Consider the following 566,415-nt stretch of genomic DNA (forward strand, 5'->3'; position numbering starts at 1 on the left):
CTCCAGGATCATGACCTGGGCTGAAGTTGGCGCTAAACCGCTGAGCCACCCGGGCTGCCCCATCTTACCCATTCCAATGGCCTCAGCTGTTTACTATACATTCCCTTCACACAAATGTATGTCCAACCCAGACCTCTCTTCTGAGCTTCTGACTCTGTGTATGTATCTGCTTATGTGCATAGACACCTCAAATTTACCATTTCCCATACTGAGCTCATTCTTATCTTCTTTCTCTAAACCTGGGCCTCCTCTTTTTTTTTTTTTTTTTATCTTAGTGAATGGTATCACTGTCAACTTAGTTGCCCAAGCCTCAAACCTTCATATCACCCTCCCTCTAGTTACTCTATCACCAAATCCTTTCAGGACTATTTGCTAAATATGCATTGAATCCATATATTTCTCTCTATTCCTACTGCCACTACCCTAGTCCAGGCCACCATCACCTCTCACCTGAACTATTGCTCCATCTCCTAATTCATCTACCTGCCCCCATTCTTTCCTACCCTTAAACCATTCTCCATACTAATGCCAGGAAAAACTTTCTAAAACACACCTTTCAATGACTTCTAGTCCCATTAAGAGAAAGTCCAAAATTCTTTGCATAGCTTACAAGGCCCTATGTCTTGCTCCGCCTCAGCTCTGTTTACCAAAAGTCTCCATTTTAAACTCTGTATCTCAGTCATTCTAAACTATGTTATCCATTCTTAGAAAATGCTATGCTCTTTTCCTCTTGAATGCAAACCTTCATACGTGCTATTCCAATGTCTGGTTGTTCTACTTTTAGTGATGTTGTGATTGAGTGGTGAGTGCAGATTGGTGACCTCTTGATTCTTCCATTGTAAAATTCCTTCCTCATTTGTCTTTCTCCTATGGGTTTTAGCATCCATTGATGATCATCATTTGAATCAGTTGTTGCATAAGGGGTTTCAAACTGGTGATTTTTCTAGTCCTATAATTCCACCTACATCCATTAGCTGGAATTCTTTTTTTAAAAAGAATATTTTATTTATTTATAAATGAGAGACACACGCACAGAGGCAGAGACATAAGCAGAGGGAGAAGCAGGCTCCGCATGGGCAGCCTGATGTGGGACTCAATTCCAGGACTCCAGAATCATGACCTGAGCCAAAGGCAGATACTCAACCACTGAGCCACCCAGGTGCCCCCATTAGCTGGAATTCTTTTGTAAAGAATTTTCCTTATTGATTAGATGTATTTGGTATCCTAAAATACAGTTTGTACATGATTGGAAAGGTAAATATTTAATTCTTTTGTGATTGTATGTTTTAAGTTTATTTAAATTAGCAATTTGAGGTTTTGGACAATTTTATCTGAGAAACCATTTATTTATAAGTGGTAGTTATAGTTCCGGAATAGGAGATAATGGCCTAATTAACCCATAGCATAAGTGAAACATTACATTTAAGTAATGAAAAATGGAAAATATTTTTTAAAAAGAAAAATAAAATTTTTATAGTATTAGTTGTTAAAATACCATTGAATAAGTATTTAAAGTTTAACTTAGTTTCTAGTACTTGAGAGAAAGGCAATCTATTTTTATAATTTTTTTATTGGAGTTCAATTTGCCAACATTTAGCATAACACCCAGTGCTCATCCCGCCAAGTGCCCCCCTCAGTGCCCATCACCCAGTCACCCCAACCCCCAACTCACCTCCCTTTCCACTACCCCTTGTTTGTTTCCCAAAGTTAGGCGTCTCTCATATTTTGTCACACTCACTGATATTTTCACTCATTTTCTCTCCTTTCCTGAAAGATAATCTTAATTAGAGGAAAAAAGGTAGATGGATACTTACAGTGGTTTGAGGGGATCTGCTGAGTACTTTCAAGCTTTCAGGATTTGATGGTAGTGGTTCTTATGTCTAATTTCACTAAGGATTTAAGCCGTTTCCATTTCTGTGACTGGTGCAATACCAACACTGCTCTTATACTCAGCAACCAGGGCCCACAACAAGGGCAAATTTTCTACTCGCAAATAGAGAGAGGCACATTTTCCAGTATGCCAAGTATTAAAGGGGAGTTTGGTGAATGTGAGTGAAGGAAACTGAGCTGAGAGTGGTAAAAGATAAGATAAAGGACTTTAATGCTAAGACAGTAACGTCTGAGGAGGACCAGGGCCAGGACTAGGGTAAGACAAATGAGGGGCCTGTCGTGCCCATCCTCCACTTGCTTGAACCTGAGACTGTTGTGCCCTATGACAGTGACTCTGAGGTCTGTCAGTGGGAAAGAGCAGTGAGAGCCATGGAAGGACTGGATATTAAGGCTCTGGGGATCCCAGTAAAAGGGGTCTTGAGTACAGGAGTTCAAACCTAAGCAAAGACTGCAGATTGGAACCCAGACATTATGTGATAGAATAAGGCTCAAATCTCAAAGTAGACTATTGGAGGTCAAGAAAGGCGTCACAGAGGAGAACTGTGTTGGAATCAGAAAGCTCTTCTCAGGCCAGAAAGGTGTGGGAAGAAATGTGATAATAAAGACAGGTGAAAACAGTAGATACAGAGGCATGGAAGAGTGAAATAGGTTTAGTGGCTGGAATTTAGGGAGCTGTAAGTGATGAGGTTGGTGACCATGTTATGGAAGGATTTATAGACCCTGTTGTAGATTTGAACTTTGTGTCTGTGAACCTTGGGGAACCACTGAAGGGTTTTTATGCTTGGAAGTGACATGGTTAGATTTGTGAATTTAAAAAATTAAGTATTTTCAAATATACTCATAAGTAGAGCAAATAGTATAATGAACTCTCATAATACCATTAATCACATTTAGTAATTATCAAGATTTAGCAGATTGTGTTTCAGTTATCTCTTTTTTTTCTTTTTCTGTTATTTCTTTCTTTTAAAAAATTTGCTGGGGGCACCTGAGTAGTTCAGTTGGCCAGGCATCTGCCTTCAGCTCAGATTGTGATCTCAAGGTCCTGGGATCGAGCCACGAGTCAGGATCTCTGCTCAGTGGGGAGTCTGCTTATCCTTCTCCCTCTGCCTCCTCCTCCCTGTTTTCTCTCTGTCTGTCTCTCTCTCAAATAAATAAATAAGATCTTTTTAAAAATTTGCTCAAGTATTTTAAAGCTGATCCCATACATCATGCTATTTCATCCCTATTAATTTCATAAGCATGTCTCAAAGGTAGATATTTTCTTGTATAACCATGCTGGCACTATGCTATCTTGCAAAATTAATAATTCCTTAATAATCTAATCCCCAGTTCATTATAAAAGTTACCAGATTATCTTAAAACATTGTCTAATAGTTGGTTAATTCATATAAGAATCCGAACAAGGTTCACACATTACATTTGGTTATGATCTTGTTTTCTCCCCAGCTTTATTGAGGTTGCTATAGACTAAATGTATATGTCCCCCCCCCACATTCATATGTTAAAACCTAACCCCCAATGTAATGGTAATAATGTAATGGTAATAAGAGGTGGGGCTTTGGGGGAGGGATTGAATCATGAGGATGGAACCCTTATGAATGGGATTAGCACTCTTATAAAAGAGACCCCAGCGAGATCCCTCACCCATTCCACCATGTGAGAACACAGCAAGAATAGAATCATCTATGAACCAGGAAGCAGGCTTTCACCAGACACTTAATTTGCCAGTGCCCTGATCTTGGAATTCGCTGCCTTTAGAACTGTGGAACATAAATTTCTGTTGTTTATAAACCACCTAATGTGTGGTATTTTGTTATAGCAGCCCCAACAGACTAAAACAAAGTATAATTGACAATTAAAACTTGTACGTATTTAAGGTGTATAACTTGGTGATTTGATATATTTGTGAAATATTCTCCACACTCAAAGGCGAGGGAGGTAATGGGGGAAGAGTTAATCAAGGGGTATGAAGTTTATTTATGCAAGATGATTATTATCACTTAAGTCTTTCTTAATCTAAAGCAGTCTGAATCTCACCTTTTCTTTTTCAAGCCATTGGCTTATTGCAGAAAGTGGGTCAGTTGTCCTATAGAAAACCTCACATTATTGATTTGTCTGTTTGCTTTCTTATGCTGTCATTTACTTTGTTCCTCTGTACTCCATATTTGTTTATGATGGGCATTAGTTTTAGAAGCTTGATGATATTCAGATTCAACTTTTTTTTGTCAAGCATACTTCACAGAGGTTGCTATGTAATTCACTTTGAATCACATCTGGAGGCACATGTCTAAATGAACAGATGATACCTGACTCCTTCATTATGATGTTTCCCATCAATCTTTTATCTAATGGTTTAATCCATTGATGATTATTGGCAAAAGTAATTATTTTACTAGGAGTTTCAAAATGGTGATTTCCTAATTTTATCTTCTACAGTAATTAGTTTCTGAAAGTAAACTTTCTGTCATCAACTACGTCTGTTGGATTACCTTTAAAGAGAAGGTAAGAGAAATGCTTAATTCTTGATCTTGGACTTGATTGGCAATTTTCAGAATAAAAAGTTGGTGCCCTAGTTACTTATTTTCAGTGATATTTAATGAATTGTTTTTGTTCTCTCTCATTGTGAACTCATGTTTTTAAAATATGTATTCAATGGGTTTCATTGATTGGATTCATTATTCTTGTTTTTTTTAAGATTTTATTTATTTATTCATGAGAGACAGAGAGATAGAGAGAGAGAGAGAGAGAGGCAGAGACATAGGCAGAGGGAGAAGCAGGGTCCATGCAAGGAGCCTGACGTGGGACTCAATCCAGGGTCTCCAGGATCAGGCCCTGGGCTGAAGGCAGCGCCAAACCACTGAGCCACCCGGGCTGCTCATCATTATTCTTGTTAATGCTCAAATCATCCTATATTTTGCCAGAGCTTTGCCTCCTATATCCCTTTGACACTACTCATTAAGATTCCATACTTGCTTGATTTCTGGCACGAAGCTTACATGTATATTTCTTGCCCCAAACCTGCCATTTCTCCTAAGGAGCTCTAATTTGTATGTTCTTTTTTAGCAACAGCTTTATTGAGATATAATTTACATAGCATAAAGTTCATGTATTTAAAGTATACAATTCAATGAGTTTTAATAAATTTATATAATTGTGCAACCATGCCCACAATCCAATTTTAGAATATTTTCATCAGGCTACGAGATCTCTTGTACCCTTTTCAGTCATTCCCCTCTCCCACCCCTAGCTCCAAGCAACCGCTAATCTGCTTTATGTCTCTATTGGCTTGCATTTTAAAGAGATTTCATATGAGTGGAATCATACACTATATAGCCTTTTGCATCTGGATGCTTTCACTTAGCATTAGTTTTTTTTTTTTTTATTATTGAGCTGTAAATCACATACCATAAAATTCACCACTTAAAAGTATATGACTTAGTATTTTTTAGTATATTCACAAGGTTATGCAACTGTGACCATTATCTAATTTCAGAACATTTGTTTCACATCAGAAAGGAACTCTGTACTGGTTATCAATCACTTTCCACTTCTCCTTCCACCTAGCCCCCCGCCACCCCTAATCTGCTTCCTGTTTCTATAGATTTGCATACTCTGGATAGTTCATATAAATGGAATGATCCAGTGTGTGGCCTTCTGGCCTGGCTACTTTCATTAGTGTAGTGTTTTCAAGGTTCATTCATGTCATAGCATCTAGCAGTACTTTTTTCATTCCTTTTTGTATCTGAATAGTATTCCATTGTATAAATGCACTGTCAACCTTAAAAGTAAAATAGCTAGTTAATGTACCAGCAAAAAGGGTTTAGTTGGGAGTAGCAGAGGAATGGCAATTCAGGACAAGACAGCTATAGCAAAAGCCATAGACAAGTCCAGAGAAAAAAAGGAAAGGACTGCTCTTTCATAGAGAAAAGGGGGGGTGGGTGTTGGGAGGGGCTATTATAAACAAAAACTCCATTAGTGTAAACTGGGAGTTTGAAGTGTAGTGGATTTTCATTGGCTGAGTTGTAATGGTCTCTCATTGTCTGGGCTGTTGCTGGGCAAGGAGGAAATCTTCCTTCATCCTGCTGGGATAGTAAAGTAAGTTTCTTACCCTTGGGTCTGCAAAGGGTTTCAAGGAGTGGTGTGGTGTGAGATCGCCCGCCCCCTTCTGGCATCCCGATAGCACTTTATTTAATTTCTTTTTTTTTAAGATTTTATTTTATTTATTCATGAGAGATACACAGAGAGAGGCAGAGACACAGGCAGAGGAAGAAGCAGGCTCCATGCCGGAAGCCAGTCCTCCAATCCCAGGACTCCGGGATCAAACCCTGAGCCAAAGGCAGACGCTCATCCACTAAGCCACCCAGGCATCCCTTATTTCACTTTTTAAAATAAAATATGGAACGCTTCACGAATTTGTGTGTTATCCTTGCTCAGAGGCCTTGCTAATCTTCTCTGTATCCTTCCAATTTTTAGTATATACGGTGCAGAAGCAAACACATTTGACTGCATTTTATTATTTATTTATTTATTTTAATATTTTATTTATTTATCCATGAGAGACACAGAGCGGCAGAGGCATAGGCAGAGGGAGAAACAGGCTCCCCGCAGGGAGCCCGATGCGGGACTCAACTCCCCGGGACCCGGGATCACACCCTGAGCCAAAGGCAGACGCTCAACCACTGAGCCACCCAGGCGTCCCTTGACTGTATTTTATTTTATTTTATTTTATTTTATTTTATTTATTTTATTTTATTTTATTTTATTTTATTTTATTTTTTTCCTTGACTGTATTTTAAATGGGGTTTTCTTTATTCAGTTTCACAGTACCTTATCTCATTTATCAGTTGATGGACATTTTGTGTTGTTTACACTTTTTGGGTCATATATGGTTACTATATTGTTAACCTTTTGAGGAACTGTTACACTGTTTTCCAAAGCAGCCACACCATTTTACAGCTCCACCAGCAGTGTAGGAGAGTTCTAGTTTTCTCCCCATCCTTGCCAGCACTTGTTTATTGTCCTTTTTTTAAAAAAAATCATAACCATCCTAGTGGGTGCAACCAGTTTGGAAAACAGTCAACAGGTCCTTAAAAGGTGAAGCTCAGGTTCTGATACCCAGCCCCCAGAGGCTGTTATGGTTTTGTTTCTTTTTTTGTTTAATGACCTGCCTGGACTAATTCTGAAGAGTCTATCTTCACAGAATGTACATAGTGTGTAGCCCATTGATATTTCTCTTCAGTTTTTTAAAAAATGTTTTTTATTTGTAAGCCTGGATTCCTAGGTGTCCTACCTGGGGTCAGGATAGTTTAGTGGTCAGCCAATGCTTTTTTTTTAGATGTTGTCTTTAAGCACCTTGGGCTGTTATTGTCTTCTGCCGTTTTTTTTTTTTTTTTAAGGTTTTACTTATTTATGAGAGACGCACAGAGAGAGGCAGAGACATAGGCAGAGGAAGAAGCAGGCTCCTTACAGGGAGCTCAATGTGGGACTCAATCCCAGGACCCCAGGATCATGCTCTGAGCCAAAGGCAGATGCTCAACCACTGAGCGACCTGGGCATTCCATCTTCCACCATTTGTTGATTAAATAGTGTGTGGGTTAGGCAGCAAGTTGAAAGTTCGGGGAGTTTATGGATCTTACCTGATTTTTACTTTCTACTAGGCTTTCTCATGTGTTCCCTTTGCCCGTGCCAAGCTTCACATTCAGCCAGGGAAGTGTAGATAACTAGGGCCCTCTCCAGTACCCTGAGCTTGAGTTCAGCCTTGCATATATGCATAGCCTTCTAGATCACCAGGGATATGAGAGAGCTTATCAAGTCCCAGTAGAGCTGTCTTGTTTTCTGAACTTTCTACTAAACTTTTGGCAGGCTTGCCGTTCAGTTGCTTCTTGTCCCACCAATACTGTGACCTCAGGTAACTGTGATGTGTTTTTCCTTGATCTAAGGAGTTTGCTTTTGTTTTCAATACCCCTGGGCATAGGACTTTTTTGTGCTCATTCCTGAACAAGTAATTCCCCTCTAGCAGCCAAGTTGTTAGTTTTTATGGCTTGTCTTGCCCTGCCCTTGTAAAATAAGCTCCAGTGGAGCTAGCGGGGTGGGGGTGTGTGTGAACAGCCTGAGGCTGAAACACCATAGATTCCCACTGTTCTTACCCAAGATTCAGTGGGTTTTCTTGAACACTTGTCAACTTATTGTTTAATTTTTGTCTATTTCCAGAGTCCTGAAATGGTTATTTTTGACAATTTTCTACAGTTATATTGTTGTTTTGGGGGGGGGAGATTCGCTGAGCCCCTTACTCCGCCATTCCTGAAGTCTTGCCTAATTTATATTTTAAAAGATAATTCTGATAGCAGTGGAGGTGGTCAGTGGTGGGGAAACTGGTGGTCAGGAGTATAGGATTTTACTCAATAGTACTTTGTTATCTGTAAACAGGAATGGAAAATATAAATTGTTGGGTTGGTTTGTGAGTGGGGAATGGCAGAATAGGTATGGTGGAAAAATCAAGGGGGTAGGAGAATGGAGAGTGCTGGTTACTGTCTTTGAAGCCTCACTATCCCTAGAATCTCTCTTAGGTAGAGAAGGGGGTAAAGTTTAAAGGGATATGGTGGCCTCGGAGAATAGGTAGGAGGGCTGATGAATTAAAGGCACTGAAAAAGTCAAAGTATAAATTCAAGGAGTGTAAGATGTTGGAGAGGTAGGAAAACAAGTAGTTCTGAGAGTAGACGTGGCATTTGGTTTTAGAGGTAGAACCCTTCCAGGGTACACTGCAGAAACAGATGATTGAAACAGTTGAGATAAAGAAATTAGAATAGAATATATCAAGGAGTAGTGAAATTTGGTTGTTAGATCATGAAGGGGCATGATGAAGGCTTTCAGGATGAAAAGGTGAAAAGAAAGTAGTATTAAAGTCCTTGGTAAACGTAAGGGAGAGACCTGGAAGTTGACATTTAACATTCAAAGAGTGAGATAAAATTGAGTAGTATGAACTTTAAAGAAAGAAGGGTTGTGGGATCCCTGGGTGGCGCAGCGGTTTAGCGCCTGCCTTTGACCCAGGGTGCGATCCTGGAGACCCGGGATCGAATCCCACGTCAGGCTCCCGGTGCATGGAGCCTGCTTCTCTCTCTGCCTGTGTCTCTGCCTCTCTCTCTCTGTGTCTATCATGAACAAATAAATAAAATCTTTAAAAAAAAAAAAAAAAGAAAGAAGGGTTGTTGAGGGAAGGTAGTGAAATAATACTTTGGGGATCCAGTAAAGAACACATGAGAAGATGCTAACCTGGTCTTGACTTATAGGAAAGAGTGAGTAAAGGAAAATGAGCAGCCTCCTATCAAGGGCTCTGCAAAGGAAACAGTAGAACTTGGGACATCCAGAGTTAAGAAGAGGAACTGGAGGCTCAGTGAATGAGCAAGAACAAAAGCGAGAAGGTTTTAGGAACTGTTGGATAGTTTTGGTTTTTTTGTTTGGTTTTTTGTTTGTTTGTTTTGCTTAAGCATAGGGTGCAATCGGGGTATAATAGGAGATAACATTTAAATCTACGTGATTGGGAGGCCTGGGTGGCTCAGTGGGTGGGCAACTGCCTTCGGCTCAGGGCATGATCCTGGGGTCCTGGGATTGAGTCCCACATCCGGCTCCCTGCATGGAGCCTGCTTCTCCCTCTGCTTGTGTCTCTGCCTCTCTCTCTCTCCATGTTTCTCATGAATAAATAAATAAATTCTTAAAAAAAGAAATCTATATCATTAATTTGAATACAAAATATAACTGGAGTCATTATTGTCTAAAATATTATTAGTCAGATATTTTCTAAGTCAGATATTTACTAAGGAAACTTTGAAGTTATCTTGCTTAGATATTACAGAAATTTTGGAACTTGTATTGCTAGCTGGGAAGCAATTTGACAGCTTTGGAATATTTTGACTATGACAAATGGGAAATTGTTGTATATTTGATAAGTCATTAATGCCACCATTGGAATTGAAATTGACTATGGATCACAGTTTTGATAGGAATGTGTCTAGCAGATGTGATGAATTTTGGTACTTTTGTAATTAGAAACTTGGAGTTTTAAAAATGTAGTGAGGGTCTTAAAAGCCATCTACGAAAAGCCCACAGCAAATATCATTCTCAATGGGGAAGCACTGGGAGCCTTTCCCCTAAGATCAGGACCACGACAGGGGATGTCCACTCTCACCACTGCTATTCAACATAGGACTAAAAGTCCTAGCCTCAGCTATCAGACAACAAAAAGAAATAAAAGGCATTCAAATTGGCAAAGAAGAAGTCAAACTCTCCCTCTTCGCTGATGACATGATACTCTACATAGAAAACCCAAAAGACGAATTGCTAGATTCGATTGTTAGAACTCATACAGCAATTTGGCAGTGTGGCAGGATACAAAATCAATGCCCAGAAATCAGTGGCATTTCTATACACTAACAATGAGACTGAAGAAAGAGAAATTAAGGAGTCAATCCCATTTACAATTGCACCCAAAAGCATAAGATACCTAGGAATAAACCTAACCAAAGAGGTAAAGGATCTATACCCGGGATCCCTGGGTGGCGCAGCGATTTGGCGCCTGCCTTTGGCCCAGGGCGCGATCCTGGAGACCCGGGATCGAATCCCACATCGGGCTCCCGGTGCATGGAGCCTGCTTCTCCCTCTGACTGTGTCTCTGCCTCTCTCTCTCTCTCTCTCTCTCTGACTATCATAAATAAATAAAAATTAAAAAAAAAAAGGATCTATACCCTAAAAACTACAGAACACTTCTGAAAGAAATTGAGGAAGACACAAAGAGATGGAAAAATATTCCATGCTCATGGATTGGAAGAATTAATATTGTGAAAATGTCAATGTTACCCAGGGCAATTTACACGTTTAATGCAATCCCTATCAAAATACCATGGACTTTCTTCAGAGAGTTGGAACAAATTATTTTAAGATTTGTGTGGAATCAGAAAAGACCCCGAATAGCCAAGGGAATTTTAAAAAAGAAAACCATAGCTGGGGGCATCACAATGCTAGATTTCAGGTTGTACTACAAAGCTGTGGTCATCAAGACAGTGGGGTACTGGCACAAAAACAGACACATAGATCAATGGAACAGAATACGGAATCTAGAAGTGGACCCTCAACTTTATGGTCAACTAATATTTGACAAAGCAGGAAAGACTATCCACTGGAAAAAAGACAGTCTCTTCAATAAATGGTACTGGGAAAATTGGACATCCACATGCAGAAGAATGAAACTAGACCACTCTCTTGCACCATACACAAAGATAAACTCAAAATGGATGAAAGATCTTAATGTGAGACAAGATTCCATCAAAATCCTAGAGAAGAATACAGGCAACACCCTTTTTGAACTTGGCCACAGTAACTTCTTGCAAGATTCATCCACGAAGGCAAGAGAAACAAAAGCAAAAATGAAGTATTGGGACTTCATCAAGATAAGAAGCTTTTGCACAGCAAAAGATACCGTCAACAAAACTCAAAGACAATCTACAGAATGGGAGAAGATATTTGCAAATGACGTATCAGATAAAGGGCTAGTTTCCAAGATCTATAAAGAACTTATTAAACTCAACAGCAAAGAAACAAACAATCCAGTCATGAAATGGGCAAAAGACATGAACAGAAATCTCACAGAAGACATAGACATGGCCAACAAGCACATGAGGAAATGCTTCGCATCACTGGCCATCAGGGAAATACAAATCAAAACCACAATGAGATACCACCTCACCCCAGTGAGAATGGGGAAAATTAACAAAGCAGGAAACCACAAATGTTGGAGAGGATGTGGAGATAGGGGAACTGTCTTGCACTGTTGGTGGGAATGTGAACTGGTGCAGCCACTCTGGAAAACTGTGTGGAGGTTCCTCAAAGAGTTAAAAATAGATCTGCCCTATGACCCAGCAATTGCAGTGTTGGGGATTTACCCCAAAGATACAGATGCAATGAAACGCCGGGACACCTGCACCCCGATGTTTATAGCAGCAATGTCCACAATAGCCCTACTGTGGAAGGAGCCTCGGTGTCCATCGAAAGATGAATGGATAAAGAAGATGTGGTTTATGTACAGAATGGAATATTACTCAGCCATTAGAAACGACAAATACCCACCATTTGCTTCGACGTGGATGGAACTGAAGGGTATTATGCTGAGTGAAGTAAGTCAATCGGAGAAGGACAAACATTATATGGTCTCATTCATTTGGGGAATATAAAAAATAGTGAAAGGGAATAAAGGGGAAAGGAGAAAAAATGAGTGGGAAATATTAGAAAGGGAGACAGAACATGAAAGACTCCTAACTCTGGGGAACGAACTAGGGGAGGTGGGCGGGGGATGGGGGTGACTGGGTGACGGGCACTGAGGTGGGCACTTGACGGGATGAGCACTGGGTGTTATTCTATATGTTGGCAAATTGAACACCAATAAAAAATAAATTTATAAAAATAAATGTATTGAGGGCAGCCCGGGTGGCTCAGCGGTTTGGCGCCACCTTCAGCCCAGGCGTGATCCTGGGGACTGGGGATCGAGTCCCACGTTGGGCTCCCTGCATGGAGCCTGCTTCTCCCTCTGCCTGTGTCTCTTCCTCTCTCTGTGTCTCTCATGAATACATAAATAAATTCTTTAAAAATAAAAAAATAAAAATGTATTGATTTGCGGGTCACCTGGGTGGCTCAGTGGTTGAACGTCTACCTTTGGCTCAGGTCGTGATCCCGGGGTCCTGGGATCACGTTCCGCATCAGGCTCCCTGCAGGGAGCCTGCTTCTCCCTCTGCCTATGTCTCTGCCTCTCTGTGTGTGTCTCTCATGAATAAATAAATAAAATCTTCAAAAATAAATAAATATGTATTGATTTTTTTGAGTAATCTTTTTTTCCGTTCTTTTCCAGAGCCACCTGAATCTCACAATATTTAGAAGACTATGTAGGATCTGATTAGTGTGAGGGTTTTGATCTCAATTGCCCTGACTCTATTTGATATGATTGTGTCTATGTCTTAGTAAGATATTTAGCTAGAAGCATAGGAGAAGAGAAAATGTAAAGCAAAAATGAGACTGAATTGGAGACCTAGAGTTCCAGTTATGAAAACCTTAGGAAGATTAACTGCTGTGCTGGTAATCTGGCACATATTCAGTTCTATCTATCATTTGTTATGAATTGAAAGAACATTGAAATAATTGGATGCTGAGGTGCATAATTGCTGGCAATGGTATGGAGGAGGGGAGATGGTTAGCTGGCAAGGAGCCTTAGAGCTGTTTTTATATTAATACTGTATATTTGGTTTTGGTCAACAACAGCAGAAAAATTATTTATGATCATGCTGGGGACTTATTATGTTGATTTCTGCTCTGTAATAATATGAATGAGTTTAATGGTTACTCTTATCGATGTAATCTTTCTTTCTTTCTTTTTTTTTCTTTCTTTCTTTCTTCTTTCTTTTTTTGTCATTCTAGCAGCCATTAGAAAAACTATCACAAAAGGGCTATTGCAGTCCTCTTCATGATTTGTGACCTGGGTTATTGAGCTCTTGGGCTGCCAGAATTCCAGTTCATGAGGCAATCTGTGTCATTCTGGTCTAGCCAGGTGAGTAGTCCCTATGGGCTAGTTTCTTATTCTCTAGAAAAGAACAAGAAAGAAAAAAATCAAAGAAGGATAATATGGAAAAATAGAGATATGAATCTTAGGCCCTAGAGGAGAAGTTAAGGCCTGGGCTATAAAGCAGCAAAACAGGCAGAGAGGACCCTGGGGGTTATGTACAGGTTTGGTAGAGTGGTATTCATGAAATATAAACACTGAGAAAATGAAATCTGTCTGGGACCTGGCTTGGCTTCAAGAATGAGGAAACTTAGATTGAACTGCAATAAAAATATCTATGAAGGCTGGGTTAAATAGGAAGGAAGTATGCTTTGAAGTCAAAATGGATCAAAATTTAATTTTAACAAAGTGCCTTTTTCCAATGAAATATTAGCTATATAGAGATGAGAGTCATATTGTGAGGATCTCTTTAATTTTTAAGAGTTAAGAGATGCCTGGGTGGCTCAGCGGTTGAGTGTCTGCCTTTGTCTCAGGGTGTGATGCTGGAGTCCCAGGATCGAGTCCCACATCAGGCTTCCTGCATGGAGCCTGCTTCTCCCTCTGCCTATGTCTCTGCCTTTCTCTCTCTCTCTGTCTCTCATGAATAAATAAATAAAATCTTTAAAAAAATATTTAAGAGTTAAGAGAATGAATCCTGCCCCTTTGACTTACTAGCTGTGTGTTCATGGGAAAATTGATACCTTCTCCAAGGCTCCGTTTCTTTACTTATCAAATAGATGGTTGTTTTAAGAATTCAGTGAAAAATTATATAAAGTGTATCACATGATGCCTGGCACATAACTAGAGCTCAATACATAGTCACTGTTATCAGGCAGTGGAAGGGAGAGTTAATGAGATGGATGTTCAATAATGAAATGAATTATCTTTCACAGGTAGGTATGCAATTAGTTATTTCTTGTCAGAGCAGCTTGCAGCAAGTTGTTTCAGGGTCAGGCTGTCTTGGAGATCAGGCTACAGTGAGTGTTAATTAGGCCAATTTGAAGGAGAGTGATTTCCTGTTTCCTGAATTGGTAACAAATTAGATCTCCTCTACACTTTCTTTCCAGAATAGTGCTTTTAATATTAGCATTTTTTGTTAGCTTTACCGTTAATGTTTTTAATACTTTTGTTTGTTTGACTTGGATCTTGAATTTTGAGGAAGACAGCAAAATGGTGAACAGGTTAGGTAGCCAGGCCATGCTATTTGAAAACAGAGAAGATGGTAAGAGTGTAAATGGTTAAGATTTCTCCGTAGTTAGTGCAGATCACTTTCTAGACTGAATTTAGCAGCTCACTTGGCTGGATAGAGTGAAGCAGAATGCCTGAGGTTGAAGCGTCACACGGAGCCTACAACAGAGGTTCTAATGAGACTTTAAATGTTTATTTAAAGTATACAATTCAATTGTATCATTCAATGTATTGATCTTTTCAAAGAACAAGCTTTTGGTTTCATTGATTTTTTCTATTGATTTCCTGTTTTCAATTTTATGGATTTCTACTCTAATTCTTACTATTTCTTTCCTTCTGCTTGGATCTAATTTGCTCTACTCTTCTTTTTCTAGTTTTCTAAGGTGGAAACTTAGATTATCTATTTTAGGTCTTTCTTCTTTTCTTTCTTTTTTTTTTAAGTTTGTTTATTTATTTAAGTAATCTGTACCCTCAGTGTGGGGATCAGACTCACAACCCTGAGATCAAGAGTTGCATGCTCTTCCAGCTAAGCAAGATAGGTGCACCTCTTTTCTAATACATGCATTCAGTGCTATAAATTCTTCTCTAAGCACTGGTTTTGCTCTATTCCACACATTTTGATAAGTTGTGTTTTCACTTTCATTTAGTTAAAATATTTTCCTAATTTCTCTTGAGATTTCTTCTTTGACTTGTGTGTTGTTTAGAAGTGTGTTGTTTAATCTCCACATATTTTGGGATTTTACAGTTATCTTTTTGTTATTGGTTTCTGGTTTAATTCCGTAGCTACCAGGCGACAGAAATCGCATGAATCTTATTTCTTTAGATTCGGTTCTTTAAATTGTGAAGATGTGTTTTATGGCCCAGAATGTGATTTTTCCTGGTGAATGTTCCCAGTAAGCTTGAGAAGGACATGTAATCTGCTATTGTGGGATAAAGTAGTCTACAGACGTCAAATATATCCAATTGATGGCTGGTGCTGTTGAATTCAACTATATCCTTACCGATGTTCTGACTGCTGCCTCTGTCCATTTCTGATTGAGGGGTATTGAAGTCCCCAGTGAAGATCCTAGATGCATCTATTTCTTTTGAAATGCTATTAGTTTTTGCCTCATTTAATCAATCTATGCTCTGTTGTTAGCTGCATACACGTTCAAGATTGTTATACCTTCTTGGCGAAGTGACCCTTTCTATCATGATGCAGTGGTCGTCTTTATCCCTGATAACTTTCCTTGTTTTGAAGTCTGCTCTGTATGAAATTAATATAACTACTCTTGCTTTCTTTTGATTAGTGTTAGCATGGCATATTTTCCTCCATCTATTTACTTTTAATCTATATGTCTTTATATTTAAGGTGGGTTTCTTGTAGACCACACATAGCCGGATCTTGTTTTTTGATCCACTCTGACAATCTCTTTTAATTGGTACATTTAGGGCAGCCCGGTGGCGCAGCGGTTTAGCGCCGCCTGCAGCCCGGAGTGTGATCCTGGAGACCTGGGATCGAGTCCCACATCGGGTTCCCTGCATGGAGCTTGCTTCTCCCTCTGCCTGTGTCTCTGCCTCTCTCTGTGTCTCTATGAATAAATAAATAAAATCTTTTAAAAAAATAATTGGTACATTTAGACCATTAACATTAAAGTGATAATATTTAGCATATTTGTTAGTGTTTTGTGTTTGTTATCCTTTTGTTTTTTCATTATTTTTCTTCTACTCTTTTTCTGTCTTTTGTGGTTTTAATTGGACACTTTATATGATTCTATTTTTGTCTCCTTAGCGTATCAATTATACTTTTTTTAAACCTTTTTTTAGTGGTTACCTTAGAGTTTCCCATATACATTTACAAGTAATCTAAGTCCACTTTTCAACTGCTGAGCTACCCAGGCATCCCAAGTCCACTTTTCAAATAACAAAATAACAGATAATACTATACTACCTCACAGGTAGTGTGTGTACCTTATAATAACAAAATAATCTTAATTCTTTCCTCCCATCCTTTGTATCATTGCTGTCATTCATTTTACCTATGATAATCAGCATACACACAGACACGTATACATGCAGTACACACACACACAATCATACATAAATGGATACATTGTTGTTATTATAATTTTGAGCAAACTGTTGTCTATTAGATTAATTAAGAATAAGAAGAATTTCTTCTGTTACTTTTTCTCTTTCTTCTTCTGGTATTTCCATTATGAATATATTACACTTTTTTGTTTACCTACAGTTATTAGATTATCTGTCCCCTTTTCTTTTTTTTTAAGATTTTATTTATTCATTTGACAGAGAGAGAGAGCACAAGTGGGGGAAGTGGCAGGCAGAGGGAGAAGCAAGCTCCCCGCTGAGCAAGGAGCCTAAGTGGGGCTTGATTCCAGGACCCTGGGATCATGACCCAAGCTGAAGGCAGATGCTTAACCAACTGAGGCACCCAGGCACCCCTGTCCCCTTTTCTTGAGGAAGTCTTTTTCACTTTGGTTTTCATTTCCATAGGTTTCTGTTGAGTTATTATTGAGTTCAGAGATTCTTTCCTCAGCCACGTCCAGTCTACTAATGAGCCTGTCAAAGGCATTCTTCAATTATAGTGTTTTTTATCTCCAGCAATTCTTTTTGATTCTTTTTTAGAATTTCCATCTCTCTGTTAAAATTACTCATCTGTTCTTGCATGTTATCTTGCATGTTATGCCCTTAGCATATTAATCGTAATTGTTTTAAATTTGTGGTCTGATAATTCTAACATCTGGTTCTGGTTCTATGTTTACTCTATCTCTTCAAACTATATTTTTTGCCATTTGCTATGCCTTCTAATTTTTTGGTGGAAAACAGACATGATGTGCTAGGTAAAAGGAACTTTGGTAAATAGGCCTGTGGTAATACTGGTGAAGTGTGGCAGGAGGGGAAGCATTTTACAGTCCTTCAGGTTTTTAGTAGCCTGTGCCCCTGGGCTGCGAACTTGTGTCTCTCAGTTTTTTCTCCCACCCCTTAGGTGTTACAGGGTTGCTAGAGGAGCCAGGAGGTGGGTATTTCCCTTCCTCCAGGTTGGTTATGCTCTGTTTGGCTGCCATAAAATAGTTTCTCTGGAAGGCAGGCCTTTTTAGGTAGAACAGAATGGTGTGGCATATTTTAGAATAATTACTTTCCTCTCCTCTTGCTGGAATCCTGAGGAAATTTTTCATTAGTCTTCCCTGTAAGAATCTGGAAGTAAAATTCACAAAATTGTAGGGGTCCCCCATGACTGGTCTCCCTAGATTTTTAAAAAGAATAGATTTATTTGTTTGTTTGTTTGTTTGTTTGAGAGAGATCTAGAGAGAGAATTGTAGGGAGGGGCAGAGGGAAAGGAAGAGAGAATCCAAGCAGATTCTGTGCTGAGCCCAACACAGGGCTTAGTCTCATGACCCTGAGATCAAGGCCAGAGCCAAAATCAGGAGTCGGCCAGTTAACTGTGCCACCCAGGCGCTCCATCTCCCTGGATTTTTTTAAAGATTGATTGATTGATTGATTGATTGATTTATGAGAGAGAGAGAGAGAGAGAGAGAGAGGCAGAGACCTAGGTAGAGGGAGAAGCAGGCTCCATGCAAGGAGCCCGATGTGGGACTTGATCCCAGATCCCGGGATCACACCCTGAGCCAAAGACAGACACTCAACCGCTAAGCCACCCAGGCATCCCAGGATTATTATTATTTTTTATCTCTTAGGCTTGTCTACTCTGAGCCTCTAGCATTTCGTCAATTATAGTTCAGATTTTTCTATGCCAGTACTGGTTCCTGCAGAGGTTTTTGCTCTGGTAAGTTATGATTCTCTGTGTTTACCTATCTTTCCAGTTTAGGGGGCTGTGGTTTGCCTTGTGACCTTACTTTTCTGACAGATCTAGGAAGAGTTGTTAATTTTCCAGTTTATTAAGCTTTTTACTTATTAGGATGGAGTGGCAACTACTAAACTCCTTATGAGCCAGCCTGGAAATTGGAAGTCTCCTGTGTCATTTTTTGTTTTGAGATAAGGAGAAGAGAGCAGGTGAGTGGTGGTGACGGGAGGGAGGGCCAGCCAGAAGGAGAGAATCTTAAGCAGGTTCCATGCCCAGTGCAGAGCATGACGGGGCTCAATCTCACGACACTGAGATCATGACCCGAGCTGAAATCGAGTCAGAGCTTAACCGACTGAGCCACCCAGGTGCTCCTCCTTTGTCAATTTTTTAATTGGACTATTTGTCTTATTATCAAATTGTAAGAGTTTATATACTAGTCCCTTAACATATATATAATTTGCAATTTTTTTCTCTCATTCTGTGAGTTGTCTTTTTATTCTCGTTTTTTTCTGTTGCTCCCTGGAAGTTTAATACCTTCTTTCCTCATTGTCCTGGAGAAGCTCGGCCTTTGCCTCTGAATTTGAGTTATTTTTCCCCATACCTTTTTTTTAAAAAAAGATTTTACTTATTTATTTATGACAGACAGAGAGAGAGAGAGAGGCAGAGACACAGGCAGGAGAAGCAGGCTCTACACAAAGAGCCTGATGCGGGACTCGATCCTGGGACTCTGGGATCATGCCCTGAGCCGAAGGCAGATGCTCAACCGCTGAGCCACCCAGGCACCCCTTTCCCTCCATATCTTTGAACCACTTTCTATGCCAACACCTTTTGATGAGCTGTCATCTCTCAAACAAGATCTGATGGCAGGAACTAGGGAATTTTTGTCTTCCATGTTTTTGACAACCTTTTTTTTACTGTTCTGTGACATAACAGTCATTGACGTCCTTGAGTTAGGAAGCTGAGATTCAGAACACGTGGTGTGACCAGGGATTTAGAATGGAGAGGATCTAATACCTCTCAGTTTTTGACTCTTTATATCAGGGAGAGTAAAATACAACTTATTGTCTAAATAAATCATCCTCTAATTCTCCCCAGGTAAATTTTTATGCTTAAAACATAGTTTCCCTGCTGAATTGTGTGGCTCAAATTCATAACCCTAAAATCAAGAGTCACATGCTCTTCTGAGTAAGCGAGATGCCCCTGAATTGCGTTTTTACAAGTGTGGCTGAGGTACCTGTGCACTGCTTTGCCTAAGCAGTTATTCTCATAATGAAAGTAGTGTCTCAGATGTGTTTTATATTCTCCTGGAGCATTCTAAAATTTGGGCCTGTGAGATTACTTTCAAGAATAAAATTAGATAAGCTGATTACATTTGGAGAGATCTTCATAATACTGGATGTCTTAGGCTTAAAAACTATAAGAAAATTAATTTAGATGCAATTTATAGCTATGACTTCCTTATCCTTCTTGTTCAAGCTCTTCAGTTTCTGTTTATATTGAGGATTTCATTTCTTATCCTCCTGGAATCTGGCATAGACCATCTTGCCATGGATCCTTTAACTGATGAAGGAGGAGAATCTTTTTAATCTCTTGATATGTCCTTGGAAGCACCAAAGTTTTTAATTTTGGTTAAGTACAGCATATCTGTTTTTTCCTTTGGTTACTTGTAATTTGGTGTCATAACTAAGAATTCATCACCCAATTCAAGGTAATGAAGATTTATACTTATGTTACATTTAGATCTTTGATCCATTCTGAGTTAATTTTGTCTATGATGTGAGGTAAGGATCCAACTTTATCTTTTGCATATAGCTATCCTGGGTCCCTTAAATTTCCATATGAATTTTAGTTTCAGCTTATAAAATTTCTGCAAAGAAACAACCTAGAATTTTGATAGAGATTGCATTGAATCTGTGGATCAATTGGGGAATATGGACATTTTAACAATGTTATGTCTAATAATCCATGAAATGGGATGTCTTTCCATTTATTTAGGTTTTATTCCAGTTCTTTTAGCAATGTTTTATAGTTTCTAGAGTATAAGTTTTATACTGCTTTTCATAAATTTATTCACAATTCTTTTATTTTTTTAATGCTGCTATAAATGGAATTGTTTCCTTAATTTCATTTTTGGATTGTTTTTTGTAAGTGTGCAAGCATATAGAAATACCACCAATTTCTGTATATTTATCTCATATCCTGCACCCTTGCTGAGTTCATTTCTTAGTACTAATTGTTTTTTAGTGGATTTCTTAGGGTTTTCTATATATAAGACCATGTCATCTACAGAGATATTTTTACTTTTTTTTTCCAGTCTGGAGGGCTTGCATTTCTTTTTCTTGCCTAATTGCCTGGTCTAGATTCTTCAGTACAATGTTGAATACAAGTGGCAAGAGTAGACATATTTGTCTTGCTCCTGAGCTTAGGGAAAAGCATTCAGTTTTTCACCATTAAATATTATGTTAGCTGTGGGTTTTTCATACATGCCCTTTACCAAGTTGAGGAAGTTCTCTTTGCTACTACTTTATTGAGTGTTTTATCATAAAGAGGTTTTGAAGTTTATCAGTTTTCTGTGTCTATTTAGATGATCGTGTGGTTTTTGTTCTTTATTCTATTGATACAGTGTTTTGCACTAATTGATTTTTGGATGTTAAACCAACATTGCATTCTTGGGATAAATCTCACTTGGTCATGTTTTTTTGTATGTATGTGTCTATAGTCATGAGAGATTCTGGTCTGTAATTTTCTTGTCCAGCGGTGTCTTTGGTTTTGATATCAGGGTAACACTAACCTCATAGAGCAAGTTGGGAAGTATTCTCTCTTATTTATTTATTTTTTGGAAGAGTTTGTGAAAAATTGGTATTAACTCTTCTTAAGTGTTTGGTAGAATTCACTAGTGAAGCCCTCTGTGTCTGGGCTTTTCTTCATGGGAAGCATTTTGATCACAACTTCAATCTTTTTATTTATTTAGGTATATTCACATTTTTAAATTTTCCTTTGAGTCATTTCAGTAACTGTGTGTATTTCTAGGGATTTGTCCATTTCATCTAATTTGTCAATACATTTGTTCACAGTACTGCCTAGTAATCTATTTTGTATTTCGAATGTGAATAGTTATTCCCCACTTTCATCCTGATTTTAGTAATTTGAGACTTTTCCCCTTTTTTCCTTATCAGTCTAGCTAAAGGTTTGGCACTCTTGTTGGTCTTTTCAAAGAATCAACTTTTGATTTCATTGATTTTTCTCTGTCATTTTCCTAGTCTCTATTTTTTTATATTACATTCTCATCCTTATTATATTCTTTTTCTGCCTGCTTTGGGTTTGTTTGCTCTTCTTTTTTTATATATCTTCAAGTGGAAGGTTAGGTTGCTAATTTGAGATCTTTCTTTTTTAATGTAGGCATTTATATCTATACAGTACCTTGTAAGCACTGCTTTAGTGACAACCTATAAATTTTGGTATGTTGTGTTTGCATTTTTACTCATCTCTTAGTATTTTCTAATTTCTTTTTTTTAAGATTTTATTTATTTATTCATGAGAGACAGGGGGTGGGGGCAGAGGGAGAAGCAGGCTCCATGAAGGGAGCCCCATGTGGGACTCAATCCCGGGACTCCAGGATCACACCCTGAGCCGAAGGCAGACGCTTAACTGCTGAGCCACCCAGGTGTTACAATATTTTCTAATTTCTCTTGTGATTTTTTATTTGAACCCTTGTTTTTTGGGGAGTGACTTGTTTAATTTCCACATATTGGTTAATTCCCCAAACTTCTTTGTTATTAATCTCTAATTTTACTCCATTGTGATTAGAGAATATAGTTCATACAATTTCTGTCATTTTAAATTTATTGAAGCCTGGCATGTAGTCTGTTCTGGAGAATGTTCCATGTGCACTTCAGAGGAATGGGTATTCTTTCACTGTTGGATGTGGCATTCTAGAGATGTATGTTAGGTCTAATTTGTATATAGTATTGTTTAAGTCTTCAGTTTCTTTTGTTGATCATCTGTGCTGTTGTTCTATCCATTATTAAAAATGGGATATTAAAGTCTCCAACTACTATTGTTGAATTGTCTATTTCTTTCTTTAATTATGTCAATTTCTGCTTCACATATTTTGGGGTTCTTTTGTTAGGTGTATATATGTATATATATATTTTTAATTGTTATATAGTCCTGCTAGTTTTATTATTATAAAATTCCCTCTTTATCTCTAGTAACATTTTATTCTTTTTTAAAGATTTTTTTATTTTTTTATTTTTATTATTATTTTTAAATTTTATTTATTTATTCATGAGAGACACAGAGAGGCAGACACAGGCAGAGGGAGAAGCAGTCTCCATGCAGGGAGCCTGATGTGGGACTCAATCCTAGGACTGCAGGATCACGCTCTGGGCAGAAGGCAGGCACTAAACCACTGAGCCACCCAGGTGTCCCAGATTTTTTTTATTTTTAAGTGATCTCTGCACTCAACATGGGGCTCAAACTTACAACCCTGAGATTGAAAGTCGTATGCTCTACTGACTGAGCCAGCCAGATGCCCAGTAACATTTTATTCTTAAAGTCCATTTTGTCCAATATTAGTCCAGCAGTTCTGGCTTTCTTATGGTTGCTGTTTTGTGTGGTATATATTTTTCCATCCTTTTACTTTCAACCTATTTGTATCTTTTATCTAGTATTTTTCCTGAAGATAGCATATATTTGGATCTTGGTTTTTTTATCCATTCGACAATAACTGCCTTTTGATTGGTTGTTTAATTCATTCACATTTAATAATATTATTTATATAGTTGGATTATATCTGTCATTTTAGTTTCTATTTTCTCTATGGTTCATCTCTGTGTTTGTTTCTCCAGTCTTCCTTTACTACTTTGTTTTGTATTAAGTGAATATTTTCTAGTGTAATGCTTTCTTTTTTTAAGATGAATTTTTATTTTATTTTATTTTATTTATTATTAATAGTCAGAATTTCATCTTAAATAGATTGTTGTGGTGGGTGGGAGTGAAAAGTCTTGGCCAAGATCCAAGGCTGGGAGACTGGTAAGGATACATTTGTTATATCATGTACAAGATGATGAGGGCCTAAACTAGGGCAGTTGTAGGGTTGGACAGGATGGATTCTAGAGACCTTCAGGAGAGTAGAATAAAACCTTAGTGATCTCAGGGTCCTGGAATCGAGCCCCCTATCAGGCTCCCTGCTCACTGGGGAGTCTGCTTCTCCCTCTACCTGCCCTCTCCCTCTATCCCTACTCCTGCGTGCTCTCTCTCTCTCTCTCTCTCTCCTCTCTCTCAAATAAATAAGTAAATCTTAAAAAAAAAAAAACCTTAGTGGAAGGAGCACCTGCTGGCTCAGTTGGTAGAGCATGTGACTTTTGATCTTGGGGCCATGGGTTTGAGCCCCACATTGGGTATAGAGCTTACTTTAAAAAAAAACGAAAACCTGAGTGAGAAATAAGGTGTGTATGTTAGTAGCAGCACTGTTGAGTAAGAGGATGACTTGCAAGTTTCTGGCTTGACCTAGAAGGAAAGTGGTACCACAAACTGAGATAAGGAATATAGGAGGAACAGGCTTGGTGGTCAGGGTGACAATAAGTTCAGTTTCAGACATGTTTAGGGGCATTTAAGAAGAGGCATTAATCAGGTAATAGGATATGAGATTTTGAAGTTCAGGGGAGAGATGACGGCAGGAAGTAAAAATTTAAAGACTATCAGCACTTAGGTAATTATTAAAAGCATGGGAATATATGAGATTATGCTTAGGGTGATTGTAGCAGGAGGGATAAGCTAAGGTTGGTTTCCAAAGGAGTGTTTAGAGGTTGGGTTAAGGAATAGCCCAGAAAGGAGATTTCTATCCTTGATTCTTTTTTTAGTCATATTTCCACATGCTCTGTGAGAAATTTCATCTATACTCATGACTTTAAGTACCCCTTTTTTTTCAAGATCCATTTTAGTATTTCTTTCTTTTTAAAAAAATTTAATCACACAGTGCTCATCATGACAAGTGTGCTCCTTAATCCTCATCACCTATTTCATTCATCCCTCACCCACCTCTCCTCTGGAACCATTAGTTTATTCACTATAGTTAAGAGTCTGTTTCTTGGTTTTCCTCTCTCCCTTTTTTCCCCTATGTTCACTTGTTTTGTTCCTTAATTTCCACATCTGAGTGAAATCGTATGGTATTTGTCTTTTTTTGACTGACTTATTTCTCTTAGCATAATACTCTCTAGCTCCATCCACATCATTGCAAATGGCAAGATGTGACTCTTTTTATGGCTGAGTAATAATGTTCCATTGTACATATATACCACCTCTTCTTTATTCATTCATCAGTCAGTGGACACTGGGCTATTTCCATAATTTGGCTATTGTAGATAATGCTGCCATAGAGGCACCTGGGTGGCTCAGTCAGTTAAGCATGTGCCTTCAGCTCAGGTCATGATCTCGGGGTCCTGGGATCAAGCCCTGTATCAGACTCCCTGCTCAGTGGAGAGTCTGCTTCTCCCTCTCCTTCTGCCTCTCCCCACTGTTCATACTCTCTCACACACACTTTTTCTCTCAAATAAATTAACAAAATCTTTTTTAAAAGATAATGCTGCTATAAACATCAGGGTGCACATATCCCTTTGAATTAGTATTTTTGTACTCTAGGTAAATACCTAGTAGTGCAATTGCTGGATTGTAGGGTAGTTCTATTTTTAACGTTTTAAGGGACTGCCATACTGTTTTCCAGAGCAGCTGCACCAGTTCACATTCCCACCAACAGTGCAAGAGGGTTCCCCTTTCTCCACATCCTCTCCAACATCCATTGTTTCTTGTGTTGTTGATTTTAGCCATTCTGATGGGTGTAAGGTGATAGCTCATTGTATTTTTTTTCTTTTCTTTATTTTTTAAAAGATCTCTTAAAATTTATTTGACACAGAGAGAGAGAGCACAAGTGGGGCAAACTGCAGAGGGATAGGGAGAAGTAGGCTTCTTGCTGAGGGAGCTTGATCCTAGGACCCTGGGATCATGACCTGAGCTGAAGGCAGATGCTCTACCGACTGAGCCACCCAGAAGTCCCAGGACTTTATTTTTTAAAGTAATCTCCACACTCAATGTGGAGCTGGAATTCACAACCCCACAATCAAGAGTTGCACTCTCCACTGCCTGAGCCAACCAGGCACCCAAGTAGCTCATTGTAGTTTTAATTTGCATTTCCCTGATTATAAGTGATGATGAGCATCTTTTCATGTGTCTGTTGGCCATCTGTAGATCTTCTTTGGAGAAATGCCTGTTTGTGTCTTCTGCTCAGTTTTTAATTGGATTATTCATTTTTTGGGTGGTCAGTTTTATAAGTCTTTTATATATTTTGGCTACTAACCCTTTATTAAATATGTCATTTGTGAATATCTTCTCCCATTCCATAGGTTGCCCTTTAGTTTTATTGATTGCTTCCTTCACTGTGCAGAAGCTTTTTATTTTGGTGTGGTCCCAATTGTTTATTTTTGCTTTTGTTTTCCTTGCCTCAGGGAACCTATCTAGAAAAAAGTTGCTATGGCCAGTGTCAGAGAAATTATTGCTTGTGCTCTTTTCTAGGATAATTTTAGTATTTCTTATTGCCTAGTGGATTCTTCTCCCCTAAATGTTTCAGGTGTAACAGCGCAGACTTAAACTTTTTACCTCAAATAACATTAGCATCATCAACAACAATAATCAAAAATAGTAGATTATATTTATTGAGCATTTAGTATATGCTTAATATGATTCTAAGTGCTTTATATATTTTTTAAAGATTTTATTTATTTATTTATTTATTTATTTATTTATTTATTTCACAGAATGAGAGAGAGAGAGAGAGAGAGAGAGAGAACACAAGCAGGAGAAGCTACAGGCAGAGGAGAGGGAAAAGCAGATGCCCCACTGAACAGGGAGCCTCCATCCCAGGACCCTGGGATTATGAGCTGAGCCAAAGGCAGATGCTTAACCAACTGAGCCACCCAGGCGCCCAAGTGCTTTATTTATTTTAACTCATTTTCTTACAACAGCTTGATGAGGTGGTATATTATTATCTCCATTTTCTAGATGAGGATACTGACATGTGGAAAGGCAGGTATCTGCTCAAGTCTTACAGAATAGTAAGGGGCTGTGCCTGAATTCAAACCTAAGCTGCCTGGCTCCAGAGCCTACTCTTACCACTGTGCTCTACTACCTTTCTTTAAAAAAAAAATATTTATTCAGAGCGAGAGAGAGAGAGAGAGAGAGAGAGAAGCAGGCTCCAAGCAGGGAGCCCAATGTGGGACTCGATCCCGGGTCTCCAGGATCACACCCCGGGCTGCAGGCGACGCTAAACCGCTGCGCCACCGGGGCTGCCCTCTACTACCTTTCTTAAACTTCTTATCCATCATATGTCCTCAGCTTCAGTTAATGTCACCATCTCTGTAGTTCTCTAAGCTAGCAAATTCAGTGTCATCTCCTTGACTTATCCCTAGTCCTTATCCTGAACACTATATATACTGTTGTTTTATCTGTTCTCTAGACTTTCTAATTTAAACCCTTGTCTATTTTTATTTAGACTATTACAGTAGCCCCCTCTATAGTCTTCCTGCCTCCTATCTCTTTCTATCCCAGCTTTCTTCTACATTTTGCTGTAGTGGCTATTTTACTAATCATTTCTTTGCTTAAAATTCTCTGTTTGTGGGGCCCCTGAGTGGCTCAGTTGGTTAAGTGTCTCTTGATTTCAGTCTCAAGGTCTTGGGATTGAGCCCCATGTCAGGCTCCTTGCTCATTGGGGAATCTGCTCAAGGATTTTCTCTCCCTCTCCCTCTGCCCCTCCCCTACTTGTGCTTGCATGCTCATGCACGTTCTCATTCTCTCTCAAAATAAAGGTCTCTGTTCATGTTCCTAAAAAAGTTAAACACAGAATTACCATATGACTCCTAGGCATATATTCAAGAGAATTGAAAACAGGTTTTCAAATGGAAACTTGTACGTGAACGTTCATAACAGCATTATTAATCATAGTCAGGAAGTGGAAACAACATAGATGTCCATCAACTATTGGGCAGGTAGACAAAATGTGTTATATTCATACAGTGAAACAGTGTTCAGCCAAAACAGGGAATGAATGAAGAACTGATACATGATACAACACAGATGAACTAAACCTAAACTTAAGTGAAAGAAGCCAGACAGAAAAAAGCCTCATACTGTGTGATCCCATTTATATGAAATACTTACAGTAGACAAGTACTTAGAGATGAAAAGCAGATTAGTGGTTGCTCAGAGCTTAGGGCTAAGGGGGCAATGGGAAGTGACTGCTTAATGGGCACATGGTTTCTTTTTGAGTGATGATTACACAGCAAAGTGAATATACTGGAAGCTACTGAATTGTACACTTTAAAATGGTTAAAATGGTGAATTTTATGTTATGTGAATTTTACCCCAATTAAAAATACCCTCTTGTTTCTGTTACATACAGGATAACGTTTAAATTCTTTAACTTGGCACACAAAGTCTCTAGTCTCAATACAGTGTACTGAGAGGAATATGTGTTCCTTTCACAAATATTCTATATATATTGAATGTAAAACTTCCCTTTTGTATCTCTGTGTCTTTACATATACTAGTATTCTTCTATTCCACTAGGCAAATTTGTACTCATTTTGGAATATCCTTCAAAGTGTTGCAAACCAAGAAATAGACTTTTTTTTAAAAAAAATGATTATTTATTTAGAGAGAGCATACTTGAGCAGAGGGAGGGGCAGAGGAAGAGGGAGAGAAAATCTCAAGCAGACTCCCTGCTGAGCAGAGCCTGGTGTGGAAGTCCATCACATGACCCTGGGATCATGGCCTGAGCTGAAATCAAGAGTCAGATGCTTAACTGACTAAGCCACCCAGGTGCCCCAAGAAACGGACTCTTAACTGTAGAGAGCAAACTGATGCCTTCTAGGGAGGAGGTTGGTGTAGGAATGGGTTAAATAGGTGATGAGGATTAAGGGATGCACTTGTGATGAGCATCAGATATTGTATGGAAGTGTCGCATCATTATATTGTACACCTGAAACTAATATTACACTGTATAATTAACTGGAATTTAAATAAAAACTTTAAAAAGAAGTATTGCTCTAATGTGAAGCTTTTCCTAGCTACCCTAGGCATACTTAATTGTTCCCTGGTTTATGTTCCCATAGCACTTTATTTGTATTTCTGTACTAGCACTTAGCTTAATTGTTTTGTACCTTGTCAGTTAATATATTTGTTTCCCATTTGATAAGTAAGTTTCAAACTTTTTTGGAGGTTATAGATGATGGAATATAAACTGGACTCTCCCTTAAAATGCACATATATGTATATATTTACACAGTTCATGTCATGTAATATCAGGGTCCACGAACCTTCCAAAGGGCACAGACCCATGTTATCTTCATTAGAATCACCTGTAATTCTTGTTTAAAAGGTCAATTCCCAGGTCCCACGCCTAGTTACTGAATCAGGATCTTTGGAGGTGGGCCCCAAAGATTTTGAACAATCCCCGCAGTTGATACTTCTGTTTGCTAAACTTTGAGAACCCCTGTCCTGGGTTATGGGCCCCCACAGTGACAGAGTTTTTAAGGTGAAGAGTAGATCTTACTAATCTTTGCATCTTATTCATCCTAAAATCTCATGCTATAATAGAGAGGGTAACATGAAAGGGATCATTTCCAGCCATGGTGGTCAGAAAAGGTAGCAATAGAAGATGAGAATGTTCTGGCCGTTGGCAAATAGGTAGGTTTTCAGTAAGTGATGGGAAACATTGCAGGCACAGAGACTGGCAGAGGCAAGGAAGAGTGGCTAGAAAGAGCAATGTGTATTCATAGAACTGGTTGGATAGTGGGAAATACAATTAGAAAAGAGGTTTATTTAGTCATTACTTATTGCCCTCATTATAATGTACAAGACACTATGCAGCATGTTGAGATTAAAAATATGAATAGGACATGGCTTTTGCTGTTAAGGAATAAAGAAAATCTAGTAGTAGGGGAAACATAAACATAGAAAATGTAATAAAGTATAACAATGGAGAGTGAGATTAGAGACATCTTCACAGAGGTGGTAATTAAATGGAGACAGAGAATGAGTAAGCAGTTACAAAGTTTACAAGGTCAGGATGGGTATTTCAGAAGATATTAAATTACCCAGGCATGCTGTGGTAAAATAGCATGGCCCATTCTTGTAACTGAAAATAGATTGTATAGGTGAACTAAAAGTATGGAATAAGTAATTGATAGAAGATGAAATTGGATAGGTAGGTAGAGGTCAGAGCACAAAAGGGCCTTGCATGCCAAACCGTGAAGTATAATTGGTAGCCACTGAAGAGCTTTAAAGGGGAAAGTGAACTGTGTTACATTGTGAAGAATAGACGGGGTAGGGGAAAGATCAAAGGAAGACAGACAAGTTTAGAAGGCTGTTGGAATTGTTTAGAGAGAGAAATGAGGTCCTGAACAAAAGAGAGGAAGTGATAGATTCACAGAGGTATTTCTGAAGAATTGACAGGCATTTGCTGACTAAGTGAATATGGAGAGTATGAGAGGAGCTAAGAGCTTAAAAGCCATTAAAGGGTATCAGAATAGCCTTAAACAGCCCTGGTGTGGAGGCCTAGGTCAGTGGTGAGACCATTAACCTAAAATGAGACTATTGGCAGTAAAACAAGTTGGAGAGTGGTGAGTGTGTCATAGTAATATTAGGCTGACATTTACTGAGAGCCCACTGTGTGGCTGGCACTATACTAAGTGCTTAAAAAAAAGACTATTTATTTGATAGAGAAAGAAAGCAAGGAAATGAGAGGTGAGGGAGGGGCAGAGAGAGAAGAATAAGCAGACTCTCCACTAAGTGGGGAGCCGATGTTGGGCTCCATCCCAGGAGCCCAGGATCATGGCCTGAGCTGAAGGCAGACACTGAACCGATGGAGCCACCCAAGTGCCCCTATACTAAGTACTTTATGTGTACTTATATATTTAATTCTCACAACAGCCTTCAATGAAGTAGGTAGTACTATGCTAGTATTTAAGAAGTAGGCAGAGATTGAGGAGCCAGTGAAGGGGATTGAGTTTATCTTCATTAAATATGAATTTTATTCTTGTTCATTTATATACCCATCAGCTTGGGAAAATCCTTATTGGTTTCTTTATGTCCAGGGCTATGCCAGGTGCTTTGGAGCTATCTATAGTGTCAAATACCTTGTGTGCTCAAGGCTACAGTAATTTAAAAAAGCATCACGGAAGAGATGGGACTAGAGTGGGTTATGAAACAAGAGAGGGTTTAGATACAGGAAGAAGTGAAGGGAGAGTATTCCAAGAAGAGGAAACAGTTATGAAGAAAGCTACGGAGGTGGGAATGTGCCTGGTGTGATCCAGGAAGAGTGAGGAGGAAATTGGTGTAACAGTATTGGCAATTACAAGTGTGAGAGTAACAGGAAATAAGATAGTACTGTGTTAGTCAAAGGTGAGTTGATAATAGGAGACTTTCAAAATTAAGCTGAAGAGTTCTTACCTGCTGCAGTTAGCGAGCTTTTGAGGTTCCTTGAGCGAGGGCATGGCATGATGAAAGATTTTTTTTTTAAAGATTTTATTTATTTATTCATGAGAGACACAGAAAGAGAGGCAGAGACAGGCAGAGGGAGAAGCAGGCTCCTTGCAGGGAGCCTGGTGCAGGACTCGATCCCAGGATGCTGGGATCATGACCTGAGCCAAAGGCAGACAGAGACACTCAACCACTGAGCCACCCAGGCATCCCAAAGATTTTTTCAATAGCTATGTATAAGGCATACTGGAAACGGTAAAGGGATACCAGCTAGAAATCTGTCATGGTAATCATGTTAAAAAGCAATGAGATCCTGGATGGTAGTGACCCCAATAGCATTGAAGAAGACTGCATAAATGAGACACATTATGATAGAATAAATGAGAGATCTATTTTTGAACCCTGTATCCAAGATAAGGCCAGGACTTTTACCCAAAAGACTGGAAGAATTGTGGTGCTACAGACAGGAATGGGATATTTGAAAAGAGGAGCCAAATGTTAAGATAAATAATCTGTTCCAAATTATTAAAAATTCAAAGTAGCTGTGACTTGGTGTAAGATGGTGATTTTTCTGAATTTAACATCTTCCTAAGATACAACCAAGAACTAGAAAATATTTGAACTCTGTTTTTTTTGATACCTTGTTTTTTTATTTGTCTCTTTTTAAAAATATGTATATTTTTTATTAGAGATCGATTTGCCAACATATAACACCCAGTGCTCATCCTGTATTTTTTATATAATGTTATTTATTTGTTCCCTCAATACCTATTTACTTGTAGTCTGGTGAGATTAGAGTGAAAGAGTTCAGCACAGTAGGGGTTCAGTTGCAGATGGGCTAGTAAAAAAAGTTCACTAAGGAGGACATTGCATGACAGACTGAAGAATTTTAACTTTATTTTGTAAGTAATGAGGAGCCATCAAAAGGCTTTTGAGTCAAAAGGGAAACATAATCAGATCTTTTCTTTTTTTTTTTAATCAGATCTTTTCTTTAGCACTTGTGGACAGTGACCATTATTATTTATCTTTGAGCTAGTCAGTGTGGGGAGGAGGTGACATAGTGCCTTTTGTTTATTAAACAACTATTGTGGGCCAGGTACTATGCTGAAGTTTTAATGGTAAGTAATAGAATCATGTGCTACTCTCAAACAACAAATAAAAATGCACCCAGAATCTATTTCTCTCCATTTCTACTGCTACCATCCTAGTCCCAATTGATCAGTTCCATCTGGATTTTTGTAATAATACTAGTCTCCTTGCTTCTACTTTTACCCTTCTACAGTCCATTTTCTCACAGTAGATACACTAATCTTTTCAAAAGAGTAAGGACTTAAGCTTCTGGTTATGGTGGAGTAAGAAGGACCAGATTTACCCTTTGGCCTTAATTGTAAAACTGTATGAAATATATGAGACAACAGTTCAGAGAGAGGGAACCTCACTAGAGCCTAGCAGTCTCTCTGAGTTTAGAAGACAGAGTTGAGAATTCAAGAAAGTTGAAGTGGCTAACATATGCAGGGCACAGTACCAAAAAAGAAGAGACCTTCAAAGAAAGAGAGAGAGAGAGAGAGAGAGAGAGAGAGAGAGAGATGAGAGAGATGGAGACATTGAGAGAGAAAGAAAGGGGAATATTGCTTCAGTAGTGGAGACAAATTCACTCTAGACTAAAGTTTGCTCTGGTCCTGCCTAACCAAACTTAAGAGAAAGCTTGAAAGGATTAAATTGTTTCTGAGTAACTTACGTGTATCCTAGAACAAATCTCAGAAGTATTTAAAGGAGCAATAAAGGGATCCCTGGGTGGCGCAGCGGTTTGGCGCCTGCCTTTGGCCCAGGGAGCGATCCTGGAGACCCGGGATCGAATCCCACGTCGGGCTCCCGGTGCATGGAGCCTGCTTCTCCCTCTGCCTATGTCTCTGCCTCTCTCTCTCTCTGCGACTATCATAAGTAAATTTTAAAAATTAAAAAAAAATAAATAAAGGAGCAATAAAGAAAAGAATCCAGCACCCAACAATATAAAGTCCATAATTCCTTGCATCTAATAACAAATGATCAGGTATACATAGCAGGAAAATATGAGCAAAATCAGTCAACAGATACAGACCCAGAAATAACACAGATGATAAAATTAGTAGATAAGGACATTAAAACAGTTATGAATATACTGTTCAGTAATGTAGAGGAAAACATGATCATGTGATCATGTTGGGGGGGCATAGAGGATATAAAAGACTGAAATTAAACTTCTAGAAATGATTAATACAATGAGAAAAAATATACTTGATCGAATGAGATACTACTGAAGAAAAGATTAGTGAACATAATGTACCAGCATAAGAAACTATTCAAAATTAAACATACAGAGAAAAAAATGACCAGAAGAAAAAGGAAGAGAGCATCAGTGTGCTGTGGGACAACTTCCCAAAGTATGAACTTGGGAGAGATAATAGAACTAGGGATGTCCTGGTCTCAATTATAATAGGTGGTATTTGAAACCATAAGAAAGGATGCCATCCCAAAGAGGGGAAATAGTAGAGGGAAAACAGAAGAGGACCAATGATAGAACATTGGAGAATGGCTTTGTATAAGTAGGGGATCCCTTTCTAACAGTGTATGTTAGAGAGTAGGCTCCTGAATCTCTGATTTCAAAATTTGTTACTGACAACAGATTCTCAGCCTTCACAGCCAAATTCCCTTAAAAAACATTATATCTTCATTACTGCCACTCCTTGCATACTAGGTTGTCGAGATATAAAGAAGAAAAATTTGATGGTGAAGGGGCTATGTTCCAGAGGGAGCAGTATAGACAGGAACAGCAGTGTTCATGAGCATAGTATTTGGAGAGAACTTCAAGTAGTATGTTGTTAATGTATAGGGATTGTGTAGGGGAGTAGCAAGAGATGAGGCTACAAAGATTGGCATGGGGGGGAATCATGACAGGGTTTTAAATAGAGGAGTGAAATAATTACATGTACACTAGTGGCAGTGTAGAAGATGGATTGTAAGGAAGCAAGCCAAGGCAGGGAGATCAGTTAGCAGATGTATTAGCTTCCTGAGGCTGCCATAACAAATTACTGCAAATTGGGTGGCTTAAAACAATAGAAATGTATTCCAGGGGCACCTGGGTGGCTCAGTTGGTTAAGTATCTGCTTTGGCTCAGGTTGTGATCCCAGGGTCCTGGAATCAAGCCCCACGTGGCCCCCTACTCAATGGGGAGTCTGCCTCCCCCTCTCCCTCTGCCCCTCCCTCTGCTTGCTCTCTCTCATGCTCTCACTCTCTCACACACTCACATGCTCTCATGTTCTCTCTCTCTCAATAAGTGAAATCTTTTAAAAACCCAATAGAAATATATTCTGTTACAGTTCTGAAGGCTAGAAGTCCAAAATCAAAGTGTTGGCATGGCCATCCTCCCTCTGAAGACTCTAGGGAAGAATCCTTCCTTGTCTCTTCCTAACTTCAGATGCTGTCAGCTATCCTTGGCATTCCTTTCCTTGTAATTGCATCATACCGATCTCTGCCTTCTTCTTCTTGTGGTCTTCTTCCTTGCCTCTTGCCTGTAAAGGCCCATATCTTTATATGGCTTTCTTCTCTGTGTGTCTTTACATGGCATTATAGTGACACTTGAATTTAGGGCCCACCCTAATTCAGTATGACTTTTTTTTTAAGATTATTTATTTGAGAGAAAGAGTATTAGAGAGAGAGAGAGAGCATGAGCAGCGGGAGGGGCAGAGGGAGAAGGAGAAACAAACTCCCCGCTTAGCAGGGATCCCTATGTGGGACCCGATACTAGGATTCTGGGATCATGACCCGAGCCGAAGGCAGATGCCCAACCAACTACTGAGCCACCCAGGTACCCCAGTATAACTTTAACTACTTACATCTGCAAAGACTGTATTCCTAATAAGGTCGCTTTCTAAGATACCATGTGTACGTGTATTTTGGGAGACAGTACTTACCACAATACAAGAAGCTATTATGGTAAATTAGGAGAGAGATGATGGGCACCCAGACTAAGATACTACAATGGGAGTACAGTGGGAGGGACAGACTCAAAAGGTTGTTTTGGTATGGGTACTTGTAGGCATATTTGATTATATCTAACCTGTAACCATTAGTGAATTTTTTTATAAATATTGCTCCGATTCCATTAAAAGCCAGTGACACTGTTGCTTTTTATTTTGAGCTCTGCCTGTTTCAGATGACATATCATTTATGTAATAAGATTAAGTATACAAAGGTTAAAATTCATAATTCTTTTAATAGCATCCTCAAAAGTCTAAATGGACTAGACAATCAACTTGAATTCCTTGAATTACCATTATTGCCTGCAGCACTGTGTGGCCCCTTGACCATAATGAATAATTTTATTTGACAGAAATTTATTGAGTACCTATATGAACCAGGTGTTATCCTAGTCCCCAGGGATACAGAGACAAATAAGCAATGGTCGGTCCCTGTCCTTATGAAACTCACAGCTTGGTGTGAGAAATATATGGGTAAACAGATAATTATAGCACCATGTGATAAGTTCTGTGACAAAAGTAAGCATACTATACCATGAAAGAATGAAGAGATGTATTTAACCCATTTTAGAGGGGTGTTAAGGAAGACTTCCTAGAAGAGATGATGACGAACTTGTGTTTTGAAGGAAAGGTAGTAGTTAACAAAGTGAAATATTACAGGAAAAGGAATTTTAGGCAAAGGGACAAAAATGAGAGAGCCTGGCCTATTCAGGGATCTGCAAATAATTCAGAATGACAGGAGTAAAGAGTAGTTAGGGAGAAAGTAGTTAGAAATGAGTCTGGGGAGAGTCAGGGGCTAGACCAAGGAAAGTATTGTAGGTCATGTTATGCCAAGGCATTTGGACTTTATTCTGAAGCTATAGGAAACCCCTGAAGGACTTTAAGTAGAGTAGTCATGGTCAAGTTTTCACTTTAGAAAATTTAATCTTATGGCCATGTGAAAGCTGCATTAGTAGGGGAGACAAAACTGGAAGCATGAAGATCAATTACGTAGCTACTAGAATAATTCAGACAAAAAATTTCAGAGCTTGAATCTACACAATGGAAGTGAAGATAGATGGGAGCAGATTTTTTAAATTTTTATTTTTATTTTTTAAAGATTATTTATTTATTCATGAGAGACAGAGAGAGAGAGAGAGAGAGAGAGAGAGAGAGGCAGAGACACAGGCAGAGGGAGAATCAGCCTCCACGCAAGGAGCCTGACGTGGGACTCGATCCCGGGTCTCCAGGATCAGGCCCTGGGCCAAAGGTGGTGCTAAACCGCTGAGCCACCCAGGGATCCCCTAAATTTTTATTTAAAAAACATTTTTAAGCATTTAAAATTTTGTATTATTGAAGTATAGAGAATGGAGGAAGATTTGAGAGACATTCAGGACCAAGTCAAGAAGCTCCAGAAGACTGTATATGGGGATTAATTGAGACAGATGGAAAGGGTGAATTCTCTTCTCCAGACTTGAACAAGGAATTTAGGAGGACAAGATTTGAGGTTTGTGAGGGATGGAGAAGATTATAAAATCACTTTTGTATACATTAAATTTGAGAGCCTGTGGGATATCAAAGTAAAGATGTATAGTACATAGATACTTGGATATATGTGTTTAAAATTTATGAGAGTTGGAATTTGTCAGTTTATAGATATTAGTTGAAGCCATGGAAATTGGTACATTCATTCAATGAGAATTTGGATAATGAGACCAGAAAAGGATTGAGGTTAAGGCCTAGAATACAGACATTCAGACATTTAAGGGGGATGAGTCAGAGGAAATGGAACGATAAAAGAAGGATTGGCCAGAAAAGTAGGAGAAAGTCTAGGGAAGCACAGTATCCATCATTACCCAGTCTTTCAGGGCAGTGCTTCTAGGTATCTTATGTCTTACCAATCATCATCATAAAAGAACCTGGGTCTGTAAGAAGACCTTTTTTTGAAAGACAAGCATATGTTTACAGCATTCTGTTACGTTTCATTTTTATGTTAAGGATATTTATTCATTTCTTTTACTTTTCAAATTGCGAAATATACATAATGTTCATACAGTGTATATTTACAGTTTAACAAATAATTATAAAATGAATGCCTGTATAACCACTACTCAGAGTCATAATAAAAAATTATTAGCACTCCAGAAGCTCACTGTATGTTCTCCCCTCCCCCACTGAGGTAACTTCCAGTATGATTTAAAAAAAAAAACTTTATTTATATTTGCCCTGTTTTTTAATTTTTTTTTTAAAGATTTTATTTATTTATTCATAGACACACAGAGAGAGAGGGGGCAGAGACACAGACAGAGGGAGAAGCAGGCTCCATGCAGGGAGCCCGATGTGGGACTCCATCCCTTGTCTCCAGGATCACACCCCAGGCTGCAGGCAGCGCCAAACCGCTGCGCCACCGGGGCTGCCCTGCCCTGGGTTTATTGAGATAGAATTGACCTACAGCACTCTGTAAGTTTAAGGTGTACAGCATAATGATTTGATTCACCTGTATTGTGAAATTATTACCATGCTAATTTTAGTTAATGTCCATCCTTTTTAAAAAGATTTTATTTATTTATTCACGAGAGACACACACAGAGAGAGGGAGAGACAGAGGCAGAGGGAGAAGCAGGCTCCACGCAGGAAGCCCAACGTGGGACTTGATTCTGGGTCTCCAAGATCACGCAGGAAACCACAAATGTTGGAGAGGATGCGGAGAAAAGGGAACCCTCTTACACTGTTGGTGGGAATGTGAACTGGTGCAGCCACTCTGGAAAACTGTGTGGAGGTTCTTCAAAGAGTTAAAAATAGATCTGCCCTATGACCCAGCAATTGCACTGCTGGGGATTTACCCCAAAGATACAGATGCAATGAAATGCCGGGACACCTGCACCCCGATGTTTCTAGCAGCAATGTCCACAATAGCCAAACTGTGGAAGGAGCCTCGGTGTCCATCGAAAGATGAATGGATAAAGAAGATGTGGTTTATGTATACAATGGAATATTACTCAGCCATTAGAAATGACAAATACCCACCATTTGCTTCAACGTGGATGGAACTGGAGGGTATTATGCTGAGTGAAGTAAGTCAATCAGAGAAGGACAAACATTGTATGTTCTCATTCATTTGGGGAATATAAATAATAGTGAAAGGGAATATAAGGGAAGGGAGAAGAAAAAGACTCCTAACTCGGGAAACGAACTAGGGTTGGTGGAAGGGGAGGAGGGCGGGAGGTGGGGGTGAATGGGTGACGGGCACTGAGGGAGGCACTTGACGGGATGAGCACTGGGAGTTATTCTGTATGTTGGTAAATTGAACACCAATAAAAAATTAATTTATTATAAAAAAAAAGATCACTTCCTGAAGGCGGCGCTAAACCGCTGAGCCACCTGGCTGCCCAATGTCCATCCTTTCATATAGATAAAAAAGGGGGTGGGGGGTGGCACCTGGATTGCTCAGTGGTTAAGCATCTGCCCTAGGCTCAGGTCATGATCCCGGGGTCCTGGGATCAAGTCCTGCATCAAGCTCCCTGCGGGGAGGTTGCTTCTCCCTCTGCCTCTCTTTGTGTGTCTCTCATGAATAAATACATAAAATCTTTTAGAAAAAGATAGGGGAAAATATGGGTTATTTTCCTATTGTGATGAGTAAATCTTTACTCTCTTAACTTTCAGATATACCATACAGCAGTGTTAGCTATAGTCATCATGTCATATATCACATCCCTACTGCTTATTTATTCCATAACCGGAAGTTTATACCTTTTGACCACCTCCCTCCAACTCCCCCACCTGTGATAACCACAAATCTGTTATTTTTCTTTTTTAAAAAAAGATTTTATTTATTTATTCATGAGAGAGAGAGAGAGAAAGGCAGAGACACAGGCAGAGGGAGAAGCAAGCTCCATGCAGGAAGCCCGATGTGGGACTCCATCCAGAGACTCCACGATCATGCCCTGAGCTGAAGGCAGATGCTCAACCACTGGGCCACCCAGGCGTCCCCTGTTCTCTTTTTCTATGAGTTTGCTGTTTTGTTTTGTTAGATTGCACATATAAGTAAAGTCATATAGTATTTGTCTTTCTCAGTCTGACTTACATCACATAATGTAATGCCCTCAAGGTTCATCCATGTTGTTACAAATGGCTGGGTTTTCTTGGGTTTTCTATGGCTGAATAATATTCCTCTGTGTGTGTGTGTGTGTGTGTGTGTGTGTGTGTGTGTATCACATTTTCTTTATCCATTGTTTCCATGTCTTGGCTATTGCATATAATGCTTTTGTGAATATGAAATTACAAATATCTCTTTGTCACAATGAAAAACTTTGTATTTTGAAATAATTAAGACTTATGGAAAAGTTATAAAAATAGTGTATGTATTACCCTATATGTTTCACCCAGATTCCCTACATGTAAATATTTATGCACATTAGCTTTATCATTCTCCCCTCTCCCTCCTGTCTTCTCTCTCTCTCCAATGATTTCTGATTCACACAATTTACAGACATAATATCTCTCTACCCTTAAATATTTCAGAGCTTTTTTCCTAAAAAAAAAAATAGGCATTCTCTTACATAACTATAGTACAATGATCAAAATCAGGAAATTAATATCAGCACAATGCTATTATCTAACCTATAGACCTTATTTGAATTTTACCAACTGTTCCACTAATGTCCTTCATAGCAAAAGAAAAAAATGTCTAGTCCAGAATCCAATTCAGGGTAACAAGTTGCATTGAGTTGTCATGTCTCTTTTAGTTTATTTTTTTTCAAAATTCAGGGCACCTGACTGGCTCAGTCAGAAGAGCACATGACTCTGGATCTTGGGGTTGTGAGTTCGAGTCCCACATTGGGTATAGCGATCACTAAAAAAAATAATAAATAAACCTAAAAAAAAACCAAAACCCCCAAATTCAGGTGACATTCACATAATACTGTTTTAAAGGGAATGACCAATTTGCATTCAGTACATGCACTCACCACCTCTATTAAATTCCAAAACATTTTCGTTACCCCAAAATAAAATCTCATATACATTAAGTAGCATCTTTCCATTTGTCTCTCTCCTTGCCCACCCTCCTGCCCCCTGACACCCAGCCTCTGGTAATCACCAGTCTATTTTCTGTCTCTGTGGATTTAGCTATGTTGAACTCTCATACAAATGGAATCATACAATATGTGACCTTTTGTGTTTGGCTTCTTTCACTGAGCATAGTGTTTTCAAGGTTAGTCCACATTGTAGCATGTATCAGTAGTTCATTTCTTTCTATGATTGAATAATAATCCATTGTTTGGATACACTGCATTTTGTTTATCCATTTATTCATTGATAGACATTTGGATTGTTTCCTCCTTTTAGCTCCTATGAATAGTGCTGCTATGAACATATCTGTTAAAGGTTTTATTTGAGCACCTGTTTTCAGTTCTTTTGGGCATATACCTAGGAGAGAAATTGGGGGATCATATGGTCATTTTATGTTTACCTTTTTGAGGAACCATCAAATTGAGTTTCTCTTAATCTGGAGCAGTTTCTCAGTCTTTCTTTGTTATTCATGACATTGGTATTGTTTTTACAACAGACCAGTTATTTTGTAGAATTCCCCTCATTTTGAATTTATCTGATATTTCCACATTGTGAGATTCAAGTTATGCATTTTGGACAGGAATACCACAGAAGAAATTTGTGTCCTTTTCAGGATGTAATATCAGGAGGCACATGATACCTGTTTGTGCCATTACTGGTAATGTTAGCTTTGATCAGTTGGTTAAAGTCAACCAGGTTTCTCCACTGTAAAGTTACTATTCTTCCCTTTGCAATAAACAAGTAATTTATGGAGGGATATTTTGAAAATATCTTGTTTTTCATCAAACTTTCACCCACTAATTTTAACATTTATTGATGATTTTGGCCTAGAATAATTATTATTGTGATAGATGCAAAATGTTGCACAATAATATTAAACTGTGTTTCATGTTTGTATTGTGAATGCTCTGACTAAATTTACCTTCTTGGACACCTGGGTGCTTCGGTCCGTTAAGCATCTGCCTTCAGCTTAGGTCATGATCCCAGGGTTCTGGAATGGTCCCATATTGGGCTTCCTGCTCAGCAGGGAGTCTGCTTCTCCCTCTGCCCTTCCACCCTGCTCGTGATCTCTCTCTCTCTCTCTCAAATAAATAAATAAACATAAATAAATACATAAAATCTTTTAAAAAAATAAATTTACCTTCTTGAGAAGATACCCCTTAATCAGCAGCTAACTATATGCTAGTCTAAGGAAGAAATAGGGACTTGGAGAGAAAAGTACATAACAATTAGTAGAGGAGGGAAACAGATACATGATTTAATCTCCTAAATTCACTGGCATAAATGTCACATCACTCTTGTATAGAATCCATTTGCAAATTACTCATTAACATTCTTGCACACTAAGTTTTTAATGATATACCTACTATACATATCATGGTTACACAGATAAGAGAGCATGGGTTCTCAGTAATTTTTTTTTTTTGGTTCTCAGTAATTTTTATTAAGACTCTGAATCCCACTGCACACTGCCATTTCCCACGAATGGTGTACAGATTGCTGGTTGAGAGAGATTCAGAGAAACAAGATGATAGTAGTGTCAAAGACGCTAAAGGAGGTAAAATTTCTAATGTAGGAAAGGTGATTAATATAAAATACAGCAGAGGTCAACTAGTTATTCAGCCTTACTAGAACATGTCCATGAGATTTGGCCTTTTTTTTTTTAAAGATTTTATTTATTTATTCATGAGAGATACAGAGAGAGAGAGAGGCAGAGACACAGGCAGAGGGAGAAGCAGGCTCCATGCAGGGAGCCTGACATGGGACTCAATTCCAGGTCTCCAGGATCAGGCCCTGGGCTGAAGGCAGCACTAAACCGCTGAGCCACCCGGGCTGCCGAGATTTGTCTTTTAAGAGACAGTTGGTAAAAATAAATAAATAAATAAATAAATAAATAAATAAATAAATAAGAGACGGTTGGTGGCCTCATTGAGCAGTTTTATTGGACTGCTATAGTTCGGAAGCTGGTTTATAGTGGGTTGAGTTGTAAGGTAAAGTACAGCTATAAAGGAAAAGATTAATAACTTTGGTTACATTAAAATGAAAAACGTTTAAGTAATGGGAGATGCCAGAACACCATAAACAAAGGGAAAAGGCCAAATTTATGAAAAATTCTTCCAGTTTTCAGAGATTTTTGGATTTCAAAATGATAGATAAGGGATTGAGGACCTGTACAGCCTCTCTGGAAAGCAACATAGCACTATGTAGCAAAGTTTAAGGTGTTCTTAACCATGTAATTCCACATCTAGTGCAAAAGGATTGATACAAGAATGTTCATTATGATATTGCTCATAGTGAAAAACTAGAAGCACAAGTGTTCATTAGTAAGTGAATGGGTATATAAATTGTGGTATAGTCACGTGAGGAATTATTTATGGAAGTTTATTTAAAATGAATGAACTACAACTATATGTGTAAACAGGGAAAATCACATTATAAAGAAACAAAAAAGTGAATTGTGATATATGCTTGTGATATGCCATATGATTCATATGATACCACTGACAGAGCTAAACCACTTTAAAACCAGTTACTTGGGATCCCTGAGTGGCGCAGCGGTTTAGCTCCTGCCTTTGGCCCAGGGCGCGATCCTGGAGACCCGGGATCGAATCCCACATCAGGCTCCCGGTGCATGGAGCCTGCTTCTCCCTCTGCCTGTGTCTCTGCCTCTCTCTCTCTCTCTCTCTCTCTCTGTGACTATCATAAATAAATAAAAATTTAAAAAACCAGTAACTTAAAGCATCATTGTATTTGTTCAAAATTCTATAGATAGTTTAGACTAAACTTAGCTAGGCATTTCTTCTGTTGGTCTTGCCTAGGCTCATTCATGCTGTGGCAGTCAAGTTGGTGGGAGCTGGATGATTTAAGATGACCTCACCCATGCCGGGCAGTTGGCAGGCTTCCAGGCAGGGTACCTAGATTTTCTTCCATGTGATCTCTTTAGAAGGTTTGTACCTCTTCATATGATGGCAAGCTTCAATGTACAAGTGCTTTTCAAGTTCCTGTGTGTATGACATTTGCAGTTATCCCATTGGCCAAAACAAATCACATGAGCACATGTGGGAGGACACTACCCAGGGATGTGGGTTCAGGGAGACAGGATTCATTGGTGGTCATTGATTCCACATCTCCTATAATTACGTATTTTTAAGGTTATATACATATATATTATCAATAACAAAACATGTGGAAATAAGAAAGACTGAAAGTCTGAATAGTGATTACCTCTGGAGAGAAAGGGAGAGAAATAGGGAAGTGATAGCTACACATGATACTGAAACTATAACAGTAATGTTTTACTTCTTTAAAAAATAGGAAGGAAATTTGGCAAAAAGTTAATATTTAACAAACTGAGTTGTGGGTACATGGGTGTTTATTATATTATTATTTTAAAAACTTCTTAAAGATATATTTATTTAGAGAGAGAGTGGAGGGGGTGGCAGAGGGAGAGGGAGAGAGAATCTCAAGCAGACTCTCCCATGACCCTGAGATCATGACCTGAGTGGAAATCAAGAGTCAGACACTTAACCAACTAAGCCACCCAGGTGCCCCATTATATTATTTAGTTATTATATGTTTAGTTTGCTTGAAGTATTTCCCAATTTAAAAAAGTGAAGGTGAGGTGTGGAAGTGCAGACTAACCTTTGAAGATATTTGGCAAAAGGAAAGGGCAATAGGGAAAGCAGGAAATAGCTAGACAAGAAATCGTGGTTGATGGAGTATTTTTTTTTAAGATGGGCAAAATCTTGGGACACCTGGGTGGCTCAGTGGTTGAGCATCTACCTTTGGCTCAGGGCATGATCCCCGGGGTCCTGGGATTGAGTCCCACATCAGGCTCGCTGCAGGGAGCCTGCTTCTTCTTCTGCCTGTGTCTCTGCCTCTCTCTGTGTGTGTCTCATGAACAAATAAGAAAAAAAAAGAAACTTAAAAAAAATAAGATGGGCAAAGGCTCGAGAACATTAATAGGTTGTAGAGAAGGTGTCAATAGATTAGGCTGCTGAAAGAGAAAGTTAATTCAAGAAGTACTCTTGGGATGCCTGTCTAGTTCAGTCAGAAGAACATGCGACTCTTGATCTCAGGGCTGTGGGTTTGAGCCCCACATTGGGTGTAGAGATTACTTAAATAAATAAAGTAAAAAAAAAAAAAAAAGAAGAAGTACTCTTGACTTGTATCAAGAAGACCAGAGATAACAAATGTGAGAGGATGTGAAGAAAAGGAAAGTCTTGTACACTGTTGGTGGAAATGTAAGCCATTATGGAAAACATTATGAAGGTTCTTCAAAAAATTAAAAATAGGGATCCCTGGGTGGCGCAGCGGTTTGGCGCCTGCCTTTGGCCCAGGGCGCAATCCTGGAGACCCAGGATCGAATCCCACATCGGGCTCCCGGTGCATGGAGCCTGCTTCTCCCTCTGCCTGTGTCTCTGCCTCTCTCTCTCTCTCTGCGACTATCATAAATAAAAAAAAAATTAAAAATAAAACAATGATATGATCCAGCAATTTCACTCCTGGTTATAACGCCAAAGGAAATGAAATCAAGATCTCAAAGAGATATGTGCTCTCCCATGTTCACTGTTGCATTATTCATAGTAGCCAAGATATAGAAGTAATCTAAGTATCCATCAACAGGTAAAATGGATAAAGCAGATGTGGTATAGATATACAATGAAATGTTTAGCTACGTGAAGGAAGGAAATCCTGCCATTTGCAACATTATACTAAGTATAAGCCAGATAGAAAAAAGGACAAGTCCTGTATAATTTCATTTATATGTAGAATCTAAAAAAAACCTTAACTCCTAGAAACAGAGATTAGAATATGGTTATCAGGGGCTGAGAGGTGGGAGAGATAGGGAGATGTTCGTCAAAGGGTACAAGCATTCAGTTAAAAAATGAGTACGTTCTGGAGATCTAACATATAGCATGATGACTATAGTTAATGATACTGTGTTGTACACTTGAAATTTGGTAAGAGAGTAGATCTTAAGTCTTTTCACTTCACCAAAAAAAAAGAAAAGGTAACTATACGAAGTGATAGATGCATTAAATAGCCTGATTATGCTAATCATTTCACAAAGTATATATGTATCAAATCATCATGTTGTATACCTTAAATGCATACAGTTTTCTTTGTCACGCTTCAATAAAGCCAGATTTAAAAAGGATAATTTAGGGGTACCTGGCTGGCTAAGTCAGAAGAGCATGCAACTCTTGATCTCAAGGTCGTGAATTTGAGCCCCATGTTGAGTACAGAGATTACTAAAAACAAACAAACAAACAAACTTTAAAAAAGAATAATTTAGTAAGAATTCACCTTAAAATTAAAAAAACTATTTATTTTGTTAAGGGTTTTATTTATTTATTCATGAGAGACAGAGAGAGAGAGGGAGAGAGAGAGGCAGAGACATAGGCAGAGGGAGAAGCAGGCTCTCTGCAGGAGCCTGATGTGGGACTCGATCCTGGACCCCGGGATCACACCCTCAGTCAAAGACAGATGCTCAACCACTGAGCCACCCAGGCATCCCTAAAATAAAAAATCTAAATTGCTCAAACATTTCAAATTGATTACAAAGATGACACTTCACCAGAACAAACCTACCTTTCAGTGACACTTGCACTAGAAGGCTGAGAAATCTTGTTGGAGACACCAATAGGTAACACTAAATTCTATATATGAGTATGTTAATGATTCCATAACTTCGAGGGTGGGGGGGGTAATTGGGTGAAATGATAAGATATCTGGGATTTGCTTTAAAATACTCAAGTCTGGGGCACCTGGCTAGCTCAGTCAGTAGAACATGCAACTCTTGATCTTGGAACTGTAAGTTCAAGCTCCACGTTGGGTGTAGAGATTGGTTAAAAATAAAATATATTTTTTAAGATTTTATTTATTTATTCATGAGAGACACAGAGAGAGGCAGAGACATAGAGGGAGAAGTGGGCTCCTCACAAGGAGCCCGATGCAGAACTCCATCCCAGACCACGGGATCATGCTCTGAGCCAAAGGCAGACGTTCAACCGCTGAGCCACCCAGCCACCCTAAAAATAAAATCTTTAAAAAAATAAAATATTCAAGACAAAAAAGTTAATCCATAAATAAATGCCTAAATATATAAATAGGGTTCAATTTTTATGTTACATAATTTTCTCCCTATCCAAGTTTATCAATTGTTTTGAAATCATAAGATATTTTATATATGTTAACATATATAACTATCTACGTAAAATGTAAAATATGTAGAAATCGCTAGAGACTCTTAAACTTGATGTTCCATAGTAATGTCTTTGCATTTAATTTTAAGACATAAGATTGGAGGGAATTGTGCATTCTTTCATATTCATAGGACTGTATAATTCCTAAAGATCCTTAATTAGATCCAACTGGATTTTGGATATTTCACATGGCTTTGTCTGACTCAAGGTCAGAACTTATAGGTTCATTCTACTAATATTCCCCTTGAGTCAGAGGATATCTCTTGTTATCTTTAACAGTTTCTATATTTTTCATGATATCAACAAAAGAGTTAATATCAAGATGATTTACAAGCTGAATAGTAATGCTCAACAGTGTTTCTAAATTTTCTATTCTGTGATTGTACTCCCTTTTCTTTTGTACTAAAAACCTTGATTCCTAAAATAATATACATCATAACTATTATGCTTATTTGTATCTAATACAAGAACATTGTTTAAAAATACAATATCAGGGGCACCTGGGTGGTTCAGTCAATTAAGAGTTGGCCTTTAGCTTAGGTCATGATCTCAGGGTCCTGGGATTAAGCCCTGCTTCAGGCTCCCCACTCATTGGAGGAGTCTGCTTCTCCCTCTGCTCTAACCCCCTGCTCGTGCACACACACACACACACACACACACACACACTCTCTCTCTCTCTCTCTCTCCCCCTCTCCTCTCAAATAAATAAAATATTTTAAAAAAATACAAATATGTCAGTATGATCAATAATGCTACAGAATAAAGTCCAAAAATTTTAAAAAGAAATCCTGATTTATTCCTGTGTTAATCACTTCATACAAATTCACATAGTAAATGAAAGGCAATCTTTATTTTATTTTATTTTTTTAAAATATTTTTATTTATTTATTCATGAGAGACACACACAGAGAGAGAGAGAGAGAGAGAGAGAGAGAGAGAGGCAGAGACATAGGCAGAGAGAGATGCAGGCTCCATGCAGGGAGCCTGATGTGGGACTCAATTCCGGGACTCCAGGATCATGCCCTGCTGAGCCAACCAGGCGTCCCAAAAGGCAATCTTTATTAAACACTGCCAGTTTGTTGGCATTCAGTACTTAGAGTTGAATGAATAATGAAAGGATATAGCAAGAAGAAAAAAAGCAAGGCAACACAACCCAAAAGCCTGAGAGAGGTTTTAGAATTCATTTATATAGTGAACACTTACTAAGCACTTATGTGCTAAGCATCTACAAAGAGTAGAGAAATTTTGTTGCTATCACTATGGATTTTACAGTCCAGAGGATGGCAGAATAATATTCCATCATATGTATATCCCACTTCGATCCATTAATTGGACACTTAGATTGTTTCTATGTCTTGGCTATTGTGTATAGTGCTGCAGTGAACATGGGAATGCAGATATCTGTTCAATACCCTGCTCTTATTCCGTTGGATATATTCCCAGAAGTGGGATTGCTAGATCAAATAGCAGTTCCATTTTTAGTTTTTTGAGGAATCTCCATACTGTTTTCCATAATGGCTCTACCAACTTACATTCCCAACAGCAGTGTACAAAGGTTCCCTTTTCTCTACATTCTCATCAACACTTGTTATCGCTTGTCTTTTATATGATACGCATTCTAACAGATGTGAGATGATACCTCATTGTGGTTTTGATTTGCATTTTGATTAGTGATGTGAGTACCTTTTCATGTACCTGTTGGCCATTTGTATGTCTTCTATGAACACTGTTCAGTTCCTCTGCCCATTTTTATAATTGGATTTTTTTTTTTACTATTGAGTTGTAGGAGTTCTTTATATATTTTGGATATTAACCTCTTATCAGATGTATGATTTACAGATATTTTCTCGTGTTCAGTAATTTACCTTGTCATTTTGTTGATTGTTTCTCTTGCTGTGCAGAAGATTTTTAGTTTGATATAGTCCTGCTTGTTGATTTTTGCTTCTGTTGCTTATGCTTTTGGTGTCATATCAAAAAAATAATTGCAGGGATGCCTGAGTGGCCTAGTGGTTGAGCATCTGCCTTTGACTCAGGTCGTGATCCCTGGGTCCTGGGATCAAGTCCCGCATCAGGCTCCCTGCAGGGAGCCTGCTTCTCCCTCTGCCTATGTCTCTGCCTCTCTCTCTGTGTGTCTCTCATGAATAAATAAATAAAATCTTTTTTTAAAAAATCATTGCCAAGACCAATGTCAAGGAACTTTTTCTCTATATTTTTTTCTAGGGATTTTATGGTTTCAGGTTTTGTTTAAGTCTTTTTTAAAAAGATTTTATTCATTTATTTACTTTTTTGAGAGAAAGAAGGCAAGCAAGAGAAAGAAGACTTAAAGAGAGAGAGAGGGAGGGGGAGGGGGAGAAGCAGACTCCCTGCTGAGCAGAGAGCCCAACATGGGGCTCAATTCCAGGATGCTGGGATCACAACCCAAGCCAAAGGCAGGTGCTTAACTGACTGAGCCACCCAGGTGCCCCCTTGTTTAAGTCTTTAATCCATTTTGAGTTAATTTTTGTGACTGGAATAATATAGGGATTAAATTTCATTCTTCATGTTGATATCCAGTTTTCCCAGCACCATTTATTGGAGAGACTATCCTTTCCCCACTGACTATTCTTGGCTTCCTTGTCAAATATTAGTTCACTGTATGTGAGGGTTTATTGGTCTGGCTAGGATTTCCAGTACAATATTGAATAGAATTGGTGAGAGTGGGCATCATTGTCTTATTCCTTCTCTTTTTTTTAAAAAAGATTTTATCCACTTATTCATGAGAGACCAGAGAGGCAGAGACATAGGCAGAGGGAGAAGCAGGCTCCCTCCTGGGAGCCTGATGTAGGACTCGATTCCAAGACCCCAGGATCATGACCTGAGCCAAAGGCAGATGCTCAATCAATGAGCCACCCAGGTACCCCTGTTCCTGCTCTTAGATGAAAAGCTTTCAATCGTTCACCATTGGGTATGATGTTAGCTATGGGCTTGTCATATAAGGCCTTTATTACATTGAATCAATTTTTTTGTAGTTATTGAGATGATCATATGATTTTTATCTTTAATTCTATCAATGTGATGTATCACATGGATTTGCATATGCTGAAGCATCAGAGTCCCAGGGATAAATCACGGTTCATCATGGTGTATGATCCTTTTAATGCACTGTTGAATTCAGTTTACTAATATTTTGTTGAGACTTTTTGCGTCTATATTCATCAGGGATATTGGCCTATGATTTTCTTTTCTTATAGTCTCCTAATCTGGTTTTGGTATCATGGTACTGCTGGCCTCATGAAATGAATTTGGGAATGTTCTCTCCTTTTCAGTTTTTTGGAAGATTTTGAGAGGGATTGGCATTAATTCTTCTTTAAATGTCTGGTAACATCACCAGTGAAACCATCTGGTCCTGGGCTTTTCTCTGTTGGGAGATTTTTGGGTTTGTTTGTTTGTTTGTTTTTATGATAGTCACAGAGAGAGAGAGAGAGAGAGGCAGAGACATAGGCAGAGGGAGAAGCAGGCTCCATGCACCGGGAGCCCGACGTGGGATTCGATCCCGGGTCTCCAGGATCGCTCCCTGGGCCAAAGGCAGGCGCCAAACCGCTGCGCCACCCAGGGATCCCCTTGTTTTTTTTTTTTTAAGATTTTATTTATTTATTCATGAGGGACAGAGAGAGAGAATGGCAGAGACATAGGCAGAGGGAGAAGCAGGCTCCATGCAGGGCGCCCGATGCGGAACTCAATCCCGGACCCCAGGATCACGCTGTGAGCCGAAGGCAGACGCTCAACCACTGAGCCAGCCACCTAGGAGTCCCTGTTGGGAGGTTTTTGATTACTGATTCAATCTCCTTACTTGAAATTGTTCTGTTTATATTTTATATTTCTTCATGATTCAGTCTTGATAGATTGTATGTTTCTAGGAATTTATACATTTCTTCTAGCTTTTCCAGTTTATTGTCATATAATTGTTCCTAGTAGTCTGTCATGATCTTTCTGTATTTATGTAGTATTTCTTGAAATTTCTCCTCTTTCATTTCTGATTTTATTTAAGCCCTATTTCATTTTTTTCTGAGTTGGTGTAGCCAAAGTTTGTCAACTTTGTTTATATTTTTAAAAAACCAGCTCTTGACTTTATTTATCTTTTCTATTGTTTTCTGGTCTCTCTTTCATTTATTTCTGCTCTGTTTTTTGTTATTTTCTTCCTTCTGCCAACTTTGGGCTTAGTGTATTCTTTTTTTCCCTAGATCCCTGAGCTGTAAAGTTAGGTGATTTATTTAAGATCTCTCTTTGTTCTTAATGTGGGCATTTATTTCTATAAACATCTCTCCTAGAAGTCCTTTTGTAGTATTCTATAGGTTTTGATATGTTGTGCTTCCATTGTCTTTTCTTTTTCTCAAGATATTTCTTGATCACTTTTTATTTTTTCTTTGAGTCATCGGTTGTTCTAGTGTGTTTGATTCCCACATATTTGTGAATTTTCCAGCCTTTCTCCTGTTGCTGGTTTCTTATTTCATACCATTATGATCAGAAAAGATACATGGTATGATTTCAGTCTTCTTAAAAATTCGCTAAGACTTGCTTTGTGACCTATCATATGATCTGTCCTAGAGAATGTTCCATGTGCGCTTGAGAAGAATGTGTATTCTGCTTTGGAATGGAATGTTCTGTATGTGTCTGTTAGGTCTACTTGGTCTAAAGTAGCCACAAGCCCAGCATTTTCTTGTTGATTTTCTGTCTTTATAATCTATCCATTGTTGATGGTGGGATATTGAAATCTATTATTTTTGTCTATTTCTCTCTTTGGATCTGTTAGTATTTGCTTAAATTATTTAGGTGCTTTGATGTTTGGTGCATATACATTTATGATTGTTTTTTCTTGTTGATATATTGACCCCTCCTTATCATAAAATAACCATCTTTATCTCATTACTGTTTTGGGCTTTAAGTCTATTTTCTTTCTTCTTTTTTAGAGAAGGAGAGGGAGAGAGTAGGGTGGTGGGGAGACATATGGAGATGGAGAATCCCAAGCAACCTCCATGCCCAGCACAAAACCTGACTTAGGGCTCGATCTCATGACCCTGAGAAATATCCCAAGCTGAAATCAAGAGTCAGACACTCAACTGACTGAGCCACCCAGGTGCCCCTTTAAGTCTATTTTCTGATATAAGTATAGTTTCCTTTGCTCTCTTTTGGTTTCTGTTTGCATTGTATGTCTTTTTCTATCCCTTCACTATGAACCTATGTGTGTCCTTAAAGCTGAAGTGAGTGTCTTTTGGGTAGCTGTAGTTGGGTCATGATTTTTTAATCCATGTAGCCACTTTATGTCTTTTGATTGGAGATTCATATATTTACATTTAGAGTAATTGGTAATAGGTAAGGACTTACTAATGCACCTTGTTAATTGTTTTCTAGTTTCCCTTTTCCTTTCTTCTCTTTCTCCTTCCTTTGTGAATTGATGATTTTCCATAGTAATATTCTTTGATCCCCTTCTCTTTATCTTTTGTGAATACACTGTATGTTTTGCATCATGGTTACCATGGAACTTATATAAAACATCCATTTATTTATTCATATATAAATAGTCTATTTCATGTTGATAACAATGTATCACATCCAAAAATTTTGCATACAAAAACTTTATCCTTTTAGTTTCCTCTTTTTATGTCACCATTTACATATTTTTATGTTGCATATCCATTAACAAATTATTGAAGCTATAGTTCTTTTTAATACTTTTGTCCTTTAATCTTTATACTAGAGTTAAGTAGTTAACATATCACAATATTATAGTATTAGAGTATTCTGAGTCTGTCTATATGCTTACTTTTAGCAGTGTGTTATATTTTTTATGTTTTCTTATTACTAATTAGCATCCTTTTGTTTCAGCTCAAAGAACTTTAAGCATTTGTGGTGACAAATTCCCTCAACTTTAATTTATTAGAGGAAGTCTTTATCTTGCCTTAATTTCTAAAGGATAATTTTGCTCGGTAAGTATACTTGGTGTGCAGTTTATTTCTTTCAGCACTTTCAAAATATCCCATTCTCTCCTGGCCTGTATGGTCTCTGTTAAGAAACCTACTGATAGCCTAATGGGGTTTCCTTTGTATGAAAGGGTTTTTTTTTTCTCTTGATGCTTTTAAAATCCTCTCTTTTTCTTGATCTTAGACAGTTTTGTTATTATGTTTATTGGAAAAGATAATTTTGAATTGAAATTTTGGGATGGCCAATTAACTTCATGAACTTGGATGTTTAAAACTCTCCCCAGGTTTGGGAAGTTCGCAGCCATTATTTCTTTAAATTAAGTTTTCCACCCCCTTTTCCCTCTCTTTTCTTTCTGGGACTCCAATGATGCATATATACATTATTTCCCTTGTTGGTGTTCCATAACTCCTGTAGGCTTTCTTTATTTGTTTTGAAACTTTTTTCTTTTTTGCTCCTCTGATTGGATACTTGGACTTGATCTGTCTTCTATCTCATTGATTCTTCTGTTTGTTCGAGTCTACTATTAAAGGTTTCTCTTAAGTTCTTCAGCTCCAAAATTTGGGGGTTTTTATTTTTTACTTTTTTTAAGTTTATTTAGGGTGCCTGGGTAGCTCAGTCAGTTAAGCATCAGACCATCAATTTTGGTTCCGATCATGATCTCCGGGTCCTGGGATCGAGCCCCACATCAGGCTCCTCCCTCAATGGAGAGTCTACTTGAAGATTCTCTACCTCTCCTTTTGCCCCTCCTCCCACTTACATGCTCTCTCTCTAAAGTAAATAAATACATGTTTTTTTAATTTAATTTTTTAGTAATCTCTACACCCAACATGGGGTGCGAGCCCATGACCCTGAGATCTAAAGTCACATGCTCTACTGACTGAACCAGGCAGACACCTCAATATTTCTGGGTTTTAAAATATTTTCTTTTTTTAAAAAATTTTTTTCTTTTTGTTCTTTTTTTTAAAGCACGTTTTATTTTTTTAAGGTTTTATTTATTTATTCAAGAGAGACACAAAAAGAGAGGCAGAGACACAGGCAGAGGGAGAAGCAAGCTCCATGCAGGGAGCCCAATGTGGGACTTGATCCCGGAACCCCAGGATCATGCCCTGAGCCCAAGGCAGACACTCAACCACCGAGCCACCCATGTGTCCCTTCTTTTTGTTCTTGTAACATTTTCTGATACTGCTGTTTTAGAAAGATTTTATTTATTTATTTGAGATAGAGAGAATGAGAATGTGGGGAGGGATAGAGGCAGACAATCTCAAGCAGACTCTGCACTAGGCACAGAGCCAATGCAGGCCCAATCCCATAACCCTGAGATCATGACCTGAGCCGAAACCAAGAGTCAGAGCCCAACCAACTGTGCCACTCAGATGCCCCTGTTTTCTGATATTGTCAAATTGTTTATCTGTTTTCTCTTGTAATTCCCTGAGCATCTTGAGAACAATTCTTGGAATACTTTGTTGGACAATTCCTATATCTACATTTCTTTGGGGCCAGTCACTGGAGATTTACTGTATTCCTTTGTTGGAATCATGCTTTCTTGTTTGTTTGTTTTTTTTGTGATCCCTGTAGACTTGTGTAGGTACCCACACATTTAAAGAAGCAGTCACCCCTTACAAACATTATGGATTGTCTTTGGTAAGGGAATCCTTTCACCTGGGGATGGGTGCTCACTTGAGCATGCTGTGACTCCATGTCTAGTGGTGTAGGGCACCAAGTACAGGGTCATATGATGGCACTGGGTCTGGGGTGGGGGTGGGTAATGTCTCTTGGCTCAGACCAACTGAGTTCCACAGCATGGCCAGTTGTGCGATCATTGGTGATCACTGTCGGGGGTCCACAGTGGCTTGCAAGGGGGTATCAGAGTTCTCAGCAGCATCTTCTGTTACCATGGCTAGGGACCAGGACATGTGTCAGTACTGGTGGTGGTTGGAGCCATTGATTGTGTACATTTAGTTATGGAAGTCAGCTGCAGGTGCCTTTGTTGTGGCAGGGGTCAAATGCAGACACACATGTAGTGTAGAAGCCAGGGCATGCAACAAAGGCTGGGGCCAATTATGGACTCACTGACAGCTACTGAGGCCCTGGCTCTCTCATGGCTGCAGAGTCTTTCCCAGGCATGTGCACTGCAGTGGAGGCCAGGGATAGATGTCAGGCCACCAGCACGCAAGTCCACAGCTAGAGGGCCTAGACCCAAGTGCGCACATGGCAGTGGGGGTCAGCTGTGGGGGGGTCTTGGCTGGTGTCCTACACTTATGCAGCTGCAGAGGCCTGGGCTAGCTGCCAGTGTGGTTTCTGGGCTTTGGTGGAAAAGGGTAGACTCATGTCAGTAAGTATGATTACCTGTAGGGTGAAAAATGGTGAAATCTGTAGGCAGTCTCCAGCAGCTGTGTTGGCGGTTAGTTTCTGCAGTGGTGAAATCTTGTGTTTTTCTGCAAAGTAGGTCATCATTAAACCATGATTATTTCAATTGTGTGACCGTTTAGGTAGCCCCTACTTTTCTTCCTTGTTCCTAGCTATCTCTATGTCTCAGCTTTGCTGGTCTGGGTGGAGTGAAGCTAAAGTGGGACCTTGGTGCAGTGCCCAAAATGCTGGGCAAACTCATCACTCACCCCATTCTTCCTTACCTGGTGAGGGGAACTCTTTCTAGCTGGGAAGTTCTTTCTTGGTTTTGGGCAATGCTGGCTTGGGGGATGGGATGATCCAGGCAAAATGAAGCAGTCCCTTTTCCCTTTCTGTGTGATTATTCTCAAGTTTTTTGTTCCACCGTGTGGCTAGAGTTTAAGTGGATTCCAGAACTCTCCTAGAGCTTTTTTGTTGTTGTTGTTGTTAATGAATAGCCATTTAATTGTTAATCTTTGTTGGGGGACAGACGTCAGGATCTCCTACATTGCCATTTTGGTGACATCCTTGACAAATCTTATTGCTTGGATTTTTTTCTATTATAGCAATTGTCATGTTTATTTTAAATTTTTTAGAAAATAGAGGTAAACAAATAGAAAAGAGATAAAAACTTGGTAACCCAACTCCCCAGAGATAATCAATATTAATATTTTAGTATGTGTTCTTCTAGTGTTTTCTTCTATGTGCAGTGGCTGTGCATATAGCCAACCTCCATCATCACTTCCAAAAGGCTTTCTTTTGTCAGATACCAAATGGTCCCACTAAGGTTTCTAATTACTTATTTGACAAGCCACACAATGCACTGATTATGGTACTGTTATTTCCTCTGGGAATCACCAGGGAGTCTCACATTTTCATTTTCTATACATTGTAGGTTTAAAAGCATATCACTAACCATCTGTTTCAGGGATTCTAATTTTTCTTTCTTGCTACTGCACATGAATATCTTATAATTCTCACTGGGAATTGATTAACAAATAGATATTGTCAGGTGAAATGATTAGTGCTATAACGAGTATGTTGGAAGCTAAGAGTTTGGAAAAAAGAATTAATCACTGAAATTTTAATAACACTTGTCACCTAAGAGATAAGATTAGCCATCTGTAGAAGTGGATTACAAGTATGTTGCTAACACAAACATAGGAAACAATCAGATTAATCAAGGTACAACTTTAGAAGTGGGAGATAACGAAAGAAAGCATTTCTGTAAACATTTTTTTTAGGCTTTCAAGATTACTGCAGTATTTCTGCGTGTCTTTAATTTTTTTCATAACAAAGTATGTAGAGGGGCACCTGGGTGGCTCAGTTGTTAAGCATCTGCCTTTTGCTCAGGTCATAATCTCAGGGTCCTAGGATGGAATCCCATATCAGGCTCTGCGCTCAACAGGGAGTCTGCTTCTCCTTCTCCCTCTTCCCCAGTTTGTGCTCTCTCTTTCGCTCTCTCTTTCTCTCAAATAAACAAATAAAATCTTTTTAAAAAACAAAGTATGTAGAAATATTTTCTTGTGTATTTGTATACCCTCTTGTCATGAGATGTACATAGCCTAATTTATCATTTTAACTATTTTTCAGTGTACAGTTCAGTGGCATTAATTATATCCACATTGTGGTACTACTATTACCACTATCGCTCTCCAGAACTTTTTCATCATCCCAAACTGACATTCTATACTCATTAAACAGTAATGAGTTTCCCCATTCATCCCTCAGCCCCTGGAAACCACTATTCTACTTTTTGTCTCTATGAATTTGACAACTCTAGGTATCTCATATAAGTGGAATCATACAATTTGTCCTCATGTCTTCACATCTCATCCATGTTGTAGCATATATCAGAATTTACTTACTTTTAAAGCTGCATAAAATTCCATTGTATATATATATGCCATATTTTGTTTATCTATTCATCTATTGATGGACATTGGAGTTGTTTCTACCTTTTGGCTATTGTGAAGAGTGCTGCTATGAACATAGGTATATAAATATCTGTCAAGTTCCTGTTTTCAGTTCTTTTGGGTATATACCTGGAAGTGGAATTGCTGGATCATATGATAACTCTTTGTTTAATTTTTTGTGGAACTGCCATAATGTACTGTTTTATATTTCTACTAGCAATGCATAAGTGTTCCAATTTCTCCACATCCTCAGTAACTGGTTATTATCTTATGTCTTTTTTTCCCAAACAATAGCCATCCTAATATCCTAATGGGTGTGAAGTGATCTCATTGTGATTCTGATTTGCATTTCCCTAATGATTAGTGATATTCAGCCTGTTTTCACATGCTGGTTGGCCATTTGTGTGTCTCCCTGGAGAAATGGCTGTTTAGTGCCTTTTTAAAATTTTGGTTGTTTTTATTGTTGATCCTCTTCACTTTTTTTTTTATCCTCTTCACTTTTGAAGGTAAATTTGCTAGATACAGAATTCTTAGTTGGTGATTTTTTGTTCTTGCAACACTTGAAATGTTTCAATCTGTTTATTACTTTTGTTTTTGCCATTTAGTATGTCTCATAATCTCTTGTTGGAAACTAGACATGATGTACTGGGTAAAAGGAACTCAGGTAAATTGGCATTTGGTGTGAAAATTTATTTTTATCTGTCTAGGAGTTAAGCCGGGTTTACTGTTTACTGTAGCTGAGTCAGAGGTGAAATTCCCACTGGTGCCCTTGTTTTTGTCACCCCTGTTGTCTTTGGATTTCCCTAGAGAATTCTTTCTAAATAAGGTCTGAGATATACAGATCTTTCTGTTGTAATCTTGTTATTATACAAGGAACCCTATTAATGTGGAGGTATGGTGTCAGAGGAGAATTCTATATTCCTGTAGTTAGGTCTCAGACTTTTAGTGAACCTGTGTTCCTAAGCTGTAACCTCTACAAGTACTTTTCATTCTACCACATCCCCCTGCTTAGGTGAGACAGGAAAGCCAGAAGAGGCTTGAATTGGGTATTTTCATTCCTCCAGACTGCTAGGCTCTAGTAAAGCCCGAGGTGGTTAGGCTCTGGTAAAGTAAATTACCTTTAGTGCAGATTTAAAAAAAAAAAAAACATTTTATTTATTTATTCATGAGAGACACAGAAAGAGAGGCAGAGACACAGGCAGAGAGAGAAGCAGGCTCCATGCAGGGTGCCCGAAGTGGGACTCCATCCTGGGACTCCAGGACCACGCCCTGGGCTGAAGGCAGGCGCTAAACCACTGAGCCATCCAGGGATCCCCAAGGCTTTTTTTTTTTAAGGAGAACAGAATATTCTGGGCATGTTTCAAAGTGATTCCCTTCCACCACCATAAAAAGTTTGAGGTAACTTTCTCCAGTCTTCACACTGAGAACTTAGTGGGGCTCAAGTACGTGACACTCATGAAAGTGTTGGGGCCTCCCTAAGATTGGGCCCTCCCTTTGGATTTTTTTTAACTCTCATGCTTATCCACACAGACTTCGCAGCAATTGGCTAATTATAGTTTAAGCTTCCTATTCTAATACTAGCTCCAGTGGTGGGCTTCTATTCTCAAAAGCTGTGATTCTCTGTATTCACCTACTTTTTTGTAGGTGAGAATACTGTGTATTCTCTCTACTTTTGGAGACAGTCATTTGCCCTGTGACCTCAATTCTCTGATGCACCTAAGAATAGTTGTTAGTTTTCAGTTTGTTCAGTATTTTTGTTGTGTATGAAAATAGGACTGATAACCTTCTGGGTTCTTTATGTGTTGGATCCGATATTTTTCAAAAAATAAATTTGTTCAGGGCAGCCCCGGTGGCGCAGCAGTTTGGCGCCGCCTGCAGCCTGGGGTGTGATCCTGGAGACCCGGGATCGAGTCCCACATCGGGCTCGCTGCATGGAGCCTGCTTCTCCCTCTGCCTGTGTCTCTGCCTCTCTCTGTGTGTGTCTATGAATAAATAAATAAAATCTTTAAAAAAATAAAAAAATAAATTTGTTCATGTTTTCTCCTTGTGTTCATCATTTTTTACTGCAGAGAAGATTAGGATGGCATCTAAGGTTCTTTCCAATACTAAGATTTTTACATGATAAAAGATTTCAATCAGTAGTTAGTCTTACAGGGTTACACTTTTGCTAAACACATTCCTATATCTCAACTGGTTAGATCTACTACACTTTTATTTTCCAAACTGTGTTGTAATGAAGCTTAAATCTCATTTATAGTTAGTTATTTCTAGTGCTTTCCTGAAGCTCTTATAGGTCTGAATTTTTCTTTTTATGGTTGCAAAATATATATACGATAAAATGTACTGTTTTAACTGTTTTAAAATGTGCAACTCAGTGGTATTAAGTATATTCATGATGTTGTGCAACCATCATCTCTATCTAACCTTGTCATCACTCCAAATGAAAACCTTGTACCCATCAGGCAGTCACTCCCCATTTCTCCCTGCCCTCAGTCCTTGGTACACTCAGGTGTATGATGTGATGTGTAGATATATGTATATATGATATTGGATGCATTGTGAGATGATTAACATGATGTCTTTAAGGCTCGTCCACACTGTGGCATGTATCAGTACTTCATTACTTTTTATGGCTGAATATTCTGTCATATAGATATTCCATAAGTTGTTTATCCATTCACTCGTTGATGGGTATTTGGGTTGTTTCCACAATTTGGCTATTGTAAATAATGCTACTATAATCATATATGCTTAAGGTTTTGTTTGAACAAATGTTTGTAATTCTCTTGAGATATACCTAGGTGTGGAATTGTTTGGTCATGTAGTAATTCTATGTTTAACTTCTTGAGGAATTGCCAAACTATTTTCCACTGTTTCCCACAGCAGCTGTACCATTTTACATTTCCACCAGCAATAAATGGGGGTTCCAATTTCTTCATATCCTCACTGACACTTGTTATTATCTCTTGTTGTAAGCATAACCATCCTTGTAGTTTTGATTTGCATTTCCCTAATGATTAATGATGGTTAACATCTTTTCACATGCTTGTTGACCATGTGTATATCTTCTCTGAAGAAATGCCTATTGAAATCTTTGCCCTTTTAAAAGTTGGGTTATCTTTTTAATGTTAAGTAGTAGGAGTTATTTATATATTCGAGGGAGAGAGAGAGAGAGAGATGCACACAGCCATATATCAGATACATGACTTGCAAATTTTTTCTTCTATTCTGAGGGTTGTGTTTTCAATCTCTAGATATCTTTTCTTTAATAACAATTTTAGAGGTACCTAGGTGGCTCAGTCAGCTGAACATCTGCCTTTGGCTCAGGTCACGATCCCAGGGATCAAGCCCCACATTGGAATCCTTGCTCAGCAAGGAGTCTGCTTCTCCCTCTCCTTCTGCCTGCCACTTCCCTTGCTTGTGCTCTCTCTCTCCCAAATAAATAAAATCTTAAAAAAAATAAAGTAACAATTTTATTGGTACATAATTCACATACTATACTAACTTACCCATTTAAGGTATAGAATTAATTGGTTTTTAGTATATTCACAGAGTTGTACAACTATTACCACAATTAATTTTCAAATATTTTTATCACTCCAAAAATAAACCCCATACCCATTTGCAATTGTTCCCCACTGTCCTTTTCTTCTTTTTTTTAAATTTTTATTTATTTATGATAGTCATACAGAGAGAGAGAGAGAGGCAGAGACATAGGCAGAGGGAGAAGCAGGCTCCATGCACCGGGAGCCTGACGTGGGATTCGATCCTGGGTCTCCAGGATCGCGCCCTGGGCTACTCTGCGCCACCCAGGGATCCCCACACTGTCCTTTTCTTCAAATAAGATTTTACTTGATATATTTGTTGTTGACCTTAAGAGCTTCTGAGCTGTGTAGTCAGCCTGAGAGCTTATGGTAAAGTTTCCTACTCTGTAATATAGAGAAAATAGCTTTCCTGGTATAAATGGGATTACAGTGTTTGGAAATTAGCTTGAATTCTGTGGCCAATAGATCAGAAATACCAATGTATTAATTTTTCTTTTTTAATGTATTAATTTTCCTTAAGTGTATTTAGCATTTTTTAAAGTTATCTCTACCCTCAACATGGGGCTTGAGCTCGTGACCCCAAGATCAAGAGTCACATGCTCTAAATTGAAAATTATCCCCTGAAATATTACTCTATAAAAACAATAGTCACCTTGAAATTATATCTTAAGAGATCCATACCCTGATTAATGCCATCAGAGACCAAATACTTACATCTAGAGTCACTTTCAGAAGGCCCATTCATTTCAAGTGGATTGTTTTATAAAGGGATTATACAAATTGACTTTTCTTAAAAAAGATTTTATTTATTTATTCATGAGAGACGCAGAGAGAGAGGCAAAGACATAGGCAAAGGGAGGAGCAGGCTCCCTGCAGGGAGCTTGATGTGGGACTCGATCCCAGAACCCTCAGGTCATGGGATCATGACCTGAGATGAAAGCAGATGCTCAACCACTGAGTGACCCAGGCACCCCATATAATGGCATCTTTAATAGAGTCCCACGTCAGGCTCTCTGCATGGAGCCTGCTTCTCCCTCTTCCTGTTTCTCTGCCTCTCTCTCTCTCTGTCTCTATGAATAAATAAATAAAATCTTTTTTTTTTAAAAAAAGGCTCAGTCTAAAGCAGCCTGCTGACTCCTTTCTGATATCTGTCTAATCTACGATGTGGGTAACTCCAACTTTAGGAACAGTGAATACTAAGTTTAGAAATAAGGAGTTTCCTACCTCATTTCCTTTCAGTACTTTCTTGAATGGATTTCAGAGTTGAAAGAAGCATGAGAAGTCAATTTGTGGGAAGCCTGAGTTGCTCAGCAGTTGAGTGCCTGCCCTTGGACCAGGGCGTGATCCTGGAGTCCTGGGATCAAGTCCCACATCGGGATTTTGTTTATTATTAAATAATACAAAACAAAATATTTTTGTTTTTTTATTCATGAGAGACAGAGAGAGAGAGGCAGAGGGAGAAGCATGCTCCATGCAGGGAGCCTGACACGGGACTTGATCCTGGGTCTCCAAGATCACGCCCCGGGCCCAAGGCGGCACTAAACTGCTGAGCCACCCGGGCTGCCCAAATAAAATCTTTTAAAAAAATGCCATTATTGTTGTGCCATTTCTAAGACCTACGTCTGATCTGTTGTTTTATAGGTCCAGTAACCTAGTTTTGCTAGGTCATCCATAGATGATCAGATTCAGAACTAGCTTGAATTCTGTGGCCAATAGATCAGAAATACCAATGTATTAATTTTTCTTTTTTTTTTAATGTATTAATTTTCCTTAAGTGTATTTAGCATTTTTTAAAGTTATCTCTACCCTCAACATGGGGCTTGAGCTCGTGACCCCAAGATCAAGAGTCACATGCTCTAAATGTATTTGGCATTTTTATCTTTCCTTTTTTAATAGCTTTTTTTCTATTAAAAGTAGCATATTTGAAGAAAAAATTGAGTTGAGAAACAAAATGTAAAATATGATTAAAAGTACAAAATAGGAATGCCTGGGTGGCTCAGTGGTTAAGCATCTGCCTTTGGCTCAGGGTGTGATCCCAGGGTTCTGGGATCAAGTCCTGCATCAGGCTTCCTGCAGGGAGCCTGCTTCTCCCTCTGCCTGTGTCTCTGCCTCTCTCTCTCTCTGTGTCTCTCATGAATAAATAAATGAAATCTTAAAAAAAAAGTACAAAATAGCAATTCCACACCTGGTATATACCCAAACAAATTGATAACAGGAACCTGAACAGATATTTGTATACTCACAGACTTGAACAGATATTTGTACACTCATGTTCATAGCAACATTATCCACAGTAGCCAGAAGGTGGAAGCAGCCCAAGTATCCATCAGTGAATGAATGGATAAAGAAAATGTAGTTCACACATACACTGACTATTGTTCAGCCTTAAAATGAAGGAAATTCTGGGGTGCCTGGGTGGCTCAGTCAGTTAAGCATCCAATCCTTGATTTTGGCTCAGGTCATGGTCTCAGGGTCATGAGATTGAGCCTGACATTGGGCTCTGCACTCAGCATGGAGTCTACTTGAGATTCTCCCCCTCTCCCTCTGCCCTCCCCAGCACATGCTCTCTCTCTCTCTCTCTCTTTCTCTCTCTCTCTCTCTCAATAAATAAAATCTTTAGAAAAAAGTTTTTATTTTTTTAAAAAAAAGGAAATTCTGACACCTACCACAACATGGATGAACTTGGAGGACTTACTGGGTGAGATAAGCTAATCATATTAGGACAAATATTGCATGATTCCACTTATATGAAGTACCTAGAGTAGTCAAATGAATACAAACAGAAAGTAGAATGTGATTGCCAGAGACTAGGGGAGAGGGAATGGGAAGTTAATTATTTAATGGGTATAGTTTCAGTTGAGTAAGGTGAAAAAAGTTCTGGAAATGGATGGTGGTGATGGTTGTACAGCAGCATGGATGTATTTAATGCCACTGAATTGTACACTTAAAAACAGTTAAAATTGTAAACTTTATATTATGTGTATATAATATGTGTATTTTACTACAGAAAAAAAAGCATCCCTCATATAGACACGATTAAGTTCTAGTATCATATCACTGAAATAAATAGCGGCAATTTAGAAACAAAACAAAGACAGGTTGTGCCTAACTCCACTAAAGGGCTATATAAGTCACATGGTCCACTGTACATGTGTTTAGTAATATTACCTACATCTTAGAATTGTGTGAATTACATTAAATCATCCATATAAAATATATAATTTAATCTTTGGAGCATAAGCAATATTCAGTAAATGTGAGATATTAGGACTTGTATCTACTAACCAGGTTCTCCCTTTCATGGCTGGCACAGGAGATACACCGATGTAGTCTTTTCCTGTTCAATTTTTTGCCTAGATGGCATATAGACCACTTCCCTTCTATTAATACCTAGTTTTTCCCAGGTAAATTACAATATACTTCACTACGTTATAGCATCCTTCAGTTGCATCATATTAACTCATTCTTTTTTTTTTAATTTTTTATTTATTTATGATAGTCACAGAGAGAGAGAGAGAGAGAGGCAGAGACACAGGCAGAGGAAGAAGCAGGCTCCATGCACTGGGAGCCCGACGTGGGATTCGATCTCGGGTCTCCAGGATCGCGCCCTGGGCCAAAGGCAGGCGCCAAACCGCTGCGCCACCCAGGGATCCCAACTCATTCTAAATCTAGTATAAATTAATATAAAAATATTAAGTTCCCAGTAGCCAAATGGTCAAAAGACATATTTTTATAAATGTATTATCTATTCATTTCTCTAATAAGGAATTCAGGGAAATGTTCTACAATATCTTCCTTTAGAGTAGACCCCCTACCTTCTCTATGAAGTCCTCCTTTAGAGTAGACCCCTTACCACCCTACCTTCTTTTTTTAAGATTTTATTTATTTATTCATGAGTAACACAGAGAGGAGAGAGAGAGAGAGGCAGAGACACAGGCAGAGGGAGAAGCAGGCTCCATGCAGGGAGCCCGACGTGGGACTCAATCCCAGGTCTCCACGCCCTGGGCTGAAGGTGGCGCTAAACGCTGAGCCACCAGGACTGCCCACCACCCTACCTTCTTTACAAAGCCTTATTGCTCTGAGATTTGTATTCCTATAATACTGTATACATATTTCTACTATAGCATGTACTCTTTTATTATGGTGTATAGCCTGTGAGCTTCTTAAAGATAAGGACTAAATTTTAATTCATTTTTTATCCCAGACCTTTAGCATGGTTTCAGGTACATAGTAAGAGGTTCACTGAATGACTAATGACTTCAGTTTTGAACATATTGAGATTGAGGCACACAGTATCTTGCAGCTAGTTATAAACTTGGTTCTGAAACTCAGAGAAGTTGAGGGTAGAAGTAAATATTCAAGAGTTGTTCATGTAAGTGAGAATGTGACTACAACAATGGATAGGTTTGCTACAGGAGGGAAAGAATAAGAAGAAATTCAGAATCATAGATTTGGATGCTAAGAATAATGTTCTACCCTTAGGCCCATGTTCTTAAAATATGGACCCTCTCCATTAGTTGGTACACTTATTTAAAATACAGAATACCAGATCTACTTAATCCATTTCTTGGGTTAGAAATCTAGGATTCTGCATTATAATAAGCTTCTCTGTTATGCTCATTAAAGCTTCCCAAGATTTTATGTACATTAATATTTGAGAGAACCTGCTTTAGAGAGTGAATATAGACAGAATCATCTGGAGGACTCCATTTTCCTTATTTTCTATAATAAACATCCATGGTTTTTTTTTTTTTTTTTTTTTAGATTTTATTTTAAGTAATCTCTACACCCAACATAGGGCTCAAACCTACAAACTTGAGATCAAGAGTCTCAGGTTCTACTGACTGTGCCAGCCAGGCTCCTCTGAAACGTGTATCATTTTAAATGGAAAATGTCTTTTAAAATATTGGATACTGATGTTTAGTGAACTCTCAGGATCACAGTTCTTATTACACCATATACCTTCACATTTGCCTTTTTTATAGTGAGGCACATTCCCCTTCTCCCTACTCCCATATCTGCCTAATCTTGTCTGGCTTTCAGAATCAAGTGGCAAAGGAAGAAAAGCTTAGTAAAGAGACTTAGTTTTTGTTTTTTTTAATCTGCTTCTTCTTTGTTGGTATCATTTCCCATCCCTCAACAGTAACTTAAAAAGCAATCACTAACTTCCAATGTAAACCCCTTTATGTTAAGTTTCTTGGAAGGTCAGTGCCATATTGTCTATTCATGGATTGTGGGGACTGTAGCCATGGGTTTCTCAAGATAAGAAACCCCTAGAGAGCTGGAAACATTCAACCTTTTTGCACTTTTTCCTTCATCAAGGTGCTCTAACCAAAGATCACTCAAGAGATTACTATTACCATAAGGATTGTATTTAGTGTAAAGAGAAAAATACACATATAGAGGAGTAGCTCCAAGTGTGTCACTTGAGGGACCTGCAGCCTTTTCCCAATTCTCTCTGCCTGTCCAGTCAGCATTCCTACAGGAAATGGGTCTATCATCAGGACCAGCCTTAAGCCACAGTTTAAATGCTTTCTATGTAAGATTTGTATGGTGAAAAGGCACTTGGGTGGTTCAGTAGATTAAACTTCTGACTTCGGCTCAGGTCATGATCTTGGGGTACTGGGATTGAGCCCCACATCAGGCTCCCAGCTCAGCAGGAGGTCTGCTTAGCCCTCTCCCTCTGCTCCTCCCCCTGCCTGTGCTCTCTCTCTCTCTCTCTCTCTCTCAATTAAATGAATAAAAACTTTTGGGGTACCTGGGTGGCTCAGTTGAGCATCTGCCTTTGGCTCAGGTCATGATCCTGGGGTACTGGGATCGAGTCCTGCATCAGGCTTCCTGCAGAGAGCCCGCTTCTGCCTCTGCCTATGTCTCTGCCTCTCTCTGTGTGTCTCTCATGAATAAATAAATAAATAAAATCTTTTAAAAAATAAAATAAAAACTTAAAAAAATATTTTTATGGTGATAGTCAATCTAGCTCGCTTTCTCTCCTCTCACCTGTATCTCTGTTCCCTACTACTATTAACAATCTTTTACAACTACTGTGCTTTATCTAGAAGGAAATACCAATCTAAAGAGTTCCAAACTTCGTCATAGAAATGAAACTTCAGCAGAGCAATGTCCATTCTGTTACCTCAAATCCAAGGCACTACCCAGAGGTAGGCAGAGGCCATAATTCTTGAGTTTATTCCCTCTAGATAGTCATTAACCAGACAGACAGGGAAGATGGGCAAGAAGGCTGGGTCCACAGAGACTGAAGTGGGTGGGCACAACAGTTAACTTAGTGCCAGTTGAAGGCAGTGTGGCCTCACCTTAAACCCTCCTAATCTGTTCTGTTCCTAGCCTTGAAACCTTCATGACTCTGGCCCTTGCATTCTTTTCCAGGTGAGCAGAGCTATGTCTAAAAGAAGACAGGAAGCTGTAGTAACACGCAAAGCAGATATGCCTTTAGGGAACACTCTCCTTGGCTCTAGATTCCAGACTTCAATCTTTTCCATTCAACTTACATTTTATGAGTACTTATGTATGCCAGGTATTTTGTGAGGCTTTGAGATAAGAAGTTGAGTAAGATTTAGGCCCTGTCCAGGAAGGGTTAATAATTTGGTGGGGAGCACAGAAATATGAACAAATAATTAGCAAGTACAAGTTGGTAGTTGGTACAATAAGTACCAAGTATAGGATACAAGTACTAGAATAGAGCTGTCTAGGAGCGCTGTTAGAAAAAAAAATCCCTTAAGCCAGAGTCTGATTTTTTTAGGTCAGATCCAGTCTAATTCTGGTCAGTTTCCTGACCCAGTCTGGAGAAAAATGCTCTGGCAGAGTTGAAAAGCTCTTAAAGCAAAAGCTATGGAGCTGGGATGGGGATGGGAGGGCTTGCCCACCCACCTCCAGAAGCAGTGAAGGGATGGTGAACTCAAGGGTCTCAGCAGATGCCTTCCACAGGTTGCTGCAATGTTGCTCCCTGAGCAACAGGAGTCTCCTTCAGTTTCCTCTTCTGGCATGAGTGCTGTTGGAAGATAAACTCAAGAATATTAAAAAATTTGGAAGTTTGAGCAAAAATCCTTTTGAATTGGGTAGCAACAAACTGGAGGTGGTTGGGGCCTGTAGCTTAAAGCCTTGGCTGTTTGTAATTGATTGTCCTTAACGTTTGGATTTGGTAACCTTGAGACATTCACAGGCTTAGATTTTGGTTTGGCATTAGAGCTGCATCAGTCTAATGGCCTCCTTATTTAATTAATTTAGCAACATATATAAAGATTTATAAATGTATCTGTATTACACTAAACATGAGCACATACTGATGTCTCCAATTTTTATCCTTTACCATATGGATCATTTTAGCCTCTTCCCTTTGCTTCTCTGTACCCTCCCACTCCCAACAGTGAGAAACCTAGCTCCCACAATCCATTGTCTGGTTATTTAATTGTTCAATTCCAGTATACATGTATAATGATTTCAGAATTGCTACCATGTAGCTTCATGGGCAACAACAGTATTAGCCAGAAGGGAGTGATTATGTATAGCCCCTTCTGCCTATAATTTTCCAGACATTATTCATTTACAGAAGTTACTTAAGTTTGTACCTCTGCCCCTACCTATTCTGTAAGATTATTTCATACATTTGTAATATAGTTAGATTCTTTTTTCATATTCTACATTCTGACCTTGTATTCCTTGATCTTCTAAGTGACATTTTGTTTTAATTGCATACATTAAGTTTTACTCGTTGTACTGTAAAGTTCTATACATTTTGAAAAATGTGTGAAGTATCCACCATTACAGTATCATGGAAAATAGTTGTACTGCACTAAAATATTCCCATGCTTCACCTAGTCAACCCCTTCCCCTTCCTCAAATTCCTGGAAACCATTGATATTTTTACTGTCACTATAGTTTTGCCTCTTCTAGAATGTCACATAAATGGAATTATACAGAATGTAGTCTTTTCAGACTGACTTCTTACACATAGAAATCTATGTTTAATAGAGAGGAAGACAAGCCATGAGAGACTTCTAACTCTGGGAAATAAACAAAGGGTTGCAGAAGGGAGGTGGGTGGGAGGATAGGGTAACTGGGTGATGGGCATTAAGGAGGGCATATGATGAGATGACTACTGGGTGTTATAACATATGTTATACATATATGTTGGCAAATTGAATTTAAATTTTAAAAAAGAATTAATAAAGAAATATATTTTGGGCAGCCCGGTGGCTCGGCGGTTTAGCACCGCCTTCGGCCCAGGGTGTGATCCTGGAGATCCGGGATCCCACGTCAGGCTCCCTGCATGGGGCCTGCTTCTCCTTCTGCCTGTGTCTCCGCCTCTCTCTGTGTGTGCGTCTCTCATGAATAAATAAATAAAATATTTAAAAAAAAGAAATATATCTTTAAGATTCATGCATGTCGGGGCACCTGGGTGGCTCAGTTGTTGAGCATCTGCCTTTGGCTTGGGTCATGATCCTGAGGTCCTGGGATCAGGTCCGCATCAGGCTCCCCACAGGGTGCCTGGTTCTCCCTCTGTTATGTCTCTGCCTCTCTGTGTCTCTCATGAATAAGTAAATAAATAAATCTTTTTTTTTAATTCAAAAAAAGATTCATGCATGACTTTGCATGGCTTAATAGCTCATTTTCTTTTATGGGAAGCATTCCATTGTTTGGATATATCACAGTTGGTTTATCCATTCACTTAACTGAAAAACATCTTGGGGCACCTGGCAGGCTCAGGCAGGAGACTGTGTGACTCTTGATCTTGGGGTTGTGGGTTTGACTCCCACACTGGGTGTAGAGATTACTAAAAAATAAATAAATAAACTTTTAAAAATCTTGGTTGCTTCTAGGGTTTCAGTAATTATGAATAAAGCTGCTATAAACATTCATGTGCAAAAAAAATTCTTCCTCACAGAAGAAATATTTGAGCTGAATATTAAAAGAAAAGGAGTTTACTAAGTAGAATGAGTGAGAACTGCATGAGGAAGGGCAGAGAAGAATGAAAGAACATGGCATGTTTGGGGGCCATTAAAAAGTTCTTTCTCTCTCTCTTTTTAAGCAATTTCTAACACCCAATATGGGGTCTAACTTATGACCCTGAGAACAAGAGTCCCATGCTCTACCAACTGAGCCAGCCAGGTGCCCCAGAAAATTCTTTTTAGTTGGAATTGTACATTTAGTTGGAATTTGTACATGATTACAAATTTGGAAAGGAAGAAGGGGACCAGATCATAAAAACTCATGGCGTTGGGCTTTATTCTTGTAGACTAATGTTTCCAACTTTACCAAATCATATTCCACCTTAACCTTTTTTATTTCTTAAATTTAGGTAATAATATCTTAGACATTTTGAGTTTAATATATTTTCTTACAAAAATTTTTAAAAGTATGCATATTAAAATAAAAATACACTTATTTGTGTACCAACAGTGGTACACTGTAACTGTTTAGAAAGATAATTCTGAGAGCACTGTGTAAAAGAGACTGGGTAGAGGAGTAAAACAGGGTCATTTTAAAAGCTATTGAAGTACTGAGAGGTGATAAAGTCCTGAACTAAAAAAAAGCCTTATTGGCAGAGGTGGTAAAGAGGGGAAGGGATTTAAAAAGACATTTAGGAACTAGAATAGATAGGATTTATGATTAATTAAAGGAAGATAGGGATATTTATGAACTAAAATCTGGATCTGGTGACTAAATGGAAGAGTGGAAGATTACAGAAAAGGATGAATCTAGAATTACTTTTAGGTCTCATGTCTTAGGAGTGAACAGTGATACCAATTCACTAGAGAACAAGAACAAAAGTAAGTTTGAGGGAAAACATTTCTCTCAAAAAAATTTTTTAATTGCAATTTTCTTTTAAATTACAAATATAGCATGTTCTCACTATAACAAGTGAAATAATCTCTAAATACAAGCAGGTGGGGTGCCTGAGTGGCTCAGTCGGTTAAGGGTCTGGCTTCGGCTCAGGTCATCATCCCGGGGTCCTGGCAAGGAGCCCCACATTCCTCCCTGCTCAGTGTGGAGTCTGCTTGTCCCTCTCCCTCTGTCCTTCCCCACCCTGCCTGTGCTTTTGCTTGCTCTCTCTTTCAAATAAATAAAATCTTTAAAACAATACAAGAAGGTAAATAAAGTTAATAATTTCTGCCTTTTTATATCACCCTCCCCCCTTGTAATATTGTTTCTTGTTCTCTTTCTCTTTTTGTGTTTTTTTTTTTGTGGTTACTTGAACATTTTTTAGGATTCAATCTTTATAGTATTTTTGAGCACACTGCTTTATGTAGTTTTCTTAGTTTTTGATCTAGGTATTACAGTGTAAATATGTAATTTATTACTGTCTACTGGTATTGGTGTTTTACCACTTCAAGTAACGTATAGATGCCTTACTTCCATTAGATTCCTTTACTGTCCCCACTTTTAAAATATATAATTGTATATATTCTTCTATATATTCTTCTATATATATTGAGCTATCACATCAGATTGTGTTATAATTTTTACTCTATCAAATATGATTTGAGAAACTTATGCAGCCTGTGTGGCTCAGTCAGTTAGGGGTCTGCCTTCAGCTCAGGTCATGATCCTACAGTCTTGGGATCAAGCCCACATTGGGGCTCGGTGGGGAGTCTGCTTCTCCCTCTCCCTCTGCCTGCTGCTCCCCCTGCTAGTGCTCTTTCTCTGTCTCTCTCTGTCAAATAAATAAAATAAAATTTTAAAAAAGAAACTCATGAAGCGGATAGTATACCCCTATTTTGCTCATTCTGATGTTCCTGACTTTCTAAAGTTCCAGGCCTTCTTCTTTTATCATTTCCTTTCTGTTTAGAAAACTTTCTTTAGTCATTCTTTAAGGGCAGATTTGCTAGCAACAAATTCTCACAATTTTCCTTTATCTGAAGGATAGTTTTACTCAACATAAAATTTGTTGTTGATAAGTTCTTCTTTTTTTCTACTACTTTGTTTTTTAGAACAGTTTTAGATTTACAGAAAAGTTGAGAAGATAGTACAGAGAGTTTCCATATACCCCACACCCAGTTTCCCCTATTGTTAACATCTTACGTTAGTATGGTACAGTTGTTATGATTAGTAAAGCAATATTGAGGGGGATCCCTGGTGGCTCAGTGGTTTAGTGCCTACCTTCAGCCGAGGGCGTGATCCTGGAGTCCCAGGATCAGGTCCCACATCAGGGTCCGTGCATGGAGTCTGCTTCTCCCTCTGCCTGTGTCTCTGCTTCTCTCTCTGTGTCTCTCATAAATAAATAAATTAAAAATCTTAAAAAGAACAATATTGATACCTAATTAAAGTCCATACTTTACTCAGATTTCCTTAGTTTTTACTTACTTAGTTTTACTAATCCCCTTTATCTGTTCCAGGACCATCTAGGATACCACATTATATTTAGTTATCACATGTCCTTAGGCTCCTCTTGACTATGACAGTTTCTCTGACTTTTCTTACTTTCGATGACCTTGATAGTTTTGTGGAGAACTGGTCTGCTATTTTGTAGGATATCTCTCTGTTGGAATTTGATGTATGATTAAACTGGGATTATGGGTTTTGAGGAAGAAGACCACAGAGGTAAAGCACCATTTTCATAGAGTATGTAATGTCACAATGACTTACCATTTTTTTTAAAGTAACCTCTACACCCAACATGGGCATGAACTCACAATCTCAAGATCAAGAGTCACATGCTCTACCAACTGAGCCAGCCAGACGTCCCTTTGACTTACCCCTTTTAATATTCACCTTGAACACTTGTCTGAGGTAGTATTTCTCAGGTTTCTTCACAAGAAAGTTATTCTTTTATCCCCCTTTCCATATTGTACTCTTGGAAGTTACTGTATACACCCAAGCTTAAGGAATAGAGTCATGCTCCACCTCCTTGAGAACAAAGTATCTACATAAGTTACTTGGAATTTTGCATGGGAGATTTGTCTCTTTACCCTGATGTATGTACATTTGTTTTTTATATATACTTATCTATCCATCTAATCAGCCAATCATTAATTTATATCAATCTAGACTCATGAATATTTATTTTATACTGTGGTTTATAACCTAATACCATGTTGCTGTGTTGCTCAAATTGTTCTAGCTTTGGCTATTGGGAGTTCTTTTTTTTAAGATTTTTAATTTATTTATTCATGAGAGACACACAGAGAGGCAGAGACACAGGCAGAGGGAGAAGTAGGCTCCATGCAGGAAGCCTGTGATGTGATCCATCCCGGGACCCCAGGATCATGCCCTGAGCCAAAGGCAGATGCTCAACCCCTAAGCCACCCAGGTGTCCAGGGAGTTCTTTTATTTGGCTCTTTGTTCCTTTGACATGCTCCATTTGTTGTGGGGGTTTTTTTTCTTTTGATCACTTCCTTACTTTCTGGCACTACAAGATGTTCCAGCCTCACATTGTATGTTTTCTGTCCTAATCTGACACTTTTCTGCACTTGAAAATTTTTGTGCAACTTTCTTCTGGCCTGTATAGTTTCAGATGAGAAATCTGCTATCATTCAAATTGATGTTTCCTATAAGTAATGCATCTTTTCTCTTTGACTTACTTCAGAATTTTTTTCTTTGTTTTCAGAAGTTTAATTATGATATGTTTTAGCATAGATCTCTCTGTAACCCAATCTTTCTAATTACTGTATACTATTCCAAATGTGGAGAGATATCACAATTAAAAATATATGCTACATAAATAGGGCTATATTGATTACCAGTATAAAACTATGTATATAAAAATATTTATTGCAGCATTATTGTTAGTGGCAAAAAAGTTGGGAATGGTCTGTAGGGTCAAAGAGAATGTGTTATTAATTGAGGGGAGCTCCTTAGTGCTGTGGGTTAAGCTATTCATATTCCTCAATTTATAGCACATTATCATCATTGCTCATGCAAGATTCCTCCCTTTTTTATTTGTATGTTCTCTTTTAGCCCTAAGCCCTCTCTACCCCACAAGCAACCATTCCTTAATGTGTTATTTTGTTTGTATTCTTATAAAATGAAATTTGTTTTTATGTGTGTGTTATTTTAATTTACATAAATCATATTGCGTTAGGCATCCCAATTTTGTTGTTGTTGCTATTCAGCACTCTGTTGTAAAAGCCACTCCTGTTGCCATGTGTATATGTCTAAGGAATTACTTCTAACTGCTGCATAGTACTCCAAGGTATATAACTACCACATTTGCCCTATCCACTTTTCTAGTGATGGGCAAGCAGATTGCTTCCAACTTCCTATTAACACAAACAACGTTTGTGCTCACATCCTTGTACATGTACTCTATGGACCTGTATTTCAATTTCTTCGATACATAAGGGACATGTATGTTTTTTATATTTTTATTTAATTTGATTTTTTAATAAGCTCTGTGCCCAATGTGTGTCTTGAACTCATGACCTTGAGATCAAAAGTCACATGTTCTGGGCAGCCCCGGTGGCGCAGCGGTTTAGCGCCGCCTGCAGCCCAGGGCGTGATCCTGGAGACCCTGGATCGAGTCCCACGTCAGGCTCTCTGCATGGAGCCTGCTTCTCCCTCTGCCTGTGTCTCTGCTACTCTCTCTCTCTCTGCATCTCTATGAATGAATAAATAAATAAAATCTTAAAAAAAAAGAAAACTATAATTAAAAAAAAGTCACACGTTCTACCAATTGGGCCAGCCAGGCACCCCTGTATTTTATTTTTTTAATAGTTAATGCCAGATTACTTTCCCAAAAGGTTATAGCAAGTCATACTTGTACCAGCAGCCTGTTTTCCTTAATCTTCACCGACATTGAATGTAATTATTCTAATTGATTAATGAGATTAATTAATCTCATTAATTAATTTGTGCCAGTCTTTGTGAGAATTATTGCATGTATTGCTTTAATTTGCATCTTCCTGTTTTCTAGGTAAGGTTGGATGTCTTTTCATGTTTTTGGCAATCTGAATTTCTTCTGTAAATTGTTTGGAATTGAATTCTGAACTTGTTGCATTTGTAGTATCTAGGAGCATCTAGATGACCTATCTAGTAGGCAACTCAAAATATGAGTCTGTTGTTCCAAAGAGAATTGGAGTAGGGATTTAGTAAATTGGCAATTGACAGTTTACAGGTGATGGCCAAAATCATCTAAATTTGATGATGTAAAAGATAGGCTCACCCTTCGAAACAGTGTAAAGTGAGAAAAGAGCTGAATAGAACCTCTGCAAATCCAACATTCAAACAGCAGATAGAAGAGGAGTCAGGAAGAATGTGAGAAGAAAAGTTACAGAGAAAGAGAAGCAACAGAGAGTGATGCCCTAGAAGCTGAAAGAGGAGAGATTTTTCAAAGAGGAGGATGTGATCAGCAGGATCAAAGGCTATAGGGAGGTCTTGTGAAGTTAGGACTGAAAAGTACCCATTAGATATGGCAATTAGGGCATTAATTGTCACCTGAAGGAGTGCAATTTCAGTAATATGGTGGGGGCAGAAACCAGAATGCAGGGGACCTGAGAAGAGACTAGGAGGTGAGGAAGTGTAGGTATAGTGAAGCATAGATGATCCTTTAAAGGAGTTTGAGACTAAAGGGAAGAAGAAAGGGCAGCAGTTAAAGGGACTTTAAAGTTTGGGGAGGACTACATTTGTTTTAAGAAAGAAGAGACTTGATCATTTATACAGGTTGAGAGAAGAGGGTAGAGAGACCAGAGGGAGAGATTAAAAAAAAAAGTCTAAAATGGAACTTCTGATTTCCCTTCGAAACTTGCTTCTCCCCAAGACTTTCCAATCTTAGTCAATGGCATTACTATCAATTAGTTGCTCAATCCCCAAACCTAGATATGACCCTCGAATCCTCCCTTTCTGTCATCTCATTTTATGAGGGAGTGAGAACTCTTGGGAAAGTATGTACATTTTCTTTCTTTTTTAAAAAAGATTTTATTTTGGAGTAATCTTTGCACCCAGCATGGGGTTTGAACTCAAAACCACAAGATCAAGAGTCACATGCTCTACCAGTGGAGCCAGCCAGGTGCCCTCAGAGAGGACCTAAATTTTCTGATACTCTAACAGCCTCACCTTGCTTACTGAAGTCCTGCCAGAGCAGGATGCAGGAGCCATGCAAGTCAAGGTCAGAAAGAGGGTGGCCTTGGCTTTTATTTCCTGACCATGTTCAAGGATAATAGTCAATTTTGAGAACAGAGTAGATGCCAGTTTTAACTAGCTAACAGAACTTTTTTGATTGTTTTTTTCTTTTGATTGTTAAAAACAATACATTGAATTCAGTGCTATATTTAGAATTAATGATTAGAAGCATTAGCAAAATGGCACAAATTGGCAATATAGCTCCTCTTTATAATAGGTATTAATTAATTTACCAGTTCTCTGGTAAAAGAAGAGAGGATTAGTACCCTTGTCTGATAATAATGAAAGGGAAGGATATGGGTGGGGGCTGAGTATGAAGGAAATTAGCCTTTGTGGGGGATCCCTGGGTGGCGCAGTGGTTTGGCGCCTGCCTTTGGCCCAGGGCACAATCCTGGAGACCCGGGATCGAATCCCACGTCGGGCTCCCAGTGCATGGAGCCTGCTTCTCCCTCTGCCTGTGTCTCTGCCTCTCTCTCTCTGTGTGACTATCATAAATAAATAAAAATTAAAAAAAATAAATAAAAATAAAAAACTTTCTTTAAAAAAAAAGAAATTAGCCTTTGTTTGAAAATCTAGGGACACCTGGATGGCTCAGTGTTTGAGCATCTGCCTTGGGCTCAGATTGTGATCCCAGGGTCCTGGGATCAAGTCCTAGATCGGGCTCCTCGCAGGGAGCCTGCTTCTCCCTCTGCCTATGTCTCTGCCTCTCTCTGTGTGTCTTTCAGGAATAAATAAAAATCTTAAAAGAAAAAGAAAATCTACTATGTGTCATTAAACTCACTAGACTTAAATCTTTACTAGCAAGAACTGTGTCTGTACCCTCAACCTCTGTCACACACTGTAGGTGTTCAATAAATATTTGAATCTAAACCATTAAATCACCTCATTTAATCCCTGCAATAATTTAGGAGGTGAATAAGTTATATCATGCGGATTAGGATATCAAAGCTTGCAGAATTTAATAGCTTGCTCAAGTTCAGATTTACAGCAATGTACATGCATAAAAGTCTCTAGCAGGCAGTGCAAATGTTTCATTCTAGAGGAGGGTCAGTGGTCTGGGGTAAGGAGTGAGACTGTGGCAAAGAGGGTGGTTCTTTCTCTTCCCTGATCTGGTTTAGAGCAGGCTTTTTTTAGGCTTGGAACACGATATATACAGCTGAATAATTCTTTGTTGTGAGGGTGCTGTCCTCTGCTTCCTAAGATGTTCATCAGTATCTCTGGCTTCTGCCCACTAGGTGTCAGTAGCACATGCTTCCCACCTAATGCATTGTGACAACCAAAACAGTCTTCAGACAATGCCAGGGGTTAAGACCACCCCTGGTTGAGAACCAGTGCTTTAGAGGCTCACAGAAGGGGTCCGGTGCTGCCCAGGGCCTCTTTGCGCCTCTTTATACTCAAAGAGCGACTCTTACCCAGTCTTTTCTCCCTACAAAGTCAGTAGTAGGGAACTTGTTAAGAGCAATAACTGACAATTCTAAATCTTAGCACTTTTCCTGTGCCTTTTGTACTACTCCTTCCTTTCGGTTATAGATTTTTGTTTCTCCCTTCCCTGTATCCCCCATTTCCTCCCTTACCCCAGCCCTTACTGCCTGTAAGGCCAAAATTGTGTTTTGTATGAGAACAGCACCCCATGGGCACTAGCATAGCAGCCCCTCAGAGCGTGCTTGAATATTCTGGTGTAATCCAGGCCCTTTCTGCTACCAAATTTTTCTCTAAGCCCCGAGGCTGTTTGGCTCTCTCCCCTATAGTCTCTCCTTTGTCATACGGAGATGCCAGTCATATTTGTGGGATTCCATCCATTGTTAAAAAAAAAAAAAAGTGGTAGAGTTAGGTCTATCTGAATCCGAGGCCCATCCTCTTTCCTTTACCCCAGTGTTTTTCAAACTTTAGCATGGATCAGAATCACTTGGAGGTCAGGTTGCCAGATTTAGGAGAAAATAAAACAAAACAAAAAAACCAAAATGACAAAATGCCCAGTTGAATATAAGCATGACCCAAATATTGCAAATGTTTATACAAAAAAACTATTCGTTGTTTATCAGAAATTCAAATTTAACTGGACCATCTAGTATTTTATCTAGCAACCTTGCCTAGAGGGTTAATTAAAACACAGATTGTTGGGCCCCACCCCCAGAGATTCTGATTCCATAGCTCTGGATGGGGCCTAAGAATTTGCAGATACTGGTCTAGAGACTACACATTGGGGGATCCCTGGCAAATAGGTTGCAGGGTACAAGGTAAGAGTGTTGCTTCTGTGAAGCCTTTCACCATTCCACCAGAGCAGGAAAGAAGAAACACGGCTAAAACTTAAAGCAGGGCTCTGCTTTTTTTTCTAAGTCCTCAAACCACCTGATCAGAATCTATGTGGAAGGGTATATGGATTTGTGTTAACAATAGCCTTCTACCCATTCAAAACTATGGATTTCAAGCAACAATATAAAAACAGTCTAAAACTCAGTTTAGGAAGCTGTTCTTGGGACTCCTGGGTGGCTCAGCGGTTGAGCATCTATCTGCTTTTGGCTCAGGGCATGATCTGGGAGTCCTGGGATTGAATCCCACATCAGGCTTCCTGCGTGGAGCCTGCTTCTCCCTCTGCCTCTGTCTCTGCCTCTCTCTGTGTGTCTCTCATAAATAAATAAATAAATAAATAAATAAATAAATAAATAAATAAATACAATTAAAAAAAAAGAAAGCTCTTCTTACTATTTATCAAAGCCGTGCACGTGTTAGTCATTGCTTAATTTTGATTAAGTCAATGAGAATGACTCCTTTTATAAACTGATTCCTCAGGGGATCCCTGGGTGGCTCAGCGGTTGAGACTCTGCCTTCAGCCCAGGCGTGATCATATAGTCACAGGATCCAGTCCCACATCGGGCCCCCTGCGTGGAGCCTGCTTCTCCCTCTGACTGTGTCTCTGTGTTTCTCATGAATAAATAAACAAAATCTTTAAAGGAAAATAAACTGATTCCTCAGAACTATGCTGTTACCACAGTTCTTTTAAATGCTTATCTTTAATTGCCGTTTTTGCTAATTACAAAAGCAATACATGCTCATTAAATTTTAAACGACCTAAAAAGTTGCAACTTTGAAAGAAAAATTCTCTATAACCCTGGTCCCAAGGGATAAACCCTGTTAACTCTTTGCTTTACTTTTATAAAGGCACTTTGCATAGTGCTAATATGTATAGTTTTATTTTTTTAACAAAATGGATTCATTATGAATGCATGGATTTGAACATTTGATATTTCAGAACTCATCTTACACACTTTCTGTCCCACATTCAACCACTTCTTTTAAAAAAAAAACACCCTGGTTTCTTTTTAGTGAGAAATGGTATTTCAAGAGCACATTCTGGATGCTAGCAGTGCTCAAAGCTACAAGGCTGGTCATTGTTTCTAAGCATTTTAAGAAAAATGCCTCCTGAGTTTACCATGATACTTTAATTCAAATTCAGGCCTACAGGGGTTTCCTTAATTTTTATCTTATATCTGAATCTCCTTTCTTTTAAGAAAGAAAGGAAGATCTTGGTTCCCAAATAGGGGATAATAGAAATAGAAAATCACAGAATTACTCATTTGCTTTATCCCACTTACATTCGCAGCTGTCTCAGAATAGCAATATTAATACTACTACCACCAATACGGTTGCAAAAACTACTTAAAAATTTTTTTTGTGGGACGCCTGGATGGCTCAGCGGTTAAGCATCTGCCTTAGGCTCAGGGCATGATCCTAGAGTCCCAAGATCGAGTCCCACATTGGGCTCCCTGCATGGAGCCTGCTTCTCCCTCTGCCTGTGTCTCTGCCTCTCTATGTCTCTCATGAATAAATAAATAAAATCCTTTAAAAAATTTTTTTTTGTGTGTATCCCCTCTCTATTTTCCTGCCTTTGCAGAAATTACATACTATAGTATTAACTAGAACTTTCACTGAATCTTAGTTCTGTGTGTGTGTGTTCTATTTATTTAGAGTTCACTACCGGTACTTAATGTCAATGTTTTTCTAGTTATTTTGGTTTTCTGAGGTTTATTCTCTATTATATTCCTCAGGAAGTGTTCATGAGAGCAGTCTTTTCTGGATGATTGCATGTTGATAATAGTTTATAGGTTCTATTTTAGAAAGTCAGTGTGTTAGTTTGCTAGGGCTGTCATAACAAAATATCACAGACTGGGTGAATTAAACAACAGAAATTCATTTTCTCAGTTCTGGAGGCTACAAGTCCAAAACCAAAATGTTGGCCGGTTTGATTTGTTCTGAGGCCTGTCTCCTTGGCTTGCAGATGATCACCTTCACGGTCTTTATTGTGTGCCTGCACATCCTTGGTATTTCTGTGAGCCCAAGTTTCCTCTTATAGGAACACCAATCAGATTGGATTATAACCTACCTTAATGGCCTCATTTTAACTTCATCACCTTTTAAAGGTCCTGTCTCCGATTATGGTCACATTCTGAGTTACTGGGAGTTAGGGCTTCAACATATGAATTTTTAGTGGACACAGTTCAACCCATATCAGTCAGTTTGGCTGGATATAAAATCTTTGGCTCACATATTTTTTTTGTGTACGTACCTTTATTTTCTTCTGGGATAAGCCATTGCTGCCAATGTACCTGATGACTGGCTGATTTTCTTTCCCTTGTTTTCTTTGCCTGCATATGTAAAATTTTTTTCTTTAAAGTCTGCTAATTTTATGATTTGGTCATTTGGGGTCAATTTTCTCAGTTACACAATCCTAAATGTTGTGTCAATCTTTATTAAGAGCTATTTCAAGAAAACTTTTTTTTTTTTAACAGATTGTATTATTTTTAAGTAATCTCTACATCCAATGAGGGGCTCAAATCTACAACCTGAAGGTCAAGAGTTTCATTCTCCACCAACCGAGTCAGCCAGGCACCTCAAGAAAACTTTCTTATATTTGTTATTATTCATTCTGTTCTCTTGCTTTGATTTTCTTCTATGTATGTTGGATTTTCTTTAACTATCTTCTAAATTTATAGCTTTTCCTCAAATCCTTTTTGTGTCTTTTTTTTTTCTGGTTTAAAAAAAGTTTCTTCTTTTCATTTTCTGATTCTCTTAGGGCAATGTGTGTTGAGTTTATTTGCTCTTATACTCCTAGTTTAGAATTTAATTCTGATATATTCCTATATTTCCAATTCTTTCCTTAGTTCTAATATCTAACTTTTGAGTTTTTCTAATTCTGATTTATGTTGTTCTTTTATATCTTGCATCTTTTTCTTAATGTCTTTTTAGTTGTTTTAAAATAGTAGCTTTCATGTTTTGTAGTGTAATATTTCTATGTTTTCATTGTCAAAGGGTGTTATTATCCTTACTCTTTTTTACTATAAATGTGACCTTTATCTTTTTCTGTTGCTAATTTTTATATGTAAAAGTCTTTAATTTTAGGAGGCTGAATTTGAAGTAGATTCTTTACCTTCATGGCTTTTGAGCTCCCTCTTCTGTTGCTTTTGTGTAATATTTTAAAAAATTATAACCTGGTGCTGCTCACCTCCCCTACTTTCATATGGGCCTTTCTTGCTATATTGTGTAGTTTGGGTTCTATTGCCAGCAGTTTCTCCTCAGTGTGGAGCTTTGTCCTGGAATGGAACTTCTGCTGATTAGTTTTGAGTGTTCAGGGGTCTCACGTTGCTCTAGGCCCAGATTATTCTACCCTCTTTAGGTTTTACCACTGCCCTAATATTGAAATATGCAAAAACTTCTCCCACTTTCACTGTTGTCCTCAAATTGGCCTTCTAAACTCTCCAAAAGTAACTTTGGCTATTTGGTGATTCTCTGGCATGTCAGATGCCCCACTGCTTCCTTCTGCTTCCTTTTGTACAATTGCTGATTCCATACATGTTTGTAGCTGTTGGTAATTTGTGCCCCTTTCTCATATTTTAGGGGTCACGAGGTTATCTTGTTACCTAGTTTTGTTGCAGATATTCTCCATAGGTTTTTGAAATTGCTATCATATTTTCTGTTTTTAAAGAAGGACTTGGGACGCCTGGGTGGCTCAGTCAGTTGAGTGTCTGACTTGATTTTGTCTCAGGTTGTGATCTCAGGGTCATGAGATGGAGCCCCAAGTCAGGCTCTGTGCTGGACATGGAGGCTACTCAATATTCTTTCTCTTGCTTCCTCTGCCCACCCTACATTTATGCTCATGCACTCTCTCTCTTAAAAAACAAAACAAAAACAAAAACAAAAAAGGACTTGGGGAATTAAAAAACTATGCCACCTTTCCACCTTCCAAGAATTATCCTGTCCATTGAGTTTTAGTTGCAATTATTATTTTCTCATATATATATATTCAAAGCAATTTAACCAACTTTTGAAGTAGTATTTACATATAATAAAATGTATATTTCTAGATGTACAGTTTGATGAGTTTTGACAAGTGAATACACCTGTGTCACCACCACCACCACCATCAAGGGAGAACATTTCTATCATCCCAGAAAATTCCTTTGTGCCCTTCCCAGTCAGTATTTCCCCTCACCACCCCCATGGCAACAGGAAGCCATTCATCATCTGCTTCCCGTCACCGTAGATGTGCTTTTTGTAGAATGTCATATAAATGGAATTGAACAGTGTGTACTTTTTGTATCTGAATTCTTTTGTTTAGCATGTTTTTCAGATTCATTCATGTTATTGCCTGTATCAATAGTCTGTCCCCTTTTAAAGCTGAGTATATTCCTTTGTGTGGATATGCCATCATTTATTCATTTATTCTCCCATTGATTGGCATTTGGATAATTTTTAATGTCATACTATTATGAATAAAGCCACTATGAATATTCTTGTACATGTTTTCTGATGAATATATGCACTAATTTCTGTTGAATTTACCCAGAAGTGGAATTGCTGGATCATAGAATAGTTACATGTTTAGCTTCATTAGGTATTGTCAAATAGTTTTCCAAAGTGGTTGTACCAATTTACTTTGCTATTAGTAATGATCAGAGTTATCAGAGTTCAGATTACTCCACATCCTTGTCAAAAAATGGTATTTTCAATATTTTTAAAGCTTTTTTAGAAAGACTTTATTTTTAAGTAATCTCTATGCCCAACATGGGGCTCAAACTTACAACCCAGGGGTCAAGAGTCTCATACTCCACCAACTGAGTCAGCCAGGCACCCCTAAAGGTTTTATTTTTTTTTTACCCCTAAAGTTTTTAATTTTAATTCCGGTATAGTGAACATACAGTGTCATATTAATTTCAGGTATATAAATACAATGATTCAACAGCAATATATTTTTTAAAATAACTTTTCTGGTTAGAGAAATGTCTATTTTACTAATTTTTGACAGCTGCTCATTTTCCTTAGAAAATTGTGATAGAGGCATGTGGGTGGCTCAGTCAGTTGAGTGCCCAACTCTTGGTTTCAGCCCAGGTCATAATCTTGTGAGTTGTAGAATTTGGGATCAAGGTCTTTGGGCTTCACAATTTGCAGGAAGTCTATTCTGAGATTCTCTCCTCTGCTCCTCTCTCTCCTCGAGATCTCTCTCGCACTCTGTCTCTCTCAAATAAATAAATAAATAAATCCTTTTTTTAAAAAAAGAAAATTCTTGGGGTGCCTGGGTGGCTCACTGGTTGAGCATCTGCCTTCAGCTCAGGGCATGATCCTGGAGTCCTGGGACCCAGTCCTGCATCAGGATCCCTATGGGGAGCCTGCTTCTCCCTCTGCCTATGTCTCTGCCTCTTTCTCTGTGTCTCTCATGAATAAATAAATAAATAAAATCTTTTTAAAAAAAGAAAAGGGGAGACACCTGGGTGGCTCAGCAGTTTGGGTGTCTGCCTTTGGCCCAGGGTGTGATCCTGGGATCTGGGATCAAGTCCCACATCAGGCTCCTTGCAGGGAGCCTGCTTCTCCCTCTGCCTATGTGCCTCTCTCTCTGTGCCTCTCAGGAATAAATAAATAAAATTGAAAAAATCTCTTTCATAAAAAAATTACTTGTGATAATGTTTTTGAGGCCTCTGGTAAAAGGTCTTACTTTCAGAAAAGTGTTTATGTTTGCTTCTGCTAGGGACTTATGGGTAATGGTCTGGGACCATGTAAACTAAATTAAGTTTTTTGAACCACCAGATGGTGCGTATTTGAGCTGTAAACTTGTGCAAGGGCCATCTTATTGTTCAGTTTCTCAAAAACATGATTCTCTCCTCTGCTCTGTTCAAAGCCAAAGCAACCTTTCTTTCAGTCCTCTGGAGCTGGGGAAGTATGGTTTGATGAGGTTACCTTCTAGTTTGCCCTTAGTTAAGGTTTAGTCCTTTCAGGATCTAGCTAAAACCCAGGGGTACAGAAAGAGGACCTTTTTAAAAAAAAAAAATTTATTAGAGTTCAATTTGCCACATATAGCATAAAACCTAGTGCTCATCTCGCCAAGTGCCCCCCTCAGTGCCCATCACCCAGTCACCCCAACCCCCCACCCACCTCCCTTTCCACTACCCCTTGTTTGTTTCCCAGAGTTAGGTGTCTCTCATGTTTTGTCACCCTCACTGATATTTTCACTCATTTTTGAAAGAGGACCTTTTTAAAGACTCTCTACCTTGGATGGACCTAGGAGTCCATGAATATTTTAGCTGAAGGTTACTGGGTTTGTCTAGGACAAAAGTAGCTTCATTGCACCATGTCTTTACAGGGTGCTTTTTAATTTTATCTTAATAATTCCTTACTATCTTACCAGTTCTTTGATGCTTTTAATAAGGTGTTCTATGTTTTATCTAGTCTCTTAAGTGGTTTTCTGTGGGAGAGGTGGTTCAGATACCCAGTCTACCATATAACCAGAAATAGAAATCTTGCTTCATATTTCTTTTTTTTATTAATTAATTAATTAATTTATGATAGTCACAGAGAGAGAGAGAGAGAGAGAGGCAGAGACACAGGCAGAGGGAGAAGCAGGCTCCATGCACCGGGAGCCCGACGTGGGATTCGATCCCGGGTCTCCAGGATCGCGCCCTGGGCCAAAGGCAGGCGCTAAACCGCTGTGCCACCCAGGGATCCTTGTTTTTTGTTTTTTAAAGAAGAGTTTTCACTTGCTATGGGGTGCAAATACCTATACTACCCTTCAGTCTTCTCCAAGTGTTTATTCTGTTTCTATTCAATTCTCTTCCTTTCTTTTTTCTCTTTTTTTTTCTTTTTTTGTTAAGTGGTAAAGATTAGGTTAACTATACTGAGTATGGGTATAATGGGTGGAGGGATCATGGTGAGCCAATGGTGGCATTTGTTTTATAGATAGACTTTCAATTCACTCCCCAGCTTTCAGATTGCCTTCTTATTTCGACCTTGAATACTTGCCAGCTCTGAAATGGGAGCCTTGCTGGGATTCTGCCAGATACATTGGCTTGTTCTGTTCTGTTTCATTAGTTGACACATTTCAAATCTTCCAGAAGTTGGTTAAGCCCATTTTTTTCACTATTAAGGGCTTATTCCTTTATTACCATTTTAATGGGGTGTCAAAATGGAAGTAAGTAAGCACATATCTTTAGTCAGGGATCTTCAATTAGAACTCTCTTATCTTTATAATGGTTTCATGGTAGACCTTTGTGTGAATGCAATATAGTTTATTCAATGCCCAGTGGATAGACATTTGGATTCTTTCCAGCTTTTCACTCTTCAAACAATGCTGCAGTGAACATCCTTTATATATACATCTTTGAGCACTTGTGTAAGTATTTCTATAGGAGAAATTCATAGAAGTAAAATTGATAGATATTGCCAAATTGCACTCTTAATACATTGACCCACCCCACACTCCAGCTAGCAGTGAATGGGAATACCTTCTTCCCCACATCTTTACAACACTGTCATTTTCTATTTTTGCCAATAAGATGGCCAGAAGCCTGGTCTGTCATTGTTTTACTTTGTATTTCTTAAATGTGAGTGAGGTTAAGCATTTTTTCAGATGCAATTTTTTTTAGGATTTTATTTATTTATTCATGGAGAGACACACACACACACAGAGGCAGAGACACAGGCAGAGGGAGATGCAGGCTCTCTGCAGGGAGCCTGATGTAGGACTTGATCCCGGGACTCCAGGATCACGCCCTGGGCTGAAGGCAGATGAGACGCTCAACTGCTGAGCCACCCAGGAGTTTCTCAGGTGTAATTTCTTCTGTGAATTGCCTGTTGGTGTCCTTTGCCCATATTGTTTATCTTTTTCCAGTTGATTTGTAGGAATTCTTTTTATAGTATGCATCACAATTCTGACTCTGGGTTTATATTATTTATAAGCTTGGAATATGCAGAGTAAAACAAAATTAAGCAAACTTTATTACCTCAGGATTTTGAAAACCCTTTAATGTGGTAATGTCCATCACAAAGAAGTAAATTTAGTATGCAACATTTCTGAAACTAATCTGGCCCCAGAGCTATTTTTTTTTTTTTACTAGAGCATCTTTTGAACTAGTTTTGAGGGACCAGTTTGGGAACTACTGTCTTATTTAGTAATTAAGCTCAATGAAAATGAAGACTATGTCTGTTTTATTCACCTTTGTATATCTAGCTTCTAGTACCTGGCATATAGTAAATTTTAAGTAAATGTTTGTTGAATAAATGAATGAATACATCTGTTAATGCCCAATAAATGACTATTATTTTGCATCTGCTGTATGGTATTCTGATAGGTACTGTCCAAGATGTGCTTGTTTTATGCAGCTGTAAGAAAGAACAAAATACTGCCAATTAAATTGTGATATAATACTATTTTATCTTTTGGAATTTATATTTTATGATTATTCAGTGTTCTTTATGACTTATTTAGAAATGTATTTTTATCATATATTACTCATGTGCTCACATGAGAAAGAACACTGAAATGAAATAAGTTGGATAAAATATTTCTAAAACTTCTTCACATTTGCTTTTATTTATTTTTTAAAAGATTTTATTTATTTATTTGAGAAAGAGTGCACACAAGAGCTCGAACAGGGGGAGCAGCAGAGGGGGAGGGAGGGAGGGAGGGAGGGGGAGAGAGAGAGAGAGAGAGAGAGAGAAACAGACTCCCTTCTGAGCATGGAGCCTGCCCCAGGGCTCAATCTTATACCTTGAGATCAGGACCTGAGCTGAAATCAACAATCGGATGCTTAATGGACTAAGCCACCCAGGCGACCCTAAACCATCTTCACATTTGGAATTTGACTCCTCTGAATTACTTTTTGGCTCAGTCCACATGTTCTGGATTTTCCACATAATGTTATTCTTTCTATCATTAAGAACACTGGTGATATACAGTTTATGGGGGTAAAAGTATTCTGTTGTCCAAGGTTTTCTTCCAAGTTGCTGACAACCATTCTACAATTTTTTCATTAATAATCTCTATACCCAGTGTGGGGCTCGAACTCACGACCCAGAGATCGAGACTGGCATGCTCTACCAACTGAGCCAGCCAGGTGCCCGCATTCTACAAATGTTGATACAGGTGCTTTCTTGATTTTACCAGAAGGTGTCAGACAGTGACAGCTGCATCACCACTGCTGCCTGGCCAACAGCACTTGTGAGATTCCTTTAATTATAAGATGCGTTCCAATTTCAGAAATTTTAAAAACATGAAGACATGTTCATCTTTGAATTGATGAAATATGCTATTAGATATTATTGTACCCTTCTGAATTCTAAATTTCTCTTTAGCTAAATGTATTTTTTGCTTTTCCTTCATAGCCCTGCTTTTGAAAAGTGGAGTCATATTTACTATCTCTTTTCTCCCCTTTCATTCATTCCTTAATCCACTGCATTCTAACACACATCATTTCAGGAGTGGGCTATTTGCAGTCCTTATAAAGATTTATTCATCAACCAGTGAATATGTATAGTCTTTTTGGGATGATAACAATAGTAAGGAACAAATCAGAGAATCTTAAAGTTAGAAAGTCTCCTAATTCTACCCTCTTTTATATGGCAAGTCATCACATATTTGACCATTGTGGCTCCATTCTCATCTGCCCCTTCTTAGATTCACTTTATTTATACTCAAAAGTTCTAGCTTTTTCAGCAAGTCCTCATGTGACGGTGTTTCTGGAAAACTTACCGTTTTTTTTTAAAGATTTTATTTATTTATTTTAGAGAATAGGGGAGGGGCAGAGGGAGAGAGAGAATCTCAAGCAGACTCCATGCTAAGTACAGAGCCCTACGTGGGGACCACAACCACTGTTAAAGGATTTCTTTTTTTTAAAGATTTATTTATTTATTCATTTAGAGAGAGCGAAGAGAGAGGCAGAGACACAGGCAGAGGGAGAAGCAGGATCCCTGCAGGAAGCCGGAAATTGGGACTCGATCCCGGGTCTCCAGGATCACATCCCGGGCTGCAGGCGGCGCTAAACCGCTGTGCCACCGGGGCTGCCCAAGGATTTCTTTTTTTTAAGATTTTTTTTTTATTTTTAAAGATTTTACTTATTTATTTGAGAGAGAGAGCACACGAGCAGGAGGAGGAGCAGAGGAAGAAACAGGCTCCCTGCTTAGCAGGGTGCCCAATATGGGGCTCAATTCCAGGACCCTGGGATTATGACCTGAGCCAAAGGCAGATGTTTAACCAACTGAGCCACCCAGGCACCCCAGTGTTACAGGATTTCTTCCCCTTTAGTGTCTGCGGTTTTTGGTCATGCCACTTTGAAGAATGAAGAGGTAGACCAGATGAAGAGTGGTGGGCAGCAAAGTTTATTGAGTGATAGTAAAGCTTACTGAGCCATAGTACAAAGCTCCCAAAGAGGGAGGAGACCAGAGAAGGTTGCCAACTTGGCATTTAGATCTAGGGGTTTTTATGGGCTTGTTGGCTGGCTGTTTTGATCTGATTAACCCTCCATGTGCCTATTATCCAATCAGGTTTTTGTCATCTACCTATCACGTGAGAAATGGTGGAGGGCTCCTTCCATGCTGGTGTAAAATCGTTTTTTAAAAAAGATTTTATTTATTTATTCTTTAAAGACACAGAAAGAGAGAGGCAGAGACACAGGCAGAGAGAGAAGCAGGCTCCATGCAGGGAGCCAGAGGCAGGACTGGATCTGGGGCCCCAGGACCACACCCTGAGCTGAAGGCAGATGCCCAACCGCTGAGCCACCCAGGTGTCCCATGGTGTAAAATCCTTTTAAGAGTGATTTCCTCTTAGGGCAGGGGGTGGGTAGGGGCTTGTCCCTGCCTTTCTTTCAACTTTTCTTCATTACTGTGAGACACAACCTGAGCTGAAATCAGGAGTCTGATGCTTAGCCAACTGAGCCACCCAGGAACCCCTCGAAAGCTTTCCATCTTGACTGCCTTGACCCAAATGTACACTGTAGCTGTGGGCAGTGGGTCTCCTGAAATGTGGAGCCCCAGGTGAAATGCACAATGCCCCAGTGAAATATAGTGGAACCACAATGACCTATCAGTGCTTTTACTGTAACCAGGCAGCTTTTGCTCCCAATCCCAATAGATGCTGTTTCAAACCTTCTCTCACCTCTCTTCTCAGGTTGCCTGCTCCGTCTCTGTTCCTTCCCTTTCTGAAGATGTTCTTGCCTCCCCTTCAAAAAGAAAATTGAAGGGATGCCTGGGTGGTTCAGTGGTTGAGCTTCTGCCTTCGGCCCAGGGCGTGATCTCGGGATCCAGGAATCCAGGATCGAGTCCCACATCAGGCTCCTTGCAGGGAGCCTGCTTCTCCTTCTCCCTATGTCTCTGCCTCTCTGTGTCTCTCATAAATAAATAAAATATTTTTAAAAAAAAGAAAATTGAAGCTAAATACCAGCTCCTCTACTTCAAAATTTAGTTATGTTTGTGCTCAGCCTTTCCTGTCTCCCTCCTTCTGTGAAAAGCTAATCCTGCTACCTGTGCTCAGAGTCTATATCCTCCCATCTCTACAGGATCCTGATTAGGCCAAAATTATTTCTCCTTTTTCTTATCTCTTCAACCTTTCTATCTCCTTCATAGAATCTTGCCCTCAGCTAGTAAACAAGCTTTAGTACCTACTTTTTAAAAAACACATGTGTGAATTATCCTTCTTTTTTTGTAGGCCTGTATCTCCCCTCTACCCTTCACCCATTTTGCCCAACCCCCTCAACCATCATGGTATCTACTGTCTTATAAGAAAAAAGTATACTTCATTAATTCTTATATCCAGCTTTAGTTTAATTTTTCTTCCTTTTTTCATAAATAAACTTCATTTAAATTCTTGTATCATTTCCTTTTTGGTTCAAAATTCAAAAGTTATAAAAGAGCATACCAGGAAATATTTCTCTCACATTCATCTCCCAGTGGCAATGAGCGTTTTCAGTTTCTTGTTTATCCTTTTGCAGCCCAGCCCTAATGCCTAAAGCATCCGTTGTATGTAATGAATAAACTTGTCTCCCCTGCAACTAGAATGGCATTAGTTTTTTTGCAGTTCTTGGGAGAATTGAGAGAATAGTCACACAAATAATTTTCAATAGGGTTTTCTTCTGTAAACCCTGGTTGAGAAAAGTAATGGAGGTAAACTGCATATATAAGCAATTGTGGATATGTATCTAATTTTTCCTCTTTTTAAGAGAACTGGTACCATCTCACTGCACCTTCATTCACTATTGGAGATCAATCGATCTATTTATCTATCTTCTCCCTTTTTTTCTATCATCTATTAGATATATATATATACAGAGAGAGAGAGATTATATTTGTATATACCTAAAGTGTCTCTCTTTAAAAAATTTCACCTCTTTGGGCACCTGTGTGGCTCAGTGGTTGAGTGTCTGCCTTTGGCTCAGGTCATGTTCCCAGGGTCCTGGGATTGAGTCCCACATCCGGCTCCCCATGGGGTGCCTACTTCTCCTTCTGCCTATGTCTCTGCCTCTCTCTGTGTGTCTCTCGTGAATAAATAAATAAAATATTTGAAAAAAATTTTTTTCATCTCTTTTTTTTTCAGAGAGAGAAAGAAAGAAAATGTGAGCACTTGCTTATGTGTGTGAGCTGGGGAAAGGGCAGAGGGTGAGGGACTCTCAAGCAAATTCCACTCTGAGTGTAGAGCCCAACTTGGGGCTTGATCTGACCACCCTGAGATCATGACCCAAGCCAAAATCAAGAGTTGGATGCCCAACTGACTGAGCTACCCGGGTGCCCCTCATCTCTATTTTTTAAGAAAGATTATTAATTCACGTGCCATACAATTTACCTACAAATAAATGGTTTTTAGTTCAAATAAATGGTTTAATTTAGTTGTAAACTATCACAATGATCCATTTTAGAATATTTTTGTTACCTCAGAAAGAAACCCTATATCCGTTAGCAGTCATTTTCCATTTTGTTTCAACCCTCCCAAGCCTCTGACAGCCACTAATCTACTTTCCATATCTATAGGTGTGCCTATTCTGGATATTTCATATAAATGGAATCATATGATATGTGGTCTTTTATGACTGGCTCCTTTTACTCAGCACAGAGTTTGCAAGGTTCATGTTATGTTATGGCATGTATTAGTACTTCATTTCTTTATATTGATGAGTAATATTTGATTGCATGAACATCCCACATTTTATTTATCCATTCATCAATTTATGGACATTAGAGTTGATTCTGTCTTTCTTTGGCTATTATTAATAATGCTGCTATCAGTATTTGTGTACACATGTTTTCATTTCTCAAATCTAGCTATAGATTTGCTGGGTCATCTGGTGATTCTGTGTTTAGCCTTTGGAGGAACTGCCATAATATTTTCCACAAAGGCTACAACGTTTTACATTCCCACCAGCAGTATATGAGGGTTCCAATTACTCCTCATCTTCATCAATGCCTGTTATTATCTGTCTTTTTTTTTTCTTCAAAGATTTTATTTTTAGGGCAGCCTGGGCTGCTCAGTTGGTTAAGCACCTGACTTTGGCTCAGGTCATAATCTCAGGGTCCTGGAATTGAGTCCATGTCAGCCTCTGTGCTCAGCAGGGGGTCTGCTTCTCCCTCTCCCTCTATGCCTCCCCTTGCTTGGGCTCCCTCTCTCTCAAATAAATAAATAAAACGTTTTTTAAAAAAAGATTTTAGTTTTAAGTAATCTCTATATCCAACATGGGGCTCAAACTGATAACCCTGAAATCAAAAGTCACATGCTCTACTGACTGAGCCAGCCAGGCACCCTTATTTATTATCTGTCTTTTTGATCATTGCAATCCTAGTAGGTATGAAATGGTATCTTATTCTGGTTTTGATTTACATTTTCCTGATGGCTAGTGATACTGAACATCTTTTCATATTCTTTTTGCCATTAGCATATTTTTACTAGAGAAATGTTTATTTAGATTCTTTGCTCATTTTTAAATTGGGTTGTCTTACTTTTTTGTTGTGGTAAAATATACAAAACATAAAGTTTACCATTTTAACCGTTTTTAAGTGTACATTTCTGTGGCATTAAATATATTCATATTATTGTGTAACCATTGCCACCATCCATTTTCAGAACTTTTCATCTTCCCCAACCAAAACCCTGTACCCATTAAATACTAACTCTGTCTTCTCTTCCCCCAGTCTCTGGCAACCACCATTCTATGTGGTCTCTATGCATTTGACTATTCTAGAAACCTCATGTAAGTGGAATCTTACAATATTTGTCCTTTTGTGACTGACTTATTTCCCCTAACATAATGACTTCAAGATTCATCTATTTTGTAGCATATGTCAAAATGACCTTCTTTTTAAGGCTGAATAATATTGTATGTATGTGCCACATTTCATTTATTCATTTGCTTGTTGATGGACATGTGAGTTATTCTACCTTTTGGTTATTGTGAAAAATACTGCTATGAACATGGTGTACAAAATAACTGCTCAAGTCCTTGCTTTCACTTCTTTTCAGTATATACTCAGAAGTAGAATTGTTGGATCATTTAGTAATTCTATGTTTTATTTTTTAGGAACAAAAATACTGTTTTCCACAGTGGCTGAAACATTTTATATTACCAACTTACAAGGGTTACAGTTTCTCATATTTTTGTTAACACTTGTTATTTTCTGTTTTTTTTTTAAATAATAGTCATCCTAGTGGATGTAAAGTTGTTATCTTGTTATTATTAGATTGTAAGAGTTCTTTATATATTCTAGATACAAACTTTTTATCAGATAAATGACTTACAAATATTTTCTCCTATAGGTTGTCTTTTCACTTTCCTGATGGTGTCATTTGAAAAACAAAAGTTAATTTTGATGGAGCTTGATTCGTGTTTGTAATTCTTTTGCTCATGCTTTTATTGTCATATTTAGGGATCCATTGCCAAATTGGGTCATAAAAATTTACACCTGTTTTATAATGAGAATTTTATATTTTATTTTTAATACTCTTTAAAAATAAATTCTACCCCAATATGGGGCTTGAACTCAGTACCCTAAGATTAAGAGTCACAAGCTATACTGACTGAGCTAGCCAGGCTGCAAGAACTTTATATTTTCAGTTCTAACATTTAGGTCTTTGACTGATTTTGAGTTAATTTTGTAACAATTAAAAATTTAAAAAAAAAATCTCTAGGGGCCCCTGGGTGGCTCAGTGGTTGAGTGTCTACCTTTGGCTCAGGTCATGATCCTGGGGTCCTGGGATGGAGTCCTGCATCAGGCTCCCCCTAACCCCCTGCAGGGAACCTACTTCTCCCTCTGCCTGTGTCTCTGCCTCTCTCTCTGTGTCTCTCATGAATAAATAAATAAAATCTTAAAAAATAAAATAATTTCTACACCCAATGTGGGGCTCAAACTCACAACTCTGAGATCAAGAATCACATGCTCTACAGACCAAGCCAATGAGATGCCCCAAGTTAATTTTTGTGCATGGTGTGAGGTGGGAGTCCAAAATCATTCTTTTGTATGTAGAATGTCTAGTTGTCCCAGCAGAAGTTGTTGAAAAGATTATTCTATCTCCCGTTGAATTATCTTGGTACCTTTGTCAAAAATCAATTGACCATAAATGTGAAGGTTTATTTCTGGACTTTTAATTCTATTCCATCGATCTATATGTCTATCCTTATGCCAATACCACACTGTCTTGATTACTGCAACTTTATGCAAGTATACCTTATTTTATTGCCCTTTGTTTTATTGCACTTCACACATATTGCATATTTGGGCAACCCTCTTGGGTCCCCTCCCTCCTTGGGGGCTCTGTACTATCACTTTGCTATGGCTCAATAAACTTTGCTTTGCTACCTACCACATATATTGAGTTTTTCTACAAACTGAAGGTTTGTACCAACCCTGCATTGAGCAAATCTATGGGCATCATTTTTCCACTGGTATTCGCTCACTTCATGTCTCTGCGTCACATTTTGGTAATTCTCTCAATTATGTTATGATGGTCTGTGGATAGTGGTCTTTGGTTTGCTGTTCTTTTTTTTTAAGATGTTATTTATATATTCATGAGAGAGAGAGAGAGAGAGAGAGAGAGAGAGGCAGAGACACAGGCAGAGGGAGAAGCAGGCTCCATGCAGGGAGCCTGATGTGGGATTCGATCCCGGGACCCTGGAATCATGCCCTGAGCCAAAGGCAGACGCTCAACCGTTGAGCTACCCAGGAATCCCTGATGTTGCTGTTTTTAATTGTTTTGGGGCTGCCATGAACTGTGCCCATATAAGGTGGCAAACTTAATTGGTAAATGTCCCATGTTCTGATTGCCCCATCCACCAACCATTCCCCATCTCTCTCCCTCCCCTCAGGCCTCCCTATTATCCAAGATACAGCAATATCAAAATTAGGCCAATTAATAACCCCATAGTGGCCTCTAAGTGTTCAAGTGAAAGGAAGAGTCATATGTCTCTCATTTTAAATCAAAAGCTAGAAATAATTAAGCTTAGTGCAGGAAGGCATGTTGAAAGCTGAGAAAGCCTGAAAGCTAGGTCTCTTGTACCAAACAGCCACGTTGTAAATGCAAAGGAAAAGTTCTTGAAGAAAATTAAAAGTGCTACTCCAGTGGACACATGAATGATAAGAAGGTGAAACAGCCTTCTTGCTTTTGTGGGGGAAAGTTTTAGTGGTCTAGGTAGAAGATTAAACCAGCCACAACATTCCCTTAGGTCAAAGCCTAATCCAGAACAAGCCTAACTCTTCAATTCTATGAAGGCTGAAAGGTGAGAAAGCTGTAGAAGAAAACTCTGAAGCTAGCAGAGGTGGGTTCATGAAGTTGAAGGAAAGAAGCCATTTCCTAACAAAAGCACAAGGTGAAGCAGCAAATGCTGATGTAGAAGCAGCAGCAGGTTATCCAGAAGATCCAGCTAAGATAATTGATACAGGTGGCTACACTAAACAACAGATGCTCAATGTAGAAGAAACAGCCTTATATTGGAGAAAGATACCATTTGGGATTTTCATAGTTAAAGAGGAGAAATCAGTGCCTGACTTCAAAGCTTCAAAGGACAGGACAGCTTTCTTGTTAGAGTTTAATGCAGCTGGTGACTTTAAGTTGAATGGCAATGGTTATTTATCATTTTGAAAATCTTAGGTCCCTTAAGAATTTTGCTAAATCGGGACACCTGGCTAGCTCAGTTGGTGGAACATGTGACTCTTGACCTTGGGTTGTGAGTTCCAGCCCCATGTTGGAGGTAGAGTTTACTAAAAAATAAAAATAAAATAAAATAGAGAACTATGATAAATCTACTCTGCGTGTGCTCTATTAATGGAACAACAAAGCCTAGATGACAGCACATCTGTTTGCAACATGGTTCACTGAATATTTTAAGGCCAATTGTTGAGGCCTGTTGCTTGCTCAGAAAAGATTCTTTTCAAATATTACTGCTCATTAACAATGCATTTTATCACCCAAGAGCTCTGATGAAGATGTAAAATGAGATTCGTTTTTTTAAAGATTTTATTTATTTATTCATGAGACACACACACACACACAGAGTGAGAGAGAGAGAGAGAGAGAGAGAGAGAGGCAGAGACATACGCAAACGGAGAAGCAGGCTCCCTGCAGGGAGCCCAATGTGGGACTCGATCCCAGGACTCCAGGATCACACCCTGAGCTGAAGGCAGACGCTTAACAGATGAGCCAGCCAGGCCTCCCTACAATGAGATTCATGTTGTTTTCATGCCTGGCAACACAACATCCATTCTGCAGCCCATGGATCCAGGAGTAATTTTGACTTTTAAGTCTTATTATTTAAGAAATATGTTTTGGAACATAACTGCCATAGATTGTGATTCCTCTGATAGATCTGGGCAGAGTAAATTGAAAACTTTTGGAAAGGACTCACCATTCTAGATGCCATTATGAACATTTGTGATTCATGGGAAGAGGACAAAATATCAACATTGAGGGGTACCTGGCTGGCTCAATTGGTAGAGCATGTGACTCTCTTTTTTTTTAGCATGTAACTCTTGATCTCAGAGTTGTTAGTTTAAGCCCCATGTTGGGTGTGGAGCCTACTTTAAAAAAATCAGCATTGACGGGAGTTTGGAAGAAACTGATTTCCAACCCTCAGGGATGTCTTGGAGGATTCCAGACATTAGTGGAGAAAGTAACTGCAGATGTGATGGAAATAGCAAGAAAACTAGATTTAGAAATAGAGCTTTTTTAAAATTTTTATCTATTTATGATAGTCACACAGAGAGAGAGAGAGACAGAGACACAGGCAGAGGGAGAAGCAGGCTCCATGCACCGGGAGCCCGACGTGGGATTCGATCCCGGGTCTCCAGGATTGCGCCCTGGGCCAAAGGCAGGCGCTAAACCGCTGCACCACCCAGGAATCCCTAGAAGTAGAGTTTGAAGATGGGACTGAATTGCTGTAATCTCATGATACAACTTTAATGGATGAGGAGTTGCTTCTCATGGATGAGCAAAGGAAGGGGTTTCTTGAGATGGAATCTACTCCTGGTGAAGATGCTGTGAAGATTGTTGAAATAACAACAAAGAACCTAAAACTTTATATAAATTTAGTTGATAAAGCAGTGGCAGGATTTGAGAGTATTGACCCCAGTTCTACTGTTGGTAAAACGTTATCAAACTGCATCACATGCTACAGAAAACTTGTTTGTGAAAGGAGGAGTCCATTGACGGGGCAAACTTCATTGTCTAATTTTAAGAAATTGCCACAGCCACCCAACCTTCAGCAGCCACCACCCTGATCAGTCAGCAGCCATTAACCTCAAGGCAACACCTTCCTCCAGCAAAAAGATTATGATTCACTGAAAGCTCAGATGATGTTTAGATATTTTTAAGCAATAATATATTTTTTAAGTAGGCTCCACACCCAACAAGGGGCTCAAGCTCATGACCCTGAGATCAAGACTTCATGTTCTATCCACTGAGCCAGCCATGCACCCCAACAATAAAATATTTTATTTTTACTTTTTGTGAATAAAGTATGTATGTTGCTTTTTTAGACATAATGCTATTGCACAATCAATAGATTACAGTATAGCATAACTTTTATATGCACTGGGAAAACAAACTCATTTGACTCACTTTATTGTGACATTTATTTGCTTTATTGCAATGGTCTGGAACCCAACCCACAGTATCTCCAAGATATGCCTATACCGAGTTTTGAAATTGGTAAGGGTGAGTCTTGTAACTTTTTTCTTTTTCAAGATTGTTTTAACTATTAGGGATCCCTTGAATTTCTATATGAACTTTAGAATCAGCTTATCAATTTCTGCAAAGAAGACAGCTGGGATTTTTTTTTGACAGCTGGAATTTTGATGGATATTACCTTATATCCACAGATCAATTTGGAGCATATTGACATCTTAACAATGCCACTTCTTCTGATTCATAAACATGGGATATCTTTCCATTTTTCAAGGTCTTTAATTTCTTTCAACAATATTCTATAGTTTTCGGAGTGAAGTTTCGTACTTTTTTTTGATAAACCTATTCCTAAATATTTTTTGATGCTGTTATAAATGGAATTTTTATTCATGAGAGACACACAGAGAGAGGCAGAGACACAGGCAGAGAGAGAAGCAGGCTCCATGCAGGGAGCCCAATGTGGGACTCGATCCCAGGACTGTGGGATCACACCCTGAGCCAAAGGCAGACGCTCTACTGCTGAGCCACCCAAGCATCTAAATGGAATTTTTAAACTTCATTTTTTGTTTAGTTTGTAAAGAAATACAATTGATTTTTGTATATTGATTTTGTATCCTGTAATCTGGCTTATTAGTTATTGGAACTCACTTATTCTGTTGTTTTTTAGTGAGCTTCCTGGGATTCTATATGCAAAATCATGTCATCTGTAAATCGAAATAGTTTCCTTCTTCCTTTCTAATATAGATGCATCTTATCTGTTTCCCTTTCCTAATTGTTCTAACTCAAACTTCCAGTGTTGAATAGAAATGGTTAGAGTAGACATCCTTGTCTTGTTTCTAATTTCAGGGAGAAAACATTCATTTTTTCACCATTCAGTATGATATTGTGGATTTTTTATAGTTCTTGAGGACTGCCTCTCTTCCTATGCTAAATTTCTGAGCTTCTACTCTGGAGATCTGGACAGGGACAGTAGCCTTTTGGAGTGATACCCCAATTTTATGACCAGGGTGCTGGAAAGGACTAGTAGCCTCTGGTCTTCTTGGTTTGCCAGTGTGAAACCTCTACCCTACTAACTAGCTGGGCAAGGGCTTTCAGGGCTCCAGTATTTTTGTCCTACTGCACCTGGCTAGAGCCTCCCCTCTATGATTCGGGGCTGGGCAGAGGAAGGGAATCCTCTATCTCTTGGCCTCAATTGCTGGGAATTTAGCCTCTGCCACTGGAGCTACGAATGGTTGAGAAATGCCCCTTCTGGGGAAGTACCATAATCCTTGACTGGGACCTGAGAGTGGAGCTTCAGTCATGCTGAAACAGGGTCAAGGAAGAGATTGTAGGTCTTACTCAAATGCCAGACTCTTACTCTTCTTACTCAGATTTAGATTTTCTTGGATAAATATGTTTTTCATTTGCTCTCTGCCCTTAGGACAATTTCCAAAGAGTTTAAATGGTTGTTTGCGTGTTTAAAAAATAATTTTTACCAGTTATCAGTGTTTCATTTGAGAGCGGATGTGCAGAATTCCTCACATTGCCATTTGGAAGTGGAATTGCCATCATTTAAAAAATAAGTACAGCCAAAAAAATAATAATTAAAAATGGATTTGAGGGATGCATGGGTGGCTCAGCAGTTGAGCATCTGCCTTTGGTTCAGGGCGTGATTCCGGAGTCCCAGGATGGAGTCCGACATGGGGCCTCCTACATGGAACCTGCTTCTCCATCTGCCTATGTCTCTGCCTCTTTCTTTCTGTGTCTCTCATGAATAAATAAATAAAATCTTTAAAAAAGGAAAAGCATCTCCCCTCCCTGCTCTAAGAAACAAAATTTTTATTCATGGGAGACACAGAAAGAAAGAGGCAGAGACATAGGCAGAGGGAGAAGTAGGCTCCCTGCGGGGAGCCTGGTGCAGAACTTGATCCTGGGACTCTGGAATCGTGCCCTGAGCCAAAAGCAAACACTCAACTGCTGAGCCACCCAGGCGTCCCCATTATCCCAATTTTAAAAGAAACAAAAGATAGAGCACAGAAAAGGAAATACATGACTCAGAAATATATGAAAAGATTCTTAACTTCACTCATAGCACAAAAAAAATTAAAACTATATTTAAAAATCTTTTATCAGGGTGCCTGGATGGCTCAGTCTGTAGAGCATGACACGCTTGATCTTGGGGTTGTAAATTTGAGCCCCACATTAGGTGTGGAGATTACTTAAAAAAAATAAAATAAGGGGATGCCTGGGTGGCTCAGCCATTGAGCCTTTGTCTTCAGCTCAGGGCAGGATCCCAGAGTCCACGGGATCGGGTCCCACATCAGGCTCCCTGCATGGAGCCTGCCTCTCCCTCTGCCTATGTCTCTGCCTCTCTCTGTGTGTCTCTCATGAATAAATAAATAAAATCTTAAAAATAAGAGCATCTTCCCTCCCTGCTCTGAGATAAGAAACAAAATTTTTCCTGTGATTCCTCCTAGTACTGTTATGGTTAGTTATGGTTTCATTGTTATATTAAAATTGGTTTTGGGGACCCCTAGGTGGCTCATTGGTTTAGCGCCTGCCTTTGGCCCAGGGCGTGATCCTGGAGTCTTGGGATCGAGTCCTGTGGCTCCCTGCATGGAGCCTGCTTCTCCCTCTGCCTGTGTCTCTGCCTCTCTCTGTGTGTCTCTCATGAATAAATAAATAAAATCTTTAAAAAATTGTTTTCATTCATATGTAATTTATTTTGGTGTATTTTGGTGTAGAATGTATGTATATATCCAACTTATTTATAGCTACCTATATGTCCTCAAGTATAGAGATGAAGTTCTTTGCCTATTGTAGATCATCTGTAAATGTTGTTTGAGTGAACAATATGGGTACTTTACCTTTCCTATCATATTTAGTACCTGCTTTACTGTGGTGGACATACCCTGAAATGACATGCAGTTTGTCACACCCTGTATAATCCCTTCCTCTTGAGTGCTGTAGAAACTGTGACTTGCTTCTAATCCATAGAATATGGCAAAGGTGATGATATAGCATCCTCATGATTACTTTAGGTTATATAGGACTCTATCTCAGCAAATAAGAGCAACATAAACTCTTTTGTTAGCCTTGAAGAAGCAAAATGCTATACCATAAACTGCCCATGTAGAGAACATTGTGAAGAGACCTGCTGGTGGCCTCTAGGAGCTGAGAGTCTCAGTCCTAACAAGTACAAGAAACCGAATTCTGCCAACAACTATGTGACCTTGGAAGAACATCCTAAACTCCTGGTTCCCGAATTATGGTGGTTTGACCTATAATTTTTTGACTTTATGATGATGCAGAAGTGATACACATTATATAGAAACCATATTTTGAATTTTGGTCTTTTCCTGGGCTATTGATATGCACTGCAATATTCTCTCTTGATGCCGGCAGTGGCAGCAAGCCACAGCTCCCAGTCAGTTGTGCAATCACAAGAGTAAACAACCAATGTACTTACAACCATTCTGAACCCATATAATCATTCCATTTTTCACTTTTAGTACACTATTTAATAAATTACAGGAGACAATCAACACCTTGTTGCAAAATAGGCTTTGTGTTAGATGATTTTGCCCAACTATAAGCTAATGTAAATGTTCCGAGCATGTTTAAGGTAGACTAGGCTAAGCTATGATGTTTAGTAGGTTAGGTGTATTAAATTCATTTTCGGGGATCCCTGGGTGGCTCAGCGGTTTAGTGCCTGCCTTTGGCTCGGGGCATGGTCCTATAGTCCCAGGATCGAGTCCCGCATCAGGCTCCCTGCATGGAGCCTGCTTCTGCCTCTCTCTGCCTGTGTGTCTCTGCCTCTCCCTGTCTGTGTCTGTCATGAATGAATAAATAAAATCTTTATTTTTTTAAATAAAATCTTTAAAAAAAATAAATTCATTCTCAACTTACACTAAGTTTATTGTGACATAACTCCATCATATGCCAAGTAAGATCTGTATCTTGATTTCAGCATAATGAGATTCTAAGCAGTGAACCCAGCTAATCTGTGCTGGCTCTCCCTACCCACAGAAACTATGAGATAAAAGGGGCAGCCGTGTGGCTCAGTTGAATAAGCAACCAACTCTTGATTTTGAATCAGGTCCTGATCTCAGGGTCATGGGACCCACTCTGCACTGGATGTAGAAACCACTTGGGAATTTCTCTCTCCTTCCCCCCTCTGCCCTCCCCATCACCACCTTATGTGCATGCATGTGCTCTCACTTTCTCTCTCTCAAATAAATAAATGAATAAATAAGAAACAATGAGATAATAAATGGGATTGTTTTAAGCTGCTAAATTTGTAATAATTTGTTACACAACAAAAGAAAACTAATATACATAAATTGTTGACCCATTTAGAGCTCAAAGAATATTTACAGGTTGGAGCACTAGAGTGGCTCAGTTAAGCATCCAACTCTTGATTTGGGTTCAGGTCATGAGCTCAGGGTCGCGAGATACAGTGCTGAGTGCAGCTCCACACTGGGCATGGAGCCTGCTTGAGATTCTCTCTCTCTCTCAAAAAAAAAAATTCTCTTTTTTTTTTTTTTTTTTAATTTTTTTCTTTATTTATTTATGATAGTCACACAGAGAGAGAGAGAGAGAGAGAGAGAGAGGCAGAGACACAGGCAGAGGGAGAAGCAGTTTCCCTGCAGGGAGCCCAATGTGGGACTCCATCCCAGGACTCCAGGATCATGCCCTGAGCCAAAGGCAGATGCTCAACCATTGAGCCGCCCAGGTGTCCTGAAACTTCATAATTCTTTTGTTGAATGAATAAAATGAAAAGAAGAGGTAATCAACAACAAGACATGCTTCAGAGAGTTTAAGCATAAGATGTCTAAGTAACATATGATTTGAGGTCTCCATTAAAAATTCAAGCCCCAGGATCCCTGGGTGGCGCAGCAGTTTGGCGCCTGCCTTTGGCCCAGGGCACGATCCTGGAGACCCGGGATCAAATCCCATGTCGGGCTCCCGGTGCATGGAGCCTGCTTCTCCCTCTGCCTGTGTCTCTGCCTCTCTCTCTCTCTCTCTCTCTCTATCATAAATAAATAAAAATTAAAAAAAAAAATTCAAGCCCCTTCCAAGGTAAGCTCTGCTCTTATTTTCTTTTAAAAAAAAATTATTTTGAAGGCGCCTGGGTCTGCAGTCAGTTGAGCATCTGACTCTTGATTTTGGCTAGGTCATGATCTCAGATTATGAGATCAAGTCAGTATTGGGGTCTGCACTCAGCATGAAGTCTGCTTGAGATTCTCTTTCACTCTGCCCCTCCCTTTCATGCTGTTTCTCTCTCAAATAAATTAATCAATTTCTAAAAATTTAAATAAATAAATAAATTTATTTTATTCATTTATTTATTTTATTGCAGAATAATTGACATACAAAGTTTCAAGGGTACAATATAGTGATTCAATATTTATATATGTTATTAAATGGTCACAATAAGTCTAGTTATCATCTCTTACCATAAAAAGTTGTTACAATATTATTGACTATATTTCCTATGCAGTACATTATATCCCCATGTCTTATTTATTTTATAACTGGAAGATTGTACTTCTTAATCCTCTTTACCTATGCTGTCTATTCCCCCCCTCTTCCCTCTGGCAACCATTAGTTTGTTCTATATTTTCTCACTTAGCTTTAGAGTTAAGATCATAGGCTTTTCTATATTAATTGCAGCTTATGGTAGCCCCTCCTCTGACCTAGCTATACTTGACAGGTACATAATTCAAGACTATGATTCTATACCCAGTTACAACATGTGTGGGTCTTCCCCCCCACACCACCAAGCAATTCTCAGACACCAGTTGGGTGTCCTACAATTCAACACAATTCAGAAACTATCTACTTGGAGATGGCCTCAGGTCCCATAGACTCTGTCCTACAAGACTGCTCTCCCTATAATTTGAGACACAAATTCCAAGTCTAAGTTGTCACCTGTGCTTCTGACCTACTAGCTCTAGATTAGAGGTTCTAATCACCCCCCTCTTGTGCCCAAGATTGCGAATCCGAGAAACCACCAAGGAGCCAACACCGATGCAAGCACAGGAGGGTTTATTAGCAAGCTCGAGCTTGGGCCCAAGTATACCCGTCACAGCACAGCTGGGACTTGGACCCCGAGGTGGGTTACAGCTGGGCTTTTATGGGCTGGTCTAGGGGATTTCCAGAAGGGGTGGAGGAATTTCTTCATTCCAATATGGGGGAAAGAGTGGGGGAGCTCTGTTTTCATTCCTATATGGGACTTTCTGTCAAGGGCGTTCTGTCAAGGGCATTCTGCGGTTTTTCCTGTAACTGAAGTAAAGTTCAGCTCTTGTTCACAGGGGCCTGAGATGGCTGCCGAAGCTAAGATGGCTGTACTTGTGCTAACGCTAAACTTGAGATGGAATGGCCTTAATTTTCTCGGCCTCCACACTCCTTGGGTTTGACTAATGTGCTAGAGTAGCTCTCAGAACTCAAAGAAACATGTTGCATACTAGATTACCAGTTTATCATAAAAGGATATAATTTAGGAACGGCCAGATGTGAAAGACACATAAAGCAAAGTACAGGGAAAGGGCTTGGAGCTTCCAAGGGTACTGAGGGTATCACTCCCCACGTATTCACCAGCTCTGAAGCTCTCTGAACCCTGTTCTTTTGGGTCTTTATGGAGGCTTCATTACATAGAATGATTGGTAAATCATCACTGGCCATTGGTGACTGATCTTCCACCCCTTTCCTCTCCCCACAAGTCAGAGGATGGAACTAAAGGTTCCAACCCTATAATCATGTGGTTGGTTTTCCTGGCAACCAGCCCCCATCCTGAGGTGTGGTCTAAAAGTCACTCATTAACATAATAAAAGACACCTTGATCCTTGATCATTCTAATCCCTTAGGAAATTCCAAGGGTTTTAAGAGCTCAGTGTCAGAGGGGTGAAGACCAAACACATATTTCTTATTATAAATTACAGTATCTCAAACTGTGGCAGGAGCTAATGGATCCTGACTACCTGAGTCACAAATGGGATAGGTTAAATATGCTTACACTAGGGAGGGAATTGTTGCCACCATCACTTCTTCCTCAAATTTATACCCATGTTTATTTCCTACTTTGTGGTAGTGATCCCCAAGAGTTGGGAACAGAGTCAAGAAATGTCACCCTCTGAGCATAGCATTATTACTTATGGGACAAGGACATTCTCCAAGTTTTTATTAAGGAAACCTGAATATCTAATGTAAGGAAGAGCCCAGACTAATTCTCATATCTAATGGAAGGGGAAGGGCTAATCCTCATATCAGGACTATAACTGATAGAAAGAAAATGAATTTACTTAATTGTATTATAAGGGGCACCCTTCATCTGTTCTTATTTGATGAAAGATATATTTAAGAGGGGGTGCCTGACTGGCTCAGTCCATAGAACATGCAATACTTGATCTCAGGGTCCTGAGTTTGAGCCACAAGTTGGGTGTAGAGATTACCTTAAAAAAAAGAAAGAAAAACATATCTAAGAATATCCAATTTCCTATTCATTGAAACATTTTTTATAATAGTGAATATGGGGATGCCTGGGTCGCTCAGTGGTTGAGCCTTTGCCTTTGGCTCAGGGTGTTATCCCAGGTCCCCGGATCAAGTCCCACATCAGGCTCCTTGCTTGGAGCCTGCTTCTCCCTCTGTCTGTCTCTGCCTCTCTCCATGTGTCTATCATGAATAAATAAATAAAATCTTTAAAAAAATAAAAAGTTTAAAATATATATATATATATAAAATGGTGAATATGTGAAAACAACACAAATTTATCATAATAGTTATTTTAGAATATTTTATTATTTTTTTAGAATACTTTAATAAAAGGATATTACAGTAGATTTTGAAGAGTGTCCAATGGCAAGTATAATAGTTTACTAGAACTGCCACAATAAAATAACACAGGTTGGGCAACTTAGACAATAGGAATTTAGTTTTTCATAGTTTTGGAATCTAGAAGTCCAAAATCAAGATGTTGGCAAGTTTGGGTTCTTCTGAGGCCTCTCTCCAGATGGGCACTCTCTCACTGTATCCTGACAGTATCTTTTTTCAGTGTGTGTCCATCCCTGATGTCTGTCTCTTTGTGTATCTAAATTTCCTCTTATAAGGACACCAGTCAGATTGGATTAGGGCCCACACTAATGGTCTTATTTTATTTTATTTTTAAAGATTGTATTTATTTATTCATGAGAGACACAGAGACATAGGCAGAGGGAGAAGCAGGCTCCCTATGGGGAGCCTGATGCTAGATTCAATCCCAGAACCCTGGGATCAAGACCCCAGCTAAAGGCAGATGCTCAGCTACTGAGCCACCCAGGCACCCTCCCCCCCCACCCCCCCACCCCCCCCCACCCCCCCCTCCCCCGGCCTCATTATAACTTCACTTCTTTAAAGACGTCTTTGAAGACTCTATCTCCAAATGCAGTCACATTCTGAGGTACTGGGAATTAGGGTGTCAACATACACAAATTTTGGAGAAACACAGTTCAGCCCATACAAACAGGAAGTTTACAATATGAGTAAAAAAAGCAAGATATAATATTTCATGTGACCCTAATTGTATAAATATATGCAGGAAAATGCTGGAAAGAAATACTTAAAAATGTTAGGAATGGTTTTCTTAGAGCTTGAGAGGTTTGAAAAATTAAAATTTGTTTTCTTCCTTATGTTTTTCCATTTTCTATAATGAACATGTACAGGTATTCTATAATGAGAAAAACGCAATAAGAATTACGTTTAAAATTCATTCCTTTTCTCACTAATTCTATGACTAAACCCACTTACCATTAAGAACAGAGAATAAGGAGAGATAAATGTGGCAGAATAGTTGGTATCAATTGTTAAATTATAAGTGGCATTCTGTTACAAGTCAAGCACTAGGGAGGTTGATTATGTTGATTGGATCTTTGAGTAAAATGATTTAAAATGATTTTTTTTATGTGTGAAGTGGGTCTAAAGAGAAAAAGTTTCCAGCTATAAAATGACTAAGTCATGAGGATATAATGAATAGCATGGTACATTAAAATTATCTATTGAGGGACATCTGGGTGGCTCAGTGATTGAGCATCGTGAGATCAAGTATCAAGTCCTGGGATCAAGTCACACATCGGCCTCCCCACAGGGACCCTGCTTCTCCCTCTGCCTATGTCTCTGCCTCTCTGTGTGTCTCTCATGAATAAATAAATAAAATCTTTAAAAAATTATCTATTGAAAATAAATATTGAAAATAGTGGGTCTTAAAAAGTTCTCATCACAAGAAAAATAATTTTATACCTACATTTGGTGATGGATGTTAGCTGGACTTATAGTGATGATCACTGCATTAAATACAAACATGAAATTATTATATTGTACATCTGAAACTAATATAATGTTATGTTGATTATACCTTCATTAAAAAATATATTTGTTTTTTAACCTGAAAACTTGAAGGTTAGATTTAAGACTTCAATAGCATCACCATCCACTACTCTATAATGGAGCCTGCATAGAACTTTTTATCTGGCCTTTCCTTTGACATCTAACTGTAAATTCTTTTTTTTTTAAAGATTTTATTTATTTATTCATAGAGACACAGAGAGAGAATGAGAGGCAGAGACACAGGCAGAGGGAGAAGCAGGCTCCATGCAGGGAGCCCAACGTGAGACTCGATCCTGGGTCTCCAGGATCACGCCCTGGGCTGCAGGCGGCGCTAAACCGCTGCGCCACCGGGGCTGCACCTAACTGTAAATTCTTATCCTGGGAATACATTTAAATGAAAACACCCATATTATGTACTTTAGACTGCTATTTTATCTTTGTATGGGACCAGATTCTAAGAGATGTCAAAGCGGGAACCTTGTATTGCTGTGGTCTGTTAGGTTCACCCTGCTTTGAAGTTATGTCTTACTAGATGAACACACAGCTAGCAAGTGACTATTTCCAGATACTTTTTATAACCACTCCCACTTCTTGCACATTAGTAAGTTTTTGTCTTCTTACTGCTGTTTTTGGTGGCTCTTCCCACATGGCTCTCAGCTCTAAAACTTGCATACTTCTATCTTCTCTTCTGAAGGAGCTGGTTCATTTTCTCTTATCTAGGTCAATGGTCCTTGGATCATACTGGCTCCTCTCCATGAGGCAATCTTGCAGAATCTGTAATTAAGGAAACCATCTAAATAAAGGGCAATGTGGCTTTCCTTAAAGAGTTAGCATTCCTAATATTAAGAATTTATTAAAAGCCTAGTAAGTAGGCATATAGATGAAAAACCAGTAAATGGAATCCAACTAAATTTCCAAAAACTTTTTGAGAAGCTTTTGTATCAAAGGTGATTAAAAAGGAAATATCTATTTTTCCTCACAAAGGCTAGAGATTTAGCAAGATACTAGGTGCTGGGGTTAGAAGAAGAATGAAATGAGAAGGCCTGCCTAGTGGGGGAAACCAAAAACATGAACACTATTATCCTTTTATGTAGGAAGTGCTATGTTAGATCTAAACAGATGAACAAGAGATTTGTTCTTTGTACCACCTGAGGAGTAGAAAGAATGGCTTCATTGAAGTGATAGGATGGGACTTTGCAGTGGATGCTAAGGTTTTACATAACGCTCCCATTTTCCCCTTCATAGTTTCTAACCAATTGGAAATAAGGTACAAGAGACAAATAAATGGGTATTAAAATGTTAATATTCTTACTGATAAAACTGTTTAGTGAACGTGGCTTTAGATCTATGGCCAAGTAAGCCTATTTAACACGTTCTGTCTTGAATTAGAGAGACTTGACTAGTCAGGCAACCAAGGCTAACCTCACAGAGAGCAAATCAGACTGTACCCTCTCTGCTGGCAGGATGGCCTCAAAAGTGGGAAGGTAGGAAGAGCTGAATCATACCTACCCAGTACCTTCTCTTAAAGTCATTAGTCATGTTAATCAATTTTCTTTCTAGAGAGGAGTAGTGAGGAGGCAGAAAGAGAAAAGAGGCTCACTTTCCTTACCCTTCCCAATTAGATGAGCCAATCTATTCCTTTTTTTGTTTATAGTACTTTGAGTTGGATTTCTTTTTTTAAGAATTTCAAAACCAGTATATTTAATATATAATGTTACATTAGTTTCAGGTGTACAATATGGTGAAGGATTTTTGTCTGTTGTAATACAAAAGAGGCCTGTGTAATACAGTCTTGAAACATAAAGTAGGCATTTTTAAGCTAAGAAAGGGGCATTTCAAATAAGAGACAGCATGGGCAAAAGCCTAGAGGTTTGAAATGTTCACTTGTGGCTAGCATAATGCCAAACAAAAGAGAGAATTGAAAATGAAAGAAAACATCTTATGTGGAACAAAGTTGTAAATATCTATTTATAATTAAATAATTTTTAAAATAGAAATAGAAGGATTTTTTTCTCTCTTTTTTTTTGAAGGATATTTTCTTAATGTGGCAGAGAATCCCAAACTAACAGTCACCATACTTACTCCCTTTTAAATTGCAAATAAAATAAGGATGCTTGTTATTGCCATTATTATTTAATATTGTCTTGGGTGTTCTAGCTAGTGCCGTAAGATTTGAAACAGAAATAAGAGGAATCAATATTTCAAAAGAAGAGACAAAAATATTACTTGCAGATGATGTGGTTTTATGCCTAAATATTCCCAAGGTAAGAAAAATATGCAAAAGTCAGTAGCAATCTTGTACATCATAAATAACTAGTTAGAAAAAAACAATCCACGATAGTAATAAATACATATGTATACAGTATTTTAAAATAAATTCAATGAGAGATATATATGGCCTAAGAAAAACGACAAAGCTCAACTGAGAAATATAATATGGCTTTAATAAAGAGACATCTTTTGTTTCTGGATAGAAAAACTAAATATAAGAATATTAGTTCTAGGGATGCCTGGGTGGCTCAGTGGTTGAGCATCTGCCTTTGGCTCAGGGCGGGATTGAGTTCCACATCTGGCTCCCTGCAGAGAGCCTGCTTCTCCCTCTGCCTGTTTCTCTACCTCTCTGTGTCTCTCACGAATAAGTAAATAAAATCTAAAAACAAAAAAAGAATATTAGTTCTGTAGGAGCACCTGGCTGGTTCAGTAGGTAAAGCATGTGACTTTTGATCTCAGGGTCGTGAGTTCAAACCTTATGTTTGGTTGGGTGGAGAGTTTACTTTTTAAAAAAATATATTAGTTCTCTTAAAATAAATTTATGAATTTATTGTGATTCCACTCAGAACCTCAACAAAATTTTTCTTTAAACTCAATACAATCAGTTCTGCAATAAGCAACATATGCATTTCTAAAAATCACCCAGCTACCCAAAACTGCAATAAAAGCCACATGGCTTATGGGTAAAATAAGATTAGAGACACAACACTAAAAATCTGTGTCAGTGACACAAAAATGATGGGAAGTTAATAAAAATGGAATCACAGTTTTACACATGTTAAAAGACAAGAAACATATGAATACTATAATAAATATAGTACTTTACCTTGAAAAATACTTACTTAAGGTGTGCTTGAGGAAGTGAGCATTGAGTGGTTTTAGCTTGTGAATTACTGTGAAATGGTAGAAAAAAAGTTATCTGAAATCTGACAGGAAGTTGTAACACCAGATGTGGATGAGTGTGACTCATAACACACATGGTAAACTGATGTAGCTGGTAGATGTCTGCAAATGTATGCATGTGTTCATTATGTGTATTCCTGCATGGCTTTGTTAATCTGGGTGCAGTTTGCTGCATTCATTTACTGTTTCCAACAGACAAAACTGCACATAAGCAAAGGCAAAATTCGCATTTTGCTTAAATCGTTGCCTGATATATCAATTGCTTTGGAACAAATTCTCATTTTCAAAATAAGCATTATAGCAGAAATGACTTAGAGTGACTGTTTCACTTGGAGAAATAAATGGCTTGAAGTCCTTTGTGAAAAGAGCAAGTCTTGCCTTCACAAATGTTAAAATATGGTAAAGCACCCATTATTTAAAATGTTGTGCTGGGAAAAGAAACTTAGAAACTACATAAATGTGCATAAATAGGGGAGTGGTTAAATAAATTATGGGCCTTCCAAACTGGAACACTAGCCATTTAAAAAGGTGAGTGAGGGGGTCTATGAGTACTGATTTGGAAATCAGTCCAAAGTATACTTTTAAGAAAAAAGGAAAGAGCAGAATATGTATATTATAATTATATTTATATTTTTAAAGGATATATGTGTTTATATTATGCATATATTTTCTTGTATAAACACAGAATCTGGAAGAAAACAAAAGAAACTTTTTTTTAATAATAAATTTATTTTTTATTGGTGTTCAATTTACCAACATACAGAATAACACCCAGTGCTCATCCCGTCAAGTGCCCCCCTCAGTGCCTGTCACCCATTCACCCCCACCCCCTGCCCTCCTCCCCTTCCACCACCCCTAGTTCGTTCAAAAGAAACTGTTAAGAGTGGTTATCACACTGGGTGGCAGTATAATTTTATTTTCTCATAAACATATTTTGCTTTTGCAATACTTTTTAATTGATTTTTAAGAAAAGTAATCTCTACACTCAACATGGGGCTTGAACTCACGACCCCCAGATCAAGAGTCCTGTGTTCTACAGACTGAGCCAGCCATATGCCCCTGCTTTGGCTCAGGTCATGATTCTGGTGTCCAGGAATCAAATCCTGCATCAGGCTCCCCAGAGGGAGCCTGCTTCTGTCTCTGCCTATGTCTCTGCCTCTCTCTCTGTATCTCTCAGGAATAAATAAAATCTTTAATAAATAAATAATAAAATTAAAAACATTAGAAATTTAAAAATTTTACTTTAGGGGCAACTGACACACAATCCACATTCAGACTTCCCCAATGGTCCCAATAATGTCCTTTATAGCTGTCTTCTTTTTTTCATTTCAATCAGAGGCACCTGGGTAGCTGAGTCAGTTGAGTGTCTGAGTCTTGATTTCAGATCAAGCGTTGATCTCAGGATCATGAGTTCAAGCCCTACATTGAATCTAGCAAGACAGTGCTGGACTTCTGACCTATATAGTATGGAATAATAAATTTGTGTTGTTTTAAGTAAGTAAATGTGTAGTGATTTGTTACAGTAGAAATAGAAAACTAATACAGGTAACTTTCCCTGTGTAATTAATTTGTAATCTGTAGGGGTGATACTTTGAGATCATGTGAATATCCTATTTCCCAACATTCAAGGATCACCTATTAATGATCCTGGTCTGAATCAGTTATTACTTTGGTCAGTGCAAAGTGGTGATTTTCTAGTGCTAGCATTTCTTATAGATTTATTACCTGGCATTCTTCTACAAAGAAGAGCTTCCACCCCTGCCTTTTTAAAGTATGTGTATGAACCTATGAAATCTTTTAAATTTCAGTGTCTTAGTACTATTAATATTCTTACAAAATTAAGATTGACAACTTTGAACATAAAACTTCAAAAATTGAATATATTCACATTTTCTGACTCAGGAAGTCCACTGCTAAGTCTATAACTAACAGGATTATGCACATGTGTTCTGCAAATAATATGTACTAGAACATTCATAGAAGCACTATTTGTAGTAGCTAAAAACTATAAGCTAACAAGTCAATCAACAAGATAGAAGGAATGAATTGTGATATATTTCCACGAAGGAATACTATACAGCTAAGAATTAATGATCGACAGTGATGCACAACAATATGGATGAATCTCAGAAAGTTAATGTTGAGTGTACTTCCTCAGTCTAGTAAAGGGTGTCTATAAAAACACACAGTTAATATCATACTTAGTGAAAAACTAAATATGTTCTCCATATGATCAGGAACAAGTCAAGGATGTTTATTTACTCTCACAGTTTCTATTCAACATTGTACTAGAAGTTTGAGCTAAAGAAATTAGGCAAGGAAAAGAAATAAAAGGCATCCATATTGGAAGAGAAGAAGTAAAATTATCTTTATTTGCAAGTGACATGATCTTTTACATAGAAAGTCCTAAGGAAGGGTGCCTGGCTGACTCAGTGGAGCATGTGATTCTTGATCTCTGGGGTGTGAGTTCAAGCCTCATCTCTGGGGTAGGGATTACTCACAGTTGTGGGTAGAGATTACTTAAATAAAATGGTTAAAGTGGCAAAGGTTATGTATACTCTACCTGAATAAAAAACTTAAAAAAAAGAGAAAGTCCTAAAGAATCTGTTAAAACACTATTTGAGACTAATAAGTGAGTTCAACGAGGCTGCAGAGTACACAATCAATTTACAAATATAAATTACATTTCTTTCTTTTTTTAAAAGTAATCTCTATGTTTGAAATCACTATTCTGAGATCAAGAGTAGCATGCTCTATTGATTGAGCCAGCCAGGCACCCCTCAATTGTATTTCTGTAAGGGCAATAAACAAACTGAAAATGAAATTAAGAAAGGAATTACACCTACAATAACATCAAAAAGAATAATATACTTAGGAATAAATTTATAAAAAGTAGTATAAAACTTACACTCTAAAAACTATGAAATACTGTAGACAGAAATTAAAGAAGACTTTAAAAGATGGAAATGTATCCCATGTTCACAGATCAGACGATTTCATATTATTAAGATGGCAGTATTCCTCAAATTGATCTATGTATTTAAGGTAATACCTGTCAAAATTCCAGCTGTCTTCTTTGCAAAATCTAACAAGCTGATCCTAAATTTCATATAGAAATTCAAGGGACAGAAAAGCTAAAACAATCTTGACAAAGAAGAACAAAGTTAAAGGATTCACATTTCCCGATTTCAGAACTTACTACAAAGCTAATAGTAACTAAGACAGTGTGGTAGTGGCATAAAAATAGACATATATGTCATTGGAACAGAATTGAATGTCCATAAGTAAGTACTCATATATGTGGTCAATTGATTTTTGACAAGGATGCAAGACAATTCAATGGGGTAAAAAATAGTCTTTTCAATAAATGGTGTTAGGACACTTGATATCCACATGCAAAAGAATGGATCTGGACCCTATGTCATACCTTGTACAAACATTAACTCAAAATGGATCAAAGACCTAAATATAAAAAATAGAACCGTAAAACTTAGCAGGAAACATAGGCATAAATCTTTGTAACCATGGATTAGGCAGTATTTTTTCATATGTGGTAATTAAAGCAAAAGCAGTCAAAGAAAAAATGAACTTCACCAAAATGAAAAACAATTGTGCATCAAAAGACATTATAAGGAAAGTAAAAAGACAGCTCATAGAATGGGCAAAAATATTAACAAGGAGTGCCTAACTATATCCCATGATGGTTGTAGAGCTTAATTAAAAAAAAATATATATATAAGCAAATCTTATATCTTTTTTTTTAAATTTTATTTGTCCATTCATGAGAGACCAGAGAGAGAGAGGCAGAGACACAGGCAGAGGAAGAAACAGGCTCCATGCAGGAAGCCCGATGTGGGACTCAATCTCAGGACCCCGGGACCACACCCTGAGCCAAAGGCAGACGCTCAACCACCAAGCAGCCCTTATATCTTTTTTTTTCTTTTTAGGATTTTAGTTTTAAGTAATCTCTACACCCAATGTAGGGCTTGAACTCAACCCTGAGACCAAGAGTCACATGATCCACTGACTGAGCCAGCCAGGTACCCTACAAATTATATCTGTTAAGGGTCTAGTGTCTAGACTATATGAAAAAAATCCTTAAAACTTAACAATAAAAAGAAAACCCAATTAAAATCGGGCAAAGGATTTGAATAGATTTTTCTCCAAATAAGACATCCAAATGCGCTCTCTCCTTTTGGCCGCCATTCTGGTTGCGTGTGGTTGACTGTGATCACCATGTCTTCTCACAAGACTTTCAGAATCAAGCGATTCCTGGCCAAGAAACAAAAGCAAAATCGTTCTATTCCCCAGTGGATTCGGATGAAAACTGGTAATAAAATCAGGTACAACTCCAAGAGGAGGCACTGGAGAACTAAGCTGGGTCTATGAGGAAGCATCGCACATCATGAAATAGCAAACATAATTGATACACATATTTAAGCCGCATGGAGATCACATGTTCCTATCCTATCAATATGGAAACATCCTTCTTACCTGGCCAATAGACATGTCTTATCAAGGAAATGATTTTCTCTGTTACTATGCCTCTATACCAGTAGGTTGGTTCAGTAATAAATGTGAGACCTTTCAGCTGAAAAAAAAAAAAAGACATCCAAATGGTAAATAAGCATATGAGAAGATACTCAACATCATTAGTCATTAGGGAAATACAAATCAAAACCACAATAAGATACCACTTCATGCTTACTAGATTGGCTCTGATTAAAAAGAAAATTTATGGGATGCCTGGGTGGCTCAGTTGGTTAATCGGCTTACTTCAGCTCAGGTCATGATCTCAGGGTCCTGGGATTAAGCCCCAAGTTGGATTCCCCACTCAGCAGGTAGTCTGCTTGTTCCTCTGCCCCTCTCCCTACTCATGCTCCTGTGCGCATGCACGCACATGCTCTCTCTCTCAAATATACAATCTTTATTTTTTTTCATGAGATTAGCATTTAAGTTTTTTTTGTATATTTTATTGGAGTTTGATTTGCCAACATATAGCATAACACCCAGTGCTCATCCTGTCTAGTGCCCCCCTCAGTGCCCATCACCCAGTCACCCCATCCCCCCCCCTCCCTTTCCACTACCCCTTGTTCGTTTCCCAGAGTTAGGAGTCTCTCATGTTCTGTCATCCTCTCTGATATTTCCCACTCATTTTCTCTCCTTTCCCCTTTATTACCTTTCACTATTTTTTATATTCCCCAAATGAATGAGACCATATAATGTTTGTCCTTTTCCGATTGACTTACTTCACTCAGCATAATACCCTTCAGTTCTATCCACATTGAAGCAAATGGTGGGTATTTGTCGTTTCTAATGGCTGAGTAATATTCCATTGTATACATAGACCACATCTTCTTTATCCATTCATCTTTCGATGGACACTGAGTCTTCTTCCATAGTTTGGCTATTGTGGACATTGCTGCTATAAACATTGGGGTGCAGGTGTCCTGCTGTTTCACTGCATCTGTATCTTTGGGGTAAATCCCCAACAGTGCAATTGCTGGGTCGTAGAGCAGTTCTATTTTTAACTCTTTGAGGAACCTCTACATAGTTTTCCAGAGTGGCTGTGCCAGTTCACATTCCCACCAACAGTGCAGGAGGGTTCCCCTTTCTCCACATCCTCTCCAACATTTGTTGTTTCCTGTCTAGTTAATTTTCATCATTCTCACTGGTGTGAGGTGGTATCTCATTGTGGTTTCATCAAGACAGTATGGTACTGGCACAAAAACAGACACATAGATCAATGGAACAGAATAGAGAAGCCAGAAATGGGCCCTCAACTCTATGGTCAACTAATATTCGAGAAAGCAGAAAAAACTATCCACTGGAAAAAGGACAGTCTCTTCAGTAAATGGTGCTGGGAAAATTGGACATCCACATGTAGAAGAATGAAACTAGACCATTCTCTTATACCATACACAAAGATAAACTCAAAATGGAGGAAAGATCTAAATGTGAAACAGAAATCAATCAAAATCCTAGAGGAGAACATAGGCAACACCCTTTTTGAACTTGGCCACGGCAACTTCTTGCAAGATACATCTATGAAGGCAAGGGAAACAAAAGCAAAAATGAATTATTGGGACTTAAGATAAAAAGCTTTTGCGCAGCAAAAGAAACAGTCAACAAAACTAAAAGACAATCTACAGAATGGGGAAGATATTTGCAAATGACATATCAGAAAAAGGGCTAGTATCCAAGATCTATAAAGAATTTATTAAACTCAACAGCAAAGAAACAAACAATCCAATCATGAAATGGGCAAAAGACATGAACAGAAATCTCACAGAGGAAGACAGAGACATGGCCAACAAGCACATGAGAAAATGCTCCGCATCACTTGCCATCAGGGAAATACAAATCAAAACCACAATAAATATAATCTTTAAAAAACATTTTAAAGATGGCTCATAACAAGTGTTGGTGAGAATGTGGAGTAATTAGAACACTCATCCACTGCTGGTGGGAATGTAAAGTGGTAAAACCCTTGTAGAAAACAGTCTGTTAGTTCTTCAAGATGCTAAATATGGAGTTACCATATGATCCATAAGTTCCACTCCTAGATATGTACTCTAAAGAATTTAAAACATGTCCACAGAAAAATGTGTACACTGATGTTCATAGCAGCATTATTCATAGAGCCAGAAAACATCGAAACAGCCCAAACATCTATTGGTTAATGAACAGATAAATAAAATGTATTTCCATACAATGAAACATTAATTGGCAATAAAAAGGGAAGTAGAATCATGGTTGCCTAGGGATCATGTGAGGGGGTTGGTAGGAAATGGGGAATGACTGGGAATAGGAAAAGGTCTTTTTTGTGGGATGACGAAAATGTTCTAAAATTGGGGAGCAGCTCTTTTTGCCCATGGGTCCCGTCCCTGTATCCTAGTAAAACCACCATTTTGCACCAAAAAAAAGAAAAAAAGAAAATGCTCCAAAATTTTTTTTAAATGTAACAAAATTGATTGTAATGACAGATGTGTGCATCTGTTTATACTAAAAACTACTGAACTGTATACTTTATTTTAAAAAAAAATTAGAGAGGGGAGGGGTAGAAGGAGAGGGAGAGAGAGAATCTTAAGGCTCCATGCCCAGCACAGAGTCTGCCATGGGACTCAATCTAATGACCCTGAGATCAAGACCTGAGCCAAAATCAAGAGTTGAACACAACCTACTGAGCCAACTGGGAGCCTCTGAATTGTGTACTTTAAAGGGGGGAATTTTATGGTATATAGATTTTATATCAACAAAAGAGTACATACTGTATGATTCCATTTACATCAGGTACTGAAACAGGTTAAAGTCTATTCTGTTAGAAGTCAGGACAGAAGTCACTCTTGTTAGAAGGGGAATAGTAACTGGAAGGAAGCAGGAAGGGGATTTCTTGGGGACTGATAATTTTTGTTTCTTTTATTTTTTTAAGGTTTTTAAAATTTATTCATGAGAGACATGGAGAGAGAGGCAGAGACATAGACATAGGGAGAGGCAGGCTCCTTGCAGGGAGCTGGATGTGGGACTTGATTCCCGGACCAAGATCATGCCCTGAGCCAAAGGCAGGTGCTCAACCACTGAACCACCCAGGTACTCCTAATGTTTTGTTTCTTGATGTGGTTGCTGCTATGTGTGTGTTCATTTTGTGAACATTTATTGAACTGTTTATTAATTATACACGATGAATTTCTACTTTGATTAGCAAATAACTTTAAACAATGATAGCTATGCTGTGGAAATTGTGGTAAAGCTGGTTTACTCTACTATGACTGATAGCACTGTAAATTGATTTAAAAATTTTCCTTTGGAACACCTGGGTGGCTCAGCAGTTGGGCATCTGCCTTCGGCTCAGGACATGGTCCTGGAGTTCCAGGATGAGTTCTGCATTGGGCTCCCTGTGGGGAGCCTGCTTCTCCCTCTGCCAATGTCTCTGTCTTCTCTCTGTGTATCTCATGAGTAAATAAATGAAAATCTTAAAAAAATTTCCTTTGGTGAAGCATTGTAACAAGTATCAAAGTTTATAAATATCTTCATTATCTTTGACTCAATAATCCCACTCCTGGGAACAAAGCCTAAGAAAGTAATTCTATTAAATAGGAACATCATGGGTTTTTTTCTTTTTGAGACATTGTGTGAATGATGTTTCGTAGAATAAAGGAAAACTGGAAACAACCTGAATAAATGTTTAAATGGTTACATAAATAATGTTGCATAATGCTATGGAATATTTTTAAAAATATTTATTTATTTGAGAGAGCACACTTGTGCATGTGTACATGCAAAAGTGGGGGGAGGGGCAGATGGAGAGTGGGAGAGAGGATCTCAAGCAGGCTCCTAGCTGAATGCAAAGCCTGAGGTGGGGCTCAATATCACTACCCCAAGATCTTGACCTGAGCCAAAACCAAGAGTTGTATGCTCAACCAAATGAGCCACTCAGCTGCCAGTGCTACGGAATATTACACAACTACCAACAATGATAATTCTGAACAGTATAATTCTGAACAATGATAATTCTGAACAGTAGTAGTAATTTGAGAAAATATTTGATCATGAAAAAAAGAGAGTGCAAAACTATATGCTAATTGAATATAGACAAAGACCATAACAGAACATGCTGAAACCTACATAGTTGGTTTGTTAGGAATTATGGGTAACTTTTTTGCAGGTTTCATTAATGTTAAGTTGTTTGATAATAAAAACAAAAACTTTAGTGTTTGGAGGCATCTGGCTGGCTCAATCAGTAGACTCTTGACCTCAGGGTGGTGAGTTTAAGTCCCACATTGGACATAGAGCTTACTTAAAAAAAATTAGTGTTTGTACGTGGCCATTGTACCACAGAAAAGAGATATTGAAAGAGGAAGTCCATAATGATTGAGGGCACTATGGAACTTCTGGAAAAATAAAAGCCGAGTGAGGAAATGTGGTTGAATCCTACAAATTTGTGAAAGGGATGAATAGGTCAATGGGGATAGTTGTTCACAAAATCTGGGAATGCTGGAATTGGAGGTCACCACCTAATGCTTCTAAGTCATTGGCCAAATTTTTATTGAATAATTGAGTACACTGTTCGACTTGAGTGTGAGTTTATGACCAAGGATAAGAATTACTATTTACATATTGGATAATTCATTTATGACACCCTTTACTCCAAGGGGGAGCCATCTATTACCCAATCTTATCTTCCATTGCTGCCTAACACTACACTTGCTAAGCTCATCTCTGTATGGGCCCCTGACTACTTCATGCCTCTTTGTAGGTCCAGAGCTCATCTACTCTTCATCCTTCAAGGCACAGCCTGAGTTCCTTGCCAACCACTTCTTAACCCCTTACAAACTAAGAAAGCTTCTTTCTATATTCCACTGTGTACTGATGTCCTTTTCCTGAATATTTAAAACATCAGTTTGTCAATCTCATAATCGAATCAGTCAGCTAATCTAAGCAACCAAATGATTATTATACCCACTAATATATTATTCTAAGTATGTGTCCAGTTTTTACTGAACACTTCCCTTGTACCAGGCAGGAAAAGTTGACTTCATAATTTCACCTAAGTATCACGACAACCCTGTGAAATATGTATATTATATCCAGAAACTGAGACTCAGATTTTAGATGATTTGTTCAAGGCCACAGTGGATGAGCTGGGAATTTAACCTGGTCTAACTCTGAAGACTGCACTCCCAACCACTATGTAATACTATTTAAAAAATATTATTTATTTTAAAGAGAAAGAGGGTAGGGGGAAGGGGGAAGGGTGAGGGAGAGGGACAAGCCAATTCTGTGCTGACTGTGGAGCCCTATGTGGAACTGGATCCTAGGACTCTGAGATCATGACCTGAGCTGAAATCAAGAGGCAGTTGCTCAACTGACTGAGCCACCTGGGTGCCCCAGTGTATTACTGTTTTAATTGAATTGTGTTTTCTTTCTCTAACTAGGTTTTTTTTTTAAGATTTTATTTTTTTAAAGTAATCTCTATGCCTTAAACGCACAACCCTGAAATCAAAAGTCACATGCTCTACTGACTAAGCCAGCCAGGTACCTACTCCCTAACTAGATTTTTAAGACTAGGAAGACAAAGATTTCATTTTGGTTCCTTTGTAATCTTGTCATTGCTATACTAGCTGCTATACACATAAACAGTGCTCAATGAATACTTACAGAATGCCAAAATGGAGCTGTAGATAGCTGAAAATACTAATTACTTTTAAAAGGATTTAGATTTTAGTTAGATACATGGGTGCCATATTCATAATATATGATTTAAAGGAAATAAGAATATTTGGGTCCATTTTTTAAATTTTATTTTTATTTATTTTTTATTTTTTTTTGGGTCCATTTTTAATACTTGAGATGTCTTGATGAAGGAGAACCACACCTTCACAACTCTTATTGCTCCATTATGATTAAGAACCGATTGAGGGCAGCCCAGGTGGCTCAGAGGTTTAGCGCTGCCTTCGGCCCTGGGCGTGATCTGGAGTCCCGGGATCGAGTCCCATGTCGGGCTCCCTGCATGGAGCCTGCTTCTCCCTCTGCCTCTCTCTCTCTCTCTGTGTGTGTGTGTGTCTGTGTGTAAGTGTGTTTGTCATGAATAAATAAATAAAATCTGGGATGCCTGGGTGGCTCAGCGGTTGGGCACCTGCTTTGGCTCAGGTAGTGATCCCCGGATCTGGGATCGAGTCCCGCATGGGGTTCCCTGCGAGGAGCCTGCTTCTCCCTCTGCCTATGTCTCTGCCTCTCCTCTCAATCTGTGTCTCTTATGAATAAATAAATCTTTTAAAAAAATGAAACTTTCGATGGACACCGAGGCTCCTTCCACAGTTTGGCTATTGTGTACATTGCTGCTATAAACACTGGGGTGCAGGTGTCCCGGCGTTTCATTGCATCTGTATCTTTGAGGTAAGATGAATGGATAAAGAAGATGTGGTTTATGTATACAATGGAATATTACTCAGCCATTAGAAATGACAAATACCCACCATTTGCTTCAACGTGGATGGAACTGGAGGGTATTATGCTGAGTGAAGTCAATCAGAGAAGGACAAACATTATATGTTCTCATTTATTTGGGGAATATAAATAATAGTGAAAGGGAATAGAAGGGAAGGGAGAAGAAATGGGTAGGAAATATCAGAAAGGGAGACAGAACACAAAGACTCCTAACTCTGGGAAACGAACTAGGGGTGGTGGAAGGGGAGGAGGGGGGAGGTGGGGGGTAATGGGTGACGGGCACTGAGGGAGGCACTTGACGGGATGAGCACTGGGTGTTATTCTGTATGTTGGCAAATTGAACACCAATAAAAAATAAATAAATAAAAAAATTAAAAAAAATAAAATCTTAAAAAAAAAAAAAGAACCGATTGAGTTGGATGGAATTATGGGTTTGACATCCAACTCTGATCATTCTTTGGTTCTAAAGCATCTTTTCTGTTTCCCAGAAATTCTCAGCCTAAAAGGGCTGGTCCCAATGCTGGTGCTTCTCCCTGTTTTGCTTGCTGTCACGCCTCCTCTTCTTGTGCATTTAATTATTTATTACTTTTATGTGTTTATTTGAGAGATTGAGAGAGATGGGGGAGGAGGAGCTGGCGGAGAGGGACAGCAGACTCCATGCTGAGTGCAGAGTCCCAGGTGGAGCTCAATCCCAGGACCCTGAGATCATGACCAGAGGGGAAACCAATAGTCCCATGCTTAACTGAGTGAGCCACCCAGATGCCCCTCTTCTTGTGCATTTAAATGAAGTAGGCCACCTATAGGAAGCAGGCATCAAAGTCCAATAGGCCAGGTTTATCAGTAAGATGGTCAACAAATTATTATGGTGTGATGTCAGGTAAGTCATGCCTGAGCCTCAGTTTACTCATCAGGAAGATGGAATTAAATACACCTCTTCCTCCAATAATTCAACATTGTTACAGTTCCAGATTTAATAGTTCAACTGGGACTAAGCTAGAGAGTCTGCGGCCTAAAATCCTAAATGGGATGAATTTTCTGTGGTGGCTGAAATCATCTCCATTCCCTTGCTGACAGCAATTGAAATACCCGCAGTTGAGGGTGAGAGCTGAGCAATCGGAGGCAGACAGCTGCCCATAATCTGGTATGGTCCTTGGGAAGGATTTCTGGGGTGAGGGAACCTCGTGTAGAAAAAACAAGCAAAGAAAGGCTGAAGGGAGAGTGAGTTGGAGACTTCCTGTGCGGTTTCCTCCTCCACTTCTCCCCCCTCCCCCACCGCCGCCAATCACAAATTCTGACCATTAAGGCACAAAGGTAGAAAATCCCATGGGGTCTCGGGCCTGGAAGCCTCTCATTGTCCGGCTCTGACTATAAGCTCGCAGAATGGGAAAAGCCTCCCCCCACCCAACCCTCGCTTTCTTGCTCCTTGCCACGCTGGGCTGGCTGTTGCAAGTGGGAAGCAGTCTCAGGCTGCACGCAATCCTTTTTGCAAAGCCGAGGAATGAGTGAATGAGAGAGGGAGCGAGAGACAGAGACAGAGACAGAGTGTGTGGTGTAGGGAGGATTGGGGGTGGGATTCCATGACGTTACCGGCTCCGCCTCCTGGTGTATATAAGGGGGCGCTTGGCGCGCAACGACCCCAAGCCGCAGCTTTGAAGCCTGAGCAGCCGAAGTCCGTACCCCCAACCCAACTCGTTTAACTCAGCCTCACCCACCCCAATCTGAGACTCTCCTCTCCTTGGGCTTCCACAGCTCTCCGGTAAGCCTTGGGGGCCGACACGTGTGTCGGAAGGGGACGGCGAGGGTCTGGGCAATACCTAGGATTCTCTGGCAACCATAGCATGCAGTTGCATCAATGCGGCCGTGACCTGTTGCTGGGCAAGACCCCGTCCCCAGGAGCCAAGGTTCCCGTCTCCACCTCAGCCCCAGACCGTTTCTAGATGAATCTGGGAGCTGAGTTGGGGGGCATAGGGTGGAACCCCTCTCTGTTGCAAGCAATTTCGGGCTGCTCTGGGGCCCCTCTCGGGGTGCATCTCCAAATCTTTAGATGCCGAAGCCCCGCCCCACTGTTGATTCTTGCTGGTCAGCCTAGCAAAGCGGGAGGAATTGGGGGAACATTTGCTCACTCCCCTAGGCGACAGTAGCCTGTTATACGCGGTGTCGGCTTGGTGAGTAGGGATGGATTTGAGTCGTTCTCACTTTTGATCTGCGGTGGAGGTCGGTTTCCCCTCCTCTCCCTCCCGGCAATCTAAGAACCTTGCCTATTAAGTAGCCCTTGGGGTAAGCACCGAAAAGGAACACGGATAGTGAGAAGGGGGTTCTGCCCAGAGTTGCTGGCCGCACCTGGGGTGAGTTCTGTTTAATTCCCAAGGAGCTACAGGCCAGGGACCGGCACAGATTAAGTTCCATGATTCCTGTGAGGGTTGGGGTCTAGGATAAACCCGAGTTTCCCCCTCACAGAAAGAGACTGATACTGACTGAGCACTCGGGAGGTGCCAGTACTGTAGGGGGCTTTCACCTGTCTCTCTGCAATTAGTCCTCCAAACCTGTGAGGTACTCTTATTCCTACTTGTTAAGGAAGAAACTGAGGTTAGGGGAAGACACTTGCCTTTGTCCCTTCAATATCCTCCCCATCCCCCCATCAATCCTTTGCTTGGTGGAGTGGGTATTGTAATGCACTCTTAAGAGCTTAGGGATAATGAGCCCTATTGAAGGGCTTTTTTTTGTCTTGTTTTCACCAGATCCTAGAATCCTCTTCAATTCCAGCTAGAATGCTGTGGCAGGCACTTCGCAGATTTGGTCAAAAGCTGGTACGCAGACGTGCACTGGAGCCAGGCATGGCTGAGACTCGCCTTGCCAGATGCCTGAGCACTCTGGATTTAGTGGCCCTGGGTGTGGGCAGCACATTGGGTGCAGGTGTGTATGTCCTGGCTGGTGAGGTGGCCAAAGATAAAGCAGGACCATCCATTGTGATCTGCTTTTTGGTGGCCGCTTTATCTTCTGTGTTGGCTGGACTGTGCTATGCTGAGTTTGGTGCCCGAGTCCCCCGTTCTGGTTCTGCATATCTCTACAGCTATGTCACAGTGGGTGAACTCTGGGCCTTCACCACTGGCTGGAACCTCATCCTCTCCTATGTTATCGGTGAGACGCTGGGGCAGGGTGGAAAATGTACAGCCAATGAAGGGGCTTTGAGTCAGGAAATCTGGACACTGTGGTGAAGTGATAAATTCGTTAACATTTACAGGACTTCAATATCCCTAAATGTGTCTGTGTGTTGGGGGGCTGGCTGGGAGGGTTGAAGATGTGGAGAAACTTTTCATTTCTCCTTATCTCTGTCCTGGTGTCCTAAGTTGACTGGTTTTGGTTTTTCAAAAGTAAGAATAGGGGCACCTGGCTGGCTCAGTTGGTGGAGCATGCAGCTCTTGATCTTCCAGTTGTGAGTTCAAGTCCCACATTTGGGTGTAAAGGCTCCTTAAAAAAAAAAAAAGTAAGAATAGGTGAAAACAGAAGGGATTATTTGTGTGACTGGTTTGGGGGAGCGAGGAGGGGAGGAGAAGGAAATTTGACCCCATGTTTCTTCCTCTGCTCCACCAGGGACAGCCAGTGTGGCCCGGGCCTGGAGCTCGGCGTTTGACAACCTGATTGGGAACCACATCTCTCAGACCCTGCAGGGGAGCATCTCATTGCATGTTCCCCATGTCCTCGCAGAATATCCAGACTTCTTTGCTATGGGGCTTGTGTTGTTGCTCACCGGTGAGGGAAGAGACAGGGCTAATGGTGGGGGCAGGGCTAGGCTAGGAAGGACCAAGGCGGTGGAGGTGATAATGGTGAGAAAGAAGAGAAGCTGGGGAGAAAAGGTGTGCTCAGAGGTGGGGAAACAATGCTTGAACTGAGGACTTTGAGTCCTGACTGCTTCTTTTCCTGCAGGATTGCTGGCTTTGGGAGCTAGTGAATCAGCCCTGGTTACCAAAGTGTTCACAGTGGTGAACCTTTTGGTTCTTGGTTTTGTCATCATCTCTGGCTTCATTAAGGGGGACCTTCACAATTGGAAACTCACAGAAGGGGACTACAAACTGACTGTGGCTGGACTCAATGACACCTATAGGTTAGGTTCACTCTGGAGATGGCAGAGCTGGGAGCGTGATGGGGAGCTCTGGGGGGGGGTGTCTGTGCTAAGGGCTTCAGGATTGGGTTGGGGAGGAATGGGTGTCGAGGTCTTGAAAGGCCTGCCTGAGTAGTTTGGCATTAGAGAAAAGACAGAGTTTGCTGAGCTCACCTTTACCTTTTCCATCCCTTTCTTCCACTTCAGCCTGGGCCCTCTGGGCTCTGGAGGATTTGTGCCTTTCGGCTTTGAGGGGATTCTCCGTGGAGCAGCTACCTGTTTCTATGCGTTTGTTGGTTTCGACTGTATTGCTACCACTGGTAACAGTCATTCTGGTTCAGTCTGGGGCTGGGGTATATAGTGTATATCCAAGTGGCATGCAGATTGAGGGTGGTGGAGGAGCAGGCCTGCTTTCCTCATTTGGAAACTTGTGCCCCTTCCTGCAGGTGAAGAAGCTCAGAATCCCCAGCATTCCATCCCTGTGGGCATTGTCGTTTCACTGTTTGTCTGCTTTTTGGCATATTTTGGTGTCTCTTCGGCCCTTACGCTTATGATGCCTTACTACCAGCTTCAACCGGAGAGCCCCCTGCCTGAAGCATTTCTCTATACGGGATGGGCCCCTGCCCGCTATGTTGTGGCTCTTGGATCCCTCTGTGCTCTTTCTACCAGGTCAGTGTCGGACTTCTGTTCTCCTCTGCTGTCAGAGTCTCAGGCTTCAGCATTCAGTACTTGAGAATACCCCTTAAAAGGACTGTGAGGAGAAGGTGGAGACTCCTTAACCTCACAGGCACAGGGACAGAGATTGCAGTGAATTCATGCCACTCTGGCCATTCCTTTCTCCAGCCTCTTAGGTTCTATGTTCCCCATGCCTCGGGTGATCTATGCAATGGCAGAGGATGGCCTCCTGTTCCGTGTCCTTGCCAGAGTCCACACGGGTACACACACCCCCATCGTGGCCACTGTGGTCTCTGGCATTATTGCAGGTAAAGGAAAAAAATCCTCTTTGCCCTTCTCTGTTTTTTTTTCATCAGTTCCCTTAACTTTGCTCTTCCCTCCTCTCATTTCTTGTTTCCCACCCATCAATTTCAGCATTCATGGCGTTCCTCTTTGAACTCACTGATCTTGTGGACCTTATGTCGATTGGGACCCTACTTGCCTACTCCCTGGTGGCTATTTGTGTTCTCATCCTCAGGTGAGACTCCCTCTGTGAACTAAGATTGGAGGTTCTCTTCTTGGATGATGAATAATGGGGATCTGCTCCTCCTCCTTCCTCTGCCTTCCTTATCCTTCCTCCGCCTTCCTTATCCTGACTCTCCTTGAGGAGCATGGCTTACCCCTCCCTGCCAAGAAGAGCTTGTACCCTTAATGACTATGAGGAAGGTTAAGGTGCATGGCAGGAGATGCTAAAGCAGTTAAGGGTTGCTCTTAATCCTGTCTTCTTCCTCATGCCTCAGGTATCAGCCTGAGCTGAAGAATGAAGAGGATGAAGTGGAGCTGCAAGAAGAGAACATGGCTGGAGCAGAAAAGCTGACCCTACAGGGGCTGTTCTGTCCACTCAGCTCCATCCCTACTCCACTCTCTGGCCAAGTTGTCTATGTCTGTTCCTCATTGGTTGGTGAGCAATGGCTTTTTTCCTCTGGGGTCACTTTGAATTGGGGTGCCTAATGTCTTCACATGTTGGTCTCAAGAGTTGGTTTTGATGTTTCTCAACTTGACCCCTGAAGCTCTGCTGCTGACTCTTCTTTGCCTGGTGCTGGCCCAGTGGCCCATTCCACTGGTTTCTGGAGACCCAGTGTGGACTGTAGTGGTTGTGCTGCTCCTGATGCTCGTTACTGGGATCACTGGGGTCATCTGGAGACAGCCACAGAGTTCTACTCCCTTGCACTTTAAGGTAAATGACCTCTTTCTCTCCACCCACCCAACCATCTCAGAAGAATAAGCTCCAGATGCTTTGTGGCCTAATAAGGTTCATAAGTGGGGATCCCTGGGTGGCCCAGCGGTTTGGTGCCTGCGTTTGGCCCAGGGCACGATCCTGGAGTCCCGGGATCGAGTCCCACGTTGGGCTCCCGGCATGGAGCCCGCTTCTCCCTTCTCCTGTGTCTCTGCCTCTCTCTCAATCTCTGTGTCTATCATGAATAAATAAATAAATAAATCTTTAAAAAAAATAAGGTTCATAAATATTCTCTAATTGACCAAGAAAGGAAAGATACAGGAGATACCTAGGCCAAAGACTTCTTTCTTCTCTCCCCTCCGTAGTTCCTTTCTTTTTTTTTTTTTAATTTTTTTAAATTTATTTATGATAGTCACAGAGAGAGAGAGAGAGGCAGAGACACAGGCAGAGGGAGAAGCAGGCTCCATGCACCGGGAGCCTGACGTGGGATTCGATCCCGGGTCTCCAGGATCGCGCCCTGGGCCAAAGGCAGGCGCCAAACTGCTGCGCCACCCAGGGATCCCTCCGTAGTTCCTTTCTAATTCAATTTCCCCCAACTGTATTCTTGGAGTCTTCCTCTATAAGGCACATTAAATGAGTGGGCCCTGAAAAATACAAGATGAGTGGGAGTTGGACCCTCCCTTTCCTGGCCTGAGTAAGTTAGGGATCTCTTTTTCCATCACTACATGGTATATACAAAGATTTTGCTTTGTTCCCAGGTACCTGCTTTGCCTCTCCTCCCTCTAATGAGCATCTTTGTGAATGTTTACCTTATGATGCAGATGACAGCTGGCACCTGGGCCCGATTTGGGGTCTGGATGCTGATTGGTAGGTATCTACTTGGGAAGAGTAGTCCTCTTGGGTTCCTGTCCCAATTCTTTTCCCTTTTCTTCTCATGTAGAGGGACCTATTAAGCCTTTACAGATCACTATTTCCCTACCTCACAGCAGCTTCTTTTCCTCACTAGGGTTTGCTATCTACTTTGGCTATGGGATCCAGCACAGCTTGGAAGAAGTTAAGAGTGACCAAGCCCCACTCAAGTGTAGGGCCAAAACTGTAGACCTTGATCTCAGCAATGCCTGTACACATTCGATTTGACGTCATCATGCCTGAATGCTGTCTGGTTCCCCTGCGCAGTAATGGAGAGTACCTTTGAGCACAGGAGAAGCTAGGGCTCCCATGGGATGTCAGTGGGGGAATGCTAATAGAGCTCTGTATTTATTGTGGAGTGAAGGATGTGTCTTTGCTGTTCCTCATCCCTTTTATTTTTTTCTTAGTGGTCTACTTTTCACTTGTGTCTGTAGCTGCTTACTGGCTTTTACAAACTTATTAAAAGAAACTATAAAAAAAAACTATGTCTTGTTCTTTGCTTGCTAGAAATGATGTGGAGCCTGACTTTCAGTGTGGAGAGCTTCAGATAAGTGTCCTGTGTTTGCTGTAGTCATGGCAAAAGTATCTGTTCTGCCTGTGTTTCTTGTTGGCTCAGGGTTTGAGGAGGGTAGGGTGACCACTGGTCAAGTCTAGTCACACTTGAACGATCTTAAGATAGGTTTCCCTCTTACTATACTGCAGGTTAGATTCTGAATAAGTAGGACAGCAACACTTGTCTTTGGGATTTGGGGGTGGACTCTGATCTCAACACTGGTATTGGTCAGAACCTACACTGAGACCATTGTCTTGTGTTCCACTCCTAGTTGGATGAGACCCAGACTCTTGTGACTGCCTGGGTAACAAATTTTGGCTAGGGTATTTAGCACTGCTGGGAGGAGGGGTGGGTAAAAGTGGGGTTTGATAAAGAACTGTATACGTTATACATATGATTGCTGTAGAAGTAGTAAGGGAACAGAGGTCAGAGGTTTGCTCAGACCAAGAATTATTCATCCATTTATTCAACAACTATGTGGAGCTCCTATTAAAATTCTAGGCCCTGTGCTGGGCGCTAGGGATACAAATGCACATAAAACATGGTCCCCCCCCACAAAAAAAACAAAACAAAAACAAACAAACAAAAAAAGACATGGTCCCTGCCCTCAAGGAACTCATAATCACGTGGAGGGGGGCGGACAAGCAGGTAACCACGAAACAATGTGACTTACACCAGGGCTGGAGTAAGTGCTAATTGCTACAGGAACACAAAGAAGGACATGTTCAACCTGAGTCTTGAATAGGTGTTCCTGAAATGGACTGAGGGGAAGGCTTGTTTGTCAGGGAAGAGTGTGCACAAAGCCATGAAGTATGAAAAAGCATTGTATTTGGAAGTATGGCCTGTAGTTGAGTGCAGCTGGAGGGTAGCCTATATAGGGTTGTGAAATACAACAGGGACCTTAATGAATGGCTCTGCACATCCTACCAAGGAAATCCAGATGTTATCTTTATAAATGTTGTATGTGTAGAGGGAAGGGAGTGGGGCAGATTTATGAAGGATTCTAAGTTAGGAAGAGGATTGGATTTGTTAGTCTGGCAGTAGCAAAGGAGGGTGGCTTGGAAGAAGCTGGGAGAAGCTAGAGCAGTGAGGTAATAGTTACCATTTAATCATTGTGTGACATTGCTAGTAGTAATTAGGAGGACATTGTGATCATTTGGGCAAAATATTTCCAGATTCTTGGTCAGTTGGATGTAGGCGGTAAGGAAGAAGTGGATGACTTAGATGTCTGCATGAAACTTCTGATTGAATGATTGCATTATTAACCAAGAGAGGAAAAGAGGAGTAGCATATTGGGGGAAAGACAAATTCAGATCCAGATATGCTAATTTGTAAACATAAATGAATTTAGCTTCATATAGGTGAAGATATGGAATTAACAACTAGAACTTTTTTTAAGATTTTATTTATTTATTCATGAGAGACACAGAGAAAGAGGCAGAGACACAGGCAGAGGGAGAAGCAAGCTCCACGCAGGGAGCCTGACCTGGGACTAGATCCTGGGTCTCCAGGATCAGGCCCTGGACTGAAGGTGGCGCTAAACCGCTGAGCCACACAGGCTGCCCAACAATTAGAACTTAGTTAGGCTAGAAGTCCAGGGTAGAGTTAAAGATTTGGGGGCCATCAACTCAGAGGACACATGTATGTGTAAGCAAATTGTGGGTGTGCCTGGCTGGCTTAGTTGGTAGAGGATGCGAATCTTGATCTTGGGGTTGTGATTTTTGAGCCCCAGGTTAGGTTTAGAGATTACTTAAGGGACACCTGGGTGGCTCAGTCAAGTGTCTGTCTTCTGTTTGAATCATAATCCCTGGGTGCTGGGATCGAGCCCATGTTGGGCTCCCTGCTCAGTGGGGAGCCTGCTTCTCTCCCTCTACCACTCCCCTAGCTCGTGCTCTCTTTTTTTCTCTCTCTCTCTGAAATAAATAAAATCTTTAAAAAACCCTATCATAAAGAATATAATTTTTTAAAAGATTTTATTTATTTATTCATGAGAGACACACACACACAGAGAGGCAGAGACACAGGCAGAGGGAGAAGCAGGCTCCATGCAGGGAGCCTGATGTGGGACTCGAGCCCAGGCCTCCAGGATCATCATGCCCTGGGCTAAAGGCGGCGCTAAACCGCTGAGCTGCCTGGGCTGCCCAAGAATATAATTTTTTTATATACAAAGAGCTCTTACAAATCAATAAGGTGAATAGCCTAATAAATGAATAAAGGATCTAAGTAGTTTTCAGAAAAAAATCTAGAACACCAACAAATATTGATACTCAACCTCAAAGAAATGCAAATCAAAACAATGAGATCTCAGTTCTTAATTTTTTTTCAGTTCTTAATTTATAGACCAGCAAAATGATTTTTTTTTTAAGATTTAAGTAATCTTTACACTCAACATGGGCCTTGAACCCATAGCCCCAAGATCAAGAGTTATGTGCTCTACTGATTGAGCCAGCCAGGTACCTCTCAGCAAAACAAATTTCAATGACTAGGTGTTGGCAAATATGAGGGGAAACAGGCAGTCTTATGTATTTTTTTCTTTTTTTTTAATTTTTATTTATTTATGACAGTCACACACACAGAGAGAGAGAGAGAGGCAGAGACACAGGCAGAGGGAGAAGCAGGCTCCATGCACCGGGAGCCTGACGTGGGATTCGATTCCAGGTCTCCAGGATCGCGCCCTGGGCCAAAGGCAGGCGCCAAACCCCTGCGCCACCCAGGGATCCCTGTATTTTCTTTTCTTTTTAAGATTTTATTTATTCACAAGAGACACAGAAAGAGAGAGGCAGAGACACAGGCAGAAGGAGAAGCAGCCTCCATGCAGGGAGCCCGATGTGGGACTTGTTCTCGGGACCCAGGGATCACGCCCTGAGCCAAAGGCAGACGCTTAACCGCTAAGCCACCCAGGCGTCCCTCCCTGGCAGTCTACTGTATGATAGGGATGTATATTTTTGTAACTTTTGTGGAGAGTAATTTGATAATAGAAGAATCAGAAACCTTCCTTTTGATCTGACAATTCCACTTCTAGGAATTTTAAAACTCACTTTTATAAGGATATTTACTGTGATATTATAATACAATAAAACTTAGAAGCTACCTGGTGTGCATCAGTAAGGAACTGGTTAAGTTACATTAATTCAGTGGAGGGGCAGCCCCGGTGGCTTAGCGGTTTAGTGCCCGCCTTTGGCCCAGGGCCTGATCCTGGAGACCGGGATCAAGTCCCACGTCGGGCTCCCTGCATGGAGCCTGCTTCTCCCTCTGCCTGTGTCTCTGCCTCTCTCTCTCTCTCTGTGTCTCTCATGCATAAATAAATAAAATCTTTAAAAAAAATTCAGTGGAATATATATAGATCCAGTAACAAAATGAGATACAATTATATGTGCCAAGAGGTGATATAGAAAACTCTCCAAAATATACTATTATGTAGGAACAAAACAAATGGAACAAAAACCCCAAGGTGCAGAACATTTATTTCGGTGAAAGAACAAAAGAGGATATATTTATACATAATTTTTTTTCCGGAAAAATATACAGGAACCTTAACCTCTGGTTTTTGTATTGTACTTTTTTCAGTTTTCTTTTTTAAAAAATATTTTATTGGGCACTTGGGTGGTTCAGTGGTTGAGTGACTGCCTTAGGCTCAGGTCGTGATTGCAGAGTCCTGGGATCGAGTCCTGCATCAGGCTCCCCGCGTGGAGCCTGCTTCTCCTTCTGCCTATGTCTCTGCCTCTCTGTGTCTCTCATGAATAAATAAATAAAATCTTTTAAAAATTAAAAAATATATTTTATTTATTTATTTGAATGAGAGAGGGTGTGTGAACACAAGTGGGGTGAGGGGCAGTGGGAGAAGCAGACTCCCCCACTGAGCAGGAAGCCTGCCCTGGGGCTTGAACCCAAGATCATGACCTGAGCTGAAGGCAGATGCTCAACCGACTGAGCCACCAAGGCGTAGCCTTTTTCAGTTTTATTAACCATGTACAAACGTTACTTTTTTCATTCCTTTTATAATCATCATAGCAGTAAAAGATTGGGGGAACTCTAATATTTAAGGGATGAAGGAAGAAGAGTGCACAAGAGATGAAGGAGGAATGAGTGAAGAGACAGGACAGTGATGTGGAAGTCCAGGGAAGAAAGAACTTTTCAGGAACAGTCAACAATGCCAAATGCTGCCTTAGAGAGCCAAGTTTAATAAGATAAGGACAGAAAAGGTTTCATTGGTTTTGTCAGTTAGTAGGTATTTGATCATTTCAAGAGTAGTTTTGATCAGATGGTGGGAGTGGAGGTTATATTGCAGTGGGTTGAGTAAATGGAGGGTGAGGAAGTGTATTACAGCATTTCAAGCCAACAGACAAAGGGAGTTGAGAGGTTTTTGGTTTTTTAAGATGGGCCATTGTATTTTTATGCTTAAAGAAGATTGTCAATGGACAAAGTGAATAAATTTTGGTATTACTGTTTAAATAAAACATTTATGAAGGATGGACTGGTTCTCTGATTTGGTTTTCTAGTCTTTCTTTACTCAGTGCAATGTTTCCCAGACTTCAGACTTTCAGGAATGTTTCTCTATTTGTGTGGTTCCTGTAATGTTAAAATAAACACGTTTTAAAGCTTAAATGCACTTGTTTTCTTTATTTATAAACTTTTATTTAAGTAATCTCTACACCTAATCCCAAAGTCAAGAGTCGCACACTCTTCTGACTTAGCCAGCCAGGTGTCCCAATACACTTTTTAAAAAATATTTTATTTATTTATTCCCCATGGGGAGCCTGATGTGAGACTAAATCCCAGGACCCTGGGATTACACCCTGAGCCAAAGGCTCACTCACTGCCACCCAGGTGCCCCCCAATATACTTATTTTAAAAGGAAAGCAGTTTTACCACTATCACATATGGAAAGCAAAGTATTTCTCTAATACACATTAAAGTAAATATCCAACTATTAAAATGTTTGGCTGTGTACCAAATAATCCTTAAATACCATTTAGCTTTCCATGGTTTCATTTAGTCTCCCCCCTGCGCCCCATCACCCACAGTCTCAAGCAAATAGTCCTCCTGAGGTATAGTCAGAAGGTCAATGGTAGCTTAACGCTACATCACAGTGCCTAGGTCATTCACCTCACTTGATTTTATGTAGGCATTTTATTTTCTCACATCACAAGAAGAAGGGAGACTTACAGTAATAAGATCTTTTGAGAGAGTCCACATTCACGTAACTTAGAGTATATTGTTATAATTGTTCTATTTTGTTATTGTTAATCTCTTACTGTGCCTAATTTATACATAAACTTTATCACAGGTATGTATGTATAGGAAAAAACAGTATATATAGTGTTCAGTACTATTTGTGGTTTCAGGCATTTACTGGGTTCTTGGAACATATCCTCTGTGGATAAGGTTGGGGGGGGACTATTCTATAATGCACTTTGGGCATAGTTAGGCAGTTAGTGAATAATGTCTTTAGGATGCTATGCTTGGGGGCACCTGGGTGGCTCAGTTAGTTAAGCGTCTGCCTTTGGCTCAGGTCATGATCCCGGGGTCCTGGATCAGTCCGCATCAGGCTCCCTGCTCAGCAGAGTTCCTGCTTCTCCCTCTGACTCTCCCCCACTGCTCATGTTCGTGCTCTCTATCTCAAATAAATACAGTTTTTTAAAGGATGCTATGCTTGAAGATGGAGTAGAAAATTGCTTTAGGCATGGTCTAATCTTAATCTCCTCAAGGAGTTAGGGATAAGATTGGCCCAAATATGTACAAAGACACAAAATAGGAAATAAGAAGTGTCCCTAAGAGAGGTATGCATGAAATACTGCGAGAATTCACATCAGGGAGTTCTGGGATGTCTTCATGGAGGGTGAGGCTCTTAAACTGGGGCATAAAGGATAGGTAAAATGTTTAATTTCAGAAATTGGGGAGAGCATTTCAGGAGAAGGGAACCTTGTACACAAAGACAAGAAGCTGAGAAAGTTTTTAAAAAATATTTTATTTACTTATTCATGAGAAACAGAGAGAGGCAGAGACATAGGCAGAAGCAGGCACCCTGCAGGAAGCCCAATGCGGGATTTGATCCCAGGACCCCGGGATCATGACCTGAGCTGAAGACAGATGCTCAACTACTGAGCCACCCAGGTGTCCCAGAAGTTGAGAAAGTTTATAGTTTGGTTGCTTACAGCCTAGGATTTTGGAGGGATGAAGTGGAAAAATAAGATAAAAGGTAGATTCCAGTCAGACTCCTGAAGACCATTAATTTCAGGGCTTCCAAGTGAAGCGCAAGGAAGGGTATAGATGAGAGCATTACTATGGGAAGGAAAGAATGGTTCTGTGATTCAATTCAATGTATTACATCTTAGCTGCCCAGTTACATGGTTATACTCTAGATCTTGCCAGAATGTGTGCCTCTAAAATCGCTAATTCAAACATCAAGCTCTCTGTCCACAACTTGCAGCTTGTTTGCTCAAGTAACCCCATTACAATAATTCTTTGACCTCATAAATCCCCTAATTCATTCTCCCTTCCCACATACACTTTGTCATATTTTATCAGCTTCTGCCAATCTTTGCTTGCTCCCTTTCCCACTTAAATTCCTGAATTTATTATCATTATGACTCTTGCAAATACCTTCACCTCCCTAGGCAGTACTCCAGAGTACTACACCCTACCCCCGGAGAAATCCAAACATCCTACCTGTGCAGATCAGGATTTGTTGGAGGCAATCAAACCTGGGCAGTTTAATGACCGTTGACCTTCACTAGGTTCTCAACACTACCTGGGAACCTTTTTTTTTCTGTCTGATTTCCCTCTCTATAACAACTGTTTCTTACCTTATTCACATCCTTCAGATCCCTCCTACTCTCTGCTGTTGACTTTGCCTCATACTTTATTGAAAAAATACATGCCCATCTGATAAAAACTCCCTCATCTTCCCGTGGATTTTTTTTTTTTAATGAAAATAGCTTCTTGGGTTGCCTGGCTGGCTCAGTTGTTAGAACATGCAACTCTTGATCTTGGGGTCATGAGTTCAAGTCCTTATTGGGCATAGAGATTACTTAAAAACAAACACAAATAAAATGACCCAAAAGATTATTGAAAAAAAAACTAAAATAGCTTCTCTTTTTTACCCCAATGATAAAAAATATATGTTCATTGTAGGACATTGAAAAACTAAAATATAAAGAAAGTAAAGATTCTCCCAGATCCTACCACTTAAAAGATAAACATTGTCAACATTTTGGTAAATACTCTTCTGGACATTTTTGTTCAAATATGCATACAATTTTGTGTAAGTGTATACCTTCTCTGTAAACTCCTTCCTTCCTCTTTTCTTCCTTTCCTTCCTTCCTTCCTTCCTTCCTTCCTTCCTTCCTTCCTTCCTTCCTTCCTTCCTTCCTTTTTCTTTCTTTCTTTCTTTCTTTCTTTCTTTCTTTCTTTCTTTCTTTCTTTCTTCTCTTTTCTTTCTTCTCTTTTCTTTCTTTCTAGATTTTTGCTATTCATACCCAGGTGGAAACCATCCCAAGAGTTGTTCAGTCCTCAAATATATAATTACATCTTTTTGAGCAGTTGCTGACTTTTTGAAGTTCAACAGTAGCATATAGGCATTTCCCTAGTTTTATACCATTAGATTGTTTCCACAGCAATATTTTTGAAGGCTGTAGAAGTAGTCCACTGTATGGCACTGATGTACCCTAAGATGTATAACTAGTCCACATTTAACTAGATGCATTTAAGTGGTTTATAGTGCTTCAGTGAACATTTCTGTTTATCTTTGCAAATTTTTCCAATTTCTTCTTTAGGAAAATTCCTAGAAGAGGAATTATTGGTAACAGGGTACACACATATAAGATTTTGATATATATTGTCAAACTGCCTTCCAGAAAAGTTGCGATAATGGGTACTCCTACCAAGAGTGCACAAAAGTTCCTGTTTTGTGTATATTGCTAATTTGATTTTTTGTTAATCTTTTGAACCTTTGCCAATCTGATAAATGAAAAAAATTACCTTGTATTAATTTTCATTTCTTTGATTACTGGAGGGGTTGAATATCTTTTCATATATTGACTGGCTGTATTTCTTTCTGTTGTCTGACCATGTCTTTTGCTGATTTATTTGCTAGACTATTTGTCTTTTTTATTTTAGGAGCTCTTTTTTTAAGAGCTCTTTTTATGTTATGTATGTTAACTCTTAAAAAAAAATATGTAGGGATGCCTGGGTAGCTCAGCGGTTGAATATTTGCCTCGATGCCTGCATCTCCCTCTGCCTATGTCTCTCTCTCTCTCTCTCTGTGTCTCTCATGAATAAATAAAGTCTTTAAAAAATATGTTGACTCTTTATCTGTTACAAATGTTGAAAAAAATCTTTCTCCAGTCTATGGTTTGTCTTTCAACCTTACTTATAGTGCCATTCAGAAGATTTTAATTTTTATATTGTAAAACTCACTATTTTTCATTTTTGATTCCAGATTTCAGATGATATTTACATCTTGTCACTGTGTTTATAAAAAATCCACCCATAATTTTTTTGAGAAATTTTCTGATTCAATTTAATCTTTGATTAATCCAATATTTATTTTGGTATATGAAGTGAGGCAGGGATCTAATTTTATTTTTAAAAATAGCAAAAATGAATAAATAAATAAATAAATAAGTAAATAAGTAAATAAATAAATAAATAAATAGCTATGTAGGGCAGCCCTGGTGGCTCAGCGGTTTGGCACCGCCTTCAGCCCAGGGCGTGATCCTGGAGACCAGGATCGAATCGGGCTCCTTGCGTGGGGCCTGCTTCTCCCTCTGCCTGTCTCTCTCTCTCTCTCTCTCTCTGTGTCTCTCATGAATAAATAAATAATTAAAAAAATAAAAATATCTATGTAGTTCAATACTATGTATGCTTCAATACTTTTTCCTGAATAACTCTTCCTTACTTACTTGAATCATTTCCATATATATTTGGGTTTGTTTCTGGACTCTATTTTGTTTCATTTATCTGTCTAGAGTATTACCATAAATTTTATTTACAGTAGTTTTAATATCTGATAGAGCAAGACCCTTTCCCTCACTCTATTATTTTTAGAATTTTCCTGGCTATAATTGCATATTTTTTCCAAAAGTTTTTTTTTTTTTAAAACAAGGTGTAATGCTCCCTTATTAACTAATTTGCATTCTTGGTTGCTTACACTCTTATTTTTTTAAGATTTTATTTATTCATGAGAGACGCAGAGAGAGGCAGAGACAAAGGCAGAGGGAGAAGCAGGCTCCATGCAGGAAGCCCGATGTGGGACTTGATCCCGGGACTCCAGAATCATGCCCTGAGCCAAAGGCAGATGCCCAACTGCTGAGCCACCCAGGCATCCTGCTTACTTTCTTTTAACCCACTCTATTAATTAGTTTTTTTTTTTTTTAAGATTTTATTTATTTGAGAGAGAGGGAGAGACTCTCAAACAGACTGCACTGAGTGCAGAGCCCGACACGGGGCTGGATCTCATGACCCTGAGATCATGGCCTGAGCTGGAATCAAGAGTGGGTTGCTCTACTGCCTGAGACACCCAGGCACCTCATATTAATGAGAGTCTTTTTTTAATAATAAATTTATTTTTTATTGGTGTTCAATTTGCCAACATACAAAATAACACCCAGTGCTCATCCTGTCAACTGCCCACCTCAGTGCCCACCACCCAGTCACTCCCACCCCCCGCCCTCCTCCCCTTCCACCACCCCTAGTTTGTTTCCCAGAGTTAGGAGTCTCTAATGTTCTGTCTCCCTTTCTGATATTTCCCACTTATTTTTTCTCCTTTCCCCTTTATTCCCTTTCACTATTATTTTTTTAATAATAAATTTATTTTTTATTGGTGTTCAATTTGCCAACATACAGAATAACACCCAATGCTCATCCCGTCAAGTGCCCCCCTCAGTGCCCGTCACCTATTCACCCACACCCCCCGCCCTCCTCCCCTTCCATCACCCCTAGTTCGTTTCCCAGAGTTTGGAGTCTTTATGTTCTGTCTCCCTTTCTGATATTTCCTACCCATTTCTTCTCCCTTCCCTTCTATTCCCTTTCACTATTATTTATATTCCCCAAATGAATGAGACCATATAATGTTTGTTCTTCTCTGATTGACTTATTTCACTCAGCATAATACCCTCCAGTTCCATCCACGTCGAAGCAAATGGTGGGTATTTGTCGTTTCTAATGGCTGAGTAATATTCCATTGTGTACATAAACCACATCTTCTTTATCCATTCATCTTTCGATGGACTCCGAGGCTCCTTCCACGGTTTAGCTATTGTGGACATTGCTGCTAGAAACATCGGGGTGCAGGTGTCCCGGCGTTTCATTGCATCTGTATCTTTGGGGTAAATCCCCAGCAGTGCAATTGCTGGGTCATAGGGCAGATGTATTTTTAACTCTTTGAGGAACCTCCACACGGTTTTCCAGAGTGGCTGCACCAGTTCACATTCCCACCAGCGGTGCAGGAGGGTTCCCCTTTCTCCACATCCTCTCCAACATTTGTAGTTTCCTGCCTTGTTAATTTTCCCCATTCTCACTGGTGTGAGATGGTATCTCATTGTGGTTTTGATTTGTATTTCCCTGATGGCCAGTGATGCAGAGCATTTCCTCATGTGCATGTTGGCCATGTCTATGTCTTCCTCTGTGAGATTTCTGTTCATGTCTTTTGCCCATTTCATGATTGGATTGTTTGTTTCTTTGGTGCTGAGTTTCATAAGTTCTTTATAGATCTTGGAAACTAGCCCTTTATCTGATAGGTCATTTGCAAATATCTTCTCCCATTCTGCAGGTTGTTTTGCAATCCCTATCAAAATACCATGGACTTTCTTCAGAGAGTTAGAACAAGTTATTTTAAGATTTGTGTGGAATCAGAAAAGACCCCGAATAGCCAGGGGAATTTTAAAAAAGAAAACCATAGCTGGGGGCATCACAATGCCAGATTTCAGGTTGTACTACAAAGCTGTGGTCATCAAGACAGTGTGGTACTGGCACAAAAACAGACACATAGATCAATGGAACAGAATAGAGAATCCAGAAGTGGACCCTCAACCTTATGGTCAACTAATATTCGACAAAGCAGGAAAGACTATCCACTGGAAGAAAGACAGTCTCTTCAACAAATGGTGCTGGGAAAATTGGACATCCACATGCAGAAGAATGAAACTAGACCACTCTCTTTCACCATACACAAAGATAAACTCAAAATGGATGAAAGATCTAAATGTGAGACAAGATTCCATCAAAATCCTAGAGAAGAACACAGGCAACACCCTTTTTGAACTCGGCCACAGTAACTTCTTGCAAGATACATCCACGAAGGCAAAAGAAACAAAAGCAAAAATGAACTATTGGGACTTCATCAAGATAAGAAGCTTTTGCACAGGAAAGGATACAGTCAACAAAACTAAAAGACAATGAGAGTCTTAATAAGCTCTCATTAGAGTCCAAGCTGTTCACCGCTGCCTTATGTGCTTTCTATCACCATTTCTGCATTAATTTGTTAAAGAACAGGAGAATAAAATTTATAGTTTATACCAGAGTAAGGGAAGATAATCTACAGCCTGTCGAGTGCCATTTAATGACATTTTACTGCTTATTTTTGCCTATCCTTCTCAGTATGCACCTGCTTCCTTTATTATCTCCTTTCCTCTTCTTTCTTTTACGTATTTTCCTGTCTTTTCTATTTATTTTTATTTTTTCAAGCATTTTGATTCTTTTTATTACTCAAAAAAATCCTCATTTTTTAAATTTAGCTTTCTGACTCTGTGCTTGTGCCTTCAACATTTTCACAACGATTTTCTGCTCCTGAATAAGGAAAGCACACTTGATCTTGTCACAAACACACTTAGCACACATGGAACCACCATAGGCCCTGCTGATGTGTTTTTTCGTTTTAGACAATCTCATAAGGACTTTAGGTCTCACAGCATGAACTCCTCGAAGTTGGCCAGGGCACATGCCACATGCCGACTTCGGCGCTTTCCCAACCTTCTTGGTATAAAGGTAAACGATTCTATTACCAGGGGTTAGGGGCAGCCTAGTTTTGTTAGAGGCTGTATTGTAGGACAGCCTACAATGGTATGTCAAACGCTGAACCATTCTGAATGCCTACGGACGCCGTCCCCGGAAGAGCTGTCTTTTCTAATTAAAATTTTTTTAAAAATATTTTATTTATTCATGAGAGACAGAGACATAGGCAGAGGGATAAGCAGGCTCCATCACTCAATCTCAGGACACCAGGATCACTTCCTGAGCCAAAGGTGGATACTCAACCACTGAGCCACCCAGGTGCCCTATTTCCAATCTCTTAATTCTTCCTTACTGGTAACATCTAGGGAGGCTATCTAGATAGAAAAAAAAAAACATTGGAGAAACCTGTATAAGGGCTTTTACCCTTTCTGCATATTTTTTATTCACTAGCCCTTTCAATGCAGTTGTAACAGTTCAGTAGCCCTGAATTTGGAGGCATATTTACAGTCCATATTAATCAAAAGAGTCATTTGATTCTTCTTTGCCTTATATAATCTGGCATATCACATCCACTCTACTACAGACATTTTTGTAAAGTAATGCGTACACCTAAGGCAGGGCTTGAGCTCACAACCCCAAGATCAAGAGTTCCATGATCTAGTGACTGAACCAGCCATGCACCCCTACTATAGACATTATTAGTCACTAAGATCTCTTAAGATATATGTGAAAGGACCACCATGGTCTGGAGAGGCAAGGTCTGATTTTTTGCCCTGTTCATTTCAATTAGAGAAGTTATGGTAGAGCCAGGGGCCTGGGCAGGATGATGGAAGTTGGGAGCCCTTAGTTTGCCAACCAGGAAATGGGGAACAATAATGGGTACAATTACATGCCAGCCAGTGTTCTAGATGCTTTATGTATACTAGTCTATTGAACCAGAAGCTTATAACTACTTTTAGTTCCATTTTATAGATGAAAAAATTGAGGCAATAAGATTCTAAGTAGCGAGCACATAGTATATGGTGCATGAGGATTCAATCAACTATGGTATATTCTACGGATCTTTTTCACCAGACTTCTTTCCCTAATTTAGCAATCTAGGATTGTAAAATGAATAGAAAATTGCAGGATGCAAAAGAAGAGTACTTAATAGCAGTACTTTCCCTGTTTTGCTTTTTTTCTTCACAGTACTATGTGGTCTAGATGCAGAAATTCTTTTTTTCTTTTTTAAATATTTTATTTATTCGAGAGAGAGAGAGAGGCAGAGACACAGGCAGAGGGAGAAGCAGGCTCCATGCAGGGAGCCCAATGTGGGACTTGATCCAGGGTCCCCAGGATCACGCCCTGGACCTAAGGTGGTGTTAAACCGCTGAGCCACCCCGGCTGCCCCAGATGCAGAAATTCTTGAAGAGGGAAAGAAATTATTTTTAGAAACCTCATCTTTTCCATGATAAGTAATGATTAACTCTGAAACTGTCAGGGTCAGGAGGAAACTCTTAATGTTCCCAGAATTGAATCCACAATCTCTTTTCTTCATCCTGCTAGCCAAGGTTCATATCTGGCTTGACTGGGGTGCACAGGACTTAAAAGAGGGGTATGTGAGGGAAGAGGTGAGAGGCTTGTTAATGTTTTGATTTGGGGTTTTTCTCCAAGAGGCATCAATGCCTTAACACTGTTGTCTTTAAACAGAAACTTCAGTAAAAGGCGAACTCCCTGGTTGCAAGCATCACTCATAAATTTAGCTGGTACCAATCATGTTTACTTCTGTATTCCACCCCCATCCCTAAAACCATTTGTTTGGAGATGGATGGGATCCCTGCCCTTACTGAGAACCTGCAAGGGAGTCACTACATAGTTTCCTTCAGATTTGACAAGGGCAGGACAGCAGAAATGTCTTGGAACTATGGGGTTTTTAATTCTCTCAACTTCTGATATTTCTGACCTTTGCCTCTCTTGAATAACCTGTAGGCAACATGGTTTATCTATCTTCCTTCCTTCCTTCCTTCCTTCCTTCCTTCCTTCCTTCCTTCCTTCCTTCCTTCCTTCTACCTTCCTTCCTTCCTTCCTTCCTTCCTTCCTTCCTTCCTTCCTTCTACCTTCCTTCCTTCCTTCCTTCCTTCCTTCCTTCCTTCCTTCCTTCCTTCCTTCTTTTCCCCTCCCTCCCTTTTCTTTTTTTCAAAGGCCTGCTTACTCCCTGTCTGTAACCCTGGTCATCTGCACCCCTCTCTCAGTAACTGTGGCATGCTTTCAGTATCGCACCATACCTCCTTACTTTATGTGATTCTCATCCTGGCCTTCTAGGCTGCAACCCCAGGATTTAAGACCTAGTAGACGCCCCACGTTGCATACGCTTGGAGAGAGGGTAAAGGCCAATTGGGCGTGGCCTTCGATGACGTCACTATGGGAGGAGGTACCTTCTGCGCGTAGACCGGCTCTGTGGATCGAGTTCGTGGAGAGGCGGCTGTGGCTGTCGTGGTCTTGCGGAGGTACGTGATTAGTAGGTAGGATGGGCCGGCTACAGGTTAGTTGAATGGTTTATAAGTAGCAAGAAGCTGTGGCCATTAGTTCAACACTTTTTAGAGTGTCGAGGCAGTGGTTTCGAACTACGGAGTTTGTAACGGACTCTCAGGTGACAGAAAATGGTCAAAAGCAGAGGTGTTTTTGTTGTTTTTTTTTGTTTTTTTTTTTTTTGACAGATTAAGTATGGGGAGCGTTGCACGGCCACTGAAAGCAGAGATGGAAATTTGATGTGAACGACCAAAGTTTCGTTGAAGCCAGATGGTTGGTGATTGTTGGGGGGTGGGGAGCTGAAGGCGCTAGTGAGTCTGAGAGAGTGGGAAAAACGACGGTGAGTGATTGGGTACTTTGATCGTGTGGGCGGTGAGGTGGGGAGATTTTGAACCAATTAGCAGAAGGCATCGAGTACCAGCCAGACCAATCACGGGGCACCTCGAGCCCTGGTTTCCGCGTTGTGGGGCAGATTAGGGTAAGAGAAGACCTGGTGAAAATTTAGGCCTACTCTGGGCCCGGTTCTTGGCACATGACAGCCTGGCCCCAGCCCTCATTAACTGCTTTTTCTGGGTTTTAACATTTCCTCAACATGTTTTCCCCTTTGGATAACAAGTAGTGGAAAGTTTGTAAAGAAATTGACTGAGAGATTGGAGGATAAAGACAGAATATTAAAATATTTTCTTATTTCATAGGCCTGAGCCAGATATTTAAAAATGGATGATATTGATTTTCGTTTCATGGATTTTAAAGGTATATAGCTTTACAGGGTAATAAAGAAAATGTCAAATTGTTTGTTGCCTTATCTAAGATCTAAATGTATTTTGTTTCTGAATTTTATCTCCTTGGAGTATCCATAGGTCCAAATTTTCTCGTTTATATACCAGAAAAACAACATAGATATTTAAGACACTGGAACCCTTTTATAAGCTAGTATAGGGAAATAGAATTCACAATTCATCGCTTGTTTTCTTGAGGATGTTTATGGCATACAAAATAACACTGGTTTAATCTGAATTAGAGATCAACTGCCTAAAAAGTACATTAAAAATTACTGCAAGATCCCGAAGTGCCTTGCCACAATTATCGGTGAAAAATAAATTATATCCTATGTAGTTTTAGATCTAAGTGCATTTTATTGTATCTTAATTATTTTAAAAACTGGTAATCCATGTATGGTATTTATAGGAAATCTTAATAAACAAAAGCAATTTAATTGATCAGGACACCAGATTCCTCAACCATGTCAGACATGGGAGAGTTTATGGTATTTCTTTTTGTCTGGGGACATGATGAGACCTGTAATGCATTCACATTCACATTCATATAATAATGAAATATGTTGTTACTGGGGTGGCTACAAATCTATTAGGCCAATGTTTTGTTAATGCTTATTTTTAAAAACTACAAGAATAAAGCCTTAAGTTTTTTAAAAAACTTTTAATGTTTTAATTTTGTTTTTTATTTTCATTTTTTAGGTAAACTCGATTATCAAATGTGGAGCTCAAACTCACAACCACAAGATCAAGAGTCACATGATCTACAGACTGAGCCAGCTGGGCACCCCTAAAGCCTTAAGTTTTAATTTAGGATATAGTATCTTATTTATTTATTTATTTATTTAATTTTATTTGTTTTTTATTTGCTTTTTTCTTTTTTAAAAATATTTTATTTATTTATTCATGAGAGACAGAGAGAGAGAGAGAGAAGCAGAGACACAGGCAGAGGGAGAAGCAGGCTCCATGCAGGGAGCCTGATGTGGGACTTGATCTCGGGACTCCAGGATCATGCCCTGCGCAGAAGGCAGGTGCTAAACCACTGAGCCACCCAGGGATTCCCAAGTCTTTTATTTTCTAAGTAATCTCTGTATCCCTCATGGGGCCCAAACCACAACTGTGAGATCAAGAATTGCATGCTCCACTGACAGCCAGCCAGGCACCCAATGGCTATAGTATTTTCAAGATATAAACATGGAATAGGGATTATGACTTTTAAGTACAGTTGACCCTCAAACAACACAGGTTTGAACTGGGCAGGCCCACTTAAATACAGATTTTTTACAGTATGATATTGTAAATATTTCTCCTTATGATTTTCTTAACATTTTCCTTTCTCTAACTTTATTGTAAGAGTACAGTATATAATAAACAACATGCAAAATATGTGTTAATCGACTGTTACAGGTAAGTCTTCTGGTCAGTCGTAGGCTATTAGTAGATAAATTTTTGGAGAGTCAAATTCATAGGGAGATTTTTGAATGTGCAGGGGTCAGTGCACCTAACCCCCTTGTTGTTCAAGGGTCAATTGGGTATTTGAAATCTTGTATTTACATAAATATTTGAAGCAAACAGAAAAGTATAGAGAATAAGGTAATGACCACACTTGTATGCCTACCACTAAGTTTTGTTGAATTCTAACAGTTTGCCATATGCTTCAGATAGTTCATTGTCTCAGAGAACTAAAAGATTACGTATACCAGTTTTTCATCTTTTAAAATTTTACGTAAATTGTATGATTTTGTATGACTTTTTTCTGCAGTTTGTCTTTTTTTGCTTAGTATTGTGTTTCTCATATGGATATTTTAGTTCTAGTTCATTTTTTTCCATTTTTGTTTAGTACTATTACTTTAAATATAAGTATGCCACAATTTATTTACCCAGTGTCCATTGTTGGGTGTATAAGTTGTTTTGAATATTTAATATTATAAACAACAACACTACAGCGAACATTGTGTTTCAGAGAGTTCAGCAGTTTTCTTTTTCTTTATTCTTGATTTTTTAAAGTAATCTCTGGGCCAATGTGGGGCTCTAACTCACGATCCAAGATCAAGAGTCACATGCTGTATGGACCTCACCAGCCAGGTGCCCCTAGCAGGAGTTTTCAAACATTTTTGATTACCATCCATGGCAAGGAAATATATTTTACATCACATCCATACATTATATCAAAAGTTTAATGAAATAACCCTTATTACATGCAGTACACTATGACATTTTTATTAAAAAATAGCGGTTATGACCCACTAAATTTGCTTATTTTTAAAAAATTTTTTAATTTATTTATGATAGTCACAGAGAGAGAGAGAGGGAGAGAGAGAGGCAGAGACATAGGCAGAGGGAGAAGCAGGCTCCATGCACCGGGAGCCTGATGTGGGATTCGATCCAGGGTCTCCAGGATCGCACCCTGGGCCAAAGGCAGGCGCCAAACCGCTGCGCCACCCAGGGATCCCCTAAATTTGCTTATTTTTTGAGCACTGGGGGTGAGGCTTTAGTGCAGTTCTGTCAAATTGAAATAGTACAAACACAAATACTTTTATATTAAAATATTTTTTATTTATTTTTAAAGATTTTATTTATTTATTCATGAGAAACAGAGAGAGAGAGGCAGAGACACAGGCAGAGGGAGAAGCAGGCTCCATGCAGGGAACCCAGGACTCAATCCCAGGTCTCCAGGATCATGCCCTGGGCTGAAGGCGGTGCTAAGCTGCTAAGCCACCCAGGCTGCCCTACTTTTATATTTCTTAGGAGCCACATTAAAAAAGGCTAAATAGATTAAATTTTAACAATACAAATTATAGGGGCCTCCTGGCTGGCTCAGTCAGAAGAGCATGCGACTTGATCTCAGGATTGAGTATGAGTCCCTCACTGAGTAGGAGTCTCCACACATGGGTGTAGAAGTTACTTAAATAAATAAACTAACTGAAAAAAATACAAATTATATAGCTCAATATATTTAAAATGTTATCATTTCATCATATAATCAATATAAAAATTATTAATGAGATATTTTATGTCCTTTTTTTGTATAAAGTCTTTGAAGTCAGATATGTATTTTATGCTTAAAAACATCTTATTTTGGACTTGCCTTGTTTCAAGTTCTCAGTAGTCACATGTGGCTAGTAGCTGTTCCGTAGTGGCAGTGCTGTTCTAGGGTATACATTTAAGAGTGGAGCTACTGGGCCAAAAGCTGTGAGTATCTTTAACTTTATAAATATTGCCAAATTGCTGTTCAGAGTAGTTTTTGCAATTTGTACTCCCTCTCCCTTTCTAAGAATTGGTATTGTTAGACTTAAGAGAAATTGCAGGTGTGAAGGGTGTTGTTTTTATTATTTTATTTTAAGATTTTATTTATTTATTCATGAGAGACAGAGAAAGGCAGAGACATAGGCAGAGGGAGCCTGATGCAGGACTCGATCCCAGGACCCTGGGATCATGCCCTGAGCAGAAGGCAGACACTCAACCACTGAACCACACAGGCATCCCAAGTGTTGTTTTTAATTACCATTTTATTTTGGAATACTTTTAGATTTACAGAAAAATTACAAAAATAGTGCAGAGTTCCCATATTACCCCCAGCCAGTTTCATTTTCATTTATGTTACCATCTTCCATGAGTGTTGTTTAAATTTCCATTTCCCTGAAAGTAGTATAAAGTTGGGTGTATTTTCATAGATTTATTGGCCATTTGTGTTTTCTCTTCTATACATGTAACCTTTTCAGTCAAGTTTTGTAAAAATAAACCACAAAAACAATGTGACAACTCTAGGTCATTTTCTTCTTAGGGAGAATTGACATTAACACCCACCTTTTTGTATCAATGGTTTAGGCAATTTCAAGACCAAGAAGAAATTGATCTAAGTTACACCAGTTGGGGCAAAATAAGTGTGACTCCTTTTCTGCAGGCCAAATCTTCAACTATTTGAAGATATTTATGTCCCTTGGGAAGTCTCTTCTTCAGATTAAGCATTTTTTTTTAGATTAAGCATTTTCTGTTCGTTTAGTCATTCTTCATATTCCATGGTTTCTAGTCCCCTTATCATCTTGTGTGCTGTTCTCTGAACATGCTCAATTTTTTCGTGTTATTCCTTAAAGTGTGGTACCCATAACAACACAATATTTTAGGTTTTGTATGATCAGCACGAAATAATCCTCTTTAGATTTAGGAGTGATCATCATTCTCTTATTATTTTAATTTTTTAAATATTTTATTTATTTATTCATGAGAGACACAGAAAGGGAGTTAGAGACACAGACAGAGGGGAAGCAGGCTCCCTGCAGGGAGCCTGATGCAGGACTCAATCCCAGGACCCTGGGATCACAACCTCAACCACTGAGCCACCCAGGTGCCCCAATGATCATTCTCTTAGATACTGATGTAGTTAAGATTGAATTTATATTTTTCTTTTTGCGGGGTGGGGCCAGTCACACTACACTAGTGATTCACTTTGAGCTTTTTGCCTCCCAAAAACCTTCAGTCTTTATTTTTTATTATTTTTAAAAAGATTTTACTTAATTATTTGACAGAGAAGGGGAGCAGCAGGCAGAGGGAGAGAATCAAGTTCCTTGCTGAGCGGGGAGCCCAATGACAACGCGGGTCTCATCCCAGGACCCTGGGATCAAGACCTGAGCCGAAGGCAGACAGACACTTAACCGACTGAGCCAACCAGGCACCCTGACTTTCAGTCTTTTTTTTTTTTTACGCTAATAATGATAGTCTACATTTATTAAGGATTTACAACTGAAATATACATATACACATTGGTATGAATTAGAATGGAAGTAGTTGTAATAGGATATCAGATTTGGGGTAATCTTTATTTTCTTGAAAATTTTCTTTTATACTATCCTAGCAATTTTTATTTTTTTTCTTTATGTATATTTTTTATTGGAGTTTGATTTGCCAGCGTATAGTATAACACCCAGTGCTCATCCTGTCAAGTGCCCCCCTCAGTGCCCATCACCCAGTCATCCCATCACCCCGCCTGACTTTCAGTCTTTTTAAGTCCTGCTGCTGTTAAGTTACATCTTGCGTGTCATATGTTGGTACAGTTAGTTTTGAAGACTTAAATGCAGGACTATAATTTTTTTTAAGTAGGCTCCATGCCCAGTGTGGGACTTGAACTCATGACCCTGAGATCAAGAGTCACATGTTCTACTGACTGAGCCAGCTAGGTGCCCCTATAGTTTTTTTCTTACATTAATCCCATTACTACAGCTAGAGATTGGATTTTTATTTCTGATTATACATCTGTCTTTTTTTAAAAAAAATATTTTATTTATTCATGAGAGACACAGAGAGTCCCGATTATATATTTATCTTATTTGTCATCTCTCAGTTTCTTCATCCACCTCATTAATAAAATTGTTAAATAGGACAAAGCCAAGAACACAATGCTGTGCCATGAAAAACTTCAGATCAACATCAATCCATTAGGTATCATGCTTTGGTATGCTTGTTTAACCTTCCTGATTTGCTCTTGTCTCTAAAGTTTGGCAGCTGTCTTATTTTGTAGTTGGTTTTGTCCCTAGATTTAGAATTTCTGGTTCATCTCTTCCAAGGAGTCTTAGAGCTCTTTGTATATGTACTTCTTTTTTTTTAAAGATTTTATTTATTTATTCATGAGAGACAGAGAGACAGAGAGACATAGAGAGAGAGAGAGAGAGGCAGAGACATAGAGGGAGAAGCAGGCTCCATGCAGGGAGCCCAATGTGGGACTTGATCCTGGGACTCCAGGATCACACCCTGGGTGGAAGGCAGACGTTAAACCACTGAGCCACCCAGGGATCCCCTGTATATGTACTTCTGTTACCAACTTTCCCATTCACCCTTTTTCCTCCCAGTTTTATTGAGATATAATTGACATACAACATTGTGTAAGTTTAAGGTATACAGTGTGGTTATTTTATATATGTATATATATATCTAAATGATTACCTCAATAAAGTTAGTTAACACATTCATCATCTCACATAGGTTACAGTGTTTCTAGGGGGTGAGGGAAATGGGTGAAGGTGGTCAGAGGGGGCCAACCTCCTGTTGTTTACCTTTGAGGATGCCTTTTTTTAAAATTTCTTTTTTCTTTTCTCCTTCCTTTCCCTCCCCTCCCACCCTTCTCTTCCCCTCCCCTTCATTCTTTTCCTTCCTTCTTAGTAATCACTATATCCAGTGTAGGGCTTGAACCCACAACCCCATGATCAAGAGTTAGACACTTTTCCAACTGATCCAGCCAGGTGCCCCTGAGGCAGCTTTCCTGATGTTGAACAAAGTTTGATGCCATACTGTGCTATCCTGCGCCTGACCTATGGCATCCAGGGATTTTAGCTCTGCAGTACTTTTTCTTTCTTTCTCCTGCCTCCCCTTCCTTCCTCCTTACTTTTCCTTTCCTTTTGTTCCTTTTCTTGTTTTTTCTTAGAAATAAGTTAGACTTAGGCATAATTTATGTACAGGAGAATTCACACACTTTATATGTACAGGTTGATACCTTTTTTGAGCATATACATATAAACGACATATATACATATAAACGACATTTCAGGCATTCTCAATAAATGTTTGGTCATTTAAGTTTTATGAGGAGAAGTGTAGACACCAGCCAAAGTAGAAAGAGTGAAGTTGTCTTGTATTCTGTTCATGCTGTGCTACTAATAGTTTTGATCTTGGGTAAGTTAATTCAGTTCTCTATGCTTTATTTTAATGAATTTTAAAATTAGAGTATGTTACTAAAATTTTAACATGACATGGCTCTAAAAAATTGGTTGATTATAAATGTGTATTCAAAAAAAAATAAATGTGTATTCATATATATCTTGTGTGGAAATGAGTCTAAGCTCCTCAAGGGAAAGAACTATGTTGTGTATAGTATCTGCGCTTAGCAAAATAACTTGATTATCATTAAACATCTATTTATTTATCTTTAAAGATTTATTTTATTTTTATTTATTTTTTTAAAAGATTTTATTTATTTATTCATGAGAGAGAGAGAGAGACAGAGGCAGAGACACAGACAGGGAGAAGCAGGCTCCATGCAGGGAGCCTGATGTGGGACTCGATCCTGGGTCCCCAGGATCACATCCTGGGCCGAAGGCAGTGCTAAACCGCTGAGCCACCCAGGCTGCTCTAGAGGTTTATTTTAAAGAGAGAGAGAGATAGAGTGAGCACCAGTAGGGGAGGGGCAGAGATAGTGGGAGAAAGAGAATCTCAAGCAGATTGCTTGCTGAGTGTGGAGCCCAACGTGAGGCTTCATCCCAGGACCAACAAAATCATTACCTGAGCTGAAATCATAAGTTGGTAGCTTAACCAAATGAGCCACCCAGGCACCCCTTATTAAATATTTATTGAATGAATAGATGAAAGAACTCTTGACTATTCCAATCATATTGCTATCACCAGGGATGACCCTGTATATTTCTGATGGAAATTTGGAAATATACATTGATACATTAGATAAAGCTTTGCTGTGTTATTTCCTCACTATTAAAAACAATTCATAAGAAAAAAATGTGAGGGGCGCCTGGGTGGCTTAGGTGGTTAAGCATCTGACTTGTGATTTCACCTCAGACCATGATCTGAGGGTTGTGAGGTTGAGCCCTGTTTTGGGCTCCAGGCTTGGAGCCTGCTTGCGATTCTCTCTCCCCTTCTCCCTCTGCACCTCCCATCTCTCTCTCCTTCTGTAAAACAAAACCAAAAAACAATTCATAGGATGCTTGTTTATGACATTTTATTTAGCATTCCTCTAGTGTATTCTGTTAGGATTGGAAAGGCTAAAGATATCTTGTATGGAAAATTAGCCATTTTTAAATTATACTTTTGATCTCTTTTGTAAGCAAATTTTATTTTATATATATTGTGTATAGTTTACAATAGTTTATTTTTTTAAAGATTTATTTATTTATTCATGAGAGACAGAGAGAGACACACAGGGAGAGAGAGAGGCAGAGACACAGGCAGAGGGAGAAGCAGGCTCTATGCAGGGAGCCCGATGTGGGACTCAATCCCGTGACTCCAGGATCATGCTCTGGGCCGAAGGCAGACACTCAACTGCTGAGTCACCTAAGCGTCCCTAGTTTACAATAGTTTAAAGATAAGAAACCACAGAGACAGTTTACTCAACTTAGACTCTTTCTTCAAATACCTCTTTTGGTGAGAGTTGCTAAAATGTACTCAGCCAGGGCACCTGGGTGGCTGAGTGGTTGAGTGTCTGCCTTCGGCCCAGGTCGTGATCCCGGGGTGCTGGGATCAAGTCCTGCATCGGGCTCCCCACAGGGAGCCTGCTTCTCCCTCTGCCTATGTTTCTGTCTCTGTGTCTCTCATGAATAAATAAATAAAATCTTAAAAAAAAATGTACTCAGCCTAGCTAATGTACTTCAGCCTTCCAAATGTGTTGCTATAGTCTGTCAACTGCATTCCCAACCTTTCCAAGTATTGTTTCTGGTCTGATTTAGATATGAATCTACTCGGCAAGTGTCTTGGATAAGTCTTTCTTCCAGTGCCTATCACATTGTTAATACTCAGTAAACAGAAATCAATAATTAAATTAAAGTTACTTAAATAGATAGAAATAGCCTTTGGTAACCATGGTAATTAAAACAAACCAGATCCTTGCTGAATAGAAGATTAATAAAAGAAAAAAACAGTGGCGCTCATATCTTGTCCATTGTAAATAATGTTGCAGTAAATATAGGTGTGCATATATCCTTTTGAATTAATTTCATTTTCTTTGGATAAATACCCAGTAGTGGAATTATTGGATCATATTTTTAATTTTTTGAGGAACCTCCATACAGTTTTCTGCAGTGGCTGTGCCAATATACATTCCCACCAATAATGTATGAGGTTTTCTTTTTCTTTTCTTTAAGAGAGAAAACACACGCATGCATGCAAGGAAGGAGGGGGGTGGGGACAGGGGTAGAGGGAGAGATAATCTTTTTTTAAGACTTATTTATTATTATTCATTTTGAGAGAGAGAATGCACACGCACATGCTTGAGCAGGGGGAGGGTTAGAGGAGGTGCTTAGAGGAAGAGGGAAAGAATCCCAAGGAGACTCTATACTTACTGGGGAGCCTAATGTGGGGCTCAGTCTCAAGATCCTGAGATCATGACCTGAACTGAAACCAAAAGTTGGAGGTTTAACCAACTGAGCCACTCAGGTGTCCTGAGGGTTTCTTTTTCTCTACATCATTGTCAACATTTGTTATTTCTTGCCTTTTTGATTTTAGCCATTCTGACAGGTGTAATGAGTCCACTAATAGATGAATAGATAAGCAAGATGTGTACACACACAGTGGAATAACACAGCCATTAAAAGGATGAGGTTGTGCCATTTGTGACAACATGGATGGATCTGGAGGAGGGTATTATGCTAAGTGAAATAAGTCAGACTGAGAAAGACAAATACTATATGATTTCACTCATATGTGGAATCTAAAAAAAAAATCACAAATGAATCAAGAAACAAAAATCAGAATCAGAATCTGCAACACAGAACAATCTGATGGTTGCCAGAGGGGAGGGTTGGAGGAGGGGGAAGGGCAAAATGGGTGAAGGGGAGTGGGAAATACAGGCTTTCAGTTACAGAATTAATAAGTCATGGGAAAAAAAGGCACAAGATAAGGGATATAATCAATGATATTGTATGGTGAGATATGTATGGTGGTATTGTATGGTGAGAGGTGGTAGTTATACTTTTTTTTTAAAGAGAATTTTTTCTTTTGTTTTTTAGATTTTATTCATGAGAGACACACAGAGAGAGGCAGAGACCTAGGCAGAGGGAGAAGCAGGTTCTCCATGGGGAGCCTGACACGGGACTTAATCCCGGACTCCAGGATCACACCCTGAGCCAAAGGCAGATGCTCAACCACTGAGTCACCCAAGCGTCCCAAGGTGGTAGCTATACTTGTGGTACATAGAATAATGTTTAAACTGATTGTACACCTGAAACTAATGTAACATTATGTTAACTACACTGAAATAAAACTTAAATCTTCCGCCAAAAACAACAACAACAACAGTAGGGCTCAGCTACAAAGGGTAGCAGTGTGTAATGAGAATAAAAGAGTAATATATATAGATACTTGGCAAATTAGATGCTTAGGGATAGGATTGGATGAGTTGGCAAGTTGAGTTTGGTTATGGGCCCTGTATTACAAGAGTGTGAAAGATATAAAATACCTAAATTAATTGCATCATTTATACAGTGTGCATTTGGTTGAGAGGACTGAGTTGTGGCTCTTTTGAGGCATTCTTCCTACTGATGTAGTTTGACCAGAATTAAGCTGGGAATTACTTTTTGGTTAGCATTATATTGTAAGCTCTTGCGCCCTCCTCCCCCCCAGCCAGTTGCCCTCCAAAACTTTATAAAGATTGGTCTCCTGTTGAGCCCAGGCTTAAGTTTGCTCCAGTTTTGGAGCAAGTTTTGTCCAGGGCTGAAAACAATAACAGTACTGTGGAGTAGGAAAGAAGTTGTTTTGAAGTGAAGTTCTATTGGCAATCAGATTTGGTATTTAACACGATATGGGCATATTCTAGATACCTGTTGAGCTTTGGAGCTAGCTGTATCATTTCTGTTTGTCATGATTTTCATGGAATTAGCCTGTTCTGTGTCCTTTTCTAGTTGCCCTCCAGGACCAAGAAATATAATACACTGTTGTGAATAGTTCTCTTTGAACTGTGGTGCATGCAGTTCCATCTGACTTCTGCATTTTGACTTGTTGCTTGGATTCTCTCACTCTCTCTCTTTTTAAAGATTTTATTTATTTGAGATAGAGGAGAAAGAGAGAGCAGAATGGGTGGGGAGGGGCAGAGGAGAAGGGAGAAGCAGATTCCTCACTGAGCAGGGATGCCAGTTTGGGGCTTCATCCCCATGCAGGGCTCGATCCCCATGTGGGGTTCTATCCCGATGCAGGGTTTGATCCTGGAACTCCAGGATCATGACCTGATCTGAGGGCAGACACTTAACTGAAGGAGCCACCCAGGCGCCCCACTGCTGCCTTTTGTATACCGTGTTTAGCAGTTGGGACCTCCTGGAATATTGTATAAAAATGATTATCTCTCTGACCATAGAAAATACTATTTACAATGTGATTTTTAATCTCTGAGTAAATCTGTTTGCCTGAGTTTACCATGCCCTTTTGACACTGTTTGGATATTTGGCTATGCCCATTCAAACTAACCTCAGCTGGAATACTTTTTCTTAGTCCACAATTAGAATTATAACGTGGTACTCTTAATGGTGTTAGCTCATTTTTTCTCTCCCTGATGTTTTTTAGTTGTCAGTCTTGGTATATCACTTGCTTCAGGCCCTTCCTGATAGAGCTAGTATAGTGGAAAGTACAGGATTTCAAATTAGAAAGCCTGAATTCAAATCCTAGTTTGCTATTCTTTTTGTATCACCTTTGAGATTTGAGAAGTCACTACACTTGTTAAATTTCAGTTTTTGCATCTTATTAAATAAAAATATCTCCCTTGCAGAGTAGACTGATGATTGAGAATGCATGTAAAAATGCTTTGAGACTGTAAAGCACTATACAAATGTTAATTTTATTTATTTATTTTTTTAATTTTATTGTTATTTTGGTTTGTTTTCTCACTAAAGAAGTTGCAGATAATCATTGTGACTTGGTAGTAAAATCTTGAATTGACCTTGACCCTGACAGGTCTTTGCTTTGGCTTTCAAATGACTGGTTGAACTGATGGAGGCTACAGGGAGAGACTCGGCAGGACTTTTGATAGATTTTTTCCTATGTTGTAATGGTGAAAACTCCCTTTCTCAAGGATAGGGAAAATGCTTATTTTTTTTTTTATTATACTGTACCTAGAATGCTGTCTACCAAATCAGAATTAATTGGTACTGGTTAACATGGCTTTCTCAATAGAGTGACCCCTTCAGGATGAATCTTATTTAAATTAAATTGACTGATATCATGCTGTAAATCATAGTTCATTTCAGTAGCTAGGAAGATAATTTAAGAATTTTCTTTCAAAATATACAATCTTGCTAGATATAACCTTAATACAGCATGTTGTCTTCAGATCTCCGGAATAGGCTGTATTTATAAAAACTCTTTCTGAGCTTCTCCCAGAAGCAAGTCTCTCCTTCATAGTGTAAGTCAACCATTTAGCTATGCGATCTCTACTACTTACTCAGCTTTGCTGATTGCATTTTATCCTAAAGGACTGCAGTGCTGTCATTGCCTCAGCTGATATCAATCAAGTTATTCAGCTAAATGACATTGAAAATATGTTTTGAAAGGACCAGGATTATAGTGACAGAGAATGAATTATATAAAACATTAAGAAAACATTCACAAATCAAAATTAATGTCTTTACAATCTCATGTATTATGTAACCACAAGTTATAATTAGTATTCTACTAAAGTATTTTTGAATTTTTTTTAAAAAAGGAACTCAGAAATTTATATTGGGTTTTCTTTTCAAAAACATTTCAAGAATGTGTTTTTAAATAATATTTGGGTTCTTAAAAATAATTTTTTAAAACATTTTATTTATTTATTCATGAGAGATACACACAGAGAGGCAGAGACACAGGCAGAGGGAGAAGCAGGCTCCTCGCAGAGAGCCCAATGTGGAACTCAATCCCAGGACTGGGATCATACTCTGAGCCAAAGGCAAGATGTTCAACCAATGAGCCACTCAGGCATCCCTTAAAATTTATTTATTTATTTATTTATTTGTTTATTTATTTATTCATTCATTCATTCATTCATGAGAGAGAGAGAGAGAGAGGCAGAGACACAGGCAGAGGGAGAAGCAGGCTCCATGCGGGGAGCCCTACATGGGATTCGATCCTGGGACTCCAGGATCACGTCCCGGGCCAAAGGCAGGCACTGAACTGCTGAGCCACCCGGGGATCCCCCCTTAAAAATAATTTTTAAACTTTCCTAATTATTTTTTATTGAGGTATATTTGATATACACCATTATATTAGTTTCAGGTGTATAGATAGCATAATGATTTGGAAATTGTACATATTGTGAAATGGTCACCACAAGTCTAGTTAACATCTGTCACCATGCATGGTTATAAATGTTTTTTCTTGTGATGAGAACTTTTATGATTTACTCTTTTGCAACTTTCAAATATGCAGTACAATATTATTAACTGTTGTTACCATGCTGTACATTACATCCCCAAGACTTATTTACTTTATGATTAGAAGCTTGTACCTTTGACTCCCTTCACCCATTCTCACCACCCCCACCCCGGGCCGCCAGCAACCACCAATTTGTTCTCTGTATCTATGAGCTTGCTTTTTTTTTTTTTTTAAAGATTCCACATATAAGAGATTATATAATATTTGTCTTTCTCTGACTTAAGTCACTTAACAAAAATGTCCTTAAGGTCCATTTATGTTGTCACAAATGGCAAAATTTCATTTACCTTTATGGTTGAGTAATATTCCATTATTGTATGTATATACAGCACACTTTGTTTATTCATCACTTAAGTTGTTTCCATATTTTGGCTATTGTAAATAATAGCCAAATGCGATGAATGTTGGCTGGGGGGGGCATACATTTTTTCAAGTTAGTGCTTTCAGTTTCTTTGAATAAATACCCAGAAGTGGAATTGCTGGATCATATGGTAGGTCTGTTTTTGATTTTTTGAGTAACTTCCATACTGTTTTCTATAGTGGCTACACCAATTTACGTTCCCACCAATAGTGTACAGGGATTCCTTTTTCTTTACATCCTTGCCAACACTTTGTATATCTTGTCTTTTTTTTTTTTAAGTATAGGCTCCACACCCAATGTGGGGCTTGAACTCATGACCCTGAGATCAAGAGTCCCATGCTCTACCAGCTGAGCCAGCCAGGTGCCCCAGTTTCTTGTCTTTTTGTTATTAGTCATTCTAACAGGTGAGAGGTGCTAACTCCTCATGATTTATATTTTCATTTCCCTGATGATTAATGATTTGTTGAGTATCTTTTTAGGCACTTGTTGGCTTCTGTAGGTCTTTGGAAAAATTTCCATTCAGATCCTCTGCTCATTTTAAAATTGGATTGTTTGTTTTTTTGCTTTTGAATTATAGGAGTTCTTTATATATTTTGGATATTAACCCCCTATCAGATATATGATTTACAGGTATTTTCTCCCATTCTTAACTTTCCTAATTCTGTTATCAATATTTTGAGGGAGGGCTATAACATATATGCTTTTCAGCCTAATACTTGCCTAATTTTATAAGAATCAAGATATTTAGTATCAGTCTTTCCATGATCTATTTTATGGGAGTAGGGAAGCTTGAGGTTTTTCTTTTTGCATATTGTCACCTGAGTTGTACAAAATATGTATGGTATATTTTCCTTAATACCTCTACTCATGCAGTGGGTACTAAAGATTCCATGAGCTATAAAAATATATTTGAGTATATTGGAGCATAATTTGCTTTGTAAAGTCTTTATTATTTTTTTATTAAGTAATCTTTATGCCCCACCTGGGGTTTGAACTCACAACCCTGAGATGAAGATTTGCATGCTCCAACTGAGCCAGCGTGGGCACCCCTTGCTTCATGAAGTCTTAATGTGAATCTATTTTCGGATGCTTAACTGAAAGTTTTTCATTTAGCAGGTTATTGTAGCATGTTAAAAATTCTTTCAGAAGGTGTTCTTATAGTATTGTTATGAATATTAACATTCTTGCTAGTTGATGCTCAGAAATATTGTAAGAAATTAGAGACATGTAGAGGTTATGGAGACCTCTGTTACACGAGTTTGGAAAAACCTCAATTTGATAATATGAAAGGCATCAATTGTGATTTTACATCATGCTTCGGTTTTAAGGAATTCTGTGGCCTAGTAAGATTCAGTTATATAGAGTCTGGAGCTCAGATTGTTTAGAAAATGGTGACATCATTTGTACAGATTCAATAACTGGTTAATATTGTTGCTAATTGGGCATGTCATTTTTTTCTCACAAAGTAAGGTCAAGACTTCAGAGCTAGCATATGTTAGTTAATATCTGTCTAATGCTTAAAAGTATTAATAAGTATTTGAGTTTTACAGGGCACATATCTAAGTTTCTTTTCAGAATTTTTACATTTTCTAGTTTTGAAGACTTTGTTAATTTCTATTTTGTAGTTTTAAGATGACCTATTTGTGAAGTGTGAGTGTATTTTATTTTCTGAGAATGAGTGATGATTAAGTTATAAACAAGTGACTCTCAAGGAATACAAATTTTATTTGAAAATTGTGCTCTACCTTTAGCTACACAAAATTTTGTCTCCAATTTAGTTTTACTCTAAGGATAATTCAAGTTTCTTCATGCCGTATTCATTTTGCCAAAGATCTAGGAACATATTTAAAAGTGATTTGCTACTTTTAGCCCATGATGATGTAGTTCATAGCCCTTTTATTATCCATTGTTATTTCAGAAATTGTTGAAAACCTAATTGTAAAAGATAATTCACCTAGCATACCCGAGGCAATTAACAGACTCTTCACTGACATAGCAAATATCAACAGGGAATCTATAGCTGAAATACAGGATGCTCAGGTTGGTATAAAATTAGTTTTGTTTGTGATAAATTTTTTGGAAACATTTTATTTTTAAGGAATCTCTACACCCAAAGTGGGTTCGATCTCACAACCCCCAGACCAAGAGTCACATGCTCCACTGACTGAGTCAGCCAGGTGCCCCTGATAAATTTTGATGATTTGCCATTTTAATTAATGTCCTATATAAGTAAAAAATAGTTTTCATGATTAACCATTATAAATACATAGAAATCTATTTTTGGATTTTCAAGTCTAATGGCTTAATAACAACTAAAACAAATAATAAATGATACAAAGCAGCATAATTAATTGCTCAATTATGTAAAACTTAATGAATATAGGAATTCAAAGAGGAGAGAAATCATTGTAGACTGTAGTAGTTGCTGAAAGCTTCATGTATGTTCCTGGTGAGACTAAACTAGATTTGAGTTACATAAAGACAATGGGAAGAGGTTTTTAGGTAAAGCCAATAATACAAATAAAAGTGCATGGATAGGAATGAACAAATTGTGTTCTTGGGACGTTCGAATAACAGTGGGTACATTTTGAGGAGGCAAGGTAGAATGGGACTAGATTATGGAGGGCATGTAAATGACCCACAATTGTCATATAAGCATAAAACATGCAAGAAAAATATCATTGGAGGTAGACGGTATTTTAACTGGCTAAGAAAATGTTTCTCTTACCCAGGTTGAAGAAATGGCAGTAAACCTGTGGAACTGGGCAGTTACCAAGAGAGTAGATTTGGTTATAAATGAAGAGCAGAAAGCTAAACGTACGTATACATTTTGTGACTTGTGTTATGAGTAGTAGTTTTATTATACATTAGTTTGTGTTCCTGAAGTTTATTTTATTTATTTTTTTTAATTTTTATTTATTTATGATACTCACACACAGAGAGAGAGAGAGAGAGAGGCAGAGACACAGGCAGAGGGAGAAGCAGGCTCCATGCACCGGGAGCCCGACGTGGGATTCGATCCCGGGTCTCCAGGATCGCACCCTGGGCCAAAGGCAGGCGCTAAACCACTGCGCCACCCAGGGATCCCAGTGTTCCTGAAGTTTAAATAATATTTTGACTAGTTCAGGATGGATATTTGTTAAAATAAAACTAAACAAAATGGTCCATACATAGAAGTTTCTTGAGCAAACATCCTGAATTTTATTTTTCTTTCAGAGATTAGCTCCTGCTTAATAACAACATCACTGCAATAAATAGTTTGATGGTAATCGACAAAGATGAGTAAAGGGTGGGAAAATGAGAACTTGAGGAAATATTAAAGGATATGGATTATTTTCCCTGAAAAAGAGATGATCAGAATCTTCATGATTCTGAAGGACTATCAAATTGTAGTTTCCTTTCTCTATTAAAAATAGAATGAGAAATATTGCTATGTGAGGGATTTAGATTTGAAAATCAGTGAAGAATAATTTCCTCATGAGATGGATTGATGAACTTTGGACTGAGTTACTGAGAAAAATTATAGAAATTTTTTCTACCTGTGAGAGCAAACAAAAAGAATAACAAAACAAAACCCCCAAACCAAAGTCATCTACTTGGATACATTATATGTCGTTTACTGTCTGGCAGAGTTCTGGCGCTTTAGCTAAATGGCTGTGTCTAGAGTGCTGACAGTTACTAATTTCCACTGGTAGCAGCAGTTGATGCATTTATGGAAAGTATATTGCCCCATTATAAAGGGTATATCAAGGCAACAAGCCAAAACGTGAATCTCTGGACTGCTTGGCTTTGTAAGGACAAATGAATTTTGTTTGTATGCAGCAAGAAGAATTCATTGCTAAGTGTTTATCTTTATGAATATAAACGAAACTATGTACAATTTAAGTGTAGGTCTAGGGTAATTAGTGGTTAATATAGTCAGTAATATTCTTTTTAGTCCACTCTTCTATTAGGATGTTTAGAGAATAGTTCTGCCTTTTTAACTTTCAGATAAATGTTGATATTACTTCTAGGAGCCTTTGATCCTGTAGTTATGGGGAGGGAAGAGTTAGAAATTTATCTGTTGGAGAAACTTAGTATATAGTCAAACTGTGTGATATTAAAATGTATTAATTCTAAATTCCTACTATTCTGTATATCAAGGAACATTGTTCTAGCTGTTTAGCAACAGTTAAATGTACCTGTTGGATGGTTAGTAGTAGATGGATGGTTCAATTTAAGAATTTTGGGAATCCCTGGGTGGCTCAGCGGTTTAGTGCCTGCCTTTGGCCCAGAGCATGATCCTGGGGTCCCAGGATCGAGTCCCACATTGGGCTCCCTCTGTGGAGCCTGCTTCTCCCTCTGCTTGTGTCTCTGCCCCCCCCCCTTTCTGTGTCTCTCATGAATAAATAAATAAAATCTTAGAAAAAAAGTTTGTCTTTGGGGACGTTTGGGTGGCTCAGTGGTTGAGTGTCTGCCTTCAGCTCAGGGTATCATCCTGGGGACCCAGGATCGAGTCCCGTGTCGGGCTCCCTGCATGGAGCCTGCTTCTCCTTTTGCCTATGTCTCTGCCTCTCTCTGCGTGTCTCCCATGAATAAATAAATACAATCTTAAAAAAAAGAAGTTTGTCTTTGAAAAAAGAGAAGTGGGATAGAAGCTTGAAGCACAGTGGGGTTAGTTGATGTTTTTCAGGGAAGAGAGATACGTTTGAAGGTAGAAGGGAAGGAGTAAATTGAGAAGGAGGTACTGAAGATATCTTTGGAGAGGGAAAATGATTGAGAGATCAGGTTCCTTGAGAATACCAAAGAATTAGTAAACCTTAGAAAAAATAAAGGAGACATTTTCAAAACTGGAAATGCAAGACAAGGTACTATGATTAGGAGTTATTTTATTGGGAGTCTTTTTCAGAAACTTTATTAAAAGATGAATAGAATTGATATTTCATGATGGGTAATAAGAATCTGATTTCAGTTATCCCATAATTTCATCTGGGCAAATCTTTTTTACAGTGGAATATTAATTGAAAACGGTATTGAATGGCTGCTGAGATCTAACATCAAAGCAACTAGTTAGGTTATTTATGAAGTCATCTTTAAAAATTGGGCATGGTTTATAATGAGAGAATTCATGAAAAAATAGGGCTTATATTATCCAAACTTTCCTATTTTCAGGGAAAATGAACTGTATAATGAAGGTAACCTAATATATATTTTCTAAGTTATACTTCAAGAACTTTTACATCATCTACAGTTAAGAATATATTTAGAAAGATTCACTATTTAGGGGAATAATTTAAAACTATTCTCATGCTCAGAAATTTTGTCATATGTTGAATTGCTTTTGATTCCAGTTTTACTTAGAATTATTTTGCTATCAGCATAATACATACAAAAGCATCACATGGAACTAGGTATCTTCAATGAGTCTTGAGAATGTAAGACCTGCAGAACTTAAAGTTTGAAAATTAAATATCTTACTGGAGCATGAAGCAAATAATGCATTTTATAATTTTCAGCTCATTTACTTTTGATAATTGATTTTTTATTTTTTATTTTTATTTTTATTTATTTTTTTTAAATACTTTATTTATTTATTCATGAGAGACACAGAGAGAGAGCGAGAGAGAGGCAGAGACACAGGCAGCGGGAGAAGCAGGCTCCATGCAGGGAGCCCAACGTGGGACTCGATCCCGGGTCTCCAGGATCATACCCCGCAGGATCACACCCCGGGCCGCAGGCGGTAGCGCTGCGCCACCCGGGCTCCCGGGCTGCCCAGAAAGAGAACTTTATTTTTTGTTTATTTTTTAAAATCTTTTTAAAATTTATTTATGATAGTCACACAGAGCGAGAGAGAGGCAGAGACATAGGCGGAGGGAGAAGCAGGCTCCATGCACCGGGAGCCCGACGTGGGATTCGATCCCGGGTCTCCAGGATCGCCCTGAGCCAAAGGCAGGCGCCAAACCTCTGCACCACCCAGGGATCCCGATAATTGATTTTTTAAAATGGAGTTTACAGTTATGTTTTAACAAGACTGGTTTCACTTTGCTCCTCTTTTCTTTTTATAAGTGTATATAAAAGGAGAATGAATGTTTTGTGTTTATGGGTATCTGATTACTGTTTTGCAGTATGGTACGTTGCTTGCAAGTTGTTGTGCATGTGTGGAGGTTCAGCTGCTTCAGAAGAAGCCATTCGAAGACAGATTTTGGTAAGTCCTTTTTTTTTTTTTTTTTTTGGTAAGTCCTAATTAAATGAGGAGAAAAGTGCAGATGCAATGAGATAGTCGTTACTCTTATGAAGATGGTTGAAATTAGTGTGAACTGAGAAGAATGTTATATCCTTTAGTGCTATCCATGTTCCTTTTATGATAATTGTACCTATTACAATTGCAGGTCTCAGCAGTACTATCATTATTGCAGTGATTCAGTAGACTAAGTTTTGAACTTAAATTCAGGAATTATGATAAGTCATAAAAAGTAATAGTTCTCTACTCCATCCTTCCCTACCCCTGTCTTGTTTCCTAGAAGCAAGTGTTTTTTTTTTTAAGTGGAAAATATTTCTCCAGTGTTCTAAAATAGTATTTTATTGAAAAACTCAAATGTGCATACAAAATAGATAAGACAGTACGATGATTTCCCCATTTACCCATTACTCAGCTACAGTAATCACCAATTCCTGATCACTCCTCTTTTCTGTATCTCCTCCAACAGCAAACTCCTGACCCCATGGATTATTTTGAAGATTTTATTTATTTATTCATGAGAGACAACAAAGAGAGAGACAGAGGCAGAGACACAGGCAGAGGGAGAAGCAGGCTCCATGCAGGGAGCCTGACATGGGACTCGATCTCAGGACTGCGGGATCACGCCCTGGGCTGAAGGCGGCACTAAACCACTGGGCCACCAGGGCTGCCCCCATGGATTATTTTGAAACAAATCCAAACTATATCATTTTGTTCATAAATACTTCAATATGTGTTTCTAAAAGACAAGGTGTCTTTTTTAAAAAAGTATTTGAGAGAGAGAGAACACGAGTGGGGTGGAGGGATAGAGGGGGAAGGCTGAGCAGGGAGCCTGTCTCTGGTTTGATCCCAGGACCCCAAGATCATGATCTGAGCCAAAAGCAGACGCTTAACCAGATGCTTAACCCACTGAGCCATCCAGGCGCCTTGACAAGGTGTCTTTTTTATTCAAACAAATCAAATGCCCATGGTCACACCTGCTAAAATTTAACAAAGATTTCCTAAAATCATCAAATATCCAGTCTTCGTCTCCTGCCTCCATGTTCCCACACTTTCAGACTCTTATACTCTCACTTTCTCTCTTGATCTTGCTTACTTATGTGCTCTCTCTTTGCTCTCCTTCCCTCTAATTGGTTCCTTAGAACCAGGATTAAAGGAAGTCTACACCTTGTATTTTATTAATATGTCTCTTTTAATTTATATGCTTCTTCCTCCTTTTTACAAATCTGTTGAACACATATTTGTTGAAGAAACAAGGTTGTTTGTCTGATAGAGTTTCCTAAATTTTCCTAATTTTCTGATAACTGCATCTTCATGGTATCATTTAATATAGTCTTCTGTCTCCTGTTTTTCCTGTAAACAGGTAGGTAGATTTAGAAACATGATCTGATTCAGGTTCAGTTTTGTCAAGAAGAATTCATAGGCAGTATGGTATACTTCCATCGTATTAGTGTTCTTTGATGATTATTAGACCTATGTCCATTACTTCTGTAGGGGTTTACACATTCTACTTCTCTATTCCTTCTTTATTAACTGGGGTAGAGAGAAACTTACCTTTATCAACTATTTGGTTACTTTGAAGTGTACCTTTATAAGAGAGTCTTGACCTCTTCTTTTTTTTAAGTTTTCAGAATGTATTGGGTCCCTAAACTCCTTAAATAGTTATCAAGTAGATACTTTTTTTTTTTAAAGTATCATTGTGAACTCTTGGATGTTAACATTTGTAATGCATAACAATGTAATGCATTTCAATCCATTTTAGTTATTATTCTTATTGAAGTACCTATCTTTGGCCAGAAGGAGCCTCTTGAAGTGATTCTGAAGCCTTTTGACACTATTCCAGTAATCTTTAATAGTGAAACTGAAACTGCAGTAAAATAAAATTTGATTTCTGATAAGATAACCAGTCTTATTTTGTATAGTTCCTGTCCTAGTCATTCCTCAAGAGAGCTCTGTTTCCTTTTAGTGGAGAATGCTATTTAGAGACCACAATCTGGAAATTACAAGTGCTCATTGCTGCTGCATTGGTCTTTGTTTCTAGGCCTTTTTACTAGACAGAGCTATGAAATGTATGTTTTTGAAAGAGAAAACATATAATGAGTAAATAGTGATTAAAAAAAGTTTAATTTTTAAAAAGATTTTAAAAATTTATTTATTCATGAGAGACACAGAGAGAGAGAGACAGACAGACAGACAGCAAGAGAGAGAAGCAGGCTCCATGCAGGGACCCCGATGTGGGACTCTATCCTGGGTCTCCAGGATAGTGCCCTGGGCTGAAGGTGGCGCTAAACCGCTGAGCCATCTGGCTGCCCTATAATAATAAAATCTTGATTTGTCAGTTTTATATGTGATCTATTTTTTTCTGCTATGGCAGATGAAGATTTATCTTCTTATTATCTCTTACGTCCCTCTATTCCCCCTTTCAGTTTTTGTTAATTATATACTATTTTTAATTTATCTGATGGCAGCCTTTTTAAACTTTATTTTTTTATTTTTTACTTTTTTTTCTTTTTCTTTTATTTTTTTTCTTTTTTCTTTTTTTATTTTTTTCTTTTTAAACTTTAAATGTAGTATATTGAAAATTTTTCTTACTCCACCAATTTTGGAGAGTATATTTTTACTTTCTACCCTATGAGGATACCTGTACCTTTACATTCTCTCAGCCTTTCCCTTAACCTTTAACCTGTTAACTTCTAGTATTTGCATTTTTGGCTTTGTTGATTTCAAAGATAGAAAATTAAAAGTATTTTACTGATTGTGACTACTCTATGATTCTGTGGGTAATGCTATTTCTCTTTGCTTCCATCTGTTCTCTTAATTCTATTTCCTTAAATATTCTGTTTGTTGAATGTGATGTCTTTTCATGGTGTTGGTTTTCTTCAATTGTTTGGTGATTTTTGCTCACATTTGAGTTCAGATTCCTTGATAGTCTTTTAATACCATATCACACTATTTACTCTAACCCGAGTTCAGTGACTGGATGTTTTGCATTGGCCTGTGTTGTCAGCCACCTGGAACTCTATTTTTCTCCAGCCTAAGTGATTGTACTCACTGTTCCTTCCTGGGGAGGAGGGAAGATACCTCTTGGTGGGGAAGCCAGTTGCCTGATATTACTCCTATTCACATCCAGGAAGGGTTCCATATTTTGCATTCTTGTGCATTTTGATATGTGCATTTTTGTTTCATCCCATTTGCTATTTTTAAGAGGTTCATAATTTCAGATCAACTGAAAATGCTCCTCATTTTCCAGGACTCTTATGAATAAGAAAAATATGTGTATATCTTCTCTTATTTCTAAGGAATATATATATATATATATATACATATATATATGTATATATATGTCCTTAAATATTATTTGTATCATTATATATATTACATAATATATATAATTTCTAGGGATTTATAGTGCATCAAATTTATACTAAAAAATTTATATAAAAGTTTGTAGTATACATATATCCTACATGTTTATTTATAGTAAAATGTACAGTATATTATATATATTTTATACATGCACATATACACACACACATACACATCATTTCTGGGGATTTGTAGTAGAACAGAGTAGAGCTATATAGTGTGTGCTCAATCCTCCATCTTGATTCAGTTCTTGTTTGCTTCCATAGCATTTGTGCATATAATATATCAACTATTTATTTAGGTGTCTGTCAGTTGTAATATTGTGAACTTCTTTAGTGTGTCTGGCTTGTAAAGTATACTTAACAAACATTTGTTGGATTAATAAAAATTTTGTTAGAGATGTGTTTTTTTTAAAGATTTTACTCATTTATTCACAAGAGCCACAGAGAGAGAGAGAGAGGCAGAGAGACACAGGCAGAAGGAGAAGCAGGCCCCCTGCAAGGAGCCCAATGTGGGACTTGATCCCAGATCCTGGGATCACGCTCTCAGCCAAAGGCAGACAATCAACAGCTGAGCCACCCAGGTGTCCTGAGATGTATTTTTTAAAAATATTTTATTTATTTATTTGAGAGACCACATGAGAGAGAAAGAGCGTGCATAAGCAGGGGGGAGGGGCAGAGGGAGAGGGAGAAGGCCCTCACACTGAGCAGGGAGCCAGATGCAAGGTTCAATCCCAGGACCCTGGGATCATGACCCAAGCCGAAGTTAGACACTTAACTAACTGAGCCACATAGGCACCTCTAGAGATGTAATTAAAAACTAGAACCAAAGTGTGTTGAGTTATAATAATGCTTATTGTAAAACTTTCTTCAAGTGTATGAAGGATTAATTTTTCAGAACTTTCTGTTCCTATCTAAATTATCTCAATATTTTCTTTTAATAATTCTTAGAAGATGTGTTTCTGAGTCTATTAAGTTTTTGTTATTGCTTTTCTTGAGATCATTTCTTTTAAATTATATAGTTCAAAGCAAAACAGAATTAATTAATAATTACTATTATTTTTTTCTGGGTATTACACTACTGAATATCAACAGAGGATTAAATTTTTTATCTAATACCCTTTTCAACCAGTTTGGAGGAGTTGTGAATTGTTAAAAATTATTTTCTAACTTCTCTCTTCCAGATGAATATGAAAACAGGAAAAGGGTGGGTGGATGTTGGAAATGCTGTGATTGCTGATGAATTTTTTCAAGCTGCCATGGCTGTAAGTTACCATTGGTTTTTAGCTGCGGCAATTATTAGTAACAATTGTGGCTATTTTCATCATGACATTGTATTATGGTTTTATTTTTCAGGGCCTGGAGCAGTTATATGTCAAATTAATGCAGAGAAGCTCCACTGAGATACACATGGCTTTGCATAAGATTGCCATGGAGAGGGACCTTTTCAAAGTGCTTTCTTACCAAGCAGAAGCAGTAGGTATCATAGTCACCATAGCCTTATAGTGGGGCATTTTGTATATGTAAATATAAAGTGATGATATAGAACTTATTAGAAGAAGGTCAAGTGTCATTGGCCTTTTATATAGGATATTATATTTGACCTTTTGTCTCCATTTTATATCTGAAAGTAACATTATTAATGGTGATTGGTATCTGTGTGGGGGTGGATGAACTCAGAAAGGCTAATATATAACTAAACATCATTTTCAATCACTGCATGTAATGTTTATCATTTATTTACAACAGTAGTCTCGACTTGAAACACCTGTCTGTGACTCTCTTACGTTAACAGTCTGTCTGAAATAGTAGCCTAAAATAGCAATCTTCTCATTGTTCCAGGTTGTTTACTGATATTTTCTAAAAGTCTGCTACTATCAGTGTTTAAAGTTGTACTTTACCCCTTTTTGGCTTGTGGGTTTCCTCCTTTGTCACCGTGCAGTTAGGTATTCATTTTTAGTTGACAAAATGTAGCCATGACAAGTTTGCTCTCTGTAATTATGTATCTCTAGAAATGAAAGAAACTATAAAAATCATATAGTATAATCTTCTTTATTTTTTAACATTAACATTTTTATTGAGATATAATTCATTTACTATAAAATTCACACATTTTAAATGTACAATTCAGTGATTTAGTATATACACAGAATTGTGCAACATTCATATTAGTCAAGTGAGCAGGAGGAAGGAAATAATAAAGATTAGGGCAAAAATAATGATATAGAAACTAAAAACATAGTAGTGTTGTGCCCAAGATTGCGAATCTGAGAAACCACCAAGGAGCTGACACCAATGCAAACACATGAGGGTTTATTTACAAGCTCAGGCTTGGGTCCAAGTACACCCAACACAGCGGAGCAGGGACTTGGACCCCGAGGCTAAAAGGCGTAGCAGCTTTATAGGGGCCAGTGGCCAATGGGATTGTAACATACGCAGAAAGTTGCACAGTCATGGCGGTCCACACGCAGGTGGCCAATTGAATTACGATTCACCTTATAGTGACCATTTGAACTGGCCTATCACTCTGGTCAGAATTGGCACGCAGTTTTGGCGGGCAGAAGGCGGGGTTACATTTTTATGAGCAGATTTCCGATAAGGGTGTGCCCAGCGGCTTGACTAGGGTGGGGCAGCGCCTTAAGCAATAAGCAGGTCATGTGGGGGTCATACAGGAGTTGGCAGGTACAGCACAAAATGGAGTTAGTCCTGCTCTGCTTGTCCAGGGGTAGGGGATTTTTGTTAAATTTCCTGGGTCCCACAGTAGAACCAATAGCGAAGCCAGGAGCTGGTTCTTTGAAAAGATTAATAATATTGATAAACTTCTAACCAGACTTATCAAAAAGAAAAGAGAAGAGCACCTGGGTGGCTTAGTGGTTGAGTGCCTTTGGCTCAGGTTGTGATCCCAGGGTCCTGGGATCGAGTTCTGCATCAGGCTCCATTGCAGGAAGCCTGCTTTTCCCTCTGCCTATGTCTCTGTCTCTCTGTGTCTCTCATGAATAAATAAATAAAATCTTTAAAAAAAAGATAAGAGAAAAGACCCAAATAAATAAAATCATAAACGAGAGGAAAATAATAACCAATACCACAAAAGTACAATTATAGGAGAATATTATGAAAAACTATATGCCAACAAATTGGACAACCTAGAAGAAATGTTGAAATGCATAGAAACCTACAAACTACCAAAATTGAAACAAGAAGAAAGAAAAATTCAACAGACTGATAACCAGTGAGGAAATTGAGTCAGTAATCGAAAAACTTCCGACAAATAAAAGTCCAGGCCCAGATAGATGCCTTCATAGGTGAATTCTACCAAACATTTAGAGAAATGTTAATCAGGGAACCTGGATGACTCAGTGAGTGGAACATGCAACTCTTAATCTCAGGGTTCTAAGGTTGAGCCTCACGTTAGGTGCAGAGATTACTACAAAATAAAATCTTTTTAAAAAAGGGAAGAGTCAACACCTATTCTTCTCAAACTATTCCAAAAAACAGAAAAAGAAGGAAAACTTCCAAATTCATTCTCTGAGGGCCCTGATACCAAAACCAGATAAAGACTACTAAAAAAGAGAACCCACAGGCCAATATCCCTGATGAACATGGTTGCAAAAATTCTCAACAGAATACAAGCAAACAAAATCCAACAATACATTAAAAAAATCATTCACCACAATCAAGTGGGATTTATTCCTGGGTTTCAGTGCTGGTCAATATTTGCAAATCAATCAACATGATACATCACATTAAGGGTAAAAGAAAGGATAAGAACTATATGATTAAAAAAAAAGAACTATATGATCATTTCAGTAGATGCAGAAAAAGCATTTGACAAGTACAACATCTATTCATGATAAAAACCCTCAACAAAGTAGGTTTAGAGGAAACATACCTCAACATAATAAAGGCCATATATGAAAATCACACAGTTATTATCATCCTCAATGGGGAAAAATTGAGGGCTTTTCCTCTATGGTCAGGAACAAGACAGGGATGTCCAAGTCTCACCACTGCTATTTAACATAGTCCTGGAAGTCCTAGCCTCAGCAATCAGACAACAAAAAGAAAGAAAAGGCATCCACATTGGTAAATAAGATGTCAGATTTTCACTATTTGCAGATGATATGATACTGTATATAGAAAACCCAAAAGACTCCTCCAAAAGACTGCCAGAACTGATACATAAATTTGGTAAAGTCACAGGATACAAAATTAACATACAGAATCTGTTGCTTTTCTATATACCAATAATGAAGCAGCAGAAAGAGAAATTAAAGAATCAGTCCCATTTAGAATTACAAAAAACTATACCTGGGAAACAACCTAACCAAAGAGGTGAAAGACCCGTACTCTGAAAACTATAAAACACTGATGAAAGAAATTGAAGATGACACAAAGAAATGGAAAGACATTCCATGCTCACAGATCGGAAGAACAAATATTGTTAAAATGTCTATACCACCAGAAGCAATTTACACATTTAATGCATTCCCTATCAAAATACCATGACCATTTTTCTCAGAGCTAGAACAAACAATCCTAAAATTTGTATAGAGCCTCAAATAGCTAAAGCAATCCTGAATAATAAATGCAAAGCTGGAGGCATCAAAATTCTGGACTTTATTATTTATTTTTAAAAATTTTTATCTATTTATTCATGAGAGATACAGAGAGAAGCAGAGACATAGGCAGAGGGAGAAGCAGGCTCCCTGCAGGGAGCCCAATGTGGGACTCTGGGACCACACCCTGAGCAAAAGGCAAACGCTCAACTGCTCAGCCACTCAGGTGTGCCAACTAATTTGATTTAAAAAAAAGGTAGAGTGCGTGAGAGCATGTGAGGTGGAGGTGTAGAGGGAGAGGTAGAGAAAATCTTAAGCAGACTCCACACTGAGTGCAGAGCCCCACATGGGTTTCAATCCCAGGACCCTGAGATCATGACCTGAGCCAACACCTAGTGGAATATGTAACTGACTGTGCCAACCTGGCACCCCTTAACTAATGTGATTTTTAAAAAAATATTCCATTTATTCATTTGAGAGAACGAGAGAGAGCATGAGTGGTATGTGTGTGGAGGGGAGCATTGGGAGAGGGAGAAGCAGACTGACATGGGGCTCAATCCCAGGACCCCAAGATTATGACCTGAGCTGAAAACAGATGCTTCACTGACTGAGCCACCTGGGGCCCCAACTAATGTGATTTTTAAAACCTTTTTATTTTGAAATAATTATAGATTAATAGAAAGTTGCACAAATATTATGAGAGTTCCGGAGTACCTTTCACCCAGTTTTCTTCAGTGGTGACATCTTGTGTTAATATAGTGCAGTGTAAAACCAGGAGATAGACGTTATTACAATCCATAGGCCTTATTCATATTTCACCAGTTTTATTTGATAAACTACATGTGTGTCTGTAGTTATTTTTTTATTAATAGATTTTTAAAATTTAAATTCAATTACTTAACATATAAAGTATTATTAGTTTCAGTGGTAGAGGTCAGTGTTTCATTAGTCTTATGTAATACTCACGTGCCCTCCTTAATGTCCATCATCCAGTTACCCTGTCCTCCTGCCCCCAGCAACCCTCAGTTTGTTTCCTATGATTAAGAGTCTCTCATGGCTTGTCTCCTGATCTGATTTTGTCTTGTTTTATTTTTTCCTCTCTTCCCCTATGATCCTCTTTTTTGTTTCTTAAATGTGTCTGTACTTTTATATAGTTTTATCACATGGGTAGATTCATGTAACTACCACTACCACAATCAAGATATAGAGCATTCTATGCTCACAGATCGGAAGAACAAATATTGTTAAAATGTCTATACCACCGGAAGCAATTGTACTTCCTCTGTGTAGTTATATCATGCCCATTCCCCCTTTCCCTATTCCAGGTAACTAACATTCTCCACCTCCATAATTTTGTCATTTGGGGATATTATATAAATAGAATCATAGTGTGTAACCTTTTGATAGTGCCTTTTTGAACTTAGCATGATTCCTTTGACTTCCATCCAAGTTTTGTGTTTTAGTAGTTTGTTCTTTATTTGGAAGTTGTATTCTATGGTATGGATGTACCACAGTTTATTTAGCCACTCACTATGGCAGGAATTTGGGTTGTTTCCACGCTCTTGGCTATTGCAAACAAAGTTGTCATGAAAATTTTTTTTTAAAGATTTTATGTATCTATTCAGAGAGAGAGAGAGAGAGAGAGAGAGAGGCAGGGACACAGGCAGAGGGAGAAGCAGGCTCCATGCAGGGAGCCCGATGTGGGACTCGATCCTGGGTCTCCAGGATCACACCCTGGGCTGAAGGTGGTACTAAACCGCTGAGCCACCAGGGCTGCCCTGCATGAACATTTGTGTAGAAGTTTTTGTGTGGACATAAATTTTCATTTCTGTGGAATAAATGCCCAGGAGTGCAATCCCTGGGTAATCATTAGTGTATGTTTAGTAGTTTGTTTGTTTTTTTTTTTTAAAGATTTTGTTTATTCATGAGAGACACACAGAGAGAGGCTGAGACATAGGCAGAGGGAGAAGCAGGCTCCACGCAGGGAGCCCCATGCGGGACTCGATCCAGGCATCCCGGGATCACCGCCCCCAGCCGAAGGCAGATGCCCAACTACTGAGTCACTGAGGAGTCTCAGTAGTTTGTTTTTTAAGAAACAACCAAACTGTTTCTAGAGTAGCTGCGCCATTTTAATCCCCACAAGCAATGTATGGGAGATCCCATTTTCTGCATCCTTGCCAGCGTTTGTATTGTGACTAATTTACTTTAGTTATTCTATTAGATGTCTAGTAATATTTCACCATGGTTTCAATTTGTACTTCCCTAATGGCTAATGATGTTGAACATTTTTTTCATGTACTTATTTGCCATCTGTGTATTCTCTTAAGGGAAATGTTAGTTTGTGCTTCTTAGCTATTTTTTATTTGGTTGTTTGATTTTTTTTTACTGTTGAATTTTGAGAATTATGTATTCTAGATTTGAGTGCCTTGTCAAATATGTATTTGTCTTTTCTTTTAATGGGTTGCAGAGCAAAAGTATTTAGTTTTGATGAAGTTTAATCAATTATTTTTAATGGATTGTGCTTCTAGTGTCATGTCTCAAAACTCTTCACCGAACTCTAGATCTGAAAGACTTTCTCCTATAAGTTCTATAGCTTTACCTTTTATGTTTAAATCTATGATTGATTTTGAGTTAATTTTCTTTTTTAAATAGGCTCCACACCCAGAACAGAGCCGGATCTCACAACCCTGAGATCATGACCTTAGCTGAAATCAAGAGTCAGATGCTTAACCAGTGGTGGTGCCCTAGCATCATTAAAAAAAAAAAAGACTATTCTTTCCTCATGGAATTGTCTTTGCACTACTATAAAAAAACAATTCGACTCTAAATGTAACGATTTATTTCTGGACTCTGTTTTATTCCATTGATTTTTATGTCCTATGTCACTGCCAGTCTCGATTACTATAGCTTTGTGGTAAATTTTGAAATGGGGAAGTGTGAGCCTTGCAACTTTGCTCTAATTTTCATAAATGTTTTTGTCTATTCTGGATCCCTTACATTTCCATATAATTTAAAATGAGCATGTCAGTTTTTGCAAAGCCTGGTAAAATTTTGATAGGAAATGCATTTGAATCGGTAGTTCAATTTAAAGGGTATTGACATCTTAAGAATATTAAGTCTTTTGATCTGTGAACATGGGATGTCTTTCCATTTTATTTAAGTCATTAATTTCAACAATGTTTTATAGATTTTAGTGTACAACTATTGCAGTTCTTTTGTTGAACTTATTCTTAATTATTTTGTATATTATTTTTCTTTAAATTTTTTTATTTATTTATGATAGTCACAGAGAGAGAGAGAGAGAGGCAGAGACACAGGCAGAGGGAGAAGCAGGCTCCATGCAGGGAGCCCGACGTGGGATTCGATCCCGGGTCTCCAGGATCGCGCCCTGGGCCAAAGGCAGGCGCTAAACCGCTGCGCCACCCAGGGATCCCATATTTTGTATATTATTTAATTGGAGTTCCATTTGCCAAAATATAATAACACCCAGTGCTCATCCCATCAAGTGCCCCCCTCAGTGCCTTTCACCCAGTCACCCCATCCCCTCGCCCACCTCCCCTTCCACTACCCCTTGTTTGTTTCCCAGAGTTAGGAGTCCTAATTATTTTTTTGATGTTAATTTAAATGGAATTAATTTTTTAAAAGACTTACTTGAGAGAAAGGAAGAGCCTGTGTGTGCATGAGTGGGGGAAGGGGCAGAGGGAAAGAATCTTCAAGCAGAGTCCCCCTTGAGCACAGAGCCTGATGTGGGGCTGTATCTTATGACTCTAAGATCATGACTTGAGCTGAAACCGAGTCAGATGTTCAGTCGACTGAGAGACCCAGGTACTCCTTAAATGGAATTTCTTTCTTCTTTTTTTAATTTTAATTTTTATTTATTTATTCATGAGATACACAGAGAGACAGAGAGAGAGGCAGAAACATAGGCAGAGGGAGAAGCAGGCTTCCTGCAGGGAGCCCGACTGAGACTCCATCCCAGGACCCCGGCCGGGATCACACCCTGAGCCAAAGGCAGACACTCAACCATTGAGCCACCCAGGCATCCTAGAATTAATATCTTAATTTCAGTTTTGGTTTAGTCATGGCTAGTGGATAGAAATACAATAGATTTTTGTATTTCATACTCTGTAACCTGGCTAAACTTGTTTATTCATTTTAATAGTTTTTTTTGTGTGTGTGTGTGTGTGTGTGGATTTCTGAGGACATTCTTTCTATACACAAGATCATATCATTTGAGAATAAGGATAATTTTATTTAGGAATTATATTTAGGAGTAAATTTAACTAAAGTGTAAGACTGTACACTGAAAAATATAAAATATTGTTGAAAGAAATTAAGAAGGTCAAAATAAATGGAAAGTTAGCTATATTCATGGAATGGAAGACCTAATATTGTTAAGATGACAGTATTCCCCAAAACTGATCTACAAACTTAATTCCATCCCTATCAAAATTCTTTTGCCTTGTCTTTTGTAGAAATTGATAAATTGATCCTAAAATTTATATGTTCATGATACCTGAAATAACTTGAAAAAGAACAAAAAGATTTTATAAAATAATAAAGTTAGGGGACTCACACTTATTAATTTCAAAACTTAACTGAGGTATCAAGACAGTGTGATACTGGCATAAGGACAGACATACAGATAAGTGAGTTGAGAGTCCAGAAATAAACCCCTGCATTTATGGTCAAATACCCAAAAGAGATGAAAGCATAGAGCTCTTTAGAAGAAAAAAATAGGTATAAATCTTTGTGCTGATTAGGCAATCATTTCTCTTTTAAAGCACATGCAAAGAAAAAAATTGCTAAATTGAACTTCATCAAAATTTAAAACTTTTGTTCATCAGAAGATACTATGAATAAAGTAAAAAACAGAAAATATTTTTATGTAATATATCTGAGAATTGTCTAGCATCTAGAATATATAACGAGCTCTTAGAATTTAACAATGAAAAGACAACCTAAATTTAAAATTAGCAGAAAACTTGAATATATATTTCTCCATTGAAGATAAACACATGGCCAGTAAGCACATGAAAAGATGCTCAACATTATTAGTCATTAGGGAAATGGAAATCAAAACCATAATGAGATGCTACTTCACACCCACTAAGGTATGTGAAATAATGAAAATGGAAAATAAGAACTTTGTAAGTAATCAATTGGAGAAGTTGGAACTCTCCTAACTGCTGATGGGAATGTAAAATGGTATAACTGTTGTGGAGAGTAGTCTAAAAGTTCTTCAAAAAATTAAACATAAATCCTACTTGATTGTGGTGACTAATCCTTTTATTTATTTTTTAAGATTTTATTTATTTGAGAGAGCCCGTGGGCACATGCACATGGTGGGGAGGGGCAGCGGAAGAGGGAGAAGCAGGTTCCCCACTAAGCAGGGAACCTGATGTGGGGCTTGATTCCAGAATCCCGAGATCATGACCTGAGTTGAAGGCAGGCGTCTTAGCCAACAGCCACCCAGGCACCCCATGAATAATCCTTTTAATGTATTGTTGGATCCTATTGGTTAGTATCTTGGTGAGAATTTTTGCATCCATGTTCTTTTTTTTTAGAGGTTTTATTTATTTATTCATGAGAGACACAGAGAGAGGCAGAGACACAAGCAGAGGGAGAAGTAGGCTCCATGCAGGGAGCCCGATATGGGACTCAATCCTGGGACTCCAGGATCATGCCTTGGGCCGAAGGCAGGTGCTAAACAGCTGAGCCACCCAGGTGTCCCTGCATCTATGTTCATCGGGGATATTGGTCTATAGTTCTCCTTTTTAGTGGGGTATTTGTCTGGTTTTGAGATCAAGGTAATGCTGGCCTCATAGAAAGAATTTGGAAGTTTTCCTTCCATTTCTGTTTTTTTGAAACAGCTTCAGAAGAATAGGTATTAATTCTTCTTTAAATGTTTGGTAGAACTTCCCTGGGAAGCCATTTGGTCCTGGACTCTTGTTTATTGGGAGATTTCTGATTACTACTTCAATGTCCCTGGTGGTTATGGGTTTGTTCAAGTTTTCTATTTCTTCCTGTTTCAGTTTTGGTAGTTTATACATCTCTAGGAATGCATCCATTTCTTCCAGTTTGCCTAATTTGTTGGCATGTAGTTGCTCGTAATATGTTCTTATAATTTTTTGTATTTCTTTGGTGTTGGTTGTGATCTCTCTTCTTTCATTCATGAGTTTATTTATTTGGGTCCTTTCTCTTTTCTTTTTGATATGTGTGGCCAGGGGTTTATTGATCTCATTAATTCTTTAAAGAAATAGTTCCTAGTTTCATTGATCTGTTCTACTGTTCTTTTGGTTTGTATTTTATTGATTTCTACTCTAATCTTTATTAATTCTCTTCTCCTGCTGGGCTTAGGCTTTATTTGCTGTTCTTTCTCCAGCTCCTTTAGGTGTAAGGTTAGGTTGTGTATTTAAGATAGTTCTTGTTTTTTGAGAAGGACTTGTACTGCTATATACTTCCCTTGTAGGACACCTTTGCTGCAAACCAAAGGTTTTGAACAGTTGTGTTTTCATTTTCATTTGTTTCCATGAATTTTTATAATTTTTCTTTAATTTCCTGGTTGACCCATTCATTCTTTAGTAGAATGCTCTTTAACCTCTATGTATTTGAGTTCTTTCCAAATTTCCTCTTATGGAGTTCAAGTTTGAAGGCATTGTAGTCTGAAAATATGCAGAGAATGATCCCAGTATTTTGGTACTGGTTGAGACCTGATTTGTGACCTAATAGGTGATGTATTCTGGAGAATGTTCCATGTGCTCTCGAGAAGAATGTGTATTGTGTTGCTTTCAGATGGAATGCTCTGAATATGTCTGTGAAGTCCATTTAGTCTGGTCCAGTGTGTCATTCAAAGCCCTTGTTTCCTTGTTGGTCTGCTTAGATAATCTGTCCATTGCAGTGAGTGTGGTGTTAAAGTCCTCTTCCATTATTATATTGTTAACATTGTGTATCTTGGTTAATTTATTGGTTTATATAATTGGACACTCCCATGTTAGGGGCATAAATATTTACAATTATTAGATCTTCTTGTTGGATAGACCCTCTAATTATGATGTAGTGTCCTTCCTTATCTCTTATTATAGTCTTTGGTTTAAAATCTAATTTGTCTGATTTTGGGCAGCCCTGGTTGCCCAGTGGTTTGGTGCTGCCTTTGGCCCGGGGTGTGATCCTGAAGACCCGGGATTGAGTCCCATGTCAGGCTCCTTGCATAGAGCCTGCTTTTCTCCCTCTCCCTCTCCCTCTGCCTGTGTCTCTGCCTTTTTCTCTCTCTGTCATGAATAAATAAATGCAATCTTTAAAAAAATCTAACTTGTCTGATATAAGGATTGCCACCCCAGCCTTCTTTTGCTGTCCATTAGCATGATAAATTGTTTTCTACCCCCTCACTTTCAATCTGGAGGTGTCTTTGATTCTAAAATGAGTCTCTTGCAGACACCTTATCAATAGGTCTTGCTGTTTATCCAATCTGATACCCTGTGTCATTTGATCAGGGCATTTAGCCCATTTACAATTAGAGTAACTATTGAAAGATAGGAATTTAGTGTCATTGTATTACCTGTAAAGTCACTATTTCTGTATATTGTCTCTGTTTCTTTCTGGTCTGTTACTTTGGGCTCTCTTCACTTAAAGGATCCCCTTTAACATTTCTTTCAGGGCTGGTTTGGTGGTCACAAATTTTTTAGTTTCTGTCTGTCCTAGAAGCTCTTTATCTCTTCTATTTTGAATGACAGCCTTGCTGGATAAAGTATTCTTGGCTGCATATTTTTCTCGCATTCTGAATGTGTGTGTGTGTGTGTGTGTGTGTGTGTGTGTGTATCTATATATCTATATATATCATGCCAGTCCTTGCTTTCCTGCCAGGTACTGATAGGTCTGCTGCCAGTCTAATGTTTCTACCCTTGTAGGTTGAGGACTTAATATTCCAAGCTGCTTTCAAGATTTTCTCTTTTTCTCTGATATTTGCAAGCTTCACTATTCTATGTTGAGTTGTTGACCTATTTTTATTGATTTTGAGGGGGGACCTCCATGCCTCCTGGATTTAAATGCCTGTTTGATTACCCAGATTAGGAAATTTCTCAGCTATAATTTGCTCAAATATACCTTCTACACCCTGCCTCCATTTCTTCTTCTGGGATCCCAATTATTCTAATATTGTTTCACTTTATGGTATCACTTATCTCTCAGAGTCTCCCCTCATGATCCAGTCGTTCTTTATCTCACTTTTTCTCAGCTTCTTTTTTCTACATGATTTTATCTTCTATATCACTAATTCTCTCTTCTGTCTCATTTATCCTAGCAGTTAGAACCTCCATTTTTTATTACATCTGATTAATTGTCTTTTTGATTTTGAATTGATTGGATTTTAGTTCTTTTATTTCTGCAGAAAGGGATTCTCTGTTGTCTTCTGTGCTTTTTTTCTTGCCCAGCTAGTATCTTTATAATCATTATTCTGAACTCTAGTTCTGACAATTTAACTTATATCCATACTGATTAGGTCCCTGGCAGTCAGTACTGCCTCTTGTTCACTTTTTTGAGGGAAGTTTTTCCATCTTTTCATTCTGTCCAGAAGAGAATAGATGAACAAGAGAGCAAAATATTAAAATAGCAACAGTGGCTCTAGAGACATATACACTAAACATAGAAGAGATGCAAAACTGAAGGAAAATTCAAAAAAGAGAGTATAATCAGACAGGTGAACAGAACAGAGCAACATACTAGATCCTGGGTATATTTTGGTCTGCTTATTAGAAAACTAGATTCCAAAATTGTAAAGTTAAATGCGATGAAAGGTTAGAATGTAACTGTAAAAATGAAAATGAAAGAAGACTTTAAAAAAGAGTTGATAAAATAAGAAATTGGTTGAAAAGGAAAAATTAAAATAAAATGGAAAGACTATAGAATCATAAGAAAGAAACCACAAATTCTATATACCATTTCCCCTAGTGCTGAAGTTTTGCAGTTCTCTATGATGGGTAATCTTGGTCTTAACTGGATATTCTTGCTGATCTTCTGGAGGAGGGGCCTGTCGTGCTGATTCTTCAGTGTTTTTGCCCCAGGTGGAATTGCATGCCATTGCCGGCGGAGTATAAGCAGCTCTGGATTGCTCTATGTGGAATTTATTCTCTGAAGGCTTTCCACACTGCTTTAGATGATGAGAACGAAAATGGCAGCCTCCCAATCTCCAGCCCTGGAGCTGAAAGATTGTGCCTCCCACTCTTCAGTGCACCCTTAGGGAAAAACAGTCAGTCACTCTTGTCTCCCTGGTTTCTATCCACACTCTGTGTTTCCCCAGCTTGTGACTAAGAGTTTTTATCTCAGGCGTGTGACCCCATTTTGGGAGACTCCTGTGGTGTGCACCTCACTGTTCTTCCTTGGGGGAAGAAAGAGGGGGCCTTGCTATGGTTCTGCTGCTTGCTGGAACTCTGCTTGGAGAGCAGTCCCCTGACCATGCCATGGTTCATGGTTTCTGGCAACATGGAGCTGAAAGTCCACTCTTGGGTTCACTGATTGAAGCCGGCTGGCTTCCCTGCTCTGATGCCTGGGAACTCTGCTGCGTTCAGGCACCCCTGTTGTTTTTGTAACCCCGGGCATCCCGAGACCACAGTGTCCCACCTAGGATTCTGCCCTTCTTCACCACCTGAGCACATATCAGCCAGGGATATCAATGGAGCAGACTTCTAAAAGTTCTGATTTAGTTCTCTGCTGCTGTATCACTTTCTGGTAGCCGGCTAATGGAGGCTCCCTCATCCCAAGGTTTATCTTCTGATATATCATCACCTCAGATTCACTTCTCTGCACCTCCTACCTTATAGAGAGTGGTCACTTTTTAATTTGTAGAATTGCTGCAATTCTTTTCTTACATCTCTGGTTGAGTTCACTGGTGTTCAGAATGATTTGATAGCTATCTAGCTGAATTCCAGGGACCAGATAAAACTAAGGTTCCCTACTCCTCCCTTATTTAAAGTCTAGTTAGTTATCATATATTGTTAAATTGGTTTCAGGTGTAGAATTTAGTGATTCATCACTTATATGTAATTGTCAGTGCTCATCACAACAAGTGTCCTCCTTAATGCCCATCACCCATTTAGCCTATCCCCCCACCTTCCCTCCAGAGAGGGAAGCTGATCAATTCTCAGCTTCCCTCTCTTTTTTTTCCATTCCCTTATGTTCATCTGTTTTGTTTCTTAGATTCTACATATGAGTGAAATCATATGGTATTTGTCCTTCTCTGGCTGACTTATTTTGCTTAGCATAATAAATATTTTAAAAATTTATTTGAGAGAGAGAGTACAAGTGAGCATGAGCATGGGGGAGGGGTAGAGGGAGAAGCAGGCTCCCTGCTCAGTCCCACATCAGCAGGGAGCCTGATGTGGGACTCAATCCCAGTACCCTGGGATCATGACCCAAGCTGAAGGCAGAAGCTTAACTGACTGAATCACCCAGGTGCCCTTTACATCTCAGATTTAAATTCAACTGAAAGCAATGAAAACACTGGCAAAAGTTGTCAAAATGAACTTTATAGCTTCTTATTGAACTTTATTAGAAATTACAACTGGCTATAACCTAGATAAAAATATCTTTGAGTCCTCAGTAGTTTTTAAGAGTTATAGGCCTCCTGAGACCAAAAACAAAATAAGGAGTATTGGTATAAGATTAGTCTGGAGCTGTGACTGGCAGCATCAATATAATCTTGGGTGAATGTCTGGGTGGATCAGCTAGTTAAGCATCTGACTCTTGGTTTCAGCATAGGTTGTGATCTCATGAATCATGGCATCAAGCCTTGTGTTGGGCTCCACACTCAGGTAGGAGTCTGCTTAAAGATTCTCTCCCTCTGCCCCTTCTCCCTAGTCTTGCACATGTGCATGCACTCTCTCAAATAAGTACATCTTAAAAAAATAAACGGTTATTTTAAAAAATCACCTGGGAACCTGTTAGAAATGCAAATTATTGGATTCCACTCTAGGCCTGAAGAATCATGAATTCTGGAGGTAGAGCTCAACAAAATGCATTTTAGCAAGCCTTTCTTATAATTCTGTTTCGTGCTGAAATTTGAGAACCATTCGTACTGCATATTGTGTCAGAATATTTGACAGAAGAAAAATTGAGTTGTAGCTACTCAGAGAAGGATGGTCAAGGGAAGGTTATGTTCAAAATAGAGTATATAATAAACATATTATAGGTTGAATATAAAAAGCCACGGAGAAGAAGATTGGAGGAGTTGGTTAATGAGGAAGGGGATTAAGTTATGGGTCATATATCAAGAGATGGAAATGAATCTGATCAATATATATATAGAGGGATAAACAAGCATTTATCTAGTGCCTGCTGTTTGTATGTATATATACATATATATGTCAATATGTATATAAGTCAATGCTCTGCAATAGAGATAAAAAGATCTATAACATTAGTGTGTAGTATCTCTTATAGGAGCCTAAGGTAAATTCTGTGGTAGATACACATGTGTAAACAGGTGCATTATAAGGTAATTGCTTTAAAAGACCTATGAATGAAGTTCCACAGTGAAATACAATATGAGCAATTAACTATGCTGTGACAATTCAGACTGTGAACTTTTTGGTAAGGAAAGGGGCATAAAGGGGATCCCTGGGTGGCTCAGCGGTTTAGCGCCTGCCTTTGGCCCGGAGCGTGACCCTGGAGTCCTGGAATCAAGTCCCATATCGGGCTTCCGGCATGGAGCCTGCTCCTCTCTCTGTCTCTGTCTCTCATGAATGGATAAAATCTTTTTTTTAAAAAAAAGGAAAGGGGCATAAGATGGGTATTTTATTATTATTATTTTAAAGATTTTATTTATTCATGAGAGACACAGAGAGAAAGAGAGGCAGAGGCACAGGCAGACGGGTATTTTAAATTGAAGAGGAGAATTAGATGTTGGATAAGGGAGCATATGAATTTTGGTTAAGGTGGAAGGTGAAAGTAATTTTTGGGAGGGTTGCAGTAGGAGGATATAGCATATTATGGGAGTACTTTTGAAGAATGTGAAAAAAAGGCTTGAATATCTGAGTGGGAAATCTCCTTAGGAAATCAACAAAGAAAATATAATTTTTTATAATAATAATTTTTAAAAAAGATTTTATTTATTTGCAAGAGAGAGATAGCAACAGAGATAGTGAGAGAGTATGAGCAGGGAGGAGAGGGAGAAGCAGGCTCCCTGAGCAGGGAGCCTGACATGGGGCTTGATCTGAGGACCCTGGGATCATGACCTGAGCTGAAGGTAGATGCTTTCCCAACTGAGCCACCCAGGTGCCCCAGAAAAATTAATTTTTACTGAGTATCCACTACGTACTTGACATGATGCTAGGAGTTGTAACATTTTTGATTGTTGAGCTGAAGTGAAGGTTTACTTGAAGTTAGCATAAATTTTTAATGGATCCATTCAGCATAATTTACTGTTGTTTGATTATTTTGTTATTATCACTTAGTAGTATATTAGGTGATGGTCAGTCTAGCATTTAATTTCTTGCATAAAAGTAATTACCCACTGATGTTTAGCAGTTCAGATTCAACCTTGTAGTTTTTCTTCTAACGAAGGGCAAACCTAAGTTCCTTGGTCCATAAAATACTTTATAGATCTGCTAGGATATGATTTCAAAGAGGCTTCCTCTCTTCAACAGTGAGTACCACATAACAGCAAATAACCTCTTTTATTACAATTCTTGGCACTAACTAATGGTAGCTTTGACTGCTAAAATTATTCACATTTTTCATATACTGTCTTTTTTAAGAAAGAGAGGAAGTGGGGGAAGAGCAGGGGGAGTGGGAAGAGAATCTTAAGCAGGCTCCAATGCAGGGCTCCATCTCATGACCCTGAGATCATGACCTGAGCCAAAATCAAGAGTCAGACACTTAACCAAGTGATCCACCAGGCATCCCTTTTGTATACTGTCTTAAAGTTTACAAAATTCTTTCACATCTGTGATCTCATTTGATTCTCATAAGTTCAATCCTATGTAGTAGATATTACTTATCCTTTCTTTACAGTTAAGGAAATTGAGACTCATAGAGGCTGTGACTTGCCTAACTTCACTGAGCAAAGTAGAATTGTCAAATAACTGTGGTATACCTGAAACTAATATAACATTGTATGTCAGCTGTATTTTGATTTAAAAAAAAGAAGAGGAGAAACTGGGGATCCAAAGCCCGTATTCTTTTTACTACATCAGTATATGCTGGGCATCATCCCAGATGTAATGAATCAATTTACAAGTGATGGGACCAGGGTATGTGATCTTTGAAGAGCTCCACTGGTGAGTCTGATGCTCGCCAGAGGTTGCTAGAGCATTACATCATGCTGCCTCTTCTTTAAGACTTCTTGTATCTGAATTCTCTATATTTTGGGTTTGAAATATTGATTTGTGGCCCAATAAAATGAATACATTTTCAAAACTAGCTTGAATTATTAGAGATTTCGTTTCCACTAAGGTAACATCTGATTAGTGATGGATACTTTATAGATTTTTTTTGCAGCATTATATTGCTTTATATAAGGACAGAAAGCATATCTGATATGGGGTTTGTCACACAGCATTTCTCTTTTTTAAAAAAGACTTTTTAAAAATATTTCTATTTACTTCTTTATTTGAGAGAAAGAGAGAGTGTGAGCAGCGGGGAGGAGCAGAGGGAGAGGGAGAAGCAGAAGGAGAGGAGAAGCAGACTTTCTGCTGAGCAGGGAGCCCAACACGGGGCTTAAGCAGTTGCTTAATGGACTGAGCCACCCAGGCGTCCCTCAGCATTTCTCTTTTATGATAAGATTTCCTCCACCTTGAGAAATGAATCAGCAAGTATTCATCAATCATCTATTTGCATAGATGTGAATATTATTTTGTAAACTCTAGATATTTGAGATTTGGCTTATTAATGCTCTAATGTTTATAATTTATTTTTCTCTTTTACACAATCTAGCATTAAAGCCTTAGATGAGGGTATCTACTCAGCAAGATGTCAGGCTTAATATTCTGCAGGTAGATAGAAGAAAAAACTAAAGAGAAGCTGTCTTTTTACATTCTTAGTCTTTTATTCTCTCTGCTCAATTGTTTTCTTACCCAAAGCATAAGAATACTTGATTCCACATAAGAAAGAAAAAAGAACACAGCAAATATAGGGATTTTCCCCCTATGAAGTACTTCATAAAATTATTTTCTTATATATGTCTGTTTTTTTTTTAATATGCCTTGTCAGCTAAATTTTTAAACGACTGAAACAAGCTTCTTCTATAAGTGCCTAAGTAACGTGTGAATGATGTTTTCATTCATTTGAGGGTGTTCAATCAGAACAATAGAGCTGACAGGAATCTTAGAGATAATCTAGTACATTGTCCTCATTTTATGGATGAGGAAACTGAAACTATGAGAGCGTAAGGTTCAAGGTTATATATAAGAAACATCAGAGTAGCTCTTCTGACTCCAAGATGGGATTGCACTTAGCTGCCTTAAATAGCAGATATTCACAGCAGTTCAGACTATGAAGTTACTGTGAGCCTGTTTTAGGACAAAAGACTCCCATTTAACATCCTTCTAATGTGGAGATAAATACTAATGTGGAGATAAATACAAGAGCTATTCAAGCTGGGGAAGCATCTGTTAGACATGGCATTATATTATAATAACACAAGATTGTACACCAATTTTGCCATTTCCAGAAAAAAGTAAATGACTCCCAACACTATCAACTCTTGTGTTACCCAAGATAATTCTTACTTTTTGTATTTTGAGCTGGCCATTATGTTTAGCCAACCAGTGTTGCTAAAAAGTTTAGAAAACAAGACTGTTTAACACAAGTTAAAAATATGTTAAAATTGACTTATAGATAAATCTTATTATTTCATTTTAACCAATTGATATATATTTTTTTCATTTTCTCAGGCAGTTGCTCAAGGGGATTTTCATAGAGCATATACATGTACGTTGCGCTGTAAGGATATGTTGATGAGGTTCCCCAAAATGGTGAGTGAAGTCTCTGCATTTATTCTCCAAGAGTTTAGAAATATGCTATATGAAGTTCTAGATAGAATCATTCCTACTTCATGCAGCACTTTAGAGATTATATCTGAGGTCAGTTCTGCCCATTTAGCTGATCTTTGAAATATTTTCTTTGTTCTCTACTGGAAAGGGTATTTATTTATTTTTTTAAAGATTTTATGTATTTATTCATGAGAGACACAGAGAGAGACAGACACATAAGCAGAGGGAGAAGCAGTCTCCCCATGGGAAGCCTGATGCGGGACTCAATCCCAGGACCCTAGGATCACGACCTGAGCCAAAGGCAGAGGCTCAACCACTGAGCCACCCAGGTGCCCCAAGAAGTTAAAAAATTTTAAAGCAATTTCATATTTATAAAAATATTACAGTAATACAAAGAAAGACTCCTTTTACCCTTTGCACAGAGACCTCATTCAAGTTTCTCCAAATCATCGTGTATACAAAATGGAATCAATCTGGGATTGTACCTAGTCTCCTTCAAACTGGAACAATTCCTCACTTTTGCTTGACTTTCATGACTTTGGCAGTTTTGAAGATTACTGACAACTCATTTTGTAGAATGTGACTTAGTTTTTTAATTAAAATTTTTATTGAGATAAAATTGGTATATTGTGTAAGTTTGAAGTATATAGCATGTTGGTTTTATACACTTATATATTGCAATATGATTACTATATAATGTTAGCTAACACCCTTATTATGTCATAAAATCATTTTGTATTGAGAACAGTTAAGGTCTAGTCTCCTAGTAATTTTGAAATTTATAATACAGTGTTGTTTACTATGATTACTGTGTTGTGCATTAGATCTCCAGAACTTATTTATCTACTAGTTGCAAGTTTCTACTCTTAACATCTCCCTAATTCCCCCACCCTTTATTTGAGTTTGTTCAGAGCTTCCTCATGATTAGAACAAGTCATGAACCTGGGCCCAGAAAATCACAGAAGTGGTTTTATATTCTCCTCATGGCTTCCTATTGGGTGGCAGACAGTATTGATTTATTCTATTATTGGTGGTGCTAGTTTTGATCTCTTGATTTAAATGGTATTTTAAGGTTTCTTTACTATAAATGTATGTAATTTTTCCTTGTGTTATTCATAAATGTTTTGTGGGTTGATACTTTGAAATTATATGAAGTCCAATTTCTCATCCTACTTTCACCATCCATTGTTATTTCTTACCTAAATTAGTATTGTGATGGTTGACAACTGGCTATTTTGCTAATTCCATCTTTTTTTCTATGTATATTAGTTGACATTCTACTATAATTAAAAAAATATTTTATTTATTTATTTGACACACACAGAGAGAGGGCACAAGCACGGGATGTGGCAGGCAGAGGGAGAGGGAGAAGCAGGCTCCCCACTGAGCAAGGAAGCCCGATGCAGGGCTCAATCCCAGGACTCTGGGGTCATGACTTGAGCCGAAGGTAGACACTTAACCAACTGAGCCACCCAAGTGCCCCTTGACATTCTACTATAAAACCTTTTTTATTGTGGAAAAATATATATAACATAAGATGTGCAATTTTAACCATTTTTAAGCATGTAATTCATTGGCATTAAGTACATTCACAGTGTTATACAACCACCACCACTATCAGTTTTCGAAATTTTTCATCATTCCAAGTAGAAACTCTGTACTCATCACATTATCACTCCCTATTACCTCTTCTCCACAGTCTCTGATGTCCTCTAATCTACTTTCTATCTATGGACTTTCATGTTCTAGATATTCCATATAAGTGGAATCATATAATATTTCTTTTATGTCTGGCCTACTTAATTTAGCATTAATTTTTTTTAAGATTCACCCATGTTATAAGATTCACCATGTTATAGTCATTAGTTCATTGTATGTACATGCCACATTTTATGTATCCATTCATTAATTGATGGATACTTGGGTTGTTTCCACCTTTTGGCTATTGCAAATGTTGCTTCTGTGAACATTGATGTATAAATGTCTGTTTGAATCCTTGTTTTTATTATTTTTGTGAACTCTTGGGATTTTTTTAAGGTTAATTTATTTATTTTAGAGAGGCAGAATGAGTGTGGGGAGGGACAGAGGGAAAGGGAGAGAAGCAGACTCCTGAGCACTGAGCCCAATATGGAGCTTGATCTCATGACCCTGAAATCATGACCTGAGCCAAAATCAAGAGTCAGATACTAAACCAACTGAGCCACTCGGGTGCCCCTTAAGCCCTTGTTTTTAATTCTCTTGGAAAAATATCTCGGACTGGAATTGTTGGGTCATATGGTAATTCTGTGTTTAACTCTGCAGAAGCAGCAAACTATTTTCTGCAGCAGCTGCACCATTTTACATTCCCGCCAGCAATGTATGAAGGTTCCAATTTTTCTATATCCTCACCAATATTTATTTTCCGGGAAATTTAAAAATTATTATAACCATCCTAGTAGGTATGCAGTGGTTTCTCATTATGCCTTTTATTTGCATTTACTTGATAACTAATTATTTTAAACATCTTTCCATGTGCTTATTGGGCATTTGTATATCTTCTTTAGAGAAATGTCTATTAAAGTCCATTGCCTATTTTTTCCTCTGCCTATTTTTTTTGCCTATTTTTATTTAAAAACTTTTTTTTAAAGATTTTATTTATTCATTTGAGAGAGAGAGAGAAGGAACATGAGCAGGGGGAGAGGGAGAGGGAGAAGCAGATGCCCTGCTGAACAGGGAGCCCTGTGCAAGGCTCAGTCCCAGGCCACTGGGATCATGACCTGAGCCAAAGGCAGACACTTAACTGACTAAGCCAATCAGGTGCCCCATCCTTTGCCTGTTTTTAAATTTGGTTGTTTGTCTTTTGGTTGTTGGATATTAAAGTCTTACATGATTTGCAAGTATTTTTGCCCATTCTGAGGGTTGTATTTCTACTCTCTTCATAGTGTCCTTTGATGCACAAAATTTTTAATTTTTTTTAAAGATTTTATTTATTTATTCATGAGAGAAACACACACACACACAGAGAGAGAGAGAGAGAGAGAGAGAGAGAGAGAGAGAGAGGCCCAGCAGAGAGAGAAGCAGGCTCCATGCAGGGAGCCTGATGTGGGACTTGATCCTGGGACTCCAGGATCACACCCCAGGCTGAAGGCAGGTGCTTAACCACTGAACCACCCAGGCATCCCAAGTTTTTAATTTTGATTAAGTCCAGTTTATCTGTTGTTTTTCTTTTGTTGCCTATGCTTTTGGTGTCATTTAGGAAACTTGCCAAATCCAGGGTCATGAAGATTTTTGTGTTCCTTTGAGAGTTTTACAGCTTTGGCTCTTAAATTCAGGATTTTGATCGATTTTGAGTTAATTTTTCTGTGTGGTGTGAGGTAAAGGTCCAAGTTCATTATTTTGCATGTGGCTATCCAGTTATTCTAATACCATTTGAAGAGATTATTCTTTCCCCATATGGTCATCCACCCTTGTCAAAAACCAATTGACCATATATTTCAAACTATATTTCTGTGCACTCAGTTTTGTTCTGTCGGTCTATATGTCTATTCATATGCCAGTACCCCACTATTCTGATTATTGTAGTTTTTGTTCTGCTGTACATTTGAAGTTAGGGAAGTGTGAGACCTCCAACTTTGTTCTTCTATTTCAAGATTATTTTGGGTCTCCTGGGTCCCTTGAGATTTAATGTGAATTTTAGGATAGATTTTTCCATTTCTTCAAAAACGGTCATTGGGATTTTGATAGAGATTACACTGAATCTATCTATTTGAATAGCATCATCATCTTGTGATACTAAGTTTTCCAGTTGTAGGTGTGCTGACAATACTGACTCCATCTTTGTCCCTTAGTCTTGTTCATGTCCATTCAGTGACCTCTCTTGGGGCTACATGTTTTTGGGCCCCTTGGAGATTAATACCTTAGAAATACCCACCAAAGCTGGAATGTGGGGAGGCTTGTTCTAGCTTCTTATGAATGTGTTAGAGATAGTATAGTCTTTTTCCCATCTTGATGAACACATACAGCTGTGACGTCTGTTAAATGTTAGTTCTTGGGAATCCCTGGGTGGCTCAGCGGTTTAAGTGCCCGCCTTCGGCCCAGGGCATGATGCTGGAGACCTGGGATCGAGTCCCACATCAGGCTCCCTGCATGGAGCCTGCTTCTTCCTCTGCCTCTGTCTCTGCCTCTCTTTCTCTTTCTCTCTTCTCTGTTTCTGTCTCTGTCTCTCATGAATAAATAAAAATCTTAAAAATATGTGAGCTCTCAGGTGCATGCAAACTCTTTGAAGTGTATACAGACCCTTTGGTCTCACTACAGTGCACGCCCTTGTGTCCCCTTGCTCAATAAAATCTGTAGACTAAGGTCTAGACTTTATGGAGAATAGCTGCAGCTGCCCTGATCATCATCTGCCCAATCCTGTCAGTTACCCACCCTAAATAAAACTGTAAACTGTATGGAGTTGCCTATTTCATTTTTCAATCTCAAAGTGCCTTCTCAATTTGGAGGACAGTCTCTCCCCACCTTCTAACACCAATCCATGAACATAGGGATGTTTTTCCATTTATTTAAGTCTTCTTTAATTTATTTCAGCTATGTTTTGTGGTTTTCAGTCTACAATTCTATACCTTTTTGGTTACATTTACTCCTAAATATTTTATTCTTTTTGATGATATTGTAAATGGAATTATTTTAATTTCCTTAATTGAACATTCATTTCTAGTATATAGAAATACAACTGATTTTTGTGTGTTTTGTGACCTTCAGATTTGCTGAATTCACTTATTATCCATAAAAAGGCTTTTTAAAAGAAGATTCTTTAGTATGTTCTATATATAAGATCATGTCACATGGGAGTAGAGAGTTTTACTACTTCATTTATAATCTGGATGCCTTCAATTACACAATTCTTGTGTAATTGCTATAACTGTTACGTCTAATGTTTTGAATAAGAATGATGAAAGCTGGCAACCTTGTATTATTATTGATCTTTTTATTATTATTATTTTTAAATTTTATTTATTTATTCATATGAGAGAGAGAGAGGCAGAGGCATGGGCAGAGGGAGAAGCAGGCTACCTGTGGGGAGCCCGATGCAGGACTCAATCCCAGGACCCTGGGATCACGCCCTGAGCTGAAGGCAGATAGTCAGCCACTGAGCCACTCAGGCATCCCTTATTCTTGATCTTAGAGGAAAAGCTTTTAGTTTTTGACCATTGAGTATGAGATTAGCTGTGGGTTTTTCATATGTAGCTTTTAAAAAAATATATTATTTATTTATTTATTTATTTGAGAGAGAGAGAGAGCATCAGCGGGGGGAGAGAGAGAAAGAGGGAGAAGCAGATTCCCCACTAAGCAGGGACCCTGGCATGGGGTTCAACCCCAGAATCCTGAGATCATGACCTGAGCTGAAGGCAGATGCTTAACCCACTGAGCCATTCAGGCACCCCCATATACAGCTGTTATCATGAGGAAGCTCCTTTCTGTTCTTAGTCTGAGTGATTTCATTGTGAGAGGTTGTAGGATTTGTGAAATACTTTTTTTAGATCGATTTAAATTTTCATGTTTTTTCTATAATTGTTGATATATCATTTTCTTTAAAAAAGTTTTTAAAATAGTATTTTCTCTGGATTTTGTTTTTTAATTTTTTTATTTTAAAGTTTCTGTTTATTTATTTGACACAGAGACAGCATGAGACAGCACAAGCAGGGAGAGAAGCAGAGGTAGAAGGAGCAGCAGACTCCCCACTGAGCAGAAAGCCTGATGCAGGGCTCGATCCCAGGACTCTGGGATCATGACCTGAGCTGAAGGTGGATGCTTAACTGGTTGAGCCACCCAGGCACCACATTATTTTCTTTTTTGAGAGAAGACTGCATACATCATATACATCATCATAAATATACTTCAGTGTATATTTATTTTTTTTAAGTAGACTCTACCTTCAACATGGGGCTCCAACTCATGGCCCTGAGATCAAGAGTCACTTTCTCTACCAACTAAGCTAGCCACATGACCTCAGTGTATATAATATGATAGAATATTTTCTCCTTTATAAACACAGAACAATGATCAAATTAAATAAATTTAACATTCATAAGCACTTTAATCTATAATCCATAGTCTAATTTGTTAATTCTCCAAATAGTTTACTTCATAGCATTTTGTTCTCCCCCCACAGCAGTCCAGGATCCAGTTCAGGATTATACTTTGCAATTAGTTGTCTCATCTCTTTACTATCCTTTAATCTGTCTTTATCTTTCACGAAATTGGCATTTTAAAAACAGCTTTATTGAGATACAGTAAATCATATACATTTAAATTTTCTAGTTTGATGACTTTTGTCGTATGTATATGCACATGAAACCATCATCACAATATAGATTATGAGCCTTTCCATAACCCCCCCAAATTTTCTTTCATCTCCTGTTCCTCCTTCCCCACTCCCACCTTTTTACCCAGGCAGCCACTGATTGGTTTTTGTCTTTATAGATTAGTTTGTATTTTTTTGAATTTTTATATAAATGGAATCATGATTTATCTCCTTTTACTTCATATAATGATTTCGAGATTCATCCATGTGCTTGTTTATGTCAGTAGTTTTTGTTTGTTTTGGTGGTGAAACAAGAAAGGAATTTATTTCAGTGAGGCCAATATTGGGAAGAGAGGGGGCTAGTATGTGAAAGACTGTCTCCCTAGTAGTTTGTTTTTTATTGCAGAGTTAAATTCCATTATATGGATAGATCACAATTAGTTTATCTATTCACCTGTAGATGGATATTTAGATTATTTCTAATTTTTAGCTCTTTTTAAAAATCTAATAAAATGAAATTGCTTTAAACATTCATGTATAAATCTTTTTGTGGACATGTGTTTTTATTTCTTCTAGGTATTCTAGGAGTGAAAAGGCTGGGGTTATATACTAACTGTATGTTAACATTTAAAAAAATTTTAATGTATATATTTATATAAATTTCAGGTATTCAACTTTACACTTTTTATATAGTAAGAAGTGATCAGCACAAGTTTAGTTACATCATCCTTCACCATATAATTGATCTCCTTTGTCTTTCTCTATCTGACTTATTTCACTTAGTATAATACAGGAGAATGGAGGGAAGAGAAAATAAAAACCAAAACAGGATTTCTTCACTGTCTAACTGAAACCAGAACTAGGATACTTTCCCTGTGTGTACCACAGAATTTATGCTTAGTTTCTGGCTGCATTTATTTAGGCTATGATGTACCAGAGGAAAAGAGTGATGAACTCACCAGCATCTTGGTATTACTTTGAATTCTGGTATTCTTCCCCAGTCTGCCTTCTACTGTTTTCTTTTCAGAGACCTCAAATAGTTTCATGCAGTTGGTTTTATAGTTACATTAAGTGGGAGAGAAACGATGGAATGTACTTATTCCATCTTATCTAGAACTAAGCTCGATTTATTTTGATGTCCTTTTCCCAGATTTTGCCACTAAAGGCCCCTATAAATTGACTTCTATGCCTTTTTTTGACATATTGCCATCACCTGGAGTAAGTACTTCTTTCCTTTCTGTCTGTGTAAAGTGTTCGAGTTCATCCTGTACTCCTCACTTAAGGCATGGAATTAGCTATTTCTCTCGGTTGTTTTGGTTCCTTTTGGTGGAAACTGTTATTTAGAAGGCAGGATCTGGGCAGTAGGTGTGCTTACTGCTTTTGGGATGTCACTGGTGTTAGACCCTCTCAGTGAACAGAATGTATGTGTTTGTTTTTATTTATTCACACATTTGTATATATAGATACATATATATTTATATACAACATATAGTACATATATATGTTATTTATATGTACACACTCACATTTCCATCCATTATTTATCTGTAACATCTCTGTATAGCTATTTATCTAACCATGTATTTAATCTGCTGAAAGCCATATGTTCAATTTCAGTCTAATGCCAAAGTATTCATCCTAATGTCTTCCCTTTCCAGATTTCTAATTTTCTTCTCCAGTAATGAGTAACCTAGCTTCTATTATCCTTATTTTGCTTATTTAATTTAGTATCCCCTGTATATAACCAACTTCCCATCTTCTCTGCCACCCTCTCCACTGTGAGGATGCCTTCCTCCACCTGCTCATGCTGTAGCTCTTCATTTCTGTGCCTCCCTGCATGGATGCACACTCTCCTTAACCTGCTCCAACACCCTATGCCTGGCTATTACTCCATGTAGATGCTTTCTTACCCTCCTCAGGCTCTGAGTCTCCATACTTGTCCCATGGGCGATGAACAACACATTCTTATACTAGCTGATCACATGGAATCTTATCAGGGAAACCACTCAGTTCCAGAGTTTTTTCTCTCTGGAAAATTATAATACTATAAAAATAAATTCCTAAAATCCTGTAATTCAAGTGGCTATTCTTACAGAGAAGAGAAAGCACACAAAAACTGGGTACCAGGAATAGCTGACGTGACATCTGGATGTCTCTAGTCCTTGGAAGAGGATTTTATGAAGCTCTAAAAAAACAAAAACCAAAAAAACCTACTCTGAAGAAAGTTAAACTTAGTTAACTTCTGTTTTTTTTTAAACTATAAATTTTATTTATTTATTTGAAACAGAGAGAGAGGGAGAGCACAAACAGGGGGAGTGGCAGGCAGAGGGAGATGGAGAAGCAGGCTTCCTGCTGAGCAGGGAGCCTGATGAAGGGCTTGATTCCAGGACCCTGGGATCATGACCTCAGCTGAAGGTAGATGCTTGACTCACTGAGCCACCCAGGCTCCCCATTTAACTTCTATTTTAAAGTAAACGTATGCCACACAACACTTACAGGAACTTGATGGAGGTGTTGTAAAATTAAAGAAAGAAATGGTTAGAAATAACTGGTTTAATGTCTAGCTTTTATAGGTGCATAGTGAAAAATCAATTGATGGGAATAATTAGGACATAGTGGTATTTTGTTTAACTGAACTTTATTTAGTGAAAGTTAGAAAATTCTTCCACTTTGAGCATTTATTTAAAAAACTTTTGCATATACTTACCTACCTTGGTAAGTAGAACATAGAGACTCTCTTTTTGTATTCGAGACTCTTGTAATTACTCAAAACAAGACTTGTGATCTATGTACAACATTGTAGAAGGAGCTACTTCCTGGTGTGGCTAGTGGTGAGATATTTACTTCTCTGAAAATTAGTGTCCACAACTGTAAAATGAGTCTATAAAAACATAATCTCAAATGTTCCTTCAGTATAAAAATTCCTAGTGCTTGATTTAGAGAAGCCCTGGGCAATAGCTGGGAGTGTGTGTATATGTATATTTTTTATAGCAAAAATTTCTTTTAGCAAATTGCTTACTTAATTCTTTTACCTATTTCTCCTCAAAGTTTGAGACTTTAGTTGGAATTTTTTTCCCATTAGTTGATTCATGTGTTCAGCTTGCTTTTATCTTTTATTTCTATTTCCAGATTGCTCTAGAATTTATTTTTAGTATAGAATTTTTAGATAATTCTAAAACTTTTCATTTACACAAGGCAAGTGGCCAGTTGGTCTCTAAAATCATTTGAAGTAATTAGTTCAAGATTCATTTATATTTCATTGCTGCTCTGTTAAGGATCAAAGTTTCTAAATGAAATGTAGGCTGCCTAGACTTTATTACCATGATTTTATTCTCTTTTGCCTTTTTAAAGTTACCATTTTGTAGCCAAATATTTGAAACATATGATTTTACATAAGATTTTGTACATATCTCTCTGTATAAAAATCTAATCTCATGGCATACAATTGCATTATGCCTCTGGAAGTAAAATTCAGATTTCTGCCAATTACAGGCTAGGTGGGATATAATTGCTTTCTCTGACCCTTTCCACCCACTGCTTTGTGTATCTGGGAGAGCATAAATCACTTAAGAGTATCAACTTTCATTCCATACTCAATAATGACTCATTGGAATCTTTGTAATGGCATGTTCCACTAAATTTTAACTGAATTTTATACTTTTTAAATAAATACCTACAGCATATGGAAAGCTTGATTGTAGTAAGGCTCTTTATTTATCCATTAGAACACTAATGCTTTTAACAAACATCAGTATTTATTTTTAGTTCTGGCTGTTACTGTTACTGTTTTTTTTTAAGTTTATTTATTCATTTTAGAGACAAAGAGAGAGGGAGAGAGAGAGAGAACAGGGGTAGTGGGGAGAGGCAGAAAGAGTCTGAAGCTGAATCTGTGCTTAGCACAGAGCTCCAGGCGGGTCTCGATTCTACAACCCTGAGACCATGACCAGAGTGAAACCAAGAGTTGGATGCTCAACTGACTATGCCACTTAGGCGCCCCAATAATTGTTATTTTTAAATATGTATGGTTTACTTTTTATTACAACTTTATATGTATAATTTTTATTTTTTATCACTGTATATATGATCATCGTTTAATGAGAAAAATAGTTCTACAATTCTTGTTAAAAAATCATCAGTCCCCTCCCCCCAAAATAAAATAAAGTCATCACACCCTCACACACCATTTTTTTAAAAAGATTATCTATTTATTCATGAAAGACACACAGAGAGAGGCAGAGACATAGGCACAGGGAGAAGCAGGCTTCCTGCAGGCAGACTGATCTGATGCGGGACTCAATCCCAAGACTCCAGGATCACGTCTGAGCTGAAGGCAGACGCTCAACTACTGAGCCACCCAGATGCCCCACCTCCCACACCAATTTTTAATCTTGCAGAACTACTTTCAGTTATTTTAGTTGGTTCTTTTGGTATTTACATTCATATCTCTGAATAGTGTTCTTATACTACTACTACTTGATGTTTTTTTACTACTTAGTTTTTTTTAGATTCAGGTATCATCTATTGACTTTCCACTTTAGAACATGAATTTAAATCCTTGTCAGCCTCCCCTCCCCTGCTACTCATATCTCTACTTCCACTCTCACTCTATCATCCTTATGTAGTTATGCCATAATTTTGGTTAGATTAATATTCAATGGTTATACTGCTATGTTTATGTAAATGTTGTTTGTAATTGAATCATATAAGGTACTATGAATAACTTTTTCTTCCCTGCACATTTTGTTTTCCCTGGAGTTAATTGGACCGGTTTTCCACATCAGTAAGTATTACATGTGCTTAATATGATCTCTTCCCAAATATTGTTTCTCCCCTAATTATGTAAACTTTTCAATATGTTAAAATATTTTAGTTACTTTATCATTTTCATTTGTTCAAGTAAATCTGTCTCATAGTTTCTGATCTGCTCTAATCTGGATAGGTTGCTGCCTAGGCATGTTACAGAATTGTTTGAGATATTCTTCCTCTATTGACTTGGGAATTCCCTTCAGTTCTCTATTAGGTTGGATCCCTATTTCTTGATTTCTGTGTCTTTTTGTGGTTTTACTCCATCATTTTTGTGGGGGCATATCCTACAGTATCTTCCTGAGAATAGTTGCATGAGATATAAAATTATTTATTTATTTATTTATTTATTTATTTATTTATTTACTTTTTTTTTTAGTGTGAATGCATGAGAGCATGAGTGGGAGGGGCAGAGGGAGAGGGAGAGAGAGAATCTTAAGTAGACTCCATTCTGAGTGCTGAGCCTGATGCAGGGCTCAAACTCAGGACCCTGATTTTATTACCTGGACCAAAACCAGGAGTCGGATGCTTAATGGACTGTGCCACCCTGGTGCCCGTGAGATATAAATTTATTTAAAGACTTTGCATGTGTAAATATATTTTATTTTACCATCACACTTAATTTATAGTTTGACTGGATGTGGAATTATGGATTAAAAATAAAATAATTTTAAAGCTTCCATTTCATTGGTTTCTAGCTTCTGATGTTACTATTAAGAAACATGGTGGGTCTTTTAGTTTTTTTCTCCAATATACTTATTTTTATTGAAGTAAAATTCATATAACAAAATTAACCATTTTAAAGTTTACAATTCAGCAGCACTTAGTATATTCACAGTGCTATGCAACCATCACCTCTGTCTAGTTCCAAAACATTTTTGTCATCCTTAAAGGAAACCCCATACCATTAAGTAGTTGATCCTCATTCCTCCTTCTTCCCCAGTTGCTAGAAACCATTAATCTGTTTTCTGTCTCTATGAAATGACCTATTACAATATTCCATGGTATACGTATGCCACATTTTGTTTATCCATTCATCTGCTGATGGACATTTGAGTTATAGCATCAACTATTATGAATAATGATGCTATAAACATTCATACATGTGTGACTTTTTAAACTTCTAAAAAAACTTTTTTGTTGAAGTGAAATTCACATGGTATAAAATTAACCATTTTAAAGTGAACAAGATCATTTAGTATATTCAAAATATTATGTAGCCATTGCTTCTATATAGTTCCAAAACATTTACGAAATTTTTTTAATAATAAATTTATTTTTTATTGGTGTCCAATTTGCCAACATATAGAATAACAACCAGTGCTCATCCCGTTAAGTGCCCCCCTCAGTGCCTGCCACCCAGTCACCCCCACCCCCACTCTCCTCCCCTTCCACCACCCCTAGTTCGTTTCCCAGAGTTAGGAGTCTTTATGTTCTGTCTCCCTTTCTGATATTTCCTACCCATTTCTTCTCTCTTTCCTTCTATTCCCTTTCACTATTATTTATATTCCCCAACTGAATGAGAACATATGTTTGTCCTTCTCCGATTGACTTATTTCACTCAGCATAATACCCTCCATCGAAAGATGAATGGATAAAGAAGATGTGGTTAATGTATACAATGGAATATTACTCAGCCATTAGAAATGACAAACGCCCACCATTTGCTTCAACGTGGATGGAACTGGAGGGTATTATGCTGAGTGAAATAAGTCAAAACATTTTTATCATCCCAATGTAAAACTCTGTAACCATTAAGCAGTCACTCCCTATTGTTTCCTCTCCCTAGATCCTGGCAGCCCCAAACTACTTTTCTATATTTATGGATTAAATTTTTTAAAAAAGATTTTATTTATTTATTCATGAGATACACACACACACACACACACACACACACACAGAGGCAGAGACACGAGCAGAAGGAGAAGCAGGCTCCATGCAGGGAGCCCAATGAGGGACTCGATCCTGGGACTCCAGGACCACGCCCTGGGTGGAAAGCAGGCACCAAACCACTAAGCCACCCAGGGATCCCCATATGGATTAAATTTTTATGGTTGAATAGCATTCCACTATATTGACATACCAGAATTTCTTTATCCATTCATTGGTTGATGGGCCTTGGGGGTTATTTCTACCTTCAGACTACTGTAAATAATATTGTTATAAACATTTGAGTACAAGTATTTAAGTACCTGTTTTCAATTCTTCTGGATATATATCTAGGACTGGAATTGCTGGGTCATATGATAATTCTATGTTCACCTTTTTAAAAAAGATTTTTTAAATTACTTTTTTTAAAAGATTTTTTATTTAACAGAGAAAGAGAATGAAAGAGAGAGAGAAAACAGGAGCAGGGGGAAGGGAGGAAGGAGAGGGAGAAGCAGACTCCCCTTTGAACAGGGAGCCCTATGTGGGACTCCATCCAGGGACTTTGGGATCATGATCCGAGCTGAAGGCAGATGCTTAACCAACTGAGCCACCCAGGTACCCCCTTTTAAATTTATTTTTAGAGAGAAAGAAAACATACACAGGGAGAGGGGCAAAAGGAGAGAGAGAAAGAGAGAGTTTTAAGAAGACTCCAAGCTGAGCACAGAGCCCCATGCTTGATATTGTGACACTTGAGCCAAAACCAAAGTCAGATGCTTAACAGATTATGCACTCAGGCACTCTTCTATGTTCAATTTTTTGATGAAGTATCTGTTTTCCACATTGGCTTACCATTTTTCATTCCCATCAGCAGTGTACAAGGGTTCCAGTTTTTTCACATCCTCATTAATGGTTGTTAATTTCCAATTTTTAAAAAAATATTTTATTTATTCATGAGATACAAAGAGACAGAGACATAGGCAGAGGGAAAAGCAGCTCCCTGTGGGGAGCATGATGTGGAATTTGATCCCAGGACCCTGAGATCATGATGACCTGAGCCGAAGCAGACGCTCAACCTCTGAGCCACCCAGGTGCCCTAATTTCCAACTTTTATTTTATTTTATTTTTTTTACAGTTTTTTTTTAAATTTTTTTTTATTTATTTATGATAGTCACAGAGAGAGAGAGAGAGAGAGAGGCAGAGACATAGGCAGAGGGAGAAGCAGGCTCCATGCACCGGGAGCCTGACGTGGGATTCGATCCCGGGTCTCCAGGATCGTGCCCTGGGCCAAAGGCAAGTGCTAAACCGCTGCGCCACCCAGGGATCCCAATTTCCAACTTTTAAAGTTTTTTTAAAAAGTTTTATTTAAATTCTAGGTAGTTAACATATAGTGTAATATTGGTTTCAGGAGTAGAATTTAATGATTCATCACTTACACGTAACACCCAATGCTCATCATAACAAGTGCCCTCCTTAATACCAATCAGCTTTTAGCCCCTCAGCCACCCACTAGCAACCCTCAGTTTGTTCTCTATAGTTAAGAGTCTCTTATGGCTTGGCTCTCTCTCTTTTTCTTTCCTTTTCTCTACGTTCATCTGTTTTGTTTCCTTTTTTTTTTTAAAAAAAGATTTATTTAAAAATTTATTTAAAATATTTATTTACTAATATTTATTTATTTATTTATTTATTTATTTATTTATTTATTATTTCAGAGAGAGAGTGCAGTGGGAAGGGGCAGAGAGAGAGGGAGAGAGAGAGAATTTCAAGCAGACTTCCCATTGAGCATGGAGCCCACATGGGGCTCAATCCCAGGACCCTGAGTTTGAGGAGATCTTTTTTTTTTTTTTGATGAGTTCTTAATATATTTTGGATACTGACCCTTTATCAGACAGGTCATTTGCAAATATCTTTTCCCATTCTGTAGGTTACCTTTTAGTTTTGTTGATTGTTTCCTTTTGCTGTGCAGAAGCTTTTTATCTTGATGAAGTCTCAATAGTTCATTTGGGCTTTTGTTTCCCTTGACTCTGCAGATTTTTCTAGTAAGAAGTTGCTATGGCCAATGTCAAAGAGGTTCCTACCCATGTTTTCCTTTAGGATTTTGATGGTTTTCTGTCTCACATTTAGGTCTGTCATCCATTTTGAGTTTATTATTGTGTATGGTATAAGAAAGTGGTCCAGTTTCATTTTTTAACATGTTGGTATCCAGTTTTCTCAGCACCATTTGTTGATGAGACTGTCTTTTTTCCATTGAATATTCTTTCCTCCTTTGCCAAAGATTAGTTGACCATATAGTTGTGACTCCATTTCTGGGTTTTCTCTTCTGTTCTATTGATCTATGTGTCTGTTTTTGTGCCAGTACCATACTGTCTTGATGACTACAGCTTTGTAATGTAGCTTGATGTCTGGAATTGTGATGTGTCCAGCTTTGCTTTTCTTTTTTGAGGATTACTTTGGCTATTTGGGGCCTTTCGTGATTGTTCCATATAAATTCTAGCATTATTTGTCCTAGCTCTGGGAAAAATGCTGGTGGTATTTTGATAGAGATTGCATTAAATGTGTAGATTTCTTTGGGTAGTGTAAACATTTTAACAGTGTTTGTTCTTCCAATCCATCAGCATGGAATTTTTCCCCATTTTTTTCTGTCCTTTTCAGTTTCTTTCTTTTAAAAAAGGTTTTATTTATTTATTTGACAGAGAGAGAGAGAGCGTGCACAAGTACGAGGTGGCAGGCAGAGGGAGAGGGAGAAACAGGCTCCTCACTAAGTAGAGAGCCTGCTACTGGACTTGATCCCAGGACCCTGGGATCCTGACTTGAGCTGAAGGCAGACACTTAACCAACGGAGTCACCCAGGTGCCCTTCCTCTTCATTTTCTGAAAGCAGGTTCCTGAACAGATATTTGCTATACTCATGTATATTGCAGCATTATTTACAATAGCTAGGAGGTGGAACTCAAATGTCCATCAACGAATGGATTTTTTAAAAGGTGGTATACACATACAATTGAATATTATTCAGCGTTAAAAAAAAAAACATTTTGTTAAATGCTGTAGCATGGATGAACCTTGAGGACAGTATGCTAACAGAAATAAGACAGTGATAAAAATCCAAATATTGTATGATTCCGTTTATATGAGGTATCTAAAGTAGTTAAACTTATAGAAACAGAAAGTAGCATGATAGTTGACAGGGCTTAGGAGAAGGGTTGGAAATGAGGAATTGATTAGCGGGTAAACAGTTTCAGTTTTGCAAGATGAAAACGTCTATAAATCTTTTGCACAACTATATGAGTATAGTTAAAACTATTAAATTTTACACTTAAAATTGATAAGATGGTGACTTTTGGTATGTGCTTTTTACAGCAATATTTTCCCTGTACTGTCATTTTATTGGAGTTTCAAAAGGGCAGAGATAATTGTGTGTACTCAGTCTGCTGTCTTTTTTAAAAATTTTTTGATTAAAAATTTTTTTTATTGGAGTTCAATTTGCCAACACATAGAATAACACCCAGTGCTCATCCCATCAAGTGCCCCCCTTATTGCCCATCACCCAGTCACCCCAGCCCCTGCCCACTTCCCCTTCCACTACCCCTTGTTCATTTCCCAGTTAGGTGTCTCTTCTGTTTTGTCACCCTCACTGATATTTTCACTCCTTTCCTTTTATTCCCTTTCACTAAGTTTTATATTCCCCAAATGAATTAGACCATATAATGTTTGTCCTTCTCTGATTGACTTATTTCACTCAGCATGATACCCTCCAGGTCCCTCCATGTCGAAGCAAATAGTGGGTATTTGTTGTTTCTAATGACTGAGTAATATTCCATTGTATACATAGACCACAGCTTCTTTATCCATTCACCTTTTGATGGACACCGAGGCTCCTTCCACAGTTTGGCTATTGTGGACATTGCTGCTATAAACATCGGGGTGCAGGTGTCCCGGTGTTTCACTACATCTGTATCTTTGGGGTAAATCCCCAGCAGTGCAATTGCTGGGTCATAGGGCAGATGTATTTTTAACTCTTTGAGAAACCTCCACACAGTTTTCGAGAGTGGCTGCACTAGTTCACATTGCCACCAACAGTGCAAGAGGGTTCCCCTTTCTCCAAATCCTCTCCAACATTTGTTGTTTCCTGTCTTGTTAACTTTCCCCATTCTCACTGGTGTGAGGTGGTATCTCATTGTGGTTTTGATTTGTATTTCCCTGATGGCAAGTAATGCAGAGCATTTTCTCATATGCATGTTGGCCATGTCTATGTCTTCCTCTGTGAGATTTCTGTTCATGTCTTTTGCCCATTTCATGATTGGATTGTTTGTTTCTTTGCTGTTGAGTTTAATAAGTTCTTACAGATCTTGGATACTAGCCCTTTATCTGATATGTCATTTGCAAACATCTTCTCCCATTCTGTCGGTTGTCTTTTAGTTTTGTTGACTGTTGCTTTTGCTGTGCAAAAGCTTCTTATCTTGATGAAGTCCCAATAATTCATTTTTGCTTTTGTTTCTCTTGCCTTCATGGATGTATCTTGCAAGAAGTTACTGTGGCCGAGTTCAAAAAGGGTGTTGCCTGTGTTCTCCTCTAGGATTTTGATGGAATCTTGTCTCACATTTAGATCTCTCATCCATTTTGAGTTTATCTTTGTGTATGGTGAAAGAGAGTGGTCTAGTTTCATTCTTCTGCATGTGGATGTCCAATTTTCCCAGCACCATTTATTGAAGAGACTGTCTTTTTTTCCAGTGGATAGTCTTTCCTGGTTTGTCGAATATTAGTTGACCATAAAGTTGAGGGTCCACTTCTGGATTCTCTGTTCTGTTCCATTGATCTATGTGTCTGTTTTTGTGCCAGTACCACACTGTCTTGATGACCACAGCTTTGTAGTATAACCTGAAATCTGGCATTGTGATGCCCTCAGCTCTGGTTTTCATTTTTTAATATTCCCCTGACTATTCTGATTCCACTCAAATCTTAAGATGATTTGTTCCAACTCTCTGAAGAAAGTCCATGGTATTTTGATAGGGATTGCATTAAATGTGTAAACTGCCCTGGGTAACATGGACATTTTCACAATATTAATTCTTCCAATCCATGAGCATGGAATATTTTTCCATCTCTTTGGGTCTTCCTCAATTTCTTTCAGAAGTATTCTGTAGTTTTTAGGGTATAGATCCTTTACCTCTTTGGTTAGGTTTATTCCTAGGTATCTTGTGCAGTTGTAAATGGGATTGACTCCTTAAGTTCTCTTTCTTCAGTCTCATGGTAAGTGTATAGAAATGCCACTGATTTCTGGGCATTGATTTTGTATCCTGCCACACTGCCAAATTGCTGTAGGAGTTCTAGCAATCTTGGGTGGAGTCTTTTGGGTTTTCTCTGTACAGTATCATGTCATCTGCAAAGAGGGAGAGTTGGACTTCTTCTTTGCCAATTTGAATGCCTTTTATTTCTTTTTGTTGCCTGATTGCTGAGGCTAGGACTTCTAGTACTATGTTGAATAGCAGTGGTGAGAGTGGACATCCCTGTCTTGTTTCTGATCTTAGGGGAAAGGCTCCCAGTGTTTCCCCATTGAGAATGATATTTGCTGTGGGCTTTTCGTAAATGGCTTTTAAGATGCTGAGGAATATTCCCTCTATCCTAACACTTTCAAGAGTTTTGATAAGGAATGGATGCTGTATTTTGGCAAATGCTTTCTCTGCATCTAATGAGAGGATCATATGGTTCTTGTTTTTTCTCTTGCTGATATGATGAATCACATTGAATGCTTTATGAGTGTTGAACCAGCCTTGCATCCCAAGGATAAATCCCACTTGGTCATGGTGATTAATCTTAATGTATTGTTGGATCCTCTTGGCTAGTATCTCTTTGAGAATTTTTGCATCTGTGTTCATCAGGGATATTGGTCTATAATTCTCCTTTTTGGTGGAGTCTTTGTCTGGTTTTGGAATTAAGGTGATGTTGGCCTCATAGAACAAGTTTGGAAATACTCCATCTCTTTCTATCTTTCGGAACAGCTTTAGTAGAATAGGTATGGTTTCTTCTTTAAAGGTTTGATAGAATTCCCCTGGGAAGCCATCTGGCCCTGGACTTTTGTGTCTTGGGAGGTTTTTGATGACTGCTTCAATTTCCTCCCTGGTTATTGGCCTGTTCAGGTTTTCTGTTTCTTCCTGTTCCAGTTTTGGTAGTTTGTGGTTTTCCAGAAATGCGTCCATTTCTTCTGGATTGCCTAATTTATTGGCGTATAGCTGCTCATAAGTTTTTAAAATTGTTTGTATTTCCTTGGTGTTGGTGGCAATCTCTCCTTTCTCATTCATGATTTTATTAATGTGAGTCTTTTATCTCTTCTTTTTAATAAGGCTGGCTAATGGTCTATCTAATAAATTCTTTCAAAAAACCAACTCCTGGTTTTGTTAATCTGTTCCACAGTTCTTCTGGTCTCTATTTCATTGAGTTCTGCTCGAATCTTTATTAACTCTCTTCTTCTGCTGGGTGTTAGATCTAGTTGTTGTTTTTTTTCCAGCTCTTTTAGGTGCAAAGTTAGGTTTTGTAATTGGGTTCTTTCCAGTTTTTGGATGGATGCTTGTATTGCAATGTATTCCCCCCTCAGGACTGCTTTTGTTGTATCCCAAAGATTTTGAATGGTTGTACCTTCATTCTCATTAGTTTCCATGAATCTTTTTAATTCTTCCCTAATTTCCTGGTTGACCCTTTCATCTTTTAGCAGGATGGTCCTTAACCTCCACGTGTTTGAAATCCTTCCAAACTTCTTCTTGTGATTTAGTTCTAGTTTCAAAGCATTATGGTCCAAAAATATGCAGGGGATGATCCCAATCTTTTGGTATTGGTTCAGACCTGATTTGTGACCCAGTATGTGGTCTATTCTGGAGAAAGTTCCATGTGTACCTGAGAAGAATGTGTATTCAGTTGAGTTTGAATGTAAAGTTCTGTAAGTATCTGAAATCCATCTGGTCCAGTGTTTCATTTAAAGCTCTTTTTCTTTGGAGGTGTTGTGCTTAGAAGACCTGTTGATTGTAGAAAGTGCTATATTCAAGTCACCAAGTATATAAGTGTATTATTATCTAAGTATGTCTTAACTTTGGTTATTAATTGATTGATATACTTGGCGGCTCCCCCATTCGGGGCATAAATATTCATGATTGTTAGGTCCTCTTGTTGGATAGATCCTTTAAGTATGATATAGTGTCCCTCTACATCTCTTACTACAGTCTTTGGGATAAACTTTATCTGATATAAGGATGGCTACCTCTGCTTTCTTTTGAGGACCATTTGAATGGTAAATGGTTCTCCAACCTTTTATTTTCAGGCTGTAGGTGTCCTTATGTCTAAAACGAGTCTCTTGAAGACAGCAAATAGATGGGTCTTGCTTTTTTATCCATTCTGAAACCCTGCGTCTTTTGATGGGATCATTAAGCCCATTCACGTTCAGTTACTATTGAAAGATATGAATTTAGTGTCATCATGATACCTATTCAGTCCCTGTTTTTGTGGATTATGTCTTTGGGTGTCCTATTTCTTTTACAGAGTCCCCCTTAATGTTTCTTGCAGAGCTGGTTTGGTGGCCACATGTTCTTTCAGTTTCTGCCTATCTTGGAAGCTGTTTATCTCTCCTTCTATTCTGAATGAGATCCTTGCTGGATAAAGTATTCTTGGCTGCATGTTTTTCTCATTTAGGACCCTGAATACATCCTGCCAGCCCTTTCTGGCCTGCCAGGTCTCTGTGGAGAGGTCTGCTGTTATCCTAATGCTTCTCCCCATAAAAGTTAGGGATTTCTTGTCTCTTGCTGTTTTAAGGATCTTCTCTTTATCTTTGGAATTTGCAAGTTTCACTATTAAATGTGGAGGTGTTCAGCGGTTTTTATTGATTTTATGGGGGGAATCTCTCTATCTCCTGGATTTGAAAGCCTGTTTCCCTTCCCAAGTTAGGGAAGTTCTCAGTTATGATTTGTTCAAATACAGTTTCTGTACCTCTGTCCCTTTCAGTGCCCTCGGGATCCCCAATTAAACGTAGATTGTTCCTTCTAAGGCTGTCATTTATTTTCTTAACCTATCCTCATGATCTTTCAATTGTTTTTCTGTCTTTTCCTCAGTTTCCCTCCTTGTCATCAACTTGTCTTCTATGTCACTCGCTCTTTCTTCTACCTCATTAACCCTTGTCATTAGGACCTCCAGTTTGGATTGCGTCTCATTTAATCAATTTTTAATTGTGGCCTGATTACATCTAAATTCTGCAGTCATGAAGTCTCTTGAGTCCTTTATGCTTTTTTCTAGAGCCACCAGTAGCTTTATAATTGTGCTTCTGAATTGGCTTTCTGACATTGAATTGTAGTTCAAATTTTGTAACTCTGTGGGAGAGAGGACTGTTTCTGATTCTTTCTTTTGAGGTGAGTTTTTCCTTCTAGTCATTTTGCTCAGTGCAGAGTGGCCAAAAGAAAGGTGTACTGGAAAAACGAGAAAAAGAGAGACAAAAAAACCAGGGGTGTGTGTGTGTGTGTGTGGAAACAAACAGAAAACAAAAAACAATGGGGAGTATCCTCTGATTCTATATACTATAAATCTCTCGACTTCCCCTGGAACTTTTCAGCGCTTCTTGGTCAATAACTTGCTTTTCCCCTGTTCTTCTAGCTGGTCTTCTGGGGGAGGGGCCTGCTGTGCTGATTCTCAGGTGTGTGCACCTGGGGGAGCTGCCCTGCCCCCTGCCAGGTGCAGGGCTCAGTGGGAGCTGTTTATCCTGGGAGGCCCCTACTCAGTCCCAGGTACAAGGTGACACCAGGAGCAACAACAGTGGTGGCGGCCAGCTATCCAGCCCTGAAGTCAGCTCCCGCAGTAACTACCGCAGCTCCCAGTCCGCAGGGGCCTGGATGCTCCTGGGGGCGGGGGGTGCCAGTCTGCACAGCTCGGGGCTGCCCGGGGGCAGGAGCGTCCTTGCTGTCCTGTGTCCTCCCGGCCTCCGCCTGTTCTAGGGGGAGCGCTGGATCTTGGGCTGTGTCCTCCAGCGCCCTGGGCTCTGGGGCCTGCGTTGTTGGAATCGCGTTCCCGGGGCCATGCAGCCCCCTCCGCTCAGAGCCCCCGCCTGAGCTGCCACTGGAACTGCTCCCGGGGCCCACTGGGCCCACGCTCCAGCCCTTTAGGGAGCTCGGCCGCAGGGTGTGGCGGGCTCTCCCCCGGGCCCAACTCCTCTGTTAGCCTGAGGGCATCCCCGCCCCTCCTGGGGTCCTGCCGGAGCTCCCTGCTAGCCCCTTTCTGTCCGGGAAGGTTGGTAAAGCTCCTGCTTCTCTGGGCCTGGCCTTAGCCCGGCTCCTCGTGGGGGCCCCTCCCCCTTGGATGCTTTTTTATTTCTTTATTATTATTTTTTTCCTTCTTCCTACCTTGATAGAAGTGCGAACTCTTCTCACTGTAGCATTCCAGGTGTTCTCTCTTTAAATCTCAGACCGAATTCATAGGTTTTCAGGATGATTTGAAAGTTATCTAGGTAAGTTGGTGGGGACGGGTGACTTGGGGACCCTATTCTTCCACCATCTTCCAGTCTGATGTCTTTAATAGGAACTTAAAGCTGGCTTATTTTGGTTTGTTTTATATTGTTTTTTTCTGTTTTGCTTCTCTGCTTTACTTTTTCCACATTCCTTTGGTTTAGATGAATCCCCTGGGGGTTTTTTAGAATTACATTTTTACTTATCTGTGTTTCCCAGTACTGTTTACTTATAAGTCCTCCAGTCCTTTTAGGGTTCATCCCAATCCAATTTTGCCTGTCTTGATTATATTGCAAATATCCTGTTTCCAAATAAGCTAACATTCACAGATAAACATTCCAGGTAAACATTAATTTTGGGAGGACATTATTATTTTTTTTTTTTTGGGAGGACATTATTAAACCTAGTATAGTCTTCTTTTTTAAAGATTTATTTATTTGAGAGAGAGTGTGTACAAGCAAGGGAAGGGGCAGAGGGAGAGATTCTCAAGCAGACTCCCTCCTGAGCATGTAGCCTGACTTGGGGCTCCATCTCTTAATCCTGAGATCATGACCTGAGCCAAAACCAAGAATTGGATGCTCAACCGACTGAGACACCCAGACACCCCTAGTCTGTTTTTTTTAGGATTTTGTTTTTAGGTAAGCTCTATACCAGATGTGAGGCTAGAACTCACAAGCCCAAGTTCAAGACTCTCATGGTCCAATGACTGAGCCAGCCAGTCACCCCTAAACCTAGTATAGTCGTGGTAGGACAGGTCCTACTTTGTTCTTCTTCACCATTGTCTTAGCTTTTTTGAGACTTTGCTTCTCCATATTCATTTTAGAGATAGTTTGGTAAAAAGCTATTGGGATGTTGATTGAAATAGCATTGAATTTCTAGATTAATTTGGAGAGCATCGCTATCTATATAGTTTTGAGTCTTCCTATCCATGAATGTGATAAATCCTAATTTATATAATTTTTAAAATGTATTTCAACATAGTTTTGTACTTTTTTGTATAAAAATATTTCATATTCATTTGCTATCATAAGCTATAGCTCAGATTATATTTTCAAATTGTTATTGATGTATAAGAATTCAGCTGCTTTTATTTATTTTTATTTTTATTTTTTTAAGATTTTATTTATTTATTCATGAGAGACATAGGCAGAAGGAGAAGCAGGTTCCCTGCATGGAGCCTGATGCAGACTCGATCCCAGGAGTCTGGGATCATGTCCTGAACCAAGGCAGACGCTCAACCACTGAGCCACCCCGGTGTCCCAAATGCAGCTGCTTTTAAATGTTCATTTAATGAACAAGGGGTAGTGGAAGGGGAAGTGGGTGGGGGGCTGGGTGACCGGGTGATGGGCAATGAGGGGGGCACTTGGCAGGATGAGCACTGGGTGTTATGCTATATGTTGGCAAATTGAACTCCAATAAAAAAAAAGTGTTCATTTAATATCCAACAACTTTTCTGAACTCTTATTAATTTAAAAAATTTTCTGTAAAATCTCTTGGATTGTTTGAGTTTTCATGTTTTTACCATTTCTTTCTTTTAGCTCTGGCTCTGTTGCTTTCTATTTCACATTGTAAATTATTAAAAGACAGACACCTTTCTTTAATGTGGTTCGGAGAATAAATGTACCTTGAATAGTATATGAAAATATATGAAAGGAGACTCTTACATAGTGTTTAGGAAAAAGAAAACTCTTGGTTTCTCACACAGAGTTAGTGCTGATAAAGGGAAAAACACATGTAGAGAGAGAGGAAAGGGCTGAATTAGAAGATTTATGATAGATAACAAATCTTTCTGGCTTAGGTAATATAAACAAAATTAATGAATGAATTTAAGAATATCATCATACAGTTAAGTTAATATTGACTATATGGTACTTTGTCAGTTTAAACATTCTCTGATTTCAAAAGCCAAAATGCTAAATTTATTGGGGAAATTGAGCCAGTTTATTTAAGTCATTAATTCCTTTTAAGTGAATGACATGTTAGCTCTTCTCTAACCTTTTGGATCATTTCTTCTCATTATATGATTTCTTGCAATATACTTTCAGATCCCCTATCTAAACCTTAAGCTCATCAAAAACACAGTAAAAAATTCTATTGACCTTTAAAATAAAAATCATGAGTGTCCTAACAATATAGTTCTATCAACCCCCTTCCACATAAAATACAAACTCTGAACTCTGGATTTAAAGGTCATTTATTAGTAGCCTCATCTGGACAAAGATATAATTAAAAAAAATAAAAATCATCCATATAATCTCATGTTGGCATTGTAAAGGAAGTATTCAGTTGGAGCTGTCTTTCTCAGGTGGTAGATTTAGCAGTGGCTGGAGGTTGTAGAGATCCCATGGGTCCTGGAGCTTCCATAAGTCCCTTTCTATATGCCAGTATAGCTACAGATTTCTAGATCTGCCTTCTTTGTATTTTTTTCCCATTGTATATTGCTTGCAAAATGAGAGGTTAGCACTCCATGGAAGGCTGGGAAGATATTTTTTTTATTTTATTTATTTTTAAAAAGACTTTATTTATTTATGAGAGACACACAGAGAGAGAGATAGGCAGAGACACAAGCAGAGGGAGAAGCAGGGAGCCAGACGTGGGAAGCGATCCTAGGTCTCCAGGATCAGGCCCTGGGCCGAAGGCAGCGCTAAACCGCTGAGCCACCCGGGCTGCCCTGGGAAGATATTTTTAAAGAGATATTTTTATGAATTTTAGTACCTCATACCTCAGACAGGGTTTTTTGTCTGTTTTATTCACTGATTTATCTGTAATAACTGAAATATAGTGCCTGAGAGTTAGGAGATTGCTTTGTAAATATTATTGAATGTAAAAATGATTGGGTGCATAGAGCAGTATTGGTGTTAAAAGATTTTTTTGGTCATCACATTGAAAATATGCTGTGGGTTTATTAAAAAGATATTTTAGTATTTTATAGCTTTGTTGTTGTAAGTTTGTTATTATTTTGTATTCTTTTCCCCTAGGAAGTAGTGTTTAATGTAAGTACACTTGAAGTATTGTGAGGGCAGAGACAAATCCTCGGGAAATTGAATAAAGACTTAATACACTTAGATGTTCATCAAAAGTTTTATTTTCCGTTTTCTTCTGTACAAGTTAGTTACAGGCCTCTCTGCAGCAAGTGGATGTGAGCTGCATTATTCCAGTATAGCTGTATAATTGATGTGGCCCTGTGTGAACCTATGGGATCTGGGGCATGTAATGAGTTAAGCTTTTTCTGCTGAAATGTCAAGAATGCATTTAAGTACTTCTGGATTCTTGCCAGACCCACATTACCAAGACTATTCTTTATGTTAGATTCAAATATACAGTAGCTCTGAAGTGCTCAGGCGTGCATATTGAATTTCTTTCTGAATGTACTATAATTCAAAAGGAAACTTTTTTTGAAGGAAGACAGGTCTTTACACATTATTTATGAATAACTGGACTCAGATCTTGGATTCTTAATTGAAGTTTTACTCAGGTAAAACTTACAAAGGACTCCATTATATGTGTATAATCAGATTCTGGATAGATGATGTTTATAAACACTGAAGGGATATTTGGATAAATTATTTAAATTATTTAAAATTTTTCTCTTAAGCCATTTCCCAGTATTTTGACAGATGAAAATTATGTAAGATATGGCACTGATGCAGAGACTGAGATGCTGACAATCCATAAAAAGTGTTTTCCTATGGCACCATTCACATACTCATTCCTACTTTTATCTCAGTTGTAATTTATGTAAAGAAAACTTTTGTCAAAGAGGGTTCATTGAACTATTTCTAATAAGCACTATGACTATACAATGTGCTGGACACATTTCAGAACTGCAAAAATTTTTAAAAGTTGTCTTGATTTTGAAAAGAAAAACCCAATCCCCTTTTATGGTGATTTTTTTTCTTTGACTATACTCATTGGTCTAATGCCTCTTATTGGATCTGGCAACCTACAAAGGAGGTTGTCCTTTTGCTGGACAATGATTAAGTTTCCCATTTCCTCTTCCAAAGTAACTTTCAAGTTCTAACAGTAATGTATTGTGTTATTTTTCCATATATAACTAATACCCCAACTGAGTGTTTTGTAGCTCCTCTTTATATAATTGGGAGGTTTTAATAAGGAATAGTGGATTATTTTGATGTACAGAATACTTTATGTATGCCTTAAAGACCCTTGACTATTACAAAGTTTTTAATGTTAAAGAAATAATAAATCTGACTTTTTTTTAATATTGCAGACCGGATATCTTCACATTCTCTGTTACAACTTTGGAGTAGAAACCCACAAGCAGAATAAATACGAAGAAAGTTCTTTCTGGCTTAGGTAATATAAACAAAATTAATGAATGTGAATTTAGGAATATCATCATGCAGTTGAGTTAATATTGACTATATGGTACTTTGTCAGTTTAAACATTCTCTGATTTCAAAAGCCAACATGCTAAATTTATTTCATTTAACATGTGATGTTCATTCTTGTATGTTGCCAGTTGATAGGAAAATGTATTCTATTCTTAATATAATGTAAGAGTATGTTCTTTCATTCCTCCTTTGTATCTCCATCAAGAATATGAAAAATTTTTTTGCTTTGTTATATATTGGTGTCTGCCAGCCTCAGAGTATAAGGGTGGGTTGGTAAAGAGTAGCATCAGGATGAGTTTGGGGGAAACCAGGAAGAACTTGAATTCTAGCTGTGGTTATTATATATGATTTTAATCTCTGCTTGATTATATTTTCCACCTCTTTTTGGGATATAAAAATAACTTGGTAATGTATTTTCAAATGCCCTGAAAAATCACATTTTAACGTATTTTAAAAGAGGCAAAAATAATTATCAATGTTATTAACAATAGGAATTTTAGCACAGTGGATAGTCTTTCTAGTATTAGATGAACTCATTCAAAATTTGAGTCATCTATGGCATCAGTGGGAAATTGGTAATACTGTGATACCTACTTTTTAGAATTATTGTACAGCTTAAATACATTGATGCATGTATTGTAGAGTGTTCAATAACTTGCTTGGGAGACAGAAACGGTCAACAAATGGTAGCTATTGCTGCTATCTCTAGGTAATATGTTTGCTCTTTACTATAAATGAACACTAATGTGGCAAGTCCACTAGTTTATTCTAATATTTATTACAGTGAAATCAAATGTGGATTACTTGTTGACTTCCCAAGTAACTATATCATAAAGAAAACAGCCACATTTTCTGTCATATACTGCTAATATTTGGAAAATTTTTTCTTTGTGCTTTAATTATCTATGTGTTAAGAAAACTATTGGGAGCAGTTGGTGATACCGTAGGAATAAATAGCTGCTAATTAAACACATTCCTCTATAAATTTTACACCAGAAGGAGGCGATGAAGAGTGAGTGTTTCTATAGGCTTAAGTCTTTTGAAAACAGTGACTAACTTAAGGTAGAGGTTATATACAATTTGAAAGTACCCATTCAGTCCTTTGCAAATCCCACATTCATAAGTGCTCATTAACATTTTACTTTATGTTCTTTTAAATTTTTTTCACGGTTTTTAAAAGATCTTTTAATATGTTAAATGACAAAAAAGACATAAGAATCATTGAAATGCATTTGAAGAATTTAAGGAATTGAGTTTTTTCAAAATTGACTGTAAATAAGAAAAATTAATGGAATGAAACAGAGCCAAAGACTATGCATAGGGCAATTCCTAATTGGTGATCTCTTGTTAGGGACAGTGGGATAAATTGGAAAAATGACAGAAGACATTTGAATTGGACAAAATCATGGAGAATTGGATAAACCCTGAAGATGTTCTATAAAAAATAATCTAGTTGATCTTAATAAGTGAAATATACCCTCCTTCTTTGACTTACAGGTCAGAGACTGCTTTAGATTCCTGAAGAGTCCTTTTGTAGGTTATATTGAGAATATTTCTTAACCTTTTGTGTGAAAGCTCTGTGCTGCTTTTTCCTTTTCAGAATCCAAAGAAAGCTTGTTTCTTCAGCATCCGTCTGAGACCATGATTACAGTTTATATTTTCTTTAAGAAACCTCACAACCTAAACTCAGTGCTGCTAGATATTTTGGATGTGAATAAATAATTGGTTAGATAGTATGTTAGAGTAGGAGTAATTTTTGAGTTCCTCTTCTAACATTACTTTTAATTTCTCTAAAATTAATCTAAAACCTGTCACAGTTGGTAGCTAATGTAACTTGCTTCCTATTAGGAATTATTTTACTCTGCATGTAGTATCCTCATGTGAAGTGTGTCTTTTTCCTGCTTGTATAATACTTCTTGTATCTCTCATTGAATCAAAAGAGGAGAATTCAGCAAAAATTATACTACTGTTTTCTAAATTCATAGTGCTTTGAGTTAGTGAACCAGATTATGTAATTTCCATGTTGGGTTTAAAAATAGCTATTATGCTTACAATAGGGACAATATTTATGAAGTATTTTTATTTATCAATGCTTAGTCTTTACTATAGTTATATAGGAATATATATCACCAGAGGTCTTTTTTAGACAATTCTATTTTTTTAAATATTTGATTTATTTATTCACGAGAGACACAGACAGAGAGGTAGAGACATATGCAGAGGGAGAAGCAGGCTCCTCACAGGGAGCCTGATGCGGGACTCAATCCTGGACCCCGGGACCACACCTGGAGCCAAAGGCAGACACTCAACTGCTGAGCCACCCAGGTGTCCCATAGAAGATTCTATTTTTTTAAGTAATCCCTACTCACAGGTGGGGCTCAAATTTACAACCCTGAGATTAGGAGTTGCATGCTTTACTGACTGAACCAGCCATGTGGCCCACCAGAAGTCTTCTAATAAGGAAATAACAAAGGAAATATGTGTGTGTTATGCACAAATGTTAATGATTCAGTAGATGAGCCCTGGAGAAATTTGTATCAGTTTGAATGCTACTTAATATTTATCCCTTTATTTTACCTTTATCCTCAGCTCAAGATCTTGAGAATTTGACAATATTATTTATAGTCAGGCAGTGTGATCTAAGGAACAATCACAGAGCTAGCAGTAGAAAATCTGTTACTAATCAGTTGTATGACCTTGGGTCATGTGCTGCAATGTCTTTATCTGAAAAATGGGTACAATGTTATCTGTATTACAGGCTTGTAATAAAAACGACGTAAGTAATATAGTAGGACTTTAAAAAGTTAAGGGTATTATATAATCCTAGACTGATAAATTATTAACTATAAAAATCTTATGCAAGACCTATTTTAATAGTAAATGGAATGTATTAGCACCATCTTGTGGAAATATAATGAATTGTATTATCAGCAATTTCTTCTTTAATAACAAGAAGATAGTTTACTAAAGCTAACACTTTAGAGCTGTAAGAATCTTTACAGATCATCTAATTCAGTAATTTTGGAACAATGTTCTCTAGTGTTCTCTGGTTCTACTGGAACGCTTTTCAGAATCTCCATTAAGAGATAAAGGAAACTTAGCCACAATTCTCTAACATACCCATCTTGATTCAGAGAAGTTAGGCATTAATCATTTTGTTAAGTAGTATGTCTATGCAAGATTTTGTTTGAAAAAAAAAGATTAGCTTGCTTACAGTTTGAAAATGATTGCCATAGGTCAATTTCATCTTGTATAGATAGGGAAATGCACAGTTAGAGAGGTTTATACAACGGCACTTAGTTGGGACACTAGATCCCTAGTCTTTTAGGAATAGTCTTTCTCCAGAAGTCGGTAATGATGTTCCCTCTTTGATTCCTGATTTTGACTGAGTCTTCTCTCTTCTTTTCTTGGTCAGTCTAGCTAAACATTTGTCAACTGTTGGCCCTTTTCAAAGCATCAACTTTTGGTTTTATTGGTTTTTCTCTATTGTTTTTCAGTTATTTAATTTAATTCCCCCTGTAATCTTTATGACTTTTCCCCTTTGTGCTTGCTTTAGATTTAGTTTGCTTTTTTCCCCCCATTTTCCTAACATGGAAAGTTGAGATCTTACTTCTCTTTTAATGTAAAATTTCCCCTAACCACTGCTTTCCATTCCATAAATTTTGGTATGTTGGGTTTTCCTGTTCACTCAGTTCAAGGTATTTTCTAATTTTCTCTTGTGATTTATTCTTTGACTTATTGGTTATTTAGGAGTGTGTTGTTTAATTTCTACATAAATTCTTGATTTCTAATTTAATTTCACGTAGATGGAGAACATACTTTCTGTGACTTTAATTCTGTTAAATCTACTGAGGATTTTTAATATGCTCTATTCTGAAGAATGTTCTATGTGCACTTGAGAAGAGGGTGTAGTCTGCTATTATTGGGTGGAGTATGATACAGATGTTGTTAGGTTAGTAGGTAGTGTTGTTCCAATCTTCTGTAATCCTTTTTGATGTTTTGCCTAGTTGTCCTGTCTTCTTGAAAGCAGGGTATTGAAATCCTCAGCTGTCATTGTTGAATTGTGTCTTTCCATTCAGTTTTGTCAACCTTTATTTATGTATTATGGGGACTCCGTTGTTAGGTTTATATAAGCTTTTAAGTGTTATATCTTATGAATGAATTAGCCCTTTTATCATTTTAAAATATCCCTCTTTATCTCTAGTAACATTTTTTGTCTTCAAGTCTGATTGATATTAGTGTAGCCATGCTAGTCTTCTTATGGTTGCTGTATACATGGTATATCTTTTTCCATCCTTTACTTTCAATCTCTTTGTGTCTTTTAATTTAAAGTATGTTTTTTGTGAGGGTGCCTGGGTGGCACAGTTGGTTAAGTGTCCTGATTCTTGGTTTCAGCTCAGGTTGTGATCTCAGGATTGTGAAATTGCTCCTTGCCTGGGGGCTCTGTGCTCAGTGCAGAGGCTACAAAGTTTCTCTACCTCTCCCTTTGCCCTCCACCCCCATGTGTGCGCTCTCTCTTTTAAATCAATCAATCTTTAATAAAAATAAAGTGTGTTTTGTGTTAGCAGCATATAGCTGGATCTTTTTTAAAAAATCCAAACTGAAAATCTCTGATATTTGATTTTATTTAATCCATTCAGCCTTTTAATGTTGATTTATTGTTGGATTTATATCTGACATTTTGCTTTTGGTTTTCTACATGTCTCATGACTACTGACCTATTCCCTCTTTTCTTCCTTTACTACTTTCTCAAGTGAATATCTTTTGAAAATTAGTAAATTTATTTTTTGTTGTGGTAATGAATATATACAACATAAAATTTGCTATTTTAATTATTTTAAGTGTACAATTCAGGGGGATTAATTACATTCCCAATGTTGTTCGACCATCATTGCAAACTATTTCAAAAACTTTTTGAAAACTTTTTCATTACCTCAAATAGAAAGTGTAACTTTTGAACACTAATTCCCCATTCTTCCTTCCCCCTTCTCCAGTCCCTGGTAATCTCTAATCTACTTTATATCTCTATGAATTTGCCTATCTTAGATATTTCATGTAAGTGGAATCATACAATATCTGTTCTTTTGTGTCTGGTATATTTTACTTAGGAGAATATTTTCAAAGATTTTTCCATGTTGTGGCATGCATGAGAACTTCATTCTTTTTTTTTTACCAATAATTTATTTTACTGTGATAAAATATACATAACATAAAGTTTACTACCGTTTTAACCATTAAAAAATTTTTTTAGAGATTTTATTTATTTATTCATGAGAGAAACAGAGAGAGAGAGACAGAGACAGAGACAGAGACACAGGCAGAGGGAGAAGCAGGCTCCCTGTAGGGAGCCCGACATGGGACTCGATCCCGGGTCTCCAGGATCACGCCCTGGGCTGAAGGCAGCGCTAAACCGCTGAGCCACCTGGCTGCCCCATTTTAACCATTTTTTTAAAAAAAGATTTTGTTTATTTATTCATGAGAGACCCACAGAGAGAGGCAGAGACATAGGCAGAGGGAGAAGCAGGCTCCCTGCAGGGAGACATACGTGGGACTCAATCCCAGGACCCCGGGATCCCCACCTAAGCTGAAGGCAGACACTCAACTGCTGAGCCACCCAGGCATCCCAATTTTAACCATTTTTAAGTGTACAATTCAGTGGTATTAAGTATACTCACAGCGTTGAATAACCATTACCACTGTATTTCTAGAATATTTTCATCATCCTAAACAAATTCTGTACCCATTAAACAATAACTCCCCACTCCTTTCACCCCTGGTAACTGGTATTCTACTTTCTATCTCTATGACTTGGCATTTTCTAGGTTCCTCATATGAGTGAAGTCATACAATATTTGTCCTTTTTTTATATTTGTCCTTTTGTGTTTGGCTTATTAACATAGTGTTTTCAAGGTTCATCCATGTTGTAGCATGTATCGGTATTTCATTTTTTGTGGGTTAATAATGTTCCATTTTATGGATTTAACACATATGTTTATCCATTCAGCAGATGATGAACACTTGGGTTTTTTCCATCATTTTTGTTATTGTGAATAATGCTACTATAAACACTGGTATATAAGTGTCTACGTGAGTCCCTGCTTTCACTTCTTTTGTGTATATACCTAGGAGTGGAGTTACTGGGTCTTATAAATGGGTATCTTATAGTATGCCATTTAAACAACAGGGGCAGCCCCAGTGGCTTAGCGGTCTAGCGCTGCCTTCAGCCCAGGGTGTGATCCTGGGGACCTGGGATCGAGTCCCATGTCGGGCTCCCTGTATGGAGCCTGCTTCTTCCTCTGCCTGTGTCTCTGCCTCTCTCTCTCTCTCTGTGTCTCTCATGGATAAATAATTAAAATCTTAAAACAAATAAATTGTTTAACAGTTTCTAAAATTATATATTCTTTGAGTTACTTTCCTTGTGGTTGTTCTAGGGCTTACAATATACCTCTTAATTTACTAGAAATTACTTCAGATTTATATTAACTTTCTTCTGAAAGAAGTTTTAATTTTTTTTTAATTTATTTTTTATTGGTGTTCAATTTACTAACATACAGAATAACCCCCAGTGCCCGTCACCCATTCACTCCCACCCCCCGCCCTTCTCCCCTTCCACCACCCCTAGTTCATTTCCCAGAGTTAGCAGTCTTTACGTTCTGTCTCCCTTTCTGATATTTCCCACACATTTCTTCTCCCTTCCCTTATATTCCCTTTCACTATTATTTATATTCCCCAAATGAATGAGAACATATAATGTTTGTCCTTCACCGACTGACTTACTTCACTCAGCATAATACCCTCCAGTTCCAAGAAGTTTTAATTCTATATAACTATTCCCTTTTCTCTTTTTTTGCTAACATAATTATATGTGTTATGTCTACATATGTTTAAAAACTCAACAATACATGGTTGTAATTATTGCTTTATATAATATATACTTTAGAGAAGGCCAGTGAAAAAAGGAGAGCATAAATATTTTTATAGAATCTGTTTATATATTAACCTTCTTACCAGTTTTGGTTATCTTCATTTATTCTAATAGATTTAAGTTACCATTTAGTGTTATTTCCTTACTCTAATTATAACTTTATTCCCACTCGCTTTTTGTGTTGTCATAGTAAAATTATCTTACATATGTAATGCCTCAACAATAAAATTTCATAGATATTTATATAGTTGCTTTTTAAATAAGGAAGGAAATGAGAAGAAATATGTAATCATATTGTCTTTTATAATTATCTAAATAAGTACTAACACTTTTTTTCATATGATTTCACATTAATGTCTGGTGTCATTTGCTTTCAACCTGAAGAATGTTCTTTCATATTTCTTGTAAGGCAGATCAGCAAGAAATTCTCTCAGTTTTTGTTTATCTAGGAATGTATTTAGTTCTTCTTCTTTTGAAAAATTGTTTCTCTAGATACAGGATTTTTAGTTGACAGTTTTTTCTCTTTAAGCACTTTAAATACGTCATCCCTGCTTTCTGGCACCCACTATTTGTGATGAAGAATTAGCTGTTAATCTGGTTTCCTTTGAAACAATGAATCATTTTTCTCTAACTGCTTTCAAGATTTTCTCTTTATCTTTGACTTTCAGTAATTGGACCATGATGTGTCTGGGTATGGATTTGTGTGTGTATGTATGTGTGAGCCTACTTGGATCCCATGAAGCTTCTTGGATGTGTAGATTATTGTTTTCCCTCAAATTTGGGAAGTTTTCAACCATCATTTTTTTAAATATATTTTCTAATTTTCTATTTCTTTCTCTTGCTTCTCCACTTCTGGTACTCTCATGCATATGTTGTTGTGTTGAATGATGTCTGATAATCTTTGAAATTCTGTTCTTTTTTCCCCACTCTTTTTTTCCTGTTTGTTCCTCAGATTTGTATAATTACCATCAATCTATCTTTAAGTTTATATATTTTTTGCCTGCTCAAGTCTACTGTTGAGCGTCTAGTGAATTTTTCTTTTCAGTTATTTTACTTTTCAACTTCAGAATTTCCATTTGGTTCTTTTTAAAAATAATTTCTGTGATTAATTATTACACTCGTATTCTCTGTGTCATTGCATCATCATACCTTCCTGTAATTTTTTTTTGAAGATTTTATTTATTCATGAGAGACTCAGAGAGAGAGGCAGAGACACAGGCAGACTAGAAGCAGGTTCCATGCAGGAAGTCCAATGCAGGACTTGATCTCGGGACCCCAGGATCACGCCCTGAGCTGAAGGCAGATGCCCAACGAATGAGCCACCTAGGCGTCCCCTTCCTTTAATTTTTTAAATATATAGTTTCCTATAGTTCTATAAACATTTATGATAGCTACTTTGAAGTATTTTTCTACCCACTGCAACATCTGGGACCTCTCAGAGGCAGTTTCTGTTGCCTTCCTTTTATCCTCTGTATAAGTCACACTTTACTGTTTTATTGCATGTGTTGTAATATTTTGTTGAAAACTAGACATTTTGGGTAATATCTTACAGCAAGTATGGATATCAGTTTCATGCCTTTCTGGAACTTACTGTTCTTTTAATTGTTTGGTCATTTGGACTAACTCTGTGAGGTAAATTTTTCTCACAGGGTATGACCTCTAATGTTCCTGCTCAGGATTTTTCCCCTTGATTTGTCTTTTTATGGCTTTCTAGGCTTCACCTCTGCATCCACATAAGCTACTTATTGGTCAAGGGTTGTGTTTAAGGTCACTTAGCCAGTTAGATATTCACTCTTTGCAATTGGATATGTATTTGTCTTAGAGATTGTTTTCACAGTTTAGTGAATTAACTATTTTACCCTGCATTCAGCCAGGCCCTGATCATGCCTGAGAGGACAGCCTTGAGCATGTGTATAATCTCTCAGACCCTCCAAATATGAGTACAGTTTGATTTTTGTAAAAGATTTTATTTATTTATTAGAGAGAGAGAGCAAGCACAAGCAAAGGGAGTGGCAGAGGGAGAGGGAGAGGAAGAAGTGGGCTCCCCACTGAGCAGGGAGCTGGATGTGGGGCTCGATCCCAGGACCTTGAGATCATGACCTGAGCCAAAGGTAGACGCTTAACTGACTGAGCCACCAGGTACCCCATACTATTTGATTTTTTAATAAAAACATGTTTTTTAGAGCAGTTTTAGGTTTACAACACAATTGAGAGGAAGGTACAGAGATTTTCCACATACTTCTGATCCCACGTATTCAAAGCCTCTCCACTAATCAACATTACTCACCAGAATGATACATTTTTTACTAAGGATGAACTTACATTGACACATCATAATCCTCTAACTCTGTAGTTTCCCTCCAGGTTCACTCTTGCTGTTGTATATTCTCTACGTTTAGACAAATGTAAAATGACATATATCTACCATTATAGCATTTTAGTGTCATACAGAGTAGTTCTACTGCCCTAAAAATCCTCTGTGTTCTGCCTATTCATCCCTCCCTTTTCCCTGAACTCTATAAACCACTGATCTTTTTGGTCTCCATTGTTTTGCCTTTTCTGGAATGTTATATAGTTGGAATCATTTATTTTTGGTGCTGAATAATATTCCATTGTCTGGAGGTACCACAACTTATTTGTCCATTTCCCTAATGAAGGACGTCTTGGTTGCTTCCAAATTTTGTCAATTATGAATAAAACTGCCATAAACATATAAACATCTACATGCAGCATTTTGTCTGGATGTAAATTTTCCATTCCTTTTGGTAAATACCAAGGAATGTGATTGCTGTATCATAGGGCAAGAGTATATTTAGTTTTGTAAGGAACTACCAAATTGCAAAGTGGCTGTACAATTTTATATTCCCACCAGCTATGTGTGAGACCTCTATTACTCCATATTCTCACCAGTATTTTAGACTCAGTGTTTTAGACTTTGGCCATTCTGATAGGTATGTACTGGTATTTAATTTTTGTTTTAATATGCATTTTCCTCATGACATATGATGTGGAATATTTTTTCATAGGCTTATTTGCCATCTGTACATCTTTTTTTGTGAGGTATTTGTTAAGAACTTTGGATCATGTTTTAATTGGGTTATTTGTTTTTTTACTGTTGAGTTGTAAGAGGCTTTTCTGGGTATATTTTGGATATCAGTCCTTTATCAGATGTGTCTTTTGCAAATATTTTCTCTGTGGCTTGTCTTCTAATTCTCTTGATATTGTCTTTCACAAAGCAGAAGTTTTTAATTTTTCATTTATTTAAAGATTTTATTTTTAAGTAATCTCTGCACGCAGCCTGAGGCTCAAACTTACAACTCTGAGATTGAGAGTTGCATGCTCTACCAACTAAGCCATCTAGGCAACCCAGAAGTTTTAAAATTTAATGAGATCTAGTTTATCACTTTTCTCCCATGTATTGTTTCCTTGATATTGTATCTAAAAAGGCATCAGAGGGGGCACGTGGCTGGATCACTCAGTAGAGCATGTGACTCTTGATTTTAGGGTTGTGAGTTCAAGTTCCACATTGGCCATGGAGCCTACTTAAGAAAATAAAAAAGAAATTAAATAAATTAAAAAAGCATCACAATACCTAAGATCATCTAGGTTTTATCCTATGTTTTCTTCTAAAATTTTTATGATTTTGCACTTTGTATCTAGTTCTATGATTCATTTTGAGTTAAGTTTTGTGAAAGATGTAAGGTCTGTGTCTATATTCTTGTATGTCCAATTATTCAAGTATCACTTGTTGAAGAGACTGTCTTTGATCCATTCTGTTGCCTTTGCTTCTTTGTCAAAGATGAGTTGAATGTATTTATGAGGGCCCTCTATTCTGTTCTACTAATCCATTTGTATTTTCTTTTTTTTAATTTTTTTTTATGATAGTCACAGAGAGAGAGAGAGAGAGAGAGAGGCAGAGACACAGGCAGAGGGAGAAGCAGGCTCCATGCACCGGGAGCCCGACGTGGGATTCGACCCTGGGTCTCCAGGATCACGCCCTGGGCCAAAGGCAGGCGCCAAACCGCTGCGCCACCCAGGGATCCCCATTTGTATTTTCTTTAGCCAATTTCTTTCTTTTTTAAAAAGATTTTATTTATTTATTCATGAGAGACAGAGAGAGAGAGAAAGGCAGAGACACAGGCAGAAGGAGAAGCAGGCTCCATGCACCGGGAGCCTGACGTGGGATTCGATCCCGGGTCTTCAGGATCGCGCCCTGGGCCAAAGGCAGGCGCCAAACCGCTGTGCCACCCAGGGATCCCTGTAGCTTTTTTAAAAAATATTTTATTTATCTACTTGAGAGGGAGAGAGAGAGATAAAGCACACAAACAGGGAGGAAAAGGGAGAGGGAAAGGCAGATTGCCTGCTGAGCAGGGGATCTATCCCAGGACCATGGGATCATAGCCTGAGCCAAAGGCAGACATTTAACTCCCTGAACTACCCAGGTGCCCCGGTTGCTGTAGCTTTATTGGAAGTCTTGAAGTTGTGCAGTGGCAGTCCTGTCCTGCAATATTCTGTTACCTATTCTCATCTCATTCTATTACATAGAAATTTTAGAATGTTGAACCAGTTTTGCATACCTGAGATAAATCTCACTTTGTCATGTTTAGTTTTTAAAAATTACTGTTTGGGTTTGACTTGCTAATATTTTATTGAGGATTTTTACATCCATGTTCATGATATATATTGGTTCATAGTTTTCTTATAATATCTGACTGGTTTGGGGTATTATTAGGGTAATGCTGGCCTCACAGAATGAGTTAGTTAGGAAGTATTCCTTCTGCTTCTATTGTAAAGAGATTGTAGAGAGTTGACAATCATTTCTTCCTTAAATATTTAGTAGAATTTATCAGTGAACACATCTGGGCTTGATGCTTTTTGTTTTGGAATGTTAATTTTTGATTCAATTTCTTTGATACCTATGGGCCTATTTAAACTATTTCTTATTGTCTTGAGTTTTGGCTGCTTGTGCCTTTCAAGTAATTGGTCCATTTAATTTAGGTTATCAAATTTGTAGGCAGAGTTATTTATAGTATTTCTTTATTACTCTTTAAATTTTCATGGTATCTGTAGTGATATCCCTCCTTTCATTTCTGATATTAATAATTTGTGTCCTCTTTTTTTCTTAGCCTGGCTAGAGGCTTATCAATTTTACTGATTATTTCAAATACTTGTGTTTGGTTTCATTGATTTTTTTCTCTATTTTTAAAAAAGATTTTATTTATTCATCTTGTGAATAAATAAGACAGGGAGAGAAAGAGAGAGAGAGAGATAGCATGAGGGGTGGGAGGGGGCAGAGAAAAGGGGCAGAGGGAGAAGCAGACTTCCTGCTGAGCAGGGAGCCTGATGTGGGACTCCATTCCAGGACCGTGAGATCATGACCCAAGCCAAAGTCAGATGCCCAACCGACTGGGCCACCCAGGTGCCCCAATTTCTTTCTCTCTCTCTCTCTTTTTTTAAAGATTTGTTTATTTGAGAGAGAGAGCATGAGAATAGAGGGATGGGCTGTACCCACATGTCTCGTTCCAGTGCTTGCTCCGTCTATTCAAATTGTGTTTTTTCTTTTTTGTATTGTTGTGCCCAAGATCGCGAATCCGAGAAACCACCACCAAGGAGCCGACACCGATGCAAACACACGAGGGTTTATTTACAAGCTCAAGCTTGGGTCCAAGTGTACCCGACACAGCGGAGCAGGGACTTGGGCCCCGAAGTGGGTTACAGCTGGGTTTTTTATAGGCTGGTCTAGGGGATTTCCAGAAGGGATGGAAGAATTCTAAGATGGGACTTTCTATCATGGGCGTGGGCTCTGTTGTCTTTCTGATACGGGATTCTCTGCCGAGGGCAATTCTGAGCTCTGTTGTCTTTCTGATATGGGATTACCCGCCGAGGACATTGAGGACGTTCTGCAGTTTTTCCCCTTAAAGTTCAGCTCTTATTCACAGGGACCTAAGATGGCTGTACTTGTGCTAATGCTAAACTTTAGGTGGGATGGCCTTAATTTTTCTCGGCCTCCACATTATGCCTTATAATTTTTTCTTGATAGCTTCACATGTACTGGGTAAAAGGAACTGCTGTAAATAGGCCTTTAGTAATGTGGTGGTTAGGTTTTGGGAGTGGGTTAAGAGTTCTTTAGTCCTGTGTTTAGTTCTTAGTCCTTTGGTGAGTATATGCCTTTGGACTGTGAACTTCACAAGTATTTCTCAGTTTTTTACTCCACCCCTAGGTGGTATAGTGTGGCTAGAGTAGTCTAGGGTTGAGTATTTCTCTTCCCCAGGTAAATTGGGTTCTGATAATACCTCCAGGAGATAGACTCTAGTTAACTAGTTTCCCCTGAGGGCAGGCCTTCTTAAGAACAGATTGGTTCCTTATCATCAACTCTGACAAAGCCCAAGAGGATTTTCTCTGATATTTACCGTGGGAATCTTGAGCTCCTGGAGGTAAATCTGACAATATGGTGGGTATGCCCCTAAGACTATATTTTCCTAGTTTTAAACTTTCAGATTTGTTCACAATGAGCCTCCAGCAACCTGTTAGTTATTGTTCACAATTTCCTGCCTCAGCACTGGTTCTCTTGGCAGTTTCCACTGGTGAGTCCCTCCTGTGGTAAGCCACAATTCCTTGTCCATCTCTGGGGGGGGGGGGGCAGTAATTTGCCTTTTGTCCTCCCTTCTCTTATGGATAGATCCAATGACAGTTGTTGATTTTTTAGTCTTTTTCAGGTTTTTATTTGTTAGGACAAAGTAATGACTTCGAAGTTCCTTACATGTGTAACTGAAAACTGGAAGTGTGATTTGATTTTTAAGCTTGGCTTCCTTACTGTTATTTTGGATCAGAGTAGCTACATTTTCAGTGTTTGGTAAGAGGTTCTGCTTAAGCCCCTTGAGCCACTCAGGCTCCGGGTTCTTTGCTGATGTATCTGTGTGTGCCTTCAGGAATGCTTTCTAGTCTGCTCCACATGTCCTTCTGATCCCTCCTGGGTGGGTGCAGCCTAGTGCATTTCGTAGCCTTCTGTATCTCCAGGGGTGAGTGTGACCTCCTGAATTATTCTTCTTGGTTGCCTCTGTCCCTGGTTCTCTGTGTTAAAATTCTTGTTAATATGCTGTTTCACTTGTTGCTACTATTACCACGAGCTACCAACTCCCTCTTAATTACTTACCACCAAGATCTCCCTTGTTTTTGACAGTGCCCTTAGGCAGGAACTTCTTGCTCCATTCCAAGTAAGTCAGTCCTCTCAGGCAGATATTCTGAGCTCTTTTTTCTTTATTGCCTATTTCTCCTCCCTGGGGAGAACCTTTGTGTCACACTACTGGAGTTGGTGGCAAGAGCATGGCTTGCTTCTCCTGGTGTAAGAGTGGATGTTGGGGATATAGCCTCTGATCTTCTGAGCATATCCTCCTGGCATGGAGCCTCTGCTTAAGGAGCCAGTCTGGGTGAAAATTATTAGGGTCCCAGTATTCTTGATCTGTCATACCTGAGGTAGAGCCTTTACCATAAGAGTGAGAACTGAGTGGGGAAAGGAATACCCAGTCCTCTAATTTTGCCTGCCCAGAATAGCACTTACACAACACAGGCCTGGGGAGGATAAGAGAGGCTGGCATGCCTGTCCTTCCTAGGTGAAACCATAGCCTAAGAGTCTAGGAGCTGGATGGAAAGGGGATTACTACCTTCTTGATAGCACCCATCTGGAGTAGTTTTCATCACAGGGAGCTGATGTGGATAGGAGCAGATTGTGACTCAAATGCCACAGACTCTCACTGTTCTCACTGAGATTTAGTTGTTTTTTTTTCTTAAATAAATGTTTTTCCATTTGCCATATGCCCTTAGGAAAATTTCCAAAGACTTTAACTGGTTGGTTGTTTTAATGATTTTTCCAGGCAAATGGTTATATAATTGGGGAGAGGGTCCAAGAGCTCCTTATACCAGCTTTGCAGAAATTTCATCCTCACTGGTTGTTTTAAAAGCTGGAAGTAGGTTTAATATACCAAAGGAGACCTCTGTGAGATAGAACTTAGAATCACTAGGCCAGTATTATATCCTTGTTAGTGATCTGAAAACTCAGTTTGGTAATTCTGTCTTTTAGTGTTTTTAAAAAGGAATATTTCAAAGTAATGTCTTCAATTTAGTTCATTTCACCAAAATTTTCTTGACATCTTTCCTTGGAATACCAATTTTATGGTGAATAATTTTTGTTTTGCTTTTTAGGTTTTAGGTTTTGAAACCCTGAGGCTCATGTTAATATATTATTTGTGGTTATCAGAATGTCCAATGGATAATATGGTTTGCTGATTAAAGCATAGACTGAAAATAAAATTTCTCTACTCCCCAACCCATCATTCTCATTTTCAGTACCAAACTAGGAAATATTAGAAATCACTTAACTGCTAAATTGGTTCATTCAGCTGCAAAATGGAACTAATAGTGCCACACAAGGGTGTTGTGAAGCTTAATAAATATTGCTAAAGCGTTTGTTTCTGTGAAAAATCCTGTATTTATTTAAAAAATATATTCATATTTCTTAGACTTTAAAATGTGCTCATTAAGAGCTCATATATACATGTAAGGTATTTTTAATGCAGTAAAATATTATATAGATAGTATACATTAAAGCACTATATACTATATATATCCAAATTGAAAAGAATAATAATATAGTGTTGATTTATTGGCTGTACATCCTAAAGAAATTATGGTTTTCTACAGTTAGAAAGAATTGCTTTATATAATTGCTTTATATAATTGATATTTATGTATTAATTGGCTAATAATCTATTGTAGTGCAAAATAGAAAATTTGGAATAAAGTATAATTATGCCATGTTTTCTTAGTGATATATAATCTTAAAAATGAAATTTGAAATGAATATATATATATCTTTTTTAATGATAGCCAAAGCTATGATATTGGGAAGATGGATAAGAATTCTGTTGGGCCAGAAATGCTGGTAAGGATCATGTTAAATATTGTAGAAGTAGGTTGAAGAAATATATTTTATGTTATTGTTATTAAACTGTAATGGTCTGTCCCCACTTTGTGAGTAAATTATCCTTTGGGCACATCATTAATATCTCAGTACATTAGTTTCTGTAAAATTGATATACTAATAGAATCTACCATACAGGTAGATTCTTATATCCAAGAGTTAATATATGTAAATGCTGGGAGCAATTTTAGCTTTTAAAATTGTATGTTAAAATTTTTAGGGTTTTCCTTAACTACCCATATAGAATATGCTTAGTATGGAAGTTAATTTTAATATTTAATCAAGTAAAATATGATTAGGTAAATGAATGTGATGTAAAAGTAATTTAATATATGCCATAGCAAAATGGAATTTTGTTTGAATATCTATCTTTACTTCTTACCTTTACGGTATCTCAATCAAAATATCACTGAATACCTATATATATCTAGCAATATGATAGATGGGAAATAACAGAGAAGTATAAAACATGACTTCTACCCTTAAAAAGCTTATGTTTGAAGCATAAAACTAATATAAGTATTGAATGAATATTATTCAGCCTTGATATAGAAGGAAATTCTGGCACATGCTACAACATAGATGAACCTTGAGGATATTACTCTAAGTGAAATAAGCCATTCACAAAAAAGATAAATATTGTATGATTCCATTTAAATAAAGTATTGTGAGTAGTCAAATTAATAGAAACGTAAAATAAGGTAGTAGTTGCAGCAGTTTGGAGGGAGGAGAATATTGGGGGAGCTATTGTTTAATGGGCACAGAGTTTCAATTTTGGAAGATTGAGAGTTCTGAAGATAGATGATGGTAAAGGCTGCACAACATTGCAAATATACTTAATACTACTGAACCGTACACTTAAAAATGGTTAAGATAGTCAATTTTATGTGTATTTTAACACAATTGAAAATAATAAAAACATTGTTATAGTGTCACATCATGGCATGTTATATGAGAATGAGAATAAATGAGCTACAGTAATTGCAACAATATGTATGTTCTCACATATAATGTTGAGTAAACAAAACAATTTATAAAGTAGTAGTACATACTGTATGACTCCATAAATGTAAATGCCAGAAGCAAGTAGAGCGAATGTACATGGTATTGGAAGACAGGTAATTTGTTACCCTTTTTTAGAATAGTGTCTGAAGAGAGTCTTGAGGTGAGCCTGTTGCTGTTTAATGTTCTGTTTTTTTATTTATCTGTTGTTAACATACATGTGTTCACTTTGTGAAAATTCAGAGCTGTGCTCTTGAGATTTTTGAACTTTTTTGTATATATTGTATACTTCAATTAAGGTTTCAGGGCAGCCTGGGTGGCTCAGCGGTTTGGCGCCACCTTCAGCCCAGGACGTGATCCCGGAGACCCGGAATCGAGTCCCACATGGGGCTCCCTCCATGGAGCCTGCTTCTTCCTCTGCCTGTGTCTCTGAGTCTCTGACTCTCTCTCTCTCTCTCATAAATAAATAAATAAATTCTTTAAAAAAATAAAGTTTCAAAAATAGATTCTAAAAACTAGTACAACCGAGACAATTTAGGAAAAGTAAGTGTTAAACTGTGTGGTTCAGTAAAGGGAAATATCAGGGTTGGCTAGAGTAGCTGAAGAAGCATTCTGGTAGGAAGGCCTTGAAAAGTACAGTGAAAATGCAGGGAGAAGGGGATACCAGGCAAGGGATCTAGATGAGATGATGTCTGGAGGAGAAAAAAAGGATGGAAGACTACAGAGTTAATGTGATTGAAATGTAATATTTATGTTGTGAATTATGGAGAGGTAAGATTATGAAGTAGTTTATGTAGTTTTTCACACTAGCAGTACTTTATCAAGGTATAATTTATATATACTAAATTGCACAGATCTTAAGTGTATAGCCTGATGAATTATAATATATCTAGATAGTCTTACAACTACCATGTATATCAAGATACAGAAATTTCCGGGAACCCTGGGTGGCACAGCGGTTTAGCGCCTGCCTTTGGCCCAGGGCGCGATCCTGGAGACCCAGGATCGAATCCCACATCGGGCTCCTGGTGCATGGAGCCTGCTTCTCCCTCTGCCTGTGTCTCTGCCTCTCTCTCTCTCTCTGTGTGACTATCATAAATAAATTAAAAAATTAAAAAAAAAAAAGAAATTTCCATGACCCTCAAAAATTCCCTTGGCCCTTTCCGATTGATAGCCTTTCACACTCTCAAGATGAAACAACTATTCTGACTTCTCTGGCTATAGATTATTTTTAGTTTTTCTTGAACTTTGTATAAATGGAATAATATAGTATCTCCTGTTTTGTGTATGGCTTCTTTTACTTAACATAATGGTTTGAGATTCTTTCATAATAATAATAATAATAATAATAATAATGATAATGATATTAAGTACCTTGTATACATCTTACTTGACCTTAGTTTTTTAATTAAAAAACTCAGAAATAGGACACCCTAACTATAATTTCTCTAGGTTTACAGAGCTTTAGTAAGTTAAGATTATCTTTCCCTGGTCCTACTGCCCCCTCATTATATTTAGAGGCAGATTCTTCATGGAAATAGAGCTCTTTCTTTCAAAATCTAAATCTGTAGTTAAATACATAAATGCTGACTAGACTTACTCCCCTTATTAATGTAAACGTGGCTGGAGAAATGGGCTTAAATTCAGCAATACATATTGATTTTAAAACTTAGCTGAGTTGTGAAAAACCTTCTTTATAGGAAAGCATATCTGTTCCTTTTTTTTATAAAAGATTTTATTTATTTATTCATGAGAGACACAGAATGAGAGAGAGAGAGAGAGAGAGAGAGAGGCAGAGTGTACACAGGCAGAGGGAGAAGCAGGCTCCATGCAGGGAGCCCGACGTGGGACTCGATACCGAGTCTCCAGGATCAGGCCCTGGGCTGAAGGCAGCTGCACTAAACCGCTGAGCCACCAGGCTGCCCTGTTCTACTAAAATGATGGTATATGTGCTCTTGGTCCAATTGGTTGATCTCAACTACGCTGTAAAGTTTTTGAGAGAGGGATTATGTCTTTCTATTTATCTCTCAAGCAATGCTACCTATACTGTGGGCAGTAAGATTATTAAATTAAATATTGCTGTGCTGTTGTTTCCTCTATTTTTAGAGTGGGAATTATAAAGTACTTCAATACTAAAACACTGTTAGGAAAATAATTATATTAACATAATTGTATTAAATTTAAATAAGCTATTATAAAATTCTTAGTATTTGGCATGGGCAGCTTAATGATGAGACGTATTCCAGACTCTGTGGTTACCTAAGGAAATGCTATTTCATAATAGTGACTTAAGTTGGAGAAGATGCCCATCACTGTGTAAGTGCTAATCAGCTGCTGCATTGCAATTTAACCCTCAACTGAGTGCTTTTTTCTTTTTTAATTATAGGCTAAAGTTCTGCGGTTACTAGCTACTGCTTATGTGGATTGGGATGAACAAGAATATTATGATAAGGCTCTCAGTGCTATAAACCTAGCAAACAAGGTATAAGAGGGTTCTACTTTTGCATATAAACTAATGCACTTTTTGGAGCTTCAATTCACATTTTGAAATGTAGTTTAGACATTTGCTTTGGTATTCCTACTTTTTTACTTAATTATTTGCTCTTTATTTTTTAATGTAATCACATTACAATGGAAAATTAGAAGTAAAAAAGAAAATGGTGGTATTATTTATACTTAATAAAAACCAAAGTATGATTAAATTGCTTTGATTTAGTGGCAATTCACAGATGATACCAGATAAAACAAAAATGCTTTTCTCACATTAAGAGACCTATGTATTTCTTTTATTTTTCATGTGGTTACCAGAGGGGAGTTGGGTAGGGAGAGGGGGAAATAGGTAAAGGAATTTGAGAGATACAGACTTCCAGTAACAAAATAAATAAGTCATGGAGATGAAAAGTATAGCATAGAAAATATAATCAATAAAATTGTAAAAATGTCATTTGGTGATAGATGATGACTACACTTATTGTGGTGACTATTAAGTAATGTATAGAATTGTGGAATCACTATGTTGTAACACCTGAAACTAATATAATACTATGTTAATTATACTTCAATAAAACAAATATCCATTTTTTAGCATCAGATTGTTTCAATCTGTTCTGCACAGAAAGGAAAAAATAAAATATATTTTCTTAACAAGAGACTTTTTGAAAAAAATTTTCTTTTGCATGAAATGGAAAGGGTTCTCTCTGCTGTGAATTTTTAGGATAAAGAAGGAAATGGTGATAAAATAGGCAGGTAATGGGATTTTGTTTAAAAAACAGTGAAGAGCTCCTGGGTGGCTCAGTCAGTTAAGTGCCTGACTGTCAGTCTCAGCTCAGATCTTGGTGCTCAGGGTCCTGAGTTCAAGCCCTTCATTGCTGTGGAGCCTACTTTAAAAAATCAGTCAATAAATAAACAAAAAATGTTAGTGGTTCACTTTTAGCTCACGTTCTTACATACATACATACATACATATATACCTCTACCCTTCTGGACAAAGAATATTGATAGGGTGATGACCATTTAAAAAGAGAGTTAGGGGTGTCTGGCTGGCTCAGGGGTGGAACATGTGGCTATTGGTCTTGGGGTTGTGAGTTCAAGCCCCCCACATTGGGTATAGAGATTGCTTAAAAATAAATCTTTACTTTTCATTTATTTATTTATTTATTTAAAGATTTTATTTATTTATTCATGAGAGACACAGTGAGGGGCAGAGACATAGGCAGAGAGAGAAGCAGGCTCCTCGCAAGGAGCCGGATGTGGAACTTCATCCTGGACCCCAGGATCATGCCCTGAGCGGAAGGCAGACGCTTAACCACTGAGCCACCCAGGTGTCCCAAAAATAACAAATCTTTACATAAAAAATAAAAAGAGAGTCATTTAGGATCAATGTATTTTATTTGGGATCCCTGGGTGGCGCAGCGGTTTAGCTCCTGTCTTTGGCCCAGGGCGCAATCCTGGAGACCTGGGATCGAATCCCACGTCGGGCTCCCGGTGCATGGAGCCTGCTCCTCCCTCTGCCTGTGTCTCTGCCTCTCTCTCTCTCTGTGTGTGATGACTATCATAAATAAATAAAAATTTTAAAAAATGTATTTTATTTAATAAGGCAAATAATTATGCTTTTTTCCAGTTTCAATTTAAATTCCAGTCAGCATACAGTGCAATATTAGTTTCAGGTATACAATGTAGTGATTGAACACTTCAGTACAATACCTGGTGCTTATTACAAGTACACTCCTTCATCCATCACCTATTTAACCCATCCCCTTACCCACCTCCCCTCTGGTTTGTTCTCAATAGTTAAGAGTCTGTTTCTTGGTATGCTATTCATTCTTTCTTTTCCTCTTTTGCTCATTTCTTTTGTTTCTTAAATTCTTATATGAGTGAAATCATATGGTATTTATCTTTCTGTGATTTTTTTTGCTTAGCATAATACTCTCTAGCTCTAGCCACATCATGATAAATGTCGAATTTTCATTCTTTTTATGATTGAGTAATATTTGTGTGTGTGTGTGTGTGTTTGTGTGTATGTATGTGTATACACATACCACATCTTCTTTATCCATTCATCAATTGATGGACACTTGGTCTATTTCAGTATCTGGGGTATGGTGAGTAATGCGCTAAATATAAGGGTGCATATATCCCCCCTGGGTAAATACTTAGTAGTACAATTGCTGGATCCCAGGGTGGTTCTATTTTTAACTTTTTGAGGAACCTCCTGCTTCTTTCCAGAGCAGCTGCACCAGTTTGCATTCCCACCAATAGTAAAAAAGGGTTCCCATTTCTCCACATCTTTGCCAGCCAACACTTATTGTTTCTTGTGTTGTTGATGTTAGCCATACTGACAGGTGTGAGGTGATAATCTCACTGTAGTTTTGATTTGTATTTCTCTGATGAAGGGTGATGTTGAACATTTTTTCATGTGTCTGTTGCTAATCTGTATGTCTTATTTGGAGAAATGACTGTTGATGTCTTGTGCCCACTTTTTAATTGGATTATTCATTTTTGGGGTGTTGAGTTTTTAAAGATATGTCATGTATCAGATATGTCATCTGCAAATATTTTCTCCTATTCTGTAAGTTGCCATTTAGTTTTGTTGATTGTTTCCTTCTCTGTACAGAAGCTTTTTATTTTGATGAAATCCCAATAGTTTATTTTTGCTTTTGGTTCCCTTGCCTCAGGAGACAGAACTAGAGAGAAGCTGCTATGGCTGATGTCAGAGAAGTTACTATCTATGTTCTCCTCTAGGATTTTTATGGTTTTCTGTCTCACATTTACATCTTTCATCCATATTGAATTTATTTTTTGTATGGCATAAAAAAGTGGTCCAGTTTCATTCTGGCATGTTGCTCTCCAGTTTCCCCAACACCATTTGTTGAAGAGGCTGTCTTTTTTCTGATTGGATATTCTTTCATGATTTATCAAAGAATAGTTCACCATATGGTTGTGGATCCATTTCTGGGTTCTCTCTTCTGTTCCATTGATCTGAGTGTCTGTTTTTGTGCTAGTACCATACTGTCCTGATCACTACAGCTTTGTAATATAACTTGAAGTCCAGAATTGTGATGCTTCCAAGCTTTGATCTTCTTTCTCCAGGTTGTTTTGGCTATTTGGGGTCTTTGGTGGTTCCATACAGCTTTAGGATTATTTGTTATAGCTCTGTGAAAAATGCTGTTGGTATTTTATAGGGATAGTATTAAATGTGTAGATCTATTTGGGTAGTATAGACATTTAAACAATATTTGTCCTTCCAATCCATGAGCATGAAATGCCTTTCCATTTCTTTGTGTCATCTGCAATTTCTTTCATCAGTGTTTTATAGCTTTCACAGTATAGGTCTTTTACCTCTTTGGTTAGGTTGTTTCTTAGGTAGTTTTTGGTGCAATTGTAAGTGGGATTGTTTTCTTATTTCTCTTTCTGCTGTTTCATTAGTGGTGTATAGAAATGCAACAGATTTCTGTATGTTGATTTTTGTATTCTGTGACTTTATAGAAATAGTTTATCAATTCTAGCAGCTTTTTGGTGGAATGTTTCAGGTTTTCTATATAGAGTATCAGGTCTTCTTTAAATGGTGAAAGTTTGATTTCTTCCTTGCCAATTTGATGCCTTTCTTTTTGTTTTGATGCCTGTCTGATTGCTGTGGCTAGCTCTTCCAGGACTCTGTTATATAACAGTGGTGAGAGGGCAGCCCAGGTGGCAGAGCAGTTTAGCTCTGCCTTCGGCCCAGTGTGTGATCCTGGAGACCTGGGATCAAGTCCTGAGTCAGGCTCCCTACATGGAGCCTGCTTCTCCCTCTGCCTGTGTCTCTGCCCCCCCCACCCCCGTGTCTCTCATGAATAAATAAATAAAATCTTTAAAAATTAAACAAAACAAAAACAGCGGTGAGAGAGGACAACCCTGTCTTGTCCCTGACCATGGAGGAAAAGCTCTGTTTTTCTCCATTGAGAATGATATTAGTTATGGATTTTTCACATATGGCTTTTATTATGTTGAGGTATGTTCCCTCTAAACCTACTTTGTTGAAGGTTTTTATCATGAATGAATGTTGTTCTTTGTCAAATGCTTTTTCTGCATCTGTTGAAAAGATCATAAAGTTCTTATCCTTTATTTAGTGCTGTATCACATGGATTGATTTGTGAATATTGAACCACCCTTCCAGCCCAGGAATAAATCCCACTTGATCATGGTGAACGACTTTTTAAAATGTATTGTTGGATTCAGTATGCTAGTATTTTTTTAAAAGATTTTTATTTACTTATTTATGAAAGGCACACAGAGAAAGGCAGAGACATAGGCAGAGGGAAAAGCAGGCTCCCTGTGGGGAGCCTGATGTGGGACTTGATCCCAGGACCCAGGGATCATGACCTGAGCCGAAAGCAGATGCTCAACCATTGAGCCACCCAGGATCCCTGTAAGCTAGTATTTTATTGAGAGTTTTTCCGTCCATGTTCATCAGACATTTTGGCCTGTAGTCCTCCTTTTTAGTGGAGTCCTTATCTGGTTTTAGAATGAGGTTAATGCTGGTCTCATAGAATGAATTTGGGAGTTTTCCTTCCTTTTTTATTTTTTGGAATAGTTTGAGAAGAATAAATATTAACTCTTCTTTAAATGTCTGGTAAAATTACCTGTGAAGCCATCTGGCCCTGGACTGTTGTTTGTTGGATGTTTTTTGATTACTGATTCAGTTGCTTTGCTTGGTTATCAGTTTGTTCAAGTTTTCTGTTTCTTCCTATTTCAGTTGTGGTAGTTTATGTTTCTAGGAATTAATCATTTTCTTCCAGCTTGTCCAATTTGTTGGCATATAGTTTTTCATAATATTCTCTTATAATTATTTCTGTTTCTGTAGTGTTGGTTTATTTCTCCTGTCTCATTTGTGATTTCATTTATTTGGATCCTTTCTCTTTTCTTTTTTGATAAGTCTGGCTAGATGTTATCAATTTTATTAATTTTTTCAAAGAACCAGATCCTGGTTTCATTGATCTATTCTGTTGACTTTTTTAGTTTCTGTATCATTTATTTTTGCTCTAATCTTATTTCTGTCCTTTTGCTGACTTTAGGCTTTGTTCTTTCTGTGGCTCCTTTAGGTGTAAGGTTAGGTTGTTTTTTAAGAATTTTCTTGATTCTTGAGATAGGTCTGTATTGCTAGGTACTTCCTTATTAGAACTGCTTTTGCTGCATCCTAAAGCTTTTGTACTGTTATGTTTTCAATTTCATTTGTTTGTTCTTTGATTTCCTGGTTGACTCATTCATTGTTTAGTAGCATGTTGTTTAACCTCATTTTTTTTGTGGTCTTTCCAAATTTTTTGTTGTTGTTGACTTGTAGTTTTAATAGTGTTGTTGTCAGAAAAGGTGCATAGTATGATTTCAGTCTGATTTGTATTTGATGAGGCTTGTTTTGTGACCTAATATGTGATCTATTCTGAGAATATTCCATGTGTACTTGAAAAGAATGTGTATTTTGCTATTTTAGAACAGAATGATCTGAATATATTTGTTAAGTCCATCAGGTCCAGTGTGTCATTCAGAGTCCTTGTCCATTGCTGTGAGTGGGGTGTTAAAGTCCCCTACTATTATTGTATTATTATCAGTGAGTTCCTTTGTATTTGTTACTGTTTTATGTATTTGGGTGCTCTCATGTTGGGTGCATAAATATTTACAATTGTTATTTTCTTGCTGGATTATCCCCTTATTATTATATAGTGCTTTTCTTTGTTGTTACAGTCTGTTTTAAAAGTCCAGTTTTTCTGATATACTATTTAATTTTTTAAAAGCTAACCATTTGTGTGATGGATGTTTCTCCATCCCCTTAATTTCAATCTGCAGGTGTCTTTAGGTCTAAAATGAGTCTCTTGTAAGCAACATTTAGATGGGACTTGTTTTCTTATCCATTCTGACACCCTATACCTTTATATTGGAGCATTTAGTCCGTTTACATTTACAGTAATTATTGATAGGTATGTATATAGTGCCATTTTATTCATCGTTTTTTCATTGTTTCTGGAGTTTATCTCTGCCCCTTTCTAGTCTTGCCACTTTTGGTCTTTCTTTCCCACTCAGGGTCCCCTTTAATATTACTTGCAGGGCTGGGTTAGTGGTCCTGAACTCCTTTAGCTTTTGTTTGGGAAACTCTTTATCTTTCCTTCTATTCTGAATGATAGCCTTGATAGATAGAATATTCTTAGCTACAGATTCTTCCCATTCAGTATGTTGAGTATATCATATCACTCCCTTCTGGCTTTCCATGTTCCTGTTGAGAAATCTCCAGCTAGCCTTATATGTTTTTTTTTCTTGTAAGTTAAGGACTTTTTTGTCTTGCCATTTAGAAAATTTTTTCCCTATCACTGTATTGTTCCGACTTAATTACAATATGTCTTGGTGTTGCCCTGCTTTTTTTTATTTTGATGGGAGTCCTCTGTGCCTCCTGGATTTGGCTCTCTTTCCTTTCCCAGATTAGGGAAGTTTTCAGCTATTTTTCTTGAAATAAATTTTCTGTTCCCCTTTTCTTCTTCTGCTAGAACTCTTATCATATGAATGTTATGATTCATGGAACCACTGAGTTCCCTAGGTCTATTGTCATGTTGCATAATTCTTTCTTTTGTTCAGCTTTATTATTTTCCATTATTTTGTCTTCTAAGACACTAATTTGTTCCTGTTTCTCCCAGCTTGCTGTTCATTGCATGAAGCCTGTTTTCAGTTTTGTTTATTGCATTCTTCATATCTGATTCTTTATGATTTTTAAATTTCATTTATTTATTTATTTATTTTTAAAATTTAAATCTTAGTTACCATACAGTGCAATATTGGTTTCTGGAGTAGAATTCAGTGATTCATTATTTACATATAACTCCCAGTGCTCATCACAAGTGTCCTCTTTAATATCCATTACCCATCTAGTCCATCCCCACTTATCTCCCACTATCAACCCTCAGTTTATTCTCTATTGTTAAGAATCTCTCCTGGTCTGTTTCCCTCTCTCCTTTTTAACTCCCTTTCCATATGTTCATCTGTTTTCTTTTTTTTTCATCTGTTTTCTTTCTTAAATTCCACATATGAGTGAAATCATATAGTATTTGTCTTTCTATGACTTATTTCACTTAGCATAATATACTCTAGCTCCATCCATGTCATTGCAAATGGCAAGCATTCATTCTTCTTGATGGGTGAGTAATATTCCAGTGTGTGTGTGTGTGTGTGTGTGTGTGTGTGTGTGAATGCTGCTATAAAAATAGGGGTGCATGTACCCTTTTGAATCTGTATTTTTTGCATCCTTTGGCTAAATACCTAGCAATGCAATTGCTGGATTGTAGGGTAGCTCTATTTTTAACTTTTTGGGGAACCTCCATATGTTTTCCAGAGTGATTGCACCAGTTTGCATTCCCACTAACATTGCAAGAGGGTTCCTCTTTCTCTGCATGACTGATTATTTTTTTTAACTCTTTTATCACTGTGGTAAGGGTCTCACTGATGTCCTTTATTGTTTTCTCAAGTCCAATGAGTGTCCTTATGATTATTGCTGTAAATTCTTTATCAGCCATATTACTTCTGTCTGTTCTACTTAGATCTCTGACTGTGGCCTTATCTTGTTTCATTTTGGATAAATTCCTCTGTTCTTGCATTTTGTCCAAATCTCTACCTTCTCTGTGTTAGAGAAGCCAGTTATGTCTCTTGTTCCTTCTTCAGTATGGCCTCTTCTCTCCCTTTAGTTCTGGAGTTTGTTCTGTCAGTTTTTAGGTTGACTTATGTATTTAGAATGACTTTTTAGTTATCTAGTTGTGTTCATATTAAGTGTTGAGCCTAAGGACCTCTTACTCCCCCACTATCCTCCTCTCCTCTATATGGATACATTTTATTAATTTTTTATTTTTTAAAAATATTTTATTTATTTATTTGACAGAGAGAGAGCACAAACAGGGGGAATAGCAGGCAGAGGGAGAAGGAGAAACAGTTGAGTCCCCGATGTGGGACTCGATCCCAGACCCTGGTATCATGACCTGAGCCAAAGGCCCATTAAGCCAAAGGCTTAATTTACTGAACCGCCGAGCATCCCTTTACTGATACATTAAAACTTTTTTTCAGCAGACTAGAAGCATAAAAATAAATAGTTTTATTAACCAGAATATTAAATTTCCCAAACAGACCGTTTATTTTAATTATATTTTCCTGAAATTTATATCATGTGGATGGGATTATTTCATGCTGGAAACCTTTTTTTGGGAAAACTTTTTAAACATTAATTTTTTAATTAAAAATATTAATAGAAATAAACAGTTTCAAAAATGCATGTTTTTTGTATTTGCTAAGATGCAATTTCCACCCCCTCTCCCTCAAAGAAAGGCCAGGAGAACTGAGAAGATTGCATACCAGCTATATGCCTTCTTGCCAGCACATATTATTCACTGGATGCAAAAGTTGCAGTTTTTATAGCAATTATTACTCTTATTCCTGAATTACCACATTTAATAGCCTAATTATTAATCCTGGACATAGCTAAATTGGGTGCATTAGGATTTCAGTAGCAATATATACTTGAAAATATTGTATTTAGTAATAATTTCAAACTTACAGAAAAGTTGCAAGAGTGAGAATAGTTCAAAGAGCACCTATATATATGGGGTGTCTGGGTGGCATAATCAGTTAAGCTTCTGACTCTTGGTTTCAGCTCATGTAGTGATCTCAGGATCGAGGCCTGTGTTGGGCTCTGCTTAACATGGAATCTGCTTGAGATTCTCTCTCTGTCCTTCTGCCCCTCACTCTGCTCATGCTCACTCACTTGCTCACTTTCTCTGAAATAAGTAAATAAAATCTTTAAAAAATAACACCTATAAATACCCAGATTAATCTGTTATTCATATTTGTGTATTCTCTTTCCATATTATTGAGGGACTATAATCCATAATATGTTCATATTATTGAGGGATTTAATGTATATTATATGCCCACAATAATGAGCTTGACAGCATTTTTTCTTTTCAATATAGGATTATTCTAGAATCAGATATTCTATTTCTTTGTCATGTCTCCTTAGTCTCCTGTACTCTGGAACATTTCCATAACTTTTTTTTTGACTTCGTGTCATTGACGTGTTGGCAGAATACAGTAGCTTTCCATCTTGTTTTAACTGAAAATTCTTCTATTTGAGATTTATCTCATGATTAGATTTGGTTTATATTTTTGTGACTGGAATACGATACAAATGATGATATTGTGTCACTTCTCAGGATATTTCATCTGGAAGCCCATGAGGTCCATCTATTCCTCATTGGTGATGTCAGTATTGATCACCTGGTCAAAGGTGTTGTCCAATTTCTTCATTGCATATTTAATATTTTCCCATGAAACATAATTAATGGAGAGACTTAAAAATTATGTATATACCCTGTTTCTCATTAAAATATCCCTTCAGAGTTAGTGCTCTTGCTTAAGCTAGTTCTATGATTGTTGCCAAATGATCATTTTTTTAAAATTTATTTTTAAGTAATCTTTACACCCAGTGTGGGGCTCGAACTCACAACCCCTAGCATCAAGAGTCACATGCTCTACTGATTGAGCCAGCTAGGAACCCTGGCAAATGATCATTTTTTGAACTTTAGCACTCCCTCCACATTTACCAGTTGGCAGTCAACATTCTAATGTAAGCAAGAATTTTCCCTTCTCCCATTATTTAATATTTATGTATTTACTTACTTACTTACTTATTGGTTTATTTCATTTATTATCAGTATGGATTTGTGTATTCCTATTTTTTGACTGATTTATAATTATTCTTTTTAATTATCAGTTTTATTGAGATATAATTGACATACAATAAACTGCACATATTTAAGGAATAAAATTCGATGAGTTTTAACATGTGTATTTGTACCTGTGAAACAATCACAATCAGGATTGTGCATATATATACATCACTCCTCAAAGTTTGTTCATGTCCTTTTGTCAGCCATCGCTCCCACTTCTCTTAAGTAACAGCCTGATCTGCTTTCTGCATAATAGGTTAGTTTGCATTTTCTAGAGATTTATACAAATGGAATCATAGAGAATATATTGTTTTATATGGCTTCTTTCAGCATAATTCTGAGATTTATTCATGTTGTGTGTATGCATATTTCCTTATTGTTGAGTAATATCTCATTTTATGGATATATACCATAGTTTCTTTTTAATCTACTTTGTGTTTATTATTATAGTTACTTCTGCTTCCATTGACTAATGTTGGCATGGTATATCTTGTGTCCTTTTCACCACTTTTCTTTGTGTTTAAAGAGTATGTCTTGTAAGCTGCGTATAGTTTGATCTTGCTTTTTTTGTCAAATCTGACAATCTCTGCCTTTTAACTGCAGTGTTTAGAATGTTTACATATGATATGATTATTGATATGGTTAAGTTTGAGTTTATCATCTTATTTATATTCTAATTGTCCCATTTATTCTTTATTCCCATTTTCTTCTCTTTCTACCTTCTTTTGGATTATTAGAATACTTATTCAAAATAGTTAATAATGTTAATTCTTCTCTAATTTCCTGGTTGACCCTTTCATCTTTTAGCAGGATGCTCTTTAACCTCCACGTGTTTGAGTTTATTCCAAGTTTCTTCTTGTGACTGAGTTCAAGTTTCAAAGCATTATGCTCTGAAATATGCAAGGGACAATCCCAATTTTTTGGTATCGGTTGAGACGTGATTTGTCACCCAGTATGTGGTCTATTCTGGAGAAAGTTCCATGTGCACTTGAGAACAATGTGGTATTCAGTTGCGTTTGGATGTAAAGTTCTGTAAATATCTGTGAAATCCATCTGGTCCAGTGTATCATTTAAAGAAAGGTCTTGCTTTTTGGAGATGTTGTGCTTAGAAAATCTGTCATTTGCAGAAAGTGCCATGTTGAAGTCTCCCAGTATAAGTGTATTATTATCTAAGTATGTCTTTGGTTATTAATTGATTGATATACTTGGCATCTCCCACATAAGGAGTATAAATATTCATGATTGTTAGGTCCTCTTGTTGGATAGATCCTTTAAGTATGATATAGTGTCCCTTTTTATCTCTAACTACAGTCTTTGGGATAAACTTTAATTCATCTGATATGAGGATTGCTACCCCTGCTTTCTTTTGAGGACCATTTGAATGGTAAATGGTTCTCCAACCTTTCATTTCTAGGCTGTAGGTATCCTTAGGTCTAAAATGAGTCTCTTGTAGACAACAAATAGATGGGTATTACTTTTTTTATCCAGTCTGAAACCCTTCGTCTTTTGATGGGATCATTAAGCGCATTCACGTTCAGAGTTACTATTGAAAGATATGAATTTAGTGTCATCAAAATACCTTCAGTCCCTGTTTTTGTGGATTATTTCTTTGGGTGTCCTCTTTCTTTTCCAGAGTCCCCCTTAATATTTCTGGCAGAGCTGGTTTGGTGGTCACATATTCTTTCAGTTTTTGCCTATCTTGGAAGCTCTTTATCTCTCTTTCTATTCTGAATGAGAGCCTTGCTGGATAAAGTATTCTTGGCTACATGTTCTTCTCACTTACAACCCTGAATATATCCTGCCAGCCCTTCCTGGCCTGCCAGGTTTCTGTGGACAGGTGTGCTGTTAATCTAATATTTCTCCCCATATAAGTTAGGGATCTCTTGTCTCTTGCTGCTTTAAGGATTTTCTCTTTATCTTTGGAATTTGCAAGTTTCACTATTAAATGTCGAAGTGTTGAATGATTTTTATTGATTTTACAGGGGGACCTCTCTATCTCCTGGATCTGAATGCCTGTTTCCTTCCCCAAATTAGGGAATTTGTCAGCTACGTTTTGTTTTCATACGTTTTCTGGTCCTCTGTCCCTCTCGGTGCCCTCTGGAACCCCAATTAAATAGAGATTTTTCCTTGTGAGGCTGTCATTTATTTCCCTTAACCTTTCCTCATGGTCTTTTAATTGTTTTTCTCTTTTTTACTCAGCTTCCTTCCTTGCCATCAAATTGTCTTCTATGTCATTCACTCGTTCTTCTACCTCATTAACCCTCATCGTTAGGACCTCCATTTTGGATTGCATCGCATTTAATTGATTTTTAATTTCGGCCTGATTAGATCTAAATTTTACAGTCATGAAGTCTCTTGAACCCTTTATGCTTTTTTTCCAGAGCCACCAGTAGCTTTATAATTGTGCTTCTGAATTGCCTTTCTAACCTCGAATTATAATCCAAATTCTGTAACTCTGTGGGAGAGAGTACTGTTTCTGATTCTTTCTTTTGTGGTGAGGAGTTCTTTCTAGTCGTTTTCCTCAGTGCAGAGTGGCTAAAAATGAGTTGTACTTGTTAGAAGCACAAACTCTTCTCCCTGTAGTGTTCCAGCTGTTGTCTCTTTAAATCTCAGGTCAAATTCGTAGGTTTTCAGGATGATTTGAAAGTTATCTAGGTAAGTTGGTGGGGACAGGTGACTTGGGGACCCTACTTCTCTGCCCTCTTACCCCACTCCTTGAATTTATTTTTGTGTATGGCAAAAGAAAGTGGTCCCATTTCTTTCTTTTGCATGTTGCTCTCCAATTTTCTCAGCACCATTTGTTGAAGAGACTGGCTTTTTCCTATTGGATATTCTTGCCTGCTTCATTGAAGATCAATTGACCACGTAATAGTGGGTTTGTTTTTGGATTTTCTAGTTTGTTCCATTGATCTAAGTGTTTGTTTTGTCAGTGCTATACTGTTTTGATTACTACAGCTTTATAATACAACTTAAGGTCCTGACTTGTTATGCCTCCAGCTTTGCTTTTCTTTTTCATGTTGCTTTGGCTATTGGGAGTCTTTTGTGGTTTCATACAAATTTAGTATAATTTATTCTAGTTCTGTATAAAATACTATTGGTGTTTTTATAGGGAATAGAATTTTCAATGAGAGAGAGCACACACATGAGCAGGGGTGGGGGTACAGAGAGAGAAGCAGACTCCCTGCTGAGTGGGGAGCCCGACATGGGGCTCAATCCTGGTACCCTGAAATCCTGACCTGAGCTGAAGGCAGATGCTTGACCAACTGAGCTGCCCAGGCACACTGGGAATAGGATTTTCTATATACAATATCATGTTATCTGCAAATAGAAATAATTTTACTTCTTCCAGTCAGGGTGCTTTTTATCTCTTTTTCTTCCTTAATTGCTAGGCAGACATGTCCATTACATTTTTGAATAGAAGTGGCAAGAGCAGACTTCTTTTGCTTGTTCCTGGTCATAGGGAGAAATCTTTTAGTATTTTACCATTTGGTATGGTGTTAGCTGTGAGTTTTTCATAGATGCCCTTTATCAGATTGAATAAGTGCCCTTGTATTCCTAGTTTTTTGAGCATTGATAGAGTTACTTTTAAGATATTTATTTATTTATTTATTTACTTGAGAGAGTCAGAGTGAGAGAGAGTGAGTAAATGGAGAAGAACAAAGGGAAAGAGACAAGCAGACTCTATACTGAGCACAGAGTGTGACATGGGGCTTAATATCTTGACCCTGAGATCATGACCTGAGCCAAAATCAAAAGACACTTAACTGAGCCACCCAGGTACACCATGATAGAGCTGCTTTGGATAACAGTGTGACATTACTTGATAAATTTGAACTTAACCATATCCAACCACCCAGCAACTTCACTCCTATGTATATACTTTGGAAAAATGTTTTTGCATTTGTATGCTAGTAGAATTGTACAGAAACTAATGCCATGATTGTTCAAAATAGGAATTGGGTTGAAAATAACTTTGGTATCTAAATTAGAATAGGTAAATTTTGATATACTCATGCAATGGAATACCATACAGTAGTTCTTCTCAAACTTGAGCATGCATAAATATTAACTAGTTTTCCTATTAAAACACAGTGTTCTTGAAGCACCTGGGTGGCTCAGTGGTTGAGCCTTTGGCTCAGGTCGTGATCTCGGCTCCTAGGATCGAGTTCTGCATCAGGCTCCCTGCAGGGAACCTGCTCTTCCCTCTGCCTATGCTTCTGCCTCTCTGTGTCTCCCATGAATAAATAAATAAAATCTTAAAAAAACAAACAAAACACAATGTTCTTATTTATTTTCTTACTAAATAAGTACTAGAATTTATGTTGAAATGGAAACTTTTCATAATGCAAATCAATAATAATTATTTTACCCATTTTCTTAAAAATAATACACACATATACACAATTTATAGGGCCTACACATATTTTCTGATTCGGTAGATTCATGGTGAAACCTGCATTTCTAATAAGTTTTTAGGTAATGCTGATCAAGGAATCCTTTTTGAGGACTATGGTATATAGTAATTAAAAGAAATAAATTCTCTGTATCAACATAAATGAATCTGAAAATCATGACATTGAATGAAAGAAGCAAGTCCAAGAAGAATTTATATTTTGTTTAAGTGAAGTCAAATGCAGGCAAAACTAAACAATATATTGAGTATCTATAAAGAAGAGAAAGGGAATTACTGCACAAAATTCAAGGTGGTATTTACCTTTGTAGGGAAGACAGGGAGTTATAAATGGGCAGGAGTATACAGGCGGCCTGTAATGATTCTGTTCCTTTACCTGTGTGATTAGTGCATGGGTGTTTGTTTTATCATTATTCTGTAAACTATGCATACATATTTTATATAATCATGTGTGTATGTGATAAACTTCACACTAAAATATGGCAAAATTATCTTTAAAGCTCGCCTGAAAACTGGATGACAAATAAGAGGCAGGATAAGTTTAGGAAGAGCTTCATAAGAGGCAGCATATTACAGTGGAAAAATTATGGCCTTTAGAGTCAGAAAGATCTGAATTCAAAATTCAACTCTACCACTTACCAACTATGTCATTGTGTTACTCCATCTGGGCCTCAGATTTCTCATCTACAGAACAGCATTTATAGATACCTTGCCTTGAAAATTCATTGTACCTGGATCCTTTTTTCCAGTAAGTGTTTGGCAAAAAGAAAAAAAGACAAGTAGAAATCTAAGGAATAAGAGTGAGAAACAACAGTGAGAAAAGTTACAGAAAAGACAAGGATATATATTTTTAAAGATTTTATTTATTTATTCATGAGAGACACACAGAGAGAGGTAGAGACACAGGCAGAGGGAGAAGTAGGCTTCCCACAAGGAGCACGGGGAGCCCAATGTGGGACTTGTTCCCAGGACTCCCTGACCACGCCCTGAGCTGAAGGCAGACATTCAAATGGTGGGCCACCCAGGCGTCCCAAGGATATTAATTATAGGGAGAAAGCTGATGGATTTAACGGATAGTCAGTTATGATTTCTGAAAGTGTAGTTTCAAGAGACAAGGATAGATCTACAGTGCAAATGTTCATAGAAGTGAATCGATGATTATACAATGAAAGCAAAGTATTGTCCATTCTCTGGAGTTGTTTGGTAATGAAATCAAAGGGAAAATCAGAATGTCAACTTGTGTTAGTAGACTAAAGGAAAACAGATCCTGCCAAGCTCTTGAAGACCTGTACATCTCTGAAGATAAAAGGGAATTGAATCTAAGACCTATTCAAACAATGTCTGTTAGGAAATGTGTCAATGCAATAAATTAAAATTTGCAACCTTGGTTTATTATTTGTATTGATGGCATCTCTTTTCGCAAACCCTTTTAATACCAGTGCATACTTTCCCTAACTTTCCATTCTTAAGGCATTTCACACATAAATTGCTATAATTATTTGCCATGTTTGGAACTAAAGAGTACAATGTTCATGTAGAGGCTAAATGGCTTTGTAGAAAGAATGGTTCTCTTCTGTGGACCTATACTTCACTTTTAATCTGTGCCAGCTGTTTAAAGATGTATCCTGTCAGGCAAAAGTGGAAACAGGCAAGAGACCACAGATAGTGTAGAACCAGCTAACAAGGATTTGGAAAAACCATTTAGAGTACATTGTTATTAATAGTAAATATAACAGGTATATCCTATAGTGAAGAAAATATGTTTTCATTTTATTCAGCCATGTTTCCAAAGGACCTCAGTTGTTATTAAAATCTCAAAAGAAAGCAAGTATGATTGACATGTGGAGTTTTACTCATCAAATCAAGAATGTGGCCTTACGTTCATGCAGTTTAAGTGTTGATCTTGCCATTAAATGCTTGCCACTCAATCAAATGTTTAAATATTTTTTCCTTGTGTTATTTCATTTAGATTAAATAAAATATCAGAAAATATCCTCAGGGATAAACTGGATTTTATGATCTGATCTTTTATAATTTCGATTTTCTTTGATCATGAGTCATTCTGCTATGGTTGACTAAAACAGGCAATTGCTTGAAAATTGTCTTTTACATTCTACAGTTTTAATGTCATTGTGATTTCCTGTTTAAAATAGGAACATTTAAATCCATCTGGGCTTTTCTTCAAGATGAAAATCCTCTTGAAGAGTGAAAGAGCTAATGAAGAACTCCTTGAAGGTATCATCTCTGTGTGTGAAGAACACACAATTTTGAAATATCATTACCAGTTTGTTGAGTATAAGATCTCTTATAGTATGCTAACAGTAAGTGCAATTTGATGGTGACTGAGAAGGAAATTGATCACATGGGAAAAAGAGAAGCTTGTTAGCTAGGAAGAAAAAGAGAAGAAAGAGCGAATAGTTGCAAATTTAATAGGTAGTTAAAAAGAGCTGAATAAAAACTATCAGGGTTTGTTTGTTGGTTTTTTCGTTTAGCAAAAATTGCAACTGCCCTTTTGAAGTTGTGCACCATTGAAAAAGATTAACTTTGGATGGAATAAGCCTTTGCTGTGCTTTGCTTTTTTTTTTAAGATTTTATTTAGTTATTCATGAGAGACAGAGAGAGAGAGAAGCAGAGACATAGGCAGAGGGAGAAGCAGACTCCATGCAGGGAGCCTGATGTGGGACTCAATCCTGGGACTCCAGGATCACGCCTGGAGCCAAACTCAGACACTCAGCCGCTGAGCCATCCAGGAGTCCCTGTGCTTTGCTTTTTGTAATTACTTGTATAAACATTATAATTACTTGTAAAAACATTTTCTTTTTCAAAATTCTTTTTTTTTTAAAGATTTGTTTATTATTTTAGATGGGGGAAAAAGGAAGAGGGAGAAAGTCTTAAGCAGACTCTGCTAAGCGCAGAGCCTGACATGGGGCTCAATCTCACAACCTAGAGATCACAACCTGAACTGACACTAAGAGTCCGATGTTTAACTGGCAATGCCAACCAGGTGCCCCTTTTTCAGAATTCTTAGGGTCTAAAATGTATACCTCACAGAGTAAACATCCTGATACACATCTTTGAGTCATTTGGCAAGTCACTTAACTTTTCTGTGCTTCAGTTTGTTTACCTTTAAAAGAATTACAGTGAGATGAGCACTGGGTGTTTTACTGTATGTTGGCAAGTTGAATTTAAATAAAAAAAATAAAAGATTTAAAAATAATGTCTACTTCATTGTGTTATTTTGAGAATCCTTGAGAAAATGTATATAAGGCATTTAGCAGCATGCCTGGTGCATATTTAGTGTGCCAAACCTATTATTGTAGCTATTATTATTATTGTTACTACTGCAAAAAGTCTCTCTATGAACACTGGCCCCTGTTAAGTATTTCAATTATGTTTAGCCATAAAAATAATATAAATTCTTTTGATATGCATATGCTTTATTTTTGTAATATAAAAATATAGTTGCATTACAGAGCTGCATTATTTTTATTTTTACTATATAAAATTATATGCTAGTATAACTATTTCATAAGTAATAACAATTTTTAAAAATATTTTATTTATTCATGAGAGACACAGAGAGAGAGAGAGAGAGAGAGGCAGAGACACAGGCAGAGAGAGAAGCAGGCTCCATGCAGGGAGCCCGACGTGGGACTCTATCCTGGGTCTCTAGGATCAGGCCCTTGGCTAAAGGTGCTAAACCGCTGAGCCACCCGGGCTGCCCAGTAATAACACTTTTTAATAAATAGGATAGTAATCAAATTTGGTAGTAGCTCTAAATTTAGTGCTAATTTAGTACTTTTGAAACTTTGTGACCTCTAGAATTTTAGCTAATCACTAAAAGACCTTAGAATCTTAAATATATAGAGGATTCTGTATCTCTAGGTAGCAGTATCATCTCAGTATACACAGGTTGAAAAATGTTAGGAACCAGGAAGACAGCTCCACTTTTATATAATTTATATTATATATAAATATAAATGTGGAGGTGACTCCACATGTCAATATGGGGGTGAATAAACCAACTAACCAATTAGAGGAATAGGCTTAACTCAAACCAATACAATATAGGAAGAGCAGAGGGATTATGGAGTCACCTACTTTAAAGTTCATTAATTTTAGATTAGAATCCCCCATTACAATATTTATCAAAATGCAGATAAAAAGCAGAGTTTAAAATGAAATTATTCTTTACGCCCATATTGTTTTTATTTAATCTAGTCTCTTGATATTCAGAGTAATGAAGTCACAATGTCAGATTACAAATTAGGACACTTCCCTGATTCCACATTTTCTATACCTTAAAATATTATCTTTTATTTTGTTGTATTGAGAGAATGTATGAGGCTTGCATTTTTGTAGTCTGTTCATTTCTTTGCTAGTGGGAAGTACTTTAATCTTAGAATGGTCAATCTAACTGCTGGCATTAGAGTTTCACCGGTATTTTTTGTGGTAGAAAAAAGTGAAAAAAAAATATACAGAAATTTTTTTTTATTATGAAAGAGTAGCATGTACCCCTTAAGGAAACTTTTGGAAAATATTAGAAATATCCATAGTCTCACCATTCACTGGAATATAAGTTCCTTGACAATAGGGATTTTTGTGTATCTTGTTCACTACTGGGTTCTTAACACCAAGCATAGTTCCTGGCACACAGAATACACTCCTTAGGTATTTGGTAAATGAATAGTCTGAACACAGTCTTTTTCTAGCAGCTTGATAATTTATTTTCAACATTTTCTCTATTTTGGTTAAATTTGTTTGTTTTATAGAATTTTGACCATATAGTACATTCAGGCTTTATTTTCTGATTTTTCACTTCCTAATCTTAGAAACATTTTTCATACTAGAACATATTTACTTTTTCTGTTATTTCATATTCAACACTTTTAATGGTTTTTGTAATAGTTTATCACCTGCTTATAGTGGACACTCAATAATATATTTCCTTTTTATTATTATTATAATCTACTGATTTTAATATATTTGCTTATAGACATTTTCCATTATTGCAGATGACTTTTCAGAAGTACACTTTTTGCAGTAGAGGGAATATGTAATAATAACAGTAGCTGTCATTTATTGAATGCTTATTAAGTGCTAGGTACTTTGCTATGTAATTTACATTCATTATCTCATGTAACCCTCTCAACAAACCTAAGAGATTAGTGATATATTCCCATTTTACAGATGATGCAACAAAGGCACAGAAAAACTAGTAACTTCCCTGTAGCCATATAGGTGGCAGGTGGGTTTCAAATATGTCTATCTGACTTCAGGTATCAAGCTTTTAACCACTGTGTTCTTAGCATACAGTATTGCCAAGTTGCTTTTCAAAAAGATTGTACGAAGTTACTTTGCCATCCATAGAAGAGTACCTGTTTCACTACATTCTAGCATTTGATGTTACTATTTTATAAAAAGATTTTGATAAATTATTAGGTATATGGCATGGTATATGGAAAATGTTTAGAAAGTTGATTTTGGACAGAGGGAAAGTATTGAAAATTGCTAAGCTTCCTCAGAAATGAAACTGATGTGATTATTTCATTTTTTATCTTTTTTAGCTGTCATGGAAATATTACATCTTGACATGTCTCTAGACTTTTGTCTGAATGTTGCTAAACTGCTGATGGATCATGAAAGGTACAGTAGAATTAGTTTTCTTTTCTCTAAAGACATATTTTTAAAGATTTTCTCTTTTTCAAAGGTTTTCATTGATATATATTGAATATATCCATTTATATCCATCCATATTCACAGAGCACCACATCTGCTATTGTGCTGATCAAATTAGAAGATGGAATTGCTTACTTAATGATTTAAATAGTCAATAGTCAAGTTAATTTTAAAATTTACCCTAAAATTTGAAAAATAAAATGAGAAAGGAATAAGGTAGTCAGGGCTGTATAAAATAGGAGTTAGGCCTAAGTTAACCTACAGGGCAATGTCATGTAGAACAGGAAGGCATGAGCAAGTGCAGTTCTATGAGTAATACATCTCTCTGGCTCTCTTTTTATGGGATTATTAATGTCAAAAGGGACTTTCAAGTATTTACAGACCTCTTAATGGTTCCCAGACTTCAGTATGCATCAGAATTACTAGGGAATAGGTACTTGAAAAGATGCTCAACATCATTAGCCATCAAGGAAGTACAAATCAAAACCACAATGAGAAACCACTTTGCACCCACTATGATGGCTATATTCAAAAAGACAGATAACAGATGTTGGCAAGGATGTAGAGAAATTGTAACCTTCATAACACTAATGGTGGGAATGTAAAATTGTGCAGCTGCTTTGGAAACAGTCTCTTAGTTCCTCAATAAGTTAAATAGAGAGTTACCTTATGACCCAACAATTCCACTCCTGAGTTAAATAGGAAAGGTATGTCCATAAAACACATGTGATGTTCATAGCAGCATTATGCTTAATGCTTTACTGTGGAAACAATCAAAATGTCTATTTTTTTAAAGATTTTGTTTATTCATGAAAGACAGAGAGAGCTCTCTGACAGAGACATAGGCAGAGGGAGAGGCAGGCTCCCTGTGGGGAGCCTGATGCAGAACTCGATCCCAGGACCCCAGGATCATGCCCTGAGCCGAAGGCAGATGCTCAACCACTGAGCCACCCAGGCATCCCTTATAATTATAATAATTATTATTATGTTTCTACAAAGCTGAAGCACAAAATTTTTTCTTACATACAATTGATACACATTTTCCAGTAATTTCTAAGGCTAGTTCTGCCATGTGGTAACATCAAAATCTTTTACTTTACAGTTCTTCCCCACTTCATCCTAACATTGTTCATTAGTCTGATCACTTCTAGTTCATAAGTATGGTAACTGGAAATGAGCACAATACTACAGATGTGGTCTAACCAAGAGTATCTACTTTTCATTTTTTAAATGTTTTAAACCTGCACTATCCAATATTGTAGCAACTAGCCACATATAGCTATTTAAATTTAAACTAGCTAAAATTAAGCAAAATAAAAAAATTTAGTCCCTTAGTCACCCTAGATATATTACGTCTCATTAGCCACGTGTGGTGAATGGCTATAGCTTACTAAACAGTGCAGATAGAGGACAATTCCGTTATCATAGTAAGTTCAACTGAGCAGCCCTGTTCTGGAGCCTGTTTCTTTTAATGAAGCCAATGTTAAGATTAGCTATTTTCTCACAACCACAACACATAGTGAATTTACTGGGCTTAGAATATTAGGTGTTTGCAATATCAATTGCTCTTATCTCTGAATTCCATGTCCTTTACTTTTATGATTGAATAAGTACCCAATGGCCACACTATAAGGAAAACTAGTTCTTTCCTGTTCTGTGTTTTTCTCATGTGGATTTTTTCTCTGTGAGTCTCCTTTACTACTTACACAAAACATTTCTTGTCACTAAATATGTGGAGGTTTTCCCCCACACCAAGCAGTTAGTTATCTGTGACACTAGTTGGGTGTCCTACAATTCAACTCAATTTTGACACTACCTACCTGGCGAATAGCATCAGATCCCACAGGTTAAGGGCTTGGCCTCACAAGACTGCCCCCTCCCCACATACTTCAGAAGCCAGTTGCAAGCCTAGGTTATCATCTGTTTTTGACCAACTGGATATATATATAGATCAGAGAGGTTCTAACACCTCCCTCCTCAGGTTCAATTAGTTTGTTAGAATGGCTCACAAAGGGCAGCCCGGGTGGCTCAGTGGTTTAGCACTGCCTTCGGCCCAGGGCGTGGTCCTGGAGTTCCGGGATCGAGTCCCACGTCAGGCTCACTGCATGGAGCCTGCTTCTGTCTCTGCCTCCCTCTCTCTCTCTCTCTCTCTCTCTCTCTCTCTCTCTGTCTCTCATGAATAAATAAATGAAATCTTAAAAAAAAAGAATGGCTCACAAAACTCAGGGAAACACTTAACTTATATTTACCAGTTTATTGAGGGATATGATAAAGGATACATATGAATAGCCAGATGAAGAGATACATAGGGCAAGGTCTGGGAGAATTTTGTGCACAGGCACTTCAGTGCATATGGAGTTGGGGTGTATTACCCTCCTGCTGTAAATGTGTTTACTAACCTGAAAGCTCTCTGGACTCTGCAGTTTTGGAGTTTCCATAGAGACCTCTATATGTAAGCATGATCAATTATTAATACTATTTCCAGTCCCTCTCCCCACTCTGGAGGATTTGAGGTAGAGCTAAAAATTCTAAGCTTCTAATCATGGCTTAATCTTTCAGGTGATAAGCCCCCATCCAGAAGCCACCCAGAGTAACCTCAATAGAATGAAAGATGCTGAATTTATAGGAGTTTTAGGAGCTCTGTGTCAGGGATGAGGTAAAAAACAAATATTGGAACAAGAGATGTTCTTAGTGTCTTATTACTTAGGAAATGACAAGGGTTTTATATCTCTGTGCTAGGAACTGGGGGCAGAGATCAATATATATTTTCTATTATCCCACATAAATATTTTTAAAAGATTTTATTTATTCATGAGAGACAGAGAGAGAGAGAGAGAGGCAGAGACACAGGCAGAGACAGAAGCAGGCTCCATGCAGGGAGCCTGATGCGGGACTCGATCCTGGGACCCCAGGGTCATGCCCTGGGCTGAAGGCAGATGCTCAACCATTGAGCCACCCAGGCGTCCCTATCCCACATATATTTTATAAGCTATTAAGTTTCAATCTAATTTTTATAGCATGTTTTTTTTCAGTTCTAATCCTGTGAATTTTGATTCTGTCATATAGTGTTCTTAACTACTCTTTCCAGTTTATGTTATCTTCAGATTTTGTGGGCATTCTACCTGTCTTCATCTCACTCACAGTAGCAAACTTTCTCTTAAAGGACATGATAGTATATGTTTTAGATTTCTGGACCATGCAGTTTCTTTTTCTTCTAATTTTTTCTTCAAATTTTTATTTAAACTCTAGTTAACATGTAGTGTAATATTGGTTTCAGGAGTAGAATTCAGTAACTCATCAATTACACACAACACCCGGTACTCAACACAACAAATGCCCTCTTTAATACTCATCACCCATTTAGCCCATCCCCTGCCCACCTCCCCTTCATCAACCCCGAGTTTGTTCTCTATTGTTAGGAGTCTCTTATGTTTTGCTTTCCCCTCTTTTTTTTTCCCCTTCTCATACATTCATTTGTTTTGTTTCTTAAATTCCACATGCAAGTGAAATCATGGTATTTGTCTTTCTCTGACTTACTTCACTTGTATAATACTCAATTCTCCATCTACATATTTGGAAATGGCAATATTTCATTCTTTTTTATGGCTGGGTAATATTCCATTGTGTGTGTGTATATGTATAACACATCTTCTTTATCCACTCATCACTTGATGGACATTTGGGTTCTTTCCATAATTTAGCTATTGTTGGGGCACCTGGGTGGCTCAGTGGTTGAGCGTCTGCCTTTGGCTCAGGTCATGATCCTGGGGTTCTGGGATAGAGTACCACATCAGCTCCCCATGGGGAGCCTGTTTCTCCCTCTGCCTGTGTCTTTGACTCTCTAATGAGTAAATAAATAAAATCTTTTTTAAAAATTTAGCTATTGTTGATAATGCTGCTATAAACATGGGGGTACATGTGCCCAAAGAGTTTGCCATCTGTGTTCTCCTCTAGGATGTTGATCGTTCCTGTTTTACACTTAGGTCATTCATCCATTTTGAATTTCTTTTTGTATATGATCTGAGAAAGTCATCCAGTTTCATTCTTCTACATGTTGCTGTTCATTTTTCCCAACACCATTTGTTGAAGAGATTGTCTTTTTTCCATTGGATATCCTTTGCTGCTTTGTTGAAGATTAATTGGCCATATAGTTGTGGGTTCATTTCTGGGTTTTCTGTCCTGTTCCATTGATCTAAGTGTCTGTTTTTGTGCCAATACTATACTGTCCTGATCACTATAGCCTTGTAATATAACTTGATGTCTGGAATCATGATGCTTCCAGCTTTGTTTTTCTCTATCAAGATTGCTTTGGCTATTTGCAGTCTTTGGTGGTTCCATATAAATTTTAGGATTGTTTGTTCTAACTCTGTGAGAAATATTGTTGGAATTTTCATAAGGATGGCATTAAATGTGTAGATTGCTTTGGGTAGTGTAGAAATTTGAACACTGTTTTCCGATCCATGAGCATAGATTCCATTTCTTTGTGTCATCTTCAATTTCTTTCATCAGGTTTTATCTTTTTCAGGGTATAGATCTTTTACCTCTTTGTCTAGGTTTATTCCTAGGTATCTTAAAGTTTTTGGTGCAATTGTAAATGGTATTGATTCCTTGTTTTTTCTTTCTGCTTCTTCATTATTGGTGTATAGGAATGCAGCTTACAGGTGTATAGGAATGCATACAGATTTCTCTAGGTTGATGTTATATCCTGCAACTTTGCTGAATTTGTGTATCAGCTCTAGCAATTATTTGGTAGAGTCTTTCAGGTGTTCTACGTAGAGAATCATGTTATCTGCAAATAGTGAAAGTTTGACATCTTCCTTGATGATTTGGATGCCTTTTATTTCTTTCTGGTGTCTGATTATTGAGGCTAGGACTTCCAGTACTGTGTTAAATAACAATGGTGAGAGTGGACATCCCTGTCTTGTTCCTGACCATAGAGGAAAAGCTCTCAGTTTTTTTCCCCATTGAGGATGATATATATGTGTGGGTTTATTTCTGGGCTGTTTATTCTATTCCATTGATCTATGTGTGTGTTTTCATACCAGTATCATACTATTTTGATTATTATATCTTTGTAGTATAGTGTGAGATCCAGGAGCATGATACCTCCAGCTTTGTTCTTCTTTCTCAAGATTGCTTTGGCTATTCAGGGTCATTTGTGGTTCTATATAAATTTTAGGATTCTTGTTCTACTTCTGTAAAAGAAAATGCCATTGGTATTCTTTTGTTATTTTTTTTATATCAGGGCAATACTGGCTTCATAAATAAGTTTCAGAGTGTCCCCTTCTCTCCAGTTTTTTGGAGGAATTTAAGAAGGACTGGCATTTATTCTTTAAATATTTAGTAGAATTTGAGAGTAAAGACATCTGATCCTGAGCTTTTCTTTGTTGGAAGATTTTTTTATTACTGCCTCAACATCTTTGCTAGTTATAGGTATGTAAGGATTTCTATTTCTTTCTTTTTTTAAAAAAGATTTTATTTATTCATGAGAGAGAGACAGAGAGAGAGAGAGAGAGGCAGAGACACAGCAGAGGGAGAAGCAGGCTCCATGCAGGGAGCCCGATGTGGGACTTGATCCCGGGTTTCCAGGATCAGGCCCTGGGCTGAAGGCGGTGCTAAACCGCTGAGCCACTGGGCTGCCCAGGTTTTCTATTTCTTAATGATTAAGGCTTGGTAGATTTTTAGGAATTCATGCATTTCTTTTAGGTTATTCAGTTTGGTATGTAAGTTTTCATGGTAGTCCCTTAAAATTCTTTTAATTTCTGAGGTTGTAATGTCTTTTTTTTTTCATTTCTGATTTTATTCCTTTACTGTTTTTCTTAATCTAGTTAAAGATTTGTCACTTTTGTTTATCTTTTCAAAAACCCCAACTCTTCATTTCATTGATTTTTTTTCTATTGTTTTTCTAGTCTCCATTTATTTCCTTTTTAAAAAAGATTTTATTTATTTATTTGAGAGAGAAAGAGCAGGAGCAGGAAGAGAGGCAGAAGGAGAAGCAGACTCCCCACTGAGTAGGGAGCCTGACTCAGGGCTCAATCCCAGGACCCTGAGACCATGACCTGAGCCAAAGGCAGGCACTTAACAGACTGAGTCACCCAGGCACCCCCTATTTCATTTATTTCTGTTATAATTTTGTAATTTCCTTCCTTCTGGTAGTTTTGTAGTTAGTTTCTTCTTTTTCCTATTACCTTTAGTTGTAAATTGGGTTGTTGATTTGAGATCTTTTTTGTTATTGAATGTAAGCATTTATGATATAAATTCATCCCTTAGCATGACTTTTTTCTGTTTACTGTAAGTTTTGATAGGTTGTATTTTCATTTTCATTGTCTTAAGTTTTTTCTAATTTCCCTTGTGATTTCTTCATTTCATTGGTTAACTGTATTGTTTAGTTTCTACAAATCCTAAATTTTTTCAGTTTTTCAGTTTTTCTTCTGTTACTGATTTGTAATTTTAGACTTTTGTCATCAGAAAAGATACTCTGTATGATGTCTATCTTTTAAAATCTATTGAGGGACACCTGGGTGACACAGTCAGTTGAGTTTCTGACTCCTGATTTCGACTCAGGTCATGATCCTCAGGGTCGTGAGGTAGAGCCCCATGTCATGCTCTGTAGTGGGCATGTGCCTTCTTAAGATTCTTTCTCTCCCTCTCCCCACTGCCCTCCTCTTGCTCTCTCTGTCTCTCTCTCTCTCTGTAAAAACAAACAAATAACAAACAAACAAATAAATAAATAAATACATCTGTTGAGACTAAATCTGTGGCCTAACATATGGTTTATCCTGGAAAATATTCCATGTGCACTTGAGAAGAATGTGTATTCTGTTAGAATGTGCTATATATGCCTGTTGGTTTATTGTGTTGTTAAAGTCTTATATTTCTTACTTCTGTCTGGTTGTTCTACCCATTTTTGAGAGGAGATCTTGAAGTGTCCCACTATCTTTGAGTGTTGTTTTACCTTCAGTTGTCTTAAATTGATGGTCTATTATTAAGTATGTAAATATTAAGTATGTAAATATTTATATCTTTATGTAAAGATGTTATCTTTATTTTTTTAAAGATTTTATTTATTTATTCATGAAAGAGACAGGGAGAGAGAGAGGCAGAGACATAGGCAGAGGGAGAAGCAGGCTCCATGCAGGGAGCCCAATGTGGGACTCAATCCGGGGACTCCAGGATCACACCCTGAGCCAAAGGCAGACGCTTAACCGCTGAGCCACCCAGGCGTCCCAGATGTTATCTTTAAAGATGTAAATTGTTATATCTTCTTGCTTTATTGGATTTTTAATTAATACACAATGTCTTTCTTTGTCTTTTGTACCTTTTTTTGATTTAAAGTCAATTTTGTCTGATACTATTATAACCACCCCTGCTCACTTTTGGTTACTATTTGCATGGAATATCTTTTTCCATCATTTCACTTTCTACCTATTTGTGTCTTTGAATCTAAAGTGTCTCCTCTGAACAGTATATCATTGGATTCTCTTTATCCATTCTTCCAATCTCTGCCTTGTGATTGGAGTTTCATGCATTTACATTTAAATAAATTACTTAAAAGGAATGATTTTTTGTTATTTTATTGTTTTATATATATCTCATAAGTGTTTTTTGGTCCCTCATTTCTTGAATACTATCTTTAAACCTGACAAACTTTTTTCATCAGTTCTACATTCTAAAGGAATTTATTGAATAGCAAACAGTTTGCACATAAGTGGACCATGAGCTGGATATGTCCAGAAATGTGTTTCATAGGGATGAATTAAGTGCCAACATTTAACTATTTTAAATAAAAATCTGAATTTCTGAGTTCTCAAAAAAATTGAAAAATCTGGGAACACTTGGTCAGTATTCCCACTGAGCAGCAATTATTTGGAGCTAAGTGGCCATTGCTACCTTTAGACATGGAGCATGTATTCTCCAGTTAGACATAGTCCACACGCTTCCTTATTTTCTACCTTATTTTTTGTGTGTCAAGTTGTCACTTGTCTTTTTTTGTGTTGTTGTTATTCTTATAGCAGATATAAGAGGAAAGTAAATTTTTATGCACCCATATCTCTTTTAAAAGTGAGAGAATGTAAGCAAGACTGAGAGGGCATTTCAAAAAAATAAGAGAGAACAAATTTCTTTGTGATGGAAATAAAAGATTCTGGTGTGTTTAATATACAAAGTGTGTCTGTGTCTAATGAATACCATTTATAAGCTCATTATAACACAATATAAAGTAGAAACTATGGCTAGTGTACAGAAAAGTAATATGAAAACTTACTGAATAAAATAAGCAATCCTGTTATAAAATGCAATTTTATGTTATATATTAAGGAAAAAGATTGCCCAGGAGTCCAACAGTTTTACAGATGAGTTTACAAAAGAGTGTCTATTGAGAGAGGCATGAAATATATTAAGTTTCAAATGCAAATCTAATCTGAAACGCTGTTGGTTGAAGATATGGTTGGTAATTTATTGGACAGGTTGCTTTAAAAGGGTTATTTGTTTTTTGTTGTTCTTGCACAGGCAGAAGTAATACTGCCCAGTAAAGCATATTTATTTGTGGTGTCAATGAGAATTTTGATATGACAGAACTTTTGAACACAGTTCCTGTGTTTTACAAATGTAATGTTGATTGGTCAACATAATTTATGTGACTACAGAAGATGTTTCTACAGTGGCTAGTTATTAAAATAAATCTTGATTTGAAATTTAAATACAAAGTTGAGGTCTTTTTTAAGAGTATAAGATGTCTATTAATTGTATAATTTACCAGGAAGCACTTTGTGCTAAAAAGCTAAAACTGAAACATATGAATGGATGGATATTCTTTTGTGGCTTCAACAGGGATTATTGCTTTGTTGGGTAAATTTTACGCATAATACAGTAGTTGCATCTATTTCTTGGAGGTTAGGGGGCTTATTGGATGAGGTGCTGTCGAAGGTTGGGTTGCCCTGGAGGCAAACTTAAGATTGTGTGTAGGTGAAGATAGTTTATTAAGGGGTGCTCTTAGGATTAATACCTATGAGGGGAAGAAAAGGAGGCTGGACTAGATAAAGGGAGAAATTGGGCTAATGTAAAGTCACAAGGCCTCAGCTTACCTCACCAAGAACTCTGGCTGGGATGGTCCTTTAGAATTATTCTTGGTTAGAATAAGATGGCCATGTCTTATAACCCAGTGTTGACTAGTCTTGGATACCAGCTGCCCTAGAAAGGGGGCATAAGCTTGCGTGAGATGGCTCTCTTTATTTAGGGTAATTTCTAGTTTTTAAAAAATATTTTATTTTATTTATTAGAGAGAGAGCACAAGAGAGTGCACAAGTAGGGCAGGTGGCAGGCAGAGGGAGAGGGAAAAGTAAACCCCCTGCTGAGCAGGGAGCTAGATGGGGTGCTCGATCCCAGGACCCTGGGATCATGACCTGAGCCCAAAGCAGACACTTAGCCAACTCAGCCACCCAGGTGCCCCTCTTCAGGGTAATTTCTAAAGAGCAATCTGGAAATAAACAGTCCTGAAGGAGAGATCTGTATGATACAGCCTAGTATTCAAGACAAGGTGCTAAAGAGATGTTTTTTGAACTGTTTGAAAGAATTCAACTTGTTCGTGTCATCCACGAGAAAATCTCTGCCTCAGCTCAAAGACTTGACCTCTTGGGTGACTGTTGACAACTCATGTAAACACTCTGAATCTCTCTCTCTGAAATGCATTCATAAGTAATTACACAAATGTAAATTGTAATTCATATGTTCTTAGTGAAGTAATTTCTTTGGGTAACTCATTGGCAAGGAATAATCTGACTTACTTCTCTATGCTGAAATTGGCTTCCAGAGATAGAAGTGATTACCCAAACTACATATTCACAGATTGAATTCTTAAAATGTTTTCTCATTTCCAACATTATGATAATGAAAAGCTATTTATTTTGCCTTTTTCAATTAATGTGAATGAAGAACTACAAATTGAACTGTACTATAATATGGTATTGAATGCAAGACAATTTAGGCATATTAGATGTAATGGACATTAATTGCTTTTGGTCAGATGTCATTCATTCATTCTACCTTCTGACACCTCTTGATAGCAGTACCTGAATTTTCATGTAGGTATCTACTTTTTCCCTGTCAGCCCATGTGGCTATTGACATATTGGTATAGAAGAGTTTCAGGTTTCTATTTCCCAATCAACAGAGAAATCAATTTCAAAAGGAAGAGTTGATAAATTAAGTATTTTTACTTTTAAATTTAAAGTATAGCTTCTAGGGACGCCTGGGTGGCTCAGCGGTTGAGTGTCTGCCTTCGGCTCAGGGCATGATCCCGGGATCCGGGATTTAGTCCTGCATCGGGCTCCCTGCGAGGAACCTGCTTCTCCCTCTGCCTGTGTCTCTGCCTCTCTCTCTGTATCTGTCTCTCATGAATAAAAAAAAAATCTTAAAAAAATAAAGTATAGCTTCTATTTTCTTGTTTGTACTATGCTAACAATGCCTTACCATTGTTCAGTTAATAATAAAGTTGCATTATATATCTGGCAGTTGCTTTTCCTTATAGTCTATTTTACTTATTTATGTTGCATAATTGGCATCTATAGACAGTATAGGGAGTTCAGAAGGGTCTGGCTGAGACCCTTCCTTTTGTACTGCTTTGAACTCACTTTTGAATATTACAGTAAAATGTTTTAGAGCTTGCTCAATTCTACACATTAAGTGAATTCCTGAAAAGTTCTGTTTAGAGAAATTTGATATAGCAAATAGTATTTTCCCATAGACTTAACATTAAAAAATAAAAATGATTTACTCCAAAACGTATTTGGCTCTAAGATATAATATAGTCATATTTAGGAATGTAGCATTTTATTTATTATATAATGGACAATATTATATAATGGACAATGATAATAATTTTATAGCAAAAGCATAAATATGTTTTATATAGAGAAGTTTATTTTAGAAATAAAAGCTAAGTGTGTAGAACATTAACTGTTAGAATGTAGTACATTAGAAAATGATGCACCTTGATGCAAAGATAAAATTTTGAACACACTGATGGATGGATGGAAATACCATGTTTCTTAAATGGCCTTTTTAAAAATTTTACCTTTTAATAGTCAAGCTTCATTAGAAGTTAATGTGCAGACAATTCTAGGTTACACACTTATGAGATCGTGGTAATGTGTGATGCTATAATAAGGGAAGACCATATGCTTTAAATTGTAGAAAAGCAATGAGATGGCTTGATACTCTGTTATTATGAGTTGTTATCCTGAAATTGTTAGATTATATCTATTTACTCTCTGACTTTATCATTTAAGTAAACTTATCAAAAGATAAAATAAGATTAATTTGGCATGCCTTTTTCTGAATAAATCCTTGCTGTTTTATGTTAATGCTTCTCGGACTTTAATGTACATGTGATTAGCTCAAGACCTTGTGAAGATAGAGATTCTAATTCAGTAGGTCTGGGATGAAACTTGAGATCTACATTTCTAATAAGCTTTCCATGTGATGCTGTTGCTGTTTGTCTGTGGACCTCATGTTGAGTAGCCACGTTTGGGAGTCTATTGCTCTCTTTGTTTAAAAAAAAATATATATATTATTATATATCTTTGAGATATATATAAAAATAATATATATTATATAATATACATTATATATAATATAATAGTATACATTATATATTATACAAAATACTATGCAATATTATATTGTATAATATTTATATATTATTGTACAATATTATATAACTGTATAAATATTGTATATTATATAACTTTGAGATATATATATATAAATAGTATATATATATATCTCAAAGTTTTCCTTCTTCAGTTTTCATCACCCCTTTAGTTTTCTGTAATTTATCAAATACTTCTGTAATTTATTGAAAACCTCTGTGGCTCAGTAGTCTCATCTGTAAACCCAAGGGTCCTGAACTCTTTTACAACAACTAAGTCTTCTCACCTTGAGCTTTCTTTCTTTTCAAAATTTTTATCTGTTTTATTTTTTATTCTATAAACATACCATGAGTATAATAAAATTTTAAAAGAAAAAAGATCATATCTAATCTTACCACTTTACCTTTTATTGGTAAAATGTCTCAGACCCTTCCTTTTGTACTGCTTGGGTAGGATTAATCAGTTACTATTCATTCCAGTGACAAGAATACCTAATTAAATAATCAAACTAAATATTCTGAATTGGAACAAGACTACCAAGGTAGAATCAGAAACCTTGAAATAAAGTGATGTAGAAAAGTCAGTGCAACAGATAAAAATATGAACAAGATTGTAGGAGATCAGATTGACATTGCCAAACTAAAATCAAGAATAGAGAAAAGCAAAATCAGGCTTCTAAAGTCAAGATCAGAATTTTTGAAAGTCAGAATTAGATATAGGGAAACCAGTTTGTTTAGGCTTATCAAGTAAAAACAACAACAGCAACAGAAAGCCTTGTAGGTTAACTGCTTTGTTCCCAACATTCTTGTTATATAAGACCTGATGTTATTTTTAAATAGTTTTTGAACTCACTTTTGAATATTGGAATACAATGTTTTAGAGCTTGCTCAATTCTACACATTAAATGAATTCCTGAAAGGTTCTGTTTAGAGAAATTAGCAAATAGTATTTTTCCATAGACTTAACATTAAAAACTAAAAATGACTTACCTCCAAAATGTATTTGGCTCTAAGATATAATATAGTCATATTTAGGAATGTAGCACTTTATTTATGTATTTACTTATGTATTTATTTAAAAGAGAGAGAGCATACATATGCATGTGAGCAGGCAGAGTGGCAAAGGGAGAGGGAAAAGCAGACTCCCTGCTGAGTAGGGAGCCTGACTTGGGGCTCCATCCAAGGACCCTGGGATCATGACCTGGCTAAAGTCAGATGCTTAACTGACTGAGCCACCCAGGCACCCCAGGAATGCAGCATATTTTAAAAATCATATGTTTAAATGAAATTTATTCTTATGATAATATAAAACAACTACTTACATGGGTTGCAGAAATGGCATGCTAACTGAGATGAGTAAGATAATATCCTGAAAATCCAGGAAAAGAGACAAATATAATATTGAAGACCTAATACTCTCAACATTAATTCCTTCCTGGGATAGATCTAAAACATTATCACCAGACACTAAGAAATAAAAGCAAACATCTACTGGCTCCTGGGATTTAATTTAATCATGCTCACATGGATGTTCTCATCTAACAGCCACTATCAAAGCTGAGTTTGGTAAGAATTATCACCATAGTTCTTTCATCTGCTTTCCCATTTCAGATCAGATAAACAGAGTTTGTAGGGCATCCACTAGAATTATTTGTTTTAATAAAAATTATTAATGAGTTTATTAGAAAAATAATTACAGTCTGTAGGAAAGGAAATTGGTACAGAATATATACTCAGTTCTTGCATCTTTACTGTATTTGGTTTGGATAGATGGTTTATGTGTTTTTTTTTCCCCCTGGGGAGGGGTTGGTTTTAGGGTGTTTGAGATGGGAAGAGGAATTAAAGGGATTTTTTAGAGTTGATTGCTTCTTGGAGATAAGTGTTTGATTTCCCTTAGTATATTGGATACATTTAAGTTCATTTTATCAACAAAAATTGTGCCTGGTGCAACATGTTGTCTGAGGTCTGGTTGGAGATAAAAAATATATAAAAAACAAACATTCCTCTAATGAATTTACAGTCTGCTACAGCAAGTTAAGCATATATGTGTTCAGTCAACTGACAATAAAAAGCAGGATATGAGAAGTGCATGGCATAGTTATCAATCCTATATGAATTTAGAGGAGGGAACAAAAGATCACTGTGGCTCTATTGATTAGAGAATGCTAAACGGAGGAGATAGGGACTTAGAAAATATATAAGATCTGCATAGGTGAATGAATAGGGGATTCCTGGCAGGAAGATTAGAGTAAGCAAAAGTGTGAGCACAAGGCAGGTTTAGAGACAGTAATTTAGTCCAATTTAGTATCTTGTATGTAAAGAGCAGCATATGGAAGTCATAAACACTTCACTTACAAGTCTTATTGGAAAGAATATATGTATAAAGATAACCATAAAAGATAGCACATAGAAAATGAGGATAACTGACTAATTAGTATAGGAGTTCAGAAGAGGCCTAGATCATTAATGGACTGGAACATCAGAAAGGGTTGAAGGTGAGACTTCATCTGGAGTTTGAAGTTGGGAAAGAATTTAGTAAAGGAGTAAGAACACTTGTAGCAAGTAGGTGGGGGACAAAATAATATATGATTAATGCATTAGAGAGGCTAGGGCATACATACATTTTATATAAAAGCTGTAATGAGATACAAAATTATGTATATTGGGGTCGTTTGTGAAAATCCTTGAAAATCAAGTTAAGAACTTTATGATATAGGCAAATGAGGACCCATTGAAGATTTTCAAAGAGGATAGTGACATGCTAATGGAAACATGCAAGAAGTTGAGAGGGATGAGATTAGAAGTAGGGAAATAAATTAAGAATCATCATAGGTAGGTCACATATAAAGTGATAAGAACCCGAATTAGGTTGATAGTAGTGGGAATTCATTCTTTCTCATCTGAGTTCCTACAGTGTACCAGTTATTTTGTCACAGGGCATTAGAGATACAGAAATTAAATTATATATAGTCCTTGGTCTCAAGGAGATCACTGCCTAATGGGGAAGAATAGCTCATAATTATGAAACAAACACAATCAGAATATTTTAGTATTTCCAAAGAGGGCCTATTAAGTAGATGATTTATAAAGGTAAAACTATTCTTGTCTACATATTTGGCATTAAAATTATATTGTTTTGAGTTATTGTTCTGCCTTTTGCTGTTTTTGCCTTTTTTTCCCAGCCATGTTAGTAACTAATATGCCAGCCCCACACTATCTTCAGAACCTATTTTTTAGATAATCTATCTTTTTTTAGTTCACACAGTTAAGCTGTGAACTATCCAAAAACATTCTTGCCATAAACTATACAAATAAGGAATCTTACTCTCAGAGATTCTGGTATAGGAAATGGAGGGAAGTGATAAAAATGAAAGACATGAAAAATAAAAGTTGCAGACTTCAGTATCCCACTTTCAGTAAGCCAGACAGAAAATCTACAAGGAAACTTTGGACTTGAACCATATGTTAGACCAAATGGACTCAATAGACGTTTATATAAGAATGTTCCATCAAACAGAAGCAGAATACACATTCTTCTCAAGTGCCCATGGAATATTCTCCAGGATAGATAGTATCACAAAGTAAGTTTTAGCAAATTTGAGAAGATTGAAGTCATACCACGTATCTGCTCCATCACAATGATATGAAACTAGAAGTCAGCAACAAGAGGAAAGCAGGAAAATCTACAAATTTTCAACAGGAGTGTGAAATTAACATCACACTCTGAAATGACCAGTGGGTCAAAGCAGAAATCAAAAGGGAAATAAAAAATATCCCCAAACAAATGAAAATGGAAACAACACACCCAAACCCATGGGATGCTGCAAAAGCCATTCTGAAGGGGAAGTTTATAGTAATAAATGCACATATTAAGAAAATAGATCTCAAACAAACAACCTAAGTTTATACTTTAGGGAACTAGAAAAAGAAAAGGCAAACTAAGCTCAAAGTTGTAGAAGAAGGGAAGTAACAAAGATCAGAGAAGAAATAAATGGAATAGAAACCAGAAAAGCGATAAAAAAAAATCAATGAAATGAAGAGGTGTTTTTTTTTTTTTTTTCAAAAAGATAAACAAAATTGATACAAATTTAACTAGACTAAGAAAAAAGAGAAGGGCAGTCCCGGTGGCTCAGCGGTTTAGCGCCACCTTCAGCCCAGGGCGTGATCCTGGAGACTGGAGATCAAGTCCCACGTCAGACTCCCTGCATGGAGCCTGCTTCTCCCTCTGCCTTTGTCTCTGCGCCTCTCTCTCTCTCTCTCTCTGTGTCTCTCATGAGTAAATGAAATCTTTAAAAAGAAAAAAGAGAAGACAAAATCAGAAATGAAAGAGGAGACATTACAGTTGACACCACACAGATATAAAGAAGAGAATATTATGAAAAATTATATGCCAACAGCACAGCCCCGGTGGCACAGCAGTTTAGTGCCTCCTGCAGCCCGGGGTGTGGTCCTGGGGCCCCGGGATCGAGTCCCACGTTGGGCTCCCTGTGTGGAGCCTGCTTCTCCCTCTGCCTGTGTCTCTGCTTCTCTCTCTCTCTCTCTCTCTCTCTCTCTGTCTCTATGAATGAATAAATTAAAAATCTTTTAAAAAATTGTATGCCAACAAATTGGATAAATTAGAAGAAATGGATAAAATCTTAGAAACATACAATGTACCAGGACTGAATTAGGAAGAAATAGAAAATCTGAACAGAACAATAATGAGTAGGGAGGTTGGATCAGTAATCAAAAACCTCCCAAGCAGAAATGCCAAGGATCAGATGGTTTGACTGGTGAATTCTACTGAACATTCAAAGAATTAATGCGAGTCCTTCTCAAACTCTTCCAAAAAACCGAAGAGGAGAGAATACTTCCAAACTCGTTTTATGAGGCCAACATTACCCTGATAATTTGTAAGGGCACTGTAAGAAAACTATAGACCAGGCAGCCCAGGTGGCTCAGCAGTTTAGCGCCACCTTCAGCCCAGGGTGTGATCCTGGAGTCCTGGGATCGAGTCTCATGTTGGACTCCCTGCATGGAGCCTGCTTCTCCCTCTGCCTGTGCCTCTGCCTTTCTCTCTCTCTCTCTCTCTGTGTCTCTCATGAATAAATAAAATCTTTTTTTTAAAGAAAACTATAGACTAATACTCTTTTTTCCCCCAAAATTTGTATTTAAATTCTAGTTAGTTAACATAAAATGTAATGTTTCAGAAGTAGAATTTAGTGATTGATCACTTACATATGACTCCTAGTGTTCATCATAAGAAGTACCCTCCTAAATACCCATCACCCACCTAGCCTATCCCCCACCCACATCCCTTCATCAACCCTTAGTTTGTTTTCTATTATTAAGAGTCTCTTGCAGTTTGCTTCTCTTTTTTTCCCATTTCCCATGTTCATTTGTTTTCTTTCCTAAATGCCACTTATGAGTGAAATCCTATGGTTTTTGTATAGACCCAGTACTCTTGATGAATATAGATGCAAATATTCTCAACAAAATATTAGCAAACTGAATTCAACAACACATTAAAATGGTTAAACAGCATGACCAAGTGAGATTTATCCCTGGGATGGGAGGATGGTTTAATACATGCAAAGGAAAAAAATGTGATTAATATAGTACACTAAAAGAATGAAAGATTAAAAAATCATGATTTTATGTGAGGGATGGGCAAAATAGGTGAAGAGGATTAAAGTATACAAACTTCTAGTTATAAAATAAATGAGACACAGGGATGCAATGTCCAACAAATGAAATATAGTTAATAATATGTAGTATGTACATAGTATAGTGACAGAGGTTAGCTGGATTTAGAATGGTGATCACTTTGTAATGTATGTAACTGTTGAGTCACTATATTGTACATCTGAAACTAATATATTGTATCTCGACTACATAATAAAAAAAATCATTATTCTCCCAAGAGATGCAGAAAAAGTGTTTGACAGATTATATCCTTTTGTGATATAAAACCCTCAACAAATTGTGTATAGAAAGAACATACCTGTGTGAGAATTAAATAAATTAATTTGTGTAATATTCCTGAGACATAGTAAGCATTCAATAGACTTTGGCTATTACTACTTTTTAAAAAAGATTTTATTTATTTATTCATGAGAGACACAGACTGAGAGAGAGAGAGAGAGGTAGAGGCACAGGCAGAGGGAGAAGCAGGCTCCATGCAGGGAGCCTGATGTGGGACTTGATCCTGGGACTCCAGGATCATGCCCTGGGCCAAAGGCAGGTGCTAAACCACTGAGACACCCAGGGATCCCCTGTACTACTTTTGAAGAAGTAGTAGAACTACTCCCCACAACCTTACAGAACTGATTTTTTGCCAATACCTGAATAAGCCTAGAAGCTGATCCTTTTCTAGAGCCCCTGGATAAGAGCCCAAGCCAGCTAATACCTTGACTTGGCCTTTTGAGACCCTAAGCACAATTCCCAGGTAAGCCTGCCTAGATTTCTGACCTAAAGAATTGTGAAATAATAAATGAGTGGGTTTTTTAAAGAAGATTTTATTTATTTTAGAGAGAGTGCACAAACAAGTGGGGAGATGGATACAGGGAGGGGGAGAGAGAGCCTCAAGCAGATTCCATGCTGAGCATGGAACCCAATGTAGGACTTGATCCCACAACTGTGAGATCATGACCTGAACCAAAACCAAGAGCTGGATGCTTAACTGACTGAGGCATCCAGGAGCCCCAATAAATGGGTGTTTTAAGCTGCTAAATTTGTGGTAATTTGTTACAGCAACAAAGCCTCTGGTACTTCTGTAAATGAGAGGGTGAAAGAGGTTTAAATAAGTAAACTTTAAGATTCCTTCTAGCTCTAAATCCTATGAGTATAGGATTCTCATTAAGCTGCTAGTTTGTGAACTAACGTCTAACAATCATATATTTATATGATCCCATTTGGGATGGCCATGTAACACACACAAAATACTTTGCTGGATACATATCTTTAAAGGTTACATATGGCAAAACTACAGGTTGGGGGACTCTGTAATGCCAGATTAACTAGATTGCTAAGTGGGTTTTTTTCAACTGCAAAGCAAATAGTAGCAGCCAAAGCTGAGTTCTTTAGCTGTAGCGTAAAATTAGGGTTCAATGAAGAGGTTACTTTCTATGTGTAGGTTATTTGTATCCTTAAATGGAAATGATTATTATTATCAAACCAGAAGATCAATGATACCTATATGCCTACTAGCATTATAACAATTTATAGTTCTTAGTTTAAAGAACTATAAAGATTCTCAGTTCTCTTAGTTTAAAGAACTATAAAGATTCCTTTAAAGATTCTCAGTTATATATCCTATATTTCTAACACATAAGGGATTCTCACAATTCATTACATTTGGCTAACATATCCTTTGTTTTTTATGAAACTAGCTCCAAGGAGCAGAGATTTTGATATTACCTGTACATGAGTACTTAGTACATCTTTAGAAATGTAACTGTTTTTAGAGCAGTCTCCAGGGTTCTCTGTGCAAGGTGACAGTGAGTTCATAATGGCAACTCTAGCTGGCCTTCCTGTCCATCTTTAGCAGTTATGCAAAGTAATGCCCAGTTTCCTTTATTTTCTTATTTTTTAAAAAAACAGCTTTATTGAGGTGTGACGTATAATTCAATGCATATATTTAAAATAAGTGGACAATTCAATAAGTTTTGACATATATATACGTGATAGGTACCATATATTCATGTATAGACACACATTTATAAAATATATAATATGTTAATATACATATGATGAATATATATGTTCATAAATGTGTATACACACATACATATATGAATGCGTGTTTATATACACACAAAATTACATGCACAGTTATGAACTCATCATAGTTACATATGAACTATGTACAGTTATGAACATAGTTAATACCCCCAAATGATTCCTTGTAACCTTTTCTAATGCTTTCCTCCACCCAGCACCTCCTTCTTACAAGGCAACCATTGATCATTCATTGATGGTTTATGTCACTATAGGTAAGTTTGTATTTTTCAGAATTTTATGTAGATGGAATCAGATTATTTATTCCTTTTAGTGTGGCTTCTTTAACTCACCACATTTGCCTGAGATTCATCCATGTTGCTATGTCTATCAGTAGTTCATTCCCTTCAGGGCACTGGGTGGCTCAGTTGGTTAAGCCTCTGACTTTGTCTAAGGTCATGGTCTTGGGATCTGGGGATTGGGCCCCTGCTTCAGGCTCCGCATTTAGTGGGGAGTCTGCTTCTCTCTCTCCCTCTGCCCCTTCCCCTGCTTGTGCTCTATCCCTCTCTCAAATAAATAAATAAATAAACAAACAAATAAATAAAATCTTAAAAAATAATTCATTCCTTTCTATTGCTGAATAGTAATTTGTTGTATGGATATACTGCAATTTGTTTATTCAGATTTTAGTTATTTCCAGTTTGAGTCTATTACAAATAAAGTTGCTATGAATATTCACTCACATACTTTTGTATGGACATATACCTTTTCTTGGTAAATGCCTAGAAGTGAAATGGCTGATTTGGATGGTACGTATATGTCTAACTTTTTAAAAAACTGTCAGGTGTTTTTAAAAGTAGTTATAGCAATTTATATTCCCACCAGCAATGTATGAAAAGCGCCAGTCCCTCCATATCCAGGCCTTTTTAATCTTAGTAGGTATAGAATGATATCTTGCATTCTTGTAATAACTAATAATGTTGAACATCTTTTAATATGCTTGTCATTTGTGCATCCTTTTTTGTGAAGTGTCTGTTCACATCTTTTGCCCATGTAAAAAATTGGGTTGTTTGCTTAATATTGACTTAGTTCTTTACTCTGTAAACAAGATCTCTTACTAGATATATGATTTCCAAATATTTTCTGCCAGTCTATGGTTTCGGTTAAGGGTCTGCCTTCAGCTCAGGTCATGATCCTAGGATCCTGGGATTGAGCCCCATGTTGGGCTTTCTGCTCAGCCAGGAGTCTGTTTCTCCCTCCTCCTTTGCCCTTCCCCTGCTTGTGCTTGCTCTCTCTCTCTCTCTCAAATAAATAAGTAAAATCTTCAAAAAAAAAAATAGAAGTTCTTAATTTGATGAAATCAAGTGTATCAGTTTTATCTTTTATGGAGGCTTTGGTGTCATATCAAAGAAATCTTTGCCTAACCTAGGCCACAAATAATTTATGTCTTTTGTTAGAAGTGTTTTGGGTTCTAGGTTTTGCATTTAGGTCTATGATCATTTGATTTAATTTTTGTATGTCTGTGCATTCTTGGAATAAATCCACTTAGTTATGATGCATTATACTTCTTATATATTGTTGAATTTGTATATGTGCTGCTGAAGCAAGCACTATATAATGTTGAATTTGATTTGGTAAAATTTTGTTTAGAATTTTTGCGTATATATTCATGACAGATACTGATTAATAGCTTTATTTTCTTATAATTTCTATATCTAATTTTTGTATTATGGTTAATGCTGGCCTCATAGGTAAGTTGAGAAGTATAACCTCCCTTTCAATTTTCTGAAAGAGTTTATATTAAATTGACATTATTTCTTCCTTAAAGATTTGGTAGAATTAAACAGTGAAATTATTGGATCTGGAAGTTTCTTTGGTGGCAAGGCTTTTTTACTACATACTCAGTTTCTCTAATATATACAGTGTTATTCATGTTACTGATTTATTTTTGAGTGGGATTTGATAATTTGAGTCTTTGAGGAATTTATTTTATTGAACATGTCAAATATATTGCAGAAAGTTCTTTATAATATTCCCTTGTTAACCCTTTCAACATTTTAAAAAATCTGTAGTGATGTCAACTCTATTGTTCTTGACATTGGTAATTTGTACCTTAACATTTTTTTTGATTAGTCTAGCTGGAGATTTATCAATTTTACTGAACTTCCCAAAGAAACAGCTATTCATTTCATTGATTTCTGCTTTGAAGTTTATTATTTCTTAATTATAGTTACTTTAGGTTGTTTTATTTTATTTTTTAAAGGTTTTGTTTATATGCATGAGAGACAGACACAGAGAGAGAGAGAGAGAGAGAGAGAGAGAGAGGCAGAGACACAGTCAGAGGGAGAAGCAGGCTCCATGCAGGGAGCCCGATGTAGGACTCGATCACATGTCTCCAGGATCACGCCCTGGGCTGAAGTTGGCACTAAACCGCTGAGCCACCCGGGGCTGCAAGGTTGTATTTTTAAAAAAGATTTTATTTATTTATATATGAGAGACAAAGAGAGGCAGAGACATAGGCAGAGGGAGAAGCAGGCTCCTGGGTCATGCCCTGAGCCGAAGGCAGACGCTAAACCACTGAGTCACCCAGGTGTCCCACTTTAGGTTGATTTATTCTTGCTCTTAGGATTCTTTTAAGATAGAAGATGATATGACTGATTTGAGATTTTTTTTGTTGTTGTTAAGAACTTACTACTGTTAATTTTCCATGAAGCATCACTTTTTAGCAGCACAAATTTTAAACGTTGTTTTCATCTTCATTCAGTTCATTTTTTTTTATTTATTTTTTATTGGTGTTCAATTTACTAACATACAGAATAACACCCAGTGCCCGTCACCCATTCACTCCCACCCCCCGCCCTCCTCCCCTTCTACCACCCCTAGTTCGTTTCCCAGAGTTAGCAGTCTTTACGTTCTGTCTCCCTTTCTGATATTTTCCACACATTTCTTCTCCCTTCCCTTATTTTCCCTTTCACTATTATTTATATTCCCCAAATGAATGAGAACATATAATGTTTGTCCTTCTCCGACTGACTTACTTCACTCAGCATAATACCCTCCAGTTCCATCCACGTTGAAGCAAATGGTGGGTATTTGTCATTTCTAATAGCTGAGTAATATTCCATTGTATACATAAACCACATCTTCTTTATCCATTCATCTTTCGTTGGACACCGAGGCTCCTTCCACAGTTTGGCTATCGTGGCCATTGCTGCTAGAAACATCGGGGTGCAGGTGTCCCGGCGTTTCATTGCATTTGTATCTTTGGGGTAAATCCCCAACAGTGCAATTGCTGGGTCGTAGGGCAGGTATATTTTTAACTGTTTGAGGAACCTCCACACAGTTTTCCAGAGTGGCTGCACCAGTTCACATTCCCACCAACAGTGTAAGAGGGTTCCCTTTTCTCCGCATCCTCTCCAACATTTGTTGTTTCCTGCCTTGTTAATTTTCCCCATTCTCACTGGTGTGAGGTGGTATCTCATTGTAGTTTTGATTTGTATTTCCCTGATGGCAAGTGATGCAGAGCATTTTCTCATATGCATGTTGGCCATGTCTATGTCTTCCTCTGTGAGATTTCTGTTCATGTCTTTTGCCCATTTCATGATTGGATTGTTTGTTTCTTTGGTGTTGAGTTTAATAAGTTCTTTATAGATCTTGGAAACTAGCCCTTTATCTGATATGTCATTTGCAAATATCTTCTCCCATTCTGTAGGTTGTCTTTGAGTTTTGTTGACTGTATCCTTTGCTGTGCAAAAGCTTCTTATCTTGATGAAGTCCCAATAGTTCATTTTTGCTTTTGTTTCTTTTGCCTTCGTGGATGTATCTTGCAAGAAGTTACTATGGCCGAGTTCAAAAAGGGTGTTGCCTGTGTTCTTCTCTAGGATTTTGATGGAATCTTGTCTCACATTTAGATCTTTCATCCATTTTGAGTTTATCTTTGTGTATGGTGAAAGAGAGTGGTCTAGTTTCATTCTTCTGCATGTGGATGTCCAATTTTCCCAGCACCATTTATTGAAGAGACTGTCTTTCTTCCAATGGGTAGTCTTTCCTCCTTTATCGAATATTAGTTGCCCATAAAGTTCAGGGTCCACTTCTGGATTCTCTATTCTGTTCCACTGATCTATGTGTCTGTTTTTGTGCCAGTACCCCACTGTCTTGATGACCACAGCTTTGTAGTACAACCTGAAATCTGGCATTGTGATGCCCCCAGATATGGTTTTCTTTTTTAAAATTCCCCTGGCTATTCGGGGTCTTTTCTGATTCCACACAAATCTTAAAATAATTTGTTCTAACTCTCTGAAGAAAGTCCATGGTATTTTGATAGGGATTGCATTAAACGTGTATATTGCCCTGGGTAACATTGACATTTTCACAATATTAATTCTGCCAATCCATGAGCATGGAATATTTTTCCATCTCTTTGTGTCTTCCTCAATTTCTTTCAGAAGTGTTCTATAGTTTTGAGGGTATAGATCCTTTACATCTTTGGTGAGGTTTATTCCTAGGTATCTTATGCTTTTGGGTGCAATTGTAAATGGGATTGACTCCTTAATTTCTCTTTCTTCAGTCTCATTGTTAGTGTATAGAAATGCCACTGACTTCTGGGCATTGATTTTGTATCCTGCCACGCTACCGAATTGCTGTATGAGTTCTAGCAATCTTGGGGTGGAGACTTTTGGGTTTTCTATGTAGAGTATCATGTCATCGGCGAAGAGGGAGAGTTTGACTTCTTCTTTGCCAATTTGAATGCCTTTAATGTCTTTTTGTTGTCTGATTGCTGAGGCTAGGACTTCCAGTACTATGTTGAATAGCAGTGGTGAGAGTGGACATCCCTGTCTTGTTCCTGATCTTAGGGGAAAGGCTCCCAGTGCTTCCCCATTGAGAATGATATTTGCTGTGGGCTTTTCATAGATGGCTTTTAAGATGTTGAGGAATGTTCCCTCTATCCCTACACTCTGAAGAGTTTTGATCAGGAATGGATGCTGTATTTTGTCAAATGCTTTCTCTGCATCCAATGAGAGGATCATATGGTTCTTGGTTTTTCTCTTGCTGATATGATGAATCACATTGATTGTTTTACGGGTGTTGAACCAGCCTTGTGTCCCAGGGATAAATCCTACTTGGTCATGGTGAATAATTTTCTTAATGTACTGTTGGATCCTATTGGCCAGTATCTTGTTGAGAATTTTTGCATCCATGTTCATCAGGGATATTGGTCTGTAATTCTCCTTTTTGGCGGGGTCTTTGTCTGGCTTTGGAATTAAGGTGATGCTGGCTTCATAGAACGAATTTGGAAGTACTCCATCTCTTTCTATCTTTCCAAACAGCTTTAGGAGAATAGGTATGATTTCTTCTTTAAACGTTTGATAAAATTCTCCTGGGAAGCCATCTGGCCCTGGACTCTTGTGTCTTGGGAGGTTTTTGATGACTGCTTCAATTTCCTCCCTGGTTATTGGCCTGTTCAGGTTTTCTATTTCTTCCTGTTCCAGTTTTGGTAGTTTGTGGCTTTCCAGGAATGCGTCCATTTCTTCTAGATTGCCTAATTTATTGGCGTATAGCTGTTCATAATATGTTTTTAAAATCGTTTGTATTTCCTTGGTGTTGGTAGTGATCTCTCCTTTCTCATTCATGATTTTATTAATTTGAGTCTTCTCTCTCTTCTTTTTAATAAGGCTGGCTAATGGTTTATCTATCTTATTAATTCTTTCAAAGAACCAACTCCTGGTTCTGTTGATCTGTTCCACAGTTCTTCTGGTCTCGATTTCGTTGAGTTCTGCTCGAATCTTTATTAACTCCCTTCTTCTCTTGGGTGTAGGATCTATTTGCTGTTTTTTCTCTAGCTCCTTTATGTGTAAGGTTAGCTTTTGTATTTGAGTTCTTTCCAGTTTTTGAATGGATACTTGTATTGCGATGTATTTCCCCCTTAGGACTGCTTTTGCTGCATCCCAAAGATTTTGAACGGTTGTATCTTCATTCTCATTAGTTTCCATGAATCTTTTTAATTCTTCCTTAATTTCCTGGTTGACCCTTTTATCTTTTAGCAGGATGGTCCTTAACCTCCATGTGTTTGAGGTCCTTCCAAACTTCTTGTGATTTAGTTCTAATTTCAAGGCATTATGGTCCGAGAATATGCAGGGGACAATCCCAATCTTTTGGTATCTGTTCAGACCCGATTTGTGACCCAATATGTGGTCTATTCTGGAGAAAGTTCCATGTGCGCTTGAGAAGAATGTGTATTCAGTTGAGTTTGGATGTAAAGTTCTGTAGATATCTGTGAAATCCATCTGGTCCAGTGTATCATTTAAAGCTCTCGTTTCTTTGGAGATGTTTTGCTTAGAAGACCTATCGAGTATAGAAAGAGCTAGATTGAAGTCACCAAGTATAAGTGTATTATTATCTAAGTATTTCTTCACTTTGGTTAATAATTGATTTATATATTTGGCAGCTCCCACATTCGGAGCATATATATTGAGGATTGTTAAGTCCTCTTGTTGAATAGATCCTTTAAGTATGATATAGTGTCCCTCTTCATCTCTCACTACAGTCTTTGGGGTAAATTTTAGTTTATCTGATATAAGGATGGCTACCCCTGCTTTCTTTTGAGGACCATTCGAATGGTAAATGGTTCTCCAACCTTTTATTTTCAGGCTGTAGGTGTCCTTCTGTCTAAAATGAGTCTCTTGTAGACAGCAAATAGATGGGTCCTGCTTTTTTATCCAGTCTGAAACCCTGCGCCTTTTGATGGGGTCATTAAGCCCGTTCACATTCAGAGTTACTATTGAGAGATATGAGTTTAGTGTCATCATGATATCTATTCAGTCTTTGTTTTTGTGGATTGTTCCACTGAACTTCTTCTTAAAGGGGAATTTTAAGAGTCCCCCTTAAAATTTCTTGCAGAGCTGGTTTGGAGGTCACATATTCTTTTAGTTGCTGCCTGTCTTGGAAGCTCTTTATCTCTCCTTCCATTTTGAATGAGAGCCTTGCTGGATAAAGGATTCTTGGTTGCATGTTCTTCTCATTTAGGACCCTGAATATATCCTGCCAGCCCTTTCTGGCCTGCCAGGTCTCTGTGGAGAGGTCTGCTGTTACCCTAATACTCCTCCGCATAAAAGTCAGGGATTTCTTGTCTCTTGCTGCTTTAAGGATCTTCTCTTTATCTTTGGAATTTGCAAGCTTCACAATTAAATGTCGAGGTGTTGAACGGTTTTTATTGATTTTAGGGGGGGATCTCTCTATTTCCTGGATCTGAATGCCTGTTTCCCTTCCCAGATTAGGAAAGTTTTCAGCTAGAATTTGTTCAAATACATGTTCTGGCCCTCTGTCCCTTTCGGCGCCCTCGGGAACCCCAATTAAACGTAGGTTTTTCTTCCTCAGGCTGTCGTTTATTTCCCTTAATCTATCTTCATGGTCTTTTAATTGTTTGTCTCTTTTTTCCTCAGTTTCCCTCTTTGCTATCAACTTGTCTTCTAGGTCACTCACTCGTTCTTCCACCTCGTTAACCCTTGTCGTTAGGACTTCTAGTTTGGATTGCATCTCATTCAATTGATTTTTAATTTCTGCCTGATTAGCTCTAAATTCTGCAGTCATGAAGTCTCTTGAGTCCTTTATACTTTTTTCTAGAGCCACCAGTAGCTGTATAATAGTGCTTCTGAATTGGCTTTCTGACATTGAATTGTAATCCAGATTTTGTAACTCTGTGGGAGAGAGGACGGTTTCTGATTCTTTCTTTTGAGGTGAGGTTTTCCTTCTAGTCATTTTGCTCAGTGCAGAGTGGCCAAAAGCAAGTTGTATTGGGAAAAAGAGAAAAAGAGAGGAGAGAAAGAAGGAAAAAAAAGAGAAAGAGAAAAAAAAAGGGAAGAAAAAGAAAAAAAAACGAAAAAAAAAAGAAGAAAAAGAGAAAGAAAAAGAAAGGAGAAAAAAAGGGGGTGGGGGAAGGAAACAAATCAAAAAGCAAAACAAAACAAAAACAAAAACAAAAACAAAAACAAAAACAAACAAACAAAAAAAGAACCACCGGGGAGTATCTTCTGATTCTGTGTTCTTTAAGTCCCTTGGCTTCTCCTGGAAGTTGTCAGTCTAGCTGGTGTTCTGGGGGAGGGGCCTGTTGTGCTGATTTTCAGGTGTTAGCAGTTGGGGGAGCTGCTGTGCCCCTGCCTGGTGCAGGGCTCGGTGGGGGTTGTTTACCCCGTGAGGCCGCAGGAGGAACAGCCCCAGTGGCGGGGCAGCTCTGGAAACCTGGATTCAGCTCCGGCAGGAACTCCGTCTGCAGGGCCTGGAGGCTCCGGGGCGGGGCCGCTGATCTGCTCAGCTGGGGCAGGAGCTTCCTTGCGGTCCTGGGCCCTCCCGGTCTCTGCCTGTCCCGGGGGAGGCCGGATCCTGGGCTGTGTCCGGGCGCCCTGTGCTCCGGAGCCTGCGCTGTTGGATTCGCGCTCCCGGGCCGCGCAGCCCCCTCCGCGGAGCCGCCGCCCAAGCCCCTCCGAGCTGCTCCTGGAACCGCGCAGCCCCCTCTGCACGGAGCCTCTTCCTCTGCCCGAGCCCCTCCGAGCTGCTCCCGGGGCCGCGCAGCCCCCCCATCTTCATTCAGTTCAAAATACATTCAGATTTCCCTTTTGATTTTCTTATTTAGTTCATGGGCTTTCTAGAAGTATGTTATCTAGTTTCCAAATATCTGAGCATTTTCCTAAAGATCTTTCTGTTATTGATCTCTAATTTAATTCCATGTGGCCAGAGAGCATACATTGTATAATTTGAGGTTTTTTTGAAGATACTGAGACTTGTATTATAGCCCACAATGTAATCTATTTTGATAAATGTTCAATGTGCACTTGAGAATCAGATATATTTTTCTGTTTTGGGGTGGATTTTTATGTACAAGGATAGCTGTAGATTAATCGTAGATGTTCTTTATTGAGTCGAGGAAGTGACCTTCTCACCTTTTTGAGATGATAGTTTTTTAAAATCATGAATTGGTGTTGAGTTTTCTAATGTAAGCCTTTAATGATAAAAAAAAACTTCCCTCTCAGTGATGCTGTATCTGCCTCCCACAAATTTTGATACATTGTTTTCAGTTTTACTGAACTCTGTTTGTGGTATTGATTTCTATTTGATCCATGTTACCAGAGAAAACACTGTTTGTTTTTACTTCTTTTAAGTTTCTTAAGGTTTTTTTTTTCTTGGCCCAGAATGGTTTCAACATATATTCTGTGGACACTTGGAAAGATTGTGTTTTCTGCTGCTGTTTGATGAAGTCTTCTGTAAATTCAGTTAGGTCCTGAGAGTTGATAAGTATGTATCTTAGCTAGTTTTTTTTCTATTTCTTTGAATTTTTGAGAGGGAGTGTTGAAGTCACCAACTGGTGGACTTGTTTATTTCTTCCTCTAGTTTTATCAGGATTTGCTTCTTGTGCTTTGTAGTTGGGTGTGTATGTACAGGTTTTATATGTTCCTTTTTATTAGTAATAATCAGGGCTAACAAAGGCTCCAAAGCAAAAGCAATAAAAATAAAGATAAAAGCCACCAGGACCAGAGTCTGAAGGAAAGACACCAGAAACAAGCTTCCAAGAGTTCCTTCCCAATAGAGTTGCACATGACATGCTTAATTCCTCTAGCAATGAGTGTGACAACTTGTGTGAACCATTATTTACCAGAGAGCTCATTACAGACTAAGTCCCAAGGCTTTAAATGGGGATGCTCATGTAGGTACTCCTCCCTAGCACATACTAAGATTCCAGACACCCAGAAGGGAAGTAGATGGAATATAAACCATTTTGTTTGCATAGTCTAGGCCACTCTTATTTTTAAGGGAAAATTTTATATCAGTGTGGGGAACTATTTACCAGTCAAGTGACCAGAGGTCAGCCAGGGACCAATTTTGCAAGCAGGCCTTTCTTTTTTTTGTCTTTATTTAAATTCCAATTAATTAACATTCAGTATAATATTACTTTCAGGTGTACAATTTAGTGTTTCAACACTCACATACAACACCTGGTACTCCAAGTACACTCTTTATTCCCCATCACTTATTTCACCCATCTCCCCCACTTCCTCTCTGGTAACCATCAATTTGTTCTCTATACTAAGAATCTGTTTCTTGGTTTGCCTCTCTCTCTCTCTTTTTCCCCCATGCTTGTTTTTTTTTCTTTCTTGTTTGTTTTATTTCTTAAATTCCACATATAAGTGAAATCATATGGTATCTTTCTCTGACTCTCTTATTTCGCTTAGCATAATACTTTCCAGCTCCATCCATGTTGTTGCAAGTGGCAAGATTTCATTCTTTTTGATGGCTGAGTAATAATCCATTATATATATACACCACTTCTTCTTTATCCATTCATCAGTTGATGGACACTTGGGCTGTTTCTATAATTTGGCTATTGTAGATAATGCTGCTATAAACAGCGGGGCGCATGTATCCCTTTGAATTCATATTTTTGTGCTCTTTGGGTAAATACCTAGTAGTGCACTTGCTGGATCCTAGGGTAGTTCTATTTTTAACTTTTGAGGCACCTCTAAACTGTTTGCCAGAGTGGCTGCACCAGTTTGCATTCCCACCAACAGTGTAAGATGGTTCCCCTTTCTCCACATCTTTGCCAACACCTGTTGTTTCTTGTACACAAGAAGGCCTTTCTAAGTATAGGCAATCTCAGCCTTGCTGTGTGTACTCGTTTCTGCACCCTGTGTCATTTACTACTGTATATATTCTTACTAAAACATAAAGGTATAACTAATGTTGTATACACTCTTAAGGCTATGAATTCTGTAAGTTAGCACTTCTAAATCCTTTTTAATATTTTTAACCCTATTTCAAGATTCTATATTTATGTATTTATCTACATTTTTATTTCATTACCTGAATTGCTATTTTTAGCCTCAAAAATCTTGTTTTGTATTTCTTTTCTTTTATTCTAATATAATAAATTTTATTTTTCTCCTTCATTGTATCGTTTTCCTCTAACAATTGTTTCTTCTTTCAATTATATATTGGTAAAATACTCATTTTCCTTTACAGCTAATAGTTTAGTCACATAGCCTAAAAGAAACAAAGAAAGTAAAGAGCCATTGGCTTTCAGGAGGGGTTGTTGACAGGGCCTGTTTTTTCCTTCAGATTCCTAAGGCTTGAGGGTTCCAGGGAAAAGGTAAAGAGAACATCATGCCCAAGTAACAGATTCCTGAGAGCTCACACTAAGAGATGAGGGCTATGGCTAAGGGCTGGTTCTTAGAGAAAAGGGAAACTTGCTGAAAGTGTGGATCTGATAGAGGCAACAGAGAGAGCCTGGATTTGCTGACAGGATCAGAACCTACCTATACTGAGCTGTGAGTGCTCTGAGTGGCCTGGTTGGTTGAGTGAAAGGACTTAAAGAAACATGGAAGGCCTGAGCCATCCTGTCTGCATCACTCTCTCTAATGGAGAATTTATAGATGGTGGCATATTCCTGGGAGCAGTTCATATGACTTTATTAGATACTAATTGTCAGGATTTATTTTTAAAAAATTTTTAAAGCTTTTATTTATTTATTCATGACAGACAGAGAGAGAGAGAGGCAGAGACAGGCAGAGGGAGAGGGAGAGGAGCAGGCTTCATGCAGGGAGCCTGATGTGGGACTTGATCCGGGGTCTCCAGGATCACATCCCGGGCCAAAGGCGGCGCCAAACCGCTGGGCCACTGGGGCTGCCTGTCAGCATTTATTTTGACCACATCTTTACCATTTGTACAGATCTCTTATGGAAGGAAGAGGAATCAATTTAAATGATTTATAGTTAATTTTAATTAATGAAAACACTTAATAGGGGAGTTAATTTTCCTTTGAGTCACATCTATGACCATTGTTACTGTGACCTTAAATATCATTTTCACAGAAAGTCAGTAGGAAACAATGGGGAAAACTCTGGGGTAAACAGACTTGGATTCAAATTCTGAATGCTTTTTTTGTTTCTATCTTATACATTTTATGGCCTTTCTGAGCCTAAACTGCAAAATGAGTATGCTGCAGCACACTTTATGGTATTAATATAGAAATATAATAAGATAGTGTAAGGTGCTTAGCACACTACTTAGCATAGATCCTATACCCAGTATTTGTAACCTTTCATTACTTTCATTAGTAATTCTCCTTATGCTGGTATGAGAAGGTTTCCTGACCTCATCTTTCTAAGAGCAGTATCTTGTATCATGCCATTAAATATTCCACATCCGTAATGTTTGAAGAAAATTTGGCTTTTCATGAAAAGAATGATTTTTATAGTTTTAAGTCATTTTTCTCCTGAATTGATGACAGGAAAGGCCAAAATTGACAGCAGTATTTTCCTTTCTTATAGATTTATGTGTAAAGAAGAAATCTATGTTAAATGATTTATACCTATATAGTTGTCTTCTGATATTTGGACAGAATTTTTTTCTTTTTCCTCTTTCTTTTTAGGTGTGAAGAATACCAGGAGAAAAGGGATAATAAAAGTTTAAAAATCAAACAGAACTTGAGGCAAAGGCTTCTGATTTAAGATGGGCTGGCAGAGTATCAAATTGGCAAAAACTAAAGTTTCATTATATTAGAGGATGCTGGTGGGAATTTCAGTTTTTATATGCACCTCCTGACATTTCCAGGTTGACAGCTTCTCCAGCACCCAGTCTTTTGGAGAACAAATTGACAGGGTCAAAATTTAAAGTACTCATACTCAGCTGTTTTAATCCTTGGTATTTATATGTTACACTTCACATGTTTACAAGCATATTTGCTGAACATTGCTTGTAATAGTGAAACATTGAAAGCATCTTGAATATCATCAATAGAGGAATAATAGATAAGAAAAGGTATCTCTATACAATAAAATATTATGTGGGAATTAAAAAGGGTAAGGTAAATCTGTACATAATGAACTTTAAGACATGGTATTGAGAGGAAAAGAAGCAAAGTATGCATAATATGTCATTTATATATTTTTAAAACTATGTTTCTAAGTACAGACAGGCATATAAGTGTACCAGGAAAGGACTGAAAAGAATACTAATCTTAGAAGTGTCTACCTTTGAGAAAGAGACTGGGACTGGATAGGGGTCCACAGAAATGTAAGCTTTATCTTTACTATTTGCACCTTTTTATTTAAAAACTTTTTAACAGTTTTTTAAAAAATCTGATTAAATACACATAATATTTATCATATTAACTATTTTTAAGTGTGTGGTTCACTAGTGTTAAGTACATTCACGTTGTTTTGTAACCAGTCTCCAGAGCCCTTTTTTCATTTTGTAAAACTGAAACTCTGTGCCCACTAACTCCTGAGTCCCCTTCCCCCCAGTCCCATACACTAATCTACATTCTGTCTGTATGAATGACTAGTATAGATACCCCATATTAGTGAAATTATACAGTATTTGTCTCTTTCTGACTGATGTATTTCACTTAACATAATGTTCTCAAAGTTCAACCATTTTGTAGCATGTGTCAGAATTTCCTCCCTTTTAAAGGCTGAATACTATTCCATTGTATGTATATACTATATTTCATTTATTCATTAATCTGTTGATGGAGACTTGGGCTACTTCCACTTTTTGGCTATTGTGAATAATGCTATGAACATGGGTATACAAGTATTTCTTTGAGACCCTACTTCCAGTTATTTTGGGTTTATACCCAGAAATAGAATAATTGGATCCTATGGAAATTCTGTTTTTAATTTTTTAAAGGAATTGCTCTATTGTTTTTCATAATGGCTTATCACTTTACATTCCTACCAACAGTATATAAAGTTTCCAATTTTTTCACATCCTTGCCAATACTTGCTTTTTGTTTCTTTGTTTTTTTTTTTTTTTTTTGATAGTAGCCATCCCAGTCGGTATAAGGTGGTATCTCATTGTGGTTTTGATTTGCATTTCCCTAATGATTTGTGATGTTGATTATCTTTTCATGTGATTATTGCCACTTGCGTATGTTTTTTGGAGAAATGTCTATTCAAGTTATTTGTCAGTTTTTAAATTAGGTTGTTTGCTTTTTTTTGTTGAGTTTTAGGAGCTCTTTTATATTCTGGATATTAACACTTTATCAGATATAATTTGCAAATATTTTCACCATATTATTCCACAGGTAGCCTATTTCACTCTTTATATCTTTTAATACGCAAAATTTTTAAATTTTAATGTAGTCCAATTTATCTAATTTATTGTTTTTTGCTTTTGTTACCTATGATTTTGGTATCATATCCAAGAAATTATTACCAAACCCAGTGTTATGAAGATTTCCCCCTGTGTTGTTTTCTTCTAAAATTTTATACCTTAGTTCTTCTGTTTAGGTCATTTGATCCATTTTCAGTTTATTTTTGTATACAGTATAATAAAAACATCCGATTTCATTCTTTTGCATATGGATATCCATTTGCCCCAAAACCATTTGTTGAAAAGACTGTTCTTTCCCTCACTGTATGGTCTTGGCACTCTTGTTGAAAATTATTTGATTATATATGAGATATTTTATTTCTGAACTCTATTTTATTCCATTGGTGTATATATCTGTCTTTATGCCAGTACCACACTGTTTTGATTACCTTTGTAGTAAATTTTGAAACCAGGAATTGCTAGTCTTTCAGCTTTATTTGGAGTCCCTTGTGATTCCATATGAAGTTTAGGGAAGAGTTTTCCATTTCTGCAAAAAATGTTATTGGAGTTTTCATAGGGATTACATTTAACCTGTAGATTGCTTTGGTAGTTTTGGCTTCTGAAAAATATTAAGCCTTCCAATCCATGAATTATTTGCATTTTTAAATAATCAGAATATACTGGTGTACTATTTGTATAATTAAGCATAAATAAAATTTTTAAAACAAGTTGTTGGCAGAGAGAACTGGTAAATTTCTTTTTTCCTCTTTCAATTTTGTTGAGATAGAATTGACATTCAGCACTGTATAAGCTTAAGGTGTCTATCATAATAACTTAAGGAGGTCAAAAGGTACAAACCTCTAGTTACAAGATAAATAAATACTGGGGATGTAATGTACACCATGACCATGGTCACAGCACTACTATATGATATATTTGAAAGTTACTAAGAGAGTAGATCCTAAAAATTCTCATCACAAGGGACTAGTAAATTTCTAACATCAGTTCATGTGTCTTTACTGGATCTCATGTTCCAATTTTTATAAATTGGCATCAGTTCTTTTTTTTTTTAAAAAAAAGGTTTTATTTATTTATTCATGAGAGACACAGAGAGAGGGCAGAGACATAGGCAGAGGGAGAAGCAGGCTCCATGCAGGGAGCCTGATGTGGGACTTGATCCCAGCTCTCCACAATCACGCCCTGAGCCAAAGGCAGAGGCTCAATTGTTGAGCCACCCAGATGTCCCAAATTGGCATCAGTTCTAAAGGAAAAAGCATAAATTAGATATTAAAAGAGAGATGATTATCTGACTATAGATGTTCATGACAAGAAAATGTTTGTGGCTTAATAAATTAAATAGAAATTGAATTAAAAATTTATTGTTAATAGGCTTATTTAGACATTTGGTGATATTATGTAAGCTCAGATATAGTTTTATCTTGCATGTTTTGCTCATTCTCAAATAAATTTTAGACCCATTGATCAAAAACCAGTTATTCCATTCATGCCATTTAAAATTGTGTCTCATTGGACAGAGAATCTGTTGGATTTTATTTCATGAAGATCATTTGTGAACATTTTAAGTCATCAGAAAATATTGGGAAAGCTTTACTGCTCTACATTGACATGCTTTTACAAAGAAAGGAAGAACTGCTTGCCAAGGAGAAGATTGATGAAATCATTATAGGTCAGTAGGATTTCTACAGGTTTTAGAAAGGTGTTAATATGCATATAATTCTTAGATGTCGCAGAAGTGGCAAAATTCTTAGATCACTGGATCCCTTTTTCTCAACTCCTTTTTTTTTCTCCCTAATAGCCATTAGCTGTAATACCTCATTGATCCAGATTCCACAAACTAGAATGAGAAACAGCAAAAATAGCAAAACATCAGCAAAAATGGACAAACCTCTGAGCTTAAATCTCTCTTGTAGTGAAAAATTGTGAGGTTAAAGGCCTAACTTCATGATTTCAGTGTGATCTCAAATAAGCTGTGTGCCTTCTGGCAAGTTAATAACGTCTCTGGATCTTGTTTTTTTCTAACTATAAAATAGAGGTTGTGAAATACATTCCTAGTTTTTAACTTCCTTTTTAGCCCCAGCATCCTTTTTGTCATGCAATCTTCTGTGAACCCTATCCTAAATAAAATAGATAATAGAGTTTCTCTGTTTAAGCAGAAATGTAGAGCCAAATTTCAGCATTCCCCTAACCCCCTGCCTCTCCATAGAACTCCAAACCCTGAAGAACACAGATAGGATGATCCCTTTCATAGAAAATTCTCACCCCAATACATCCTTCTAATTCTACACATATACAGATTTATAACAGAATTGATAGTCACTAAATGTTAATACTGGGCTTTATTCTGAGTTATGACATTTTGGGTAACTTGTTGCCTTCTTTCTTTTTTTTAAGATTTTATTTTTTGAGAGAGAGAGAGAGAGAGAGAGAGAGTAAGAGCAGGAACATAGGGAGAGGGACAAGCAGACTCTATGCTGAGCATGAGCCTGACGTGGGGCTCAATCTCATGACCTCAAGACCATGACCTGAGCCAAAATCAAGTTGGATGCTCAACCCAGGCACTCCTTTCTTTATATTTTACCAGATTTCTTGAATTTTTACAAATAGGTATCATATTTTTATAAAAAGTCATTGATTTTTTTTAAAAGAAATCTTTTGATTTCTAGGAACCTTTGAACTTTAGATTCTACAAACCATATTTTATTGGTAATATGGTCCCTACAGATCCTCACTAAGAATCCAATTATTTTTAGACCCAGTTTTGATATGCTTGATTATCTGTCTTTCTAACCAGATCATTTTAATGGTAGCATATTAGAAAGAGAGAAAGGGTCTACAGGGAAAGACATAGATAATCTAACCACAAGGGAGGAGAAAACTATAAATTTTATAGAACAGTTTCAAATATTTTTAAAAATATAGCAATCTGTATGATATAATAGTTACTTACCAAAGGCACCACTGTGATAAAATAATACAATAAAATGCAATAGTTGTTAGTGTTATTGACCTTGAATGGGCAAGCAAAGATTAAGTTGTGCTTCAGAAAACTAGAAAGTACATTTAGAAAAGCATAATTTAGGGGTGCTTGGGTGGCTCAGTTGGTTAAGTGTATGTTGATTTTGGCTCAGGTCATGATGTTGGAGTGTGAGATCAAGCCCCATGTCAGGATTCACATTCAATGAGGAGTCTGCTTCTCTCTCTCTCTCTCTCTCTCTCTCTCTTTCTGCCCCTCCCCCTGCTCATGCTCTACTGCTCTCTCTCTGAAATAGTATCTTTTAAAAAAGAAAAACATAATTTAAAAACATAATTTTTAGAAAAATTAAGAATTTAAATGAAATAATTTAGACTTTTAAAAGTAAAAATGTTTTATTTTTAATAAAAGTTAACTGTCAGCCAATTAGAAAATGTGTTTATCCAGAATGACTAATTTTCTTAAGATTATAGTAGCCAGTTTTATCGTGATATCCAATTATAAACTTATGCTCTCAAAGTAATATTTTAAATAGGCACATTAAATATCATTTTACTCTCATGTGAGTAATTTTATCTAAGCTATGGAACAACCTATGTTTGCTGACTGGGCTTTGGGGTCAGAGACTTTTAGTGTTCTTATCAAGACTTTTGTGGAAATTAGTAGTGCCAAAGGAGTAGAAGAGAGGGGATGTAGAATTCTGTTGCAGTTTAAACTTTACCTTAATGTGTGCTAATGTATTTGAACCCTGTGTCTAGACCAGAAACAATCAGACGTGAATTACAATTTAAAGTAATAAAATTTACGTGTAAACATGGTCTTAAAGTATTTTACAAAGGCTTTAAGGTGTAATTGGCCTTTCTTGTGAACTTGATCTGATCTTGTTAGTATATAATAATATAAACACTTCTTATTAACGATTTTTAGCATTGCTGTCTGTTCATTCACAATAACATTAAAGCACCAGATGATGATCAAATTTGGAACATGGAAAATACATTAAAAAGAGGCTAAGCTGGCAAACTACCACAAATTGATAGGCGAATTACTGTGATTCTAGCAAACTCTGATTCTATTATATAATCAATTTTGCTAGTTAACCTAAAATTGATGATGAAAACCTGTCTGAATAGGATTGTGTTTGTAGCCATTACTTAAAGATTATAGGTTCTGAATATAGTTAGCACTCTTATTTAATGTAATAGATCTTGAGTTTTGTTTTTAGAGCCTCAGTTTTCATTTTCAGGTCAGCGAACAGGAAGACAACTGACAACCGAATTAGTGGTCTGTTTACACAACATTCTGTGGAAAAAAGCTGCCAGAAGTTTTGAGGTTTGGGAAGAATCTATATTCTTTATCTTCTTTCTCTACTCTAACAAATAAGTATGTTCACTATAAAAATCATAGATCATCAAATATTTTAATAATCTGCTTAGGTCCCATCTATGTATTAAATATAAATAATGCAGAATGTTAATGAGCATTGTATAGGAATTCATTTAAAACCACTAAAAACAAAAACAAAAAACAAACCACTAAGATTGGTTCATCCCCATTGGGAGCTTACAGTGTAGGGAAATGACATGTCTGATATTAAGATATAGGAAAATAATTCATTTTAACATGACAAAAAAGAAAGTCAGAGCTTTATTCCCTTTAAAAAACTATGATTTGAAGCACAGAGGATTTGTAGTGTAGTGAAAATACTTTGAATGATATTGTGATGGTGGATACTTGTCATTATTCCTTTGTGTAAGCCCATAGTATATACTACACTAAGAGTGAACCCTAATGTAAACTATGGACTTTGGGTGATTATGATGTGTCCATGTAAGTCCATCAAAGTCTACCACTTTGGTAGAGGATGTTGATAAGGTGGGAGGCTTAGTGTGTATGGCATTAGAAGGTATATGGCCAGTCTCTGTACATTTCTCTCAGTTTTACTGTGAACCTAAAATTGCTCTTTAAAAAAAGTTGTACAATTAAAAAATGCCAAAAAGTGGTAATTTTTTTTCTCACAAAACAATCCAGATTTACTGTAGAAAAGTTTGAAACTTCAGATATTTTTTTAGGAAGTAAAGAATAGGGGCACCTGGCTGGCTCATTTTGTAGAGCATGTGATTCTTGATCTCAGGATCATGAGTTCAAGCCCCATGTTGGGTGTAGAGCTTACCTAAAAAAAAGTAAAGAATAGTTGAGAGCATAAGCAGTAATTTCTCAGACATCAGCTGTAGCAACATTTTTCTAGATATGTCTCTTGAAGCAAGGGAAACAAAAGCAAAATTAAACTATTGGGACTGCATCAAAATAAAACGTTTCTGCACAGCAAAGGAAAGGATCAACAAAACTAAAAGGCAACCAACTGAATGGGAGAAGATATTTGCAAATGACACATCTGATAAAGGGCTAGTCCAAATATATGAAGAACTGACACAACTCAACACCTCCCCCAAAATAATCCAATTAAAAAGTGGGTAGAAGACACGAACAGACATTTCTTCAAAGAAGACATCCAGATGGCCAACACATACATGAAAAGAGGCCCAGCATCACTCATCCTTAGGGAAATACAAATCAAAACTACAATGAGATATCACCTCACTCCTGTCAGAATGGCTAAAATAAAAAAGACGAAAAAGAACAGGTGTTGGTAAGGATGTGGAGAAAAAGGAGCCCTCTTTCACTGTGGGAATGCAAATTGGTGCAGCTACTCTGGAAAACAGTATGGAAATTCCTCAAACAGTTAACAATAGAGGGCATCTGGGTGGCTCAATGGTTGAGCATCTGCCTTTGGCTCTGGTAGTGATCTGGGCATCCTGGGATCGAGTCTCACATCAGGCTCCCTCCCCACAAGGAGTCTGCTTCTCCCTCTGCCTATGTCTCTGCCTCTCTCTTTGTATGTCTTTCATGAATAAATAAATAAAATATTAAAAAAAAAGTTAACAGTAGAACTGTCCTATGATGCAGTAATCATACTACTGGATGTCTCCCCCCAAAATATAAAAACACTAACACAAAGGAGTACACATATCCCTATGTTTATAGCAGCATTATTTATAATAGCCAAATTACGGAAGCAGTCCAAATGTCTACTGATAGATGAATGGATAAAGAAGATGTGGTATATATATACAATGGAATATTACTCAGAAATAAAAATGAATGAAATTTTGCCATTTGCAATAGCATGAATGGAACTAGAGAGTATTATGCTAAGCAAAATCAGAGAAAGACAAATACCATATAATTTCACTCATGTGGAATTTAAGAAACAAAACAAATGAGCAAAGGAAAAAAAAGAGAAATCAAGAAACAAACTCTTAACTATAGAGAACAAACTGATGATTGCCAAAAGGTAGGTGTGCGTGTCAGGGGGAATGGGTGAGTTGGTGATCGGAATGTAGGAGTGTATTTGTCTTGATTAGCACTGGGTGATGTATGGAATTGTTGAAGCACTACATTGTGCACCTGAAACTAATATAACACTCTATACTAACTATACTGGAATTAAGGTAAAAACTTACTGTAAAAAATGGGATGTATGGTTTTAAAAAGTTGTGATGGATTTCTACTTCTAACCAAAATGTAACAGAGATCATATTTATGAACAACTAGTCCCCCCACTGCCGATCTCCCTCCAAAGAAAAGAAAAAAGACAAAATACATGAAAAAGTGTTTTTTGAGACACTGGACATCAGGCAATGGAGAGTGATCTTTGGGCAATGATAAATAAACAAGGTGAGGACTTCAATGGTGCAGCTTACTCTCTTGAGTTTCCAGGCTGTAGCACAAGAAGAGGAACTGAAATGGATGCCAGCAGCCTTCCTAATTTAAGGAGATGGAGTTGAGAGTCTAAGGAGACCAAAGCAGCTGGAGTTCACAGGATAGACCACCAGGAAGGAGAGCACAACTCAGAAAGAGACCTCTAGCAGTCAGAGAGTCCTCCTCCATTGTTTGGCCAAATACTAATTAGGACAATATGGGATGGAAGTACCTGGAGCCACGGGGGAATAGCCATCTAAAAATATTAGTGGGAACAGTGCCTGGCACTCACAACTGTCTGGGAATAGAGCCTGTTCGTATTAGCCAGACAGAAAAACTTCTAATTTATGGGGGCATTGGGTAGAGAACTCAGATTGATCTTGTCTGAATGGTGGAGGATAATTAGCCCTATACTGAGAATTGTTCCAGACCTACCTAAAATGTCAAAAGTATGACCTAAAAGGATGGAATTGATCCCAATAAGCTTAAGTGCTTCTCAGAGTAGAGGTCAAGAATATTTATCAGAATATCAAACTATTCAGCACCCAACAAGGTAAAGTATACAATATTTGGTATCTAATAATAAATTACCAAGTATATAGTGAGGCAGGAAAATACTTTATAATGAAGAGAATGAGCAATCACTAGAATCTGACAAAGTTGACATTAACTGAACATTAAAATACCTCATTTAATTTATTCCATATATTTAAAAAGTTGAGACATAGATATAAAAGATCCAAATCAAATTCCTAGAGATGAAAACTAGGTCTAGGATAAAAAATATATTGGATAGTATTAACATCAGATTAGTAAGGTAATCATACTACTGGATATCTCCAGTAGTATTAGTAAAGGTAAAGATTAGTAAGTTTGAAGATACAGCAATAGAAGCCATCCAAAATAAACCACGTAGGGAAAAAAATTAAAATAGCATCACAAGCTATGAAAAGACTTCAGGTAGCTCAATAGTTGGGTAATTAGAATCCCCAAATGAGGAGAGAGCGTATATGAAGAAATAATGCTTGAAAGCTTTTAACATTTAATTAATTTTTAATGGTATATTTAAGATGTTTAGCAAACATCAAACATAAGAAACACAGGGCGGCCCGGGTGGCTCAGCAGTTTGGCGCCTGCCTTCAGCCCAGGGCATGATCCTGTAGACCCGGGATCGAGTTCCACATCAGGCTCCCTGCATGGATCCTGCTTCTCCTTCTGCCTGTGTCTCTGCCTCTCTCTCTGTGTCTTATTAATAAATAAATAAAATCTTAAAGAAAAAACATAAGAAACACAGATAAAACTAAACCATGGCACATAATAATCAAATTGCTCAAAACCAGTGATAACGATAATATCTTAAAAGCAGCTGGAGAAAAATGACACGAATACATACAGAGGAGCAAATTAAGGATGACGTTGGATTTTTCAGGCAAGCAAGAACACAGTAGAGCAATATCTTTAATATAACAAAAAGTACCTGTAAATGTAGAATTCTATGCACAGCACAAATACTGTTTAAAAATGAAAGTAGTTGATAGAAATGCAAAATAGTATGGCTGCTATATAAAGCAGTATTGTGGTTCCTCATAAAAATTAAAATAGAATTACCATATGATCCAACAATTCCAATTCTGGGTATATATCCAGAAGAATTGAAAGCAGAATTTATAATTCAAAAAAAGGAGACAAAGTAATATTATGAAAAATATTTAATAATCTAAAAGAAGCAGAAAAAAGAGGAAAAAGGGAACAAATTTAGGTAGAACAAATGGAAAACAAATAAGTAGGAAAATGATAGATTGAAATCTCAGCATATACAAAAATAACATTAAATTAAAATGATCTCAACTCTTCAGTAAAAAAACAGACATTGTCAAAATAGGTTAAAAAGTAAGACTCAACTTTTGACTGCTAAAAAGAAACACAGTTTAAATATGAAGATACAAATAGGTTACAAGTAAAAGAATGGGAAAAATAGAGACATTATTCTAAAATTTATGTATAAAAGCAGAGGAATGAAAATAGCTAAAAAAATTCTGAGAAAAAGGAATAAAAAGGGAGGAATTACTCTATCTGATGTCAAGACTTATTATATAGCTACGGTAATCTTGACTGTGGTATTGTCAGAGAGAGAAACACATAGATCATTGGAGCTCAGTGGAGAACACCAAAATAATCCCATAGGAATGTGCTCAACTTATTTTCAATAATATGCAAAAGGATTCAATGGAGGAAGAATGATATTCTCAATTAATAGTGTGTAATTGCACATCCACAAGCAAAAAAATTAATCTTGATCTAAATCTTATACTTTATACAATAATTAACTCAAAGAAGGATCAATAGCAAGAGTTAAACTGGAAAATTCACAAATATGTAGAAATTAAAGAACATACTCTTGAACAACCAGTGGGTGAAAGAAGAAATCAAAAGGGGTGGGTAAGGTGAGGTAAACCAGGCAACAGGCTTTTAACTGAGGCTTACTGGAGGGATGGAGGGTGGGACAATGGATTAAATAGGTGATAGGTATTATGTAGGGCACTTGTGATGAACACTGGGTGTTGTATGTAAGTAATGAATCACTAAATTCTACACCTGAAACTAATGTTAACTAGCTGGAATTTAATTAAGAACTTGGAAATGGAAACATAAGATACCAAAATGCAAACAGATGCAACAAAAGTAGTTCTAAAAGGGAAGTTTATAGCGTGACAAATGCTTCAATAAACAATCTAGTACACTTATCTTGATGAGCACTGAGTAATTTATGGAATTGTTGAATCATTATATTAAACATGTGAAACTAATATAACACTTTATGGAAACTATCCTGGAATTAAATGAAAAGAAATAAAAATATAAAAAGAAACTTGACTTTATACCTTATGCAACTAGAAAAAATATAACTAAGCCAAAGATAGCAGAGAACGGAAATAATAAAAAGCGGAGCAGAAATAAATGAAATAGAGATTAAAAAACAGAAAATTTCAACAAAAATGAGAGTTGGTTTTTTTGAAAAGATAAAATTGCAAATGTTTTAGTGAGATTAACCAAGAAAAAGATAGTGGGAAAAAAAGCAGACTCAAATAAATAAAATTGGAAATGAAAGGGGAGACATTACAACTGATACCACATAAATACAAAGGATTGTAAGAAACTATAGTGAAAAATTATGTGACAAGTTGGATAGTTTAGAAGAAATGGAGAAATTTCTAGAAAATGTACAACCTACCTAAACTGAATCTTGAACAGACAGAAAATGTAAACAGATGAGTCAGGACATTGAATCAGTAACCAAAAATCTCCCAATAAAATAATGTCCAGGACCAAATGATTTCATTCGTAAATTCTACAAAACATTTGAAGGAGAATTAATACTAATTGTTCTCAAACTCAAACTCATTCCAGACACTTCCAAACTAATTTTACATGGCCAACATTGCCCTAATAGCAAAGCGAGACAAGGACACTATAAGAAAAAGTAACCACAGGCCAGTAATCCTGATGAACAAAATCCTCAACACAATACTAGCAAACTGAATTCAAAGCATATTAAAAGGATCTTATACAAAGTCCAAGTAGGATTTTTCCCTGGAATGCAGGGAATGTTAAACATATGTAAATCAGTAAATATGATATACCACATTGAATAGAATGAAGGATAAAAATCATATATGATAATCTCAGTATATGCAGAAAAAAATTTAACAATATTCAACATCCTTAAAAAAATATTCAACATCCTTTTATGATGAAAACTCTCAACAAATTAGGTATAAATGGAATGTACCTCAACATAATAAACGTCATACCTGACAAGCCCACTGCTAACCTCATACTCAAGGGTGAAAAACTGAAAACTTCATCAAAGATCAGGAACAAGACAAGGATGTTCATTCTTACCACTTCTATTCAACATAGTACTGAAGGTCCTACCCAGATCATTAGGCAAGAAAAAGAAAAGGCATCTAAATTGGATAGGAAGAAGTAAAAATAAAAATATTCTACAAGGCTAGAAAATGAGGGAAAAGAAAGAAAATCAGTTGGACAAGAGAATTCTGAAGTAATTTTAAATCTGTTCAGTAAAGAAATACAGGCCCTCTAAAAACAAGAGGGACGCCTGGGTGGCTCAGGGGTTGAGTGTTTGCCTTCGGCTCAGGGCATGATCCCACGGTCCTGGGATCGAGTCCTGCATCGGGCTCCCTGCAAGGAGCCTGTTTCTCCCTCTGCCTATGACTTTGCCTCTGTCTGTATCTCTCATGAAAAAATAAATAAAATATTAAAAAGGATAAAATAAAAAAGAAAAGAATACCATTGTATTTTGCAGCACCTGATTTTATGGAGCAAAACAAGACATTTTGATATAGGAATACATTATGAAATGATCACCACAATCAAGCTAATTAACATATTCACCTTAAACAGTTACTTTTTGGTGGTGAAAACACTTAAGATTCATTTTCTTAGTAAATTTCAAGTATATAACACATTATTATAGATACCATGCAGTAACTTAGGTGTCTATAAATTATTCATTTAATAATTGAAAATTTGTATCCCTTGACCAACATATCCTCAATTCCCCCAACTCCCAAACCCTGATAATCACCATCCTACTTTGTTTCTATGAGTTGACTTTGTTATATTCCACGTGTAAGTGACATCATGCAGTATTTGTCTTTCTCTGTCTGCCTTATTTCACTGAGCATAATGTATTTTAGATTCATCTGTGTTGTCACAAATGACAGATTTTCCTATAGATCTATTATTTTTATTTCTTTATTTGCTAATATTTTAAGATTTTTGTTTTATTTTTTCTTTTTTGTCTTTTCTTATATATATATAATATATATTATATATATATTTTTTTTATTGGAGTTCAATTTGCCAACATATAGCATAACTCCCAGTGCTCATCCCATCAAGTGCCCTCCCTCAGTGCCCATCACCCAGTCACCCCCACCCCCCGCCCTCCTCCCTTTCTACCACCCCTAGTTCGTTTCCCAGAGTTAGGAGTTTCTCATGTTCTGTCTCCCTCTCTGATATTTCCCACTCATTTTTTCTCCTTTCTCCTTTATTCCCTTTCACTATTTTTTATATTCCCCAAATGAATGAGATCATATAATGTTTGTCCTTTTCCGATTGACTTATTTCACTCAGCATAATACCCTCCAGTTCCATCCACGTTGAAGCAAATGGTGGGTATTTGTCATTTCTAATGGCTGAGTAATATTCCATTGTATACATAAACCACATCTTCTTTATCCATTCATCTTTCGATGGACACCGAGGCTCCTTCCACACTTTGGATATTGTGGACATTGCTGCTATAAACATCGGGGTGCGGGTGTCGCGGCGTTTCACTGCATCTGTATCTTTGGGGTAGATCCCCAGCAGTGCAATTGCTGGCTCATAGGGCAGATCTATTTTTAACTCCTTGAGGAACCTCCACACAGTTTTCCAGAGGGGCTGTACCAGTTCACATTCCCACCAACAGTGCAAAAGGGTTCCCCTTTCTCCACATCCTCTCCAACATTTGTTTCCTGCCTTGTTAATTTTCTCCATTCTCACTGGTGTGAGGTGGTATCTCATTGTGGTTTTGATTTGTATTTCCCTGATGGCAAGTGATGCAGAGCATTTTCTCATGTGCTTGTTGGCCATGTCTATGTCTTCCTCTGTGAGATTTCTGTTCATGTCTTTTGCCCATTTCATGATTGGATTGTTTGTTTCTTTGCTGTTGAGTTTGATAAGTTCTTTATAGATCTTGGATACTAGCCCTTTATCTGATATGTCATTTGCAAATATCTTCTCCCATTTTGTAGGCTGTCTTTTAGTTTTGTTGGCTGTTTCTTTTGCTGTGCAAAAGCTTCTTGTCTTGATGAAGTCCCAATAGTTTATTTTTGCTCTAGTTTCTCTTGCCTTCATGGATGTATCTTGTAAGAAGTTGCTGTGGCCAAGTTCAAACAGTGTGTTCCTTGTGTTCTCCTCTAGGATTTTGATGGAATCTTGTCTCACATTAAGATCTTTCATCCATTTTGAGTTTATCTTTGTGTCTGGTGTAAGAGAATGGTCTAGTTTCATTCTTCTTTATGTGGATGTCCAATTTTCCCAGCACCATTTTTTGAAGAGACTGTCCTTTTTTCAGTGAATAGTCATTCCTGCTTTGTCGAATATTAGTTGACCATAGAGTTGAGAGCCCATTTCTGGGTTCTCTATTCTGTTCCATTGATCTATGTGTCTGTTTTTGTGCCGGTACCACACTGTTTTAATGATCACAGCTTTGTAGTACAGCTTGAAATCCAGCATTGTGATGCCCCTGACTTTAGTTTTCCTTTCAATATTGCCCTGGCTATTTGGGGTCTTTTCTGACTCCACACAAATCTTAAGATGATTCGTTCCAACTCTGTGAAGAAAGTCCATGGTATTTTGATAGGGATTGCATTGAATGTGTACATTGCCCTGGGTAGCATTGACATTTTCACAATATTAATTCTTCCAATCCATGAGCATGGAATATTTTTCCATCTCTTTGTGTCTTCCTCAATTTCTTTCAGAAGTGTTCTATAGTTTTGAGGGTATAGATCCTTTACATCTTTGGTTAGGTTTATTCCTAGGTATCTTAGGCTTTTGGATGTAATTTTAAATGGGATTGACTCCTTAATTTCTCTTTCTTCAGTCTCATTGTTAGTGTATAGAAATGCCACTGATTTCTGGGCATTGATTTTTGTATCCTGCCACACTGCCAAATTGCTGTATGAGTTCTAACAATCTTGGGGTGGAGGCTTTTGGGTTTTCTCTGTACAGTATCATGTCATCTGCAAAGAGGGAGAGTTGGACTTCTTCTTTGCCAATTTGAATGCCTTTTATTTCCTTTTGTTGCCTGATTGCTGAGGCTAGGACTTCTAGTACTATGTTGAATAGCAGTGGTGAGAGTGGACGTCCTTGTCATGTTCCTGATCTTAGGGGAAAGGCTCCCAGTGTTTCCCCATTGAGAATGATATTTGCTGTGGGATTTTCATAGATGGCTTTTAGGGTGCTGAGGAATGTTCCCTCTATCCCTCCACTCTGAAGAGTTTTGATCAGGAATGGATGCTGTATTTTGTCAAATGCTTTCTCTGCATCTATTGAGAGGATCATATGGTTCTTGTTTTTTCCGTTGTTGATGTGATCTATCACACTGATTGTTTTACGAGTGTGGAACCAGCCTTGAATCCCAGTGATATATCCCACTTGGTCATGGTGAATAATCTTCTTAATGTACTGTTGGATCCTATTAGCTAGTATCTTGTTGAGAATTGTTGCGTCTGTGTTCATCAGGGATATTGGTCTATAATTCTTCTTTTTGGTGGGGTCTTCATCTGGTTTTGGAATTCCGGTAAAGCTGGCCTCATAGAACGAGTTTGGAAGTATTCCATCCCTTTCTATCCTTCAGAACAGCTTTAGTAGAACAGGTATTGTTTCTTTTTTAAACATTTGATAGAATTTCCCTGGGAAGCCATCTGGCCCTGGACTTTTGTGTCTTGGGAGGTTTCTGATGACTGCTTCAATTTCCTCCCTGGTTATTGGCCTGTTCAGGTTTTCTATTTCTTCCTGTACCAGTGTTGGTAGTTTGTGGTTTTCCAAAAATGCATCCATTTCTTTTTTTTTTAAAAGATTTATTTATTTATTTATGATAGACATGGGGGGGGAGCAGAGACACAGGAGGAGGGAGAAGCAGGCTCCATGCCGGGAGCCCGTCATGGGACTCGATCCCGAGACTCCAGGATTGCGCCCCGGGCCAAAGGCAGGTGCCAAACTGCTGAGCCACCCAGGGATCCCCTGCATCCATTTCTTATAGATTAACTAATTTATTGGTGTATGGCTGCTCATAATATGTTTTTAAAATCGTTTGTATTTCCTTGGTATTGGTTGTGATCTCTCTTCTTTCATTCGTGATTTTATTAATTTGAGTCTTTTCTCGGTTCTTTTTAATAAGGCCGGCTAATGATTATCTATCTTGTTAATCCTTTTGAAGAACCAACTCTTGGTTTTGTTGATCTGTTCTACAGTTCTTCTGATCTCTATTTCATTGAGTTCTACTCAAATCTTTATTAACTATCTTCTCCTTGGTGTAGGTTTTATTTGCTGTTGTTTCTCCAGTTCCTTTAAGTGCAAGGTTAGCTAGTCTATTTGAGTTTTTTCCAATTTTTTGAGGGAGGCTTGTATTGTGAATTGTGATGTATTTCCCTCTTAGGACCACTTTTGCTGTATCCCAAAGATGTTGAATGGTTGTTTCTTCATTCTCATTAGTTTCCATGAATCTTTTTAATTATTCTCTAATTTCCTGGTTGGCCCTTTCATCTTTTAGGAGGATGCTGTTTAACCTCCACGTGTTTGAGTTTATTCCAAATTTCCTCTTGTGATTGAGTTTTACTTTCAAAGCATTGTGGTCTGAAAATATGCAGGGGATAATCTCAATCTTTTGGTTTTGGTTGAGACTTGATTTGTTACCCAGTATGTGGTCTATTCTGGAGAAAGTTCCATGTGCACTTGAGAAGAATGTGTAATCAGTTGTGTTCGGATGTAAAGTTTTGTAAATATCTATGAAATCCATCTGGTCGAGTGTATCATTTAAGGCTGTTGTTTCTTTGGTGATGTTCTGCTTAGAAGATCTGTCATGTGCAGAAAGTGCTGTGTTGAAGTCTCCTACTATTAGTGTATTATTATCTAAGTATATCTTTACTTTGGTTATTAATTGATATATTTGGCAGCTCCCACATTAGGGGCATAAATATTCATGATTGTTAGGTCTTTTTGTTGGATAGACCCTTTAAGTATGATATAGTGTCCCTCTTAATCTCTTACTACAGTCTTTGGGATAAACTTTAATTTATCTGATAGGAGGATTGCTACCCCAGCTTTCTTTTGAGGACCATTTGAATGGAAAATGGTTCTCCAACCTTTGATTTTCAAGCTGTTCATTTCCTAGGTCTAAAATGAGTCTCTTGTAGACAGCAAATAGATGATTCTTGCTTTTTTATCCAGTTTGAAACCCTGTGTCTTTTGATGAGATCATTTAGCCCATTCACGTTCAGAGTGACTATTGGAAGATATGAATTTAGTGTCATCATAATACCTATTCAGTCCCTGTTTTTGTGGATCATTTCTTTGGGCATCCTCTTTCTTAACAGGGTCCCTCTTAATATTTCTTGCAGAGCTGGTTTGGTGGTCACATATTCTTTCAGTTTCTGCCTATCTTGGAAGCTCTTTATCTCTCCTTCTATTCTGGATGAGAGCATTGCTGGATAAAGTATTGGCTGCATGTTCTTCTCATTTAGGACCCTGAATATATCCTGCCAGCCCTTTCTGGCCTGCCAGGTCTTTACGGAGAGGTCTGCTGTTAATCTGATATTTCTCCCCATATAAGTTATGAATCTCTTGTTTCTCACTACTCTAAGGATATTCTCTTTATCTTTGGAATTCGCAAGTTTCACTATTAAATGTCGAGATGTTAAACATTTTTTATTATTTTGGAGGGGGACTGCTCTATCTCTTGGATCTGAATGCCTGTTTCCCTCCCCAAATTAGGGAAGTTCTCAGCTATGATTTGTTCAAATATGCTTTCTGGCCCTCTGTCCTTCTCAGCCTTTCCTGGAACCCCAATTATATGTAGATTGTTCCTTCTGAAGCTGTCATTTATTTCCCTTAACTTTTCCTCATGGTCTCTTAATTGTTTTTCTCTTTTTTTCTCAGCTTCCTTCCTTGCCATCAACTTATCTTCTATGTCACTCACTCTTTTTTCCACCTCATTAACCCTCATCATTAGGACCTCCAGTTTGGATTGCATCTCATTTAATTGATTTTTAATTTTGGCCTGATGAGATCTAAATTCTTCAGTCATGAAGTCTCTAGAATCCTTTATGCTTTTTTCTAAAGCCACCAGTAGCTTTATAATTGTGCTTCTGAATTGGCTTTCTGACATTAAATTGTAATCCAAATTCTGTAACTCTGTGGGAGAGAATACTGTTTCTGATTCTTTTGTGGTGAATTCTTCCTTCTAGTCATTTTGCTCAGTGCAGAGTGGGTGTATGAGCAGGCTAAGTCAAGAATATCAACCACAACCTAAGTAAATTTCACCCTAGATGATTCTTGTTAGAAGCGAAAACCCTTCTCTCTGTAGCATTCTGGCTGTTCTCTCTTTAATTCTTAGGTCGAATTCGTAGGTGTTCAGGATGTTTTGAAAGTTATCTAGGTAAGTTGGTGGGACCAGGTGAGTGAGTACCCCTACTTTTCACCATCTTGACCCCCATCTTGCAGAATATTTTTAAACTCCCACTTTCAACACCGGAGAAAAATATACTGACCCTAAATAGTCATGGGTAATCTTGAACCTACAGAGCACAGGTTTTTTTTTTTTTTTGTTTTGTTTTTTTTAGTGAAGAGTGTGTTTTATTCCATTTACACCCAAATGACTTCTGTTCTTCACTTAAAATGTGAAGCTTCTTTTAGAGGGTACAAGGGACTCATCTACCTTACCTTGGTGTGCATGAACAATCTGAGTTTTCTTAGCTTAAAAAAAGTTTTTGTGTTTTAAAATATTTTATTTATTCATGAGAAACAGGGTCCCTCAGAGAGAGGCAGAGACATAGACAGAGGGAAAAGCAGGATCCTCGTAGGAGCCTGATGTGGACTTGATCCCTGGACCAGGATCACAGCCTGAGCCAAAGACAGACACTTAACCACTGAGCCACCCAGGTGTTCAGTTTAGAAAAACGTATCCAGGTTATTTCTATCATATTTTTCCAAATAGTGTCTTAGCATTGAAAATATGTTAGTGCCTCAAAAGTAAAAAAAAAAAATTGTACACAAACACAGTGGCACTTTATCATAATAGTGAAAAACTTGGAAACCAATGAAATATCCAACATTATGAAAATCATTGTATATTAACTTAATTGAATGTTATATATCCCTTACATTGACAACTGTGAGGACTCCATTGTAATACAGATTAATATTTACCAAATAAAGTCAGATGGAAAGAATGGAACATGAAACTCTAATATAAGCTATGATTGTAACTATATACAAATATAAAAGGACAAAGTTAAAATGGAATGCAGAAAAATGAAAATAGCTATATTAACATGGTAAATTATCAATTTCTTCTAAAAATTTTTATCATTGTTTTAATAACTAAAATTGTATTTTGAGTTTTCTGGGGTTGTTCACCACCCCTCAGACTTTTCATCCCACATGCAGATGTTGTATGGAATACTACTCAGCCATTAAGAAATGAAATCTTGTGATTTGCAATGATGTGGATGGAACTAGAGGATATTATGCTAAGAGAAATAAGTTAATCAGTGAAAGAGAATTATAATATGATCTTACTTATATGTGGAATTTAAGAAACAAAACAGAGATGGGATGCCTGGGTGGCTTAGTAGTTTAGTGCCTGCCTTTGGCCCAGGGCGTGATCATGGAATCCCAGGATTGAGTCCCACAGCAAGCTCCCTGCATGGAGCCTGCTTCTCCCTCTGCCTATGTCTCTGCCTCTCTCTCTGTGTGTCTCATGAATAAATAAATAATCTTTTTAAAAAAAGAAACAAAACAGAGGATCATATAGGAAGAGGAGAAAAGATAAAACAAGATGAAATCATAGAGGGAAACAAAGCATAAGAGACTCTTAATCATAGGAATCAAACTGAGGGTCCCTGGAGGAGTAGTGGGTAGGGTATTGGGGTAACTGAGTGATGAATGTTTAGGAGGACACCTGATGTAATAAGCACTGGGTATTATGTAAGACTGATGAATCACTGACCTCTACCTCTGAAATTAATAATACATTATATGTTAATTAATTGAATTTAAATAAAAATTTAAAAATTTATTGAAGTATAATCAACACAATTTTAAGTGTACAATGTAATAATTAGGTATATGTATACGTTTTGAGTCCTAACTATTTATTTAATTAACATATTCATCACATTTTTTTTCTGAGAACGCTTAAGTTCTGTTCTCTTAGCAAAATTCAGTTATACAATCCAGTATTACCAGCTATAGTAATCATGTCATACATTAGATGACCTTTTTCATCTTGTAACTGAAAGTTTATACCCTGTTACCTTTTTCATCTTATAACTGAAAGTTTATACCCTTTTACCACCCTTTCCCCATTTCCCCAACCCCAAGCCCCTCAAAACCACTATTCTATTCTCTGTTTCTAGAGTTTAACTGTTTTTTTTTCAAATTCCACAAATAAGTGATGATAACATGAAATATTTGTCTTTCTCTATCTGGCTTATTTTACCTAGCATACTAGTCCTCCAAATTCATTCTTGTCACAAATGGAAGGATGTCCCTCTTTTTATGGCTGAATAATATTCCATTGTGTACATATACCATATTTTATTTATCCATTCATCAGTAAATGGACACTTAGGTTGTTTCTGTACCTTGGCTATTTTAAATATTGCTGCAATGAATATGGGAGTAGAGATCTCTTTCAGATCATGATGTGGGATTGCTGGAGTATATGGTAGTTCTAATTTTAATTTGAGAAAGCTCTATACTGTTTTCCATGATAATCCTACCATTTTATATTCCAACCAACTGTGTACAAGGTTTCTCTACTAGCATTTGTTATCCCTTTTCTTTTTGATGATATAACTCTAGTAGTTGTGAGACATATTTCATCGTGGTTTTGATTTGGATTTTCCATATTATTAGTGATGCTAAGCACCTTTTCTTCTACCTGCTGACCATTTGTATGTCTTTTTTAAAGATTTATTAATTTATTTGAGAGAGACCAGAGCAGGGGGAGGGACAGTAGGAGAGAGGAGAGAATCCTCAGGCAGATTCCCAGCTGAGTGTGGAGTCCAACCTGGACCTTTATTTCACAACCCTGAGATTCATTATCTTGTGCTGAAATCAAGAGTTGAATGCTTGGTGTGCCTGGGTGGCTCAGTTGATTAAGCGTCTGCCTTTGGCTCAGGTCATGATCCCAGGGTCCTGGGATTGAGGCCCACATCAGGCTTCGTGCACACTGGGAGCTTGCTTCTCCCTCTCTTGCTCCCTCTACTTCTTCTCTTTCTCTCTCTCTCAAATACGTAAAAAAAATATATATATTTTATTTATTATTTATGATAGTCACACACAGAGAGAGAGAGGTAGAGACAGAAGCAGGCTCCATGCACCGGGAGCCCGACGTGGGATTTGATCCCGGGTCTCCAGGATCGCGCCCTGGGCCAAAGGCAGGCGCCAAACCGCTGTGCCACCCAGAGGGCTTTATATATTTTTTAAAGAGTCAAATGCTTAACTGACTGAGCCATCCAGATGCCCCTATATGTTTTCTTTGGAAAAATGTCTATTCAGGTTCTTTGCCCATTTTTAAATTGTTTTTTTTTTCTATTGAGTTGTAGGAGTTCTTTGTATATTTTGGATATTACCATCTATTGAATATAGTGTTTGCAAGTATTTTCTCCCATTCCGTAGGTTGCCTTTTAATTTTGTTGATGGTTTCCGTGAAATTTCTAATATGGAGAAAGAAAATAGAATATCGATTACCACAATCTGCAACTGATACTGATCTAGACAGATCGTAAAATGAACTTAGAACTCAGAGAGGGTGTTGTGTTTTGATTGTCTAAAAAAGAAAACAATACAATTTTATTGGTTTTTTTTTGTAGAGGTGACTTAGAAAAAATAAGGTCAAATGTAGAGATATCTCTGTAATTTTGTTATTTCTTTTTAACCTTTAGGTACAAAATTATGCTGATGCCCTAAACTGGTACTATTATTCTCTGAGATTTTATGCAACTGATCGTACAGATTTGGACTTGGCCAAACTGCGGAGAAACATGGCTTCCTGCTACCTTCATTTGAAACAACTTGATAAGGTGCTTTGATTCATCTATTTTTTTCAAAGGCAGGAAGTGTCCTGTGCAGTGGCAGGGAGATAGGTACAGTTTGGTGTGTCTTCTTGGCTATGAGGTTAAGATATCTGAGAGTTTCTTCATAGAATATAAACTCAAATTGATACTTTCCTGATTTGTACACTGTAAACATGACTGATAGGAACTTCCCAGAAAGAGAGAATTTGAAAAACCATTAATTCCACTACTTACTGGGTTTTGGGGGCACCTTTTTCTGGAAAGTAATATATCATTGGAACTTCTAAACCAAGTTGTTTGCTACTAACCACCTGCAGTATTGTCCTTTGAAGCAAACTAAATTATAAGGTACACTTTTATTGGTCAACCATTCAGTATGGGAAAATACTCAGATAAAATAGTCTTTCTTTTATGTACTGGGTTACCTATTGACTATCCAACCACTCTGGAAAATTTTTAGCAATTGATTATCAGAACAAAATTCTAAGAGGTGAATGAGATAAAAATCTATTTAAAGATCGAGCCATTCATACTTCCTAGAGCAATTGGAACATTTCTTTTTTTGGGTATCATAGTATACACATAAGTGGGGGAAGGTATTGGCTTGTGGAAGGACAAGTGAGAAAGACAAGTGTAGACCCAGATAAAATATGAAGGCTTTTGTTGCTTTTCAGGTTTTAATGACAAGTTTAGGGGAAAATATATGATTACTGGTTGTATTCCAGACATTTTCTTTGAGTTTTTGTTTACTTTGAAGGGTTGTTTATTTGACTAAATACTTCAATTTTCTTTCAAAAGAATATTTACCATTTAGTTTGTATATTAAAAATTTATAGTTCGGGAAGAGAAGTTGAAGTATTACTTACTTAGTTCATGATATTTCAGCACAGCCTAGCATTTAAGTGTTTCAGAATGATAATTGACGCTACTGTTTACATAAAGACCTGAAAAAAAGATTATCACACAAATTTTCTGCATAAGATACCATTAACTATTTCAGAAAGATAATTGCTTACTGCTTAAAGATATAAAAATGATCAGAAAGTTATTTTAAGTTTCATGATTTATGTTGGCCTGGCAGAATGGGAAGGACCTGCATTTGGAGTCAGATATGCCATTTGGATGATTGTCTTTTCAGGCCAAGGAAGGGTATCTGTTCTGCTATCTGTTCAGCTAATACAGATAGAAAGAGTGCAGTACAAGATACTGTGATAGTCTCTGAGGGGTTATAGATATGAACAAGACATAGTTGCCTTTGACTCAACCAAGCAGCTAGCCTCAGAGTATCCTAATGGGCAGATCTTTAAAGATTTTATTTATTTATTTGAGAGACAGCTCGCACAAGCAGGGAGGGGGGCAAAGAGAAAGGGAGAAGCAGACTCCCAGCTGAACAGGGAGCCCAAAATGCAGCTCCATCCCAGGACCCTGAGATCAAGACCGGAGCCAAAGGCAGATGCTTAACTGACTAAGCCACCCAGGTACACCTAGAATATGAGGCTAGAATATGAGGTTGTTTTTAAGAGTGGAGGTTAGGCATAGGGGGCCAGGCTGGGATGCAGTTTCTAGGAGAATATGAAGTGAGTAGATAGAATCTTTCAAGACTTGAAGCAGTGCTTCTTTTTTTAAAGTAGCCTCAACACCCAGTGTGGGGCTTGAACTCAAGACATTGAGATCAAGAGTCATGTGCTCCTCCGATTGAGCCAGCAAGGTGCCCTGAAACAATGCTTCTTAAGTCTCCTCTAACTAATGTCAAATTTGATCCTAGGATAGGACTAAGCCTATAATATGGAATTCAAATCGTATTAGTAAGAAGGTGAAGAAGAGGAGAGCAGGAAACCAGGCATGTCCTAATAGTGTATAATCAGTGTGTGATTATATCACTGAAGGCCAGATTGGTAGTAAAACCAAAAGTTATTTTCAGTATGTTCAAGGTAATCTTGTTGATTACTGTTAGTGTTATTTTTCTCTTTCATCCTTCTTGTCTTGAACTTAGCAAACATTGATTTGGTATCTTCCATATGTAGGGAATACTCTCTTAATGCACAAAGAGAAAGGTGAAAAGAAATTACACAATCCATTATATTTTACTATTTTACTATTCCCACCTTCCCTTGTTAATTTTCATTGTCAAATGCTTTTTTCACTTCTTCCCTTGAGCTACTTGAACATTGTTCAGAATAGTTTATGAAACCATGTTTACTGGACCTGCTTAAATTGTATGGTTTTTCAGCTAGGTAAAACTGACCCTTACTAACTTTCTGTCATATTCCTCACAATTTTTTTGTCCTCAAACCACCATGCCTTACCCTTCCCTTTAGCAAAATACTTTATCTTGTAATTTTCTGAACTCATAGCCACTCACATGAACTTCATCAACTTCTCCTTTCTTTACTCTTCCTTTCTTCTTCTTATCTCTTAGAAGGAACTTTTTTTGAGGGCCTTCTCTACAATTCTCAACTTCAGCTTGTTAATATTTTTCTCTCAACTATTTCTTTCCCCATCACAACAATTATTCTGAGGTCTTCTTTATTAAAAAAAAAAACCTTCCTTCAATCTTGTCATCCTAATAAAATTATAGTTCTTTGTTCTTCATTTTATCACCAAACTTTTGAACCTAAAATTACTGCCAATATTTTCTCAGTGCCCATTTATTTTAAAAAATGGTTATTGACTATCTATGTTAAATACTATCCTAGGCCTTGGGATATAGTAATGAACAAAATAGACAAAACACCTACATTCATGGAGTTTATTATTCTCCTAGGACAGAAAATTTAAAAATGAATATTATGGTATATTACAGAGGTCAGCAAAATTTCTGTGAAGAGCCAAGTAGTAAATATTTTAGGTTTTCTATGTCATGCAATTCTCTGTTGCAACTATTCAATTCTGCTGTTATACCATGAAAACAGCCATAGACCATATGTAAACAAATTGGCATGGCTTTGTCCTAATAAAACTTTGTTATTTAGGAACACTGAAATTTGAATTTCATATAATTTTTGTGTGTCATAAAATATTATTCTTCTCGATTTTTTCAACCTTTGAAAAATATAAAACCCTTCTTAGCTTGTGAACTACAAAAATAGATGGTAGCTTAGAAGTGGTTCAAAGGCCATAGTTTGCTGACCCTGTTATATATTAAAGAGTGATGAAGGAAAGGGTGGTATTAAATGTTTTTTTTGTATTAAATGTTTTAGAAGAGGAATAAAGGTTGAAATTTTAGATAGGGTGGCCAAGAAGGCCTCAGTGAGAAGGTGGTTTTTGAGTAGAGACCTGAGGAAATGAGGGATCTAGCTAGCTATGTAGATATCTGGAAACAAAACAAAACAAAAACAAAAGCATAGCATTCCAAATAGCAGGAATAGCAAGTGCAAAGGTTGTGGGGATAAGAGCATACCTGGGGCATCTGAGGAATAGCAAAGGGACTAGTGTGACTTCAGCACAATATTAAGAAAAGTAGGAGCTGTGATCAGGGAAATAGTGGGGAGATGGATTATGTAAGAAAGATCTTATAGTTCATTGTAAAGATTTATCATTAACTCTAGGTGAGATGGGGAGCCATTGGGGAGCTCTGGGCAAAGAAATGACATGATTTGATTTGCATTTTATTTTTAAAATTTTTAAAAATATGGAACACTTCATGAATTCACATGTCATCCTTGTGCAGGGGCCATGCTAATCTTCTCTGTACTGTTCCAGTTTTAGTATATGTGCTGCCAAATTGAGCATGGTATGACCTTATGATCTGCATTTTAATAAGATCACTCTTACCACTGTATTGAATAGGCTAGGGTGAGTGCAAGGGTGGAAGCAGGAGACCATTTAGGAGGCCATTGAAATAATCTAGGCAAGAGATGAGGTGGCATAGACCAGGGTAGAATTGTGGATGGGGATCAGATTCTAGATAGATTATAAAAGTAAAGATGACAGAATTCCCCGACATACCAGATGTAAGATAGAAGAGAAAGAATAGACAAGACTGACTCTAAGGTTTTTGATTTTATCACCTACTGCTCTCTTGATGATTTTCACATCTTTGAGTTTATAAACCGATCTTTTGAAGATCACTAGTAACCTTTTAATGATCAAATCCAATGATCTTTTCTTAGTCCTTCTTGTCCTCTGATCTCTCTAGCACAAAACAATGTAATACTGTCAACTATTTCATCCTTCTGGAAACTTTGTGTTTGGCTTCTATGACATCTTCTCTTAATCCTATTTATTGCTGTGGCTATTCCTTCTCTATTTCTGTTACTGGTTCTTTTCACCAAATAAATATTGGATGAGGGTAGGTATTATCTTTATCTTGTTATCTGGTTCACTATTTTATCTCTGACACCCACAACCATGCTTCATAGATGTTTTAATAAACATTTGTTGAGTGAATTTATTCTCTGGTCTCTTCTTTTTTTTTTCTTCTGTACACTCTACTCCCAGTAATCCATCTTAGTTTTAATTCTTCATTCCTAAATCTGTATGTGTAGCCCGGATCTTTCTCATAGCCCACATTCACTTTTTTTACGATTTTGGGCATATTCAGTGATCTGAGACTGAAATTTTTAGATTCCTGGATTACTTCTTCCCATGTATTCATCATGTGCCACATCTGATCAGTTCTACTTCTGCAGATTTTTCCCAGCTGTCTTCTCTCCCATCTTTACCTCTCTACTCTAGCCCAAGCTTTCATCATCTTTATCATTATTGGAATAATCTTCTAACCAATTACAGGGAGCCACTCTATAATCTTCAGTTACTCCCTATAAATAAAGACCAAATTCCTCGGTGCTTAAGGTCCTCCATAATCTAGAAATAACATAATCCTATTTTATTTCCATTATATGTATACTGTGTTTATCCTAAATTGGATTATTTGCAGCTTCCAAACCATGATCTATGCTTTTCTACTTCTGTACCTTTTTCCATGCTTCTCCATTGCAAATGAACTTTTCCCTGCATCTCTACCTTATGAAACTTTTTTATGACAGTCTTGGCTTGATAAGGAAATTTCTGAGTCTTGCTTTTCCTCTAGAACTTCATAACACCTCTGTTTATACCTAGGTACTCGTATTCTGCATTGTATTATAGTTATTTGCATACCTGACTTAGCCCCCTATTAGATTGCCACCTCCTTGAGACAAGGACCATATCTTACTTTATTTTCTCTGATAGCTAGCATAGAGCCTAATGTATAGTCAAAGAGACTCAATAAATACCTGTCAATTTCTTGTGATTAAAGGAATTGCATTTGTTCATGTTGTTTCTGACCTTGCTACTGTGGATAATTGGAAACCAAAAGTGATCAAGATCTATGCTTGATTATTAGAACTGAAGGAGTTTACGTTATTTTAGAAATCATCCCATTAGAATTTTCTATAGCTCAGTTCCTTTCTTTTTGGAAGAGAGAAACACATTCTGTTTTATTCTGCTTTATTTTTTTTTTAATTTTTATTTATTTATGATAGTCACAGAGAGAGAGAGAGAGAGAGAGAGAGAGAGAGAGAGGCAGAGACATAGGCAGAAGGAGAAGCAGGCTCCATGCACTGGGAGCCCGACGTGGGATTCGATCCCGGGTCTCCAGGATCACGCCCTGGGCCAAAGGCAGGCGCCAAACCGCTGCGCCACCCAGGGATCCCTTATTCTGCTTTAAAATAAAATATTAAATCATAGGTCAGAAGTTAATTTGGATGAGTTAAAGGAGTTGGAGAATATATTCCTCTGAACTCTTAGTAGATTATGTTATGGATTCATTAGTTCATACATTTGGCAACATCTTTTTGAGATAGCAATTCTAAATATAAGTAATTTCTTTGGTTTATTTTCAAAGTTATATATGTGTAAATTTTTCATTGCCATTATCCATTGAGAATATCTTCAGTACTATGTATGAGACAATATTAAACTATGTAGTTTCATAGACATCATCTCTGACTTTGGGGAATTTATAGTATCTTAAGTCTGGTATCTTAAAAATTCTCAAAAATAATATAATAAAATTAAGTGTAAGTCATAGGCTCGAATAGGCAGACTTTTAGTATAGAGGAAATGAACTTGGGTTCTAAGTATAGGAACAGTTGATCACAACTTGATATAATGGGATTTTGCTGCAAATCATAATATCTTAATACCCTTAATTTTCATTAAGAGATGAAGAATGGATTGTTTTGGTGATAGTCTGTAGTAAAATTAATGGTAATGTACAATTGAGCACTCTTTAACTCAGTGTAGGAATCTCATCCTCAGCTTACAACTGCAATTTAGCTACATGAAGTGTCATTAGTACTACTATAGGTTGATGAAACTAAAGCACGATTTCAAAGCACAGCATGGCAGTAAGAATTACAACAGTTACAGGATGATACTGTTGGGGCACCTAGGTGGCTCAGTGCTTGAGTGTCTGCCTTCAGCTGAGGTCATGATCCCAGGGTCCTGGGATTGAGTCCCTCATCAGGCTCCCTGTGGGGTGCTGCTTCTGCCTATGTCTCTGCCTCTCTCCGTGTGTCTTGAATAAATAGATAAAATCTAAGAAAAAAATGATACTATTAATAGAGTATTTATATGACCTAAAGTGAAGACTACCACATCTCATGTGTTGGTTTTATATTGGTTCTACTAACTATATGGAGTTCTAAAAAAAATCATGCCTTTCCATTGTAGTACTGAAAGTGACCTTGTGATCAGAAGTAAACTAGTAATGTTCACTAGGTGGCACTGTGGCCTTTGTTTCTATTATAACAGCTAGTCATTGATTTTGTGATGCTTTGGCTGGTGTAGCCATTCCCACAAATATATCTGTATGGATGTAAAAGAAATCACTTAAGTAAACCTTAGATGAAGGTCAGTTGTGGCTCATTCCTGATATAGCTATACCATAAAAATACCATAATTGAGGTTTTAAGTCAACAAATATTTATTGAATGCCTAATCTGTGCCTGGTATTATAGAATAAGTAGAATACATGATTCTTTCTATACATAAGCTTAAAATATTTTTATGGAAACAAGATTTACACATACAACATAATTACAAATTAATAAAAATGTATAATCAAGTATCAAATTATGTGGTGAATATCATATGAATTTAGAATCAGAATATGTAGATAAGGACCTTTGTGAATACTGATTGGGTATATATATGACCTGAAGCTGAAAAGAGTAACCAATATGTTAGAAAACAGGCAAATCTGAAGAGACCTCAATAGGCTGAAATGATGAGCCCATTTGGATAAGATGAAGACAAACAGAATAACAATATATCCCATACTTGGATCCCTAAAAACAACTGTACAAGAACAGAATAGATGAAATGTGGCTTAAGAGCAGCACGTGTGAAAGATTTGTGATGTTTTTAGTTGACTGTAAGCTCAACACCAGCCAATAATGCTGAGAAAATTAATTCAAATTAGGTTGCATCATGGGGCGCCAGGGTGACTCAGTGATTGAATGTCTCCCTTTGGCTCAGGTTGTGATCCCAGAGTCCTGGGATCAAGTCCCATGTCGTGCTCCCTGTGGGGAGCCTGCTTCTTCCCCTGCCTCTGTCTCTGCCTCTCTCTGTGTCTCTCATGAATAAATAAAATCTTTAAAAAAAAAAACCAATTAGGTTGCATCAATAGAAATGTGAAGGAGTGATAATCACCCTGTATTCTGCTCTGGTTATAGCATACCTATAATACTGTGTAGGATTAAGAGGTAACACTTTTGAAGGAGGATATTGACAAACTCTAATGTGCCAAGGAGAAGGCACTCAGGATGGTAAGAGCCATCTTATTTGAAGAATAGTTAAAGGAAATATGGATGTTAAATTTGGAAAATGGAAGATTTAGGAGGAACATAATAGCTTTCTCCTAATATTTGAATGGCTATCAAAGAGTAAAATAATTAAATTTATTCCAGGCGCCTGGGTGGCTCCATCAGTCAAGCGTCTATCTTGGGCTCAAGTCATGATATTGGGCTCCCTGCTCAGTGGGGAGTCTGCTTCTCTCTTTGTCCCTCCCTCCTGCTCGTTATCTCTCTCTCATGCTCTCGCTCTCAAATAAACAAAATATTTTTTAAAAATTAATTTTTTTTCTGGGGATCCCTGTGTGGCTCAGTGGTTTAGCGCCTGCCTTTGGCCCAGGGCATGATCCTGGAGTCCCAGGATCGAGTTCCATGTCAGGCTGCCTGCATGGAGCCTGCTTCTCCCTCTGCCTGTGTCTCTGCCTCTTTCTCTCTCTCTGTCTCTCATGAAAAAATAAATAAAAATCTTTAAAAAAATTAAATTTATTCTATGCCTATTTCCATGGGTGAGACATACAAGGAGTGAGATTTCAGGTCATCATAAGGAAACTATAATGATTAGACCTGTCTAAAACTGAAATGGATTTTCTTAAAATATAGTAAATTCCCTCTCCCTGAAGGTATTTAAGCAGAGAGTGACTACTTGGTGTTAATGTTATAAAGAAGATTCAAGCATCAGAAGAATTTTTTTGACTAAGAGAATTTTAAGATCTCTTCTAACATATTGCTCTAAAATATCATTATAATCTGGTAAAATCTATAATAGTCAAAGATTTTTTGGAGTTCATAAATTCATAGATTATTGAATTATAGAACTGAAGGGATCCTTACAAATCATTATTAATTTACTTTAAAAATCAAATTTATCAAAGTATAATTTATACTAAGAAACACTCATTTTAAGTATACAGTTAGATAATTTTGACAAATATATGCCCTAGTGTACCTAACTACCCAATCCAGATACAGAATATTTTATTACCTTAAAAGATTTCCTTGTGTTCCTTCCAGGTCAATCTCCATCTCCATTCTCAGCCCCAGACAGTGACTATTAGTCACTTTACATCACTATTGATTACATTTATCTTTCCTAGAGTTTCATATACATGTAATCATACAGTATGTGCTTTTGGTTTTTGTTTTTGTTTTGGTCTGGCTTCATTCAGTCATCATCATGTTTTGGAGAATCACTCATGTTGTTGCATATATCAATAGATTGTTCCTATTTATTCCTGAGTAGTATTACATTGTATGGATATGCCACGATTTATTTATCTGTTCATCTCTTGATGACATTATGGTTTTTCCAGTTTGAGGTTATCTTGAACAATGCTGCTATAAACATTCAAGGTAGAAGTCTTTGTGTGGATATTTGTTTTGATTTCTCTGAGGAAATATCCAGAGGTGGAATTGCTGGGTTATGTGATAACTATATTTTTAAGTTTATAAGAAACCACCAAACTGTTTTCCAAAGGAGTTGTACCATTTTACATTCCTGCCATCAATGGTGAATGTGCCAGTTCATTCACATCCTTGACAATATATGGTATTTTCAGTCCTTTCAGTTTCAACAATTCTAGTATGTGTATTATGGGTTTATTTTAATAAAGTCAAATTTATTATATTTTTCTTGTTTATTGTATCATTAGAAATCAATTGTAATTGATTTTTAAAATTATGGTAAAATATACCATTTTAACCATTTTTTAAAGATTTTATTTATTTGAGGGAGAGTGAGCGAGAGCTAACATAAGCAGGGGCAGAAGGAGAGGGAGAAGCAGACTCCCCACTAAGCAGGCAGCCCAAAGTGGGGCTCGATCCCAGGACCCTGAAATCATGACCTGAGCCGAAGGCAGACACTTAACTGACTGAGCCACCGATGTGCCCCTTAACCATTTAAGTGTACAGTTCTGTGGCATTAATACATACACAATATTCTGCATCCATCTCCAGAACTCTTTTTATTATGCAAACTGACACTATGTGCCCATTATTAAACAATAACTTCTTACTTTCCTCAACCCCCAACCCCTGGCAACCAGAATTCTGTGTTCGATTTCTATGGCTTTGACTACTTTAGATACCTCACATAAGTAAAATCATACAATACTTGTTCATTTCTGACTGCCTTACACCACATAGCATAATGTCCTCAAGGTTCATTCATGTTGTGGCATGCATCAGAATTCCCTAACTTTTTAAGGCTCAGTGATATTCCACTGTATGTGTATGTATGTGTATATATATATACGACTTTTCATTTATCCATCCATCTGTGGATGCTTCCACCTTCTAGCTTTTGTAAATAAAATTGCTATCAACTAGATATACAAGTATCTGAGTCCCTGTGTTCAGTTCTTTTGTGTATATACCTAGGAATAGAATTGTGGAATTACATGGTAATTCTATGTTTAACATTTGAGAAACAGCCGCTGTTTTACATGATGGCTGTGTCATTTTATATTCCCACCAGAAAGCACAGGTGTCCTAATTTCTCCACATCCTCATCAACAATTGTTATTTCCTACTTTTTGATAATATCTATCCTAATGGGTATGAAGTAGTTTCTTGTATTTTTGCTTTGCATTTCCCTAATGAGCACTGATGTTGAGCATCTTCTCATGTGCTTATTGGCCATATAATTGGGCATTTTGTATATCTTCTCTGGAGAAATTCCAAGTCTTTCTGCCCATTTTTTAATTGGGTTGTTTATTTTAGAGTTGTTGAGTTGTAGGAGCCCTTTAATATTCTGGATATTAACTTATTATCAATATATGATTTGCAAATATCTTCTATTCTATGGATTGTCTTTTCCCTTTCTTGATAATGTCCTTTGAAACACAAACATTTTGTGATTTTGATGAAGTCCAAATACTTATTTTTTATTTTGGTGCCTGTGTTTTTGGCGTCATATCCAAGAATTTACCACCAAATCCAATGTCATGATTTCCCCTTAAGTTTTCTGTCTTTTTTTTTTAAAGATTTTATTTATTTATTCATGAGAGACACACAGGGAGAGGCAGAGACATAGGCAGAGGGAGAAACACGCTCCCTGCAGGGAGCCCAATGTGGGACTCAGTCCCAGGACCCCAGGATCACAACCTGAGCCAAAGGCAGATGCTCAACCACTGAGCCACCCAGGTGCCCCTCCCCTTAAGTTTTCTCCTAAGACTTATAATTTTAGCTTTTCCATGTAGGTCTTTGATCCATTTTGAGTTAACGTTTTGTATCTGACTTCATTATTTTACATATGGATATCCTATTTTCCCAACATCGTTTGTTGGAAAGGCTGTCCTCCTTCCATTGAATGGTCTTTGCACCCTAGTCTAACATCATTTGAACATATATGTGAAGGGTTATTTCTGGGTTTTCTATCCTAATTCATTGGTCTGTATGTCCGTATGCAAGTATCACACTTTTAATTACTGTAGCTTTGTACTAAGTTTTGAAATTAGGAGGTGTGAGTCTTCCAAGATTGTTCTTTTCTTCCAAGACTTTTTTTGGCAACCTAGGGTCCCTTGAGATTACATATGAATTATAGGATTTTTTAAAAAAGCTCTATATAAAACAAAAATGGCATTGAGATGTTCATAAGGATTCAATTGATCTCTTTGGGTGTCTTCTTTTTAAAAAAATGTTTATCTTTTATTCTGAAAAATATATATGATTTTCACTATTTTTTAACTTTAAAATTTTCCCTCCTTTTAACTTTTATAACATTTCCTAGTTTTATGTGTACAATATAGTAATTCAATACTTCCGTACTACACCCAGTGCTCATCACAAATGCACCCCTTAATTGCCATCACCTGTTTAACTCTTTGCCCCACCCACCTCCCTCTGGTAGTCCTCAGTTTGTTCTCTATAGTTAAAAAAGAGTCTATTTCTTGGTTTGTCTACCCCTCTCTCCTTATTTTCCCTTTGCTTATTTGTTTTGTTTCTTTTTTTCCCTAGAGACAGAGCACAAATGGGATGGTGGAGGGGCAGAGGGAAAGGAAGAGAGAGAATCTTAAGCAGACTCCACCCAGGGCTTAATCTCACGACCCTGAGGATCATGACCTGAGCTGAAACTCAATAGTCAGTCACTTAACTGACTAAACCACCCAGGTGCCCCCCATATGTAGGTCTTTGGAGAAACGTTTGCTTATGACTTTTGCCCATTTTTTGGTTGGAATATTTGTTTCTGGGGTGTTGAGTTTTATAACTTCTCTATATATTTTGGATACTAACCCTTTATTGGATATGTAATTTGCAAATATCTTTTCCCATTCTGTAGGCTGCCTTTTAGTTTTGTTGATTATTTCATTTGCTCTGTGGATGCTTTTTATTTTGATGTAGTTACAATAGGTTATTTTTACTTTTGTTTCCCTTGCCTCCAGGAACATACCTAGAAAGAAGTTGCTATGGCTGATGTCAAAGAGGTTTCTGCCTGTGTTCTCCTCTAGGATTTTTATGGTTTCAGGTCTCCATTTTAAATTTGTTTTTGTGTGTGCTGTAAGAAAGTGGTCTAGTTTCTGGGTGGGTACATTTCTGAATGTGAAAGTGGGTACATTTCTGGGTTTTCTATTATGTTCCATTGATCTAAGTGTCTGTTTTTATGACAGTACCATACTATCCCGATCACTACAGCTCTGTAATATAACGTGAAGTCAGAACTGTGATGCTTCCAAGCTTTGATCTTCTTTTCCAGGTTGCTTTGGCTATTTGGGGACTTTGGTGGCTCCATACAAATTTTAGGTTTGTTTGTTCTAGGTCTGGGAAAAATATTCCTGACCATAGAGGAAAAGCTCTGTTTTTCCCCATTGAGGATAATGTTAGCTGTGGGTTATTCATATATGGCCTTTTTTATGTTGAGTTATGTTCCCTCTAACCCTACTTTGTTGAGGGCTTCTATCCTAAATGGATGTTGTACTTTGTCAGATGCTTTTTCTGTATCTATTGAGAGGATCATATTTTTTTACCTTTCTTTTATTAATGTGATCTATCACATTGATTGATTTGTGAATACTGAACTACCATTATAACCCAGGAATAAATCCCACTTGATCCTGGTGAATGATTCTTTCAGTGTACTGTTGGATTTGGTTTGTTAGTATTTTATTGAGAATCTGCATCCATTATTCATCAAGGATACTGACCTCAATTTTTCTTTCTTTTTAAAAAAGATTTTATTTATTTATTCATGAGAGACACACAGAGAGAGGCAGAGACATAGGCAGAGGGAGATACAGGCTCCATGCAGGAAGCCCAATGTGGGACTCAATCCCAGGACCCTGGGATCATGACCTGAGCCAAAAGCAGATGCTCAACCGCTGAGCCACCCAGGCATCCCCCGGCCTCAATCTTTCTTTTTCAGTGGGGTCTTTATCTGGTTTTGGTATCAGGGTAATACTGGCTTCATAGAATGAATTTGGAAGTTTTGCTTCCTTTTCTATGTTTTGGAATAGTTTGAGAATATATGAAAAGAGTATTAACTCTTTTTTAAGTGTTTGGTAAAATTTACCTGCGAAGCTATTTGATCCTGGACTTTTGTTTGTTAGGATATGTTTGATCATTCAATTTCTTTGCCACTTATTAGTCTATTCAAAGTATTCTATTTCTTCCTGTTGCAGTTTTGTTAATTTATATGTTTCTTGAAATTCATCTATTTCTTCCAGGTTAGTGATGACTTTTTATTTTTTTATTATTTTTTAAGTTTTATTTATTAATTTTTTGTATTTTTTTTGGAGTTCGATTTGCCAACATATAGCATAACACCCAGTGCTCATCCCGTCAAGTGCTCCCCTCAGTGCCCATTACCCAGTCACCCCATCCCCCCGTCCACCTCCCTTTTCACTACTCCTTGTTCGTTTCCCAGAGTTAGGAGTCTCTCATGTTCTGTCACCCTCTCTGATATTTCCCACTCATTTTCTCTCCTTTCCCCTGTATTCCCTTTCACTATTTTTTATATTCCCCAAATGAATGAGATCATATAGTGTTTGTCCTTCTCCGATTGACTTACTTCACTCAGCATAATACCCTCCAGTTCCATCCACGTTGAAGCAAATGGTGAGTATTTGTTGTTTCTAATGGCTGAGGAATATTCCATTGTATACATAAACCACATCTTCTTTATCCATTCATCTTTCAAAGAACACCGAGGCTCCTCCACAGTTTGGCTATTGTGGACATTGCTGCTATAAACATTGGGGTGCAGCAATCCTGCCATTTCCCTGCATCTGTATCTTTGGGGTAAATCCCCAGAAGTGCAACTGCTGGGTCATAGAGCAGTTCTATTTTTAGCTCTTTGAGGAACCTCCACAGTTTTCCAGAGTGGCTGCACCAGTTCACATTCCACCAACAGTGCAAGAGGGTTCCCCTTTCTCCACATCCTCTCCAACATTTGTTGTTTCCTGTCTTGTTAATTTTCCCCATTCGCACTGGTGTGAGCTGGTATCTCATTGTGGTTTTGATTTGTATTTCCCAGATGGACAGTGATGCAGAGTATTTTCTCATGTGCTTGTTGGCCATAGCTGTGTCCCCTTTGGTAAAATTTCTGTTCATGTCTTTTGCCCATTTCATGATTGGATTGTTTGTTTCTTTACTGTTGAGCTTAATAAGTTCTTTCTAGATCTTGCATACTAGCCCTTTATCTGATGTCATTTGCAAATATCTTCTCCCATTCTGTGGGTTGTCTTTTAGTTTTCTTGACTGTTTCTTTTTTAAAGATTTTATTTATTTATTCATGAGAGACACAGAGAGAGAATGAGAGGCAGAGACACAGGCAGAGAGAGAAGCAGGCCTCATGCAGGGAGCCCAACGCGGTACTCGATCCTGGGTCTCCAGGATCACCCCATGGACCGAAGGTGACGCTAAACTGCTGAGCTACCCGGGCTACCCTTGTTGACTGTTTCTTTTGCTGTACAGAAGCTTTTTATCTTGATTAAGTCCCAATAATTCATTTTTGCTTTTGTTTTCCTTGCCCTCATAGATGTATCTTGCAAGATGTTGCTGTGGCCAAGTTCAAAAAGGGTATTGCCAATGTTCTCCTCTATGATTTTGATGGATTCTTGTCTCACATTGAGATCTTTCCTCCATTTTGAGTTTATCTTTGTGTATGGTGTAAGAGAATGGCCTAGTTTCATTCTTCTGCACGTAGCTGTCCAGTTTTCCCAGCACCATTTATTGAACAGGCTGTCTTTTTTCCAGTGCATAGTTTTTCCTGCTTTGTCGAATATTAGTTGACCATAGAATTGAGGGCCCACTTCTGGGTTCTCTATTCTGGTCCATCAATCTATGTGTCTGTTTTTGTGCCAGTACCACACTGTCTTGATGATCACAGCTTTGTAGTATAGCTTGAAATCCAGCATTGTGATGCCCCTGGCTTTGGTTTTCTTTTTCAATATTCCCCTGGCTATTTGGGGTCTTTTCTGATTCCACACAAATCTTAAGATGATTTGTTCCAACTCTGTGAAGAAAGTCCATGGTATTTTCATAGGGATTGTACTGAATGTATAAATTGCCCTGGGTAGCATTGACATTTTCACTATATTCTTCCAATCCATGAGCATGGAATATTTTTCCATCTCTTTGTGTCTTCCTCAATTTCTTTCAGAAGTCTTCTGTAGTTTTTAGGGTATAGATCCTTTACCTCTTTGGTTAGGTTTATTCCTTAGGTATCTTATGCTTTTGGGTGCAATTGTAAATAGGATTGACTCCTTAATTTCTCTTTCTTCAGTTTTATTGGTAGTGATAACTTTTTAAAAACATAACACCAAAAGCACATTCGATGAAAAATAATTGGTACTTGGACATTATTAAAATTAGAAACCTCTATGTGAAAGATATTGTTAAGGAATGGAAACATAAGCCTTACAGTGAGAGAAAATATTTACAAAACACATATTTGGTTAAAAAAATGATATCCAAAATATACAAAGAATTAAATAATAAGGCAAGAAAGACAAGAAATTATAAATTATAAAGTTATAATTTATAATTATGAACTATAAATTTGGGAAAAGACTTGAACAGATATCTTACTAAAGAAGACATATAGATGGCAAATAAGCATATAAAAACATTCTCAACATTATATTTCATCAAGAAAATGCAAATTAAAACAATACCACTACATAACTGTTAAAATGGCTAAAATCTAAAAACTGACAAAACCAAATACTGGTGAAAATGTGGCAAAATTGAAATTCTCTTTCATTGCCAGTAAGAAAAATAATAGTAGAGCCATTTTGAAAGATAATTTCAGTTTCTTATAAAACTAGACATACTCTCACAACATGATCTAGTAATTGCCCTTCTTAGTATTTTATCCAAATGAACTGTAAGCTAATATCCACACAAAATCCTGCACATTACTCATAATTGTGAAAACTTAGAAGCAACCAAAATATCATTCAATAGGTTATAAAAATATAATAAAATTCAGAATACCCTTATTTTGTAATGATAGTTTGTAAATCACTTTTATCTCTACTATAAAAATTAAAAACAATAATATTAAAAATAACTATAGCTATAAAAATTTGTTAACAGATTTACAATATAAAAAGATGTAAAGTGTGACATGAATAGCATAAATGTGAGGAGAGAAGACGTAAAAGTGTAGAGTTTCTCTATGCGTTTGAACATAAGTTGTTAACAGCTTAAAATAGACTGTTATATCTAAAAGATGCTTTTTGTAAACCACATGGTAAGCACAAAGAAAAAACCCATAGTACATACATAAAAGATAAATAAAAAGGAATAAGAGCATACTAATACAAGAATAAATTTTTTAAAAAGACAGCAAGGGGTAAAAAAGAACAAAGGAATTAAAAATTAAGAAAACAGTTAAGAAAATGGGAATAGTAGGTCTATACCTATCAAAATTACTTTAAATATAAATGGAAGAAATTCTCCAAAGACACAGAATAAATGGATTTTTAATAAAAAAAAATTCCAACAGTATGCTGCCTACTAGAGACTAACTTAGCTTTAAGGATATGCATGAACTGAAAGGGACTGAAAAAGATATTACATGCAAATGGTAAGGAAAAGAGAGCAGGAGTGGCTATAATTATATCAGATAAAATAAACTTTAGTCAAAATTGGTCACCAGAGACAAAGGTCACTATATAGTGATAAAGGGGTCACCTCATCCAGAGGATATGACAATTGTAAATATATATACACTGAACATTAGAGCAACTAAATATTTAAAACTAATACTAACCAAAAAGATGCTCAGCATCACTAATCATCGGTAAAATGCACATTAAAACCATAGTGATATACTATTTCACACCTGTCAGAATGGTTAATTCAAATACACAAGAAATAGCAAGTTTTGACAAAAATGTGGAGAAAAAGGTACCCTCATGCACTGTTGGTAGGAATGCAAATTGGCAGAGCAACTGTGGAAATCACTTTGGAGGTTCTTCAAAAATTAAAATTAGAATTCCTATATGATCCAGTATTTCCATTACTGGATATTTACCCAGCCAAAAGGGAAAACACTAATTTGAAAATATTACACTCCTATGTTTATTGCAGCATTATTTACAATGACCAAGATTTGGAAGCAAACGAACTGTTCATTGATAGATGAATGAAGATGATGTGGTATATATACACTTGGAAATTATTCAGCCATAAAAAAGAATGAACTCTTGCCATTTGCAATACTATGGAAGGACCTAGAGAGTCTAGAGGATATAATATTAAGTGAAATAACTCAGTCAGAGAAAGACAAACATCATATGATTTCATCCATACATTATTTAACACATAAAACAACAACAAAAAAGGATACAGACAAAAAGAGACTCTTAAATACAGAGAACAAATTGGTGGTTGCCAGAGGAAAGGTGGGTTAGGGGGATAGGTGAAATAAAGGTGGTTAAGAGTACACTTATCTTGATGAGCACTGAGACATGTATAAAATTGTTGAATCATTATATTGTACACCTGAAACTAATATAACACTGTATATTAATTATACTTGAATTTAACAATAAACAAATAAAGCAAATGTTAACACACTGAAGGTAGTAGTAGGCAGCAATTATAAATAGTAAAGGACTTCAACACCCACTTTCAACAATGCATAGATCATGCAGACAGAAAAATAATATATAAATAGTGGACCTGAATAACACTATAGACCAAATGAACCTTACAAATACATATAGAATATTTAACAGCACAAGAATACACATTTCTCTGAAGCACACATGGAACATTCTCCAGGATAGACCATATGTTGGGCTAGCAAGCAAGCTGTAACAAATTTGAGAAGATTGAAATCATATCAGATATCTTTTTCAAACACAATGGTAAAACCTGGAAATAAATATCAGGAGGAAAAACAATTCACATTGTTTCTCAACAATGCATGGAGGTTGAGAAACACATTCCTGAACAACCAATGTGTTAAAGAAGAAATCAAAAGGGAAATTGCAAAGTATTTTGTGACAAAAGGAAATGGAAACACATCATATCCAAACTTACGGGATGCATCAAAAATTGTCCTCAGCAGAAAGTTTATAGTGATAAACACCTACATTAAAAAAAACTCAAATAATCTAACTTTACAACTCAAGGAATTAGAAAAAGAAGAAAAAAGTAAGCCTAGATTTGGGGGCTTAATGTAATTTGGTGCTGTAAATACACACCTCAGGGATTGGTTCTTTCTACCACATTTTGCTGTGTTCATCTCATAACCAAAGTAACTTTCTTTGCAGTCTCCTGGGGATGCAGGTAGGAGTGGTTTAGTTCTGATTTGTACTTAGCCTAAGGGTATGGTCCCTTGAGTCTTGATACCTGTTCCCTGACCTAGTGAGGTTCATTAAAACTAAAGGTGACATTTATTTAGATTTATAAATGTCCACCAGAAAAAAAAGTGGCTCTAATTCTCTGCTTGTTTCTCTGGAACTTCACTTTCCTTAGAATTTACTATCTTGTAAGTTACTCTGGAATTGAAAAAAATGTTATCTAACATCTTTGTTTTCAGTTGGAGTGTTGGTCTGATGTATATCATGCACCTTATTTCTAGAAGCAGAATGCACAGTTTCTTTAGCATTTTAAGAGAACAGTTCTTTAAAGATTTTACTTAGATTCATGTCTTTTTATAATGAGTATCCTCAACCATTTGGACTATGTTAATACTATTAGTGAAACACAAGGTCTTATTACTTTTATAAAAGAGGGCCAATATTTCTTTTTTTTCAGGCTAAAGAGGCAGTGATAGAAGCTGAACAACGTGATCCTACAAATATTTTCACTCAATTTTATGTATTCAAGATTGCAGTTTTAGAGGGCAACTCTGGCAGAGGTATATTATTTATGAATTATATTTAATTATTAATATAAAGAATAATAATCCTCTTCTACCATAAAGGAAAAAAAGATTGTTTTTAAGAGTGGAGTTATATGTTGTGTATTCTACCTTTCCTGTGTAAAGATGATACTACCATGCAAAAAGGAAGTATGGGGTAAGAGAGAGTTCACTGCAAACCCTTTTCAGTTGAGTTGTCTTAGATAATCAGTCTCCAGCTGACTTTTAAATATTTTCATTTATTTGGGAAGTTATTGGTGAGAGATTTGGCCTTGAAATGGAGTTTCTTGCTACAGAGTTGACAGTGCTGAAGTCGCTCACCTGAACTTCATCCCATTAGTACTGTCCCCTTTCCATTAAGTTAAGCATAGTTTCCTAGTTGATGTGTCTTTACACTTCTGTATCTTGATTTGGTTACAGATATGCCATGTTGTGATATTACTCCCATTCAGCCCTCAGTGTAGCTGAGGATACCCTGAGGCAGCTTGAGCTCCAGACTGGTTCTCTCTTGTGAAGGTTATAAGTTGAGAAATTGATAGTTTTAAATTAATAGATCCAAACAGAATTTATACTAATCCGACTAAGCAACTGTTTATGAATACCTACTATGTGCAACAGACTCTGCTTTGCACTTCAAAAAAAGAAAGATAGTTTATTCTTCTTTGGAAAAGAAATGTTCCAGGATAGTAAAGTATACCTGTATATGAATTAAAGATTAGTAAATTGGAGTCAGTTCTTTATCAGGGTTTATTTTTTTTAAGATTTTACTTATTTAAGATAGAGAGTACACACATGAGCAGGAGGAGGTTTAGAGGGAGAGGGAGAAGCAGACTCCCTGCTGAACAGGGAGCCCCATGTGGGACTCGATCCTAGGACCCCAGGATCATGACCTAAGCCAAAGGCAGATGCTTAACCAACTGAGCTACCCAGGCATCCTTTATATTGTAGTCATGTCCATCATCAATTTTTTCATTAGAGACCTTTGGGAATTTGTTATATTTGATGTACTATGTTGAAAGATTAAAAAAATTTTAACTTTTTACCAACAGAAATGGCAAAAAAAAAATAGATTTCCTATTAAACCTTTTAACATTCTATTAAAATAAATTTTTTTACTTTTATTTATTTTTTAAAGATTTTTTAAAATTTATTTATTCATGAAAGACACAGAGAGAGAGAAAGAAAGAGAGAGAGAGAGAGAGAGAGAGAGGCAGAGGGAGAGGCAGGCTCCATGCAGGGAGCCTGGCATGGGACTCCATCCCGGGTCTCCAGGATCGCGCCCTGGACTGAAGGTGGCGCTAAACCGCTGAGCCACCTGGGCTGCCCATAAATTTTTTACTTTTTAAACATACCATCAGCTCAGTCTTTTTTTTCCCCCCTAGTTATCTGTGACCATTTTTTAAAGCCATGTTTGTTGATAATATATAGAATAAAACTTACTAGATTCTTTGAGGTTTATTTATATTAATAAATCTATGAGTTTTGACAAATGTATACAGTTATGTAACCACCATTACCATCATGATACAGAACAAAAAATTGCCTCAGGCTCCTTTATTGTCATTCCTTCCCACCACTTTTAGCCCTGGAAGCAGCTGAACTTATTTCTATCTCTGTATTTTTGCCTTTTCCAAAATGTCATATAAATGAGATCATACAGTATAAAGCTTTTTAAGCCTTTCTTTCACTTATCATAATGTATTCAAAACCCATTCATACTGTTGTGTTTCCATAGTTTGTTCTTCTTTATTGCCACAGTTTATTCATTCACCATTTGAAGTATATTTGGATGGTTTCCATTGTGAGCAAGTGTGAATAAATGTGCTATAAATATCTGTTTACAGATTTTGTGTGATGATAAAATTTAACTTCTCTAGGATAAATATCTAGAAGTTGGATTTTTGGGTTGTATGGTAGATACATGTTTAACTATCAGAAACTGCCAAGCTGTTTTTCTAAGTAGCTATACAATTTTACATTCTAACCAGTTATGTTTGAGTGTTCCAGGTGATCTGCTTGGAATTGTCCATTTAAAAAATACTTTACCCATTCTAATAGTTGATGTATATCAACTTGGAATTGTCCATTTAAAATTCCTACTTGTCCTTTTAAAAAATACTTTACCCATTCTAATAGTTGGGTAGTGGTATCTTACTGTGGTTTTAACTATATTTCTGTAATGTCTAACATTTGAAATCCATATATCTTCTTTGGCAGAGTGTTGGTTTTTTTTTTAAAAAAAAGATTTTATTTATTTATTCATGAGAGACATAGAGAGAGAGAGAAAGAGAGGCAGAGACACAGGCAGAGGGAGAAACAGGCTCCATGCAGGGAGCCTGACCTGGGACTCAATCCCAGGTCTTCAGGATCCCACCCCAGGCCGAAGGTGCCGCTAAACTGCTAAGCCACTGGGGCTGCGCTGGCAGAGTGTTTATATAAATCTTTTGCCCAGTTTTCTATAGGGAACTTAGTTTTCTTTTAAAAAAAGTTATCTCTAATATGTTTTATTCATCTTGTATCATAGTGGCTAGAACATAGGGAAGAAAAATATTTTAGTTACTAAGATATAGGGAACTTTGTTTTCTTATTGAATTTTGAAAGTTCTTTATACATTTTATTTTATTTTTATTTATTTTTTTGTATATTTTTTATTGGAGTTCGATTTGCCAACATATAGCATAACACCCAATGCTCATCACGTCAAGTGTTCCCCTCAGTGCCCATCATCCAGTCACCACAATGCCCTGCCCACCTCCCTTCCACCACCCCTTGTTTGTTTCCCAGTTAGGAGACTCTCATGTTCTGTCACCCTCTCTGATATTTCCCACTCATTTTCTCTTCTTTCCGCTTTATTCCCTTTCACTATTTTTTATATTCCCCCAATGAATGAGACCATATAATGTTTGTCTTTCTCCAATTGACTTACTTCACTCAGCATAATACCCTCCAGCTCCATCCACATTGAAGCAAATGGTGAGTATTTGTTGTTTCTAATGGCTGAGTAATATTCCACTGTATATATAGACCACATCTTCTTTATCCATTCATCTTTCAAAGGACACTGAGGCTCCTCCACAGTTTGGTTATTGTGGACATTGCTGCTATAAACATTGGGGTGCAGCTATCCTGCCATTTTGCTGTATTTGTATCTTTGGGGTAAATCCCCAGCAGTGCAACTGCTGAGTCGTAGGGCAGATCTATTTTTAACTCTTTGAGGAACCTCCACACAGTTTTCCAGAGTGGCTGTACCAGTTCACATTCCCACCAACAGTGCAAGAGGGTTCCCGTTTCTCCACATCCTCTCCAACATTTGTTGTTTCCTGTCTTGTTAATTTTCCCCATTCTCACTGGTGTGAGGTGGTATCTCATTGTGGTTTTGATTTGTATTTCCCTGATGGCCAGTGATACGGAGCATTTTCTCATGTGCTTGTTGCCATGTCTATGTCTTCCTCTGTGAAATTAATGTTCATGTCTTTTGCCCATTTCATGATTGGATTATTTGTTTCTTTGCTGTTGAGCTTTTAAGAAGTTCTTTATAGATGATGGATACTAGCCCTTTATCTGATATGTCATTTGCAAACATCTTCTCCCATTCTGTCGGTTGTCTTTTAGTTTTGTTGACTGTTTCTTTTGCTGTGCAGAAGCTTTTTATCTTGATGAAGTCCCAATACTTCATTTTTGCTTTTGTTTCCCTTGCCTTCATAGATGTATCTTGCAAGAAGTTGCTGTGGCCAAGTTCAAAAAGGGTGTTGCCTGTGTTCTGCTCTTGGATTTTAATAGATTCTTGTCTCACATTGAGATCTTTCCTCCAATTTGAGTTTATCTTTGTGTCTGGTGTAAGAGAATGGTCTAGTTTCATTCTTCTGCATGTGGCTGTCCAATTTTTCCAGCACCTTTTATTGAAGAGACTGTCCTTTTTCCAGTGGATAGTCTTTCCTGCTTTGTCGAAAATTAGTTGACCATAGAGTTGAGGGCCCATTTCTGGGTTCTCTGTTCTGTTCCATTGATCTATGTGTCTCTTTTTGTCCCAATACCATGCTGTATTAATGATTACAGCTTTTTAGTACAGCTTGAAATCCAGCATTGTGATGCCCCCGGCTCTGGTTTTCTTTGTCAATATTCCCCTATTGTGGAATATTGACAAATATTGTGGGCTATTTGGGGTCTTTTCTGATTCCACACAAATCTTAAGATGATTTGTTCCAACTCTGTGAAGAAAGTCCATGGTATTTTGATAAGGATTGCATTAAATGTGTAAATTGCCCTGGGTAGCATTGATATTTTCACAATATTAATTCTTCTAATCCAGTGTATAGAAATGCCACTGATTTCTGGGCATTGATTTTGCATCCTGCCACACTGCCAAATTGCTGTATGAGTTCTAGCAATCTTGGGGTGGAGTCTTTTGGGTTTTCTTTGTACAGTATCATGTCATCTGAAAAGAGGGAGAGTTTGACTTCTTCTTTGCTAATTTGATGCCTTTTATTTCTTTTTGTTGTCTGATTGCTGAGGCTAGGACTTTTAGTACTATGTTGAATAGCAGTGGTGAAAGTGGACTTCCCTGTCTTGTTCCTGATCTTAGGGGAAAGGCTCCCAGTGTTTCCCCATTGAGAATGATATTTGCTGTGGGCTTTTTGTAGATGGCTTTCAACATGCTGAGGAATGTTTCCTCTATCCCTACACTCTAAAGAGTTTTGATCAGGAATGGATGCTGTATTTTGTCAAATGCTTTCTCTGCATCTATTGAGAGGATCTTGTGGTTCTTGTTTTTTCTCTTGTTGATATGATCTATCATGTTGATTGCTTTATGAGTGTTGAAACAGCCTTGCATCTCAGGGAAATATCCTACTTTGTCATGGTGATTAATCTTCTTAATGTACTGTTGGATCCTATTGGCTAGTATCTTGTTGAGAATTGTTGCATCTGTGTTCATCAGGGATATTGGCCTATAATTCTCCTTTTTGGTGGGGTCTTTGTCTGGTTTTGGCATTAAGGTGATGCTGGCCTCATAGAAAAGAGTCTGGACACTGGGACACTTGCACCCCGATGTTTATAGCAGCAATGTCCACAATAGCTAAACTGTGGAAGGAGCCTCGGTGTCCATCGAAAGATGAATGGATAAAGAAGATGTGGTTTATGTGTACAATGGAATATTACTCAGCCATTAGAAATGACAAATACCCACCATTTGCTTCAACGTGGATGGAACTGGAGGGTATTATGCTGAGTGAAATAAGTCAATCTGAGAAGCACAAACATTATATGGTCTCATTCATTTGGGGAATATAAAAAATAGTGACAGGGAATAAAGGGGAAAGGAGAAAAAATGAGTGGGAAATATCAGAAAGGGAGACAGAACATGAGAGACTCCTAACTCTGGGAAACGAACTAGGGGTGGTAGAAAGGGAGGAGGGCAGGGGGTGGGGGTGACTGGGTGACGGGCACTGAGGGGGGCACTTGATGGGATGAGCACTGGGTGTTATTCTATATGTTGGCAAATTGAACACCAGTAAAAAAATAAATTAAAAAAAAAGAAAAGAGTTTGGAAGTATTTTATCCCTTTCTATCCTTTGGAACAGCATTAGTAGAACAGGTATTGTTTCTTCTTTAAACATTTAATATAATTCCCCAGGGAAGCCATCTTGCCCCAGACTTTTGTATCTTTGGAGGTTTTGATGACTGCTTCAATTTCGTCCCTGGTTATTGGCCTGTTCAGGTTTTCTATTTCTTCCTGTACCAGTGTTGATAGTTTGGGGTTTTCCAGAAATGCATCCATTTCTTCTAGATTGCCTAATTTATTGGCGCATAGCTGCTCATAATATGTTTTTAAAATTGCTTTTAATTCCTTGGTATTGGTTGTGATCTCTCCTCTTTCATTCATGATTTTATTAATTGGAGTCATTTCTCTTTTGTTTTTAATAAGGCTGGCAAATGGTTTATCTATATTTTTTAAGACTTATTTATTTATTCAGAGAGAGAGAGAGAGAGAGAGAGAAAGAGGCAGAGACACAGGCAGAGGAAGAAGCAGACTCCATGCAGGGAGCCTGATGTGGGACTCGATCCCAGGTCTCCAGGATCACACCTCGGGCTGCAGGCAGTGCTAAACCACTGTGCCACCGGGGCTGCCCCTGGTTTATCTATCTTATTAATTCTTTCAAGGAACCAACTCCCAGATTTGATCTGTTCTACAGTTCTTCTGGTCTCTATTTCATTGAGTTCTGCTCGAATCTTTATTAACTCTCTTCTTCTGCTTGGTGTAGGCTTTATTTGCTGTTCTTTCTCCAGTTTCTTTAGGTGTGCAAGGTTAGCTTGTGTATTTGAGGTTTTTCCAATTTTTTGACGGATGCTTATATTGTGATGTATTTCCCTCTTAGGACTGCTTTTGCTGTATCCCAAAGATTTTGAGTGATTGTATCTTCATTCTCATTAGTTTCCACGAATCTTTTTAATTCTTCTCTAATTTCCTGGTTGACCCTTGATCTTTTAGCAGGATGCTCTTTAACCTCCACATGTTTAAGTTTCTTCCAAAATTCTTCTTGTGATTGAGTTCAAGTTTCAAAGCATTATGGTCTGATAATATGCAGGGGAGTGCCCCAATCTTTTGGTATCGGTTGAGACCTGATTTGTGACCCAGTATGTGGTCTATTCTGGAGAAAATTCCATGTGCACTTGAGAAGAATGTGTATTCGGTTGCATTTGGATGTAAAGTTCTATAAATATCTGTGAAATCCATCTGGGCCAGTGTATCATTTAAAGCTCTTGTTTCTTTGGATATGTTGTCCTTAGAATATCAGTCATTTGCAGAAAGTGCTGTGTTGAAGTCTCCCAGTATTAGTGTATTATTATCTAAGTATGTCTTTGCTTTGGTTATTAATTGGTTGATATACTTGGCAGCTCCCACATTAAGGTCATAAATATTCATGATTGTTAGTTCCTCTTGTTAGATAGATCCTTTAAGTATGATATAGTGTCCTTCTTAATCTCTTACTACAGTCTTCGGGATAAACTTTAATTTATCTGATATGAGGATGGCTACCCCTGCTTTCTTTTGAGGACCATTTGAATGGTAAATGGTTCTCCAACCTTTCATTTTCAGGCTGTAGGTATGCTTAGGTCTAAAATGCGTCTCTTGTATTTAGCAAATAGATGGGTCTTGCTTTTTTAGCCAGTCTGAAACCCTACATCTTTTGATAGGATCATTAAGACCATTCTCATTCAAAATTAGTATTAAAAGATATGATTTTAGTGTCATCGTAATACCTATTCAGTCCCTGTTTTTGTGGATTGTTCCCTTGGACTTCCTCTTTCTATTCCAGAATCCCCCTTAATATTTCTTGCAGAGCTGGCTTGGTGGTCACATATTCTTTCAGTTTCTGCCTATCTTGGAAGCTCTTTATCTCTTCTTCTATTCTGAATGAGAGCCTTGCTGGATAAAGTATTGATTTTAGGGGGGGACCTCTGTATCTCCTGGATCTGAATGCCTGTTTCCTTTCAGGCATTATTAGGGAAGTTCTCAGCTATGATTTGTTCAAATATGCTTTCTGGTCCTCTGTCCCTCTTGGCGCCCTCTGGAACCCCAATTAAACATAGATTTTTCCTTCAGAGGCTGTCATTTATTTCCTTTAACCTTTCCTCATGGTCTTTTAATTTTTTCTATTTTTTCTTCTGCTTCCTTCCTTGTCATCAACTTGTGTTTTATGTCACTCTTTTTTTTCCCCACCCTTTCTTTTACCTCATTAACCCTCGTCATTAGGACCTCCAGTTTGGATTGCATCTCATTTAATTGATTTTTAATTTTGGCCTGATTAGATCTAAATTTTGCAGTCATGAAGTCTCTTGAATCCTTTATGCTTTTTTTCCAGAGCCATCAGTATCTTTATTTTATTTTTTAAAGATTTTTATTTATTTATTTATTCATGAGACACACACACACACAGAGAGAGAGAGAATCGAGAGATCAAGAGAGAGGCAGAGACAGGCAGAGGGAGAAGCAGGCTCCATGCAGGAGACTGACTTGAGACGCGATCCTGGGTCTCCGAGATCACGCCCTGGGCTGCAGGCGGCACTAAACTGCTGTGCCACCGGGGCTGCCCCATCAGTATCTTTATAATTTTGCTTCTGAATTGTCTTTCTGACATCAAATTGTAATCCAAATTCTGTAACTCTGTGGGAGAGAGTACTGTTCCTGATTCTTTCTTTTGTGGTGAATTCTTGTCATTTTGCTCAGTGCAGAGTGGCTAAACACGAGTTGTACTTGTTAGAAGCACAAACCCTTCTCTCTATAGCGTTCCAGCTGTTCTCTCTTTAAATCTCAGATTGAATTCGTAGGTTTTCAGGATGATTTGAAAGTTACCTAGGTAAGTTGGTGGGGACAGGTGACTTGGGGACCCTACTCCTCTGCTATCTTGTCCCACCCTGCTCTTTAAATATTTAGATACAAATTATCAGATGTATGTTTTATAATTTTTTCTTTTATTTTCTTATCAATGTCTTTCATGAGAAGTTTGATGGCTTTATCTTTTTTCCTCTTTTATGGAATAGCTACGAAACCTTTACCTAATCTAAGGTAACAAAGATTTTTTTCCTGTGTTTTCTTCAAGAAATTTTATAAGTTTAAGTGTATGGTTAGTTCTGTGATCAATTTTATATATTAATTTTTGCACTTAAGGTATGAACCAAAGTTCATTCTTTTTGCACATGGCTATCTAATCATTCCAGCATCATTTTTCAGCATTATTTATTTAAAAACTATCCTTTTTCAACTGAATTACCTTGCGCATTTATTGAAATTAGTTGTCATATATGCATGTGGGTCTCCTTCTGGATTTTGCATTCTCTTCCATTGTTCTGTTCATCTCTTCCTTATACCACTTCCACACTGTCTTAATTAGTTTAGCTGTATAATGAATTTGAAATCATGTAGTCAAAGGTCATAATTTTGCATGACTTGAATCCTTTTTTTTTTTTTTTTTTTGACTTGAATCCTTTTAAAAACGTTAAGTCTTGGGATGCCTGGGTGGCTCAGCGGTTGAGCATCTGCCTTCAGTCCAGGGCGTGATCCTGGAGACCCGGGATCGAATCCCACATCGGGCTCCCTGCATGGAGCCTGCTTCTCCTTCTGCCTATGTCTCTGCCTGCCTCTTTCTGTGTCTCTCATAAATAAATAAAATCTTTAAAAAAAAAAGTTAAGTCTTGTTCTATCGCCCAGAATATTGTCTTTATTTGCAAATGTTCTATGTGCACTTGCGAAAAATGTATATTTTACTATTGTTTGAGTGTTCTATAAGCATTATTCAGGTCAAGCTGATTAATAGTGTAAAGTGTACTACATCCTTGCTGATTCACTACTTTTTCTATCAGTTATTAAGAAAATATACTGAAATCTTTGAGTATAATTGTGGATCTCTTAATTTTTCCTTATAGTTCTTTAAAATTTTACTCCTTCAGTTTTGAAATTGTATCATTAGGTGTATAAACATTTAGGATTGTTATGTTCTTGTAATGAATTAATTCCTTTATCATCATGAATTAACCTTCTGTCATGTAATATTCTTTGCTCTGAAATCCATTTTGTCTGATATTAATATAGCCACTCCAACTTTCTTTTTTAATAGCTTTATAATTCCCCCACCAGAATATTCACTTATCTAAAGTATACAATTCTATAGCTTTTACTGTATCAGAGAATTAGACAACTATCCTCACAATCTAATTTCAGCACATTTTCAGCACTCCACAAAAGAATTTTCATACTCTTTAGCCATCATTCCCTCATTCTTCCCACACCTGTAGCCCTCGGCACACAGAACCTTATTTCAAGGGCAATCTGTTGATGACAAGAGAGAAATTTAATTGTGCAATCCTGTGAACGAGCAGTTCCATTCACAGAATGTACTGTAAAGAATAAGCATATGAGGGATGCCTGGGTGACTCAGTCAGTTAAGCCTCTGACTTTTGATTTCAGTTCAGGTCATGTTCTTGGGTTTGTGGGATTGAGCCCTGTGTTGGGCTTGAGCTCTGCATTTGTCATAGAGTCTGTTTGAGGATTCTTTCCCTCCCTCTGTCCCTTTCCTCTCATCCCCTCTCTCCCTCACCTCCCCCCTCAAAGAAAAAGAAGCATAGGATGCACAAAGATATACACAGGGATGTTCCTGAAGCACTATTCCAGCAAAATACATAATTTATATCCCTCAGTAGGAAACTGTATTAATAAAATACTAGTATCCCAGCTTTCTTTCGATTACCTTTAACATAGTATATATTATTCCATGCATTTTCTTTTAACAATTTTGTCTTTATATTTAAATTGTGTTTCTTGTAGGTAGTCTATAGTTGAATGTTGCTTTCTTTACTTCAGTGTGACTATCTGTCTTTCACTTGGGTTGTATAGACCATTTATATTTAACACGATTATTGATATGGTAAAGTTTAAATTTAGCATCTTGTCATTTGTCTTCTGTTTGTCCCACCTGTTCTTTGTTATCATTTTTCTTTTTTCTACTTTCTTTTGGATTTAGTATTTTTTATGATTACATTTATGTCATCTTTTAGCTTATTACCCATCTTTTGTTTTATTTTAATTATTAAGTTGTATAGTACATATATTTAACTTATTGTAGTCTACCTTTATGATATGTAATAGAATGCAATATCACCATTCATTTTTAAATTTTATTGTTTTATATTCCATTTTATGAATGTACCAAAATGTATTTAACCCATCCATTATTTAATGGAATTTAGGTTGGCTCTATATTTTTATTCTACCTTTTTTTTTTCTTGAAATACAGAATTTTATTTAGAAACTGTTTAAAGTAGAAAAAAACGCTGTCAAGAAAAACCAGGTGGAAAATGGGTTCCCAATAAAATGGAATTTTAGGGCAACAAAAGTCTTAAAGGCCACAAAAGAGAAATAGCACCACTGTTATTTTGAACAATGGCTAGTTACTTGCATTTTTCGGCATTGTTAATCCCTGAATCTGGGTTTTCCTCTGAATTCCACACAGCATGCACTACACAACAATTTTATCATAAAATATCTGCTTTCTACACACATTTTAGGACAAGCTACCACCGGAAACAAATCAATACAAATACATCAGGGGCTGAACAATCTCACTAGTGGGTAATACACATTTTGCAGAATTCTGCCAAACAAAGGAACTGAATAGGCTAGGGGCAAAGCAATGAAGAAGAGTTAAGGAATGAAATATTTTAAATATTAATAATTAATTAAGACATGGTACTGTATCTTCTGCAAAAGAAATTTAACATTTAGTATCACGCTAATGAATTTTGTCTCCAAAGAGATTAGTGCACTGGCAAAGTATTCCGATAACAGTGGAGGGTGGTGGACAGCAGGTACGGAGAACACCCAGCCATGCAGATCCTAATGTAGCGATGGCCTTCACTGGTCACTCCCTTTGCCAGAGGTCCAGAAAGAACTTGTAGTGTGACCACCTGCCTGCTGAACTTACACTCTAAGCAGCAAACTTTAAGGAGCCAAAGAGCAGTCCCCAGTGGGCAAGGGGAGCAGACAAGAGAAACATGTTCAATGTAAACTTAAAAGACAGTAAAATGGGACATGACTCCCATTGAAATCCCAGAGATGTGGGCAATTCCCCAAAAGTAGTTGTTAGATTTAAAAACTGGACACACCTCATTCCCCAAAAAACACAATATATAGAAACTTCAGGGATAACTGGAAAAATCATCAGAGAAATGTTCAATGAAATTCAGGCTCTTCAACTCAAACATCTCAGGGCTAAAACACACCATCTAGGCAGCAATGCCTCTTGCTTCTTAGAGCAGGAATACAATTGGTCAAGGACACCAAATGGCTTTGCAGAGCAACTTTTTAAACTTCCCTTTTGGAGCCAAGGTCTAGGTCTTTGAGGATTCAAGCAGCCCTGCAAGGCCTGTGAACAGCAGATTCCAAAGATCCAGAGGTCTGGTCCTTCCTTCCCAGACACCATGTCAAATACGTAAAATCTCCTGTCATGGTACATTTTATATTTTGAAATATGGAAACATGTTTTAAATACTCTTAAGACTCGTACAGCAATTTGGCAGTGTGGCAGGATACAAAATCAATGCCCAGAAATCAGTGGCATTTCTATACACTAGCAATGACACTGAAGAAAGAGAAATTAAAGAGTCAATCCCATTTACAATTGCACCCAAAAGCATAAGATACCTAGTAATAACCTAACCAAAGAGGTAAAGGATCTATACCCTAAAAACTACTGAACACGTCTGAAAGAAATTGAGGATGACACAAAGAGATGGAAAAATATTCCATGCTCATGGATTGGCAGAATTAATATTGTGAAAATGTCAATGTTACCCAGGGCAATATACACGTTTAATGCAATCCCTATCCAAATACCATGGACTTTCTTCAGAGAGTTGAAACAAAATATTTTAAGATTTGTGTGGAATCAGAAAAGACCCCGAATAGCCAGGGGAATTTTAAAAAAGAAAACCATATCTGGGGGCATCACAATGCCAGATTTCAGGTTGTACTACAAAGCTATGTTCATCAAGACAGTGTGGTACTGGCACAAAAACAGACACATAGATCAATGGAACAGAATAGAGAACCCAGAAGTGGACCCTCAACTTTATGGTCAACTAATATTTGACAAAGCAGGAATGACTATCCACTGGAAAAAGGACAGTCTCTTCAAAAAATGGTTCTGGGAAAATTGGACATCCACATGCAGAAGAATGAAACTAGACCACTCTCTTGCACCATACACAAAGATAAACTCAAAATGGATGAAAGATCTAAATGTGAGACAAGATTCCATCAAAATCCTAGAGGAGAACACAGGCAACACCCTTTTGAACTCGGCCACAGTAACTTCTTGCAAGATACATCCACGAAGGCAAAAGAAACAAAAGCAAAAATGAACTATTGGGACTTCATCAAGATAAGAAGCTTTTTCACAGCAAAGGATACAGTCAACAAAACTAAAAGACAACCTACAGAATGGGAGAAGATATTTGCAAATGACCTTTCAGATAATGGGCTAGTATCCAAGATCTATAAAGAACTTATGAAACTCAGCACCAAAGAAACAAACAATCCAATCATGAAATGGGCAAAAGACATGAACAGAGATCTCACAGAGGAAGACATAGACATGGCAACAAGAACATGAGAAAATGCTCCGCATCGCTGGCCATCAGGGAGATACAAATCAAAACCACAATGAGATACCACCTCACACCAGTGAGAATGTTGAACATTAACAAGACAGGAAACAACAAATGTTGGAGAGGATGAGGAGAAAGGGGAACCCTCCTGCACTGTTGGTGGGAATGTGAACTGGTGCAGCCACTCTGGAAAACTGTGTGGAGGTTCCTCAAAGAGTTAAAAATAGAACTGCCCTACGACTCAGCAGTTGCACTGCTGGGGATTTACCCCAAAGATACAGATGCAGTGAAACGCCGGGACACCAGCACCCCAATGTTTCTAGCAGCAATGTCCACAATAGCCACACTGTGGAAGGAGCCTCGGTGTCCATTGAAAGATGAATGGATAAAGAAGATGTGGTTTATGTATACAATGGAATATTACTCAGCCATTAGAAACAACAAATACCCACCATTTGCTTCGACGTGGATGGAACTGGAGGGTATTATGCTGAGTGAAATAAGTCAATCGGAGAAGGACAAACATATGGTCTCATTCATTTGGGGAATATAAAAAATAGTGAAAGGGAATAAAGGGGAAAGGAAAAAAAGTGAGTGGGAAATATCAGAGAGGGAGACAGAACATGAGAAACTCCTAACTCTGGGAAACGAACTAGGGATGGTAGAAAGGGAGGTGGGCGGGAGGTGGGGGTGACTGGGTGACAGGCACTGAGGGGGGGCACTTGATGGGATGAGCACTGGGTGTTATTCTATATGTTGGCAAATTGAACACGAATAAAAAATAAATTTAAAAAATAAATAAATATTCTTAAGACATTTATTTATTAAAACGTTCTCTGCCAAGATTTCACATTAGCTTGAAATTCAAGTCAGTCTTTACATTTCTCTACTGAGGACTCCATCTCAGTGTATGACATAAAAGCACCTCCTCCAGCAGTGAGTGTTACCAGTGTCCACACAGTGAGCAATACGGTCAGCCTCTCTTTCCTCAGGTGACCCAACTAGATGTTAATACTGCTCTGCTATAGGGTAGAAGCTCCTAACTCAAATTTATTGGAAAAGGACAGAAACTTCTGCAAAGTGCACTTTAAGAAGAGGTACTGTTTGCTCATGAAAAGAAACCAGTGAATCCTCTAAGAATAATAAAAGGGGTCATTTTACAGTTAAGTACATGATTTGGAGTGAAGAATTCGGATGTTGCTCTGCTGGTCCAGGCTGTTAATGCTCTTCTTGTTCCTCTTGTGAGCTCCCTTCATCAGGCATCACGAAGCCTTCATCTGTGGCATAGAGAATGTCCACAATCCTCTGCAATAGGGAGTTGTTTTCCCCTTTGTTCTCCTGGCAAATCAATTCAATGTTTCTCAGCTTTCCAAAGTAGAAATCTCTCTCTTTCTCCAAGTCTTTGACGGTAAGTTTCAATACATTGACCTGCTGCATCAATTCAGCTGCTTTGTCATCCCCGTTGCCCACACCAGGATTCTTTCGCACCACACCCAGGCCAGCCTTAGGGGTTGCAGTAGTTCCGTGTGTTGCAATGAACTTCTGTGGAGCTGCACTGCTAGAGCTGAGAGGTTTCTTCAGTTTGTTCAGAGCTGGAGCAACAGGGAGGGAGCCACTGCAGTTTCTTGGCCTTGTCTGGCAGCTACAGGGTCATAGTCTTTTCCATCATAGTTTGCATCAAAAAACTTCTTGAACCACTGAACAAATTAAAAATTGTCCTGAAACTTTCCTTTTACTAATTTGTCCACAGGAATTATTTTGTCAACACCCATTCTCTTAAAACCTGCTTGTAGTATTTTGAAGTTCTGGATGTATTCATGCTCTAGTTTAGCCTGGAATTTCACTTTCTTCAAGGCAATGGAGCCAGGGAACAGCATGTCCATAAACTGACAATAGGCAGCCCCTGAGCACAACTGTTCAATCTTTGTCAGATTCAGCTGCAGAGACTCATTGATCCAGGCCAGCATGTCATGTCGACTTAGGTTATCACTGGTGATGGATGTTGAGTATACGTTCACTTTGGCTCTTGGTGGGACTGTGTCCACTGCCTGTGCCTGGCTTTGGTTCTGTCTTCATTTCATTCAAACCACCCAAACTTTTTATTCTATCTTTAAAAAATATTGCTGAACCAGAACACCTGGGTGGCTCAGCGGTTGAGGGTCTGCCTTCAGCACAGGGTGTGATCCCGGGGTCTGAGATCGAGTCCCATGTGGGGCCCCTTGAGGAGAGCCTACTTCTCCCTCTGCCTAGGTCTCTGCCTCTCTCTCTCTCTGTGTGTCTCTTATGAATAAATAAATAAAATATTTTTAAAAATGCTAACCATATTTGTATGTTTTTGTTCACTTTTGCAAGTATATCCATGGGATAAATTCACAGGGGTGAATTGCTCAGTTGGGTATTTTTCTGACATTCAAGTCCTCCTTGACATTTTAGCAATTTAGATGACTTTATGAAAATTAGCTAATATTTTAAAGGTATTAGTGCTCTTAATATTAATTCCAAAGTCACTGTATTATAATTAACCATATATAGCTATTATCTTTGATAAGAATATCTCATTTTTTATATTATTTCTTTCCTTTTCAGCTTTGCAGGCAATTACTACTTTGGAGAAATTATTAGAAGAAGATCCAAGAGAGAATGAGCTACTTACAGATAGAGATTCACCTGTCATGCTCCTCAGTATAGCTGCCCATTTTGCTCTAGAAGTAATTCTTATGTATTTATCTACAAGATTTTTACCTCTTTTCCATTTTGAGAGACAATTAATGGAACTCTTTTAGAGGAATTTTCTACAAAGAAAAGAAATTAGTTGGTAGTTGGTGTGAGAAGTAGGATGAGAAGTTTGTTTGAGATGGAATGAATGAGAATGCTTATATGCTGATGGAAATGACCCAGTAAGAACAAAAAATTGACAGTGTGTAAGAAAAAAGAGAATTGTTAGAGCAATGTCCTTAAACAAGCGAGAGGTGATGGGCACAAGTGTATAAATTCAGGGATTGGCTTTACAAAAGAAAATGATTAGTTCATCCATGAAAGCAGTTGAGGAATTAGAGTATGTGGTATGGTTCCTGGTGTACGAATAAATGTGGTAGTGGGAATCTGGAAGCTTTTTTCCTCACTGCTTCAGGTTTTTCAACAAAGTAGGAAACAAAGTCATTGCCTGAGAGTGAGAATGGGAGAGGAGGTGTTAGGGAGTTTGAGAAGATAAGATAAGGTGTAAACTAATCATGCAGGAAGGCAAGAAAGCAAATGACATGGTAGTGTGGGGTGCTTGCTTGCCCAGTAAGTATTAAGGCCTATTTGATGAAGTTTTAAAATAAAGAAATAGTTGTACAGGTTTTTATCCAGCCACCTTCAGCTCCATAGATATAGGCACAAAAGTCAGTAGAAAGTTGAATTTAACCAGGTTTAAGGTTTTGCTGGATGAATACAATGGAGCAAAAGAGGAGTAGCAAAATCAAGAAACAAGGAAGTGGTTATAATTAATCCCCATGGAATTTAAACTAAACATGGAGGAGGACATCAAGGGGATAAAGGACAGTGAAAAATTTGTAGCATGAATGGATTGGAGGTCTAAGTGCAGTTGAAGGATTGCTGGAGTAATAGAAAGGAGTGAATTAGAAAGGTAGGAAATAGTAGTCAATAGAATACATGAGACAGAGCAGGGTGCAGGACTAGAATGAGGAAGTGAGACACTTAAGGAAGCACTCACTTTCTGAGTCATGCAAGTGTAAAGTTGGTTCTTGCAGGAGTGGTTTTCAAGAAAATAACTTTGCAGTAGATAAGTCATCAAGAAATGAGAAGAAATGGCCTAAGAGCTGGTGGATCAGCTCAATGAGGAATGGTGGGTGATACAGTCTGATGACAGGAAATTCGAAGCTAGGGATTTAGGGAGGAAAAAGGAAGAATAATTTTAAAACATCAATGAAGAACAAAAATTACACCTACTTCATCTCCAGGCCTAGGAGTAGAAGGGAGACAAAAGAAAAATTGCCACTACATGAGGGGGTTCTTTGGAAGCAATCCTTGATGGGATCTAGATTTCTATTACAGAAAGAATGTGGAGGGAACTTTCAGGGAAGAGGTTGCTCATAGAGAAGATTTTGATGATAATGAACTAAACTTCAGAGAGTGTAGTAGAAAGATTGGGGGAGTAGGGGAGAAATGGGAAAAGAGTAAAAGGGGGATTTATAGAGCTTTATGGAGACTGGGGTGCTAGAAATAATCTGGAGTCTGGGGTTCTTTCGGTTACTGCTAATGAACAGGGATAAAGAGCACAGTATTAATCCTAGTGCATTCATGGCAGTGTTGGCAAGTCTATGAGTATTTATGGATAGTGAGGAGTGGGTTTCTGGGGCCAAAATGAACTTATTCTCCTTTTGTCAATGAATTGTTTCTTCATTCTACCATCTTGAATTAGCTCTTTTGATAATATAAAATGAACAAGTTCAGATTTTTTTTCTTGTCCTTGAAAGGACAGGAATATAGGTAACATTTTGTAAGTATCACTTTGAGATGTAATATAACATATTATATTTGTCTTTTTTAGAATGGACAACAAATTGTGGCAGGAAAAGCTTTGGAATATTTAGCTCAATATTCAGAAGATCCACAACAAGTCCTTACAGCTTTAAAGTAAGTAATTCATATCCTGTAGATGTGGAAGGATTTCTTGTTAATCTTAATCTTGGTCTATAAACTTTGTCAAAATAGTATTGATGTGATGTCATCAGGCCTACTATACCAATTGTTATTTTAAATTTTTTCAAGCTTTATTGAGATATAATTGACAGATAACATTGTATAAGTTTAAGGTGTATAACCTGATAATTTGATACATGCATATATTGTGAAATGGTTAACACAACAAAATTAGTTAAATTATTCATCACCTCATGAAATTACTATTTCTTTGTGTGTGGTAAGAACATTTAAGATTTAGTCTCTTCCCAACTTTCAAATATATAATACAGTCTTGTTAACTGTAGTCACCATGCTCTACATTAGATCCCCAGAACTTGTGCATCTTATAATTTGAAGTTTGTAACCTTTGACCAACATTTCCCCACTTCTTCCACACCCAGCTTCTAGCAAACACCATTCTATTCTGTTTCTATGTTTTGCTTTTTAATTCTTAAAGATTCAATACATGAGTGAGATAATACATTATTTGTCTTTCTTTGTCTATCTTTCCACAATGCCCTCAAAGTCCAATAATGTCACAAAAGGCAGGATTTCCTTCTTTTATATGGCTGGTTGGCTCAGTCGGTTAAACATCTGACTCTTAATTTCAGCTCTAGTCATGATCCTCAGGGCTGTGAGATCAGGCTCCACATTGGGCTCTGCATTGGGTGTGGAATCTGCTTGAGATTCTCTCTCTCTGCTTCTCCCCCTACTGGTGTGCTCTCTCTCTTTCTCCTGAATAAATAAATTAAAAAATATTCCTCTGTGTGTGTACATATCAATTTTCTTTATCCATTCATCTATCAGTGGACACAAGTCGTTTCCATGTCTTGGCTATTTTGAATAATGCTGCAATGAACATGAGGGTTCAGATAGTTTTTCAAGATAGTGATTTTTTCCCTTGGATCTATACCCAAAAGTGGGATTGCTGGATCAAATGGTAGTTCTGTTTTTAATCTTTGAGGAAATTCCATACTGTTTTCCAGTGGCTGTACCAATTTAGATTCCCACTAAGAATGTTGAAGGTTTCACTCTTTCCCACATCCTCACCAAAACTTATCTGTCTTTTTGATACTGGCCATTTTAACAGGTGTAAGTCTTGATTTGCACTTCCCTGATGATTAATGATATTCAACATCTTTTCATGTATTTGTTGACCATGCATGTCTTCTTTGGAAAAAAAATGCCTATTCAAGTCCCTTGCCCATTTTAAAATCAGATTATTTGTTTATTTTTCTTTTGAGATGTATATGCTCCTTATTTGTTTTATATAGTAATCCCTCATCAGGTACATGGTTTGCAAATATTTTGTCTTATTCTACAGGTTGCCTTTTCACTTTGTTTCCTTTGCTATGCAGAAACTTTGTGGTTTGATGTAGTCCCACTTGTTTATTTTTGCTTGTACTTTGAGTGTTGTATCCAAAAAGTCATTGTCAAAGAGTTTTTCCCCTATGTTTTCTTTTAGGAGTTTTACTGGTTTCAGGTCTTAAGTGTTTTATCCATTTCAAGTTAACTTTTGTGAGCAGTAAGAGTTAGTAGCCCAATTTCATTTTTTGTGAGTAAATATTCAGTTTTACCAGCAGAATTTATTGAAAAGACTATCTTTCCCCCATTGAGTATTCTTTGTTCTCTTCTCAAATATTAGTTAACATTGTATATACATGGTTTATACATGGGTTTATTTCTAGGATCTCTATTCTATTCTTTTAGTCTATGTTACTATTTTTGTGTTGGTACCATGCTGCTTTGATTACTATAGCTTTGCAGTATAGTTTGAAACCAGGAAGTGTGAATGTTTCCAGTTTTATTATTCTTTCTCAAGGCTGCTTTGGCTATTCAGGGTATTTTGTGTTTCCGTGATGAATTTTAGGATTTTTTTTTCTTTCTGTGAAAATTATGTTTGGAAATTTGATAGGGATGCTTAAAGTTTTTAAAAAAAGGTATCAGTTGGGGTGCCTGGGTGGATGAGTTGGTTAAGCCTCTGACTTTGGCTCAGGTCATGAACCCAGGGTCCTGGGATTAAGCCCCAAGTGGGATTTCCTGCTCAGTGAGGAGTCTGCTTCTCCCTCTCTGTCTGCCCCTCCCCCCTGCTGTGCGCACATGCTCTTTTCTCTCAAATAAATATTTTTTTAAAAGATATCAGTTGACTTGTTTTTCCCACTTTTCTCTTTCTGTGAAGGAAAATGGTTTATCAAAAGGGAACTTTTACATACAGTAGTGAGATAAAGGGTGAGGTTAGGACATGATAAACTCCTAATGATGTGACTGAGAATGTGTCAGTGGCAAATAATTGGAAATCAAAAGGATCTTATAGTGGTTCTCCTATTGGTCAACTACATTTGAGGCCATGGTTTTGAAAGGAAATGGAGTCACAGAAATAAATATCAAAGGAGTCTTGAGATACTTGCATGCCTTTGTCAGATAAATATCTAAAATCATTCAGGATAGATGGTATTTTTAAAAAAGATTTTTAGCACTTAAAACGTTATAAGCTACCTTATTTTGTCAGTTCGTTATTATGCTGTCAGATCCCCTTGAAAGAATGGTCACCTAGTTTATGTGGAACCCAAAGGCCAGTTTCATGTTCCTTAAGAAAAATATTAAGACTTGTACATCGTACCTGATGCTCTAGCAGATGACTTGGAGCAATGATATAAAGAGTGAAACTATTTAAGAATTTGTCATAAGCAGTACTTTTGTTTTTAAGTTACTTTCTTAAATTACTCTCCTAAATTACAAAATTGCTTGTTTTCATTACAACCATTAAAACAATACAAAGATCTATAAGTAAAATTAAATTAGTCTCCTCTTTACCCTCTCGTTTCTCACTTTTGCCTCCCGGGATAATCAAGATTAGTAAGTTGGTAAAAAATCTTTCACATGTTTTTTCCTAAGCATCACTTTTTGTATTACTTTATCATACAGGTGTTTGTTTTGTCTAGTTTTCCCAAGAGTTTCTCAAATGCCAGAATCTGAAAACAAGTAAGTTATTTCCACAGAAATGATATATTTGCCATTAAGAAAATTATAGTAACTTTCAATATAAATCTTAAGTTGTGAGATGTACAATATGGTGAATAAAATCAATACAGGCTCTGGGGCCAATCTTCCTCGGTTCATATCCTGGCTCTGCCACTTATTAGATGTGTAACCTGGGCTTTTGTTTCCACATCTGTAAATGAGAATATAGTAGTACCTACTTTATGGGGTTGCTGTGATGACTCAATGAATAAATATGTGAAAACACTTAGAAGAGTGCCTAGCACTTGTAAGCCCTTAATAATGTTAGCTATGACTTTACTATGATATTGCATCTGTTTCCCCCCTTCTTAATATGAAACATATACAGTTATGTATCTTACTCTCCCACAGAAAAATATAACCTAGTCAGCTTGTTGATTGTGAATCTGTAGGGCTCAGTCGAAAATATTCAAATATTTTTCTTCTCAGTTTCTATGGCATAAGACATCAAGAACTTAACAATTGGTGGAAGAATTGAGTCACCAATTTTTCATTAACGAAATTCACTATCTCCTAATGATTTGAAAGAAAGCTCTATTCAAAGTCTTGATTAGGGATAACTTTCAGAGAAGTAATCACTCCTCTCTATATTCTCTATTTAGATAAAAACTCTGTAAGAGTATATCTCTATTTTGCTTTTGCTTTATATATAATGTGTATCTGGAGGTAATGTTTTTTTTCAGTTAAAGTCTTTGGGAAATATCTGTGACTTAGATAATATTGGACTGATGACTTAACTTTTTTCGTGATATGAATTTTACCCAAGCATATATTTTACCTCTTCTTCACAGGCTCTATGATACATTAGAAGGGAATGCAAACAAAGATAATGAGAAAACTGTAAATTTTAATAATGACCAAATATTTTATGATATTAACACATTAATTTTAGGCATATAATGATAATGTGGTTATGTTTTTAAAAAGAATCCTTATCTCTTAGAGACACATCCTAAAATATTTATAGATGAAATGATATGATGTCTAGAATTGGCTTCAAAACAATAGGGGAGGGAAAGGAATGGGTGGAAGTATGATTGAAATAAGATTGATAATGAGTTTAATAATTATTGAAGCTAGGTAATAGGTAAATGGGGAACCATTTGTCTATTAACATAGAAACATCTTGGAAATTTTCCACAATAAAAAGTTTAAAAATATAATGGCTGATGGCAGCTACACTTGTGGTAAGCAAAGTATACTGTATAGACTTGTCCAATCACTGTGTTGTACACCTGAAACTCATATAACATTATGCATTAACTACACTTCAATTTTCAAAATATTAAAAAGTCACTTAAATTCAGAGACTAAACATAGCTAATAGATTATAAGATTTCTTTGAGGACTAGGATTATTTGTATTTATCTTTGTATCTCTGGAACCTAGGACAGTATCTGAGACATAATAGCCACTCAGTTTATTTAAATCACTGAATATTGTGCAGCCTGGGTGGCTCAGGGGTTTAGCACTGCCTTCGGCCCAGGGTGTGATCCTGGAGACCGGGGATCAAGTCCCACGTCGGACTCCCTGTATGGAGCCTGTTTTTTCCTCTGCCTGTGTCTCTGTCTCTGTCTCTCTCTCTCTGTCTCTCATGAATAAATAAATAAAATCTTTAAAAAAAATAAATCGCTGAATATCAATCAGTTCTTTACAAGAAGATCCTTAGTACTGGTCTTAAAAAGCACTTCATGTTCTAGTAATTGTGGCATATAGTCAAACCTCAGTCATTAAAACCAATTTGGAGAGGGAGGGGCAAGATGGCGGAAGAGTAGGGTCCCCAAGTCACCTGTCCCCACCAAATTACCTAGATAACCTTAAAATCATCCTGAAAATCTACGAATTCGGCGTGAGATTTAAAGAGAGAACAGCTGGAATGCTACAGTGAGAAGAGTTCACGCTTCTATCAAGGTAGGAAGACGGGAAAAAAGAAATAAAGAAACAAAAGGGATCCGAGGGGGAGGGGCCCCACGAGGAGCCGGGGCTAAGGCCGGGGCCAGTGCCCCCAGGACAGGAAAGCACCATCCCGGAGAAGCAGGAGCTTCAACAATCTTCCTGGGTGGAAAGGCGCTTGCAGGGAGTTAGAGCAGGACCCCAGAAGGGCGGGGATACCCTCAGGCTCCCTGGGACACTAACAGAGCAACTGCGCACCGGGGAGAGAGCGCCGAGCTCCCTAAAGGGCTGCAGCGCGCATGGTGGACCGGGAGCAGCTCGGAGGGGCTTGGGCGGTGGCTCCGGAGAGGCTGGGAGCGCAAATCCAACAGCGCAGGCCCGGGAGCACAGGGCGCCGGGACACAGCCCAGCATCGCGCCTCCTTCCGGGACAGGCAGAGGCCAGGAGGGCCCAGGATAGCAAGGACGCTCCTGCCCCGAGCTAAGCAAATCAGCGCCCCCTCCCACCCCCCGGGAGCCCCCAGGCCCCTGCAGCCCAAGAGCTCTGTAGCTACTGCGGGAGCTGAATCCAGGGCTCCAGAGCTGGCCGCGGCCACTGTGGTTGTTCCTCCTGGGGCCTCACGGGTAAACAACCCCCACTGAGCCCTGCACCAGGCAGGGGCAGAGCAGCTCCCCCAAGTGCTAACACCTGAAAATCAGCACAACAGGCCCCTCCCCCAGAAGACCAGCCAGACGGACAAGTTCCAGGGGAAGTCAAGGGACTTAAAGTATACAGAAACAGAAGATACTCCCCTGTTTGTTCTTTTTTTTTTTTTTTTGCTTTTTGATTTCTATTTGTTTCCCCCACCCTTTTTCCCCTTTCTTTCTTTTTCCTTCTCTTATTCTTCACTTTTTCCCTTTTTTTCTTCCTTTTTTGTTTTTTCTTTTTCTCTTTTCTTTCCTTCTTTCTCTCCTCTCTTTTTCTCCTTTTCCCAATACAACTTGTTTTTGGCCACTCTGCACTGAGCAAAATGACTACAAGGAAAACCTCACCTCAAAAGAAAGAATCAGAGAACAGTCCTCTCTCCCAGAGAGTTACAAAATCTGGATTACAATTCAATGTCAGAAAACCAATTCAGAGGCACTATTAAACAGCTACTGGTGGCTCTAGAAAAAAGCATAAAGGACTCAAGAGACTTCAGAATTTAGAGCTAATCAGGCAGAAATTAAAAATCAATTGAATGAGATGCAATCCAAACTAGAGGTCCTAACGACGAGGGTTAATGAGGTGGAAGAACCAGTGAGTGACATAGAAGACAAGTTGATGGCAAAGAGGGAAACTGAGGAAAAAAGAGACAAACAATTAAAAGACCATGAAGATAGATTAAGGGAAATAAACGACAGCCTGAGGAAGAAAAATCTACGTTTAATTGGGGTTCCCGAGGGCGCCGAAAGGGACAGAGGGCCAGAATATGTATTTGAACCAATTCTAGCTGAAAACTTTCCTAATCTGGGAAGGGAAACAGGCATTCAGATCCAGGAAATAGAGAGATCCCCCCCCTCTAAAATCAATAAAAACCGTTCAACACCTCGACATTTAATTGTGAAGCTTGCAAATTCCAAAGATAAAGAGAAGATCCTTAAAGCAGCAAGAGACAAGAAATCCCTGACTTTTATGGGGAGGAGAATTAGGGTAACAGCAGACCTCTCCACAGAGACCTGGCAGGCCAGAAAGGGCTGGCAGGATATATTCAGGGTACTAAATGAGAAGAACATGCAACCAAGAATACTTTATCCAGCAAGGCTCTCATTCAAAATGGAAGGAGTGATAAAGAGCTTCCAAGACAGGCAGGAACTGAAAGAATATGTGACCTTCAAACCAGCTCTGCAAGAAATTTTAAGGGGGACTCTTAAAATTCCCCTTTAAGAAGAAGTTCAGTGGAACAATCCACAAAAACAAAGACTGAATAGATATCATGATGACACTAAACTCATATCTCTCAATAGTAACTCTGAATGTGAACGGGCTTAATGACCCCATCAAAAGGCGCAGGGTTTCAGACTGGATAAAAAAGCAGGACCCATCCATTTGCTGTCTACAAGAGACTCATTTTAGACAGAAGGACACCTACAGCCTGAAAATAAAAGGTTGGAGAACCATTTACCATTCGAATGGTCCTCAAAAGAAAGCAGGAGTAGCCATCCTTATATCAGATAAACTAAAATTTACCCTGAAGACTGTAGTGAGATGAAGAGGGACACTATATCATACTTAAAGGATCTATCCAACAAGAGGACTTAACAATCCTCAATATATATGCCCCGAATGTGGGAGCTGCCAAATATATCAATCAATTAATAACCAAAGTGAAGAAATACTTAGATAATAATACACTTATACTTGGTGACTTCAATCTAGCTCTTTCTATACTCGATAGGTCTTCTAAGCACATCTCCAAAGAAACAAGAGCTTTAAATGATACACTGGACCAGATGGATTTCACAGATATCTACAGAACTTTACATCCAAACTCAACTGAATACACATTCTTCTCAAGCGCACATGGAACTTTCTCCAGAATAGACCACATACTGGGTCACAAATCGGCTCTGAACCGATACCAAAAGATTGGGATCGTCCCCTGCATATTCTCAGACCATAATGCCTTGAAATTAGAACTAAATCACAACAAGAAGTTTGGAAGGACCTCAAACACGTGGAGGTTAAGAACCATCCTGCTAAAAGATGAAAGGGTCAACCATGAAATTAAGGAAGAATTAAAAAGATTCATGGAAACTAATGAGAATGAAGATACAACCGTTCAGAATCTTTGGGATGCAGCAAAAGGAGTCCTAAGGCGGAAATACATCACAATTCAAGCATCCATTCAAAAACTGGAAAGAACTCAAATACAAAAGCTAACCTTACACATAAAGGAGCTAGAGAAAAAACAGCAAATAGATCCTACAGCCAGCAGAAGAAGAGAGTTAATAAAGATTCGAGCAGAACTCAACGAAATCGAGACCAGAAGAACTGTGGAACAGATCAACAAAACCAGGAGTTGGTTCTTTGAAAGAATTAATAAGATAGATAAACCATTAGCCAGCCTTATTAAAAAGGAGAGAAGACTCAAATTAATAAAATCATGAATGAGAAAGGAGAGATCACTACCAACACCAAAGAAATACAAATGATTTTAAAAACATATTATGAACAGCTATACGCCAATAAATTAGGCAGTCTAGAAGAAATGGACGCATTCCTGGAAAGCTACAAACTACCAAAACTGGAACAGGAAGAAATAGAAAACCTGAACAGGCCAATAACCAGGGAGGAAATTGAAGCAGTCATCAAAAACCTCCCAAGACACAAAAGTCCAGGGACAGACGGCTTCTCAGGGGAATTCTATCAAACGTTTAAAGAAGAAACCATACCTATTCTACTAAAGCTGTTTGGAAAGATAGAAAGAGATGGAGTACTTCCAAATTCATTCTATGAGGCCAGCATCACCTTAATTCCAAAACCAAAGACCCCACCAAAAAGGAGAATTACAGACCAATATCCTTGATGAACACGGATGCAAAAATTCTCAACAAGATACTAGCCAATAGAATCCAAGAGTACATTAAGAAAATTATTCACCATGACCAAGTAGGATTTATCCCCGGGACACAAGGCTGGTTCAGCACTCCTAAAACAATCAATGTGATTCATCATATCAGCAAGAGAAAAACCAAGAACCATATGATCCTCTCATTAGATGCAGAGAAAGCATTTGACAAAATACAGCATCCATTCCTGATCAAAACTCTTCAGAGTGTAGGGATAGAGGGAGCATTCCTCGACATCTTAAAAGCCATCTACGAAAAGCCCACAGCAAATATCATTCTCAATGGGGAGGCACTGGGAGCCTTTCCCCTAAGATCAGGAACAAGACAGGGATGTCCACTCTCACCACTGCTATTCAACATAGTACTGGAAGTCCTAGCCTCAGTAATCAGACAACAAAAAGACATTAAACGCATTCAAATTGGCAAAGAAGAAGTCAAACTCTCCCTCTTCACTGATGACATGATACTCTACATAGAAAACCCAAAAGCCTCCACCCCAAGATTGCTAGAATTCATACAGCAATTTGGTAGCGTGGCAGGATACAAAATCAATGCCCAGAAATCAGTGGCATTTCTATACACTAACAATGAGACTGAAGAAAGAGAAATTAAGGAGTCAATCCCATTTACAATTGCACCCAAAAGCATAAGATACCTAGGAATAAACCTCACCAAAGAAGTAAAGGATCTATACCCTAGAAACTATAGAACACTTCTGAAAGAAATTGAGGAAGACACAAAGAGATGGAAAAATATTCCATGCTCATGGATTGGCAGAATTAATATTGTGAAAATGTCAATGTTACCCAGGGCAATTTACACGTTTAATGCAATCCCTATCAAAATACCATGGACTTTCTTCAGAGAGTTAGAACAAATTATTTTAAGATTTGCGTGGAATCAGAAAAGACCCCGAATAGCCAGGGGAATTTTAAAAAAGAAAACCATATCTGGGGGCATCACAATGCCAGATTTCAGGTTGTACTACAAAGCTGTGGTCATCAAGACAGTGTGGTACTGGCACAAAAATATACACATAGATCAATGGAACAGAATAGAGAACCCAGAAGTGGACCCTGAACTTTATGGTCAACTAATATTCAATAAAGGAGGAAAGACTATCCATTGGAAGAAAGACAGTCTCTTCAATAAATGGTGCTGGGAATATTGGACATCCACATGCAGAGGAGTGAAACTAGACCACTCTCTTTCACCATACACAAAGATAAACTCAAAATGGATGAAAGATCTAAATGTGAGACAAGATTCCATCAAAATCCTAGAGGAGAACACAGGCAATACCCTTTTTGAACTTGGCCACAGTAATTTCTTGCAAGATACATCCACGAAGGCAAAAGAAACAAAAGCAAAAATGAACTATTGGGACTTCATCAAGATAAGAAGCTTTTTTACAGCAAAGGATACAGTCAACAAAACTAAAAGACAACCTACAGAATGGGAGAAGATATTTGCAATGGCGTATCAGATAAAGGGCTAGTATCCATGATCTATAAAGAACTTATGAAACTCAGCACCAAAGAAACAAACAATCCAATCATGAAATGGGCAAAAGACATGAACAGAAATCTCACAGAGGAAGACATAGACATGACCAACATACACATGAGAAAATGCTATGCATCACTTGCCATCAGGGAAATACAAATCAAAACCACAATGAGATACCACCTCACACCAGTGAGAATGGGGAAAATTAACAAGACAGGAAACCACAAATGTTGGAGAGGATGTGGAGAAACGGGAACCCTCTTGCACTGTTGGTGGGAATGTGAACTGGTGCAGCCACTCTGGAAAACTGTGTGGCGGTTCCTCAAAGAGTTAAAAATAGACCTGCCCTACGACCCAGCAATTGCACTGCTTGAGATTTATCCCAAAGATACAGATGCAGTGAAACGCCGGGACACCTGCACCCCGATGTTTCTAGCAGCAATGTCCACAATAGCCAGACTGTGGAAGGAGCCTCGGTGTCCATAGAAAGATGATTGGATAATGAAGATGTGGTTTATGTATACAATGGAATATTACTCAGCCATTAGAAACGACAAATACCCACCATTTGCTTCGACGTGGCTGGATCTGGAGGGTATTATGCTGAGTGAAGTAAGTCAATCAGAAAAGGACAAACATTATATGTTCTCATTCATTTGGGGAATATAAATAATACTGAAAGGGAATATAAGGGAAGGGAGAAGAAATGTGTGGGAAATATCAGAAAGGGAGACAGAACATGAAGACTCCTAACTCTGGGAAACGAACTAGGGGTGGTGGAAGTGGAGGAGGGCGGGGGTGGGGGTGACTGGGTGACAGGCACTGAGGGGGGTACTTGACGGGATGAGCACTGGGTGTTATTCTGTATGTTGGTAAATTGAACATCAATAAAAAATAAATTTATTATACAATAAATAAAATAAATAAAACCAATTTGGAAATGGGGAATGGAAAGGAATACTGTTTAAATTATTGATAAATTACAGAATAGTTTAAAATATACTTTGATTGTTTCCAAGTAAATATAGTCATAAAGAACATCTGCTAACAGTTTTTTGCAGATAGTAGTCAGGACCTTATTTAACAAACCTTAAATTTTTTGAAAGCCCAATTTAGTGGAAGAGTCACAGAATTAAGTTCCAGTTTGTTATTTCACTAACTCCAGTTCACATTAGACAACAACTTGTTTAACTTCTCTTAGCTTTATTTTCTTCATCTGTTAAATTAAAAAAGCTAGACTGAATAATTTTTAAAGTTCATTTCTCTTTAAAAATCCCATGGTTTTCATTAAGCGATATCTACCCAAGTATTATAGTAGCTCATGTGCTAAAAAAATTTAAAGCTATTTGTTTCTTAAATAGACTATATACATCCCTTTTCAGGTCTTCATATTTATTTATACTATTCTTTTACATTAATGGGCCCTTACTAGATTATTTTATACAGTTACTGAATTAAATAAGTGAAGAAGTCAACTTTAGATGAGCTGAAATTCAAATCTGTAAAGTTTAAGAAGTTATTTTATGTAAACCAGACTTCTAATATTTATCTCTGAGAGAGTTGCTACTTTTCCTGAAGCACAGTCTTTATTATATAATACTAGAGATCCTCATGATAAGGCCAGTCTCAGAGTATACTCTACTTCCTGTTAACTTCCTTAGTTGAGCTGGCCAGTACTTACATTCCATTCTTTTGTTTAATAAGATGGCGTATTTTCCTCTGTTAAAATTTATATACCCCTTAAAGAAGTTTGACAAAGGGTCAAGAGACCTGTGTAGTAGTCCTGAAATTGTCGTTAATTGCATGGCATTGGACACATCATCTCCCATTTCCAGATCTGTTTCCTCATCTGTAAAATGAAGGGTCTGGACTGGATAAGTGTTTTTTTAAATATATTCCTCAGAACCCTGGAAATTCTGTGGCACTGCCTCAGGGACTTCAGGAAGGTGAGGCTTTAGGCCTCTACCCACCACTGATTGAAACAGAGCAGCTAAACTTCTAATTTATTAGATTTTCATAGAAGTTTATTTGGAACAAGTGTTCTAATTCCTCTTAAAAAAAAAAAGCTTGAAAATCACAAAAATCACTGTCTGCTCTCAGATTCAAAGACCCTGTAATATAAAACCTTATCAGCCATTGAAATCCTTTGCTGAGAGTAGGAGTAAAAGGGGAAGAGAGAAAAAATGTGAGAGCACTGGGGAATGAGGAACAGTATCCTATACTGAGGAAAAATGTTGAAATGATAGGTTGGAGCCTTGACCAATAAACCACAATTTTGCATTGTCTTTGTGTAGCTCTCTTGGGGTCTCATTTTGATACTTCCCTGTAGTAAATAAAGCTTTGAAACAGTAGGATAACACTCTTTTCTTCTTATTTTTTTAGAAAGAAAGAAATGGATAGACTTTTGACTTGCTTGAATACAGGTAAATATTTTCAGTCCTACATCTTGCTTCTATCTTCTATTAAATTCTCCAAGTATATGACTCAGACAGACTTTGTGTTTGAGTTAAGCTTCATGCTTTTATTAATGTTTGCCATAGCAATCTACTTTAGTTTCTCTATTCCCAAGCAGAGAAAAGTTTGTGATCACTAACATTCATCTCCAAATGTGATTTTAGCTCTTTTTATTCCAATTTATTTTAAAGATATTTCCTTCCTTCCATCCTTCCTTCTGTCTATCCTTATTGCTACTTGATCCTAACCTAGAACAGGTGAAAAAGGATCATCATTCAAGCTAACATCCTAGCCACATCAAAATTTTTTTGCCAACTCTGTGCTTTCTTACCCAGTGTCCCTTTTGCCTAACAGCTCTTCCTATTTCCACTACCCAAGTACCTATTTTCTTATGTCCAAAACATCTTAGAAACTCTATGCTATTTATTACAATAGTTCAATTTTATACCTCAAATACGTTTCACTAAGGTGTTAAATGTAGCAAAGTGGCTTAGAAACCAAAGCTTTTAAACTTGGCTGGTTGGTATCTTTACCTTTCAGAAAGGTATGTGGTTCTGTAATAAATGTCTTGTGATGATGATAGCATGTCCTGGTTCTTTAATGTGCTTGCTGTGGGAGCTCAGTATTATGCCAATTTATACCCTTCTAGTTCTCAATCTCCATTTCAGTATTCTTAATGATTGTTTCTATTCTATTTCCTTTTTTTTAAGATTTTATTTATTTATTCATAGAGACACATACACAGGGAAAGAGAGAGGCAGAGACACAGGCAGAGGGAGAAGCAGGCACCATGCAGAGAGCCTGCCATGGGACTCGATCCAGGGTCTCCAGGATCACACCCTGGGCTGCAGGTGGCCCTAAACTGCTGCACCGCTGGGGCTGCCCTCTATTCTATTTCCTTACATGTAAATCCTATCTTTCTACCTTAGGCAGCGAATGATTACTAAGTAAAATTTTAAATCTCTCCAAAGATGTATTTGTTCCCCAAAGTTTGAGTTATCTACTTCTTGGAGCCTTGGCAAAGTTGTCATTTTAATTACTTTTGGTACATACCTGTGCATAAACACAGAAAAAGGACTTTCTAATTTCAAACTCACATTCGACTGTTTTTAAGACAGTATTAACAATTTTGAAAAAAAAATAAAAATAAATTAAAAAAAAAACAATTTTGCTAGAGTATAAAGTAAAAGACCTCAAGATAAAATCTTTCTGTTCATTGCAGCACTCCGGAAACTCGGTCAGTCTTTAAATGGAGAGGCCTTGAATTCAGACTCAAGGGCTAAAGAAGCTCATTGGTTTCGAAAAATAGGTAAAAGGTTATTCTGTGATTATGGGAAACAATGTGGGGGTGGTAGAATCAGACATATGTGGATTCAAAATCTGGCTCTTTTTTTTTTAAAGATTGTATTTATTTATTTGAAAGAGAGAGAGAGATTGAGAGAGCAACCAGGGGGAGGAGCAGAGGGAGAGGGACAAGCAAACTTCGCATTGAGTACAGAGCCCAATGCAGGACCTGATCCCATGACCCTTGAGACCTGGACCTGAGCTGAAACCAAGAGTCGGACACTCAGCCAACTGAGCCATCCAGGCACCCCAAATTCTGGCTCTTTTATATGTAGCAATGGGTACAAGGATAACTTACTTAATTTCAGTTCTGTTATTTATAAAAGAGGAACAATTATACATACTTCAAAGGGCTAGTAAGGGTTTTAAATAAAACTATGTATATACCTGGGACATAGTAGGTACTCAATAAATGCTAGTTTTCTTTTTCTCTAGAAATGGGTCTAAGAATAAAATGACTTATAACTGCAGGTCCCCAAGGCTATGCTCCTAAATTTGGTCTGGAATGTCTAACTTATCTCTAAATTTGATTCGTCAAAAATGAACTACCTGTGGGGTACCTGGCTGGCTCAGTAAGTACAAAATGCAACTCTTGATCTCCAGGTCATGAGTTTGGCCCCATATTGGGCATAGAGATTACATAAAAAATGAAAAATAAGCTATATGCAACAAAAATGGATGAATCTCACAAACTTAATGTTGAACAAAAGAAGTCAGATATTGATTCCATTTATATGTGGTAAAAGAAAGTAGGCAAAATTAGTTTATGATATTAGAACTTAAGATAGCGGTTTCCCTTAAAGGGAGTTAGACTTGAAGAGGGGTGGTTGGGTTTCTTCTGAGTTTCTGGTAATGATCAAGGTCTGTCTTGATCTGGATTGGGTTACATTCTTTTTATTCACTTTGAAAATTCACCAAGCCATCCAATTATAAGTTGTGTAATTTACTTTATGTAGGCTTAATTTCAATAAAAAAAAAAACACTTTAAAAATTGTGGAGGTAATTGCTTCTCAGCCTTTTGGCTAAGATCAAGTATGAAAGTTGTGGCAGTTATTATAGTGATAAGTAATCAAGAGCAATTAAGCAGCAATGTCACAAAGCAGACTGGTTCAACATGAATCCTTTTCTGCTTTACAGGGTTTACTGGGACTCTCTCTAATCTAGGATAAAATGGAATAAACATAAAAATCTAGCTTCTAAGAAACGTATGCAACTAATTGAAAATAACACACTTAAACTATAGAGAAGTTTAATGACTTTGATCTTTTGGAAGTTTGAAAAGTTATTTTCCAATACTTTTACTGAATTTTCACTTTCATTTTCCAACATGAAGATTATGCTGAATGTTGCCAAATGGGCCTTCCAATGTTCTATGGAAGATGTGAATCTTTACAATCTTCTTCAGCCTTTGACTCTAGTGTACTCTGTTCTTTGATGAACTTTTTTTCTTGTCAAGTTTTTATTTAAATTCTGGTTAGTTAAGATATATAGTGTAATATTCGTTTCAGGTGCAGAATTTAGCAATTCATCACTTATATACAACAACCAGCACTTATCACAACAACCAGTGCCTTCCTTAATATCCATCACCTATTTAACCTATCCCCCTGCCCACCTCTCCTCCAGTAACTCACAGTCTATTTTCTGTAGTTAGGAGTCTGTTTCTTCATTTGCCATCTTTTTCCCCCTATATTGATCTGTTTTGTTTCTTAAATTCTATATATGAGGGAAATCATTTGGTCCTTGTCTTTCTCTGACTGAATTATTTCACTTAGCATAATACACTCTAGCTTCATCCACATTGTTGCAAATGGCAAGATTTCATTCTTCTTATGAATGAGTAATAATCCGTGTGTGTGTGTGTGTGTGTGTGTGTGTGTGTGTGTGTGTGTGTATCTCACATCTTTATCCATTCATCAGTTGATGGACATTTGGGCTCTTTCCATAATTTGGCTATTGTAGATAAGGCTGGTATAAACATCAGGGTGCATGTATCCCTTTGAATCAGTATTTTTGTATTCCTCAGGTAAATATCTAGTAGTGCAGTTACTGGATCATAGGACAGTTCTATTTTTAACTTTCTTTTTTTTTTTTTTGGTGTTCAATTTACTAACATACAGAATAACACCCAGTGCCCGTCACCCATTCACTCCCACCCCCCGCCCTCCTCCCCTTCTACCACCCCTAGTTCGTTTCCCAGAGTTAGCAGTCTTTACGTTCTGTCTCCCTTTCTGATATTTCCCACACATTTCTTCTCCCTTCCCTTATTTTCCCTTTCACTATTATTTATATTCCCCAAATGAATGAGAACATATAATGTTTGTCCTTCTCCGACTGACTTACTTCACTCAGCATAATACCCTCCAGTTCCATCCACGTTGAAGCAAATGGTGGGTATTTGTCATTTCTAATAGCTGAGTAATATTCCATTGTATACATAAACCACATCTTCTTTATCCATTCATCTTTCGTTGGACACCGAGGCTCCTTCCACAGTTTGGCTATCGTGGCCATTGCTGCTAGAAACATCGGGGTGCAGGTGTCCCGGCGTTTCATTGCATTTGTATCTTTGGGGTAAATCCCCAACAGTGCAATTGCTGGGTCGTAGGGCAGGTATATTTTTAACTGTTTGAGGAACCTCCACACAGTTTTCCAGAGTGGCTGCACCAGTTCACATTCCCACCAACAGTGTAAGAGGGTTCCCTTTTCTCCGCATCCTCTCCAACATTTGTTGTTTCCTGCCTTGTTAATTTTCCCCATTCTCACTGGTGTGAGGTGGTATCTCATTGTAGTTTTGATTTGTATTTCCCTGATGGCAAGTGATGCAGAGCATTTTCTCATATGCATGTTGGCCATGTCTGTGTCTTCCTCTGTGAGATTTCTGTTCATGTCTTTTGCCCATTTCATGATTGGATTGTTTGTTTCTTTGGTGTTGAGTTTAATAAGTTCTTTATAGATCTTGGAAACTAGCCCTTTATCTGATATGTCATTTGCAAATATCTTCTCCCATTCTGTAGGTTGTCTTTGAGTTTTGTTGACTGTATCCTTTGCTGTGCAAAAGCTTCTTATCTTGATGAAGTCCCAATAGTTCATTTTTGCTTTTGTTTCTTTTGCCTTCGTGGATGTATCTTGCAAGAAGTTACTATGGCCGAGTTCAAAAAGGGTGTTGCCTGTGTTCTTCTCTAGGATTTTGATGGAATCTTGTCTCACATTTAGATCTTTCATCCATTTTGAGTTTATCTTTGTGTATGGTGAAAGAGAGTGGTCTAGTTTCATTCTTCTGCATGTGGATGTCCAATTTTCCCAGCACCATTTATTGAAGAGACTGTCTTTCTTCCAATGGGTAGTCTTTCCTCCTTTATCGAATATTAGTTGCCCATAAAGTTCAGGGTCCACTTCTGGATTCTCTATTCTGTTCCACTGATCTATGTGTCTGTTTTTGTGCCAGTACCACACTGTCTTGATGACCACAGCTTTGTAGTACAACCTGAAATCTGGCATTGTGATGCCCCCAGATATGGTTTTCTTTTTTAAAATTCCCCTGGCTATTCGGGGTCTTTTCTGATTCCACACAAATTTTAAAATAATTTGTTCTAACTCTCTGAAGAAAGTCCATGGTATTTTGATAGGGATTGCATTAAACGTGTATATTGCCCTGGGTAACATTGACATTTTCACAATATTAATTCTGCCAATCCATGAGCATGGAATATTTTTCCATCTCTTTGTGTCTTCCTCAATTTCTTTCAGAAGTGTTCTATAGTTTTGAGGGTATAGATCCTTTACATCTTTGGTAAGGTTTATTCCTAGGTATCTTATGCTTTTGGGTGCAATTGTAAATGGGATTGACTCCTTAATTTCTCTTTCTTCAGTCTCATTGTTAGTGTATAGAAATGCCACTGACTTCTGGGCATTGATTTTGTATCCTGCCACGCTACCGAATTGCTGTATGAGTTCTAGCAATCTTGGGGTGGAGACTTTTGGGTTTTCTATGTAGAGTATCATGTCATCGGCGAAGAGGGAGAGTTTGACTTCTTCTTTGCCAATTTGAATGCCTTTAATGTCTTTTTGTTGTCTGATTGCTGAGGCTAGGACTTCCAGTACTATGTTGAATAGCAGTGGTGAGAGTGGACATCCCTGTCTTGTTCCTGATCTTAGGGGAAAGGCTCCCAGTGCTTCCCCATTGAGAATGATATTTGCTGTGGGCTTTTCATAGATGGCTTTTAAGATGTTGAGGAATGTTCCCTCTATCCCTACACTCTGAAGAGTTTTGATCAGGAATGGATGCTGTATTTTGTCAAATGCTTTCTCTGCATCCAATGAGAGGATCATATGGTTCTTGGTTTTTCTCTTGCTGATATGATGAATCACATTGATTGTTTTACGGGTGTTGAACCAGCCTTGTGTCCCAGGGATAAATCCTACTTGGTCATGGTGAATAATTTTCTTAATGTACTGTTGGATCCTATTGGCCAGTATCTTGTTGAGAATTTTTGCATCCATGTTCATCAGGGATATTGGTCTGTAATTCTCCTTTTTGGCGGGGTCTTTGTCTGGCTTTGGAATTAAGGTGATGCTGGCTTCATAGAACGAATTTGGAAGTACTCCATCTCTTTCTATCTTTCCAAACAGCTTTAGGAGAATAGGTATGATTTCTTCTTTAAACGTTTGATAAAATTCTCCTGGGAAGCCATCTGGCCCTGGACTCTTGTGTCTTGGGAGGTTTTTGATGACTGCTTCAATTTCCTCCCTGGTTATTGGCCTGTTCAGGTTTTCTATTTCTTCCTGTTCCAGTTTTGGTAGTTTGTGGCTTTCCAGGAATGCGTCCATTTCTTCTAGATTGCCTTATTTATTGGCGTATAGCTGTTCATAATATGTTTTTAAAATCGTTTGTATTTCCTTGGTGTTGGTAGTGATCTCTCCTTTCTCATTCATGATTTTATTAATTTGAGTCTTCTCTCTCTTCTTTTTAATAAGGCTGGCTAATGGTTTATCTATCTTATTAATTCTTTCAAAGAACCAACTCCTGGTTCTGTTGATCTGTTCCACAGTTCTTCTGGTCTCGATTTCGTTGAGTTCTGCTCGAATCTTTATTAACTCCCTTCTTCTCTTGGGTGTAGGATCTATTTGCTGTTTTTTCTCTAGCTCCTTTATGTGTAAGGTTAGCTTTTGTATTTGAGTTCTTTCCAGTTTTTGAATGGATACTTGTATTGCGATGTATTTCCCCCTTAGGACTGCTTTTGCTGCATCCCAAAGATTTTGAACGGTTGTATCTTCATTCTCATTAGTTTCCATGAATCTTTTTAATTCTTCCTTAATTTCCTGGTTGACCCTTTTATCTTTTAGCAGGATGGTCCTTAACCTCCATGTGTTTGAGGTCCTTCCAAACTTCTTGTTGTGATTTAGTTCTAATTTCAAGGCATTATGGTCCGAGAATATGCAGGGGACAATCCCAATCTTTTGGTATCTGTTCAGACCCGATTTGTGACCCAATATGTGGTCTATTCTGGAGAAAGTTCCATGTGCGCTTGAGAAGAATGTGTATTCAGTTGAGTTTGGATGTAAAGTTCTGTAGATATCTGTGAAATCCATCTGGTCCAGTGTATCATTTAAAGCTCTCGTTTCTTTGGAGATGTTTTGCTTAGAAGACCTATCGAGTATAGAAAGAGCTAGATTGAAGTCACCAAGTATAAGTGTATTATTATCTAAGTATTTCTTCACTTTGGTTAATAATTGATTTATATATTTGGCAGCTCCCACATTCGGAGCATATATATTGAGGATTGTTAAGTCCTCTTCTTGAATAGATCCTTTAAGTATGATATAGTGTCCCTCTTCATCTCTCACTACAGTCTTTGGGGTAAATTTTAGTTTATCTGATATAAGGATGGCTACCCCTGCTTTCTTTTGAGGACCATTCGAATGGTAAATGGTTCTCCAACCTTTTATTTTCAGGCTGTAGGTGTCCTTCTGTCTAAAATGAGTCTCTTGTAGACAGCAAATAGATGGGTCCTGCTTTTTTATCCAGTCTGAAACCCTGCGCCTTTTGATGGGGTCATTAAGCCCGTTCACATTCAGAGTTACTATTGAGAGATATGAGTTTAGTGTCATCATGATATCTATTCAGTCTTTGTTTTTGTGGATTGTTCCACTGAACTTCTTCTTAAAGGGGAATTTTAAGAGTCCCCCTTAAAATTTCTTGCAGAGCTGGTTTGGAGGTCACATATTCTTTTAGTTGCTGCCTGTCTTGGAAGCTCTTTATCTCTCCTTCCATTTTGAATGAGAGCCTTGCTGGATAAAGTATTCTTGGTTGCATGTTCTTCTCATTTAGGACCCTGAATATATCCTGCCAGCCCTTTCTGGCCTGCCAGGTCTCTGTGGAGAAGTCTGCTGTTACCCTAATACTCCTCCCCATAAAAGTCAGGGATTTCTTGTCTCTTGCTGCTTTAAGGATCTTCTCTTTATCTTTGGAATTTGCAAGCTTCACTATTAAATGTCGAGGTGTTGAACGGTTTTTATTGATTTTAGGGGGGGATCTCTCTATTTCCTGGATCTGAATGCCTGTTTCCCTTCCCAGATTAGGAAAGTTTTCAGCTAGAATTTGTTCAAATACATATTCTAGCCCTCTGTCCCTTTCGGCGCCCTCGGGAACCCCAATTAAACGTAGGTTTTTCTTTCTCAGGCTGTCGTTTATTTCCCTTAATCTATCCTCATGGTCTTTTAATTGTTTGTCTCTTTTTTCCTCAGTTTTCCTCTTTGCAATCAACTTGTCTTCTATGTCACTCACTCGTTCTTCCACCTCGTTAACCCTCGTCGTTAGGACTTCTAGTTTGGATTGCATCTCATTCAATTGATTTTTAATTTCTGCCTGATTAGCTCTAAATTCTGCAGTCATGAAGTCTCTTGAGTCCTTTATACTTTTTTCTAGAGCCACCAGTAGGTGTATAATAGTGCTTCTGAATTGGCTTTCTGACATTGAATTGTAATCCAGATTTTGTAACTCTGTGGGAGAGAGGACTGTTTCTGATTCTTTCTTTTGAGGTGAGGTTTTCCTTGTAGTCATTTTGCTCAGTGCAGAGTGGCCAAAAGCAAGTTGTATTGGGAAAAAGAGAAAAAGAGAGGAGAGAAAGAAGGAAAGAAAAGAGAAAGAGAAAAAAAAAGGGAAGAAAAAGAAAAAAAACGAAAAAAAAAAAGAAGAAGAAAAAGAGAAAGAAAAAGAAAGGAGAAAAAAAGGGGGTGGGGGAAGGAAACAAATCAAAAAGCAAAACAAAACAAAAACAAAAACAAAAACAAACAAACAAAAAAAGAACCACCGGGGAGTATCTTCTGATTCTGTGTTCTTTAAGTCCCTTGGCTTCTCCTGGAAGTTGTCGGTCTAGCTGGTGTTCTGGGGGAGGGGCCTGTTGTGCTGATTTTCAGGTGTTATCAGTTGGGGGAGCTGCTGTGCCCCTGCCTGGTGCAGGGCTCAGGGGGGGTTGTTTACCCCGTGAGGCCGCAGGAGGAACAGCCCCAGTGGCGGGGCAGCTCTGGAAACCTGGATTCAGCTCCGGCAGGAACTCCGTCTGCAGGGCCTGGAGGCTCCGGGGCGGGGCCGCCGATCTGCTCAGCTGGGGCAGGAGCGTCCTTGCTGTCCTGGGCCCTCCCGGCCTCTGCCTGTCCCGGGGGGAGGCCGGATCCTGGGCTGTGTCCGGGCACTCTGTGCTCCGGGGCCTGCGCTGTTGGATTCGCGCTCCCGGGCCGCGCAGCCCCCTCCGCGGAGCCGCCGCCCGAGCCCCTCCGAGCTGCTCCTGGAACCGCGCAGCCCCCTCCGCACGGAGCCTCTTCCTCTGCCCGAGCCCCTTCGAGCTGCTCCTGGAACCGCGCAGCCCCCTCCGCGGAGCCGCCGCCCGAGCCCCTCCGAGCTGCTCCTGGAACCGCGCAGCCCCCTCTGCACGGAGCCTCTTCCTCTGCCCGAGCCCCTCCGAGCTGCTCCCGGGGCCGCGCAGCCCCCTCCGTGGAGCCGCCGCCCGAGCCCCTTCAGCTGCTCCGGGTCCCGCCGGGTCCCGCCGTGCGCGCTGCAGCCCTTAGGGAGCTCGGCGCACTCTCCTGGGCGCGCAGTTGCTGTTACTGTCCCGGGGAGCCCGAGGGCATCCCCGCCCTCCTGGGTCCTGCTCCAACTCCCCACGAGCCCCTTTCCCCCGGGAAGGTCGGTGCAGCTCCTGCTCCTCCGGGACGGGGCTCTCCTGTCCTGGGGACACTCGCCCCGGCCTCAGCCCGGCTCCTCGCGGGGCCCCTCCCCCTTGGAGGCCTTTGTTCCTTTATTTCTTTTTCCCCGTCTTCCTACCTTGATAGATGCGCGAACTCTCCTCACTGTAGCATTCCAGCTGGTCTCTCTTTAAATCTCAGGCCGAATTCATAGATTTTCAGGATAATTTGAAGGTTTTCTAGGTAGTTTGGTGGAGACAGGTGATTTGGAGACCCTACTCTTCCGCCATCTTGCTCCTCCCCTATTTTTAACTTTCTGATGAACCTTCATACTCTCTTCCAGAGTGGCTACACCACCTTGCATTCCCACGAATGGTGTAAGAAGGTTCTTTCTCCACATCCTCTCTAACATCTGCTGTTTCCTGTGTTGTTAATTTCAGCCATTCTGACAGATGGGAGGTGATACCTTATTGTAGTTTTGATTTGTATTTCCCTGATGATGCATGATGTTGAGTATCTTTTCATGTGTCTGTTGCCCATCTGTATCTCTTCTTTGGAAGAATGTCCATCCATGTCTTCTGCACATTTTTTAGCTGGATTATTTGTTTTTGGAGTGTTAAGTTCGGTAAGTTCTTTATGTATTTTGGATACAAGACCTTTATCAGATATATCATTTGCAAATATCTTCTCCCATTCCGTTGGTTGCCTTTCAAGTGTTTCCTTCGATGTGCAGAAGCTTTTTATTTTTATGAAATCCCAATTGTTTTATTTTTGCTTTTGTTTCCCTTGCCTCCAGGGACATACTTAAAGAGCAGTTGCTTATGGCTGATGTCAAAAAGGTTGATGCCTGTGTTCTCCTCTAGGATTTTGCTGGTTTCCTGTCTCACATTTAGGTCTTCAATCCATTTTGAATTTATTTTTGTGTATGGCATAAGAAAGTGGTCCAGTTTCATCCTTTTGCACTTTGCTATCTAGTTTTCCCAACACCATTTGCTGAAGAGACTTTTTTCATTGAGTATTCTTTCCTGCTTTGTCAAAGATTAGTTGACTATATAGTTGTAGGTTCATTTCTGAGTCTTCTATTCTGTTTCACCGATCTAAGTGTCTGTTTTTGTGCCAGTACCATACTGTCCTGATCTAGCTTTGTAATATAACTTGAAGTCTGAATTGTGATGCCTCCAGCTTTGTTTTCCTTTTCCAGGTTGCTTTGGCTATTTGAGGTCTCTAGTGATTCCCTACAGATTTTGGGTTTGTTTGTTATAGCTCTGGGAAAAATACTGGTGGTACTCTGATAGGGATTGTATTAAATGTATAGATTGGTCTGGGTAGTATAAACATTTTAGCAATATTTTTTCTTCCAATCCATAAGCATAATGCCTTTCCATTTCTTTTTTTTAAGATTTTATTTATGTATTCATGAGAGACACAGAGAGAGAGCAAGGCAGAGACACAGGCAGAGGGAGAAGCAGGCTCCCTGTGGGGAATCCAATGCGAGACTCTATCCCAGGACCCTGGGATCCTAACCTAGGTCAAAGGCAGACACGCAACCACTGAGCCACCCAGGTGCCCCACTTCTTTGATTTCTTTTTTGCTTCTTCATTATTGGTGTATAGTAATGCAATAGATTTCTGTACATTGATTTTGTATCCTTTAATTTTACTAATGTTGCGTATCAGTTCTAGCAATTTTTTGGTAGAGTGTTTTGGGTTTTCCATATACAATATAATGATTTGGATGCCTTTTATTTCATTGTGTTGTCTGATTGCTGAGTCTAGGACTTGGAGAACTATGTTAAATAACAGTGGTGATATCCTTGTCTTGTTCCTGACCATAGAGGAAAAGCTCTCAGTTTTTCCCCACTGAAGATGATGTTAGCTGTGGGTTTTTCAGATATTCTCTTTATTGAGATATGTTCTCTTTCCCTACTTTGTTGAGAGTTTTTATCATGAATGGATGTTATACTTTGTCAAATGCTTTTTCTGCATCTATTTAGAGGATCATATGGTTCTTATCCTTTCTTTTATTAAATGGTGTATCATGTTAATTGACTTGGGAAAGTTAAGCCATACTTGCAGGCCAGGAACATATCCACTTGATTGTGGTAAGTGATTCTTTTAATATGCTGTTGTATTTGATTTCCTAGTATTTTGTTGAGAATTATTGCATCCGTGTTCATCAGAGATCCTGGCCTGTAGTATTCTTTTTTAGTAGAGTCTTTGGTTTTGGAATTAGGGTAATGCTGGCCTCATAGAGAATCAATTTGAAGTTTTCCTTTTCAATTTTTTGGAGTAGTTTGAGAAGAATAGGTATTAACTCTTGTTTAAATGTTTGGTAGAATTTTCCTGTGTAGCCATCTGGCCTGAGATTTTTATTTGTTGGGAGTTTTTTTTTTTAATTTTATTTATTATTTATGATAGTCACACACAGAGAGAGAGAGAGAGGCAGAGACACAGGCAGAGGGAGAAGCAGGCTCCATGCACTGGGAGCCCGACGTGGGATTCGATCCCGGGTCTCCAGGATCGCGCCCTGGGCCAAAGGCAGGCGCTAAACTGCTGCGCCACCCAGGGATCCCTGTTGGGAGTTTTTTAATTACTGATTCAGTTTCTTTATTAGTTATCAGTCTGTTCTAATTTTTTATTTCTTTTTCAGTTTTGGTAATTTATGTGTTTCTAGAAATTAATCCATTTTTTCTAGGTTGTCCAATTTGTTGGCATATAATTTCTCATAAGATTCTCTTATAGTTTGTATTTCTGTGGTGTTGGTGGTTATTCTTCCTCTCTCATTTGTGATTTTCTTTATTTGAGTCCTTTCTCTTTTCTTTTTGATAAGTCTAGCGAGGTGTTTATCAATTCTATTACTTTTTTCAAAGAACCAGTACCTAGTTTCATTGATCTGTTCTTTTTTTAAAAGATTTATTTATTTATTTGAGAGAAAGAGAGAGAGAGTGCAAGCATAGGTTAGGTGCAGAGGAAGAGGGAGAGAGAGAATCATGGAACAATGAGGCCTCAATCTCAGGACCCCGAGATCACGACCTGAGCCAAAACCAAGGGTCGGATGCCCAACCCACTGAGCTGCCCAGATGCCCCTTCACTGATCTGCTCTACTGGTTTTTTAGTTTCCTTATGCTTTATTTCTGCTCTAATCTTTATTATTTCCCTTCTTCTGGTGGCTTTAGGCTTCATTTGTTCTTTGTTCTTTTTCTAGCTCATTTAGGTTTAAGCTAAGTTGTTTATTTGAGATTTTCCTTGCTTCTTGAGGTAGGCCTATATTGCTATATCCTTCCCTCTGAGGACCACTTTTGCTACGTCCCAAAGTTTTTGGACTGTTGTGTTTTCATTTTCATTTGTTTCCATGTATTACCTGGTTGACCTATTTATTCTTTAGTAGCATGTTGTTTAATCTTCATGTATTGTGGTCCTCCTTAATTTTTTCTTCTGGTTGACTTGAAGTTTCAGTGTTTTGGTCAGAAAATATTCATGTTATGATCTGTATTTTTGTACTTGTTGAGGCCTGATTTTACCTAGTGTGTGGTCTTTTCTGGAGAATGTCCCATATGCACTCAAAAAGAATGTGTATTCTGCTTTAGGATGAAATGCTCTGAATATATCTGTTAAGTCCATTTCGTCCAGTGTGTAATTCAAAGCCATTGTTTTCTTCTTGATTTTCTCCTTAAATGGTCTGTCCATTGCTGTAAGTGGGGTATTAAAGTACCCTACTATTATTATATCATTACCAAGGAGTTCCTTTATGTTTGTTATTAATTGTTTTATATGTTTGGATGCTCCTATGTAGGATACATAAATATTAACAATTGTTATATCATCTTGCTGGATTGTTCCCTTTATTATTATATAGTGTCCTTCTTTGTCTGTTATTATATCTTTTTTAAAGTCCATTTTGTCTGTTATACATATTGCTATTCTAGTTTTTTTTTTAAATATTTTTTTTCAATTTTTATTTATTTATGATAGTCACAGAGAGAGAGAGAGAGAGAGAGGCAGAGACACAGGCCGAGGGAGAAGCAGGCTCCATGCACCGGGAGCCCGATGTGGGATTCGATCCCGGGTCTCCAGGATCGCGCCCTGGGCCAAAGGCAGGCGCCAAACCGCTGCGCCACCCAGGGATCCCGCTATTCTAGTTTTTAAAAAATATCCATTTATGTGATAGATGTTTCTCCATCCCCTCACTTTCAATCTCCTTGTGTCTTTAGGTCTAAAATGAGTCTCTTATAGGCAGCATATAGATGGGACTTGTTTTCTTATTCATTCTGACACCATATATCTTTTGATGGGAACATTTAGTCCATTTTACATTCACATTAATTATTGATAGATATGTATTTGGTGTCATTTTATTCCTTGTTTTGTCATTGTTTCTGGAGATTTCCTCTGTTCCTATCTAGTCATTGTCACTTTTGGTCTTTCTTTCCCACTCAGATTCCCCTTTAATATTACTTGCAGGGCTGATTTAATAGTCACAAACTCCTTTGGTTTTTGTTTGTCTGGGAAACTCTATCTCTCCTTCTATTCTGAAGTATAGCCTTGCTGGATACAGTTTTCTTGGCTGCAGATTTTTCCCATTCAGCATATTGAATAGATCATGCCATTCTCTTCTCGCTTGCCAAGTTTCTGTGGAGAGATCCGCAACTAACCTTATGAGTCTTCCCTTATGAGTTAAGGACTTCTTTTGTCTTGCTACTTTTAGGATTTTTTTAATCACCATTTTTTCCCCAATTTAATTACAATATGTCTTAGTGTTTGTCTGCTTTTATTGATATTAACAAGAGTTCTCTGTGTCTCCTAGATTTGTATATCTGTTTCTTTCTCCATATTAGGGAGGTTCTCAATTATTATTTCCTCAAACAAATCTTCTGCCCCCTTTTTCCTTTCTTCTTCTTCTGGGACTCCTATGATATGAGTGGTATTATATTTGATGGAGTCACTGAGTTCCCTAAGTCTGTTCTTGTGACCCGTAACTTTTATTTTTCTCTTTTATGCAGTTTCATTATTCGCTATTATTCTAGTTTCTATATCACTTACTTGTTTTTTTTTATTTTTTATATTTTTTATTTGTTTCTTTATGTCTTCTATCCTTGTGGTCGTTATATCCACTTGGATCTGAATCTCAGTTACTGCACTTTTCATTTCTGACTCTTTTTTAACTCTTTTATCTCTAGGATAAGGGTCCCTGAAGTCATCCATGATCTTCTCAGGCCCAGCGTGTATCTTTAATGATTGTTTCTCTAAATTCTCCATCAGGCATATTGCTTATATCAGTCTCAATTACATCTCTGGCCATGACCTTTTCTTACTGTTTCCTTTGAGATGAATTCCTCAAAATGCTATTCCTCAGCATTTTGTCTGTTTCTGCCTTCTTCTCTGTATGCCTGGTATGTTTCCTGCTCCTGAGAGAAATGGCTGTATGAAGAAGAGGTCAGATAGTGTTCAGGGCCTGGGCACTTCAGGGAGTGTCTTTGATGTGTGCTGCATGCACTCTGCTGGTGTGTTTTGGCTGCTTTATTCCTTAAGTCAGTTGTCTGCAGAGACATTTCTTGCCTGCAGGGGGCAGTGTTTGGACCTTAGCTAGAGTATGGGGAGTTTTAACTAGGCAAGCTCTGGTCTGCTTTTTTTTTTTTTTTTTAATTTTGTTTTTTGTTTTTGTTTCTGATTTTGGTTTTTTTTTGGTGTTCAATTTACCAACATACAGAATAACCCCCAGTGCCCGTCACCCAATCACTCCCACCCCCCACCCACCTCCCCTTCTACCACCCCTAGTTCGAGTTAGCAGTCTTTACGTTATGTCTCCCTTTCTGATATTTCCCACACATTTCTTCTCCCTTCCCTTATATTCCCTTTCACTATTATTTATATTCCCCACATGAATGAGAACATATAATGTTTGTCCTTCTCCGACTGACTTACTTCACTCAGCATAATACCCTCCAGTTCCATCCACGTTGAAGCAAATGGTGGGTATTTGTCATTTCTAATAGCTGAGTAATATTCCATTGTATACATAAACCACATCTTCTTTATCCACTCATCTTTCGATGGACACTGAGACTCCTTCCACAGTTTGGCTATTGTGGCCATTGCTGCTATAAACATCGGGGTGCAGGTGTCCCGGCGTTTCATTGCATCTGTATCTTTGGGGTAAATCCCCAACAGTGCAATTGCTGGGTCGTTGGGCAGGTCTATTTTTAACTCTTTGAGGAACCTCCACACAGTTTTCCAGAGTGGCTGCACCAGTTCACATTCCCACCAACAATGCAAGAGGGTTCCCTTTTCTCCGCATCCTCTCCAACATTTGTTGTTTCCTGCCTTGTTAATTTGCCCCACACCTCACTGGTGTGAGGTGGTATCTCATTGTGGTTTTGATTTGTATTTCCCTGATGGCAAGTGATGCAGAGCATTTTCTCATATGCATGTTGGCCATGTCTATGTCTTCCTTTGTGAGATTTCTCTTCATGTCTTTTGCCCATTTCATGATTGGATTGTTTGTTTCTTTGGTGTTGAGTTTCATAAGTTCTTTATATATCTTGGAACTAGCCCTTTATCTGATATGTCATTTGCAAATATCTTCTCCCATTCTGTAGGTTGTCTTTTAGTTTTGTTGACTGTATCCTTTGCTGTGCAAAAGCTTCTTATCTTGATGAAGTCCCAATAGTTCATTTTTGCTTTTGTTTCTTTTGCCTTCGTGGATGTATCTTGCAAGAAGTTACTGTGGGCGAGTTCAAAAAGGGTGTTGCCTGTGTTCTCCTCTAGGATTTTGATGGAATCTTGTCTCACATTTAGATCTTTCATCCATTTTGAGTTTATCTTTGTGTATGGTGAAATAGAGTGGTCTAGTTTCATTCTTCTGCATGTGGATGTCCAATTTTCCCAGCACCATTTATTGAAGAGACTGTCTTTCTTCCAATGGATAGTCTTTCCTCCTTTATCGAATAGTAGTAGACCATAAAGTTGAGGGTCCACTTCTGGGTTCTCTATTCTGTTCCATTGATCTATGTGTATATTTTTGTGCCAGTACCACACTGTCTTGATGACCACAGCTTTGTAGTACAACCTGAAATCTGGCATTGTGATGCCCCCAGATATGGTTTTCTTTTTTAAAATTCCCCTGGCTATTCGGGGTCTTTTCTGATTCCACACAAATCTTAAAATAATTTGTTCTAACTCTCTGAAGAAAGTCCATGGTATTTGGATAGGGATTGCATTAAACGTGTATATTACCCTGGGTAACATTGACATTTTCACAATATTAATTCTGCCAATCCATGAGCATGGAATATTTTTCCATCTCTTTGTGTCTTCCTCAATTTCTTTCAGAAGTGTTCTATAGTTTCTAGGGTATAGATCCTTTACTTCTTAGGTGAGGTTTATTCCTAGGTATCTTATGCTTTTGGGTGCAATTGTGAATGGGATTGACTCCTTAATTTCTCTTTCTTCAGTCTCATTGTTAGTGTATAGAAATGCCACTGATTTCTGGGCATTGATTTTGTATCCTGCCACACTGCCAAATTGCTGTATGAGTTCTAGCAATCTTGGGGTGGAGACTTTTGGGTTTTCTATGTAGAGTATCATGTCATCGGCGAAGAGGGAGAGTTTGACTTCTTCTTTGCCAATTTGAATGCGTTTAATGTCTTTTTGTTGTCTGATTACTGAGGCTAGGACTTCCAGTACTATGTTGAATAGCAGTGGTGAGAGTGGACATCCCTGTCTTGTTCCTGATCTTAGGGGAAAGGCTCCCAGTGCCTCCCCATTGAGAATGATATTTGCTGTGGGCTTTTCGTAGATGGCTTTTAAGATGTTGAGGAATGTTCCCTCTATCCCTACACTCTGAAGAGTTTTGATCAGAAACGGATGCTGTATTTTGTCAAATGCTTTCTCTGCATCTAATGAGAGGATCATATGGTTCTTGGTTTTTCTCTTGCTGATATGATGAATCACATTGATTGTTTTACGGGTGTTGAACCAGCCTTGTGTCCCGGGGATAAATCCTACTTGGTCATGGTGAATAATTTTCTTAATGTATTGTTGGATCCTATTGGCCAGTATCTTGTTGAGAATTTTTGCATCCATGTTCATCAGGGATATTGGTCTGTAATTCTCCTTTTTGGTGGGGTCTTTGTCTGGTTTTGGAATTAAGGTGATGCTGGCCTCATAGAACGAATTTGGAAGTACTCCATCTCTTTCTATCTTTCCAAACACTTTTAGGAGAATAGGTATGGTTTCTTCTTTAAACGTTTGATAAAATTCCCCTGAGAAGCCATCTGGCCCTGGACTCTTGTGTCTTGGGAGGTTTTTGATGACTGCTTCAATTTCCTCCCTGGTTATTGGCCTGTTCAGGTTTTCTATTTCTTCCTGTTCCAGTTTTGGTAGTTTGTGGCTTTCCAGGAATGCGTCCATTTCTTCTAGATTGCCTAATTTATTGGCGTATAGCTGTTCATAATATGTTTTTAAAATCATTTGTATTTCCTTGCTGTTGATAGTGATCTCTCCTTTCTCATTCATGATTTTATTAATTTGAGTCTTCTCTCTCTTCTTTTTAATAAGGCTGGCTAACGGTTTATCTATCTTATTAATTCTTTCAAAGAACCAACTCCTGGTTCTGTTGATCTGTTCCACAGTTCTTCTGGTCTCGATTTCGTTGAGTTCTGCTCGAATCTTTATTAACTTTCTTCTTCTCCTGGGTGTAGGATCTATTTGCTGTTTTTTCTCTAGCTCCTTTATGTGTAAGGTTAGCTTTTGTATTTGAGTTCTTTCCAGTTTTTGAATGGATGCTTGTATTGAGATGTATTTCCCCCTTAGGACTCCTTTTGCTGCATCCCAAAGATTTTGAACGGTTGTATCTTCATTCTCATTAGTTTCCATGAATCTTTTTAATTCTTCCTTAATTTCATGGTTGACCCTTTCATCTTTTAGCAGGATGGTTCTTAACCTCCACGTGTTTGAGGTCCTTCCAAACTTCTTGTTGTGATTTAGTTCTAATTTCAAGGCATTATGGTCTGAGAATATGCAGGGGACGATCCCAATCTTTTGGTATCGGTTCAGAGCCGATTTGTGACCCAGTATGTGGTCTATTCTGGAGAAAGTTCCATGTGCACTTGAGAAGAATGTGTATTCAGTTGAGTTTGGATGTAAAGTTCTGTAGATATCTGTGAAATCCATCTGGTTCAGTGTATCATTTAAAGCTCTCGTTTCTTTGGAGATGTTTTGCTTAGAAGACCTATCGAGTATAGAAAGAGCTAGATTGAAGTCACCAAGTATAAGTGTATTATTATCTAAGTATTTCTTCACTTTGGTTAACAATTGATTGATATATTTGGCAGCTCCCACATTTGGGGCATATATATTGAGGATTGTTAAGTCCTCTTGTTGGATAGATCCTTTAAGTATGATATAGTGTCCCTCTTCATCTCTCACTACAGTCTTCGGGGTAAATTTTAGTTTATCTGATATAAGGATGGCTACCCCTGCTTTCTTTTGAGGACCATTCGAATGGTAAATGGTTCTCCAACCTTTTATTTTCAGGCTGTAGGTGTCCTTCTGTCTAAAATGAGTCTCTTGTAGACAGCAAATAGATGGGTCCTGCTTTTTTATCCAGTCTGAAACCCTGCGCCTTTTGATGGGGTCATTAAGCCCGTTCACATTCAGAGTTACTATTGAGAGATATGAGTTTAGTGTCATCATGATATCTATTCTGTCCTTATTTTTGTGGATTGTTCCACTGGACTTCTTCTTAAAGGGGAATTTTAAGAGTCCCCCTTTAAATTTCTTGCAGAGCTGGTTTGGAGGTCACATATTCTTTTAGTTGCTGCCTGTCTTGGAAGCTCTTTATCTCTCCTTCCATTTTGAATGAGAGCCTTGCTGGATAAAGTATTCTTGGTTGCATGTTCTTCTCATTTAGGACCCTGAATATATCCTGCCAGCCCTTTCTGGCCTGCCAGGTCTCTGTGGAGAGGTCTGCTGTTACCCTAATACTCCTCCCCATAAAAGTCAGAGATTTATTGTCTCTTGCTGCTTTAAGGATCTTCTCTTTATCTTTGGAATTTGCAAGCTTCACTATTAAATGTCGAGGTGTTGAATGGTTTTTATTGATTTTAGGGGGGGATCTCTCTATTTCCTGGATCTGAATACCTGTTTCCCTTCCCAGATTAGGAAAGTTTTCAGCTAGAATTTGTTCAAATACCTATTCTGGCCCTCTGTCCCTTTCGGCGCCCTCGGGAACACCAATTAAACGTAAGTTTTTCTTCCTCAGGCTGTCGTTTATTTCCCTTAATCTATCTTCATGGTCTTTTAATTGTTTGTCTCTTTTTTCCTCAGTTTCCCTATTTGCTATCAACTTGTCTTCTATGGCACTCACTGGTTCTTCCACCTCGTTAACCCTCATCGTTAGGACTTCTAGTTTGGATTGCATCTCATTCAATTGATTTTTTTTTTAATTTATTTATGATAGTCATACAGAGAGAGAGGGAGAGAGAGGCAGAGACATAGGCAGAGGGAGAAGCAGGCTCCATGCACCGGGAGCCTGACGTGGGATTCGATCCTGGGTCTCCAGGATCGCACCCTGGGCCAAAGGCAGGCGCCAAACCGCTGTGCCACCCAGGGATCCCCATTCAATTGATTTTTAATTTCTGCCTGATTAGCTCTAAATTCTGCAGTCATGAAGTCTCTTGAGTCCTTTATGCTTTTTTCTAGAGCCACCAGTAGCTGTATAATAGTGCTTCTGAATTGGCTTTCTGACATTGAATTGTAATCCAGATTTTGTAACTCTGTGGGAGAGAGGACTGTTTCTGATTCTTTCTTTTGAGGTGAGGTTTTCCTTGTAGTCATTTTGCTCAATGCAGAGTGGCCAAAAGCAAGTTGTATTGTGAAAAGGAGAAAAAGAGAGGAGAGAAAGAAGGAAAGAAAAGAGAAAGAGGGGAAAAAAGGAAGAAAAAAAACGAAAAAAAAAGAAAAAGAGGAAGAAAAAGAAAGAAAGGAAAAAAATGGGTTGGGGGAAGGAAACAAATCAAAAAGCAAAACAAAACAAATCAAAACAACAACAAAAAAAAAAGAAAGAAAGAAAAAAAGAACCACAGGGGAGTATCTTCTGATTCTGTGTACTTTAAGTCCCTTGGCTTCCCCTGGAAATTGTCCGTCTAGCTGGTCTTCTGGGGGAGGGGCCTGTTGTGCTGATTTTCAGGTGTTAGCACTTGGGGGAGCTGCTGTGCCCCTGCCTGGTGCAGGGCTCAGTGGGGGTTGTTTACCCCGTGAGGCCCCAGGAGGAACAGCCCCAGTGGCGGGGCAGCTCTGGAAACCTGGATTCAGCTCCGGCAGGAACTCCGTCTGCAGGGCCTGGAGGCTCCGGGGCGGGGCCGCTGATCTGCTCAGCTGGGGCAGGAGCGTCCTCGCTGTCCTGGGCCCTCCCGGCCTCTGCCTGTCCCGGGGGGAGGCCGGATCCTGGGCCCTGTCCCGGCGCCCGAGCCCCCCGAGCTGCTCCAGGTGCCGCCGGTCCCGGTCCCGCCGTGCGCGCTGCAGCCCTTAGGGAGCTCGGCGCACTCTCCTGGGCGCGCAGTTGCTGTTACTGTCCCCGGGAGCCCGAGGGCATCCTCGCCCTCCTGGGTCCTGCTCCAACTCCCCACGAGCCCCTTTCCCCCGGGAAGGTCGGTGCAGCTCCTGCTCCTCCGGGACGGGGCTCTCCTGTCCTGGGGACACTCGCCCCGGCCTCAGCCCGGCTCCTCGCGGGGCCCCTTCCCCTTGGAGGCCTTTGTTTCTTTATTTCTTTTTCCCCGTCTTCCTACCTTGATAGATGCGCGAACTCTCCTCACTGTAGCATTCCAGCTGGTCTCTCTTTAATTCTCAGGCCGAATTCATAGATTTTCAGGATAATTTGAAGGTTTTCTAGATAATTTGGTGGAGACAGGTGATTTGGAGACCCTACTCTTCCGCCATCTTGCCCCTCCCCCTGGTCTGCTTATTAAATGGGACCTGATGCTACTTCCACTAGAACTGAAGAAGCCTTATGAATCTTTTTGGTTGGTAGACGAGGTTCGTGCTGAGGTTTCTGCTGGCCTTCTGGGGAAGGGGCCTGCTGCACTGGGACTGAGGCACACTTGCCAGAGTAGGGCAGTACCAGCAGAGTCCAATGGGGGCAGGCTTGTTAGCAGGTTAGGAAGCCAGTGTTGATGCTGTTCTGTTACTGAATATGCGGAGAGGCAGGGGAAGGAAATGGCACCAGCCAGCTCCTTTTTCCCTGGAGTGGGGTCTCCCTGCTGGCTGTTTTGAGGGAATCACTCCCAGAAGAGTTAATAATTTCCCTACATCCTAGGCATTTTTCTGATTGCTTTTATCACTCTGTCAGCCCTCCAGGTTCCTTGCCTGCCTGAAGCAGTGCAGTGCACTTAGGGCTCTATCCTAGCCAAGTCTGCTTACTATTAAAACTTCAAACTTTAGCGACCTGGTGTGGCAGGGATCTGCTTTTGTCTTCTGGAGGAGGATCTCCCTATGCTGGGGCTGATGCAGGTTTGACCCAGAATGGCAGCTGCTCCAGAGTACAAGAATGTGTGATTTGGAGCAGAGCAGGCTAAACAGCCAGTGTCCTGGGTAGCTGCCCTCAGCAGGTATCTCTGTGCCTGTGCTGAGGGGCAGTGGAGGGAAATGGCGCCTGCTGGCTCACTCTTGTCCCTGGAGAAGCAACTTTTAGAATGACACCTTTTACAGATACGCTCCAAGAAAAGCAACAGTCTCTCCCCAGGGGCCAAAGGGAATCTTCAGATTGCCCTGTCCGCCTCCAGGGATGCTTGCCTGCCTTCTCTCCAGGAATAGGGTAGCGCCCTCATAGCTCTATCCCAGCCATGCCCATGGACCTCTAAAACTCCAGTCTTTCAGCCTTGGTGGTGGCAAAGACTCACAAAAATCCGCCCCTCTCATTTTCCCAGCCATTGGCTTTGGGGACATGTTCTCCTTGTGCATCTCTGTGCACACCACTGTCTCTCACTTTTCTCAACCACCAGGGCTCCCTCCCCTCCACAGTATCCACTGCCTGTTTCTCCCCAAAACCACATTTCCACATTTCCTACCTTCCTAAGCGTAGACTCTTTTTTCCCTCTGGTTGTGCAGTTTGTTCTGTCAGTCCTCGGGTCAATTTCTTGGGTATTTGGAATCATTTGATAGTTATTTAGCTGTGTTCAAGGAGTAGGCAAGCTACCATCTTAGATCCCCACCTCTTTGCTGAATTTTAACATACTTTTATGAATTCTAGCGGTAACCTCCTTGGTGGCCCTTATTTTTTAGATGGATCTATACTATACCAACTAAGAACGTATGGTATGTCCTCAGTTTTTATAAAAAGTGCAGTACTACTTCCATTAGTTATTGGCAAGATTTGAAGATTGGGGGGATCCCTGGGTGGCTCAGCGGTTTGGTGCCTGCCTTTGGCCCAGGGCGCGATCCTGGAGACCCGGGATCGAGTCCTGCATGGGGCTCCCGGCATGGAGCCTGCTTCTCCCTCTGCCTGTGTCTCTGCCTCTCTCTCTCTCTCTCTCTCTCTCATGAATAAATAAATAAATAAATCTTTTTAAAAAAAGATTCGAAGATTGGAAGTGATAAAAGTCTCTCAATTTACCTGGAATAAAATTCTCTAAATATCTAAAGTTAGCTTTTTCAACCCAAGAAACTCATTAGTATATTAATATTAAACATGCAGGTAGTGAAGATTATAATGTACAGATTAGACAGATTTTTATAATTATATTATTTAATATTAACTTTCAGCTTGGAACTTGGCTGTGCAATGTGGCAAAGACCTGGTGACAATGAGAGAATTTTTCATCCTTTCTTATAAGGTGGGTCTCTTTTAGTAAGTATCTCATAAATAGACCACAACAAAAATATGACCACTGTGGCTATGGTCAAGGGCTAAATATAAAGTGGTATTAGCTTTTAATCTAGAAACTTTTAGAATACATGTGTAAGCAGGAATCACCTAAGGAGTATTTGATCTCTATAGGATATAATGTGCAAATATGAGGCAGTTCTCCCCATACCACAGTATCACAAACAACCATCAGGGAGCCTAAAGTTCTACAATAAGAGATTTTTTTTAAAGAATTCAGTCCCCCAGAGTCCTATATCAAAATACAACTCTCATTTTAGGAGAGGAATACTCTTAAGTTATCAACTAATAAAACGTTAGGAAGGTTTATAGATATATAGAAGTATAGAATAGGTATTTGGGGACATGGGGATGTGAAAAGAATGCTAAGAATTTTGGGCCTAACTTATAATTTCTCCTAGAGCAAGTTCTGTGTGTAAGATTTTCTAAGCTTAATTGGCAATTATATGCATTTTAAAATAGTCATTAGCCTTCAAGTTAGAGATTAAATGCCAGAAAGGAAACAATATTGATGAGAGAATAAAAGAAGAGAGAGACTAAGAATATCTCTCTTACACATTCAGGAGTACACCATGTGATACGTTGAGATCGATTAAATGTTAAGAGTTTTAGAACTGGAAAGAACTACAGAAATAATCTAGCATAACTCCCTCATTTTATATACTAGTAACCTTAGACCTAGAGAGATTTGAGTGTTTTGAAATGCTGTTAATTCAATGACAGTAATGATTATGATCACTAAACGTTTTGGGAGATTGAGAAATAGTCTTTGAAAGTTTAGGTATACTTGCCATTTAAATTAGGTGAAATAAATTAATTTTAGTTTGAACATTTGTGATAGCACTAATAGGGTTCTATGTAAGAATCCCAAGTAACCTAGAGGTTTATTGTAGTAAAAGCTGGGAGTTTTTTCTAAAGTTAGAGGACAAGGTTTAATGATGAGGTTATGCCTAATGCCTGTCAAGATTTGACATTTTCTCTTTCAACCAGGACAATATATGTGCTAATTTCAGCTCTCTTCAATACAAAGGGGAAATGTATTTGCCAGGGGAAAAAATCACTTACAGATTACAACATAAAGCAAGAAGTAAATCACTAGACAGAAATACAGGGCTAAATGACAGTACCTATCACTGGGAAGATAGGAAAATTGTGAAGAAATGAAGCTTTTTATCTCTAGAAAGGTCTTAAAAACAATGGAAAGTAATATAAAATTAAAACCATAAATCAGGGTTATAGTCTATATTGTTTTTAAGGTGAGATGTGTTTTTCCAGCTGAATTTTTCCATTCAGACAGGATGTTGCTGATTTTCATTCTGATTGTTTCTGTTCACCTGGCAGAATTCTCACAGTATTCATTGATGTTCTGGTTATTTCTTATCAGCTGTCCCAGTTTTGTCCTTCTGATCAAGTAATTCTGATTGCACAGAAAACATGTTTACTTATGGCAGCTGCAGTTGATCTAGAGCAAGGGAGAAAAGCTTCAACTGCTTTTGAACAGGTAATGTGCACCTTCATAGACTATACAAGAAAGAGTTTAGTGTGCTATTTGGTGTGTTTGCCTTCCCTGATGCAGTTCTTTCTGATTTTCTTTAAAGAATCCTTTCATCTTTTCCAGCAGCATCTTGATTTCAAAGGTTTGTAATGGTTCATTCCTTCCTAAGGAAGGGTCACATTTGGCTAAACCTCTTCTTTTAAAAAGATTGAATATCTCTTCTTTTAAAATGCCTCTTCCCATGGACTACTCTTTGCAAATCTGTTTTTAGATATTCTTCATCATCTCCATACAATCATATGTGGCCCACAAGAAACAGTTTTCTCTATTTTTGTTTCCTTTCACACATTCTCTAACAAAGAATTCATCTACCTCCACAGCTTCGATAGCCATTTGATCATTGGATTGTTTTTCTTCACTCTCATTACATTTGCTTTCTTTGACCCTTAAATATTTTATCAGTAACTCAGTTTTAACAAGAAGACAAAATTCCTACCTTTGCCTGAATTCCACTCTTAGCTTTGTAAACCTTACCCTTTTAGAAAAAGCCAACATCAACATCTCAGTCTCTTATAGACCAGAGTAAGTTTTTTACTGCCTTTCTTCCAAATAAAGAAAATTGTCTCTAAGTTGTACCACTAGCATTTTTGGTATGATTTTAAAATCTGGATCTCTCTGCTTTTTCTTTCTTACCTAGACAAAGAAAACTTCCCAATCTCCCATACTTGCCAGCTTTTCTTTCCAAATGGTATAAAATCCATCTTGCTGTTTATTTCCTTCCTTCTGTTAATTGCTTCTTTCATATGATTCTTCAGATCTGGAACAAACTGTCACCAGATCTCTGCCAACATATTTCCCTTCCTTTCTGTTCCCTTGTTGACTTCAACTCAAAAAACATTTGAGTATCAAGTACTCTGCCAGGTACTGGAGATAAAGACAAAATCCTTAACCTTGAGGAGTAAAGGGACATCTTTTTAGAAATCTTTTCATTTTAAAAGAATATGAGAAAAAAATCTATGTGTCCCAGAACAAAACCAAAAAGAATCATTTTGCTTCTTAAAAGTATGGGTAAATGTAATATTATTCTCAATAGAGTCCTTTGCTTTACTTAAAAAGGGTAATAAAAAAAAGTAGTAACATCTAGTTTTTGTATAGTGCTTTTAACCTTTTAAAAGTTTTTCCATTAGGGGCACCTGGGTGACTCAGTAGGTTGAGCATCCCACTCTTGATTTGGCTTAGGTCATGATCTCAGGGTTTTGAGATCAAGCCATGCATCAGACTCCGTGCTCAGTGGGGAGTCTGCTTGAGATTCTCTCCCTGTCTCCCTGTCCCTCCACTCTTCCCCCCACTTGCACATTCTCTCTCTCTCAAATAAATAAATAAACCTTTCTTAAAAAAAAGTTTTTCCCTTAAAAATTGATAGTTCTGACTTTATTAAATTTTGTATCTCAATGAATAGAAATCAAATTGATGTGAAGGAAATTTCACAAGTACAGTCCTTAACTGTTTTGTTTGTTTCCAACAGCTGTTCTTTTTTGCATGTGTTCTTCCTCTTGCAAATGTTAATGGTTTCTAAGAACTCTAACCCAGTAACCCTTCTATAATCTTCTTTGCTTTTGAAAGAATATCTATTTAGAAAATTGAAGATTTACTTTTGCCTTTCACCGTCTAAGTCTGGTCCCTGCAAATTAGACCATGGTGTTCTGCCTAAAGAAGACTTGTTGAATCCCGTTCTATTTATCTGCTCCTTGTTCTCTAAATGCCCATAAATTAGAGTATTTCCAAATAAGTAGATAGAATGTATAGTCTTATCAACATTGTCTCTACTCTCCTGAGTATGAGTTAGGCAGAATTGAGGAATGCTTTAAAATATATATAAAGTTGTAATATACCATTTGTGTGTGTGTGTGTGTGTGTGTGTGTGTGTGTGTATACACCACATCTTCTTATCCATTTATTTACCAGTGGACGCTGGGTTGCTTCTGTATCTTGGCTATTATAAAATAATACAACAATAAACATAAGGATGTATATATCTTTTTGAATTAGTGTTTTTGTTTTCTTTGGTAAATACCCAGTGGTAGAATTACTGGATCATATGGTATTTCTCTATTTTTTTCAACCCCTTACATGTATAAACAAGCTTATTTATTTCAGGTGAAAATGAAATATGTACTTAAGTTCAACCAAAAGTGAGAACATATTAAAGCATACTATAACTAACACATGTTGTATAAGAATCTAACACTAATATGCTTTCAATTTTCCCTCCCATCTTTTGTACTTTTGTTATTACACATTTTACTTTTACATATGTTATAAACTCTCAATATATCATTCTTATTTTTGATTAGGCCATCAATTTCTTTTAAGAGCTATTAAATAGAAGTAAAATGCTCTTTATATTTATGTACATTTTAAGGGCTTCCTTGAATCCTCATTTCTTTGTGATCTAGATTACTGTCTGATATCCCATTCCTTCTGCTTCAAGAACTTTGACATTTTTTGTAGTGTAGATCTATTGAATTTCCCCAATCTTCTTCTGAAAAAGCATTTTTCCTTTATTTTTCAAACATAGTTTTGCTGTGTATAGAATTTAGAGCCATCAGTTCTTTTTAATTTTAGCACTTTAAAGATGTCACTCCACTGTTGTTGGGCTTGCACAATTGCTGAGGAGTCTGTTAGCCTTGTCTTTGTTCTATATACAGATATCTTTTTTTCCCCATTGACTGTCTATAAGATTTTCTTTTTATCTTTGTTTTGTAGCAGTTTGAATATAGTGTATCTAGGTTAAAATTTTTTTAAAATACCCTTGTCATTCTCTTGAGTATTTTGCATCTATGGTTTGATGTGTTTGATTAACTTTGAAAAATTCTTGACTGTCTCTTCAAACATTTTTTTCTGTCCCAGATATCTCTCTTTTCCTCCTAGGATTCAAATTACACATATAGTAGACTATATGATATTGTCCCACAAATCTTGTATATGTTTTGTTGTTTCATTTTTTCCTCACTTTTTAAAAATGTAAATATTAACACACTACTGCACAAGCAAGGCAACAAATAAGAAATCAAATAGCAAATCAAAATATGTATTGGGTGGGGGGATGGGGCAACTGGGTAACAGACATTAAGGAGGGCACATGATGAGATGAGCACTGGGTATTATACTATATGTTGGAAATTGAATTTAACTGAAATATATTAAAAAACAAAATATGTCTCAAAACAAATACTAAAAAAACACAGTATTCCAAAACCTATGGAATGTAGCAAAAGTGGATTTTATTTTATTTTTTATTTTAAAAGTGGATTTTAGAGAGAAATTTATGCTGTAAATATTTGTATTAAGAAAATGTTTGAATAAACAATATTACACCACAAGGAACTAGATGAAGAAGAAATTTAGCAGAAGTTTAGTACAGGAAGGAAATAACAAAGAAAAATCAGAAATAAATAGAGACTAGGATAAACAATAACATAACATTGAAAATAGTGCCCAGTTTTTTTTTAAAAAACAAATTCGCAATATTTTAACTACATTAACTAAGAAAAGAGAGAAGCTCAAAAACCAAACTGGGAAAGGGAAGAGAAAATGATACAACGTATAACCACTGAAATACATAGTGTGATAACAGATTACTATAAATAAGTATATACAAATCAGATGACTTTGAAAAATAAAATCAGATAATTCCTAAAAACACACAAGTTACCAAGATTGAATCATGAATCTTTAATCCAAGACATAGGAAATCTTCTTAGACTAATAACAAGAGTAAACATTGAATTAGGAATCAAAAATCTCCCAACATAGAAAAGCACTAGACTACATGATTTCATTGGCAAATTCTACCAGACCTTAAAAAAATAATTAATGACAGTTGTTATCAAAGTCTTAAAATAAAATAGAGGGACACATTCAAAATTATTCTGTGAGGCCAGTATTACCTTGATACCAAAGCAGGATAAAAACAATACAAGAACAAAAAAGTCCAGTTTGTACAATATTACTACTCTGGTTTTCTCTTGACATCCATTTGCATGATAAATGTTTCTTCACCCTCTTACTTTCAATCTGCAAGTATCTTTAGGTCTAAAATGAGTCTCTTATTGACAGCATATAAATGGCATGTCTTATTTTTTAATCCATTCTGATACCCTGTGTTTTTGATTGGAGCATTTAGTCCATTTACAAAGTAATTCTTGAGAGATAATAAGTATTTAGTGCTATTTTATTACTTGTTTTATCATTGTTCCTGGAGATTTTCTCTAACCCTTTCTTGTCTTTGTCACTTTTAGTTTCTCCTTTGCGTGGAAAGAGTCCTCTTTAATATTTCTTGCAGGGCTAATTTATTTTTTTAAGATTATTTATTTATTTATTTATTTATTTATTTATTTATTTAATTATTCATGAGAGACACAGAAGGAGAGAGAGGCAGAGACACAGGCAGAGGGAGAAGCAGGCTCCATGCACCGGGAGCCCGATGTGGGACTCCATCCGGAGGCTCCAGGATCACGCCCCGGGCTGAAGGGGGCGCCAAACTGCTGAGCCACAGGGGCTGCCCTTGCAGGGCTGATTTAGTGGTCACAAACTCTTTTAGTTTTTGTTTGTCTAACTCTTTACCTCTCCTATTCTGAATGATAGCCTTTCTGGATACAGTATTCTTAGTTGCAGATTTTTCCCATTCAGCATATTGAATACATCATGCCACTCTTTTCTGACTTGCCAAGTTTCTGTTGAAAAATCTCCAGCTAGCCTTATGGCTTTTGCCTTGTAAATTAAGGGCTTCTTTTGTCTTCCTGCTTTTAAGATTTTTTTCTTTATCACCATTTTTTTTCCAATTTAATTACAACAATCTTGGTGTTGGTCTGCTTTTGTTGATTTTGATAGGAGTTCTCTGTGCCTCCTAGATCTCGATGTTTGTTTCCTTCCTCAGATTAGGGAAGTTTTCTGCTATTGTTTCTTGAAATAAATTATTTGCCCACTTTTCTCTTTTTCTGGGAATCCTATAATATGAATGTTATTAGATTTCATGGAGTCACTGAGTTCCCTAAGTCTATTCTCATGTTACATAATTCTTCATCTCTTTTGTTCAGCATCATTATTTTCTATTATTTTATCTGCTAGGTCACTAATTCATTCCTCTGCTTCTTCCAAGTTTTTGTTCATTGCATCAAGCCTGTTTTCAGTCTTGTTTATTTTACTCTTTATCTTTGATTCTTTTTTAACTCTTTTATCATTGTGGTAAAGATCTCACTGTTGTCTTTTATTCTTCTCTCAAGCCCAATGAGTGTCCTTATGATTGTTGCTTTAAATTATCTGTAAGAGAGCAGCCCGGGTGGTTCAGCGGTTTAGTGCCACCTTCAGCCCAGGGTTAAGTCCCATGTCAGGCTCCCTGCATGGAGCCTGCTTCTCCCTCTACCTGTGTCTCTGCCTCTCTCTCTCTCTCTCTCTCTCATAAATAAATAAATTATTTTATAAATAAATTCTCGGTGAGGGTCATCTAGGTGGCTCAGTCAGTTAAGCAATTGACTCTTGATTTCAGCTCAGGTCATGATCTTGGGATCATGAGATTGAGTCTCGTGTCAGGCTCTAGGCTTAGAAGGGAGTCTGCTTGAGATTTTATTTTTCCCTCTACCTCACCCACCCCACTGTTTCTCTTTCTCCCTCTCTGTAAAATAAGTGAATAAATAAAATCATTCTTTATCAGACATGTTACTTACATCTATTTCACTTAGATCTATGGCTGTGGCTTTATCTTGTTTTTTCATTTGGATAAATTCCTCCATGTCAGAATATTGTCTAAATCTCTGCTTTCTTCTCTGTGTTAGAAAAGCCAAGTATGTCTCCTGCTCCTGAAAGTAATGTCCTTATGAATAAGAGGTCATGTCATGCACAGGGCATGGTGCTTCACAGACTGTCTCTGGTGTGTGCTTTGTGCACTCTGATATTGTGTTTTGGCTGCTCTACCTTTCAGGCTAGTCATCTGCAGAGGTTTTCCTTGCCTGCTGTGGGCAGCATTTGGTCCCCGGCCTGTATGTGGCAAGTTTTAACTAGGTGTGCTCCAGTTTTCTTGTGAAATGACACCTGACACCAACTGCACCAGAACAGAGGCCCTGCAGAACCCTCTGGATGGGAGATATGGTGTGAGCAGGAACTTCTGTTGGTCTTCTGGGAGAGGGACTTGCCATGCTGGGACTGAAGCAAGCTTGACTGAGAAGGGCAGTCCCACCACAGCACAGGGTGGTAGGGTTTTGTATAAACAAGTTAGGCAGCCAGTGTCCATGCTGAGCTGCTTCCCTCAAGTCATTCTGTGTTTATGCTGAGGGGCTGGGGAAGGAAATGGCACAGTCAGGTCTTTTCTTCCCAGAGAGGCCCAAAGGAATAATCTCCCGCTATGTGCCCCAGGCATTCTTCAGATCTCTATTTCCATGCTGTCTTACCCCTGTCTTCTTTCCAGGAGTGGCATAGTGCCCTCCAGTTTCTATCCCAGCCAGCCAATTAAATGTCTAACTCTTGATTTCAGCTGAGGTCATGATCTCAGAGTTGTGGGATAGAGCTCCACACTCAGCAGGGAGTCTACTTGAGGATTATCTCCCCCTGTCCCCCTTGCATGCACTCTCTTTCTCTAATAAATGAACAAATCTTAGAAAAAAATATACAGCCATTATAATTTATTGAGGAACTACATCTCTTTCCTGAAATGGGTTGCACAAACTACTGTTGACTGGACCAATCAGACTGATATCCTGTGTTTCTACAACCTGAGTGCTAAGAATGGTTTTTACATTTGTAAAAGGTTGTAAATGAAAATAAAGAAAAATACGTGAAAGATAGTTTGTGTGGCTGGCAAAGCCTAAAACATTTACTGCTTGTCCTTTTATGCAAAAGTATCTTGACCTCTATTGTAGATGATTTTTTAACAGACTTATTGAGGTATAATTAACATACCTTATGATTCACCCATTAAAGTAGAGTTTAATGGTTTTTAGAATATTTAGGTTTGTGAAGCTATCAATACAATATAATTTTTTTAATACAATATAATTTTAAAACATTTTCATCACTCTAAAAAGATATCCCTTACCTATTAGCCGTCACTCCCTATCCCAACCAGCAGCCCTAGGCAAACACTAATATGTTTTGTGTCTTTATTGATTTCCCTATTCTGGATATTTCATATAAATATTATCATATGTCTTAGTCTTTTCTGACTGGCTCCCTATGTAATTTTTCAATAATGCTTAATATGTTCTTCATGTTGTGGTTTGGATCAGTACTCCATTCCCATTGATGCCTGAATGATATTCCATTGTATGAATATACCACATTTTGTTTATCCATTCATACATTGATGGATATTGAGTTTTTCCAATTTTCAGCTGTTACAAATAATGCTGTGATGAACATTCATGTACAAGTTTTGTATAAATTTCTGTTTTATTTTCCCTTGAGTATATAGCTAGGAGTGGAATTGCTAGGTTTTATGAGAACTGTGTGCTTAATCTTTTGAGGAACTACCAGAGTATTTTCCAAAGAAGCTATACCATTTTACATTCCCACCAGCACTGGACAGGGGTTCTACTTTCTCCACCTCCTTGGCACCACTTACTATTATGTCCTTTGGATTATGGCCATGCTAGTGTGTATGAAGTGCTATCTTATTGTAGTTTTTATTTGCATTTTTCCAAAACTGATGATATCTGACTAATAACAAAAGATATGTACTTATTTGCCATTTATATATATTCTTTGGAAAATGTCTGTTCAGATTTTTTGACCATTTTTAATAGGGTTCTTTGTTGTCTTCAGTTCTAATAGTTGTTTTATATTCTAGGTAGTAGACTCTTCTCAGATAATAATTTGCAATTTATTCTTTCATTATGTGGGTTGTCTTTTCCCTTTCTTACCAGTGTCCTATGAAGCACAAACAGTTTTAATTTTAGTGATGCTCATTTTATTTATTTTGTTGTTGTTGCTTATGCTTTTAATGTCAGTGTTTAAGACTATTGCCTAATCAAAGATCATTAAGATTCACCCCTATGTTTCTTCTAACAGTTTTATATTTTTAATTGTTATGTTCAGGTCTATACATTTCTTAAATATATATATATATATATAATATATTATATATGTATATAGTACAACACTGAGTGCTCATCCCGTCAAGTGCACCCCTTAATGTCTGTCACCCAGTCACCCCATCCCACTGCCCACGTCCCCTTCGACTACCTGTTGTTAGTTTCCCAGAGATAGGAGTCTCTCATGTTTTCTCACCCTCTCTAATTTTTCCCACTCATTTTCCCTACTTTCCGCTATAATCCCTTTCACTATTTCTTATATTCCCTGTATGAGTGAAAACATATAATGATTGTCCTTCTCTGATTGACTTGTTTCACTCAGCAGAATACCTTCCAGTTCCATCGACATCGAAGCAAATGGTGGGTATTCATCCTTTCTAATGGCTGAGTAATATTCCATTGTGTGTATATATATATATATATATATATATATATATATATATACACCACATCTTCTTGATCCATTCATCTGTTGAAGGCCAACGAGGCTCCTTCCACAGTGTGGCTGTTGTGGACATTGCTCTTATAAACATTGGAATGAAGATGTCCCAGTGTTTCACTGCATCTGTATCTTTGGGGTAAGTACCCAGTAGTGCAATTGCTGGGTCATAGGGTAGCTCTATTTTTAACTCTTTGAGGAACCTCCACACTTTTCCAGAGTAGCTGTACCAGTTCACATTCCTACCAACAGTGCAAGAGGGTTCCCCTTTCTCCACATCTTATCGAACATTTGTTGTTTCCTGTCTTGTTAATTTTCACCATTCTCATGGAGTGAGGTGGTATCTCATTGTGGTTTTGATTTGTATTTCCCTGATGGCAAGTGATGCGGAGCATTTTCTCATGTGCTTGTTAGCCATGTCTATGTCTTCCTCTGTGAACTTTCAGTTCATGTCTTTTGCCCATTTCATGATTGGATTGTTTGTTTCTTGGGTGTTGAGTTTCATAAGTTCTTTATAGATCTTGGATACTAGCCCTTTATCTGATATGTCATTTGCAAATATCTTCTCCCATTCTGTAGGTTGTCTTTTAGTTTTGCTGACTTTTTCTTTTGCTGTGCAGAAGTTTTTAATCTTGATTAAGTCTCAATACTTCATTTTTGCTTTTGTTTCCCTTGCCTTCATAGATGTATCTTGCAAGAAGCTGCTGTGTCCAAGTTCAAAACGGGTGTTGCCTGTGTTCTCCTCTAGGATTTTGATGGAATCTTGTCTCACATTTAAATCTTTCCTCCATTTTGAGTTTATCTTTGTATATGGTGTAACAGAATGGTCTTGTTGCATTCTTCTGCATGTAGCTATCCAGTTTTCCCAGCACCGTTTTTTGAAGAGACTGTCCTTTTTCCAGTGGATAGTCTTTCCTGCTTTGTCGAAAATTAGTTGACCATAGAGTTGAGGGCCTATTTCTGGGTTCTCTATTCTGGTCCATTGATCTATGTGTCTGTTTTTGTGCCATTACCACACTGTCTTGATGATTACAGCTTTGTCTTGAGGTACAGCTTGAAATCCGGCATTGTGATGCCCCTGGCTTTGGTTTTCTTTTTCAATACTCCCCTGGCTATTCGGGGTCTTTTCTGATTCCACACAAATCTTAAGATTATTTGTTCCAACTCTGTGAAGAAAGTCCATGGTATTTTGATAGGGATTCCATTGAATGTGTAAATTGCCCTGGGTAACATGGACATTTTCACAATATTAATTTTTCCAATCCATGAGCATGGAATATTTTTCCATCTCTTTGTGTCTTCCTCAATTTCTTTCAGAAGTGTTCTGTAGTTTTTACGGTATAGATCCTTAACCTCTTTGGTTAGGCTTATTCCTAGGTATCTTATGCTTTTGGGTGCAATTGTGAATGGGATTGACTCCTTAATTTCTCTTTCTTCAGTCTCATTGTTAGTGTATAGAAACGCCACTGATTTCTGGGCATTGATTTTTGTATCCCGCCACACTGCCAAATTGCTGTATGAGTTCTAGCAATCTTGGGGTGGAGTCTTTTGGGTTTTCTCTGTACAGTATCATGTCATCTGCAAAGAGGAAGAGTTTGACTTCTTTGCCAATTTGAATGCCTTTTATTTCCTTTTGTTGCCTGATTGCTGACGCTAGGACTTCTAGTACTATGTTGAATAACAATGGTGAGAGTGGACATCCCTGTTGTGTTCCTGATCTTAGTGGAAAGGCTCCCATTGTTTCCCCATTGAGAATGATATTTGCTGTGGGCTTTTCATAGGTAGCTTTTAAGATGCTGAGGAATGTTTCTTCTATCCCTACACTTTCAAGTGTAGTTTTTAGGGTAGAGATCCTTTACCTCTTTGGTTAGGTTTATTCCTAGGTATCTTATGCTTTTGGGTGCAATTGTAAATGGGATTGACTCCTTAATTTCTCTTTCTTCAGTCTCATTATTAGTGTATAGAAATGCCACTGACTTCTGGGCATTGATTTTGTATCCTGCCACACTGCCAAATTGCTGTATGAGTTCAAGCAATCTTGGGGTGGAGGCTTTTGGGTTTTCTATGTAGAGTATCATGTCATCGGCGAAAAGGGAGAGTTTGACTTCTTCTTTGCCAATTTGAATGTCTTTAATGTCTTTTTGTTGTCCGATTGCTGAGGCTAGGACTTCCAGTACTATGTTGAATAGCAGTGGTGAGAGTGGACATCCCTGTCTTGTTCCTGATCTTAGGGGAAAGGCTCCCAGTGCTTCCCCATTGAGAATGATATTTGCTGTGGGCTTTTCGTAGATGGCTTTTAAGATGCTGAGGAATGTTCCCTCTATCCCTACACTCTGAAGAGTTTTGATCAGGAATGGATGCTGTATTTTGGCAAATGCTTTCTCTGTGTCTATTGAGAGGATCATGTGGTTCTTTTTTTTTTCTGTTGTTGATGTGATCTATCATGTTGATTGTTTTACGAGTGTTGAACCAACCTTGCATCCCAGGGATAAATCCCACTTGGTCATGGTGATAAATCTTCTTAATGTATTGTTGGGTCCTCTTAGCTAGTATCTTATTGAGAATTTTTGCATCTGTGTTCATCAGGGACATTGGTCTATAATTCTCTTTTTTGGTGGGGTCTTTGTCTGGTTTTGGAATCAAGGTGATACTGGCCTCATAAAACTAGTTTGGAAGTACTCCATCCCTTTCTATTTTTCGGAACAGCTTTCATAGAATAGGTATTTTTTCTTCTTTAAACGTTTGATAGAATTCCCCTCAGAAGCCATCTGGCCCTGGACTCTTGTGTCTTGGGAGGTTTTTGATGACTGCTTCAATTTCATCCCTGATTATTGGCCTGTTCAGGTTTTCTATTTAATCCTGTTCCAGTTTTGGTATTTAGTTGCTTTCCAGAAATGCATCCATTTCTTGTAGATTGCCTACTTTGTTTACGTATAGCTGCTCATAATACGTTTTTAAAATCGTTTGTATTTACTTGATATTGGTTGTGATCTCTCCTCTTTTGTTCGGGATTTTATTAATTTGAGTCCTTTTTCTTTTTAATAAGGCTGGCTAATGGTTTATCTATCTTATTAATCCTTTTAAAGAACCAACTCCTGGTTTTGTCGATCTGTTTTACAGTTCTTCTGGTCTGTATTTCATTGAGTTCTGCTCGAATCTTTATTAACTCTCTTCTGACTGGTTTAGGTTTTACTTTCTGTTCTTTCTCTAATTCCTTTAGGTGCGAGGTTAGCTTGTCTATTTGGGTTTTTTCCAATTTTTTAGGGAGGCTTGTGTTGCGATGTATTTCCCCCTCAGGACCACTTTTGCTGTATCCCAAAGATTTTGAACAGTTGTATCTTCATTTTCATTATTTTCCAGGAATCTTTTTAATTCTTCTCTAATTTCCTGGTTAACCCATTCATCTTTTAGGAGGATGCTCTTTAACCTCCACGTGTTTGAGTTTCTTCCAAATTTCTTCTTGTGGTTGCATTCTAGTTTCAAAGCATTATGGTCTGAAAATATGCAGGGGATTCGTATCAGTTGAAACCTGATTTGTGACCCAGTGGGTGGTCTATTCTGGAGAAAGTTCCATGTGCACTTGAGAAGAATGTGTATTCAGTTATGTTTGGATGCAAAGTTCTGTAAATATCTGTGAAATCCATCTGGTCCAATGTACCATTTATGGCCCTTGTTTCTTTGGTGATGTTGTGCTTAGAAGATCAGTCATTTGCAGAAAGTGCCGTGTTGAAGTCTCCTACTATTAGTGTATTATTATCTAAATATGTCTTTACTTTGGTTATTAATTGATTGATATACTTGGCAGCTCCCACATTAGGGGCATAAATATTCATGATTGTTAGGTCTTCTTGTTGGATAGACCCTTTAAGTATGATATATGTCCCTCTTCATCTCTTACTACAATCTGGTATAAACTTAATTTATCTGATATGAGGGGATCCCTGGGTGGCGCAGCGGTTTGGCGCCTGCCTTTGGCCCAGGGCGCGATCCCGGAAACCCGGGACCGAGTCCCACATCGGGCTCCCGGTGCATGGAGCCTGCTTCTCCCTCTGCCTGTGTCTCTGCCTCTCTCTCTCTCTCTGTGACTATCATAAATAAATAAAAAATTAAAAAAAATTTATCTGATATGAGGATTGCTTCTCCAGCTTTCTTTTGAGGACCATTTGAATGGAAAATGGTTCTCCAACCTTTCATTTTTCAGGCAGGAGGTGTCTTTAGGTCTAAAATGAGTCTGTTGTAGACAGCAAGTAGATGGGTCTTACTTTTTTATTGAGTCTGAAACCCTGCGTCTTTTGATGGGATCATTTATCCCATTCATGTTCAGAGTAACTATTGAACGATATGAATTTAGTGTCATCATGATACCTATTCAGTCCCTGTTTTTGTGGATTGTTTCCTTGGACTTCCTCTTTCTTTTTTTCTTTTTTTTTTAATTTTTATTTATTTATGATAGTCACAGAGAGAGAGAGAGAGGCAGAGACACAGGCAGAGGGAGAAGCAGGCTCCATGCACCGGGAGCCTGATGTGGGATTCGATCCTGGGTCTCCAGGATCGCGCCCTGGGCCAAAGGCAGGCGCCAAACCGCTGCGCCACCCAGGGATCCCGGACTTCCTCTTTCTTTTACAGAGTCCCCCTTAATATCTCTTACAGAGCTGGTTTGGTGGTCACATATTCTTTCAGTTTCTGCCTATCTTGGAAGCTCTTTATCTCTCCTTCTATTCTGAATGAGAGCCTTACTGGATAAAGCATTCTTGGCTGCATGTTCTTCTCATTTAGTACCCTGAAAATATCCTGCCAGTCCTTTCTGGCCTGCCAGGTCTCTATGAAGAGGTCTGCTGTTAATCTGATATTTCTTCCCATATAAGTTAAGAATTTCTTGTCTCTTGCTGCTTTAAGGATTTTCTCTTTATCTTTGGAATTTGCAAGTTTCACTATTAAATGTCGAGTTGTTGAATGGTTTTTATTTATTTTGGGGGTGGAACCTCTCTATCTCCTGGATCTGAATGCCTGTTTCCCTCCCCAAATTAGGGAAGTTCTCAGCTATGATTTGTTCAAATATACTTTCTAGTCCTCTCTCCCTCTCCATATCTTCTGGAACCCCTATTATATGTAGATTTTTCCTTCTGAGGCTGTCATTTATTTCCTTTAACCTTTCCTCATGGTCCCTTGTTTTTCTCTTTTTCCCTCAGCTTCCTTCCTTGCCATCAACTTGTCTTCTATGTCGCTCACTCTTTCTTCCACCTCATTAGCCCTAGCCATTAGGACCTCCAGTTTGGATTGCATCTCATTTAATTGTTTCTTTTTAATTTTAGCCTGATTAGATCTCAATTCTGTAGTAATGAAGTCTCTAGAGTCCTTTATGCTTTTTTCCAGAGCCACCAGTAGCTTTATAATTGTGCTTCTGAATAGGCTTTCTGAATAGGCTTTCAGCGTTTTTGAAATCCATATTCTGTAACTCTGTAGCAGAGAGTACTGTTTCTGATTCTTTCTTTTGTGGTGAGTTCTTCCTTCTAGTCATTTTGTCCAGTGCCGAGTGGCTCTATGAGTGGGCTAAGTCAAGAATATCAACTGCAAACTAAATAAATTCCACCCTAGATGATCCTGACAAGGTCAGAGACCAGAAAATAAAAAAGAGGATCAGAACATAATAAAAAGGACCACCAAAGTGAAAAACAATTTTAAAACAAAATAGTAAAAAATAAAAGGCCAAAAATCCCAAAGAAAAAGAAAAAAGAAGAAAAAAAAACAGAAGTAAAGAGGACAAAGAGAAAAAAACAGGGGAGGAACTGGGACATGTTGCTGGTGAAGAAGTGGTAGTGGAGGGAGAATGTAGTCTACCTGAGGGGTCCTAGAGTGTGATCCTCTTGGTTCTGAGTGTATTAAGTTCTGTATGTTAGAAGATGCTCAAACCCAAACTTATATAAACCAGCAATACTTGTAGAAAGCCCCAAAATTTATCACCAAAACATAAACCAGATGAAAAAGGGGGGAAGAATGGGAATATAAAGAGAATATAATCTCACAGAATGAACCAGCATGGTATTCCACTTGGTTGTGGGTGTATGCTCGTCATGTTTTAGAAAGCATTAACTTCCGCCATTGTAGAACAAAATGAGGCAATGAAAACAAAAAAAAAAAAAAAAACACAAAACAAAAGCCTGTATCTTGTATATGTCCCAAAATTAAATTTAATATATTGAAGGGAATCCAGAAGTGAAAAATATATCTAAGACACCTAATTGTAGAAATATGAAAGTTAAAAAGGAAGAAACTTAAAGTTGAAGAGCTGGTAAAGTATTGTAGTTAAGGTGGGAAAAGAGAAAAAATATTAGAAATTTTTAGTCTGATATAAAAATGAGTTGTAATGGAAAAAGGAAAATAAAATAAAAGGGGGACCCTCTAGTTCTATATACTATATTCCCTCGATTTTCCCTTGGTTGTGGAGCTTTCCAGTGCTGCTTGGTCAAGAACTTGCTCTTCCCTTGTTCTTCCACCTGTCTTCTGGGGGAGAGGTCTGCTGTTGGATCTCAGGTGTGTGTGCCTGGGTGGAGATGCCCATCCCCTGCTGGGTGCCAGGCCCAGTGTGAGCTGTTTATCCTGTGAGGCCTTTGTTCCCTGGCGGTTACACCTCTCCCAGGTACAAGGTGAAACAAGGAGGAAAGACAGCAATGGTGGCGGCCAGACTTCCAGTTCTGGAGTCAGCTCCCCATGAGTAACTAACTGCAGTCTCCCAGTCCACACTGGCCTAGATTCTCCTGGGGGCCATTACAGGTGCACTGATCTGCACAGCTTGGGAGTGCCCATCGACAGGAAAGTTCTTGCTCTCCTGTGCCCTCCCTGCTTCTAAGTGTCCCAGAGGGAATGCAGGATCGCTGGCTTTGTCCCCTTAGGCGCCCTGGGATCCGGGGCCCTGTGCTGCTCAAACCGCACTCCTGGGGGGTGCGACTCCCAAAGGGAACAGGGCATAGCCACCTCTGTCTGGAGCCAGCCCACCTAACCTACTGGCTTCTCCCAGATACCCTGAAGGCTGCAGCACTGCAGCCCTTTACCAAGACCAGTTCACGGTTTGCGGTGGGCTTCCCCCCAGGATCACCTCTTCTAATAGTGACTCCAGGAATCTGGAGGCTTCACTGCCCCTCCTGTGATGCTGCCCAATTTCCTTGCTAAGCACTTTTCCATCCGTGAAAAATCTGGTGTGGATTTTTAAAGTTCCTGCTTCTCCAGGGCTGGGATTTCCTGTCCTGGAGGCTTTTGCAGCTCAGCTTTAGCCCAGGGGCTCCTCGTGTGCCCGTCCCCCACTTTATTCTTTTTTTATTTTTATTTTTCAGCCTTCCTATCTTGTTAGAAGTAAAAACTTTTCTCTCTGTGGTGTTCTGACTGTTCTCTTTATTTTTTTTTATTTTTTTTAAAGATTTTATTTATTTATTCATGAGAGGCACGGAGAGAGAGAGGCAGAGATACAGGCAGAGAGAGAAGCAGGCTCCATGCAGGGAGCCTGATGTGGGACTCCATCCCGGGCCTCCAGGATCACACCCCAGGCTGAAGGCAGGCACTAAACCACTGAGCCATCCAGGGATCCCCCTGTTCTCACTTTAAATCTCAGGTTGAATTCATAGGTGTTCAGGATGTTTTGAAAGTTATCTAGGTAAGTTGGTGGGACCAGGTGAGTTGAGGACTCCTACTCTTCTGCTATCTTAGCCTGCCGTCAGATATATCCATTTTTAGTTAATTTTTGTGTATGGTGTGAGATAGGGGTCCCCCTTCATTTTTTTTGCATTTGAATATTCAGTTGTCCCAGGGCCATTTGTTGAAAACATTTTCCCCGTTGAATTATCTTGTCACCCTTGTTAAAAATCAAATGACCATAAATAAGATTATTTCTAGTCCACTGATGTCTCTCTCTATTCTATGGCAAAACCACACTGTTTTAATTATTATAGCTTTGTAGTAAGTTTTATAAGAAGGATGTGTTAGTCTTCCAATTTTGTTCTTTTTCTAAATTGTTTTCGCTACTGGGGTCTTTTGAGTTTCTATATGTATGTTGGGATCGAGTTGTTAATTTATGCAAAGAAGCCAGCTAGGATTTTGATAGGGATTGCACTGAACCTGTAGGTCAGTTTGGAGAGTATTACAATCTTTAACCGTATTAAGTCTTAGTACTGATGAATATAGCATGTCTTTCCTATTCATTTAGGTTTCAATTTCTTTCAACAATGTTTTGTGGTTTTCAGAGTATATTTTTACTTCTTTTTTGTAGTCTAGATTTTTAATTTCTGAGTCAGTTTCAGTAGTTTATGTGTCTGGAAATATGTCCATTATAATCTAAGTTACCTAATTTTTTGACTTACAGTTGTTCATAGTATTCTGTTATAATCATCTTTTTTTATTTCTGTAAGTTTTGTAATTATGCCCCTGCTTTCCCTCCTAATTTTAGTCATTTGTGTCTTCTCTTTCTTTTCTTGACCATTTTATACAACATTTTTTAAATTGTGTTGGTTTATTCTGAACCAACTTTGGTTTCTTTTATTCTCCCATTTTTCTGGTCTGTATTTCATTAATTCCCACTCTAATCTTTATAATTTTCTTCCTTCTGGTTGCTTAAGTTTTAGTTTTTTTTTTTTCCAGTGTCTTACAGTGCAAGTTTAGCTTAGTGATTTGATGTCTTTCTTCATTTTGTAATATCAGCTTTTATACCTATACATTTCCTTCTAAGCACTGTGGCTTAATCTGTTGGAAATACTATAGATTTAGGGGACACATTCAGATCCATAGCATTCCTCCCTTGACCCACAAAATTCATGTCCTCATACAAAATACCATTCATTCCATCTCAACAGCTCTAAACACCTTGACTCATTCTAGCATTGACTCAGAAGTCTAAGTCCAAAGTTTCATCTAAGTATCATCTAAACCAGATATGAGTTAAGACAAAGTACAATTCATCCTGAGGCAAATTGCTTTCTATCTATGAACCTGTAAAATCAAACAAGTTACATGCTTCCAAGATACAATGGTGAGACAGGAATAGGGTAGATCTTCCCATTCAAAAAGGAGAAATAGGAAAAAAAGAAGTTAATGGGTTCAAGGTAAATCCAAAACCTAATAGAGTAAATAACATTAAACACCAAGGCTTAAGAACAATCCTCCTTGTGTCATATTCTGGACCCACTGGGGCTGCATTTGGGCCCCCAAGCCTCTCAGCCTCACCCAAGTGATTCTGCCAGGTGTAGCCCATACTACAGCTTTCATGGATTAAGGTTCCTGCTGGAATCCCTCACAGTAGCTGTGCTGCCCTGAGGTGAAAAACTCCCCTGGGCATTGCCCCTAATTGGGTCCTCCTACAATAGCCCCACCTCCACAGAGGCTCTTTGGGCTCCAAAGGTTCCTGGAGCATTCTTTGAAATCTAGGTTGAAGCAGCTATGCTCTCAGCTCTTGCACTCTGTACACCATGAGGACACCAAGGTGATAACTTCCCAAAGTTTTTGACCTGTGCCCTCTGGAGGGGCAGTGGTAGCAGCCTGCACTGCACTTGGAGTGGCTGTAAAACATGACACCAGAATTTGAGAAGGAGAGCCAGGGAGGTAAGGTGGCACTGGGTAGCTATGGCTCCTCCTTTGAAATCATTCTGCCACTTGGCCGTGCATTCTAGAGCCTGTGATGGGAGGGCCAGCCCCAAAGAACTCTAAACTGCCTCAGTTCATTCTTCCATTGCTTTGGACAATAGGTTCTGGTTAGATGGCTGACCAATCTCCCCATTGTCTTGGTCTGAATAGCTCCTAGCTTCTGTTGAGATGGTTGAGCCACAGCATTCTCCTTATCAAATTCAGCCCTACCCTTAGTGTTCTCTTCCATATTAGCCTTCTTATTTCTTTCAATATAGATAGGCTGAAATTTTTCCAAATTTCTAAATTGTGCTTCCTTTTTTTCAGATTTTACTTATTTATTTGATAAAGCACTTGAGAGAGCAAGCACAAACGGGTTAAGGGCAGAGGGAGAGAGAGAAGCAGACTGCCCACTGAGCAGGGAGCCTGATGCTGGGCTGTATCCTAGGACCCTGGGATCATGGCCTAAGCTGAAGGCCGATGCTTAACTGAGTAACCCAAGCACCCCTCTGGGGTGCTTTTTGATTAGCATTTCCACCTTTAAATCATTTCTCTTCTTATATTTTACTATAAGTATTCAAGAAATTTGCTGAACTTCTTCAGCACTTAGCTTAGAAATTTCTTTAGCTAAATATCCAATTTCACCACTCACAAGTATTACCTTCTATAAAACACTAGGACATAAACACAGTCCCACCAAGCTCTTTGCTATCTTATAACAAGGATGGCCTTTCCTCAATTTCCATTGTTCCTCATTTCCATCTGAGACCTTCAATGTCTGTATTTCTACCAACATTCTCTTCACAGTATTCTCAGACTGTTCTCTGAAAAAGTTGATCTCTGCTGCTCTTCTCTTCTTTTTCTTGGTCTTCATGTAATGAGGGCACAGGGATTCAAGAGCACTTGGCTCTGTAGACAGACTACATTTGGTCATTCACCACTGACAAGATTCAAAGGCAGAGATATGAGTGGTGGTGAAATAAGAAAGGAATTTATTTCAGTGAGGCCAACATCAGAAGACCGCAGACTAGTGTCTCAAAGACGGTTTCCAAAATGCTGAAAATAATTCTAGGTTTATATAGGGAAAACCTGGGACAAAGGTCAATATGTATATGAAGGTTCAGTCATTGTCTTGGGGTCAGTCACATGGGGTCTTGCTAGCTCAGGGCAATCTTTATTGCTTGAGAGGGTGGTGTGTTTCCCATCACTAGCTGATGTCCTCTTTCAAATTATAAGAATTGCCCTTCATTCACAGCAGTGTAGACTTTTTCTAGCTCGCACCTCCAAACTCTTCCAGCTTCTATTCATTACACAGTTCCAAAACTGCTTCCACCGGGATGCCTGGGTGACTCAGCATTGAGCGTCTGCCTTTGGCTTAAGGCAAGATCCTGGAGTCCCAGGACTCGATGCTCCTTGCAGGGAGCCTGCTTCTCCCTCTGCCTATGTCTCTGCCTCTCTGTCTCTCTGTATCTCTGTCTCTGTCTCTGTCTCTCTCTATCTCATGAATAAATAAATAAAGCCTTTAAAAAAACTGCTTCCATATTTTTAGGTATTTGTTACAGAAGCACCCTACTTTCATTGCCAGTTTTCTGTCTTCGTCTATTCAGACTGCTATAACAAAACACAGACTGGGAAGCTTATAAACAACAGAAATTTATTTCTCACAGTTCCAGAGGCTAGAAGTCCAAGTTCAGGGTGATGGTGTTTGCACCTTCTTACTGTGTCTTCACATGATGGAAAGGGCTAAGGATCTTCCTAGAACCTCTTATAAAAGACACAGATCCCATTCCTGAGGGCTCCACCTCTGTAACTTTAGCACCTCCTAAAGGTCCCACCTACTAATACCTGTGCCTTTGAGGTTTAAGATTTCAACATATGAATTGGTTGAGGGGGACACATTCAGACAATAGCATACTGCTTGAGCAGCATCCCTTAAGTTTTGATATGTTGTGTTTTCTTTTCATTCATCTCAAATCATTTTTAAATTTTTGTTGTGATTTCTTCATTGACCCATTGTTTATTTAATAATCCCTTATTTAATATCCACATTTTTGCGAATTTCCCAAACTTTACTATCTTAGGATTTCTAAGCTTATTCCACTATGGTCAGACTACATAGTTTGTTGAATTTCATGTTATTTTAACTTTCACTGATGTTTATATTGCTGCCTAGCATATGGTCTATTCTGGAGAAAGTGCTTGAGAATAATTTGTGTGCTTCTTGGGTTGGTGGTATGGTCTTTGGATATCTGTTAGGTATAAAAACAATGGTTTTATACAATTGCTTTTTAAAACAAGTAAGAGAAGATATATATTTATATACCCTTTTATAATTAATTACATAATTATTACATAATTACTTTTACCAGTGTACTTTTTTTCATTTGAATTCAGATTACTATCTAATGTCATTTGTTTTCAGCCTGAAGAACTTCTCTTAGTGTTTTTATAAAATGGTTCTGCTAGCAATAAATTCTATCAGATTTTGTTTATCTGGGAATTTTTTTTTTGCTTTCGGTTCTGAAAAATAGTTTTGCTGGATATTAGATTGTTGGGTAACTGTTATTTTCTTTCATCATATTGAATATGTTATCCCACTGCCTTCTTTATTGAGATTCTGTTATTTGCTGAGACATTGTCATCAAACCTTTGTTAAAGTATTATTTTCTTTTGTTTGAATATATTGAAAATAAGTGTTTTGGGGGGCACCCAGGTGGCTCAGTGGCTGAGCATCTATCTGCCTTTGGCTCAGGTCGTGATCCTGTGGTCCTGGGATTGAGTCCAGCATTGGGCTCCCCATAGGGAGCCTGCTTCTCCCTCCGCCTTTGTCTCTGCCTCTCTCTGTGTGTCTTTCATGAATCAATAAAAAAAATCTTTTAAAAAAATAGCTGCTTTGAAATCTTTGTCTACTAAGTTCAGCATCTAGACCTTGTCAGTCAATTCCTGTTGCTTTTTTCCCTGCATTTGGGTCATACTTTATCATTTCTTTGCATATCTCACATTTTCTGTTGAAAACTGGACATTCTAGATAATATATTGAAACATCTTTGAATACTCATTACCCCCCTGTGGTTTGTTGTTGTTAATACTTGCTTGCTTATTGGTTTAATGCCTTGGCTGGGCTAGTTCAGTGAAATCTATTTCCCGCAGCTATACACAAGTGTCCAGCTTCAGATATCACTCCTTAGAGGTCTTTGCCTGTGGCATCACCCTGTCCCCTCCTCTACAAAGGGATGAAAGTGGTTTTAGCAGGGTTATTTTTAAATTTCTCTTCCCATCATAGATATCTGTGTTAACTTCTGAATGGTCTTCTGTTGGCCTCACACCCAGATGTTAATCTTGACTAATTACTAGAGTGTTTGCTTTGTGTGTGGGGTGTGAGTGTGTGTGTGTGTGAGAGAGAGAGAGAGAGAGAGAGAGAGCACAAGTGCATGTGTGTGTTTAAAAATGCTTTGGGGCATAAATTGTTCAACAGTTTGATAAAATTAATGTAAGGCCCCCTTTGAAGTGGTAGGGATCTTCTTAGTTTTCTCTTACTCTGGTTCCTCTGTAAACTTCTGGCTGATCCTCTGTGTTGCATGTTGATATCATTGAGCTATCAGCCTCTTTATAAGTACTGAACACCAGAATCTCCATTTTTTTTTTGTAGTGGACTTAGACTTGAACTTCCCCAAGCTGTGTTCCAATTAAAATCAGTCATGTTAGACAGAGATACAGAGCTCACTCTTCTAATGACCTGCCTCTCCTCTTCATAAGAAGAAGTTTTATATCACTCTTTTGGAGCTGCAGGTAGAGATGTGGCACATTTCTATTGGCCTGACAGTGCAGCTCTCTGAGTAAGGGGCTGGGCAGGAGTCATAGTCCCTGGCATTCTGAGCTTGCCTCTCCCAGCAGGAAAACCTTGGCCTATAAGCAAGCTGAAGTGAGGGCAATTGAGACCCAATAATTGTAATATTCCATGCCTTGGTTATAGGGACTGGGTAGAGGAAGAGAGGTCCAGGCCTCTCATTTGTGCTTGTTTATAATAGAGCTCCTACAATACAAACCTGAGGGAGGAGGATGAGAAGTGCTGACAGCATGCCCCTTCTGGAAATCCCTAGCCTAGAAGCTAAGAATAGAGGGATCCCAGTCTTCTTGGCCACACCCACCTAAAGTAGCACTCACACTGAGCTGGGGGTGGTTAGTGAGCAGGTCATGGTTCAACTATCGTGGGTGCTTACTGTCTTACTGAGACATAGTAGATTTCCTGAAATAGATATTTCTCCATTTTCTTTTTGCCCTTTGAGGAATTTCCTGAAACTTTACATGATTGTGTTTTATAATTCACCAGTTAGGGTTGTTTTGCTAGGGAGAGGGTTCATGGAACTCCTCATACCACCATTCTAGAACTGCTACTCTTCTGTCCAAGATTATTAAACAAATTGATAGTGCTCAAGATTTTCTATTTAATCCTCATTTTCTGGGACATTAAGAAAAATACAAATAGGGGCACCGAGGTGGCTCAATCAGTTAAGCATCTGCCCTTGGCTCAGCTCATGATCCCAGGGTCCTGAGATTGGGCTCCCTGCTCAGTGGGGAGTCTGCTTCTCCCTCTCTTTCTGCCCCTCCTCTGCTCATGCTCTCTCACTCTTTCTCTCTCTCAAAATAAATATATAAAATCTTAAAGAAAAATACAAATAGAGATTAATATTTTTATATCAATTATAAAATGTTCAGTTTAAATTAATTTTTCTATCATTTTATTTTAACTGCTTGTAATAAGTATTATTTTAATTTGCTTAAAGTTTTGTCTGGTTAAGATTAATTTTCTCATTGCGTTGTTGCCAAATAGACCAGATTACTGAATCGTGCCCTTGAGCAGATCCATAAATGCAGACACACATGGAATCTCCTGAAAGAAACAGGTACAGTGGGAACTGGGACTTTGGTAACAGTTATGAAAGGCATTTCAAGTCTGGATAACCCAGTCTTTATTATTAGAAATTTGTGCTACTTCAGTACTTGATAACCAGTCAAATGATTCTTTGAGGACTAACTTTTCCCTACTGTATGTCTGTACTTTGAGTCTCTGACACACTGCTTGGAGTAAGGATATTTTTTACTTTGTTTTTTATGGAAGTATAGTACTGAGTATAAAAATAGTATCATTATTGTTCAATATGACATTATTGCCCTTAGGTCACTAGATTTCATGTCAAATTTAATCAAGCTCTAATTCTGAGTAAATGTAGGCTATAAGAGCCTTCTAAACCATAATCATATCAGATACTGTTAGCATCTTTTATGAAATAAAGTAGTAGTAAACTTTTTAAAGTTATATAGTAACTTGTTACTATTTCTTCATTAAAGATAGTATTGGTTTTAGGTTTAGACATTTTTTTATGTTTCGTCCATCTGTTTCTATTTTAGTTAGAATTTTTAAGAATCAATATTGAATTGAATTACATGGCTTTTCAGCTTCTGTAAAGATAACCATATGTTTTTTCTCTTTTGAAGTATTAATATATTGAATTAAAATAATAGATTTCCAAAATCAAGTCATCATTGTATTTCTAGAATAAACCCTATTTGATCATTGTATGTTATTACAAATGTTGATGTACTTGGTTTCCTAAAATTTAGAAATTATTGGTTTCTTATTTTCTTTTTGTGTATATGTGATATCTTTGATGGACTTTGGTAGTGAACTACAGAAATTATAAGGAAGAATATAAACATAAAATTTAATTCACCTTTCTCAATTTATGATAGTCATTTAAAGGAATAAAAACAACAAAAAGAAAGGATAGAGAATACCTAAATAACGTTTATAGAAGATTTAATAGAAATATATGCTAGCCTGAAAATAGAAAACTCATCTTCTGTTTATGTGTCCATTGAACATTTAAAAAATTGATCACAAGGAAAACCTGAATAAATTCCAAGACATAGAAATAAGACAATGTTATCTGATCACAATGCAATAAAACAAGGACTTGATGGAATCAGAAAACAAACCCTTGATCACTTGAACATTTTAAAATACAGAAACTAAAAAATACCTAGAAAATGCTGGTCTTGAAAATACGTTAGAACAGAATCTAAAGTGCTGAAGCAGTTCTCAGAGCAAAATTCATAGCTTCAATGACTTTTATTTTAAAAGTATGTCAGAATGCTGTCCACTGAAAAGTCAATTTCTTCTTTCTAGGAACATAGCTGGACCACTTCTATGTCTGTATATTTCTATATCTGTATCTCTAGATGTCATTACAGAATTGAACATTAAAACAGTGAGATCTACTCTATGTGTATTAGAATTAATTAAAATCTAAAACACTGACACCACCAAATGCTGGCAAGTATGTAGAGCAACAGGAAACTTACTCATTGCTGGCAGGAATGCAAAATGGTATAGACACTTAGAAGACAGTTTGGCACTTTCTTACAAAACTCTTACTATAGGGATGCCCAAGTGGCTCAGCAGTTGAGCATCTGCCTTTGGCTCGGGACGTGATCCCGGAGTTCCGGGATCAAGTCCCACATTGGGCTCCCTGCATAGAACCTGCTTGTCCCTCTGCCTATGTCTCTGCCTCTCTCTCTCTGTGACTCTCATGAATAAATAAATAAAATATTTTTTAAAAACTCTTACTATACATTCCAGTAACTGTGCTTCTTGGTATTTACACAAATAAATTGGAAACTTATATGCATGCAAAGACTTACACATGGATGTTTATATAAGCTTTATTCATAATTGCCTAAACTTAGAATCAGCCAAGATACCCTTCAGTAGGTGAATGGATAAATAATAAATGTGCTGTGTCCAAACAATGAAATATTAATCAAAGATAAGAAAAAATGAGCTATTAAGCCATGAAAATTCATGGAGGAATTTTTTACAAAATTATTTATTTATTTATTTTAGAGATAGAGTAAGGGGAGGGGCAGAGGGAAGGAGAGAAAATCCTGAAGCAGACTCCCCTGTTGAGCATAGGACTTCCTGCTGAGCACAGAGCCCAATGTGGGGGGTCTATCCAAGGACTGCGAGATCATGACCTGAACCAAAATCAAGAGTCGGCCCCTTAACTGACTGAGCTCACTGAGATGCCCCATGGAGGAATCTTAAATGCATATTATTAAATGAAAGAAGCCAATCTGAAAAGGCTACATACTACACAATTGTGACTCTATGATATTCCAGTAAAGTCAAAACTATGGAGAAAATAAAAGGATCACTGGTTGACAGAGGTTAGTTGAGGAGGAAAGGATGAATAGATAGGACATAGGGAATTTTTAGGGCAGTGGAACTATTCTGTATGATATTACAGTGGTAGATACATCTGTCATTATACCCATAAATGTACCCATAAATGTAAATATACATTTATGTATACCCGTAAATGTAAATATGGGTTTTTGTCAAAACCCATAAAATGTACAACATCAAGAGTGAACACTAATGTAACCATGGACTTTGGGTGAAAATGATGTGTCACTGTAGGTTCACTGATTGTAACAAATGTAGCACTATGGCAGGGGGTGTCAGTAGTGGGGGATGTTCTTTGTGGGGTTGGTTGGGTATATGTGGGAACTCTCTGTACTCTCCACCCAATTTTGCTGTGAACCTAAAACTTATTTTAAAAAATACCTATTACCAAAAACAAGAGATAGAAGTGCTGAAAAGGATATGGAGAAAAGCGAATCCTGTGCACATTGATGGAAATGTATAATTGATGCAGTCACTATAGAACACAGTATGGAGGTTCCTCAAAAAAGTAAAAATAGAATGATCTGAGGACACTTGGATGGCTCAGTCGGTTAAGCGTCTGCCTTTGGATCAGGTCATGATCCCAGGGTCCTGGGATAGAGCCCCACATCAGGCTCCCTGCTCCACAGGGAGCCTTCTTCTCCCTCTCCTTCTGCCTGCCACTTCCCCTGCTTGTGTGCTCTCTCTGTCAAATAAATAAAATCTTTAAAAAAATAAAAATAGAATGATCTAGAAATTTTCTTTCTGGATATATATCCAAAGGAAATGAAGTCACTAACTCAAAGAGATATCTGCACCCCTATATTCATTGCAACACTATTCACAGTTGGCAAGACACAAATAATCTAAGTGTCCATCAAAAGATCAATGGGTAAAGAAAATGTGATGTATGTCAATATGTATATACAGTGAAACATTCAGCCTTAAAAAAGATGGAAATGCTGCCATTTGTGATGACATGAATGAACCTAGAGGGCATTATGCTAAATGAAATAAGTCAGAGAACTGTTTTTGAACAATTGTTTTTATTTCGTTATTTCAATTTTCTTCCTTAGAGGCTTCATATGTTTGAATCTCCTTTGCCTGTCTTCCAAATGTGTCATTTTCTCTCTTTTTAGTTTTAATTTCCATTTTCATTTTTTTAAACACATGTCAAAGATTTTATTTAACTCATTAATTAAAGGAACCACTGAGATGTTACAGGTGGTTCAAAGGAGTTAAAAGACACACACAGGCAATTAGGAAGTGAAATTTATAAGTATATGCAAAATTGAATTGTGTGTTTTGTTATCTTTTGCCATTCCAAAGCTAAGACACCAAAGTCAAGAACCCCTCTCTCTACCAGATTTCACCTGTAACATCTATAATTCAGAGGAAAGTCATCTTTTCTGAAGGTCCCTGAAATTTACGTAAGGTTCCCAGCCTCTTGAAAGTGAACTCCCGGGATCCCTGGGTGGCGCAGCGGTTTGGCGCCTGCCTTTGGCCCAGGGCGCGATCCTGGAGACCCGGGATCGAATCCCACGTCGGGCTCCCGGTGCATGGAGCCTGCTTCTCCCTCTGCCTGTGTCTCTGCCTCTCTCTCTCTCTCTCTCTCTCTCTCTCTCTCTGTGAGACTCTCATAATAAAAAAATAAAATAAAATAAAAAAAAATTAAAAAAAAAAGAAAGTGAACTCCCTACCTGGAAGCCTGTAAATCAGGTCCAGAATAATTCCCTGAGGGGACTTTGTAGGCATGTGCTCCATAAAGTTGAGGTAAAATCAACCTTATACCTTAAAATTATCTTATCATACCTGATTAAATGACTGTCATTCTCAAGTATGATACTCCATGTAAGGTCTTAGCTGCACAATCAATTTGTCCGTTTATATCTTGGTTTTTAAAAAAGGCAACAGAATTGATTATTAGGTTTAGGTTTTGATGCTCTTGTATATAGGATTAAATGGACTAGCAGATCATGAGTACATCCCCATCACCTATATAACCCATCACCTCACTATCCTCTCCTCTTGTAACCATCAGATTGTTCTCTATAATTGAGTCTGTTTCTTGCTTTATCTCTCTCTTGTTTTTTCCATTTTCTTGTTTGTTTTGTTTCTTAAATTCCACAAATGAGTGAAATCATATGGTATTTGTCTTTCAACTGTTGTATAAAAATCTAGAGTATTCAAGCTTAAACCTGATCTACTGTCAAGTCTCTGTAACCATGATAAATAAGTGTAAAAACATATAAACTTTGTTTAAAAGATTTAAAAAGGACAGATTCTTATACAACCAATGTAAATAACTATATTGCCATGAAAGGTAAGGAGACTTCACAAACATTTCTGAATTCAGAAGGAGGGGTAAGATAGGGAAGAGGTAAATAAGAATCGTATTGCTTTAAAATATTTGAATTTAGTTTACAGAAACAGTGTCTACTAAATTGTTTTGAGTTACAAATAATTTATAAAGAAAAAGGATTTTTTCATATATTCAGAAAATAAAATATTAAAACAACATCAACAGTATTCCAAATACATAACCACAATAAAATTTCCCTCATCAATTTATTCAGTCCTATGTAATTGATGTTCTGCTGGATCTTGGGTCAGTAGTCTGCTTTTATAAAACTATACTTTTAGACTAGAAAAAAACCTGGAAATCCTCACTGAGTGCACTGGTCTGGTCTCAAAGTTGTCTATGCAATGTCAACTTATAAACCTGTAACCAAGAGTCTCTTCTGACTTGTTAACAGTTTGAAGTACTTGGTATATAATCCTTTTCTGTGAGGCTCTTAGACCATCTTTGTTAAATACACAAACTCTTGCCTGTCGCTTATAGCAGAGTCTTCAGGCAAACATTAGAGTAAAACAAAAACTGTCTGTACATTACAGAGATTTAATGGCTATGGTTAATTTAGTAAGGTAACCAATAATATCAGAATGGAAGGAAAGTAAAATTCTTTGTTGGAGTATAGCATATAACTTATGTCATAAGAGTTTTTAACTGTGGGACGCCTGGGTAGCTCAGCAGTTGGGTGCCTGTTTTCGGCTCAGGTCGTGATCCCGGGATCCGAGATCAAGTCCTGCATCGGGCTCCCTGCGAGGAGCCTGCTTCTCCCTCTGCCTATGTCTCTGCTGCTCTCTGTGTCTCTCATGAATAAATAAATAAAATCCTAAATAAATAAATAAAATTTATAAATATATATAAATTAAATATATAAATATATACAAATAAAATATATTTAAATAAAATATATTTCATTTATATTTATTTCATTATATTTTAATTAGAATGATATATTTATTAAATTTGTTAAAATATATGACATGTAAAATTATATATAATATATAATTAATTTATTAAAATTATATTTTATTATATTTACTAAATATATTTTAATATATTTATTTAGGTAAATTAAATATATTAAAATTAAATTAGTATGTATTATATATAAATAAAATATAAAATTTATATTACAATTAAATTATATTTATATAAATTTATAAATTTATATAAATAAAACAAAATTTGCCATTTTAGCCATTTTATGCATATTGTTCAGTGGCATTAGTTATATTCACAATGTTGTGAAATCTACCTATTTCCAAAACTTCTCATCACCCCTAACAAACTCTGTACCTGTTAAGAAATAACTCTACATCCCCTTTCTCCCAGCCCCGGTAATTTCTAATGGTACTGTCTCTAGGATTTTGCTTATTCTAGATATTTCATATAAGTGGAATCATAATATATTTGTCCTTTTGTAACTGGCTTATTTCACTTAGCATAGTGTTCTTAAAGTTCACCCATGTTTTGACAAGTCAGTACTTGCATTCTTTTTTTATGACTGAAAGTATTCCATTATATGAATATACCACAATTTGTTTATCCATTCATCTGTTAGTGAACACTTGGGTTGTTTTCATCTTTTGGCTATTGTGAATAATGCTGGTGTGAACATTGGTGCACAAGTATCTGCTTGAGTCCCTGCTTTCAATGTTTTGTCTATATCTAGGAGTTGAATTGCTGGGTCATATGATAATACAATTTTTAACTTTTTGCAGAACTGCCAAACTGTTTTCCACAGCAGCCGCACCATTCTACATTCCCACAAGCACTGAATGAGAGTTCTAATTTCTTTACTTGCTAGCCACCACTTTCTATTATGTCTTTGGATTACATTCTATTGAGTATGAAATGGTATCTTATTGTTATTTTATTTGCATTTGTCTAATGAGTTATGATGTGGAGACTTTTCATGTGTTTATTTACCATTTATATATCTTATTTGGAAAATAAACACTTGTCTGTCACATCCTTTGCCCATTTAATCAAGTTGTTTATCTTTTTATCGTTGTATTGTATTAAACCTAAAAAAGAAAAACCTGAAGTTCTTTTCTCCTCCTGTGTCTTTCTTTCCTGTGTGTCTTCTTTACTATCACAGAGACTACTTCACTTCTGACACTTCTGGTTATAAATGTGTTGAGGTCCGCCCCCACCCCCCCACAAGTAATTCTCTGTTACATCAGCTGAGTATCCTACAATTCAACTCAATTCTGACACAGTCTACCCAGAGATAGCCTTAGGTCCCACAGATTATGGGTATAGTCCCACAATACTGGCCCCCAACCATTTCATACACCAGTCACAAGCCCAAGTTGTCACCTGGGTTTCTGACCAACCGGTTATACATTGGAGGTTCCAATAGCTCTCACCTTGGATTTGATTAGCACAAGTGATTTTTGCCTGTTGATCTTGTACGCTGCCACTTTCTTGCCCTTTTCTTTCTTGTGGATTCATTGGGATCTTCTGTACATATATGGGATCATGTCGTCTGTGAACAGTGATAGTTTTGCTTCTTCCTTTCTAATGTGGATGCCTTTTATTTCTTTTGTTCTTCTTTTTTCTTTTCCTAATTTCCCTAATTAGAACATCCAATAGAGTGTTGAGTAGCTGCAGAGAAAGCAGGCATTCTTTTGTTGTTTCTAATCTTAAGGAGAAAGCCTCAGTCTTTCACAATTGACTGTGATACCTGTAAGTTTTTTTGTAAATGTTCTCTATTAGGCTAGTATATTCCCTTCTAGTCCTACTTTACAGCATAGTTTTTTTTTTTCTTTATCATGAAAAGATTCTTTTCACAGATTCAATTTTTTTCCTATTCTGTTTCTTTATTATTTCTTTCTGGTAGATTTGGGTTTAGCTTGCTCTTCTTATTACTCAAGGTTTAAAGTTAGATTGTTGGGGATCCCTGGGTGGCTCAGCGGTTTAGCGCCTGCCTTTGGCCCAGGGCGCAATCCTGGAGTCCCAGGATCAAGTCCCAGGATCGAGTCCCAGGATTGAGTCCCAGGATCGAGTCCCAGGATTGAGTCCCAGGATCGAGTCCCAGGATCGAGTCCCAGGATCGAGTCCCATGCCGGGCTCCCAGTATGGAGCCTGCTCATCCCTCCTCCTGTGTCTCTGCCTCTCTCTCTCTATGTCTATAATAAATAAATACATCTTTAAAAAAATAAAGTTAGATTGTTGCTTTAAAATCTTTATTATTTTAAATGTAGGTATTTATAGCTATAGATTTCCCTCTGAATACTGCCTTCCCACATCCCATAAGTTTTGGTATGTTGTGTCTTTGTTTTCATTCATTTCTACATATTTTCTAATTTCTCTTGTGATTTTTTTTCCTTTGGCCCATTGATTATTTAAGAGTATGTTGTTTAATTTCCACATATTTATGAAATTTCTAGCTTTATTCTTTTGTGGTAAGAGAATATACTTTATGTGATTTCAGTCTTATTAAATTTATTGAGAGTTATTTTGTAGCCACCTACATGTTCTATACTGGAGAATATTCCATGAGCACTTGAGAAGAAAGTGATTTGTGCTGTTGTTGGGTGGAGTATTTTCTATATGCTTGTTAGGCCTAGTTGGTTTATATTGTTGTTCACATCCTCTATTTCCTTGTTGATGCTCTATCTTGATATGTCCATTTTTGAAAAAAATATGAGTTATAATTAGTGTTTCTCTTGAAGTTTTACTCTCAACATAGTAATCTTCAGGAACTTCTCATAAGGTATACAATTTCTGAAAATTTTGTGTTAATAATTTTTTACTTCTAAAAATTGAATATAAGGAAAGCTAAGCATTTCTTCAGATTTTGCAACTCTTGTCATACAATTCTTAAACAATAGTAACCCATCAAATGAACCTAATTCTCACATTTCTGTCTTTATGGAGAGAAAGAACAATTTTTGCTTTTTTCCAGGGTCTCTTTTAGAAACCTCAAAGATAGAGTTTTTTTAAGATTTTATTTATTTATTCATGAGAGACACACACAGAGAGAGAGGCAGAGACACAGGCAGAGGAAGAAGCAGGCTCCATGCAGGGAGTCGGACGTGAAACTTGATCCCAGGTCTCCGGGATCAGGCCCTGGGCTGAAAGCAGCGCTAAACCGCTGAGCCACCCGGGCTGCCCTCAAAGATAGTTTTAAGTTTAAAAGATATCCTAAAAACTTTATATTTTTTATAACAGGGATATGACTTTTTGGAAGGCAAAATCAAGAGTTGTTAGAGATAATTTAGGTACTTGATTAAGATAGGATCATGGATGCCTCAGAAACACTTTCTTACCTATCTAAGCAAAATGACATCAAAACATTTTTAAAAGAATCATAGGAGGTAACAGTTTTAAAGAACTTTAGCTCTTTGGTAAATGAGGAAACTTTGTTCTTTGTTTGCCATTAAATGGTCAAGAATAAAGACATAATAAAGAACATAAAGATCAGAAAATTATTCTGGTAAAACAAAATCTGCTATCTAGGCAGATTACACAGAAAATAAAAAAAAAAACCTTTCTTATTACAAGTGAAGGCATTAATCAGTAAACCAAGCAAGCCCATCAAAATCAAGATAATTTTGCTACATTTTAAATACATTACAGAGCTTTATCTCAGACTCACATTTAAGCCAGGTCAAACAAAATTTACTTTCCAGATCAGTCCTTCATTATATGTTCTTTTATATTCTGAAACAAACTGACAATCTTTTTGGTGATCTGCCAGGTCAAAACTATTTTCTTAATACTAAGATATGTTGTTTTCCAGAGTCTGTGTGACATGTGATACTGTAATAGATTGAATACAGAAGTATATATGAGAATCTAGCTATTTCTACTAAGTCAGATTAAGGAACTTTTCAAAAATTTTCAACAATCTTCTCATTGATTTTGAAATATAATTTTTTTATTTTTTATTTCTTTAAAAGATTTTATTTATTTATTCCTGAGAGACACACACAGAGAGAGAGGCATAGGCAGAGGGAGAAGCAGGCTCCACGCAGGGAGCCCAATGTGGAACTCCATCCCGGACTGCAGGATCACACCCTGAGCCAAAGGCAGATGCTCAACCACTGAGCCACCCAGGCATCCCGAAGTATAATTTTTTTAAAGATTGACATTAGCATTCAATTTTTGTCTCAAATAAGTTCAGTCAATAAATATATATATATATTTAAATTTTCTGTTCTGATTTCTCATATGGCAGTTATTGATAGATATAATCTGCATATGAAAAATCTCTTTTGGAGGAAGCACCTGGGTGTCTCAGTTAAGAATCTGCCTTCAGCTCAGGTCATGATCTTGGGGTTCTGGAATGGAGCCATGCTAGCCATGGCGGGCTCCCTGGTCAGTGGGGAGTTTGCTTCTACCTCTCACTCTGCCCCTACCCCAAGCCCCTGCAGGAGTGTGCTTGCACACACACACACACTTTCTCTCTCTCAAAGTCTTTTTTTGAAAAAAAAAAAAAACTTCACAAAATCGGAACGCCTGGGTGGCTCAGCGGTTGAGCGTTTGCCTTCAGCTCAGGGCATGATCCCAGAGTCTCAGGATGGAGTCCTGCATCAGGCTCCCTGCAGGGAGCCTGCTTCTCCCTCTGCCTATGTCTCTGCCTCTCTCTCTCTCCCTCTCTCATGAATAAATAAATAAAATCTTAAAAAAAAATTTCACAAAATCTCTTTGAAAGTTCTTATTTTTTTTCAGAGCACAAGAGGTCCTAAAAACAGAAGTTTGAGAACCATTTCTTTAGGAATAAACTACATTTTCCTTTAAAAACAAAAACATAGGGATCCCTGGGTGGCGCAGCGGTTTGGCGCCTGCCTTTGGCCCAGGGCGCGATCCTGGAGACCCGGGATCGAGTCCTGCGTCGGACTCCCGGTGCATGGAGCCTGCTTCTCCCTCTGCCTGTGTCTCTGCCTCTCTCTCTCTCTCTCTCTCTCTGTGACTATCATAAATAAATAAACATTAAAAAAAAAACAAAAACAAAAAACATATATCCATTTGTTACTATTGCTCATAATATAATGTTAACCACTTTTAATTGTAACTTTTAACCAAAATAATTTTTATTTCAAAAATAAAATGTGGAGGGATGCAGTTGAGAACCATCTCTTACTCATAAGCATTATAGCAAATTAGCAGAATTCATGAGCATACATAGCATAGCTTTCTGTAGTCATGATGAAGTTTTGGAATATAGTTGAGGTCCGGAGCTGACGGCCAAGAAAGAATTCTTGAGACATCTTTGGTGCAAAATGGTGGTTTTATTAAAGCACTAGGACAGGACCCGTGGGAGGAAGAGCTGCTGCCCCAGGCCTGTGAGGAGTGCCTGATTATATATCTGGGAGTTGGGAGGGATTTGAGGATAGCATACTCTCTAAGGAATTTTGGAAGCAAGATTTCCAGGACCTTGAGGGAGCTAGCTATTGTTGGGAAAAGGTCACTTATTACCATCTAATAAAACCTGAGTCATGAGACCCTTCAGATGTGTATCAGTGAGCCATGTGCTTAGAGGATGATTGCCAACCGTATCATGGGGGTTTAGAGATAAAGGGAAATTTCTGAAGGAACTTTTACATGTTAAAGTAGACTTACAAGATCCTGGGGATCGGGCTAAGATTTATTAGCCTTTTGCCCTTAGCAAAGCATGAACATTGAGGCAGTTGAGTCTTTAGAGGAATGTCCCTTTGCCTGTGTCAAGGACTTGTCAATGTGCTGACCCAAGCTCGTGCCTTGCCCTCAGCTAGCCCTGTGTTCCCCCATCAGACACACCCATTCTTTTAAAAAGTAAAAATGAATACATTCAGTAACATGACCCAAAGATATCAATCACCTCTCTATAGCATAAAAGTAAGAAGCAATAGTATAAAACTTAAATCTATGCTTTGTAATTAATATTTAAGTATTTTATTTTACTTAGAATTTATCTTTTTATCCAGTAATTATTTATTAATTGACTCAATTTAATAGTAGTCTAGTATTTTAAGTTAACTAAATGTCTTGGAAATTATCTTAAATCTGGGGCAGCCCGGGTTGCTCAGTGGTTTAGCGCCACTTTCAGTCTAATGCTTGATCCTGGAGACCCAGGATCGAGTCCCACGTTGGGCTCCCTGCATGGAGCCTGCTTCTCCCTCTGCCTCTTTCTCTCTCATGAATGAATGAATGAATGAATGAATACATAAAATTTTCTTAAATCTAACCTACTACAGCACATAGTTACAGCTGAAACTAAGTTTGTCAGAACAATGATTCTGTTTTAGTTTCAGTTTGAATTGAATACATTTTACATTTTTTACAATGTTAAATGTTATATATAAGAACTGTATAACATTTGATCATTAAACCTTTATACATTTAGGAAAAATAGACCCAAGTAAAATTAAATGTGTGCTTGTTTTATACTTTATACAAATAAACCACAAAAAACCTAGCTTTTTCTTTTAAACCAAAATTAAGCTAATCTCGCTTGCCAAATTTTACCTTAACTTTGGAATCTTAAAATATTTCTGAGTTGGCAGATTTTCTTATAAGAATACTTTTATGGCACCTGGATGGCTCAGTGGTTGAAGCCCAGGTCCTGGGATTAAGTCCTAAATCAGGCTCCCCGCAGGAAGCCTGCTTCTCCTTCTGCCTATGTCTCTGCCTCTCTGTCTCTCATGAATAAATAAAATCTAAAAAAAATACTCCTGGTTTAGCACATTTAAAATATTGTAAGTGTAACTTCATTTTTGTGAGAATTTTAAGAATATTTGTATACAACTGCTTACTTATGTGTGTAAACCAGAACAGAGCTCCTTTAGCATAGAAGACTTTATAATCTAATTTGTAGAGACCAGCCAGAGATGGGAAAACATTTCACATTCACGTGATGTGAGGTCAAGGCTTTTCTCCATTATTGACACATAGACATAGAGAACTTATGGATTCAGAACTACAGCTTCAGCTACAGGTCAAGAGTAAACACAGAAACTCACCAGTCCAGATATCAGAGTGCTGTTCTCCCTCCCAGCAAGCATGAAATAATTGTTTAATTTGAGCTCAAAATGGGTAAAAAGAATAACAAAAAGGAATAACAAATTAAATTGTCTGTTGTTCCTTACCCAGAGATGTAATCCATTATTACATTTACTTAACAAATTTTCAGACCATTGCTGGAACCAGGGTGGGGAATGACTTATTGGCTGTATGCGAACCAGAAACAACATAAACTTGACAGAAAAGGAAAAAATATTCATCAAAGTTTTGTTGGCACTTGAAATTCAATTGAGGAACCAAGAGAAGATGAATTCAAGCAGTCCATGACTTTTACTTTACCAGCAACACAATTTACCCGGTTTTGTATCCATTAGGCGTTTTGGTCAATGATTTTTTAAAGATACAACCATGACTCTTGTATGAATATGAAATGAACATGTGGTTAAGATTTTATTTAACTCATTAATTGATAAGCCTGAAGACTTTAGAACCAATTTCAATTTTCATTTCATTTTGTTTTTCTCTTGTTTTCTTTCTTTTTTAAAGATTTTATTTATTTATTCATGAGAGAGACAGAGAGAGAGAGGCAGAGACATATGCAGCGGGAGAAGCAGGCTCCGTACAGGGAGCCTGACATGGGACTCGATTCTGGGTCTCTAGGATCAGGCCCTGGGCTGAAGGTGGCACTAAACAGCTGAGCCACCTGGGCTGCCCTTTCTCTTGTTTTCTATGTCCTGTTTATCCAGCAATGTCTCTTTTCCTTCTTTCAATTTTACCTTTATTTCTGTGATGGTTTTATTTTTTATCCTTTCCTTTTTTTTATTTCTAAAATGGCCAATATTTCATTTTCTTTTATCTATTGGCCATTCTTGAGCTCTTAAATCCCTGCCTTATATTCTGACTTTATAGACATGATTCCTTAATTAATATTTTGAAATTCAGGCTGACATATTTGATTACGATTTTATTCTGCTTTATAACAATAGGTCTCTAGTAAGAATTCTCCACCTACCATTCTTTTTTCCTATTCTTCTCATTTCATTTTCAAGTAGCATCTTATACTGTTATTTCTTACATCTTTTTAAAAGTTTTATTCTGTTGTGGTAAGAACAGTTAACATGAGATCTGTCTTCTTAACAAAGTATTAAGTGTACAAATATAGTATTGTTTACTATAGGTACTGTGTTGTACAGCAGATCTCTATAATGTATTCATCTTGTTTAGCTCTAAGTTCTCATGCCCCAGCTCCTAGCAACCACCATTCCACTCTATGATTCTATGAATTTGACTCTTTTAGCTATCTCATATAAGTATTTGTCCTTTGACTGGCTTATTTTACTTAATGTAATGTCCTCAAGGTTCATCCATGTTGTCACATATTGAAGAATTTTCTTCCTTTTTAAGGCTAAATAGTATTCTGTTACATGTACATACCACATTTTCTTTATCTATTCATCCCTCAATGGATATTTACATTGTTGTCATATCTTGGCTTTCTCTTCAAGATTCTGACATGAATTATTTCAGATAAATACCAGAAGTGAGATTGCTAGATCATATAGTAGTTCTATTTTTAATTTTTTGAGGAACCTCAATTGTTTTCTATAATGACACCATTTTGAATTCCAACTAACAATGTACAAGGGTCCAATTTCTCCACATCATCACTTATTTTCAAAAAAAAATATGTAATAGTCTTCCTGACAAGTGTGCGTGATATCTCATTGTGGTTTTTCCTTTTTAGATTTTGAGTAATCTCTATACCCAATATGAAATCTCAAGCCCAAGATCAAGAGTCACATGTTCTGCTAACTGAGCCAGCCAGGCATCCCTTATTGTGGTTTTGATTTGCATTTATGTGATGATTAGTGATGTTGAACATCTTTTCATATACCTGTTGGCCATTTGTATATCTTCTTTGGGGAAATATCTATTCATGTCTTTAGCTCATAAATTGGGTTATTAGTTTTTGCTATTGAGTTGTGGTAACTAATCCTTAATTAAGGTACTTTTTACAACTATTTGCAAGAGGTTCATGTGGAAAGGAGACCAGAGGCATGATTCAGGCTTGTAGAAATTAATACTTAGGATGATCTGGGGGTTTTGTGCACATTATTTTTTTATAGTCTCTACATTTTCCCAGCCAGTGGATATAGGCAGCTATAGTTCTCGTAATACAATGGATTCTTCTCCATTGTCTCATTGACCAGCTGTGTATTCTTCGGCCCTTTATCTTCTCCCTTTCACAACGAGACCAAATCCAGACATGTTCCCTCCACTAGCCTATAAATTCTGTTTTTGTTGTTGTTGGTAAAAGAAGTGTACCTTGGAGTGTGCCCCTCACTTTGGAGTGTTATACTTTTGCTGGCCTTTGCTGATACTCAGTTTTTAATCTTTAAAACATAAGTGTGGGGGATCCCTGGGGGGCTTAGCAGTTAAGCACCTGGCTTCGGCCCAGGGCATGATCCCAGAGACTCGGAATCGAGTCCTGCATCGGGCTCCCTGCATGGAGCCTGATTCTCCCTCCGCCTGTGTCTCTGCCTCTCTCTCTCTCATGAATAAATAAATAAAATCTTAAAAAAATAAGTGTGTATGCATATTTATGTGCACATATAATATGTGCACTATATGCACTATAAGCTCCATGAGGAAATATAATCTGTTTTTGCTTATCTTTGTGTATCCAATACCTAGCACATTCATGATATTGGTTCATGCATGAATGAACAGAAGAACATATGTATTACACACACATACAAACATATAAGAATGCATATATCATATATAAAGTATTATAAGACACATTAAACTCAACATTTGCTACTGCTATCTCTTAGGATAGGATTTAGTGAGTTTGGGAGATTTACTTTTTATTTTACTCCTATTGTTTGACTTTTTCAATGAATATGTAGTACTTTAATAAAAAAATATATACATGACATGATACTCTATACAGAAAACCTGAAAGACTCCACCAAAAACTCCTAGAACTGATACACAAATTCAGTAAAATAGCAGAATGCAAAATCAATGTACAAAAATCTGTTGCATTTTTATACACCAATAATGAAACAGCAGAAAGAGAAATTAAGGAATCAGTCCTGTTTACAGTTGCATCAAAAGCAATAAGATACCTAGGAAACAACCTAACCAAAGAGATGAAGACCTATACTCTGAAAACTATAAAACATTGATGAAAAAAATTGAAGATTATATGAAAAAATGGAAATACATTCCATGCTTATGAATTAGAAGAACAAATATTGTTAAAATGTCTGTATTACCAAAGCAGTGTACACATTTAATGCATTTCCTATCAAAATAACACCAGCTAGAAAAAAACTATTTTAAAATTTGTATGGAGCCATAAAAGACCCTGAATAGGGAAAGGAACCTTGAAAAAGAAAAGCAAAGCTGGAGGCATCACAAATTCTAGACTTTAAGTTATATTACAAAGCTGTAATGATCAGGACAGTGGTGGTATTGGCACAAAAATAGACACATAGGTTAATGGAACAGAATAGAAAACCCAGAAATGAGTCCACAACTATATGGTTAGTTCATCTTCGACAAAGCAGGAAAGAATATCCAACAGAAAGAAGATGGTGTCTTCAACAAATGCTATTGGGAAAACTGAACAGCAACACGGAAAAGAATGAAAATGGACCACTTTCTTATACCATACACAAAAATAAATTCAAAATGGATTAAAGACCTAAATGTGAGGCCTGAAACTATAAAAATCTTAGAAGGGAACCCAGGCAGTAACCTCTTTGACATCAGCCATGGCAACTTCTTTCTAGATATGTCTCCTGAGGCAAGGAAACAAAAAAATAATAATAAACTGTTGGGACTTCATCAAAATAAAAAGCTTCTGTAGAGCAAAGAAAACAATCAACAAAACTAAAAAAGCAACTTACAGAATGGGACAAGATATTTGCAAATGACATATCCAATAAAGGGTTAGTATCCAAAATATATAAAGAACTTATAAACCTCAATACCTGAAAAACAAATAATACAATGTAAAAATGAGCAGAGACATTTTTCACTTTTTTTTTTTAAGAAAGAGAGCACGCACACATGAGCAGCATGGGTGGAGGCGCAGAAGGAGAGGGAGAGAGAATAGTAAGCAAGCTCCATGCCCAGAATGGAGCCCAATGTGGGTCTCCATCTCATGACCCTAAGATCATCATCTGAGCCAACATTAAGAATTGGGTGCTTATGGGATGCCTGGTTGTCTCAGTGGTTGAGCGTCTGCCTTCAGCTCAGGCAGGATCCCAGAGTTCTGGGATCGAGTCCCACGTCAGGCTCCCTGCATGGAGCCTGCTTCTCCTCCCTCTGCCTATGTCTCTGCCTCTTTCTGTGTCTCTTGTGAATAAATAAATAAAATCTTAAAAAAAAAGAATTGGGTGCTTAATGACTGAGCCACCAAAGTGCTTCTGAAGAGACATTTTTCCAAAGGAGACATACAGATGGCCACAGACCATGAAAAGATGCTCAATATCATTCATCATCAGGGAAATACAAATCAAAACTACAATGAGATACCACCTTATACCTGTCGGAATGGCTACAATCAACAACATAAGAAACAACAGGTATTGGTGAGGATGTGGAGAAAGAGGAACCCACTTAACACTGTTGGTAGGAATTCAAACTGGTGCAGCCACTCTGGAAAACAATATAGAGGTTCCTCAGACAGTTAAAAATGGAACTACCCTGGGACCCACAATTGCACTACTAGGTATTTACCCAAAGAATACAAACATACAAATTCAAGGGGATACATGCACCCCAATGTTTATAACAATCTTATCTACAATAGCCAAATTATGGAAACAACCCTAGTATCCATTGACTGATGAATAAATAAAGTAGTGTGTATATATATTTATATATATATATATATTTATATATAATTATATAAAATATAATTATATTACATATTATTACATATATAATATGTCATTACAAAATATATTTATATATATACATAAAAGGAATTCATGAATGAAATCTTGCCATTTACAACGGTGTGGATGGAACTAGAGAGTATTATCCTAAGTGAAATAATTTTATCAAAGAAAGACAAATAACATATGATTTCACTCATATGTGGAATTTAAAAAAACAAAACAAATAAGCATAGGGAAAAAGAAAGAGAGGCAAACCAAGAAACAGACTCTTAACTATAGAGAACAAACTTGATGATTACCAGAGGGGAGATGGATGGGGGAATGGGTTAAATAGGTGTTAGGGATTAAGGAGTGCACTTGTGATAAGTACTGGGTATTGTATTGAAATGTTGAATCACTATACTGTACATCTGCAAGTAACATTACATGGTATGTTAACTAACTGGACTTTAAATTAAAAAATTTTTAAATAAATGATATAGGATCTCAGTATTTAAAAAAAACACATCTTGTTACCTTTGAAGTTTACATATGTGGTATTGATATTTATGCTCAACCTGTTGATTGAGATTAAACTTTGATTAAGATTAACTTTAAGATTAAACTGGAAGGTAGGGGCAGAAATTATTGGGAAGTTGTTTCAGATCATTCTGTTTATTGATGTAATTCCCAAGTTTAAACATAAGATGTTTATTTTAAAAAGAATGGGATAGGGAGAAAATACATTTAGATAAAATGAATTTGACTTGTTAAAAGTTTATATTTCTTAATACTGGATATTTCTAATGAAATAATGCCTAAAAATATGAGCCCAGCTTTTGAGTAATGTAAATAAATAATTAAGCTACCAACTGTAAACAAAGTAAGGGAAAGTGCAAAGCTGGTAAATCATAAGCTTCTGAAGCAAAATTGGAAAATGCTAACCTTTTAAAAATCTGTTTAAAGATTTAAAAATCTTTCCAAATCAAAGTTAATTAAGAACTATATAAACAGTGATTGAAATCTTAATACTATGGGAATTAGCTTTTATAAAAGGATTATCCCTGACATGCCATGATATTAGTGACCTAAGGAAAGCAGCTTATTCCATTCATTTTATAAAGTCTTTATTAAATGCCAAGTACTACTCAGCATTGTGGAGACATAGGAAAATGTGTTGTTGTCTCTGTTCTTAAGAAATTTGCAGTTAAGAAAGGAGGTAAGAAACATTATTCATTACATATACACAGAGCAAAATGAAAAAATTTTGGTAATAGACATATAAAGTGTATAGGACCACAGAGCAAGAAATGATCCACTCTAAAAGGTAATATTTAAATTTACTCTTGGAAAAAATGAGTGGGAAATATCAGAAAAGGAGACAGAACATGAGAGACTCCTAACTCTGGGAAACGAATAAGGGGTGGTGGAAAGGGAGGTGGGCGGGGGGTGGGGGGTGACTGGGTGACAGGCACTGAGGGGGGCACCTAATGGGATGAGCACTGGATGTTATGCTCTATGTTGGCAAATTGAACTCCAATGGAAATAAAATAAAATAAAATAAACTTACTCTTGAAGAATTATTAGGATTTAATAGTTAGAAAAGGAAGTAGAAGGTATTAAAAGCTGTAGGAACTAAACAAACAAAAGCCAGGTGTATAAGAGAACATTGTAAGTTTTGGAGTTGTCTTTTATTCAGGATTTATATAGTGAGAGGTGAAGCTGAGAGTAGTGTGATTCATGGTGTGCCCTTTCCAAACAATAAATCAGGCCAGCAGTATTTTCTTAGTCCAAGCTACCTCATCTCTCATCTGGACCACTGTAATAGTTTCCCAGCTATCCTCTCTGCTCCCACTTTTGCCTCCTATGTAAATCCAGCAGCCACGTAGCAGTCAGGGTATTGTAAGTCAGATCATGTCAGTCCTATTTATTTTGTGCTTCCTATTTATTTGGACTTAAAATAAAATTCAAAGTCATTTCCGTGATCTACAGGCCATGAATTATCTGGCCCTTGGTTACCTCTCTTTCCTCATCTCCCATCATTCTGCCTCTCAGCTCACTATACTCTATTCCTACTGTATCAATAATACTTAGTATTTTCCTACCTCTGGGCCTTTGTATTTGCCATTCCTTTTTCATAGAACATTCTTTTCCTGGATATTCATATGGCTTGCTCCCCCACATCCTCTGCTCAAGTGTTACTCCCTACCTTTGATCTTTCCTGACCGCACTCTTTCTAAAATAGCAATGTCCATTAGTACCTCCATAACCTATATGTATTTTTTACAAACACTCATCTCTACTTGATATTATAATAGATATTGTTTCTCTCCCCAACTAGAATCTAAATTCCACGTAGGCAGAAAAGTTGTCATATTCATTCTTTATTTCTACCTCCTAAAACTACCTGGTACATACTAGGGTTTAATAAATATGTACTGAATAAAATACTGCTATGGCACCAGAAATTCTATCATTAGAGAGTCATTCATTTGAGTATTAGAGTGTTTGGTATTTGAGAGACTTCTATGCAAGAGTCATTGAGAAAGCTCACAATTTAAGTCATTATCAGTTTGTAGTTTGGGAGAGGAACATTTAGAAAAAAAAATACCTTAATAAAGATTCAACTTGGGATATAGGTATAGGACAGAGAAGGACAGGTTAGGTGCCCAGGAAAAGAAAAACGAGATGTAAGAGGAAGTAGGGATTATACCAAAGATGACTGCTTATGATTATAAGACACTTCAAATCTTTCTAACACAAGGAAGGTTACAGATTTCTTAATCAGTCTTTCTGGCTCCTTTTTAGGGTCTCCAGTGAAGAACTTAACTTCTAAATGTTGCTAAGAATATCCTTGCAATTATACTCTACATAAAATGTCATCAAATGTTAAGGCTAGAAGTAATCTTAGTCGTTAGATTTCTTAAAGCTATTTGTTTTATAATATGAGTAAATCTTTTATTTCAAAATCATGAAGATGGAGAAAAGCCTTTAGTTATTTTTTGAGTCATTGCAAATTTCACTTACCACAAGTGCTATAATTTTGACTTAGTATAAAGTATTCGTCAAATGTCATCATTGAATGTCTTCATGGCAGAGTAAACCTCCTGAGAGCTTTAGAACAAAACCCAGTATGAATCCTCTACCAACAGAAAGGCAGATCAGCTGACAGGATGGGGATCATCTATGCTTTATATATTTATATATTATGATCTCCTCAACCCAGACCTGGAAGGATCATTTTAAATTATCCAAATGCAGTAGATAAAAGATATCATTTATCAAAGCTCATGTTGGAGTTATCTGTTTACTTACACCAAAACTAGGATTAAATGATTATTCCTTCATCAGGCATTCTTTGTTTGGTCCCTCCATTGGCTTAATAATTAGCAGTCAGTCATGGCTTGCTTTTGGCTCATAGATTAGTTCTCAGTGGATAAGAAATTCTCAGAGATAATAGTTTTGTGATTAGCCAAGAGAAAAAGCAATTGGAGCTGATACTCAGGCACATTAAACAAATCCATTGAGTGGATTTTCTAGTGTACATTTTGGGTCAGGTCTTAGGCTACAGAAATAGAAGAACCTGAATTTAAGATTATTTCTCCAAAGGAAATTAAACAATCATCTGGAGATACCCAAGTATCTAAAACAATTATCTGGAGATACCCAAGTATCTAAAAAATCATCTGGAGATACCCAAGGTCCTAAAAAATCTTCAATTTTGGCAGCATTCTATTTGAATTATTCCTCATAGGCAACATAAGTTTACCCTGGTAATACAAAAGAAAGCCCTAATGGCAGTGAGTAGGGATTTTTATTACAGAGCTATGAAGTCACTAAAGAAATGGGGATGCCTGGGTGGCTCAGAAGTTGAGCGTCTGCCTTTGGCCCAGGGCGTGATCCTGCAGTCCCGGGATCGAGTCCCATATCGGGCTCCCTGCATGGAGCTTGCCTCTCCCTCTGCCTATATCTCTGCGCCTCTCTCTCTCTCTCTCTCTCATGAATAAATAAATAAAATCTTTAAAAAAATGAAAGAAAGAAAGAAATGTAGCATGGGTCACAAGTTCAGGAGACACGTTTGTTATGGTTCCCAGATATTTATGGTGACCTATACTATTCCTTCTCCCAAATGCCTGACCGAATTAGAAATGTCATTCAATAGACATTTTTCCAAAGAAGACATACAGATGGCATATAGACACAAGAAAAGATGCTCAACATCACTCATCATCAGAGAAATACAAATCAAAACCACAATGAGATACTATGTCACACCTGTCAGAATGGTAAAATTAATAACACAGGAAACAACAGATGTTGATGAGGATGCAGAGAAAGGGGAACCCTCTTACACTCTTGGTGAGAAAGCAAACTACAGACACTCTGGAAGGTCCTCAAAAAGTGAAAAATAGAGCTGCCTTATGATCCAGCAATTGCACTACTAGGTATTTACCCAAAGAATACAAAAAAAACAGATTTGAAGAGGTACATGCATCCTGATGTTTGTAGCAGCATTATCAACAGTAGACAAACTATGGAAGGAGCCCAAATATCTATTGACTGATGAATGGATAAAGAAGATGTGTGTATATGCAATGGAATATTAATCAGCCATCAAAAAGAATGAACTCTTCCTATTTGCAAAGATGTGGATGGAGCTAGAATATATTATGCTAAGTGAAACAAGTCAGTCAGAAAAAGACAAATACCATATGATATCACACATATGTGGAATTTAAGAAACAAAGCAAATGAACATACGGAAGGGGAAAAAAAGAGAGAAGAGGGGAGGGAAACAAACCATACCACGACTCTTAATGATAGAGGAAAAACGAAGGGTTGATGGAGGGAGGTGAGTGGGGGATGGGCTAGACAGGGGATAGATATTAAGAAGGACACATGTTATGATGAGCACTGGGTGTTCTGTTAAGTGATGAATTACTGAATTCTACTTCTGAAACTAGTATTACACTGTATGTTAACTAGACTTTAAATAAAAATTTGAAAAGAAAAGGAATGTCATTTAAGTCTCCTTGTACCTGACATATTTTTTTGTACATTATAGTTTTCTTTTATGAAAACACAGATGTGAATCTGGAAAATTTTCCATACAATTATCTTGGCACAATGACTCCTGATCACAGTAAAGTGTGTATAATAGCTCACCTACAGACATTTATTATTGATTTCTAGAAGGTTTCCCAAACTTTAAACTTCATTTCATTCCTGATATGTATATGTATACCTATTAACTATAGAAAACACATTCTTTCCAGGTGCTCTTGTAACATTTACCAAAATAGATTATACGCTAGATCAAAAGTAAATCCCAACAAATTTCAAAGGGTTGCATCTCAGAAAGTATATTCTCCTCTTTTAAAGATGTTATTTATTTATTCATGAGAGACACAGAGAGAGAGGCAGAGATGCAGGCAGAGGTAGAAGCAGGCTCCTTGCAGGGAGCCGGATGCAGGACTCAATCCCAGACCAAGATCATGCCCTGAGCAGAAGGCAGGCACTCAACTGCTGAGCCACCCAGGTGTCCCAGAAAGTATATTCTCTGAACAAAGTAAATGAGAAGTCAGCAACAGAAAGATGATTAGAAAACTCCCACTGTTGAAAATCTAGAAGAAACACTTCCACATAACCCATCAGTTGAAGAAGAAATCAAACAAAATTATGGAATTATTGAACTTAACATAAATGAAAAAATATGACATCAAAACTTGTGTTATACTACTAAAATAAGGGGAAATAACTTTAAATGCACATACTAGAAAAGATGAAGAATTGAAAATCAATTATCTTAACTTCTGGCTCAAATATAGAGAAATAACAGCAAATGAAACCCAAGGAAGGTAGAAGGAAAAATATAACCAAGAAAAGAGAGGAAAGCAAATAGCACACATGCAAGAGAAAATCAAAAGCCAAAAGTTGATTCTTTGGATGGATTACTACAATTGAATGCCAAGCTAGATGGACCAATAAATAAAAAGAAAGGACACAAATTATTAATATCAGTAATTCAAAAGTAGACATTACTACAAATCTTTCTGAAGATCTAAATTTAATCTAAAAATACAACAGAACACTATGAATAACTCTATCCCAATAAATTTGGCAATCTTGACAAAATTGACAGGTTATTTAAAAAGTACACCTATGACAATTGGCCCAAGGAGAATCTGAATAGTCCTATTTAGAATATTTTAATAGTGCTATACCTGTTAAAGAAATTTATTTATTTATTTTAAAGATTTTATTTATTTTTTTTTTTTAGATTCTTTTTTTATACATGAGAGACACAGAGAGAAAGAGAGAAAGGCAGAGACACAGGCAGAGGGAGAAGAAGGCTCCATGCAGGGAGCCCAAGGTGCGACTCAATACTGGGACTCCATCCCGGAACTCCAGGATCACACCCCAGGCCAAAGACAGGCACTAAACCGTTGAGCCACCCAGGGATCCCCCTGTTAAAGAATTTAATCTTAAATACCTTCTCACAAAGAAAATGGCTTCACTGTTATGAATTCTTCAAATACATAAGAAAGAAATAATAGCAACCCTGTAAAAACATCTCTTATAGAAAATAGAAAAAAAGGTAATGCATTGATTTTATGAGACCAGCATGACTCTGATGACAAAATGTGACAAAGACATTTCAAGCAAAAGAAAAATATATAGGTCAAAATATTCAATGATAGATGCAAAAATCCTAAAATTTTAGAATACTGAATCTAATAATATATAAAAAGAATAATATATCATTATCAAGTAGGGTTTAACCCAATAATCCAACGTTTAAAAAACATACCCAAAATGGTTTGTTATATCTCAGTTTTATTTTAAAGTTTTAAAAATAAGTGAATTTGGGGGTGTCTAGGTGGCATAGTAAGTTCCCAGCTACTGGGTTTGGCTCAGGTCATGATCTCAGAGTCATGAGTTTGAGCCCTGCATTAGGCTCCAAGCTTAGTGTGGAGTCTGCCTGAGACTGCCTCCTTCTCCCTCAGCAGCCCTCTCTAAAAAATGAATAAATCTAAAAAAATAAAATAAAATAAAATAAAATAAAATAAAATATGAATAAATCTTTCAAGAATGAATTTGGTATGGTTGCTGGGTACAGGTCAGTATACAAAAATTAATTGTATTTCTGTGTACTAGCAAGAAATAACTGGAATAATAAACTTCTAAAATACCATTTTTAACAGCATCAAAACCCATCAGATGTTTAATAATCTAGTGAAAGATGCAGAAGACTTCTACAATGAAAACTACAAAACAGTGAAACATTGCTGAGAGGAAAAATTTAAAGTCCTAAATAAATGAGAATATATACCATATTCATGGACTAGAAGACTCAATTTTGTTAAAACACCAATTTTCCCAATTTGACCTATAGTCTCAAGACAGTCCCAATCAAAATCTCAGCTGATTTATTTGTGGAAGTTGACAGGATGATATTAAAATTTCTATAGAGATGAAAGGACAATTTTTAAAAAGATGAGTGGAGTCTGAGAACATACACAACAGAATAGAGTCCAAAATAGTATCCAGAAAGACTCAAGACTCACACATAATTTTATTTATGAGAAATATGCCAGTGCTTTTCAGTGGTGAAAGAAATTTTTTAATAATAAATGGTGTGGGAACAATTAAGTACCATGGGAAAAAATAAACCTTGATCCTCCTCCCACCAAACAGAAACATTGATTTGAGATGGATCATAGTGAAAGGTACAACAATAAGATTTCTACAAAGAATAGGATAATATAAATAGGAGAATATCTTCATGACCCTGGAGACACACAAAAAATTACCAACCATTAAAGAAAATATTGGTAAAGTGGATTTCATTACAATTGAGAACTTCAGTTTGTCAAAAGATACGATCAAAATTGAGAAAAGACAAACCATAGACAGGAAAAAGATGTGTTAATACATAAGCCTGAGAAATTCCAGAGTATTAAAGAACTCTTAAAACTCAACAAGAAAAAACAACCCAGCAAAAAAATGGGCAAAAGAATTAAATAAGAACTTCACAGAAGAAGATATACAAATGATCAACAAGCAAAAGAAAAATGTTCAGCATCATTACTCATCAGACAATTCCTATTAACACCACAATGAGGGATCACTGCACACTCACTGAAATAGCTTAAATTAATATACCAAGTGTTAGTAAGGATGGGAAGCAACTGGACTTCTGATACATTGCTGGTGGAAATGTAAAGTGGTACAGCCACTTTGGAAAACCATTTGGCAGTATCTCTAAAATCAAACATGCTTGTTATAACCCAACAATCCCTCTCCTAAGTATATACTCAGGTGAAATGAATGTATCTGTTTACCATAATATGTATGAGAATGTTCAAGACCACTCTATTCATAAAAGCTAAAGATTTGTAAACTCTCGTGTCATCAACAGGAAGACGGGATTAAATAAACTGTGGTACATTCATACAATAGAATAAATACTACAAGTCAAAAAATGAATATACTTCTGACACATAGAAAAATATAGATGAATATCATAGACATCTTGAAGAAAAAAAGTCAGGCACAAAGGAATATCACACAGGGTAAAAATTCATTTTAAAAAACAACTTTATTGAGATATATAATTAACTGCCATATAATCCACACATTAAAGTATATAATTCAGTGGATTTTAGTATATTCACCAATATATACAACCACCAACAACAATCAATTTTAGAACATTTCATCACTTCAAAAAGAAACCCCCATCACATTCCATTTCCCTGCATTACCCCCAGGAGCCCTGTGCAACCACTAATCTACTTTGTGCCTCTCTAGATTCGCATGTTTTGGAAATTTTAAATAAATAGAATCATATAATATAGGGACTTTGTAACTGATTTCTTTCACTTGATGTAACATGTTCAGAGTTCATCCATGTTATGGCATGTATCAATATTTCATTCCATTTTATGGTCAAATAATATTTCATTGTATGGATTTAGCACATTTAAAAAATCCATCAGTTGGTGGTATTGGAGTTTTCATCTTTTGGCTACTATGAATAATGCTGCTGTAGACATTTGTAAATAAGTTTTTGTGTAGACATATGTTTTTATTTCTCTTGGGTAGACCTAGGTCATATGGTAACTGTATTTTAATCATTTGAGAAGCTGAAGGAATGTTTTCCAAGGTGGTTGTGCACCATTTTATATTGTCATCAATATAAGATAGTGTGAGGCTTCGGATTTCTCCACCTCCACGCCAATACTTGTTTTTTTTTTTTTTATTTATTCATGAGAGACACACACAGAGAGAGAAGCAGAGACATAGACAGAGGAAGAAGCAGGCTCCAATCAGGGAGCCCAATGTGGGACTCTATCTCGGGACTCCAGGATCACGCCCTGGACTGAAGGCAGGCGCTAAACCGCTGAGCCACCCAGGCATCCCGCCAATACTTGTATTATCTGACTTTTTCTTTCTAGCCATTCTAGTGAGTGCAGAGTGATATCCCATTTTGGTTTTGATTTTTCTGATGAATGATTTTCCAGATAACTAATGATGTTGAGCATGTTTTCATATATTTATTGGTCATTTGTGTATATTGTGTATTCAGACTGTTTCCCCAATTTAAATTGGATTGTCTTTTTATTACTAAGTCATAAATCCTTTACATATTTTAGATACAAGTCCCTGATCAGATTTGTGACTTGAAAATATTTTCTCTCATTCTGTGGGTTGTCTTTTCCCTTTCTTGATAGTGTCTTTTGAAGCACACATTTTTTTTTAAACTTTGATGAAGTACAATTTATTTTTCTTTTGTTCCCCATGCCTTTGTTATCATATGTAAGAATCAACTGCCAAATTCAGAGTCATGAATGTTTATTCCTTTCTTTTCTTCTGAAAAGTTTTATACTTTTAGCTCTTACATTTAGGTCTTTGATCCATTTTGAGTGAATTTTTGTATGTGGTATGAGGTAAGAGTCTGACTTCATTTTTTTCCATGTGGCTATCCAATTGTTTCAGAACCATTTTTAAAAAAATATTCTTTCCACATTGGATGATCTTTGCCTCCTTGTGGAAAATTAGTTGATCTTACACACATGGTTTTATTTCTGAATTGTAAATTCTATCGCATTGATATGTATGTCTGTACTTATGCCAGTACCACACTGTTTTAATTATCATTGCTTTATAGTAAGGTTTGAAATTAGGAAGTGTTGGTCCTCCAAATTTGTTCTTTTTCAAAGCCATTTTTGTTATTTTGGGTTCCTTGAATTTCCGTATGAATTTTAGGATCAGCCTGACAATTTCTGAAGAAAGAAAAAAAGCCAGCTTGTGGGATTGTGTTGAATCTGTAGATCATTTGAGGGAGTATTGTCAGCTTAACAAAGTTAAGTCTTTTAATCTATGAACATGGAATATTTTTCCATTTATTTACATCTTTAATTTCTTTCAGTAATGTTTTATAATTTTCATTGTACAAGTCCTGCACAACTTTTAATTTATTCCTAAGTATTTCATTGATTCTGATGCTATTGTAAATGTATAATTTTAACTTTATTTTATTTTCAGTTTGCTTATTGCTATTTTATAGAACTAGAATTGATTTTTTATACTGAGCTTAAGCTTGTTTATTAGTTCTAATGGTATTTTCCTGAATTCCCTAGGAATCTTATTTACAAGATCACATCCTGTACAAATAGAGATAGTTTCACTGTTTCTTTTCCAGTCTTGATGTCTTTTATTTCTTTAGCTCACCTAATTTCTTTGACTAGAACTTCCAGTACAATGTTGAATAGCAGTGGTGAAAGTGAGAATCCTTTTCTTGTTCTATATCTTAGAAAGAATCCAGTCTTTCCCTAGTAAGTGTGTTTTTAGGTGTGGATTTTTTAGATATGCCCTTTATCAGACTGATGAAGTTCTATTCTACTTAATTGTTTTTATCATGAAAGGATATTGGATTTTGTCAAATGCCTTCCTGCCTCTGTGGAGAACATCATATAATTTTTGTTTCTTATTGATGTGGTATATTGCATTAATTGATTTTCACTTGTAAAAGCAACCTTGCATTTCTGGAATAAATTCCACTTGTTCATATTGTATAAGTCTTTCCTGTGTTGCTGAATTCAGTTTACTAGTATTTTGTTGGGAATTTTTTAGTTTATATTCCTAAGAGATATTTGCTTATTATTTTCCTTATTTGTGACATCTTTGGTTTTTGGTATCACAGTATTACTGGCATCATAGAATTAGTTAGGAAGTGTTCCATCCCCTTCTATTATTTTAAAGATTGATTTATTTATTTTAGAGAGAGAGTGTGTGTGCTCAAGTGGGGGCAGGGCAGAGGGAGAGAAGCTCAAGCAGGCTTCATGCTAAGCATGGAGCCAGATACAGATCTCAATCCCATGACCCTGAGATCACAACCTTAGCCAAAATCAAGAGTTGGAAGCTCACCCAAGTGAGCTACCCAGGTACCCCATCCGCTTCTATTTTTAAAAGAATTTGGGAGGATTAGTATTAATTCTTTAAATGTCTGGTACAGTCCGTTGGTGAAGCTGTTTAGGCCTGGGATTTTCTTTTTTTATAGTTTCTAAAACTATTTAAACTACTTTATTCATTATAAGTCTGTTTAGATTGTCTGTTTCTTTGTAAAATCCATTTCAGTAGTTTTTCTTTCTAGGAAATTGTCCATTTTATACAGGTTATCTAATTTATTAGCATACAGTTGGTCATAGCAGTCCTTTGTATCTTTTTCATTTCTCTAAGGTTGGTAGTAATATCTCCTTTTTCACTTCTACTGATCTTTTCAAAGAACCAGCTTCTGATCTCATTAATTTTTTCCAATGTTTTCCTATTCTCTAATTTATTCATTTCCACTCCAATCTTTATTATTCTCTACCTTCCACTCGTTTGGGTTATTTTGGTCTTAACTAAGGTAGAAGTTTAAATTATTGATTTGAGATATTTCTTCTTTCTTAATGTAAGTGCTTATAGATATAAATTTTCCTCTAGGTGCTACTTTAGCTGCATCCCATTTGTTTTGGTGTATTGTGTCTTCATTTTTATTCATTTCAAAGTATTTTCTGATTTCTCATTTGATTTATTTTTCTGACCCATTGGTTGTTTAAGGGTGTGTTTATTATTTTTCATATATTTATGCATTTCCCCAATTTTTTTCTGTTATTAACTTGTAATTTCATCATATTATGGTCACGGAACATACTGTGCATTATTTTATACTTTGAAATTTATTGAAGTTTGTTTTATTACCTAGCATATGTCTATCCTAGAGAATAGTCTCTGTGAACTTGAGAAGAACATATATTCTGCAGCTTTTTGGGAGAGTGTTCTTATAGATATCTGTTAGATCTAGTTGGCTTACAGTGTTTTCATTTTTTTTAATTTCCTTATTGATCTTCTGTCTAGTTGTTTTAAGTATAATTCATTTTTTTGAAGTTTAAGAACATCAACTATTGATAATGAACACTCAACTACCAATAATCACCTTAAATATAAATGGTCTAAATCAGAGGTTAGGGTACTTTTCTTAAAGTTCCAATAGTGAATATTATAGGCTAGCATGTCTTGGACACTACTACTCAACTCTGCCATTGTCACAGGAATACATGGACCATCTTTAAACAAAGGACATGATTGTGTTCAAACAAAACTTTATTTATTTAGTTTTATTTAGCCAGCCCACAGATTGTAGTTTGCTCACCCCTGGTCTAAACATACCAATTAAAAGATGAAAAGTGTCAGATTGAGTTAAAAAATCAAGACCAAAAAAAAAAAAAAAAAAAACAAGACCCAACTACATACTGTCTAAAAAAAATAAAATAAAATAAAAATAAAAAACCACTTAAATATGAAGACATGCAGGTTAAAAATAAGAGGAATTGAAAAAGATACACTATACAAATGCTAATAAAAAGAAAGCTGGAATGGCTTTATTAATATCTAGCAAAGACAGCTTAGAACAAGGAATATTACTCAGGATAAAGAGAGACAGTGAAAAAGTGATCAATTAAACATGACAACATAACTATCCTAAATATGTAATGTACCTAACAAAAGAGCTTTAAAATACATGAAGCAAAAACTGATAGAAATGAAAGGTGGAATAGGAAAATCCATAACCACAGCTGGAAATTTCAATACTCATTCCTCAGGAATCAATAGAATAGGTTAACAGATAATCAGTAAGGATGTAGAAGACATGAACAACACTATCAACCATCTTGACCTAATTGACATTAATAGAATGCTCTACCCTATAATAGCAGAATATTTATTTCTTTTTTCAAATGCACACAAGAGCATTCATCACCATTGGCCATATTCTGAACCATAAAATAAACTTCAAAAAATGCAAAAGTATTAAAATCATACAAAGTACTTTCTCTGACCGTAATGGAATTAAATTATAAAACTATAATAGAGAGCCATCTGTAAAATTTCCAACTGTTTGGAAATTAAACTTTTCAATAATCTAATGGGTCCAAGAGCAAGTCACAAAAGGAAATCAGGATAGTTTGATTGGAATGAAAATGAAAATACACATATAAAAATTTAGAGAATACAGCTAAAGCAGTGTTCAGACAAAAATTTATTGAATTAGAAAAAGAAATTCTCAAATAATCTAAGCCTTCACCTTAAGAAACTAGAAAAAAGGGATGCCTGGGTGGCTCAGTGGTTGAGCGTCTGCCTTCAGCTCAGGGCATAATCCCAGGGTTCCAGGATCGAGTCCCACATCGGGCTCTCTGCATGGAGCCTGCTTCTCCCTCAAGAAAAGAAGCTAAAAAATTTAGCAAATTAAAACCCAATCAACTAGAACAAAGAAATAAGAGCAGAAATCAATAAAATTTAAAACAGAGGTGCCTGGCTGGCTCAATTGCTCAGAGGTGCAACTGATCTTAGGATGTGAGTTTGAACCTCACATTGGGTATAGAGGTTACTTAAAAATAAGTCTTAAAAATAAAAATAAGTTAAAACCAGAAAATAATAGATAAAATCAATGAAATCGAAAACTATATTGTTATTGTTGTTGTTTTGAGAAGATAAGTACAATTGAGAAACCTCTACCCAGACAGACAAAAGACACAAATTAACAGTATCACAGATGAAAATACAGGGTACCTGGGTGGCTCAGCCAGTTAAGCATCTGCCTTTGGCACAGGTCATGATCCCAACGTCCTAGGATCAAGTTCTGCATCAGGCTCCCTGCTCAAGGAGAGTCTGTATCTCCCTCTCCCATGACCTCCCCTGCACACTGCTTGTGCTCTTTCTCTCTCTCTCTAAAATAAATGAAATCTTTTTAAAAAATGAAAATAGAGACATCACTACAAATCCTGCAGACATTTAAAAAGATGATAGAGAATTATTCGGAACAAGCTTCATGCCTATGACTTTGACAGTTTAGTTGAAATGGACAAATTCCTTGAAAGTCACAAACTAAACAAAGCTCCTTCAAGAAGAAATAGATAATCTGAATAGTCCTATATACCCATTGAATTTGTAGTTTTAAATCCTGTAACAAAGAAAACTCCAGTAGGGAATTCTACTGAGCATTTAAAGACATAATATCAATTTTATACAGACCCTTCCAGAAAGAAGAGGGCATACTTCTCAGCTCATTGTATGAGATCATTTTTACCCTGATACCAATACCAGACAAAATATGAGAAAAGTATGGACCAATATTCCTCATGAAAATAGCTGCAGAAATCCTCAACAAGATATTAGCAAGTTGAATTTAGTAAAATTTAAAAAGGATTATAGACCATGGGATGCCTGGGTGGCTGGGTGGTTGAGTATCTGCCTTTGGTTCAAGGCATGATCCTGGAGTTCTGGGATTGAGTCCCACATCAGGCTCCCTTCATGAAGCCTGCTTCTCCGCCCTCTGCCTGTGTCTCTGCCCTGCCCCCCTCTCCGTGTCTCGTGAATAAATAAAATCTTAAAAAAAAAAGATAATAGACCATAACCAAGTGAGGTTTATCCTAGGTTCAACATTGTAAACTCAATTAATTTACCATATCAATAGATTAAATGAACAGATTGAACATCCATTTATGATTTAAAAAGAAAATCTGAGCAAACTAAGAATAGTAGGGAAGTTTCTCAACCTGATAAAGGGTATCTACAAAAATAAAACTACAGTTAATATCATATTTAATGATGAAAGACTGAGTGCTTTCTCTCTAAGAGCAGGAACAAGTCAATAATGTCTACTCTCACTCCTGTTCAACATCATCTTAGAAGTCCTAGCCAGTGCAATAAGATAAGCAAGAGAATGGAAAAAAAAGTGAAAAAGAAGAAATAAAACCACCTCTATTTGCAGATGACATGATTGTCTACATAGAAAATCCCACAAAGGGATCCCTGGGTGGCGCAGCGGTTTAGCGCCTGCCTTTGGCCCAGGGCGCGATCCTGGAGACCCGGGATCGAATCCCACGTCAGGCTCCCGGTGCATGGAGCCTGCTTCTCCCTCTGCCTATGTCTCTGCCTCTCTCTCTCACTGTGTGCCTATCATAAATAAATAAAAATAAAGTTGTTTTAAAAAAAAAGAAAATCCCAAAGAATCTACAAAAAAAGTTATTGTAATTAATAAATTAGTTTAGTAAGTTACAGAAAACAAGGCCAAATATTCAAAAATCAATTATAAAAAAATCAATTATATTTCTGTGTACTAGCAACGACATTCAAGAATGGGCAATAATAATCAATAGTGAAAGAAATCAAAATAGTTGTTAACTCTGCTAAGGTAATATTGACTTGGAAGGGAGCACAAGTTGTTGGAAGTATTCTGTATCATGATCTGGGTAGTGGTCATGGTTTAAATATATATAAAAATTCAACAAGCTTCTTGTTTGAGATTAACATGCTTTATTCAATTTATTTTATATGTACTATACCTCAAAACTTTTTTTAAAAAAAGTTCAGTCTAACAAGGATGCATGAAAACCATCTCATACTGTGTGGTATATGCCATCTGATACAAGTTTCTGCCCATGGTGATACCCGAGAAATATTGTTGTTGACTGACTAAATGAAACAATTTGGAAACTCTCTTTTACTTTGCTTAAAATAAAACCAAAGTTAGTTTATACAGTACTGTATTTTTTGGCTAACTCAGTTATTAAAGTGAGGCAGATAAACATTGGATTCGGATTAGATAGTAACAGGACTTTTTCAGGCTATTTTGGAACAACATGGCAATACTTTCAGGAAATGTAGGCAGTGCTACTGAATGCATTATAGGGTGCACAAAGTGTTGATGAGTTTATAGATTTAAAAATGTAAAAATTCTGTATACAGAAGCTAGGACAACCTTCAGATTATAAATAGAATTAATTTTCCTCAACAGAAAAATCTCCTCAGAAGAGAGATTAGAATAGAATAATAAAATGTAATTAGGGATAATATTGCATTTTTGCCTCCTTAGGGGACTTCTCAAGTGATCCATGTGAGACATTGCTTCTGCTGTATGAGTTTGAAGTTAAAGCCAAAATGAATGATCCATTACTTGACAGCTTCCTGGAATCAGTATGGGAACTGCCTCATTTAGAAAGTAAAACATTTGAAACAATTGCATGTAAGTGCTATATTTATGTTTTTGGAAGATTGTTATCCATTTAGATTGTACTACTTTTTGTTCTTCTCTCTGTTCTTTATTCTTTAACTTCAGGTAGGAAATGCTTCCTTATAGCACTTTGTTTCTCCCTCTCTAATGGCATTCTTGAACTGTCGTGTATTATAATCACTAATGCATTTATCTTTTTCTTTATATGAGATGCTCCTTGGGTCATGAAAAATAATTGCTTGTATATGTGGTACTTAGAAACCCGAGTAAAGTGCATTATCCATAATAAGTGCCTATGCTAGGTGTGGAATTGAATTATGTAACTACACAATAGGGGGAGCTTGAATTTTAGAAAGTTAGTTTTATTCAGCTAGACAGAAATGATAGTCAACTGCTTCACTAATCAAAGGTGATGCAATCTTAGCAACTTATTAAAGTGTACAAAGAGGGCACCTGGCTGGCTCAGTCAATAGAACATGTGACTCTTGATCTTGGGGTCATAGGTTTGAGCCCCACATTGGGTATAGAGACTACTTAAAAATAAAATCTTAAAAATAAAGTGTATAAAATACTAGTAATACTTTTAACATAATTGCCACTCTCAAATTTCTGACTTGGCTATAAGTAAGTAGTATTTGGGGTCCCAGAACCTTATAGAGATATGCTGCAGGAAATGGCCTAATTATCTTCCCTTTTTTTCCCAAACTCTTACCCTCCTTTGGAGCCTGTATGTGGTTAATAAAGTTATTACATAGCCCCCAAGTGCACAAAGGTCACATTTGCCTTTCCTTATCTTGCAAGACAAAATTCCTGGAGACAATGAGCAGGTGGTCTATCCTTTATGGACATGTGATGGTGACCACTTCTTATATAATGGATCTTCAATTACAGAGGTCTGGTAAATGTATTTGGAAGTTCTAGGGCTTGTTATCTCTGAAACTCACTCTCATGTCAAGTGTTTCCTGTTTTTAGCATCAGACCAAAAGAATATATTGCAGTATAAATCTGTTTTTGATTATTGCCCTTTTACTGATCTACTTTTTGTTTCCATCTTTATGTGCCCTTCCTTGACTCTGGTTCATAAGATTATTGCTTTACATATATGGCCATGTTCAGGGTCACAGAAACAGTAGGCTGTCTATTGATGTCTGTGGAAGAGAAGATGACCCTGGTGACCCTACCATGTTACTGTGCCCAGAATCTATAAACTATGTCCAAAAGCTACCATGGATTCATCATTCCATTAAAATACATTTTTAGGGGTTTTTTTGTCTGTTGATTGGTTTGTGTTAATCTGTTCCAGGCCAGTTTTATTAAAAAGAGCAAGTTGTAGCCTGAGATGAAAACTGATAGGGGCAGCCCAGGTGGCTCAGCGGTGTGGCGCCACCTTCAGCCCAGGGCATGATCCCGGGGACCCGGAATTGAGTCCCGCATGGGGCTCCCTGCATGGAGTCTGCTTCTCCCTCTGCCTGTGTCTCTGCCTCTCTCTCTTTCTCTCTCTCTATGTCTCTCATAAATAAATAAATAAAATCCTTTAAAAAAGAGAAAACTGATAGATGAGATTATGGTGCTCATAGCCTTTTTTCTTTCCTTCCTATAGCATTAGCAGTGGAAATGCCTGCACACTATCCTTCCATTGCTCTGAAGGCCTTGAAAGAGGCTTTATTGCTCTATAAAAAGAAAGAATCAATTGATGTTTTGAAATACAGGTTAGTAAATGTAACTTAACATTGAATCTTAGGCTTTTTGATAGCTAAAAGAGCTATAGTCAATGCTCCATAAATTATCAGTCATATTCAACTAGTCCAACTTAAAAGATGATCAGGGGCATGCCTATAACTCCTGAACTCAAAAGCCCTTAAAAACCGCTCCATATTTAGAGTTGTATTATAGACCAAGAATTAATTAGCTATGTGAAGGAGTCTGGATTTCCCAAAAGAGAAAGGAGCAAAGCTGTTTCTTTGTGTGAGACTATGTATATGATAAAATTACTAAGTATCTTTCAGAGATTAATACAACAAACACCAATGTATTCACCACCCAGATTTAACAAATGTTAACATTTTGCAATATTTGCCCCAGGTGTTTTTTTCTAAGCACTTTTCTTTAAGGATCAATAAGTGCCATACATCATAATACAAAATGTTATTTATTAGAGATTTTATGTTTTCTATGCCTAGACATGGGGAAAATGATATGTGATTTTTCTATGGAAAACTTTATTACAGTCTTTCTTTTCTGAGACATGAGAGACAGTTCTCCTGGAATTATTCCCAGTTTAAATCCCAAATTCCCTTGCCCATCTGAGGGTGTAATGAGATGCTTTAAAATGCCTATGGATTGAACCAACTCATAAAATACAATAAACAGCTACAACTCCTTAGTGCAGGAAACTAAAAAAAGGTGAAAGACGACCATAGGCATAATAAAAAGGATTGGTCAGCCTCTTTTATAGCTTCAAAAATCTGTCTTCTGAGGTTGGAGGCCAGATAAAAAGGAGAGAAGAACAGAAGTGTTTTGAAGCTCGTAGTCTGGGATGAGGTCCAGATTTTACTTAGCTATGAAGCCAATGATTTATTTCCTTATGGGATGAGTTTTCTCATTTTTATTTCAGCAAATGTATGCACAACTTGATTAACCTGTTAGTGCCAGATGGGGTGCCAAGTACAGAACTCTGTCCCCTGGAAGAAGTTTGGGGTTATTTCGAAGATGCTCTGAGCCTTATTAGCCACACCGTAAGTCAGTGATATTAAGCTATCAGCTAATTTTAAAGAATTGTCTTCTGTGTTAGAAATTACATAGAATAATGCTTTCTAATATGACTTTTAGGGTAGATAAATTCACATTACAATATACTTACACACTAAAATTTCCCTGGGTTTATAAAATGTAAATAGTTAAAAGTAGAAAATTTCTGATACAAGTATACTATGGATTTTTTTATACTATGGATTATTAAGTGAGAATAGCAGTACCACCTGGCATTTTAGATTACTTTGTGTTTTCAAAACCTGGTGGAATTGTTACTTCTCCTGTGATATTAACCCTTTGAAAAACCTTTTTCTTAAAGATTTTATTTATTTATTCATGAGAGACAGACAGAGAGAGAGGCAGAGACACAGGCAGAGGGAGAAGCAGGCTGGCTCCCTGTGGGGAGCCTGATGTGGGACTCAATCCCAGACCCTGGGATCATGACTTGAGCCAAAAGCAGATGCTCAACTACTGAGGCCACCCAGGTACCCCCACCCCCTTTGAAAAAGCTTATTGTTATTCCTTCCATTTCTCTGAGACAGGTAATAGAAGGAACACTGAGGACCAATTTTTGTCCCTCTTCTGTTGATTTTTTTTCTTTTCAGCACAGGTTTATTCAGTGATTTTTTAAAATAGCTTTATTGAGGTATAATATACATACCATGAAATGCAGCCTTTGTATGTATACCATTTGGTGATTGTGTTAAGTTTATAGAGTTAATGCAACTGTCACCACGATCCAGTTTTAGAATATTTCCATTACCCCCAAAGTTTCCTCTCACCTATTTGCAGTCAATCCCTGTTTCCCACCTTAAGGCCCAGGCAACCACTGATCTGCTTTCTATCTCTGTAGATTTTCTTTTTCTGGACACTTCATATGAATGAAACCATGTATCTTGTGACCTCTTATGCCTGGCTTCTTTCAATTTAGCATAATATTTTTGAGGCTTATCCATGTAGTATGTATCAGTATTTTAAACCTTCCTATTGCTGAATAAATAGGTTATAACCATATTAATGGTATCCATATACTTAATGGATATATCACATTTTCTTTATCCACTCACTAGTTGGTAGACATTTGAGTTGGTTCCACTTTTTAGCTATTATGAATAATACTGCTATGACATTTGTATACAAGTCTTTGTGGGACCTGTATTTTCAGTTCTCTTGCATGCATGAATTTCTGGGTCATATGGTAACTTTATGTTTAACTTTTTGAGGAGCTACAATCTGTTTCCCAAAGTGGTTGCATTATTTTACATTCCTACCAGCAGTGTATGGGGGTTCTAATTTCTCCACATCCTCATCAACACTGACTATTGTCCATCTTTTTCATGATAGCCATTGTAATGGGTACACAGTGGTAGCTCATTGTGGTTTTTATTTGCATTTCCTTGATGGCTAATGGTGTTGATAATTTTTTATGTGTTCATTGACCATTTGTATGCCTTGGAAAAATGTCTATTCAATTATTTTCCCATTTAAAAAATTGAGTTCTTGTTGAGTTGTAAGCGTTACTTATGTATTCTAAGTACAAATCCTTTATCAAATATACAATTTGTAAATATTTTCTCACAATCTTTGGCTTGTCTTTTCATTTTCTTAATGATATCATTTAAAAAGAAAAAGTTCTAAGTTTTGATGAAATCTAATTTATCACTTTTTTCTTTTATGGTTCATGTTTTGGTCATGATAAGAAATCTTTACGTATCTCAAATTTTGAAAGATTTTCTCCTGTATTTTCTTGTAGAAGTTTTTATACATTTATCTCTAACATATATGTTTATGAGCCATTTTTAATTGTTTTGTTTATGGTGTAAGGTAAGGATCTCTTATTTGTTTGATTTTCCATATGAATATCCCTCCTGTGCTGTTTGATTTCGGTTTTCTCAGTTGTAGGAAATAATACTTACTCTGACTCTCACAATGAGGTTTTAAAGATCAATTAAAATAATAATATGTATTGTAAACTTCACAGCTCATACACATGTAAAGTGGTATTGTTATTATAAAGAAGCTATAAAATGTTAAAGTTAAATTGCTTCCTTAAGGTCATATTAAAGTCATTATTTGAGTTGATGTTAAGAACTGAGGATCCTGACTCTGCTTTGGGCTCAGTTGCCTCTTCATATAAAAATATGTACAAACCATAGCAGATGGTGGAACAGTATAAAAGGGTAACAACCTGGTACAAACCAGCATCAACTTCAAAACCTAGAATTCTCCCCGAGCTATGTAATTATGACCTGAGTGAATTTTATTTTATTTTATTTTATTTTTTATTTATTTATTCATGAGAGAGACACAGAAAGAGAGAGGCAGAGACACAGGCAGAGAGAGAAGCAGGCTTCATGCAGGGAACCCGACATGGGACTCGATCTCAGGTCTCCAGCATCACGCCCTGGGCTGAAGGTGGCGCTAAACCCCTGAGCCACCCGGGCTGCCCTTAAGTTTTAAAAAAACATTAGCATTGGACATTTTGGAGATATATATATATATATTACTTTCTTTTGGGAAGAAGAGAAAATTCTATTTCTAAGCCATGAGCCTCATCTGGACCTTCAGATGTGTTCGCCATAGTAACTAATACAAACTAAAATTAAATTGTACTGTAAATCCAAATTGATCTATTTCCATAGTCTCTATATAAGGCCTAAACTACTCTGAGTATTTTTTTGCCACTTTTATTCTATCTATTACTGTTTCATCTCCCTGGTTCTTGGATTTCCTGCTAGAGACATTAATGTTTTTCTACTTCTTTGACAAGTCTCACATCCATTGTTGCTCATCCCCTGAAACGTGGTGAGATAGTTCACTTTCTTATGCAGAGATTAATTTAATAATCCTGTTGGCTCCTTATATAATATATGTTGCTTTTTCCTGATTGATTGAATGTGCTCTTTTGTTTTAAATGCCTGGAAGAAAATTCTGCCCTTGGTTGACTTTTATAATGACCAGTTAGTCATTCATTATTTATTGAGCTATTTATCAAGTGCCTCCATACTCTGGCAAAATGGCTGTTGCACAAATATAAAACCTCACATCTCAAAGTATCTTGCTTTACATTTTACAAAGCATTCTTACATCCATTATTCCATACAATCCCTTCCCCCACCGCCAGCAATAGTGTGGAGAGTGCTGTTATTATCCTTGACAAATCCTTACAAGTGAGGAAATTTTTAATTTTGAAAAAAAGTCAAGTTACCCTGTTGGTGGTATCATGGTGAGCATAGCTGCCTTCCAAAAAAAGTCGAGTTACCAATGTGAACTAAGTTCATATGGATAATGGATGAGAGTCAGGACTAGAACTCCGGTCATCTGACCTTACTTCCAGGGCTCTTTCCACCAGAACACACATCTTTACCTGCTCTTGCTAAGATTCAGTTCAAAGGAGAGGCTCAACTTGGTATTCAGAAGCTACTGCCAATGAAAAATCAGGAAGGATGACTGACTTGTGTGCTTAAACAGGCAAGCCTATATATAGTAGGTTCATATTCTAGATTATCTTTAAGAGAAAATCGATTGCTTTTTTTTTCTTTTTTTTTCTTAATTGAAATTTTATTTTGAAATAATTGTAGATTCACATGCAGTTGTAAGAAAGAACACAAGAGATCTTATATATGCTTTTCCCAGTTTCCCCAATGGTAACATCTCATAAAACAATATCACAACCAGGATGTTGACATTATTAGTCAAGATACAGAACTTCTCCATCACAAGGATACCTCAATGTTGCCCTTCTCTAGTTCCTACCTACTTCTTTCCCACCCCAGGTCCTCCTTAATCCCTGGCAACCACTAGTCTGTTATCAATTTCTATAATTTTGTCATTTCCATAGTGTTCTATATGTTGATCATACAGTATCTAATTTTTGAGTTTTGGAATCATATAGTGTACAACATTTTGAGATTGGCTTTTTCAGTCAGCAGAATTCTCTGGAGATTCATCAAGTTACAAGTTGTTGCGTGTATGTTTGTCATTGTTTTTTATTGCAGAGTAGTATTCCATGCTATGGATAAACTGGTACTACAGTTCACTTAACCATTCACTCATTGAAGGACACCTGGGTTGTTTCCAGTTTGGGGCTATGACAAATAAAGCTGCTGTAAACAGGCTTTAGTGTGAACGTGAGTCTTCAGTTCTCTGGGATAGTACCTAAGAAGGCAATTTGCTGGCTCATATGGTAATTGCATGTTTAGATTTTAAAGAAATTGTGTCCAGAGCGTCCATAATATTTTACGTTCTTGCCAGAAATGTGTGAATAATCCAGAATCTCTACATCTTTGTCAGTATTTGGTGTTGTCACTATTGTTTTTATTTTAGCCCTTCTGATAGGTGTGTCACAAATCTTATTGTGGTTTTAATTTGTGTTTCCCTAACAGTTAATGATGCTAACCATCTTTTCATGTGCTTATTTGCTGTCTGTATATCCTTTCGTTGAAATGTCTGTTTGTATCTTTTGTCTATTTTGTAATTGGATTGTTGCTTGTTTACTGTTAAGTCTTGAGAGTTCTTTATATAGTCTACATACTAGTCAGACATGTGGTTTGAAAATATTTTCTCCCAGTTGCAGCTTGTCTTCTTATCAGCTTAACAAGGTCTTTCACAGAAGAAAAGGTTTTTTGGGGGGTATTTTTTTGTTTTTTGTTTTTTGTTTTTTTAGAACGAAAGTTTTTAATTTGTCCATTTCATCAACTTCATCTTACTGATCCTACTTTTGGTGTCAAGTACATTGTAGAACTCCTTGCACAGCTACATCCCAAAGATGTTCCCGTTCCTCTGTTGTTGTTGTTGTTGTTGTTGTTTTAAGTTTTATAGTTTTCTGTTTTACATTTAAGCTTATAATACACTTTAAGTTAATTTGTGTACGAGGTGTGAGATTTAGATTATGGTTCATTTTGCCTATGCACGTCTATTGTTCTAGCATCATTTTCTTGACAATGCTGTCTTTCCTCCAATAAATTGCTTTTGTACTTTTGACAGCAATCAGTTGAACATATTCAGGTGAGTCTATTGCTGGGCTCTATATTCTCTTCTCAATGTGTCTATGCCTCTGCCAATATCACACAGTCCTGATTACTGTGACTATACAACAAGTCTTAAAATCAGGTAGAGTGATTCCATCCACTTTATTCTTTTGCAAAATTTAGATGTTTTAGTTCCTTTGCTTTTCCATGTTTATTTTAGAATAATCTTGTCCATGTCTACAAATATTTTTTCTGGGATTTTGATAGGAATTGCATTCAACAGTATTCATTTCTTAGGACTGCCATTGCAAATTACCACAAACTGCTTTATAACAGAAACTTATTCTCTCACAGTTCTGGAGGCTAGAAGTCTGAAATCAAGGTGTCAACAAAGCCATACTCTTTGAAGCTTCTACGGGGAGGATCCTTCCTTGCCTCTTCCTAGCTTCTAGTGGTTTCTGACAAAGTTTGGCATTCCTTGGCTTATATATTCATCACTGCAATTTCTATCTCTGTCATCACATGGAATTCTTCTTACGAGTCTCTTGTTTTTCTTCTCTCTTGTTATCAGGACACCAGCCATTATTGGATTAAGGGTCCATCCTACGCCAGTATGATCTCATCTTAACTTAATTACCTCTGCAATGACCCTGTTTCCAAAAATGGACACATTCTGAGGTTCCAGGAAGAACATGAATTTTGAGGGACACTATCCAACTCAGTGTAGTATATATATATATCAAGAATTGACACCTTTAGTTATACCTCAATTGAAAAAGAATTGACATCTTTATTATATTGAATCTTCCAATGCATGAACAGAGTACATCTCTTTATTTGGATTTTTTTTATCTCTTTGGTTAGCATTATGTACTTTTCAGCATACAAATCCTGTACATGTTTTGTTATTTTTTAAAGATTTTCATTTATTCATGAAAGAGACACAGAGAGAGGCAGAGACACAGGCAGGGGGAGAAGCAGGCTCCCTGCAGGGAGCCGGACGTGGGACTTGATCCTGGGACTCCAGGATCATGCCCTGGGCCGAAGACAGGCACTAAACCACTGAGCCACCCAGGAATTCCTGTTTTGTTATTTTTATACTGAAGTATTTCAGATTTTTTGAGCGATTGTAAATGGTGTCCATGTGTTAACTTCTAATATAGTTGACTCTTGAACAACATGGGAAATAGGGGTACCTAACATTGCACAGTCAAAAAAATCTATGTATAACTTTTGACTCCTCAAAAACTTAACTATTAATAGCTTACTATTGTTGGGAAGCCTTACCAATAACATATTCAATTAACACATATTTTATATGTTACATGTATTATATACTGTATTCCTACAGTAAAGGGAGCTATAGAAACAAAAATGTTATTAAGAAAATCATATGGAAGAGGAAAACATTTATAGTACTATACTGAATGTATCAAAAAAATCCATATATAAGTATACCTGTACCATTCAAACCCATGTTGTTGAAGGGTCAACTGTATAAAGAAATACAATAGATTTTTGTGTGTTTGTCTTGAATCCTACAACCTTGCTGAACAGACTCATTTCTGGGATTTGGGGAGGAAAGATTCCTTAGGATTTTCTATGTAAACAATTATGCCATCTGCAAATAGGGTCAGATTTGCTGTTGATTTGCTGTTTGGTTTGTTTTAGGGTCTTTCTTTTTTTTTTATTGAAGTATAATTAACAAAGTGTTCATTTCAGGTGTATAATACAACAATACAGCAATCTTATGCATTACCCAGTGCTCATCAAGATAAATGTACTCTTAATCTCCTTTCTGAAATAGGGACAGTTTTATTTCTTCTTTTCCACTACATATGCCTTCTCTTTCCTTTTCTTGCTTTATTGTACTAATTAGAGCTTTCAGCACTATGTTAAGAGTGGTGAGAGTGGGTATTCTTTCCTTATTCACTATCAGGGGGAAAGTATTCAGTCTTTCACCATTAAGTATAATGTTAGCTGTAAGTTTTTGTAGAGATTCTTTATTAACTGAGGAAGCTCCCCACTCCCATTTTTTTCCTGATTTCTATAATGAATAACTGTTGAATTTTGTCACATGCTTTTCCTGCATCAGTTGGTATAATCAAATGACTTTTCTTCTGTATAATATAGTGAACTACATTGGCTGATTTTGAATGTTAAACCAGCCTTGCATCCTTGGAATAAACCCCACATGGTCATGGTGTATAATTCTTTTTATATATTGATTAATTCTATTTTCTAATGTTTTTATTAACGATTTTTCATCTATATCTATGAAGGATATTGGCCTCTAGTTTTCTTTTTGTATACTGCCATTGTCTGCTTTTGGTATCAAGGTAATACTAACTTATAATAATGAATTGAAATATGTTCCCTTCTCTTCCATCATTTTGGAAAAGGTTGTATAGATTTTATGTTCATACTTTTCTGAATGTTTGATAGAACTCTCCAGTGAAATTATCTGGGCCTGAATATATTTTCAAGTGTTGTTAAATTACAAATTCACTTTCCTCAATAGTTATAGAGCTGTTCAAATTTTATATTGGGTGAGTTGTGATAATTTGTGTTTTTCAGTGAAGTGACCCAGTTTATCTAAGTTGTCAAGTTTTTGTGTATAGCAGTCTTTGTATTATTCCCTTATTATTCTTTCAATATGTGCAGGGTCTATAGTGATATCCACTATTTCATTAATTAGTCTTCCCTTTTTTTTCTCTGTCATGCTTGGTAAAAGTTAGTAAGTTTTATCCATCTTGTCAAGGAACCAGCTCCTCCATTGATTTTCTCTATTTTCTTTGTGTTTTCAGTTTTGTTGATTACTGCTCTTTATTATTTACTTTGTTCTACTTGCTTTGCACTCAGTTTGCTCTTTTTCTAGGCTCCCTAGATGAGAACTTAGATTATTAATTTGAGACTGTTTCTCTTTTTTTTCTAATGTATGTATTTTAGGGCTGTAAAATTTGTAAGGAAATGTAAATTTCCCTGTCAGGGATACCTGGGTAGCTCAGCGGTTAAGCATCTGCCTTTGGCTCAGGGCGTGATCCCAGAGTCCCAGGATCGCGTCCCACTTCGGGCTCCCTGCATGGTGCCTGCTTCTCCCTCTGCCTGTGTCTCTGCCTCTCTCTCTGTGTCTCTCATGAATAAATAAATAAAATCTTTTTTAAAAATTTCCTTGTCAGTACTACTTTAGCTGTATCCTACAAATTTTGCTATGTTGTATTTTCACTTTCAGTTATTTCATTCTATTTTATTTCTCTTAAGACTTCCTCTTCGGCTCATGCATTACTTAGAAGTGTGTTTAGTTTCTAAGTGTTTACAGATTTTCCTATTATCTTTCTGTTATTGAACCCTAATATTATTGCATTGTTGTCAGAGAACACGGCTTGTATGATTTCAGTTATTTAAATTTTTTGAGATTTATTTTATGGATTAGCATGTGATCTATCTTAATATATGTTCCACAAACACTTGAAAAGAATTGTATCCTGTACTTATTAGGAGAATTGTTCCATAAATATTGATTAGATCCCACTGGTTGATGGTGTTGCCAAATTCTTATATATCTTTGCTGATTTTCAAACTAGTAGTTCTGTTACTGGCTGAGCAAGCATGTTGAAATCTCAAACTACAACTGGAATAGTTTAGCTCTCCTTTCACTCCTATTGATTTTTCCTTCACATATTTTGTGACTGTGCTGTTAGATGCATATACATTTATGATTGCTATATCTTCTTTGTAGAGTGACCTTTTTATCAGTATCTTTCTGTTTATCTGGTGATTTTCTTTGCTCTCAAATCTACAATCACTAATATTAATTTGCCACTCCTGTTATCTTTTAATTAATGTTACATGATATATTGTTTCCATCTTTTTACTTTAATCTTGCCTATAATTGTATATTTAAAGTGAATATCTTGTAGACAGCATATAGACAGCACATTTTTTAGTCCACTTTGCTAATCTCTTTTAATCAGTATATTTAGATCACTAATCTGTTAGAGCATAATCTGCAACTTCATTTTTTTTGTTTTGTTTGTTTTGTTCTCTCTGCTTTTCATTTCTCTTCTCTCTTTCCTGCCTTCCTGTGGATTACTTGAACATTTTCTAGAAATCCATTTTGCTTCATCTGTAGTGTTATTAACTGTATTCTTTGTATAGCTTTTTTTAGTGGTTTCATTAGATATTGTGGAATGTGGGTGTGTATAAGACCTATTACTACTGTCCACTGCTGTCATCATGTTACCAGTTCAAGTATAGAAACCTTACCTCTCTTTACCCTACCCCACTTATAATTGTCCTAAATTTTTCTGTATGTACATTTAGAGCCAGATTAATGTTATAATTTTCACTTCAACCTTCAGCCAATACTCAAAGGGAGAAGGAAAGCTTATTGTATTTACCTATATAAAAAATAGGTTTACCATTTTCTTTTTTCTTTTTTGATTTTGCAAGATTCTTTTCTTGAGATCATTTCTTTTCTGTTTGGAGAGCTTCCTTTAGCCATTTTTTTTAAAGATTTTTAAAATTTATTTATGATAGATAGAGAGAGGGGGGCAGAGACACAGGCAGAGGGAGAGGGAGAAGCAGGCTCCATGCAGGGAGCCTGACATGGGACTTGATCCCGGGTCACCAGGATCATACCCCGGGCCGAAGGCAGCGCTAAACTGCTGGGCCATGCACTTAAACGCTGAGCCACCTCACTGCCCTAGCCATTTTTTCAAGTAGGCTCCATGCCCAACGTGGGGCTTGAACTCATGACTCTGAGATTGAGAGTCACATGCTTTACTGACTGAGCAAGCCAGGCACTGTGCCTTTAGCCATCTTTAGCCAAAGATCTGTTGATGATAAATTCTCATAGTTTCCCTTTTTCTGATAAAGTCTCTATCTCTCCGTCATTCCCAAAAGACATTTTTGTTGGTTATAGGATTCCAGGTTGATGATCCTTTTCTTTCAGTACTTCAGAAATATTGTGCCACTTCTCTCTGGCCTCCAGGGTTTCTGGTGAGAAATTTACTAACTTGTTTTCTCCCTATAAATAAAGTGTTGTTTTTCTTTGACTGCCTTCAATATTTCTTTGTCGTTAGTTTCCAAAATTGGACTATGATGTCTCTTGGGTGGATTTCTTTGAGTTTATATCGTTTGGGATTCACTCAGCCTTGTGAATCTGTAAGTTTATATCTTTTGCCAAATTTGGTATCTTTTAACACATAATTTCTTTGAGTACTTTTTTGGCCCTACCCTCTTTGTCCTCTCTTTCCAGGACTTTGATGACAGGAAGGTTAAAACTGTTCTCATTGTCCCACAAGTCCCTGGTGGCTTTATTATCTCATTTTTAATCTATTTCCTTCTGTTGTTACAATTGAGTAATTTCTGTTGTTCTTTGAGTTCACTGATCTTTCCTCTGCCTCTTCCATTCTCCTGTTGAACCTCTTCATTGAGGTCTTTTTTCCCTTTTTAAAAATTTGTTAATGGTTTATTTATCAAGAGAAACTATTCCATAACCCCAATATTCATGTTTCATAATTCAGGAACACAAGTCAGTGACAAACTTCAATGGAACTCAACCTAAAAAATTATTTACATTTCAGAATCACTTTGCATACCACCCTTCTTCATCTCTCTCCTCAAAATCTTACATGGAATCATAATTTCTGTAGAAATCTGCAATCTTGCTTGGTTCGGCCACAGCAAACTTATAGAAAACTGCAACCCCCAGGGATACAGCAAATGTTCCAACATATGAAATCACAGACGCTTGGCCAAAAGGCCTCACATATGAGGTTTCCTCAAAGCACTGGAAGTCATGGTAGTTATTCTCCTCAACACCAACCTCAAATCCAACGTCTTTCCTAACTGATAACTCATGGAGGTTTTTATTTCAACTATTACATTTTTCAGTTCTAAAATTTCCATATGTTCTTTTTAAAAATATTTATTTATTTATTTATTTATTTATTTATTTATTTATTTATTCATTCATTCATTCATTCATGAGAGACACACAGAGAGAGGCAGAGACATAGGCAGAAGGAGAAGCAGGCTCCCTGTGGTGAGCCTGACATGGGACTCAATCCCAGTACCCTGGGATCACAACCTGAGCCAAAGGCAAATGTTCAACCACTGAACCACCCAGGTGCCCCCCATACGTTTTTTTTTAAAATATCTTCTCGGGTTTTGCTGAGACTTTCTACTTTTTTCTATGAAGTATGTACATTATGGAAGCATTTTTATGATGGTTATTCTTTTAAATTTTTTATTTAAATTCCAGTTAACATACAGTGTAATATTAGCTTTAGATGTGCAATTTAGTGATTCAGCACTTCAGTACAGCACCTGGTGCTCATCACAAGTATCCTTAATCCCCATCACCTATTGAACCCATCCCCTCACCCACCTCCTCTCTGGTAACCATCAGGTTGTTCTCTATAGCTAAGAGTCTGTTTCCTGGTTTGCCTCTCTCTTTTTTCCCAAAGATCATCAGTTTTATTTCTTAAATTACACAGATGAGTGAGGTCATATGGTATTTGTCTTTCTATGACTAATTTATTTCACTTAGCATATAATACTTTAGCTCCATCCACATTGTTGCAAATGGCAAGATTTCATTCTTTTTGATGGCTGAGTAAATGTTGAGTTGAATTAGTTCTTCATAGATCTTGGATACTAGCCCTTTATCTGACACATCATTTGCAAATATCTTCTCCCATTGTGTAGGTTGTCTTTTAGTTTTGTTGACTGTATCCTTTGCTGTGCAAAAGTTTCTTATCTTGATGAAGTCCCTATAGTTCATTTTTGCTTTTGTTTCTTTTGCCTTCCTGGATGTATCTTGCAAGAAGTTTCTGTGGCCAAGTTCAAAAAGGGTGTTGCCTGTGTTCTCCTCTAGGATTTTGATGGAATCTTGTCTCACATTTAGATCTTTCATCCATTTTGAGTTTATCTTTGTGTATGGTGCAAGAGAGTGGTCTAGTTTCATTCTTTATTTTTCACTTTTTAAGGAACCTCCATACTGTTTTCCAGAGAAGCTGTACCAGTTTACATTCCCATGAACTGTGCCAAAGGGTTCCCCTTTCTCTGCATCCTTGCTAACATCTGTTGTTTCCTAAGTTGTTAATTTTAGCCATTCTGACAGGTGTGATGTGGTATCTCACTATGGTTTTGATTTGTATTTCCCTGATGATAAGTGATGTAGAACATCTTTTCATTTGTTTGTTGGCCATCTGTATGTCTTTAGAAAAATGTCTCTTTACATCTTCTGCTCATTTTTAAATTGGATTATTTTTGCTTTGGATGTTGAATTTTACAAGTTCTTTATATATTTTGAATACTAAACTTTTATCAGATATGTCATATGCAAATATCTTCTCCCATTCCATAGGTTGCCTTTTAATTTTGTTTTTTTTTTTTTTTTTAACGGTGAGGTAGAGAAAAGGGTGGAATTTAATCTTTATTTAATTTTTTATTGAAACCTGGACATCTTATTTTTTATTTTTATTTTTAAAGATTTTATTTATTTATTCATGAGAGACACAGAAAGAGAAGCAGAGACATAGGCAGGAGGAGAAGCAGGCTCCCTGCTGGGATTTCTCTGACACTGCTATGCCAGGGAAGAATTTGGCCTTGTTACTTCAGGTGGAAATAGACACTCAGGTTCCCCACTTGATCTCCATTGATACTCAAGATGAAGGATTCCTTGATTCTGCTGGGTGGAGATGATGCCCCACATGGTCTCTACTAACATCATGGCGGAGGTGGCCTCATTATCTGCTGGGTGATGGTTAACGTCCTGCCTCTTCACAAATGTTTGCAGACTTTGTTTCTCCTTTGTTTCATCTTCTCTGGGGGTGGAAATCTAGATTCCACAGATACCTCAGAGGGTAGGGGAATGCCTCATTACCAGCTGTTGAGGATGAAAGTCTTGTCTCCCTATCTGACATTCTCTAATACCATGCAGACAGTGGTTGGGGTGCCTCCTTACACCCTCACAAAGATAGAAATTTAGGCTCCCCACTTGGCTTTTGCTGGAGTGGGTGGGGCTGGGACCACAGTTTTTTCTGTGATGTTTAGCTGTAATAAAATAGTTAATGTCTTAAGGTTTTTGGTCTTGCACTGGTGCCCTTTTCCTGGTCCTGTCTAGAGAGAACAGACTTTTCTTGGGGCTATCATTTGGCTATGCCTATTGGCATCTCTAGCACCAACTCCCAGATATATGAAATAATTGAAAACCCAGGGAACTCAACACTGTATCATTCCTTGTCCCCAAGGTCCCTAGCCAGTCTCTCTTCTTCTCTCTACCTTTCAGAGTCTTCTTATATTTGTTTTATGAATAATGTCTTTTTGAAGTCTTCTTATGGTTATTTTATAATGTCTAGTATTATAGTTATACTTAGTAGGAGGAATAGGGATAAGTACATCTACTCCATTGCATAGAAATGGAAGTTCCCTGGTTCATTTTTATGATCATACAGAAACATAGATAATAGAGGGAAATCCCTACACTTAAAAGGGAAAAAACAAACCTCCCAGCTGACATCAGAGTCACAGAAAGTCACAAAGGCATGTTGCATAACTGGCAAGAAGCTCAGAAGAAAGCAGTCTCTTTTCTTTTACAAAGGAAGCTAAGGTGATTCAGACTACTGAGCTCCACTTTCTATGAGTTTGCTCCTCAGAGTATATAGTCCATGGACCAGCAGCATCAGCATCCCCTGGGAGCTTTGTAAGAAGTGTAGAATCTCAGGCTCCATCCCAGACCAACTGAATCAGAATCTCCATTTTAACAATATCCTCAAATGACTTATATGCACTGTAAAATTTGAGAAATACTGTTTACTCGTTTGTTAATATCACCTTTTCATGTTTGGTCTTCTAGTTCAATTGACAGAATTATTACTTTTGACAGTCTTTATAGCTTATAAGCAAGACTTAGTATCTAAAGGAAATGAAGGGTAAATATTCATTCATTGACTGATAGAATTTAGAACTGAAATTAATGATCTTTAAGGGCATCTATTTCAATTTTATTATTTTGTAAACTGAGGCCTTGAAAGATTAAAGATTACACAAACTCATGCAACTCTGTAATAGCAAAGCTGAAAATTAAACCTGGTGCACTTTCTTCATAGTACAATGGTCCTTGGGTTTTCCTTCATCTAAATCTTTCTTCTTCCAAGCTTCACATCTCCTTGTAGCTGGAATTGAGGTTAATGTAAAAATATCTTTGATCCAGGCTTGGATATCATGTCTCTTCTGGATTTCTATAGTTAGTTTCCTAAGTGGTCTCTAACTCTTTCTTCTCTTCTCCAGTTATACCTGTTCATCCTTATTAAATGTATCTCCCTAAAACACAAACGTTGTTATATCACTCCTTTTTCCTCAAGTCTCCTTACCACCCCCCGCCCCAAATCTCTGATAGCTCTGCATTTTCTAAGTCCTTACCCTCACTCCCAAGGTTATCTATAACTTCATCCAACCCTCCCCCAAAGACAGTGTTTTTCCCACACAATTACAGGCAATATTCTCCTTATTATCAATCTTCACCTCTTCTCCCTTCTTCCTCTTAGAACAAAAGCAACAACATGTGCCTCACTAATCATTTTTGTGGAGGTCTCATTTTCTCCCACTACCTTTCTCTCAGCAAAAGAAGGAACTAAGAGGCGCCTGGGTGGTTCAGTTGGTTAAGTGTTTGCCTTCGGCTCAGGTCATGATCTCAGGGTCCTGGGATCGAGACCCATGTCAGGCTCCCTGCTTCTCCCTCTCCTACCACAGCTCCTCCTCCTTGTGCTAGTTCTCTCTCTCTCTCTCTCTGTTAAATCAATAAAATCTTTTAAAAAGAGAACTAAACTACCTGAATCCTTGCTTCCTGTTATCACTTTGTACTTTTTCCACATCATCTTCCTGCTGCTTCTCTTCACTTAAAATCTGTGTCTTCTGTCTCTTCATTATCAGTGTTGTCATGAACTAGCACATTCTGAGCCCAATTTTTCTTTCCTTGGTTAACTTCAGTTTATTATCCTAAGTGACCTTGGCATCCATGTTATCAAATTCATCCACTTCCCCAGGGTTGTTTTATTTTTTTTATTTTTTATTTTTTTTTTAAATTTTTATTTATTTATGATAGTCACAGAGAGAGAGAGAGGCAGAGACACAGGCAGAGGGAGAAGCAGGCTCCATGCACCGGGAGCCCGACGTGGGATTCGATCCCGGGTCTCCAGGATCGCACCCTGGGCCAAAGGCAGGCGCCAAACCGCTGCGCCACCCAGGGATCCCCCCAGGGTTGTTTTAAATTTTTTTCACTTCTCAGTGTTTTGTTCTTCTTCAGCCACTGCCTGTACCGCATATAAGCTCCACTTCTAAGATTGTCAACTCAGGTTTTCTAGTTACTATAATCTTACTTCCCCAGACCTATTCTTTGCTCTCACATAGACTTCAAATAACTCAACTCTTCCCATTCTCTTCTAGTCCAGTGTAACCACATTCCTTTTTTCCTTTTCTTTCTTTCTTTCTTTTTCTTTCTTTCTTTCTTTCTTTCTTTCTTTCTTTCTTTCTTTCTTTCTCTTTTCTTTGATCATGCCTGCTGTTTCATTTTTTCCTAGCCTAGTGATCCACCACCATCAGTTCTTCTGTTAATCAGCAGAATTACTAGAGAAAAACATAGAACTGTGCAATACAAATTCATGTTAAACTTTAAATGGGTTCTTATCACTGCTCACAAATCCTTTCTTTCCTATCAAGTTTTTTGCAAACTCAAGTAAAATGGCTACTTCAAGCCTTTTCTGTTCTCATAAGAAGCCTTTCCTACTTTCATAAAAACTTAGAACTGCTTTATGTGACCCCAGTAGATGGTCTCATCGTATCTTTTTAATTGAAAAGATTAAGGACATCACGTATAAGTTCCCCCACTGGCCCATGTCTCAACCATAACATTCTGCCATTGTACTTATTTACTCATCTTAACCTTTTTCTGAAGAGAGATTCCCTCAGCCTTATACTGTGAGATCAATCTTCTTATACCTCCTGAAGCATGAAGCACGTTACCAGCTCTCCATTATTTTCAGTCTCTGTCTTTCTACAGATCTTTCCCTTCTGCTCGAAAAATGTCATAGGTCTCCAACAAATGGAATATATACCATGTTCCTGAATGTGAACGCTTATTAATAGGACTCAGTTTACCTAAATTCAATCAAAATAAAAATCTCATAGGATTTCTTAGTAGGATTTTTTTAAATGAAACTCGATAATTCTAAAATTCTTCCCCCAAAGAAAATAAGCCATAACCGCCAGTGCATCTTTGAAAAAAAGACTTGTCTGATCAAATATAAGTACTATAAAATGTTACTAATTTTGAAAGTATGACATTAAACAAAAACACAAATAATAATAGAAGAGGATAGAGCCAAGAAAAAGACCCACATTGTGTGAGAATGTAGTACGCAATGAAGGAAGTATATCAAATCATTGAGAGAAAGATGGTCTATTTACAAAATGACATTAGGACAATTTAAAAAGTAAACCTAAATCCTTATCTTTAAAGTGAGAGATGGTATAACACAATGGTTGAACACAAACTTTGGAGCCAGACTGCCTGTTGAAAATCTGGCTACACCATTTATTAGCTGTATGACCTTGGTCATAACACCTAACTCTGTGCTCTGTCTCCTCATCTATAAAATAAAGATAATAATAGTACCTACTTTACAGTGTTATTAGTAATATTAAATAATATGTGTGAGTACTTAGGTGTTTAGCACATAATAAGTAGTATATAAGTGGTTAAGTATTCATACTGTTTTTTACCTCATACCATGCACAAAAATAAAGACCAAAAGAAAGAAAGAATATCCAGATGGATTAAAGAGCTAACCAGGATGGGCACCTGGGTGGCTCAGTCATTTAGGCCGCTGACTTTTGATTTTGGCTCAGGACATGGTCTTGGGGTCCTGGGATTGAGCCCCAAGTGAGGCACTATACTCAGTGGGGAGTCAGCTTGAGACTTCGCTCTCTGCCCCTACCCCAGCATTCATGCTTTCTCTCTCTCTCCCTCCCAAATCAATAAATAAATCATTTTTAAAAATATTGTGGGGCACCTGAGTGGCACCTGGGTGGCTCAGTCCGTTGGGATCTGACTCTTGATTTCAGCTCAGGTTGTGATCTCAGTGTCATGGGATTAACCCCCATATCTACTTGGGATGCTCTCATTCCCTCTTCCTCTGCCCCTTCCCCCACTCTCATGCTCTCTCTCTCAAATGAATAAATAAATCTTTAAAAAATAAAACAACATAAAATCAAAACTATAAAGATATTAGGAGAAAATATAGAAAAATAATTTTTTTAACTATGAGATGGAAAGGACCCATCCAGAAGCTGATACAGAAAAAAGATAAATTGTTACATAAATTTTATTAAATATTTTATTTATTTATTTGACAGAGAGAGAGAGAGCAAGCACAAACAAGGGAAACAGCAGAGGGAGAAAGAGACTTAGGCTCCCCACTGAGCAGGGAGCCCAATGTGGGGCTTGATCCCAGGACTGTAAGGCAGACACTTAACCAACTGAGCCACCTAGGCACCCCTCAGTTACATAAATTAATAAATGACCCAAGATAACACAGAAAGCTTTAAAATAAGCCACAGACTTGGATAAAATATTTGGAGCACTTTTATTTTTATTTATTTTTTATTTGAGTATAGTTGACACACAATGTTACATTAGTTTCAGATGTACAACTTAATGATTTGACAAGTTTATATATTATATTATGTTCAGAAAAAGTGTAGCTACCATCTGTCCCATTACATCACTATTACAATATCATTTACTGTTTTCCTTATGCTATGCCTTTTATTCCTGTGACTTCCATAACTGGAAGCCTGTATCTCTTTCTCCTCTTTATCCATTTTGCCCAACCCCTATTTGCCTCCACTTTAGCAATCATTCATTGTCTATAAGTCTGATCCTGCTTTTTGTTTGTTTATTCATTTATTGTTTGGATTTATTTATGAGTATACTCATATGGTATTTGTCTTTCTCAGTCTGATTTATGTCACTTAGTATAATACCTTCCAGGTCCATCGATCCATGTTGTCTCAGGTAGCACGCTCTCACCCTTTTTTTATGGCTGAGAAATATTGTGTGTGTGTGTGTGTGTGTGTGTGTGTACACATACACACCACTTTCCTTATCCATTTGTCTGTCAGTAGACACATAGGTTGCTTTCATATCTTGGCTATCATGATGCAGTAAGCATAGAGGTGCATATATCTTTTTGAATTAGTGTTTTTGTTTTCTTTGGGTAAATACCCAATTGTGGAATTATTGGATCATATGGTATTTCCATTTTTAATTTTTTGAGGGACTTCTATACTGTTTTCCACAGTGGCTGCACCAGTTTGTATTCCCACTGATGCATAAGGGTTCCTTTTTCTCCACATCCTCACCTACACTTATTATTTCTTGTCATTTTTATTTTAGCCATTCCAACTGCTAAAAGGTGATATCTCTTTGTAGTTTTGATTTGCATTTCCCTCATGATGAGTGATGTTGAACATCTTTTCATGTGTCTGTTGACCATCTGTATGTCTTCTTTGGAAAATGTCTACTCAGGTCCTCTATCCATTTTTAAAGCATTTTTTAAAAATTTTATTTATTTATTCATGAGAGAGAGAGAGGTAGAGACACAGGCAGAGGGAGAAGCGGACTCCATGCAGGGTGCCTGACGTGGGACTTGATCCCGGGTCTCCAGGACCACGACCTGGGCCGAAGGCGGCGCTAAACCGCTGAACCACCCGGGCTGCCCCTCTGTCCATTTTTAAAACAGATTGTTTTTTAGGGGTTGAGTTATGTATATTTTTTATATATTTTGGATATTAACACCTTATCAGATATACCATTTGCAGATAACTTACCCCATTCATCAGGTTGTCTTTTTATTTTGTTGATGGCTTCCATGCTGTGCAAAAGCTTTTTATTTTAATGTAGTCCCAAGTCCTGTAGTTTATTTTTGCTTTTGTTTCCCTGACCTTAGGAAACATCTAGAAAAATGTTGTTATGGCTGATGTCAGAGAAAGTACTGTCTGTGTTCTCTTCTAGGATATTTTTTTAAAGAATTTATTTATTTGAGAGAGAGAAAAAGCACAAGTGGGCAGGAGGGGCAGAAAGAGAGGAGAAGCAGACTCTCTGCTGAACACAGAGCCCAATATGCGGCTCGATCCCAGCTCCCTGGGATCATGACCTGAGCCAAAGGCAGACACTTAACCAACTGAGCCACCCAGGTGCCCCTCTTCCAGGATTTTTATGATTTTAGGTCTCACATTTAGGTCTTTAATCCATTTTGAATTTAATTTTGTGTATGGTGTTAGACACTGGTCCAGTTTCATTCTTCTATATGTGGCTGTCCAGTTTTCCCAGCACTGTTTATTGAAAATACTTTTTTCCCCATTGTATATTCTTACTTCCTTTGTCATAGGTTAGTTGACCATATAATCGTGGCTTTATTTCTGGGGTCCCTATTCTGCTCCATTGATCTATGTGTCCCTTTTTAAATTAAAAATCAGTAAGGAAAAGATTACCAGCCCCAGAAAAAGGGCAAAACTATGACTAGGTAAGCTACAAAAGACTTTCAGTTGGCTAATAAACACATACAAAAGCTGTTCAATCACAGAATTAATCAAGGAAATTATGTAAACGAAAATTTTTGTTGTTAAAATCAGATGAAAATGGAGAGGTTTTCACTAAATTAGAGGGTGTGCTTGGGAAAATATGAAAAATATAGAAGGTAACCAGTCAAAGGAATACTCAGTCAGGAGTGAGTGCCCCTGGCTTCTATTCTCATCTGTGCCACAAACACACGATGTGGTCCTGGGTAGATGACACTGAATCTCTTGGCCTCAGTTTCCTTAGAAGGAGGTTTCTAGAGATTTCCACCTCTGTAATGGCAGTATGAGAATCTGAATGGACATGTTCCTGAGGAAAAGAACCATACTGGTGGAAATTATAGAAAAAAACAACTAGGGGAGCCTGGGTGGCTCAGTTGGTTAAGTGTCTGACTCTTGATTTCGACTCAGGTCATGATCTCAGGGTCATGAGCTTGAACCCCAGGTCAGGCTCCTTACTAAGCAGGGAGACTGCTTGAGGATTCTCTCCCTTTGCCCCTCCCCTCGCCTGCTCACTCTCTCTGTGAGTGAAACAAACAAAACAAAAATAAATAAATAAAACAAACAAAATAAATAAATAACAAACAAACAAAAATAAATAAATCTTCAAAAAAAGAAAAAGAAAGAAAAACAACTATTTAAAGTCTTTGGAAATTATTTTAAGAACATATAGAAAATGAAAAAGATCTATTCAAGAAAATCTGTTAAATCTTAGTAAGAACCTTGAGAGTTGGTGCTACTTGAGCCATGACCCACTCGCTCCCTGTCCCACCCCCAGCTCAGCATGATGGAAGCTCCACTCCAGGAAACTGGCCAAGGAAATAATACTCCCACTCCCCTAAGCCTCCCAGTCAAAGGATATGATGTCCCACAAAGAACAGCAGGCTGCCAGCACTTATTATCCCACCTTCAGCTCCAAGGTACAGAGGCTAAATTTTTGGCAAGTATGGCCAAAAGAGTGAGGCCTCCCTTCCTTTTCCCAGCCCCACTTATAGGGCAAAGGATCTACCTCAGGCAAGTCAGACCACTGGGGCCCTTGCCCCAGCTAACTCTTAGGGCAGAGGTTCCCCACCCAAAGAGGCAAGCCAAACACCAGAGACTACCACCTTACCCAATACTCTGCTCTAAGAGCAGGTATATCACTCAGTAGAAAGGGGTCCACTGTCCCCCTCCTCAAAGCTCTGTAGCAGGAGCTCAGAGATTCTTCCCCCAGGTAAGGGCAGTCTATAAGAATAGAGGCTGTGTCCTGAGATTAACATAAGAAGCTTCACATGAGGGGAACAGACTTTGCCACAAAAAGGAGTGAATTACTGGCACATGCTACATACAACATGGATGGATCTTGAAAGCATTACGCTAAGTGAAAGAAAGACACTGGTTATAAAGGACTACATACTGTGTGACTCTGTTTATCTGAAATGTCCAGAATAGGCCAGTCCATAAGAGAGAGAAATTAGATTAGTGGTTGCCCAGGGGTGTAGGGGGAGTTTTAGGAGATATGGGAACTGACTAATGGGTATGGGATTCCCTCTAAAGGGGATAAAAGTGTTCTAAAATTAATTGTGGCGATGATTACAGAACTCTGTGAATATGCTAAAAACCATTGAATCATGCACTTTAAATAGGTAAATTGTATGGCACATGAATTATATCTCAATAAAACTGATGTACACAATAATCACTTCAGGAACCCTGAGGAGAGAACCTAAAAAGACAGGCATTTGTGTTCCTAACACCTACAGTTTTGTTAGAGATATATATGACTGCTGTATTTATTAATATTGTTGAGAACAGAAGAAACTAGCTTCAATTATGAGCCCCAGAAAGAGCCGATACCTCTGTTTACCATCATTGACTTGTATTTCACCTAGGCCAGTCTGTGTCACTTTGGGGTGAGTACTGCATGATGCATTACTTTGTTCAAGATTGATTCTCCCAAGCAATGCTGGACATGAGGGCAGCTAATACAAAGGAAAATAAAACTCCTGTGGTGTTTCCTAGTTCATTGAATGGCACCATCATTCTTCCAGTTCCTCAAGCCAGACATCTAAGAATCATCCCCCATTTCTAGTATATAACGAAGTCCTGTCAATTCTGACTCCTAAATATCTCAGATTCATTCACCTCTTCCCATCTTCCACCATCACCAAATTAGTTCAAGTTATCATCTTTACCTCAGCTACTGCAGGAAACATTAAGCTGGTCTCCTTTCATCTCTTGCTCTCTTACATACTTTTCTCCATCCAGTGACCAGAATGATGTTTTAAATTTTCAAAACTGTAACCCCGCTTAATCTTCTGTAGTTTCTCATTGCTCTTAAAGACCAAAATTCCAGGGGCACCTGGATGGCTCGTGGTTGAACATCTGCCTTTGGCTCAGGTCATGATCCCAGGGTCCTGGGATTGAGTCTCGCATCGGGCTTCCAGTGGGGAGCCTGCTTCTCCCTCTATCTATGTCTCCACCCCTCTCTGTGTGTCTCTCATGAATAAATACATATCTTTTTTTAAAAAAGACCAAAATTTTGAATGCGGCCTACAAGGCTCTGCTTCCCTGTCTGTTCTTATCTCGATTCACTCTTTCCCTCACTCTCTGCCTTGTTAGCCACACTGTATTCAGCAGTGTTATGAGTTACCATTACCAACTGCTAGACAAACCTAATGGCTTCTTTCTTTACCCTGGCCTTCATTATTGACCACTGCTTCTTCACTGAAATTCTTTGTCCTTTATTTTCACACTGCTCTTCTGTGTTATCTTTTCACTCATACCACCCAACTGTGAACATTTCCATTATTCTCCACTCTTCTGTTCTCTATAATTCTGTCTTTCAAGTGAATTGATACATTTCAAGTATTACCTAAGTTCCAGTCCATATCTGCAACAGCCTACCTATCTTCCAAATGATATACATACCCTGGATGAAGCACAGTCACATGACTTCTTTTCTTTAAAACTTTCTAAAACACTTAATGAACTAATGTGCATCAAACTGCCCCAAGAGGATATATGTAGAATGCAGCATGTCCGAGACATATTTGACAACAGAACCCTGTTGTTACTGACCATCTGTTTTTCATGACACTAATGTTCTGAGGAAAAGCACTTAGGAAATACTTAGGTAGCCCTATCCTACATTTCTGGTCCTATTTCCCACTAATTTCCCTACATAAACTGCCTGCTTAGGCCAAACAAGTATTAGCCCCCACTCCAATCCCCCAAGACATGCACAACCTCAAGCACAGTCCAGGTCTTTATTTGTTCTGTTTTGCCCACATGGAATCCCTTCTCTCTTTCTCTCTCTCTCTCTCTCTATATATATATATCTATATATCTATATCTATATCTATATATATATATATATATATGGAGATTTATATATATATATATGGAGATTTATATATATATAATTTGTATTGAGATATAATTCATATAGCATAAAACCCACAATTTTAAAGTCTATAGTTCAGTGGTTCTTAGTATGATTTCTCTCTGCCCTTGTCCTTGACAAGCACCAATCTGCTTCTCTTGCATTTGCCTTCTGTGGAGATTCCATATACTCTCTGTATATCTGAATCCTACTCATCTACCCTAAGGCCATGTTTGTTTGTTCAGTCATTTGTTCATCCATTTGGTTGAAATCACAACACTGTCAGACACTGTGCCAAGCTGTGACTATACAAAGATAGATGCCATGGTACCTTCAAGGAACTCCCTGCCCTAGTGGAGGAGACAGACAATACGATATTATAAAGTGCTGTGGTAGTGCTATGAACAAAGGGCCATAGGAACAAAGTGGTGTGGATAATAAATGGTGGAGGGGGGCAGGGAATGTCTCATGGAGGAGGGAGACTTTGGTTGTTGATTCATTTGCTCATTCATTCATTCATGCATTGATGACATAAATTCAACCATCTGGCAGAGGAGATAAATATGTAAACACTGTCAAAGCAATGTGATAGAAGTTGTATTAGAGGAACATAAAGCTTGCTATGGGAGCAGAGAGAAAGGAGTACCTAACTCTGCTTGTGAATTTGAAGAAAATGTAGATGTTTACCAAGTAGACAGGGACAGGGATGGCATTTCAAGCAGAGACTAGACTTCCTCTGACTGTACCAGTCTAATGCTCATTTTTTAAAAACTGAATTAGAGTACCTAATGCCTCTGTCACTCTGACTAGCCCTTAATCACATACCTTGTATGGTCCTCTTTGTACATTGGATGCCTTGTCTCCCCAAAGGCAACTACGTGTCCTTTAGTATAAGAGCTTTGTCCCTCTTAGCACCCTCCTTCTCAGAGTGTTTAATGCAGTGATTTCCATAGACCCAAATGAGTAAAAGAATTTCAGCTGAGATGTCATTGACACTCCCAAGAAACTGCAGCCCAAGTCTTCTATCACATTTCCCCCTTCTGGGGCCTGTTGTATAGATGAAGGGCTTTAACCTGGATTGAGCACATGAATGCTGCCTTTGTGGTCCATCTCCTATATAAGAACTTGGAAAGTAGCTCCTCAGACTAATCCCTTTCACTATTGCAAAATCTTATGATCAGCCATGTTAAATACTATGCTTAGGTGAAGGGACCATCTTAGAAATGGGCCCTTTTGTTCATAGCTAAGTACAAATTGTCAACACAAAAGACTAATATTTTGTTTAAATTACAATTGGTTGACTTTAAATAAAACCAATTACCCTCCAAAATCAGTTTTCACCTTAAAAGCAAAAACTGAGATTTCCCGGAGAAGGAATTCTGCCTTGAGACTGTAACATTAAAATCCTGCCGGAGTCTCCAGGCTGCTGGCTTGCCCTACAGATTTCAGACTCAAGATTACAACATCAACTCTTACCTGAATATACAGCCTGCTGGCCTCCCCTACAGATTTCCAACTTGCCAGTCCCCACAATTGTGTGAGCCAATTCCTTAAAATAATGATATATGTAACATCTAAAGACGAATATAATTTCTATTCTAAATACACACTGATTAAGGTCAAGGAAATGAACAGATTCAATAAAAACTACTTCTTGACAAGCTTCTCTGAGAAGTAGAGATAGATACTGGGGAGATAATTGACTGAGGACAGCACTAAGGGGAGCCCCAAACATGATACAGGGTTTTCTCCTATGTCAGGGAGACCGATACTCAGTCCAGGCGGGCCTCAGTGCTTTCTCAGTTTAAATATCACTTCATGAGGTCTTGCTCTGGAGCATTCTACAGCTGACAAACCTTCAAGATGCTCTTCTCCTACTCTCAAGGAGCTCTGGCTCCTTCCCTGGTGTTAGCAGAGTACCCATTGTTTGTTTAATAATAATGGGACACAGCAGTAATATAGTCAATGCTACAAGGACTGTGACAGTAATAACTGTAAACCCACTGTTCTTGGATTTCAGAAAGGCTACCCAGAAACAGAGATTCTCTGGCTGATGATCAAGTCCTGGAATACTGGAATATTTATGTATGGCAGGAACAAGTATGTATCTGCAGAAAAATGGTGTGGCCTAGCATTGCGTTTTCTTGACCGCCTTGGCTCCCTCAAGAGAAGCTATGAAACTCAGGTAAGGAAGGGAAAGGGCTACAGGTGGATGGTATGACACGGAGGGGAAGAGAGGTTCTATCTGGGCAACCAGTTATAACTCAGTCCTTCCTTCCTTGGCTGGAAAATGATTCTGATCATTGTTCCTCTCAGTAATTCCATAGAACTGCAAGACTTAGAGGACTGTATACAGTAATGCCCTAGAGTGAAAACTAGGAAGGATGGTAAACAGGGGGGAGCCTAGGAATATCAAATGGAATCTAAGAAGAATGCCAAGATAGAGCTCTGGAAAGATGCATCACTATCAATGCCAGTGCAAGTAGGGAAGGACTAGATACTGTGCAAACAGTGACTGTTTATGAAGGCATTTTCTCCAGGAAGTAGTCTGAGTTGCAGACTTCTGGGCCACTGGCTAACCAGGAGATGCTTAGTGGGGGCGGGGGGGAGTCTTGCCACCAAATAAGAGCAAAGGATATTTTACATGTTAAGCTCCTGCTCCCTTATAATAGCTGCCTGGCCTAGTAAATGGACCTAGTGCAATGAGGGTCCCTCTTCCTTAAGAATCTGGGATACTGTGCCACATTTCCTTTTTTATCAGGAAATCTATTTGCTGTTCTCTTTCCCAGATGAATATTCTGTATAGTGAGCTGGTGGAAGCATTAGATAGAAAGAAGGGTTCACTTTTTAATGAAGAGTGAGAAGTGCTGGAACATGGAATATGAGCAAGCAAGCTGACAACAGCCTGCAAAGGATGCATGGTCCGGAGACACTGAATATTTAAATTCTTGCCAGACTTCCTCCTGAGCTTTTGTTTGTTTTCTCAGGCCCCATTTTCATGTTGTTTAAATGACACTTTCTAAAATTAAAGCATTTTGACTTTTACTGCGGTGACCAGCTCATTTCTGGGGGACAAATAAATTTTCCAAGGTGCTAAGGATGTTATATATTGAAAGAGCCCACATGAGAGCAATATGACTCATGCCCCGTGTGAACAGAAGGAAATGTTCATCTGAGTCCAACACAGGTTGCGTTTCATTCCAGAAGTGCTCAAATTCCCACTACCTGAAGATAACAGAACCATGGACTCTTCATCAGAAGGTGGACCTGAGTCACTATTGGGTCCAGGGTTGATCAGACTCATAAACTGGCTTGATGACCTCACTTGATGAGAATGGGTTGTCCAGTCTCTGTCAGAGTATATCCTATGACAGAGAACTCGCAAGATAGCTCAATCCATCTTTTTTGCCCTCTGGTAAAAAGCCCTTCCTCAAACTGAACAGAAATTTGTCTCCCTGTAGTAATCTGCTCTCCCTGTCCCAGATGCCCTGTGGGGAACTGAAGACAGAAGTCAGGCTCCTTCCTGTCCTCCTGGCTTTTTCTTCTGGTCGGACATCCCTAGACCCCTCAGCTGTTCCTCATCTGATACAGGCCCCTCACCCTCCAGGAGCCAATTCCCATGTTCCAGTGAGGTCTGATCCATGTAGAGGTCAGCAGCCTCATTCTGGCTAGACTTACAGTAGTGTACTATGAGATCACCTCGGCTCCCCCCACCCCCGCCAGTTGATTTGTATTAACATTGTTTAAGTTTTGATTTCGAAATAGTTTCAACTTACAGAAAAGATGCAGATAAGCACAAAGAACTGCATACACCCTTCACCCAGCTTCCCTGTGTCAACATTTCACCACATTGCTTTATCATTCTCTTTGTGTTTCTTTCTAAACCATTTGAGATTAATTTACAGACATCTTGCTCTGTTGCCCCTTAATACCTCAGTGTATTTCTTAGAAACAAGGATATTTTCCTACAGGACCATAGCTGAACCGTCAAAATTAGGAAATTAACAATGATGCAATTCTACCATCTAATCTACAGACCCCAGTCAGATCTCACCGATTGTCCTAATACAGCCCTTCCTAAGTTCAGAATCCTAAATTGCATTGAGTTGTCTCTTTCATCTCCTACAAACAGAAATAGTTTCTCATTCTCTCCTTCTCTCTCATGACCTTGACATTTCTGAAGAGCACAAGCTAATTACTTTGTAGCATGAACCTCAGCTCTGGTCTGTTTCTAATGATTAGATTCAGTCTATGCATTTTTGGAAGGTCTGCAACAAAATTGTTGTTTTTCTTGACGCATTGTACCAACAGGCACACAATGTCAATTTGCCCCTTACTGGTTAAGGTTAAGGTGGCAACCTTAGTAATTAATAAGTAATTCTGAAATACATTGTGGAAGATAATTTGAGGCTGGATTTTCTTTCCTCATTAAACTTCTAAACCTCATAAACCTTCTAAACGTCTAAACCTCATTAAACTTCCTAGTTGTAGCACCCGTTGATGAGTCTTGCCTGAATCCATTTTTTACCATGATGATTGCTAAATGTTGATTTTTTAAATTTCCATCATTCCCACTTCATTTATTTTTTTTTTCCCACTTCATTTATTAATGGGTGGTTGTTAGGTGGAACATTTTCTTCTCCCCCACTTATTGTTCATATTTTTAAATGTTTTTTAAGATTTTATTTATTTATTCATGAGAGACACAGGGAGAGAGGCAGAGACATAGGCAGCGGGAGAAGCAGGCTCCCTGCAGGGAGCCCTATGTGGGACTTGATCCTGGATCCTCTTGAGCCAAAGGCAGATGCTCAACCGCTGAGCCACCCAGGCATCCCCTTTTTAAATGTCTTAACACAGACTGATAGATTTCTATTTTATTCAAAAAAATATAATCCACTGTATCATTTTTTAAGAAACTTTATTTTCTGTCAGCCTTAATTCCATTTTGTTTGCCTTTGTGGAAGAGCAACTTAAGACCACTCCGTGATTGTTCCTACCTATTCAGTGGCCTGAGGAGTGGGAGCTGTGGACCAGACTTCAGTAGGCAACTTCTGAATAAGCACAGAGGGCATCTGCATGTCTTCAGACCAGTCTGCGACTTCAGGCTGAGTAGCAGTGAATTCAGGAACTAGAACCATCCATTCACCTTGAAATTCCTGTATAGCCTTTTCAGTGGTGGCCTGTTCTTCCTTTTCAGTCTCTTCAGGATCTCTGTAGAGGTAGAGATCAGGCCTGACCTCCCATAGGTGTTCACAGGAGATGGTGCCATGCATGCACAGAACTTCTGTATCATTATTTTGCTGCTCAAAGCTGGCTCCTATGACCTTTTGACATGTCCCCCACCATTTTTTGAGCACTTCCTTGCTTTGTGTCACAGTAAGATGTTCCAGGCTCTTGTTGCACTTTCCCTGCCCCAGCACTGGAATCAGTAACTTCTCCAAAGATTTCTGGTTCCTTTTAATTGAGAATGGTATGGTAGCCAGTGCCCAAGTTCTGGGGCACTCATTATTCAGTCATCATTGTTTCTAGGTCCTCTCGGTGGACAGAGCTAGGAAGTAGTATCCAGAGATCTTTATTTTTTAAGTCTTCCGTACACCCAGCGTGGAGCTCAAACTCATGACCTTGAGATCAAATATTGCATATTCTACTAAGCCAGCCAGGCGCCCCCCCTCCCAGGAGCTAGGAGATAACTGTGCATCTGTGTATATACACATACACATATATGTGCATATCTATAGATACATAGATATAGATAGAGTTGACCCTGGATAGAGGGTGTCAATCCCTGAGCAAAAACCCACATACAATTTTTTGACTCCTTAAAATTTCACTACTACGTGTATATGTATGTATACACACACATGTAAAACAGAGTTAATACTGGGTGCCTGGGTGGCTCGGTCGGTTAAGCAGCTACTTCTTGGTTTCAGCGCGGATGGTGATCTCGAGGTCCTGGGAATGAGCCCTGCTTCAGATTCTCTCTCCCTCTGCCCCTCCCACTCATGCACATGCTATCTCACTCAAATAAATAAATAAATCTTTTTTTAAAAAACCTGAATTCATACTGATACCTCCATGTATCAATCCAACACCAGAGAATTTGTCCTAGCCTTCTTTCCCTTCCATATTTGCAACTCTCTCTTCCAACATTAAGAAGCCTGGCTCCTGTGAACCTCAGATATCCACGTATGTGCTCAATCTCCCTGTTTGAGAACACACTCCTAGCTATGTGGCTGTCTCCAGTCCTAATCCTTCAGGCCTGACCATGAGGGCTGCCCCTTTGACAAGCCCTGGAAAACACACCAACCAAGCCACTGGCTAAGCCCACCACCTAGCTAGCAAGGGCATTGAGTTCTTAGCTGAGTCCCTGCCAAGGGGGAAGGGCAAGGGACCACAGTTTGTATTTAAGCAGGCATTTCATATTATTGACTTACTGGTTACTCTCCCTCGCCTTTACCTTAGCTTATTCCTACTTAGCTTTGAGAAGTCAGCTCAAGTGTCAGTTCCTCAGAGAAACCTTCCCAGACCAGGCCAGGTTCCTTTCTCGTATGCTCTCCTAGCGCTCGTTTTTATTTTATTTTATTTGAGAGAAAGAGTGAGCATGAGAAAGAGCATGAGCAGGGGGGGAGGGGCAGAGGGCGAAGCAGGCTCCCCGCTGAGCTGAGCAGGGAACCCAATATGGGGCTCAATCCCGGGACCCTGGATTCATGACCTGTACTGAAAAGGCAGACGCTTAACCAACTGAGCCACCCAGGCGCCCCTAGCACTTGATTTTATTCATCACAGTTTGTCAATATATATTTGTGGACTAAATTTGATTAATAACTGTCTCTTCCGATAGTGTTTAAGTTCCAGAAAGGCAGATGTGTCCTGGTTTTCCAGGATATACCACTGTATATCCCTAGCACAGTACCTGGCACTTTCAGTAGACAGTTGTTGAAAGAATGAATGAAAACTTTTTTCATACCTTCCTGCCATTAATTAATGTCTTGCTGTACTTCCAAGTTTTTTCATCTGAGTGCATTCATCTATTAAATTTCTCTTGCCAGTTCTTTTTGGGTAGAGTCTATCTGTATTATGTCATTATCCCTCTCAGACTTACCTTATCTGCATATTTGGTCAGCATGCCATCTAATGTGTTTATCCAAGTAAATGATAAAACATCCTGAATAGGAGAGGGTGGAGACAAAGCTTGGTAACAGGCCTTGCAGTCTTACCTCCAAGTTTATTCATTCACGCAACAAATACTTTCTGAGCACTTTCTACCATGTATGTACTGGGCGCTACGATAGGTGCTGGGGATAAAGTGAACAAGATAAAGGGCACAGTCTATTGTGATGAGCTTACCTCACATTACAGCAGGGGTGACAGCAAACTAGTACATAAATAACATTCATCCACTAATTAGCAGACTTTGGGATGACCATTCACCCATTCAATAACTGTACTGTCTACGGTTCCCAAACTTTTTCACGAGGATATCAAGAGTGACTTTGTCCATCAGTGCCTTACTGGAATCCAGATACACTACATCTACAATGTTCCCCTGCTTTACTCATTTATTTACATTACTAAGCTCACTTCCTAGTCTGTCTTGAGCTATCCTTAAATAAAGGGCTTTCTAAACCTTTTGTGATCACCTGCTCCCTTCTAGGTGGCATGCAAGCCATCCCTTCCCATAATGTATTCTAGAAACTTGCCTGTGATTAAGATGAAACCTGTCTAAAGCTCGTGATGCCTACTATCTTACCTTTAAAAAGGAGTATATGTCCTTTTCTAGGTGTCCAGAATATTTCGTATTCCCCCTTGGCTCCACAAAGGTTACAACATGTCATCTACAGGTTCCTCTCAACATCCTGAAATATAGTTTGTCTGGGTCAAGGGACTCAAAATCATTTAAAGCACCTTGATGCTTTTTTAGAACTTGTGCAGTTACTCTGATACTTCCCTCTGAGTAATGTCTGCTTGACTCTTTCCAGGTTAATGGACAGAGTTTGTAGGGTAGAGCAGACCCAAAGCAAAGTAGGAGTTCAAGAGGTCTTCTTTATCTTTGTTGTCTGTTCATTTCATTTTTGATTTTATACCTTGTGGCACTACTGAAATTCCTTCTGCATGTGCCTGTTATTTTAAAAACTAATTTTAGTTAAAACATATTATCTGCCCCAACTTGCAGACTTCAAAGGCCTTCTTCATTTGCGTTTTGATGCAAACAAAAGTGAAAACAGCCTCTTTTCTTACTCCTAGAATTAGTTCATTTTGGGTCAGGCCTTCCCGATAGGATTTTTGGCAGTTCTGTGTTACTCTTTCATATTCAGCATTGGTTAGATGCCCTTCTTTCCACCTTTGTCATGGCTCATCATCAAAGATCAAAGAATTCTCTGTGCATTTACATCATTTTCTTTAGATACCTTTCCTTTTATTTCTTCATTAAAATATTTCACAATTACTTGGTCAGAATTTAGTTTCTAGGAGCCTCTCACCCTTTTAGAAGGATAGCCAAACAGAAAGTGCCAGAAAACTAACAAGTAATGCATACCTGCTAGATGCTAAGCACTTCACATGTGCTATCTCACCTAATTGTCATAGCAAGCCCAGGAAGTAGGCAGTGGCCTTCTATTATTGTGCCTTCCTTCTCTCTTTCTCCCTCCCTCCCTTGTCATTTCTGCAGAAAACTGAAGCTCAGAAAGTTTAAGTAACTTAACCAAGGTCACACAGCTGGAAGAAGGCAGAATTGTGATTTACAGGTAGATCTATTTGGACCACTGCTTTTTCTTTGCCCTCGTGCTACCTTTCTTTTCTCTAAGCCCTTTGAGGTCTGCCTTTTTAAGTTCTAGGGCAAAATGCCTTGCTGTGTTCAGCTTATGCTCTGGCAAACTCTGAGCTTTTTAGGTTGCCGTTCAAATTTCCACTTCACCAATCAGTTCTTCATTACCGGTTAGAATTGGGACCTGAAGAACAAACAATCCCTCTTGATTTCTTTACTTTCAGAGGGGTAGTATTGTCAGCAATACAAGCAGATAATTTCTAAATGTTCTGCCTTTAGGCAAATGAAACTTATGACAACTCTGGACAAAGTCCCTCATTGCTGCGAGACCTTGCCCTGTGCCATTTTTGTGCTCTGCACCAGGAATACATCATCAACTTCCCCCATTCTGTAGGCTGCTGTGTGATGTATTTACACTGTATTCCACCTGTTCTCTTCTTTTAACGTCACCAAAACTGTTGCAGGCGCTGTCCTCGTGTTTGTGGATTTCTATGAAGATAGCACTATGTCACCTCCCATCCTCAAGGCCATCCTTCTTCTTTCTTTAAAGAAAAGATTTAGGGACGCCTGTGTGGCTCAGTGGTTGAGTGTCTGCCTTCGGCTCAGGGCGTGATTCTGGGATCCGGGATCGAGTTCCACGTCGGGCTCCTTGCGGGGAGACTGCTTCTCCCTCTGCCTGTGTGTCTCTCATGAATAAATAAATAAAATCTTTTAAAAGATAATGAAGACTTGAATGGGAACAATGGCTGCAAAAACAGTGATGGTGAATGTGAGGACTACTACAGGTGCATACTCTGAGAGGATGCTGAGGTTTCAGTTCTGGGTGGGAGAATGTTTTAACAGCATCAGATAGGGCAGGCAGGTTGATGAGTAAATAAAAGATTTATTTATTTTAGAGAGAGAGAGTGGGGGGAGGGGCAGGAGGAGAGGGAGGGAGAGAGAATCCCAAGCAGACTCCCTGCAGAGCACAGAGTCTGATACAAGGCTAAATCCTATGACCCTAAGATCAGGGTCTGAGCTGAAACTAAGAGTCAAATGCTCACTGACTGAGCCACCAGGCACCCCAAGGCCATCGCTCTTCATAAGAATGTGCTCCTCCTGGTGCCAAATTCCAGTTGTAAGTTTCATTCCTCCAAGTCTTAATGAGTTAAAATTCCAAGTTTACTTCATAATGTTAGGTTGAGCCATATGAAGCTGCCATTTTTATAGGCCCAAGGTGGTAGAATATTGGCAATTTCATATCATTCAAGCCAACACATATGCTGTACCTTGATGCAGAAATACCTTAAGCCGTAAGTTCGGTATATGGCTCTTTTCACAGATGCGACTCTTCTGTGACTGAAAGGGCAACTCTTACAGCAGTGTTCTTGTACTTGATATCATCCATAGTAATTGATTTTATAATACTATCAGGACATTTTTCTGCTTTCCCCTCCATTTTCTTTTTTTTAATAATAAATTTATTTTGTATTGGTGTTCAATTTGCCAACATACAGAATAACACCCAGTGCTCATCCCGTCAAGTGCCCCCCTCAGTGCCTGCCACCCAGTCACCCCCACCTCCTGCCCTCCTCCCCTTCCACCACCCCTAGTTTATTTCCCAGAGTTAGGAGTCTTCCATGTTCTGTCTCCCTTTCTGATATTTCCTACCCATTTCTTCTCCCTTCCCCTCTATTCCCTTTCACTATTATTTATATTCCCCAAATGAATGAAACCATATAGTGTTTGTCCTTCTCCGATTGACTTACTTCACTCAGCATAATACCCTCCAGTTCCATCCACGTCGAAGCAAATGGTGGGTATTTGTCATTTCTAATGGCTGAGTAATATTCCATTGTATACATAGACCACATCTTCTTTATCCATTCATCTTTCGATGGACACCGAGGCTCCTTCCACAGTTTGGCTATTGTGGCCATTGCTGCTAGAAACATCGGGGTGCAGGTGTCCCGGCATTTCACTGCATCTGTATCTTTGGGGTAAATCCCCAGCAGTGCAATTGCTGGGTCGTAAGGCAGGTCTATTTTTAACTCTTTGAGGAACCTCCACACAGTTCTCCAGAGTGGCTGCACCAGTTCACATTCCCACCAACAGCGCAAGAGGGTTCCCCTTTTCTCCTCATCCTCTCCAACATTTGTGGTTTCCTGCCTTGTTAATTTTCCCCATTCTCACTGGTGTGAGGTGGTATCTCATTGTGGTTTTGATTTGTATTTCCCTGATGGCAAGTGATGCAGAGCATTTTCTCATGTGCATGTTGGCCATGTCTATGTCTTCCTCTGTGAGATTTCTCTTCATGTCTTTTGCCCATTTCATGATTGGATTGTTTGTTTCTTTGGTGCTGAGTTTCATAAGTTCTTTATAGATCTTGGAAACTAGCCCTTTATCTGATAGGTCATTTGCAAATATCTGCTCCCATTCTGTAGGTTGTCTTTTAGTTTTGTTGACTGTATCCTTTGCTGTGCAAAAGCTTCTTATCTTGATGAAGTCCCAATAGTTCATTTTTTCTTTTGTTTCTTTTGCCTTCGTGGATGTATCTTGCAAGAAGTTTCTGTGGCCAAGTTCAAAAAGGGTGTTGCCTGTGTTCTCCTCTAGGATTTTGATGGAATCTTGTCTCACATTTAGATCTTTCATCCATTTTGAGTTTATCTTTGTGTATGGTGCAAGAGAGTGGTCTAGTTTCATTCTTCTGCATGTGGATGTCCAATTTTCCCAGCACCATTTATTGAAGAGACTGTCTTTCTTCCAGTGGATAGTCTTTCCTCCTTTGTCGAATATTAGTTGACCATAAAGTTGAGGGTCCACTTCTCGATTCTCTATTCTGTTCTTTCCCCTCCATTTTTGATTTCAAGTTCTCTTAAGCAGATCGCAAGGCTCTTGGTAAACATATTTTTTAGTTATCGTAGAGAACTCTGTCCATAGCCAAGAGCCCAACAATCTAGTATTTTAAACTCTGGTCCAGACAAATCCTATTCTAAAATCCCATCTCTACAGGCCGCCATTTCCTCTTCCACATATTCTTTTCTATTCCAAAGTACCAGTTTTCTTTTGTAAGAAGAAAACACCACATGGTCCCCCAAGTCCTTGAATTTTCTGCCCATAGCTGCATAGTCCTTGAAGATGATGTCCATGTCTCCTTTGGTGGATGGGCTCCTCACCCTTACGGGGAGTGGGGGGATACCTGTTAGATTAAGAGGTGGAGGAAGGTCAGGGGTGCCTGGTTGGCTCAGTTGGGAGAACATGCAACTCTTGATCTCAGGGTTGTGAGTTAGAGCACCATGCTGGGTATAGAGATTAAATAAAATATTTAAAAAATAAGAAGTGAGACAGGTGGAAATGGCCAGCATTTGTTTGATGTGGTGGCTTTCCCAAGCTCTCTGTTAAGCTGCAATGAGAATACATGATCAAAGAAAATCTTCCTATGGCCCCTCCATATTGTCAATGGGGAAGCCACATATTCATTCATCTGTTTGTTCATTTATTCATTCAGCTTTTCATTCATTCATCTGTCCAACCAAGCAATGACTATTTGTGGTCTGGACCCAGATCTTGTCCTCGCTGAGCTTATAGTCTAATAAAGGAAGAGTTTAAAATTGCAATTACTGTCTTAGAGTTATTACACTTTTATTTATTTATTTATTTATTTATTTTTTGAGTTATTACACTTTTAAAGGTAGAATACCAGTGTTATGAAAGTGAGGGTAAACTCTGCTGAGATTCCAAAGGAGGGGATGAAAAAGAACTTTGTGGAGAAGGTTGAACTGGACTTTAAAGATGCATTTCTGGCCATAAAAAAGAAAGAAAAATGACAGTATGACAAAAGCACGTAGTCTTTCATCCAAGGAGCAGTGAATGGGTCTGTTTCTTTGCAGCGTAGAGTGCTTAAAGGGGAATGGTGGGGAAAAGCTAGGTTGGAGCCAGATTAGGGAGGATCTCAAATGTCTGGGGAAAGAGTTTGGTCTTTATTCTGTAAGCCACTGAAGGAATCTGAGCTGGGGAGTTATAGGGTCAGAGACAGTTCTAGTAATATTAATTTAGGCAACAGTAGGTACATTGGGTTGGAGAGGGAAGAATCTAGAGGAAGGAAGACTAATGTGGAGGCCATTGTCATCTCCCTATTTCATCCTTTTATAAAGCCACATATTTTCATTAACAGCACTCATCAGTTTATAAATATCTATGTATGTAGGTAATTATTTGTTTAATGTCTATCTCCTTGACAGTGAGCTCTCTAAGGGCAGAGACTTATCCGTTTTGGTCACTACTGTACCCTCAGGGCTTGATACATAGAATTATGTGTTCATTGAATGAAAATAATGAAGAATTGATGGGGTGCCTGGGTGGCTCAGTAGTTGAGCATCTGCCTTTGGCTTAGGTCGTGGTCCCGGGGTCCTGGGATGGAGACCCTCATTGGGCTCCCCGTGGGGAGCCTGCTTCTCCCTCTGCCTATGTCTCTGTGTGTCTCTCATGAACAAATAAATAAAATCTTTTAAAAGATAATGAGGACTTGAATGGAAACAATGGCTGCAAAAACAGTGATGGTGAATGTGAGGACTACTACGGGTGCATACTCCGAGACGATGCTGAGGTTTCAGTTCTGGGTGGGAGAATGTTTTAACAGCGTCAGATAGGGCAGGCAGGTTGATGAGTATGAGGCCCGTGAAGGTAGGAGATCTGGTAGCTTAGAAGCCATACTGACTTTTGAGAGCACGGTTCCAATGGCATGGTGAGGGCAAAAGGCAGACTGCAGAAACAAACCTCGATGGGAGGTGGTGCGAGCTAGATGAAGCAGTAGCAGAGCAGCACGCACCCCGGAACCAAGTCGCTTGGGTTCGAATCCTTGCTCTTCGAAGCACTTACTAGCTGTGCGACCTCTGGCAAATTGCTCACCCTCTCCACGCCCCAGTTTCTTCACCTGTAAAATGTCTGTAACAATAGTCATTGAGTTTGGGGAAGAGCAGAGGAGTAAATGAACGTGCAAAACTCTTAGAGTGAAGCTTGATATGTAATAAGTGCTTTTGAATGTTTGCAACTCTTCGACGCTTGCCCTGCGGTAGGTAACATATTCCCTGGCACCGGCTAAGTCTGGACTCCCTCTGGTCGTCCTCTCGTGCTCCGGGAGATCTGTATTTACAGCCTCCTGGAAAGGTTTCCTGCTTATTCTGGGGCAGCTCCAGTGATGGCAGTTCTTAACTTCTTTTTCTGTTTTACATTCTTCTGCTCCTTGTAGTCTTGACTGTGGTCTTTATTCCCTCTACCTTCCCTACTGTTTGTCCTTTCTTCTCCAGAATTATCCAATTCACTTCTGATGGTGTGGACCCTGGTAGCACCCTTGTTTCCTCCTTTGACATTCCTCTACTTAACAGCAGGGTGATTGATCATTTGAGAATCTTTGAACCTTTACCTCCTGGCTTTTCCTTTCTTTCTTTTTTCTTTCTTTCTTTCTTTCTTTCTTTCTTTCTTTCTTTCTTTCTTTCTTTCTTCTTTCTTTCTTTCTTTCTTTTCTTCTTTCTTTTCTTTGTCTCCCTCCTTCTTTTCTTTTTTTCTCTCTTTATTTTTTTTGTATTTTTCCCCTCAGTCTACCTAGGAATACCTTATCATCTCTGATAAACCAGAAGAGAGAGGTTGTTTGCAAACCTTTCTACTTCTTCAAGAAGAGTCAAAAGTCGAAAAGCTTGCATTTAGTGGAACAAACACAAAGCCCACTGAATTGCTCCGACTGCAAGACATAGCTGGTCTGTCATTGCTGGCAGGCCACTGGGATCGTCTCCATTCCTCCTGGTTGGAGTTCTCCTGCCCTTACACGCAGCCACCCCACACACCCCCCTCATGCTCATCTTAGATAGCCGTCACCAGGAAATCCCTCTGGGAACTGCTACCTGCCACAGTGGGGCACCTGAAGCCTCCTTATGAGGGCATTGGGCAGCTCGTTTGGCATACCATTCTCCTCTTTCCCTAGCACCATTTCTTTGCCCAGCTATAAGTAATCAGAATCTGCACCCTGCTTTGTGACATTCCCCCCCCCTTTTTTTAAGCTGTCCTGGAATCCTACCCCTCTTCCCAGCTGGGAAAAGGACATTTCCCCTGTTCTAGTCCACACATCTTTTCTGGGTCCTTTGCTCTCTCACAGCAGGCATCTGGCCTCTGTGTGTGTGTGTAATGTTAATTGTGTAGAAACGTAATGTGCTCAGGTGCCATGATCTTTGGCAGCTCTATTTAAACCTCTGTCATCTGCATCAGTGTTCCTTCAGGTTTTTTGAACCGAAAAGTCGCAAAAGGCATGGACTTTCTTTTTGTGGATTTGTAGTGCACGTCCTTTAGAATTCTCTTTTATCACCACTGATAGGAGAGGCCTTAGAGCTCATCTGTGCAACTTCCTCATGTTTTAGATTTAGAAAGTGAGGTCCAGAAAGAGGAAGTTCACCCCGCAATCGTTTACTGAGCATCTGGCACATATTAGCTGCTGCGATGGAAACAAAGATACCAGATGCAACCCCAGCCTTCCAGAAGATATAATGGACAGCTAGCTACCATGTAAGGAAGAACAGGGTAAGTTCCATGGAACCTGCGAGAGTAGTGCGAAGGACAGCAAGGGGAAAGCTCTGTCTGGAGTGACCGGTGACATCATCATGGAAAATGGCATTTGAGCCAGAGCCTAAAGGTTTCATAGACGTGGGGACTAGGAACACTCCAGACAGAGGCCCAGCTCACAGGTAAAAAGGCAAATGGTCTAGGCTGGTTGGTACAGAAACCCCAGGACATAATCCCAGATGAGCAGATTGGGGCCAGTGGAGGATGGTAAATACTTCCTTCTACTGCATCCCACACCCCCTCCTCCACCAGTCTGATCCTACTAATCTTGCAGATCTCAACCTGAACGTCACCTCCTCCAAGAAGCCATCCCGAGGCACCTTCTCTCAGGCAAGTCTTCACACTAGATTTATCCTCTGTTGCTATATCCTACAGATGCCCTTCATAGCATTCAGCCTAATGTGTAATGATATACTCAGTCACTGACTTGTTTGCTGCCCTCCCCCTACTAGACTAAGGCTCTTGAGAACAGGGACCATGTTCTTTGACTTGCCATTGTGTTTTCAGCATTGCACACAGGGCCTATCACTAAGTGCTCACCAAGCTGTGGCTCTTGCTATCATGGGGATAGGGACAGTGATGATGGAAACAAAGACCAAACGGAACAGACACCTTAAAGAATTGACAGGTTCTGGTAAGAGGTTGGATATGATGACCAAAGGAGAGAGATCAAGTCTGGGGCCCAGGTGCCTAGGAGAAGGGTGGCACTTCGGAGGTGGGAAGAGAATGAGTGAAGAAGTCCAGGAAGAGGTGAAGTGGTCCAGAGAGAAATGACCTCAATGGTGAGAGCAGAGACATGGCACTTTCATCCATCCACCAGGTCAAGGCTCTGAACCTCATGCTGGGGAGGCCGTGGCTGAACTTGAGAGCTTTCTGCTGCTCAACAAGCATTCTGAATGAGTGCATAGTCAGGAAGTGGTGGCAGAGCAGGGGAACTGTTTAACTCTTGGTGAGAAGTCAGCAGAGCGAAAAGCAGGAGAAGGGGCTAAAGGAGAGGAAATGGTTGGAGACAAAAAGGAGTCCTAATGGCATAAGATCCCAGAGGAAGCTGTGGGCACTTCAGAATGGAAGCTCTCTGTAAAACACAACAGAAAAGTCCTATTCAGCACGGGTGTGGGCCTCGTGGAATCTCTCCCCAGCAGGGCCGAGCCCAAGACTAGTGCATCCCTCCTTTTGCACCTCACACCTGCTGCATGACAAATACTGTGCTGCAGGCACGATGAATGGGGCTGTTTGTGCTCTTGAAGAGGAGTCGAGGGCAGAAAGACAGAAGGAGATAAGGACAAGAAAATGTTCCGAGTGTGGCAAAGTGAGAGGCGGCCCAGAGGCTCCCACTTGGGAGCACAAGTAGTGCAGCCCAAACAGCCTGTGTCTGACTCGGTTCTACCGCTTACGAGCTGTGCGCCTGCCTTTTGTGCCTGGGTCTCCTCACCTGGGAAAGGACGTAATGTGAGCATCTACCTCATAGGGCTGTTTGGTGCACTAAGTAAAAGGGGTAAAGCCCTTAGCACACTGCCCCTCACGTAGGGAGTACAAAATCAACCTCGGCTGTTACAATGGCCAAAGGTCTTGCATGGGGTCTCTCGGTGCAAAGGAGGGGACAGTGAGGTCGACCTAAGAGGTGGAAGGGAAGAGGAAGTACTTCAGGAAAGGCAGAGTGGTGGGGGAGGGGGAACTCTTGAATTGAGTGTTAAAAATATTTTTTTTAAGTTTTATTTATTTATGATAGTCACAGAGAGAGAAAGAGAGGCAGAGACATAGGCAGAGGGAGAGGGAGAAGCAGGCTCCGTGCACCAGGAGCCCGACGTGGGATTCGATCCCGGGTCTCCAGGATCGCGCCCTGGGCCAAAGGCAGGCGCCAAACCGCTGCGCCACCCAGGGATCCCGAGTGTTAAAAATATTAAGGGGAGTTTTCCAGGTAAGCAAAATGGGGCAGCAGCACTGGGCAGAAAGAGAAGTCTGAGCAAAAACACGGGGCTGGGGACACCTGGGTGGCTCAGCAGTTGAGCGTCTGCTTTCAGCTCAGGTCGTGATCCTGGGGTCCTGGGATCGAGTCCCGCATCAGGCTCCCCACAGGGCACCTGCTTTTCCCTCTGCCTATGTCTCTGCCTCTCTCTGTGTGTCTCTCGTGAATAAATAAAATCTTATAAAAACAAAACATGGGGCCATGGTGTTCAGGGCTGGGATGGATGGACGCAGCAAAAGATGAGGTAGGAGAGAAAGGCCAAGGCCTGGCAGTAGAGGGGCCTGTGGTAAGGAGCTTGAACCGCTCCCTGTGGGTACCAGGACCCCAAGGGAGCAGGGAGCATAAATGGCCAGTTAGTGGTGGAAGGCTGTGGGGACAGGAAGGCCAGTCAGGAGAACACCCTCTGGCACATGCCCGGGAGCAGACAAGGCTGAAGGCTGGTCCTCAAACTACCCGCTTCCCAGTCCTTCCAAGTCCACTGGAAGCTTCCAGTTGGGGCACAGTGGCGGGGTGAGGACAGGACACACAGGTAGTTCATTTGTCCTGATGTGAGAGGCCCCAGCAGGTGTCACATGGTGACAGTGGGCACGGCTCTGTGGAGGCAAATCCGTTGGTCTTCACTGCAAAAGCATCTCCTCTCTTCTCTGACGAGCGCACAGGACCAAGGCCCTGTTCACTGGGGGGGGGGGGGGGACGGAGCCAAGGCACACTGGGGCCAGGTCTGTTCTCTCTTCTAGGTGATGGGGGACAGGCTTTCCCACGTGTGGAATTTGTTTTTGTTTTTTCTTTCCACGTGTGGAATTTGACCCTCGGGAAGTTATTTGTGTGGTGGCAAAGTGTCAGCCAAGGAACAGACTGTCCTGATAGGAGGATCACGGACCTGAGGCCATGAACTCCTAGGCCAGAGCGGGCATGAAGGGCGGAACCTGGGAATGCTGAGGCCGAACAGACCGTGCGTGCGGGCTGGGACAGCCTGGTGCGCTCCTCCCCAACTTGGACGCTCACTGGATTGGATTGCCCTGACGGCTAGCGGCTCTGTCAGCACCCACTTGTCTCATTGCCACAAGGGTTTCCACGCCTCGGGCTTCCAGGGCTTGGCAGCGGGCAAGCAAGCACTGGCCCCACGGAAAGGGCTCTACTGTCCTTTAGCGCCCGCCTTTCTGCTCGAGGCCGGTGTCCTTTCACACAGTCCCATCCTGTTGTACTTGACCCTTGATCTCCAGGCTCCCCCCACCCACTGCCTCCGCCTCCTCAGCTCGGTCCTGGAGCACGACTTCCACACGTCTTTCAGATAAAGATTTTGGCCTTGTTGGGAAATGGCCTTTAGAGTGGGCCGGCAATTCGGATCCGAACAAATCTTTTTCGTCATTGTATCACCCTAGGAATGTTTTCATTTCAGGTCTGTCAGAGAAGAAACCGAGACATGCTTAGCAAGCCGACTTGTCAGCAGCAGGACCTGGGGAATATCCTGGCATTGCCTCGAGGAGATGAAGAGATGGGGCTCTAGCCATCTGGCCACCACAGAGCTTAGGGTCGGGGCAGGCCTACCTCGGGGGTTTCTGAGTTGCTCAGTATCTTCCCCCTGGGGCTGAGTTTTCTTTGGCTGAGCCTCCCTAGGAGGAACAGCAGCTGCCGAGACAGACTGAGCCTCAACAGAGTGGGGTGACAGGGCCTTAGCACCTGGGAGCTGGATTCCCTTAAGCCCTCCAGGAGCACTTTGGGGACTCCTTTTTATCAGGCTATGATTCTAGCAAATGAGAGGACATGTCAAAGGAAGCCCCCTGCAAACTGTAAAGCGCCACAAACGGGTAAGGAGTCTCCTCCTTCCTGTGGCTCAGCGCACACATGTCATGGCTTCTCTTTCGATCAGTCATGTCTCTTGACCATGATCATGGACGGGGGTGGCTCCTCAGGCTATTGCACAGAAGTCACTTTGCCATCGGCCGTGTCCCACGTCCCTGCTCTCAGTGCTCCTCCTCTCTCTTCAGGGGGCCTGCCACCTGCTCTGCCAACTAGGACCTACCCTGGACCCGTCTCTCCTGTTTTCCCCTGAGCTCAGTGCTTTCTGGAAAGCCCGGGAGCTGGCAGGCCAAGCTTGTCCATGCCATATTTGTTACTCAGCTCCCTACTGCTAGTTTGGCCCCTGCTTTTTCTAGCAAACGTCTTTGCTGCAGCAGGCATTGCCCATCTTGGCAACCTTTTGGGAAAATGTCGGCATCTTGCCACCAAGAATATGGACATGCCTCACACCTCGTCAGTTCTGGGGGACAGGGTTTGGGGCCATAGCAGAAGACCAAGCGCATAGCGCCCACGAAGGAACTGGTACAAACATAGTAGTCTAGAACCATCCAGAGGAATACCTGACTCAGTCAGCTGATGGTCACAAAATCCGGAGTCTTCTGAAGATTTTATTTTTGAGAGAGAGCGTGTGTGCATGACTGCAAGTGGGGGTGTGGTGGGGAGTAAGGCAGAGGGGCAGACGGAGAGACAAGCAGACCCCACACTGAGTCCCACGTGGGACCCGACCTCACGACCCATGAAACCCTGACGGGAGCCGGAATCAAGAGTCCGATGCTTACCTGAGCCACCCCAGCACCCCTGAGTAGAGAGCCTTTTGGGCCCCAAAGGTTTGAGACTTCTTCCTATGGCTGTGCTGCCACCCTCCCTTCTCAACTCCTTCAAGAAGGTCTCTGAGCCACACTTCATTGCAACTATCATTTATTAAAAAATATATGTCTCCTTGGAAGGAACACTGGTAAACCAACTAGTGTCATGCTTACTTTGAATCTTGATTTCCTTCCCTGGGAGGGGCAGAGGGTTGAGCATCATTCAGAGGATACATCACTTAACATCAGAGAAGTCAACATTCCCGGCTCACCCCCCTCCTCACCAGAATCACCATTGGCCATCGCTTCATCACTCATTGCCTTCAATCCAGTGTACTGCCCAGGTGAAGCTGCTGCTCTTTCTTTACCCTCATTCTGGGCCCCACACTGTACAGTTAGCCTCATTATGCTGGTAGGAGAACTGTTAACACATTTCCTAAATGCGGCTGGTGGCACTCGAAGAGTTTTCGACATGGTGTTTGCACTGCTCACAACACTGCGGACTAGGAAGCAACGGACTGGATCCCAAGGCCAAGCACATGCATGTTCTCCCCAGTGTCCCACCCAGCGAGGGGGTAAAGGAGGCTTGGTGGCATCCAGGGAGTGTGGCAGGGTGGGCCCGAGCCACAGCTGCTGCCTGCACTTGTATGGTCAGAGAAAACCTCCCTTGACCGTAGTCACAGCCTTCTGACTCTGGGAAAAAAAACCCCACGGCTTCCTGTCTCACCAGCAAGGGAATCTTAGCTCTATGGGGTCACACAGAAGGCCTGAAAATCTGCTTTCTGCCTGAAGAAACAGTCAGCTACCAGCTGTTGGTGCATGTGCTGGGGTAGGGCATATGGAGCAGCTGCCAAAAAAAAACCTAGATCCAACTTCTCATTACATGGCTGGCCAAGCCCAGGGCCGTGCTGCTGTCCCAGCGTGGACAGCAAGTGACTCCCAGTCACCGTTGGGGGGGTCCCACCAAGGAACCTGAGGGAGTCCAGCACGTTCCCTGCACGAGTAAAGGGATGTGCTCCCACCCAGAGCCCTGGCTCCCCCCTCTGCTGCCTGGACAGCCATGCCTGCTCACCTCCTTTCACAAGGCCCGGCTCCTCCACAATGTCAATGAGCCTTTACAACACTGTCAATTGGAGTCTACGCATTCACTTAAATAGTAAAAGTAAAATTTGGAATAATGAAAAGGCTGACACGGTAGCACAACATGGTTTTGGTTTAACAGCAGCTTAAAAATGAACAAAAAGGAAACCTCTCATGCAGACACATCAGGTGGCATAAAACAATAGGCAATTTAATCTGGAGCACTGTTAGCCATTCTCTTGCTTTCTGCGCACGGACTGACTGCATCTCCGGGGCAGCAGCTGTTTCAGGGTCAAGTGTCCACCCCTCTCACCCGAGGAAAGGCCCTCTGGCTGACCCCGCCGAGAGAAAAGCCCAGCTTTCAAGAGAATGACCGAATGTGAGTGCCCCTGGTACAGCACTTACTACCACTTTTGATACCTCCCCAACCAGTTGGGATAGAAGATGCCATCTGATTGGAATATGAAAATTAAAGCATTTCTCTAATAACACAGTACCATTGATGAAGTCTCCATAGATTTTCTAGTCTGAGTGTGTGTGAATATATATATATTATATGAGAGTGTATAATATATATATATAATAATTTCTATATATTTTATATAAATTACATATATATATCTATATATAAATAAGATACTTTCTGTCGCCATACGTTGCACCGTTCAGCACTGCATGATGGCAGCACAAGAGGCCAAAACGCCCGGGGGCATCTCAGCACGCGGCACACGGAGCTCGCTTCACAAGCCGTGCAGCTGTCCGGAGCCTGGCTTTCCAGCAGTCCTCCTCTCTTCTCGTCACTTCTGCTTGGTTTTTATGAAAACAATGACTCTGATGGATTTGCACCTGTGCTAGCGCTTGGGAAAGGTCCATGCAGGAATGGGCACAGTCACATGATGAGTGAGATGGCATCATCCCAAAAAATAAACTAAAACAAAATGAAGATTTAAAAAAACAGAACAGGACTAGAAAACTCAATTTTTGGGACATATCTAAAAAAGGGGACAAGAACAGTAGTCATTTGTTCTCCTGGTGGGGACAGGACTGAAGAGGGAGGAGGGAAGAGGGACTTGATGTCTTCTGTTCACAAGAGTGCTTGGTGGGGATTCTTCAGAGTTTTTCAGGGGATGGGACCCAAATGTAGTGCCCAGACTGGTCCTCGATGATTTGTTTGATCTTGTTGTAAATCTCTTCCAGTGAGTCACCCTGTACAATGGCTAAAGTGGAGAGGAAAACGGAATTGTTAGTGTGCTCCACAGCACCCTGGACCCAGCAATCTAGCCTGCCCCATCACCCTACGGCTCAGCCTAGCCGAGATGCCCACGTGGATGCGGACTCTGGTTTCACCAGCCTGTGAGCCTAGGGCCAGGAGGGAAAAGGGCAGGTGCTGGAAGCCCACAGCTCAAGGTCACCTCACTGAGACGGTGAGACTAAGTGGCAACGAACAAGAAAATGTATTGTTCAAACAACATTTACCGAGCGCCCCTTAAATGCCAGACTTTGCAGCTCCCGTTGCTCTTGGCAGCCATGAAGGCAGCAGCTGGTCACTGTAAATGGCCTTAGTAGAAGATCTGGAAAATCCCAGTTATCCAGAGAACCAAAAAAACCGTTTCTAGCAAGAGGCAGTGCTCCTGGGGTCATGACTTCTGTTCTACATCAGAGGTTGGCCCGGCAAACAAGGACATAGATGTTAACAGTAAATGGAGCTCTAAAACCCAGGGTCTGAGGGTGTGGCTACGAATCCTTCCCCCGCTTTACCCAGCAGCACTACCAGCTGGGGTTTACTCAGTACTAACCTGCACATAAATGTCACTGTACTTTTTTTTTTCAAAATTTTCCTTTAAATTCTAGTTGGTTAACATATAGTGTAATATCAATTTCAGGAGTAGAATTTTGTGATTCATCACTTACAAACAATACCCAGTGCTCATCTCAACAGGGATGACACACTCCTTAATCCCTGCCATCCATCTACCCACCCCCCACCCACCTCCCTGTGACTCTACTTTAAAGGTAAGCAACAGATGACACAGAAACTTTAACAATCTTTTAGGAACTGACCTTGTAAAATAGGTGGCCATATAACACACACATACACAAACCCAGTGACAGACAACTTGAAGACCACACTGAGGAATCATCATCATCAACAAACATTGATCAGCACCTAAAACATGTGAAACCTAGTACTAGATGGAGGGGAGGGGAGGAGTTGAGAGAGAGAGAGAGAGAGAGAGAAGCAAAGTAACATAGGGAGCCTACAATCTGGGATAGGAAGAGAAGACGAATAAAATGATCCAAGGCAGCAGTTGGTGGTGGTGGTTGATACTACAAACTGGCTAAACTCCTCCAGCTGGATGGAAGGAACTTGAGTATTCTGGAAAGATCTGATCTCCAAAGCATCCAAAAAGTCTGTGCAGGGTATCTAAGCCTTCTGGAGACACTTAAAGTTGTCTGGCTGGTCCCACGTTACCTGAGCTGGGCAGCAGGTATTCTCACCTGTGAAGTATTCTCCAAACTCCTGCTCCAGTTTCATAGCTTTGTCATAGATCTTATTTGCTTGTTCGTATGTCTGCCGTCGGTTCATTTCCCTGCCAAAGACAGAGGAGAAAAATGATACCAAACTGGATTCTATGTAGTTTTTTTGGTTTTTTGTTTGTTTGTTTGTTTTTTTAGCAAGTGAGCATGAGCTGTGGTGGGAGGGGAGGAGGGCAGGGGCTGAGGGAGAGAACAACTTTTTTTTTAAGAGTTATTTATTTACTTTAGAGACAGCACAAGTGGGGGAGGGGCAGACAGAGGATCTCGAGCAGACTCCCCACTAAGTGTGGAGCCCGAAGTGGGGCTCCATCTCAGGGCCCTGGGATCATGACCTGAGCAGAAATCAAGAGTCAGATGGTCAACGGACTGAGCCATCCAGGTGCCCCCCAGATTCTACATTTTGATTAACATAAAGGATTGCTCCCAGGTTCCCTAAAAATCTGCTTAGCTGCCCTGAGAGCAACAGTTGCCCATGGCTCAACATCTTCCTCAAACCTTCCAGGTTTAAAAGTGCAACTGGAATGCATGTGGGTGGACACTCAAATCAGAAGGAGCCCTCGGTGACCAGCTAGGGTGCAGACTTTCCTCTGAGCTTCTACCAGGTCTTACCCCTGCCCAGCAAATCAGTTTATTTTTTTGTTCCTTTCCAGGGCCCTCTCCTAGCTGGGAGTGTCTGAGTCTTGCAAATACTTACATAAGTGCTTCAATGGATTTGGGCTTGATGAAAATGGCTATGGGGTAAAGTTGTGCTTGCTGCAGCCTCTTGATAGCATTGCCAGAAACATCTAAGATACAGTGCTTGCCCTGAAAAGGCAAAGACTCTTTATCAGCTTGCCCAGTCCCAGTCTACCCAGCCCCAGGCCCTTACCCAGTGGCAACCCAAACATCTGGCTGAAAGGAAGCCAGGACCAGTCTGAGAGGCCTAGAAGATTCTACCCCTGAGGCAACACCCAGGCCCCCATTTTGCTCCTACTAGCCAGAAAAGGCCACATCTACAGAGGGGTCCGTATTCATGCCGGTGACAAGCTGGGGTGAGTTGCATGGAGATGGCCAGCCACCTCTATGCAGGGCCTGGGAACATGCAGAGCCGGCCCAGCTTTGGTCAGCAGTGCCATTCAGTAGGCCCTGTGCTGAAAGGAAGAGGACCCTAACAGAATGTCAGCAGGAACCCTTTGGTTTTTCCTTTGAGGGTTATACTTAGCAGGGCCATCTCCTCTCTTACCCTCTCTGCAACTGCCCGCACTGACTGGATGCTGGTCCCATAGAGATTATCATTAAATTGGCCTGCTTCGATGAACTTGTTGTCCTGAATATCCTTCTCCATTTGTTCTCGGGAGACCACAAAGTGGTAGTCTTGTCCATCCACCTCATTATCACGTCGAGGCCGAGTGGTATCTGAAGGAAGAGACGAGATGCTATATGGCCCAAGGACAATGACTTGCCCCAGGCCAAAAGAGATGATGTGTTCCTCTCTCACCAGGGTCCCAGGGCCACTCCAGTATTTTCCAGGTGAGCATGTGGGGTGGCAAGGAGGGAAGTAGCTTGAAAGAAGTTTTTCTTGCCTACTTCTCTTATAACCACCAGGTCTCACACACAGGGAGCTATCTGCTTTACACTGGTATAAAGGTATAGTTTCCTAGGCCGTAACCTGGCAGAAGATGCCAAATGTGGGACAGGAGCCAGCAAACCTAACAAGCTGTCCACAGGGCTAGGCCAACACTACTTGGACTGGGCCCCCAGTAGTCCAATTCTCCCTGACCCTCCTCACTTAAACTTTTCTCCAAGGGAGGCAGCAGGCCAACCTGATGGCTTAGGCCTCTCAACCCCATCAGCCTTGTGAAAATCTACTGCTGCCTAATCTCTTCCAGAGCGTTACATACACCCTTGTTCCCAGAGAACCCTAGAACCTGCCCCAGACCCCTTCCGTAAGACATCAGAGTAATAGTTCCCAGGGCACTAAGGCCTCCCTTCCAAAACCTTCCTGGGCTCTTACGCGGCACACAGGATCCAAATTTATGTGGGAACTCCGATATCAGGTCATCGTTGACTCTGTCCTTCATTGGGCCCAGGATGATCACAGGTCTTGCATAGTGAACTGGACAAAGAGAGCATGGAGGTCATGAGCAAGGCCTCCCACCAGACAGCCTGTTCTACCTCCAAGTCTGCCTAGAGCACTGAGGCTCTGGAGCTGCCACTTAGGGCAGTGTCCACAGCCATTCTCTGGCTTTTAAATACAAAGACATCAAAGGGCCTTTAATTGGAAAATATCTAAATCCAAGGCAAGTCTGAAATCAGAAGCAATCTGTTCTCCCAACAGATTCGGGAGAAATCTCTGCATGGGCACCAGCAGCTAAGCAAGGTTTTTTCTAAGGAGCCACTACAGGGAGGGACTGGGACCTTTGTTTAGGCAATGGTCACAGCCACTGAAACTGACCCTTGCCATCTTTGTAAACCTGTCCTATCCTCTAGAAGGCATCTTGGCAGCAACAAGGTAGAGTGAGGGGTGCACACTGGGTTTCCTTCCCCTTTTTCTTTTTTTTTAAGATTTTATTTATTTACTTGAGAGACAGGTGAGAGAGAGCATGAGCAGGGATGGGGGGTAGGCAGAGGGAGAAGCAAGCTCCCTGCTGAGCAGAGAGCACGACATGGGGCTCGATCCCAGGATGACCCGAGCCGAAGGCAGACGCTTAACTGACTGAGCCATGCAGGCGCCCCTCTTCCTCCTTTTCTCTAACACTAGGAAGGCATAGAAGAGAAGAAGATGCCCAGGGGCCAGATGTGCAATAAGCCAATGAGTAGGATGTGCCTTCCTACTCCCTCATGTTCTTCCCTCTATTGATGCCACCAACCCCAGTGTTGGGCCCCATGACCACGAGACTAGCTTGAAGGCAAGACTCTCAGACGGCGGCTTACTTTCTTGCCGTGTCACTGGCTCATATGACAAAATTGCATCCTCTTGTCCTTCTGCAACAAAAAAGGGAGACATGTTAGCACTTTATAATCTGCCTATGTCCTGGTCCCCCTACAACATCCACCTCACCCCACCTCTGCCAGAAAACAGCCTTGTCAAGTGGTACTTATTACCACCTGCCATGTGGCCCTATCTGCTACAAATTGGCAAGAAAGCATAGAAGCCCTTCACCACCCCTGGAACAGGAGTCAGGAGTCCTCTCATCCAGCAAAATATAGCTGACCAAAGAGACAAGACCCAGAAGCCGTGAAGCCTCCACCAAAAACCACCCCAATTTCTCAGGAACCGTTCTTACAGGTAACTGTCAACTATGCTCAACTACCCTCTTGCTTCGGTAAGAACCATGGGGAAGCTTTAACTTGTTGAGAAACACTGCCCATGTCCCCTAATCTGTAGGCAGGGGAGTCAGAGTACTCATGCAGGCCCCCCAAGTTGCAGACTGACTTTGCCCTTTTAAGGGTTTACCTATGCACCCCCCTACACTGGAAGAAATATCCAAAGGACTCAAGGCTGGGCTAAGGTCCCCAGTGCCCTTTATGAGCAATGCTGAGCCCTGCTCTCTCCTCATGGTAGAGCTCCATATATCCTAACAATTGTTAACTTTTCCTAAAATAGTCACCAAACCACTTGGTTCTGGGTGCCTGGAGGTCCCAAGTGGCTGATGGCAGTGCTGGGGAAGGCAGTATTTGCATCAAGTCCCAGGATGTTTGCTCACAGGCTTCCTCTGAGCCTAAGACCCGTGGGCAGATTATATAAGACCTCTAGCCACAGTTTGCCAGAGGCCAGTGCTCCCAATGTTCGTGGGGTTCCAAATGTGGCTTCTGTGGCTTGATCACGGGATCTCTGGAGGAGAACTGGGCAGTTACCTGATCACTTAACCCAGCAAAAAGACAAAAGACACCGAGGCTTAACCCAGGAGGTCCAAGAGACCTGGAAAGGCAATTCAGGACAATATCCCACAGGAGCCATTTGTTGGTCTCTAAGCAAGTCTGTAAAAATGGCAGCATTTACAGCCCAGGATGCCCATGGCAGGGATTTACTTACTGGCAGCTCACCCTTCCCAGGGCCCCAGGGACAGCTTTAAGCCAGGTCCTGACCCGAAGTGCAGGCCTTATACTCTCCTTTAATTCATGGCCCAAACCCCACCCATAAGGACAAAATGGCCACAGCATTTCCAGGATCTCAAAGTGTACGTGGCTAAAAGAAGCACTAGCCTCTGAACAGATATGGCAGCCATGCAACAGTGGAATGAGGATGGCTGGGACACGTAGTGGAGCCACACAACATGGGGGAGAATGACACACACTTACTGGAACTGCTTTCGCTGTCACTGGTGTTGGATGTCACTCCCTCTGCAAGCCAACAAGAAAGAAGACTCCGATTCAGAACACACCACTGAGAGGTCACACGCGGCACAAAACTCAAATCCTCTAGGAGGCAAGACACTGAGCTGCCACCGAGTCAGGCCACAAGAGGCCTGCCACATCCAGGCTACCAAGTGGGAGGCAGAGCTCCAACCTTGAGCCCCTGGCCACCTCATTCTTGTCCCCAGAGCCCTCTCAGTCTGCCAAATCCCTCCCTATATGCTACAAGCCTTCCATCCTTTGGCAGCATCCTCTTCGTCTGAATCCAGAGAACTGACTTGGATGGTTTCCAAATCCTATCTCAAAACACATCTCCCAAGACTAACAATAGGAAAGGAAAGGCAGTACAGTGGCAAAGAGAAGTCCAGGGACCAGGCTGCTCTTGAATCTCCTCCCCAGGCAGAGCCCCTGAAGTACAGAGTTGGGCAGTGCTCCAGAACTAAGAGGCTAACCACTGGCTGGGTTGGAGCTGTCAACAGGGAGATGCTCTGACAGTTCAGTAGGACCAACAACCCTCCTGCCACCACTATCACGTAGCCTCCTTCTCCTCGCTTGGCCTAGTGGTGAGGGAAGATGCTCCTCTGTCCACATTAAGACAGACATGTCAAAACACAGAAACAATGGACACAGAACACTTGTAGGCCAAGACAGCCATCCTGTCTCAGACCACTGTGCCTACCCTCATCGAAGTGTGGGCACAGCAGCCACACTCAAAGGAGGCACAAGGTACTGTGTGGCCCAAACAAAGCTCACCACTCCCAAGACGACAGGCAAATGAAGATGAAGCACAAACACAACTATGGACAGAGACACTGCTCGTTTCAGCCAAGATGACACTGCTCCAGACTGTGATATGCTGTGGCCCCCGTAGGAAGAACTGGATGAGTCGCTGCCCAAGGCTGGTTCCTGACCCTCTGAGGAAGCTCCTTTACCTTCACGCCTTTATTACTTATTGAAGGAGAGTATACACTGACAGAACCTGTCTGCCACAGCCATGTGTATGTGCCCCTCTGTGCACGAGGGAGGTGCTGCTAAGATGCTGTCATCATGGTCCCTTCATATTTCACTCTAGAATTATTTTCCAGAGAGGAGAGGTCAGAGTTTTCCCTAGCTAAGGCACTAAATATATATATGGTCCATAAATGCTGCTGAGACCCCCCCTGCCCCAACCAGCTTAGACCCTTAGAGATGTTCCATGGAAAGCCAGCCCATGGCGGTTTCCTGAGGCCCCTGAACCTGCTGGGATGTCCCAGATGCACAATGGGTAAAGGGCTTCACAGTACTCTTGCCCTTAGTTAGACTGAAACAGCTCATTCCTAAGCACAATTCTTTAGTGCTGTGTCACTGGGAGAAGCAGCCAACCAGCAGGCACCCCTCACCTCAATAATAGGCTAGAGATGAGCTGAGTGGTCATCCCTGGGGAGGTGCTTCTTGCCCACCTCATTTCTGAGGCAGGGCGCCAGGATGGCTCCCCACCCCTTCAAGGTACAAAAGGGAAACACAGACATGAATGATGGGCTTTTATCAGGGTGCCAGTGATCCAGAGCGAAAGTTGTGACATTCAGAGTCACTTGTTCCACTTCCTGCTGTGGTGTCAGAGTTCTCACAACACTGTCCTCCCCTCCCCCTTGCCCTCACCCACATTCCCTACACCCCCAACCCCAGCATCTCCACTCATGCCAGAAATACAGTTAGTGGTGTGTAAGTTTGACTTACTCAGATTCTTTGCTCCATAATAATCGTCACTTAACCCAGGGAAGTCCTGATTTCACAGACAGGAAGGACAAAGTGAGAGGGAGGGAGGGAGGGAGGGAGGGAGGGAAAGAATTGGGACAAAAGAGAAAATAGAGAAAAAAAGACAAGGGGAAGGAAGAATAGAGAGCCAGGTGAGCATTAGTGACAGGAGTATGAAATACTGTGAAGCCCTATAATCATAGTGGGGTTAAGAACGTTGCTATAGAAAGAATGCCCCGGGTCGGACAAGATCCCTGTGCTTCATACTGCCCGACTTGCTGCTGGAGAGCCTCAGAGTGGACTACCTTTCTGAGGTGGTCTATAGTCTATAGCCTGACAGGACAGGACAGGCGACTTTCTAAGGCTTAGAGTCCCTGCTTTGGTTGACTTTGTAGTTGCAGAGCCCAGGTCTCTGGCTCTGCCCCTGTAATCACCATTTCCCTGAGGGAGCACAAGAGAGCTAGCAGAATCACCATCATCCCAAGGAGCTTTTGCCTAGTACTGACTCTGTCCAAACCCTTCAGGGAAAGCTTCACGTAGTCTCAGCTGTGGCCTTCAAAGCTGACCGGAGTTGTGCAGACCACAGGGGATGAGATCAGCTTCTGGAGAATCAGCACTAGGCAAGTTTCAATTCTCACCCGACAGGCAACCCCTGACCCTCAGAGCTGGGCCATGCAACAGCGAACCCTCCTCAGGCTAGATCCAGCACAGAGGTTCCGGGGCTGATCCACTGAACTGTGGTGACCTCACATCAGACCCTTTCTTACTGCTCACGAGCAGAACCAACTGCACATGGTGCTTCTTCCTGTGCTACCCAGGATTATGACCCATAACCCTCCATTTGGAGGAAGGTACCCTTGGATCTACTAGCTATCGCTCCAGGTGGCAAGACCTGCGTAGACCATGACCACGAATCCGGCCGGCCTAGACAAAGTCAGTCTCCTATCAGTCCCAACAGCCCAGGACCCCAAGGCCTCTCTTTGTGAGGCAGGAGAGGAGAGGTTTACAATTCACCACGAGCCATATGAGAAGTATTTCACCACTTTGACCTGGTGTGTAAGGTTAGGGTCAGCAGTTCATTTCTGAGGCATACGGTAGAATACAAATATTTCTCAGGATTATATTGGTTCTTAAAAGTCCATTTAGCCTAGCTTCTGGCCTTTTCTACTGTTTACTGTTGTTCAATAAATTTTTATTTAGACAATGTTGAGTAATCCCCCTTGCACATCAATTCCTTTAAGCAGGAAGGATTTTATTTTGAAGGCTGGCTCTGGAATCACTCTGGGATGACAGTGAGCCTATTGGAGCTGTGTGGGCATCCAGGGTGCATATGCACATGCATGTAATTCAAGAAGCAGGTCCAACTCCAGGTGTCCAGGGAAGAAAAGGCTCTTCTCTTAACGTAGATGAGTAAAGTTAGGGAAAGAAATCACAGGAGGAAGAAGCCAGGAGAGCAACTCGGAGTCCCTAGACCTGGTTCTCTTGAAAAACCATTCTTCTAAACCTGACACTGTGGCTGAAAACTGCTCATCACTCCCACAGGAGAGCTTCACCGGACCCCCAACGTCAGTGCCAGGGGAGTCCTGGTAGGCCAGCTTTGCAACCAGTTGGTCCTTAGAACTTCCAACATTCTTTCAGAGTGAGCAGCTGGATAAGAGAGACCCAATATCTCCCTGTGCAGGCCAATTTCTATGCTGACTCCGCAAATAAGCAAGTATGCACGCGCACACATGCACACATGAACAGATGGACAGGGACACACACACACACACACACACACACACACTTTCCCCCATCTTCTCATTAGGGGAGGTGCAAATGAGGAAGAGAGGGTGGGGCTGTGGGCAGTCTGCTCTCTGTACCCTGCTGCTACTTACGTTCCTGTATGCTGCTCTCCTGGGCCATGTTTTCTTTGCTCTTGTAAAATGGAAACTTTCGAGAGAGGCGGAAACTCTTTTTACGTTTCGTTTTGATCGACTGTGAAAGAACATGAAGATGGAGGGGAAGGACAGAAGAAAAAAAAAACAGAACAATGGATTTTAAAGCATGCAAGAAAAACTAAAATGGAGACAATGGTGAGCTAAATAAAAGACCATCTCTCACAAATGGAGTCTATGAGATTAAATGAAAGTTGATGTAGGAGGAAATTATGTTTACAGGAAAATGTTGTAGGGATGTTAGAGGTTTCTACCTAATCCAGACTCACAGCACTCATTGGCACTTTCTAAAGGACAAAGGTCACTGTAGCCTCCTGGACACATCCCTAAGGTGCCACTGATACACACAGAGTCATCTACTCCGTGTCTCTCTTACCTCTACTGCTCCAAAAGCTCTTTGGCCTACAAAGCTCATAGAAGAAAAGGGGTGAATGACTGAGCCCTCATGCCTTGTTGGTCTGAGGGGTGGTCAGAGCTCTGAGGCTGGCCTTCCTTGCTGGATAACAAGGCCAGGTTCTGTTCAGGGTCTCCACAGCTCTGACAGGGTCTGCGGCCAGGGAGATACCCACAAGTGGCTTCATGTGCCCAGAACAAGTCAGCCTTCCAGACAGTCGAACTCCAACACATCTTCAAGAGTCAGTAACCCAGAGGGAAGGAGTACAGACAGGACACAGAGTTTGAGTGCCCTCTCCCTGCTTTCTGAAAAGCAGTCAGTGTTCTGATAGGACAGAGCCAGCCCCCTGAAAAAGAGATATTCTGTTGTGCTCCCCAGTTCTCTTATCCAGCAGACAGACTCCAAGCTTCTTACTCCTCTTCTCATATTGGCTGACTTCCTTGGGGATCCCTACTTACCCTGTTAGACTCCATCATCCCCGTCCTGGCATGGAACTTCACGGTTTTCAATCGAGCTCTTTCTTTCTTTTCCACCCTGTTTTGGAGTCAGAAAGAAGTCCTGTTACTTACTGCCAGTGCATGGTCTCAGCAGCCACTTTTTGGCTCACTGAGTCATAACCATGTCTTAAGCACCAACTCTGTAACAGAGGAATAATAAAGCACATTCATTGCTCTCAAGCAACTTATAGTATAATAGGTAAAAAAGAAATCAATACCAGGAAGAGGGCAAGGAAGACCTCAAGAGCATGACAACTCACCTCTTTTTACTGGGGATCACACCGATTTGCTCACTTTCTCCATGTGGGGTCACCAATCTTGCCTGCCACCACTCATCATCAGATGCATTAATGACATGCAGAATGTCACCATAGGAGAAGCTGAGCCCCTGGCTTGGCAGGCAGCTGTCCCGAGTTCGATCATAATCAAACAGGGCCCTGAAATGCACAGCGAAAGATGAAGTCCTCACCCTAACCCTAAATGCCAGGAGTCTGACTCTCCTGGAAGGACGGCAGAGGACGGCCAATGCAGATAGTCAGCACAGACCTACCAGCCCCAGAACAGACCAGAGGGAATTCTCCAGGAGATTGCATCCTTCGTTCGGTCTCGATGTCGTAGATACGTGCCTTTTCTCAAAGAAACATCCCACTCTCCCAAGAAGGGGAATAAGAGAATCTCTTTCATGAACCCCACGGTCTCTAAGCTTCTAGACATAAGGTGGAAGTCCAAAGGAGAACATACTCAACAGTCTTCCCCCTCACCCACATCCTAAGGAAGCAAGTTGGGTCTACCAAAAGGCTTTCTCAGTTTATAAACATATCTTCAAAAGGTAGTTGAAGGCAGAACATAAAAATGTTAACTACAGCCTCAAACAATGAATGGTAAATGCTGCAGAGACACAAAACAGAAAAGGACCCTGCGTCCTGGGACAACTAAGGAAAAAGCAAAGACTGACATTCATCCACACAATGATAAAGTTGAAAAGGACCCTACAAAGAAGTCTCTTCATTCAGTCTTTCAGTCTCTCACTCTTACGTAGAGGGAGAGGGGGGCTCAGGGAAGAATAATGTGACCCAGATCACATACCTATCTAGGTATGTGAGGCCTAGGATGGAGGCCAGCTCCTCTGACAAGACATGCAGAGTAGAGTGCTAAAGGAGAAAGTGGGAAAAGGTGGGCTTGAGGAAGAGGAGGAGCCCAACCTGGCTGCCACTGGGAGTCCTAGGAAATGAGGTTAGAAATAAAGGCCTGGGGCAAATTTTGGAAGGTCCTGAATATATCTGATCCACTGGCCCCTGAAACTTGAGAGTAGGAAATTGACATGTCAAAAGAGCCTTAGGAACGTGAATCCACCCTCACATGTAACAGGGTAATCATGGAGTGGGATGGGTGGATTTGAAGGTAAATTTAAACCAAAACTACAAACTCAAAGGATCCACCACTGACTCTGGCTCCAGTGAAGCTGGCTCTTCACAACTAGCTTCTAGCTTCAGGAAACAAACTCACCTATATGAAAGTCTACTTTTCTCAAACACTGGATCTCTGCTCACAAAGTCACTGCGAATTGGTGATTTCGGTGAGAAGTTTGGATTTTTCTACTCGAGATCTAGGGTCTGACTCTTTTTTATATTCTCTGTTAGCACTTTTGTACACACAGCCCAGTGCATTTCCAGAACTAGTTCCAAGATTTAGAATTCTCCCTGTGGTGTGGTAGTCTGTGGCTCAGCTGCAAAGTAAAACACACTATTTCCCCATGTGCAGCCCCAAATGAAATACAAAATGTAGTAAAACTGTGCAGAGTGAAATACCCATCTACTTTTTAAACTTCTTGAAACAGAATTCCTAAAAAATCAGTATCAGGGGCGCCTGGGTAGCTTAGTCGGTCAAGCACCTGCCCCCGGCTCAGGTCACAGTCCCAGTGTCCTGGGATCAAACCCTGCATCGGGCTCCCTGCTCAGTGCGGAGTCTGCGTCTCCCTCTCCCTCTGCTGCTCTTCCTGGTTGTGCTCTCTCTACCAAATCAATAAATAAAATCTTAAAAAAATAAATCACTATCAGATTATTTGACAATGAAAATACCCAAACTCTGACACAAAGCCCTTGATCTTCCTCAATTTATCCACTCGAAGCAGTAAGGAGGGTGGCTGAGGCCAGCAGATCAAGGAAGCACTCTGCCCAAGAGGTTCTTCCCTGGTTCTGTGTGACAGGATCAAATTGGAATGCATTTACCCTGCATTCGAAACGAAGTTTCCTAAAGCATGTTCCTACGAAGATGTGCAAGGTGAAGACCTTCTAAGTGACCATGAGAAACACTAAATGGCATTCTGGGCTTCACAGATTAAAACAAATATAGTCAAGAAAAGAAAAGAACTTGGATTAAGCACAAATTAGTTTGGGGAGGGAAGAAGGAAGATGTTAAAATAAATGAGAAGAGATTAGGATGAGGCTGTAGGACACTAGAGAGCTTACCGGTGAAAATTCAGAGACAACCCCACAGAACCATATCTGACCTTTGCCAACAGCAGTAAGAAGCTGGAGCACATATGATAAAGTTGATATAGACGTGTTTTCTGGATGTCAGGAATCCAATTATTGGTAATTTTTTAAACACCTGAAGTTAAAATAAAACTAATGTGCCAATTCACTTCCAAGAGGAATTTCAGAAACCTTACCATATGAAACCTTACCATATTAAAACACATATACCGCGAGCTAAGTAAAAACAGTAAGTGTGGATCCAAGTCACCAAGAATGCCAGCAGTGAGCACTGCACACTAGAGTGGCACCGTCTGCTTTGTTTTTACCCACAGGCACATGTTCCTTTTACTACTTTACTTCAAAAAATGTAAGTCAATATAAAAAGAAACTGCTTTCATATATTTTTGCTGTTTCTTTTTCTTTTCTGACACCTTTCTAAATAACTGCTGCTTGTTGCTATGTGTTGCATCACCTTTAAAAAAACATTTTAGACATTATATATTGGTTTTCTTTTTTTAATGTATATTTATTTTTTATTGGAGTTTGATTTGCCAACATATAGTATAACACCCAGTGCTCATCCCATTGAAAGATGAATATATATTGGTTTTCAATAGCACTCACCTATCCTTTTGACCCTGTCCTCCCAATTTAGTTATATCACATTTCGAGGATAAGCAATATTTATTTTTACATTATGATGTAAATAGTTTCCTTGGATGACTACCCCTACCTTCCTATAAGGTTTTTCTATGGCTTCTTTCCTCCCAGAAATACTGAATTTTTCATCTGATTATTTTTTTACATCCTTATCATTTCATAGCTCCATTATTTAACACAGGCAGGGTTATTTAGATTTACTATCTCTTTTTGCTATAGCCAAAATATTTGGAAGCATTCTCCTCTATAGAGCCAGAAAAGCGAAGAATAGGAAAAGGATTAATTTTTTGCATGTTATTATAGTGTTTGAGATTTTATACTATTCATATGCATTAATTTCATCAAAAAATTATATCAATAAGTTCATTATGGAATATTTGAAACACAAAGTCTAAACAGAAAAATCACATTGAATATAACTCAGAACCATTCTTCATACTGTTGTGTTACTGTATAATATTCTGTAATAAATACACAAAAAAACAGATTTCACTGAGATGGAAACACGGTGTGTAGGTACAATTTAGCAACCTTAGTGGTCACTTGAAATTGTATCATTAATATTTCCTATACCATTAACTAGTCATCAAAACTAATATATATTTTTTATTTTAAAGATTTTTATTTATTTATTCATGAGAGACACAGAGAGAGAGAGGCAGAGACACAGGCAGAGGGAGAAGCAGGCTCCATGCAGGGAGCCTGACATGGGACTTGATCCTGGGTCTCCAGGATCACATCCTAGGGCTGAAGGTGGCACTAAACTGCTGAACCACCAGGGCTGCCCAAAACTAATATTTTTAAAGATGATATAATATTCTATTCTTAAGGATAGTCATTAATTAAACAAGTATTTTTGAACATCTAATATGCTCAGGCACTCTTCTGAGCACTTGAGAGAAAAAAAGAGAAAGAAAGCATCTGACTTAAGTCATTTACTTCTGGTAAAGAACATGTTTGGCTCTAAGTTCCATGGCAAACAAGGCAAAAAAGGGGCTATCTCCCAATAAAAGTGATCCCCAAGTCTATCTGGATTTTCTTTGATGAATCTGTGGATGAGGGACAGTGAACAACAGAATAAACAATGTTTTTAAACTATGATTTTGTTAAAGACATAGCAGCACATTTGAATTTGAAATAAAAGAAAAAGGATTTGAAGCTCTGAACTAAAATAACATCATTTTCAGCTGAGAATGTAAAATGAATGAACAAGAATTTACTTTTCTCGGGATGCCCACCCAGGTGGCTCAACGGTTGGGTGCCCACCTTCAGCTCAGGTCGTGATCCCGGGATCCGGGATCATGTCCTGCATCGGGCTCCCTGAGGGGAGCCTGCTTCTCCCTCTGCCTGTGTCTCTCGTGAATAAATAAATAAATAAATAAATAAATAAATAAATAAATATTTTTTAAAAAGAATTTACTTTTCCTTCAATCAGAACTACAAATGGAAGAAGAGCTTGGCAGGACATTAGAGCCTCAGAGGTCTCAAAGTTTCTTTCCAGCTCTAGCATTTCATGAGCATGTCTTTCCTATGTCTTCTCTACCAGGTTAAATATGCCCAGTTCCCTCACCAGTCGACTCTTCCACAGTCGTGATGGTGATTTCTTCTCCAAATCCACAATGGAGATTTTCTCTAAATCCACTTTTTCTCTTTTCCTGCTGAAATTTTATTTGACTATGAGCTAAAAAACTTCCTCAGAGATGACAGAAAGCAGGCCCAGAGGTGCATAGGGCCTCCCTCATCTAGAGTTGTGTGGTAGACAACTCTCACACCTTTGTTCCTTTATTTAAACATTCACTTTGTCTACTTTGTGTGGGGCACTGTGTTTGACACATGGGAGACCCAGAAGCAAAAGAAGTCCTGGCCTTGCAGAGTACACTGGCTGAGTATGTTGTAGTGAGAGGCACAAATGCAAGATAAGCCAAGGCCTAAAAGCATTCAGAGGGAACATAGGTCACACCCAGTTTGGGGAAGCTATAAGGAGGGGTTGACTTTTGAACTGGCCCTCAGTGAAGGTTCAGGATTTCAACAGGGAGATGGGGAGACGCCCTTCTGGCTAGAAAGAACCACGTGAGCAAAGGCTTAGAGGCAAGTAACCCAGGGTGTGCAGCAGGGTCAGCAGCACCATTATTTGGCGGCAGTGCAAGGCACTCAGTCTACAGTCCAGCTAAGGAGTCTGGCATTCACTTAGTAGGCCTTGTGAGACCGATTTCATGGTCTCAGCTTGTCATTAGCATGCTAAACTTGCACGTGAAGGTATAATTGAAAGAGAACAAGGGTGCCTGGCTGCCTCAGTCGGTAAAACGCATGACTCTTGATCTCAGGCTTGTGAGTTCAAGCCCCACGTTAGGCATAGAGCTTACTTAAAAAAAATAATAAGAAAAAAAAAAACTAAGAACAGGCTGAGTAGTAAAGTCAAACCACCTTTCAAATGATATATATTTCATGTAATCAGAAAAAAAAAGTATTAAATTAGACCTTAATGAATTTTGGGAGCACCTGGGCGGCACAATCAGTGAAGCATCTAACTCCTGATTTTGGCTCAGGTCATGAGCTCAGGGTTGTGAGATCGAGCCCCGAGTTAGCCTCTGCGCAGAGTACAGAGTCCGCTTCAATTTCTCTCTCCCTTTGCCCCTCTCGCCACCCTCTCTCTCTCTCTCTAAAATAAATAAATAAATCTTTAAAAAATGTAAATTTATTTTGAAAAAATATCAACTGCCTACTTGAGATCTTTAAGAACCATGCTTAACTGTGGCCATCTAGCAGTGACAATCTCTCTTAGGAACAGCCTGGAACCTAAAAGTGACAGGGACTGGCTAAATGCCTCAGGTTGGAACTAGTAAGAGGATGAAGGAGCACCTTTCTCCACAGCATGGATATATTCTCCTATCTACTACCCCTTTTAATCCTTAGGGCAAGCACTAGAGAAAGTCAAGGTAGATACCATACTGTCCCTTTTAAATCAGATTGAACCACTGTCCCAAAACTGAAATCCTACACATGCAAGGCCCAAATGACATAGAAACAAAACTTTTCACCCTCTGACTCAAAAAGAATGAGCAGAAAAAGAAGAAAGAATAAAAGAAAGCAATACTTATTTGTCTCCAGACACCTAAAACCACATTTAACCACTCTGGTACCTTGGTCCCACCCTGTGTATATGAGTTTATTGACAAGATGGTGTATTGGGAGACTAGAAGCCTCAGAAACCTCTTATTATTTCTGGGTCTAGATAAAAAGCATTTCATGAAAGCCTCCGACTTGAGGACTGGTCAGTTCAGAGGGAAGCACTATGTCAAGAGAGAACAAAGCTTGTGGAAATATTACCATCTAAAGCCTAAGATCACAGTAAATGGTCTACATTAAAAGATTATTCTTCAACCCTGAATATGCTCCTCCTTGGTTATGGCCATACACCTCTGTGAAGCAAGGGAAAAGCCAGATCCTGGGTTTTCCTGCAACTTCTCAGACATGGCCAGGCAAGAAAAACACCAATTTCTCTTAAAAGCAGGGCAGAGACTGGCCCAGAGAAAAGCGAAAGTGGGCAATGAAGCAGCCTTCTGGAGCCAAGTCACACCAGCATGAAAAGCAGATGCTCGCTTCCCAGGGTCTGCAGGTTGGAGTTCCCGAGCTGAAGCTTTAAATGGAGCTGCCTATCTTCCTAAGGAGAAAACACTGCCAAAGGTCTTGAAAGATATGTTGTGTAAATGGTGACCTTTCAAACAGTATCCCCTAAGAGCTGTGTGTACCTGCCCACATAATACACGTGCTCTGGGGGACTTTGCCTAATCTTCCCTTCAGCTGGGACCTCACTGCCAGACTGGAAAGCAGGAAGATAATCAGCTCAAAGTAAACAGATTACCAGGCCAAAGTCTCTGCAGTTCAGATCCTAAATTGTGAGGTTTGGGTCTAAAAGATCCAGATAAATCAGAAGCACCTGGTATAGCCACCTTGAAGTCTTGGTGAACAGGAATGCAAAGAAAATGGCAAATACCCGGGAAACTGGTCAGGCAGGTTTCTCAAAACAAAGTAAACAAGAGCACTCCAGCACTTCAGCCTCAAAGACATGTGGCTGCTCCTGCTGCACTGACCTAGCAGGGCTCCAGCCATCTGTGTGGCCCGGGGTGGGGGTAGGGTGGGGGGGCTTTGCCAGTCCCCTCTCACCCTCATCAGCATCCCAGAGGCCCAGCCCAAGTTCCACCCTTCTCTGTGACCCTGCCCATTCCAAATTTCTTTCTTCCAAATTCATACTATGTATTTAGCAATGACCTTTCTTAATGTTTTCTACTTATGGCTATTTAACTCTTGTAGTTTTAAAATCTTTCATAGTATATCACCAAGGGGGAAGCCCTTTGAGGACTAAGGCCATGTCTGATGCTCACGAATGCTGGAGGAGATCAGGTTGGGGAAGCAGGGCACCAAATACCCTCCCAGTTACTCTCCAGTTGCTATCACTCAGAGAGTTTGCCCACTGCACTTCCCTCCCATATCAGTCAGGGTCTAAGACATTGCTTTCTTCCTTTGGTCAGTGTTCTGAGCTGTATGTTTGTGTTCCACCAAATTCATACATCAAGGTCCTAACCCTCAAGGTGATAGTATTTGGAGATGGAGCTCTTGGGAGGTAATTCGGTTTGGACGAGGTCATAATGGAAATAGTTCCCCTATGAGAAGAGGAAAAAATAAGATCTCTCTCTCTCTCCTTGCACATACCCAGGAAAGGCCAGGTGAGGACAGAGCAAGAAGGTGGCCATCTACAAGCCAGGAAAGTTGGAGGGGGTTGGTGCTCACCAGAACCTGAACCTGCTGGCACCTAGATCTTGGACTTCCAAATATCTAGAACTGTGAGAAATAAATGTCTGTTCTTTAAGCCACCCAGTGTATGGTACTCTGCTATAGCAGCCTGAGCTATAGAAAGTACCAGATAAAAGGCACATATTATTTGAAAATCAGCAGCTCATCCCTTTCCTGGTCCATATGAAGCACGCACCAAGAGCCATAAAGCAACAGTCACTCATCAGCTCTTGATCTTACTGCGAGAATTAAAATTGTGAGCAGCTTCTGAAAAGCAACCTAAAAGCCCAAACTTGAGTACTCAGGTCGACATAAGGTGGGTCATCACAAGAGGCACAAGTGCAGCTGACATCAAGTCACGTCTTCCAGGTACTCTTTGCAGAAGGGAACATGGAGAACAAGGAAGGGCACTGTTCTCCTTAGTTTACTTCAAAGTTTCAGGCCTTAAAAGTCAATTATGACATTAGAGGGGCAGTCAAGGACTGATTGCCCCACAATATGTGAACATTTGGGGTCACAACACCTGTTGGGCCATCTGAGGGGATTAGGAGCCCAGGTCCAGGACTGCTGTTTGGGGAATATACTCTAGCAACAGGCAGTTAGAGAATCAATGATACAGTACACTCTGCCCCACCCTCAGGTAGCCCTGAACACTACAGAAATTGCTGTTGCATTTGGAGATGTTTATTATTGTCACCCCCAAATTCTGTCAGATAGTGAAGCCTGCCAAAATCACCTCACTGGCATTTTAACCCATATTGAAACTCATTAATGAACAAGGCAAAGTCAGGCTCTCCTAGGCACCACCCTGGGCTCTAAGCACAAGACAGATTAATGTCTGCTCCTTGACAAGAAGTAGCATTCTCCAGCCTTCTTTGATGACCAAACCAATATTTCTTATATGCTTTCTGGAATGCAGACTACAGATGCCCCAACATGATTTCCTTCCTAGAATAGGAAGAAGACTGAGATAGTAGATGACCAACCAGGAGGCCAGGGCTTCCCTGATGGTATCCTGTGGCTGTGAAGAACATACCCAGCCTAGCCGGAAGAGACTTGCAAATATATATTTCTGCAAATATACTACTGAGCCTCTTGGCAACCTTTGGAGGACAAGGTCTTTGATTCATTCATTCAAGAAATAAATGAAAAAACATCTAAGTTTAGAACTTGGAGGTCCCTGGAAGTCTCACCTACCCAGTGTCTTTTTTGTACTACCTTCACATCAGAATTACCTGAGTTAAACACCCAATCACCCTGACCCTGAGCAAGAGGCTCAAGAGAGGCATATTTCTGTGGACTTTTCCAGTATGGAAGGCAAATTCACTAGCATAGCAAAAGCCCTGGAGTGGGCAGAAAGATGGCCTCTGCTCATCCTTCCTATACTGTTTAAGAGCTGAGTCTAGTCTGGTGAAGGGTGGGGAAGGCCCTGTGCTTTCCTACCTTCCACGTGGTAGCAGCTAATGTAAGTGTAATGTTCAGTTGCTAAAGTGAAACGGAAATAAATACCTATTGTGACAAACAAGTGGTTATTCCCGAGCGTTTTGACTGCTTGTTAAAAACATACATTTCAATAAATAAATAAATAAATAAATAAATAAATAAATAAATAAAAAATAAAATAAAAACATACATTTCCCCAAACCCAATGAAGCTAAATAGATAAAAAGAGGAGCCCGGGGATCTGTATTTTTACTAGCATGCCAGCTGATTCCGATCAGCAAGTTTGGGAAATGTTGAAAGAACCATGCTCTATGGTCAGAACAACTGGGCTGAAATTCCAGTTTTGGAACTTCAAGGCTGTCTAAAGTCTCTGTTTTCTCATCTGTAAAATGAGAATAATGTCTACTTTGCAGTATTATTTAAAGGATTTTAACTACAACTGAAAGAGAATAACAAAGGCCCTAATGCATAGATGTCGCCTGTTTCCCTTTATCCTGAAGACATCATGGAACTGCTGAAAACTTCTGATTAGATTATGTCCAGATTGTTGCTTTAGCTTCAAGCCTCTCTGGTAACATCCTGGCATGGGGGTGCCCAGCCTCTTCTGTAACATCTCCAGTAACAAAATATCAAATTTACTACCTCCGGACGCAGTTCATTCTGTTTTCAGACAGTCTTAATCATTAGGTCTTTCTTCCTTCTGTTGAGATGAGATCTGCCTTAGGTGACAGAACAAATCTAATCCCTTTTCCACATGATAGGTTGATGCAATTAACTTAGATATAAGGAAATTGAGGAGCAGCAGGTGCATGTGTGTTATGAGGGGGTTTCAATTTTGAGCAACGCCGCTTGTTTTGAGGCACTGGGAGTGCAGTTCATGCACATGTCCAGCACGTAGTTGATATGCAGGTCTGGAGTTCACCAAAGGGATCAAGGATGTCATTTATACAAGAGGATCTGAATCTGAAAATAAATGACTATAATTTAGGGGGCAGAGCTAATAAAAGACATTGAGGAATGGTTAGCAAGGTAGGAAGAGAGCTTTTAAAGAAGCAAGTGGGTAATTCGTGGTAATAAATATAGTGAAGAGGTCAGACCAATGGCAAAGAATCGGTGAACCAGTCACTGAATTTGATGACTAAGAAATCATTGTGGATCCCTGACAGAGTTGGGCTTCTGCTCCTCTGGAGCCTTCTGGAGTTGCTTGGAACCCCACCACCATGCTGAAAAGCAGATGCACACTTCCTTTCCTACTGAAAGAGAGGTGATCTGAAGACATAGCAGGAGCAAGCACAGATGACTCCAACATTTCCCAAACTGGATTTAAGACAGGCTTCTCCAAATAAGGCTCCCATGCTCCTATCTTTTGGTGAACCTCTGCCTAGTACAGTCCCTCCCCTGGATATGAATCACAGCACTCTATTTTCCTCTGTTCAATACTGCATTTGCCCAACTTACTGAACCACTGATTTTGCACACACAATACTTATTAACATCATGAGGAACTAGTGTTTCCTGGCATATAATTTGGCACATGTGGTGAGCAAAAGAGAGAACAGTTTAAGGTGCTATTGGTATCAAAGGGATTTTTTTTTCTTTTTAAGAATGGAAGAAACTCGGGCAGCCCTGGTGGCTCAGAGGTTTGGCGCTGCCTTTAGCCCAGGGTGTGATCCTGGAGACCCGGGATCGAGTCCCACATCGGGCTCCCTGCATGGAGCCTGCTTCTCCCTCTGCCTGTGTCTCTGCCTCTCTCTCTCTCTCTCTCTCTCTCTCTCTGTCTGTCTCTCATGAATAAATAAATAAAAATCTTTAAATAAAAAAAGAATGGAAGAAATTCGAATATGTTTACATGCTAATGAAAAGGAACAAAGTGTAGAATGAAAGAATGCCAAACAGGCACGAAAGAAACAGAGCAAGCCAGGCTCTGATAGAAAGGTTAGGTTAGAAAAAGACCTCACACCTCACTGCTTTGGCCATAAAACACTTCCCTTGACTAAGTCTAGTGATCACAAATGTTCATTATTCTAAAGCATACTTACTTTCCTCAGAGGACACTGATGTTATCTAGATGAGGTTAAGGGCAGATTATATAAACCATAGAAACTGATTCACTAGAACAGAGCAGAGTTTCTACCCTCCTACCAGAGTTAGACACAATGTATCCCTTTCCCAGGGCTAGAGAAGGGTGTTCCAGGTCTTTTAGGTCTTCCAGGTCAGGAGCTAATGCCCCACTTCCATTACCCAGGCAGGGAGAGCTCTAGCACAGGATAGGTGGAGAGAGGAAATCTAAAAATAAAGCTCTCCGAAGAAACTGTCTTGCCTAAAGAGCAACTTCCCACGCACACTGGAGTGCCACATCTGCGGGGGCTGGCAGCACGGGAACGGAACAATCCTGACCAAGTCACAGAAGTATTACCCTTTCGCTGGGGGCAACAGCACATTTCTGCTTCCCCCATCAGTGTCCCAGTGTCTAGGCTACAGACCCAGAGTAAGGGCTTTGTGACAGAAAACAGGAGACCGAAAAGATCACCAGAAACTAGTCCAGCCTTCCTCTAGCTCAGGTAGCCCTGAACATTACAGAAATTGCTGTTGCATTTGGAGATGTTTATTATTGTCACCCCTAAATTCTGTCAGATAGTGAAGCCCGCCAAAATCACCTCACTGGCATTTTAACCCACTAGGAGGTAAGCACAGCAAATGTGAAGAAAGCTGCTCTCAACAAACAAGTAGTTAAGGGGTCATTTTTCAAAAAAGAACCATGAAGGGTTCTAGTGGGCTTCAGACTCAAAGCTGGGCTCCCTCGGCTCCACTCCCTCCCTAAGGCCAGGGACTACCAACTGAGAGAAAAGAAAATCAACACTGTGAGACAAACTGCAATGAGCATTTATATCCACTGGCTATCTTCAAGTCAAACCCCAAAGGCAGAACAGCAGTTCCATTGCCAGGCAATTAATGTAGCCTTCCTTCCTAACCCCCCAGCAGGTATCAGAGGCCACTAGAGAACGTTCACCCCAAGAGTGTAATACAACCCCACACCTAAGCATTAAACACACACACACACACACACACACACACACACACACACACACACAAAGCTGTCTTTGGGTCAGGGGAGTAATCCCACCACTAAGGATTTTAACCTTGGAGAGATACCATGTACTTGCACCATACTGTTTGGAGTTTTGCCAAGAAGCTAGGGCAGGAAGAAGAAAACTATTCTTACTTCTACAAGGAGTTCATAGTGTTCACTTAGCAGTCCAACTCCCCAAGAGGTTTGTACTTTTGACCTGACAAAGTATTATAATGTGTCAAAAGTTCAACCTTGGACAGTACTGCAGAATAGCTTTCAGCAGCAATACAGTCAATGCTATATATCCGTTCCTTCCACCCACCCTTCCTGGGGACCATACACCATCCCATCCCATCATATCCCAGGATTCAGATACAACAGACTAGCACAGCAGAGAGGAAGAAAACACCATTTTTTAAAAAGACTCAGAAGCAGCAACCTGTCAGTTATTTGGTCTCTTACAAGACCCTGTACCGGAACACAGTGATAGTGATATGCTCAGATACAAATGCTGATGTCTACTGCATATGTGGAAGGGGGGTATGCCAAGTTTTCCCCTCAAATCACAGATTGCAAGCAAAGTACTCTGAACATTTGAGTGCTATTTGAATGCTGACTAGCAACAATCACCCAGCAGTCTTTCACAATTAGAGCAAACTGAAATTTTCTCATACTGAGTCATTCATGAGCAAAGAGGAAGAAGCCAGCTCACAGAAGAGAGAGACACTGACCATAAAGTACACAACCTGAGCATACAGTGCAAAATGCTGCTTTAGTACTGGGAGTACACACTCCCTACCCCACTAGTTAAACAGGAAGGGCTGTGTTGGCACAGAGCTCTCCTCAGGCAGCACAAGGCCTGGTGCTCAGAATTGTGACTTACCTGACATACAAAGACCTCTTCTCACTTGTTCGGAGGGATCCAGACCCAGAGCTCATGCTGCTGTTCATCATTTGTTCTCGCAAGTCATGTATCTTTGATTCAAAACGACTGTACTCTGTCAGGGAGACAAGGGAAAAGACAGGAAAAGAATGAACCCAAGGAACTGCACCAAGCCTGTGTGCCAGTGGCTAGAGAGCCAGAAGGACACTGGGCTTTTTCAAAGCAGCCAGAGTCAGTGCAGTCAATCTTTGCTTTGATAAGCAGAGTCCCTCCTCCAAGCACAGACAGACATCTTTCCACTCCCAGACTAATAGAAGGAAGAAACATACCTGAAAAAGGAGTAACATTTGGATATATCAAATGGAAAAAGCTTTTATCTGCCTTGAAATTTCACTGGTCCTTGAAAAAACAATTGGAGAGAGGTTCCAGTGCAGCCTTCATAAATCTTTAGAGCAGGCACTAAGGCCCAAGGAGAGCAGATGGGAAAAGAGACTTTCCCAAAAAAGTGGATGGCAGAGAACAGATGGCCCTGAGACACGGTGGAGGGGCTGGAAAGGGCCTGAGGCTATTATACCACTGTTAGGAAAGGAAGATGATTTGTTTCTAGATGACTTTTTTTTTTTTTTTTTTTTTGGAGGGGGAGACTGGAACCCAGTACACAAAGGTAAAAACAAACCTCACAATCAGATGAGAAGATCACATCTTCCAAGTTATTTCCCTTTTAACAAACAGGATCTTTGGCTTCAGTAACAAACATTAAAACAGAAATTCTCCCAAACCGGTAAGTCGGCTGTCACCTTTCTCCTCCAAAATCATCTAGTTCATGGGGTTCTAAGTCCATATGCCCAGCTTTATAGCCCACTAACACCATCACAACAGCCTTGAAACAGCCTTATCACTCTGGAAAGGCAACTCCAGGTTTACACCCAACTTAAGAAAACCTGATAGAGGAAAATTATTCTAGCTCTACAATTACTATAAAAGTTTTTTTTTTTTTTAAATAGGGGTCCTTTGCTGTGACATTTTCCTAGTACATTTCCTGGTACATGATATTTACATTTGTCCCCCCCCAACACACAACAATTTTTAAGATCTATAATTGCTGCATAAAATGGGATATATCTAAAGCACATGCTGTAGAAATAGTAGAAAATAGTCCTACCTCATTATGAAAAGATTTCAAAGGAAGACAAAATTTATAGTAGGGGTTGAAGGTTGTGGAACTGCTTTAAAAAAAAAACAAACCTATTTCCAGGGAAAAAGAATTCCACAAAAGCATTTTCATGTACCAAGTGGGCTGGCAAGAAGCATCCTCATCTAGTCTGTATGATTCTACAGGCAGAAAACAAAACACCTGTTCCAACACCTGACACTACCATTCCCTCCCTCAGAAAGCAACCTGACCTTCAGCTAGGTATAAAGGGAAAGGCTAAAAAGCCTTAAGGGGAGGGAATGGAGTTCTAACTCACACAAATATCCTCAATAAAGTTTATTTTTGTTCACTCTGGTACCAATGAAGCCAACTGGTTAAATTCATGTGTTCTTTCATTCATCATGCACCAGTGTTATGATTTGTCCTCATTACCTACTCCCATTCCTGAAATCCTGCAGGAAGCAGTTAAGTCACTGACTCACCCATTAAGTGTTGGAGGGAAAAGACAGCAGCTGGACAGTGTCCCTGTTCTGAGGGTTACAAGGCAACACATCAATATCAATGAGGCGTCGCAATCTAAATGTAGAGGGTGGCGACCGATCTGTCATAGAGGCCCCGGACTGCCCATGAGTGCAGCAGTGGGGCTGTCTACCTCTCTGCCTGCCCAGGGAACTAGCCCTACTCCAGGGCTCAGCCCTCCACCCTGGCCTGCTAGTTGGCTGCTTTCTGGTCCTCCTCTTCACTCACCGGCTAGGAGGAGAAGTTGATGAGACAAAGAGATTTTTGACCAGGCAGCCCTTTCTAATGGGGGAAGATAAAGAAGGCAGAAATAGCCATTGAACCCAGAAAAAAATATACCAAATCTATCTATCCTTAAGCCATTTCCCCCCCTCTCACAACTTGTTTATATATTCCCTTCTTTGGAATTGACTTGCCCGCTGAACTCCAACTTAGCAGCAGATCATGGCAGTTGCTTAGTAACTACATTTCTTAAAAAAAAAAAAAAAAAAAAAAAAACTTTAAAAAACAACCACCAAACCACTATTTCCTCAAAGCTCCTAATCCAAGGTTGATAATGCTGGGCTAGAGGGACCACTTAAAATAGACTACAAAAAGAGAACAAGGCTGTTACTTTAAGGAATCCACTTTCTGTTTTCTATGGGCTACTAAGCTTTCAAGTCTATTAAATTGTGTTTTATTCATTTTTTCCCACTCAGATGATCCCCTCAGAGTTCCAGCTGCTCATCAGTCTCTGGCTTTATTTGTAGAATTATCTAATGTCCACTAGGCACAGAGTAGCTTCTGAATAAATTATTGTTGGGTAAATGAGGAGCAAATTAGAAAACTGTGCCCAAGTTGATGCTTCTGTTCTCAAACTAATAAACATAATGGTTTATTTAACTGATGGCTGCCAGCTTCACTGAGGGCTTGGGAAGGTAGTTATGAAGTATTACCATTCACTTTTATTTCCAAGGTTAACTGTTGGGAGTAATTGGGGTATATGGTTTTTAAACACCCTTATGTGATGTTAAAAACCCACAGTAGGCACCTGATTAACAGACTTTGTTTACAACAAAGAAAAATAATAAATCTAACAAAAAACATTTAGAATAGTCTTTAAGATAGATGGCACCTCATCAGAATACTAGAAAACATCATTTTCCAAGGACAGAAGCTTCACTTAAAAAGCATCTGAATTCTAAGACCTCACGGTCCCTCCTCTTCCACTTATAAATAACTAAGGAAGCCATCGCTAGAAGGCATCTCCTAGGCTGCTCACTGCCTAGTCACTGCCCACCAGACCAGCCTCCAACCCAAAGGGTCCACTTCAAATAGGTTAAAGAAACAACACTAAAAAAAATAGAAACAACACTTATTAAAGTCTCAAGTCTACTGACCTATGTTTTATTCATTTTCTCCCATTCAGATGAACCCAACCATGTGTGACCCACAAAGATATCCATGGTGAGGTTCCCTTTGCTAATCATGGCGAGAGAAATGAGGGGTGGGGGCACAATCAGACATCATTCCCTGAAACAGGGTTTATCACTGACCACCTGGGGTGCCTCTGAAAGAGCAGGATTTTGGATCTAACCAAGACACACTGATTCAGAATCTATTGAGGGATGCCTGGGTGGCTCAGCAGTTGAGCATCTGCCTTTGACACAGGGCTTGATCCTTGAGTCCCAGGATCAAGTCCCACATTGGGCTTCCTGCATGGAGCCTGCTTCTCCCTCTCCCTATGTCACTGCCTCCCTCTCTCTCCTTCTCTCTCTCTCTCTCCCTGTCTCTCATGAATAAATAAAAACTTTAAAAAAATCTATTGAGCAGGCCCAGGAATCTGCAATTTACTAAGCATCAAGGGGATTCTGATGTCCAATAAGGTTTGAAACTGCTGGTCTTGACTTACAAAATTGAGTTTTGTTTTATTAGTTAAGGGGAAAGATAAGGTAAGTATCCTGTAGCATGTATCATATCAGAAGGAAGATAGGGCCAGAGGGCTGGAAAACTCTCAAAAAAAATTGCCAATACAGTTGCAAATCCTGCAGGAAAGGAAAGTGCTAGAGGCCTCTGTCCAATGTGTCTACAAAGAAAGCTGATGAATTTATACTTTATGAGAGGCACATGATTTTTAAAAATCTTTAACTACTTCCTTTAGACATTCCTGTATCACTTCCCCCCCACTACCCAAAAGTAACCTGTTAGTGTTTCTAGCATGTATCCTTCCATGCATATATTGTTTATATACATATACTCACAACTCACACAAAGTCACATAAATCTACTTTTTTCATCCTCTAATAGGTCATGGAAACCCATCCTTGTCAGTACAGAGACCTATTTCATTCTTTTTAATAGCTGCATAGTATTTCACACTATGGATAGACCATAATTTATTCAGTCATATCTCAACTGATGTACATTTAAATTGTTTACAATTTTTAATATCACCACCAATGCTGCACTATTTGTATGGGCATTTCTATAGAATAGACTCAAAGTGAAACTGCAGGGTCAAATTATACACACTCACAAAAACATTTGATTAGCACTACCAAATAGAACCCCAACCTTCTGAAACCTTTCTGACTGGAGGTTGAGGACAAATTGCTATTCTAAAACTTCCAGCAGTTTTTCCATTTCTGAAGAAGTGGAGGCAGAACTTACCTTTGAGGACAGATTGCTCTTTTGTTTGGGGAAAAAACACTTCAATGAGCCTTTTGGTTTTGCAAAAGTAAAGGCAAGACTGTAATGGGTAACAGTCAAAGACAAAGAGGAAGCTCAAATATTCCCTTCTGCATAACCACAGAAAAGGTCAGCCTCCTGTGGGTGGAGTTGCTGGGTCAAAGGACTTGCTCTGCCATCTATCTGACGCTCTACAGACACTCTGGAAATATCTACCTCTAGACTTGACCACTCTGTCTCCCCCTACTTGATAGTCTCCCTGTTACTGGAAACAAAACCCCCTTTCCCCTGCACACAACCAGTGCTTCCTCAAATGTTGCTGATGTTTGTTCCTAATTGCTTCCTTGATCCACTGCTTTCTTTCTAATTTTCATTGTTTTTGCCTTACTAGTAATTTTGCCTCTTCATTTTCTCTTAACTACCCTAAGAGTGATAGAAAGAAATTACTGAAAGATTTTAAGTAAAGGAATGACTTGTTCAGGGGTGTGTGTGTACCACGTGGGCTACTGAGGGGGGATAAAGTATGCTTGGTGCCTCACATGTAGATTTATTTAATAATTTTTAAGATTTTATTTTTTTATTTGAGAGAGTGCGTGTGCATGAGCAGGGAGGAGGGGCAGAGGGAGAGGGAGAAGTGGACTCCTTCCTGAGAAGGGAGCCTGGCAGTGGGCTCGATCCCAGGACCTTGGGACGCTGACCTGAGCTGATGGCAGACACTTAACCAACTGAGCCACCCAGGACCCTCATGTGTAGATTTAAGTTTAACAGTAGAGCGCCACACTTTCTCTTTTTGTCTAGCCCCTACAGCCCCTACTATAAGTAGTCCCTGCTTTTACATCAGCCAAACCAGCCAGCCCTGAGCCTCTGCTCAAGTATGTTCAATGTTGGGAAGCTCTCTATTCCTTCATTATTAGACTAGACAACACTATTCAAGAGAAAATTCTTGGTTTAAGGGCCATCTCTTTTGCCAGCTGGTCCTAATTGTGGTGTTTAAAACAATATAAAACATGATGGATCTCTTCTTCATAATAGTAGGAAGGAACAGTTTAAAGGTCAAACAACTGGGAAAACTTGGAGCAGGTTCCAAGAATACTAAATAAGCCTGAATAAAAGGTAGAGTGTGAACAGGAGAAGGTGGGTGATGGAAGGTTGGGGACTAGATTGTTAGAGTTTGAGATAAGACTTTTCTTACTAAGCTAGGGGAACCACCGTTAAGTGTTTAAATAGGGACGTGATACAATCAGAACTAGGTTTGGGGGAACATTATTCTGGGAATATAATATAGAATGGAGGACAGAGAGAAAGATAACAGAGACCAAGAACCTCTTCTACTGGTAGAGACAATGAGTTAAAAGGCCTGACATTGTAGGAGGGCAACTGAGAATACAGAGGGACAAGAATCAAGAAATATGTTGGAACTGGATGAGATAAAATTTGACATCTGATTGGATGAAGGGATCAAAGGCAACTTCTGAGTTTTTTCCCCGAAACACCAGGAAAAAGTGGGATAATATTAGCCACAATAGAGAATAGTCACCATGTCCTCAAAATAAGCTACTCCTTCTCCAGGCTAGATATTGTTATTTCTGTAAGTTTTCTTTATCTAACATGGTTTCCAGACCCTGTACTACTTCTCCCTTTTAAAATCTAGTGCCCCCTTGACAGGATGAGCATTGGGTGTTATTCTGTATGTTGGCAAATTGAACACCAATAAAAAATACATTTATTATTAAAAAAATAATAATAATAAAAATAAAATCTAGTGCCCAGAATTTGTGGTGATGTCATTTCCTTTACAAAATTATAAGCTCCTTGATGTGGTTTTTTTTCCTTCTCAAAGTTTGGCAACGAGCACCCTTGTTGAGTCAACAAACTTTTATTGAATGTGTTAATTCATGATAGAGATCTGACAGGACAAACCTGGACACTAATTCTCAAGTTCTGGCTCCTCGGGAACTAATTAAGAAAAAATACAAAACTTTCTCCTTCCACCCACCCCAAAATGCTAAAAACTGACCAACAAAACCACAAACCATTTATGTAAAACACTGACATATCAAAGGTTTCAAGATCTACTTAATAGCCTAATAAAGCATCAAAGAGGACTGAAACTACAATGTTCACTAATATGAACTGGACACAAAGCCAAGCCTCCCTTCTAGTCAGACTTTGCTCTCGGGATGCCTGAGTGGCTCAGCAGTTGAGTGTCTGCCTCAGCCCTCACATTGGGCTCCTTGCAGGGAGCCTGCTTCTCCCCCTGCCTGTGTCTCTGCCTCTCTGTGTGTGTGTGTGTGTCTCTCATGAATAAATAAATAAATAAAATCTTAAAAAAAAATAAGTCCTTGCTCCCAAATCCATCTACCTTCCTAATGACAAAATGTCTTCTCAGGGGGTGCCTGGGTGGCTCAGTCAGTTAATCATCTGACTCTTGATTTTGGCTCAGGTCATGATCTCAGGGTCATGAGACCAAGCCCGGTGTTGGGATCCAAACTGATCATGGGGCCTGCCTTAGAGTCTCTCTGTCCTTCTCCCTCTACCTACCCCCCACTCTAAAAAAAACCTTTTCGGAATAAAAAAATGACATTTGTCATTAATTTGGAAAAGCTGAAAGGGGCTCAGTTTCTTAACCCACAGGAAATTTATTTGGGGGGCAGCCCGGGTTGCTCAGCGGTTTAGCGCCACCTGCAGCCAGGGTTGTGATCCTGGAGACCAGGGATCGAGTCCCACGTCGGGCTCCCTGCATGGAGCCTGCTTCTCCCTCTGCCTGTGTCTCTGCCTCTCCCTCTCTCTGCGTGTCTCATGAATAAATAAATAAAGTCTTTTAAAAAAAGAAATTTATTTGGGTCTATTTGATGATGACTAGGAATATGTGGTAGAGACGGGAAATAAATGGTAGCAACAAAGGGTACTTATTCTGCAAGTGGTATGGACTACCAATGATTTGAATGAAGATCTAAAAAAGGAAATGCTACAAAATAAAATAAAAACCATGCCTATCAAATTTGGAAGTGACAACAAAGCTGGGGAGACAACTGGTGAGAGACTTGAGACACACAGATTGTGACAGGTAGCAACAATGGAAAGAACACAAAGTAAAAAAGTGTAACTTCCTGACCTTGAGTCCCAGTATAAATACTGAGCAGAGAAGACAGGGCTGAATAACTGCACGTGTATTGATTAGCTATAAATTCCAGATAAGTCAATAGCTGTCCAAAGGCTCATTTGTTCTTACAGAAGTACCAGTGTGCAAATCTCAAACTCCTACAGTTCTTGTTTGCCATTAGCTGAGCTGCCCTGAGCTCAAGGAAATCACCCACTGTGAAAAATTACAGAACTGTGGTGGAAATGAAGTGACAACCTCATGAGAGAGTCACAGACTTTGAGGAGTATGAATGGTATTTTAGGTTTCTATAGTTGTGTTTGGAGTGCAAACCCTCAGGATGTGTCTGAATTACAAGCATCTGTCCCAACAATATAGCTCACAGTTACAAAAGAAATGGATGGAGCTGATCTGAAAGAAAAAAGAAAAGAAAGAAAAGAAAAGAAAGAAAAGAAAAGAAAAGAAAAGAAAAGAAAAGAAAAGAAAAGAAAAGAAAAGAAAAAAAAGAAAAGAAGAGAAAAGAAAAGAATGAAGCCGAAAGTAAAGTAAGTCCATCGAGAAGATATCTGTTGGTGTGGAGTTAAGTATACAAATAGCCAAAAAGCATGTTTCTAGGAATCACAAACGAACGAGTCTCAAAAAATAATATGAAGCCTATTACTTGGGTTAGTTTTTAATTATGGGGTCTACTATTTAAAGAATCTAAGACCTCTAAAACCACAGGTCCTCAGGTCCCTTCTAATTTTGACATAATTATGATTTTATGACCAAATCAATGAGGCCCATAAGGAATCAAACCTAGGACTAGTCTAATTTAATTTTTAAATACGATCCAGAAGAGGGAAATCTTCGTGTCTGCAACTGATCCTAAGTTCTCTGGGTCAAAAAGTAATACCAAATCAATGAGTAGAAATTTCAAAAAAAAATTCTTAAGGCTATGTGAGAGGACAGAAGAGTGGCAAACAGGGCTCAGAATGAGCAAATACTGCTTGAAGGAAAATAATTTCAGCTCTACTTTTAGAACAATGGGCTCGGTACAATGACTAACCCAGAACAGAAACCTCAGTGTCATTGTTCTGGTCCCTGCACTGCCACAATGTGCTTCCTCAGCCATACACACACACACACACACACACAGATAGCCAGGGTTCGGGATAGCATCTTGATGCTGGAAATAAAACAGAAAACAAGACATGCCAGATCAGCATGCCATAAAAGATTCCAGTTTAGCCCTTTTGACGGATATTTCTGTCCCCCAAAGAGCTTATTAGTGAGGATGCAAGAAGAGCTACTGAGCGAAAGTACTATACTACATGAAGGTTTCATTACATTCAGCTGCTTGGTCTGAAATGAGTAGAATTGAGAAATGCTTTGATTTCACATCAAGCAAAGAAAGTTATTCACAGGACCTTGCCATCGGTCCTTCTCACCTATCCCAGATGACCCAGCAGATCAGGATAAAAGCCTCAAATGGAGCCTTTTGTCTATTTCAAAGGAACCTCATATAGCATATTCAAATGCAAGATTAACAAAGCCTTTAGCTCCTTTAACCCATAAACCAAATTGTATGTAAGAACCACCCCCAAGACAAAGCACCTTATCCAGAAAACATAAGAATGAAGACAAAAGTATACCTTTCCCTGCTCTCAAAGTAGTGGGCAATCTCATTCATAACAATCTTTCCCACTTAACAGAGATGCTGCAACACAGTGATTGACACAACATTTTAGGAATAAGCTTACTAACTTGAGTTAATATAACTGATTTCTACATTTTACCAGGTCAATCGAGAGGCTAGAGTCAAATGTTCTTCACAGTAGTCTCTCCGACAGGATCACAAATCCACTGACAATCCCTACTGGGGTATCAACTGAATCTTTTGAGTCAAATTTCTATGGGAGGAACCCAGAAAATGGGACCCAGGGAAAGACTCTTCCTGTTACTGTGGTCATTTTTCAATAACTGATAATCCCAGAGTAAAATATTAAAGAACAGAATAAGATACCCAAAATCCAAATTGTGTGTATGTGTGTGTGTGTAATAAAGGTGGCATGACAAAACAGTAGGGAAATGATGGGTTATTTATACTTAATAAATGGTACTGAGGTAATTCATTAAACATTTGGAACACAAATAGGGTACTATCCTACCTGATATCATAAATAAATTCCAGGCAGGTTAAGGTTTTAAGTGTGAAAACAAAAACATTAAACAGCTAGAATAAAACAAAAGTGAACGTTTATTTGCTCTCAGGACAGATGCTAAAGGTACAAAAGAAAACACCGATAGACTTGACTACATAAAAACATAAAATATCTGTACATCAAAATAAAGTAAAAAAGCAAACTACAGGGCACCTGGGTGACTCAGTCAGTTAAGCATCTGGTTTGGGTCATAATCCCAGGGTCCTGGAATCGAGTCCCGCATTGGGGTCCCTACTCAGTGGGGCGTCTGCTTCTCCGTCTACCCCTCCCTCCTGCTTGTGTTCTCTCAAATAAATAAATAAATAAATAAATAAAATCTTTTAAAAAAAGAAAACCACAAACTGGGAAAAATCTTTGTAATATACATGACAAAGATTTAATATTCTAATTACATTTAAGCTTATACACACCAATAAGAACTGATGAACAGGGACCAGTGAACATATACATGCACACATACATACACATGTTCAGTTCTATCATTAAAAAAGAAATAAAAAAAAAAAAGAAATAAAAATTAAAATGAGTTAAGTAACATTTTTTAGCTATCAAATTTGCGGAGATTTAAAAAAAATAACACTCCATGTTAGCAAGATCTCAAACTACATACCCTTTATACTGTTGGTGGAGGTGGAGACCAATTTGGCAAAATGTATCAAGTCTTAAACATGTTCATACCCTTTGGACCAATCAATAATCCCACACCAAGGAATTCATTCTGAAGAAGCAATACTAGATTCACATAAAGTCTCATACGAGGATATCCATCAGTGTTATTTATAAGATAAAAAATTGGAAACAACCTAATGTCCACCAAAAAGGCAATGGTCACATGAATTATGGCACACACATGATGAAATATTATTTAACTATTAAAAACCATTTCAATAAGATATTCATGACATATGGTAAGTTAAAAGAAAGGATATAAAACTGTTTAAATCAATGATTCTGGGATGCCTGGGTAGCTTGGCAGTTGAGCGTCTACCTTTGGCTCAGGGTGTGATCCCAGGGTTCCGGGATTGAGTCCCACATTGGGCTCCCTGCATGGAGCCTGCTTATCCCTCTGCCTATGTCTCTGCCTCTCTGTGTCTCTCATGAATAAATAAATAAAATCTTAAAAATCAATCAATCAATCAGTGATTCTAGTCTTGAAAGAGATACATACATACTATATGACACATAAGAATTTGGAGGGAAATAACACCCAACACATATATAGACATACAGACACAAACTAGTTATCTCTGGAGGTAGTTGTACAGGAGATTTCAATTTTTTTACTTTGTATTTTTCTGTATTTTCCAATTCGCTATAAATCTAAATGCAATACAAAAATAAATAAAGGGATGCCTGCGTGGCTCAGTGGTTGAGCATCTGCCTTCAACTCGGGGCATGATCCTGGGGTTCCAGAATCGAGTCCAACATTGGGCTCCCAGCAGGAAGCCTGCTTCTCTCTCTGCCTATGTCTCTGCCTCTCTCTTTGTGTCTCTCATGAATAAATAAAATCTTTAAAAAATTTTTAAACAAAACAAAAATAAATAAATATAATATGAAGAGAGTGGGGAGGCAGAATGAATAGGACAGGCCCAAGGACAAAGCCAGGACACACACATCCATTAGAAACTCCCCTCCACACTGCTCCTGGCTCATTCATCATTTTCCTCTGGGTTTGATCATTCAACCAGTTACAGACAAATCCCCTCAGACATATTTTTTTAATATTTTATTTATTCATTCATGAGAGACACAGAGAAAGGGAGAGAGAGGCAGAGATCCAGGCAGAGGGAGAAGCAGGCTCCATGCAGGGAGCCCAATGTGGGACTCGATCCTGGGGCTCCAGGATCACACCCTGGGCCAAAGGCAGGCGCTAAACCACTGAGCCACCCAGGGATCCCCCCTCCTCAGACATATTATCACTATTATCACCTCACCATCTTATCCAAGAGTGGACCAAAGAAGACTTGCCAATTCCTTGTCAAAATCTAGATATACCACATCTACCATATTTCCCAGATCTACTGGTCCAGTAACCCTGTTCCCTCAAGCAATTTGGCCAGTCTGACATGACTTGTTTAAACCTGGTAAACCAATACCAACTGGCTCCTGTGCTCATCATTTCTTTTTCTGAGTGTTTATAAAACAACTCTTAATAATCTAGTCTAGGGGCACCTGGGTGGTTCAGTCAGTTCACTGTTAAGCGTGTGGGATCCCTGGGTGGCTCAGTGGTTTAGCACCTGCCTTTGGCCCAGGGCGTGATCCTGGAGTCCCAGGACCCAGTTCCGTGTCAGGCTCCCTTGCATGGAGCCTGCTTCTCCCTCTGCCTGTGTCTCTCATGAATAAATAAATAAAATCTAAAAAAAAAAGTGTTAAGTGTTTGACTCTTGGTTTCTACTCAGGTCATGATCTCATAGGTCACTGGATCAAGCCCCTTGTGTCTGGTTCCATGCTCAGCAGGGAGTCTGAAGATGCTCTCCCTCTGCCCCTCCCCCAACTTGCATACATACACATTAATCCATGCTCTCTCTAAAATAAATAAATCTTGGGGGGAGGAGCAAGGTGGCGGAAGAGTAGAGTCTCCAAATCACCTGTCTCCACCAAACTACCTAGAAAACCTTCAAATTATCCTGAAAATCTATGAATTCGGCCTGAGATTTAAAGAGAGACCAGCTGGAATGCTACAGTGAGAAGAGTTCGCGCATCTATCAAGGTAGGAAGACGGGGGAAAAGAAATAAAGAAACAAAGGCCTCCAAGGGGGAGGGGCCCCGCGAGGAGCCGGGCTGAGGCCGGGGCGAGTGTCCCCAGGACAGGAGAGCCCCGTCCCAGAGGAGCAGGAGCTGCACCGACCTTCCCGGGGGAAAGGGGCTCGTGGGGAGTTGGAGCAGGACCCAGGAGGGCGAGGATGCCCTCGGGCTCCCCGGGACAGTAACAGCAACTGCGCGCCCAGGAGAGTGCGCCGAGCTCCCTAAGGGCTGCAGCGCGCACGGCGGGACCCGGAGCAGCTGAAGGGGCTCGGGCGGCGGCTCCGCGGAGGGGGCTGCGCGGCCCCGGGAGCAGCTCGGAGGGGCTCGGGCGGCAGCTCCGCGGAGGGGGCTGCGCGGCCCGGGAGCGCGAATCCACCAGCGCAGGCTCCGGAGCACAGGGCGCCGGGACACAGCCCAGGATCCGGCCTCCCCCGGGACAGGCAGAGGCCGGGAGGGCCCAGGACAGCAAGGACGCTCCTGCCCCAGCTGAGCAGATCCGCGGCCCCGCCCCGGAGCCTCCAGGCCCTGCAGACGGAGTTCCTGCCGGAGCTGAATCCAGGTTTCCAGAGCTGCCCCGCCACTGGGGCTGTTCCTCCTGGGGCCTCACGGGGTAAACACCCCCCACTGAGCCCTGCACCAGGCAGGGGCACAGCAGCTCCCCCAACTGCTAACACCTGAAAATCAGCACAACAGGCCCCTCCCCCAGAACACCAGCTAGACGGACAACTTCCAGGAGAAGCCAAGGGACTTAAAGAACACAGAATCAGAAGATACTCCCCTGTGGTTCTTTTTTTTTTTTTTTTTTGGTTTTTTTTGTTTGTTTGTTTAGTTTTTGTTTTGTTTTGTTTTGTTTTGTTTTGCTTTTTGATTTGTTTCCTTCCCCCACCCCCCCTTTTTTTTCTCCTTTCTTTTTCTTTCTCTTTTTCTTTTTTTTTTTTCGTTTTTTTTCTCTTCCCCTTTTTTTTCTCTTTCTCTTTTCTTTCCTTCTTTCTCTCCTCTCTTTTTCTCTTTTTCCCAATACAACTTGCTTTTGGCCACTCTGCACTGAGCAAAATGACTAGAAGGAAAACCTCACCTCAAAAGAAAGAATCAGAAACAGTCCTCTCTCCCACAGAGTTACAAAATCTGGATTACAATTCAATGTCAGAAAGCCAATTCAGAAGCACTATTATACAGCTACTGGTGGCTCTAGAAAAAAGTATAAAGGACTCAAGAGACTTCATGACTGCAGAATTTAGAGCTAATCAGGCAGAAATTAAAAATCAATTGAATGAGATGCAATCCAAACTAGAAGTCCTAACGACGAGGGTTAACGAGGTGGAAGAACGAGTGAGTGACATAGAAGACAAGTTGATAGCAAAGAGGGAAACTGAGGAAAAAAGAGACAAACAATTAAAAGACCATGAAGATAGATTAAGGGAAATAAACGACAGCCTGAGGAAGAAAAACCTACGTTTAATTGGGGTTCCCGAGGGCGCCGAATGGGACAGAGGGCCAGAATATGTATTTGAACAAATTCTAGCTGAAAACTTTCCTAATCTGGGAAGGGAAACAGGCATTCAGATCCAGGAAATAGAGAGATCCCCCCCTAAAATCAATAAAAACCGTTCAACACCTCGACATTTAATTGTGAAGCTTGCAAATTCCAAAGATAAGGAGAAGATCCTTAAAGCAGCAAGAGACAAGAAATCCCTGACTTTTATGGGGAGGAGTATTAGGGTAACAGCAGACCTCTCCACAGAGACCTGGCAGGCCAGAAAGGGCTGGCAGGATATATTCAGGGTCCTAAATGAAAAGAACATGCAACCAAGAATACTTTATCCAGCAAGGCTCTCATTCAAAATGGAAGGAGAGATAAAGAGCTTCCAAGACAGGCAGCAACTAAAAGAATATGTGACCTCCAAACCAGCTCTGCAAGAAATTTTAAGGGGGACTCTTAAAATTCCCCTTTAAGAAGAAGTTCAGTGGAATAGTCCACAAAAACAAAGACTGAATAGATATCATGATGACACTAAACTCATATCTCTCAATAGTAACTCTGAATGTGAACGGGCTTAATGACCCCATCAAAAGGCGCAGGGTTTCAGACTGGATAAAAAAGCAGGACCCATCTATTTGCTGTCTACAAGAGACTCATTTTAGACAGAAGGACACCTACAGCCTGAAAATAAAAGGTTGGAGAACCATTTACCATTCGAATGGTCCTCAAAAGAAAGCAGGGGTAGCCATCCTTATATCAGATAAACTAAAGTTTACCCCAAAGACTGTAGTGAGAGATGAAGAGGGACACTATATCATACTTAAAGGATCTATTCAACAAGAGGACTTAACAATCCTCAATATATATGCTCCGAATGTGGGAGCTGCCAAATATATAAATCAATTATTAACCAAAGTGAAGAAATACTTAGATAATAATACACTTATACTTGGTGACTTCAATCTAGCTCTTTCTATACTCGATAGGTCTTCTAAGCACAACATCTCCAAAGAAACGAGAGCTTTAAATGATACACTGGACCAGATGGATTTCACAGATATCTACAGAACTTTACATCCAAACTCAACTGAATACACATTCTTCTCAAGCGCACATGGAACTTTCTCCAGAATAGACCACATATTGGGACACAAATCGGGTCTGAACCGATACCAAAAGATTGGGATTGTCCCCTGCATATTCTCGGACCATAATGCCTTGAAATTAGAACTAAATCACAACAAGAAGTTTGGAAGGACCTCAAACACGTGGAGGTTAAGGACCATCCTGCTAAAAGATAAAAGGGTCAACCAGGAAATTAAGGAAGAATTAAAAAGATTCATGGAAACTAATGAGAATGAAGATACAACCGTTCAAAATCTTTGGGATGCAGCAAAAGCAGTCCTAAGGGGGAAATACATCGCAATACAAGCATCCATTCAAAAACTGGAAAGAACTCAAATACAAAAGCTAACCTTACACATAAAGGAGCTAGAGAAAAAACAGCAAATAGATCCTACACCCAAGAGAAGAAGGGAGTTAATAAAGATTCGAGCAGAACTCAACGAAATCGAGACCAGAAGAACTGTGGAACAGATCAACAGAACCAGGAGTTGGTTCTTTGAAAGAATTAATAAGATAGATAAACCATTAGCCAGCCTTATTAAAAAGAAGAGAGAGAAGACTCAAATTAATAAAATCATGAATGAGAAAGGAGAGATCACTACCAACACCAAGGAAATACAAACGATTTTAAAAACATATTATGAACAGCTATACGCCAATAAATTAGGCAATCTAGAAGAAATGGACGCATTCCTGGAAAGCCACAAACTACCAAAACTGGAACAGGAAGAAATAGAAAACCTGAACAGGCCAATAACCAGGGAGGAAATTGAAGCAGTCATCAAAAACCTCCCAAGACACAAGAGTCCAGGGCCAGATGGCTTCCCAGGGGAATTTTATCAAACGTTTAAAGAAGAAATCATACCTATTCTCCTAAAGCTGTTTGGAAAGATAGAAAGAGATGGAGTACTTCCAAATTCGTTCTATGAAGCCAGCATCACCTTAATTCCAAAACCAGACAAAGACCCCACCAAAAAGGAGAATTACAGACCAATATCCCTGATGAACATGGATGCAAAAATTCTCAACAAGATACTGGCCAATAGGATCCAACAGTACATTAAGAAAATTATTCACCATGACCAAGTAGGATTTATCCCTGGGACACAAGGCTGGTTCAACACCCGTAAAACAATCAATGTGATTCATCATATCAGCAAGAGAAAAACCAAGAACCATATCATCCTCTCATTGGATGCAGAGAAAGCATTTGACAAAATACAGCATCCATTCCTGATCAAAACTCTTCAGAGTGTAGGAATAGAGGGAACATTCCTCGACATCTTAAAAGCCATCTATGAAAAGCCCACAGCAAATATCATTCTCAATGGGGAAACACTAGGAGCCTTTCCCCTAAGATCAGGAACAAGACAGGGATGTCCACTCTCACCACTGCTGTTCAACATAGTACTGGAAGTCCTAGCCTCAGCAATCAGACAACAAAAAGACATTAAAGGCATTCAAATTGGCAAAGAAGAAGTCAAACTCTCCCTCTTCGCCGATGACATGATACTCTACATAGAAAACCCAAAAGTCTCCACCCCAAGATTGCTAGAACTCATACAGCAATTCGGTAGCGTGGCAGGATACAAAATCAATGCCCAGAAGTCAGTGGCATTTCTATACACTAACAATGAGACTGAAGAAAGAGAAATTAAGGAGTCAATCCCATTTACAATTGCACCCAAAAGCATAAGATACCTAGGAATAAACCTAACCAAAGATGTAAAGGATCTATACCCTCAAAACTATAGAACACTTCTGAAAGAAATTGAGGAAGACACAAAGAGATGGAAAAATATTCCATGCTCATGGATTGGCAGAATTAATATTGTGAAAATGTCAATGTTACCCAGGGCAATATACACGTTTAATGCCATCCCTATCAAAATACCATGGACTTTCTTCAGAGAGTTAGAACAAATTATTTTAAGATTTGTGTGGAATCAGAAAAGACCCCGAATAGCCAGGGGAATTTTAAAAAAGAAAACCATATCTGGGGGCATCACAATGCCAGATTTCAGGTTGTACTACAAAGCTGTGGTCATCAAGACAGTGTGGTACTGGCACAAAAACAGACACATAGATCAGTGGAACAGAATGGAGAATCCAGAAGCGACCCTGAACTTTATGGGCAACTAATATTCGATAAAGGAGGAAAGACTATCCATTGGAAGAAAGACAGTCTCTTCAATAAATGGTGCTGGGAAAATTGGACATCCACATGCAGAAGAATGAAACTAGACCACTCTCTTTCACCATACACAAAGATAAACTCAAAATGGATGAAAGATCTAAATGTGAGACAAGATTCCATCAAAATCCTAGAGAAGAACACAGGCAACACCCTTTTTGAACTCGGCCATAGTAACTTCTTGCAAGATACATCCACGAAGACAAAAGAAACAAAAGCAAAAATGAACTATTGGGACTTCATCAAGATAAGAAGCTTTTGCACAGCAAAGGATACAGTCAACAAAACTCAAAGACAACCTACAGAATGGGAGAAGATATTTGCAAATGACATATCAGATAAAGGGCTAGTTTCCAAGATCTATAAAGAACTTATTAAACTCAACACCAAAGAAACAAACAATCCAATCATGAAATGGGCAAAAGACATGAACAGAAATCTCACAGAGGAAGACATAGACATGGCCAACATGCATATGAGAAAATGTTCTGCATCACTTGCCATCAGGGAAATACAAATCAAAACTACAATGAGATACCACCTCACACCAGTGAGAATGGGGAAAATTAACAAGGCAGGAAACAACAAATGTTGGAGAGGATGCGGAGAAAAGGGAACCCTCTTACACTGTTGGTGGGAATGTGAACTGGTGCAGCCACTCTGGAAAACTGTGTGGAGGTTCCTCAAACAGTTAAAAATATACCTGCCCTACGACCCAGCAATTGCACTGTTGGGGATTTACCCCAAAGATACAAATGCAATGAAACGCCGGGACACCTGCACCCCGATGTTTATAGCAGCAATGGCCACGATAGCCAAACTGTGGAAGGAGCCTCGGTGTCCAACGAAAGATGAATGGATAAAGAAGATGTGGTTTATGTATACAATGGAATATTACTCAGCTATTAGAAATGACAAATACCCACCATTTGCTTCAACGTGGATGGAACTGGAGGGTATTATGCTGAGTGAAGTAAGTCAGTCGGAGAGGGACAAACATTATATGTTCTCATTCATTTGGGGAATATAAATAATAGTGAAAGGGAATATAAGGGAAGGGAGAAGAAATGTGTGGGAAATATCAGAAAGGGAGACAGAACGTAAAGACTGCTAACTCTGGGAAACGAACTAGGGGTGGTAGAAGGGGAGGAGGGCGGGGGGTGGGAGTGAATGGGTGACGGGCACTGGGTGTTATTCTGTATGTTAGTAAATTGAACACCAATAAAAAATAAATTAAAAAAAAATAAAATAAAATAAAATAAAATAAATAAATCTTTTTTTAAAAATCTAGTCTGGAATTAACTCAAGATTTGCAAAATTCTTCCTCCCTTGTGAAAATCTGAAGAATGTGGATGTAAACCAGACCCTTAATGTACGTATTTGTACAAAATATATTAGTTTTCTTCTTTTGGTCTATTCAAATTTTTTTCATTTGCTTTTATTGAAGTTCAATTTGCTAACATATAGTATTAACACCCAGTGATGAGGAGGGCACTTGATGGTCTATTCACATTTTTATCACTTAATTTCATCAAGTGGAAAAATCCCCAAATCTCTAGGGCCTTTGCTTTTTAAAAGATATCTAAATTCAATGAAAAGTAAATGAAGGTCCATTTCAAGAGAATGAAAGTCTCATCACAGGAAAGAAGAGGGGAGACAAGACCCTTATTAAAGCAAGACAGTTATTAGCTCAAAACTTTGTGATTCAATAACAGTCTAGGTACAAATATAACTGTAAATTGAGTTTTCAACTCAATTCTATTTATCTGACACAAAATTTGAGGTAGAAGAAACATTAGAGATCATTTTGCACAGTCCCCTCATTTTATAGATCAGAAAATTAAGGCTCAAAGAAATTGACTAGCATGAGATCATTGAGCTAACTTAAAGTCAGAACTAGGATACCAGGTGGCTCCATTGGTTAAGCATCCAACTCTTGATTTCAGCTCAGGTCATGATCTCAGAGTTGTTAGATTGATTCCTATGTCAAGCTCCATGTGCAGAGTGGAGCCTGCTTAAGATTCTCTCTCTCTCTTTCTCCCCATTTCTGTCCTCCCCCCCAAAAAAAAAGATAAAGTAACAACTAAAACCCAGGGCCTTGGCTCCTTCTCCAAGATAATTCCCATAGGATTTAATTACTTAGCATTTATACACACACTCATTATACACACACACACACACACACATAACTTATATGTATATTCTTAACATAAGAGAGCAAAAACTGTATTTTTTCAGCGACAATGACAGGCCCAAATTATTCTACTTCTCCTATATCTCTTGAAAACAATAAAACTATTTCCCTATTACAGAATATAAGGCTACATCTTTAAATAAATCAACAGTGTAAATAAAAGGGTCAAGATTTCAACAAGCAATACATTGAATTAAAAGGAAATCTTAAGTTGTAATTAAATAAATAATTCATTCTCATCACTATACATTATTCTAGTCATTCTCCCCTATCGGGAAAACTGACATTTTATAGGATTTTGTCTCAAACCACCTAACAAGGCAAAGAACGCACCTGCCTAGCTAGGTACAGAATACTTTGCCAACTCTAGCTACACTGTTCCTGAGCTACATGAAGATAGAAAATCCCAGCACAAACACACACATCTGTATATAAAGTTCAGCCCAGGAGGCAAAACTGGGAAGAAAGGTAACATTTTTTTTCTCTTCTAAGTTTATCTCCTAAGTTTACAAACTTTAGGGTAGGCCTAAAAGGGTGCAGCCACTTTGGGAAAATGTTTGGCAGTTCCTCCAAAATGTTAAATGTTAAGTTACCTTATGACCCAGCAATTCCATTCCTAGGGATGTGTGTATGTGTATTTATCTCCAAGAGAGATTGAAAACATGACCACACAAAAATTTGTCTATGCATGTTCACAGGAGTATTCATAATAGTCAAAAGGCAGAAACAAGTCAAATGTTCATCAGTTGATGAATACATAAACAAAATGTGATAAAGTCAGAGAATAGAATATTATTCATCCATAAAAAAGAATAAAGTACTGATACATGTTACAACATGAATGAACCTAGAGAATATTATGCTACATGAAAGAAGGCATACACAAAAGACATTTGGCATGATTCCATTTATATGAACCAGCCAGAAAAAGTAACTTTAGCCCAGGGCTAGGGAAAGAGAGAAGTTGGAGGAAATGGGGAGTGACTGCTAATGGGACAGGGCTCCTTTCTGAGGTGAGGAAAATGCTCTAAACTTGATTGTGGTGACAGTTGCGCCACTCAACATTCTAAAGAACACTGAACTGTATGCTTTAAATGGGTGAATTGTAGGGTATGTGAATAAGCTGGTATTTTTTTTGGCAGGGGGGAGGGCTGGTGGGCCCTATCACTTTTATAAGGTCAGCATTCCTAGCTAAAATGATCTACACCTAAGCCTTCAGCCCCTCCAGCACTCAGCGATAAGAATAAAAGGTAGTCCCTTATCCTCCTGGTTCCCTCTAATCACTTGAGTAATAACAAAGTTGGCCTACTCTGGTCTGAGACAATTTAGAAATAGGGTGAGAATCAAATCAGGGGATGGAGCAAAGCAAAAATGAATGGGAAACAATAAGCACATTAAAGATGCTCAATGTCATTAGCCACTAGGGAAATGCAAATGAAAACCCCAAGATATTACTTCATACCCATCAGGATGGCTAAAATAAAAAAGACTGACATTAACAAGGGTTGGTGAGGATGTGGAGAAAGCGGAACCCTCACTCGGCTGGTGGGAATGTGAGGCGGTGTAGCTGCTATGGAAAACAGCCCAGCCATTTCTCAAAAGGTTAAACATAGAGTTGCCATATGATCCAGTAAGTATACATACCCAAAAGAAATGAAAACACATGTCATTGCAAAAATTTGCATATGGATGCTCATAGAGCATTATTCATAATAGATGCAAAGTGGAAACAACCCAGTATCTGTCAAGTGATGAATGGATAAACATGTGTTATATGCATATAATAGAATATTATTCAGCCAGAAACAGAAATGAAGTACTAATACATGCTACAACACAGATGAACCTTGAGAACATTATGTTAAGTGAAAACAGCCAGTCACAAAAGACCATATGGTATATGAATCCAATTATATGAAATGTCCAGAATAGGCAAATATATAAGAGACAAGAAGTAGATTAGTAGTTGCCTAGTACTCAGGGAGATGGGGAGTCTGGGCAGTAGGAAGTGGTTATACCTAAAGGGTAGTTTTCTTTCTGGTTGATGAAAATATTCTAAAATCTATTGTGGTGGTGGCTGCAGAACTCTTTGAATATTCTAAACACTACTGAATTGCACCCTTAACTGAGTGAACTATAAGGTCATAAAAAAATGAATGACAAACATTCCCTTTCACTTGAAGAAATGAGAAATGCTACTTACTGAATTAATTTTCTTAAGCCTGCAAACATTTGCGATTATAGTTAAAGCAAACCAGCTCCCATCTTTTCATTCCTCCTGGGTTCCCCAACAATTATCATTCTGTAGTAGTCTACCAAAGTCCACTTTATTTTCATAAGGAGTCTGTAGGTCTTCCTCAGGCTTCTAACAGCCCCTCTACTCCTTGATTACTTCCTCCTTTGGTATAGGAATTTGGGAGTTTTTACAAGACTAAAAAGCAGACATTCGGCAGTTGGTTTCACTCCATTTGTTAACAGCTTCTGGCACCTGAAGAATCTTAGAGCAGTATTTTTTGCTGTGTCTAGATGTATCTGGGTAGGAAGAGGGGGTTTGCAATTTCTCTTCTGTGATGGGAGGTAGTTGTGGCCTGGAGGCAAAAGCCCTGGACCTGAAGTTCTCAGGGAAATCTGACTTCAAACTTTGATTCTGCCCTCTTCTGGCAGTGGGACCTTGAGCAAGTCACTCAACCTCTCTGACCCTCACCTTCCTCATCTCTAAAATGGGGATGATACCACCTATCCCCCAGGGATATCCTGAAGATTGATGCTTACAAAAACATCCGGATCACAGAGATACTCATGAATTCAGTAGAACAAACCATGGGACAGGCTCTAGTCTATGTGGGGGGAACACGAACTTGAATACAAAATGAGCTGCCTTTAAATTGTTCAGCGCAGAAATGCTGTTAACAGGACTTCATTTTCTGCCTTCCCTATACAGCCTTCTTTTAGGATAGCAAAATGAGTTTCAGGAGTTGAATTCTTTGCCTTGATAAACCTTCACCTCTGTGCTCTCAAGAGAGATCATGCTGATAGGGTAGCAGCTATGGTTACATCTTTCATTCTCAAACAGGGGGAGATGGGATGGTTATTTAAATGTTACAGGAAAAATATTACTTTTACACTTTGAAGTTATTATCATCACTGATCCTTCATTCTTTCAGGCCTTACCTGAAGGCATTTCCATGGCGAAAGTGTGCTTATTCAGCACTTTAAAATAAGTACGGAAAACTCATTCTCTCCCAGTCCTTTTTGCCCAGCATGTCCAGATTTACATGCCAAGTGAAAAGACTGGTCATAAAAGATCAATTCCCAGTTTAGCTACCTTAGTGACCAATTTCTGGCTCACCTTCTGATTTGGGGCTCAGGTTTAACTCTAAAAACAAAAGGACTTTCCAGAAAAATACTAGCTCAGCTTATAAATAGAGGCTGAAACAAAGTAACTGGCGGGGAGTGGGGGTTGGAATGTAGGAGATAGTTTCTAAATTAAAATGTTATAACATGAAGCCTGTACTTCCCTTGGTGGAGCAATTTCACAAATCACAGAAAAATATTCTTCATTTTAGAATAGATTGGAAGAGAGCCTTTGCCAAGAGTCAGTTGTTTAAATTTTCAATTTGAATTTTAAGCAGGATTATACATGCCCAAGAACATCATGCTATTTTTAACTAATAGGTAGGATTGCTATGTCCACAACAGTTTGGAGCAATCAAGAGTGAAACTATTAAATAGCATCTCTCACTGTGGTACCTTATCATTTAGCACTTCTATTTCTATTTTAATATTTTCCAAAGCTTCATTGTAAAAATTCTTGTAAAGCACCCATGCTAGGCACAATACAAAGTTCAAACAGATAGACATGGTTTCTATCTTCATTATGCATTTAACCCACACTGAACAAATCAGACATATGAAAGAATTCCAAACTTAAAGCATTCCCATCAAGCTGCCATCCAGCCCCTAAGTGCCCAGGGGAGGTACACTAGGAAGCAACTGTCCTACACTTAACACCCTTTCAGTGCTTAAATCCTCTCAATGTTTTAAAAGGGGAGGGTAATGAAAATTTTCTAAAATTGACTGTGACGCTGGGTATACAACTCGGTGGATACACTAAAAAACCAATGAATTATACACCTAAATGGGTGAATTGTATGGTATATGAATTATATCTCAAGCCGTTAACAAAAAGAAAAATTATTCTTACTCTGTTCTAATTAGTCAAAGCTATGTTTTAAGCTCTCGTGCTAAATGCTATCTAGCTAAAGGCTGCATTGGCTTGGCAATGGAGCTCAGTAGTCACTATGGAGGTCACTCTAATCTACCCCTGCCCGTACATCTTTCTTCCCCTAGTCTCTCTTATTTATTTCCCCAGTCCCTTTCTTGTTGTTCCTCCACTCCAACTAGGTCTTAGGTCTCTCAGGTATTCCCAAGCATGGTTTGTCCCAGCTGGTGGACCTATGACTTAAACCAATTGCTGACTACCTCCCATCCCCCTCGTCCCCTGGCAACTTTCCCTTCCTGACCTTAGGCAAGTCATGTCCTTGCTCTCTTGTTGCTGTTCCGGTTTGCACAAAGACGGGTTGGATGGAGTACGCAAACCTTTCCAGGTCCCACGTTCTATGTGAAAATAATACAAATAATGAACACTTACATGGGTCATAGCATGCAAAGTCTCTGCCATTTTGGTCAAAAGACATATAATTGGATAATTCCTTTTGTAAATGGCCATGTAGTAGTTTTCTGAAGAACAGTATTCAATGTATTCATAAAATGATCAACATAGAGTCCTTATTTTTAAAAGCTATCATTTTATCAAAGAAAATTCAGAGCCCAACACCAAATGCTTGATAGTTCCTCTGGACCTGTCTCTGAGGGTCCATTTTCAAATGGAACAACAACAAAAAGCTTTTTGCATGTTGGACCCCTGCTGGATTTACCAAAGCAAAGAAAGTAATAAGACTGGAGTGACAGAGCCTTACCAACACTGGTTCAATAAATCCTAAGAAAGGCTTTGTTTGGCCAGTGGTAGAGAGACTTAACATGAGACGGCACCTCAACATACATTATAAACTCTCAGAAATACGCTCAGAGAGCAATAAACGCTGGCAGGAATGAATTTCTTTATCCTGGACAACTTGCAGCTTTTTATCCAAACCAGTTACATACTCCCAAGAAAACTCAGAGAAATATGTAGTCACCAGTTTCCAACATATTACCACCAAATTCACAGTATTGTCTCCATGTGCCCAACATCACAGAGCAAAACCAAAAGAAACACATCAATTTCATACACACACACACACACACACACACACACACACACAAATATGCAGGAGAAACCATTTTCTTTGCAGAACCTACCGTTGTCTAAGTTGTGGGCATGACATGATAAATATCGGTTGCTAATAAAAGCCAGATGGATAGCTCTTCACTGAGAAGCAAAAAGTATATGCAGAAATTAAACAAACAATAACCCTAAGGTGTGTTTCTTGTCATTAACTGAATGCCAACATGGAGAGACTAGTGTCCATTTGTTTATTTATTCATGAGAGACAGAGAAAGAGACAGAGAGAGAGAGAGAGAGGTAGAGACACAGGCAGAGGGAGAAGCAGGCTCCTTGCAGGGAGCCCGATGCGGGACTCGATTCTGGGGCTCCAGGATCATGCCCTGGACTGAAGGCAGCGCTAAACCGCTGAGCCACCCGGGCGTCCAGGACTAGCGTCTATTTGCATCCCTCTGTCCAGTGACCTCTGACCAATAAGTTCTCCTGTTAGTTACCTCCCCGCACTTCTGCCCCTATCAAAGAAGCCTAGAGCAGAAGATGGCAGGCCCCTCTCTTCTTCCCCTTCAGGCCCTCGGCCTGAGGCACTTAACAGGAGTGGGGGGCCGGGAAGGACAAAGGTAGGTGCTTTTGATGCCTCACAGCTCTGCGACAGGGCTCCCGGCCTCTCCGCCTCTCATCACGGAAACAGAGCACCTGCCCAGGAGAGGTCTCTTCTTCCACTTTAGTAACTGTCCCGCGGGGCCTAGGTGTCCAAAGAGTCCAGGGCTGCAGCCCCAAGGGACAAAGGCTGGGCTTACAAAGCGGGGGGGGGGGGGGGGGAGAAGTCGGGAGCTGTAAGAAAACCCTAGCAAACAAAAGCGGGGTGGGTGGTGGGTGGGGTGGGGTCCTGAGAATACCAAGCCAATCTAGGGTGTTCCCAGAGGTAGCCAGGTTTGGCGGATTAATGCCTGTGGGGGAGGCGGGCGGTCAGAAAATTCCTCTGAGGAAAGGGATTAGGGAGCTGCAGGGACGCAGCAGCCAGTTGGGAGGAGGCTGAGGGGAGGGCTGAAGTCCCGGGGCGAAAAGAGGCACAGCTCGTAAGTAGGGAGAGGTGATGGCAAAGAGGTGAGGGCCACACACGGCTCAGTGGCGGGAGAGCAGGCACTCGGCCCCGGGCGGCTCTCCCCTGGGAGAGGGGCTCAAAGGTGGCGCACCACACGGGCTGGGGGCGTGCAGCGAAGGGATTCCGGCGAGAGCGCAGAGTTGGGGCGCAGTGTTGGAAAAGAGAGTTTGAGAACAGAACCGTAGAGAGGCGAGGGGGCCTGACCCTCGTCCGCCCCAGCTCACCTGGCGCCGGGTCGGAGTCCAGGTCTAGTGCTGAGAAAGCGCCACTCCTGCCAGCCCCTCCGTCCCGCGCGAGAGACCACGGACACAAAGCGGGACGCGGGAGGAGGGGAGGTAGGGAGGAGGGAGGGGGAGGGGAGGAAGGAGGAGGAGACGCCTGAGGCACGCGAGGGGGGGGCGAGGAGAGGCGCCCGTCGCCCTCCGCCTGGGTCACGGGGCGGGGCGTGCAGCTGAAGGCCGCGCTCGGCCAGCCAATGGCCACCCCGCCGGCTGGCTGGCTGACTGGGGCGCGCCATCCGGCAGCTCACCTCGGCACCTGGGCCTTCCTTGGCCGGCCCCAGCCAATCAAACGCCTACATTTGCATACCCAGCCCCGCCCTGCTCCCTGAGAACACAAAGAAGGCCCCCCGTAGGGGGAGGGGGCCCACCCCTGACTGCCTACCGCGACTGCATAACATCACCTTTCCAGTGTGTTTATGGATCTTTCACAGTCACCCTGATGAGAGGAAGGAAGAGAGGGTCCTAGGGGTTTGGACCAAGATGTCCTAAGAAGACAGATTTCTTGTCCCTGAGGTCCATCTAACCAGGAGCTACTCTTCTCCAGTTCCACCGCACACATTTACATCCCTTCGCTTTTGAGCCCTGAGTCTCCGCCCCTCTCCCCCTCCCCTTTTTCCTAGTCGCCCCAATCTGTTTCCTTCCATAGGGCTGCTGCCCACTATTGGCCTTCTGCTGAACTGCCGCCCTGATCAGCAGGCTCTGAGCACAGCCTTAGATGCTCCAAAGCTGCCCAAACCATCACCTGTCCAGAGGGAAAACGAGAGAGGAAGAGGTTACTGCCCTAAGGCAGAAGGGACCTGATCACGTAGCTTTTGGTATCTATGATGGCAAAAAGCCAACACTGAAGTCTAAATTCCCCCAAATCATCTTGTCCAAACTTTCGTCTCCTACCTTCAGGTCTGTACTGGGCCACAATGGTGACTGACTGGCCAGCCCGTTTCAGAGCAGCTGCAGCCTGCTCGTGAGTTGCATTCCTCAGGTTCACGCCATTCACCTATCCAAAGAGAGGAGCTATGAGCCACCCCGAAAGCAAGAAAGGTGGTCTTCTGTCATGGGAGTTAGGAGAGGGAGATAGTCAGCCCATCCCTAAGCCTACTCAGCTGCATTTCTCAGTATCCCATCCTTGACCCTAAGACAAGACCTAAACAATATGAAATCTCTAGTGTAATAAATTATCTTTGTGGGGGTCAAATGCCAACCAGGGTTAAGATCCAAAACGCATTCATTTTCTCCTTAAGGATAAGCCTGGGCTCTGTCCCTGGCACTCCCTAAGGTCACATATAAAAAGAATATAAGTTTTCTCCAGCTCAGCCTTCTTCCATCTCAAGAAGCATTCCTTGGAGAAAGCAAGATCTCCCCTCCTCCCTTTTAGATTGGCACAGCTCCCATCCTCCCACCTCTCCTTTGTCCCCTCACCGATAAGATCCGGTCTCCCCTGCGCAGCTCCCCACTCAGGTCAGCTGGGCCTCCTGCCAGGATGAAGGAAACAAAAATGCCTTCTCCATCCTCTCCTCCTACGATGTTGAAGCCCAGGCCAGTGGAGCCCTTGTGCAGTATGATCTTGCGGGGCTCTCTGGTGGAAAAGAAGTAAAAGGGTAAGGATGAGGTGGATATAAGCCAGCCTAGAGCAAGGCCCGCACTGCTGGAGAATGACTTAGGTCCCTATATGTGATACCCTGTTGCTTCCTTTCTCTCCTGAAACCTGCTTGGCTGCTGTTTTCTGCCAGGTGCCAAGTTTCAGTTCCTCTTCCCTCCCTTCTTCCTGAGGGCTTGGAGTCAGCTTCCCAGTGGACGATCCTCTCCTCTCTTGGTTCAACACACCCCTACCCTGTCTAAAGACTTCAGAGCCCATTCACTCATCCTCTTTTTCCCCAGATTCTCCTCTCCTACCACTGGCATAATGGACCGGGGGCTGCACCAAGGGGAACCAGTTAGGGGCACTGGAAATCAGCCTGGGCTTGATTGCACTCACCATCCCCAGAATGTACTTACTTTACACATGCTTCTCCAACAGTCTCAAAATTCCACCCACCAGCTCTGACCCCTCCTACCTTCCCCAGTGACAGATTTGGTCACCAGCTACTCCTGTGTGCCCTTACCAGGTGATGTGGGAGACAGATAAAGAAATCCCAGGTCCCCAGAGGGAGCTTAGGAACCTAACTGAAGAGAGTTAACATATGAAAACTCCAACTGCAACTAACCATGTCTAAGGAATCCCTCTAGAAATGGTCAGTGTCATCAGGTGAGAGCTACAGCTGCTCTTGTACATCCATACAACCTGACTCCCCACACTCTTGCCTGGTCCACCGCCTTCCCTTTAAGCATCTTTCATCAGAAGAGCCCCAAGTCCAAGACTCCTCTTGTTACTCCCCAGTCTTGGGTGTGAGGCTCCCTCCCTGAGTCCCGGATGCTCTTGCTCACATCCTTCCTCTCCTCCTACCTGGCATCCCCTCCAGGCCGCAGGGAGCGGAGCGGCCAAGCCCACCTCTGTGAAGCCCTCCTCCAGGCCGAGGCCGAGCCTAAGCCCAGGGCCAAGCTGGGACCGGAGAACTTGCATGCCCCCTCCATGGCTCCTCCAGCTCTCCCCTCCGTCCGCCTACCCTTCCGGCTCCACTGCAGCCTACCCAGCAGCCTACCAGGCCCCACCCCGCAGCAAACCTGTCCCCCAGAACCCCGGCCGGCCAGACCAGTTCCGCGGCCGCGGCCGCCCCGCCGAAGCGGCCGCCGCCAGAGTGGGGCGGGGCCTTTCCCTGGGAGGCCACCGGGCCTGCCAGCCTCCCAGCGTCCTGACAACCCCACCGGCTCAACAGCTTTTTTTCCCTCTAATTTAGAACGAGGGCAGCAGAGGGACAGCCACTGTCTCCGGGAAGGAAACCGCCCCCCACCCGGCAGCTTCCACCTTCTCGGCCCCCTAAACGCTCCACCCCACCTTTTCTCTGTACTTTCGGGTCGGGGCCACACACTTGGCACTCCCCCTGATAGTAGAACTTGTCCATGCAGCTATCTCTGGCCCTCCTCAGGGCCCTAAGGGCTGGGAGAGGGCCTCAGACCCCAGAGAGAAGTGATGAGGGCTTAATCCTCTTCAAAGCCATACTACAAAGAGACCAGTGGCTAGCTAGAAACGAATTCCTATCGTCCTCATCCCTAGGTGGGATAAAGGTGTGTGTAGGGGGGCGGTCTTACCTGGTGAAGTCCTCCTCAGCCAGCAGGTGCCTAGGGATAGGAGAGTAGCGGGCAGGGGGAACCTGAGGAGGAGTAGGGTAGCTGACCTTGCTCTCCACAGCCCCAAGATAACCCAGGCTGGAATTATGGCTTATGTGGTTGTCAGCCAAGGTAGTAAAAGCTGGAATCAAGGAAGGGAGAGAAAGTTCAAAGACCATTCCCTGGAGGTCCCTACCTGATCTGATCCCCATCAAGGACTGTGCTCCAACACCCCACCTGGGATGCAAAAGCCACCAAGGGATGCGGATTCCTCAGGACTCTCCTCCCTTCTCACTACCCTGCCCCCCCCCCCAGGTTCTTCCTCCACAGTCCCTTTCTGAATCCTGGGCTCACTCCTGTGAGTCTTAGAAAGAGCTAAAGTCAAGCAGTCTACAAAGAAAGGCATGACTAGAGGTGTGACTAATAATAATCCTTCACATCTCTATAGCCTAATACAGTTTTCCAAGGGCTTTCTTGTCCATGATCTCATTTGATCCTTGCAGCTGTCCTATGAGGAAGGTAGCACATATATCATTAGCTCCTTTTTGCCAAAGAAGAAACTAAAGACAGGTGAAAGGGACTCATCCAAGGGCACCCAGCTATAAGGGATGGAGCTGGGATCTGGATCAGTTCTCCTGAGCATTAGTCCTCTTCTCTCTCTCTCTCTCTCTCTCTCTCTGAACAGGGCATTTTAATTCTTTCCCCTCCAGAAACCAGGGGGCAGGGGTTTCAAGGCTAGGGACAGGGTGGATGGGTACGTACTGCTGGCGTAGTCAGGGGGTGCATACATGTCGTTGAGGTGGAGGCTGCCTGGCTTGGCCACCTTCAGGTAGACCATATCAGATGTGTTCTTCAGTGAAGCCACCGCTTCCTCATGCCTCACATCCTGCAGATTGGTGTTGTTCACCTAGAAGAGGTAAGGCCTTAGGGCTGACACTTGGGAGAAGGGAGGGCCTCTCCAGGGAACCCTGAAGGGTACCCTGTCACTGAAATTCCAAAGTACTCTTTCTACCAGAGGCCCAGTATGGTGCTATGAGAGGTGAAGAAGCAAAAGACAGCAGTAGAGCAGGTGAGGGAGTGCCATCCACGAAAAGAACTAGGGCCTTGGTATCTGAGTACACACAACCCAGATGATGCTCTTGAAATTCCCCACAATGCTGATTCCTGAGTGAGGTTCAGGTGGAGTGTGAGGCTACTAGAGCCCCACCTCCCCACCCTACCCTACCATTTGGGCATCCCCAAAGGCTGTCTCACCGCCAGCAGCCGATCCCCGATCTGTAGGCGTCCATCCTTCTGAGCAGCACCCCCCTCGATGATCTTGGTGATATAGATGCTGTTGTCTCCTGGGATGTGCTGGTTGCCAATCCCCCCAGCAATGCTGAAACCCAGGCCTGGTTGGGGGCCCGAAGGGAGTGGGAGAGGGCCACAAGGAGAAGTTAGAGTGCTCAGTCAATCCCAGACCCATCTCCCCACTGCAGGCAACCCACTGGCACCCCCCCAACCCCCTGAAGGAGCTTTCCCTCCCCAGGAATCCCAAACACTAGGCTGCCATCCCCAGGTCAGTAAAGATGAATGAGATGTGAAGTCAAGAAAGAAGTCTATGAGCCAGAACAGGGAGTCAGGCAAGGAGTAAGGCTGTCCCCTTCCATTTCCTACAACGTCAACCAGGGGCCTCTGGCCAGAGTACAGGAACCCAGAGGGCCACACCTTTGGGCCCTTTAAGCAGGTTGACCTCCATGATGGTCTCAGGTGGGGGCTGTCTCCTCCGCACCACCAACCGCACCACAGGGCCCGCCTCCTTCAGCGCCTCCACGGCCCGGCTGTGCACCACCTCTGATACGTCCACCTCATTCACCCTCAGCACACAGTCATTCACCCTGCAGAGGAAGCCCAAGAGGCATGACACCCTGCCACTGCTCCTCCACCCCCTCTCCCACCACCTCTTCTTCCTTCCCTTCCTGCCCCTCCCCTGCCCCCTCTGAGATCTAATGAAAGGGTCATCCTGCCTGGCAGCCCTCTTCCTCTCATCTCCATCCTGCCCCCACTACCCTCCCCCCCCCCCCCGCCCCCGGGGCCCTGCTTTCAAGCCACCTCACCCCAGCCTCCCGTCCATGGCAGCTGCTCCACCAGGGATGATCTTGGTAATAAAGATGCCAGGGTCATCAGGGACATGGGGGTTGTCGATGCCACCTGCAATGCTGAAGCCAAGGCCAGAATTGCCCTGCAGAAGGGGGCAGAGGGGCACAGTCTGCTCACTCAGAGGGCATGAGGGAGGGTTCTTGATTTCCCCACTTCCCCCAACCCTCCGGAGCTTGTGCTCCAGGCCTCAGAGGGAGCTGGCACACAGCTTCCCAGGCTGTGCTCACAGTCTGGCATAGAGGCCTCAGCAAAGCCATCCCTTCCCCAATTTCCTAGGCCTCAGCAAGCAAGGTCAATTAATATTCATTAGTTGTTTGGTTGATTGATGCAGTATGCAACTTCTGAGGGCCACTGTTTCCCCATCCTCTCAATGCAAGTCCCCCACCATGAGTCCTGAAGCTGAGGCTCAGGGCCCTTCTGTTTCCTGGTCTGAACCCTCCCCTCTCCCTTGCATCCTGACCCACTGGCAGACTCACCCGCTCAAGTACTATTTCCTCATACTTGAACATGCCATCACTGCCATTCACCTAGGGGGAGACACAGGCAGTTCCCTGAGTTCTTCCTGCCCCCATCCCCACCCATCTGCCCCCTGGTCAACCTGCTCCTCCTCCACACCCCCAAAGAGTGGGAGCCTGAATTGACCCCAGGACACCTCTTGGCCACAGATGGGGACAGGCTGATTCTGAGGAGGCCACACCCCTCCCTCACTTCCAGCCATATCAGGCCAAACCCATTTAGCCCAGATCAATTGTCTGGGACTGAGCCAGCCAGTGGTGCACTCACTGAAAGGCTGAGCTCCAGGGCCTTGGAGTTCACTAGGAGGGTTGCAGCACTGGCTTAAGGGAAGTGTCGGAAATGGAACACAGTAGGCAAACCATGCCACACCTAGCATCCATGGGAACACCCAGTGGCCTTGATGGAGGGACCTATTCCCCTTGTGAACTGTAGCTTTCCCTGACTTAGGGATCAGAGACTCCCACTGTGTTAGAACTGGTAGGACAGCAGACACCATCTTGTCCAACCTCCCTCATGTGACAGATGGTGACACCGAGGCCTAGGGAGGACACAGGTTGTACCTCAGAGCGCACTGGGAGTTAGTGGCAGAGCAGGGGCTAGAACCTGGATCTCCAGGTATTCTTTTGATTAAATCAAGCTGCCAAGGCCACTGATGTTTTGGCCACTCATCCCCTTCCCTAGCAGAAATCCCAGGAAATGGAAAATTGTACCCTTCAGAATACCCCAGGAACCCTCATTCTATATCTCCTCTGTGTCCCCAGGAACCCAATTCTTCAAATGGGTGGAAGGAGTCAAAGTCCGAACCCGCTTCGTACCAAGAGGCTTTTGATCTTGAACCCTTTGTGTTTCCCAGCAGAAAAAGCCAGGGTAGGATCTGGGTGGGAGTCAGAGGCAAAGTCAGGGGTGGGATAGGAGCAGAGTGGACACAGTTCCCCAGGAGGGAGAAGCTGATAACCTGTGGACTGACTGGCAGCAGAGCCCATGGCCTTCAATATATAGTAGCCATGGGAGAAGTGAGGGGAAGGAGATGGAAACAAGCATTGTTCTGACCAACCCACCGAACTGGTCTCCCAGACAAGATATAACTTGTGACCATTGTCAAGAGAAAATGTGATTCTGGACAGACAAGTAGTAACTGCTCCCTGGCTCCCACTCTCATCCCCGAGAATGGAGGAACTTCCTTGCCTCTCTCCCCGGGTAACCCAGCACCCCTCCTCCATCTTCCTCTGGCTGTGTTACCCCTTTTCCAACCCCTGGTGTCCTCCTCTGAAGGGAGCTGCAAACCTAGGGTGGGGGCTCCTTCGTGTGTCCTGCTCTGCTCCCCACTCCATTGTAGCTTTGGCTTGGGAAAACAGAGAGGGCACGGGTAGTATTGGCTAGTCATGCCTCCGCCTTTGCAGGGCCTGCCCCCTGTACTTTATGCCCTGCAGCCCTGGGAGGTGGTGGGAGGACTCCAGCTGCAGCCCCACTCTGGTTCCTGATCCCAGGAGGAAGAACCCATGGCTTTTCAGAGCTCCCAAACCAAAACAGCTGCCTGGAGTAAGATGCAACAGACACACAGGCAAAAGGACACCCATACAGCCCTTCTGTGCATCTGGGGTACCATGTGTGCCCACATGTGATAAGCCATGCTTCAAGCCCAGCTCCAGTGAGAACCAGAGGCTCCAGCCTCCCACTGCCCTGCTCAGGGACCCCGCTCCCAGGACCAGGAGCCATCTGGGGATCATCCCTGGCAAAGAAACCTTGACCAACTGGCCCAGCCTTGGGACTGGCACCTATCTGCCAGTTGAGCAGGATAAGCATGAGGGAGTGTTTGCAAGGGTAGGGCCCCAGGATACAGGAAAAAAGAATGAGGGGGACTCACTAGAGAGGGCAAAGAGCCAAGGTAAGGGAAAAGGGAAGCAGTAAGTGTGGACAGACAAAAGACCAGAACTGAGGAACTGAGGACTCCTCTCCCTAGGAAGTCCCCACCTTTGCTTCTGAGTGAGAGCACATTCTATTCCCAGAGGAGGACAGAGGCGGACAGAACGGTCACCAGCTTGGGGCAGGCAGCACCTGCCCTCGACAGCAAAGCCTCTGTCTCCTCTCTCCCTAACCTGGGGGCTGCAGAGCCAAATAACCAGACAGGCCCTCCGCTATGCATGCCAAGGACCTGGCTCTGCCGGCCCAGCCTCCATTTTGCTGCTTCTCCCACAGATGCTCCTTCCATTTTCTAAGCTGGCAGTTTAGACTGGGAGTGGAAGCCGGAGTTGTGCCCAGCACCCAAGGGGTTCCCAAACTGTGCCAAGTCAGGGCTTGGGGGCCAAGTTCTCTCACATCTGGAGGTACCCAAGGGGGACATGCCCCGCTGGGGCCAGTCTTGCACCAGGGCAGCTGCCCCTTCTTGGCTCCAGGCACCATGCTTGCTCTAGAGCGAAGAAGCTTGCTTTAGTCCCCCCACCCCCTACCTTTGGGCCCCCCCAGCACACACACTTCAGAGCTGCTTGGACAAAAGAGTCCGTCCTTCTCAGCAGCCTCTCAGCCTTGTTTGGGACGTGTCTCTTGCCTCCTCTCCCTCCCCTCCTTTGCCTGTCAAGAGCCTCTCACCAGGGACACCACACACACACACACACACACACACAGGCACATGCATGCACACACTTAAGCTACATGCTCACACACATATACATGTAGCTACACACACAGGCAAACACAGCTGTCCCTGCAGCCTCATCTACAGAGAGACACCTCCACATTCAGAGAGACATCCCCACATGTCCATGTGCACATTCACACACAAAGGGACTGGGACAGAAAAGGACTCATGGCACTGAAGGATAAAGCTCAACCAGCTGGGAACATGGGCTCCTCTACATAGATTCACAGGAGCTCCACTGCCTTCCTCCACACACCTTAACATACATACACACATATGTCCCCCCTACGCAGAGCACCATGCCCCCTCCTCCCCCCCATGGAAGCACACACCATACACAGCCCCCGCAGAACCTCCCGCCCCCTGTCAGACACAGAGACGCTACTAAACCTCCGCACTGAGACAAACCCAGTCCCCCTCACAGGAAAATGTACCCCTCCGCCATACCTTCACCTCCTGACACACACAGCTCCTCCCAATCCCCTCCAAATGGAGACCCCCAAACAGACACACACACAGAAGCACACATTTCCAACCGCCTCTCTTAGCTCAGGTGAAATGCTAGGGCTCGGAGTCCACTGGCTTGAAGCCTCCAGGAATCCCTGCTGCACCCCCAGGCCTCTAGGCCCCCACTCTCCAGCCTCCCCTGGGTTACCCCACCATCCCCCCCGCCCCCCCCTCCGCACTGCTGGTCCATACCTGCTCATACCAGTCCCGGTTGGTACAGGTGCACTCGGGCCACCAGCTGGGGCCACTTCCGTTGAGTTTGGGTGTGCTCTTGCCTGGGACTGGCTTAGGGGGCACTGGCCCCACATCCCGGCCAGTGGGGATGAGCTTGGCCTTGGTGCGGGGGGTGGGGGTAGCCCCCGCCTGTGAAGGCAGGGTCTGCGAGCTGTAGCCCCCATAGCCCGCGCTGGTTCCATTGCCCCCACCTGGCCCGTAGGGGTCGGGCACCTGCCAGTCCCCATAGCCAGGAGGCTCGAGGCGCCGCAGGGCAGCCAGGCGGGTCACCTCATAGCACTCGGGGCATTTACAGCAGTGCTGGTGCTTGTGCATGGCACTGCCCCCCGCCGCCCGGACACCCCAGCCCACGCCGGTTTCCACACCGCCGCCGCCGCCGCCGCCGCCGCCGCCGGACTCCCGGGCACACTCACACTGCTCGGACCAGGAAGGAGGGGGCACCCGTGGGGGCGCTCGGGCGGAGCGGGGCCTGGGGCCGGGCGGGCGTCCCGGGGCTTCTGCCCCCACGCTGCCCCGCACCCACGGCTCCCCCTCCAGCACTGGCGGCTCCGTGTCGCCCGTCGTGGCTCCTGGGCCGAGGCCCAGCGGCAAAGAAGAAGCGGGAGCCTGGGCAGAGGCTGGGTGCTGAGAGGACCGCTCCTGCACTGGTCCCCAGGATGGATCTGAGTGGAGTCAAGAGCATCTCTCCCTGGCTCCCTTCTCAGTTGATTCCAGCCAATCAGCGTGCAGAGTCAGGCAGCGGCAGCGGCAGCGGCAGGAATGCTAAACAGCGGCTCCTTAAAGGAACAGAGGCAGTGGCGACCCCAGGCTCAGCCCCAGCTCCCCAGACATCTGGGGTACGGCCGACCCTAAAGCAGGGACGGGGGATTTGGGCCACGGGGGAGCTCAGCCCCTGATCTAGTGCCCCCACATCTCCAATTCCAACCCGTCCTCCGCCCACTCCACCCCACCCCACTTCCAAGAGGGAGTTGCAGGGAGATAGTCAATGGGTCCCTGGGCTTGCTCTGAGCTGGGGCTAGCAGAAGTAAAGACTTGAAGCAGCAGAACAGACCAAAGGGATGTTGGAGCAGGGCAAGGAAGGTGATCTTTCTTAACAGGGGACCACGGAAGAGGGCAGCATATGTGGCTACTCTCCTGTCAGTGCCTCTTCCTTGGGACTATTGTTCTCTCAACCTCTAGGCCTGAAATGACCGCAATCTCACACTTGACCTGCTTCCATCACTAGTGAGGGACTCAAGCCTAGAACAGGAGGAGGAAAGGAAAGCTCTGAGCTCTTGTCCCCGGCCCAGAGGCTCCTGTCTCTTTCCCCGTACTCCTGCATGGTTATGATGGGAGAAAGAGCTTTAGGATGCCAAGAGGAAAGAAGAGTCCAGGGCAGAAGGAAAGGTAAGAAGAGATCTGAACTTAGAGAAACTGTTCCAGGGGGCCTGGAGAAGAACTTAGGAATTCCTGTCTGAGGACATCTCCTTAGCCTCCCTGGCTCAGCCTGTTGGGGGATGGAGGAAGGTGATATGCAGGGAAAACTATCTCTTTTTGATGTTCTTCTTTTGTCCCTAGCTACCAACTATTGAGTCTTTACAAAGTCCTAAGTGCTTTACATTCAAACGAACCCCCTACCAAGGTGTTACTATCCTTATCTTAATTTCACTAATCAAGAAATTGGGGCTCAGAGATGTTAATACAGCTGGAAGTAACAGAATCAGGATGCAGAACCTGGCTATTTGATTCAAGAATCCATACTCTGAACCACCCTGGTACAACAGCTCTATTCTAAGTTCTCCCGTAGGCTGTAGATCTCAGTTCAATTCAACAAACATTCATTGCACACCTACTCTATGCAAGACCTCAGCCTAGGTCCGAGAGATACAGAAGTTCATTCTTAATTCAATAAACATTTATCTAACTAACACTTGCTATGTGCAGACACTGTTCTAGGATTTGGGGATATAGCAACAAACAGAACAAAACAATAAATCCCTGCCCATGGGGAGCTTACATTCTAGTGAGAGGATATAGACAAAACCCAGCATAATAAATAAGAGAATTATATAATATATAAGGTGCTGTGGGGAAAAAAGAAAAGTCAATCAGAGAAGAGGGTGTTGGGAATGCTAGAGGAGGATGCCGGGTTGTGATCATCTTTCTTCAAGTTTTTTACCTCTACATTTTAATACAAAAATTATCAAACATACAGAAAATTGAAAGAATTTTACAGGGAACAAACACCACCTGGATTCTCATTAATATTTTGCTATACTTGCTTTATCATATATCCTCCACATATTCTTTCCAACTTCTTTTCCAACTTTTTTAAAAATGAAAATTCACAAACATATGGAAATGTTGACAGAATAGTACAATGAGCATCAATATGTCTTTCTCATAGACTCAGCAACTGTTACTGCCTTGTTATATTTGCTCTATCATCTATCATGTAGCTACATTGTTTTCTGAACCATTCGAATGTGTTACAGATTTCATCACACTTCTCCCCTAATACTTCAGCATACATCTTGTATTCTCCTACATGACCACAGTATTATTATGGCATCTAAGAAAATTAGCAATAATTTCATATCATCCAATAGCATCTAATGTCTAGTCTATATTCAAATTTCTCCAAATTTGCCTTTTATAGTTTAACATCAGAATCTAATCAAGGCTCCCCTATTGCCTTTGTATCTTTAACCACTTTTAATCTAGAACAGGGACGCCTGGGTGGCTCAGCAGTTGAGCATCTGCCTTCAGCTCAGGGCGTGATCCCAGAATCTGGGATCGAGTCCCACATCAGGCTCCCTGCATGGAGCCTGCTTCTCCCTCTGCCTGTGTCTCTGCCTCTCTCTCTCTCTCTCTCTCTCTCTGTGTGTGTGTCTCATGAATAAATAGATAAAATTTTTTATTGGAGTTCAATTTGCCAACAGATAGCATAACACCCAGTGCTCATCCCGCCAAGTGCCCCCCTCAATGCCCATCACCCAGTCACCCTAACCCCCTGCCCACCTCCCTTTCCACTACCCCTTGTTCGTTTCCCAGAGTTAGGTGTCAATAAATAAAATATTTAAAAATATCTAGAACAGCTCCAATCTTTAAAAAAAAACCCACTCTCTAAAAATTATTACAGATTTACAAGGAAGTTGCATAGTACAGAGGGGGCCTATGTACCCTTCGCCCAGTTTTCCCTCAATGATTACATCTTATATAATTATAGTACAATATCAAAACGAGGAAATTGACATTGGCACAATGTGGGTATAGTTCTAAGCCATTTTACCACATGTGGAGATGGCTGTAACAACTGCTGCAACAAAGATACAGAATTATTTTTTCATGACAGAGATCTACTTGTCAACATTTTATCAGGCTGAGGGAAGTATAGAAACCTCACCTCCCTTTAAATACCTTTACCATGTTCCATTTATACTATAGTATTGTATGGTTGTCTTAAATATTTCCTCTGCATATATTGAGCTCCACATCAATGTTATATTTATTGCTTCAAGTATCAAACATAATTCAGACACCTTAAGAGAAGGAAAGTCTATTGTGTGTACTTCCATTTTTACTCATTAAATTCTTTCTTCTTTCCCGACGTTCAACGATTTCTTCTTTTATCATTTTCTTTCTGTTTTGAAAATTGCCTTTAACTATATTTTTAGGGTGGGTCTGCTGGTGATGTAATCTATCTCTTAGCTTCCTTTTTTCTGAGGGTAACTTGACTTCCCCCTTATTTCCAAAAGGTATTGCTAGGTAAAGCATTTGGGGTTGACAGTTCTTTTCTTTCAACACTTGAAATATGTTGTGCCACTTTCTTCTGGCCTTCATGGTTTCTGATGAAAGATCCACCCACATTTGAATTGTTTTTCCTCTGTAAGTCAGGTGTTGTTTCTCTCTTGCTGTTTTCAAGATTTTCTCTGTCTTGTTTTCAAAAGTTGGGTTATGATGTATCTTGGCATGGGTTTCTTTGGGTTTATCTAGTTTGGGCTTTGTTCAGCTTCTTTAATTTATGGGTTTTATCTTTTGCCAAATTTGGGAGATTTTCAGCCATTATTTCTTGAGGCCCCTTTTGGCCTCCACCTTCTTTCTCTTCTCATTCTTGGGCTCCAATGACACAAACGTTATGTCTTAGGGGATAGTTACCATATGTCTATGAAGCACCATTCATTTTTTAAAAATCCGATTCTCCCATTGTTGTTCAGATTGGGTAATTTCTTTTTAAAAAAAAAAAAAGGTTTATTTAACTGAGAGAGAGAGAGAGAGAGAGAGAAAGAGAGAGAGAGAATGAGAGCATGGGGCCAGGAGGGGTAGAGGGAGAGGGAGAGAATCTCAAGCAGACTCCCCACTGAGCACAGAGCCCACTGTGGCATGATCTTATGACTTTGAGATCACTACCTGAGCTGAAATCAAGAGTTGGACGCTTAACCAACTGAGCCACCCAGGCGCCCCCAGAGTGGGTAATTTCTAAAGTTCTATTTTCAAATTTGCTGATTCTTTCCTCTGTCCTATCCATCCTGTTGATAAGTCCTTCCACTGATTTTTGGGGTTTGGTTATTGTATTCTTTGATTCTAAAATTTCAATGTGATTCTTGATTGTATCTCCTATTTTTTTGCTAAGACTTTTTTTTAAATTTGTTTCAACCTTGTTTGTAATTGCTCATTGAAGCATTTTTTATGTTGGCCACTTTAGAATCCTTGTCAGATTGTTGAAAGCTGTTTTTCATCTTGGTATTGGCACCTGTGGATTATTTCTCATTCAAGTTGAGGGTGTCCTGTTTCCTAGTATGATGAGTTATTTTTTATTACATCCTACACATTTTTGGATATTATGTTATGAGACTCTGGCTCTTATTTAAATCTTGTTTTTGGTAGGCTTCTTCTGACACTTCTGACATCAATGGAAGGGGCCACTGCCTGGTTACTGTCAGGTAGGGACAGAAGTTCAAGTTCCCCCAGTGGTGTTAGTTGATAATGGAGACAGAAGCTCCTCCTTGCTGCTGGAAATTTCCACTCCCCACTAGACCTCCACAGATACCTCTCTGACTGGGAGGGGTTGAAGTATATCTTTCCTGCTCCCCAGATGGCTTCCACTGACCATGGGTGGGGGTACAGGTAGGGGCAAGGATGGTAGAGCAGTGGACTGGGAGGGGAGGAGAGAGAGCACAGCAGCAAAAGTCCTGACTACACTAGGCTTCCTCTGACACTCTGATATCATCCAGTAGGGAGATGAAGCCATGTTACTCTGGGGAGATGGAAGTCCAGGCTCCCTATTCAGCCTTTTCTGACACCACCCTGGAGAATGTTGGGGAAGCCTAGTAAAAGTAGAAGTCTGGGTTTCTATTTGGACTTTACTGGCATGGGTGAGGCTGCAGTTCTTTTCCGTGATGTTTGGTTACAGTAGAGTGGTTATTTCCAGTTCACGGCTGAGCTCCCCATTTCCTGGTCTTTTGGCTAGAGAGAGCAGGCTTTTTCTTTTTAAGATTTTATTTATTCATGAGAGAGACAGACAGACAGACAGACAGACACAGGCAGAGGGAGAAGCAGGCTCCATTCCATGCAGGCAGCCTGACGTGGGACTCAATCCTCGGTCTCCAGGATCACACCCTGGGCTGAAGGCGGCGCTAAACCACTGAGCCAACCAGGCTGCCCAAGAAAGCAGGTTTTTTTTTTTTTTAATTTTATTTATTTATGATAGTCACATAGAGAGAGAGAGAGAGAGAGGCAGAGACATAGGCAGAGGGAGAAGCAGGCTCCATGCACCGGGAGCCTGACGTGGGATTCGATCCGGGGTTTCCAGGATCGCGCCCTGGGCCAAAGGCAGGCGCCAAACCGCTGCGCCACCCAGGGATCCCGAGAAAGCAGGTTTTTATTGAGGCTTTTTGGTCTGTGCCCATTGGCATTTCCAGGTTGCTGGCTTCTCCAGCATCAGTCTGTGATATATGAGGCAACAAGAAAACCTAGGGAACTCACCACCTTGAGTTCAGGTCACTGGGGTTCCTAATAAGTCTACTCTTTCCTCCTTTCAGAGTCTTCTTACATTTGTTTTATATATAATGTCCAGAATCTTAGCTGTAGTTAGCAAGAAGGGAGAAGTTTATCTACTCAAGCTGGGTCCAGAAGTAGAAGTCTCTCATCTTTTTTTTTTTTAATTAACAACACTGATGTTTTGAGGAGTACAAGTCAGTTGTTTTGCTGACTATCCCACCTTCTGAATTTGTCTTTTTCCCCCTCATGGTGTCATTTATTTCATTCCTCTATACCCTATATTTATTGCAAACTGGAAATTAGAATAGAGGCATCTTAAATAGGTTGGTCAGGGTAGGCCCCACTAAGAAGGTGACATTTGATCAAAGACTTGAGTGGAGGTGAGGAAGTGAGCCATATGGAAGAGTATACCTCGTAAGGGAACAGCCAGTGCAGAGGTCCTGGGTAAGTAGTACCCCTGGCTTGTCGAAGGAACAGCAAGGAGGAGCAAGTGGCCAGAGAATAATGAGGGAGGAGAAGAGTACCAGGAGATGAGATCAGAGGTTTAGTAGAGAATAAGGTCGTATGGGGCCAGTAGGCCATTGTAAGGATTTTGGCTTTACCCTGAGAGACATGGGGAGCCATTGAAGGATTTTGTGCAGAGAACTAACATGATCTGACTTGGGTTTAGCAAGATCACTCTGGCTTCTGTGTGGAGAAATAGATCACAGAGGACAGGGATGGAAGCAATGAGACCAATTAGGATGCTTCTGCAGTGATCCCTGTGAAAGATGATGATGATATGGACCAAGGTGGTTGCGTTGGAAGTGATAGGAAATGGTTGGATTCTGGATGCACAGGTATCCTCCACTTTTCAAAAGTTTGCATTACACCCCTTTGTTTTTTTTTAAGATTTTATCTGTTTATTTGACAGAGAGAGACAAGCAGGGGGAGTGGCAGGCAGGGGGAGAGGGAGAAGCAGGCTCCCCGCTGAGCAGGAAGCCCAACTCGGGACTCGATCTGGGATCATGACCTGAGCCAAAAGCAGATACTTAACTGACTGAGCCACCCAGGCACCTCCACCACTCTGCTTTTAGGAAAGACCTGCATCAGTACCTATTTCCACTAACTGAAGGAAATCCAAAGAGGATTTTTGCTTTTATATTAAAAAGGGTATTAAAAAAGTGAAAATAGCATTCAGCATTTGTTTTGCAGTGAGCAGCTATAGAGGCAGCAAGCACCAAGGGCAGCAGCAAGAGAGTGGCCAAGCTCTTTCCTGGGGAACACCACTCAGCATCTCAGCATCAAGTCACCATAGCTTTGAGCTGTGTCTGTGAGCATCTGTGCTTTCTTGTCATTTATTTTGTGTGTTCCTTAGGAAGATGTGCCCTAAGGTATCAGAAAAGCCTAAGATAGGTTATGTTTTTGGGTCTGGGAATGCTCAAAATTTTTTCCATATACATTAATGGTAATTGCTTTTTTTGCCATTTCAGCGTATGAAAGGTTTCAGAGGAACCCGTATTTTGAAAAGAAAGTCACTAAGATTTACTGACAGAATGGATATGAGGTGTGGTTCCAAGGATTTTTTGGCCAGAGCAACTGGAAAGGTGAAACTGCCCTGGACTGAGATGAGGACAGCTTTAGGAGTGGCCATTCTTTTCTGGGGGAAAAGATCAGATGCACAGATTTGGACGTGTTGAGTTTGAGGTGTCTCTTAGACACCTAGAGGGAGATGAATAGTGAACACTGTAAATAGCCCTGTCATGGAGTTAGAGAAATGGAAATGTGGAAGCAGATCATTACCATTCCTGTGAAGAGTGCTGTTTCAGAGGGGTGCTCAGAAAAGCAAGGTATCAACTCTACTTGTTGGGGGAGGACTTAAGAGGAGTTTCACAAAGGAGAGGACATTTTTAGTTTGATCCTGACAGGCGGTTCATTAGGTAGTGAAAAGACAGAGAGGTGTCTTGTTACCTATATCCTTAGACCCTGGCACACAATGGTCACTCAGTCAGACCCAACACGGTCACTAGTTGTGTGACCTTGAATATTCTCTGAGCTTTAGTTTCTTTACTTGTGAAATGGAAATAATCATGGGTCTTTTGTGAGGATTAAATGTAAAACACTTTGCCCATTCCCTGGTATACAACGGGTTAGGGTTAGTTATTATTGTTGAACAAACAAAGGAATTAATATCTTTCTTTTTGACCAAGTCTAGGCTAGGCTGGTAACCCAGGAGCTTGAAATCTTTTATATGCTCAGCAGCTTGACAACACTGAGTGCTAGACTCTTTTTTCCACATCCTAAAAGTGGCTCAGGAAAAAAGTCCCCTATAGCCCAGGTCCTCTGAACTACTCTGATTGAGGCATAAGCATGGCTAAACCTGGAGAGAATGGAGAGGGTCAAACATGCCTTCCCCAAGCCCCATCTCTACTGACTGCTTCTCTCTCGCTTCCTCGCTCTCTCCCTCTTACTCTCTCTCCTTCTCTCCCTTCCTCTCTCTTATTTCTTTTCATTTTTAATAAATATGAGTAAAATCTCTTTAGAATCATAGTGAGCCCACTCACTCCAGAGAGACTCAGACTGGACTGGGTTGGTGAAGCTGGGAGGACTCGGTCAATCCTGAGATGCTTTGACTCTTGGCACACCCTCGCGACTGCTAGAGCGACTGCTAGAGCTCCAGCCGGAGGCCCCAGGGAGACAGGCGCCCCCTACAGGTCCAAAGCAGCCCCACGCCCCTGCAGGTGGCTGTGGTTGCTAGGCAACCAGGCGGCCTGCGCAGAGACTGAAGCCACCAAGGAGTAGAAGGCAAGGGGATTTGGGAGGAGCAGAGAGACCATTTCTCATCCCATCCACCATCTCTCTGCAAAATGACCTGGTTGGGGCAGGGTGGCCTGCTGCTGTCTGATAATCTGGGCTCATTCTTGAAGGTAGAGCTGTGTACAAAGCAGACAGATTTTGTGGGTGGAGAAACAATCAGCCTTGTCCCAAAGCCCTCTGGTTCCACCTGAGAGCTGAAGATCTGGGTCGCTTGAAGGCAGTTTCTGGTTTACAAGTAAGGGGACATTGCTGTGGGTGTGCATCCTTCGTGAATAGGAATTCTAGCAATTTGGGTGTGGGTGGGAATAGTTTTAGTGATTAGTCCAGCAAAGGATTAAGGTTTCCCCATCATTCCTGATGTATGGATTAGGGAATTCCTACTTTTTTAAAAAAATATTTTGTTTACTGGAGAGAGGGAGAGAGGGGGAGAGAGAGAGAATGAGAACGAGTGAGGAGGGGGCGGGGAGGGGTCAGGGAGGTGCAAAGGGAGAGGGAGAAACAGACTCCTCGCTGAGCAGGGAGCCAGCCCAGGGGCTCAGGGCTAGATCACAGGATCCCGGAAGGCAGACGCTTAATGGACTGAGCCACCCTGGGAATTCCTACTTTATCCATTGAAATAAAAATTTCCATAGAAATGCCGATATATAAAGGATCATTCATATCTTGGTGGTGCTAAGTTTCTCAGTGGCTTTCCTAAATTAGGTTTCTCTATGGAGTTGGGAGAGATCCTGAGGTCTGCTGATCCCTGCAAGTAGGGACTGAGCCCTACAAGAGGGAAAGAAGTAAAAAGAAAATCAGCAGGTGATAAACACAGAATTCAGCAGTTTCCTAGTACTGTGTGGAGTTTGAGGCTAGCAAATTCTCAGCTCAGTGCCCCCTCTCTTAGGACCATGCTGAAGCACCTCATCCTTAAGAGGGTCTTTGGGGCTCAGAAACCCACAGCTTTTCTTTCTAGTAACTTGGTATTCTGGCCCAAGAGTAGGTCCAGACCACGCCAAGGCTGTAGCCACAATATCTGTTCTACTTAGGACTCCTGTCTTTACTCTCAGCTAGTACAACAGGAGGTTCATTGTGGCAGAACCCCAAGCCACGGCAAACTGAGGGGAGAACTGTGCCTAGGAGTCTTATCGTGGGCCTTCTCTAAAGAGTTCCAAGGTAGAGATATCAGGCTGAGGTACTGGTAGGCAGAGAGGTCCTGGTTCAGCCACTGCCTTTGTCCACTACATCTCCACAGGGCATGGTGACAGAGGGAGGCTCCTTGATCCCTGTGCTTCTAAACTGAACTGGGTCGGGGCTGTGTCTCAGCTCTATTAATAGCCCCCTAGCCCAGCCTGCTAGCCCCAAACCCGGATGCCAGGAGCTGTGAGTCAGCAGCTAAAAATAACGGAGAGCAACTGCACCCCAACCCCAATGAGCAGCTCTCTGAGGCCCTCCTCCCTCAAGTTTTTGTCAGTCCCAGTCTCCAGCCCAGGGTCTCATAGAAGTTAAGTGTGCCATAGCTGTCCAGTCCTCCTAGAAAGCCAGTAAGGATAAGGGGTGGCAGCGTCAGGGCTGAGGACTCACGGCTAGGGTCCAGGGGTAAGGGGTGAGGGTCTGGGACTAGGTCCTGACACTCTGGCCCGGAGTCTGGACTCTGAGGTTACAGGACTGCAGCTGAAAGCCTGGAAGCTGAGAAGTTGAGGCCAAGGGGGTTGGACAGTCTGGAGATTGTCAGGACTGGGTTGGAAGAGGAGGGGAGGAAGAGGCTGCAGGGCTGCGGGGCTGGACACCTGGGAGGGGACAGAAAAGTAGGGGTGCGGGGTGGAGGTACACGCTGAGAGGTAAGAGCCTGGCGGTACCGGACAGTCTGGGCACTTCCGAGCTGCGGCTGGCAGACGGTCAGATTGAGGGGCGGATCAGGAATAGGGAAAACGAAGGAAATGCATCTTGAAAGGGTAGTGTGTGAAGGAGCCCTGCCCGCGACAAGGCGGGGTGGACGCCCGAGGAGACTGGGACCAGACAGCGGCCGCGGCATTGGCTCCCGGGGCGCCTGCTTCCTCCCAGCCCCTCGCGCGCCGGAGCCCCCGCCCACCGCGCCAGCTGCAGGCCAGGTATGTCGGCTCGGACCACCGCCTGTGTACGTATGTGCATGTGTATGCATGGAGGGGGCGGGCGGCGAGAAGGGAAGGGGCGGGCCTGGGAGGAGGAGGGGGCTGGAATACAAATTCAAACTCGCTTCCGTCAATCCCGAGACCGGAAGTGGTCGGGGCATCTTGGGAATTGTAGTTCCCGGGGCTGCCTTGCCATCCAGTAGGGTCTTGTCTGGAAACGGTAGTGCTGCCCCGGGTCCCAGTCTGGTGAGAGAGGAGGAATTGAGAACCGACCCTTCTGACCTCGCCAGCGTCTTAATCCGATTTCCCTTCGCGTGGAGACACCAATCGGGGTGAACGTTGGTGTGGTAGGGAACAGAAGAGTCAGCCATTGAGCCCTCTCCGGTCCCCGGTTTTGCCTTGGCCCCTCCCTCCCCCTTCTACCAGACTCCCCATCCTAGGTCAGCTCCTCACTGGTCACTTTAACTATTCTAGCCCAGGATCTCACGAGCAACAAACATACTGGGGAACTTGTTCCTCGAAGGGAAGGAGGGCCTGAGAACCAGAGCCTGCGCGCAGCAGCTCATAGACGCGAAAATTTGTGAGAATCTTGTCGAAATCGGATTATACCCTCAGGGTGTAGAGTCAAGGACACAGGTCTCCAACTGGCACAGAAAACAGGTGGCATTCATACGTCACGGTGACGACTGACGCGGCCTCCTTCTTGCGGCGGGTGACCACAAGGTGGAGCTACAACGCAACTCTGCACAGAGTGCCTCAGTCACCCAAGCTTGTCCCCGCGGTGGCTGTTCTCTTGCTTCCCCTCTTGTAGCCCTTCATTGTCCCAGGTGGTCTTCCCACCTCCAGCCCAAGAATCTCCCCGTGATCACCCCTCAGTGTCATGTCACATAAAACCGAGATAGAAGGTGCATTCTCCACCAAACCCCACCACTGAAAAGATCAGACCACAACCAATCAGGAGTTAAATTCATTGAGGAACAGATTAACAACATACAATAACCAGCCTGTCTCGAAGAAAAGGCTGTGCGCAGCAAAAAGCCACCTATAGGCACAGAATTAAATGGCTACATGGGCTCTTTTGCCCCCAGTATCTAGGCAGGAAAGCAGTTAAATTTGCAGGGAGTCAGAAGAGATAGCGAATGGAGTGGAATTAGTGTCTCCATCATCTTCGTTCTCCAGGAAAGGCTGTTCTGTCATCTCCTTCAGTCACTGGTCCAAACTGGTCCATCCCTGACACACCCTGTGCCTTCTACACAAGAACTCGTGCACACAGGTCTGAAACGTTATCTTGGCAACCTCCTTCCCACTTTCTCCATCCTAGTTTCATTTTGGGAGTAACTTCCCATGACTCACTGTCTTCCCAACGACCTCAGGTCGAAACCCTAAGGGGAGCAGATTCCACGGAAGCTTGCAGCATGCCCACCATCTGTGCAGAGGACCCTCATAGTTCAAAACCTTCTGTTGGCAAAGTTTACCCCACCCCATCCCCACTCAGCCGCTCTCCCTTCCTTGCTGTTAGTCAATCCAGACAGGCCTCAGACTGTGGTTGGTGGGGGGGGGGGTTGGGGCTGGGCATTCACTCCATTATGAAATTGTTGATCCTGGTCAGCAGCACTGCTGTTTCTAAGCCTAGAGCAGCGGGTGGGGAGAGGGGAGGACATATAGGGAGTGACCAAAGGGAAGGCTAGAGGAGGAGACAAATGAGAGGAGGGAGAAAGTTCTTACCAGTTTTCTCTCTCTCCTTCTTACATCTCCTGTAGGGAGAAAAGCTTCCCATTATGCGTTCAACCGGCTTCAGGTATGACCTTCTGATGCCAGGTTCCCTCAAACTGCCTTTCCCAGGCTCAGGCTAATTTGGCATATAAGGAAGGGCCCGAGAACCACAAAGGAACCGAACAGACCAAACCCCAAGCTCCAGGCAGCGTATGTGAGTCTGAATCAGTCCCATTGCCAGGACCCCGGGGGACAATGAAGACCCAGAAAGCTGAGGCATGAAGCACTCACCCTTGGAGGAGGAAGGTCCACAGAAGCAACAGGGTGGAGACGCAGTTGGTGATGATCCACATCATTAGGTAGGTTTGAGGGGGCTACGGGAATAGGAAAAGGCACCTCTAGGTGGTGGCCAGAGCCCCAAAGGTAGTATGTGGGGGGAAATGCATGAGGAAGAGATGGTTGGGGTCAAGGAGAACTGGGGGTGGGGTTGGGGGAAGAAGACAAGCGGTGACAGCCCCAGAGGTCTTACAATAATCCAGACGGGGTATCGCATCTGCTGCAGCAGCTGGCAGTCATTGGTGGTGACCGAATCCACCCCTGCACACCAGAGCAGGGAAAAAAGCCAGGGCTTGTTCACTACAAATAGGTTCACCGAGACATTATCTTGGTGTAGTGCCCTGTGGAGGTGGGAAACAAGGAACATCTAGAATCACGGGGCTCGAGGCACAGGAGTCAGCCCCTGTGCATGCTCCAATGTACGATGTTGCTGCCAAGGACTGTCAGTTCTACTTTTTAAACTTTCTTTGCATTGCTGAACTTTGTCTCCCAGTGGATCCCACCTACGGACCCTAGCTTGGCTATCAGGGGCCACATGAGTGTGTTTCTCTTCTCTGTCCCATGACAGCACTTCAGGGGTCTGAGGAACAAGTGCCCATGTCCCTGAGTTGTCTTGTCTCAAGGCCCAGCAGCCCCAATTCCTTCCACCAGGGCTTGGGACCTGGCTTATTATTCCCTTTACCACCAGTCCTCTTCTGAGCTGATGTTGGTTCCATTTATCAGTGTTCCTTTCAAAGGATGGGGTCTTGCATCTGAATATGATCTCCCAGGTGGGCTTGGCCCAGCTTTGAGTACAGCAAAACTCCCCCTACCTTTTGGGCATGACGTCTGCATGCAGGCAGCCCAGGGTTGGGCTAGTTTTGGCAATGTCACATGCCACTGATGACTCATTATGCACACTATTCAATCAAAGCCCTGGTCTTTTTTGCACATGTTCCTGCTGAATGCCAGTATCTCCTCTCTTGTCTTTGTGCAATTGAGCTTCTTTTGGACTGCAAATATAGGTCTTTACATCTATTCCTGTTGTGTTTCCTCTTGGGACATTTGGTCCATCGTCTTAGGGCACTTAGGCTTTTCAGGACCTCGATTTCATCGCCAGTGTATTCATTACCAATTTATATCTTTTGGAAACATGATCAGCAGTTGAGGCTGACTAGCCAAGACTAAAGTGAGGGCCAAAGCCAATGTCATGTCTCTCTCCATGGTGACAACTTGGGAAAAGGTCCTTGAAATACTTGCGATCACTGGGCTATCATTCAATCCATGTTTCTTTTTCTATCTGGCAACAGGGACCTTATAAGAGACCCTGGCAACTGCATGCTTTGCAGTCCATCCTGTTTACTTACTGGCTGGGTCAGCTTCTGGGGCCCAGCTCACATTTGGGACTCTCTCACCTCTCTCCCCGGATCCATCCTCTCTTGCACTTACCTCTTTGGTGAAGAATGAAACCTAACATCATTCTTGTGGCTGACAAGGTCCTACCCAATTTGCCTCCTGCTGACCTCCCCAGCCTCACCTTCCCCTTGCAGCTCTTCTCATCATTAGCTCCTTGTGACCTGTCAGGTCTCAGCCCAGACATCACCTCTTTAACTACTTCTCCTAATGTGCCCCTTTTCTAGCCCTCACTCTAATTGCTCTATTACATCTCCCAGTTTTATTATCTTCATATCACTTATCACTATCCAATATGCATATAATTTGTTCAGTTTATTATCTCTCTCTTTCACTAGTATTCCCAAAGCCTGCAATAAATAGTGCCTGATGCATAGCAAGTGTTAAACATATTGGTAAGTATTTGTTGTATGTGTGAATAAATGAATGGCCATTGCCCTCCCTGAGGTGGCTCTCCCCTGCCATTAAGTTTAATGGGATTCCCTTGGCTCCTTTCCTCTGGCACTCACTTGATATCCAACAGTGGCAGGTCTTGGTAGGGGAGGTTGAGAAACTGAGGCCTCTCAGTTCTGTTGCTTCCTTGCTGTCCATATATCTGGCGCATTCTGGGTGCCCGTTGTTGGACGTTAGCCCGATCTTCATCCGGTAGCCAAAGGACCTGTGGTTCAGGGAAGATGGGCATGAAGCTGAGGAGAGCTTGGGGATTCCAGGGATAGGGGCAGGGGCAGAGAGGTGTGACCACAGAATGGGGTATATGAGTTGGGGTGGGGCCCTGGGGCAGGGGGCAGCCTCAAAATTATCACCATAGCCTAGGGAAGGCAGGGGGTAGGGTGGGGAGAAGGGTAAGAGGGAGTACTCGGGGTCCTGGCAATATCACCATAGCTTGGGGCACCCTTGCACTCAGCACTGTCTCCAAGGTCTGGTTCACAAATGTATCATGGTATGAGTGATTTCGCGGGGGGCGGCGCAAGTCAAACATGATGGAAAGGTTAAGGACTGCAGCTTCCTTCAGCAGCTCTTCCAATGTTGGTACTGTCTGGTTCTCAGCCTCTTTCCGATCAGAGCCTGACAGCCTCTTGGCCCCCCAGAAGGGTTGCCTCTACAAGAACAGGAAAATTATTTCAAGACCAGAAGAAGCCTTTAGAGCATTCCTCCATTCTTGCCATTTCGGCTCATTTCCCCTACTTGGTGCCCAGCTCCTGTGTACCTCTGAGCCAGCGTCTTTCTTTCTCTGAACTGTGGCCCTTTCCAGACCATCTAACACCTTACATTGTGATCCCCAACCTCCTTCCCTCCCAGTTTCCTAACTTCCTTTCTCCTACTACATTTTCTCTTTGGTCTCACAGACACCTCTGGGGTCTTAGCCCCTTGGTTTCCTCCCAGTCCATCAGCCCCTTTCTGCCACACCTACATCCGCTACCCTTGGTCCAGCTGCAGCTTGAATTACTTTTCCACAGCACCCTCAATTCCATTCCTGCCCTGCATGCTGCACTCCCCCTTCCCACCAAATCCCAGACTCCGATTCGATTCTATAATCATCTGCCTCCTCCACCGCTAGAATTAGGGGGGAAGAGCACATCATGTTGACTGTCACTACAGTCTTCTTTCACCTTCAGCGCCACTTTATCATCCCTTTACTAAAAAAAAAAAAAAAAAAGCTCTATGCCCAACATGGGGCTTGAACTCAAGTTGAGGGTCACATGCTCTACCGACTGAACCAGCCAGGTGCCCCACTTAATCATCCTCTTACTTGCTCTTCTTTTGCTCCTTTTTCCATTCCTAGTGGCTCTTCCAAACCTCTGTCACTCTCCTCTCCTACCCCTCTTAATCAACAAATGACCTTACCTCCTAATCACTGACATGGAGAAAGCAAACTATCTAACACCTTAATTTATTTAATCATCTCAATGATCCTACAAGGTAAGTACTATTATAATTATGCCTATTTTACAGATGAGGAAAATGAAGCACAGAGAGACTCTGTTGCCCAGGCTCCCACAGCTAGTAGGTGGTGAAGCCAGGAGTCAAACCCAGACATCCCTTGGTCTTAATCGCCCTGACATGTCACCGTACATAGAGTTCAATGAAAAACCAATCAAGCTGCAAAAGAAATATGAAGTGATCCTATCTGTGCAAAATGAAAAATGCACATGGGCATGTACATCTCTTTGTATGTATATATGTATATATACATACGTATCCAACTGCTAGCAATGGATATCTCAGAGGAGTTGGATTATGGGGGACTTTTCTATGTTCAGGTTATTTCCTTAATGTTTAATTTTTTTAATAAGAAACACATATTACTTTTAGGATCAGGAAGAGAGGAACTGAAAAAATAAAGTACCCTGATGAATATTTCTGTTACCTACAGGATTGAAGCCTGCACTTTGGGGGCCTGGCATTCAAAGCCCCCTGAGACCAAGCCTCTGCTCCTCTTGCCAGTCTCACCTCCTACCACTCCCATGAATTTTATCTCCCAGTTGCACGGAGCCACTGTTTTTTATTTTTCCCCTGGAAACACTTCTTTGTACCTTTGGGGCTTGACATACGCCCCTTTCTGACTAGAATTATCAGTCCTTGCTTTGCCCATCTTAAAAACCATTGTTACTGAATGTGCTACTCAGGCATTCTCTCCCGTGAAATCACTCCTGATCCTCTCCCACATCCACCTTGCCAAACATTGGCTTTACTCTCTCTCCTCTCTGTTTAAGAGTTTATTTAATCATTTGAGAGAGAGGGAGGGAGGGGAAGAGAGAGAGAGAGAGAGAGAACGAGTGAGAGAGGGAGAGAGAGAAGCAGACTCTCCACTGAGCTGAGAGCCTGACCTGCTCCATCCCAGGGCCCCGAGGTCATTACCTGAGCCCAAGGCAGACCCTTAACTGACTGGGCCACCCAGGCACTCCTCTCTCCTCTCTATTTGGTAAAGATACTGTAATCACTCTAGTTTTCCTATTCTGATAGCCTGTTGGCTCAGCTCTGTCCTTGGAGGGAGAGACTTGTGGACAGAGCCTGGATACCTATTGCTCAGCACAGGGCTCAGAAAATACTTATCAATGAATGAACTCTCCCCCATGCACTCCTACAGGTGGTTGCCTCTTCTATGAGGCTGTCTTCACCTCTAGGAACCAGGTCCCAGCATTGAGCTTCTTCAGTTCAGCACAGGAGAAGTCACTGCTGTGAGAGGAGGTTCGGGCTGGGAACACAGAAGCCACATCTGTGGTCCGGCTCAGGTGCTCATCATGCATGAGGAAGGGGATCCCGTCAGAGCTGAGGGCACAAGGGGTGTCAGGGGGCTGAGCTCTGTGACTGGTCATCACTTCCTGAGCTCCTCTACTGTGTCCCTCTGCCCCCAGCTTCTCTCACCTGACCATCACATCAGTCTCAAACACAGCAGCTCCGCATTCGGCAGTTTTCCGCAGGGACATCAGGGTGTTCTCGGGGGCCAGCTGGGCAAGGGAATTGGTGGGGAGGTAGCAGAGAAGGGTTGGAGCCTGGGAACCCAGAGCCTGGAGGAACAGACCCTCCCCACCCTACCGGCATTCTACCCCACACTCACCATGGGGGCCCCTCGGTGTCCCACCAGACCAGGCTTGGGGGGTAAGTCTCTGGGTTCCATGATACAGGGTGAAGAGATGCATAGTGGGGCGAGGTAGACGGCCAGGGAAACTCCAAAAAATAGGAACAGTAGCAGAATCTTGGGACCTGTGGGGGTGTGGGGGACAGGCTATGGAGAAAGGGCAATGGGTGAGCTCTGGGGGGGCAGAAAGCAGAGTGCAGGTGCAGTAAGACAGGTAGCAGGAGGCAGAAGCATTGACGGCCAGTGAGGGGATGTTGGGGAGCGGAGCTGGCACCTCTTCGATGGATGCGGTAGAAGGTATCAGCCACAGGCCAGGCCAGGAGGGTGATGCCAGCAACTGCTCCAATATGAAGGAATGGGGCTGTGGCCTGTGGATGAGACCTGGTGAGGAGGGCTCTTCTCTCTAGTGGTCCTTGCCTCCCCCTCCTGGGACCTGAGTTCAGAGCTCCTTGAAGTCTTGGGGACTGGGAGGCAAGATGTGTCCAGGAGTTGGACACAGGTCAAGGCTCCCACCTAGGCATTGGAGATCAGTCACTCACCTGCAGTGACACACGTAAGCTACGCCATTCCTGCTGCCATTGGACGTCCAGTCCCACAAGGCCAGCGGCCACAAGAAGCATAATGAGCAGCAGCAGCATCTGGGGGACCGGGGATGAATGGGGCCTTCTTTGTCAACCCTGGGCTCATGGCTCCCTGGGCTGCCTCCACCCCCTATATGCAAACAGGACCATTTCTTTCCCCTGACTCATCCACGTTCCTTCTTTTACTCAACAACCTGGGCTTCAGGTCCTGAGCTTGAGTGCATGGGTAGAATACTGGGGTGCTCAGCCAGTAGCTGGCCAAGTGCTGGGCCCAGTGACCCCTCTTTCCACTCACTCCCATCCCCACTCTACCTTGTGGACACTGTGCAGATGCAGAGGCTGGCCACAGAGCCGCAGGAGCAGGGCCAGGAGCTGGAGGCAGAGGGTGGTGGGAGTAATGAGGCGCCAAGAGGGGTCACTGAGACCCCAGACTGCCCTCTCACCCCTCCCCTCCCCTCGGTGGCCGGGGGGGGGGGGTGTGAAGCTGACGGGAAGGGAGGACTGAGGTGGGGGTTATGTGGGCCACTCCCTGACCCACCAATAGCAGTGATGCATATGTGACAAGTAGAGAGATGACCAGCAGAAATGCCAGGGACCAGTCCATCCAGTGTCCCCAGTGGTGGAACAGGAATCTGTGGGAAGGGAGAGGAAGGTGTCTGAGTGGGGGGAGGGCTGTTAACAGTGGCCTGAAGGGAGTTGGGGTGGGTCTAGAAGGATGACTAGAAGGGAATGAGGGGCCAGGGGCTCCAAGGGCCGGGGAGACCTCATGGAAGAGTTTTCTAAGGAGGTTTTGGGTAGCAGGACAGCTAGGCAGGGCTGGGGATGACTGAGCACCCAGGGGTCCCAAGGTGGGGCACAGTGGAACGTGTATGCTGAGGAAGGAGGGGGTCCGTGACACACTCATTGAAGTTGTGCAGGTCATTGAGAAGGATGAGCCCGATGTACAGCCAGCCCAGGGAGAGGAGAAAGGTGAGGAAGAGCAGGCCAAACCAGATACAGTCGCACTGCAAAGGGGCAGGAGAGAAGCTCACAGCGGATCCCCACTTCCAGCTCAGAGTCCCCAACGGATGGCAGCTCAGTGGGGCTTCCTGCCAGGCGTTGGGCTGCTCTGCTCTGCTCTACTCTACAGGCAGAGAGAGATTTTCTTCCTGGGGAGAGAAAGCCCCTTCCCCCCAGCTGCCTCTGAGCACACTTGGCCTCCTTATCCCCTCCAGGCAGCTTCTGCCTTGGACTTCCAGTGCCCCCCCCATCCCTACTCCACCTTGCTGGTTTGCATCCTCTCTTTGGGGCATTTCCTCCAGTGGCAGCTATACAGGCAGTGGAGGCAGCGGGCCCAGACGGAGCAGCAGCCGGGGGACTCGGCCATGGTGAGGGCCTGGGAGAAGGGACACTCAGCCATCAGGGACTCTGGCAGGAGGTGGATCCCATCCTCCCTCCCAGGGCATCTGAGGAGCTCAGAGGTGCAGCAGAGACCTGGGCCATTGCTCAGCAACAGAGGTCATGGGGCTGGCCAAAGTGCCAGATTGGTCAAGGATGTGAGCAATGGGGGATAATCTCTTTCCCTTTAATCTGGATACCTGAAAAGTCAGTGGGACAGCCAGGAGATTCAGTCTCTGCAGGCAGGATGCATACCCACCCTCTCCAACTCCTCCCCATTTAACAGCATCCATCCAGCTCTGGGGATAGAGTGCTTGCCCAGGGTGGGGACTTAGGAGGAACTGCCCAGGGTGGGGCAAATTCAGTTTAGCAAGTTGAGACAGATCTGGCCAAGCTTCAGGCAGCCCCATGGTGGGAAGCCTTCCACCCCAGGAACCAAGAGTCACCTAAAGCAGAGGTTCTGGTTCTGACCTGGGGCTAAGGAAGGCCCAGCTAGTTGGCCAGTTGATATGGATACAGAGATTGCACACACCACAAAGTCCTGGCTAAAAGATTCTCTAGGTCTCTACCTCCTAGGAGCTAGGAGGTACTGCCAGTAAGAGAAAGACTGGAGGGACACAGGTTGCCTGTGTCACTCCCAGCCTTCTGAAGGAACCCTTTTCCTGCCCGCACACACCTGGAAAATCCAAGCCCTTTCACCCCACAGTCATGTCCCTTCCTGCCCAGTCATCCTGCCCAGTCACCCCCCTCCACCCCGCCACCCCAGCCAGGAACCCAGTCTCTGTAGGGGCCCCACCCTCTGAGATCGCTTGGGTGAAAGTACAACAAATACTGGTCAAAGGTGTATGTGTGTGTGTGTGTGTGTGTGTGTGTTTGTGGTTGTGTTGTGGCCTGGGATTGTTAGACCTCGCAATTTTGGGTCATGCGGGGACCTAGGTGGCTTACTGATCCCCAAACTAAGCTGGGTGTGTGACTGGGTGCACGATTCGTGTCAGCATTTGTATGTGTGTGTGCACTAGTGACTGTCAGTTCAAATGGGTTTCTAGAGGACTTTGAGTGTGTAGAGGAGCCCCTGGATCCACCCAAAGTGTGTGTGGTCTGAGGGACGTGACCCCTTGTCATCTGGGCCCCATAAAGGCTGTGGAGACTTAGAGGGTACATGGTGGCTGGGCCCCTGAAATGAGGGAGGGTGTGGCTGCCCCGAAACTGCCCTCCTTACCCCATGCTTGCCTTGGGAAAGGAGAATTAGGGTAAGGAGCAGAGGGGTGAGGGGTCTGTAGCTGGAGGGAGGGAAACCCCCCTGAGACCCTTCCAGGGAAAAAGCATCCTAAAGGGATGCTTCTTCCCATCCCGGGACTAGCTTCTAGTAGCCTGCCCTGGGCTCCATCCACACTTACTGCCTCCCTTCAGGTCTTGTCTCTGTATCCCAGACACTGCCTTCCAGAGTCCTCCCTCCCTCCCAGGAGCTGTCTGTAAGATGGGGTCAGGATCTGAGAAGTCTGAAAACCCCAATCAGGGGAGCTGAGCAGGGGTGCTGCTCAATCCCTGGGCCCGCTCCCCGCCGGTTGGAGCCGGTCTCCGCCCCACCATTCCCGCCTGTCACCCCAGCCTTCCCCAGCCCTCACACCTTGTCTCAGCGGCAGCTCTGCTCTGCTCAGCTCTCTGCTCTGCACTGCACTGCTTCCCAGCTCCTCTTCAAGTTGTCTGCCTCCTCCCTCTTCTAGTCCTTGGCTCAGCCCCACTGGTCAAACAGGTGGCACTGTTGCCACCTACAGGAGGCTGTGTGGGTTCTGTCCGAAGGACTTCAGCTGCTCTACGGCCAGTGCCCAGCCTGTGGGGGTGGGGGGTAGGGTGGGCGGGGGTGGGGGTGGGGGCGGGGGGGGGGGGGAATAAGGGAGGAAGGGGGAGGGACAGCAGATCTGCTTCTTTACTCGCTGCGCTGCCGGTCAGGGGCTTGGCGTGAGGAATTCCTTTGTGTGGCCCTCCCCATCTCTCTTGTCCCTCCTCCTGTTCCCCTCTCAGTCACTGCCGGGGCTTTGTCCAGGCTCAGGGAGGCGAGGGCTGAGGGCACCAGCTGAGGGCACCAGCAGGCGGGAAGCTGGGGGGAGGTGACCACACAATTCTGCAACTTGGCAGTGAGGAGAAGGGGCCCAGCCAACCCCCTGGGAAGAAGGGGAGTGTGTGTGTGCTCGCCTGTGTGTGTGTGTGTGTGTGTGTGTGTGTGTGTGTGTGTGAGAGAGAGAGAGAGAGAGAGAGAGAGAGAGAGAGAGTGTCTAGCATTTCCCTCAAGCTTCCTGGGAGGGTGGCCTTGATTTATCAGCCTCCTTTCACTCCTGGGATCCTACTTCCACTTCTGTAAGGTGCATCTAGAAGATAGAGGGTTGCAAGCTACTTCTTGAACTCTGGGCAGCAGGTCGCCCTGTTTCTGGACCAGGGGTCACCACAGGCCTCATGAATCCTAGGTGACACTAGAAGCCCCCCGTTACCCCCATCACCCCAGACAGGAGATGTTCATTTAGGATGCAGGCAGACTTGTGTCATTCCTGCTGTCTTGTCCTCAAGGTATCTAAAGTCTCTTTCCAGGAATCATTTGAAGAGTATAGTGTTAGGGTCACAAGCCTTTGGAACGTGAACACGTTCAAAAGATGCTGTTACTATACATATCATCAGCAGAAGGCTGGCAAGCATGCTGTAGCCAGCTTAAAGTACAGAGCTCTCTCTGGGTGGGATGAGGGCTAGGGGGGTGCTGGCTTGACTAACCTTCCCTCTTTACCCTTTGACTGATGCAGTGGCTCAAAGCCTGGGAGGCTTACACAGCATTGGTGGGAAAAAATATCTTATTTGGGGATAAACTTGCTTACCCCTCCCCCGACACGTACTGGATTTGGAACAGTGAGAAGGAAGACTGGGTCTCTTATGCCAAGAGCTGGCTCCCCTCCCTCAGCCTTCCCATTGTATCCAGGGGCTCTAGTTGGCAAAGGCAAGAGGCTCCCTTGCTCCCTTGTCATTAAAATGCAAAGAGAAG

At 39.2% G+C, this 566,415-nt stretch overlaps 4 protein-coding genes, 2 long non-coding RNA genes, 2 other non-coding genes and 3 pseudogenes across 29 annotated transcripts; 5 read left to right on the forward strand and 6 right to left on the reverse strand.

The window, feature by feature from the left end:
* Positions 1-4,235: 4,235 nt before the first annotated feature.
* On the forward strand, positions 4,236-38,159 carry LOC144308411 (uncharacterized). The gene is made up of 4 exons (XR_013374882.1): positions 4,236-4,392; positions 13,345-13,474; positions 37,254-37,441; positions 37,537-38,159. It is a non-coding gene; the product is annotated as an uncharacterized LOC144308411 (long non-coding RNA).
* Positions 6,280-6,387, reverse strand: LOC144309252 (U6 spliceosomal RNA). The gene has a single exon (XR_013375311.1). It is a non-coding gene; the product is annotated as a U6 spliceosomal RNA (small nuclear RNA).
* Positions 38,160-113,268: 75,109 nt separating the features above from the next.
* On the forward strand, positions 113,269-113,820 carry LOC144308445 (large ribosomal subunit protein eL39 pseudogene; annotated as a pseudogene).
* A 2,670-nt stretch (positions 113,821-116,490) lies between these two features.
* On the forward strand, positions 116,491-127,392 carry SLC7A3 (solute carrier family 7 member 3). 6 transcript variants are annotated; one of them, XM_077890300.1, is made up of 12 exons: positions 116,491-116,654; positions 122,750-123,149; positions 123,603-123,761; positions 123,936-124,113; positions 124,318-124,430; positions 124,557-124,779; positions 124,954-125,093; positions 125,200-125,302; positions 125,565-125,725; positions 125,799-126,001; positions 126,760-126,868; positions 127,008-127,392. In XM_077890300.1, exons 2-12 carry the CDS (start codon positions 122,780-122,782, stop codon positions 127,136-127,138), a joined length of 1,890 nt encoding a protein of 629 aa, XP_077746426.1. In that variant the 5' UTR covers positions 116,491-116,654; positions 122,750-122,779; the 3' UTR covers positions 127,139-127,392. The 6 variants fall into 6 exon arrangements, with proteins under 6 accessions (XP_077746426.1, XP_077746429.1, XP_077746425.1 ...); XM_077890299.1 differs by lacking the exon at positions 116,491-116,654 and adding an exon at positions 120,956-121,767; XM_077890304.1 differs by lacking the exon at positions 116,491-116,654 and adding an exon at positions 120,960-121,767 and having other exon boundaries at positions 122,750-122,924.
* Positions 127,393-139,100: 11,708 nt separating this feature from the next.
* Positions 139,101-139,564, reverse strand: LOC144308076 (large ribosomal subunit protein eL34 pseudogene; annotated as a pseudogene).
* Positions 139,565-141,735: 2,171 nt separating this feature from the next.
* On the forward strand, positions 141,736-465,548 carry TEX11 (testis expressed 11). Of its 6 annotated transcripts, XM_077890292.1 has the most exons (31): positions 141,743-141,901; positions 142,112-142,263; positions 142,619-142,676; positions 158,092-158,213; positions 158,906-158,990; positions 162,278-162,357; positions 166,940-167,020; positions 167,112-167,231; positions 185,197-185,277; positions 211,951-212,036; positions 227,883-227,937; positions 231,365-231,460; positions 247,770-247,851; positions 251,184-251,262; positions 286,257-286,408; positions 288,960-289,045; positions 305,221-305,358; positions 324,339-324,441; positions 340,192-340,313; positions 342,158-342,243; positions 345,217-345,273; positions 354,687-354,727; positions 355,981-356,067; positions 378,044-378,114; positions 379,549-379,665; positions 402,617-402,689; positions 436,635-436,784; positions 438,373-438,481; positions 439,387-439,507; positions 464,524-464,688; positions 465,293-465,548. In XM_077890292.1, the coding sequence occupies exons 3-31, from the start codon at positions 142,640-142,642 to the stop codon at positions 465,362-465,364; spliced, it is 2,754 nt and encodes a 917-aa protein (XP_077746418.1). In that variant the 5' UTR covers positions 141,743-141,901; positions 142,112-142,263; positions 142,619-142,639; the 3' UTR covers positions 465,365-465,548. The 6 variants fall into 6 exon arrangements, with proteins under 6 accessions (XP_077746419.1, XP_077746422.1, XP_077746418.1 ...); XM_077890293.1 differs by lacking the exon at positions 142,112-142,263 and having other exon boundaries at positions 141,736-141,901; positions 465,265-465,548; XM_077890291.1 differs by lacking the exon at positions 142,112-142,263.
* Positions 308,978-309,084, reverse strand: LOC144309230 (U6 spliceosomal RNA). The gene has a single exon (XR_013375292.1). It is a non-coding gene; the product is annotated as a U6 spliceosomal RNA (small nuclear RNA).
* Positions 338,824-340,015, reverse strand: LOC144308248 (microtubule-associated protein RP/EB family member 1 pseudogene; annotated as a pseudogene).
* A 16,974-nt stretch (positions 465,549-482,522) lies between the features above and the next one.
* Positions 482,523-544,243, reverse strand: DLG3 (discs large MAGUK scaffold protein 3). 8 transcript variants are annotated; one of them, XM_077889614.1, is made up of 20 exons: positions 543,505-544,242; positions 540,131-540,181; positions 539,612-539,736; positions 539,223-539,392; positions 538,770-538,906; positions 538,278-538,422; positions 537,498-537,657; positions 535,731-535,887; positions 535,206-535,308; positions 508,267-508,381; positions 495,203-495,379; positions 494,904-494,979; positions 492,097-492,142; positions 490,327-490,368; positions 488,959-489,009; positions 488,039-488,140; positions 487,268-487,440; positions 486,740-486,849; positions 486,007-486,098; positions 482,523-484,724 (listed from the first exon to the last, which is right to left on the reverse strand). In XM_077889614.1, the coding sequence occupies exons 1-20, from the start codon at positions 543,859-543,861 to the stop codon at positions 484,618-484,620; spliced, it is 2,496 nt and encodes an 831-aa protein (XP_077745740.1). In that variant the 5' UTR covers positions 543,862-544,242; the 3' UTR covers positions 482,523-484,617. The 8 variants fall into 8 exon arrangements, with proteins under 8 accessions (XP_077745740.1, XP_077745739.1, XP_077745741.1 ...); XM_077889613.1 differs by lacking the exons at positions 490,327-490,368; positions 492,097-492,142 and adding an exon at positions 493,992-494,091 and having other exon boundaries at positions 543,505-544,243; XM_077889615.1 differs by lacking the exon at positions 490,327-490,368.
* Positions 544,244-553,721: 9,478 nt separating this feature from the next.
* LOC144308157 (uncharacterized) lies at positions 553,722-557,412 on the forward strand. The gene is made up of 3 exons (XR_013374777.1): positions 553,722-554,411; positions 556,172-556,209; positions 556,366-557,412. It is a non-coding gene; the product is annotated as an uncharacterized LOC144308157 (long non-coding RNA).
* GDPD2 (glycerophosphodiester phosphodiesterase domain containing 2) lies at positions 555,366-565,200 on the reverse strand. 5 transcript variants are annotated; one of them, XM_077888407.1, is made up of 16 exons: positions 565,018-565,200; positions 563,275-563,388; positions 562,914-563,017; positions 562,552-562,645; positions 562,326-562,385; positions 561,972-562,070; positions 561,707-561,800; positions 561,412-561,557; positions 561,219-561,301; positions 560,972-561,122; positions 558,745-558,951; positions 558,362-558,510; positions 556,654-556,801; positions 556,416-556,498; positions 556,137-556,165; positions 555,366-555,793 (listed from the first exon to the last, which is right to left on the reverse strand). In XM_077888407.1, exons 2-16 carry the CDS (start codon positions 563,377-563,379, stop codon positions 555,735-555,737), a joined length of 1,611 nt encoding a protein of 536 aa, XP_077744533.1. In that variant the 5' UTR covers positions 563,380-563,388; positions 565,018-565,200; the 3' UTR covers positions 555,366-555,734. The 5 variants fall into 5 exon arrangements, with proteins under 5 accessions (XP_077744533.1, XP_077744532.1, XP_077744531.1 ...); XM_077888406.1 differs by having other exon boundaries at positions 555,366-555,837; positions 558,730-558,951; positions 565,018-565,199; XM_077888405.1 differs by having other exon boundaries at positions 555,366-556,040; positions 558,730-558,951; positions 565,018-565,199.
* Between the last annotated feature and the right edge of the window lie 1,215 nt (positions 565,201-566,415).

This window comes from Canis aureus, chromosome X (genome assembly GCF_053574225.1).
Source record: "Canis aureus isolate CA01 chromosome X, VMU_Caureus_v.1.0, whole genome shotgun sequence".
NCBI classification, from domain to species: Eukaryota; Metazoa; Chordata; class Mammalia; order Carnivora; family Canidae; genus Canis; species Canis aureus.

Bases quoted from the DNA above. Each gene is read 5' to 3' on its own strand.
- SLC7A3 (XM_077890300.1), top strand. From the start codon at position 122,780: ATGCTGTGGCAGGCACTTCGCAGATTTGGTCAAAAGCTGGTACGCAGA. The intron at 124,780-124,953 runs GTCAGTGTCGGA...TCCTTTCTCCAG, and splicing joins CTCTGTGCTCTTTCTACCAG to CCTCTTAGGTTCTATGTTCC. The intron at 125,726-125,798 runs GTGAGCAATGGC...GTTGGTCTCAAG, and splicing joins TGTCTGTTCCTCATTGGTTG to AGTTGGTTTTGATGTTTCTC.
- TEX11 (XM_077890292.1), top strand. From the start codon at position 142,640: ATGGATGATATTGATTTTCGTTTCATGGATTTTAAAG. The intron at 231,461-247,769 runs GTATAAGAGGGT...TGTTTAAAATAG, and splicing joins CTATAAACCTAGCAAACAAG to GAACATTTAAATCCATCTGG. The intron at 438,482-439,386 runs GTTAGTAAATGT...TTTTTATTTCAG, and splicing joins ATTGATGTTTTGAAATACAG to CAAATGTATGCACAACTTGA.
- DLG3 (XM_077889613.1), bottom strand. From the start codon at position 543,861: ATGCACAAGCACCAGCACTGCTGTAAATGCCCCGAGTGCTATGAGGTG. The intron at 537,658-538,277 runs GTACGTACCCAT...CCTTGATTCCAG, and splicing joins ACCCCCTGACTACGCCAGCA to CTTTTACTACCTTGGCTGAC. The intron at 495,380-508,266 runs GTAAGTCACAAT...TGTGCATTTCAG, and splicing joins AAGAGGTCTTTGTATGTCAG to GGCCCTGTTTGATTATGATC.
- GDPD2 (XM_077888404.1), bottom strand. From the start codon at position 563,379: ATGGCCGAGTCCCCCGGCTGCTGCTCCGTCTGGGCCCGCTGCCTCCAC. The intron at 563,018-563,274 runs GTGGAGTAGGGA...GCCCCTTTGCAG, and splicing joins AGAGGATGCAAACCAGCAAG to TGCGACTGTATCTGGTTTGG. The intron at 555,794-556,136 runs GTAAGAACTTTC...TGCTCCCCTTAG, and splicing joins GAAGGAGAGAGAGAAAACTG to GGTTTCGACCTGAGGTCGTT.